This window comes from Caretta caretta, chromosome 4 (assembly GCF_965140235.1).
Source record: "Caretta caretta isolate rCarCar2 chromosome 4, rCarCar1.hap1, whole genome shotgun sequence".
In the NCBI taxonomy this organism is placed as follows: Eukaryota; Metazoa; Chordata; order Testudines; family Cheloniidae; genus Caretta; species Caretta caretta.
In genome coordinates this window covers 138,701,013-139,259,289 of record NC_134209.1, presented here as the reverse complement: position 1 = coordinate 139,259,289, position 558,277 = coordinate 138,701,013, and the positions used below count along the sequence as shown (strand labels likewise).

General features: G+C 45.0%; 2 protein-coding genes and 1 long non-coding RNA gene across 5 annotated transcripts; 2 read left to right on the top strand and 1 right to left on the bottom strand.

Annotated features, from left to right (window-relative positions):
* Positions 1–14,069: 14,069 nt before the first annotated feature.
* On the top strand, positions 14,070–17,061 carry LOC142071791 (uncharacterized). Its single transcript, XR_012667984.1, has 3 exons — positions 14,070–14,197; positions 16,058–16,170; positions 16,594–17,061. It is a non-coding gene; the product is annotated as an uncharacterized LOC142071791 (long non-coding RNA).
* Positions 17,062–109,652: 92,591 nt separating this feature from the next.
* Positions 109,653–138,860, bottom strand: ATOH8 (atonal bHLH transcription factor 8). Its single transcript, XM_048849169.2, has 3 exons — positions 137,845–138,860; positions 122,218–122,409; positions 109,653–111,019 (listed from the first exon to the last, which is right to left on the bottom strand). Exons 1-3 carry the CDS (start codon positions 138,493–138,495, stop codon positions 111,014–111,016), a joined length of 849 nt encoding a protein of 282 aa, XP_048705126.2. The 5' UTR covers positions 138,496–138,860; the 3' UTR covers positions 109,653–111,013.
* A 168,621-nt stretch (positions 138,861–307,481) lies between these two features.
* Positions 307,482–557,565, top strand: FGFRL1 (fibroblast growth factor receptor like 1). 3 transcript variants are annotated; one of them, XM_048849165.2, is made up of 7 exons: positions 307,482–308,233; positions 310,233–310,342; positions 425,961–426,233; positions 534,176–534,256; positions 542,612–542,896; positions 549,434–549,787; positions 552,673–557,565. In XM_048849165.2, the coding sequence occupies exons 2-7, from the start codon at positions 310,282–310,284 to the stop codon at positions 553,080–553,082; spliced, it is 1,464 nt and encodes a 487-aa protein (XP_048705122.1). In that variant the 5' UTR covers positions 307,482–308,233; positions 310,233–310,281; the 3' UTR covers positions 553,083–557,565. The 3 variants fall into 3 exon arrangements, with proteins under 3 accessions (XP_048705122.1, XP_074984218.1, XP_048705123.1); XM_075128117.1 differs by lacking the exon at positions 307,482–308,233 and adding an exon at positions 308,802–308,854; XM_048849166.2 differs by lacking the exons at positions 307,482–308,233; positions 310,233–310,342 and adding an exon at positions 425,645–425,730.
* The last annotated feature ends 712 nt before the right edge of the window (positions 557,566–558,277 follow it).

The following is a 558,277-nucleotide window of genomic DNA, read 5'->3' as shown; positions in this document are numbered from 1 at the left end:
TGGAGGATTAGGATAGCAGCAGACCTGTTGGTCAGCAGTTAAAGCCATCAAGAATAGCAGAGCAGAAAAAGCCAAGGAGAAGACTCAGCAAAGAAAGCAGGATCTGGCAAAAACGTGGTCACGTCTGCCAGATGTGTGGATGCATTTGTAGATTCCCCCATTGGGTTACATTCACAAATTGCCTTTTTGGGTTTGTTTTTGGTTGGCCTTCTTCCTATGCCAGGATAGAGGGGAGGGGGCAAAGAGGAGTCGGGATCTGGGGACCAAAAGGGCCTCTATCAGAGAGCTCCAGACCAGGGCCAATGGGAAGTAGCCAGCGTGCCAAATCAGTCTGATTGACCAAGGAGCCCCTTCTCAGGTCTCAGCTTCTGTGGGTATGTCTACACAGCAACTAGACACCCGCAGCTGTCCCATGCCAGCTGACTTAGGCTTGCCAGGCTTGGGCTGCAGGGCTATTGCATTGCTGTACAGACTTCTGGGTTCGGGCTGCAGCCTGGTCTCTGGGACCCTGTGAGGGTCCCAGATCTCCGGCTGCAACCCGAACCACAATGTCTACATTACAATTAAAGAGCCCCTTAGCCCAAGCCCCATAAGCCCAAGTCAGTGTGTGTCTAACTGCGGTGTAGACTTACCTTTAGTGACCTTTTGAACCAGGGTCTCTGTTATAGGGGAAGATTTGGGGCTTGTGCAAAAGGGGGGTCTAGATACTGCTGCGACAAATTGTCAAATTCTGAGTGACAGACAAGGTGCTGGGGTGGGGCATTGTCCTCATCACACACCTCTTTTGGAATTATCAATCCAAAGAGCCAAGTTTTACCATTGCACAGATGAGACTGTTACCTTTCAATGTGGGTTTTTTTTGTTTTTGGGTTTTTTTGGTATGAATACATATAGAGTAAGTATTTCAGTATGTTTTTTCATCTGGGTGTAGGAAGTAGTATAAAGATTCCTTTCATATATTTTGAAACCTGCTAACAGGTTCTCTCCCATTTTTAAGCTGTTCCTGGGAAAGATCATTCTTTGGTTTGATTTGGTGTTTTTGTACGTGCCCTTTTTTAGCAGTTTAGTTCAAGATAAAAGCTACTACCCCAGTTAAGCGTATGTTAACTATTGGGAATGTAGCTAGAAACTGGGTGAGAGCAGTCCACCTCTCAAGTGGATCTGACATGGGTAAAAGGAGCAACTGGGGAGGAGAAACCATGATGACAGGGTGAGGCGATTTGGAAACTCCTTTGCCATAGTTTCCAGTGTTCAGATTCAGTCCTGAGGTCTCATGAGCAGCTGTGACATCCCTCAATAGGGAGGGTAATTGGATTGCAGCCTAAACTCAATCTCAGAGTGTCGTGAGGATCCAGTAGGCAAGACCCAAATTCATGTTAACTGTTACTTATCAGCCTATTATCTTCCAAGTGCTTACAAACTGATTGTTTAGTAATTTGTTTCAGTGCTCTTCCAGTTATAGGCAGACTGGTCTATAATTCCCTGGGTCCCCTTTGTTTCCCTTTTTATAGTTAGGTACTATGTTTGACTTTCTCCAGCCATCTGGGACCTCACCCATCCTACATGAATTCTCAACAATAATCACTGATGGTTCTGAGTTTGCTTCACCCTAGTTCCTTAAGTACCCTATGGTGAATTTCGTCAGGCCCTGCCAACTGGAATACATCTAACTTATCTCAATATTCTTTAACCTGTTCTTTCCCTATCCTGGCTTGTATTCCTTCTCCCTTGTTGTTAATATTAATCGTGTTAAGTATCTAATTGCCATTAACCTTTTTAGTGAAGACTGAAGCAAAATAGCCATTAAACACCTCAGCCTTCTTGATATCTGCCTACGCTTTCCTTCATCTTTCTCTTGCTTTTAATATATTTATAAAATCTCTTTTTATTGCCTTTTATGTCCCTTGATAGGTGTTAACTCCTTTTGTGCCTTAGCCTTTCTAATTTTGTCCTGAACATGTTTCAACATGAAAAAGTTTTTCAGAAATGTACCATCTATTAAACAAACCCAAAACCTCATGACAAAAAAGACAGGTCTGAACGTGTTGAAACATGTTTGGGCTTTTCTGGACGTGCCGGCCTGTTTTAGGAGGTAAATTTCTGAAATGAAGCTACACAACAATTTTGTGGAGCACGTAAGCATTACTACTGCCTTTACAGACTATATTTTCCTATACTGGTTTGCTTGGTGGGGGCTGTGCTTTGAAAGGCTTTGCCCAAGAAGGGGTTGTATAGCTGTTTATTGATCTGTTTGTATGATACTGGGGGACTCCATCAAAACACACTACCTACAATCATTTGCAACTGACATTTATTTAAACCACGTGCTTTTATTTTATTTTTTCAACATAACCCATTCTGTTCCCAAACCACTTCTAACTTAGGATTTTAGCTCAACAGGATTTTGTAATTTTCTGAATGAAGAAGCCATTCAACATTCCCCATTTATCTGTTAGTTTGATTATTTCATCTCATATTTTATCTGGGTCCTCTGCCTCTGCCCCTTGAGTTGAATGCTCCTGGGTTAAACGGAGGCACTGCAGGGCATATCTCAATATGATCATATTTAAAACACTCTTGATGCACAAATTACCACTAATTTCTTTTTTTTTTACACTTCACTTAATTTACGGTCTAGTTCACACAGTCTTGACTTCTCTGCCCGGGGGCATGAAGGATGCACCTTGGGAAGTCCTCAAATTGTTTCTCTCTCAGGTAAGGCTTGATGATTCCGCTCATATCAGCCGCGGATGGCAAAAGGGAGGAGCTGCCGCCGAATTGCTGGTGGGACAGAGGAGCTGCCGCCGAATTGCCGCCGTGGCAGAAAAACTGCCACCCCTTTCTAACTGCCGCCCCAAGCACCTGCTTGGAACGCTGGTGCCTGGAGCCGGCCCTGGTGCCACACCATTACAGCATCATAAAAATCATCATATTATAATGGCCCTGTAGTGAGGCGGTGTGGCTCCTTGCCGCCCCGGAGAGGGACGAGCCCATCCGGAGGCTGGGGTGGGCAGAGCTAGGGAGCTCTGAGCCCACCCCTCAGAAGGTCAGGGGGCGACCCGGAAGTATAAAGGCTCACTCTCAGAGCTCACTGGAGGGCCAGACGCCGGGGAAGCCAGATGCCTACAGCCTAGCCCGCGACTGGGAAGCCCCTGCAGCCCAAGGTGCACGCCAGGACTGGCCCGATCTGCCCTGTGCCTGCTACCCGGCGAAGTTGCCGGACCTGCCCTGTGCCCGCTACCCCAAGGAACCCATGGTGCTGGACCCCCCGGAGGACACCACTGGGACTCAGGAACCACAAGACGGGGAGTCAGGAAGTAGCCTGAGGGCAGCCGACCCTAGTCTGGCTGTAGCATTGCCAGAGCCCATGTCAGTGTATTGCGGCCAGGATCCCCACTGACACAGCAGCGGATCGTTTGCCACTGCTAGGGCCCCGGGCTGGGACTCAGTGGAGTGGGAGGGCCTGCGTCCCCCTGCCACCCAATTGGCGGGTGGCAGTCTCCCCCTCTCCCAGACCGTTTGGAGGGCTCACTATTGTTTGTACTGTCACTGCTTAGCCCGGCCTGAGCTCCTGACGCATTATTGCCCCACCCTGACCTAGGGCCCCGGCATAACTGTACTTATTTTCTGCTTCCACAAGAGCCGCCAGGGAAGACTCCCATGGCTGAACTAATTCCCCAAACCTCAGCTGGGTGTAGTGAGCTGGTGTGGCTCCCCGCTGCCCCAGAGAGGGTCGAGCCCTGGCTAGCCCCTTTTCAGGCCCTCATCATCTTTGTTCTGGAATTGAGCTGAAACTCTAAGAATTTGAGGCATAAACACATCTGATATTCATACGACACTTTCTCATTCCTTCCTTTTCTCAAACTCGGAACAAAAAATGACCAAACAAAATGGTTTTCAGTTGAAATGTAAAATTGCACAGCAGGCATTGCTCTACAACCCAGCCTGGGGCAGAAGCTGCTACCCCTTGCAGGTTAAGTGATCTCCTCTCATCTGACTCTTATTCTCCATCCTTCCCGACCTCTGTGCTGCTTTTCATGCTGTCAACCATGACAGCCATCCCAATGTCCTGCGACCATTTGCTGGCGTCTTAGAGAACTGGCCGCCTTGGTTTTGCTCCCATCTGTCAGAGTCTGCTATCCGAGAGAGAGAGGCTGGTCTGCTGGATAGGGAGCTAGCCCCGAGAGACCTGGGTTCTACTCCCCACCATGGATTTCCTGTATGACCTGAGGCCAGTGCCTTAAGGACAGAGTTTCAAAACCTTTTAGACACCCAAAGATGCAGCTAGGCATCTAGTGGGCTTTACAAAGCACCTAAACTTCTAAGCGCTTTAGAAAATCCTTTCTAACCAAACAAAACGCGAATACCCTTGCCCTGCCCCTTCTCAGAGGCCCTGCCCCGCTCACTTCATTCCCCCTCCCTCTGTCGCTCACTCTCTCCCACCCTCACTCACTCACTCATTTTCAACAGGCTGGGGAGGGGCCCTTTTCAACAAGGTGTTCCGGTTGAAAACTGGACACCTGGCAACCACAGGTGCCTAAATACCTTTGAAAATTTGGCTGTTAGTCTCTCTGTGCCTCAGTGCCCCATCTGTACAATGGGGATAACAGCACTGCTCTACCTCACTGAGGGGCTGTGAGAAGAAATAGGTTGGACCTTGTGAGAGGATCAGCTACCATGGTGATGGGGCCACAAGAGTACCACAGGTAGAGTGGGATCTTCTCTATACCACGGCTAGTCCTTCCCTTGGTTTTGTCCCCTTCTTTTCACCTTCACCCCCAAATCTCCCTGTTTTCGGAATGTAACCTTGGCTCAGAGGTCTGAGCTGTATTTTTTCTGAGTTCCCGGTGTTCTCTCTAAAACAACCCTTGCTTCCTCCCTCCCAGGAATCTTTGTTTTACAGGCTAGACTTCCAGATCCAGATCCAATGCAGTGCAACCCTTTCTTATCTTAATCACCCTGCCTTTGTCTGTAAACAAAATACTGACTCCCTGCCCCAGGGGCACCTGTCCTCTTCAGAACTTACATTTCACACTAATGTGGTAGTTAAGACCTTCATTTGGGAGCTTGCACACCTCCTATATGAAACTCAGGGGGAGGCTTCTGCCCTCCCTAAATGGCACCCTTGGGAACTGAGGCACAGGGTACAGTAAGTGACTTACTCAAGGTTACACGGAAGTCTGTGGCTAAGCAAGGAATTGAACCCAGGTCCCTTGAGTCCTATTTTAGTGTGCTATCCACCAGCCCATTCTCCCTACTCTACTTTGAGAATATAAATATTCGCAATGTTAATCCAATGTTGCTCACAAAAATATGTACATGAATTCAACATACTGGGCAAAACAGGAAGGCCAATGCAGTGCAGCAAGTGACTAGACGAGGTATTCATGAGACTTTTGAGTCTGAAACATAGGTTTTTAGGCTTTCATTGGATGAACTGCTGCTGAAATTGATGCAAACTGCCAAGGATGCACTCAGAAAGAACACAGGATGCAGTCAAAGAACTGGACCTATAGGAGTAAGTAATATTTCCATGAGGATTATTTACATAATATACAGAAACAAAGGGCCACGTTTTCTGGATCAAATTGAAAACTCAGTGTGCCTGCAGGGGCGGGGGGAGAGATACCAGTGAAAGGAGGACACTCAGGCCTAAGAATAGTAAACTATGCTTTATTGAAGGAAGGAAGAACTTACTCTCCGATCTGCGTAGGGAGCCCCTAGGATGCGCGGAGGGGCTGCAGGGGACTCTGGCCATTCAGGACAGCTGACCAGGCAGGACTCTGCCGGGGGCGGGGGAGTCCTCTGCAACGCTATATTCTCCATGCTTATCTCGGGGTTACATGGGGTCAACAGCTGGTTACAATCTTATATATATGATTTATGCTTATTACATAAACTGACTTGTTTACAGGCAAAAATATGCTGAGCTATGCTACAATATCTTTTGGCAGGGTCTGTCGGACAAAGTTAGTTGAAACTGCCTGCATCCTCCGCTTACATCCAGTCACATACTCAGTCCACCACTTAGCTCCTCGCCAATCTTCCGCAACCTTGACCCTACACTCAGATTAAACTTCCCTGTTTTACAGCACAGCAACTCTTTTTCTCTCACCATATCTGTGATTATTGAACAACTTTTGTTTGCAATAGAGCAGAAATTCAATTCTTTTTCACTTGAAGGTGGGGAAAATTTAGGGTTTTGACAGCATGGGTTTTTACCACATTCTCCCCCTTCCCCCATTTTCACCTTTCCATCTTTTACCACGCTCACTCTCTCCTCCTTTTAAGAGACTGGTGATCATAAACACATTTCTTATTGTAACACATCAGTTCTAGAATCCATGCAGGGGATGCTGTAATGGAAAATTCTCCGTAAATTTGTCAAAGCCCACAAATTAAGGAAGATTATTCTTCAAGACAGCTCAAATATTTTCAAGTATCAGGGGGTTGCCGTGTTAGTCTGTATCCACAGAAACAACAAGGAGTCCGGTGGCACCTTAAAGGCTAACAGATTTATTTGGACATAAGCTTTCGTGGGTAAAAAACCCACTTCTTCAGATGCATGCAAATATTTTCAGTCTCTAATACACAAATGGTCTAAATAGGGGAGACTGATCCCTTCACCATTAGACAAGCCTGCTGCAAAATGATTCCTGCAGTACATAAGTGCAAGCAGAGAGTATATAGCGCTTTTCACAAGCGCTTCTATCATACAGACAACAGCAAAGCCTTTAAGAAATGCCGGAGAATGGGAAAGCTTACACTCGTAAAGAGGCACAATTTATCTTTGTGTATGCCTACCTAGCAGCTTGGAGGGTGCTTCCAAGAACAGGAGAGATAGAAATACACTAGCTCTGCTTGTTGGATCATATGAAAGAAGTTTTGTATTAAAACCACAAATGAGTTTGATTCCCCATAGTTTAAATTCCAGGGTATTACTAATTAAGAGGTCTCTTGGTTTTTGGTACTGTTTCTCTCCCGCTATGTGTGAAACTTGCAAGCTGCTAATTGCGTTAGTACATTCTAAGACAGAGTCTGTTCTCAAAGCAATTCACACAGAGAGACTCAAAGCAATACTCTGTAACAACAGAAACAGCACCCAGAGACTCCCCGCCCTTTTATTGTATTAACAATTGTGATTAAAATAGAGATAGAGGATGTATGTGGATGGATGCTTGGTGTGGATAATAACTGAATGATCAGGGAGGTGCCAGCCTAAGAATCCAGTGTCCATCGGCTGAAGAAGGCGTCAAGTGGAAATAACCAGAGGACCCCCGGAGGGCAGACTGGAATCCACCCAACAGCCTCAAGAATGGGAGAACCAAAGAACAAGATAACATCTGGCAGCACGGAGCCGTCAGGAATGTGCCATCTGCTGATTGATTCAGCAACAGCATGATGAAGCAATTCCCATAGACTGGCATAGGAAGAAATTCCTATAAAAATGGACTCTAGAAAGTGAGAACTTTGGGGTCTGATTCTGCAAACCAACTTCCAGGAGCATCAGATGAGCATCTGACAAGGCCCTGCTCCCTCCTCATGTCCAGGCCACCTGGCCAGTGGCTTGGCATGAGCAACTCTAAGGCTGGTAACTATGATAACAACCGTGCAGAACCTGTGTGTGTGTATGAATGAATGTGTGAATAAATATGAAATTGAATGGAATGTTATAGCTATAACTAACTGCTTACTAGGATTCTTTCTGTATTCACAATAAATGTGGTATTTTGCCTTTTCCCTTTAATGAGATCCTGCTGGTTTTTAATTTATTGGTATAACATGCTCAAGCGAGCACGCTAAAAATATCGAAGTGGCTGAGGTGCCATAAATGTCTATCTACCTGAGCTGAGAATTGCACCTCCCATAAAGGGTATGCTGGGTAGACATACCCTTTAACAAGCAGAAAACAATAAGCCATTGCAGTTTTGAAGGTCAATTTTTATTAATAGTTTTTAAGACCAGAAAGCACCAGTATGATGATCTAGTTTGACTCTCTGCAGAACATAAACCATAGAATTTCATCCAATAATTCTTGCATCAAGCCTATACCTTCTGGTTGAGCTACCCTACAGCATATCTTTTAGAGAGACATTCCTCCTTGATTTTAAAAACCACAAGTAGAGACTTTGCCATTATCACTTGAAGTTGTTCCAGCGGTCTATTACCCTAATTGTTAAAAATTTGCACCTTATGTCCAATGTTAATTCAACCTTACTTCTAATCTAGCTTCAACCTCCAGTCTTTTTATCTGCTAGATTAATCAGCCCTCCTCTATTAGAAATATTCTCTCCCAATGGGTACTTATAGACTGTGATCAAGTGACCTCTTAACCTTCTCTTGGATAAAATAAGTATTTTAGAGAACTGTGCTCCTTAATAAACCGTTGAACCCTACTTCTTATCCTCAGTTTAAAAACTCTTTTTGGAACTTGGTCATTTTAAATTTCGTGCCAGTCCGGTCTTTACGGATGCTATCTACTTGATAGATTTATTATTATTTCCTTATATGTTGCCATAGATGTATGTGATACTGAAGAGAGATGAAAGATTTCAATGATTTGGAAAGTTAATGATGTAATGTTGGGATAGACACCATGGGGCACCTATAGAACAAGTTTATATAGTATATATCTAGCTGTGTGTACACTATAATCAGTTATTGTGTTCTGTGACACAAAACACAACTGAATAAAGGCAGTTCATATACTTCAGAATATCGCATCTCATGATTCAACTTCATGTGAGAGTTTAAGCCTGGAAGATACCCTGGTATAAAAACAAGGGGTGGGATCTTCACAGGGGCCAAAGGGAGTTAGACTGCCCAACTCCCATTGAGATTTAATGGGAGTTGTATGACTGAATTACTTAGGTCCTTTGAAGATCCCAGTCTATCCCTCATATAATATCACCTGTTTCCCTCTCAAAATGAGATCTTGTCAGCAAGTCCTGGAATGTCACAACTTTGTTTTGTGTCCAGGTAATAATGCCAAGATTTCTGACGAGTCTGATACTTGATGGTACTTCTGTACAGTTGGTACTCAGTCCACCCTTAGCTCCATTTTGTGTGAGCTAACACTTTAAATCAAGGACTTGCTTGAGTCCACCCTTGTGAGTTGAGAGGCCAGTCGCATGCCATCACACATTAACAGCACAAAAGATACCTGGTCTATACGGTTCCTTTTAATCTCTTTCAGGAACAAGGGAATAAATGATAATAAACACTGTCTATAATACCCGTAGAGAGAAGTTCCTGTGGTGGGAGCTAGCATCAGGGTTAGAGGGGCTATGGGCTGGTTTTTAAAAGGTTTAAGATAATTATTTGTAGTAACTGTTTAATAGTAACTAGAAATTGTTACTCTTTCCCACATCCCGCATTAAAGGTACTGCTTTAGCTGGTGTCTGTGAGGAATGGAGGATAGAGGAACAAGAAGACAAAATACTGTTTAAAATACTTAAAATACTGTTTAAAATATAGGACAGTTGCATTATTTAAAATTATTTACAGTATAATATGCCACTCCACCTAAGTAAGGTAACAGTGCTCAGCTGACTGGTATCTCTTATCAGTTATGATATTCAGATAGTAGTTTCCAGTAATAATACCCAACATTCACATAGCCCTTTACCATGCTCAAACCATGGAGGAAACATTGATTAAAATGATTCTACGAATGCTGGCTCTTTAATCTGTGGCAGAAAGTTGGCTGTCTGGGTGGGTGTTTTTTTTAAATTTGGGATTATAAATCCTGCATTCTGGCCTTCAAGTAACCTAAAATAGATTTCAGGGCACCTAGCGGAGGTCTGAACAGCCAGTTATGGGATTTTAGGTGCTAAAGTTTGCAAACGGGACCCTCAACACCAAAAAATACTTTACAAATATTTTTAAACATGCTCTTTACATGAGTAATGTTTGTTTCGGCCAGTTTTAAGAGTGAAGTAAAACTGTTCGTTTTAAAGAAATCAAAAAGGCACGTTAGTAGAATCCATAAGATTATAGAGAGCAGTGATGTTTGATCCTGGGCACATTAAGGCCATGTAGTTTAAAATAACTGATACCAGCACAGAACCTGCTATGAAGCCAAAGCCTCTTTGAGCACCAGTCTCCATATTACAGCATTGAACCACTTTAGGACTACATTGCAAATAGCTTTAATGCGGGGGGGGGGGGGGGGGGCAGGAGGATGTGGCTCACAACAGTAGAATTGTGCAGTTGCTCACTTTCGGTTGCATATAAAGCATTTATTAAACTAGGTCATTTCTTGTCAGCTCCATGAAGGAATAGTTCAGAAATAACTCATCTGATGGCTGTGGCTGGCTGCTTAAAGATAATCGATGGCTCTTGTTCATTGTAGATATCTTTTCTTGTTTGCGGTTGGAGTGTGCATCCTTTATACCCAAAGTTAAGTTTTGGCCCTGAATAATGTGATGCAAAGAAAATGTCTACATGGGCCTTGAACAGATAAAGCATTGCTGTTCTTTACCTGTAGCTAACAAATATTACTGATATATTAAGTGGAGAGTTGGAAAAGTCACTGTAGGACTTGTAGTGAGGGAGGTGCACGACGTGCAATGATTTTTGCATTGTTACGTGCTCTGTTTTATACTGAGAGCTTGAGGTTTTTGGTTCCTGTTTTTTGTGGATCTAAAGAAACTCTAGAGTTTTAGGGGTAAAATACGGAAGGACGTAAATAATGGTTTGCGAAAGGTAACATTTGCAAACTCCGACACGATACTTGGCTTGAAAAAGGAGCAGTGTTAGAAGCAGCCAAAGCAGAGATAGTTGGAGGATTTCTACAGTTTTAATTGGACTTTCGTAGCCCTGTGCTGATTGGTTATTTGCTCCAAACCACCCAACCATCCCTTGCACTCTCTTCACCTCACTGTCACTCCACACCTGTCCCCCCTATGCTGTTCTCCCCTGCCCTGCCCCCAGTGTCCCTTCCCTTCAATGTTCCTTCTCCTGTCACTTTTCTTTCCATTTAGCTGATCTTCTCCTAACTGACCCCTGCCAGTCAAAGCAAAATGGTCACACTAATATTGCTACAATCCCATTGTTTACTCTGTTTGCATGTTATCAACCTTTTCCTAACCCTTGTGTCTGTCTTGTCTATTTAGGTTGCAAGCTCTTGAGGGGAGGAACTGTCTGCTACTCTGTATTTGTCCAGCACCTAGCACAGTGGGGCCCCATTCTTGGTTGGTCCTGAGGCAGTACCTTAACAAACATGATTGATAATTATGGGATTGCCCATTTGTACAATACAGCAAGTAAGTTGAGCAGGATATGGGCTTCCTCAGTGAAACAGCACATCAGAAACCAAATGGATGGAAATCGGATGAGAGATGTATAGAAGGAGGGAGAACCAGCAGATAATACCATAGATGCCAGCTTCCTCTGGGTCCCGGGGGTGCTCATTCCCCCCAATCCACCCCAGACCCCACTCCCACCCCATGCCTTCTCTCAAGCCCCCTCCCCTGCCTTCCCTATTCCCGCCCAGTTCCAGCCCCTCCCCTGAGCATGCCCCCCCCAGCACTTCCTGCATGCTGAGGAACAGCTGATGGCAGCAGGTGGGAGGCACTGGGAGGTAGGAGTTGATTGGTGGGGCTGCCAGCGGGCAGGAGGTGAGAGGGAGAAGGAAGGTGTCTGCCAGTGGGTGCTAAGCACCCACTAATTTTTTTCCATGGTTGTTCCAGGGCTGGAGCACCCACGGAGTCAGCGCCTATGGAAAATACTTAGTCCTGCCCCAGTGCAGGGGACTGGACTAGATGACCTATCAAGGCCCCTTCCAGTCCTACATTTCTATGATAGCTAAGAGCAGAGGTGGGTATTAGTTTTCACTGGGGGGCTATGTGCTGGCTATGAGTTGACCAACCTCAAAGAGAGGCTCCTTCAGTGCCATCTGGGAGACAGCTAAGTCCATCTTGACACCTGGAAGCAAGAGCATTTGGAAGACAAAGAGTAGCACCATTGAACTGCAGTAAGAGATGGTCCTAACTGCAAGGCTTTCTGGTCAGTATGTACTGTGAACTGCCCACAGCATCTGGTGGGGTGAGAAACAAAGTTTACTTAGCTTAGCAAAGTTTAGCATTTAGACTGTGATTTTATCATTTTATTTCTTTTTGTAACCAGTTCTAACCTTTTATGCCTGTATCACTTTATAATCACTTAAAATCTATCTTTCAATAGTTAATAAGCTTGTTTTATTCTTTTATGTAAACCAGTGTGTTTTGATTGACCTGTTTGGGGAAATCTCTGCTCAGGTTAACGAGGGCTGTGCATATTCATTTTCTTTGATAAAATGACCGACTTATGAGCTTGCACTGTCCAAGGGGATCTTAAGCAATGTAAGATGCACAGTTCTGAGGTGCAAGGCTGGGGCATTTGTGGGTGTCTCCCCATGTATAGTTCATGAGTGGCCGGGAGAGTATTCATATAACTTTGTTGGGTGCTAATTGCTGTGAAAGCAAAGCCTCGAGGGGCTGCCTTTCACTAGCAGAGCCAGGTGAGAGGTATCCTGAGCTACAGAGTGAAGGAGGCACAGCGGTTGCACAGCCCAGATTGTACCCCGGGTGATGTCACACCTTCTCTTTCTCCATTATCCTTGTTGCTCTTCTCTGATAACTTTTTTTCACATCAGACTTGCATTTTTGACTCTCTCATATACTGCACAAATGTCTGTTTGTTTTCTAGTCTCCTCTGTTCCACTCCTCTTCTCCACCACCCTCCCCTTCTACTTTGTTCTTATTTTTATGAGCAGGGAACCGCCCTGTAAATCTCCTAATTTTTGAACAGTGATAAAATGGCACCTTTGCCATTACACTATACCAAATCTTCATTCTTCCCCCAGACCTTAGTTTGCAGGTAGCATTCTCTAAAAATGTGCGGGAGGAGCTTCTTTCAATGAGACAGATTGAAGTTGGTCCAATAAACTATATTACCTCCCCCACCTTCTGGCTCTAGTATCCTGGGACCAACGCGGCTACCACACTGCATGCAATGAGACAAATTAGCATTTAGTTGGCAAAGACAGATTTGGCTAAAAGCTCGTATGGCAGGGTTTTATACTAGTAGGACGTCTTCATTTTAAGGAGAATTTGAGACTCCGGGCCAAACACCTTTTTAAAATATGGTTATAATGGGGCTTTTCATGACTGTGTAAACATAATGGTTCTAGATTAAGTTTAGTTCAAAGATAAAATGTTGTAAATCCTGTCTCGGCACTGGTGGCCAGGCTTTGTCTTTCCGGCTCATGCATTGCTGGCAGTAGTAGGTTTCTGCAATCGGAATTTAGGTGAGGAGTTTGTTACTGATGTGTGGAGTGGAGCAAAATGTCCCATCGTTGTACCGGTTGGGCACAGATAGCTTGCTTTTTAAAATAAAAGAACCATTCTGTCACAGACTGTAGCGAGTACCCTCTTCTAGCTACCCACAGGGCTGCTGTTAGGGGAATCCACACCGCAGGACCAGATTGACCCCTGAGATATCCCAGTTACATAAACACACCTCTCTGCCAGAACTTTACCAAAAAAGAATGTAGCTTCTGGTTTACAGTGTTACACTCTCAGGGGCACTCAGTAACTGGACAGCAGTCAACACACACACACTTTGCACAGTCTAACACCTTTATGCTCTGTTATACTTAACCACGTAAAGCATGGGAGAGTACAGATCATATATGGGCTGGGGTCCATGTCTCTTGGGTTGTCCAGAGTCCTTGAGGCCATCTGGGTTCAGGAATGTGGTCAGGGTCCCACCCCCCTCCATGAGGCTCCCACATGCTAGGTGACCTCTCCCTCCTAGAGCCCCTTACCCTGCTTCTGTGATCTTGCTTTCTCCTGCCCCATTCTGCTTCTTCCTCCTGGCTCCTGTTCCTATGTGTTTCTTTATTGAAACATCTGGCAAATTTCCGCTCCTCCTACCTTCCCTCCTCCATCCAGAGGAATCAGCTAAATTGTTTTTTCTAAGACTGCAGCATCTATTTTGCATAACCTTTGTGAGGTCTAAATACCATCATTAACCTTAAGTATTTCCCTGTGTTTCTGTCTCTGGTGTACATGCTACAGGCTGTGTCCAGCAGTTTTTCATAAGACGACTTCACAACATCAATCAGAATTCTTAAGTTGTACAGGCGTAGCCCCATTCATCACACCAGATATGACTTGAAAGTATTCAGCAAGCAGACGACTGTTGTAAAAAGGTACCACTGTACACAGTAACTTGTCTGACTCCATCAGCACTCTAATTTATTCTTAAAGGAAACTTCCACCTACAGGACGTAAAAGTTATTGCAAATACAGTGACACCTGTACTGTTCTGTTCTATAAAGGATTTTTATAACACATTTGTCGGGGTTCCTTCCCCACTCTGAACTCTAGGGTAGAGATGTGGGGACCCGCATGAAAGACCCCCTAAGCTTATTCTTACCAGCTTAAGTTAAAAACTTCCCCAAGGTACAAACTTTGCCTTGTCCTTGAACAGTATGTTGCCACCACTAAGTGTTTTAAACAAAGAACAGGGAAAGAGACAACTTGGAGATGTCTTCCCCCAAAATATCCCCCCAAGCCCTACACACCCCCTTTCCTGGGGAGGCTTGAGAATAATATCCTAACCAATTTGTTACAAAATCATCAAAGACCCAACCCCCTGGATCTTGGAACAATGGAAAAATCAGTCAGGTTCTTAAAAGAAGGATTTTATTAGGTAAAAATCATCTCTGTAAAATCAGGATGGAAAATACTTTACAGGGTATTCAGATTCAAAACACAGAGGATCCCGCTCTGGGCAAAACCTTAAAGTTATAGAAAACAGGAATAAATCTCCCTCTTAACACAAGGAAAATTCACATAAAACAAAAGATAAACTAATCTGCCTTGCCTGGCTTACCTATACTGGTTGAAATATTGGAGACTTGGATTAGGATGGGTTGGAGAAGATGAATTTCTGCCTGGCTTCTCTCAGTCCCAAGAGAGAACAACCACGTAAACAAAGAGCACAAAAAAAAAGTCTTCCCCTTCCCCCTCCCCCCCAAGATTTGAAAGTATCTTGTCCCCTCATTGGTCCTTTGGGTCAGGTGCCAGGCTGAGCTTCCTAACCCTTTACAGGTAACAGGATGTTGCCTCTGGCCAGGAGGGATTTTATAGCACTGTATACAGAAAGGTGGTTACCCTTCCCTTTATATTTATGACAACACTCATCACTCTAGTATCAGAGCGCTTTCCAGTAGCGTGTTAAATAATGTGACTTCACAGTTGTCATATGGTCTTAGTTCTCTCAGCCTCTCCCCAGAGGGAGAAGTGGGTGCAGTGGTGTGTGTCTTGTCTTGAGGGGTTCTTTTTTATTTATCTGTTAAAATATACCTGTTGCTATGTGTTTATATGAGAAGAAGCAAGGTCACAGAAATGTGCCTTGCACTGAAATGCAAGGTGGTGAGGTTTCTGATAGACCTTAATTCCTGGAGGAGTTTATTCCACAGGCTGGGACCAGACCTCTGTCATAAATATAAAGGGAAGGGTAAACACCTTTAAAATCCCTCCTGGCCGGAGGAAAAATCCTTTCACCTGTAAAGGGTTAAGAAGCTAGGATAACCTCGCTGGCACCTGACCAAAATGACCAATGAGGAGACAAGATACTTTCAAAAGCTGGGAGGAGGGAGAAAAACAAAGGGTCTGGTCTGTCTGTGTGATGCTTTTGCCGGAGACAGAACAGGAATGGAGTTTTAGAATTTAGTAAGTAATCTAGCTGGATATGCATTAGATTATGATTTCTTTAAATGGCTGAGAAATTAAGCTGTGCTGAATAGAATGGATATTCCTGTCTGTGTGTCTTTTTGTAACTTAAGATTTTGTCTGGAGGGATTCTCTATGTTTTGAATCTAATTACCCTGTAAGGTATTTACCATCCTGATTTTACAGAGGTGATTCTTTTTTACTTTTTACTTCTATTAAAATCCTTCTTTTCAGAAACGGAATGCTTTTTCATTGTTCTGGCCAATGGGAACTGGGGGCGGTGGTGCCTGTGGGAAAGAGTTGTGCGAAGCCACTTGTGCACCTCCACCTAGGAGCTGGACCTGTTCCTGGCTGCTTCCAGGGCGCAGCACAGTCTGCAGTGCCACAACAGGTGGGAAGCCTGCCTCCGCATCCCGACTGCACCGCTGATGGGGAGCCGCCGGAGGTAAGTCCATGCCTCAACCCTGCACCCCAATCCCCTGCCCCAGCCCTGAGCCCCCCACCAAACCTGGAATCCCTTCCTTCACTCCAAACCTCCCATCCCTGGCCTCTCCCACGAGCCTGCACTCCCAGCCCAGAGCCCTGACCCCCTCCTGCACCCCTGCCCCAGCCCAGAGCCCCCTCCTGCACCCTGAACCCCTCATTCCAGCCCCACCCTGCAGCCCTCACCCCCGCACCCCAACCCTCTGCCCCAGCTCCGTTGGGTCATGGGCATCAACAATTTTCTTCAACTGGGTCCCCAGAAAAAGAGTTTGATGCTTCTAGGGTCTTTCGTTCCATAATCTCATTGGAATACTCTGGAAGGCAACGTGCTGCCCTATATGTGTACAAAACAGCTTTGAGTAAATTGGATTTTTTTTTTTTACAGGGTCGAGGGAGAAAGGAGGAGAGGGCATGCGTACACTCCAATAACGGGCAAATACCAGAAATGTGGTTTGGATTACTCCCTGCCCTGTCTGGATGCTCATCTGAAGCTCTGCATTTTCCCTCCCACTCCGATCCTCTCTCTTGCATTCCTCTTAGTGACTTGGGAAAACATCAATAAATGATTCTTCTCTTTCCCATCCGCCATGCCCATTACTGAGGTTCTTGTTGTAATTGACATTAAATGTGCTGCGTTTGGATGCATGGCCTTGTCTATCCAATACTTGTTTCTTGTGATCAAAGGGTCAGAGGGAAGCCTTCCCAGCTTTTGTGGGTTTTCAGTAACTTCTTGAATTGAGGAGGCAGCGGCCTATTGTGCTTTAAGGGCTTGAAGGTGAAGATGAGCCTAAACTTGGTGAAAGAAGAGGAGCCAGTGCAGGGTTTCATTACTGGAAGAATATGATTTTGTTGCGGATTGTGAGACATTCGCATGAATTCCAGAGATGCTGAAGCCAAAGAACATAAGAATGGTCATACTGGGCAGACCAATGGTCCATCTAGTCCAGTGTCCTGTCTTCGGATACTGGCCAGTGCCAGATGCTTCAGAGGGGATGAACAGAACAGGGCAATTACTGAGTGATCAATCCCCTGTCATCCAGTCCAACTTCTGGTCGTCGGAGGTTTAGGGATGCCCAGAGTGTGGGGTTGCATCCCTGACCATCTAGGCTACTTGTCATTGATGGACCTATCCCCCATGAACTTATTCAATTCTTTTTTTGAATCCAGTTATACTTTTGGCCTTCATAACGTGCCTTGGCAATGAGTTCCACAAGTTGACCGTGCATTGTGTGAAGAAGGACTTCCTTTTGTTTGTTTTAAACCTGCTGTCTGTTAATTTCATTGGGTGACCCCTGGTTCTTGTGTTATGTGAAGGGGTAAATAACACTTCCCTATTCACTTTCTCCACACCAGTCATGATTTTATAGACCTCTAGCATGTCCCTCCTTAGTCATCTCTTTTCTAAGATGAACAGTCCCAGTCTTCTTAATCCCTCCTCGTACTGAAGCTGTTCCATACCCCTAATAATTATTGTTGTCCTTCTCTGTACCTTTTCCAATTCTAATGTATCTTTTTTGAGATGGGGTGACCAGAACTGCAGGCAGTATTCAAGGTGTGGGTGTATCATGGATTTATATAGTGTCAAGATTTTAGTGATGAGCATAGATACAGGTCAGGAAGTCGAAGAGAATGGTGGCAAGGTTACCAGTCCAAGGGATGGGAAATATAAATGCCTTTTAAAAACATTAGGCACCATGTTAGCTCAACAGCAGTAAGCTGCAAAGCCACGTTCTACTGGGAGATGGCCTTGACATGTCTAATATTCATAGCACAACAGGGTTGCAGTCTAATGGAAGCCTCTAGGTGATACCATAATGATACTAATAAAATCTGAGCTAGCAGAAGCTGTTGGATTGCACTTGGTCTCAAAAAAGGAGAACGGGGTATATGCCATTGCTCTTTATTTTTTCTCTCCCCTAGAAAAAAAGCGCTTGTGAAAAGCATTCGCATGGCGGCCTGGTGGTGAGAGAACAGGTACTGAATGGCCAGTAGCTGTGCAAGCTTCCTCCTGCAGCTCCACTAATGTGTATCAACCCTGTAATAGAGGGATCACCGATCTGGTCAATGACTAGCTCAGTCTTCAGGTCCATTCAGTCACACGCATCTCCAACAAGAGTAAAGAGATTCCTAGTCTCTAGGGCCTAGATATATTTTAGACTTTTTTTTAAGTGGATTGTTCCAAGGTGGCATTTAAAACCTTGTCAGTTCTTATACAAGACCCTGGGAGATGACCGTCCCATCTGGGCTGCAAGGAGATGGAGAAGAGCTATTAGATCATCCCGTGCAGGCTTAGCTGCTATGATCCTATGAAAAGAAAAGCGAAAGGAACTCCCAGATTTGTTTCGTGACACATTTTTCGAGCAGTTTCCCCCACCCCTCTTGTTTTCAAGATTGGCTGAAGGGGAGCAATTCGCCTATTTCTTTACTACTTTATAATGCAACAGGTGTGCCATTTAGTGGGGGCAGGGGTGGGCTCCTGCTTCCCTCCCCTCCCCCCGAGTTTCCGTACAGGGGGCCTGGGCCGGGCACAAGTCCTAGACCCAGGCCGATCTTAATCTGCAGCGCAGCCCGTGTGTGGAATGTGAGTTCTGCAGAGGAGAGGTGCTGCTCCCAGCTTGTGCTCCTGGGGCAGGAAGTCAGCATTTTGTTGATAAACAGAGGCAGGGTGATTAAGATAAGATAAAAAGAAAAGGAGTACTTGTGGCACCTTAGAGACTAACCAGTTTATTTGAGCATAAGCTTTCGTGAGCTACAGCTCACTTCATTGATGAAGTGAGCTGTAGCTCACGAAAGCTCATGCTCAAATAAATTGGTTAGTCTCTAAGGTGCCACAAGTACTCCTTTTCTTTTTGCGAATACACGGCTGCTACTCTGAAACCTAAGATAAGATAAAGGGCTGGTAATTAAATTAAGGATCAGGAAGTCGTTAGATGAGCCTGTAAAACAGGAATCCCTCTGTGGGCAGTGGGGTGTTGATGACAGAATGCAGGGGACTCAGAAGAAATACAGCCAAGGTTACATTCAGGCTTTGTGTCAACCTATGTCACTCAGGGCTGTGAATAAACCACTCACTTGAGCGACATAAGTTACACCGACCGAAGGGCTCATGTGCACAGCTTCTCCCACTGCCATAGCTTTTGCCGCTTGTAGAGGTGGTTTCATCTATCTGCTTTGGCAGAGAGTGTCTTCACCAGGTGTGCTGCGGCCATGCCCCCGTATCGGTACGGCTGTGCCACGGAAAAGAGGCAAGAAAAGAGGGAGATGTGAGGCGGGTAGGTGAAAAGAAGGGGCCAAAACCTAGGGAAGGGAGGGCAGTGGTACAGAGAAGTTCCCACTCTCCCTGTGGTGCTTACGTGTGATATCTGAGCGCCTCACAATGTCTAACCGATTTCTCCTCACAGCCCTCGCTGAGGTACAGCAGTGCTGTTGTCCCCATTGTTCAGATGGGGCACTGAGGCACAGAGAGACTAACAGCCAAATTTTCAAAGGTATTTAGGCACCTAGTGGGATTTTCGAAAGCCCTTAGACGGTTAGGTGCTTTGTAAAAACCCCACTAGGTTCCCAGCTGCATCTTTGAGTGCCAAAAAAACCTTTGAAACTCTGTCCCTAAGGCACTGGCCTGAGGTCATACAGGAAGTCCATGGGGGAAGTAGAACCCAGATCTCTGAGGGCTAGCTCCCTAAACACTGAACCAGCCTCTCTCTCTGCTACATGCTGCCAAAAAGGGGACTCTGTTAGTTGGGAGCAAAACCAAGAAGGCCAGTTCTCTTGAGACTCCAATAAACGGTCCAAGGAGGCTGGGAAGGAGGTCATGGTTGACAGCATGAAAAGCAGCACAAAGGTCAGGAAGGACGAAGAAAGAGAGAGAGAATGAGAGTCAGATGAGAGGAGATCACTAAACCCCTCAAGGGGTGGCAGGTTCTTCCCCATGAGGGGCTGTAGAGCAATGCCTACTGTGCAATTTTACCTTTTAACTGAAAACTATTTTGTTTTGTCATTTTTTGTTCTGAGTTCCAGAAAAGGAAGGAATGAGAAAGTGTCGTATGACTATCAGATGTGTTTATGCCTCAAATTCTTAGGGTTTCCGCTGTAGTCAGGCCAATTCCAGAACAAAGAACAGAAATTGTCTCCACAGAGCCCATAAAGTTAACAATTACTGTCATGATTTGTATTATTCACTGGGCACCATCTGTGTGCTCAGCACTGTTCAGAATATATCAGAAAATCTAGTCCCTGAGCCAATGTGTATAAAACATGTAGCCCTGGATAAGATGGCTCAGACATTTAAGTATGAAGCATATTGTTCATGAGCACATGTTAATATCTATGAGTGGAGGCACTGACAGCTGTAGAAGTTTTACCTGACTGAGCACTGGAAGATTTGACCCCCCAACTTTCTTTCAAGGGGAAGAGCTGCCCAGAGCGCCTGTGCCTGTTTGTTTTCCTTTCCTGTCTTCAGTGGCCCTGAGATACATCAGAAGTCTCAATTTTTTTCTCAGTTTTCACATGTGGAGTTTTTTTAGTGTTTGGTTTTAAATATTCTTCTGTGAGAACTGCAACTCAGTCACTGTAGTATTGTGTTTAACAGCCTTCTGAGTCTCATGATAATTGGTTTTCTTAAGGCCCCAGCTCCTGGAGTCAAGTGGATATGTGATGATTTCAGCCTTCATTCTTAAAGAAAAAATAAGTTCCTAGCCCTCATGGCTGTAGAGAAAGCTTCAAAATGTGGCCCCAGTGCACCCTAAAGGCTCAAAAAGCAGCAGGGAAATAAAACTAACACAAATCTATTATTTTTAAATAATCTCAGGATTTTTAAGCAAATTTCTTTTTTGATGAGCCTGATTCATTATTTTTGAACTTTTGGGGTAGGCAACATTGTGAAAGGGACTTGAAAGTGTCAGTTTCACTCCTGTTTAAAGTCAGTTTCTAGTCTATTGTTTGTAGTGATGTAACACCCATAGAGCCCCAGGCAGGTGCAGTATAAACTCATGGGACCTTGCCCTAGCAGGATGGTTCCAAGAGTTAATGATCTAGTCCAAGCTTGTTGACTGCAAAAAGTAAGTAGCCTAAATGATAGAAAGTAATCTAGATTTGTTTTGGGGGGCAATTATTGTATTCAAGAGTTAGTAACAAAGTAAGAATATACTTTAAAATTTTAAACCTAACCAATGTCCTTTAAGAAGTGACTTGCCAAAAGATGTCAGAACATGTTCGTATTGGAGCTGAGTGGGTCTAATATTTATTTAATTTTCTTTCTATATATAGGAATTAGATACAGTGCTCCTGACAGATAATTTCTAAGTTATCTTAAAAAAAACCCCAACACCTAGAGTTTTCAGGTGCCTAAGTAGCCCCTGGAATCATTGTTAAAGTTGCCCCCCGTGAAAATCTGAAATGGCGCCCCTGTTCAAATTTCCTGGGCTGTAATGGAGATAAATCTGCTATATAACAGGACTGAAGATTCAATGCCTCATTTCAAAGCCCAGGGCTGTTATGTTTCTTGCAGTCCTGTCAAAGTGGAGAGTGTCAAGTGGTTCAGAGAACAAATTCCAAGTAGAACTCTGGAGAGTTAAGGCTCTTTAACTGGGCAGACCATGTTTTCCTCCTAACTGAGCCTCAGGCAAAGTAAAGGCATGTAATTCACAATTACGGGATTTAATGGTAATCGAAAGTGAATGCAGAGCACCACCTACTGCCTGACCTGAATACTGCTAAGAATTTTGTAACATGGGCGCAATATCTTCTTATACTGTCACTCACAATGTTAGTGAAGTAGGGCTGAGAAAAAGGAAATATGCTACAGATCAGGGGTTCAAAAACTAGATCAACAAATCCTTTTCTTACTCTTGCAAAATAGGCATGTGGCTATTACTTGCCACTTTGGCCACTGTCCTACTAGAAATTAGTCCTGAAGAGCTCTGTGAATCAACTGTTTGCACTTGTGTGAAGCCCAAAGTAGTGACAATGCAGCCCCAAGACTGACCGTGTATAGAATTAGTTCTAGCCCCATGCAGTACTCGGCAACCAACTCTTAACAGGAAAAACAAGGACAGGACCCAGGTTTGTAAATAACTTTCCATAGCCCACGTCTTGCACTTACCAACATGGGCCAAAGCATTTTTTTTTATCATGCTAGGGCCTTGCTTCATCTGTGTGAGTAAATATGGCTCACTGGGTGGCTCTGATTCCATCCTCCAGGGTCCACTCTCAGTTTAACACAATCTTTGTAATCAATACTGGAAAAAAGGGCAAAGAATCTTCTAAATGCTCTTGTAAAAGAAGCCATGCCTAGGTAGTTCAGTGCTCTGTGCGTGGGGATTCAGCCTCACAGCTGCCTTTATTCACAGTCAAGCTTATTAGTAACTAAGATTTCAATAGTGCCTTTCATCAACAGATATCAAAGTTTTCAACACCCTTCTGAAAGTTAGTTAGACAAAGGCTAAGATTTCCAAAAGCAAATAGTAATTTTGGGGGCCCCACTTAAGACACATTAAAGGGGGTTGGTATTTAGAAAGTGCTGAATATCCACCCTCTGAAAATCAGCCATCTTCAAGGTGTCTCAGGTTGGGTGTCCAAAAATCACTAGTTACTTTGGAAATGTTGGTCAAGAATCACTTCCCCCACCACTGACATGCAGCCTCCTCGGGGGTGGAAGACAAGACAAAGATAAAGCTGCTGAACAGAGGTTCTCAGATCTTTTTAGTGTGGCCCATCTTTAATTGGCAGTGTGACTTGTGGACCCCTCCCTCATTTGTCATCAAACATGAACCTCCCTCCATCCCATGGGGTTCATCTACCTTCTCTGTGGCAACTGCTTACATGGAGAAAAGACACTAGGAAAGTATTTAATGTAGCATCTGGAAATGAAGAGGTGGACACTAGTACCCTTTGACCAGCCCGCTCTGCACAGCCAACATGCTTGTGTTCCCCAGACAATAAATAGTCAATGGGCCACACTATGGGAACCACTAAACTAGAAAATGTCCTTTAGGGACTAATCCTACACTGACTAGAAGATTGCCTGCATACTCCTATCAAGTCTTTTGCCATCTCCAATTTCTGGGAGGGCAGCAGTTTAGGATGGGATGTGCAGAAGATACTGTATCCAAGGGCCAGCAGGTTAGTGAGAGGTTTGCCACTGTATCCCTGAAAACAGCAGACATGCGCTTGCTTCTCCACGTCTCCCACCAGCATCATGGTCCTTCATCCCATGCCATTCCTCCTGCAGGGAACTCCCAACCCAAGTTCCTCAGTAAAGCAACTACAATGTTGTTCAAATCCCACATCTGCTGATAAGTTGCCAGTCATTAATGGGTAGGCAGGTGGTTGGTAGAAATTACTGACTCCTAGTTTATTTAGACTTTTAAAAAAACAAAACCCTTTGATGTGAGCAGTGCTCATTGTCCCTTAGCTAGGATGTGTTCCTGTCATGGCTACCCCCTTCCTGGCAGTAGTCCCTTTCACACTCTTGAGTCTGGTCTGTAACTTCTCTGGGCCAGGGACTGTCTTTTTATTTTGGAAGTTTTAACAGGTTTACAAATCATTGCCATGTCAATATCAGAGCCAAAATGATAGGCAGTGAGCTTGTGTTAGCCAGAATGTAATAATCAGATCTCGCTAGGTCACAGTTTAAAAGAGTGAGCCTCTTTCCACTATCCGGGGCGTGTTGTTTCTGGTCATTTTATTAACCTGAGTGCAACTTCCGATTACACGTTGAGTAAACTGGGCATTTCTACCAAATGTTACTATTTAAAAAAATTGACACGTGTAGTGGGTTTTTTTTGCAGGTGAATGGACTTTGTCTGAGTATGAATAAATGTTAATCAAATATCTAAGTAGCTATTTGTCCTCTGGGGCTGCCTTTTAATGTGTATTTGTATAGCTCCTAGCACAATAGGGGCTGTAATCCTGATTGGGGTGCCTAGATGAAACTACGAATGAAACCATAGTGTCTATTACAAGCATGCTGTAATACTGACTAGATCTGAAGACTTGTAGTGTGTAAAATAAGCCAGACTTTGCCAATTCATCCTGTGTGAGCTATCAGGCAGACCGGTACCTGAAACCCTGATGCACAGAGATGTGATCTGAGCACAGGATCATCATTGCCTTTTCCCCAGATGGCATTCCCCCCCCCCATCACTTTCCAATGTACTGTGCCTATTACATTCAATGCCTATGCTTAGAAAACAAAATCCTCAGCCTGCGTCCTTGCATGTAGCTGTACGAGGAGACCGCATAGGCACTGACTCTGGAAAAAATAGTGGATGCTCAGCACCTACTGGCAGCCCCGCGGATCAGCTCCTTCCCTTCCCCCAGTGCATCCTGCCTGCCAGCAGCCTCACTGATCAGCTCCTACCCTTCCCTCCCAGTGCCTCCCACCCATTGCAATCAGTTGTTCAGCAGTGTGCAGGAGATGCTGGGAGGGGGAGGGAGAGGAGCCAGGACAGGAAGAGGCAGTGTAAAGGCGTAATGGGGCTGGGTTAGGAAGAAACGGGCAGAGGTGGGGGCTTGGGGGAAGGGGTGGAGTGGGGGTAGGGCCTGGGGCGGAGCCAGGGTTGAGCACCCCCTGGCAACTGGGGAAGTTGGTACCTTTGGGAGACAGGATTCCTGGGTTCTATCCCTGGCTCTGGGAAGGGAGTGAGGGTTTGGGAGTCATGATTCCTGAGTTCTGTCCCAGCTCTGGAAGGAGAGGAGGTTCTGGGAGCCAGGTAAGAGATGATTGTCCCCATAGTTAAACTCCCAAGAGAAGTGAGGGATTCTCCATCTCTTGATGTCTTCAAACTGAGACTGGATTCCTTTCTGGTCTAGTCCAGCACAAATCACTAGGTTTGGTTCAGGGGGAACTGGGTGAAATTCTCTGGCCTGTGGTATGCAGAAAGTCAGACTACATGATTTATTGGTCCCCTCTAGCCTTAAACTCCATGAAGCGCCCATATCTGGGCGCACAGTTAGGTAGCTAGTTGGTGTTTTGTCTGACAATGTACATGCAGGCACATTGTCAACACGTAACAAATACACTAATTTGCTGTGATTATACAAGGAGTCAGGGTAAAAGTGCACACCCAGACAGCTGGATGCATATACAGCTATGGCATTTCCACATACAAATTAGGCTCACAAGCACATTTACCTCCTTTCACACACACAGCTGCACATGTATAGCTAGGAAGATCAGTCCCTTCATGTTCTTCATTTAACTTCTTGCTCAGTTTGGACTTTGTTTTATTATTTTTGCCAACTAGATGACTCGGTTTGCAACAAGGATCAGTAATAGAGCCCAGCAACCAAAAAGCAGGAGAGGTAATGCACTCCAGCTGAAGCCCCACCATTGCTGAGTAGAATGGGACAGTTACCTCCTGTGTCTTACATATGGCAGTTCTCCTAATCCCAGAATATTAGTCTTTTTTTGCAACTGCATTGCATTGTTGACTCATATTCCATTTGTGATCCACTATAACCCCCCGATCCTTTTCAGCATACTCCTAGCCAGTTATTCCCCCATTTTGTAGTTGTACATTTGATTTTTTTCCCTAAGTCTAACACTTTGCATTTGTCTTCATTGAATTTCTTCTTGTTGGTTTCAGACCAATTCTCCAATTTGTTAAGGTCACTTTAAATTCTAACCCTGTCCTCCAAAGTGCTAGTGACCTCTCCAAACTCGGTGTCATCTGTAAATTTTATAAGCATACTCTCCACTCCATTATCCAAGTCATTAATGAAAATATTGAATAGATTAAAAACTGAAATCTAACCAGCATCATTGCATGTTTTGAGATGAACAATCTGAGCCTGTTAAAAAGAGATCCCAGGAGCTAAGGATCTCTTGTTCTCTCCCTGATACCTTTGCTCCAACATACTGTGACATTCCCCAAAGTACAGCCTGGACTGCTGAACAGCTGTGTTCCCTCAATTCTCCAGACTGGGGTGCCCTTTAAACTGCTTTGCTGTGAGAGCAACCACTCTTTGTCTTGCTCACACACATGTAGCATATACATTACTCCTGGCTGAGCTTTACTCTGAGGTTCTACTGTAACCACCCTCTAATTTACTCTCCTCTGGGAGCTCAAAAGTGAAGTAAAGGATTGATGGGCCATGGAAATGGAACTTCGCTTCCATCCCTAGAAGTGGCCTCTCCAACACAGGCGCACATTGGTGGGGTGGAGATGTTGAAACTTGCAATGGCACTGCTCATGATAAAGAAACCAGACGCCAGCCCCAAGGCCTGCCAAGCCATCCCCTTCATCAGTCCTAAATTCCATTAGAAAAGCAATCAACCACCACAACCGTAAAGGCCCCCTGCCCCCATATTCTTAGGGACCTTATCCTTTTTCCATGTACTCATTTGCCAGTAGCTGGTCCCTTATGCCAAATGCCCCTGGCTGGCTTTTTTGAAATCTGTGCACCTCGGTGAGTTTTTATGGCATTTGGAGACAGCTATGACAGCTGCCACTTACGTAATCCAATTTACAGTGTGTGTTCTCAGGGCTTTACTGCTAGGCTGGTGCCACGATCCCTGCCAAGCCTGTGTGTGCGGTTAATCAGCACTCCCAGAACTAGGCTAGAAGGCCCAACTAATTGAAATCAGTGGAAATTAGGAGACTGAATACCTTGGTGGACCTGGGCAGAAGAATTTGGGCTGGATCCTGCAATCTGTTTCTTGTGAGAATCAACCTAATGTGAGAATCATCCTTTTTTCAATCCCATTCAGCTCAATTAGGGTTGCAGGATGAGGCCTAGAGTTTGTCCTCGTCCCTCCTTACAGTTCTATGCCTCATGGGGGAAGGAGCTGGGTTGTGACCTGAGACCCTTAGATGGCAGATGCAGTGGGATTGCAAAGAATTATTAGGAACCAGTAAAGCCAAAGTCAAACAGCCTTAGAGCTGATCAGGAAAATGCCACTCAACTAGCAAAGCAGGGGCTTTTAGAGCTTGATTTACTACCATTATCCAATCGCAACTAATTCCCAAATCATTAGTCCTTCCTGAGGCTCAGATTGATTTCTTCCTCTCTAGATAAGCTTATGTGACAGTCACCCTCTTAAACTGACACACCAGGAATTGAACCCAGGATCTGCAGAGCAAAATGCGTGAGCTGCTACACTTGAGCTAAAGAGCCATAACACACCTGTCCTGTGTGGATTGGCACATGGGGGGACCTGTGGCACACACTGACCAGTGGTTACACTAAATCATGGCATAACTAGTTCTCTCTGGTTCAAGCCTGCATGCCTTACTCCACGTACAGACAGTGGGCGTTTGGGCTGAGCAGACTGCAGGCTTTGCCCAATAGCTCAATAGAAGCAGGCCCAGGCCCCAGTTTCACTGCACAGTTGAATTCACCCATGTGTCTTCCTTTAGGAAGGAGCCTTTCCTTGCTTGTTCAATCACAGGGACCTGAGGGCGCATGGTGTGAGATGACCTCTGCTCTCTATGGCCCCGATCCTGCAAGTGGGCTCCTGCACCAACATGGAGCCCTACTGAAATCACTGGGTTTACAGGATCAGGGAAGTGGGGAGTAGGGGCTGATTCACATATTGTTCAGCAGACAGTGCCTCCCAATAGCAGTCAGCTCTCCTGGCCAGGGAGTAGAGGGCCATTCCCCACAGGGAAAAGAGACTTGTTTAAAAAGAAAAGTCACAGGCAGGTTTGCTCTGGACGTCCATCAGGGCTTGGATTATGGAGGATACAAGCTCTTCTTCCTGTTCCTCCAAAGAGTGCTATAACTAAAAATCTGTAATAAATTTGATACTGCCACAGCAGACAACACCAAAGCAGCCCTTCCCCCCAGAAATCTTCTTTCTAATGACTTCATGCACTTTACTAACCCACCCCAGGGCAGGGCTATGCTTTGGAGGATTTTATTCCCAGCATGCTTTTCTGGGGCTGTCCCTTTAACTTTGGTAGAGTCAAGCAGCGCTGGCCCTTTAGCAGTGGTTTGGGGCTGTATTTGCCTCTCTTCGAGCTGGTAAGTACCTGTTGTGTTTTTCCTTTTTATCATTATCATCAAGGAGCTCCTATGTTCTCATAGAAGTTGGTTATGTAGCTATGGGGAGAGGCCAAAAAGGAAAGGGAGTTCCCCAAACTGAAAACTCTTACCAAGCTGTTAGAATCCAAATTGGGTTTACAGCCTTTGTTTCTGTGTGTCTGCCGGGAAATAGGGGACAGGGCTGAGCAATGGATGCGCGGCGTTGAAGGTGTCCTACCCAGGTGTCTATCCTAGATAGCCTGAATCCGATGTGCGTCACAATACTGGGAAGACAGCTCAGGGCAGGCTATACAAGGCTGGCACAGACCCGGGGTACGGACTCCGGTTGCTAGGCCACACTGTGCTGTCTTGGATTCCAGTTAGCTTGGGCAGGCTAGCACCTACTCTGCTTTTGCTGTGTAAACATATCCTAAGGCTCAGGTAGGAATGGGCTTGCTCTGGATCTAAGATGCAACCTACAACGATTTTAGTTCAGATAAAGGAAAACAACAGTAAAGTCTCCACGGGGGGGAAGGGCATGTGTGTGTGTGGGGGATCACAGGCTGCAGCAGAGCTGAGAACCATTTGGCTGTACACAAGCAGAGTCCTTAGGAGCGTAAAGGCACAGGACACAAGCAAGGGCTTCGCAGCTAGGTAGCTACACTCATCTCAGCACTGTTGCTATTGTTCTTAAATTGCCATTTTTATCAGGGGAGGACACTGTGTTCCAGGGGTATGGGCACAACCCCCCATTGGTGTAGGGTCCTTAATGCACCCCAGCAGCAAAAAAGGGCCAGATTTCAGTTGAAAATCTGACCCCAGATATTTTTAAGCAGAAGTACTGGGTGCTGGGGTAATGGAAGAATGAGGGGTGGGGGCTTTAGGAAAGAGCAGTGTTTGGCTGTAATCTGCAAACTCAGCAGAACCAAAGGAGAGCGAAGAGTTAGAAACACAATTTCTGCTGCAGATGATGGAAACCTATACTCAGCATTTCCACTGATTTTTTTCTCCCCTCCTGTGCAAATAACATGTGAAACTTGGTGAAGCAGGCTCGAGGTGAAGTGTGAAATAGTCCCTGACATTGTAGAACATTTCCCACTAAATCCTGCCTGTACGGCCCATTGTCCTTTCTCAGAGGGAGTTTAGCTGACTCTGCCTCCTGCAGCAGCTGAGGCTGGGTGCTTTGAAGCTGAGAACATGTCAGACAGAGGGGCTCTTCTGGTGTGTCTGTATTTTTCAGTAGACGCAAGTACATCAAGTTGCTGCTACGAAGCGCTGCTGTTTTCTGGAGGACTAACACAGGCAACTGCAAACCAATGTACTGTGATTCCTGAGCTGGGGTAAATCCATGTAGCTCCACTGAAGTCAAGGGAGCTTCACTGATTTACATCGGATGAGGAACCGGCCCCACTGCATCTTTGGCAAGTCTCCCTTTTCTATCTATTACTGTCAGTGCTGCTGGGTCAGATGTCCCTGAAAAATTATTTTACTGAATGTGTTTAAAGTACCTCCTCCACTTCTTCTTCCTCCAACAATTCCCGAGTTTTCTGTATTATTTTAACATGTAATTGTTTAGGGGGAAGGAAGGCAAAGATCAGTGGTTAGGGTACTAAACACTGGGCCATCAGGGGGCCAGTTGGATTCTTTGTCCCAGCTACTCAAATATACAGCACAAGGTTTAATTAATTAGTGTAGGTAATGTGCTTTGCTTGCATGAACGGAATTTTCTGTGTGTGAGATATTGTATTATCATTATTTGTATTACAGTAGCATCTAATGGCCCCAGCTGAAATCTGCTCCCCATTGTGCTAGGAGCTGTACGTAGTATTTTGAATATTTCTGAAATAGGCCTGTATCAAAGCCTCTGATCCGAACTGCATCCGTATCCAAATTTTACAACTGCCCCTTATCTTTATAATGGGCCAAAATTCTGGATCCCAAACACCCCTTGAACTCTGAAGAGTTTGTGATCCAGGAGCTGGAGCAAGCCCTTTTCATATGGCCTTTGAGTGGAAATATAGGGTCTGATCCCATATTTTCAGTGACAGTTTGCATGCTAAGTTAATGATCATTATAAATCTGCATAGGGGTCAGGAAGGAAATACTTCCCCCATCCCTCCCCCAGCCCCTGTGCACAGCACTGCAAATACAGCAAGTTGCAACAATAAGGTTTACATCTTCTATTGTAGCATTGGCCATCTGGCACCTCTGCTCAGGATGCTGGTCTTGATGGATCAATCTGACCTAGTCTAGCAAATGCAACTGCCTGTCCCTGGATTAATGCACCATTGCTGTATTGCCTTGTCATCATTAGTTAGACCAAGCCTGTGATGCTAAATTATACTATGACAACTGCATTTTTCAATAGAAAAAATATAATTTCAATTGTATATGATACTAACAATGACTTGTATATAGGGCATTCTGTTTGTAGAGGGAGGTAGATGGACAGAAGGCGGGACTGGTTTCTGGACTTTCATGTCTGATTAGAGCCAAGATAAATGAATTCCTCACAGAGGTGCCCTGCACAGGCCTAACTCATTTCCCCCAGCTCCAGTTAACAGGGTTCTTTATATCAGTCGCAATCTCACATTTGTTCCTGATAATACAAGCTTGTCACCTGCCGGTCTCTGGAGGCCAATCTTGCTCCCATTAGAGCTGATGGTTGTTTTTTGCAATTGACTTCAACAGGAACAGAAGCAGGCCCATGTTAGTCTTAATCTTGCAGGTGCCTATAATTAAAAAGGGGCTTTTCATCTGTATGTTAGTTAGCTCCTTAAATATGTCGATGCCAGGTGTCCGAGCTTTGTGATGATTTATGCTTCCATTTGGTTGCACCACCCTCATCTTTAATCCTCTGTGTGTGTATCTTTATCAGATCTCTCTCTTTCTAAGCTCTGTGCAGCTTTTGTTCCTGGCAAAGAGCCTGATCCACCTGGGAAGTGCTAGGTACCTTGCAGTGTTGGATCCAAAGTGACATTGCCTGTTTATCTCCTTCCCTGCTACCAAGCTGATTCCTGAGCACATGCAGCCCAGGCAGGGATAAAGACTCCAGGGGAAGAAGCCTGTTAAACTCTATGTGAAAAGGTCAATTATGAACAGTCTGGATTACCTCCCCAACCCCCCTACACACCCACACCCACATTCCACAACTAGATTCCAAGGGCTGGAATGTTACTGTCATTTCTCCGGTGACCCACAAAAGACAGTGCTGCCATAAACTGAGCACACCTGGTAGCCTAGAAACCACCCAGTGTCCCCATGAAGAGATTCTTATGTTCAGCCTAGCAGCTGACAGTAGTCAACATGCAGTGCTCCAGATGAAATGCATTCCTCTCTGAGGCTTTAGAGTCTTCCACAAAGACGTTTCCCAGTTTCACAGTGCTATGGAAAGGGTGAGCCAAGAACAGAACATTTCTCACCCAGCCATTGCAGAAAAGCTGCTGCAAAATACTGGGCAGGAGAATGCACCTGGAGTTATTTTTTATTCTGGCTCTGACTTTTCTCTCTGTCATACACTGGAATGTAGGACTTACCAAACTGGGTCAGAAATGAGGTCCATCTAGTCCAGTAGCTTGTGTCCGACACTGGCTAGCAGCAGCTGCTTCAGTGAAAGGTTCAAGAACTCTGCCGTAGCTGCCCCTCACATTGTAGTTACTAAGTGAGTCCAACCACCATTGCTTGGTGTCAGGGTTCAAAATGCAACATACTAGATGTAGAAGTCACACCTCACTGTGTTTGGTTTGGTTAGGTTAGCTCAGGTTCCTTCTGGATGTCCTGAAAGATATGAAAAATCTGGTTTAAGGTGTGCATTCTTTAAGGTCAGTGATTGTAAATCAGGCTAACTATCACCCAGGCAGCATCCATTGCAGGTGGGTTTAGTGTAATGTTTCTGTATGTGCTTTTGTATACACAGCAGCGATCTGGTTTATTGATCGGACGAACGGTGGTCTGTAGATTCTTTTTAAAAAAATAAACAACTCAAACAGACAGCAAGTCCAGATCGATGGGGCTTTGTTAAAAGTGCCCCATGGCCCAGGACAGTGGTGCCATTTGCTATGCAAGAGACCATAGATAGGTTCTTGGATATGGTTCTCTAGTTGGCAGGTGACTGAATGTTTCCTTCCCCAATCTTTAGTCATTAGAGGTGGGCTTAAGTCCTGAAGCATGAGGTTTAATGTCCTTCCAAAATTTGTCCTCATTAATTACGGTACCGATATGCTTGAGAGAGAGAGCCATGTGTTTATTTGCATTGCGGTAGTGCCTGGATGCTTTATTCAGGGATCAGGACCCTATTGTGCTGGGCTCTGGGTGCACGCACACACACACATACAAACCGAAGAGGTATCTCCTGCCCTAACGACTTTACCAACTGCGTCTATCGCTACGTTAGCACTTTCGTTGATAAAACTTTTGTCTGTCGGGGGTGTGAAAAAAACCACCCCCCTGAGCAATAGACGTTTCACTGCCAGAAGCGCCGGTGTGGACAGTTCTATGTCTCCCACTGACGTAGCTACCACTACTCGTTGGGGTGGTTTAATTATGCCGATGGGAGAGCTTTCTCCTGCCGGCTCAGAGCAGTTACATGGGAGACCTCACAGCGGTGCAGCTGTAGTGCAGACGTAGCCGAAGAGTGAGTGGGACTCCAGGTGGTAACCCCAGACAGACTGGCGGTGCACAAGGCAACCCTTGAATGATTGTAATGGTGTTAGCAGCAGCAGTCATGGAAATTTTAGACTGATTGAATGAATTTTAGATTTGAGAACTCCAGTCTTGGTTATATAGGGCAGTATCAGCTAGTGCTTTTGTAAGCACTTTAGTTAAGGGAAAGGGGACAGAGAACCTGACCTACGGTATTTTTGATTTCACTGAAAAACCCATATGTTTAAATTACAGCAGTGAACTTTCTCAGGGCCGAGTTTCACTTTAGCTTGAGGAATCCAGGGTTGTTTTTTGTTTTTGTTTAGATCGTCTCGTCTAGCAGTGAACAGGGAATCGTTTGTTGGGATCAGGTAGGTGTGTCCCCGAGTCACTTGGTATGTGCCTACTCACTTGTTTGGGGTTAAAGAACATCCTGCCTTCCCTTTCATTGTCTTCGATGTTGTATTTGCTATGTAGCCAAGGTCACCAGGTAGATCTTTAGTGCCACTATCACTGTGGGGAGGCTGAGCATGCTGGGAAAAAGATGAGGTTTTAAAGCATGTTAGAAAGTTTGCTGCCTGCTTTTCAAAGCATTTTGAATGGGACATTAAAAAAGGCAAGAAATAAAGCCATAAACCCCTGATGCGCCTCATTTACAGCTGGCTCCATCTTTCCACTGGCCCCCCAATGATTAAGAGACATGAATTGATGATGATGATAGGAAAAGCATTTGAAGCAGGTTATTTTAAAGAGAGAATTTGGGGGAAACCTCAAACTCCCTAGAAGTTAATAAGAGATCCAAAGTTTTGCATAGAGGCTCCATCCTATAAAAGTTCCTTGGACAGGTTGTGGGATTTCTTTCCCATGGGCAGTGGGAGACCTTTTTCCCTTTTCTGTTTGCTGCTGTTGCTAGCATCCCGTGAGTGAGTGTTTCTTTTCCTTCAGACTTGGACATACCTTTCATTGTTCGACGCCCAAATCTGCGGCCTTTAGAATATGAGATGATGGACCCAAAATAAGGGACTTGCCAAAACAAACAATAGTGATGAAAGAGTAAAATGTTGTGAGTTTCTTTTCTTTAACAAATACAATGTGTTCCTTGATCTCTGTTTATAAACTTTCTGGTCTCCACTACACCAGTATAAATAGATTCATGATTCCTGATGTCAGTAATTTCCTTTTTGAAATGAAGTGACCAGTATTGCACAGGGTATCCTGGATGTCCCATTGATTTAAACAATGGCACTATAATATTTTCTGGATTGTTTTTCATCTCATTCCTTATACATCCTAACATTTGGTTTGCTTTTTCACACAATCTGTAGTTAGACTGTGGAACTCATTGCCACGGGATATCATTGAGGCCAAAAATTTAACATGAGTCAAAGGAAGATCACCCATTTCTATGGATAACAAGACCATCCTGATTTATGATAGTTAGTTAACAAAAGTTTTGGAAAGGAGATAAAACCTCATGCTTCCCTAATCATTAAGGATTAGGATGAGACCTTTTTTGGGGGGGGGACACGGGGGGCAGATTATCCCTTGACTGCTACTGTGGGGTTCTTGCACCCTCCTCTGAGATAGCTGGTAGTGACCAGGTGAGACAGGATACTAAACTTGGTGGACCTCAGGTCTGATCCAGGCTGGCAGCTCCTATATTCCTAATTTACAGGGCTAACCAGGTTGGTAGCTAACAATATGAAATGTGTACAGAGACCGGCTAGTCCATTGCTCATTAATAGATTAAGTATCATTATCTGTAAGTGAAGAGTGACCATTGCACACATTCCAGTGGCTATCTGATATGGGGTAGTTAAGAATCAGCAGCAGCAGGTTTGTGGGGGATGGATTTAATGGTGAGGCAGGTTCTCAGACAGGTGTTCTGTAGCAGTGAAGGTGTTAGGAGCCATGTTTTAGAGCTGGAGAAACTGAGGTACAGAGAGGTTAAGTGAATTTCCCCAGGCCACACAGATAGAGCTGGAATAGCACTTAAGGAGTTCCTGACTGCCAGCCCTGTGTCCAGGCCACAGAGCCCCTCTTACTGCAGTTCTCTGGAGTGGTCTATGAGCCATTCCCGATCTCTCTCTCTCTCTCCCAAAAAACCAGGTGAGCAAAACGGAGAGGATTAGAAAAGAATGGAAGGAAGGAAAGAAAGAAATTCTCATGGGCTAAACTGAAGGAGCACAACAAAGAGCCTCCATAGGCTCCATAATTACCAAGCCCCTTTCTCTTGGCACTAGGAAGTATTTCTCCTGCCCATCATTCATGTTATTTCCACCAGGTGCCACACATTTAATGGTCTAAACCATTGTTCCTAGTGAGGACCAAACACAAACTCATTGTGCAACTGGACAGCACTGAGGGAGCGTCCGCAGACACCACAGGCAAGCAGAATAGAACGAGCAGCCCTCTGCTCCTGATGTATAAGCCTCTGCCCAGAGTGCAATAAGAACAGCTGTATCCGACCTGCAGTAGCTAAATGTTATTGACCCACAAATTCCCATCCCAGCAGAGTCCCAGCCTTGCATGATAAACTGGGTTCTCTGCAGTTTATTGTGCTGGGTCTTTCAGATAAAACCCATCTGGTTTCTGTCTGCTCTGCATAGATGCTCACGATCCCTGAAAGCAGGGTTTGGCCCTATGGTTGTGGGCAAGATTTCCCTTGGTACCATTGTGCTGGTGCCTGCTGGTTGTCTCCCTAGCTGCTGCCCTCCACCTCAGTTGTGCTGCACCTTGTGGAGTTTGTAAAGCATATTGGGATCTTTGAAAATGAAGCAACAGAAATGTATTATTTTTATTATATGCACCTGGGCAGGAACAATCTATTCTGCCCAGCAGATGGCAGTGGTACACAGACACACAAGCTAGCGTACTCTCCATATAATAGTTTGTACATATCTAGTATCACCTCTTATCCAGGGACCTCAAGCCAGTTAAGCTTTAGCATAAGCCATATACTTAAATGCTTTGCTAGATTAGGCCAGAGGGTTTAGGAGCTTGCAGGATCGAGTCCTGGTTTCTCATTTCCCCAGCTGATGAAGAAAATGACTGAGGCTTTGACCCATAAAATCAGAGCTCTGTGCAACTATTTGGCTAGGCTGGGATAGGTTGAAGGAGTTATTGCAGGCAGTTAACTTTCACACATCTGATTCAGGGAGCATCTGTCTTGACACAAATGATTTTGGGGGAATGTTTTTGTGGAGTGAAAAAACAAGGTGAAATCCTAGAGTCCTTCCTCAGGTCTGATTCAGAACTTACTCAGGGGAAAGCTGCCAATGACATCAACAGGAGTTTGAAATCAACAGAGTGAAAACTGAGAAAGCACTCAGGGTTTTTCACCTAGACAGAGTTCTCCATAGGTGATGCCAGGAGAAAAACCACTGCTCTGCAAAGTGCAGCAAGGTAAAGTTTCTTCACCAGTATCCTCCTTCTCCCTTTTGTGCCTTGCCGGTAACTAACTCCTCTTCTTAAACTCTCCATAATGACCAAAACAAAGCAAAACCCATCTGTTCTACCAGAGCAGGTATGAGAGTCTGTGTCTGAAGACCTGTGCTCAGTGTAAATTGAAAGACTGGGGGCTGAAATGAACTACCAAGGCTGTCTTAAAATAATCCATTAAAATATGAGAGCATCTATTTCTATACATTAGCATATTCGCTTGCAGCGTGCATTGCAAAATGTAAAGTAGTATCACTTTGCACTGCCGTCTCCTCAGATCTTGCAAGCTAAGTAGCAAGTAGGCTGTTTCAGATTTGGATGGGAGACCTCCAAGGATCTCAGATTGTTGAAAAACTAGCGCTGGGAATTCAGTAAGTAGCCTTTCCTTCCTGCGTCAATGTTGAACGAATGTCCAGGAACAGGCGATGTCATTCTGTAGCGCCGTCATTCTGGCACCGTTCAGCAGTAGAAATTTCAAAGAAAATATTGACAATAGTAGAGCCTGTAATCCTCTTTCCACAGAATAGGCCCAACACTGAGCACATGGTGTCAGCTGGCACAGGTTGCTCTTCTATTAGAAGTCAACAGTCTGCCATGGCTGTGTCTCCTCCAGAATGCTTCTAAGTGAAAGAAAATGGGTGTCTGCTCCTCCAGCAGACGATGTCATTGCTACTGTGGCCTGTAGATTCAGAGGGAAAGAAACTCTCTGCCCCCGCTCTGTCGGTGAACAGGGGAAAAGAATGGCCACAGAGCAGCTTCATTTGTATAAGTGTTCTACCCAGAATTCCTCCAGAGACCCTTTGGGAGCCCCCAGAACTAGATGCAAACTCAGGGCTGGTCGAGAAGGTGGAGTTGATGAAAAAGGGGGTAAAAGCGTACCTAACTTGTGGCAAGGAATGCATCTGCAGGGAAAGCAGTCAGCTGACAGGTCTTATGTGCTACTGGTTCCCCTCCCCTGAGGATCCTGTGCTGTTGGGAGGGCTTCATGATTAGAGGACTTTGTGACCAGAGCTGACGCTGAGGTGGCTCCTTGACAAGGTGTAATGCAAAGAGGGTTCTTCGCTGAAGCCACAGAAGACAGCCGCAGAGTAGAGTGACCTCTGGTGAGCCCCTCTTACCCTGCCATAAATAAAGCTGAAATAACTCAAGCTGGGTTCAGTGGTGGACCCACAGGACACCAACAGGCCCAGACTGAAGAATTCTGGGGCCCTATGGAAACCGGGGGGACAAGGGGGCACCTTCCTTAAAATAGAAAGAGAATAGAATCATAGAATATCAGGGTTGGAAGGGACCTCAGAAGGTCATCTAGTCCAACCCCCTGCTCAAAGCAGGACCAATCCCCAATTAAATCATCCCAGCCAGGGCTTTGTCAAGCCTGACCTTAAAAACTTCTAAGGAAGGAGATTCTACCACCTCCCTAGGTAACGCATTTCAGCGTTTCACCACCCTCCTAGTGAAAAAGTTTTTCCTAATATCCAACCTAAACCTCCCCCACTGCAACTTGAGACCATTACTCCTTGTCCTGTCCTCTTCTACCACTGAGAATAGTCTAGAACCATCCTCTTTGGAACCACTTCTCAGGTAGTTGAAAGCAGCTATCAAATCCCCCCTCATTCTTCTCTTCTGCAGACTAAACAATCCCAGTTCCCTCAGCCTCTCCTCATAAGTCATGTGTTCCAGACCCCTAATCATTTTTGTTGCCCTTCGCTGGACTCTTTCCAATTTATCCACATCCTTCTTGTAGTGTGGGGCCCAAAACTGGACACAGTACTCCAGATGAGGCCTCACCAATGCCGAATAGAGGGGGACGATCACATCCCTCGATCTGCTCGCTATGCCCCTACATATACATCCCAAAATGCCATTGGCCTTCTTGGCAACAAGGGCACACTCTTGACTCATATCTAGCTTCTCGTCCACTGTCACCCCTAGGTCCTTTTCCGCAGAACTGCTGCCTAGCCATTCGGTCCCTAGTCTGTAGCTGTGCATTGGGTTCTTCCGTCCTAAGTGCCGGACCCTGCACTTATCCTTATTGAATCTCATCAGATTTCTTTTGGCCCAATCCTCTAATTTGTCTAGGTCCCTCTGTATCCTATCCCTGCCCTCCAGCGTATCTACCACTCCTCCCAGTTTAGTATCATCCGCAAATTTGCTGAGAGTGCAATCCACACCATCCTCCAGATCATTTATGAAGATATTGAACAAAACTGTCTCCAGAACCGATCCCTGGGGCACTCCACTTGACACCGGCTGCCAACTAGACATGGAGCCATTGATCACTACCCGTTGAGCCCGACAATCTAGCCAACTTTCTACCCACCTTATAGTGCATTCATCCAGCCCATACTTCTTTAACTTGCTGACAAGAATACTGTGTCAAAAGCTTTGCTAAAGTCAAGAAACAATACATCCACTACTTTCCCTTCATCCACAGAACCAGTAATCTCATCATAGAAGGCGATTAGATTAGCATGTGATTTACAAGACAATAGCCATCTTCTTCCTTCCCCCTAGAACAGAGTGGGGCGGCTGGGCCCCCCTGGGAGGCATGCTGGACTTGTGGGGGCGTGTGGCCAGCCGTCTCATGGTTTGGTGGTTATGGCAGAAGTGTGGGGGGCCAAACACTAGATTGAAGCTCCATTCATTCAGGTTTGACCCAACCTCCTCACCTTCATGACAGGGGATAGTCTGGCCAAATCTGACTGAGTGGCATTGGGACCTGGTGCATGGGGTCACAGTGCTGCTCAGGTTTGAATGGTGGGGCAGCCGGGCCAAATTCGAGGAGTGGCGTTGAGACCTGGTATGGGGATTTTCAGCAATGTGCAAAAGGTTTTTCCTCCTGGTTTTGTTTTTCCAGTGGTCAGGGCTGCCCCTGAGATGGGAGTCCTGTGCAAGGGCACTGAGTGTAAATTGGGTAAGCCACACCGCACTTCCCGAAAGACTGGAGACAAGTCTGTCCAAGAGCACCTCAGGACTCTGGGACTGTGCTATCCACTGACACCAAACCCTCAGTGAAGTTTAGTGTGTGGTGAAGGCGGAAGTGAAGTGATAAAGAGACATTTGTGTATTGGATGTTAATGCCAGTGGGGAGGGAACCGAGTTAACAGACTGAGACAGATATATTGTTGCTGTCTATTTCCAAGTTGATTCTGTTCCCTTTCCCTCTAGTAAAGTTTTCCTTGCTTCATACACAGACTCAGTGCTTGCGAGAGGGGACTGGTGAGCCTGTCCAGGAACTGTATTTAGTGATCTCAGAAATTCTGAGTGGGTCTCAAGCTGGCGGTGTGTTTTAGTTTTAAGAGGGACCCTTAGCTATTTGAACTGGCCCACGTTGTTGCCGACAATGCCTGGCTGCCAGGTTACACTAGGATCAAGATTACTATTTGTTTCATTTTGAGTTGGAACGGGAGAGTGCTAGAAGCATTGGGTCAGTGACAGTGAGGTCTGGACTCCAGATGTGCAAAAACTGGCAATGCAAGATGGGAAGATTATTTGTAGAAGAAAATTTTGGAAGTCCAGTGCGGTGGGAAGTGGGATACTATCTTTAAAATTAAATTCTCAGCCAAAAAGGAAGGAATTTAGCTGTGGTCCCCATCAGGCCAGGCTCCTGCATAAATTGCTTCTGCCACCCGGCCAGGAGGATTATTGAGAAATGGGCTCCAACAGCAGAATTATCCAACATGGGGGAATTCTGTATTAGACCTGGTCTTGACAGCTAAAGAGGAACTAATCACAAAACTAAAAATTAATGGTAACTTAGATACATGTTATCATGATTTGATCACATTTATAATGTGCAAATGGAATAAAATCCAGACTAATGATACATATACTTGGTGCTTTAAAAGGGCCAATTTCAAAAAGCTGACAACAATTATGAGCCAGATCATCTGGGAGGAAGAATTTAACACTAAAAAATGTGAATGATAATTGGGAAGTGTTTAAGAACACTTTACTAGATACCCAAAAAGCCACAATCAAGGAAGAAGGCTATATTTAAAGAAGTGACCTGGTCTAGAGTGGAAGTGAACTAATCGGGTAAAGAATGTGAGCAAAGCCAAACAGCAAAAATTAAGATGTTTATACACCAAAGCGAGGAGCCTAGGTAACAAAATGGAGGAACTAGAGCTACTGGTGCAGGAAGTGAAACCAGAAACATGGTGGAATAGTAGTCATGACTGGATAACAGGTATTGAAGGGTATGTGCTGTTTAGGAAAGACCGAAATAAAGGCAAAGGTGGTGGAGTAGCATTGTATATCAATGATGAGGTAGACTATAAAGAAATAAGAAGTGATGGAATGGATAAGACAGAATCTGTATGGGCAAAAATCACATTGGGGAAGAAAGCTACTAGAGCCTCCCCTGGGATAGTGCTTAGGGTGTGCTATAGACCATCGGGATCTGATTTGGATATGGATAGAGACCGCTTTAATGTTTTTAATGAAGTAAATACTAATGGGAATTGTGTTATCATAGGAGACTTTAACTTCCCAGATATAGACTGGAGGACAAGTGCTAGTAATAATAATAGGGCTCAGATTTTCCTGGATGTGATAGCTGATGGATTCCTTCACCAAGTAGTTGCTGAACCAACAAGAGGGGATGCCATTTTAAATTTGGTTTTGGTGAGTAGTGAAGACCTCATAGAAGAAATGGTTGTAGGGGACAACCTTGGTTCGAGCGATCATGAGCTAATTCAGTTCAAACTAAATGGAAGGATAAACAAAAATAGATCTGTGATTAGGGTTTTTGATTTCAAAAGAGCTAATGTTAAAATATTAAGGAAATTAGTTAGGGAAGTGGATTGGACTGAAGAACTTGTGGTTCCGAAGGCGAAGGAGGCCTGGAATTACTTCAAGTCAAAGTTGCAGAAACTATCAGAAGCCTGCATCCCAAGAAAGGGAAAAAATTCATAGGCAGGGGTTGTAGACCAAGTTGGATGAGCAAGCAACTCAGAGAGGTGATTAAGAAAAAGCAGAAAGCCTACAAGGAGTGGAAGATGGGAGGGATCAGCAAGGAAAGCTACGTTATTGAGGTCAGAACATGTAGGGATAAAGTGAGAAAGGCCAAAAGCCATGTAGAGTTGGACCTTGCAAAGGGAATTAAAAGCAATAGTAAAAGGTTCTACAGCCATGTAAATAAGAAGAAAACAAAGAAAGAAGAAGTGGGACCGCAAAACACTGAGGATGAAGTGGAGGTTAAGGATAATCTAGGCATGGCCCAATATCTAAACAAATACTTTGCCTCAGTCATTAATGAGGCTAATGAGGAGCTTAGGGATAATGGCAGGACGACAAATGGGAATGAGGATACGGAGGTAGATAGTACCACATCCGAGGTAGAAGCCAAACTCGAACAGCTTAATGGGACTAAATTGGGGGGCCCAGATAATCTTCATCCAAGAATACTAAAGGAACTGGCACATGAAATTGCAAGCCCATTAGCAAGAATTTTTAATGAATTTGTAAACTCAGGGTCTGTACCATATGACTGGAGAATTGCTAACATAGTTCCTATTTTTAAGAAAGGAAAATTACAGGCCTGTTAGTTTGACATCTGTAGTATGCAAGGTCTTGGAAAAATTTTTGAAGGAGAAGGTAGTTAAGGACATTGAGGTCAATGGTAATTGGGACAAAATACAACATGGTTTTACAAGAGGTAGCTCATGCCAAACCAACCTGATCTCCTTCTTTGAGAAGGTAACAGATTTTCTAGACAAAGGAAATGCAGTGGATCTAATTTATTAATTATTATTGGTACCAGATGACATTTTGATTAAAAAAATATAAAGATATAGACTTAACATGTTACATATTAAATGCATTAAAAACTGGCTAACTGATTGATAGGCCTCAAAATGTAATTGTAAACATGGAATCATCATTGAATTGATATGTTTCTAGTGGGGTCCTCTAGGGATCGGTTCTGGTGTCTGTCTACAATTCAAGAAGGATGTTGATAAATTGGAGAGGGTTCAGAGAAGCGCCATGACAATGATTAAAGGATTAGAAAACATGGCTTATAGTGATAGACTCAAGGAGCTCAATCTATATTGCTTAACAAAGAGAAAGTTAAGGGGTGACTTGATTATAGTCTATACGTATCTGCATGGGGAATAAATATTTAATAATGGGCTCTTCAGTTTAGCAGAGAAAGATATAACACAGTCCAATGGCTGGAAGTTGAAGCTAGACAAATTCAGACTGGAAATAAGGTGTAAATGTATAATGGTCAGAGTAATTAACCTGTGGAACAACTTATCAAGGTTTCATGGTGGATTCTCCATCACTGACAATTTTAAAATCAGGATTAGATGTTTTTCTAAAGCATCTGGTCTAGGAATTATTTTTGGGCAGTTTCAGGGCCTGTGCTATACAGGAGATCAGACTAGATGACCACAATGGTCCCTTCTGGCTTATGAGTCTATGTATCTATGAAGACAGCAAAAGTAAAGAAACAGATTGATAGAGCCAGAAGAGTTCCCAGAAGTTACCTACTACAGGACAGGCCTAACAAAGAAAATAACAGAACGCCACTAGCCGTCACCTTCAGCCCCCAACTAAAACCCCTCCAACGCATTATTAAGGATCTACAACCTATCCTAAAGGATGACCCTACACTCTCACAAGTCTTGGGAGACAGGCCAGTCCTTGCCTACAGACAGCCCCGCAACCTGAAGCAAATACTCACCAACAACCACATACCACACAACAGAACCACTAACCCAGGAACTTATCCTTGCAACAAAGCCCGTTGCCAATTGTGCCCACATATCTATTCAGGGGACACCATCACAGGGCCTAATAACATCAGCCACACTATCAGAGGCTCGTTCACCTGCACATCCACCAATGTGATATATGCCATCATGTGCCAGCAATGCCCCTCTGCCATGTACATTGGTCAAACTGGACAGTCTCTACGTAAAAGAATAAATGGACACAAATCAGATGTCAAGAATTATAACATTCATAAACCAATCGGAGAACACTTCAATCTCTCTGGTCACGCAATCACAGACATGAAGGTCGCTATCTTAAAACAAAAAAACTTCAAATCCAGACTCCAGCAAGAAACTGCTGAATTGGAATTCATTTGCAAATTGGATACTATTAATTTAGGCTTAAATAGAGACTGGGAGTGGCTAAGTCATTATGCAAGGTAGCCTGTTTCCTCTTGTTTTTTCCTACCCCCCCCCCCCCCAGATGTTCTGGTTTAACTTGGATTTAAACTTGGAGAGTGGTCAGTTTAGATGAGCTATTACCAGCAGGAGAGTGAGTTTGTGTGTGTATGGGGGTGGGGGGATGTGAGAAAACCTGGATTTGTGCAGGAAATAGCCCGACTTGATTATGTAAAGAGTTGTCACTTTGGATGGGCTAGCACCAGCAGGAGAGTGAATTTGTGTGGGGGGGTGGAGGGTGAGAAAACCTGGATTTGTGCTGGAAATGGCCCACCTGATGATCACTTTAGATAAGCTATTACCAGCAGGACAGTGGGGTGGGAGGAGGTATTGTTTCATATTCTCTGTGTATATATAAAGTCTGCTGCAGTTTCCACGGTATGCATCTGATGAAGTGAGCTGTAGCTCACGAAAGCTCATGCTCAAATAAATTGGTTAGTCTCTAAGGTACCACAAGTACTCCTTTTCTTTTTGTATCTATGAAGGTTGTGCATGTCAGGAATCATTATCACAGAGATAAGAGGGACAGACTGTGGCCAGTAAATGCAGGGCATCTATTGTTTCTGAAAGCTTAGCCTTCCTAAGTGACTCACACAGATGAATGCAAAATTAGTAAGAAGTTCTGCAGCAAGTCAATGGGTAGATATTTAAATGTAAAAAGGGACTTCTTTTGTGCGTAAGCATCACTGAACCACAAAACCAGATCCTCACATACAAATGGACTAGGGGCTTGTCTATGTTACCCCGCAGTTGACTGTGGGGTGTGATCTGCAGCATGCTCCAGAGTGTTGAGTTGTAACTCCCCACAGTGGATGGTGCATGCATGACCCTATTAGAAGAGGACTGCATTCATGCAAACTAGGAATCTTTTAGTTTGTCCCCCCAGCATCCACACAGGGGAGTTATGGCGCAGCACTTCGGTGCGCACTTCTATTCACGTTCCCATAGTCTGAACTATGGGGCAGCGTAGACATGGTCTTAGATGGTGTTGGGTCTTTAGAATGGTCTTCAAAACCTTTCGCCACAAAGTCACTTGTGTGTATATAGCCTGGGACAATAGTAGCTGAAAACTGCTGCCATTTGACAGGTGCTCAATGTCATGCATTGTCAAGATCCCCAAACTAGACTCTACTAAGGGGTATGGAAGAAAATGAAGGTCTACTCTAAAGTTAAAAGTTTTGCCAGCATAGCTGTGTTGGTTAGGAGAGTGTGTGTGTGTTTGTGGGGGGTGGGGAGAGAATCACATGATGTAGCTAGGCCAGCAAACGCCCCAGTGTAAATGCAGATATACTGTTAAAAAAGTCAGTTTTCTGGCACAGCTTATTTCATTCGGAGAGCTGGTATAAGCTATGCCAGCAAGCCCTTTCGAAGTGCAGACAAGGCCCAAGTATTTAACAGTCCCCCTAAGATAACTGCATGGTTTTTCTGCATGTTCTATGTGATATGCCCATAACTAAGGGTTGTCTTGATTCTTTGATGAGGGTAATAGCTGTAGATAGTAACCTTCTCTCTTCACATTGTTCTTCCCTGAACTGCAAAGACTAGACGCCAGGATGAAGAGAAATCAAGTTTATTTTTAGCTATATAGTACAAAAATTACTGGTAAAGTTCACACACACAAATGGAGAGGAGTAGAACCCCTGCAGAGATACAGCGGTCAGCACTATAGATAACCCATAGGTCAGTGGTTCCCAAACTTTAACAGACCGCAAACCCCTTTCACTAAATTGTGAAATATCGTGAACCCCCTCCTAAAAATGAATATTTCCTGGGATTTAAGTTTAAATTTCCTCAGTGTGATGGATGGGCTTGCTTTGCTCTGCATAGCTCTTGGAAGTCCGGAACTACTGGAGAAAGATAAAGTCTCGGGTCTGGTTTGGCATCAAGTCTGTTTCTGTATTTGGTTTTCAGATGTGCATACAACGAAAATGCTTTCTCGCATAAGTATGTTGTTGAAAATGGTAACAAAACTGCAGCAGCTTTTTCTGCCAGAAGGGGGTACTCGTTTCTTAAACTCAGCCAAAAGTTGATCAGTGACAGATTTCTGAAACTCCTTTTCAGTTCGCAATCACAGGAGATCTCAGTCAATTTCTCTTTTTCCTCAGCGTTCAATATCTGTGTTGAGCAAGTGGTACCATCAAAAGGGTTGCGAATCCAGTCATTATTGCCTGACATAGCTGGAAAGTGTTCCCTGAAAGTCCTTTTAGGTGTGCAATTATATTGGTTTTAGTGCACTGATCCAACTGAAGTTTATGTGCTGCCAGGAAGTCATGAAGATTACTGAAACACTCAGTTTGATTGTTTTCCAAACAACTTTCCCAGAACTGCAACTTCTTTATCATGGATTCAACTCATTCTTGCACATTGAAAACTGTTATATTGAGGCCTTGAAGAGATAAATTTAGGTAATTAATTCTTGAGAAAATATCTGCTAAATAAGCTAGGCTCTGGAGCCAGACATTATTTTCCATACAGCTGGCAAGGTGGAAAGTGTGGCTGTTGAAAAAAACTAGGATTTCCATTCTAAGCTCAAACAAGCGCACAAGGATTTTGCCCCATGAGAGCCATCTAACTTCAGTATGGGTCAACAGACAATTGTGTACACTACCCATTTCTTCACAAAGTAGTGAAATATTCTGGAATTCGTTGGCCGTGATTTTATGAAATTCACCATTTTCACTGCATTGTCCAGCACTTCCTTCAGTCCCTCAGGCATGCGTTTTGTTGCGAGGGCTTGTCTTTGGATGCTGCAATGAGTCCAAGATATTTCTGATGCAACCTTTTCTTGTTCGAGCTACAAATCCAGTATACTTCCTTGTCATTGATGTGGCCCCATCAGTGCAAATGCCTAGGCAACGAGACCAATCTCTTTCCTTTTCTTGAAAATATGCATTAGTCAGATTGAAGATATCTTCTCCAGTTGTACATTCTTTCAATGGTCAGCAAAACAACAAGTCTTCTTCAACCAGACCTTCATTCACATAACGTACAAACAGTAACAGAATAGCTAGATTAGCTACATCAGTTGATTCATCCAGCTGTATAGCATAATATGGACTATTTTTCACTCTATGTACAATTGTGGTCTCTACATTATTTAACATGTCATTAATTCTTCGTGACGACATATTATTGGACAAAGGTACCATGTCAATCCTTTTTGCAGCCTTTTCTCCGAGCATGCAATGAACTACGTCTTTTATACATGGACCAATCAAGCTCTCTACTATTGTATGGGCTTTTGATGCTTTGCTACTCGGTAGCTCATGCGGTATGACCCTTCAAGTGCATTTTCATTATCAGTACTTGCTTTGGATATAAAACTGGTAATGTCACTTTTCCTGTCCGCTAATTTTCACTTGAAAAAATCAACAGGCTTGTTGAGTTGTGCAGGATGCCTAGTTTTTAAATGGCGCCAAAGTAGAGAAGGTTTGAGGCTGTGTTTGCTAGAACATCACACACAGTGGTTTTGGACGTTCTTGATCACCAATGCATGTACAGCCATATTTTATATAATTATCATCATACTTTCTTTTCTTTGTAAGTAACTTTCCAGGACCATCATGATCATTAGACTTTAGATTTTCCACAGTGTGGACTTGAGAAAACACTAGCTGATTGTTGCGTCTTTACACTTTCCTTTTTCAGCCACTTATCCATTGAACTTTTGTTCAAAAGTTCTAATAAAAATAACACAGAGAGACTGCTAACAGACAAGAAACTAGAAAATTAGAGGATTCACTCAAGTCTCACTGAAGCAAAACAGCTCTCCAGAGAGAATGACAATTACTGAGGCACCTTAATGCTGCTACACTGGCTACAATGTGCTTCTGACTGGATTGGCTCGCAAACAGCTTTTCTTCCGCCACGAGGTGTGTCCCTACGAGGGTGCCCTGCAAAGGACAAATTAGCATGGACCACCCCCACGTACAGCGCGGCCCCTGCTCACTCTGCCCTCTATGCCAGCTTCCCCTGTCTGACAAGGACAGGGGTCCGAGCTACCACCTGCACGGCTGGGGTCTCAGCTGCCGCCCTGCCCACCACAGGGCTCTGGCTACTGGCCCCGGGCCAGGGTCTGGGCTGCTGGCTCTGCACTCCATGGGGCTTCTGCTGCTGGATCCCATTGACCGCCCCGGTCAACTGAGCTCCACTGAGCTTGGGCTGCAGGTCCCGCTGATCACTGGGGCTCGGGCTGCTAGCCCCATGCAGAGCGCTTGAGTTCAGGCTGCCGGCTCCCCCGCTGATGGGGGCAGGGCTTGGGCTGCCAGCCCCAACTGCCAGGCCCCGATCTTCCTGGGGCTCGGGCTGTCTGCCCTGCAACCACGTCCCACCTGCTGCCTCCAATGCCCAGGGTCCTCTGGCTGCCATTAGTGGAATTTTTCTTGCGACCCACCTGTAACATTCTGCAACCCCCTAGGAGTTCACGAACCCCAGTTTGGGAACCACTGCCGTAGGTAAAGGTATATAACCATTACAGGGGAGCACCTATCATTAAAGTTACCTACTTTTTCCAGTATAGACCTTGTTTTCAGTTGCTTATATGTTTGCCAAACTTAAACCATTCAGGTTGAAATTTTCCATGCTGGATGTTTGCCTCAGGTGGATTTTTTTTTAAATAATCAGTAAAAAAGGCTCTGCCATTGCTCAGAATGAGGTTAGGGGAAAATATGTTGTTTTGCCCTATCAAGGCTTCTTCCCCACTCCGAACTCTAGGGTACAGATGTGGGGACCTGCATGAAAGACCCCGTAAGCTTATTCTTACCAGCTTAGATTAAAAACTTCCCCAAGGTACAAACTTTGCCTTGTCCTTGAACCGTATGCTGCCACCACCAAGCGTGTTAAACAAAGAACAAGGAAGGAGACCACTTGGAGACATCTTCCCCCAAAATATCCCCCCAAGCCCTATACCCCCTTTCCTGGGGAAGGCTTGATAAGAATCCTCACCAATTGGTACAGGTGAACACAGACCCAAACCCTTAGATCTTAAGAACAATGAAAAAGCAATCAGGTTCTTAAAAGAAGAATTTTAATTAAAGAAAAGGTAAAAGAATCACTTCTGTAAAATCAGGATGGTAAATACCTTACAGGGTAATCAGATTCAGAACATAGAGAATCCCTCTAGGCAAAACCTTAAGTTACAAAAAGATACAAAAACAGGAATATACATTCCATCCAGCACAGCTTATATTGCCAACCATTAAACAAAAGGAAATCTAACGCATTTCTAGCTAGATTACTTAATCACTTAACACGAGTTATGAGGCTGAATTCCTGATCTGTTCCCGGCAAAAGCATCACACAGACAGACAAACCCTTTGTTCCCCCTCCCTCCAGATTTGAAAGTATCTTGTCCCCTCATTGGTCATTTTGGGTCAGGTGCCAGCGAGGTTATCTTAGCTTCTTTACCCTTTACAGGTGAAAGGGTTTTGCTTCTGGCCAGGAGGGATTTTATAGCACTGTATACAGAAAGGTGGTTACCCTTCCCTTTATATTTATGACATGCCCTTGTTAAAAAAAAATACTTATAACTGTTTTGTTGAGGAGCTCTAGAGCTTCCATGACTTGGAGCAGGCACTTGAAATGTGGTGGGAGGAAGGAGAGGTCAGGGATCTGCCTTTTGCCTTCCCTGTGAAAGTCTACCCAAATCTAGCCAAGTTATAAGTCTTTGCGAATCTGTTTTCACATACCTGCTCAGTTATAGCTAGAGACTAGCTATAGAGACTAGCTAGAATTTGGTAACTGAATTCTCTGATGCTTCCTTCTAGTTAGCAGGAATGAATGAATTTGGGTAGATAATAGCCAGAAGAACATTTTGTTTGGCCACAGAAGGGAATCGGGCAAGCACTTACAAGGGAAAGTACAGTATGTGGGCACATATGTTTAATATCTTTCAGCAAGTACAGTAACAGCCTAGAATAATTTGGCTGTATCACGCCACATGAGAGAATTGTCCTGAAATAGACTGATACTCTTGATGTTATTTTTGCCGCACTAGAAATTGTAGCCCTGACATCCCATGCTGCTGGATTGTGAGGGGTTATCCTCTGGATTATAACGGACCAAGGGGAGGATGCTTCACTTCAGTCTGCAGGAGGGGAAGCGTTGAAAGGTGAACTACAGAGGTGCTTTAAAAACCAAGCAAGTTTGGAACATGACAGAAGAGTGTAGCATAGGGAATCCGCTCTGGTCCAAAACTCCGGGAGACAGTGCACAGACTGCGTAGAAGGGCTGTGCACTAGTGGTCCAGTGCAGTAGTCCTTCCCCTATGATGCACAGCCTCTCCACAACTCCTTATGAGTTTGCTGTTGCTATGGCAGCCCTGGATGCTATGGGCCATGTGTCACACACAGACTCTTCCATCTTGACATGCGTCTTGACTTGTTAAACATTTCCAAAAGAAACTGTTCACAATGGAAACTTGATTCTTTTCATGATGGTTCTCCAAAGCTCTTGTGTCAGGGTTCCCTCCCCACTCTGAACTCTGGGGTACAGATGTGGGGACCCGCATGTTAAGACCCCACTAAGTTTATATTCCACCATCTTAGGTTAAAAACTTCCCTAAGGCACAAATTCCTTTCCTTGGATGGTATTGCTACCACCATCAAGTGATTTAAATAAACATTCAGGGAGGGGCCACTTGGAGCTCTATCCCCCCCAAAATATCCCCCCAATCCTATTCATCCTCTTTCCTGGGAAGGCTTGAGAATAATATACCAAGCAATAGTTTAACAAAGTGAGCACAGACCAAATTCCTGGTTTTTAGGACACTAAAAGAAGAACTTTATTATAAAGAAAAAAGTAAAAGAATCACACCTGCAAAATCAGGATGGAAGGTAACTTTACAGGGTAATAAAGGATGTAAAACACAGAGGACTCCCCTCTGGACTTAACTTTACAGTTACAAAAAACAGGAATAAAACTCCCTCTTAGCATAGAGAAAATTCACAAGCTAAAACAAAAGATAATCTAACACATTTCTTTGTTATTACTTACAATTTCTGTAATTTTAGATTTATCATTTCAGTAGGAGCTGGGTTACCTGCTTGGTCTCTCTCTTTGTCCCAAGAGGAAACACACAGAGAGCACAAACAAAACCTCCCCCCCCCCCCCCCCCCGGCCGCAGATTTGAAAGTATCTTCTTTCCCATTGGTCTTCTCGTCAGGTGCCAACTAGGTTAATTGAATGGATTAACCCCTTACAGGTAACTGATTGTGTACCTCTGGCCAGGAGGGATTTGATGTTACAATGGAAACTTGATTCCTTGCATGATGGTTCTCCAAAGCTCTTGTTTATCCAAAGTCTGGCTATGTGCCCTGAATTTTAGCCTCAGTGCAAGTAGTCTGTGTAGAAGTTTTCTGTGCCATCATGTGCCAGCAATGCCCCTCTGCCATGTACATTGGCCAAACTGGACAGTCTCTACGCAAAAGAATAAATGGATACAAATCTGACATCAGGAATTATAACATTCAAAAACCAGTAGGAGAACACTTCAATCTCCCTGGTCACTCAAGAACAGATTTAAAAGTGGCAGTTCTTCAACAAAAAAATGTCAGACACAGACTCCAATGAGAAACTGCAGAACTGGAATTAATTTGCAAACTGGACACCATCAAATTAGGCCTGAATAGAGACTGGGAGTGGATAGGTCACTACAGAAACTAAATCAATTTGTTAGTCTCTAAGGTGCCTCAAGCACTCCTCGTTGTTTTTATAAAAACTAATTTCCCCTTGCTAAATACTCACACCTTCTTGTCAACTGTTTGAAATGGGCCACCTTCTTTACATTGGCCTCATTAACACTACAAAAGTGATTTCCAATCCTTCCTATCAACTGCTGAGAATTGCCTACTTCCAACTTAAACTGAATTGGCTCGTTAGCACGGACCCCTCACTTGGTAAGGCAACTCCCATCTTTTCATGTGCTGTGTATTTATACCTCCCTACTGTATGTTCCACTCCATGCATCTGATGAGGTGGGTTTTAGCCCACGAAAGCTTATGCCCAAATAAATTTGTTAGTCTCTAAAGTGCCACAACACTCCTTGTTGTTTGTTCTGAAGTTGTAAATCACTTATGCCTGCAGCCCAATTAGCTCATGTAGAGCCCTTTGTCCCCAGTGATCACTTTTTATCCAAAGCCTTGAGTCTCTGTATGAATTTCATGTCCCCAGGTCCTAGGGTGACCAGATGTTCTGATTTTATTGGGACAGTCCCGATATTCGGGGCTTTTTCTCACGTAGGTGCCTATTACCCCCCACCCTGTCCTGATTTTTCACACTTTCTATCAGGTCACCCTATCAGATCCAAACAAACTTTAGCAGAATAATTGCTAAATGCTTAACCAATTTTTTTTTTGCAGAAAAGCGTTGGTAAATATGAAGGAAGCTTTAGCAAGATTATTTTTTTAAAGGGTCTCAATTTTAAAAGGTCTTTTCGGTATCTTGCTCATCTATTTTAATTTTTTAAGCAGTTTATAAAAAATGTCAAGTCTAGAGATTTGTTTAAGGGTTAAATTGGGTGTGGGGTGGCGGGGCAGAAGCTGTGGTGTCTCCTACAATCCAAGCCCCACCGTTTCATGACCTCATAGTAAGTTACCACTCATAGGAGACTATGCAGGTCTTGATAATGAGGGCCTCTCTTCTTTCTGTGTGCTTGGACTAGCCGTGAAGTGGTAAAAAATGTTGATATTTAAACTGCCGTTATAAAGCTCTAGTTTTTTTATAGTGCACATTAAACGTTAAAGCTAAACACAGTAAGGACTCATATGCATTTGGCAAGTCAAAATTCAGAGACCAGGGCACTGCTTAATTTGTAAAGAAAGAGATGCCAGGGCTCAAGCAATTTTTTTACTTTCATGACTTATTCGGCAAGCCCAGAGGTGCCGGAGCTATGAACGGCCAAACCTATGGATCCATGATTATAAAGATCAGAATCAAAATCAATAACATAGAACATGGCAAAAATAACTTTTTCTCCCCACCTCTAAGCCTTTTCTAATACGAAGAGCAGCACAGTGAGGGGGAATGGATGGGTGTGGCATGGAACTGAAAGGAGGAGGACGAATTTCTGCCAGATACACCAGAAGCTGGTGGGTCTCTGCTTCCTCTTCAGGGGCTGTATGTGGTAGATTCAAGAGGCATGTTGGTGTCACCTCTTTTGCTGCTAGATGAGTCTCTTCTTTGGAAAGAACTGGTTCCTTATTTGGCAGGAGGAGCAGTCCTACAAGAAGGTGTTCGTGACCTATGTGTCTGTGTATGGTACTTGTAAAACACCCATTGCCTTAGTATCTCAACACCTCACAATCTTTGATGTATTTATCCTCATGGCACCTGTGTGAGGAAGAGAAGCACTATTATCCCCATTCTACAGATGGAGAACTGAAACGCAGAGAGACTAAACAACTTGCCCTAGGTCTCACAGGACAGCTGTGGCAGGACAGAGAACTGAACCCAGGTCTCAGGAGTCCCAGGCTAGTGCACGAACTCCTGGGCTAGCTTTCATCTCTTAGATGTGAGTTTCTTGATTCTCACTTCCTCTTCTTGCTGTTGGGATCTGCTATGTGCACGTTTTGTTAACATATTATTTGCTAAGCACTATCGATATGCTCAAAAGTAATAAACACTGAGGGCAGTCCCTGCCCCCAGAGAGCTCACGGTGTAACATGCTGCTGTTTCTTGCTTTACCATCCCTGTCTGTAGCTTTCCCCAAGGGGTTCTTGTCCTACTGCTGAAGCATGAAACCCTCCCATGGCCTTTCCAGTGAACTTTTTTCTTCCTGGAAAACCCAAGGCCATGATTTTATTCTAAGTCTAAGGGCCAGCTCTGGATCGTGTCCAGTGGAATGTGCTGGGGCCTGATGTCTTGAGAAGAAGTGATGCGGGGGAAAACGAGGTGATTCTGGTTCAGTTTCCGACAGATGTGCTTAACACCATTTCATATGGAAACGAGAAGTCGTGAGTGTCGCGTTCAGGAGTGCAAAGGAAGTCTCAGTTCACAGGTGCGGGGCTGGATCTTGATCTTGGGTTAGTCTCCTTCAGACCACTCCTTCAGGGTGGTGATGAGGTGTATTTCCTTGGGCAATGCAGGAAGAGAGGGTGGAGTGGAAAGTCTTCGCGGCTGTCCCTCGTCTTCACCTCCAGCAGGATGAGGGGCAACACGTTTCTGGAGTCTGACATGAGACTCAAACTAAGTGCATCTTAGGTTAATGCCTCTGTAGCATACACTTAGCCTGTAGTGTGTTGGCTGTTATTACACAGCTGCCCACCAGACCTTCCCCTTGGTAATAAGGAGTTTGTAGGTTTCAGCCCTACATATTTATATTGATCTCTATATATGAATTTTTTATTTCAGTAATTAGCTCAGAAAAATGTAGGGCTGGAAGGGACCTCAAGAGATCATCCAGTCCATCCCCCTGGATTAAGTGTACCTAGGCCATCCCAGACAGGTGTTTGTCTAATGTGTTCTTAAAAACCCCCAGTGATGGGGATTCCACAGCCTCCCTAGGAAACCTGTTCCAGTGCTTAACTATCCTGATAGTTAGAAAATTTTCTGATTATCTAGCCTAAATCTTCCTTGCTGCAAACTCAGCCAGTTACTTCTTGTCCTACCCTCGATGGACATGGAGAACAATTGATCACTGTCCTGGTTATAACAACCTTATCCATCCATCATGGTGCTAAGGGAGGTAGGCTTTACAAATGAAGGAATACAAAAAACAGTCTTGTTTAATATTGTCTCATTGTTTTCTTGTACTCCCGTGTCTGGCTGTATCAGTCGTTTGTCTCGTGTCTTACACAGTACTTAGACTGTACGTTCTTGGAGCAGGGACCATCTTTTTGTTCTGTGTTTGTACAATGCCGAACCCAAAGGGGTCCTGGTCCATGATGGAGGTTCAGAGATGCTACAGTAATACAAATAATAACTTCTTTAAAAAGTAAACTTTCTGAATTACATTGCTAAATATATATAGATATAGGAACTATATGGTGTGTGATGTGGCATAAAAGTTTTATTGGGACTTATTGGGGTGACAAGCATACTACAGCATTAATAATATATACACAATATACAATTTTTACCAGGATGAGGTTGGATTGGCTGTATTATCTGAACTGTATTATTCAGGTTTTCTCTAATGGATGCCAATTAAACTTTTATATCACACCAACTCATCATCTATTCTGTATATGCCACATATTTAACAGAAAAAGTACTTCAGAAATATTTTAGAGTTTAACCTTTTTAATGTTACCTATTTTTGGCATCTCTCCACCTGCAATGCCTGCATCTTTTATATAACATGAGGGGGAAGAGAGAAAAAGTTAACTAATGCATTTAAAAAACCTCTAAAATTCTTCCAAGTAGTTTTTTGTGACATAAAAATGTCACAGTTCAATATCATATAACCCTTAAAGTTAAAAGCCGGTGTTGTGTGTCCCATCAGAAAGCTGGAAATCTCTCCTTTTAATTGGCATAAATTTCCTAGCTTTATGCTTGAACAGTTGCAAGATATAGATAACCTTATGACCATGATTTCACCCACTGCTAAATACATCTGCAAGCACTGTTGGGGTGAAATGTGCCAATGGTTTAGGAGTGCACAGAAACACCACAAAGGAGTTCAGGTTAGGAACTGGAGAATACTGCAGCAAATTGACGCTCTAGGGGGAATTTTTAGTACACAGGAATTTGGTTCACAAAGTGGGCTAATACCCCTATTCTTGTGAAAGTGTTACAGGATCTTTAATGGACAAAAGTAGCCAGGACCTCAGGCGGGGAGACAAAATGTAATACTATGGCATTGTTTTAAAACTGACTCAGGAGGAAAAGGTACTACCTACTAACCCTGAACCACTGTAACAGGGTGGCAGGTTCTAGGACTACATAAGGACGCAGAGCTCTTTTGCTGACTCACCCTCATGTCACATAGTAGGTTCCTGCATAAAGAAGTCATTATTTCTGATGACTCATGCTGGCAGCCGGGCACTGGTAGGAGTCAGAGCTGGTTGAAAAATTTCAAAATACAAAATTTCAACCAAAACCAAAGATTATACTTCTCATGAACATTTTTGCAAAAATGTCACCCTGTTTTTCAGCAACCCTCTGAGTATCTCTGAGACAGAGGGAAATGTGGGCAGGGACCTGAGATAGAGACATACTGCAGAGAAAAAGCTTAGATTGTAAGCACTGTGGGGGCAGGGACCATCTTTTTGTTCTCTTTGTACAGCACCTTGCATTATGGGGGACTGGTCCATAACAGGGGCTGCTGAGTACTGCCACAAAACATAATAGGAGCAGCCAAGCTCAGGAGAAAGCATAGATGGAAGTTTGTTTGTTAATTAAGTTGGCAAAGGCAGAGCCCGTGACACGGGGGATATGCTGGGATCATGTCTAATATGTATATACACTCTGGAATAGAGTGGGAACTTTGCCTTCTTAGAGCAATCAGCGTAATTAATGCCCATCAGCATGGTTTATGGAAAAGAGGTCTTGTCAAACAGACACAACATGGGTTTTGGATGGGATCACAAGTTTGGTTGATAAAGGCAACTGTGTTGACATTACATACTTAGACTTCCGTAAAGCATTTGTCTGAGTCCTGCATGATGTTCTGATTTTAAAAAAAAACACTAGCACTACAAAAATAGCATCACCCGTGTTAAATAGATTAAAACCTGGTTCGCTGAGATCTCAAAAAGTAACTGTAAATGGGGAACCACAGGCCAAGGGGGCTATTTCTCGTGTGGTCCTGCAGGGATCTGTTCTTGGCCCAATGTCTGCTGATATCTTTATCAATAATCTGGAAGCAAATATAAAATTATCAGTAATACAATTTGCAAGATGACACCAAAATTGGTAGAGTGGTAAATAGCGTTGGGAACAGGTCAGTCGTACAGACCAGCCTGGATTACTTCGGGAGGTGGACTCCTTTGAACTGCATGCTCTTCAATGCAGGCAAATGCAAGGTCATACATCAAGGAACAAAGAATGTAGGTCACACTTACTAGATGGGAACCAGTAGCCTGGAACGCAGTGACACTGAAAAGGACCCAAGGGCCCTGGGAAATAACTAGTTGAACATATATTCCCAGTGCAATACTACAGCTCAGAGGGCAAACATGTAGAGCCCTGCATGGATACAAAATTTATATCCGCGACTGTGGATATCCATGGATATAAAGCGGACATCCACGGAGCTGCAGGGCTCCACCGGGAACCGCAGCGGCGAAAGTAGAAACATGTCAGGCTGGCACTCACAGAAGCCAGTGCCCATCCCGGGCAGCTCCTGTGGCTTGGCTGTACCACCCCCAAGCCCTGCCCACTAGGGCGGGCACCAGGCTCACCAGCAACTATCCCCAGTCATGCTAGTGCGTGCAAGCGGCTTGCTCGCTCCCGGACTGGAGTCCCTTCCACGCAGCGGTGTGCGTCTCCTGTGCCCAGGGTGGTGAATGTAGCTTCCCAGTTTTCTGGGTGGTGGCTTGAGCCGGTATTTCAGAAGGAACTCCTCTTTGCTGCTGACAACGGAGGGATTAAATGTAGTTTTCTGTGGTTTATGGTAACATTTTCTGGTGTCTGTGTAACCACTGCCCTCCTCTGGACAGAATTGGAACAGTTCAGTTATGTGTGTCAGGCTTTATATTGCTATATGTCATGAACGGAGCGTGTCCTTTAGCAAGTGATAAGGCCATGTTGGTTTTTTTAAATTTTGGCTGGTGGGGTGGCTGGGGGGTGGGAGGATCTGAGTTCTATTCCTGCTGTTGCTGTGTAGATCTGAATGCCCAGGGCCTGCAGCATAGTGACAACCATAAAGTTCCTAGCTGGCCATGAGTTCATTACAACATGCTCTTTATGGCTCCAAGGATTTGCACCTTTGTGTGGCTTCCTCTCCCTCCCACTTTACAAGACGCTACAGAGTATCTATCCCCTTGACCGGACCACAGCCTCACCACCATAGGTACTGACCCCATGGGTACTCTGGGGCGGGAGCACCCACAAAAAAAAAAAGGTGGGTACTGAGTACCCACCAGCCACCTGCTGATCAGCTGTTTGGCGGGCTCTGTCGATCGGCTGTTCGGTGGCGGGCAGGAGGCGCTGGGGAGAGTGAGTGGGGTGAGAAGTGGTAGGGAGGGGTCGGAATGGGGGCGGGAAGAAGTGGAGTGAGGGTGGGGTCTTGGGGCAGAGCACCCACCTGGAAAGAAGAAAGCTGGCTCCTGTGCTCAGCCCCGTACCTCAGGAAGCATCTGCTCAGGAAATGCTGAATGTGACATGGAGTTCAAACCAGGTGGGGATTTTAGGCAGGCAGACAGCAGTTTCACAAGTCACCCTTCTTACTGGCTCCTGACTTGTGCAGTCATGAGCAAGTAACTCAAAGAAAACCATGCAGCGAGGTCATACTGTTCTCGCCCGTGGTGAGGGCTGCAAAGTCACGTTTACATGCCAGTGAAATGATTGGCTTGCCTTGGTTTGGGGCAGTCTGCAGGCGTTTCAGATAGTTCGTGTGGTGTGTGTGTGCTGGAGGGAGTGGACCGTTACGTTCTTGTCACTTGCCTCCTCAAAGGCGAGGCTCGACATACCGGTTCTATATTATTTCTGATTCCCCTGTGATTCTTTTCTCTCTTTTCCCCTGTGTCTGTGACAGTCTTAAAAATCTAATGGAAACAGTATGAGTGTGGCACCGATGAAAGTAGCTCCCCTTTGGATGGGAACTGTGGGCAGAAGAAGGGGAGATCGCTCACTCAGAAAACACTGGGGTGTTTTTAACAGTCCTGTTTCTAACCTCTGGGCTGAGTTTTCAGGTTGCTCTTGGGTGGGAGGGGAGGTACCTTTTCTAGGAAAGAAATAGAGGCGAGAGAATGATGTTCTGTTTAGTTTTCCTAACAAAGGGCCACAAGGAAGGCTGTGGGAGGAGCTAGGTTCCCTGGACCAGATTCTCTCCTGTGCCAAGCCCTGCTTATGGCAGGAGTGAAGGGATGGATGGCATCCGGGAGCCAGTTATAGCTGTCTTTTACTGTCAGCCCTGGCATGAGTACAGCAGGCAACAGAGTGCTCTAACTTATGACAGCTAGCAAGTGGCCCTTAGGGGCCATACCCCAACTGAGAATTTGCACAGCGCCTAGTACAGTGGTCCACGACTGGGGCTATTGGGTACTACTGCCATACAAATGCTGCTCCTTGTCCCTGACACCCACCACCACTTGCCCCTTACATGGGAGTGTGTGGGGGTGGGGGTGTTTGGCGGAGGAGCTGGGGAATACTCAGCTGGACAGCTGCAGCCACATTGGGGCAGTGCAGACTGATCGGGCCCAGGGGAGGAAATGTGACCTATCATGTTTAGGCCTGTGGACTATCCATATAGCTGAGGATTCAATGACATTTTCTCCCTCTTGACCTATTCCTGCAGGCAGACCCTTTGAGGCAGAACAGTGCAGCCACCAGAGGGTGCCAAACATCCCTTTGTAGCCAGCCTGCAGGCTGCCCGTACCACAGAAGACCTGCTGAATTGAGGGCTTTCCCTGCCCCTGGAGGGGCTGGGGCATTTGGATATTTTTTCCCTGCTGGCTGTGATATAGTGAGGGAGGTTTATTCGATGGGGAGCGAAGGGCAATACACTTGGGTTGTTGATTTCCCAATCTGGCTTCATGTTTACAGCACATACCTTTTTTTTTTTTTTTTAAAGTTTGGCTTAACTTTCTAACCAGAAATATATCTGAACTGACTCACCTTCATAAAACTTGGCTCACAAGCTAATTAAATAGCTTGGCTTGGACAAACTGAACCCCTCTACTACCACCAGCTCACAGAATCCAATATTTAAAGATCCGGGGTTTCCGTATATAAGAGTTCAATTGTTTCTTAAAAAAAACAAAAACAAAAAAAAAACCAACCCACCCTTAAACCGAATATAAATTTATACATCAGTGAGTTCTTAATTTTCATGGAATTTCTCTCCCCCTCACAGACAGAAGTTGTATATACAGGATTTTAGTATTTCCTCTCCGGCTCCAGCCCCAATTTGAAGGACTGTAAAAGTTTGAACTGATTCCAATAGTGCGTGGTTTGTATCGTCTCTGCTACACGGCAGAGTCAAAACAGCCCACACAGTAACTGACAAGCAGTAAATCTTGAAAGGAGCATTTCCTTTATACACTCACACACACACACACACACGATTGAAACTGAATTATAGTTTAAAAAATAATATTAAAATCTTGTGGTGAGGGAGAGAAAGCAACTTGTGTCCCTTGTAGGCAACTACATTTTGCATATGTGTTTATGGCTAGCATCAAGTTGGTTCATATTCTGAGATCATGATAACTTGCTACAAGGTCAGACTAATTTGCAAACATTTATTAATTATTAGCTAATGATCATATGGAATGACTGACTTAGAGATCTTTCCTAGCATATCATTTTGTCAACACACAATTTTTAACCCAAAAGGAACACACAATAAAATTCCAAATAATCAAAAATGTCTTAAGGAATAATGTTTGCAGTGTTGTTGTCATGTTGGCCCCATGATTCGAGAGACAAGGTAGGCGAGGTAATATCTTTTATTGGACCAGCTTCTGCTGATGAAAGGTACAAGCCTTCAAGCTACACAGAGCTCTTCTTCAGGTCTGGGGAAGGAAGCAGAATGTCTGAGCTAAATACAAGTTGGGACAGATTGTTAAGCAGAAGGTGTAACGCAGAGGTGGGCAAACTATGGCCCACGGGCTACATCCGGCCCGCAGAATCCTCGTGCCCGGCCCCTGAGCTCCGGCCTGGGAGGCTAGCCTCGAGCCCCACCCCTGCTGTTCCCCCTCTCCCACAGCCTTACCTCGCCATGCCGCCGGCGCAATGCTCTGAGCGGTAACACAGCTGTGCTCTGTGCTGTGCGGTGGCATGGCTGGCTCCATCGGCTGCCTGTCTGAGTGCTCCAGGCAGCGCAGTAAGGGGGCAGGGAGCAGGGGGCGTTGGATAGAGGGGAGGGGAGTTCAGGGTGGTGGTCAGGGAGCGGGGGTGTGGATAGAATTTGGGGCTGTCAGAGGGTGGGGAACAGGGGGGTTGAATGGGGGCAGGGGTCCCAGGGGGGCAGTCAGGAAGGAGAGGGGAGGTTAGATGGGGTGGCAGGGGGCAGTCAGGGGACAGGGAGAAGGGGTGGTTGGATGGGGCAGGGGTTCCAGGGGGGCAATCAGGAATGAGAGGAAGGGTTGGATGGGCTGGGGGGTCTAGGGGCAGTATGGGGACAGCGAGCGGGTGGATGGGGCAGGAGTCCCGGGGGGCCATCAGATGACAAGGGGAGTTGGATGGGGAAGGAGTCCTGGGGGGGGGGGCATCAGGGGGTGAGAAACAGGGGGGATTGGATAGGGGGTGGGGGCTGGGCCACACCTGGCTGTTTGGGGAGGCACAGCCTCCCCTAACCTGCCCTCCATACCATTTCGGAAACCCGATGTGGCCCTCAGGCCAAAAAGTTTGCCCGCCCCTGGTGTAACATATGTGACAGGCAGTTATCCGAAATGAAGTGGGCAATTAGGGGTTAGATTGTTATGCATAAAGGGTTTGAAATGGGCAATTAATGGTTATGAGACAGTAGGATGTGTTACAAACTGTTGTAAAGAGCCATAAAACCAGTGTGTCTTAAGTGTCTAGCAGAGTTATGAATTTAAGTTCCCAGGCTTGCCTTTGTTTCTTTGGAGGACAAGTACTGAGAGGTCAAATATGGAGTGATCATTTTGCGAAAAGTGTTTGCCCACGAGTGACATGGTGTTTACGTCTTTTAACATTTTTCTGTAATAGTTCATATGAGAGTGTTGTGATTGTCTGGTTTCATGCACGTAGTTGCTATTGGGACACTTGATGCACTGTATGAAGTACACCACATGCTGTGATAGGCATATTTAGGACCCATGAATCTTGAAAGGTCTATTTTGCGGGGGATTGATCACTGTAGCAGTTGAAATATGTCTGTAGATTCTGCAACTCTTCTGTCAGGGTCTGATACTGCTTTGAGTTAGTTGGCTTTGGTCTGTGGGGAGCATACTTCTGATGAGGAGCTTGGTGAGGTCGGGGGGATGAGGTTGTTTGAAGGTCAGAAGAAGAGGTTTGGGAAAGATTTTTTTTAAGATGTGATCCCCATCAACTATGGGTTGTATTTGTTTAATGAAACCCCATATCGGTTCAGTGTGGGGTGGTAGGTGATAACTAGGGGTGTGCAATCAGTAGGTTGTTTTTTCTTTATTGAAGCAAGTTCTCCTGGGGTATTTGGGTGGCCCTTTTCATGATGCAATCTACTTCTCTGGTCGAGTGTCCTTGTTTAGCAAAGGCAGTTTTAAGTGTGCTTAGGGGTGTATCTCAGACTTTCTCGTCACAGAATTTGCTCTGGGTGTAGATAATAGACTTTGTGTGTGTGTGTGTATGTATGTGTCTGGGATTGTTGCTGGATCTGTGGAGGTAATATGGTGATTGGTGGGCTTCTTATGTATATAGTTGTTTGTAGGATTCAATTGTTTAAGCTAATCATGGTGTTTAGGAAGTTGATGCTGGTATAGGAGTGTGCAAGACAGAGTTTGATGGATGGGTGGTGGTTGTTGAAGTTGTGGTAGAAATCTATAAGGGAGTTTAACTCATCTGTCCAGAAGATAAAAATATCATTGATGTATCTCAGGTATATCATTGGTCCCATTGTGCATTTTTCCAGAAATTCTTTGTCAAGGTGGCCCATGAAGAGGTTGGCATATTGGGGAGCCATCAAAGTGTGTGTTGTAAAATGTGAAGTAGTTGTGGGTGAGGATGAAATGGATGAGTTTGGCAATGTGCTTTGAATAATGTAAAATTCGCATTAAGGTCTCTCTTTAAAAAAATAAAAGGGGGACTAGCAAGATGTGTGCCAAATTTACCCGTTTTATCTCTTTGCTTTTTGTGTGGCACTCCTTCCATCCCAACTTTCGCCTCATTACATTGCAAACTCTTTGGGAAAGGGGTGCTGTCTTCCGATCTCTGCAAAGTGCTTAGCACACTTTTGGCCCTGAATAAACAATCATCATAATACTTGATCTTGAAATGATGCTGCACAATGCAAAATTGTTTATATTTGCATGCTGAGTGCAAAATTCAGCTCAATAATTACCAACATCCGTAACTGCTCCAGGGCATATACTGAGCTTCGCAGGTCTGCTGCGTAATGTTGGATCAATATTTTTCTAGCAATGGTTGTAGAAAGAGTGCACTATGTGTCTGAGATTCCAAAATTGCTGTTTTGTGCAGATATGCATTTAAAATGAAGAGAGCTAAATTTTCATTACAATGCATGGGAGAGGAGCGTGTCCAGCCCTCTTTTATGTTAACAGGGAGTTACGTTTGTAACTCCTGGCTCACCATGTTGGATGCTCAGTTCTCTAGGGGTATATCTACACAACATACTAAGTCTGGGTTCTGATTCAGGTTTGAGCTCAAGCCCCCTTCCATCCGCACACAAATCAATCAACTTGGGTCAGCAAGAATTCAGGATCTGGTCCTAGGACGCTGCTAGAGGGTGGGTCCAAGCTTTGTCCTGTTGCAGCTCAATCTGCAGACCCTCATCAGAAGGTCTGTGTAGCGCAGTATGAATGCTTAGCATGGCTTTGAGACCCAGGTCCAGCAATTGTAACACCAGGTTTACAATGCACTGAGGATGCTCAAGCCCGGGCTTGGAAACACTGAGTCCACAAGCTCGGATCCCGCAGACCTGGGTTTACAAAGTAGCGTAGACATGCCCTAGGAGGTTGAATGGCAAGAGAGCTTGAGATCTCAAAGGCTTTGATTTATCCACAAGGTAAACACTGGGAGGTTGAGAAAATAGCAAAGTTGTTATGCTGGCCTAACAGTGGATCTCCCCTGGGCTGGAGAGTGAGCGAAGCTGCTTTGGCCTTCATGGAAATGTGGGAGTGGAAGAGATGGGGAGGAGGGAAGAGAGAGACTGAGGAAGAGGGGAAATAGAGTGTGAAAGGAGAGAGACACGGTGAGATGGAAGAGGAGGGAAAGAGAAGCAGGCAGTCCAAGAAAGACAGTTGGTTGAATTTTTACACACTAGGCTAAATGGTTGAACTTTGCCTTTGGGCTGGCTTCATGACTGAATGGAAAAATCCATGTGTGTTATACCCCGTGTTCAGCCTCCTCAGTGGGTTGGCCTCTGTTAATGGAGCTCTATGGCATAAGTTTCAAAGCATGTTCTATGAGATAATGGAGCGACTTCTTGCTTACAGGTATTTTATTGCCCAGCAGGCTGGACAGATGCCAAGGGGTTGCTTTTGGAGTTGTAGGGTGGGCCATTAAGGATGGGGGTTTAACTCGTGCCATGGTTTGAAATGGTGCCTTAGTTCATTTGTCTACAATACTTCTCATCGCCAGAGTTTTAGATTAATTTAATTAGCGAATTAACGCTGGGAGGAGGCTGGGGAGATTACCTGCCCTTTAGTATCTATCTACATGGTAACGCAAATAACTTTTGGCTCAGAAAGAGCTAATCTGGGGTCTCGGGTCTGCATTTGGACTGGAAAAGGCACCTCCTTAAAACATCTCAGCTGATCTCTGCACACGGTGGGCCCTCATGCTGTCCTGGATCCACCAGAGTCTAGGGCACTGCTGGGACAACAGTGCACTCTGCCTTATGATAGCTGTGGATCTCAGGTTCGTCACAAGCCAAGCCCATGTGGGCAGGCTGAAAAGTGGGGGAAGAAAGTGGAAAATTAGAGTGTGGAGGGGGAGGTTCATCCCCCTGGAAGATGTTAATACACCAACTGCCTTCTCCTGCATGGAGGATGGTTTTAAAGCATTTCAGAGCAAAGGGATAGGCTGGGGTTTAAAGGCCTGTGTCTGGCTAGCATAGTGGCTAGGGGTCCATGTGGCCCTGCTTCTTTCAGGGAGGCTAGCTCCACTGGCAGTGCATAGTGCCTGCTGCAGATGGTCCCTGGGCTGGGATACAAAAGGCAAGGCAAAGGCTCCTTGCATTCTCCCCTCCTTCTTTGCACACCTGTGCAGGGCCAAGAATTCAGGCCAAAGAAAATAATTTGGTCCCCTGTGCATCTGGCAGTGGGGTATTTGGCCAGCTAAGCTAACTGAGTTCTGTTAGACAGCATTAAACAAGCAACTAACCCAACAAACTCCGGCCCCCTTCCCCTTGTCTTTGTCTCCCACCAGACACAGATGGAAACATGTAGTGTATAAAAAATATTCCAGAAGCATTGTAATCTCCAACACCCCTTCCTTATCAGGGTATTCCCTCCTGGGCTCTCTGACCTGTGCCCATTCACAGCCTGATCTGCCCAGCCAGCGCCCTCCAGAATCACCCTCCCTTTTGTCCCTGATACATGAGACCAGATATGCAGTGTGGGTGGATTTTGTAATGGTTTGGACCTGTTTCTATACAATGGGACAGCAACGGGCGTTCTTCCTTCCCTCGCTACCTCTTTCTCCTCTGATTAACTCTTCTTTTCCATCCTTCTCTCTCTACAGCTCTCCCTTTTGTTCCTGTTTCTCCTATTCCTATCTCCCACAAAGGTTCACTTTTCAGCTGCTGACTAACAGTCCACACAGTGTGATTATGAACTCCAAGACCGGATCTTGCAGCTGAATGTTCATACAGGCCATTTTCCAGGCATCCAGCAGCTTTAACAACCATTAGAGGAATATAATTCCCCAAGCGACCTTGGGTCACTTGACATGCAGGTATTTCAGACACTGCACATGCCTACATTAAACATCTTGGTGCTTATAAACTGAGGATTTTCATGTCATGTAAAATAGGTGTTGAATCTTGTAAGGAACCAGGCTATGGTAGCACTTCATCAGAGTCTGCAAGTGAGGGCACTGGAGCAATTATGGCTCCATTTCCAGCTGGGCCTCATGACGACAGGGACTTGGAATAGTAGGAAAAGTCTGTTGCTCCACTAATGAGGCACGGGGTTTTTTTTTTTTTTTTGGTTTCCTTTTCAGACTGGTTCCCTGTTAAGACATTGTGCTGAGCCAGAAGCTCTAATGTACCATGTACAGGGCTCTGTGCCCAAGGGGTCACTTTAAAAGAGTTTACCTCGTCAAGACACCCTTTTGGGGCCGATGGTCTCATGGCAGCCAGGAGCTGTGGGTTCTATTCCCAGGCCCATCACCCAACTTGCTGTATGACTTTCAGTGGATCTCCCATGGCCTGATTTTCAGAGAAGCTTGCAAGGCGACACACAATCCCAGCAACTTCCATTGGCTTTGATGGAAATGGCACGTGGTCAGCAGTTCTGGAAATCAGGCCTTTAACCCTCCGGGCCTTGGTTTTCTCATTTCTAAAATGAGGATAGCGATACCTGCTGTACAGGGGTGTTATGAGACTGAATCCAGTCGTGTCTGTGGGGTGATTTGGGACTCTTGCACAGAAGGTCCTAGGGAAGGGCAAGGTATTAGCACCACTAGTTCACTTTTGCCAGTTTTCAGCAACATTCTTTTTAAGTGGAGTAAATGAGACCACCCACTGTTGGCGCCCCCTCGTGGCCAGGTGTGGCACAGCAGCTCTCTAGGTCGCTCTAGCACTTTGTGGTGGCTTCTCTTCCAGTGACTCATCCCTCCGGGAGGGTCACCATTATGTCTACCCCTTCCAGGGTCACAGTTGTCCAAACTAAATGTCCCAAAATGTCTTTAACAAAAACAAAATCCTTCCATCTTCTCTGGAGCTATTCCTTAGCCTGTCTTTGGGGCTTAGCCTGCAGCCCCTCTACTGCGCTCAATAATCCTGGTGTTGGGCTCGTAGTCTTCACTACTTGGGACTGGATTCCTTTACTCTGGAGTATGGCCCAGGGCCCTGTACTGAACAGCGAAGTCTGCTTCTTCCACTGTGCTGTGATTTTCTGTGGGCCACTTCCTACCCAGCCTCTTAAGTTCCTCTATGTGTCGCCCAGTCTCTATGCTGATTAATCAGGGTCTCTAGCAGGCTTGCCTGCCTAGACAACTTTCCAATCTCCTCTGAGTTTCCCAGTTGGCTCTCACTCCAGCTCTTTCCCGAGCTGGGCTTTGTCACCACTGAACCCTGGCTCTCCCCTTTACTGCAGCTGCTTTCTGCTCTTTATGGGGAATTGCCTGATATTCTGTGATTGGGCTGACTTACTCTCCAGCCCACGGGGCAAGCCACCTTGTTACAAGTCAATTTGGTGATTGTGAAAGTTGCCAGACTGACACTCTGGGGGCGTGTGGGACACACACATAAACATGCTTAAAACTGCCTTCACTAAACAAGGACAGTCCGCCAGAGAAGTAGATCTTGTCATGGAAAGGACCACTCAAGTGAATCATAGAATATCAGGGTTGGAAGGGACCTCAGGAGGTCATCTAGTCCAACCCCCTGCTCAAAGCAGGACCAATCCCCAACTTTTGCCCCAGATCCCAAATGGCCCCCTCAAGGATTGAACTCACAACCTTGGGTTTAGCAGGCCAATGCTCAAACCACTGAGCTATCCTTCCCCCCCCCCCCCCCCCAACTGAGAGCCCTGGGAGAACCTGCTTCAATAGAGGGGAAAACAAATACCAACTCACTGATCGCACACCCTTTGTCACCTACCATTCCACACTGTAACCAATACAGGGTCTCATCAAATAATCACAACCCAACTCCCTGCCCTGTCCCACACATACACTAACAAGTGGAAGAAAACTCTGGCACATTAAATCTTTTTAACCAGGAAGGCAATAGAAAATACCCAACCAGGTGCCACCCCTACACCCACCCGAGGGATTAGAACCCTGGGTATTTTTCTCCAATAGCCCACTGTAGCTGAAGAAAAGCTGGTTGCCGTAGCCAGTCTCTCATCCTCCATGTAGACTAGCTACTAGGGGGTAGTCTCTTATGCATACTCAAAGCCCATAGTTTACAGATAGACCACAGTAGGGCCGAGAAAGTGTCCAGGCTCATTCCCCATTCAAACCGTTGGGCTCTGTGTGGGACTGACCTTCAGTTGTTTTAAAGACTATGCAAATCTCTGGTTGGGAGACAGTGGCAGTCAGCCTGGAATGGCTTTTTATGTAAGACAGAGAGACATTAATAGTTCAAGACAGCTGCATGGATTAATACCTTGCAGGGTGGCTCTTTGTCTTAGTGCATGGAGAGGACTGGTATTTGGCACACTGTTTTGTTGCATATTTTGTGGTCTGGAAGAGGTCTTAACATCCCTTTGTAATGCAGTCATTCCATAGCAGATCTCATCAGTGGAACTGAGAGCTCATCTGCAGAACTGACTGAATACATGGTTTTGAAACCACATTATACTTTCTTGTGACATTGGTACCCGTGGCGCAGCAGCGTTGCACCTAAGAATTTATTTCAATCGCAGCTACTCAGACAAGGTAGGACTCACACACAGGGTTTGCTTCTAGGACCTGGGTTTTTAAGTAAAACAACAAATGTCATCAGACTCATTAAAAGAGCTGAGTGAAACTTTTTGGATTAATAGTGTTTTCACCGAAAAATGCAGTTTCTGTCAACTGAAAACTCTTTGCGAATTTGACTCAATTAATTTCAGCTGAGGAAAAGCTTTTCAGGGCCAGGTTCAGAAAAGTGTATGTGCATGCATACATGGGTGTGTGTCCCCCTTTAAAACTGTTAGCCCAGTGGTTAGGGCATTTGCCTGGGGTGTGGGAGACCCAGGGCCAATGAGAAAGTGAGAACCATTCTATAGCTTGGTGATTCAGGCACTCACCCGGGAGGTAGGAGAGGTGGATTCAAATCTTCTTTCTGCCTGATTCAGAGACGGGATATTCTGTCACGACCAGGATGAGAGAGACCAGATCCAGGTCAGATCAGGAGTTAGGAGTCAGGCCGAGTCAGGTACTAGGGAATCAGAGTCCAAGACGGGCCAGAGGGTGAGCCAAGAGGAAAGCACAAGGAGGCAGGCAGGGTCAGATTACTGGGAGATCGGGATCATGCACCAGATGACAGACAGCAATCAAATAGCGAAGTTGAGGACAAACCAGGGTTGGAAGCCGGAGTCTAGGGTCTATTGCAAGCCGGGTCTGAAGAAGAAACAGGCAGGTGGTCTATGTTATTGCTCAGGCAGTTCCCCTTCATGGCTTTCTGGTTTAAGAACTGGTATTGGCTCAGTTCCTAGTGGGCAGTACTTCCTGCCAAGCCCAGCCTCACAGAGTCCTCCTCTGGGAGCCCAGTCTAAGCCCCCTGAGGCAATGCAGAGGCATCCGCAGCACAGAGCCCCTCAAGTTCCAGCCCTGCAGGTTATAACATCATCCCCCCATCAGGCTCCCCTACAGGGTGGTGCTGGCCCAGGTTTGTTTGGGGTGTGGACATGGGAGTCAGGCTCCCAAGTGCGTTCTTTGGGGCCCTAGCCTTCTCAATCCACCAGATAGTACAGGTGGCTGCGCTTCCATCAGGAATCGAGGATGGCACGGACTTCATATTCCTTGTGACCCTGGATTTTGATTTGTAGAGGTGACAGTGTGGTTCAGTTAGGGTGACCAGACAGCAAATGTGAAAAATCGGGACGGGGGTGGGGAGTAATAGGAGCCTATATAAGAAAAAGACCCAAAAGTTGGGACTGTTCCTATAAAATCGGGACATCTGGTCACCCTAGGTTCAGTCAGGGAAGGTGTTCTCAATATAGAGCTTCAGAAGGGAGACATGGAAAACTGGGTTTATTTTGAGGAACTTGGGAAGCTGGAGTTCGAAGGTAACCGGGTTAATTAGTTGGGAGATTGAGAAGGATTCCGGAAACTGGTGGTCCAATTTGTGGGAGAGTCGCCTTGTCTGGAGTTGTTTGGCAATGAGCCACACCTTCTGGTCTACTGTAAATACTGGAGCGTCTTGTTGCTGACGGTCCATGTGCCTCTTGTAGGCCTTCCTTGATTCTTCTAGGTGGTTCTTGAGTTCTTCCCGAAGATGGAGCTGTTGAACGCAGTCAGTTGCAGCAGGGTTTGGGGAGGCTACTGGTAATGCCAGGTGGAAAAGGGGAGGGAACCTGTATCTAGCAAAGAAGGGGCTCCGACCTGTGGAGGCATGGTCAGCATTGTTGTAAGAAAACTCTGCATATGGCAGAAGTGTGGACCAGTTATCCTGATGATCATTTAGAAAGTACTAAGTATTCTTCCAGTACTTGGTTCACCTGTTCAGTGTGTCCGTACATTTGGGGGTGGTATGTGGTGGAGGTGGACATGGAGAGGGCCAATAGCCTGAACATTTTGTGCCAGAAGTGAGAGGTGAACTGTGGGCCTTGGTTGGAAACTGCAGTCTGAGAGTCTGTAGCGCTAGACTACTTTGTGCAGTAGGAGTTGGGCAGTAGCCTCAGCAGAGGGCAGTTAGTTGCAGGGGATGAAGTGGGCCATTTTGGTCAGATGGTCCATATCATTAAGACTGTGGTGTGGCCAGACACTGGAAATTCCACAATAAAGACTAGGCTGATGATGGACCAAGGCCTAGGTGTAGACTACAGGGGTACTAAGGTGCCAAGGGGTCTGGTTCGGTGTTTCTTGTTACACGCACAGCACTCACAGAAGTCCATGTTTGCTTGGACCTTGGCGGGAGGTCTTCCAGCAGCCAAAGTGACTCACCATCGGAGTGTCATGGCACAGCTGTAGCACCTCCAAGTGGGTGTCCTGGGCAAGTGAGTCTTCTTTCAAGGCAGACCAGATGAGGGACAGCTGAATTGTGTCATTGGCAAAGTTACCAGGCTTGAGGAGATAAGGGGGCTCAGAAGTCAGTTCTTTTCTTCCCAGATAGTATTCTCCTTTCAATGATAGAGCATTGTCTTTCCCATTTCACTTTCCCAGGCAGTAAGTAATTGTAAACTTGAACCAAGAAAAGAATAAGGCCCACCTTAACTGCCTCTGATTCAACATTCAGACCTTGCGGAGTCGTTGAGATTCTTATGTTCACTGAAGACCTGTACTGGGTGCTGAGCTCCCTCAAGGTGGTGACACCATTCTTCAAATGCAGTTTTTATGGCGAGCAGCTCTTTGCCCAGTATGTTATCGTTTGTCTCGGCCAGGGTAAGTGTGAGAGTAGAATACAGGCGTTTCTGAAGGGAGTAGAACTGATTGGTGTCCGCGTACCTGCAAGAATACCTCCCCTAGGGCCGCATTGGGTGTATCTGTTTCCACTATAAATGGATCAGTGGGGTCAGCGTGTGCCAGGATTGGGGCCATAGTGAAGACAGCCTTTAGCTGGTGAAATGCAAGCTGAACAGAGGAGGGAAGTCAAGGGAGTTATTAATTGGGATAAGTTAGTGATGAATCTTCTATAAAAATTCACAAAGCCCAGGAAGCGCTGAAGTTCCCGGAGGGTCCAGGGTGTTCTAAAGTTGCAAATGGCTTCCACCATCTACGGATCCATCTGGATTCCCTCTGGGGAGATGATGAACCACAAAAATTCAATGGTGGCCTGGTCAAAGGGGTACTTTTCCAGTATGGTGTATAACCTATGCTTCTGTAGTCTCCCGGGGACAGACCTGACATGGTCGTAGTGCTGAACTTTGTTATCTGAAAATACCAGGATATCATCAAGGTAGATTATCATGTACTGGTACAGGATATCCCTGAGCGCATTGGTTAAGCCAAACAGTATCACAAGTATTCAAAGTGCCCATACGGGGTATGAAAAGCAGCCTTCCATTCGTCCCCATGCCTTATGCACACTTGATTGTATGTCCCCCAATGATCTAGCTTCGTGAAGATCCTGGCAGTCATCAGGCAGTCCAGCAATTCCAGAATGAGGGGATGGGGTACTGGTTATGAATAGTCACTTGGTTCAATGCATGATAGTCTACACAGAGGCATAGTGATCTGTCCTCCTTCACAAAGAGGACTGGTGCCCTCTGCTGAAGAAGTACATCCCTGAATGAAGCCCTTGGCAAGGCTTTTATCAGCTCTGGTTCAGACATGGAGTATATCCATCTGTAGGGCCCCTTTGCTCTGGGCTATTGGTCTATTGGGCAAACGTAATCTCTGTGAGGGTACAGTGAGTCTTCATTTTTCTTTTTGAACATATCCAGGTAGTCGTGGTACTTGTCAGGGAGGCCGAGGTTCTGGCCTGGAGCTGGCCAGGGAGGCTGAGGTTCTGTCTGGCAAGCCCATGCCATCTGGGGTTCTGCTTCTGAAGATCTCCTCCCATCCTGGGGCCCTTGGGATGGATCACTTGGGGGTTGGTTGCTTTGTTGGAGGCACACTTTGTGACAGTATTCAGAGGAGAAGCTCCTCTGCCACCAGGAAATACACAGGTCATGCCACTCTGACCAAGGAATGCCAAGAATTATCGGGAAGAATGGGGAGTAGATCACATCAAAGCATACTGTTTCTCTGTGCCCTTCCATTATGGCCTGTAAAGGGATGGTCTCTTGAGTCACTGATCCTGACAATAGGGGCAACGCATCAATAGTCTCCACAAGGTCCAGTGCGGGTTTTGACTGGAGGGGGCTCTGGAGGGTTTGGGTGCCTCAGCATCTATAAAGTTGGTAGCAGCCCCAGAGTCTATCTCTGCTAGTTGTGGGGGGGTTCTGCGGCCCCTGCCTCAAGACTTGCACCTGCAGTAGTAACTGGAAATCGGGGGATGCACCGTGGTTTCCAGGTTGGGTTCTACTTGAGGGCAAGGGGTGGTTTCAAAGCATGGAGCTCTGGTAGTGCCCTGGCTGTACCCCACCTCTGGGTCTGGGCTGGTCTGTTTCCCAAGTTCTTCTGATCTGGGAAAGAGGCAAGGATATGTCCTGGTCCCCCACAGTAAAAACAGAGGTTCAGCTGTCATTGATGTTTTTTCTCCTCTGGGGTCAGACATCGGCAACCCAGGTTGACCTGCATGGGTTCCGGACTCAGCTCTACAAGGCCTTGGTGTAGAGGGTAGGCCTGGGGGTGTCAGGTCACCCCTCCTTTCCGCCTTCTGTTCATGCAGCCAAGAGTCAACGCATAGGGTGAGGTCAATAAAGGCGCTAGGTGGGTAGGGTTTTCAGCGCGAGTTAGTTAATCTTTTAGCTCGTTATTGAGCCCTCACCAGAACTGGTAAAGTTGAATTGCCTCATTCCATTCAACATCGGCCACGGGCCGTCAGAAATGGGTGGCATAGGAGGTGGCTGGCCCTTGCCCCTGGTGAAGCTTCCAGAGGGCAGCTTCTGCAGAGTGGATGTGATGCGGGTCATTGAAGATGATGGCAAAGTCTTGCAGGAAGGCGTCCAGGTCAGAGAGCACGGGGCGGTTCTGCTCCAACAGTGGGGAGGCCCAACTGAGCACTTCGCTAAAGAGCAGGTTGACTGCTGCATAGTCTGCTCTATGGGGTATACTTGAGGGCAGAGCAGGAAGAGCAGCCTGTATTGGTGCTGGAAATCCCGGAATTTTCAACAATTCCTGTCGAACCGTTCAGGCAGCGGCAACGCGGGGGCAAGGTCTGGTGATGCATGGTCTGTTCAGGCACATAGTGTCCCTGTTTCTCTCTGTAAGCGGGAGAGCTGCTCCTTGGCAGTGAGCTGCGCCATCTAAGCTTGCGACTGGGCTGGTTGCTCGCATGCTTTGAGAGCACATTGCAGAGCATGAGTCTGTAGTGTGAGGTTCTCTGCCTGCAGATGGGTGACCCGGACCCTTAGGCAGCTGTGTTTGGAAGGTGGCCCCATCTGTGGAGGGGTGGTTGGATATGGGGAGGGGTGTGAAAATGGTCTGAGCAAACTGTTACGAGCAGGATGAGGGTGGTCAGAGCAGGAGTGGGACTTGGGAGTGAGGCCACGTCAGGTACCCGGAAGTGAGAATCCAAGCTGGGTCAGAGGACAAACTGAGAGTCAGGCATCAGGAGGCAGGCAGGGTCAGGTTGCCAGGAGACCAGGGTCATGCACCAGGTTACAAACAGCAATCGAACAGCAAAGTTATGGACAAACCAGGGTCGGAAGCCGGAGCCTAGGGCCTATTGCAAGCAGGGTCTGGAGAAGAGACAGGCAGGCAGTCTGTGTTGTTGGTCAGACAGCTCCCCATCATGCCTTAAGTACTGGTATCGGCCAGTCCGGGGGCTGTGAGGAGCCGCCACTCAGTTCCTGATGAGTGGTATTTCCTACCGAGCCTCATAGGGTGCTCCTGTGTAAGTCAAGCCTAAGCCTCCCATGAACATGGGGAGGCATCAGCAGCCCCAAAAGTCCCAGGTTCCAGCCCTGCAGCGTATAACGTATTCCTAGATTCCAAGGCCAGAAGGGACCATATGATCATCTGGTCTGATCTACTGCATAATGCACGCCATAGAACTCCTCCCACCCCCCAAATTCCTAGACCGGATCTTTTAAAAAAAAACATCCAGTCTTGATTTAAAAATTGTCAGTGATGAAGAATCTACTGCAACCCATGGTAAATTATTCCAGTTCTTAAATACCCTCACTTTTAAATATTTACGCCTTATTTCTGGTTTGAATTTGTCTAGCTTCAACTTCCAGCCGTCGGATCGTGTTATACCTTTTTCTGCTAGATTAAAGAGCCCATTTTACATATGTGTTCCCTGTGTAGACACTTATAGACTGTAATCATGGCACCTCTTAAAATTTCTCTTTATTAACCTATATAAATTGAGCTCTTTGAGTTTATCCCTATCAGGCGTTTTCTCATCCTTTAATAATTGCCACTGCTCTTCTCTGAACCCTTTCCAATTTATCACCATCCTTCTAGAATTGTGGACACCAGAACTGGACACAGGATTCCAGCAGTAGTCCCACTAGTGCTGAAACAGAGGTAGAATAACCTCTACACTCCCACTCGACATTCCTCTGTTTATGCATTCCAGGATCGTATTAGCCCTTTTGATCACAACATCACTTTGGGAGCTCATGTCCCCCATGACCCCCAAATCTCTATCATTCTCTGCTTCCCGAGATAGGGTGCCCGCACTGTGTAAGTATGACCAGCATTCTTTGTTCCTAGATGTTTACATTTATCCATATTAAAACATACATTGTTTGCTTGCACCCAGTTTACACAGCAATCCTAATTGCTCTGAATTAATGACCTGTCCTCTTTATTATTTACCACTCCCCCAAATTTTTGTTTCATCTGCAAAATTTATCAGTGATGATTTTGCTTTCTTTAAGAAAAGGAGTACTTGTGGCACCTTAGAGACTAACCAATTTATTTGAGCAAGAGCTTTCGTGAGCTACAGCTCACTTCATCGGATGCATCCTGTGGCAAATACAGAACATGTTTTTATACACACAAACCATGAAAATGGGTGTTGATCACTGCAAAAGGTTTTCTCTCCCCCCACCCCACTCTCCTGCTGGTAATAGCTTATCTAAAGTGATCACTCTGCTTACAATGTGTATGATAATCAAGGTGGGCCATTTCCAGCACAAATCCAGGTTTTCTACCCCCCCCCCCACACACAAACCCACTCTCCTGTTGGTAATAGCTTATCTAAAGTGATCACTCTCCTTACAATGTGTTTGATAATCAAGGTGGGCCATTTCCAGCACGAATCCAGGGTTTAACAAGAACGTCTGAGGAACGGGGGGGGGGGGGGGGGGGGTCTGGACCAGGCTGAGGTTGATGGTGGGATGGAAATTGTTGAAATCATGGTGGAATTCCTCAAGGGCTTCTTTTCCATGGGTCCAGATGATGAAGATGTCATCAATATAGCGCAAGTAGAGTAGGGGCGTTAGGGGACGAGAGCTGAGGAAGCGTTGTTCTAAGTCAGCCATAACTTTGGCATACGTTGGCATATTGTGGGGCCATGCGGGTACCCATAGCAGTGCCGCTGATTTGAAGGTATACATTGTTCCCAAATGTAAAATAGTTATGGGTAAGGACAGTCTCTACGTAAAAGAATAAATGGACACAAATCAGATGTCAAGAATTATAACATTCATAAACCAGGCGGAGAACACTTCCATCTCTCTGGTCACGCGATTACAGACATGAAAGTTGCGATATTACACAGAAAAACTTCAAATCCAGACTCCAGCGAGAGACTGTTGAATTGGAATTCATTTGCAAATTGGATACAATTAACTTAGGCTTGAATAGAGACTGGGAGTGGCTAAGTCATTATGCAAGGTAACCTATTTCCCCTTGTTTTTTCCTACCCCCTCCCCAGTTCCTCAGACATTCTTGTTAAACCCTGGATTTGTGCTGGAAATGGCCCACCTTGATTATCATACACATTGTAAGGAGAGTGATCACTTTAGATAAGCTATTACCAACAGGAGAGTGGGTTTGTGTGTGGGGGGGGAGAAAACCTGGATTTGTGCTGGAAATGGCCCACCTTGATTATCATACACATTGTAAGGAGAGTGATCACTTTAGATAAGCTATTACCAGCAGGAGAGTGGGGTGGGGGGAGAGAAAACCTTTTGTAGTGATCAACACCCATTTTCATGGTTTGTGTGTATAAAAACATGTTCTGTATTTTCCACAGTATGCATCCAATGAAGTGAGCTGTAGCTCACGAAAGCTCATGCTCAAATAAATTGGTTAGTCTCTAAGGTGCCACAAGTACTCCTTTTCTTTTTGCGAATACAGACTAACACTGCTGTTACTCTGAAAACTTTCTTTAAGGTGATTGATAAAAATGTTAAATAGCATAGGGCCAAGAACCAATTCTTGCAGGACCCCACTGGAAACACACCCACTCAACAGTGGTTCGCTGTTTACAGTTACATTTTGATACCTATCAGTTAGCCAGTTTTTAATCCATGTAATATGAAGCCACATCTCTTACCTCCCAGGCGAATGCCTTAATCTCTTGGCTATAGAGTCATTCTTATACTCTCTCTCTTTGTCCCAATGAATATTTAAATGATTATACAAAGTGGATCAGCTTCAACAGGAGAGACTGTGAGCAACTCACCCCAGAATAGCCTAGTAGTCAGAGCACTCACCTGGGGGGGTGGGAAGGAAGAGGAAGATCTAAGCTCATGTCACTGCTCCAGAGTGGGGTTTTAAACCTGGATCTCCCACATACCAGGCAAGCGCCTTAACCCTGGCTGAAGGGCGATCCAGACGCATACACATTTATGCCCTTAATTTTCTGAAACTCACCAGACTTTTCCATTTTGCTGACAAATTCCAAACTTTTCCGGAACTGAACTGAATATTTTTACTGATTTTTCCTTTGGCTGGTTAAACCAAAAAATCAGTTATTTGCCCAGCTCGACTCAAGATAAAATCACCCTGGAGTGGATAACACTGTATATGGGTTTGGTTTAAATATGGTTTTAAAAGTTTGTACGTCAGTGTAATGAGTCATTGGTACATACAGAGAGAGATCATGGGCATCAGTGGTGACTGGGCTTGGGATGTTCAGCAATGGCCTTCTCCATTAGGGATAAAGGAGCCCCTCTTGAATGGCGTGTAGCTTAGCAGGCTATTACAATCACTTGCCAGCTGTTAGGAGCCATGATCGTATGCACTAAGCCACTGTATTGATTAGTGCATTTTACACAAATCATAATACAAATCAAAAACATAATATCATGGACCCCAACGATCCCCTGTGCTATAGCTTATTATTAAATCACAGATGATCTAATTTGTCCTCTTTATTATGCACTGGCTCTTTCATGTACCTTGTACCTCCTTTCCAGCATCCACTTATTCTTCACACTGAATTAGTTGCTTCAGCCTAGATCATTACATTGGCATCTCCCCACCTTGCCCCCGAGCCTATAGTTTCAAATAAAGTTGCTCTCACTCAGCTGGAGGGACTTATCTGAAAGCAGCTCCCTTTGAAGAGTAGGAAATCTATAGGCCCCAGCCCTCTGCATGAAAAACAAATGGCAAGTGGAAATCTACGTTGTGTGGGACCAATGAGGCTGTTGAGAGGAGCTAAATGTGCCGTGAGCTCTACTCAACACGCCCAGTCCCTGTATGTCAGGAACAGGAATTCCTGACCAATTACAATTACGGTAATTACCTACGATGACATGAAAACACTCAATTGTGCTGAGGTTGGGTTTTTTTCTCATGTGCATTAGGGAACAGGAGCCCAGGTTTGAAGAAAATAAGAACAAGCCTGAAGAGAGAGGATTTTACGTTCTTTACAATCATTACGGAGTTAAGCCTCTCACTCTCATTGAGAGACATAATGGTACTTGGAGGGGCCCCCAGCTATGGCAGCTGGGAGTGAAGCAGAACAGCCCCCTGACCGTGAGCTGCTGCAAAGCCATGTGTGGCCAGAGTGAGAGCAACTGCAGAAGAGAAGAGCAACTTAGGGACCTGAGCTCCGCTTCTCTTCCAGAGCCAGCAATGGTGGCTTCCCCTCTGCCTCCTGGCTGGACTGTTGGAGACCCCTAAGAATGGCAGGAGCTGTGAGGATGGGTGTTCCATTCCATTCTATCAACCCTACTTCCCTTCCATGATCTCAACCAAGTCCCCAGTGCCTTATTACAACCCTTATTACAACCCCTCCTCAGCTCCCAGCAGCCCCTACTCTAGTGACCAGCAGTGGCTGCTGTGTGTTTTTAAAGAAGTGTGAGCATAGGATGGGCTATCACCAGCAGGAGAGTGAATTTGTGTGGGGGGTGGAGGGTGAGAAAACCTGGATTTGTGCTGGAAATGGTCCAACCTGATGATCACTTTAGATAAGCTATTACCAGCAGGACAGTGGGCTGGGAGGAGGTATTGTTTCATATTCTCTGTGTGTATATAAAGTCTGCTGCAGTTTCCACGGTATGCATCCGATGAAGTGAGCTGTAGCTCACGAAAGCTCGTGCTCAAATAAATTGGTTAGTCTCTAAGGTGCCACAAGTACTCCTTTTCTTTTTGTGTTAGTCTGTATCCACAAAACCAACAAGGAGTCTGATGGCACCTTAAAGACTAACAGATTTAGCTTATGCCCAAATAAATCTGTTAGTCTTTAAGGTGCCACCAGACTCCTTGTTGTTTTTGTGGACACATGTTGGAGGTTTGCTAAGGAAGCTTGTTGAAGATTCGTGACGAGGGGAGAGAGGACATCACAAAGAGTGGGGAATGCCCTCAAATGGTTCAGAGAAATGAAATTGTGTGCTTGGGACTGCGACTCAGGAGATTTGGGTTCTGTTCTGTTCCTGCCTCCCCCACAGCCTTCCTGAAAGATCTTGGCCAAGTCACTCGTTCACCATCTGTATAATGGAGATAATACTTACCACCTCACAGGAGCAGTAGGGCTAAATTAATGAAGGTTTGTGAAGTGATCTGATACCCTGCTGAGAGGGGCCAATACAAGGTCCTGCATAGGCAGATGGCTTAGCTTGGGTTAATGAGTAAAATGTGTTACAGATTGGACAGGTGACTAAACAATTTCCATCTTGGTAAGAATAAGAACCTGTGGCAGAGGTAAACCCCAAAGGGTAGCTCTCAGCACCTCTGCCTGAAATGACTCACTCCTAGCAGTGGGCCTGAGCTGGAGATGAATTTTCCAAAATTTGGAGATATTTGGTTTGGGTCCATCTATACTGAAAACAGTGACTTACACCAGACTAGCTGGGTTCAGAGTGAAGAGAGATGGGAAAACATGTAACAGAAAGTGAGCTCTCCACTCCTTCCCTTGCATAACACTATCTCATAGCATAACCATTTGTTAACCCTTGTTAACTCATTGTTTTAGGCACAATGGCCCCAACAGCCTCATCGATGTACGCTGCTAGACGGAGGCTGATAATATGAGGTCACACTTCTTGAGAAACAAGCCTTTTATTTCCTCCTCACCTCCACATGCTTCACAAATGCACCAGATAAAGAAAATTGGCCTTACGTTTGCAAGGGTTGGTTGGGAATATCTTGCATTGCTTTGTGTCTTTTAGTCATCATCTCCTTGACAGTTAAGGTCGGTATGTCACTAGGGATATTTTCAGGCACGTTGAGGCTGTCAAATGTAAAGTCTTAAATGCTGATAGTAATGGAGATTTGAATCTCTGCTACTTAAACACAGTAGTTTCATGGTGTCCTCAAAGAATAGGTTTTACAGCTATATCATACGAAATAGATTTTATTTCAACTCCTTAGGGAGAGGAGGCAAAGGGGAAAGGAGGAATAATTCTGGTTGCATATCTCCTTATCTCTTCTAGCTCCATTGTCCAAATCATGTTTCTTCTCTTTGCCTCCTACTTATTATCTGTTCACATGTGTCCTTGATTTTATCAGCTGAGAATGTGCCTATGTGTAGTCTACGAGAGACTTTTTTGAACTGGCACCCTGGGGCCTGCTGCTGCTGTTGGCATTTTGGGGTGGAATGGGGGTAGGGGGGAGAGGAGGAATGGGGGAAAAGAGAGGACTGGTGGGAGGGAGAATGAATCAGATCCAGAACTCAAAAATAAAACCACCTCATTTTTCATCCCCCTGATTAACACACTGGTTTATTTGCGTGTAATGATGACAAATGATACTGGCATCTGATGCAGATTCAACATTGGTTTGTACCCTTCAATTAAAGCTCTGCATGGGACACAGTTAAAGGAATTAGTTAAGTACTCTTGGAAGAAAAGTATTTGACAGGGATAAGCCAACAAGGAATTGGAAAAAGCATGGTCTTTTATTTCCTAACAATTTATTCTGAGTCATTAATGTGTGACTGCTTTGTTTACTACCTACCATGTTTCTAGATCATACATATTTTATTCTCATTGCCCTCTCTGTTTTACTGAATTACATGCTGGGCCTGATACAGCTTTTGGTTACACCAGTGTAAATCGTGAGGAGCTCCACTGAATTACGTCAGTGTGAGATCACCAGTGGGCCCACTTTCATGCAGACGGCTGTGTGGCTATAGTGTTTCCAACTCTTGCCATTTTTGATGATTTTTCTAAAGCCCCAGCTGGTAGTCACTTGCTTATGTGAGAATCTCAGTGTTTATTGGTAAAGTAAATTTCTAACCTTCAAGGTTGTAGGGTAAAGCTTGAAAATATGATCAATATGTTCCTTTAAAGGCGCAAAACCCACAAAGCCAATAAAAAACCCTCAATTTATTTTTTAAAAATCTAATGGTTTTTAATCCAATCTTATTTGAAGGACCTGACTTATGATTTTTGAATGCTAGGGGTTGACCCTATGGAATTCCAATGCTTAAATTATGCTAGGCTTGGAACACCTGTAAAAGTCAATGAGAGTTTTGGGCATGAAGTGGCTATAGCATCAGACTCTCTGTGCATTTGAGATGGGCCCAGATCTGATCCACTCTGGAATTTAGGTGTTTGTTTTAGATTTGAATCCCTAGAACTGGTTTTGATTCTGGGTGGTATCCTGTTTGAGTCCCTTGAAGCTCTGACAGCACTTCTTGCGTCTCCAAGTACAGTAACTCCTCACTTAACGTCCTCCCGTTTAACATTGTTTCAAAGTCACGTCGCTGCTCAATTCGGGAACATGCTCGTTTAAAGTTGTGCAATGCTCCCTTATAACGTCGTTTGGCTGCCTGCTCTGTACACTGCATGTAAGATTTTGTGGAAGAGCAGCGACTTTACAAGGGAGCATTGCACAAGTTCCTCTTCTCTGCTTCCTCCCCCTCCCTCCCAGCGCTTCCCCCACCACCAAACAGCTGTTTGGTGGCGCTTAGGACTTTCTGGGGGCGGGGAAGGAGCGGGGATGCAGCTCTGGAGAGGAGGTGGAGTGGGGGTGGGAAGAGGTGGGCCTGGAGTGGAGCGGGGATGGGAAGAGGCAGGCCTGGAATACCCACAGCAAAGACAGTGACTGTTCTTCTCCAGGTAAGCTGCCACTGCTGCTGCGAAGGTGCTTCCTAGCCAGGGATGAAAGTAACTTAAAGGACTTACGGTACTTTGGAGTCCTTAGGAGGGGGAGGGGCCTCTACCAGAAGAGGCGTGGCCTCTACCAGAAGAGGCGGTGCCTTTACATCCCCAGGCCCTTTAAATCAAGATTTAAAGGGCCCAGGGCTGGGACTGTGGTAGCAGCAGCTGGGAGTCCTGGGCCCTTTAAATCACCCCCGAGCTACCAGCTGCAGAGGCGGCTGGGAGCCCCAGGGTTCGGGGGTGATTTAAAGGGCCCGGGGCTCCAGCTGCCACTACCGCAGCAGAGCCCCAGGCCCTTTAAATAACCATCGGAGCCCTGGGGGCTCCCGGCTGCCACTGCTACCCCGGGGCCCCGGGCTCTGGCGGAGCTTTAAAGAGCCTAAGGCTCCATTGCAGTAGGCCCCCGAGGGCTCCAGCAGCAGGGCTTGGGCGGCGATTTAAAGGGCCTGGGGCTCCAGGTGCCTTTAAATCATCCCTGGAGACTGCCGGAGCCCTGGGGTAGCAGCGGGGCTCTGGAGGCTATTTAAAGGGCCCAGGGCGGTAAGGGCGGCTGAAGCCCCTGACTCTTTAAATCGTCCCCGGAGCCCTGCTGCTGCTCCGGCGGCTATTTAAAGGGCCCAAGTCGGTAGCTGCGGCTGGAGCACCGGGCCCTTTAAATCGCTGCCCGAGCCCCGCCACCACTTCCCCAGGGCTTTGGCAGCAGGGCTCTGGAGGCAATTTAAAGGGCCCGGGGCTCCAGCCGCTGCTGGGAGCCCCAGGCCCTTTAAATTGCCATATGGGGAAGCCAATCCGCTCTGGTACAGCGCACGGGCTCTTGCTGGTATGCCATACTGGGGCGTACCGGCTTACTTTCACCTCTGTTCCTAGCGTCCTTGCCTGCAACGGGCGGTGCCTGTGTGGGGTAAGCCAGGGGCACTTCCCAACCACAGTACAGTACTGTACAGTATATAATGCCTTTTGTCTGCCCCCACAAAATTTCCTTGGAATGTACCCCCCCCCCGCCGCATTTACATGAAATCTTATGGGAAAATTGGATTCATTTAACATCGTTTCACTTAAAGTTGCATTTTTCAGGAATATAACTACAATGTTAAGTGAGGAGTTACTGTAATGACTCAGCTGGGCCTCAGACACCCAGTTATACCCCAAAGTATTCCCTATGAGCAAGTTCCCGGGAGCCTAGGTTGGCTCATCTCCGCAGATGGTCACAAGCAGCCATGCTTTAGCTTCAAATCAGCTGTATGCACATTCACCAAAAGGCCTCCTCTGAGATAACCTAACAATTAAAATAAGATGAAGCTGATCGCTACTGGATACTTGTTAGCATGTGTAGCACCATTAGTGCAGGGCAGGGGTATGATGGATACTATCTTGGCTGACATTCGGGGGCTCTCCAGAGTTAAAAGGACGAGCCGCTACAGTTTGAGCTAAAGCCTCAAGGCTCTGTAGCTGGGGCTATAGAAGAATTCTTATCCTTTGTGGATCGGCACAGAGGGGGACATGTAACACACAATGACTGGATGGTTACAGTGGCTTCTAACAAGCTTCATCCATGTGCAGCGGAGCACAGAAAGCAGGCCAACGAAGTGGTGACCAGGGCACTGAAGGATGATTGTGGGATGACTGCTCACTGTGTTGGGTTGTAGGATACCAGTGATTCTCTCCTCCTTGGCACTGCATCAGTAGATATTGGCGTGATGGAGAACCACCTGCTGACCAACCTTGTTAGAGACCATTCCAATCCAAATAGTGCTGTGAGCCCCTGTGCCTTTCTGGATGCTCTGGTGTCTGAGGCACGGTAAAGGAACTAGTCAGTGAGCAATAAGCCATAGTTCTGTAGTGCAGAACTAACATTTGTAGTGAGTGGGCCCATGGCTTTGCACATCATAAAGTCTAGCTTCAACCCTGCGGAGCGTTTTGCACTTTTTTTAACCCAACCTGCAAAGAGAAATGTATTTGCCAGTGGAGCTGTGCGAAGGCTGGAAATGCCATTTTCCAAAGGATGGTGAGAGGTTTAAATCTAGCTTCACTTTTAATCTGGGTGAAAACCAGAAATTTCAAAAGTCTCCACAAAAGAAAATTCTAGGGGGGAAAAAATTGCTTTTGGTTGGTTGAAATGGTTCGTTTTGGATTGGACTTTTTATTTTGTCCTATAAAATAATGTATAATTTACAATTTTTGAAAATGAAAAATCAAGTAATTTCAGAATGAATAACTGAAACTTTTTGTTCTAAAAATGTCAAAATGGGACATTTTGACCCCCCCCCCCTTTTTAAAAATGAAATTCTGGTGAGATTGACAAAGTGACCATGTTTCATTAAGTGCGTTGATTTTGATGGACCCACGTAATCCAATGAAACATAGTTCCTCCAACCAGCTGTACATACCAGCATGTCTGTTTCTGCCATTCTTGTTAGTGATTCAATCAGCACATCTGTTAATATTCCTCCTTTCTCTCCTCAGTTTATGGATTTTATTTAAATGTTACAAATCTGCATGTGTTACCTTTTATCTATAAATGAAGATGGATTGCTGGGTCAGGCTGGATTTGAATTCATTTCTCTGTTAAAAATTTGTAATGCTATTTAAAAGGCTGTGTGAAGTTCAAGCACGTTCTGGGCTATGGCATTAAGTGAGCTGCTCCTTTTGGTGAAATTATTTCCGTTGCATTAAATTAAGTAATTTAAGATGTGAAATAGTTTATGTAAGCCGGGTCTGAATGAATGCTTCCCTGACAGCTAGCTGGAAGGGGGAGAGTCTTGGGTGTGTTTATGTAAATATACTTTGCTTCTGCTCTGCTTACATATTCAGCAAAAAGTGATCAACTTTGGCTGGTGGTGGGCAGGGCCGTCCTAGGCATTTTGGTGCCCTATGTGGTAGGGGGTGGGCCCAGGCCTCTGTGGGGGGTATGTATGTGTGTGGCCCCAGGCCTCCGTGGGGCGGGGCAGGAGCAGGCTTGGGGGGTGGGAGGAACTGCCCCCCAGCACAAGCCAGTGAAGCGGAGTGGGTTGGGGCCAGGTCACTCCACTTCCTGTCACCCGGTGAGTGCAGGGCAGGCCCGACCCTGCACTCACGGGGCGGTGGGAAGTGGAGTGACCTGGCCCCAGCCCACTCCGCTGTGCTCCCCTGGCTCCCAGCCTTGGGGCTTGGGGGGCAGGGGGGAACTGCCCCCCAGCACTCACCGGTGGCTTGGCTGGGAGCCAGCAGGGCGGAGCGGGCTGGGGCTGGGTTGTTCCACTTACCACTGCCCAGTAAGTGCAGGGACCCAACCCCTGCTGCAGTCCTCAGGGGAAGGGATGGAGTGGGGGCAGGGCTGGGGTGAAAATAGGCAGGGTGGGGGCGGAGCAGGGGTGGGGGCTTTGGGGAAGGGGTGGAGTGGGGGCAGGGTTGGGGTGGAGCAGGGGTGGGGGCCATGGCAAAGAGGCGGAGCAGGGGCTGGAGCAGCACGCAGCTGCGTAGGGCACCAGGAAATTTGGTGCCCTATGCAGCTGCGTACTTTTTGTATGGGTAGGGACGGCCCTGGTGGTGCGTACAAATCACCTTAGTGCTGAATGCAGTGGTAGTGAAATATGATTACCAACTTTGTAACTATTGTAGGAATACAGGAAAGCAGGACTGTGCGTAATCTGTCCCAAATGATGGTGCTTAACCTGTCACCCTCAGTTGAAAGACCCTCGTTAAGTCAGGGATTTGAATGTCAACGCTCTGTGAAAGTAAGAGGGGTGGGGACAGGTATCCCCAGCCAGGAGGCTGCACACCCTCAAGGGTCTTCTCTAGACTGGTTTAACCTGTTCAAAGAATAGAGCTAAGTAGGTTTAATTAGGGGCCTCTTTGTTATGTTAAATGCCCAACCAGAGCTAAACTCAGTTGTGGTAGGACTGTGTTTCTGCCCTGCCTGCTAAGAGCTGAAATCACTTGAGATGGGGCAGTGTTTCTGCCTGGCTTGCAAAGAGCTAAAAATTACTACAAGACTGATGTGCAGAGGTCACAGCAGAGAGGCAGGTGGCAGCAGAAGGTGACTGACAGTCAGCTGGTAAATGAGTGGCTGGTGCGGCGAGAGGCGCGATGGGCAGCCAGCAGGGCGGCTGGTGGAGAGGTGTGGCAAGAGCGGCGAGCAGCAGCCGGCGTGAGCGGCCAGCAGAGAGGGATGGTGAGCGAGTGCCCGAGCAGCAGCACCAGGGGAAGGTGAACTCTGCAGATGCACCTCTGAACTCTGGGTCTGCACTGACCAAGGACAGCAACTGTGAGTGGGGAGCAGAGAAGGGTCAGGCATGTCAAAAGAACTTTTGGGTTGCTGGAGTTAAGAACTTGAGGGAAAGACCTTGCCCAACCTGCTTGGCGGTGGGTCTTTTACTCATGGTTTATGTTTATGAACCCTGTTTGCGGTCTTTTCCCAAATTAACACCGAGTTACTTCCCTCCTTTAATTAATTAAACGTTTATTTTCTACACGGAGACTCTGTGCTTGCGAGCGGGGAAGTATTACCTCTCACGGCTTGCCTACATTACCCGCTGGATCTGCGGGCAGCGATCGATCCAGCAGGGGTCGATTTATCGCGTCTAGTCTAGATGCAATAAATTGACTGCCAAGTGCTCTCCCGTCGACTCCGGTACTCCACCAGGGCGAGAGGCACAGGCGGAGTCGACGGGAGAGTGTCAGCTATTGGCTTACTGCAGTGAAGACACCGCGGTAAGTAGATCTAAGTGCATCGACTTCAGCTATGTTATTCACACAGCTGAAGTTGCGTAACTTAGATCGATCCCCCCAGTGTAGACCAGGCCTCAGAGGCGCTCAGGGGTGGTGTGTAATTTTCCCAGGTTATTGGGTGGGGGCTCGAGCCAGTTCAGTGTTGTATCAATGGAAAGGTATTGAACCTGGCCCTGGTTGCTGCTGGCTCCACCTGGCAGAAGGGTTACATTTAGATATTAGCAATGCTTTATCACTCTAGGGTCACACACTTCATTGCTCATGTAGGCCTTGTGCTGTGTGCTATATAATTGCATAAATGCAGCTGGCTTTTTAGATTTAAGGACCATCTCAGGGTGTGTCTGCACTTTGAGCTGGGGGTGTGATTCCTAGCTTGAGGCAGCATACCCATGCTAGCTCTGATTGAATTAGCAAGATAAAAATAGAGTCTAGCCTTGGCAGTGGAAACAGTAGGAGAGGCAAACTGCCCCCAGAGCATACCCTTCTCTTTAGCCTCTGAGGATAGGACAGGAAGCAATGGATTTAAATTGCAGCCAGGGCAGTTTAGTTTGGACATTAGGAAAAACTTCCTAACTGTCAGGGTAGTTAAGCAATGGAATAAATTGCCATGGGAGGTTGTGGAATCTCCGTCTTTTGGGATTTTCAACAGCAGGTTAGCCAAACACCTGTCAAGGATTGTCTAGATCAGTGGTTCCCAAACTAAGGGAGCCGCTTGTTCAGGGAAAGCCCCTGGAGGACTGGGCTGGTTTGTTTACCTGCCACGTCCACAGGTTCGGCCGATCGCAGCTCCCAGTGGCTGCAGTTCACTGTTCTCGGCCAATGGGAGCTGCAGGAAGTGGCGCAGGCCTAGGGACATACTGGCTGCCGCTTCCTGCAGCCCCCAGTGGCCTGGAGCGGTGAACCGCTGCCACTGGGAGCTGCGATTGGCTGAAACTGTGAATGTGGCAGGTATACAAACTGGCCCGACCCGCCAGGGGCTTTCCCTGAACAAGTGGCACCCCAAGTTTGGGAACCACTGGTCTAGATAATACTTAGTCCTGCCAAGAGTGCAGGGGACTGGGATAGAAGACCTCTCGAGGTCCATTCCCAGTCCTATGATTCTATACTGGTTGTGGCTAGCCCCTCCCACTGTTCACGCTGCTGAGTTTACACTTTTAGCATGCTACCTCGATCAGAGCTCCCGCAAGTATGTCTCCACAAGCTGGGAATCACACTGCCAGTTCCAAGAGCAGACATACCCTCAGAAGGTATCCAGGGGGGCAGGATCATAGCTTGGCTACCCCCAGAAACTGAGGATGTAGCAGTGGAAGTTGAGGCTGGAAGGGTTGTGACACTAATGAATTCCCCACTGGAACAGAATTGGTGAAGTCTCGCCTAGCTAACAGACTCCACAGAAACAATATGGAATTGATTGGATGCAGTGTTCAAAATTTACCATGTAACATCCACACAGAGAAATACCATCAAGCTGAGTGTAGGGCCATGCTTTGCTCAGCCAGTATCATTACTTTGCACTTCCATAGCGCCTTTCATCTAAGGGCTGTCAAAGCCTTTATGAGCATTAATTCACGTGGCACCTGAGAGGTAATTACCCTCAGTTTACGGATGGGGAATCTGAGGCAGGAGGGTGAAGTAAGTTGCCCACGGTCAGACATGATGCGATTCTTCCCTGTGCATAAGTCCTTTGCATCACTAAAGACGCCCTGAAACCCTGTCTTGGGCACCTAAGTAGAGCAGAGATTTTCTGCTCCACTCTCCATGGAGCTCCCTGCAGGGTCGGGGCCATAACTCAGAGCTTCTTCACTGTGACAGAACCAACTGTAACGGGGTGGCTGCCACCCGAATGCCCCCGTGTGACCAGGGGTGCCTGTGCCTCCGCCTCCCTCGTCTTCCCCTCCTTGAGGGCTCCTTAAACAAACCCCAGGCAGTCTTTATCATTCAATCACAGCCCTTCTTGGGGCCTGGGTTCTTTATTTACAAAGTTCCAAAGCAAACACAAAACAAATTTTCCACCTTGCCTTAAGCTGGGCACAGCCCTTCCTCCTTGAGGAAGTGTCTCCACTGCATTTTCTTCCACAGCCCAATGCCCTTCAGGGCCCATTGCAGACCTGCTCTCCCGCAGCTGCAATTTCCCTTCCAGCTCTGCCCCCACTGAACTCCCTCTGACCCTTGTAGCCCAGGTGCAGTCCCACCCCCCTTCATAAGCTCAACTGCAAGCACCTGCTCTGGTACAGGGGAGCTGGATCTATTTTGAACCACAGGGGCCAACCCCCACCCATCCTCAGCCACTCTGAACAGATGCTGCTTCCAGTAAGTTAAAAGCAAGGGAGGAGGGCGGTAGTGGAAATTTGTTTCTGGCTTCCATTATGTATCCAAACCCTACTGCAGTCGATCATATTGTACTGCTGATTGTTATGCAGGACTCTGCTTTGAAATCAATAGCCCAGTATATTTGCCTCCAGTAAAATGGCTTGTTTTGCTTCTTTCAACTTTATTTTGGTAATAGGTAGAAGTGATGAAAATATTGAGGCTCACAAATTCTAGTCTGGGTCTGTGCTGTCTCCGAGACCCTCCGCTCCTGTGACCTGAAGCCGGTTTTCTTTGTCAGATGATTTTGTGTTAGTTACATTGATAATTACACAGCTGGGCAGTGGGAAATCGTGTCCGGTAGCTGACGCCTGGCTAATAGCTGTTGGCTGTGTTTAGAGACCTGAGGACCTGCTGTAATAACACCATCACTTAATTAGACTTTTCCTGTAATTGCCTTGGATGGCAAAGGAATTATAGCTTCCTAGATGCTCTCACTGTGTGAGGCAGAGGTGGGAAAAATTAGTCTTGGTAAAGGCTTACCTAGTCTGGTGTCTGGCCTTGCCCCTGCCTCAGTTTTCTCCTCTTGGGGTTCCCAGTAACTGTACCCAGGCTCTCACATGAGTCCGATAACACCCCTTCTTGGTGTCTGGTTTATTAAAACAACATCACAGCTCACATGTGAGTTTAAATCCAAACAAGTCCTTCCCCAGCTACACAGTTTCTTCAGCCCCTTGCTGGGCTCAGCAGTTCTTTCCCAAGAATGCAGGTGCTGGTGCCTCTGGTTTTCCTCAAGTCTCTTCCCTTTTCAGTCTTCTGCTTCTGCCCCTCACTGCAGGTAGGTCCAGGCAGGCTTCTCCATCTAGCTGGTACGGAGAAATTTTGCCTGTTTTAAGGCTTAAGACCATCCTTCCTCTCTACTTAATGTTGCACGTGGTTTGTGGTCTTTAGGACTGTATTAGTGACACAGGAATCTCAATGTGGTCTGAGGTTTAATTCACTTCAGCGAAATATCCACAGTTCAGAGGCTGAGGTGAACATAGCTGAAAATCAGGCTGGAAATATTAAAAGAATAGGCTCTCTGTGGGATTTCAAGTGCATCTGCCAAGCTCCACAGCTGAATCTGGACCTATAAAGGCTAAGGGTCATTAGTAGAACTTGTTACAAATGTGGGTCAGTGATATTAGAATAAGATTTCTTTTAATCATGAAGACTTTAAATATTATGAATTGATTGTGAAGGGCCTGTTGTTTTTTCCCCAAAGACGCTGAACACCTTCAGCTCCCACTGTCTGAAACAGTCTGTGAGAGGTCAGCACCTCTGGAAATCAGACCGTTAAGTATTCAGGGCCAGGTTTTGTCTTCCTTTACAACAGTGCAAGCCCATTGGAGTCGAAAGAGTATCTGAGGGCAGGATTTGGCCCTGGTAGATTTTAATTTCTTTCAAAACCAACAGCGATCACTGGATGGAATGTTTTTTGGGGACCTTCTCATACGAGTGTGTGCACAAGCTTGAGATGAAGAGCCTGATTCAGACCATTTGCTTTCCTGATGTTGTACTCACATCAGGGCTGTATGTCTTTTACAAATCTGGTTAGCTGGCATGCCCAGTATGCTTGCTAAAACAGTTTAGCGTAGGTGTTTCTAGGCCTCATGTAAGCAGACCATAGAGCAGTTTTTAATCAAAAAGTGAATGACAGGAACTGGCCTGAAAGCCCTGGAGATTGACAGCTACTACGTATCCCCACAGTTGGTATCTTCTCCCACACCACATCACCAATCAGAGGCATTGATTGATTGCGGGTGCTCCAGGGCTCAAGCACCCACAGAAAAAAAACCCAGTGGGTGCCCAGCACCCACCAGCCACAGCTGTTCTGTAGTGCTGCCAATCAGCTGTTCAGTGGCTGGGGGAGGTGCTTGGGGGTGGATGGAGAGCAGCAGGTGGGAGCCTTGGGGGAAGGGGTGGGAAGATGTGGAGTGAAGGCCGGGCCTCGGGGGAAGGGCGGAGAGGGGGTGGGGCCTCAGGGCAGAGCGGGGTTGGGGCACCTACAGGGAAAAGCAAAAGTGCCTCTGTCACCAATAGCCCTCAACCATGACCTGGCTGAAATATTGAAATACCTCTGTGGAAGGCAGGATAGATTAGTCTCCGAGCCCATTCGATCCTTGGCCTCCTGGCTGACACTGCCAACTCTGGGGACAAATAGTGGTGGCTGAGGGTTGTTTTTATGCGGCTGTGTTCAAAATTGGTTTGAGACCACCAAGCCCATTTCACGCTGGCCACCGAGCAGTTGTCAAAGGGTGATGACTTTTGACCACTACTGTTTTTGTTAACAGGAAAAATAAAACCATATGTTGCATAAGGAGATGTACAAAACATTTTTTTTCTCTAAATCCCAGCAGACAAACTGTCAGCAGCAGAAGTATTTACTTTGGTAATACAGCTGGGCTCAGTCCCAGGCTCATTGTGTTTGTGCATGCCTTTTCACCACCGCGCTTCAATAACACGCTGATTGCCAGGAGGGCGAATGAATGCATGCTGTATGATTTCTGTTATTAGGCCTATCAGTTACAGCATGAGACAAAGGGCCGGAGTCAACAAAGGTAACACTACATAGACATGGCTCATGCATTGAGCCTGATGGAATTAATGGAATTCCTAGTCATCAGTGCCTTCAAGAGCAGTTTGGTCTGAGTGAGGATTGCAGGATTTGGCCCTCTGGACCAGATCATCAGCTGGTGAGAATGGGAGTAAATGGAGTGGTGGCTGAGTTGTTGAGTGAGTGGTGATTGAATTAGAGGGGGATGAAGGGAAGGTGAATCAGGGTGAGTAGTCAGAGAATGGTGGGGTGTATGTGTGTGTGTGAGAGAGAGAGAGTTTGGCTTCACATGTGATTGGCCCCTGTCTTTCTACAGGGTAAATTGAAACCTCAAACTTTGAGCACATTTGGATCTGGGGCCAAGCTTAGCTCTACCCATGACATCAATACAAAGATGTTACATTGGTGTCACAGCTGCCTGACGTCTGTGCAAATGTACGGACGTGAAATCAGCCCATCCATTGAAGTCCTAGCAGCAGTCGGGTGCCGACGCCATGTCGACGGCAGTGTATGCAAGACACAGACTGACTTTATGATATGCTGTTCTAGAGGTATTATGATGTCAGTGCAGCTGGGGTGAGTGATATCCCACTGTAACACACTATTGACATTGCAGTGTATGCCCCCTCCATAAAAAATATTATGAAACATCTGCTTTACAAAGTGAACTCCTGTAGCTATTTTGTTTTATGCTTTCCAATGAGGAGAGCCACCTATCCACACCAAAGGCTAAGGAGCTATAATGTTTTAGATTCTTTTTTAATGGAGTGATTTTAATATAGCTACAGCTGCATGTAAAAAAAAAGCAGCTGAACGTGTGAGGAAAATCTCTGTTGATGGCCTCTCTACACCTTAAAAATACCATAGTTGATCTGAATTGTTTCTTAGAAAACACATTTGTGTTGGGCTTGGAGGAGCTAAGGCCAAGTTTTGGCTCATAGCAGATCAATGTGTTTAGAATCCTAGGAACCAGTGATGCAAAGCTAATTTCAGCTGCTAGCAGGGCCTTATCCTGAGAAGGGCTGTGCTTCTCTTGAAAAGCACTGAGGGCTCCCTTCTTCAAAGGTGATGATTCAGTTCCAACAGAGTGTTTGGTGCAGTGTGCTACACAGACATAGAGAACCCCTGACCTGAGGAGCCTACAGTCTCCAAGATAGATACATACCTAAAAGATGAGACACTGTGAAAAATCCAGGAATGCAGCTAACTTTGACAAAACATTTTAATTGGGTGGATTTAGGGCTGGTTGGAAATTTTCCACTGGAAATGTTTTTGCATAGAAAACTGGGGTTTTGAATAACAGGTTTTTTTGTGAAAAATTTCTGCTTTCCGTGGAAAATTTCAACTTTTTGCTGAAAAACTGAAAACATTGTGGATTTTGGCTGAAAATTTTCAGTTTTTGGTGCAAACCATGAATTTTTCCATTTTGTTTAAATTGATCATGGGGGAGAACCCCATTTTCCAACCAGCTCTTTGTGAAATTCTCAGAAGACTCAGCTTTGGCCTAATTCTGTTCCTATTGAGATCCAAGGGCATTTTTACCAATTGACGGGAACAGGAACAGAGTGAGACCAATGCTGTGCACGTTTGAAACGCTCACCCTAAATGATAATTTCGCGGAGAGCTCTCTGCCACCCATCCCTTAATGTGTTCAGGTGTATAAATAATAGAGTGACTTGGCTGATCTCAACACCATGGGATTGGCAGACAGGGGAACTCTCATCTAATTAAGATCTAAATAATGCACTGCAGGGTACCATATCTGTGTTTGCAGTAGGGCTCAACAAACAATGGGCTTGAGTGCAAACACAAGGCAGCGCTGCTCCATTCATGATCATGTATTTTAAAACATTTGAAGGTCTTCTCATTATTTGGCTTGGTTTTCTTTGCTAGGGCAGAATCTCACAAAGGAGAGAGTCTGCCTGCATGAAAATAATCAAAGAATTAAAATGTTACATGGTCTTCCTCTGCCCAGCCTGGTGACCGTACGTGTATTATGCACTGTGACACCATCCATGCTGCATGGAGAGCTTTCCTGAAAGCAAAGAGAGCGCCTGCGTGAGTTTATAAAAGCTTTTCCACAATGTCTCGGATTGAAACATCCTTTGAACGTGCATCTCACAGAATGTTTTTCAGTGATGTCAAAATAAGCATCAGTCAAGTCAAAGGAATTTGGAACGTATTACATGCACATTTGTGTATAGTTACGAATAGGATTTTAACAGTAGTAGAGACGGGGTCTTCAGAAGTATGGACCCTGGTGCATTCCCCCTTGGCAGATGTAGGCTGAGATAATCAGAACCAGTGCAGAAGGATGGAGCTTCACAGAGGCATACATGGCCTCCTACAGATCCCAGAGGATGTGAGCTAGATTCCCAGTCTGTCCCGTATTGGGGGCAAATCCCAGCCTCCATCCCCAATGGAACAATTCAGGAGTAAACACCAGTTCTGATGTGCTTAGGACATCCAGAACTGTGAGCCTCTGTTACCGCTCTGACTTAGCAAGAGCTAGAGCTTTGCTACAGCCAAGCTATGTGTCAGCTCTCTGACACATCAGCCTGCCTGCCTTGCCAGCAAACTCCTCAAGACTCTGCCTGTCCAAACCTTGCCCTGCAGGTAACGATCAGTGAAACCCAGTTCCTGAGCTCCCCAGAGACAACTCCCTGCAGTGTCTAGACCCTCCCAGGGGATGCTCATGGAAATTATGTTCCCTGCCTCCAAAGAAGCAGAGCACACCCCCGCTGGTGGGTTTAGCTGAAGGCTCACACTTCACTTTCATACACAGCACTGAGACAGTTTTGGAATACAAGAAGAATATGGTTATTGAAAAGAACAGAGATTTAAGTGTTACTGAGTATCAGGAACTCAGCTGCCTCTGAGCTCGGTTTGCCTAGCGACCCCTTGAAATCGGCTGCGCCCAATAATGCCTCACTAAGTCACTGTGCTCCCTGAGCAGTCAGAAAAGCCACCAGATCCCCATTTAAGCCCTGTAGCAACCACAGAGTAGTGGCTGCTCAATGCCTGCAGCTGTGCCAGCCCTGCTTCTTGTCTAGCCCTTGCCTCAACCCTTCCCTGTTCTGCTCCAGCTCTAGTTCTTGCCTATCTTTGAACTCCTGGCTCCGAGCATTGGCTCATCCCCTGACCATGCCTCCGGTCCTGCCCGCTGAGTCTGCTCTGACCACTAGGCCAGACTTCTGCTCCAACCACTAGGTCTCACTGCCCACGTCTCGGTGTGTGACACTCAGCAAGAGAAAAACAAAACAAAATAAAACACGCTTTCCAATGACTAAAACGTAATCTTAGGAAGTTACAATCTTTGCCTGAGCAGTTTTCTTACTTACATCAAGTTACCAGCATCCTAGCCCGCCGGGGTAAGGGATCCAACTTTCCCAGGCTGGAAGGGTCCTGTGCCATGTGTTCCCTCGGTGATGGATAAGTTGATTAAAAAGAGCAGAGATTTTGCTCCTCCTATACTACACAAAGTCCATTACCTCTGCCTCAAGAGCCAGGAAGGCTTGCTGGGGTGCAGATTCTGTCCCCCGGTACGATTGTTAAATGTTCTTCTCCGCCGCTTGTTGAGCTTGTTGGCTTTGTTCGCCTTATATGTAAATGTACTTTCATTGTCCTCTGTCTGTAACCAAACTGGTGAATCCACATTCCTTTGTCTAGGGTGGGGTGGGTTCATGTTCTGCCTCCCAAACATATTTTAAGAACATATTTCCAGCACACATCTGTGACTATTTGTACGCAACCCCTACATACATCACACAATGATTTTCAGGACCAGCATGTCACCAGTTTACATCTAATAACGCCTTACATGATGCCTTTGAGATACATATGACAACAGCATGTTGGGTCAGCGAGTGTGTCGAGCCTGAGGTGAGTTACAGTAGGTGGGCCCCTCTGCCAGTTGGCATTGAGGGGCTCCCAGGATCACAATGCCATAAGAGAAACCTTAACTGCTGGTGCTGCTTTCTTTCTTTGTATCACCATGCTGTCTAGGGTCCTATCCATGGGCCAGGAACCCACAGGAGGGGGATTTCCAGGCCCTGAATTTTGCTAATAAGAGGGCAGACGGACAAACAATCTCAGCCATGCAATCACTACTGACATGAGCAGTGTACTTAGATAACACAGTGAAGAATGGACGGACTGATCTTTTGAGTTCAGTAGGACTGTTCACCTGAGTAAGCATTAATTCCATGAGTAAGAGTCTGCAGGCTTAGGCCATGGATGGAATTATCAGGCTTCCAGCTATTTGCAATGGGTCTTCCAGATCCTTTGTGAAGTTAGCAAGGTTGTACTGTGCGTGCAGTGTGACGCTATGCAGATACAAGTTTGACAACTTTCAATTTCATGAGTCTTGTGCAAATAAAATATTATCCACAAAAGCTGCATTCATATAGGGTTTTTTGAATAATTTACATCTTTTTAAGGAAGAAAAGGTTAAGAAAGGAACTAGTGGATTTATCTGACTGTGATGGTTGCATTTGGTTGGTAATATGTTATTTAGATTGTAAGCTCTTTGAGGCAGGGACTGTTTTTGTTCTGTGTTTGTACAGCGCCTAGCACAATGGAGTCCTAGTTCATGTCTGGGGCTCCTAAGCACTATGGTAATACCAATAATTAATCATCATCATAATTATCTGCTTTGTTAAATAGTTAATGCTAATAAAAAGTTTGAACTCAGAACAAAAAATATATAGTTTGCATGGTTTGGGATTGTGTCCCTCATTATAGAACATAGGAAACTGAATAGACAGAGATAGAGCTGAAAGGTTTCAAGAGGTGCCAGTCCTCTTCTGATAGGAAAATAAGTGACTTAGAGTTAGCAAGATAGTATTAAAAATATATTTATACAAAGCCAAACCATCCTTCCTTCCTTCCTCGAACACAATCTTTGCTCCCTGGCACTGAGCACTACCTATGTTTTCAAAGCAGTCTTTACCGGCTCTCTAAAATCACAGGCAGGCACAATTTTTCAGTTCTAGTATTTTGAACATGCTCACCCTCAGATTCATGCTCCTAAATCCTACCAAATGTAGCTTGAAGGCATTCGCATGTGAAGACCTTTGCACCACTCCAAACTGGAATTGCAGTTTTGGAGGCAGAAGACTGTCGCTTATTTCCTGTGCAAGTTGTTTAATCTGTTAGGGAAATTTCAGTTAGTGCTACATGATTGCCTCTTCATTATCTGGGAATAGGGGAGAGTCTGTGAGTGGTGGATAGCTGTCCACTCCTACATAAACACATCGTGAACTGGTTAGTTACCAGAGCAAAGGAAATCTTCATGATTTTTACATTAAGGATCTAAGGGTTTTTTGTTTTTTTTTAGTTTGTGCTGTTTTAAATGCTTGAAGTGGAAGAACACCTTTCAAGTGTGTCAAGTACATGCTGTCCAGATATATTCAACTACAGGCATCTGAAATCCCCAGATCTATCATTAGCAGGCGGCTCAATTTCCTGACAGACAGCCCCACTGTTTCTTTTAAAAAAACAAATAGTCCATTCCCTTGTTCTTTATTACAAGCCCTCAGTGGTGAAAGATCAGGTTAAGGACTATTTAGAAAAGCTGGACATGCACAAGTCCATGGGTCCAGATCTAATAAATCTGAGGGTGCTGAGGGAATTGACTGATGTGATTACAGAGTCATTGGCCATTATCTCTGAAAACTTGTGACGATTGGGAGAGATCCCGGATGATTGGAAAAAGGAAAATATAGTGCCCATCTTTAAAAAGGGAAGGAGACCCGGGAACTACAGACTGGTCAGCCTCACCTCAGTACCTGGGAAAATCATGGAGAAGGTCCTCAAGGAATCCATTTTGAAGCACTTGGAGGAGAGGAAGGTGATCAGGAACAGTCAACTTGGATTCACCAAGAGCAAGTCATGCCTGACCAACCTGATTGCCTTTTATGATGAGATAACTGGCTCTGTGGATATGGGGAAAGCAGGGGACGTGATATAAGTTGACTTTAGCAAAGCTTTTGATGCCGTCTCCCACAGTATTCTTGCCAGCAAGTTAAAGAAGTATGGATTGGATGAATGGAGGTGGATAGAAAGCTGGCTAGATTGTTGGGCTCAACGGGTAGTGATGAACAGCTCGATGTCTAATTGGCAACCAGTATCAAGCGGAATACCCAGGGGTCAGTCCTGGGGCCAGTTTTGTTCAACATCTTTATTAATGATCTGGATGATGAGATGGATTGCACCCTCAGCAAGTTCGCAGATGACACTAAGCTGGGCGGAGTGGTAGATACACTGGAGGGTAGGGATAGGGTCCAGAGTGATCTAGACAAATTGTAGGATTGGGCCAAAAGAAATCTGATGGGGTTCAAGAAGGACAAGTGCAGAGTCCTGCACTTAGGACGAAAGAATCCCATGTACTGCTACAGGCTGGGGACCGCCTGGCTAAGCAGCAGTTCTGCAGAAAAGGACCTGGGGATTACTGTGGATGAGAAGCTGGATATGAGTCAGAAGTGTGCCCTTGTTGCCAAGAAGGCTAATGGCATACTGGGCTGCATTAGCAGGAGCATTGCCAGCAGATCAAGGGAAGTGATTATTCCCCTCTATTGGGCACTGGTGAGGCCACATCTGGAATATTGCATCCAGTTTTGGGCCCTCCAGTACAGAAAGGATGTGGGTACATTGGAGAGAGTCTAGCGAAGGGCAATGAAAATGATCAGGGGGTTGGGGCGCGTGACTTAAGAGGAGAGGCTGAGGGAACTGGGCTTGTTTAGTCTCCAGAAGAGAAGAGTGTGGGGGGGAGAGGGATTTGATAGCAGCCTTCAACTACCTGAAGGGGGTTCCAAAGAGAATGGACCTCGACTGTTCTCAGTGGTGGCAGATGACAGAACAAGGAGCAATGGTCTCAAGTTGCAATGGGGGCGGTCGAGGTTGGATATTAGGAAACACTATTTCACTAGAAGGGTGGTGAAGCACTGGAATGGGTTACCTAAGGAGGTGGTGGAATCTCCATCCTTAGAGGTTCATAGAATCATAGAATATCAGGGTTGGAAGGGACCCCAGAAGGTCATCTAGTCCAACCCCCTGCTCGAAGCAGGACCAATTCCCAGTTAAATCATCCCAGCCAGGGCTTTGTCAAGCCTGACCTTAAAAACCTCTAAGGAAGGAGATTCTACCACCTCCCTAGGTAACGCATTCCAGTGTTTCACCACCCTCTTAGTGAAAAAGTTTTTCCTAATATCCAATCTAAACCTCCCCCACTGCAACTTGAGACCATTACTCCTCGTTCTGTCATCTGATACCATTGAGAACAGTCTAGAGCCATCCTCTTTGGAACCCCCTTTCAGATAGTTGAAAGCAGCTACCAAATCCCCCCTCATTCTTCTCTTCTGCAGGCTAAACAATCCCAGCTCCCTCAGCCTCTCCTCATAACTCATGTGTTCCAGACCCCTAATCATTTTGGTTGCCCTTCGCTGGACTCTCTCCAATTTATCCACATCCTTCTTGAAGTGTGCGGCCCAAAACTGGACACAGTACTCCAGATGAGGCCTCACCAATGTCGAATAGAGGGGAACGATCACGTCCCTCGATCTGCTCGCTATGCCCCTACTTATACATCCCAAAATGCCATTGGCCTTCTTGGCAACAAGGGCACACTGCTGACTCATATCCAGCTTCTCGTCCACTGTCACCCCTAGGTCCTTAAGGCCCGGCTTGACAAAGCCCTGGCTGGGATGATTTAGTTTGTGTTGGTCCTGCTTTGAGCAGGGGATTGGACTAGAATACCCTCTGACGTCTCTTCCAACCCTAATCTTCTATGATTCAATGATTATTGATGGTTGATTCTTAATTTATTTGAGGCGATGGCACCTGTACTGTAGGTGTGTAAATGCACATAATCCGCTGAATTCAGTTCAGATATGAAATGGTACCATCCCTGCGTTTAATATACATATATATGTGCTACATTATCCACAACTAATTATTATCTGCAACCACATCTGAAGTTAAACAGCACACAGCAAGGTAACGTCTGTTTAAGACAGGAAGTAACAAATTCTGCACGTAGTTGAAATAGCAGGAGGGATGTATAGTTTAATTCTATAACTAAAGGAAAAACTTCCACCATTTAACTGTAAATGCACTAAGAGTTACCCATAAAGGTCTGTTTATTTAAGCACCAGTTCTGCATACACTTATGCATGTGCTTTAACTTTATGCATGTTAGAAGTCCCTTTGATTTCAGCAAGATTACTCACAGGCATAAGTGTTTGCAGGATCAAGACCTTCGAGACTGATATGCACTTGATAGATAGCAATGACTCCAGTGGTGTAAATATATTTTCCAGTGCATGACAGGAGCTTTTAGCAGTTTGTTGGTAAAGCATAGTGTCCATGTAGTTTATTGATAAACCTCATGGCCAAACTGTGCTCTCCCTTTCACTGACCACTGTACATCTGGAGAAACACCACTGAGATCAGTCAGAGTTTATCTGGATTTACACAAGTGTGTCTGAGAGGAGAATTTGGCCCTGAGTACCTGGGCAACTTTGGTCACTCTTAAAGTCACATTAAGATCCTTGGATGATAGTTGCAAAGTATAGTTACTGATAATGAAACAAAAATATAACTAGGAGACGTCTACCTTTTAAACTGCTGCCTGACATAACTGGAGAGACATGCCAAAGACTCCATAGAAGTCCGTTAGGGACTTTGCTATTGTTATTGATTTTTATATGGAAGGTTCCCAGGTACTATGGTGATGGGTGGCAGGATAGAACTTAGAGAGAGAGAGAGTGTCTTGAAAAACTCTCAACTCTTGGACAGAGAGCGTAAATTAAAGTCAGTGCTAATATTTACAACTGATTTACAAAGGCCTGAATACACATTCGGGTTAAATGACCCCAACAGGCTTTCGATCTAGAATTAACATTATAAAATGGTTTCTTTTGGGGTTTTTTTGCTTGTTTTTATTTAATATGGTTATTATGGCTTTTTAATCCTTTGAGGTGGACTCGTGAGCTTGTGTCACTAGGAGCTAATGCAAAGCAAGGCTTAATGCTAGTGGGGCATCTGTCTCAGGTCCTGCCAGTGTGATAATCACTGAAAGCAACGTTAGCAGAAACATTCCTCAAGTCTAATTCTACCTGGATCACTACCTCTGTCACTCCCCCAGGTCCTGATGTGTGTTTTACTGTCCACTCTTACTCACTGCCTTCCTCTCACCAGTACTGCTATGTAATCAGATAGATTTGGGGCTCTCAAACCACTAGTCTGACGATCAAAGAACAATTTGCCTGTCCCCCTAATAATGGCTATTCTCTGGTAGCGAATGCTCTGGTTGGTCTAGGGGGCCCTGTATGTAGCATAATTTTCTATAATTACCTAAATTTATACCATAATCCCAAGGCTATTATATAGGGTATAGATGTGATTATTTATATAACATATTTGGACCTAAGAACAGCATATATATCATTACACAAATCATTCATGTCACCATGCTGATACTTTTTTATAAAGGGTAAGTACATAAATTACTAATCATTACAATACAGTTATATTACAGCTGCAGTGTAATTAGTGCCCCTGTGACATATAAAAGGAATAAATGAACTCTACGTAAAAGCTACAAAGACCACTGAAGTCAGAAATACAGTACTTTAGAGTGTGTGAAACATTCAAATAATGAAAATCCAGGCAAAATAATATATCCTTACATCATACATAAGTAACTGTATACATCATAATAGTCTCATTGTTCTATTTTGCCCCGCTATCTATTCGTTGTATTTACCTGTTGTGTCTCATCTTACTCTTAAATTGCAAGCAAGTTGGGGCAGGGACTATCTTTTTGTTCTGTGCTTATACAGCACCTAGCATAAAGGGTTTGGCCTGCTACGCGCTACCACAATAGAAATAATAATAATAATAATTAATATACAAACAGCTGTTAGTACAGTCATGTTCTGGCAGCTAATTAGTTCAGTGGGTGACCAAACAAGAAAACAGAGTGGGTTAAATCATGGGTCAGCTCTTCCAGTCTGTCTGGGCTGTGCTTGGCAGAAGATCCACTCTAGATGTGGGGGGAAGGTGGTTTTAAGGCATTTTTATGCTCCCTTGCATCCTGGCGGTGCAGATGCCCATCTGATCCTTGGCAAAGTTAGAGCAGTTTGAGAGAGGCAATGCAGCTGGCATGGGACTTAGGATCTGGCTCTACATGTTGTGAATAAATTACCCAGTGAAAGTAGCAGCCCTTTTATCTGTCTGGGAATTATTTATGAACCAATCCTTATTTCTGCATATGTGCTGATTTGTAAATATTTGCTTCATAATTTATGGAAATAAATGTCAGCCCTTGGGACATTCCAAACCCAGCCACTTAGGCTATTTGTGATGCTTTGCTTGTGCTGGATCACTGACAAACTCATTGATTTCACTGGAGCTAATATGGATTTGTACCAGTAGAAATGAGTGGAGAATTTGGCTCTGAGTCTGTATTCTGTGGCTAGAGACTACCCTAGAGCCATGGAGATACTTGAAAAACACATGAAAATATGGACATGCAATAGAGAAAAATGATGGTTTAAAAACAGAGAGTCTTCAACAGAGTTGTGCCAGCAAAGACTTTGGCTCAATGACCGGACTATATGTTGATATCTGCATTATTAATGCAAAAGTAGATTAAAAATGGTTTTGAATAGAACAGCTGAAGGACTAGATTTACATTACCTTTCCAATAAATAATGGAGACGGATGGGGCCAGCTTTTGCTTTATCACATCAGTATAAATCCAGAGTGACTCCAGGGCCTCTGTGGAGTTGCTTCATATTTATACCAGGAGAATCTGATCCCTTAGATTTTTATGTTACAGGAATTGTAACACTGGTTTCCATTTAACCAGGATTTTATCAAGAATTTGCCAGATCCTCAGCTGGCATAAATGAACAGAGCTCCATAGACAACAATGGAGCTACCCCAGTTTATACCTCTTGAGGATCTGGCCCTCCAATGGTAAAGGAGGATTTGCAAACTAGAAGAAGAATGAAGGATTGTTCTGATTTTGCTCGAATGTGTACCACTTTTACATGGGTGTAACTTGTGTTAATTTTGACAGAATATACGGGTGCAAAGAGTCAGAGGTGGTAACTCAACCCTGTCTCTGTACAGCATTCGCAGTTTTAAACAAGGTTTGGAGTTCTGAGTACAAAGACCTTGGCTTGCTCATTACCATGGTAAACACACTAGAAAATTCATGCCAAAGGTTAGAATTTTATTGACTGAGACACACAACAGGCAAAGAATAAAAAAGAGACAAAAAGCATTGAAACTGAAATTGAGTGAGTACGCAAAGCAAACTTAATTAAAACCTATCAAAGTCTCTTTTTAGAGCGAGGGAATATTGATTAGAGTCTTTTATTCTGTCAAGCAGTCCTCCTGGGGGGGGAAGAAAGGGTAAGTTCTGCTGTTCAGTTCTCAGATATTACCTCACCCACCTGTCTCTCTCATGTCCTGGGACTGACACAGCTACAACAACCCTGCGTTTAGTTCTCAGTCGGGAATGATAGTCACTTTCCTGCTTTCGACAAAACCGATACAGAAGGGCGAGAAGAGAGAGGACATTAAAAGACAGAGAAATGCGGGTATTGTTGATAGTCTCAGGATACAGGGTGGCTGGTCAGTCACAGATGCTTTGGGCTGGCAGGTTGGCCGAGACACCTGTTTTTCCGGATCTCTTCTTACCTCCCTGGACAGGGACATTATTTAGTTGGTGGGGTCAGGTCCTTCTCCTTCACTAGTTCTTCTCAGGCTGAGCAGGGCTAGTTGGGTTGCTCCATCTCATTGTGCTGGTGCTGTAGCTGATTTCAGAATCAGAGAGAACCGAGAGAGGAAGAAGATGGTGTGGGGAAGGGGCTGGAAAGGGACACATGAGGTATGGGAAAGGCAGAGCAGGATCTCACATGTATCAGGCTGGGGTCCTCACTAATGCAGTGTCATAGAATCATAGAATATCGGGGTTGGAAGGGACCTCAGGAGGTCATCTAGTCCAACCCCCTGCTCAAAGCAGGACCAATCCCCAATTTTTGCCCCAGATCCCTAAATGGTCCCCTCAAGGATTGAACTCACAACCCTGGGTTTAACAGGCCAATGCTCAAACCACTGAGCTATCCCTCCCCCTTAATGGACAGGCATTCCCACTGTCTAGAAGTAGCAGTGGAGACATTCAGGCTCAGGCTGGAGCCCTGGTTCTGAAATCCAGGGAGGGAGAAGGGTATCAGAGCCCAGGCTCCAGCCTGAGCTTGAACAGCTATACGGCTATTTTAGCTCCATAGCGCGAATCCTGTGAGTCTGAGGCCTGATCTACATTACAGGGTTAGATAAGCTCCCTTGTGTCAGCCTAGCCGTAGAAGTGTCTTCACTTAAGTTTGGCTCCTGATTTAGGAATATCACCTCCCCGAGCGGCACAGAGTCACGGTTGATGTAATTAGTTCAGTATAGATGCTGCACTGCATCGACTGTTCCTGGCTTTCAGGTGCCATTCCACAATGTCCCACACTGACAATACAATTGATACAACTGCTCCTGGTGACGACGCGCACCGTCGACACAAATTGCCAAACGTGCACACGCACACAAGTGATTTCATAACTATGGTGGTTGTATGCTGGTGTCAGGTTGACATAACTTTGTAGTGTGTGTACCCATGACCTAAATCAGTTGACTGAGTTTGAGATTTGCTGCGGTGGGTCTTTTTTTGCAGTGTAGGCATATCCTCAGATACCTGTAATGAGGGTCAGGTAAGTACCTAAGATTAGACTTGACTATGTCAGCTCAGCATGAGGCTGAAGGGAATGAAAAAATCCTATGGAAAGGAGAATGTTGAACACTAGTAGGTGGAGAATATGATTCTTAGTCTGTGTGCACTTTATATATAGATTGTTCTCTGCTTACTGTATTTCATTTTTGATTAATGAACATCAGAGGCTCTGAAATGGGAATTGTTGACATGCAATATGCACACTGCATTTTCAGAGGTCCATCCACCTGTCTTTCAGTCTGAAAGAGTTTGTTCTTTTTTCTATAATATTATTTCTCTCTCTTGGAACTAAAAGTGGTGTCATGCACATTGGAAAACATAATCCCAATGATCCATACAAAATGATGGGATCAAAATTAGCTGTTACCATTCAAGAAGGAGATCTTGGCGTCATTGTGGATGGTTCTCTGAAAACATCTGCTCGATGTGCAGAGGCAGTCAAAAAAGCTAACAGAATGTTAGGAATGATTAGGAAAGGGAGAGACAATAAGACAGAAAATATCATGAACTACATAAATACATAGTATGCCCACACCTTGCATACTGTATGCAGTTCTGGTCAGCCCATCTCAAAAAAGATGTATTAGAATTGGAAAACGTACAGAGAAGGGTAACAAAAATGATTAAGGTTATGGAACAGCTTTCATGTAAGGAGAGGTTAAAAAAGACCGGGACTTTTCAGCTTGGAAAAGAGACGACTATGGGGGAACATGATAGATGTCTATAAAACCATGAATGCTGTGGAGAAAGTGAAAATGAAGTGTTATTTACTCCTTCACATAACAAGAACCAGGGGTCACCCAATGAAATTAATAGGGAGCAGGTTTGAAACAAACAAAAGGAAGTACTTCTTAACACAACGCACAGTCAACCTGTGGAACTTGTTGCCAGAGGATGTTGTGAAGGCCAAAAGTATAAAAGAATTAGGTAAGTTCATGGAGGATAGGTCCATCAATGAATATTAGCTAAGATGGTCAGGAAAGCAATCCCATGCTCTGGGTGTCCCTAGCTTCTGATTGCCAGAGGCTGGGAAAGGATGCCAGAAGATGGATCACTCAGTGATTGCATGTGAAGCACATGGCACTGGCCACTGTCGGAAGACAGGGTACTGGGCTAGATGGACCATTGGTCTGACCCAGTATGGCCATTCTTATGTCATGTTTACCATGTGACTATGCAAATACACACACAAAGGAATAATGCCTTGATTCTTCTCCTGCATAACCCTATTTACTACAAGGGAGTACCCCTGATTTACACCCCTGTAAAAGAGAGGAGAATCCAGCACTATGTATCAGTTTTTAAAAGGTATTTAAGCACTTAAAGATACAGATAGGCACCTATAGGGATTTTTGCAAATCCCACCAGGCACCAATCAGCACTTTTAGTCATCTAAATACCTTAAAAAATCTGGCCCCAAGTAACTACCTTTTCCAGAACATGTTTAGATGTACAGGACTTTGTCATCACAGATCCCCCAAATTTGGGGTCACACTAAACCACAAAATCCAAGATCTAGCTTTTGAACACCAAAAATGTGGGGCCATTAGGAATTGGAACTGAGCAAATAATTGATTCTGTTTGGTGCAGGGGCTGAACCAAAAATACTGAAATTTTTTGCTTTCTCTCACCAAAATGAAAAACTGGAAAGAAAAAATCACTTTGGATTGAAGAAAATCTTTCATTTACTCCAAAATTAATTGTCTGTTTGTTTTTGTTTTGTTTTGTTTTTGGGTGGTTTTCACCTTTTTGTTGTGTGTATTTTAAAACACAAAGATAGCTCAATTTCTAAAGGAAATGTCATTTCAAAACAAAGTCAAAATGTTTTCATTTGAAGTGGTTGAAACAAAATGTTTCGACTTTTTAAAGAAAGTAGATTTTTCAGCTGAAACTATTTGTTGAATTCAACCCAAATTCGAGAATAGTTTTTGGAAAATTTACTATTTACAAAAACTAATAATAATAGTAATAATAATCACGCAATTCCATTAGGAATCTGAGTTTGGAGTTGGCTAACTATGGAGATGGGGATCATTGGCAAAATTCAGATCTGGGTTTGTATTTCTGAAGTCAGAAGGTTTGGCATTTTCATTTGGGTCCATCCTGAGATAATCCATTTCAATTTGTGGGTTGGTATGTGAAAAGGAAACCAAAGCAAGAATAATAGGATTTTTGACCCCAAAAGCCTAATGCTGCATTTCTTGCATACCTAAAACTCCCTGAACGATGGGTTAAAATGGAACATTGTGAGACTAGTGTAAGGAGGCCTGATTGGACAGAGACAACTGAGTAGGTGGGACAGACTCCCATCTGAGGTAGGGGAGTTAGGCAACAACAGGGCTAGATTTTTGCCCAGCTCTATATGGGTGCCTGGCTTCACGCCAGTTTTCAGGATCACACAGTCACCCTACTAATGTTATAAGGTTTAGTTAGAATTAGGTGGTTCTTAGAGTTGCTGCTTACATACCTTGGTGCTAAGTGTCTTTTATATATATGAGATTAGATAGATGTGCCTCCCTAGACACATTGAATCTGTTTCGTCTATGGCCAGATGCTCCAGCCCAAAAGCGTACAGAGGACTAAATCCATCCTAATTTACTGATTTTCTCTGGTCTCAGTGGGGTTGCACAGGGTGTATTGCAAGACATTATTTGCCACTAAACATCCAGGCCTGTGGCAGCACTAAATTTCTTCTCTATTTGCAGACTTACAAACCCCAAGCATTCAAAAATCATGAGTCAGGATCCCCCAATATGAGATTTAAAAAAATATTCGGGGCTCATTCCATTTGCCATTTAGCTTCATGTTCTTAGGGTGTACTGGGGTCATACTTTTAAGCTTTTCTCTGCAACCATTATGTCTAGAAACTCTTTTAAAAAAAAATTGAAAGATGAGCTTTTCACCTAATTATGTCCCTTCAGGGGCTGCGGCTTTAAGAAAACCACAGAATATTGCAAGACCCACGATAATCTCACAAGAGTTTGCAAAACTATATTTGCAACCTGGCGTCCCTTTACTGAGGTTGTCCTTTTTCTTCATGAGTCATTTTATAGAACTGTTGAAAGAGGATTTCTGTATTGTGGAAGGATTCTTACCTTCAGCCTTATTCTTGTATGTGTGCTTTTACATTATTCTTGAGATACATTGTCTACTAGCACTGTATGGAGTTCCACTGAAGTCAGTAGGATCTCCTGAGATGTAAATCATCCCAGAATATGGGCTATATTCTGCTTTCTGCTCTGCTCTGCTCAATGTAAATCTGGACTAACTCCACTGATTATAATTAGCTACACACCAGTATAGCTGAGATCAAAATTCAGCTTTGTATCTATAGCTGCTGCTAGCATCAGCATCTGGTACAAGACTAGGTAACATCTCAATGAGTTGTTTGTGTCAGAACATTTATTTAACGTGTAGGTACAGAAGCTCTCATGGAATGCTGCTGTGTATCCTTTGCTATTGAAACATACAACCTCTGTTTGTTTCACATAGTTTAAGCTCCATTTCACACCCCCTGAAAGCTCATAATGGAGAGATGGAGGTGATAGTGTTGTCACATTTCTAAGACCTGCTTTCATTGTTAAATATCTCTGAAATCTTCATGTTTGCTAATGTCATTCAGAGATCATTTAGACCTGAGTGGTACAGAGCCTGACCAGGGCAGATGCTATCATATCCTGTATGATAAAGGGTACCGTGTGAACACTTACAAGGTGTGGTGCTTTAAGTACAGATGATGTGTGCTGTTATTGGCATGGCATACCTTACCTTTTGCATTATAGCCCATAACACCCAGGAGGTCAGAATCTGATCTCGGGTACAATATACTGGTGTAAATTTGCAAAAATTCCATTGCCTTTAGTTGAGTTACTGTGCTCTGGATTTACAATGCTGTAACTGAGATCAGAATCTGGCTCCATGAGCCTATAGTGGCTAGACTTAGTAGTCCTGGTGAGCACCACTCTGTGCTGTAGTAAATGCGTTTTCAAACTAGAAACCCTTTCGCCTGGATCAGCTCATCATTACTTATTGAACATGTTGCCTCTTTTCATTATGGTCGGTCATGGTCAATTACAGTTGAGCTCTGGCAAATTGTTCATGTGTAAATTAAAAGGACAACAGTGTCGAGGAACAAGTTCAGCTTCAGGGCGCACAAGTAAGCAACCAGGAAACATGCAGCTTCAGGACTATGTTCTGTTCTTTACTTTAAACCCTGCAAATCTCAAGATTTTGTGTAACGGAACCCAAAAATTGAAAATAAAGTCAAGGTTGTGGGAGAGTTCTCTTTTGAAATTCAAATACGCAATGTTTGTATTCCCATTTTTCCTTACCTTCAACTCACGTATTTATTTGGGCTGTTGCAAGGAAAAGTCCACTTGCCAATGGAATTTCCCTTCGGATATGCTCTGCAAGAGTGCATGGGGGTGTTAGGCACGTATGTCATCTCTTAGATCAGCTCACTGAGATAGTGTTAAAAATGTGTAAAAAAAAAAAAAATGGACTGTTTATATTAAGGCTTTGTCTTCAGTGGCACAAAGGTGTCTTTTTTTTACAGAGAGATAACAAACACTGGGTAGTTATCTTGCATAAAGCACTGGGACCCTTTACCGAGAGGTAGCTAGTCAAGATCAGCACTATACTCCTGCCTATGGGTGACCTTGCCTAATTTACCTCGCAGAAAAAACTCCAGTGCCTTGTCTCCATTATGTTTTTACAGTGGCATAAGTCACACTTGTGTTAGTTATCCCATGGTAAAAACTCACATTCATTCTCAGTGAAGACATGGCGTAGGGCTATCAATATTGCCATATTGCTAACTTTGCTGGCAATGGTGTTGTAAAGCGGTGGTGTTGGGCAATAACTATTGTAGTTCCCTAGTTTTAGGTAAATTTATCCCATTGAGAGTCCAGAGTAGAGCTGAGTGAACATCTACAAAATATTTTATGGACATTTGAAGACCTGAAATTGCTTTTGTTCTGGCAGTATTCCTTTAGTATTGGCTTTTGGCGAACATTCCTCTGCAGGACTGTATGGCAGGAGCAGCCAATTTAATGTGAGTTGTAGAGAATATTAGAAGAAAGTGAGTTTTGGAATTTGTAAGTCTGAATCCTGATTCTGTGTTCCCCCACGATACCATGTGACCTAGATATCCAACCAGAATGCAGAAGTATAGCTCAGCTTTCGACTCCTGCATACTTGCAGCAAATTGCTCATGCATTCGTTCCTGAAAAAGAACTATTAGCAAGTAATGAATAATGAGTAATTAATAATTATTAATTAACACACCTTACAAAATGGTGAACTGCTTCTGGACAATTTGTGATCAGAAAAGGAAACTAAATTTCTTTAAAAAGTGCCCACCCTGAATCTTTCACACAGCTCTACTCCAGAGCAAACGGAGAACTAGCTGTGCTTCCCCAATGACATCTAAAACAGCCTGGGCTGACTGAGTAAGTCTTATTTCCCACCAGTGGTTCCAAGCCGAATTCTGTGCATTTACCCAAGGAGAGGGCAGGTTTATTGCTAACTGAAGCGGAGTTTGTGACTAGGCCCGAGAGTAAAACTTCCATCAGGACCCGTAGGTACCCACGTTCGCTCATGTGGTGGTGTTCCCTCCTCCCTGCCCCCCAATCCTTCAGTTCCTTCCTGGTTTTCCTATCAGCTCCGTTAATTCACCTCTACTGTACCAAATCCATCAGTTCATACCTCCCCCCACATCTTCCTGGTACCTCTCAGCAGTGGGTTTTCAATGCTGCAGCAGTTCTCTCCAGTATCCCTATAGTGATTGCTGATAACACCCCACTGGAGATTTCTGGTTGGTTGCTCCGCTTCTGGTAGCATTGCTCAAGTATGCTGGGACTCCGAAGCACTGTGCAGGCTCTGGGAGATATATTTACACCCTTGAATGGGAAGTATTATACAAAAGCCTCAGTCATTTCACCAGGGAATTCTTCCATGCCCGCACTGGAAACCTGCATTCCAGTGAACAAACCCTCTACCCAGTGCTCAGTCACAAAGGGTTAGATGCTCTTCAGGGCGGATACCATGCAGCCACTCAGCCTTCATATACCACCTCCTCAGGGAGCAGTGGGGCCACGAAAGCCCAGAGAGACCTCTTTAAGTTGGTGAGCTCATACAGAAAAATAAACGGACGGCAACTCATGAGTTCAGGATTTTGTATTGATATCAGGTCAACAGTTTAGTAGCACAGAGTCTGATCTCCCCTCTGCACACACACATAATTCCTGCTGAGGCTGCTAAGAGTTACATGTTCATATAATGAAGAGAAGAGACCCCCTACCCCACCCAACTCCAGACATACACACACAGGGCCAGGCTGAGATCTGTTACACTGGAGTAAATCAAACATAAGTAAACCTGATTTACACTAGTGTAACAGATCTGAATCTGTCCCCTGAGGTATAACCTTTACCCTTAAGTGAAAACAAAATATGTTAATCTCCTTTCTTTACAAACCCATATTCTTTTACTCTGACACTGAATTCTGTCCTCCATCACTAGCAGATGTCTTGCATATGAACTGCATTACCTATAAAGTTTGCTTACTCCAAGCAAATGGTTCTTAATTTTTTTACTTCAATTTGAAGCGAAAAATACAGTATAGGATTCAAATGCCTTTGCATTACATGGGTTTTTAACTACTTAAAAAAAAACAGCCAAAAATGACTTCACAAAACCGAAACAAAACTACTGAATTGTTTTGCTACACACCATGCTGCCTATCTGAACTGTCTTATTGATTTTTTCTTTATTGCTTTATGTGGCACTTTTTATTCATATATTTATATTTAAAAAGCATAGATCTGGTTTCAGCTCTCACTTTGTGTCAGTATTTCTACCCTATGCACATGTTTCCCAGCAGGAAGAAAACCAGGTAATTGCCAAAGAAGTAGAACAATGAAATCGCTGAGAGAAAGAGAGATCAACTCTGGAGCAAGTGTTGGTGTGTCCTGGCTTTTTCCGGCTGTGAATGCTGGTTCCGGGGCTGCAAGTAGATAGATATGAACAGGAGGGAAAAAAAAAAAAAGAGGAAACTTTTACAGAAGGATTCAGAAATTCAGATTTGTCACTGATTAAACTGGCCCGCTCAGCATTACCTAAACGGAATTTCTGAGTTTTCTTTGACTCGAGGATTTAACGTTTAAGGCAAAACTAGACGCAGTGTAGAAGCTCCATCAAGTCTTTGGCACAACAGCTAAAACAACAACAAAATGACTGTACAACATGAGCCGAGAGGGTAACATTTCCCTGTTAAGCAAAGGGAAAAGTGCTAAATAAATTGCACATACTAAAAGGTGGCTGGCTGGCTTTAAAAAAAAAGAAAAAAAAAAAAGGCATCTCCATTTTTTTTCCCCCCAGAGATTGAGAAAGTCCCACTGCCAACTGTCGTCTTGAAAAGGGGTCTTTGCAAAAAGCTGCAGTTTTCATCTGGATCATGCATCCTTTGCCAAGAATGGATGGAACTCTGGCTGGAAAGTCTTCTGATTCATCCCTCCTGGTTTTTACTCCTGGAAAGAAATGATACATCACAGTGGTAAACATATTGGTGAGTGGGGAATTCTTTCAATGACACCAGGTGCTTGTTCTTTAAAGGCCCAATACTATGTCTATAAAAGTCCATGGCAGTGTTCCTCCCATTTACTTCAGTGGGGTGGGATCAGGGTTAATTGCTCTGAGAAGGAAAGGTTAGGTGAGCTCAGCAGAACCTGAATGATATGGTGTCCCAAGGACGGAGGCACAGAACATTAAGGGCCGGATTCTGCTACCACTATTCCCGATGAGTAGCATCTTACTGGGCAGGGCGTCCCCTTGAAATCTGTGGGGCAGATGGTGAATCCCAAGGTCACACTATCAAGCAGTCATCCTCGGTGGAGCCCCCGGCTCTCGCTGACTTCAAAGCTTCATTGTGAGTACGGAGTTTGCAGGATATTTCACAGAGTGACATACTACTCAGAGAGAGCCAGGGTGGCAGAATCATGCTTGGATCAGATCCTTGTTGAGCTGGTTCAAGTTTTTCAGAAGACTTTTTTTTTTTAATGAAAAATGACCTTTAAAAAAAAAACTTTTCCATGAAAAGTTTCTTTTTTTTAAGCTTTGATTTTTCACCAAAAAGAGTAAAACTATTTTTTACATATTTTGTTTTTCCCTTCTTTTTCCCTGCCTTTCTAGTGGCAAAATGGAAAAAGGGGGGAAATGAGGAAAAAGGGAAGCGAAAAGAGGAGCCCCCTCCTCCCAGGAAACTGAAAAATGTTGGGGAAAATGGGTTTAGATTTTTTTGCAAAATATACTTCTTTTTTCACGCAGCTCTCTTGATTCCCCCCCACTCGTCAATGCTTCTACCCCCCCATCTCCTTCCCTTCTTCCCTCCAACCTTTCTTTCCTCCTATAAATCTCATTCTCTTCTCCTCCACAAATCCTCTCCATCTCTTCTTTCTCCTTCCTGACCACTGTACTTAGAGCGGCAAGCCCCAAAGTCCCATGGTAAAATGCAGGGATGTCTTGCCAATTGTATTTCTCACTTTCACATGCACAAACTAGGGGTTCCCCTTGGCCATGTGCCAGATGGGTCCCCAAAAGCAAATTTATACTGAAAATGAGAATTTATTTGCAAATCATCAAATTGTAGACGCTCAGATACCACAGTGATGGGCGAGGCCTAAGAACTTGGCTAGAACAGAACAGAATGGAGTAGGACAGGCATCTTGAAGAGTGAGTGTGTGTGTGTTTTTAGGGAGGGACTGTGGCAAAGGATAAAGGTGCTGAATCCAGCTACAGCTGCTAAAAGCTGAAGTGATTGTAAATACAAAACTCATATTTGAAAAGCCTTGTGAATTTTCAAAGACCTCTCGGGATCTGTTTTAAGTTTCAGAAGTTGACCACGGATTTATAAATGGAAGGGAAACTAAATGGGACAACTTGGATTTGTGCGACAGAGTGACTTGAGTTACTGCATTCACCTTTGTGGTCGGCGTGCTTTCCGGCCTTCAGAAGTCAAATGTCCCCCTTACGTTCGTTTGACCATAAATCTGTTAATCACATGAGTGACTGACCTAGTTTGGGAATTTGCACTCCGCTGTGGGATGTCACTGCAATGCTTCATTACTGCATCACAATACACAGAACTCAGAGCTGTGGTTTCAAACATAGAGAAGTCGCTCACAAACCCAATGCAGAATACCCACTAAGCGTTTCCAAACAAATTTTAGTACAACTGAGACCTTTTGTTACTCCCAGTGATTCAGGCTCCTAAATTCTATTTTCAAAAGCATCTTTGGCACTTAAAGGCCAGATTCACAATGGTAATGGGTGCCTAACTGCCTCTTTAGGTGCCTATGTCTAGCATTTAGGCACCACGGACGTTCTCAAAACCACAACTTAGCTGCCACCTACCTCTGTAGACACCTAAGTTTCTTCTGATGGGCATGTGCAAAGCCACCTAAGATCTGATGATGACAAGCAGCTCAGCCAAAGCACAAGTAGGATTCTCTTACTGTGTGTCCCCCTGCATATCTCACCAGCAGAGCCTGATCCTGAAGGAGATCTCGGAGCATGCTGACAGTTGATGTGTCACACTGAATATCCAATAGCCTAGTAGTTAGGGCACTTGCTTGGGCTGTGGGAAACCCATGTTTGAATCCCCACTCTGCCAGATATGGAGCAGGGACTTAAGTTTGATTCTCCCACACCCTATGTGAATGCCCTAATCACTGGGTGTATAGTCAATCTCTCACTGAGATGCCTTTGAAAATTCCACTAGCTGCCCATCTTCAGATTTACAAATTCATTCTGGCCCTAAGTCAGTTTTAAAAACGGGACTTTGGATCCCAAGTCACTGAAGCACTTTTGAAAATTTTACCTTGAGAGTTAGTGATGAGAAATAAAAAAACCCATAAGAACAGCTGTGGTGGGTCAGACCAATGCTCCATCTAACCCAGAATCTGGTCTTCTGACAGTGGCCAGTTCCAGATGCTTCAAAGGCAATTATTGAGTGATCCAGCCCCTGATGTCCAGTCCCAGCTTCTGGCAGTCAGAGGTTTAGGGACACCCAGAGCATGGAGTCTGGATCCAGGCTTTTAATATAGCCCATTATAGAGCTACCGGCCAATTGCAAAAATTAGATTGTCTGGGTTCAGATTGTGAAAACTCTCATATTCCAGAGTTCTGGTCAGTTGCATCTCTATTCAAAATGTTTAACAAAGCCATCACATAAATGCAATTAAATTATTCCCAATACGCATTTGTTTGTTTTCTACACTGAAAAAAGAAACAGATGCCTCCCTAAAGTTCTTTAGGGCAATGAAAACACAAAGAAATAGGAGAAATTACTCAGTCAAAACATTCTTTTAACAGATTAAATGGTAACATCGAGAGCTCAGAGTGAAAATGTTTTTGGTGCCACTCAAAATGTTTTTTAGTTCTTGATGAGAATGAAAATGTAAGGATTTGACTAGGGAGAGGCAGGATCTCTTATTTTAGCAATGATGAGCTCAGTTTTTCAAACCTGGGTCTCCAGTTTGGGATTTGAGCTCTCACCTCAACATGGAGATGCTTACATTGGTTCTTATGGCACCTAAATGCTGATTTGAGTAACACAATGTAGAACAAGTGCCCCGAATTAGTTTTGGAAATCTGAAAGCTGTGATCTGAGCTTTTGAATAAATTAGTATTTGCTGGCAGAAGGACAGGCAGACCATTGTATTTACCTTAAACTATTTGGTAGGAAAATTACCTCTTATTCTGTGTTTGTTAAATATCAAGACATTTTATGACACATATAAATAAATATTATTATTAATAATTACCACAACAACATTTGGTTGTTTAAAGACTGCTTCATTCCTTATGGAATCAAAATATAAAACAGGAAAGGGGGCGAGGAAACCCTGGAGAAATGAACTGCCTCAGTAATGGACAGTAGAAAAATAGATTATCTTTGAGTCCCATGCTGTAACCTGTAAACAGCAATCTTAGTAAGACAGACCTTTGCCATTGCAGAAATAAATTATCTAGAAATAATCTTTGGAGAAAACAAAAGGGAACAAAGTAGGGAACCTTGCTGCCTGGACATTAGAGGCATTCAGCTTGGAAACAAGCCTGCGGGACTGGCAGCCTCAGATCCTAGTCCAAAACCTGGTGAAGTCAATGGAAAGACTCCTTGTGGTTTCAGAGGGCTTTGGATTGCTCAATTTTGTGAATTAGTAAACAAATTGGGATCATAACAGGTTCTGCGTTAATTTGTTTTGACCCACTGTCCTTTATAGATTACTACGTAATGCACCATCAATAGATGTTGTGCAATGCTGCTTTAGTAATAGGAGATCTCGTTGCAAATCTTTACTATGAAATCTTCTGCTGAGAGGCATGGAAGGCCAGCGATATTTATGTGCAAATGAATGGATTAGCCAAGTGCAGATAAATTACGTTGTGTATTCAAAAGGAAGGCATCCTATGTGATTTGACGTTGTAGGATCTTTGTTGGTTACACTGGCATTCCACTGATTCAGTGTAGCTACTCCTCATTTGCACTGGTCTAAGTCAGAATAGAATCAGCCTCATTTGTTTCCCAGCCCCCCTCTCGTCTCACAGTAGTCAGAAAATTCTAAGGCTGATTTAATTAATAATAATAAAAAACTCACATGGAAGTCCCCTAATTCTTGAACTTGACAATTTGACTAATGACCTTAGCCAATGGGCATCATTGGGAAGCATTTCAAATGAAGTGGTTTCAATAGACCAAGACGCCTGCGGAATCTGGTTGGTTTGTGTTCATTAACTTCCACATAAATGAGGGCCAAATCCTAGACCCAGTGCACAGTCTCTGTACAAGGGATGTGTGTGGAGGAGATACGTGTAGAGGTCATGGGAGAATCCTCCACACCAGGCTGTGGAACCTACAGCTACAGGAGACCATGCAGCTGCTGTATTCTCTCTTAAGCAGGGATATTGGGGTTCTTTGCTAGATCTACATAGATCACCACCCTTGCTCTTGTCTATCCTCCACTGGTCATCGGGTCAGCCTGAGGAACTGTGCTTATTGACACTTGGGGTATGTATGCGGGCTCTCCACATCCTGTCTTTTATGCAGTGGAAAGACTCCAGTGCTAGCCTTCTGCTCAACGTCATTGCATCTTGAGTTGTTGATGGAGCAGAAGGGATGTGATCTTGAAACCCCACTGGGCCAGTGCAAATGTGAGGAGTGCAGCAATGGAATCCATAGAGATATGCTGGAGCCCTGAGAATCCACTGCCGGTGAAGGGCAGAAGGGCTGGTGAACCCACTTAGACTGCCAGTAGACTCCACCCCCTTACTGCCCCTCTTCCACAGACAGCAAGATCAATGGTGGCAACTGGGCTCACTTACAGCATCCAGGTGGTAGACCAGCTCCAGACAGAAGAACTGCTGGAGCATCTTAAGATAATGCTGGCTTGTAGCAATAGCATGGGTTATGCTGCATCCTCTTGGAGTGCCTGCTCTTTAGCGTTATCCCCTTTGGCACCTATACTGCTCCAAATTGTAGGTTTATCAAAAATGCATGATTGCCATGCAAGGGCTGGTGGTGGCTAGTTACTGGGGGGTGCACATCATTGTGTGTAGCTGCCTGGTCTCTCTACCTAATTCAGATGGCCGTTTTGTTCCTGGCTGTGCTGCACAACAGATGAGGGTGTAACACTTTAGACAGTGGAGCCTGGGCTGTCCTGAGGTGTCTTGGGATGGCTGAAAGTTTTGAATTGTGTGGGATTGGGATGGTGAGGAGAGCCAGCTCAGGGTTTCTGTAGACGGCTAAGAGAAGTTCCCCATGCCAAAGTGGACAATTCCTCTTCTTGTCATGCTAAGCTGCTAACCTCAGGGAAGCAGAGTGGCTATTTTTAAAAAGCAACCTCTGCTTTACTCAAACAAGAGAAAATGGGAGCCTGAACCTTACTTACCAGAAACCCCAAGGCATCATGAACCGCCACTGAAGAAATGGAGTTCAGATGATCAAGACTTCACTACACCTGGTAGTTAGCAATGTGACCGCTGATACGTGTTACAATCATCAATACCCTGAGTTTACTGTCAGAACAGCAATCATCTTCAGAAATCTATACAATTCGTGTGATAGATCTTCAAGGGCTTTACACTGGGGCTGTGTCTCCGTAATAGTCCTAATGCATCACATCACAGTATCTGAGAACAATTCATCTCTAAGCAAAATGTTTCACCGCCATACAACCGGTGCCTTGCGCTAGCTATTCCTTTTATGCTAGAAAATCACCACTCGTTTGTCCCAGGAGTGGGGGTAGGGAGGCTGCAGAAAATGCTGCCTAGAAATTGGAACAGAATTAAATGTTGCATAAATTAGTGCTGGATTCTGCAAAGGAAAAATTAAGTGGCATTAGAGCACGGCAAGAAAATCACTATATCTGTATATATCTGTACATCGTGATTTTCTTGCTGTATATAATTTCAACATGATGATAGTATAATATAGCTATATTTTATTTTTAAGTCCGCATATACATAGATACAATTGTAATTATATATATATATATATATATATTTAGTTTCTAATTTTTAACTGTGTGTGTACACACATATATAGGGAATTAAAAATAAGAAGCTAAATTCCGGCAGAAAACTTTTTTATTGAGCTCCAACTGTTCTGCTGTTGTTCATAACCCAGTTTCCTTTCTCACAAAGAGACCTTTCGCATGGTTTTTCCTTCTGCCTCTATAACAGCTGCTCTCAGTGTTGTATCCTGAGTGATGATGAGGTTCTGAAAGTGTTTTTTTGGAACAGATGGCCAGGAGAGAGCTGGGGAATGTGCCAGCAGAAAGCTGGGGAATGTGCCAAATCCTGCAGTGACTGAGTGCTTTGGGTTCCAGCTCGCGTGCCTTTCCCCTGCCCTCTGCCCTAAGTGGCGCCAGCAGGACTTCCCAACTAGCACTCTGAACATCTGGAGTCTGCGACTGCCAGGAGAGAGAGGCGGGGGGAAGGCGGGGGGGGGGGGGGGACCCTCCCTGCTCCAGCTTAGCTTCCATGTACTCAACAACGTTACTGACTAACAGAACAACTAATCAAAAACAAAGAAGAGGGGGAGGGAAAGAAAAAAGAACCTTGCAAGCTAAACAGCTGCAGCTGCACAGAAAAGCAAACTTACCCACTGCATTGGGTTAGCAGCTAACAGTCAGAAAGGTAACGAAACAAGCATCGTTCCAAAAGTTTGAGCGTGTGGTGGCGGTGGAGCTTGGATGCGAGGGGTAGCCCACCCAGCATCGTGTGGTGAATTAGCTGAGTGGGATACTTAGTGAGGTGCCATGGAGAGGCTGGCCTAGGGGAATGCCACAGCCGCTGTGTGTGCCATGGAGCCGTGCTCAAGGGTAGGGATGAAAGAGGGTTTGGAGTGAAGCCTGGAGAGAAGGCAGCAGTATGGCTGGTGTATTCACAACTTCGGAGATCCACTGGTCAAATCCTCTTGCAGAGGCAGCAGCCATCGCACAGATCATGAGCTGTAACAGCAGCTGGGTTAGTGCTCTGTGGCCTGAGATGAGGATATGGCCCCCATGAAGTCCCTTGTGCAAAGCCATTTACTCAGACTTTATGTCCCAGGCATGGCCTGTTTGTAGGGATGAGTGGGGGAGGAGGGAAAAGAACAATAAAAAGGATCATTTGTGTTAGTGGCAGAAGAAGGATCCATAATCCAACGTGTGTGGTCGTGACTGTGTAATGAATGAAGCTTGTTTGTATTGTGTGCCACTCTTCTACACAGCAATAGTGTGTGGTTAGCACTCTATCAGGGCCTGATCCAAAGCCCACTGCAATCAGGGGAATCTTTCCATTGACTTCAGTGGGCTTTGGATTGTGTTCTGTAGGTGTGTGGAATGCAACACAATATAGAAAAATATAATACGTGTTCTCGTTTCTGATCCACCCTTTGCTTTTACTTCTACAACACTCACGATAATGCCAACAGAGAGCTCTACCTGTGAATAGAGGACAGGATATTCCCTATCCCACTGTGTCTATTTCAAAGGAGCTTATTACCCCATCTCTGTAAGATATGGAGTGGGACTCTTTGTGCCGAATTCTGCCCATGAATGAGCATCCAGGTCTTCCATTCAGTGGGATTCATGCATGTGTTTTCAAGAGCAGGAGGTGGCTCAAATGATTTATATAACAGATTGAAAGGCAATTTTAAAAAATGAAGACGTTCATGAGAATCCTCTGTCCCGCTTTGCTCCCCATAGCCCATGGCCATTTATTTCACAAAGAGGCATTTGAAGTCCTTCATTTTACCCTTGGTTCCTTTTAAATAGGATCGCCAAACACCCTTACTTAAGTCTCAGCTACAAGAGCAGCATAAATTGTCAGATCACCTTGTGTTTTAGCCTTGTTAAGAGGAGCATTGTCTAGCATAAAAGGTTTCAAAGGATAGATCCAACTCTTCTAATTAAGATAATGGAGTGGAAAGAAAAAAATCCATTGTTTTTCCTATTGCAACAGCAAAGTCTGAACAACAGTCTAATATCCAGAATAGCAGCTAATTCAACATCTAAAACAAAGCAAAAGGCTACACATCATCAGCAAATTAAACATCTGGAGCCGCTGCCTATCAAAACAAACCCCAATCAGCTATTTTTTGTGTGAAAAGCTCATGGTGCCATAGCACATTCTGTAAACTGCTTGAGAATTGAAAGTGAGAGTGACATGAGAGAAGGAGACAAGCCCCAATAAAATAAAGAAGACAGCAGATAAAGGTACAGGGGGATGGAGTGAATTGAAGGAGATTGCTTGGGGACTTGACTGTCTTTACTTGGCTCGTTATAACTTTAAAGAGCAAGGAACAAACAACCCAAAGTCGATAATTCAGCAGAACCACCCAGAGAACAGCAACTTTTGAAAACTGATTAAAAACACACAGAGATCTTGGAAAATGTGCCAACTTCAAAATTAATGAGAGAGCAGTGGTTTTGGTCCAAGACACTGTATCCTCATCCAACAGTCTAAGGAAGACCCCCCCAGAAGAGAGAACTTTTTAGACCACCTGAAGTCGAGAGCTCAGTTCTTTTATGAACAAATATCCCAGCCTTTTAATTTAATAATGATTTCAGTGTTTTCATATCTGATATTTACACAGCTATGGATTATGGGGCTAGAGGGAAGGCAGAGGAAATTAAGCGGATTCTGATTTTAGGTATAAAGAAGTGGGTTTTTCCTACATTTAAATAGTTTCACCTCGCCCCATTTTTAAATGCTAAAGATCACAGTCTTGTAATGTAAAGGTCCCAATCCAGAGCCCTTTGATGTCAAAAGGAGTATTCCCATTGCCTTCAAAAGGCGTCGGATTGGGCCCTGAAAGTGACAAAACTGTCCTTGGGTGTACTTTCATTGGTGCCAGGTGGAGCTTCCAAACTCTGTTAACCGATAGAAGCGCTGGTTTGCTCTCAGCGCTCTGACTGGTTGTTGGAATTATTGATTTGTTAGTGTGTCCAATCAGTGCCTCTTAGTTTTGGCCTTAGCCTTGACTGAACACCTCTTTGCCAGCATATTAGGAAATACTGACCAGGATAACGTGACACTTGTTGATTCGGCTGGAAGAGTTTGCTTTGCTGGATAGAGACTACGGGCCTAGCTCTGGCCTTGGGTAAACCTGAGGATGTTTACTGAAATGTTCCCCTGCCCAGCTGGGACCCCTAAACAAAAACATTGTGTTTGTGAGACTGAGAAATAGAAACTGATCAGTCTGGTATCATTGGTATCATTGTGTAGGAGACAAAGACACCCCCCCTCCCCCCCCGCCTCTACTTCTGAGCAGGCATGTGGGAAGACCTGGGCTTGCGTTTCTTTGGGAATGTGAGGGTTAGAAAGATTTTGTTTTGTGGCATGATTATTATTGTTGCTGACTAGTGGTTGTATGTGAGGGGGGAATGTGCTGCTGTCCGGTGAGAGTTTCTGCAAATGGAAAAGATCTTCTTTTATGTTCGAGTGAAACCAAGAGAATAAACAGCATAAATGGCAGGATTTAGATGTTTAATTGTTTATTAAAGACCAGTCCAAACCTAAACTGCAGCTCTGAACACCCGTGAATCTGGAGTGGTTTGAAATCTGGAACTGAGATTTATATCTTTAACCCTTCTTTTAGTTTCCATAATTTCGGAAAATGGTTCTCAAGCTATTGGAGATCCATCCTCCAAAAAACTGGTCTGCCATCCACCATCTCCTGCTCCTCTGCAGCTTGGTGGGGTGCTGAGTTTGGGGCAAGTGGGGCACTGGTTCTGGGCTGTGCCTCCCTTCTCTTGTCCCACCACCCCACCAGCCATCAGCACTATTTGAAAAGGCTGTGAAGTTGACTCTAGTGGGCCTGTCCTCTGCCACAGACTCAACGCTATGCAGGAGAAGAGGGAGGAAGGGATGGGAATGCTGCCCTGTGTGGCTGAAGAGGACGGCACAGGGGCAGGATGACAACAAGAAGCATAGAGAGGAAGAGAATTGGTCTCTTTCTGCCCCTGCAATGGTTTCTTCTCACCATGGAATTACGCCATTTATTTTCTTAACCTGTGGGATAAGACCATCCAGGTGATCCCTTGCAACCTACCCCACTGGTTAAGAAACAATGATGTAAAGTGTTAGCAAGATATGTACGGAATGTCTAAGTTGACTCCGTCCTCTGGACCTTTCAGCGTGTCTCAGTCTGATATCTGTTGATATTTTAAATAGTAGCCATCTTGGCGCACGGGATTTGTCTTTTTGTGTATGTCTTGTATGGGACAGAGTACAAAGGTGTGCTAAGTCATAAATATTAATCGTGTCAGCTAAAGGAAGGGGCCAGGAGAGTGCAATTCTGTTTTATTTATAAATTGGGTTTATGAAAAAAGTATTTGTTGGGGAAAAAATGAGGAAACCTTTCTGAATCAGAGGTAGATCTTACTACAGCAGAAGAAGGTGAATACTGCTCAGCTTAGCTGTCCATTCATCCATTAAAGTCCTGCTGATTTATTATCCTGCATGACAACTGGGTACAGAATGCGGAGGGAAGTTCAATTCAAGTTTACAAAACTCTTTTTGTCGTAAAACTCTGAACAAAGACATCAATCACTCTTTTAATTTACCCATGTCACTTTCCAAGAGGAAAACTGGCAGAATGCTCAGTTTCCTCTTTAACACGGCTTGATGATGATTTCCCCTAATTGGTTCAATGTTAAGTAACCTGAAGGAATGCAATATGTAATTAGATTTAGTGTTGTTTCCCCAAGATACCCATATGTTCTTCAGGTCAGACATCTCGCTAATGTGTTTATATGTACAGCGTCTCCATTAGCTACTTTTTGTTGTCAGACGATTTTTTTTTTTAGATAAGTGTTAGATTAAACAAAACAGAAAACACAGCTGAGTGATTGTGTTTTATGATCTACAAAAGGCAACCCAGGGCTGGTTTGTTTTAACAAATAACAGCCACAAGACAACGCTAATAGGATCGTGGTCATGTTAAAGTGTGATGGGCAAGTAGCGAGAGGAAGAGCTTGGCCCAGAGAATAGGAAGGATGGAAAAGTTTTTGATTAGAGAGGAATGTGGTTGTTACAAGATCACACAGATCGGGGCGGGGAGGCGAAGAAAACCAAAAAATGGGGAAAGAATAAGGAATAAAAATAAGGAAATGTTCAAAGGATGGAGAAAGAAGGAAACCACCTTGGATTATTTGTGTTATTTTGTTCTCTTGAAACATACCTTCCTTTTTTTAGATCTCCCTTCTGCCTGCAAGGTCCTAGTGCACTGCTCCACGCATTCTGAGAAGCTCATGTTACTGTGGTCAGCACTGTAATCCATGTCAGCTAGTCTGGCCAGGGAAAGGATATAGTTACAGGCTATTCTCAAAATAGCCAGTTTGGACAACTTTTGACCATAAGAATAGCAGGGAACCTAGAAAGGGTAACAGGAAAAAAAAAATTAGGCCAGACAAACAAAATATCTGTGCTTGAAGGCATGACAAAACAATTGTAGGTTATTTATTTAGCAGTTGTTTAACATAAATAGGAGTTTGACTGATAAAAATCCATATGGTGCCATCAGGTTTTTTTAAAGAGAACTCCCCTGCTGATCTCCATGGGAATGAAACCAGTGTGAAGGTTCTTGATTTCAGCTGGGGCAATTCTGCTTAAAATCTGATGGTAGGATATGGCCCAGCATGTTTACTCTAATTCAATTTTGTGCTCAGTTGCCTGGCTGGTTTCATTTGGATACTGCAACCTTTGTGCCAGATTCTGATCCACCCACTCACACTGAGTAGCACCTTACTCCACAAGCAACCACACTGACTTAAGCGGGACTCCTCACAGAGTACAGTGCTATAGTGTGAGTGAGTGAGGGGATCCGAATCTGGCCCCTTGAGCTTTGACAACAGCAATCAGCACTTACAGCAGATGTAGAGGCAAAAATACAGCATCGTTGCTGAGTAGAACCGTGAGACAGTCATTCTCTCCCAGGTAATCCACACGCCATAAATCTGATGAAAGACCCAGCAGTCTCACCCCATTTTTCAGCCAAGATTTAACAGCAGAGGGCTGTGGTGAGGTCTTCTATTACTAATAACTTAAGACTTTCACAGAACATACTCCTGAATGTTTTCTAGTATAATATGAAGTATTTGAAAAATAAGAACTAATAACTAATAATAATAAATTAATAAAAATAACTGGCACCTGAATAAATAAACAAATTACAATAGCCTTGATTTATTTAAAATCATGATCTGGCAAAACTCTTAGTACATGCTTATCTTTAAGACATGAGTAGCACCCCCATACTCAGGTCCAATTTTGAAGAGAACTCTCCTAGCTGAAGTCCATGGTATTAATTTTGTGCTTTGCTAGCCTGGAGCCTTACTCACCAATTTACAGAACTGTCAGTGGGCCTTGCACTCAGTGAAAATCAGTGAGATTCTCCTGCATACAAAAACTTGGACTCTGAGGCCTGGTCTACACTACAGAGTTAGGTTGATGTAAGGCAGCTTGTGTCAACTTAATGATGTCAGTGCACACATGACAGCCTTGCTGCTGCCACTGTAAGTACCCTACTACACCAACACTGTAACTCCACCTCCACGAGAGGCATAGTGCTTATGTCGGAGTGGTTAGGGCAATATAGTGTCCGTGTAGATACTGCATTACTTAAATCAACTGTTGGCTGTCACCCCAGGGAAGGGGGGGGGGGCTCTAAGGGACCAGGGAGCCAGGTCAGGGGGCAGCTGGGCTCTCAGTGGGGAACTGCGGACGGAGCCCCCACGCTGCCTCTCTTAAGTTGGTGGAAGTGCTCCTGGTGAGGATATACACCACCGACAGAAGAAGGGCAGTGAGAACATGAACCACCACAGTAATTACTGTGGTGGCTGTAAGTTGACCTAACATAGGTTGACTTAAGTTTGTAGTGTAGACGTGCCCTGAGTTATTTATCTGAAACCCATCCCTGTACGTTAGTTACCCAGGCTGTCTGTCTTTCTGTCAATCTAAGATTTTATACTGTACCCATCACCGGAATACTTGAACTCTTCTGTAGCGTCTGACTGCCCAACAGAGTCCCTTTCACTCTGATCCTGGGGATGTTAAAAAGACAATTGGGGAAGCTTCCTTTGTGCTTTTGCCCTTCTCATCCATGTCTCTCCCCTCAGGTTGTCTCCAGGTCCATGAGCAGATAATGCAGAGCGTACAACCAATACTCTGAGCCAAATTCATCCCTGGTGTAAAGCTGTTGATTTTAATGGAGGGATTACATTGGCCCTCCATGTCCAACGTGTTTGCCAAACACATAGTCTCTCGGCTTGTAGGATGTGAGTTTGTATGATGAGACATCCAGGCGTATTTTGCACTTCTCCAAAAGCAAGCCAACAATCTTCACAGGATTTTCCTCACATTTTTTAAAATGTATAGCACAGTATAGGCAATACTGGGGATGTAGGGAACCTGCTCTTCTTTCTCTCGCTGGAAAACCCGTCTTCCACTTGGTGGCATTCTCACAGCACATGAATCAGGGACCCGCTTTAATGTTTACTAAGTAATAGAACCACCTCCTGTGTTCTGTTGTATTGGTGTGCTGGGGAGCAGTCTCCTTCCTTTATGCCAGAAGCAAGCCAGGATAGCTCTACAGGAGCACTCAAAACATTCTCATGTAAGAGTCGTGTTAAGCATCGTCCAGAATGCTCCACAGTAAATCCATGGCCTGGCTACGAATGGAACACAAGAATTCTATTGGCACTTAGTCTTGTGTTCTTTCTGCTAGATCACAGTTTCTCCCAACAGCCTGTTTACTTGGCTTTCAAGAGCTCCCTGCCTTCTCTCAAGCCTTTGTTGACACTTGCAGCTACCCACTGTGCTTCACTTCCGGTAGCACCTTGCCTACAACTCCACAATGGTCTTAAGCTGGGCATTTTTCTTGTTAAAGGAGAATCCATGGCAGCGACAAAAACAAAATATCTGTTATCATTGGCAGGATATGACGGAGCCAACGAAAATCTTGGATCAAACAGAAGTCACAGCTGATGATCAAAGCAATATGGAGAATAAAATGGAAGGTTTCAATGAAAAGTGGGAACGATTTCAAAGTTAGAGCAAGAAAGTTAAATCAAGTGGAAGTAAAATGGACCATGAAATACTTGAGGCTGATGCACACGTCAGCCAGTTACCAAAAAAAAAACTGGAGGAAAATATTTTTTTCCTCTTTTCCTTCCCCTCCCCCTCTTTTTTGTTATGGTAGGTTTTTTTTTTTTTTAAAAAAGAACAAATTATTTTGTGAGCCATGTTTGTTACAGAAATCACCAGCTGGGATTAGAAGACACTTTTTTCCGTACACAGTGACAACATATAAATTGGAGCAGCCCCGAGAGAAGGGTTTATTCAGGAGTGTGCACACCCGGACAGTTTCAGCTTTTCAGAGAAGATCAGAGAGCAGGACGGTGGGTGCAGTACAGGAACACAGACAGATACGGGTTTTCTCTATAGTAACAATGTTAGAATAGCTTTTCCCGAGGAGCACTTCCCATCTTGACTCAAATTTAATGGCGGAATTATAAAGAGGCTTGTGTGTTAATTATTGAGAGCTGAGACACAAAGTTCAGACCTGGTCTGGATCCAAACATTCCCCAAAGAGGGGGAGTTCAAATTAGGGTTTTGGTATTCGCCCATCTGTAAGAGAAAGCCAGAAGTGGGCTGACGGGCATAGGTGTTGCAAGCCCTGGCTATGCACAGGTGGTGGGGAAGGACTCTTAAAAGCAGGTTTAAGTGTCAAGAACAGATTCTATATTAGAGTATTTAGAGATTTATGGCCCGATTCTGCTCTCACTTACATTGGTGTAACACCAGTATAACTCCACTCGTGTTAGTGATACACTGATTTACCCAGGCATGAGTGAGAGCGGAAGCAGTCTTCTAATTTACTCTTTTAAAGAGAGCAAACCTTTTGGCTCATCAGATCTCAGAAGCTAAGCAGGATCAGGTTTAGTTAGTGCTTGAATGGGGGACATACAAAGATTTAGGATGAACATAAGAACAGCCATGCTGGATCAGACCACAGGTCCATCTAGCCCATTATCCTGTCTTCTGACACTGGCGAGTGCCAGATGTTTCAGAGGAAATGAACAGATCACGGCAGTTTATTGTCCCCTATTGTCCAGTCCCAGCTTCTGGCAGTCAGAGGCTTAGGAACACCCAGATCATGGGGTTCTATCTCTGATCATGTTGGCTAAGAGCCATTGATGGAACTATCCTTCATGAATTTACCTAATTTTTTTTTTAACCCTGTTATACTTTTAGCCTTCACGGCATCCCCTGGCAAGGATTTCCACAGGTTGACTGTGCAATGTGTGAAGAAGTACTTCCTTATGTTTGTTGTAAACCTACTTCCCATTAATTTCATTGGATGACCCTTGGTTCTTGTGTCATCTCTTTTCTAAGCTGAACAGTCCCAGTCTTCTTAATCTCTCCTCATACTGAAGCTGTTCCATTCCCCTAATCATTTTGTTGCCCTCCTCTCTGTTTTCCAATTCTAATATATCTTTTTGAGATGGGGTGACCACAACTGCACGCAGTATTCAAGGTGTGGGTGTATCATGGATTTATAGCATGGCATTATGATATTTTCTGTCTTATCTATTATTTTCTTAATGGTTCCTAACGTTCTGTTGGGTTTTTTGACTGCTACTGCCCATTGAGCAGATGTTTTCAGAGAACTATCCATTCACTATGGATGAGTTTACTCATAAATGCATGGGCAGGAGGATTTCTAAATTTCAGATGACGACAGACACTTAATTAGAATGTTCCCTTCATCTCTCTTCCCCCCGCTGCTTCCCAGCTAGTAGCACGGCCTCCAATATTACGTATAGAGGAGTTAGGAGGGAAGATTTCTCTAATATGAAAAATGCTGTTGTCTGCCAGAAAGGCAAGGAAATTGGCACTACCCAATATTTATCTATGTTAAGAAGACACTGGGCTGGTAACCCAATGGCAGCTGAAGTTTGGGCCCTGGGATTAACAGCTAAATGTTTGTAAAGTATGTTGGTGTCCACAAGGGCTAAGTACTATTATTGTTTCCTTGTTCCCCAGATAGGCACAGGCTGGAAGCAATGTAGAGAGCACACTGCAGAAAATGTACCATACGGAATAACTCTGCATTGGCAGGAGGATGGATGGGACGGGATGTAATGTAACAGGTCTGTTCCATCTCTGATAGCTATGATTCAGAGGCAACGCTTTTGGAACCCAAAGATGCTCCATTTGAAGCCAGTGGGAAGTTTGCCATTCAAGCTAGCTCAGGTAGGGTAGCCCGTGGGAAGCCAATGGGAAGTTTACCATTGGCTTCACTGGATTAGGACCAGGCCCTCAGCCAGCTCTGTGCTCTCTTGTGTCCGATCCTGTCCCATCCCACTTAAGAAATAAAGTATGGAAGATGCATCCCATTCCCATCACTGGAGGGAAGGATGCTGTGACCTGAGGCCATTAAGAGTGGTGTGGAGCAAAGTAAGGGGAAGTCTACACAGCTAAAGCTACACACGGGCTGCCCTACCTGAGCTAGCTTGAATCCAGCTAGCACGGGTAACCACAGCCGTGAAGGTGACGCAGCACAGGTTAACAAGCTTGGTGTGTACCCCAGTCTGGGAAGGGCTTGTTCTACCTGCGCAGCACTGTCTTTGCTGGAATTGTTACCAACCCTGACTGGGCTCCAGTTAGCCGGGGTAGGCTAGCTTGTACACAGCTTTTGCTTATCCTAAGTGGGGGAAGTGGTGGGTACAGGATCCATTAACAGCTTCTTCAATTAGTAGGACAATAGATATAGTCACAATAACTGGCCAGATCCTCAGCTGGTGTAAATTAGAGGCGCTCCAATGATTTGGATAGAGTTATGCCAGTTTACATCAGATGAGGATCTGGTCCAATATTTCCCTTCCATTACCAAAAGAACATGTTAATTTTTGTACAAATACATTATGAGCTCATACAAATAAACACTATGAATCCCGTTCCACACTCTCTTTTCACTGGTGTAAATCAGGAACTACTCTAGTGAAATCAGTGGAGTTACACCACTCTAACACTGTGTAAGTGACAGAAGAATCAGGCCCTGGGTAGAGCCGATCCTGCTCTGTTGTGCTGCTGTAAATCTGGACTAACTTCGCTGCCTTGCGTGGACTCGCTCTGGAGTTACATAAGCATAAATGAGAGCAGAATTTGGCCCCACCTGTAGAGTTGATAACGCAACGTTAAGCAGTAAAATGTACATGCTAACAATACACTATAAAGCAAGACCTCCTGACAGCAAACTGCCTCTACAATGTGCCATAATAAGCTGTTGAATTTGCCTATCTTTTAATTCCTCTGGTTTATTTTTGTGCTGGGAGTTAAAATATTTTAGAGCCCCACTGGGAAGGTAGTTGGCTGGCTTCTCGATGAGTCCTTTTAGAACGCGCAGTGTAACTTAACTGTCTCATTGTTTGTGTTGAGCAATATGCCAAAAAAATTTCCAGAAGGTTCACATGAATGTCTAGTGCTTAATAGCGCTGGCTTTATTATATCCCTCCTTCCAACCTGAGATGAGTTAGTGCTTCCACAAGGGTTCAGCGACCTCAATGGGGTACTGGCAGGTTAGAGGAGTGAGGAGGACTGTTGGTTTTAAGCTCCCACCCATGCCCAATGCTGGGTCAGGTGGGGTGAACTGTTCACTGGATTTTCTCCTGGAAGAAGCTGACCTACTGCCTCTCTCTCTCATGCATAATTTCCCTAGGACTTGGAGAAAGGCAACATCATGTCTGGGACAGCAAAAGAGGCAGCTGACCACCTTGACAAGTTTAAGAACATGTCCAAAATATCGTCACATGTTCCCAAATTGTTATTTAAAGGGACGTGTTATATGAAAAGGGCTGTGGATGAGCGTGTTTGGTTTTGTCTGATAGCACGTGTGGGTGGGTGCGTGTCACAAAATGTATGTGTAAACAAACAAGAACTAGCACAAGCCACGGATTTTTTTTGGTTTTGTTTATTATAATTCTTTGGATATGGATTTTTTTTTTTTTTTTTTTGCTGTTACATTATCTGCCCTGATTGCCCCAAGTGCGCCTGGGATCCCAGATCATTATTTGTTTTGTTTGTATTCCGGCAGTACCTTGGAGTCCCAGGCACACAGCTGTGTCCCATTGTGCTAGGTGCTGTATAGGGCTGGTGAAGAATGCATGTGCACAGGGTTCACATATTCTAGATGATCTGGTGGTACCTTCTGGACTTAAACTCTGTGACTCTGTGAGCAAGGATATCTCCAGTGCTGCAGCCTGTCCACTGCTCTCTAAGAGCTTTCCCATAGCTAGATATGCCTTATGCATGTGCAGGTGATTTACAGGTACAAGATGGCAGGCACTGCTGTATAGTGCATAGGATTATTCCTACAAACCCTGATGTTTATTTCAGGTATGGGACTGGGCCCTATTGGTGTGTCTACACTGTAGCTGCAAGTGTGCCTCCCCAGCCTGGGTAGACAGACTCACTCCAGCTCAGCTCAAGCTGAAAATAGCAGTGTGGACGTTATAACACCAGGAGCAGCGCCGGTGAGCCACCTGAGCTTGGACCCAGGGGGCCAAATTCAGCTCAGGAGTAAGTGATTAAGCTTCACTGAAGTGGCACCTGTTTACACCAGGGCCAAATTTGGTCCCCCTGATCCGTCTGACTCATTTGCCAAACCAGGATTATTGTTCTCCTTTTCTGTGAGCATCTCTGCTGCTGCTCTGGCCAGTGTCCCCAGGTGTCTGTCAACAGAGCGCCTCCTGGAAAACAGCTTCTCAGGCAGTGCTGGCTGCCACGTGGGAAAACCCTACCCTCTCACCGAGGAGCAGGGTCCTGCTTCCCTGTGCCTCCCTCTGCATATGAGTGCTGCTCTCCAAGTTATGCAGGGGGCAGAATTAGATAGGACTGGGGCGATAACACTAACGTTACGGATGAATGAAGCTGTGGCCAACACACAAATTGGTCAATGCACAAAGCAGACGCAGGATGTGAATGAAGGTGCTGACAATTACAGTATTGCTGATTCGGTGCTCGGGCACTGTCCCACCGTAGTTGCTGACGAGGATAATTTGAGAACAAACTAGGGTCAAGCAGGGACTGGGGGTTGGATCCAATACCCATTGATGTCAATAGGAGTCTTTCCTCTGATTTCAGTGGGAGTTGGAGTGAGCCCGAGGGGAGAGGAAAGGATAACTGTGTCTACAGCAGAAAGAGAAAATACATATGGTCAGTCACAGGATTTTGTATCAGGTGACAAAACCAATTAGACATTAAGCAACAACAGACACACGGCTCTTTTCTTTGTGTAACATTTTCCTGAGTTTGGGGAGGTGTGTTGGAGTTTTCTCTGTCTTCTTTACTGTCTTCTCCCTTGTTCTGTTCTGTTATCTGCCTACTTTAGATTGTGTGTTGTTCATGGCAGGGGCCTTGTCATCTCCCTTTGTATGTACCCCCCATGGCACTAGAAATCATAATAGTGTCACTCAGAACTGGTTTAAACCGCTTCCGGGCCCAGATTAACGTTGTGATATTCTGTTGCCAAGCACAATGGAAATGCTACACCTGGAGCGCTCCGTTGGGGGATGCGCCTTGAAGGCAGGGATCCTCCCTTGGGGCCACATTCAGCTCTTATCGAAGTCAGTGGGAGTCTCTCTGCTGACAGCACCGGAGCCAGAACAAACCCTGTCAGGCCGGCTCCAACCCACAGTAAAGTCAATGGGAAGCTTTTCAATGACAGCCGCTCAATCTGCTCCTGATGATACACACTGTAAGTGATCACAGGAAAGTTCAGTCCTGTGGAAGTGGGATCTCTTTTACACTCATTTAACTACCAGTGAGTAGCAGCTAAGGGAAGGACACGGACACCAGCAGACAGCAGTGAAGGAATGCGAAAGGGTGGCAAATTCAGCTCCCAGTAGCATAGAAAGCTGTGAAACCCATGAGTAAAACATCCCTGGGACACACCTCAGCCTGGAGAGTGGGCCTATCAACTGCTAAAGAGAAAGAAAGGAGTACAACTGTGGTGGTGGAAAGGTTTAGAAAAATGCTGACCTAGTTCAAGGCGAAGAATGAATCTGTGGAAACATCTGCTCCCAGCACAGCGACTCCAGCTCATTGGGGCTCCATGGACCATATTTTTGAGGAGGAGTTTGAGACGAACATCAAAAAGCTACATATGTGCCAATGTGGGCAGTTCTCCAGATCAGACAGAGAGATGCGCGCCTCCCCTCCTATCAGTGGAAATCTTGCTGCCATTTGAGTATTCTCAGCTCTTAAACGGGCTGTTCCAGAATTCAGCACCAGTGGGATGCAAATGAATGACATGGTGGAAGACTATGCCACTTATTCTGGCACAGGCATCTCTTGCTGCAAAACTGAATTTGTAAACTGCAAATTGTTGCTGGTTACTGAGATAGCTTTTACAGTGTCTCCGGGTCCTAGCCCAAATAGTAGAGTGTTTGAAAACATGCTGGCGTGGGTGTTTCATTCATTTTGATGCCATCATTCTACCTCATTTGAACATGGTTTGGCCTGTTCTGATCTCACTTTTACATTATTGTAAACCTGGAGTAGCTTCACTGAAGCCCTTAGCATTTCACCAGCATAAGTGAACTCAGAATGAGGTGAGATGGAACTTTGTTCTCATTAACAAAGCACTGGAGACATGTCTTCTCCCTCCATAGCATCTGGGCCCCTGAAAGTCAATGGCCACCAGGAATGACGGGGGTGCAAAAGAGTCTATGGAAACAGAACCTTGTCCTGTCACGTGCTCAGATACCATGGTGATGGGCGCAGTATAAGAACCGGAATAGAATAGAAAATACCCAAACTAACATCACTAGGACAGGCAATGGAAGCCGAACATTTTTCAGTATGGTGAGCTGAGCGTTAAGGGGGGAAAGGCCATGGCCCTATATTTGAGGGTCTATAGCAGGAGTGGCCAAACTTACTGACCCTCCGAGCCACATACGATAATCTTCAGAGTTTGAGAGCCGCAAGACACGCACCATCTGCCCCGTGGGGAAGTGCCTGCCGGGGCATCGGGCTTCAGCCCCGATACCCCCCCACGGGTCTAAAGCCCTTAGACTCCCCACCTCGCTCCCCGAGTCTGGTAGGTGAAGAATGGGGTGGGGAGGCTGGGGAGGCTTCGTAAACCGCACTTTAACTGTAAAAGAGCCATATGCGGCTCATGAGCCACAGCCTGGCCGCAGTGGGTCTGTAGGTTGTAGCCCTCTCGGCCACCCGTGAGACAAGGCAGCAGCAGAGAGAAAAACTAGCAAAAGCGTTTGCACTATTTTAAAGTGTTTTAGTGCATGGAGATAGCGAGGCCCTTTTCTCATTATCCCAGCATGAAGCAGGAACTACCCTGTCGATCCCAATAGTCTTTGTATTAGTGGGAAGATGTTGCTCTGAGGAAAGATCCACAGATATCAGGGAATAACTTTTCCAGTAGCCACTACCAAGAAGTCACTTGTGGAAATCTCTAGGGAAAGAAACGGCTGTTTGCTTGTGTACCACTCCATGAATGCTCTAACAGCATTGTTGTCTTAGCAGCTAGATACTACAGAGTGGCTAGGCATTCTGGTGCCAAGATACTGTAGTGATGGATGCATTAGAAATGCAGGGAGAGAGAAATTCATGCTACTGGTGGCATAGATACAAATGGAAGGGACCCAGTGTAGCGCAGCAATACCCAAGTGCTGCTCTCGTTTTAAAAAGCTGAGTCGCTTTCCAGAATATACAACTGCCCTTCTAACTCCCATCTTGGAGGAGAAGTCTGAACAGGGGAGCAGAATGGGAATAGCTAAGTACTTAATGACATGCCTGGACTACTCTTTCCTTCTGCAAAACAACTGTGGTTGATTCTCCTCCCCACCAAGCAAAAAACAAAACAAAACAAAAAACAGCCTTACTGCCATCTGGATAGCTAGCAAATCCAGCTGAAACATGTGTGCCATATGTACACAGCTGTATAGTGTACGTATGCCGCTGCGATCCATCTGCCCAGCATGCTGCATACCAGTTGCTTGACTTAGGGTGGGCTGGGAAGGAGGATTCAGGAACAGGCTGGAAAGAGAGAACATATTGCAGAGAAGCAGCATTTTTCTTCTCACCGCACAGGATTGGGCCCCAGGCGGCTTAGTACTTATAAGCCTCTGCTTATGTGAGCACTCTAGCTGAAGCTGGTGCTGTGTCTTATATGGGATCAGGCCCTGTCGCCCCAAACAATTACTTCATAGTCGAATAGACTGCAACTCTGGTGAGCAAAGTCTATTTAAATCCATTTCGCCACACGTGCAATCTGAATGTATGGCTCTGTTGCACTCGCTTTCCAGACTGCACCTCCAGTTGCTGGTGTACAACGTGACACCTCTGCTTTGATTTCAGAGCTTCCGTTCCCTTCCCAAAAAAGGAGTGTACGGCTGGGAAACAGACTCAGCAATGGTGACTGTCTTCTGCGCCACTTGCCGCCCAGCCTATGGCGAGGTATCGGTTTCAATGCTTCAGGGAAAGAATCCCAGCTGCTCAAGAGATGGCTGCGTGATGACAAGGAAGGAATGGAGGAATAACTTAACAAAAACTGATGTCCGTGTGTAACATTCTCCTAGTGGGCAGAATATGGGGATTACCTCCTGTCCAGCATGCTGGGGGTGGGCATTAAGGCTTCACTTAGTTGAGATCTGCCAGTTAATCTCTACAAATGAATTTCTGTATAATCCCTATCTGAGCTCTTTGCCCAGGAATGCAAAAAATGTCAGGCAGTTCCTTACCTATGGATGCCTATATCATGCCACAATGGAAGCATATTAAACTTGCTCTGTCCTATATACAGCTGTTGAGTACAAAACCGCTCACCACATCTTGAAAGTTGAGTTCAGGGCATAGGAGTGGGAAGGGGGGTAACTAAACTCTGTCAGATTTTTCAGATATACAGTGTGGGCCTATCCTTAGCTGCTGTCAGCTCCACTGAATTCAGCATGCTACAGAAGAAGTATCTGCTATAATTTTCCAGGTCTATCTGAATGACTCCCGGAAGGCCTTGCCATTTTGCCATCAGATTTGATATGGGTGATGCAAGTTGGAAGCCAGTGCTCTGCACATGGACAGGATGGTTGCTCATCCGTTGGATCTTCCCCCTTGTCACATGTAGTGCCAAGCACATTGTTGGCGGTTAACGAAAAACAAATCAAAACATCACTAAATGATCCACTGACCTACTCCCCTTCCCCGCATCGAATTGCCAAGAAAACCTGCCAGTGCTTTTCTTAAGGGAAAACAAACCTCGTCTGGGGAATGAAGTTGTCTGTCCACAGCCTAGGCACCAGTCTGTTCAAAGTGCTTCAGCACTGACCTGGGGGCAGCAGCTTTGGGGGTGAGCGGAGAGCTTAGGCTGCTTTCCATGTTCACTTGATCCTTGCATTCTCAGCTGAACCCAGGGCTGAAATAATTTATGGAGATAGGGCCAAACCCAGGAGTTTAAAGACTTTGCATGAAATGCCCAGTTCCCAGGAGAGTTGGGCCTCAGTGTGCTGCTGGCTTGGTTTCTGCTTGCGGTCGGCAAGGATGGAGACTGCCAACGAGTTGGGAAATTAGTGCCACTTTCCATTGTTGGTTTTTTTTTTTGTTACCTGGATGCCTATCCATTGAGAACTGGACTGAGACAGTCACATGCATTGCACATAGGTCACCGAACAGCCAAAATGGGGCAGCAGTTTTTGAAAACAAAAATATATCAAGTGTCTACTTTAAATTTACAAAAGGCTTAATTTTGCAAGACTCCCTCTTACTGTGTGTATGCACAGGGCCTAGCACAGTGGGGCTACAATCTTAATTGAAGCTTTCTGCTGCCTCCACAATATAATCAATAATAATATCTTAACGTAGGGACAAGTCAGTGACTTTACACTGAAAAACTGCCTCATGATGAGCCTAATCTTGTTCCATTGAGGTCAATGGCAAAGCTCCTGTTTGCTTCAATGGGATTAGCAATGGTCCCTGTGTGTTCCCAAAAGTGGATAATAAGGCGGGGGGAATTAACCAGCCACTCTGGGATAGGCAGCCACCCATCCTTAAAATCAAAATCATCCTTCAGAAGCTTTTCAGGCAGCATAGCTAGAAACCTCAAGAGATATTCCTTAAAGGCAGAGCACTGAACAACAAAGTAACCACGTACAGAAAAACAGGGCCTGATCCTGAAGCCTCTCTCAGGTGACCCAATGGAACAGTGCACATGAGTAAAGGCTGCAAGATGGAGCCCAAAGGGTCTGATTCAGAAACCCTGCAAGTCTCACTGACACCAATGGGCCTGTTCATGTAAGCAAGGGCTGCAGGACCAAGCTGAAAGGACCTTCTGGGAAATGTGAATGCTCAGCACCTCTCAAGATCAGGCCCCTACTTTGACAGGGAACCTTATGTGACCCTGCCTGCTGTACTCTTCCTTCACATCCTTGGAATGCTCTTACTGGCCTTTACAGAGAAGGCAAAGGAACAAAAGCTGGCCAAGCGTGGAGAACGGTTTTTTAATGGCTCTCTGCTTTCACCAGGCAGGCCACTACAGTGGAAAACAATTTAATTAGTCAACGAAGGGAAAGACTAAGCACTGAAAAGTGCAATTTTGGGGCTCACAAAATGTGACTAGGTCAGAACCTGCCGTTTTATTGCACTTTGGGGACTGGTTTTGAGAACAGCTCAGCACTCATTGCAGGCTCCAGTCCCAGCTCGCTCTCCTCTTTCTTTCACAGGGCCTGTCTACTCAGCACATTTTGCCAGGTCTGGAGGTCATGTTATAACCCTCTTGGGTCTGTCTTGCCAGTATAGACAGGACCAAATGATGTTCGAACTGTTATAGCCCGATCTCTACAGGCACTAAACTACCTTAGCGTCTCTGTAGACACATCCCAACCTACCAAGGGTGCTACGTGAACCAATTCATTAATGACTGGAACTCTTTGCTAGAGGATGTTGTGAAGGCCAAGACTATAGCAGGATTCAAAAAAGAATTAGGTAAGTTCATGGAGGATAGGTCCATCAATGGCTATTAGCCACTATGGGCAGGGATGGTGTCCTGAGTCTGTTTGCCAGAAGCTGGGAATGGGCGACAGGGGATGGATCACCTGATAATTACCTGTTCTGTTCATTTCCTCTAGGACACCTGGCATTGGCCACTGTTGGAAGACAGGATACTGGGCTAGATGGACCTTTGGTCTGACCCAGTATGTACTGGGAGGTGCTCAGATACTGTGGTGATGAACACCACAGAAAACCCTACAACTAACTAACTAACATGAAAGGCTTCACTTTGAAAGGTACATACGCATGTGGACCTATTCAAGGGGTCAGAGTTAGGCACACATGCCCCTTGCTGAATGGGTCCAGTGTCACCAGACAGGCGGATAGATGTGCTTCCTTCACACTAAGTTGCTTCACCCAACACCATGTTCGGAAGGTGACCATGATGCAGTGACATTGTCCTGAGCATTATTTAACATTTCAGATGTTCTCTTCTGCGCTTGAAAAAAGTTTATATTTCCCATTCAGGCAGGATGATGAGAATTTTATATGCTTTTTTAAAAGAAAGCTTGTTCTTCACATTGGCTTAAAGGGTACCTTGAAGATGCATCATGTAGAATGATGAACTAGGCGGAGGATGTCAAAGAGGCCTAAGGGGCTTAGACACCCAACTCAGAAGTCCATGGGAGTAGATTTCCTCCCTTGTGTCTCTTTGAAAATTCCCAGCCCAACTCTTCCAGGTAAACAACAAGAATGAGGTGAGCTATTGTGTCATGAGGTGGGATTTAGGCTTCATCATGGCTCACAACTTTGGCAAGCAGTTTGCTACAGTTCTCTCTCCCACCCCCTGCCTGGTATGAATAAGCTGCCCATATAAAAAGCCAGTGTGATTTGGGGTGGGGGGGGGAAGGTTTTTAAGAGTCCATTTTCAATCCTTAGCTGCTCTAACGTTAAAAAAAAGTTTTGATAACCTCTGACCAGCTAGGTGAGTACTATTAATGGCTCTTGTACTCTGTCCTTATCCTTGCTCCACTAAATCAGGCTGTATTTGTATTGTCATAATAACCCAGAGTGAGTGCAGGCGACCCCAAATAAAATTGAGTTTCTGAGCTTGTTCAACACACAGAAAAAGTAAAATATCTCTGGGAAAATGATAGGAGTAGGGTGAGGTGTAATCAAGAGGACAATGAACTTGATTTAGGAAGGTCTAGTTTATGCCCAGCATGAAACCCAGGTGAATTCTTTTGAGGAGAGGAATGCTGCATCCATGAGCAGTTTTGGTGCTGAAAAAACGCAGCGTTAGAGCCCGAGTTTTAAACGGTCAAGTAATTAGCCCATCCTGTGCAGAATTAATACCCTTTATTCCATCAAACTACCCCCTCCCCTCCCCACCGAATCTCATTCGGAATGCAAACAAAAACTCTCGGGCACAAACCGGTGAGTGACCTTTTGGGTGAAGTTACGTGACAAAGGTCACGGGGAGCGCACCCGCTGCGTGGCATGCCCCCGCAGCAGGGCATCTCGCGCAATCAGAGGCGGATTTATTAGCATTTCATTTCTGTGGCCGGCAAATGTCTTTTAAACGACCAGCGGAGAGGCGCACCCCGGAAGCCGATCCCCGGCTACACCCAGCAAAACCTCAGGGAAGAAGGAAGAAACAGCGCGGGTGGGTTTCACTCTCTTTCTCCTTTGAAGTCAAACCCCTTGCGGGGGAAGGGGAGAGAAGACATGCAGCGGAGCCGGGCCAGGCAGGGGGCTGCCCCGGTGTGATTTAGGAGCGGAGGGGAAGGGGAGGCGAGGCGGGTACCTGTTTTCGCAGCGCCTCGAAGGCGGCACTGATGGTATGCACCCGGGTCCTCTCCCGGGCGTTCGCCAGCAGCCGCCGGGTCTGCTGGATGGCTTTGATCTCCGAGGAGACGCCGGCCGTGTCCCCCAGCCGTTTCCTCGGCGATGCGGCGGGATCCGGCGAGCTGCTGTACGCTCCCTGTGCCCCCGAGCCGTAGGCGCTTTCCAAAGGGCGCTGCGGCGGGCACAGGACGAGCCTGGGCGGCAGGCTCGGCTCCGGGCACGGCGGCAGCCCGTTCAAAGCGGCCGGGGGCAAGCCGGGCTCTTTGCGCAGGGGCGGGCAGGCGAGCCCGGCCGCCGGGAACGCGCCTTTCCGCATGTCCAGCGCCCCGGCGGCGCTGCCCGCCCCGCCGCCGTCCGGGAGCTGCGGGGCCGCTGCCCCCTGGGAGGGGCCCGCCCGGCTGCCGGGCACCAGGCTCGCGGGTCTCTCCAGCAGCCTCCCCCCGCCGCCGCCGCCGGCCACGCGCTCGCGGACTTTCAGCGCCACTTTGAAACTTTTGCAGCCCTGCGCTGGCGGCTCTTTGTGCTTCCGCTTCAGCTTCTTGAGGCCGCCGAGCTCCTTCACGCACAGGCTTTGCCACGGCTCCTCGTCCAGGAGCTGCATGTTCCTCATGCTGGGAGCCTGTCAGGGAGCGCCTGCCTCGCTCGCTCTCTCAGGTCGCTGGCTCCCCCCGCAGACATACACCCCCCCACCGCCCGGCTCCGCTGCTGCTGCTGCTGGGTTTGGTGCAGCGGTGTTACCACGCGGCCCCGTGCAGGCAGGGCGGCGGTGGGCGCCCGCCCGGAGCCGTCAGAATGTCAGCTGAAGTCCCGGCCGCCTTGGCCGCGTTTGCGGGGAGGGCACGCCGCGCTCCATCTGTGTTTGTTTAGCCTCAGTTTACACAGAAGCCCCTGTGAGCGAGATCAGTCAGCGCGCCGCCTGTGACAGGGAGACTGCCTCGCACAGCCGAGAGACTTCCCAGCCTTGCAACCCCACAGATGAGCTTTAAAGAAACAGGAAGCATTCCCCCCCCCCCCCCGCAACAGCTGTGCTGCCTATCTCCTTTGTTCAACCCCCACCCCCCCAGCCCCACGACTTGCTGTTTTATAAAAGTCTGTTTCCTCGCGACACACTGGCAGAGACAAACTCTCACCCCTAATAGAGACACATACTTGCTTAAGAAGAAAAGGAGGACTTGTGGCACCTAAGAGACTAACAAATTTATTTGAGCATAAGCTTTCCTGAATGCATCCGAGGAAGTGAGCTGTAGCTCGCTAAAGCTAAAGTCTCTAAGGTGCCACAAGTCCTCCTTTTCTTTTGGCGGATACAGAGTAACAGGGCAGCTACTCTGATACTTGCTTAAGAGCAATTCATGATGTGCCGCCTTTTACATGGAACAGTTTCCCCCAAAGCTTCCTAAATTAATGGTGGGGTGCCTGGTTTCCTGCAGTCCTTTTCTCCTTCCCTTCCCCACTGGTCAGGGGTCTATTTCTTTATTTGTTTTTATTTGCTAGCTGAAGAGGGTTGTCTTGGTTCTAGCCTAGGGTTGTCTTGCCTAACGCTGCTATCAGCCTCATTGATCATTCACATACAAGGGGAAGAAACTGATCTATACAGTATGAGAAGCTGGGGAGGTGCTTAACTTGACACATTCTTCTTAATTATGCCAGCAAGAGTTATTTGACCTGGGGGAGTGAGAGCCAAGGCAGTCCTGTGATTTAGCAAATATCTATCTCTCTGAGACAGGCTAGGCATTTCTGTCTTCTTACTTCTCAGATCTCTCCTGCTGCTGCTGCTTTGGTACTGAGTTTAACTCTGCTTTTAAGCGTCTTCTGCTGCAAAGACTGTTTGTGATTTTTTACAAACGAAACCAAGGAAACCTTGGTGAGTGATTTCAGAGTAGCAGCCCTGTTAGTCTGTATTCCCAAAAAGAAAAGGAGGACTTGTGGTGAAAGCTTATGCTCAAATAAATTTGTTAGTCTCTAAGGTGCCACAAGTCCTCCTTTTCTTTCTTGGTGAGTGAGTTACTTGTTGTTATTATTTATTAGCACGCTGGTCATAGGCACTGTACAAACACATAGTAAGAGACAGTCCCTGAAGACCATACAGCCCAGACAAGCTAAACAAAGGGTATTTCTCTCAAACAGAGGTGTAGAGTGGTGAAGAGACTTGCCCAAGGTCACATCAGTGACAAAGCTGGGAATAAAAACCCAGGGTAACATCTTCAGAAACATTTCGATGACCTAGCATAATGACCATTGTAGCAAGTTGACTTAGACACTTGGAAGCTGAAGTCTGCGCTGCAATTTAAAACATGCAGCAGAGCCATGCCAGCTAACTGGGACTCCCCAGGCTCGGGCTAAGGTGCTGTTTAATTGTGGTGGGGCCATTTGGGCTCTGTCTGGCACTCGAACTCTAGGACCCTGCGAGGGGGGGGGGGGTATGCATCGCAAATAGCCCCTTAGCCCAAGCCCCAGGAGCCCAAGACAGCTGGCACGGGCCAGCCATGGGCGTCTAATTGCAGTGTAGACCTACCCATTGGAAGTCCATGAGACTTAGGCCCCTATGCCGCTTAGGTGTTTATGAAAATTACCCCCGATGTCTTGACGCCCAGTCCAATGTCCTGCCTACTAAACCACACTGTCTCTGCTATTAAAACACAAGACCCAGGAGTCAAAAGAACTAGGTTCTGTTCCCACCTTGGCCACGGTCTTGCTGGGAAAATTGCTTTAATTCTCGGTGCCTCAAATTCCCTATGTAGATAGACAATGAGGAGTCTGGTGGAACCTTAAAGACTAACAGATTTATTTGGGCATAAGCTTTTGTGGGTAAAAAGACCCAATGCCCAAATAAATCTGTTAGTCTTTAAGGTGCCACAGGACTCCTCGTTGTTTTTGTGGTTACAGACTAACATGGCTACCCCTCTGATACTAGGCAGATAGGGAACTTCTGTATTTCATGCACAGTTGTGAATATTAAGTGATGTCTTTAAAGTGCTTTGAGATCCTCAGATGGAACGTGCAAAGTATTATTACTAATTAATAATAAGTAATGTAACAACCCTGATATTCTATGATTTTATAATACTTGAAATTTTCTCCCTATTTTTGACTTCTAGTTCCTATTTCTTTTAAAGATGAAGGCTGATGTAGGGATTTTCTGTAGGCATGGCTTCCCCCAAATTCCCAAAGTGTGTGGGGTGGGGGAGGGGGGAGTGATCTCACCAGCAATTCTCCGCATGCTCTACCTCAAAAGTTACCCTATTAATTCACTCAAGAAGTCTATCTTTCAGCGGAGGGGTAACACCAAATTTTTTGTGGTCATTATAGATTCCATGCACTTCTCACAAAAGTAGAGGAGTAATTATGCCTACCTAATTCCCACTGCTGTTTCAACTGGACTCAGTGGACCATTTTCTCTGTGGGTATAAATTAGTACAATTAAAATCGATGGCGCTGTTCCAATTTACACCAGCAGAGAACTTGGCCTTGTATTCTTCTTGGCTCATTGCCCTAACTGAAGTGTATTGGAACTGTGTGCTGTTAAATAGCTGTTCCTCCCATTTGAGAGGTGACTAGATTGCAGACAGCTTCTAAGAAGAAACATAAACCTAAACATTCCAAATTATACAGTTTTGTGTCAAACCATTTCCCTCTGTGCCGTAGTATTATTATTTGTATCACAGATGTGCTGTGGGGGCAGAATCAGGGTTCCATTGCGCAAGGTGCTGTACATACATGTAATAACAAGAAAGTTCTTTGTCCCATATGTAACTCACTGTTCAGTGTGTGCTACAAGTCCCCATCTGAGCCTGATCCCTGGAGACTATAACTGTGACAGCTGCCAGCTAAGGGACTTAGGCCTTATATATGCACAAATTTGCAGTGGTTTACTTAAATCAGTTTAGCTCAATTGGTATGGTTAAACCAGTGCAAGCTCCTGTGTGGACACTCTTATTTTAGTTTGAGTGGCTTATTTCTGTTTAGCTTAAACATGTTCCTTGTCAGTTTAAACAAAATTGAAATAAGACTAGTTTAAACCAAAATAAGAGTCAGGTTTCAGAGGAACAGCCGTGTTAGTCTGTATTCGCAAAAAGAAAAGGAGTACTTGTGGCACCTTAGAGACTAACCAATTTATTTGAGCATGAGCTTTCGTGAGCTACAGCTCACTTCATCAGATGTTTACCGTGGAAACTGCAGCAGACTTTATATACACACAGAGAATATGAAACAATACCTCCTCCCACCCCACTGTCCTGCTGGTAATAGCTTATCTAAAGTGATCAACAGGTGGGCCATTTCCAGCACAAATCCAGGTTTTCTCACCCTCCACCCCCCACACAAATTCACTCTCCTGCTGGTGCTAGCCCATCCAAAGTGACAACTCTTTGCATAATCAAGTCGGGCTATTTCCTGCATAGATCAAGGTTTTCTCACATCCCCCCCACCCCCATACACACACAAACTCACTCTCCTGCTGGTAATAGCTCATCTAAACTGACCACTCTCCAAGTTTAAATCCAAGCTAAACCAGAACATCTGGGGGGGGGTGGGTAGGAAAAAACAAGAAGAAACAGGCTACCTTGCATAATGACTTAGCCACTCCCAGTCTCTATTTAAGCCTAAATTAATAGTATCCAATTTGCAAATGAATTCCAATTCAGCAGTTTCTCGCTGGAGTCTGGATTTGAAGTTTTTTTGTTTTAAGATAGCGACCTTCATGTCTGTGATTGCGTGACCAGAGAGATTGAAGTGTTCTCCGACTGGTTTATGAATGTTATAATTCTTGACATCTGATTTGTGTCCATTTATTCTTTTACGTAGAGACTGTCCAGTTTGACCAATGTACATGGCAGAGGGGCATTGCTGGCACATGATGGCATATATCACATTGGTGGATGTGCAGGTGAACGAGCCTCTGATAGTGTGGCTGATGTTATTAGGCCCTGTGATGGTGTCCCCTGAATAGATATGTGGGCACAATTGGCAACGGGCTTTGTTGCAAGGATAAGTTCCTGGGTTAGTGGTTCTGTTGTGTGGTATGTGGTTGTTGGTGAGTATTTGCTTCAGGTTGCGGGGCTGTCTGTAGGCAAGGACTGGCCTGTCTCCCAAGACTTGTGAGAGTGTTGGGTCATCCTTTAGGATAGGTTGTAGATCCTTAATAATGCGTTGGAGGGGTTTTAGTTGGGGGCTGAAGGTGACCGCTAGTGGCGTTCTGTTATTTTCTTTGTTAGGCCTGTCCTGTAGTAGGTAACTTCTGGGAACTCTTCTGGCTCTATCAATCTGTTTCTTTACTTCTGCAGGTGGGTATTGTAGTTGTAAGAAAGCTTGACAGAGATCTTGTAGGTGTTTGTCTCTGTCTGAGGGGTTGGAGCAAATGCGGTTGTATCGCAGAGCTTGGCTGTAGACGATGGATCGTGTGGTGTGGTCAGGGTGAAAGCTGGAGGCATGCATGGATCTTGGTTAGGATCCATAAACCTGGAAATCCTGGGCGCCCCATCATCTCAGGCATTGGCACCCTGACAGCAGGATTGTCTGGCTATGTAGACTCCCTCCTCAGGCCCTACGCTACCAGCACTCCCAGCTACCTTCGAGACACCACTGACTTCCTGAGGAAACTTCAATCCATCGGTGATCTTCCTGATAACACCATCCTGGCTACTATGGATGTAGAAGCCCTCTACACCAACATTCCACACAAAGATGGACTACAAGCCGTCAAGAACACTATCCCCGATAATGTCACGGCTAACCTGGTGGCTGAACTTTGTGACTTTGTCCTTACCCATAACTATTTCACATTTGGGGACAATGTATACCTTCAGATCAGCGGCACTGCTATGGGTACCCGCATGGCCCCACAGTATGCCAACATTTTTATGGCTGATTTAGAACAACGCTTCCTCAGCTCTCGTCCCCTAAAGCCCCTACTCTACTTGCGCTATATTGATGACATCTTCATCATCTGGACCCATGGAAAAGAAGCCCTTGAGGAATTCCACCACGACTTCAACAATTTCCATCCCACCACCAACCTCAGCCTGGTCCAGTCCACACAAGAGATCCACTTCCTGGACACTACAGTGCTAATAAACAATGGCCACATAAACACCACCCTATACCGGAAACCTACTGACCGCTATTCCTACCTGCATGCCTCCAGCTTTCATCCTGACCACACCACACGATCCATCGTCTACAGCCAAGCTCTGTGATACAACCGCATTTGCTCCAACCCCTCAGACAGAGACAAACACCTACAAGATCTCTGTCAAGCTTTCTTACAACTACAATACCCACCTGCAGAAGTAAAGAAACAGATTGATAGAGCCAGAAGAGTTCCCAGAAGTTACCTACTACAGGACAGGCCTAACAAAGAAAATAACAGAACGCCACTAGCGGTCACCTTCAGCCCCCAACTAAAACCCCTCCAACGCATTATTAAGGATCTACAACCTATCCTAAAGGATGACCCAACACTCTCACAAGTCTTGGGAGACAGGCCAGTCCTTGCCTACAGACAGCCCCGCAACCTGAAGCAAATACTCACCAACAACCACATACCACACAACAGAACCACTAACCCAGGAACTTATCCTTGCAACAAAGCCCGTTGCCAATTGTGCCCACATATCTATTCAGGGGACACCATCACAGGGCCTAATAACATCAGCCACACTATCAGAGGCTCGTTCACCTGCACATCCACCAATGTGATATATGCCATCATGTGCCAGCAATGCCCCTCTGCCATGTACATTGGTCAAACTGGACAGTCTCTACGTAAAAGAATAAATGGACACAAATCAGATGTCAAGAATTATAACATTCATAAACCAGTCGGAGAACACTTCAATCTCTCTGGTCACGCAATCACAGACATGAAGGTCGCTATCTTAAAACAAAAAAACTTCAAATCCAGACTCCAGCGAGAAACTGCTGAATTGGAATTCATTTGCAAATTGGATACTATTAATTTAGGCTTAAATAGAGACTGGGAGTGGCTAAGTCATTATGCAAGGTAGCCTGTTTCTTCTTGTTTTTTCCTACCCCCCCCCCCCCAGATGTTCTGGTTTAGCTTGGATTTAAACTTGGAGAGTGGTCAGTTTAGATGAGCTATTACCAGCAGGAGAGTGAGTTTGTGTGTGTATGGGGGTGGGGGGGATGTGAGAAAACCTTGATCTATGCAGGAAATAGCCCGACTTGATTATGCAAAGAGTTGTCACTTTGGATGGGCTAGCACCAGCAGGAGAGTGAATTTGTGTGGGGGGTGGAGGGTGAGAAAACCTGGATTTGTGCTGGAAATGGCCCACCTGTTGATCACTTTAGATAAGCTATTACCAGCAGGACAGTGGGGTGGGAGGAGGTATTGTTTCATATTCTCTGTGTGTATATAAAGTCTGCTGCAGTTTCCACGGTAAACATCTGATGAAGTGAGCTGTAGCTCACGAAAGCTCATGCTCAAATAAATTGGTTAGTCTCTAAGGTGCCACAAGTACTCCTTTTCTTTTTGCAAAATAAGAGTGTCCACAAAGCCTTCTACACTGGCTTAACTAAATTAGTTTAAAATTACACCTTAAATTAAACTGATGCAACTCTGCCTGTCCTTTAACAGCAGTAGCTGTTAAAACTCCAAACTCTGAGATCTTGGTGATAAACATGGTGATGATTTTTATCTTTGCATGTAACAAAAAATACATGGAGAAATCACATTGCCTATAGAAGAGGAGGGGAATATAACATAATATAACCCTTTGTCTGTTGGTCATTTAACGTCAGGCTTGACTAGATATAGAGTTGCACTATTTTAATTTAAAGTGTGATTCAAAATGGATATAGTTAAGCTGGTGCAAACGGCTGTGTAGACACTTTTATTTCAGTTTTAGCCTGGTTTATTTCAATTTAAAGTAATTAGGAATCAACTTAGCTAAACGGAAATAAGCCACTCCTAATATCCACCCAATTTTGGCTGAGTTAGAAGCCTCTGTTAATTGTTTTGTGCACATTCTTAGTTGAAGTTTATTAGAATTTGGCAGCTAAACTCTCTAAAGATTCCATCTGCACTGAGCATGCTCCAGCTCAGGGCTGCAGGAGCCAAGCAGGACTGTTCCTGTAATTCCTCCTCCTGGCTGCTAAGTGTTGCCTCAATTCTGGGCCAGGCACTGAAAGCAGGGAGGTTAGCACTGAAAGCAGGTTAGCTAGAAGCACTCCTCCTGCTGGCGCCCAGGCAGCGTGGAGGAGAAAGAGGAACAGCCTCACTTGAATGCAGAGTACACACTCACTGTAAGACTCTCACTCACTGTAAGACATGCTTACACCCGCAGAATATCTGGGGAGATCCTTCATTTACTCATACAGGTCTAGTCTGCTGTTAATACTTATTGCCTCATGTTTCACTTCCTCTTGCCTCTCTCTGCTCTACTAACTTTTATGTTTTTCTTTTGGGGTCTAATCAGGCCCTCCAACTTTTATAGATTCATCAATTTTATGGCCAGAAGGAAACATTATGATAGTCTAGTCTGATCTCCTGCATAATATAGCTGATAGACTGTCACCCAGCAGTTCCTACATCAAGCCCATAACTGCTGGTGAATTAGAGCATATTTTTTTTAGAATGGCATCTAGTCTTGATATTTTTGAAGTTGTTTACTGGCTTACTTCTAATTAACATACTAAGAAGAAGGTATGAGATCATCAAAATAGCTATCCCCAGTATTACACTATTGTCCTTCACTTTTCAAAAGACTCCAGACTTCTAATAAGTACGGTTTAAAATATCTAAACATATTAGTAAAGGTGCTTTATGGCAGTCATGTTAGAAATGAATATCCTTAATATTTATAAAGAATCCAGTCCTTTCTCAGGAGTCCCTGAATGTTGAACATATAAATACTAAAGCTGTTTAAAAATTAATAGGAAACAATTTGCTAAATTTCACTAATTTCCCCCCCCCTACAAATTTTTTCATTTAAAGTCAAAATGTTGACAGAAATTTTCATCCAGAAATCAAGATTTGTAAAATAAATGTGAACCAGCTATAATAAATACCCTTTTATTCTAACTCATACTAGTTGTGTTTTGTTTTGAGACACTCAATTGCTATTCTAGGTATCAACAATCTTTCTTGAAAACTCTAAGTTGGTTACTGATATCTGTGTAATTTTATCAAATTATATTTCTATACCTTGCCAAATATTTTGATTAAAGTTGCTCTTAAATATATAAGGCTGCATGGAGTTAGTACCAGGTAAATAAGCCTAAAACCTCTGCATGGCATGGTCAACTTCAAGGCAGATGACGCAATGAATGTGATCATCAGATTTTTGCCAATATGCCCCTGCAATAACTGGGTTTGAAGCCAGGGGGTGGACATCTTTCCTCCTTAAATGCCATACCTGCAAAATAGAGAAGGAAGTACTGGTGTACTGTGGGAAGTGCCAGACCGGGAGTGAAGGAAATACCAATTAAACACCAGACCAAGACAGCTGCTGAGCCACAAACAAAGACGTTTGTCCCTGAAACAGAAGAGCCAAATACCAAGTAGCCTCAAGGCTGCCTGATAAAACCTTAGACACAAGAGCTTCTTAACCCATGACTGGTGCTGGAGCGCTGGGAAAGCCCACCAAATGAGAATACCTCTGTAGGGCTATGGGGCCAAAACAGAATTGAGGCAAAGCAGTGCTGGGCACCAAAACTGTCAGCACCAAAGCAGGTATCAGCTCACTGAGGGGAAACTAGGTGCTAACACACTACAAAAGTGTGCTAACACACACCAGGCAACTGCCTCAAAGATCTGGAACGCATGAACTGGAGCTGACTAGAAGGTAAAGGATAGCTGACCTTTATTGCTGGGATGCTGATGAAATGGAGTGGTGATTGATGAGAAGCCGTCTCCTGCTGGGAGTTCTCTGGTCAGCTGCCATCAAGAAGGAACGGACTGAAATGTTTGGAGGACAATCTTTATATTTGAGAGGGTCTGGCTCGTACTGTTACTCTGCTACCACGGCCTAAGAGCTATGGGAGTTCTGCCAATCTCATGGTAAGGTGCTAAGACTCCAGAGTGAAAATCTGAACAGATGGTATCTTTGGAGAAGTACTATTCTATTCATCCAGCAGCAGAGACACTGAATCACAGAGATGGTAAAAGAGATACCCGAAGTCACAGAATATGTCTGTAACAGAGCCAGGAATGAAACCTAGATCTCCTGACTGCCAGCTCTGGGCTTTAACCAAAAGATCATCCTTTCTTTCCTGCTTGTAAGCCAATCACCTCATCAGCTATCCTGCTTTCATAAAAGGCTCTGTGGGGAAAAAAGTGGGGTGTCTACACAGAGCACATGCAATTCTAGAAGCTGATGCTGGAAAATGCATTCTTCTCAAAAGAAAAAAACAAACAATCTAATGCCAGCCTGGCAAGATTTAGTAGCGGGGCTCATCAGGATGTCCTGAAGGATCTTCTTCCAATCCCTTTGCAGAGTATATGGGCCAAATTCATATCGTCTGTAAACAGGTACAATGAAACCGATTTCAAAAATAAACAAAAAGCATATGCAAACTAACTGATGGAATATACATCACAACAAAGCTATACAAATGTTTCAAAGGTGATTCAGTTGGTAATATTTTTATTCTTTCTTAAAACCAGAGCACACTTCTAAATCCTAGGAAAAATTAGAACTCTGCTTTTGTTAAAAGAAATGCTGTACACTCGTGAATATATCTTTTTTTCAACTGTCCTCCTTAGACAGGGATATTTTTAAAACATTGTTGGAGAGCAAAAACGGTCTGATTTGAACTGACACAGTGGGTATGTCAATGTGAAGTAGAGTTATCAAAGTGAGACTAATACTCCATCTTAATTTTTCTTCTTTAACTTTTAAGTGTGGTGCTATGCACTGTGACACTGTTGTTAGTAGTCTGACAGCATTTGCATTTTAAAATCCTCTTTCCGAGGTTATAACATTAATATATCTACATATAAAATGAGAGTGGGATAACTTTTTTTTCAATATAAATGCCTTCAGGAGCACATTCTTTTATTATGAAGGTTTTTTTTTTTTTTTTTTTTTTAAAGTTCTTGGCAGCCTTCTAGTTTGTCCAGTCCCTGACCTAAAACAATTATTTTTATAGTTCTATGAAAAATACATTTATAAAATCGGCAATTTGAGACTATAAAAAGAGAGAGAGAAAAGGCTGATGAACCACACAATTATTATTAATGAAAATAAAAGAATATCTCCCATTTTAGGAGAGCCCTTGTAGTACTGCTAAATACCCATAAAAAGTAGAGGGGAAGTTGCTAGAAAGTGTAAAGTCAGTGGTCTCTCCTCAGTGGGTTTTGGGTTTTTTTGTTGTATTTTTAGGGGTTTTGGGTTTTGTTTTTTTTTCAAATTTTTAAGCTATTTGGAGATTTGGGAAGCATACATGGGCAGGATTATAGAATAAACCACTTGGATAATATGAAACTGTACATGGACAGTGAAATGAGGTAACAAATGAGCATTATTCAAACCCAATGTATACTGTAGTCATATTTGCCATGGATCTAACATCATTTTCTTTAGAAATGCTTGCTTTTTACATGATATATTCAATATCCATTGAAGAAGAAGATGCTTATGACCATTTGCAGCCTGGTTATATTATCTCTTTTTTCTCTTATACTAAATTATGAGATTTTGTCCTACTTGTTTGGGTTATTTTTCCTTTTTGGCTTTGCTTCCAAAAATGAAATTTGGCCCATTTCTTCTTCATTGGGATTTGAAGAAGGCAAATAGGAGCTTCTGCAAAACATACATATTGGAAAAAATGAATTCTAATGCTGAAAAAGAGGCAGAGACCAAGATTTTTAAAAATGGGTACCAGTCTTGCAAGATGAGGTGCTGTATCCTGCAGTGATGCTGAAAAGTACTCAGGTGTCATGGTAGATAGCCAGGTGAATAAAATCTCCCAGTACAATGACGTAGTTAAGAGGGCAAACGTCGTCCTTGGGTATATAAACAGTGGAATATCAAATAAGAGTAGGAATGAGGTATTATCCCTGTACATAGCATTAGTGAAACAATTATTAGAATACTGTGTCCAGTTCTGGTGTCAACACTTCAGAAAGGATGTTAAAAATTGCTTACAGGAATGATTTGCTGTCTGGAATGTATGTTTTATAGCGACACTTGGCTAAACTAACTATATTCAGCTTCTTACAAGAGAAGGTTAAGAGGTGGCTTGATTGTGGTCAACACGTACCTACATGGGGAAGAATTTTCTGACAGTAGGAGAAAAAAAGACATAGCATGATCCAGTGACTGGAAGCTGAAGCTAGACAAGTTCAGATTAGAACTAAGGCATACATTTTTAATATTGAGAGTAATTAACATATCATGGCACATGCTGTAGCTCAAACAGAAGTTATGGGCTTGATGCAAAAATTACTGGGTGAAGTCCACTGGTCTGTGTTATTCAGGAAATCAGACTCAATAATCGTAATGGTCTCTTCTGGGCTTAATAACAAGCTCCTAAACCTCCTAGGTCCTAAACAACTAAGTAAGTGGCCCGTTTTTCAAAAGTGCTAAGCATCCACATTTACTTGAATGAGAGCGGATGGGTGCTTGATACTTTTAAAAGTCAGGCAGCTTATTTCCTAAGTGCCTAAATTTGGCTGTAGAAGTCTAATTTTAGGCACCAATTTTTGAAATCTGAGCCTGAATAAATATAATTTATAATATCTTTTAACCTGGGTAAACTGGAGTTACCAAGTCCGCATTGAAACCAATGCACCTACTAAAATGAAGGCTGCTGAGTGGGAACCCAAAGACACCCATAAATTAGTAGCTGCTACCTCCCAGAAGGTTTAGACAACCAGTACTGACTTAGGCCTGGTCTACAATAAAAAGTTAGGTTGAAGGAAGCCGCCTTAAGTCGACCTGTTCATTTATGTGTCTACACTACTGGGTCCTTTACGCCGCCCTAAGTCGCCTCTAATGTCGACTTCTGTAATCCACCTCTGCGAGAGGTGTAGCACTTAATTTGATTTTCATGGGTCCAGTGCAGATGCACCGTTGTGTAAGTTGACTTAATTGGCCTCCAGGTGGTGTCCCACAATGCTCATCTGTGACTGCTCTGGGGATCATTCTCAACTCTGCTGCACTGCAGCCAGGTACATAGGAAACAGCCCCTCCTCTGCTAAAGCCCCAGGAATTTTTGATTTCCCATTTCCTTTTTGATCAGCATTGGGAGCATGCCAGCTTGAGCACAGCTGATCATGGAAACTACATGCCCCAAACGCACTCCAGCCTGGTCTGCACAGGAGGTGGTGGATCTCATCACTGAGTGGGGAGAAGAGTCTGTGCAGGCAGAGCTCCGATCCAGCAGAAGAAACACTGACATCTATGAAAGATCACTCGTGTAATGGGGGAGAAGGGCTACACGAGGGACACACAGCAGTGCCATGTGAAAATAAAAGAACTTTGCCAAGCGTACCATTAGGCAAAGGAGGTGAACAGTTGTTCTGGTGCTAAACCCCACACTTGCTGGTTTTACAATGAGCTGCATGCAATTCTCGGGGGTGACCCTACAGCACCCCCACAAGCAATGTGGACACCTCACAGGTGTGTGAGTCTAGGGACAATAAGGAGAATGATATGGTGGCGGAGGAAGAGGAGAATGGGAGAGAGGTGAGTGGTGGATCCATTCTCCCCAAAAGCCAGGAAATATTTTTAACCCTGGAGCCCTGTAGGTTGCAGGATATCATGGTGGCTGACCGTGATGCTGGGGAAGGCACCTCTGATGAGTATACAGTTACAATCAAAGTCCAGTTAAACTTTAGTGGGCAGACACATTTGGTGGTATTGCATGTTTACTGTGAAGAAAAAGCAAGGTGCTGTGTCTCTCTGCTTACAAGAGGCCGCTCCAGGTATGCAGAGGATGGCCCCCGGAAAAGACTGTTTATGTGGACTGGGATAGCCTGGGAATCCTCCATGGATATCTCTAGGAAACTTTCATGGAGATACTCTGCAATCCTTTGCAGAAGGTTTCTGGGCAGGGCAGTCTTATTTCTTTCACCATGATAGGACACTTTCCCATGCAACTCCTGAATTAATTCTGCTGGCATCATTATGGTACACAGCATAGCAGCATAAGGACCGGGTCTATACCCAGACTCTTGCGGCATCTCCTTCCTTTCCGCCTCTGTTACCCTCAGGAGACTGGTATCACATAGAGTCGCCTGGGGAAACGGGGGAAGTTCTCATTAAAAGTGCTCTTACAAGAAAAAAAAGGGCATGTAGACCCACCCCAATCCCCCACATTATAGGCGCCAACTCTGTGGGTGCTCTGGGGCTAGAGCACCCATGGGGAAAAATTGGTGGGTGCTCTGCACCCACTGTCAGCCAAGCTCCCCACCCTGCCCCCTCACCTCACCTCCACCTTTGTCTCCTCCCCTGAGTGCGCTGCATCCCTGCTTCTCCTCCCAGCGCTTGCAGCTGCAAAACAGCTGTTTCGTGGTGTAACAAGCTCTGGGAGGGAGCGGGAGGAGAGGGAATGCGGCGGGGAGGGAGGCAGGGAAGAGGCAGGGCCGGGGCGGGGATTTGGGGAAGGGGTTGGAGGGACGAGGCAGGGGTGGAGTCGGGATGGTGCCAGGGGCGGGGGGGGGGGGTCGAGCACCTACTGGCGCCAGCAGAAATTGGTGCGTATGCCCCACATTCTGGATCGACAAACCACATGGCTGCTAATGTACCTTTACTGTGCTCAGCATGGGTCAGCAAGTGGTTTAAAGTGGCAGATAGGGGACTGGGGCCCCACATGAGAGATTCAGCAATTTGGGAGTGAAAACGTTTTCCCCCTCCCCACCTGCCCTGTTCATAAACAGCTTCCCGTGGTGCTATGGGGGAGGGCCATTGTTCAACTAGCTACCTCTGCTCCTGACATGAGCATGCTATAAACTTCATTAACAGTGCGGTCACCCATGACCCTGGGGAGGGGGGGTGTGGTGTGTGGAGGGGCCACTCACCATGGCTGGAGCAGCAAAATGGCACAGTGAACAGTTACAGATTCTGATTATGTTATGGCTTGCCCCTAGTGTAATAAGGTTTTTTTTTTTTAAATGAAAATGGCCTTGCTATGGAAACATTTTATTCATGTACAATGGCTCCTTTTATTTTTTCCCATGACTGACAGCTGGAAATGTGACCTTCAGCGTGTCATCAGCACCTGAAAGCATCCTTTTGCTGATTAGAAGGAGGAGAAAGAGAAGATGGGAGGACATGTTCACCGAGACAATGAACGCCTTCGGGACAGCTGACACAGAGCTGAGAGCGTGGAGGATTTCACTGTCCAAGAAGTTAGACATGGACATGGAGAGCAGGAAAGTTCCAATAAGCAAAAGCGTCCAGCACAGGATGAGATGCTTCGGATTATGAGGGACCAAGCACACATGTTGAGGCATCTGGTTGAGACTGCAGGAACAGAAGCAGGAGGGTAGAGTCCCTCTGCAGACCCTGGTGGACAGCCAGCCAGCGTCAACTGGTGCAGAATCACCTTCCCCTAAGCATCCCATGAGGCGTGGTCGAAAAGTCCATTATCCCTTTCACTTACCTCAAGGGGAGAATACAAGGAACAGAAGGTGCCCATTCACAGATCTTTGATGGTCTGGAATGCGGTGTTATGTTACACAGCTGAAAATGTTTCTCCCTTTCCAACTTTACAACCCCTTTTCCCCAAGGTTATTTTTTTTTCTGTTCTCCCTCTTTACTTATGTTTGCTAAATAAAGTAAATGGATTCAAGAAATAAATGGTCTTTATTGAGTAGAAGCTGTGGGCTTGGGGGGGGTTTGGCTTTACAGGGACAGTGATACAAGGCAGGTGAAAGTTTGGGAAAGCATAATGCAGACAAGCAGCTCGCATTACTGTGACTCATTATTGAAATGGCTTTTCAAAGCCTCGCAGTTACACAGCGCCCCTTGCTGTGCTCTTCTTATTGCCTTGGTGTCTGGCTGCTCAGAAATGGCTGCCATGTGATCTGTCTCAGCTGCCCACTCCTGCGGAAAATTTTCCCCCTTTTTTTCACCGATATTATGGAGCACACAGCAGGCAGCTATAACCATGGGGATGTTCTCTTCACTAAAGTTCAACCTTGTTAGTAAACTTCTCCAGCGCCCTTTCAAATGACCAAAGGCGCATTCAACTACCATTCTGCACTTGCTGAGCCTATAGTTGAACCGTTCCTTACTGCTGTCCAGAAGTCCAGTGTATGGCTTCATGAGCCATGGGAGCAATGGGTAGACTGCGTCCCCCAGGATAACTATAGGCATCTCAACATCGTCAATGCTCATTTTGTGGTATGGAAAGAAAGTCCCGGATTGCAGCTTTTTGAACAGATCTGAGTTCCTAAAAATGCACGGATCATGAACCTTTCCTGACCATCCTACGCTGATGTCGGTGAAATGCCCCCTGTGATCCACCAGTGCTTGCAACACCATTGAAAAGTATCCCTTTCTGTTTATGTACTCTTTAGCAAGGTGGTCTGGTGCCAAGATGGGGATATGGGTGCCATCTATCACCCCACTGTAATTAGGGAACCCCAGCATGCCAAAACCATCCACTATGTCCTGCATATTTCTCTGACTCACTACCCACTAAGTCGATTAATGGCCCGGCACACTTGGAGCACAGCAGCTCCCATGATTGATTTACCTACTCCAAATTGATTCCCCACTGACTGGTAACTGGCTGGCATTGCAAGCTTCCAAATAGCAATCACCACTCACTTCTCCACTGTCAGAACATTTTTGTGTTGCTGAACTGCAGTGCAGGGGAAAGTTTGAAAGTTCTGCAGCCACTGCTCATCATCCCATACCTGCAAAACGATGCAATCCCTCCAGTCAGTGTTTGTTTCACAGGACCAGAAATGGCGCTCAACAAAGTGCAGCTGCCCTGTGAATGCCAGCAGTAACTGTGAATTGTTTTTTTCAATGGCTTGCAGGAGGGCTACTTGCAGGACATTGCTGTGTGCCGCACAACGGCCCCTACTTCAGCTCTGGAAATACTGCTGGAGAAGGCGCGAGGTGTTTGAGGTACTCGCAGCAAGAGTGCACAACGGAGCAGGCTCCATGCTTCTGGGGTTATGCCATACGCGGGGCAGTTTTAAGGTGCGAAAACCACTTGGTTGTTTGCCATTGAGCACAATGCATCATGGGATGCCGACGCAATGTTCCCATTCTCCCTTGCAACAGTGTTTTGGTCCCATGAGACATTGCACAAACTTCCCAAAACACACTGCAGCAAGTTGCACTTTGGGATAGCTACCCACGATGCACTGCTTTGTGCATCGATGCAGGCACTGCTAGCGAGGACACACTCCATCGAGACAATGAGCATGGTGTGGCCATGCACAAATTGACTTAATTAATTTGGAGCTCGAGGTCGAACTAGATAAAGTCAACTTAATTTTGTAGTGTAGACCAGCCCTTGGAATCCTCCTTCCACTAACGTGAAGGACAAACCTTCCACTGACTTCATTATAAGCCAGTTTGGGCTCCTACACTGTAGCTGCACAAGATGTAAGTGATGCTGATTGGCGGGGGGAGTAGCTTTAAGACTTTACAAAATTTTGACTGTTCCTTCAATTGACAGTCAATTAATTGACTTACACAGAATTGCACCCTGCTTGCTGTCAATCTGAATTTGGCTCAGTGGACATCATGATATAAGGCTAACTGTTATTTTATTCTATATTGGATCAAACGCTCCATCTCGTACATCTCCCATTCCACTACTTATCTGCATCACGTGAGAGGATTAATCAGTGAATGCTTGTACAGACAGTGTCGTGATTGGATTTAAGTCCTGATCCAGCTTGCTTTCACATCAATGGGAATCTTTCCGTGGACTTCAATGGACATCGGATGGGGTCCTGAAAGTGTTCGCATTCTCAGGGCAGGGATTGTTTGTCAACTCTTAAAAATAGAAACAAATGCCATGGTCACAGCCTGCGGGAACCCCCCATGCTGAACACTCACCAGGCTGCTATATTTGGACCTACACACTGAATCCATGTGCTTCTGAGCTCTCTTATATCTCAGCCTGTGTCTCTTTCTTTGGCCCGTAAGCTCATCCCTTGGGCACAGACTGTCTGTCTGACACCCCTTCTGAAAGTGAGACCCCATCATCCAGCTGCCCTAGCTCTGGGATTGGTGCTGAACTCCCCAAAACCCCCATAGCTTAAGCACACCCTCCCCAGAACTCCACCCTCGTGGGTACTCTGGTTTACGGTTTAACCCTTTGGTGACATACTATAGTTGAAGTCAATAAGACACAGACTTGCCAGAGAGATCTCTACACCAATCACTCTTTACTTTTAGACCACACAAGAGATATATAGATCCAAGCAAAATAAGAAACCCCTTACACCAGTCCCTGCCTCTGTTTCCTCATCACTCAGAAACGTTCTTCAGGATTTGGTCAGGTATCTTTCAGGGTTCCACATCCCCTCTCCTGGACTTCATTGCTCCAGTCCAGGCTCCTCTTTTTGTTCTGGTAGGTGTGAGAGCTGCTCTGAGAAAATTTAGCCCTTCTGTAACTTCCAGTCCCCTCTGCCATAGACACAATACAGCAATACAACAAAAAAAGAGGCCAAAATCCACTTACTATGAGCGGGCTTGGCAACACCTGGTCAGCCTCAAGTCCCCCTCCTCAGGTCATCAGGGACCCCTGTCAGGTGATCTGTTGCTTGGTTACCACCTACCTATCTAGAGTCTGGACTTGAAAAATTGGTTTATTGCAGCTTTGGTCACACTCTTTAGCATAACCCTTGTTCAGCCAAGGCAGGGCCTTTTCAGTTGTTGATTGTCCTCAATAACTGTCTCATTCAGAAGCAGAGAAGCAGGCACCACTTCCTAACACAAAAAGTGTGATGCAATACTACGGCAAAAGACAGCCATGAGACCTAAACCTATAGCAAGTTCTTAAAAACAGACAAACAGTGACATAGAATCATAGAATATCAGGGTTGGAAGGGACCTCAGGAAGTCATTTAGTCCAACCCCCTGCTCAAAGCAGGACCAATCCCCAACTAAATCATCCCAGCCAGGGCTTTGTCAAGCCTGACCTTAAAAACCTCTAAGGAAGGAGATTCCACCACCTCCCTAGGTAACGCATTCCAGTGTTTCACCACCCCCCAGTAAAAAAGTTTTTCCTAATATCCAACCTAGACCTCCCCCACTGCAACTTGAGACCATTACTCCTTGTCCTGTCCTCTTCTACCACTGAGAATAGTCTAGATCCATCCTCTTTGGAACCCCCTTTCAGGTGGTTGAAAGCAGCTATCAAATCCCCCCTCATTCTTCTCTTCCGCAGACAAAACAATTGCAGTTCCCTCAGCCTCTCCTCATAAGTCATGTGTTCCAGTCCCCTAATCATTTTTGTTGCCCTCCGCTGGACACTTTCCAATTTATCCACATCCTTCTTGTAGTGTGGGGCCCAAAACTGGACACAGTACTCCAGATGAGGCCTCACCAATGTTGAATAGAGCAGAACGATCACGTCCCTCGATCTGCTGGCTATGCCCCTACTTATACATCCCAAAATGCCATTGGCCTTCTTGGCAACAAGGGCACACTGCTGACTCATATCCAGCTTCTCGTCCACTGTAACCCTTAGGTTCTTTTCTGCAGAACTGCTGCCGAGCCATTCGGTCCCTAGTCTGTAGCGGTGCATGGGATTCTTCCTTCCTAAGTGCAGGTCTCTGCACTTGTCCTTGCTGAACCTCATCAGATTTCTTTTGGCCCAATCCTCTAATTTGTCTGGGGCCCTCTGTATCCTATCCCTATACTCCAGTGTATCTACCTCTCCTCCCAATTTAGTGTCATCTGCAAACTTGCTGAGGGTGCAATCCACACCATCCTCCAGATCATTAATGAAGATATTGAACAAAACCGGCCCCAGGACCGACCCATGGGGCACTCCGCTTGATACCAGCTGCCAACTAGACATGGAGCCATTGATCACTACCCGTTCAGCTCGACAATCTAGCCAGCTTTCTATCCACATTATCGTCCATTCATCCAGCCCATACTTCTTTGCTGGCAAGAATACTGTGGGAGACCGTGTCAAAAGCTTTGCTAAAGTCAAGGAACAACACGTCCACTGCTTTCCCCTGATCAACAGAGCTAGTTATCTTGTCATAAAAGGCAAGTAGATTAGTCAGGCATGACTTGCCCTTGGTGAATCCATGCTGACTGTTCCTGATCACTTTCCTCTCCTCTAAGTGCTTCAGAATTGATTCCTTGAGGACCTGCTCCATGATTTTTCCAGGGACTGAGGTTAGGCTGACTGGCCTGTAGTTCCCCGGATCCTCCTTCTTTCCTTTTTTAAAGATGGGCACTGCATTAGCCTTTTTCCAGTCGTCCGGGACCTCCCCAGATCGCCATGAGTTTTCAAAGATAATGGCCAATGGCTCTGCAATCACATCCGCCAACTCCTTTAGCACTCTCGGATGCAGCACATCCGGCCCCATGGACTTGTGCTCGTCCAGCTTTTCTAAATAGTCCCGAACCACTTCTTTCTTCACAGAGGGCTGGTCACCTCCTCCCCATACTGTGCTACACAGTGCAGCAGTCTGGGAGCTGACCTTGTTCGTTAAGACAAGACAGGCAAAAAAAGCATTGAGTTCATTAGCTTTTTCCACATCCTCTGTCACTAGGTTGCCTCCCTCATTCAGTAAGGGGTCCACACTTTCCTTGACTTTCTTCTTGTTGCTAACATACCTGAAGAAACCCTTCTTGTTACTCTTAACATCTCTTGCTAGCTGCAACTCCAGTTGTGATTTGGCCTTCCTGATTTCACTCCTGCATGCCCGAGCAATATTTTTATACTCTTCCTTGGTCATTTGTCCAATCTTCCACTTCTTGTAAGCTTCTTTTTTGTGTTTAAGATCAGCAAGGATTTCACTGTTAAGCCAAGTTGGTCGCCTGCCATATTTACTATTCTTTCTACACATCGGGATGGTTTGTCCCTGTAACCTCAATAAGGATTCTTTAAAATACAGCCAGCTCTCCTGGACTCCTTTCCCCCTCATGTTATTCTCCCAGGGGATCCTGCCCGTCAGTTCCCTGAGGTTGTCAAAATCTGCTTTTCTGAAGTTCTGGGTCCATATTCTGCTGCTCTCCTTTCTTCCCTGTGTTAGGATCCTGAACTCGACCATTTCATGGTCACTGCCTCCCAGGTTCCCATCCACTTTAGCTTCCCCTACTAATTCTTCTTGGTTTATGAGCAGCAGGTCAAGAAGAGCTCTGCCCCTAGTTGGTTCCTCCAGCACTTGCACCAGGAAATTGTCCCCTACACTTTTCAAAAACTTCCTGGATTGTCTGTGCACTGCTGTATTGCTCTTCCAGCAGGTATCAGGGTGATTGAAGTCTCCCATAAGAACCAGGGCCTGCGATCTAGTAACTTCTGCAAGTTGCCGGAAGAAAGCCTCGTCCACCTCATCCCCCTGGTCTGGTGGTCTATAGCAGACTCCCACCACGACATCACCCTTGTTGCTCACGCTTCTAAACTTAATCCAGAGACACTCAGGTTTTTCTGCAGTTTCATACCGGAGCTCTGAGCAGTCAGACTGCTCTCTTACATACAATGCAACTCCCCCACCTTTTCTGCCCTGCCTGTCCTTCCTGAACAGTTTATATCCATCCATGACAGTACTCCAGTCATGTGAGTTATCCCACCAAGTCTCTGTTATTCCAATTACATCATAATTCCTTGACTGTGCCAGGACTTCCAGTTCTCCCTTCTTGTTTCCCAGGCTGCTTGCATTTGTGTATAGGCACTTGAGATAACTTGCTGTTTGTCCTGCTTTCTTAGTATGAGGCAGTTGCCCTCCCCTTTCGCGTTCTCCTGCTCGTGCTTCTTCCCGGTATCACACATCCCCATTTACCTCAGGGCTTTGGTCTCCTTCCCCCGGTGAACCTAGTTTAAATCCCGCCTCACTAGGTTAGCCAGCCGGCTTGTGAAGATGCTCTTCCCTCTCTTCGTTAGGTGGAGCCCGTCTCTGCTTAGCACTCCTCCTTCTTGGAACACCATGCCATGGTCAAAGAATCAAAGCCTTCTCTCCAGCACCACCTGCGTAGCCATTCATTGACTTCCACAATTCGATGGTCTCTACCCAGGCCTTTTCCTTCCACGGGAAGGATCAATGAAAACACCACTTGCGCCTCATACTCCTTTATCCTTCTTCCCAGAGCCACGTAGTCCGCAGTGATCCGCCCAAGGTCATTCTTGGCAGTATCATTGGTGCCCACGTGGAGAAGCAGGAAGGGGTAGCGATCCGAGGGCTTGATGAGTCTTGGCAGTCTCTCCATCACATCGTGAATCCTAGCTCCTGGCAAGCAGCAGACTTCTCTGTTTTCCCGGTCAGGGCGGCATATAGATGACTCAGTGCCCCTGAGGAGAGAGTCCCCAACCACCACCACCCACCTCCTTCTCTTGGGAGCCGTGGTCATGGAACCCCCATCCCTAGGACAGTGCATCTCATGCCTTCCAATTGGCGGAGTCTCCTTCTGTTCCCTTCCCTCAGATGTATCATCTCGTCCACTCTCCGCATTAGTACCTGTGGAGAGAACATGAAAACAGTTACTTACCTGTATCTGCATTGCTGGTACATGGACGCTCCCCTTTCTTCTTCTGGAGGTCACATGCTGCCAAGTTTCTTCACTGTCCTCCTGTCCCCGCAGTGCAGCCTGCTCTGAATCTTCAGAACATTGTGCCCGTAGACGCATATCCTGACATCTGTCCAGGAAATCTTCAGTTTCTCTTATGCAACGCAGGGTCAATACTTGTTTCTCCAGACCTTGAACCTTCTTTTCCAATATGGAGACCAGCTTGCACTTTGTACAGACAAAGTCGCTTCTGTCCTGTGGAAGAAAGACAAACATGGCACATCCAGTGCAGGTCACAACAGCTGAACACTCCCCATCCATATTACCATCCTTCTACAAGCTTCCTCAGGAGTTTTAGTAACTACTCAGAAAAGCCGGCAAGATGTAAGCCTCAGTGGACTCTCTCTGGGTGATCTCCCAGGCAAACTCCCTCTGTTAGCCTCTCTGCTGTTTGCCGCTCAGCTGGTTCTCAGCTGACTGGCTTTTTATAACAGTCAGGCCCACTCAAGGCTCACCTGGAACATAGAGTTGCTTAGAGTGAAGAATGTGATATAAAAATCTAGATAGACTAGTTTGTACAGCACCTAGCACAATAGGGGCCAGATGTCAGGAGTAAGGCCCTCAGTGCTCCTGTTCATGATGACCTAACAAGCTAGCTAGGCTGCCTGATGGACCATTCTTCTTGATTGGCTGAGGAAGCCAGGAGGCCAGTTCTTAAAACCCAGCAGCAGCAGTAGCTTGCAAGGTGCTCAACACATGTGGCCTCTCTACTTCCCTGTGCTTGTCTTTCCAAGCCCTGCTCCTGCTTTGCTCCTCCACCACTCCAGCCCAGATCCTGCCCTGCACCCAGCTTTGTTCTCATCCTGTTCCAGCCTTTCTCCTGACCCAGAACCAGCCCTGCTTCTGCCTTCTCTGACTCCTGGTAATCCGTTTCCGATGTTCGGCTCTGATTCCGACTCTATCTCTGGCATTCTTGGCTCTGACTTTGGTCCTGGCCCTCAGTTCTGATTCCTGACTCCAACTCTGTCTTGACCTTTGGCTCTGGCATCAGACTCTGACCACTAGGCGTGACTCCCGCTCTGACCACTAGGTCTGACTACCTACAACCCGGTCCGCTGACACATTGAGCAGCCCAAAGTAAACAGAGGGGAACTGGGCTAACAAGGGATCCAGACCTGTGGCTAGTATGGATCCCTCCCTGGCCAATATTCCCCTGCCAGAGATATGGGGGGCCTTGCAGACTCAGCAGGCCCAGGCCACTGTGGTGCAGGCAGAGGTTGCTGCCTTACAGGTACAGAACTTAGTACTGTGCAGGCAGGCGTGCGGCACCACCCCCAACTCCTCCACCCGCTCCGCATGAGCCAAAGACTCCCCAGCCTGATCAGTTTAATGATGATCGGGGCGCATTTGGGGTTTCTTCATACTGGCTCCTATTCCTGCTGTGCTCACGGTCGTTCCCCATGGACCAATGCAGAGTGGGCTGATTATCAGCCTGCTGACTGGGGAAGGTCTAGCCTGGGCATCCCCACTTCTAGAGAAAGCAAGCCACCTCCTCATGATCTTCGACGGCCCTAGTCATGAGTGTAGAGCCAAGACTCTGCCCTTTGGGTATTGCAGCAGGGATGTCAGCCTGTTGCTCAGTATGATGTAGAGTTCCACCGCTCGGTAGCAGATTCTGAATGGAATGAAGTCATGTAACAGATCATTTCCGCCTTGGCTTAAATGACGACATCAAAGGCAAGCTGGTAAGAGTGGACTCCCCACCCACTCTGGATGCCTTGATTGACCTCAGCATCAAGATTGACAACCGCCTGGTGGAATGCCACCAATGAGAAGGTCAGCTTCCCGATTCCCTTGCCATCTCCGGCCCACCAACCTTGGGCACCTTCCCCATAGCCTAAACCCATGCAGTTTCACCACGTCCAGCCCCACCACACCAACACAGAGAAAAGGCAGCGTTGGGCATCGAGGCAATGCCTGTACTGTGGAAGACCAGCACACTTTGCATCAGGCTGCCCTGCTAAGCTCCAATCTGCACCCTCGTCAGGGAAGGCCAAACCCCAGCCCCCACCTTGTCTCTTTATAATTTTATCTGTCTGACTATGTTTTTACATTAGCTCCTGTAATTACCACAGCCCCTTTCCTCTTGATTCCTCTTCTCTACTAGTTCTTCCCAATGCAAGGTTGCCCTTTTGGAGGAACTTTTTCCCAATGTGCCTTTCTGTGGCTGGCCCTTTCAATATGGCAAAGGTAAGCAGTTGCACTCCTAAAGTGACCCATTTTCCAATTTTTGCGCCATTTTGCTGCTGGCTGCATCTCCTTCTCTTCCAGATGGCAAGTACTTGTCACGTTGGTCCTCATTTTTTCCTTTCTTAATGTGGAGGAGAGGGCACATTCTCCTAGTGACCATCACCAGAAGTAATGTTGAGTTCATAGTAAAAGAGGATGATTCATAGACAGTCAAGAGGCTGAAATAACTTCACATAAAGTGTTCGTCTGGCAATTCTAAATAACACAGACAGTCACAAAAATCAAAAACTATTTGTGGCTAATTTACAAACAGAAAAAAGAATGAGCTAAATTCCTCAAATAAATTTTGCCTAGCTCTAGAAAAAAAATATTGATCATTAAATGTGGCACTCGTGATCATTACCAGTGAATAATGCTACTTTTTTTTTCTTTTTTCTTTTTTTTTAAGTTCAGGCTAGTGTCTTTGGTTGAGAAATTCCCCATTTGTGGGTGAGGGAGAAAGAAACATTTGTTTGCAAGTTTGTTTGTTTTTAATTGTGTCTCTTTAACATTGCAGAAAAGCTTAGAATGTCACAAACACTCTGGAGGGAGCTGGATTAGTGGGCAGAGTGCAGGTGATGCATCAAAAATGCATCATGAATTATAATATTATTATTGATGTAAGACCCCTATGGCCTGAAGTTCCAGAGGGGAAAGAGCTCTCTGCTTCCTCTATTGGTGAAAAAGGGAAAGTGCTACCACAAAGAACTTCATTTGCATAGGCTATCTATCCACAGTTCCACCAGTGACACTCAGAAAGTCACTGTAACTAACTAGAAACTTGGATTTTGTGGGGTAGTGAGCTCCCAATGAGACTTGGGGAGGTGAGGGAATTTATTTCTAAGAATCCTGGACTCTGCTCCAGGGGCATCTTTGGGTGGGAGATTGTAGCAAGAGACAATGCAGACTGAGGACTTCACTGTGAGAGATGAGGGCTGAGGGGACTCTGTTGATAAAGCTGAATTGTTAAGGTGATTTAGGTGGTGATGCCTTCTGGGCAGGACTAGGCAAGTAGCTCCCATGGGAATAGAGACAGACTGGCAGAAAGACTCTTGGACTGCTGCTACTTGCTGATCCCAATCGTGAGTGGAGTTTGGTGAGATTGTTATTACAGAGCTATTGTCTGTGGGACATTCTCCTGGCAGGTAGAAAGGAAGCTAGATGGAAAAGTACCAAAGTTACTGGGAGAGGGGTATTTTGCTCTTTGTTTGCTTGCATAGTCTGTTGCTGTGTTTTCAGGTTGCAACCGTGTTTCCTTTTCACTGTGCAGTCCCATAGTCTTGCGAGGGGGGAAGTTCTGCCTGTTAAGATCATGTAGGGAAGGTGTTCCATTTTCCCAGGTTTTTGGGTGGGGGCTCCTACGGGATTAGTTTTTTGGTGAGAGGGATTCTAGATATATTGAACCTGGGCTTTTTTGCTGCTAACACCAGGCAGAAGGGTTACATTCATTATTCAGTATTTACCTGTGTTGGCATGGTAATTTAAAAAGAACTTTACACCACACAGTCCCTGCCGTGGTGAGTTTATAATCTACATCAGAAGATGCAGAGTAAGATGGACACTGAACCAGGAGACCTGTACTCTATTCCTAGCCCTGTCACTGGCCTGTTGTATGGTGCTGAGCCCATCACTTCACCTCTGTTGGGAGAGAAGATGAGTTCAGGTTTTAGCCAAATATCCACAAAAAGATCCAGAAAGACAGGAAGAGATGTGACTTCGGCTCTTCCTGGCCAAAGGAGAGAGGTCAGGAGAGAATGGAGAAGAAGCAGATCTGAGAGTCGTCAGCATAGGGATGATGAGAGACTTAGGAGAGTAGATGAAATGGTGCAAGGAGAAAAAGGAACGGACTACAGCCATATCCCTGGTGAGCAACAGGAAAGAGTGGGATAGGGAGAAAGAGAAGCCAGTGAAGGTAATGCTGTTGAAGCAGCCAGGAAGGGAGGAACTACACCTCGGGGGGAAGTCACTGAAGCTCAGAACTGCACCAGCTACCTGTGTGTTTGTGTTCTTACCCTGTTTTTACCCTGTATGTCTGTAAACTGTATACCCTGCCTGCTGTGTGCTCACCTGTAAATATCTCTACAAGAAGATTTAAGAAGTACTTCTACCTACATTATCCCGGTATAATGCCATGATTGGTAACTTCTCGGCTGGACTGTTGTGGTACTTTGTTTCTGTATTAATAAAGACTTTAGCTGATGTAAAATGTGACTGCTGCCAAGATTCTTACTTGTATTTATTCAAGCTATTTCTCTGATATTACAGTCTCCAGGTTGGCTTCCTACTACATTTCATACTACATAAATTAATGCTCTCTGGATATTAAAAGCTTTCTGACAATCTGGCCCTGGATATCTCCTTGAACTTCTGACTCTTCTTATACTAATCCAGGGCCTTGAGGTGTAATACAGCACATAGTGACGCAGGCCAATAGAAATCAGCAATGTGCCTAAAGTACCAAACCGAGATCTGGATTTCAGAAGTGTTTGGACTGCTGGGGGTTTTGGCTTGGGCCAGTAGAGAAGTGGGGAGAGGCAGTCAACACTTTTGGATCTGGATTCAGATTCCAGCCTCTCAAAGTTTAAAGAGTTTGGATCTGAGGTTTTGGTTCTGGCACATTGCTAATGTCAGTGCAAGCCTGTATAAGAACTTGGATAGATCTGGTTATTGTTGACATAATGCTAAGAGGTTTAGGCTTCTCGCTGTCCATGGGGATGCCCATTGTAATTGGGAGCTTTCTTCCTTGCTTAGTCTGAGAGGTAGCTATGACTTCTGCAAGGAGCCCACCAGTTTGATGCTCCTCATTACATTGTTGCATCCAACTCACCCCTCTCTGGTTGGTAGGTTTGTTAGTGTCAAGCAAAGACCCATCTGACAGCAGCCACCCCCCATCCCAGTCCATCTGCCTCTCCCTTACAGTGAAACTGGAGCTCTGGTGGGACCATAATCTTAGAATCATAGAATATAAGGGTTGGAAGGGACCCCAGAAGGTCATCTAGTCCAACCCCCTGCTCGAAGCAGGACCAATTCCCAGTTAAATCATCCCAGCCAGGGCTTTGTCAAGCCTGACCTTAAAAACCTCTAAGGAAGGAGATTCTACCACCTCCCTAGGTAACTCATTCCAGTGTTTCACCACCCTCTTAGTGAAAAAGTTTTTCCTAATATCCAATCTAAACCTCCCCCACTGCAGCTTACTCCTCGTTCTGTCATCTGATACCATTGAGAACAGTCTAGAGCCATCCTCTTTGGAACCCCCTTTCAGGTAGTTGAAAGCAGCTATCAAATCCCCCCCTCATTCTTCTCTTCTGCAGGCTAAACAATCCCAGCTCCCTCAGCCTCTCCTCATAACTCATGTGTTCCAGACCCCTAATCATTTTTGTTGCCCTTCGCTGGACTCTCTCCAATTTATCCACATCCTTCTTGAAGTGTGGGGCCCAAAACTGGACACAGTACTCCAGATGAGGCCTCACTAATGTCGAATAGAGGGGAACGATCACGTCCCTCGATCTGCTCGCTATGCCCCTACTTATACATCCCAAAATGCCATTGGCCTTCTTGGCAACAAGGGCACACTGCTGACTCATATCCAGCTTCTCGTCCACTGTCACCCCTAGGTCCTTTTCCGCAGAACTGCTGCCTAGCCATTCGGTCCCTAGTCTGTAGCTGTGCATTGGGTTCTTCCGTCCTAAGTGCAGGACCCTGCACTTATCCTTATTGAACCTCATCAGATTTCTTTTGGCCCAATCCTCCAATTTGTCTAGGTCCTTCTGTATCCTATCCCTCCCCTCCAGCGTATCTACCACTCCTCCCAGTTTAGTATCATCCGCAAATTTGCTGAGAGTGCAATCCACACCATCCTCCAGATCATTTATGAAGATATTGAACAAAACCGGCCCCAGGACCGACCCTTGGGGCACTCCACTTGATACCGGCTGCCAACTAGACATGGAGCCATTGATAACTACCCGTTGAGCCCGACAATCTAGCCAGCTTTCTACCCACCTTGTAGTGCATTCATCCAGCCCATACTTCCTTAACTTGCTGACCAGAATACTGTGGAGGGAAAAGAGACCCTACAAGACATGGCTCCCTTCTCAGGCAAACACCAGGGCCAAGGAACAGACCCTACACAGAGCACATCCCAGAAAGGGACGGGGGGGCAATGAGAGTCCCTCCTCTCCCCCTAGATAAACTCAGCTCTGCATTTGAGTAGTTTCCGGTGGGGAGGGAGGGGTGACCAAGCTGCCTCATCCTCTCCCCTGTGCCCCTACTCACCTCTCTCCCCCCTGCAACATAAGAACGGCCATACTGGGTCAGACAAAGGTCCATCTCGCCCAGTATCCTGTCTTCCGACAGTGGCCAATGCCAGGTGCCCCAAAGGGAATGAACAGAACAGGTAATCATCAAGTGATCCATCCCCTGTCGCCCAGCTTCTGGCAAACAGAGGCTAGGGACACCATCCTGGCGAATAGCCATTGATAGACCTATCCTCCATGAATTTATCTAGTTCTTTTTTTAACCCTGTTATAGTCTTGGCCTTCACAACGTCCTCTGGCAAGGAGTTCCACAGGTTGACTGTGCATTGTGTGAAAAAAATACTTCCTTTTGTTTGTTTTAAACCTGCTGCCTATTAATTTCATTTGATGGTCCCTAGTTCTTGTGTTATGAGAAGGAGTAAATAACATTTCCCTATTTACTTTCTCCACACCAGTCATGATTTTATAGACCTCTATCATATTCCCCCCTTAGTCATCTCTTCTCCAAGCTGAAAAGTCCTAGTTTTATTAATCTCTCCTCATTTGGCAGCTGTTCCATACCCCTAATAATTTTTGTTGCCCTTTTCGGAACCTTTTCCAAGTCAACTATCTTCTTTGAGATGGGGCGACCAGATCTGCATGCAGTATTCAAGATGTGGGCATACCATGGATTTATATGGAGGCAATATGATATTTTCTGTCTTATTATCTACCCATTTCTTCATGATTCCCTACATTCTGTTTGCTTTTTTTGACTGCCGCTGCACATTGAGTGGATGTTTTCAGAGAACTATCCACAATGACTCCAAGATCTCTTTCTTGAGTGGTAACAGCTAATTTAGACCCCATCATTTTATATATATAGTTGGGATTATGTTTTCCAATGTGCATTACTTTGCATTTATCAACATTGAATTTCATCTGCCATTTTGTTGCCCCGTCACCCAGTTCTGAGAGATCCTTTTGTAGCTCTTTGCAGTCTGCCTGGGATTTAGCTACCTTGAGTAAAAAGAAAAGGAGTACTTGTGGCACCTTAGAGACTAACCAATTTATTTGAGCATGAGTTTTTTGAAGTTATTTGAAGTTTTTTTGTTTTAAGATAGCGACCTTCATGTCTGTGATTGCGTGACCAGAGAGATTGAAGTGTTCTCCGACTGGTTTATGAATGTTATAATTCTTGACATCTGATTTGTGTCCATTTATTCTTTTACGTAGAGACTGTCCAGTTTGACCAATGTACATGGCAGAGGGGCATTGCTGGCACATGATGGCATATATCACATTGGTGGATGTGCAGGTGAACGAGCCTCTGATCGTGTGGCTGATGTTATTAGGCCCTGTGATGGTGTCCCCTGAATAGATATGTGGGCACAATTGGCAACGGGCTTTGTTGCAAGGATAAGTTCCTGGGTTAGTGGTTCTGTTGTGTGGTATGTGGTTGTTGGTGAGTATTTGCTTCAGGTTGCGGGGCTGTCTGTAGGCAAGGACTGGCCTGTCTCCCAAGACTTGTGAGAGTGTTGGGTCATCCTTTAGGATAGGTTGTAGGACTGGACCAGGCTGAGGTTGGTGGTGGGATGGAAATTGTTGAAATCATGGTGGAATTCCTCAAGGGCTTCTTTTCCATGGGTCCAGATGATGAAGATGTCATCAATATAGCGCAAGTAGAGTAGGGGCTTTAGGGGACGAGAACTGAGGAAGCGTTGTTCTAAATCAGCCATAAAAATGTTGGCATACTGTGGGGCCATGCGGGTACCCATAGCAGTGCCGCTGATCTGAAGGTATACATTGTCCCCAAATGTGAAATAGTTATGGGTAAGGACAAAGTCACAAAGTTCAGCCACCAGGTTAGCCGTGACATTATCGGGGATAGTGTTCTTGACGGCTTGTAGTCCATCTTTGTGTGGAATGTTGGTGTAGAGGGCTTCTACATCCATAGTAGCCAGGATGGTGTTATCAGGAAGATCACTGATGGCTTGAAGTTTCCTCAGGAAGTCAGTGGTGTCTCGAAGGTAGCTGGGAGTGCTGGTAGCGTAGGGCCTGAGGAGGGAGTCTACATAGCCAGACAATCCTGCTGTCAGGGTGCCAATGCCTGAGATGATGGGGCGCCCAGGATTTCCAGGTTTATGGATCTTGGGTTGTAGATAGAATATCCCAGGTCGGGGTTCCAGGGGTGTGTCTGTGCGGATTTGATCTTGTGCTTTTTCAGGAAGTTTCTTGAGCAAATGCTGTAGTTGCTTTTGGTAACTCTCAGTGGGATCATAGGGTAATGGCTTGTAGAAACTCGTGTTGGAGAGTTGCCGAGCAGCCTCTTGTTCATATTCCGACCTATTCATGATGACAACAGCACCTCCTTTGTCAGCCTTTTTGATTATGATGTCAGAGTTGTTTCTGAGGCTGTGGATGGCATTGCGTTCCGCATGGCTGAGGTTATGGGGCAAGTGATGCTGCTTTTCCACAATTTCAGTCCAGTCCACACAAGAGATCCACTTCCTGGACACTACAGTGCTAATAAACAATGGCCACATAAACACCACCCTATACCGGAAACCTACTGACCGCTATTCCTACCTGCATGCCTCCAGCTTTCACCCTGACCACACCACACGATCCATCGTCTACAGCCAAGCTCTGCGATACAACCGCATTTGCTCCAACCCCTCAGACAGAGACAAACACCTACAAGATCTCTGTCAAGCTTTCTTACAACTACAATACCCACCTGCAGAAGTAAAGAAACAGATTGATAGAGCCAGAAGAGTTCCCAGAAGTTACCTACTACAGGACAGGCCTAACAAAGAAAATAACAGAACGCCACTAGCGGTCACCTTCAGCCCCCAACTAAAACCCCTCCAACGCATTATTAGGGATCTACAACCTATCCTAAAGGATGACCCAACACTCTCACAAGTCTTGGGAGACAGGCCAGTCCTTGCCTACAGACAGCCCCGCAACCTGAAGCAAATACTCACCAACAACCACATACCACACAACAGAACCACTAACCCAGGAACTTATCCTTGCAACAAAGCCCGTTGCCAATTGTGCCCACATATCTATTCAGGGGACACCATCACAGGGCCTAATAACATCAGCCACACGATCAGAGGCTCGTTCACCTGCACATCCACCAATGTGATATATGCCATCATGTGCCAGCAATGCCCCTCTGCCATGTACATTGGTCAAACTGGACAGTCTCTACGTAAAAGAATAAATGGACACAAATCAGATGTCAAGAATTATAACATTCATAAACCAGTCGGAGAACACTTCAATCTCTCTGGTCACGCAATCACAGACATGAAGGTCGCTATCTTAAAACAAAAAAACTTCAAATCCAGACTCCAGCGAGAAACTGCTGAATTGGAATTCATTTGCAAATTGGATACTATTAATTTAGGCTTAAATAGAGACTGGGAGTGGCTAAGTCATTATGCAAGGTAGCCTGTTTCCTCTTGTTTTTTCCTACCCCCCCCCCCAGATGTTCTGGTTTAACTTGGATTTAAACTTGGAGAGTGGTCAGTTTAGATGAGCTATTACCAGCAGGAGAATGAGTTTGTGTGAGTATGGGGGTGGGGGGGATGTGAGAAAACCTGGATCTATGCAGGAAATAGCCCGACTTGATTATGTAAAGAGTTGTCACTTTGGATGGGCTAGCACCAGCAGGAGAGTGAATTTGTGTGGGGGGGGTGGAGGGTGAGAAAACCTGGATTTGTGCTGGAAATGGCCCACCTGTTGATCACTTTAGATAAGCTATTACCAGCAGGACAGTGGGGTGGGAGGAGGTATTGTTTCATATTCTCTGTGTGTATATAAAGTCTGCTGCAGTTTCCACGGTATACATCTGATGAAGTGAGCTGTAGCTCACGAAAGCTCATGCTCAAATAAATTGGTTAGTCTCTAAGGTGCCACAAGTACTCCTTTTCTTTTTGCGAATACAGACTAACACGGCTGTTCCTCTGAAACCTACCTTGAGTAGTTTTGTATCATCTGCAAATTTTGCCACTTCACTGTTTACCCCTTTTCCCAGATAATTTATGAATATGTTAAATAGGACTGGGCCCAGTGCAGACCCATGGGGGACACCAGTATTTAAACCTATCTTTTAACCACTTACCATTCCACGAGAGAACCTTCCCTCTTATCCCATGACTGCCTACTTTGCTTAAGAGCAACTGCCATTATCAATTCATCTCAGGCCAGTGAGTGTGTCTGCTCATGTGTGCATATGCGTGTGTAGGCAGTGGGGGGAGGAGGCTATTGCTGTCTGGTGCCCCTGGGTTCTAGCAAATTCTGAGGAGAGCTTTTACTCCTGAAAGAGAGAGGCCTCTCCCCTGCCTCCAGACCAAGCCTGGGTTTTGGCAATGAAGGACTTTCACACCCTCAGAGAAGCTGTGTCTGCAAATCTGGGTTTAGCCAGGGAAGGCTCCCAAGAACTGAAATTCCCTACAGGAAGCTTCTGTTCAAGTCCAGAAAAAAGCCCTTTTTTCTGTCAGGGAATCCTGTGTCATATCAGATGCTCATGCAGACCAGGGCAACACAGAGTTGTTACCACCTGCCTATAAGATGCCGTGAGGGTCCATCCCACATGTAGAGATAGTGGTCACTTTGTGGTAATGGAATTAGCTCTCTTCTGGTGGCGATGGTTTCCCTGAAACATACCTCTATTAGCAAGCTCAGGATAAATCAACATGAGCTGGTTACAAACACCATTTTGGTAGGTTCAGCCAGGGCCCGATGCTCATCTAAGGCATTAATCAGTTGGTTCTGGAGTCTAGACGTGGATCATAGGAGTTGTCATACCCAGTCTGACCTGTGGTCCATCTTGCCCAGTATCCTGTTTCTGATGGTTGTCAGCACCAGATGATTCATAGGAAGGTGCAAGAAACTCTCTAGTGAGCCTTTGGAATAACGTGTCCACAGCAACCATTTCTTCTTAGCCCATGTTAGTGGTTGACTATGCCCTGAACCATGAGGGTTTATAGCTTATATTGTATATATCCTACCTGGTCTAACTTTAGATGTTCTTACCCATATAAATGTCTAATCCTTTTGGAATCCTACTAAGCTTTTGGCTTTAGTGATGTCCTGTAGCAATGAGTTCCATGGGTTAGTTCTGCATTGTGGTTAAAAAAAAGTCTCCTTTTATCAATTTTATTTATTTTTATTGTGGTAGGACCTGAGCTCTGTTGTGCTAAGTGCTGTACAAACACAGAACAAACAGACAACCCCATCCTCAAGAAATTGTTGAATTGGCTTCAATGAATGTCCCCTTGTATTTTGAGAGAGGATAAGCAGGAGTAGCCAATATCCTATGTGCACTAAAAATAAGTTATGGGCATTTTAACATACTCCATTTCTCCGGTGACATAGGCAGGGAACTCTGGGGAGTAAAAGTCTTCAGAGTTAAGCACATAGAGTGCCACCCAGAGCAGGTGGAAAAGTGCACTGGAGGATGGCTAATTGTGCAGTTATGTGAAAGAGGACTAAATGTGCTGGCTATAGTGGTACAGTTAGAGATGCCTGTCAACACAATCAAATAACAGCCTCTAAACATTTTCAGAAACTGAACTATGTGGCATGTTATGTAGCTAGCAAATGCTGCACCCAATTAAAATTCACTAAAATTATTAACTACTTAGTAACCACATGCCGTAACCCCATTTTTGTCCATTTGTGTCCATAACCAGTTTACTGGCATGGTAAAAAAAAAAAATGGTGGTGTGGAAGGGGCCTAACACAAGAGTATAGGAGAGAGACAGACTCAGGGTGCAATGGGCAATTCTGGGAGCTGGCCAGAAAAGGGCCAGATTCTTCTCTCAGCTACGCTTGTGCAACCCATCAATTGCAATGGGGTTTTATGGGTGTGACTAAGGGCAATTTTTAGTCCATATGAGCCTTTGGGAATGAACCTTATTAACTAGCCAAACCAGCTTGGTTTCCTTCTTTGACAGGGTAACTGATTTGGTGGATAGGGGGAATGTGGTGGACATAATATACCTGGACTTCAGCAAGGCCTTTGATACAGTCCCACAAGACATTCTGATAAGTCAGCTGGAGAAATGTGGGCTCGGTAGAACTACCATTAAGTGGATACATAATTGGTTAAACAACTGAAAACAAAGAGTAACTATTAATGGAATGATTAATGAGGGAGGTCTTAAGTGGGGTTCCACAGGGATCTGTTCTGGGTCCGGTGCTATTTAACATCTAATAATAATGACCTGGATGCAGGAGTAGAGAGCATACTGATCAAATTTGCAGATGACACAAAGCTGGTTGGAGGATAGAGCTAATATTCAGAGGGATCTTGATAAATTGGAGAACTGGGCTATAGGCAACAAAATGAAATTCAACAAGGACAAATGTAAGGCCCTACATTTAGGGAAGAAAAAACAAATGCACAAATACAGAATAGGGAATAACTGGGTTAGCAGAAGCACTGCTGAGAAGAATCTGGGAGTTGTGGTGGATCCCAAACGGAACATGAGTCAGCAATGTGATGCTGGTGCAAAAAAAGCAAATGCAATTTTGATTGCATTAACAGAGGCAGAGCATGCGAGTCACGGGAGCTGACAGTACCACTCTATTCGGTGCTGATCAGGCCTCAGCGGGAGTACTGTGTCCAATTTTGGTCACCAATATATAGAAAGGATGGAAACTGGAAAGGATCCAGAGGTGAGCAACAAGATCAAAGGGATGGAATGCAAGCCATATGAGCAAAGGCTGAAGGAACTGGGTATGTTTCGTTTGGAAAAGAGGAGATTAAGCAGGGACATGGTAGCGGTCTTCAAATCCTTGAAAGGCTACCATAAAAAAATGAAGAAAAGTTGTTTTCTCTTGCCACAGAGGGCAGGACAAGAGATAATGAGTTCAAAACTAGCTTGTGGTTTTCTGTCATGTTAGATCACGATTTCTACAGAGGACAGCTCGCTTACTTACCAGATCAGCGGTCGTGGGTCACCAGTGTGGTTAGATGTTGACAGATGTTTGGCTGCAGTGTGTGTTCCCTCTGTGTGCCACCCGAGCCCTGCACAGATAGCTGGCACAGCAGACCTTGAGCGAACCGCCCAATGACCACAAGATCTGTTAAGGGACAAAGTCTCACAGGTTTATTGTCATCGAAGCACTGTACTAGTATCCTACAGACTCTACCGGACCACTAATACATGTATACCTGTAACAATAAACCAGCTCAGTGAATGGCGGGACTTTTCGTTCCTCCCTAGGCCAGACAAAGATACTCCCTCTGAGATACATCTTTATACCCCAGTGCAAACAAGTTAGTACTGCCCCCCTGACATAGTTAGTTACTGCCCCCTGATGTGGCTCGTTATTACCCATCACCTTGTACATGTTGGTTCAATCAAAACATCTCTCTATTATGTACTGTCATTCTGACCTTATTTTTTAGGAAGGGTCAGTGTGTTCCTGTTATCCTTGGGGAATGTTTTTGTACCATGCTTAATATCGGGATGTTCTGATACCACCTGATGTCAGGATGTGTTTGCGTGAGTACTCTGCGACTAGCACTTCTTAGGAATGTATGTTTCTGCAATATCAGCCCTGTTCTTGCCAGATTCTGTAAGCAGGGCCTGTCTCATACCAGTCCTCTAATACAAGAACTTATGTCTCAGGCTTTCTTCCTACTACACCTTCTAACCCTATGATTCTATAATAACTATATGTAATTAGATCAAGCTTTTAATCAAGAGAGCCTAGGTATATGTTCTACTGGTATGGATCCATTATTGTTTGAATGCTTGTTATTTAAAGGTGGGGCACCCTCTCGGCATGTCGGTAAAAGGCACGTTTCAAAGCAAAGTCTTGCCCCCTGAGCCAAAGCCTTTTTAAACCAACAGGAGTTTTTCCACTGATTTCAGTGGGCTTTGGATTGGGCAGTTCCCTAAACTGAACAACCAAGGAAAGGATTTAAAATGCTGACCCCGAAGGCAGAGAGTGAAAATTTGCCTGGTGCTCCAGCCAAATTTGGAGATAACACAGAGGCTGTAACCTGGGTGTCTCTGGGAATTTTGTATGCTTCCATGTGATTGTACAGAGAATCAAGGTGGCTGTGATACAGGTCAGTGACACGCATTACCATGTCATACTCTCCCAATGGATTATAAAATATTTTAGGCTTGGTTGAGTGGGCTATATAAGAACAGCTTGTATAGGTCAGCAGGTGTCACCACTCGCAGCATGTCTTTTACAGTTTGGTGTCGATTCCCTTGAGTGCCTTTCAAAAAGGTGGTGTGCCAGGAAATGGCACTGCTGAATAATAAATGGCAGATTTGCACAAGCGATGTTGTTTCTCTCCATGTTAGTGGGTGGAGCTGATCAAAGAGGAAGTCTCAGCTACCCTGGAACAGGAGACTATATTGAAAGGGGGGATCCCTTCACAGGTGCAAAACAATAGGGCCTGAGCCAGACTCCCAGGCCGGGCTGTCCTCTGTGAACACCCCACCTCTTGTTCTCTTCTTCCAGCCACCAATTGTTCTTCTCTCCCTGCAAACCACAGCTTCTAAAAATGAGTAACTCACAACAGCTAATACCAAACCACAATGTGCCACAATGGGCATGATTCTGGCTTTCAGGTAGGCCAGTTTTACACTGATGCTTTCAATGGAGCTATTCTAGCTTGACATTAGCATAACAGAATCAGGCCCTATAATCCTGTAAAAATTAACAGCCATTTCCTGGCTACAGATGCACTCCTAATGATGTTCAGAGCTCCTGGCAAATTCCTATGAGGTTCATTCTCTTTTTATATAACTGTATGTATATATCTCGGTAGATATAACAGCTAGTCAGAAGAAAATGGGATTGGATCAAAGGAGAGGCACAGAAATGGAGGACCTGCAATGGAGCTCACTTGGCAAGGAGCCCTCCCCAATCTTAAAAGAAAAAAAAGTTTCTCTTTTTAAAGGCCCAGCAGGGGTCTTTCAATTAATAGTTATAAATGGAGGATGGTGGAGTTAATATGCACTGAATTTGAACTGGCTGAAATGTGAGCTCTTGGACTGGTCAAAATGTTTCTAGCTACACCTGCTTTTTGGCAGAAAATTGCAGTTTGGATTAAACAATGCTTTTTGTGACAGGTGTCTGTTTTCCATGGGAAATTTCAAGCTTTTGTTGAAATTTTTCAGCCAAAACCTGAAAAATTCTGAGTTTTTTGTTTTGTTTTTGACAAAAGGTTGACATTTTCTTCAGGGGGAAAAAAAATCCATTTTCCAACCAGGCTCTATTCTGTTCACTCTTCCAGATGGTGAGTAGCCGTAAGAACCTCCATGTGAAGTGTTAAGTGAACAATGAAAGCCTGTTGTAAGGTCCCTGCTGGCTGGATGTGGTTCGTGCTCATCGCACAACTTAGTTCCCAGCCCTGGAAAGCAGGGCAGGCAGCCTGTTAGTGGGAAATTTCTAAATATATTTTATTGCGAGAGCCTGTAACACTTTGGAGGGTGGCAACTGCACACACAGTTTAGAGGCGCACACACACATTCATCTGCACACATGTGCCTCAGTCAGGTCCATAATAAAGATGCTAGTCAGCTGCTGACAGTAGCCCACTTCATCCTTGCCGTGGAGAAGCCTGTGGGAGTTGGCCAAAGAGGACTAAAAATTCAGGGAGATTCCATGGAGTCAGTCTCATTGGTGGGGTTGTGCAAGAGGTGAGGCCTCTTGGTGGTACAGCTGCTGGAGGCCCGAGGGGAAGGGGAAATTGCAGTTCCACAGAGGAAAGAGGTATTACACAACTAACTCCACCTCCGCTCCTGGCAGAATGTGCTGCTTTCATCCAAGTCCCTCTATGGCTGCTCAGTAGCAGCAGGGTAGGGATGTTTTAGGGGTAAATGTTGCTTCAAGTAAGATTACCTATCACAGAGATTGGCGTATGGAAGCTGAGGGCTGAGCCAGGGGATGATGCCTTAGAGAATGAATGGTACCCTCTCTACCCCGTCCCAGAAGCCCTGAAGAGGACACCACAGAGCTCCAGCAGAGGCATAGCCATGAGGTCCCAGGGAACAAGAGGTGGTGCCATGGAGTCTGCACAACCGCTCCCAGTGCCCAGCAGGGTTTGTGTGTGTGTAGGGTATTCTCTGCTAGTGTAAGTGGAGGCAATGACCCAGGATAGTCTTATTCAGTGTTTGATCATCTGGTTCCACAAACAGTCTCTCTCTCCCCCTCTCCCCTGCCCCCCACAAGGGGGGAATTAGCCTTTTTCCATCAGTTGATCTTGGATCTTTTCACAGGGAAGTGGTCCAAACAGTCAAGAGTTTGTTAATCCCCTCACTGCAGAGACATTCTGAATAAACTGACTCACAAGGTAACTGGATGCCTTTGTTTAAAGTGAAAGCATAAAAGTGAGACATTCACTTTGTCGAGCCCTAAAAACTGCTTTCAGGGCTCCCACTGTTGCAGGAAGCATCTGGTTTGTCCGCAGGCAGAAATCCTCTGCGTTGCTGAATTCCCACGTGGCAGAATGTCACAATGGGACCCCTCTTTCGTGCTTCTGCTACAGGGTTTGAAAATCAGCTACTTTCGGCTCTTCGGGATGGAATTGTGTTGGCTGTGGAATTGTTGGGCCTCTGGGGGATTGGTAGAAACGATGCAGGAAGATTAAACCTGAAGTCATCCTTCCTAACTGCCAGAATGAATCATAATATCTTTCATTTATGTAGAAGCGGGCCAGCTATACGCACTTCTGAAAGGAGACTTTTAATAAGTCACTCTTCTGCTTCCCTTTAGCTGTGCTGGGCCAAATCCATCCCTGGCACAACTCCATTCAAGCCCCAGTGAATTTACATCAGGGATGAATGTAGACTGTTCTCTCTTCTCCCCAAGTGTGTTATAAATTACTCCTGTAGAAGAAGGGTTTAACCAACATCTCTTGAAGCTATGCGTACAGGAGCAGTCCAAGAATGTGTCTTTGTCTGATGGTGGTGAGCTGAATATTTGATTGTGTCTTGAGAGTACAGAAGTTCATTGGTATATCTCCTCCGTCTCTTTGAGTATGTCTCTCTTCATCATGAACTAGCAAGCAGACAAGAATGGAGAGAGAAAAGACGGGTGTCTGTGAGCAAAATAAATATAGGATATCCTTATCTATAGCCAAATGGGTGTCCATCCAAAAATGTTCCATGCTGGTTGGATCTGGGAAGTGTCATACACTAGCTAGAAGATCCTGAGCTGTAGCTGTCAAACATGGCTTTGGTTTTTGGTTGGGTGAACTGAGGACCTTCTGGCACGACCAATGAGAAGTCATGTGAATTTCTTGGAAAGTCCACCCACCTTATATGGAGTAGCTTGCCTGAGCATAAGTTCCCTTAGCAAAGCCAGAAGTGGTGTCCAGTAGTGTTGGCAAATGGAAGCTTTGGTTGATTCCTTCAACCTGTTTCCTTCTTTGGAAACAGATAAATTTTGATTTTTCTCACAGTTGTCGTGACTCAAGAATACCTTGCTTTTTACAGCAGTGCTCAGGAGGTGGAAAAGCACAACAACAACTCCCACAGACTCCACAAAGGATTCTGGACTCTGGAATGTAGAAGTATGGCTTGACTTGTAGAATAACTGCAACTAGAGCATGATTTATTGATTACACCCTGTCGTATGATCGACCCTCCGCTCGCTATAAATATTGTATTAGAAGTATTAATGAAACCAGATGGATTGCAACTGGTCCAGAGTGCGGTGAGCCTATGGCCTGAAATAAAGAGGCAAGAAGTACAATGGTTTGGCATTGAAAATCCTCCTTTCTGCATGAACCAAGAAGTGACAATGAAAGAGGAAGAGTCACTGAGGCTGGCCCCTGCTATTGTAGATGTAATTACCTGTGTGAATCCCAAGGTATCAAAATTCTAGGTGGACCATCTGCAAGGAGTTTAGGGCAGTTAGTGGGTACTGTTCTGATGTCAACTAGCCCTTTTAACTAGCTAGAATGTGTCCATCCCTTGTGTGGGCATGCAAGGGAGGGAGAGAGGGTGTATGAAGCCTCTGCCCCCACCCACATGTGTCCCTCACAGAGGGACTGGGCATGACTGCAGTCCTGGTGCTCAGGGAATGTGAGGTCTCTACAGGACTAATGCCACTGTTGGCACAGGCCTGCACAAAGGAGGGGTGAGCTAGGAGGGAGCAGGGAACAGGCTACTGCCCTTCCCATCACGCCCTCTTAGGGTTGGCACAGTGGACTATTCTCCCAGAAGTACAAGGAAGCATTCGACCTCATGATGCTCAATGCCTGCAGGAGCTGCCACTGGGGTGGGTGGTGCTGCACAGCCCCATGACCAGGGCCATGGCTTAAAATCCCATTTGAACCCTCTGTAGTGAGTGGCTCAGTTCGGCTGGGGAATGAGCACTCGCAGACTGGTTCCAGTTTCAAATGTTGACAGGTGGCGTGGACCCTGGGTGGCAAAGAGCCAGCAGGAATGCTGGGGCAGAAAGGAATTGGTTGTGGCCTCTCTTCCGTCAGCAGGCTCTCAAGGGGCGATGATACTGGCTGGGGAGGAGGCGGCTTGGCCAGGAGATGTATTGATTCAGTACATCCCTGGAGCAGGCTCCCCCACCAGGGCTTCTGTGGAGCAGGAATGCTGAGGGCAGGGAGGGGGTGGCAGCACTACCTTCCCTCGCTTGGGGTGACTCATCCCTAGGGCACAAGGGGAATCAGCTGGCATGTGTGGGTGTAACTTACATCTCCCTGCGCCGGCTTGGCTGACTCCAGCCCCAGAATAAGCCTTGAGGAATATCAGGCATATTAGCATTTGCACTGAAGTCACTGCAGAAGAGCCGAGGGCTGTCAGCAGACTGTCTGATTTATTACTTTGGCCAGTAACTGAGAGGTCAGTGATATGACATCAGAGTTCTGCTGCCGGCTGTTAATAGCCGTGAGGCTCAGGGTCGCACAGGTGCACATAACACACCATGTGACTCCGAGCAGCAGATGCAGCTGAGAAAATAGGACTGGCATCTGGTGCTCTCCCTGCCTGTCCCGCTGCCTGGAGCCTGGTGCACTGGCTCTGCTCAGCCAGCGCCTTCAGTTATAACCAAGGCTGTTAGTATTTACACAAAAATATGCAAAGGTGATTGGAATGGAGTGAGTCCAGGAATTAATTTGTCCCCGTAATACTTTGCAGCTTTATACAGCTCCTCCCATCCTTGCCTTTGCGGCCCTCCATAGGCTACTTTTCAGCTCCCAGCTTTTTCCACTTGCCCTTCACCTCTTGCTTTCAGGAAAAGCTGCACGTCCTTTTCAGCTTATCTCCATCCCATATGCCACACTTTCCCCTTCATATGCCTGGAGCCCTCTTCCTGACTTTGGTCACCATACCTCCTCCCTCTCCTCCTTCATAGAATCATAGAATATAAGGGTTGGAAGGGACCCCAGAAGGTCATCTAGTCCAACCCCCTGCTCAAAGCAGGACCAATTCCCAGCTAAATCATCCCAGCCAGGGCTTTGTCAAGCCTGACCTTAAAAACCTCTAAGGAAGGAGATTCTACCACCTCCCTAGGTAACGCATTCCAGTGTTTCACCACCCTCATAGTGAAAAAGTTTTTCCTAATATCCAATCTAAACCTCCCCCACTGCAGCTTGAGACCATTACTCCTCGTTCTGTCATCTGCTACCATTGAGAACAGTCTAGAGCCATCCTCTTTGGAACCCCCTTTCAGGTAGTTGAAAGCAGCTATCAAATCCCCCCTCATTCTTCTCTTCTGCAGGCTAAACAATCCCAGCTCCCTCAGCCTCTCCTCATAACTCATATGTTCCAGACCCCTAATCATTTTTGTTGCCCTTCGCTGGACTCTCTCCAATTTATCCACATCCTTCTTGAAGTGTGGGGCCCAAAACTGGACACAGTACTCCAGATGAGGCCTCACCAATGTTGAATAGAGGGGAACGATCACGTCCCTCGATCTGCTCGCTATGCCCCTACTTATACATCCCAAAATGCCATTGGCCTTCTTGGCAACAAGGGCACACTGCTGACTCATATCCAGCTTCTCGACCACTGTCACCCCTAGGTCCTTTTCCGCAGAACTGCTGCCTAGCCATTTGGTCCCTAGTCTGTAGCTGTGCATTGGGTTCTTCCGTCCTAAGTGCAGGACCCTGCACTTATCCTTATTGAACCTTCAAGTCTCTCCTCTTTTTCTCCAATGAAGTCTGTCAGTTCATAGATGTATAGGGCCCATTCTGATCATCTAGTCTGACTTCCTGCATAATGTAGGCCATGGAACCTCACCCCGTAATTCCTGGGTCAGTCTCTATCCTGCGGTCGAGCTAGAACGTGTCTTTTAGAAAGACGTTCAGTTTTGATTGAAAGACTTTAAGGGAAAAAGCATCCCTCCATCTGCCAGTAAGTTGGTCCAATGGCTCATTACCCTCACTGTTAAACCCAGACCTTCCCTTTACGTTAAAAAATAAATAGTGCCATTTCTAAGAAGTGTACAATAGACTTGCACCTAATTTCAGTGTTGTCATGCTCATCTACCTGTCTTTCCCTTGCTCCTGCTTCCACTATTTAGGGCTTGTCATTTCTTGTTGTCTTCTGACTTAACCTAGGCCCAGATCCTGAAGGCAACTCTCCGAGCCCTCATCGGGTCCCATTGTGGTTAATGGGTCTCTGTGCAGGTGCAGGCATCCATCTGTTTCAAGCAGCTTGCAAGACTGGGGCTTTAAACTGTCAGTTCTGGGCAGGGAATTCATCTGTGTTAGCCTGGAAGGAGCCATGTCCAGTTGTTGCTAATTAATAATAATAGGAAAGAATGCACTGGTTCTGTGTCCACTCCTTTCTCTCCCAAAAAGGAACAAACTGACTCCCAGAGTCCTAACCCTGTCTTGATGGCTTGGAATCAGACACTCCTCTCCTGCCATACCCCAGTGTCTCAGAAGTATTCACGCTGAAGCTGTTTTGGGGAAGGAAGAAAAGTGCGGGTTTTAAACATGCAATAAGGAGTCATTAATAACTGGACAATTTCTAGCATCTTGGGACTTTGATTGAGTTGATGCCCAGCTGTGATGATTCTTGTTCACAAGCACAAAGTAAAAAAAAGCAAAAAAAAAAAGCGAGAGCAATTGAGAAGACTGAGAAAGTGTTTTTCCCTGGGGCAGGTTGTCAGAAACCTTGGCTACTTTATTATATAAATATATAAACTTATGTTTGGATTACCCTGCTCCTGGCATATTGCTCATGATGCTTTTCAATAAAAACAAATACATTACAATAACTGATTTGTGTTACAGTGGTACAGAGAGGCCCCAGTCAGGATTCTTGTGCTGGTTGCTCTATATATGCACACAGTAAGAGAGAACCCTTGCGTGTGAGAGCGCATGTTCTAAATAGAAAAGACTGGCAACAGTTGGTAGAAAGAAAATGTTATCCCCATTTTACAGATGGGGAACTGTGGCACCGAGAGATTTTTTCCCAACGTGTCACGAGAAGTCTTTGGTAGAGCTGGGAATTAAATGCAAGTCCTAGTCCAGCACTTTAACTGTAAGAGCATCCTTCCTCCCAAAATACCACCCTTTAAAAATTGAAAGAGACACAAATAAGGAGGTTCAGTCAAAGGCTGCAGTGCTATAAAGGGATCCATGCAGGTGGATGGAGCCTGTGTCAGGATCAGGGTCTAAAAAGGGAAAGAGATGTAAAAGGAAAGTAGTGAATGTATGGCCGAGAGTGGCTATTCTAAAATGATCTTTGGATCACTCTAAATGTGAGGAGGGATGAATTGAAGTAGATTTCATGTGGGGAGTGAGTTCCAAGCCTGAAAGGTGCAGATCAATATCTTGATCACTTGCCAATTTCAGATGTGAGGGTGGGAATCTCTGAATTGTGTGTGGTGTGTGAGCACTGATGTTCATCAGCACCAGGCTCATGGAGTAGAGACTGAAAGAAGCCAAGGCACGAAGTCAGCAAAGAACTTTAAAAACGAGTAATATTAATTCAAAGTCCAGTAGGTATATGCCATGTGATCTTTTCTCTGCATTTGTACTGGGGGACCTCAGTCTTTTCCCATCTTTGTGTGTGTGTGTGAGAGCGAGAGAGCAAGAGAGATTGATTAAAAATCAAATACATCCTTTAGTGGAGCCATATATGATTGAAAAAACATACTCAAAGAGTAATCATCAGTGGTTGACTGTTGAACTGGGAGTACATACCTAGTGGGATCCCGCAGGAGTCTGTCCTTGATCTGGTGCTGTTCAACATTTTCATTAATGAGTTGGATAACGGGGTGGAGAGTATATTTATAAAATTTGAGGATGGCCTCAAGCTGGGAGGGGTTATAAGCACTTTGGAGGATGGGATTAGAATTCAAAAGGACCTTGACAAATTGGAGAATTGGTCTGAAATCAATAAGATGAAATTCAGTAAAGACAAATGCAAAGTACCACACTAAGGAAGGAAAAACCAACTGCACAATTATAAAATGGGGGGTAAGTGGCTAGGCCAGTAGCGGCAGAAGCACCCTAAAAGTGTGGGGGGGGGGCACAGGTGCCTGAACCATTGCTTTGCCCCACCCACAGGCTGCAACACCCCGAAGGCCCTGCCCCCATGCCACCTCTTTCTCCCAAAACCCTGCCCCCTGCTCACTCCTCTCCATCCTCTCCCACCGTCGCTCATCCTTACAGCTGGTAAAAAGTGGGAGGGCCCTGGGCCTCCCCATTCTGGTCCCCCTGGGCTAGGCAGTAATACTGCTGAAAAGGATCTGCGGGTTATAGTGGATCACAAATTGAATACGAGGCAGCAATGTGATGCAGTTGTGAAAAAGGCTAATATTCTGGTGCGTAGTAAGAGGAGCGTTGCATGTGAGACACAGGAGGTAATTGTCTGGTTCTACTGGTCAATGGTGAGGCCTCAGCTGGAGTACTGTGTTCAGTTTTGGGTGTCACACTTTTGGAAAGATGTAGATAAATTGGGAAGAGTCCACAGAAGAGCTACAAAAATGAGACAAAGTTTAGGAAACCACTTCTATGAGGAAAGGTTAAAAAAATTGGGCATGTTTAAGCTTGAGAAAAGATGACTGAGGGGGGACCTCAGAACAGTCTTCAACTATGTGAAGGGCTTTTAGAAAGAGGACAGGGATCAATTGTTCTCCAGGCCAACTGAAGATAGGACAGGAAGTAATGGGCTTAATCTGCAGCAAGGGAGACTTAGGTTAGATATTAGGAAAAAAATTCTAACTGTAAGGATAGTTACCCAGGGAGGTTGTGGAATCCCTGTCAGCTCAGTGGTCTAGGTATATTGAGTCCTGTCTCTGTGCAGTGGGATGAACTAGATGACCGCTCAAGGTCCCTTCCAGCCCTATGTCTATGACTTTTTATATGAACCTAATGGAAGTTGGGGTACTCACTATGGGCAACGGGTATCAAAGGCCAGGGCAGGTTAAGCCTCCCCCTGACCCAAGCCATGGTCCCGCCCATGTTCTGCCCTGAGGCCCCAGCCTCCCTCCCCCTATACCCTGAAGCCGGTGGGGGCCACTCAGCTCCAGCCAGCAGCCTGGAGCTTGGGACTGCCGGTGGCCAGGGGCAACCCAGGATGGCATTGGGGCTGGCCCAGCACTGGGGGTGCCCCGTGCTGGGGGGGCCGGCTGGCGCAGCTGGGGTGAGCAGGATGGAGTTCCTCCGGCCACGGGGACGGAGGGGGGGTGTGGACTGTTGCGGGGGGGAAGGGTCCTTTGGGTGGAAGGGGCGGGGACAGTGGGCTATCCTCCCCAAAGGTGGGTTCACCCGGCACCCATGGTACTCAGTATTTCTCAAGATCAAATTTGCTATTGAATATGCAGTCCAATTTAAGGTTTCTGTCCTGACAGCCCAAGCTCTTCATGGGATTGGCTCTGAGAAATTGTATCTCGCCTACAACCATGAACTCCCTCCAGAACTTTGTGTCACTGGAACAATGAAACTCTAGGCCAATAGGGGGAAGACTTGTTGGCTCGGGAGACAAGCTTCAGAGGAGCTGCACCTAGACCATGTAATTGCCTATGAATGATCACGGACATCGTGTTCAGAGCTAAATACACAACTCCTTACTTTGACTTAGCTTGCGCCTGCCCCCCCCCCTCCATTCTACTTGCTATTCAAGCTTTTACCAATACAGGTGGAGAAGGCAGGGAGAGAGAAAGTGGGAGATTCTTTTATTATTTCTTTATCATTGTTGGGAAGCGCTCCCCTCCTAAGGAGAAGAGGGCTGTAAATAAGTAGATAGATCATGTTTTGGTGACCGGGACACACTTTTCAGCCCTTGAGACTGTATAGTGTTCACTAGCTAGCAGAGTCAATGGATTGAATGGGCAACCCCCCACCCCAAGGTTGTCCCTCCAAGTGGGACTGGAATATGGCTGAGAACTATGCCTCTCCGTACTGTACCTGTTCTGTGGCTATTAGGGTGTTACGTTTCACAAAGAGCACAGCCATTAAACAGTGCAGATGAGGGGACAAAAAGGTCCATCAGGTCTTGGCCTTCCCTATTTGTTGTGGATAATTAGCGGGCTGTGCTAACCAGGGGAAAAAAACATGGTTTCTCTGCTGCCCACTTCTCACTGTTTTGCAGAAATGTCCTCCTAAAAATAAAAACCGGAGTCACCTCTTCAGTGCCCACATCTTGTTGATGGTAATTAGCACATGGGATGGAAAATAAGTATCTAATCCCCAGGAAGTGTTTTCACAGTCAGCCTTACAGCCCATTCCAATTTCCTTCTGCCCTCAGCTCCTACCACCGGCCGCCTGCTTCCTGGCAAACTGGCCCAGGGCACTTGTACCCCCTTGACTTCTGGATGTACACCAAGGTGGCTGAGATCAGAATCTGTCCCTGTCCTCTGGCAGATGCTGTGACAGTGCAGCAGAATAGATCACAGGGTATTCCCTGCAGGAGAACATGCCTTCCAAAACACCAGTCTCGTCCTCATCAGCCCCAAACGGCCAGGGTTTGCTTTGCCTTAAAAGAAAAACAAAAATCTGAAGGCATCCAGTTGCTCCTGGGCATGTTGCCAGTGATTGAGTGACCTGCTGCTTCCTCCCAGAATTACATTCCGCTGGCATGTCTTTTGCCCTGACTGACGCCAACCTTCGAGCTCACCCCCCAAAGCAAACATTTCCAGTTGGCACCACTGCCTTGTTTTTCTGAAGAACCGATTCATGCTTCCCTTAAAGTTTTACTATATCAGTTTTTTCCCCCCTGGTGCATGGAGCCACTGAAAGGAGGAGTTGCTGCTGAAGTCTCCCCCTCACCCCCCTTCTCGCCCCTGATCTTTTTAGCGAGCATGAAAAATCCATTCAGAATGCTCCCTGTGTGTGAGTTTGGAAGCCTTCTGCTAAAAGAGTTATTCTCCTCTCATTCACAGATAATTACTCCCTTGGGGGCGAGAACCACAGAGAGAGAGAGAGAGAGAGAGAGAGAGACTGATAATCTGAGAGGACATGGATACAAATATCAGAGCTGAGTGCTCAATGAATTCAATGGGACTTGGAGATGCTCAGCCCCTTGCAGAATTGGGCCCATTATATCCTTTTCCTGCTTAAAAGAGACTTCAAGTATCAAACAAACAAAAAACCCCGAACCCGGACTGATCTAAATGCGATGGAGACCGGTTGTGTTTGTGAGAAGCACGTGTTGGTTTATTTTTTACACCGTGGAAAGAATGAGCTTTTAGAACACAAAGTCCTCGCTGGCTGGAGGAAGGGAGGTGACAGCATTGGCTCCATGCTGCCGGGTATGACAGACAGTCCCAGGTTGAGGAATGAGCCTAGTGCGGCTCCCCAAGCCAGCTGAGATGATGTAGAACAGCAGAGGGTTTCCCCAAGAAGGGAAAAGGTGTTTCTCAGTTGGTGGGTGCAGGGAGAGAGGAAGGATGATCTAGTGTTTAGAGTACAAGCCTGGGCTGTCGGAGACTTGGGTTTAATTCCAGCTCCCCCACAGACATCCTGTGTGACATTGGGCCTCTGTGCATCTCAGTTCCCTATCTGTAAAATGCAGGATACTGTTTCCTACTTCATGGGGGTGCTGTAAGGCTACAGGTATTAGAGACTGTGAGGTGCTCAGCTGCTACAGCATTGGCCCAGAGGTCTAGCACAGATATGCAGTGTTTCAAGAGCTGCGTCCCATCACAATGCACAGAGTGCTGAAGGGTAGGACTGAAATATGGCTTGTTAGAAATGGGCATGAGCAGCAACTCTGGATTACAAACCACTTAGTGGTCAGGGGTGCTTGGATTTGGTTCAGCCCCCTCCCTAGATAAATAAAAACAACGAATATTTTCAGAAAGGTTCAAAGAATGTTGAGTTGGGGAGGAGTGTTTTTATTCCTTTGGCTTGACCAACTTCCTATTTTCTCCTGAAATTTGCACGGCTTTTTCCTGTAATATTTGACGCATTTATTTTAAATTTTAAAAACCATTTCAGACCTGACCTCTCTGCTCCAAGTCTATGTAAAGCCGAAAGGGTGAAGGGAAATTGAAAAGGGCAATGACACTAAAACACAGCAGCCTCTCTTCTGTGCAAGGCCCCTTTCAGAGATGTCATTAAACATTTTTCTGACTGTCCGTCAAAGTGGCCCTCGCCTTAGCACAGGGGACATGAATATGACAGTGTAGTTTTGTATGGGATGGTCCAAGGAGACTATATAGTGATCTGGTTGTTTGTTTCTCCCAAGAGATGTTTGAGGTTTCTGCTTCTGAGGTTTTTAGTTCTATATTCATATGTCTCTCTCTCCTGTTACAGAAGGAATACCAACTAGATCTACAGAGCACTTTTCCTCCTTAGATCTCAAAGCATTTTACAAAACCGGTGATTATCATTATCTCAGTTTTACAGACAAAGAAACGGAGGCACAGAGAGGTGGAATGGCTTGTTGAGGGAAGGCTTTCGAGAACAAGTGGGTCTTGCAGCAGTCCCAGGGGACAGTCATGTTTTGGTTCTACCTTATCTCTTCCAGTGGATCATTCCACAACTGAGCACCTACAACAAAAAACACTCTCAGTTTAGGTCTCGCTAGTTTCGTCCGAGGCTTTGTGAGTGCAGATGGAATGAACTGTCTTGGACTTGGAGGGTCATAGACAAAGAGACAGTCTCTGATGTAACCAAACTTTAATCTAGCCTTGAAGATTAAGATAATGATGGCCTTGAATAATTTTAATATTTATACTGTGCTTGTTGCAGGACCTGTTTGATTAATTGTATTTGATTTATTTATTTTAAGCATAGGCAATGTTGAGAACCAAATCCTACAGCAAAACTTTGCGTAAGCCCTTGTTAAGTGTGAGTGTGTTTAAATGTCTCCCCACTGAGCGTCTGCTACAGCTACCAGCTTGGAGAGCCATCTTTGTAGCTCATGTGTTAGGGACTCAATCCCGGTGAGGGCAGGTATTGCAGACCCGTTTTCAATGAGTAGAGGAAGCATGGTCCTCCCAGGTTCTGCTGCTTTGGTAGAACACCCAGGCTGTTGTATATTCTCCTTGGGGACTAACAGACCAGTGATGGGGTTGCAATTCCTTTAGTTCCTTGGAGATCTGTGAGAAATGCAAGTGAAGGCATTGGCATCCCCAGGTTATACTTTAGGGTCCTGTGCAGCCCTGCATATCCCTTTCTTAGTTGTACCCATGTCCTGTCCATGTGGCGTGGAAGATACTGCTCAGAGACACAGCAGCTTGCTGTGCATTTTGCATTGTTACACTGCTTTGAGTGGGGAACACATGTTGAGTGGCTGTTCCCTGACTTCTTCCCCTCTCCCTGGTCACACAGAGCTGAGCTCCCGTATTGAGGCTGCAGAAGGGCTTGAGGCAGCTACGCAGCATGAGGACTGCTACAGCATAGCTAACATCTCCCTCGTTGCACCCCTCCCATCTCCTGTTCTTCCTTTTGTGCTGCACAGGAGAGGGGAGAGTACATCCCCATAACCAACCTTTGTTGTGATAAAACCCTAGGAGGGGAAGTTAGAGAACTTACAGAGGAGGCAGAATTGTTTCTAAAGAGAAGGGTTTTCTCCTTGTCATGGGGGAGCGCCAGCTGAGTGTTTGGAGATGCATGAATAATTGATCTCTTACTGTCTTACTGATTTATTGGATAATACAGGAGGGTATTTTCCAGTGTGAGTTCTTGTGGGGTAGGATAACAGCCAGGGACACCCGTGTAGGGAACTTTCCAAAGGTCAGAAATTCAAAGACCGATGGTTGTTCCCTGGACCTTTTGATGGTTTTTATTCAGAGTCAGAACGAATCTTTTCTAATTCTGAAGCAACAGCTGAACCAAAAAGGAACAATCAGATGGTGCTGGCAAGGCAGAGGGGCTAGGTGTGATGATAGCAAACCAGAATACTTGAGATAGATGTTTAGAACATTTCTCTAGGGTAACTAAATTTGAAGGTGTTAATTTGAAGGAATCATTTATTAATGTAAACAAAAGGCTCATGCAGACACGTGGAGGGACAATGTCAGGTTAACAATCAGACTTATACACATATTTCCCTACCTGTGTTCTTCTACAGAAGAATGTAGATGATTGAATATTATATAGTTTTAAGGCTCCACTTTGTTTTTTTCTATTAGTGCTGATTGCTGGCATTAGGCACTTCACTCAGCTTGGACAATTAACACAAACTAGTCAGTTTCTTTTTGGTTTACAGTGAGTTTCACCTGCTGGCTCTCTCTGAAGGCTACATTTACAGTCAAACAAACAATGGATTTCATTTAAATTAAAAAGAAAAATCATGGCAGCATTTCCATAGATCTTTGTTTTTAAAAATCCTAAATTATGGGCCTAAATTGACTAGATTCTTGATTGCACCAAACAAGTCACAGAGATAAATGACAGCTCCCTGGAAAGGTAATTAATTAGCTGTTATCTGATTGGTTCTTTTAGCAGTGATGTCATGATTCCATGATGTCATGTCCGAATTCTTCAAACAGTTTCCATCTGGATTAAATGCCATCATCGAGCCGAGGGAGAGTGGGATCGTGTATCACCAAAGAAACTAGATTAAAGAAGCCATGAATACTGATTGTTCTGGTCTGCAGTTGAGAGAAATGTCTGAGGCACTTAGTTTAAATTTTAAATTCTTTCAAACATGTTTTGCACAGTGAGTGCAATGCCTCTGACCGCCGTCTCAGCTCACCTAACTAGGCTCTGAGAAGAGCGGTGGTTTCCCCCCAGTTCCTTCACAAGGTTATTTTTCACTGCAACTCATATTGTTACAACTACTCTTTTCCTTCTGCAGAGTCTATCCTGCTTTTAGTGACAGCGTTAGCTCTGGGGGTGATGCTTTATGCATGCATATGTGCTGAGGTGCTCCTTTGCAGCAGCAGTCCCCAAAGGCATGCTGGCTGACTCAGACTGTATGCTTCCATGCATGCAGGGAGCACAAGCTGGACCTGAGACACACTCAGGGGTGCAGCGTGTGGTCCCCACCTTTGCAGGCTGGTGAGAAGTGGGATAAGGTCAAGGCCCTGCCCTATTTCTCTTGGGGTGCCTAGCACCACTGTTGGTGCTATGTACCCCCATTCATCACATGCCAGTGCTTCTTACATCCTCTCCCAGCTGTGAGCCACACACAGAGAACCAAAATCCAGCCCCACATTGCTTGTCATTTTCCAGCCTCAATTAGTTTGTCAGTATAGGGTCATGGTTCTCTACATCTCCTCCCACACCCCTACTGCTCCCTTTGCTTGCCTCCTCAAGTAACCAATAATTGTGTGGTGTCTAACATTTGGAAAGCACCATAAAGACAGTGTCTAGTCAATCTGATTTGTGGTATTTATCTGACCGCCATCCCCAAAGTATCTGCATGCCTCACAATCCTTGATGTATTTAGCCTCATTACACCGGTGTGAGGTGCGGCTCCGCTATTATCTCAGTTTTACAGCTGGGAACCTGAGGCCCAGAAAGACAAGGTGACTTTCTTAAGGGAGTCTGTTGCACAGCAAGGAATTTAACGCATATTCCCAAGTCCCAGGCTACTGTCCTAACCACTGGATCATTCTTCCTCCCTCTCCTTCTTTTACCATCTGGTATGTTTTGCTATTCTCTTTATTTTTGACTGAGGACAGCTGAACAAGAAGGAACAAAAGTAAAGTCTCTGTGAGAGTGCACAGCCTGCATCCAGCTGAAGGCAAAATGGCTGCCTGTCTCCGCAGCGAGCAGAGTGTGAGATTTAAAGGTGCAGCCCACAGAAAATAAAGGCATAAAAGTTACCTAAGTAAATACACAGCAGCCTTCCTTGCACACTCCCAACATTGTGGGTCAGGTCCTCAGTTGATGTAAATCAGCATAGCTCTTGTTGACCTTGATGGGATTACTCTGCTTTGCACCAGCTGAGGTCAAGACGTGTGTCTTCGTTCGCTCTGCCCCTTATCCTTGGAAGAAGTCTCTCAGTTAATGTAGGCTGAGTTCTCCCCCTCAAACAGCGTCGTAAAAGCCATCTGTCCCAGAAAGTAGTTCAGCTGAAGACTTACTGTTAATATTAGAGGATTCAAAAATATGCTAAGTGCCCAAGACGAGGTCCTGCTCTTTTCTCTAATTATCCTTCTCATCTGGAGTTTTCCAAGTGTGGTTTTTAGTTTGGATGGTCCAAAATCAAGCTCCAAGCTCTCCCAGGTTATGGGGAAAGTTCAGATTGGGATCCTGATCTGAACATTGTGGCTCAGGCCCATATCTAGTTGTGTTTTATGATTTTAGTGGATAGCACCTTGCTGGGATGCTTTACAGAGTTGGCTGGAAAATTTGCATTGAAACAGTTTTTTGCTGGAAAACAGTTTCAACAAAACCAACCATTTGTTTTGTTTTGTTTTGTGAAGTTGAATCTATTACAACAAAATTTCCCATGGAAAAATGTTTTTTAAAAATGCAAAGTATTTCATTTTGGAAAAATTTTCATTCTGAAAGATTCTGAAATTTTGAAAGAAAATTCTGCAGTTTCTGAAAGGAAAATTTTCAGAAGTGGAAATGTTTTGGAATTTCTTTTCAGAGCAAATTTCAAAATATGTTTGTTTTTATTCCCATTCAGAACAAAAACAAGTTTCAAAATGTCAAAATTTCCTGCCAAACAAATTCCAAGCTCTGTTTCTGAATAACATTATAGATATTACAACCTTATGAGCTGGTCATGACCATTTTGCCAGGCGTGGCAAAACAGCTAATCATTCACCCTGATCATGATGACAGAACTCGCCTGTAATAAAAATATTTCCCCCGGGTCAGGAGGATTCTTTAAAGCTGGATTACTGTGTTACATTGTCTGGCCTTTAGACAGTTAACTCTACAAGGCAAGGACCCGGTTATTTGTTCACCTTATTGTTTTATAAACATACTTCACAGCTTGTGTAGACTGACCTTGTTTCATTTAGCAGGGGCTCCTTGTATCCCTCCATTTCCCCGACAAGCTCCCTGAGTGACGCCATCTTTCAGAGAGTCCCTGTAATCCCCCCCCATCTCTTCCCTCCCAGGGTCTCTGTGTGCCCCCCTTTCTCCCCCCATACCAGCAGCTCTGTGTGCATCCCCATTCCCACTTCTCCCCATGCCTTCCATTCCCTTACATAGCATTGCCTCTCTGTGCCCATTTCTCCTCTCCCCCCTCTACCAGGAGCTATGTGCACCCTATTCCCCACTCCCCACATACTCCAACTTCCTCCACCCCCTTAATAATATTCTTTGTATGTAGTTTCCTAGGCTTTTTTAAAAAAAGGCAAACTGAAAAAACAGAAAACCCGCCGTGTGGTATCATATTGACACCCAAATGGTTCATCAGCAGGGTTGGAACCTTTAGATGCACCTCACCCACCTCTGCCACTTGAGCAAATGGAGTTACTGATAGCAGTAGTGGGTTGTCATCCTCTATGTGGCCCAGCACCAGAAGGTGATGAGACACACACTTTTCTCAGATATTTGCTGTCAGCAGAGGACTAGTGAGATGCAGGAATCTTGTTTGATTCCAGTCTCTGGCATGGAATGTGCACTAGTAGTCCCAGACCCTTCTGCCTATTTTCCCCAAGCTCGATCCTTTCTGTCCCGCCTCTGTCCTAGTCCTGTCTCTTTCCCACCACTGGCTCCTCATCCCACTCCCATTCTCCCTGCCTACCCAGTCCCAGTGTTCACTCCTCATGCTGCGCATCCCTATCTCTTTACCCAGCCAGTCCTAGTCTCTCCCTCTGGACTCCCCACCCCAGGTTTCTCTTCCCACCTCCTTCCCTCCACCCTAGTGGTAGCCAGTCCCAGTCTCCCTCAGGCTCTCATCTAATCTTAGTCTCCTCGCAACCTAATAGTTCCCGCCACCCAGTTCCAAATCCAGGCTACTGGCCAAGCCAGTCCCAACCTCTCACAATTTGGCTACTGGTCCCAGTCTCCCCTGCCCCTTGGCTCCCATTCCCAGCCTCCTGGCCCAGCCAGTCTCAATCTCTTCCTCCCCTCCAGACACATTCTCAGTCTCCTTGCTGAGCTAGTCCCAATAGTCACCTATTCCAACGCTGAGTCTCCGCTTCTCTCATCTCCCTTCCCTGGCTTCATGTACCAATCAGTTCCCCCACCCTGGGTCTGGCTCTTGTTCCCTCTACATTTGAATCAGATAGCTACCTCCTCCATGCTGCCTGGGTGCCATTGAGGGTGGGGAAGCATTGACAGGGAGGAGAGACAGGATCCCTGCTATCTGTTCCAGTGCCCAGCCTCAGTCCTTAGCAGCCCAGAGCTGCAATTGCAGGGAAGTGCTGCCCTGCTCAGTCTCTTATAGGCCCAGACTACACTATGCTTAGTGCAGAAGAAATCTTTGGGGAATTTAGCTGCACAACCCTAGCAAGTCCGATCATATGAGAACGGTGATTTTTCAAAGGCTTATAACTTGGCCAAATTTGGATTATCACCGGGTTTGTAAAAAGGCAATATTAGGATATTAGGAAACACTATTTCACTAGGAGGGTGGTGAGGCACTGGAATAGGTTACCTAGGGAGATGGTGGAATCTCCATCCTTAGAGCTTTTTAAGGCCAGGCTTGACAAAGCCCTGGCTGGGATGATTTAGTGGATGTTGGTCCTGCTTTGAGCAGGGGGTTGGACTAGATGACCTCCTGCGGTCTCTTCCAACCCTAATCTTCTATGATTGTAAGGCACATCCCTGACACAAAGACCACAAATCCCTCCATATTCCGAGGCCCTTCTCAAAGGATGGGGGCACTCCAGCATCCCATAGAAAAGGTTACCACATTTTTTTAACATAGGTCTCATTCTTAGAAATGGGTGAAACATTTTGGCTTGAAATTTAAAACAAAATAAAACCAGCCTGACATGTGGCATTGAAAATTTCAGACCAAATGGCTAAAGTCTGGCAAAGTTATAAGCAACAGAAAACAGGTCTCATAATGGGAAGTGTTGGGCAACTTTAATAATAGCCCTGACTACATCACCCAATAAACACAGTCAGCTGTGTTCTGTCAAATGCTGACGAATCCCATTGCCTTTTACCTCACAAGATTAGAACATTGCTGTCCTGCCTGTTTTTAAATTAACAGGAACTTTTACCAGAATGTTTACAAACAAGACACTGATTTTCTGCCTCTTGTTCTTTCCAAGGATACCAAATTCTCCTCTCCTGCACAATCTCTTTCACCCCAGCAAGAGATAAAGGGCTACCAACTGCCTAGGTTATAAAAATCTGTTCTCAGATCAACACATGGGGGTTAGAATTGGCCTTATTAGACTGTAACTCTTTGCGGGTAGGGACCATCTTTTTTGTAGTGCCTAGCACAATGGGGCTCTGATCCCTGATTGGGACCTGGAGGGGTTACTTCAGGACAAAAAATACATAATATACTGACTTTATACAAAATGGATTCCTAATTAAATAGTAGACCTTTATAATTCCCCTTCCAATGAAATACTAAGTGGTGCCAACTCTGATAATTTTGTCATGAATCTTGAGATATCTGGCATTTTTCTTAAAGCTGCAGCTCCCAGAGTTGTGTGATTATTTGAGAATCTCAGCTTTTGTATTTTAAAGAGAGGAAGTTTCTCACCCTCATGGTTGTGTGGGGATAAGACTTGAGAATGTGACCTTAATGCACCCTAAAGGCTCGGAAACCAGAAAACAAATAAAAATAGCATTATGTATATAGGGGCCTGACTCATGATTGTTGAATGCTTGGGGTTTGCAATGCTAAATACGTCTCATCAAATTAATTGAAGAAATAATCAAGAATATATGAAGTTGATTTAAAATGCTGCTTAGAGAGCAGATGTTGGATCCAGATTATACTGGAAGCTTCAGAAATTGTCTGGTTATCATTTGTTTTTGTAGGATATAACAATGTCTGGATAGATTTTTTGCTCAACGAACTGGTGCTAAAAGCATTCTGTAGCCCCATCTAGTGTTTAAAGAGACAACTTCTTTTTAAAAAAAGAACTCATAGTTTGAGGTTTTATCATCACTTAGGGCAACTCACTAGGCAATGTCAAGCCCCGGGGTGCTGAATTGCGATATGATGAATCCATTCTTTTGGAAAATATTATACAAAATAATAGGCATTAATTTTGCCCGCGCTGCTTCCCGCAGCTCCCATTGGCCGGGAACGGCCACTGGGAGCTGTGGGCGGCTGTGCCTGCGGACAGTCAATATAAACAAACTGTCTCGCGGCCCAATAACGGATTACCCTGGCGGGCCGCATGTGGCCTGTGGGCCGCAGGTTGTCCACCACTGTTTTAGACAGACCTGAGCCTGAGCCATAAAGTTCAGATCTAGAATCTGGCTCTGAATTTCCCAGAGCAGTTAGAATTTGATGTTCTGCGCATACACACACTCACTCGAGTCCTAATTTAACTTTCTCTTTTTCCATTTTTAAACAGTCCTTTCTTGGCAAAGCTCCCTTGATGTTGATGAGAGTTATACATAAGGAAGGACTGCAGGATTTGCCCCATTTGTTAGCAATGTGTCAGTAGAGGAGTGGCTGCTACATAACTAAATTCTTCAACAATTAATGGGAGACTAGGCAGTAGTATGTTAACTGATTATTGGATTGCAGTGATTGTGAGCAGGTAACTGCATAAGAGACCTGAAGAAGAGCTCTGTGTAAACTCAAAAACTTGTCTCTCTCGCAAACTGAAGCTGGCCCAATAAAAGATATATAGGAGACAAGCTGTTTTGCTAGGAGCCCAGTACTCAGGTCAGATTGTTCGACAGATGAGACCATCTGTGATTCTGGAGCAAAGTTTCAGTTGCCAGAATGGAATTTATGGCTTCGGGGGGAAATCATATGAACCTCATTGAGGTTTCGTGTGGTTTCAACCCAAAAGAAAGCCTCAGTTGCAAAGCCTAAGCTTTTCTTTCAGAGTTTGGGGTCATTCAAACCCAGCACTCGAAGCAAAACTCACAGCACAAACCCATGCAAACCAAACCCATGCAAACAAAAGACTCATGTAGACTCATGTCAACTAGGACTACTGAGATGCGCACAGCTGTGCTTAATTACTGTATAATCCTCAAACTCCTACTTTAATGACCATTTCTAAAAAACAGTGGGGAGAAGAAGGAAAAGCTACATGTTATATGAAGGAGTGGTGTAAGAGAGTATGGTTAATAAAGTTAGGCTTCATATAAAAGAAAATAAATCTTTACAGTGAGATCTCTGATACTCAGTCTTCCAGGAGAAATGGTAGAATCCCCATTGCTTGGTACATTTAAAACTAGACTGGACAAGCCACTTGAAAATGTTATGCTGGGAGCAATCCTGCACTGAATAGCAGATGAACTGAATGATCTAATAAGTCTTTTTCATTAGACTGTCTAATATCATGTGACATAAAGATGTATATTTAATACATAGCTTTTAATCCTAAATGAATATGTTTTATAATCAGTTGACACTTAATGAGATCCCAGTTTTTAAATGTAGATGCCTATATCTGTGTAACCATTTTAGTCATTTAAACAAACAGGTACCAACAAAACTAATTTAGAAGCCTAGCTTTACACCCATGTTTGAACATTGTGCTCTTAGATGATAACTTAAAGGTGCTTCCTGTTTACAAAGAATGAACTTTATTCCATGCTACATAAACTCCAGGTAGGGGGGTTTGTTTACTGAGTTAATAGACATTACCCTTAAATTGTTGTTATAATGATAGGATTAAGGGTAAAGTTCTCCACTCAACTCTACCTGGTGGTTTTTGATGCTGTTATTAATCTGACCAACTGATGTCCATGGGAGAAGTTTTATACATGTAGTTGGAGAAGAATATTTGGGCTCAAAATATGCTGTGTGCATCTGAAAGGAGATCTCTGCTGTAAATCTTCTTGAGACATAATTGTGTTTAAAATGGTAGGCCAACTAATCTCTGGTGTGGCTCAGTTGACTCCAGTGTTTTGCAATCCAAGCTGAAATGGCCCACTGATTTCTGGTTGGATGAAACGTGGTGATCATGCTTATAGTGGGCAAATGGATGGCAAGTTCTGAGGGCAGGAGCACATCAGTATGGCAGAATTTGCACACTGGTAAAAGCATGTTTATAGTGGTGAGCTGATAACTGGCAGCATCTCTCTATCTGATGCCATTCCGTGCTCATGTAGCATACAATCACTGTAGTTTAGTGGACAGAACATAGACTATCAGGGTTGAAAGGGACCTCAGGTCTTCTAGTCCAACCCCCTGCTCAAAAGCAGGACTAATCCCCAATTTTTGCCCTGATCCCTAAATGGCCCTCTGAAGGATTGAGCTCACAACCCTGGGTTTAAGCAGGCCAATGCTCAAACCACTGAGCTATCCCTCCCCTGCCAAATCAGACTACAGAATTTGCCATATCAGGTCATCCTAGTGGTCTGTCTAGTTCAGTATCCTGTGCTGGCAGCAGCCAGTGCCATTTGCTTCACACGAAAGGAGAAGAAACTCCAAAGTGGAGAATTGAGCTTTGTTATTTGTGAGTCTATCTAGTTGTTGTCGTTGAGGCCTTTAGTGCTAGAGACAGATGGGGGGCAGTGGTAGGAAATGTACTAGGTGTATTTTGGGAGGAGTTTATCTGAGGCTGCCATCGATCAATAGTGCTGGATTTGGGTATTAAATTATGTACAAAAGGAGTACACCTTAGAAATCTACCCACAAAAGCAATGTAGGTTGAATATTTTTGAAGGCAGGCAAAAGACTGAATGAAATGTAATGCCCTCCGTGATTCTCCTTTCTGCTCCTTCTGTGGTTCAACCAGTACTAACTGTAATAATTGCAGAGAGCTTCTGGTGACAGAAAGTCAAGTCCAGGAACATTGTTCATCTCACCAGAACTTCTCCAAGGGAGGAAACAGAATTACAGGCTGAATTTACGTCACATGAGGGTGTATTATTTGTTATACCACACATGTAAACATAATGGAATCCATGCTTGCTGGAAAAGTCGCTAAGCCGCCAGACTCTCATCTTGTGAGGTCAGACCATCCTGAGGTCAGACCCTAATTCTCAGCCTCCATGGTGTGTGGCTCCGGAATGCCCCTCTTCTGTTTGGTTCTCTGGATGGAGAATTCCTCTGGAGGCCCGAAGAGGAGTGCACCTTTACAGGTTGGGTTTGCTCAGTTAACTTGAAAGAACACTCTCAGGTCAGACTGATCCCAAATTTGGGTTTTGTAAAAACAAATTGAATGTAATGCTAAACTAAGTAATACAAGGCCAGATTTTGTCTCCCTTATGCTGAGTGGGGCTTGCTCCTCCAGAAGTCCAAATAGACCTGTTCAATGGATAAGATGCTTGTTGACAGAGGGGCAATGGGATTCAGCCACAATTAGCACGGTAATATAGTATTTAAGTGGTAACATGGTCTATTAGGTAGGGCACTAGCCTGGGAGTCAGAAGACCTCGGTTCAGGTCCTAACTCTGCCAATGATCTGCTATGTGACCTTTGGCAAGTCACTTCCCTTCTCTGTACCTCTGGATCTACCCTCATGATTTATTTGTGTGTCTGTTTAGACAGTAAGCTCTACTGGGCAGGCACTGTCTCTTGCTTTGTGTTTGTACTGTGCTTAGCAGAATGGGACACAAATATTGGTTCTGGCTTCTAGGCTCTCCCATAATGTAGACAAGAAATAATATTTATTTTCCTGTTTAATTAAATAAAAAGCTCAATATTTTATCTGAGGTGCCACAGAGTTTCCTGTCTCCATGCTGGAGTGCTGCAGAATCTAAATCAAGCTTGCCACACAGGGCATGGGGAGCATGAAGCACCCAAGGAAGAACTAATTAATCCACGTATCATTTCTTCTCCTGATGAATGAAGGAGGTTCCGGCTCTTTCCTTGGGTGTAGGAGAACTTTTTTGAACGTGGCCTTTGTCACTAAGGCTAGTTTTCTAAGATATACAGGACAAACTGATCTAAAGTAAATAGGATGAAATTCAATAAGGACAAATGCAAAGTACTGTACTCCACTTAGGAAGGAACAATCAGTTGCACACATACAAAATGGGAAATGGCTACCTAGGAAGGAATACTGTGAAAAGGGATCTGGGGGTCATAGTGGGTCACAAGCTAAATATGAGTCAACAGTGTTACACTGTTGCAAAAAAAGCAAACATAATTCTGGGATATATTAGCAGGAGTATTGTAAGCAAGACACGAGAAGTAATTCTTCCACTCTACTCCATGCTGATTAGGCCTCAGCTGGAGTATTGTGTCCAGTTCTGGGTGCCACATTTGAGGAAAGATGTGGACAAACTGTAGAAAGTCCAGGAAACAGCAACAAAAATGATTAAAGGTCTAGAAAACATGACCGATGAGGAAAGATTGAAAAAACTGGGTTTGTTTAGTCTGGAGAAGAGAAGACTAAGGGGGGACATGATAACAGCTTTCAAGTACATAAAAGGTTGTTACAAGGAGGAGAAAAATTGTTCTCGTTAACCTCTGAGGATAGGACAAGAAGCAATGGGCTTAAACTGCAGCAAGGGAGGTTTAGGTTGGATATTAAAAAAAAACTTCCTAACTGTCAGGGTGGTTAAGCGCTGGAATAATTGCCTAGGGAGGTTGTGGAATCCCTGCCATTGGAGGTTTTTAAGAACAGGTTAGACAAACACCTGTCGGGGATGGTCTAGATATTACTCAGTCCTGCCTAGAGTGCAGGGGACTGGACTAGATGACCTATTGAGGTCCCTTCCAGTCCTACACTTCTATGATTCTATGATCTTCATCTAAGTCTAATAGGCACTGTTTGACTGGTGGTGTTATAGAGAAATTGAGCTCGCTCCCATTCTCAAAAATATAGACTACTCCTATCCCTCCTTGTTTATATAAAACAACAGTAATGAGAACAGTTCAGAGGTACATGTCTCAAATAAAAAGCGGTTTGCCTATTTGTGTATAATAGGCTTTTGCCTGATTTTCAGAGGTTCTGAGAGCCTGCAGCTGCTTTTGACTTAAATGGGAGTTGATGTTTAGGAGTTCAGTTTACTCATTCATTATGAAGATGAATAAAGATCAGGTAGATTAGCTCAGATGTGGAAAAAGGAAGAAGGTGTCTATGGGCAGTGGTCTAGGAAGTTAGGATGTCTAGATAAAGCCAGTTGAAAATTTTCAAATAAAAAAGATTTTTTTGTTTCAAATTGGCTATTTATTCAAAAATGTAATAATTCTACAAAAATTGTTCACTTTTTCAAAATGTATTTTTTGCAAATTTTGTAGCTTTTTTATTGAAATGGTTACTTAAACTTTTCATATGCTTCAAACCTAGTTTTCTCCAAAAAAAAATGTTTGGTGAGTTTCTGTAACATTTTTTATTTTAAAAGTTGTGGAAAAAGTTGAGGGGGAAGGGGAATGAAGAATTGGTCAGTGAAAGGAAAACAATTTAAAACAACTTTTACTTTTCTTTTTCATCTTTCAACCAGCTCTAGTTCTGAGTTTCCTTCTCTCTTAATTTTTGTATGTGGGTATGGTCGTTTGAGTACTAGTTCTATCTTGATTTTTGTTAAACTCTTGAATTTATCTTTTAGTTCATATTTAGTGCTACAAGCTAGAGTTGCTCAGGTAAAGAGTTCTACAGCTAGGGTTTTGACGTTGGCTAAAAAATTTGAATCTGAGTCAAAGTAAGAACTTCCCCAAAGTTGTAGGGTTTTTTGAGAGATAAGTGGTTCAGATGAGAGATTTTGGTTCTATTTATTCTACAGACAGGAACCAGCTGTGGGGATCAAGGCTGCATTAGAAGTCCCTAAAAATTAAGGGCTTTGTGTATCCAAAGTCTTGCCACAGGCCCATTATTGTAAATTGTTGTGTGATGGAGGCTAGTAGTCTGGAACCTAGTCTAAGAAAACCTTTAAACAAATACTCCAAGGAATAATTATTGGCCACATAAGTTTTCATAACTGGAACATTTGTGTTCTCAGCCTTCAAAGAGAATTAATGCAACTGAGCTCTTAGAAACATAGAAATGCTGAGACACGATGTTACAAGGGTGACCTGGTGTGCCTGGGGCAGCCCGCACAGGAAATGCCAAGGTCAAGGCAGGCTGTAAAAGGGAGAGCAGATACTCCCAAGACTGGTGTGTAACGCTGAAGTTAAACTCCTCAACCAGCCACAAACTGTGCTTCTGATCCCCCACACTGGCTATCAAGAAGCAAAAAAGAAATCACACAGGCCCCCTTTATTGCATTTCAGTGCTCTGGCTCCCAGTCAGCACATTGGTCCAGTACAGTGAGACTTATTTATAAAAAACTCTGCTCATATATACAAAAGGTTCTTCTGACCCCAAAGGGTCAGCCACATTATCAGGTCACTATAGGTTTGGATCTTACCCAAAATACCACGCTACCAGCCAGTCCTTTAGTATCTAAAACTAAAGGTTTATTATAAAGAAAAAAGAACAAGAAGAGAATTGTTAAATGGTAAAGCAGTCACATACATACAAAGATTCAAAGTCCATGAGGTTCCGAGCAGTATTGGTGAGTTTGCTGGCTTGAAAGTCCCTCTGGAACACATCCACAGCTTGGATGGGTCATTCAGTCCTTTTGTTCAGAGCTTCCTTTGTAGAAAAGTTACTCCAGAGTTAAGACGCAGGAACAAAGACAAGAAGCAGGACTGAATACCAGATAGAGATGATTCAGCTGCCTTTTATTGTCTTTTGCCATGCGGCTTGTGCTATCTTTGTCCCAAACACAAGCTGCCCAGCACATGGTCTGGAAGCCTTAGGGTTCTTTCCATAGGCATGCCCCTGCATGCCTTGCTGAGTCATAAGGTGTATCCCTTGCCTTCTCTCAATGGGTCAGTTGTATAGCTGATGGTTCTTAATGGGCCATCAAGCAGACTAAGCAGTACTGATGCCACACTGTCTGGTGGTGTCACCCAAAAGCATAGCACACGTTTTGAAATACAGACATATATATAACCCATAATACAAAGGTGATACAAACGTATAAACAAGATTTTCATATTTGGCAAATTATAACATTTTTACAGATACCTTACAGGGCATATCTGGCACACCTCATTGCAATTTTACAATATTGATATTCATAATATCCTCAAGAGTCCCCCCAGATCCCGTACAGCATCACAACAAGAACCTCCTTTTGACGAGAATGATGTAGGAGAGATCAGAAACAATGGATGCTCCTTTTTGCTTTAATTGTAGAAGACCAGGAGCCTGTTAGGCTGCAAACCTTCATTTTCTACTCTTAGATAATACAGTGATAATGGGGAAGATTAGTAATAAAAGGCATTTAACACAGGCAGGGATGGATTACCCAATAGGCAGACTAAGCACGTGCTTAGGGCACCTGCAAAGCAAGGGGCACCAAAAAAAAATGAGATTTTTTTTTTAAATTTGATATTTGATATTTCGAAAAAAGCATCAAAGTAGTCATCACGGGAAAAATCCAAACTTTGTTAGACTTTCTTACACTCCACTACACACTCTTCCCCCGTTTTTCTGTTCTCTTTTTATTATTTATCCCTACCTAAACCGGCTCCTACTAACGTAGATCAAAATAATGCGAAGAAATCATATCCTGTCATGTATTGCAATAAATTTATGTTTTATTATTGATATATTCTTTTGAGTTATACGTACTTGATTTGTTTTTTCTTTCTTATATATATCTATATTATATATCTATATATAAAAATAGTGTATGTTGTGTAATTTGTTGGGTTTTTTTAAGTTCAGATAACTGAGATAAGGGGCAGGATGAAACGTAACCAACTGACTGGAGCACAGAAGCGTAAACTGGCAGAAGAAAAGAAACAAAAAACTAGTGAAATTTTCCAAAATCTTCCAAAGCCGACATAATTTTTCAAAGTGAATCCATCAGAAGCAACATCTTCTCTCAGTAGCACAGACATTGTTCCAAAACCTGTAGGTGTTTCAGAGACTGACCCTTCTTCTATTGGTGAAACAAACACCATTCCAGAGCATGTGGATGTGTCAGAGACTGTAACTGATCATCCTACTCCTGGTGGTAAAACAGACATTGTTCTAGAAGGTGTGGATGTGTCAGAGACTGAACCTGCTCATGCTGTAAATAATAGGAGAAAAGATCCTGGTATGTAGGTTGATTTCAGTACTGATGATGTAGCTTACTGGATAGATTGTGGACCAAATGACTGTCAACACCACACCGGGCCATTTGAGAAATCATGTCGGACTTTTACCAAAGGCAAACAAACAAGATATTGTCCACAAAAAATATTTTTTGGCATGAAAGCAAATGGTGAGTAATACACTCGAGAATGGCTAATGTATTCACCATCAACAGGGTCTGTGTACTGTTTTGTTTGCAAACTTTTTGCATATAAACGTTCAACATCCCGGTTTGCTGCAGATGGATTTAGTGACCGGCGGAATACTGTTTTAATTGAACAACATGAAAATAGCATTACTCACAGAGATTCAATGTTGACATATTTAAATCGAAGACAGGGCTTTGGATTGACAGAAAAATTGGAAGAACAAATTAAAGGGGAGTGTGAATACTGGCAACATGTCTTGCAGTGTGTTATAGCTGTTATTCAAACATTAGCTGACTGTGGTCTGCCTTTCCGGGGATCAAATGACACATTTGGATCATTGCAGAATGGAAATTTCTTGGGATTGTTGGAGCTTGTGGGTCAGTTTGACCCATTTTTAGCAGGCCATATCTTAAAATATGGGAATGCTGGCAAAGGTAACCCATCATACTTATCAAAGACAATATGTGATGAACTCATTGGTCTAATGAGTGACAAAGTTCGTTCAGCTATTGTGGATGAAATAAGTACTGCTGGGTACTTCAGTTTATCTGTGGACTCTACACCTGATCTTTCACATACTGATCAATTGAGTATTGTATGAAGATATGTGTCTCCCACAGATGGAAAACCAGTTGGACGATTTATAACATTCCTCAATTTGAAAAGCCACACGGGTGAAGAAATGGCAAATCAAGTACTGCATTATCTGTGCCAAGTTTGCAAAATAGATTTCTCAAAGTGCAGAGGTCAATCTTGTGACAACGCTGCCAACATGTCAGGACGTTATCAAGGAATACGGAAGAAACTTTTGGAACAGAACAAATATGCCATATTCACACCAGGTGCTGCACACGCTCTCCATCTTGTTGGCCGCGGTGCTGTTGATTGTTGTCCCGTGGCAGTATATTTTTCTAACATTGATGATAACTAGCTGCTCTGCAGAATGCTCTTTTTCTCAGCTGAAAAGAATAAAAAACCCTCAGAGAACAACGTGTCAGGACAGACTTGATTCACTTTTCCTATTGTGTATGGAAGCAGGCATGCTTCGTCGAGTCAGCTTCGATGAACTTATCCAGAATTTTGCAATCAGAAAATCTAGAAAGAAGCTATTTTAATTTCAGCATACATGTAAGTTTTGTGCCATTTTGAAAAATAAAATTTTATTTTATGATATAGTATTGTTTTTATTTTGAATTACCTATGGGGGGGCACCATAATCTTTTCAGTGCTTAGGGCCTCTAAAGGTCTTAATCTGGCCCTGAACACGGGTAAGTTTCCAGCTGGCACCATGTACAATCCAAGCACAAAGATGGCACAATGCACAGGGCATCCTGAAGTTTTTGCTTAAGAAAAGATACAGAGAGTGGGAAAATATGGGTTCTTTACAACTGAAAACCTGGTCATGAGAAAAATAAAACACATTGTGAAGAACTGAGCAGAATCAGTGTTAGTTAGCGATGGGCCTGGACCAAAACCCTGTACAGTAACTCCTCACTTAACGTTGTAGTTATGTTCCTGAAAAATGCGACTTTAAGCGAAATGAGGTTAAGCGAATCCAATTTCCCCATAAGAATTAATGTAAATGGGGGGGTTAGGTCCCAGGGAAATTTTTTTTTGCCAGACAAAAGACTATATATATATATATATACACACACACACACACAGAGTATAAGTTTTAAACAAACAATTTAATACTGTACACAGTGATGATGATTGTGAAGCTTGGTGGAGTCAGAGGGTGGGATATTTCCCAGGGGATGCCTTACTGCTAAATGATGAACTAGTAATTGGCTGAGTCCTCAAGGGTTAGCTCGTTAATGTAGCCTCACACTCTACAAGGCAGCATGAATGGAGGGAGGGGAGACAGCATGGCAGATGGAGACAGAGACACACACCGTGTGTGTGTGTGTGTGTGTGTGTGTGAGAGAGAGAGAGAGATGTGCATTTCCCCTTTAAGTACGCTGACCCCACTCTTAAGTACACTACCTTGTTAAGTTAATCAGCAAGCTGAGACCGCAGCAGCTGCTGCCAGGAAGCTCCCTCTGTCCTGAGCCCTGTCGTGTCTCCAGGGGTGAAAGTAAGGCGGTACGGGCCGGTACAGAGTACCGGTGAAAAGTAGCCACCAGTACCGGCCCTACCGTTGACTTTAAAGCCCTGCCATGGCAGCCCTTTCAGGACCCTGCTTAAAGCACTGCCTCAGCAGCCCTTTAACATTCCTGCCCCTTTTGCGCCCCCCCATCGGCGGCCCTTACCGGCAGGGCCGCCGATGGGGGGGCGCAAAAGGGGCAGCGACTACCTGGCAGGGCCGCCGATGGGGGGGGGGCGCAAAAGGGGCAGCGACTACCTGGCAGGGCCGCCGATGGGGGGGGGGCGCAAAAGGGGCAGCGACTACCTGGCAGGGCCGCCGATGGGGGGGGCGCAAAAGGGGCAGCGACTACCTGGCAGGGCCGCCGATGGGGGGGGTGCAAAAGGGGCAGTGACTACCTGGCAGGGCCGCCGATGGGGGGGGCGCAAAAGGGGCAGCGACTACCTGGCAGGGCCGCCGATGGGCGGCGCAAAAGGGACAGGGACATTAAAGCCCTGCTGTGGCAGCACTTTAATGTCATTGCCCCTTTTGCCTCCCCCACCCCGGCCGCCCATGGTGGGGGGAAGGAGCAAAAGAAGTGGCTGCCCCGGGGCCACAATTTATAAGGGCCCGAGGCTCTGGCCACCGCTGCCACTACTGCAGCAGCGGCGGCCGGAGCCCTGGGACCTTTACATTGCGGCCGGAGCCCCGGGCGATGCGGGCCAGGCAGCACAGATGGGCTGGCTGGGGGACGCTGATCCCAGCCCCGCCCCTTCTGCCCAAGGCCCCGCCCCTTCCAGGGGAGCCAGAGCTGGCCCCGGTAAGAGCTCCGTTTTACTTTCACCCGGTGTGTATCCCCCTTGCTTTATGGAGGTGGGGTAAGTGGGGTGCAGGTGCAGGGGGGAGGGGGACACCCTGACATTAGCCCCCCTCTCCTCTTCTCCCTCCCACTCAGCAAGCAGGAGGCTCTGGAGAGCAGCTCCAAGGCAGAGGGCAGGAGTAGCACATGGCAGTGGGGGGAGGGACAGCTGAACTCCCGGCAATTGATTAGCTGCTGGGCGGCTGCTGCACAGGGAACTTAGGGGAGCGGGGAGCTGATAGGGGGGCTGCCGGTCCACCCTGGTTCCAAGCCCCCACCAGCTCTCTGCTACGGGCTGCTCTTTAAAAGTTATAAGGGAGCACAACCTTAAACGAGCATGTTCCCTAATTGATCAGCAACGTAACAATGAAACAACCTTAACCGGGACGACTTTAAGTGAGGAGTTACTGTATCAGAATGACTTTTGATTCAGCATTGTTTGAAATCTAAACCTGTTCTGAACTTTGCAGCTGGCCCCCATCTCTATAATGAGCCAAAGCAAAATCAAGGGGATTCACACACTACCAAACCTTGGCACTGTTAAAAATCCAGCTCCTGAGTTTGCAGTTCAGTCCCATTTCTGGCCTTCTATAGTTTCTGTTCAATATTCACTTTTTTATCCAGTTACACTCTATATTAAATAACAATCTGGGTACAGATGAACACATCTGTGCTATCACCCTTGCAGGACCTATTAGACAAACTTACATGAGATAAGCATTTAGCAGGAAAATTTTCAGCTGGCTAAGTTCTCTGGTGTATCCTTTAACAGCTCAAGTTAAATGCAGATGGGAGAATGAGCTCCAAATGTTTGTCATTGAGGAGGAAAACGTCAGGTCCTGAGTGGGTAAAATATCTAGGAGCAGAATAGTATAAATATCAGCGCTCCATTGACTATGATGGAGCAATGACAATTTATATCAGTTGAGGATCTGTCCCCGAATTCTCACATTTCAGGGGCTTTCAAAATAATACTGTCAATAAAGATAAGAACCTGGAGATGGTCCATGCAGCTAATCTTGTGGTAAATAGACCATCAATCTTATAGCCCCAATCCATGCTTCTAGAACCCAGTTACAATATGGTTGTTGCCTGATTTGGTTACAACATGGCTCTGTTATTTAGTGTATACAGAACATTAATGATGTCCCCAACCATGCTAAAGCTTGCACTGTCCAAGAACTTTGACATAGTCTGGCAATGCATCAAGTCTCATCTACACTAAGGGCTTGTCTACACAGGGACACTCAGGAAGGTTAATCTGAATTAATGAAAGGTGTGCTTTTGAAGTGGATTAATTAAACAGGTTTTATACCCCTGTGTGAACACCCTTATTCAGAATTAAAGTGGCCTTAATTCATTATGTGAATTAAGCTAAACCAAATTAAGGCCACTTTAATTCTGAATAACAGAATCTCAGGGCATGGCTACACTTGCAGATGTAGAGCGCTTTGAGTTAAACCAGCCTTCCGAGAGCGCAGTAGGGAAAGCACTGCAGTCTGTCCACACTGACAGCTGCAAGCGCACTGGCATGGCCACATTTGCGGCACTTCCCGTGACATTGGGAGCAGTGCATTATGGTCAGCTATCCCACAGAGCACCTCTTCCCATTCTGGTGCTGTGGCTTGTGAGAAGGGGGGGGGCATTCTGGGTCCTGTCCCAATGCCCCATGATGTATCGGTTCACATCCCAGCAATCCCTCTGCTTCCGTCCACATTTGGCACCATCTTTCAACGCTTTTTGTGCTGTGCACTCTGTCTTCCCTTTCAGTTTGTGGGAATGGAGCCCGAACTGCTGAGAAGTATGCTGACGAGTCTCGCCAGCACGTCATGTTTGGCAGTCAAGTTACTCCTTAAGATCCAAACTGACAGTGAGGACTCCGATGATGATATTGACTCGAGTAATGCATACGACACGAGATTGCTTGTGGCATTCACGGACATGCTCACCATCGTGGTATGCTGCTTTTGGGCTCGGGAAACAAGCACTGAGTGGTGGGATCACATCGTCATGCAAGTCTAGGATGATGAGCAGTGGCTGCAGAACTTTCAGATGAGAAAAGCCACTTTCATGGGACTGTGTGATGAGCTCGCCCACACCCTGTGGCGCAAGGACATGAGCTTGAGAGCTGCCCTGATGGTGGAGAAGCAGGTGGCTATTGCAGTCTGGAAGCTGGCAACTCCAGACAGCTACCGATCAGTCGCTAACCAGTTTGGAGTGGGGAAGTCAACCGTTGGAATCATGTTGATGCAAGTTTGCAGGGCCATTAATCGCATCCTGCTCAGAAGAACTGTGACTCTGGGTAACGTGCATGACATTGTGCCTGGCTTTGGACAAATGGCTTTCCCTAACTGTGGAGGGGCGATAGATGGGACGCATATTCCAATTCTGGCACCAGCCCACTTAGCCTCCGAGTACATTAATCGGAAGTAGCATTTCTCTATGGTTCTCCAGGCGCTTGTGGATCACCGTGAGTGTTTCATTGACATTAATGCAGGCTGGCCCGGAAAGGTACACAACGCACACATCTTTCGGAGCACTGGCCTGTTCAGGAAGCTGCAAGCTGGGACTTTTTTCCCAGACCAGAAGATTACCGTAGGGGAAGTCGAAATGCTCATTGTGATCCTTGGAGACCCCGCTTACCCTTTAATGCCGTGGCTCATGAAACCCTACACAGGGAGCCTTGACAGCAGCAAGGAGCAGTTCAACAACAGGCTGAGCTGGTGCAGAATGATGGTGGAGTGTGCTTTTGGCCGTTTAAAGGGCCGCTGGCGCTCTCTGTATGGGAAGCCGGACCTGGCCGATGACAGCATCCCCGCAGTTATATCCGCGTGCTGTACCCTCCATAACATTTGTGAAGGGAAGGGTGAACGATTCACTCAGGCATGGAACTCGGAGGTTCAACACCTGGAGGCTGAATATGAACAGCCAGAGAGCAGAGCTATTAGAGGGACCCAGCGGGGGCTGCAAGAATTAGGGATGCCTTGAGGGGCAATTTGAGGCTGAAAGCTACCAGTAATGTCTGGTGCCCTGCACAGGAGTGAAGTGCAGTGGTTCCAATGTTAGTAGGAATCTGTGTTTGCTATGCTGACTTGCAGTGCCTGTTTCTTTCCTGGGCTAAGGTATCTTTTACTTTATGCAATAATAAAGAATGTTTTGAAAGCCAAAAAATCCATTTATTGACAAGAAAATTCATTTATTGAAAAGAAACACAACTACTTGGGAAACAGAAAAGGCAAAGGGGGTGGGGTGAGGAATGGTACAATCACAGATTTGCATATGTCCTGTTATCATACTCAGCCTTCCTGTCTGGAGTGCTGTGCAATGAGTGCTGCACTTCAGGATGGCCGTACTGCATGGTGATGGGGGTTGAGTGCAGTGGGTCAGGGTCTTAGTTTTCAGGGCTGGGTGGTGAAGCTACAGGTGTTGGAGGCAAGAACCTGGATGGGGAAAGAGGGTTGGAGGTGATATGGGGGCACAAGGGAAAGAGTTTTGGGACAAGGACTGCAGGGGGGGTCAGGCACGGTACTGATTCCACCTGCCTGGCTACGAGCGCCTGGATCGAGTCCACTTGGCGCTCCATTATGCTAATCAGCCGATCCGTGCTTTGCTGCCGGAGCACCGCACTTTTGTGCTGGCGCTCCTCATTCTGCTGGCAGATCCTCCTTTCACTGTCCCTCCACTCCTGCACTTTTCGATTCTCGTTAAGTGACTGCTGCAGTACTTCATGCAGCATATCTTCCTTGCTTCTATGTGGCCTCTTCCTGAGTCTTTGGAGTCTTTCGGCCAGTGATAACATGGACGGCTGAGATCTCAAGGTTGCATCTGTAAAGGCAAAATGCAACACTTAACAGAGGCAGCATTGTTCACACCAGACAGAGCAATAATACCCCCGTACTTAAGGAGGGCAAGCACAGTCTAACAATAGCATAATTTGCCTATCCCAATCTGAGAGCACATAACCCATGGGAGCCCCAAAATGGCGAGTAAGCACAGGGTCCAGGGGGAATGATTGTTTCATGGCTGTACTCTCCTCTGGTTTTCTGTGCTTTGGGGAGAGCCAACAGCGGCAGGGGGCTCCTATGCTGAACGCTGTCCCCACATTTTCCACAGTCCTGGAAGATATCTCGCTGCTGAGGGTGACCTGGGAAGCAAGGGAGGGTCTTCTACTGCAATGCGGATTCCGCCCTGGCCCATATGCAGCTTGGCTGTGTGCAGCAATGATCCTCTCGCCCCACACGGCACAGTGGCGCGGACAAGTTAGTCTGACTGGGACAAGGACCACAGTGGCTCTCCTGAGAAACCTGAACAAGCGCATTGCCCAGGTTCTGGATGAGACCTTTGAAGAGATCACTGAGGTCGATTACCGCGATGTGAGAGAGCACATCAATGCCCTATTCCACATCTAGGCATGCATGCAGCCCTAACCCTCCTCGCCCCAAGAGCCCACACCGAATAACTTCCTTCCCAAAATAAAAGCTGCTTACTGGGCACCTCCTCTGGTGTTTGTCCTTTCCCAGGCACTGGCCGCTGCAACTGACTACCTTCCTCCTGGCTTGAAAAGAGCTCCTGGCTGCATGCATCTAGGGATGCCGGGGTGTCTTCCTCCTTCTCAGCACCCTTGCTCCCGCTTTGCTCCTCCTCCTCCTCCTCCTACCTTGTTGAACTGGGCTCTGAAGTGTCCATGATGGTCTTCGGAGTGGAGGTGGGGTCGCCCCCAAGTATCGCGTCCAGCTCTTTGTAGAACCGGCAGGTCGCGGGGGCAGTACCGGAGCAGCAATTTGCCTTGCGGGCTTTGCAGTAGGCATTCCGCAGCTCCTTCACTTTAACCCTGCACTGGTCATGGCCCCTTTTCAGCACGGCTCTTGATATCTGCCCATAGGTATCGGAATTCCTATGGCTGGAGTGCAGCTAAGACTGGACAGCTTCCTCCCCCGAAACAATGATGAGGTCCAGCACCTCACCATTACACCATACTGGGGATCAACTGGTGTGTGGAGGCATGGTCACCTGGAAAGATGCGCTGAGAGCACTCCATGCCTGGCTGAGCAAACAGGAAGGGGATTTTCAAAATTCCCAGAAAATTTAAAGGGCAGGTCTGACGTTTGGTCACCTGAGGGCAGGGCAGTAGAGTTCAAAGTGATGACCAGAGTGGCTAGCGAAGGCATTGTGGGACACTTCTGGAGGCTGATCAGAGCACGCTAACAGGCCAGGGCGTCCACACTGGTGCCACGGCACTCCAGCGGGGGCACATCAAATGTTATTTCACTCGCCGAGGTGGAGTACCAGGAGCACTCTAGCTGTGGAGTCAGAGCGCTGTACGTGTCTTGCCAGTGTGGATGCGTCGTGAGTTAGAGTGCACGGGGCTGCTTTAATGCGGTCTAACTCGCAAGTGTAATCATGCCCTCACACAAAGATTTAATGTGGTTAACTATCCACTTCAAATTCACATAGTTCGTTCATTCAAATTAATTTTCCTGGCTATTCCCTTTTGGGCAAGCCTTGAGAAAGGAAATGGTGTTGTAACTGGTCCCCTTACAAAGGTGTAATGTGGCCATGTGCATTCATAGATGTATAACACAAAATATCTTAAGAGCAAAAGTAAAATAATATTAGATTGATACAGACAAACACTTTGCTCTAGTCCCTCAGTTGTCCTACCTTCAAAGCTCTGCATCGTTGGACTGAGTGCTCATCGTGACTTGTCTTTCAGCATCTGCCTCCAGATGGCTTTCCATTGCCCCAAGGTTATTTAAAGCAGTGCTACTCAAAGTGGTGGTCTGCAGACCAGTGCTGGTCTGCAAGCCATCAGCTGCCGGCCTGCGTGCACATTGGAAAAAAAAAATTGCCAGTCCCCCACATCAGATAGCGTGAGAAGCACTGGTTTAAAGGGCTCTTCTCAGAAAATGGAAGAGCAGTGCATGCTCAACTCATGGTGAGAGGGCTTCCCAAAATGGCCAACACCTCTGTTATGGACAAGCTCACATTCACTGGCGTAATAAGAAAACTCCTAACTAGATTTGATATAGTAATGATATGCTGATGGGTGTTTTTGCATGAGTGTGTTGTAGATTTATACTCCTCGATTTAAAGGAATCCTTCCTTTAGGATGTTCTATAATACTTGCATTACAGTCATGTCTCTCTATAACCTTTCTATACCTTCTAGTCTCTATGGGCCCAATTTTCAAACTTGGGTGCCTAAAGCCAAGCAACTAAATTCACGTTTTAGGCAACTAAAGCAACATTTCATTGCTTAAAATGGATATTGAGGTGCCTAAACCAGGTGCTTAGACATCTAACTTCAGCCCCCCATGTCTGCAAATCAGGCTGTGTGTAAGCAGTTGGCTTGTTTTTATATTATCTGAAATACTTCAATCACAATGATGTTAATAAAATAAAAGGCCTCGTTTTTCAAGCTACCGGGTGAATAGGGCCCAATCCAAAGCCCATTCAAGTCACAGGGAGCCTTTCCATTGACTTCGATGGGCTTTGGCTCTGGTTTATGGAGTGTATGATGGAGTAGTTACAGCCAAAAGCAGGGGACCCTTGAAAACCATCACAGCCTCTCCCATGGCAGCAGAGCAGAGTGCCACCAGTGCATTTCTTTTTAACCACAGGACATTGTCGAGCATCAAGCTGGGGGTTGGATGGAAGAAGCCCTGGGGCACGAAAGCACTGTGTATGGAAAAGTTCTCAGAGACTTTTAGTAGCCTGCTGAGGTGGGACAGTGTTTTTGATCCCTGCCCAAGGCAACAGAAAGGGTTAATCTATCCTTGACATAACGTTGGGTAGTGTTAATATAGGGGCTATCATCTTGGGTTGAACCTAGGATCTCCAGAGCTAGCTTTAGAATCCAATGAAGACTCCTAGAGAGCAGCTGTCAAAAATACCCTCTATGGAGGATGTAAACCACTCTTCACGTACACTGAAGAGAGGCTTACATTGCCATGTGTAAGAGGTAACCCCAAGGAGACAGACTGTTGCTTAGTTTCCTTTTCTGTTTCACTTTGTTTGTGGCCATTACACATCATGCCCCTCCAGGCCTTTGACTGTGCTGCACATCTAGATTTTGATGGAGTTAATGGCAAATTTGCTTCAGTAAGGGAGGGTTCAGACCCTTGTAGCATGTCTGCAAAATCTAAGGGCTCTTAGCGTAGTAAACCAACTTGTTTTCCTAAAAGGTTTTTTTGGTAGTGACCCAGATAGTTGCTCCCTTCTTAAACTACCTATTTGCATCTCTGCTTTGCATGTTAGTTCTTCGCACCCAGAATCAGTTAAAGCGTAATTAACAAAACTTCAGCACAGTATTTTCCATCTCATATTGGATCTGTGCTACAGCGGCTTATATGTGGCTTGTAAAATATTTGCTTTGTCTGTTTAAAGGGAAGGGAGGAGGCCTTTTCACGACCTGATTTATATGCCAAATACAAAAGTAAAATAAAACATGTGGCCAATGGCCTAGAAAATTTTATGTTGTGTGTATAAGTCAGTGGAACTGACAATAAATGTCGTTGCTCATTTGTAACTGTTGCAACAGATTTATACATTTTATAACTGGTTATTGAATGTTTCTACATTGGTGAGAACATAATTCTCTATCTGTACTGGTGATATTAAAGGTCATGATATCTGTCTTATTGCAGTTGATTTTCAGTCCAATTTTCTGGAAGAATGCGTTGAGTTCTTTTTTCTTGTATATGGTGCTGGGTATGTGATAGGAGAGTGACATCATCTGCCAAGTCCAGGTCTTCAAGGGATGAGAAGAGTGTCCATTTAATGCCTCTTGGCACGTCTTCTGTTGTACGCCACATACCATCAGCCAGGATGGTGGAACAAGCCAGGACATCCAGAACAGAATCAATAAAGCCAGGAACACCTTCAGGAGCTTAAATATGGTCTGGAAATCATCAAAATACAACACCAAAACCAACCTCAAGATTTATCAGAGCTGTGTACTTTCAACACTACCTTATAGTGCAGAATGCTGGGAAATGAGAAAGTCTGACATGTCCAAACTGTCTTCATTCCATACACCCTGCCTCAGAAAAATCCTCCGTATCGTTTGGCCCAGAACAATCTCAAACCGAGAGCTATTGACACCATCAGCCAAGAGGATCTGAGCACCATCTGAGCACCATCTGAGGCGTTGGAGATGGATCGGCCATGTGCTTCGGATGGAAACTGATTCCATCATCAGAGTGGCAATAAAATGGACACCTGAAGGCAAGTGAAAACAAGGCCACCCGAAAACAACATGGCAAAGAGCTGTGGAAGCCGAACTGAAAATCCTGGGACACAGCTGGGGAACCATTGAAAGACTTGCCAGAAACAGACAGGAGTGGAGGAGCTTCCTCACTGCCCTAAATGCCAGAGGCATAATAGGAACATCATGATGATTAACTGGTTAGTGAGCTACATCATCAATGTAGGTATCTTAATTTATATGTAACAGGTTGGTAAATCAAGGGCTGGTTTGTAAAGCAATATTTTATAATTTGGGAAAAAATATCTTATTATTAGAGACATTTTACAAGCATGTGCCCCACCCCAAGCCCCCATTCCTCCATTTCTTCCCTAAAGACCTAGACAAGTGCCCTATTCATAAATGCGAGCTGATGATAATGATAACATTAGAATTATGTTTCCATTGGTGATGAATAGTGATTTTACACACTGTGTTTGACTCATCCACGAAGGCAAACAACTTCTGGCTAAGAGACAGTTGCTTATAAACATTCTACATTTGATGTAGACTGCGCTGGACTGTGCTATGAATGAGGATTTTGCTCTATAAAATGACTTTCCACAGACCAGGAAACTAAACAACCAAGCAAAGCAGCAGTTTTGGCCTCCCATGAGCATTTGCAAAGCACAATCGGTATTTCAATTGGACACTGTATTCTTCTTAATTTCCTATCATAAAGTTTTGTGTAGTAATGTGTGTTGTTAAACAGCTGCCACCTTCCAAACAAGAGAGGGCTGCATTACGCTGATGGGTGAAGTGGTTCTTGTATAAAGGTTTGGGGATCTTTTAGTGTCATATTGTTACAGTTGGGCCCAAATGGCATCTTCCAAGCCAGATGCTTCCCAAAACTTTGGGAAAGTTCAAATTCAGATCTGAACTTCCTATTTCATGTCTGTAATGGGTCAAATCATAGCCCCAACTCAGAACATCCCAGAAAACTTTGGTAGAGTTCAGATTCACATCTGGATTTGAATTTCACAGTTTGGACTCATATGCAATAATTTTTTTCATAAGAATTTACAAATTTGTCTGATAGAAAGACATACCATTTCCATACCGAGACACCCATTTTGGGTGGTGCCGGGGGGAGGGAGAAGCTTAAAGTGCAATTTGACTCTTGAGCCCTCATTATAGTTAAAAATAACGATGGGTATGTCTGTGCTGGAGCTGGAAGGTGTAATTTCCAGCTCAAGGAGACATACCTGTGCTAGCTTTGATTGAGGTAGCATGCTAAAAATAGCATGGTGGTGCAAACAGTGGGACAGGCTAGCTGCCCCAAGTACATGCCTAGTGTCTCAGATGGTACTGTACTCAGGTCGGCTAGCCCATCCCACCACTCATGCTGTGGTGGCTACTTTTGTATTTTTACCCCACTAGTTCACTCACAGCTAGCACAGATATGTCTATCCAAGCTGGGAATAACACCTTCAGCTCCTGTGTGGACATACCTAAGAAGAGACTGGCTTAGCATGACTGGTAGCCCTTTCTGGTGGAAGCCTTAAGAAAATGTCCCCCAAAGTCTATATTTTAATTCTGTTGCATTATCATGTTTTATAAGAAATGAGAAAGGATACTGGAATGACATAGCTGGAGTAGTGCCACCTTATGGACCTTTCTTGTGTCCTGATGCAGCCACAGGTCTCCTGGGAAAGGGCAGCGGGGAGGAAGGAAGTCTGTCCATCCCCTATGTCCACTGGCACTCCTACAGTTTAACCCCTTCAGGGGTCTGGAGGGACTTAGCTCCGAAATGTTCCCAAGCAAAAACCAATCAATTCACTAATAGGTCATCCCCAATCTCCCAAACAATTTCTTAGCTGAGCATCACCCTCTGCTGGAATCTAAGTGCTTCTTCCCCAGTGGCTTCCCTAGCTATCAGGCCTGGTTTTGCCCCAGTAAAGCTCCCTTCACACAGAGAGGCAGAGCTCCATCCTGCTTCCTCACCAGTCAGCCCCCAACTGAGCCACGTTCTCTCCTTTTATTCCCCCTTCAGACTTGGTATTGGCTGCAGGTATAGCGGGGCAGGGCTAGCGGGGCCCATAGGCTCTCTTTAATCCTTTCTCTGCTGATGTGGGGCCTCTCTGCTTGACCACAGATACCAAGACCCTAGGGCCCCCTGACATGTCTTTAAAACACATCATAATAAAAAACCCATCAAAGCCAGCAGCGAATTTCATCATATATCAGAAGTAACTAGCTCAACCCTTACAGAAAAAATATTAAAACAATACTCCACTATATATAGGTGATTAAGCTTCCCTTAGGTCCTATCACGTCCTGAGAAAGGCATGTAAATCTTTAGGGCTTGGCTACACTTGCAAGTTAGAGCACATTAAAGCAGCCCCGGGCGCCCTAGCTCACTACCCATCCACACTGGCAAGGCACGTAGAGCGCTCTGACTCCATGGCTCGAGCGCTCCTGGTACTCCACCTCGACGAGAAGATTAACGATTGTTGCACCTTGGCTGAAACGCCCGGGTGTCAGTGTGAACAAGGTGTTGCATTACTGCGCTCTGATCAGCCTCCGGAAACGTCCCATAATCCCCGTAAGTAAAGTGGCCACTCTTCTCATTGTTTTGGAATCGCTGCAGGAATGCGGATATGCCCTTTGAAAGCTCTGTTTCTGACAGCTGGCTGCTTATCTGCTCCGAGACAAAGCAACCATACTCACTCCACAATGGTATTGTAATCCTATAGCCGTGCTCATTCTTAAATGAAAACTGACCAGCCGGGCAGTATTTTAGGGGAAAAAACCCTTAGATCTTACTCTTTTGCTCCATCTAGTGAATCTTTTCCCCTTCAGCATCAGCCTGTGTTGAACATTGAAATGTGCAGTGCTAACTTATTATTCATGTTGCTTTGTTCATTTTAGATTTATTTTTATTCCTTAAGGAGCCAGGAAGCACTGGATGGAAAATGTAAACAGCTTTTCTTAACCCCTTTCATGGTGCAAGTGAGCACACAATGAAATGAATGGGTCACTGGAGAGCACAGTTTGTCTAGTGTCACTTGTTTTGTGTCTTGCATCATTCAGTAGTGAATGGGTTAATGAAGGGCTCAGCATGTTACAGAGATTCAGCACTCTGAATTTTTTTAATTCACTTAATTTTTTACGTAGTATTTTTGGTTTGTTTTCAGGACATTCAGGAAAGAATATTTAATTGGGAGCGAATGGTGAAAATGGTTGGTTTTTTGAAGACAAAGATACAAGAAGAAAGTAAATTTAGACTAGATGCTGTAGCTGGCATATTGGACCAGTTTTCAGAGTAACAGCCGTGTTAGTCTGTATTCGCAAAAAGAAAAGGAGTACTTGTGGCACCTTAGAGACTAACCAATTTATTTGAGCATGAGCTTTCGTGAGCTACAGCTTACTTGCATCCGATGAAGTGAGCTGTAGCTCACGAAAGCTCATGCTCAAATAAATTGGTTAGTCTCTAAGGTGCCACAAGCACTCCTTTTCTTTTTGCATATTGGACCAGTTAACTATAAAGAGCAACCTCTCTCTTTCGCACAAGGAAGAGCTTTTAACAGGCCTGCACAAGGCCTTCTGGGAGCAAGTAGCACATTACAATAACTTTTTAAACAGACATTTCCAACCTTCATCTTTAAAATTCATTGAGCTATGAGCTTCATTTTGTTATTAACTTGTCTCACTTTCCCATGAAGAGTAATAACAGTACTCTTTCGAAGCGTACTAATGGATAAACTAGGAATGCTGGCCCAGATGCTCAAAGGAATGGAAGTGAGGAGCCTAAATTCTTTTGAGGATCTGGACTGCTGTTCCTAGGGAGAGTATATGCTCTGGAACAGGGAGTAAAGCCATCTAGGTCTTGTTCTTGGTTTTGCCATTGACTTCCTGTGTGGTCTGTGTAATCTCTCTATGCCTCACTGTGCCCATAGTGTAAAATGAATATAAATCACATCAGCCTCATAGGGTTCCTTCCCCACTCTGAACTCTAAGGTACAGTTGTGGGGACCTGCATGAAAGACCCCCTAAGCTCATTTTTACCAGCTTAGGTTAAAAACTTCCCCAAGGTACAAACTTTGCTGTGGAATGCTGTGTGTGAGAGAGATTGGTGGGGAAGGGGGGGGTCTGCTGCTGTCTGAACTTACAAGACAGCATGCTGACATGCTCTCAGGCCCCCAAAAAACCCACTCTCTCTCCCCCCACATACACACAACACACTCCCTATCACACTCCACCCCCCCTCCCATTTGAAAAGCACGTTGCAGCCTCTTGTATGCTGGGATAGCTACCACAATGCACTGCTCTCTGTGGCCATTGAAAGAGCTGCTAATGTGGCCATGCCAGTGAGCTTGTAGCTGTCAGTGTGGACAGATTGCAGCGCTTTCCGTACTGCGCTCTTAGAAGGCTGGTTTAACTCACAGCGCTCTACGTCTGAAAGTGTAGCCATGCACTTAGACTATTGATCAGAGACACTCAAAAAAGGCCAATTATTTTTTACAGGACATTTTTAAGAAAAATCCGTTTTATTCAAAATTTCCTGTGAACATCTTTTTTGTCTCTTGATGAAAAACTGAAAATCAAATTAGTTTTGTTTAAAAAATAATTGTTATGGTTTTTCATTAAAAATGTTCAGTTTTCAAAACCCCCCAACATTTATTGAAAACTGAAAATGTTTCCCTAAAACAAAAAGAAAAAATCCAAATTTTGGTTTCCATTTTCTTCATCAAAAAAAGCTCCCAGAAATGAAAAGCTTTTAAAATGCTTGGATGAAAGAAAAATTGGATCAGGTTTACAACAGAGGCTTTCGGTGGGTTGTTGCTGGTTGGTGTTGACTACTGCTCCCAGCTGCAAAGGGACTGCTTTCAACTTCAAAGAGTTTATACGAACATGAAGTCAAGGTTATCTAATTTAGGTACTTATGTGGGCCCCATTTCCATACTGTCTGAGCACCTCACAATCTTTCATGCGTTTATTCTCACAATGCCCCTGTGAGGTAGGAGGGTGCTATTATCCCCATTTTGCAGTTGGAGAACTGAGGCATAGAAAGGCCAAGTGACTTGTCCAGGGTCACACAGGAAGTCTGTGGCAGAGCAGAGACTTGAACCCAATCCTAGGCCAGTGCTCTAACCAGTGGACAATCCTGCCTCACTCCCTTTTTAAATCCATCCTGGGCAGCCTGATAGGGACAACAGAATGTAGCTGGACCCCCAGTAACCTAGCAAGCAGTCAAAGGCTGCCAAGAGAATAAGGGACAGTTTGAGGCCTCAGGAGTTGAGCTCCTCTTTCGTTTTATTTGGACTTAGGCCTACATGCCCCTCCAGGCCTGGGCCCTGTACAGCATAAGGCCTTCTCTGGGGTAGGCCTTTGTTTGGAAACTTTGAAATGTTCACCTAGCTGTTTCTTGTGATTTAAGGCTCCAATTAAGCACAACAGTCAAGCTTGCACTTAAGTTCTACTGAAGTTCAATAGGATTTAAGCACAAATTTGAAGTTATGCCCACTCGTGCTGAAGTGTTTTGCTGAATTGGGGCCTGAACTGAGAAGAGCAGGAGTTTGTTTGGAAGATACAGAGAGTTAGGGAACTCAAAACACACCACTGTTCTGTTAGCTTCACTTATTGCAACTAGCAAGGGCGGGTATAAAGATAGTTTGGCCAGTTCCACGTAATGGGAACCCTGAAAGCTACTTAGTCTGGAAATGGACCCGGCAATTTAATTTTTAATAAGAAACTTCTAGCAATGGAAGAGATGACTAGCAATGATTCAAACTCCATTTTCATTACAGATACACTATCCAGGACTACGTTATTTTAAAAACTAGTTTTACCTTTTACTTTTCTTCTATACTCCATTGTTTGTAACAAATCCTTGGAATCCTAGCCAAAAAAATTGTTCTTACTGTTTTTTTCCTTATTCACTTGGCAAACATGGCTTTTTTTGTCCCTCTGTTTCCTATGGAGCTCCAGCCAACATGACTTTGTTTCTTGTTTATTTCCCTGTGCCATAATTTTTAAGTATCATCTGTAAAATCTATTTTGCTGTGGGGATTTGGATCAGTTAACTTTGGTCCCCTCTGCTGGCTGTCTGTCTCAGCAACATTAAAGTAAAACCACAACAGGGTCAAGGATCAACAGAGGCTGCACTCGTTTTCTTTTTGCTTATTATAGGAGCCAGAAAGCTGGTTTTAAATATATGGAAAATCTGGCTGCTGCTGTCTACCTTCCACATAGTACCACATATGTGCAATTCGATCTAATTCTGAGCCTGAACTAGCTGACATAGGTCCCTTTCGTAAAGCATTTGAGACCCCCAAGGGGTTAACAAAACTGCACTCTGCTATGCAAAAGATATCAAATCGTGAGGATTTGTGCCAGTGACAAAAAGTTGTTTTGTGATTATGAGGTTCCCCTCCCTGTTACGTGGGGCAGGACTATAAAAGGGATGGGGAAGCTTTAAGGGAAGCTACCTAAAGGAAAGATATGTTCTCGACTTTCCAGCTTGCTGAAGGCTACAAAAGCCTCTGGGTTATGTTACCAAGTTTGTTTGGGCTGCTTTGCTCTCCTTTTGGACCCTTCTGTGTTAATGAAGTGAGACCTGAGGAAAGGAACTTGAACTTGCAGTGGATGCTTCCAGTTTACAGTGACAAATCACTCTTTGTTTCTTTTAAATCATAATTTCCCAGATAAAAATCCTAAATATTTTATTTTTAGTCATTTTTCAGTTGATAAAAGCTGGGTACATGTGAAGGTATAACATTGCATGTTAGCATTGTCTACAATCATAGAAATATACGGCAGGAAGGAACCTTGAGAGGTAGTCTAGTCCATTCCACACACAGACACGGACACACACACACAGACAGAACCAAATATACACAGACCATCCCTGACAGTAATGTCTAACCTGTTCTTTAAAATCTCCAACAACAGGAATTCTACAACCTCCCTTACTAACCTATTCCAACACTTAACTATCTTCCTAGTTCACAAGGTTTTTTAAATATCTGACCTAAATCTCCTTTGCCGCAGATTAATCCCATTTCTTCTTGTCCTACTGTAGCGGGGCAGTCATCCCGCTCCAGCCCTGAAAGGGTTAAAAGCCAGCCTTTGGAGAGGGCTGGGGCGGAGAGCCAATCAGAAAAGGCTGGGCGGCAGCCAATCAGGGTCAGGCTGGGCCCTATAAAAAGGCTGCAGGGCCAAAAGGCAATCAGTTTCTTTCTAGCTTTGGAGAGAGATGGACCTAGTTGCCTGAAGGAGCAAAGGGTACTTTGGACAGAGCAGTGCTGGGGCAGGCAGCAGGCTGAGCTGGGGAGCTCAGGCCTGGTGACCTCCCAGACCGAGGCCTGACAGGAAGGCCTAGGGAGGTACTTGGGCTACAGGGAAAGACAGCAGGTCCAATCCCCTTGCCAATGATGAGTGGCCATCGCAGACTGCAGTTTTCCTCAGAGAAAGGGGGCTAGGTGATGACTGGCAGTAGCCCCTGAGGCAAGGTGGGCATAGAGGGTTGGGGGTTCCTGTGGGAGGGGAGATCCAGAGTGTGGGGATGCTGCTGTGGCCAGAACCCCAAGGAAAGGGGCCCTGGGGTCTATGAGGGACACGGGGCATGAGGCAGAAGAGACACTGGCCAGCAGGAGGTGCTCTGAGTGCTGGAATAGAGCTAATTCCTGGATGACCAGCAGGAGGTGCCATGCTGGTGAGTGCTTGACTTGCTATACCTACTTTCAGTGGGTGGGGAGAACATTTGCTCATGATCCACCTTGGATGGTGGGTGCAGGGTCTTGGGGAAAGTAGAAGTGCAGGGGCTTGGGGGAAATGGGCAGCACAAAGGGGGTCGCAGGGGCAGTGCAGGGGGTCACATTTCGGGCACTGGTGACTCCCTCACTTCTAGGAAGCCTTCGCTGCTCCACACAGTGCATACAAATTGCATACCGTTCCTGTTCCACCTCCCCCCAACCCCTCCCTGAACCACAAAAGAAATTCTGCTCCCTCAAGCAAATTTCTATCTATTGATCAACATTTTCCAGCTGTATTTGTCACCCCTTTGGATATCTGAGCATAACTGGCCAAATCTGACTATGTGTGCAGTTTGAATATTCATTTACAGCTACAATTTTCAAAAGTGCCACTGAGTTTGGCTGCTCAACTTAAGACATCTTGGGTCTGATTTTCAAAGTTGCCAAGAAACCTCAGGTCCCATTGACTTTATCCGGAATTGTGGGTATTAAGAATCTCTGCAAATCAGGCCCTTGGTGTCTTATGTTGGGCATCCAAAAGCCCAAAATCAATTACCATGTTTGAAAATTGAAGCTCGGCAAATTTACTTAAATTATTAGAGAGGAGATTTTCAAATTTACCTAAGGGATTTAGGGCCACAACTCCCAGTGATTATCAATAGGATTTGGGCTCCTAAATACCTATGGTACTTTTGAAAATCTCTCACTGATTTTTTTTTTTTTTCACGAATTCTTTACAGCCTACAACAAGAACCAAGTTACTGCTGGAGATGAAAGTCCCCTTTATCTGTCGGGCAAGTACAATACGGATACTAGCAGTACCAGTTTCCCCATGAAGGTCTTAATCCAAGGGACTCCACCTCTCTGAGTGTGGTTGGGATTATTAGCAATAATTTACACAGCATTGTAAATATATAAGGCACTATTGGCTTCCTTGTATACGCATTCACTGGCTTTTGCTGAGATTGCAGACAAGGTCACCAATTAGTGCTGATTATATAGTGCGGGGGAGGGGTGAGATGGACACTAGGAACTGGACTGAGCCTCCTGAACTCATTTCACATAGGCCTCTGAAGACCCATCAGTTATAAACAATTTATAGTCATTACTGACCTATGCTGGACTTAAAGTGGTGACCTAGAGGTGAAAGATGTTCTGACTCCTTCTGCCACAACAATAAATAATCCAAAAATCTCATGAACACCCACAGACTATAGCCTTAAAATAAATTTATAGCTCAGGCTAGCGATTACCAAATGTTTCCCCTCTGACCTCTGGGAGATCAGTATCCCTCAGGAAATGAGTTTCTAATTAGATAGAAAAAGGCAGCAACAGTAGTGTGGGAAAGCTGGACTAATAAAAAAGCTTGTAGTAGGGCTGCTCTGGCCACCCTGTACAGAAAGGTGACAAATGATTACATGTCATGGGATCGAAAAGGGAACAAGATTTTAACCCTGCCTTTTCCCATGGGACGCCTGCTGCAGTTGTGGGCGGCAGAGAAGATGTGGGTTTGGATAAGTACACTGTAGGAATATGCTTTTAAGAGCTCTGCACAGGGGAAGCCATTTGCAGTGCACAACAAACCTTATTGGTCCTGCAAAACCTATGAGCCATACTACAGTAGAACCTCAGAGTTACAAACTGACCACTCAACCACACACCTCGTTTGGAACTGGAAGTATGCAATCAGGCCGCAGCAGGGACCAAAAAAACCCAACAACAACAAACAGTATATAACCGTTAAATATAAACTGATTAAAAAAAAAAATTGACAAGGTAAGGGAACTGTTTCTGTGCTTTAATTTAAATTAAGAAGGTTAAAAGGCGCATTCTTCTTCTGAATAGTAAAGTCTCAAAGCTGTGTTAAGTCAATGTTCAGTTGTAAACTTTTGAAAGAACCACCATAATGTTTTGTTCAGAGTTACAAACATTTCAGAGTTAGGACCAACCTCCATTCCCAAGGTGTTTGGAACACTGAGGTTCTACTAAAAGAAAAGGAGGACGTGTGGCACCTTAGAGACTAACCAATTTATCTGAGCATGAGCTTTCGTGAGCGACAGCTCACTTCATCGGATTCATCGGTTCTACTGTAGGTAAGCTTTAGCTATTAACTGTTTACATATCGATAGATATAGAGCACTATCTCATCACCTTTCCTGTGGTTCTAACTGAACTAATTCATATACAGAGTTGTCTGCTCATTAAAGTTATTCTAGTCAGAGGAGTTACTCTTTAAAAAGGATCTTTCTGACAACCAGCTTTGCCTCATCAAGGTTAAATGCTGCCTTGACTCTCACCCCATGCAACCCCCTTGATGAATGTCCTCCACCTGGACAAGCTGTGCTGTGTTCCCTTTGGCTCTCAGTAGTAATAAAGATTCTACAGTCAGGGTTTAGCTGGCAAGTTTGTTGTTGATGCATTAGGTAGAAAAGTATATGCCTTGCTCTCCCATAACTAGCTCTTTGGCCAGGAGATCTGGTGTAGGCAGCATGGCAAAAGAGGGTATTCAGGGAAAAACTGGACCATATTTCAAATGAATGCCCCCTCCGTGTGGGTGGGGAAGAGGTTTATTGTTCCAGATGGAAAGCATGCCAAGTTCAAGTGGTTTGGTGTGTTTTTTTTTTTTACCTGAGACCAAAGCTCAGCGATTTTGCTGAATTACATTTTGAGCCTGAAATTCAAAACAAAACTCAGGGACCGTGGACCCATCCAAACCAATAAGAAGTAAAGAACTGACTAATTCTGTATGAACCAAAGCTACTGAGTCCTAGCCCAGTCTGAGGAGTAAAGGAGCTCTTGCCCCCAGTGCCAGTTAAATATTTGGCTCCTATGATTGCATTCGACATCTTGCCTGAGTCCATAGTGAAAGCCTGTGTTGATTTGTCACAGACTTTGCGACCCACTATTCATCTTATGCTCCTAACATGCAAATGTATGTTGTTCCTATTAAGCAGGGATTGGCAACCTTTGGCATGTGGCCAAGGGAAATCCGCTGGCGGGCTGGGACGGTTTGTTTACTTGCAGCGTCCACAGGTTTGGTCGATCACAGTCCCACTGGCCGCGGTCCCCCGTTCCAGGCCAATGGGGGCTGCGGGAAGCGGTGGCCAGCATATCTCTCGGCCCGCGCCGCTTCCCGAAGCCCCCGTCGGCCTGGAGCGGCGAACCGCGGCTAGTGGGAGCTGCGATCGGCCAAACCTGCAGACGCTGCAGGTAAACAAACTGTCCCAGCCTGTCAGCGGAATTCCCTGATGGGTCGCATGCCAAAGGTTACCGATCCCTGCTGTAGAGTGTTGTTTATAAGATTCACCTTCTCCTCTGAGAAAGGTATATAGAAAATGTCCACACATATCCTAGAGATACCAGTGAGGGTTTTGATTGATCCTGAAATGGAGACACCAGCAAAACAAGTATCATGTTAGAGATGCATGTTGAAATTATATAGCTATGGGATAGATTTCATTGCATGGATAAGCATGTCCAGATCACTTCCCTATAGACTCATAGAACCTAGTAATGGAAAAGATCTTTCAGTTCATCTCCTTGCTCTAATGCAGGACTGTTCCCCTGCATTTTTTCCATTTTAGTTTTCAATGTCCCCAAGTGATAGGGCATCCACAGTTTACCTTGGGAGACTATTCTATAGCTTAATAGGGTGTTACTCTCAAGAGTATAGCATACTTCTATGTCCTCCAGCAACATTTCCAGATTTGGGGGGGGGGGGGGGGGGAAGAGGAGCTTTCCATGGAAGATCTTCAGAAGAAAGGATGGTTTGGGAACAGAGATGAAAAGCTGAGTCCAATAGAGCAGAAAGGGGCTAAGCATTAAAATGCACTGAAGAGGGTGAAAATTATGCAGCCCAAGATCCCTTCTGCTTCAGCAGCAGCTGTGGGAACTACAAGTTGAGGACTACAAACTGCTGCCTGTTGGGAGAACTTCCTGGGTCCTGCCAGGAAGTTCCCTCTGCCCTCCCAGGAGAAAGTTTTAGCCCTGACTCAAGCTGGGACCACAAGGCAGACAAGCAGAGAGGAGGCTGCTGGACTGTAATACTCTTGTTCTATGTTTCCTTACCTTAATAAAACTTTGTTCCTGGTGGTTTGTCTGAGTGGGTCTGGTCTGATGTGGATACACGCTGGCACACAACGCATGAAAAACCTCAGGCCAAGTTTCCCAAAGTTGAGTAAAAAGCTACAAGGCAGACTTACCCCTGTCTAGAACAGGGTGACCAGGAGCAGGGTTACAATTACACCAAGTCAGATACTGTATTGATCTATTTTGTCAGTAGCCCCTGGCTTGCAGAGCCTACTTTATCAGTGTCATTGGCTTCCCTAGCTTAACTAAACTGTCACTAGGCTTTTTTTCCCTGGATGTTTTCTGTTTGTTGTTTTTATCATTTCAATTGTAGAACATAAAGCTGCCAAGGCATCGACCTGGAGTGCAATGAGAACTGTTCAGGATCTGCCTTTGTATCATCCCACAGCAGTGATAATGTAAAATTACTCCTACAAATAACAAGGCAATAAATATTGATATTGTTGCATACAGGCAGTGATGAGCTGCCAAAATCTTAACAATGGGTTCCCTCCTTACCCCACGAGGGGGTCATTACCCACGCCTGCCCCCCGGGACTCCTGCCCCATCCAACCCCCCCGTGTTCCTTGACGCCCCCCCCAGGACCCGTGCCCCATCCACTCCCCTCCCCTGTTCCCTGACTGCCCCCAGAACCAGGAAGGAGGGTCTCATGGGCCACCATAGTGGGTGCCCACCCCTCCCCTAAGAGCCAGAGGCACTTGCGGGGGGGTGAGATGGGGAGTCCCAGCGGTGCTTACCTGGGGCAGCTCCCAGAAAGCATCCAGCAGGTCCCTCTGGCTCCTAGGGGTGAAGAGCGTAGCTGGGGGGGAGCAGGGGGAGCGGCCGCTCCCCCCACTGATCACATCAAAAGCGGCACCTTAGGCGTCGACTCCCTGGGTGCTCCGGGGCTGAAGCACCCATGGGAAAAAATTGGTGGGTGCAGAGCCTCCACCGGCAGCTCCACGCCCGGCCCCAGCTCACTTCTGCTCCGCCTCCTCCCCTGAACCCACCACCCCGCTCTGCTTCTCTGCGCCCCTCCCCCCCCGCAGCTTCCCGCGAATCAGCTGTTCGGCGGGAAGCCGGGGAGGGCTGAGAAGCAGGCTGCGGCTTCCCGCTCAGGCCGAGGGTGGTGGAGGTGTGCTGGGGCAGGGAGCGGTTCCCCTGCGTGCCCCGGATTACCTGCTGCGGTGCGGGTGGCCCTCCTCGCACCCCCCCTCCCCCGCCTGAGCTCACCTCCGCTCTGCCTCCCTGGGCCTGAGTGGGAAGCCGCCGCCTGCTTCTCGGCTACCCCGGCTTCCGGCGCGAACAGCTGATTCACGGGAAGCTGGGGGGGGGGAGGGGCACGGAGAAGCAGAGCGGGGTGGTGAGTCCAGGGGAGGAGGCGGAGGCGGAGCGGAGGTGAGCTGGGGCCAGGGGTGGGGCGGGGAGCTGCCGGTGGGTGCTCTGCACCCACCAAATTTTCCCCTTGGGTGCTCCAGGGCTGGAGCACCCATGGAGTCGGCACGTAAGGCGCCACTTTTGGCCGGATAAATTTAGAAGCCCTTTTAGAACCTGTTGCCCCTCGTGGAACAACCGGTTCTAAAAGGGCTTCTAAATTGAACAACTGGTTCTAGCAAACCGGTGCAAACCGGCTCAAGCTCACCACTGCATACAGGGGTTCTTTTGGTGACAGCTTTTGATGTGTCACTTCTGAATTGCAGGAAGGCTACGCACAGATTGTCAAAGCTGAAGCAAGGCTAATGTTCAAAGTTGACTAGCGCATCCTCTGAATCCATAGCAACCAGCTGGTTGGGTTCCATGCAGGAATCAAAGCCAAGACTTTTGGTTTTACAGCACAGGTCGCTTCCACTTGAGCTAAAGGACAATATTGTATGTATGTTAGCTGGGAATAGTAACAGGTAACTATCCTTCGCAAGAGCAGTCACTGAGAGGGGCACAAATGCACTTGGCTAGTGCATTATATACATACATGCATTCACTTAATTTCCCAGAATATTTCAACTGGCCATCTCAGAGGACCTGACCATTCAGAATGCTGAGCACTCCCAATTCCACTGTTGTCAATGGGAATTGGTGGTGCTCAGTACCCGCCAGGAAGCAACCATTGCCTCGGCCGGTGGTTCCCAAACTTGTTCCACTGCTTGCGCAGGGAAAGCTCCAGGTCTGGAGCAGCGAACCGCGGCCAGTGGGAGCTGCAATCGGCCGAACCTGCGGACACTGCAGGTAAACAAACCGGCCCAGCCTGCCAGGGGCTTTCCCTGCACTGTTACACCAATAAAATGAAAACCATCAGGATCTTATTAAAGAAGTTCTGTATTAAAATCACAAATGAGTTTGATTCCCCATAGTTTAAATTCCAGGGTATTACTAATTAAGAGGTCTCTTGATTTTTGGTACTGTTTCTCTCCCTCTGTGTGTGAAACTTGCAAGCTGCTAATTGTGTTAGTACATTCTAAGACAGAGTCTGTTCTCAAAGCAATTCTTTGTAACAACAACTACTCACACAGAGAGAGACTCAAAGCAATACTCTGTAACAACAGAAACAGCACCCAGAGACTCCCCGCCCTTTTGTTGCATTCATCTCGCTTTGTTAACAATTGTGATTAAAATAGAGATAGAGGATGTATGTAGCTGGATGCTTGGTGTGGATAATAACTAAATGATCAGGGAGGTGCCAGCCTAAGAATCCAGTGTCCACTGGAAAGAAAGTCTTCTTTCTTTCAAGGGAGGTTGTGGAGTCCCCATAAGTGGAAGCTCTTAAAAACAAGTAGGACAAACACCTTGTCAGGGATGGTCTGGGTTTGCTTGGTCTTTCCACAGTGGAGGGGGCCATAGGCGCCGATTCCATGGGTGGTCCGGGGCTGGAGCACCCACGGGGAAAAATTACCGGGGGCTCTGCACCCACCGGCAGCCAAGCTCTCGCCTCCTTCTCCCCGCCACCACCCGAGCACGCCGCGTCCCCACTCCTCCCCGTCCCTCCCAGCGTTTTCCGCCCACCCCCCCACCTAACAGCTGTTTGGCAGCGCTTAGGATTTTCTGGGAGGGAGGGGGAGGAGCAGGGATGCGGCGCGCTCAGGGGAGGAGGCAGAGAAGAGGCAGGGCATGGGTGCGGAGTTGGGGGAAGGGGTGAAATGGGGGTGGGGCGAGGGTGGTGCAGGGGCAGGAAGAGGTGGGGCGGGGGGGTCGAGCACCCACCGGGCAGAGGGGAAGTCAGCGCCTATGCAGGGAGCTGGACTTGATGACTTCTCAAGGTCCCTTCCATTTCTATGACTCTATGATTAGTTTTGTGTCTCTCCCAGAAATCTCTTTGCTCTGTCCTTAAACTTGTGATTCCTGTGCACACATTTCACTCACTAATAGAGAGAATATACAATACTCCCATATATAGTAATGAGACATAACATATATCCTAAAAAGACAGGGCTCAGACCACTACCTATCATGCTCACCTGTATAGTCTCATTGTTTCCCTGGGCTCCCCTGTTTGCAGGGTAGCTATCTGCTGTTTCTTTTTTATACATAGGGTTGGGACCATCTTTTTATTCTGTTTGTACAGCACCTAGCACTGTGGGGGCTGAGTTCATGACTGGGGCTCCTGCGTGCTACCACAATAAATAAAATAATAATCATAATACTTAATAGTAGTAATATAGCTGAACAGTTTCTTTCCCAATTGGCAAATGCTTTGGGTTTACTCTTAATGAATGTAGTTTTCTTCTCAGTAGGCAGTAGTCACAGAATTCTAGGCTGTAAAATGTCACCATTCTTAGAAGGATCAACCTCCTTGAACTGTTTTCCCCTCTTGTTAACAATTTCCATCTCATTTCCTACATGCAGCTGGAACTCCCGCCAACAATGTTCTTTGGCTAATGCTGAAATCAAGGGGTAAATATGAATAGCAGACATCCGATCCAAGTTTTGTGCAGAGAATTAGTGGATTGGACATTCATGAGAACTGGAAGATTTTTTTGTTTTTGTTTAATTCCAGAAGATTGCCAATTTAGGAATATATTTTTGTACTGACACTTGTGTTCGGTATAGATGCCATTTGCACCCACAGTGCTAATTGAGTCAAAGATAATCGTGTTTTTAAAACAAGTTTTTCACTGCCACCACTCAGTGGGTATTCTCTATTCAGAGTAAAAGCAAATACTTTATTCATATGCAAAAAGCTGTTCAAGATTAACAGTGCAATAGGTGTGCCTGACACTTCACAAGTGAACAAGATCACAACGTGCTCCCTAAGAAGTTTACAATCTGCCTTACACTGAAAGCACTACAAAATGCAGTGCAGGTAGGAAAGTTGACTGGGTGAGACCACTGGGTAGACAAGTGGAAGGGAAAACTGGATTAAATTACAGGCAGAGAGAATACAGAGTACTACTTCAGATATACAGGCCCAGGGTTTCTGAATTGTGTCTATACAACTCAATGACTAGTTTGCAAGCCTGCAATTTGATACTCCTACCAAAGCTTGTTTAGGATTCTGCAGTTGCTTTACTATACATTTAGTTAACATAGGAAGGATGATTATAGCCCCATCATCTGTAAAGTGTAAAAACATCTTTGATTTCCTCTAGTGGCTAGACTAAGTAGAGGCTTATGAATGTGCTACTGCTGCCCAGCTGACAGAGCTGGTTCTTTACCGCCACCAACAGAGATGCGTATCATTAGATCCAGAGGTTCCCAGCTTCAATCCCAGAGTCCTTGTTACATGTTACAGGGTGAGCTGGCTTTTTAAGAGTGCTGGCACTTAGCCTCACTTATGCCAGGTGTGGCCTGCCTCCCCAGGTGACAGAAATGAGGCCAGAATCAGGCCTGCTGAAGGAACATGAGGGGGAAAGCCTGAATTCAGTCAGAGTGAATTTTTCCTTAATCCCTAGCTTGTGGGTCTGGGCTGGAAGTGTAGCCTATAGGTGCCTACAGCAAGGGAAGTACAACCCACACAGCTGGGTGTGGTGTTCTGTCCCATCTAGTGGTACTGGGACCACTTAAAGAGAGAGATTAATGAGTCCTTCCTACAGCCTTAGCTAACAGCCAGATGGCTTTTAGCTCACGCAGTAGAGGCTCATGCACTAAACTCCAGAGCCCCAGGTTTGATCTCGCCTGCTGATGACTGGGGTCTGTCAGTGTTATGCCAGCAGGCAGAAAGCCTCAGCAGGGGCAGGATTGGGACTGAAAACCCTGCCCGAAGGATTGTGAGCCGGGGCAGGGGGTTCTTGTTGTGTTTTGGACTTTATATTAATAAACCAAACTGTCAGAAGGGGGACGTTACTGAGAAACCACCTGCAGTGTGACGTTTTCTTCCCTGTGGAAGAAGGGAAGGCTGAGGCGGCAGCAGCATCTGTCACTGGACCCTTGGCGTGCCCTGCTGCTCTGCCCAAGGTGAGACACCAAAAATACAGAGCGGCCTATGGATAGAAATCTCCTCCCCCTGTAAGTACTTGGAGGCAGTGGTCAAATCACCTCTTCACCTTCTCCTGTGTAAACTGAATACATCAAGCTTCTTTGGTCTCTCCTGGGAGGCAGATTTTCCAGACCTCGAGTCATTAGATAGGGTCACAGGTATGCAAGGTGCCTTATGAGCAAATGCAGCCTGAAATCAAGGCTTTTGCTCCTCTGACCTGACATGCTAAATGCTTCCAGGTGCCCCAGTCAGGGTCAGCCCTGTGCCTCTTATGGGACTGGACCCTAAACAACCATGAACAAGAAAAGTGAGACTGTAATGGGGATATGGTTAGCTAAATGGACATGCAGGTAAATAATTAAGGCCTGATTGGCTCTTTCTGTTCCCCATAGGCAATCAATTGCCCTCGTGCAAAATGTGATGCCATTGTGATGGATGCTGTTTCACACCCACGTTGTGCTGGTGTAAATGACTGTATGAGGTGCAGAGCACTGGGGAGCTGGGTCCAGAGAGGGAAATGCTCTGCTCTTGAGGGAGGCTGTGTACAGCAAGTCTCGTGCAGTGTTTCAGTTCATACGGTTCCTGTTTAACGATTATCTTTCTAATCTCTTCACTGTCTTTCTCTGTTGTCTCTAGCATTGTCCATCTTTGGGAATGGAGTGGGGCAGGGAGAGGTCTATCTGCTTCTACCTTGGAAATGTAAGCCTGGCCCAAGCCTAAGGAGCAGCACAGAGGAATGCATGACGAGGGGAGTGAGAGTAGGGTACAAAGGGGGATGTTAGGTGGGGGCCTTGTGAAGGTAGCGAGATGGGGAAGAAATCAGAGCAGGCGTGTGGCTCAGAAGAGCAAACAGCTGATATGTAGCCTCTCACACCCTCTGCTGAGTATTTTCTCCTCTTGTCCCCGCTCCCTGGAGAAGTGGGTGGAAAGGACAATGAGGTCCTATCTGAGCGTAGAGGAGAGGAGCTGACAGGCTAGCTGCTGGGGCTGTGAGTACTGAGTGAGGGCTGTGGGTGTCTCAAGAACCTCATGGAACAACGTACAAAGAGCTCGTCATTCTCACCCAGAGTACCCCAGCGTAAAGTTGCTGCCTGGCTACAACTCCATTCCCCTCCTCGCTTGGCCTCTCTCCTACTTCCACCCACTTCGTTAGGTTGGGGTAGGGGACAAATGGGGAGCAGGGGTGATGGAACGGGGGGGGGGAGCCAAGGGGCTGTGGCCCTCCCACTTTTCATCAAGGGCTTGGCCCCTTGCCCCTCCTCTTCCCCATGAGGCCATGCCTCCCCAGCCAGGCTGGAAATTAGATCCCAGCCTGGGGAGCCTGAGCAGCTGTGGGACATCACAGACCCTCTGCCTGCCGTGGGTGGGGGGCCGGGACACAGGCCAGGGGCTGTTCTCAGGCCCCCTCACCCTGGCTCTGGCTTCCAGCTTTGCTGGGGGTGGAGCTTCAGAGGGAAGAGGAGACTCAGGGATGGGGCCTGGAAGGTGGTGGGGCCTCAGGGCCCCCCTCACTTTTAGGCAGAATCTGCCCCCCCTCCCCCAGCCAGAGTGAAGTGGGATGTAGTGATATCTCATTCTTCTGTGACTGCTCTCTGGGGTACCTCATTCCCAGAATGCTCTGCAACGTTCTAGAGCCAGGAGCGGTGGCTGCAATGAGATGTTTCCAGTTCTTGCAGCAGAGGAAGGGATGGCTGGGCCTCCCATATTCTTTAAGATGTCCCAGTCTTGGAATGAGTGAGGGGGGCTGGGAGTGAGTCTAACTGGCTGCCCATCCACACAAAAGAAGAGAAGGGGAGCCCACTGCTGCCTGAAAAAACCTGAAGTGAAATGGAGGACTGGCCCTGGACCCAGAGAAGACAACATAAAGTAAGAGAGGGAGCTGGTCCTGTTGGTGGGGAGCAGGAAGGAAAGAAGAGTGCTGTCTGGTGCTGGGGCCTCTTGGAGAAGGGGGAGTCTGGTACTTCCCACTCATCTCCCTCTGAGGGAGAGATGAGATGGGTCATGGGAGACCTGGACTTTACCCAAGCCACAAAGTGGGTTGAGTTTGAGAAACATGTAGAAGACCTGAGAGGTTCTGCGGTTTTTGGAACCAGCCTGCTGCCCATCCGGGCTGTGTAAGCCCTGAACAGCAGCTTATGTGTACTATGCAGCCACTATCCCCACCTCATGCTCAGCCTTTCCATACATATGGCCCTGCAAAATGCTTCTGCAGCGGTAAATTACTAGATATTACAGCACACGCTGAGGAATGACCAAGGCCAAGATCTACAAAAATGGGAGCCTAAAGCTGGACTTTTCTGGTCCATATTGAGGTATCCAAGTAAGTGGCCTGATTTCCAACAGTGCTAAGCTCCCATTGACCTCACTAGGAGCTGCGGAGGGCACAGCACTCTTGACAGTCAGATCACTTATTTAGGAACCTAAACAAGGAATTAGGGCTGAAATCCTGGCCCTACTGAAGTCAAGGGCAAAACTCCCCTTGACTTCAGTGGAGTTTAATTTTAGGCACCCACTGTTGAAGATCTTGGCCCCCATATGCAAACACACCTTCTCACTGAATACACGGCCCCTGCAAGTAGAAACTTAATTGTGGGTCCAATATTCGCCTTATTCCCTGGTAAGACCCAGTAAGTCTCCCTGAAAACTGTAGATAAAGTATCCAGAGGGATGTTATTGTTGCAATAATTGGGGCCGATAGAAAATTTTCAGTCAAAACTCTTTTCCATGGAAAAGTGGGTTTAATGAAAAGTGTCTGCTCTCTGCAGAAAATTTAGATTTTTTTCATCAAAGAAGCACGTGACTGAAAACCAGAATGTTTTGATTTGGCAATGCTGCTGCGGTGTCTCATGGGAATTGTAGTTTGGTTGCCTCACAGCCCTGTTCTCCTCTCTGAGCTCTGCGCCTTGGCTGGACTACATCTCCCATGATGCACTACCTTCCCTTTCCAAGACTGTGGTGCATTGTGGAAGCTGTAGTTAAGCTTAAATGGGCAATTCAAGAGCATGAGACACCTAAACTACAACTCCCAGGCAGCACTGCAGCAACGCTTCCGAATTTGAGTGTCTGCTGAAGATTGAATTTTCCCATAGGAACTCCACCCCATATTTTTTTTTTACCATATCTAGAAATAATATCCCGTTATTCAGAGAGGCACTGCCAGTTTGATCTAGGCCCCAATTCTAGAACAATAGAAATGTCTCTGCTAATTCTTCTTTTAAGTTTGAATGAAACATTGGTGACACCCAAACAAAAAAATAGAATTCTCAGAGACTGTGCATCCCAAGCATTGCGCTTGTAGACTGGAGCCAGAAACTGAAGCTAACTTGAAGCAATCTAGTCTATGTTCTCTGTCCAAGCTGATTGAGAGGCAAAAGAGGAAACGCATTTTATAAATAGTGAAAGTAAATTAGATGTTAATTATTTTAGCGGAGTTAATTATAATAGCCAATGAGATTAGTTTTTTGTTTTTTTTTTAAGTGGTAGCCTCTTAGCTGGTGTAAATTAGTGTAGCTCCATTGAAGCCGGTAGTGCAAATGATTTACACCAGCTCTGATCCAAGATCTTTAATTGGATGATTTTTCTTTAAAAACAGTGAACATTCTTTACTTTGTCCCTGTAAAGTAGCTATTGATACTTAACAAATCTTTCTTCTAAAGCTCTAATTTCCATGGACTTTACTGCTTGCTTATATCTATAAATCTCCTGTAATTTTGGGACATAATTAGCAAAAAGAATGTAGTCACCTCTAGCGATTTAAAAGTTTAATTTATTTCTTGTAGGAGCAGGTTATCAGGAGGTCATAGACTCCTTGAACAGATTACAAGGCTGTAGCAGAGAGCTGTTCATAAGCGTAAATAAATTTAACCTTGGTATCTTTAAATAGATTTTCATTCCAAATAATCCCAATGATTTAGTTCCCACTAGAATAGTGGTTTTAGTTCCACTTTCCACCCCCCCAAGCATGCTTAATTGATTCAACACCAGGATGGAACTGTGTAATTATGCTTGCTTAAGTGTAATGAAATCCACACATTGTTTAAAATGAATGTTTTGTCTGCAAATTCTGGAAAGACCTTTAATTAAGCACTTTAAACATGCTGGAAATGGAGATGCAGGAGGACTTAGAAATCTACAGAGCAGCAGAATTAGTGGGAAGAACATCTAATATTTCTTTAATTCTCATGCAGGGCTTCTGCCAACAATTCTTTTGTTAATAAAAATTCTGGGGTACTTAATTTTTTAACACTCAGCTATGAAATTGTTTTAATTGGGGCCGATTATCACTGTCAGTCCTTTGAGTCTCTTTTGCTGCTCATGAAAGACGGTCTCCCTGTGACCTTGGATATTGGGTGGACTCACTTCTGTCTGTGGTTTTATTTTAGCAAAGGTATCTTTCACTTTATTGATCAGATACATGTTACAGTACCACACTGGTTTACATCCGTTGCCAATTTGCCTCCCGACAAGTCTTGCTGCATGTGAACGCCATTACCTCAGATTTAATGCTGGTGAAAGAGGCTGGATTGACAACCCTAGAGGACGAAGGCCTCTATTTAGCTACAACAGAGGCAGCAGCCGCAGTTCAGGCTTCCCAGTGCTGGGCCCTGTCAATGTATCTCAACTCTTAAAACCAGGGAGGGCTGCTTTCGGGCTGAGTGTTCAGTCTCTGAGCATATGTAATCCTTGGCTTCTCTGCTGGGTGTCAAAGGGGATGGCAGTTTTGGTAATATGGACAATTGTCCACAAGAAAATAGCCATGAACCCCCAGTCCTTCCCTAGGTTATATGGCTTTTATCTTTTTTTTTAATGTCGTTTTTCTGCTGTGCTGCTGTTCCTATTCCCGTGGTGACATGTTCAGAACAAAATAAGAGCATACATAAAATGTTTCACCAGGTGGTGCTCTTTCACTGTTCTTGCTCTGGAGGTTTGCTCGAATGGTTGGAAATTTGGAAAACCAGTTCAGTTATCCCCTGGGTTTATACTTCTTAAGTGTCTTATTACTACGATTCAGTGTGCTAAATTCAAAATGGGTCCCCTGCTAGTTAATCAGAGTTGTTAGGATACCAGATAACTAAAAAATGAATGTGTTTCCCAAACCTTTTGTTAGTTCAAATCTGATATTTGATCACGACAAACACAAAAGCAGAGGACCGTATGCTCCCAGCGTGATCAAACTGACAAAGTGTAGCTCTGATCATCCTTTTTATTAGATGTTTTTTAAAGGTCAGTGTAATGCCAGGATATTAGTGAAAACTGGGTTGAGTCTGATGTGTTCAAGGCTACGTCACAATGGCAGATATTTCAAGGCCTGTATTTAGTTCTCATGTGCAAATCCTGGGAGGAAATAAGTACATTTCATAGCCTTTGAGAGAGTTTAGTAATTATGGTCCCTGACTGTGAAACTTACTCTCAAAGTCTCCATTTGTTCCAGCATTTAAAAGGCGGCTTTAAGTGCAATGGTCCTTTTCTACTCAAAGTCTCTTTCTTGCCAGTCAGAGCTGTTTCTACTGACTTTCCTTACAAAACCAGTTTTACTCCTGTTAATGCTGTGCAGCCCATACAGTAATGGGAGAGTGAGCCAGTCTGTGTCCTGCCTCAGCCAAACTGCCACCTGAATTCTGTTGTTATTGGTGATGCCATAGAAAGCAAGAAAAGTGTTGAGTCCTCAGCTGCTTTGAACTGGCCTAGTTTCATTAAATGATTTCAAATGTATTTTACTGTAGAACACCTGTGAGCCTTTGGTCAATTATGGACTAGAAATGTATTCAGCTGTTTGTTTTAATAGCTTGTGGTGCAGAAAGATTGAATTGCAGCTTGGTGAGGCATCCCAGCTGCTGCTCAGGATTCAAGCTGCGAACCTCAAGGCCAAAAACGTGGCATGTATTTGTCTCTTCTCCTACTGCAAACTAGGGACATTGGAGGTCTGGAGGATGTTATCATACAACAAATAGGGTGGTTATGCAGTGTCATATGTAACAGTTCTCTCCGAATGCATTCATTCTTATTGCACTCTCATAGCTGAGCTGCTTTGCTCTTTAATAATAGATAGTTTAACCTCAGATTTCAAAGCAGAGTAATCTCTTATGACCCCTATATCCTAGGAGGGGAAACTGAGGCACAGATGTTGAGTGACTCACCCAAAGTCACACTGTAAGTCAATACAACAGCTAAGGCTAGCCCCCTGGTTTCCTGGCCGTGGGCAGGTCTACACAGCAAAGAAAAGCATGTGGCTGGCCTGTGCAACTGAGTCAGGCTGCAGGGCTATTTAATTCCTGTACGGACTTCCGAACTACCCCCTCACCCCACAGGATCCTAGCACCCAGGCTCCAGCCCGAGCCCAAACAGCTACACAGCCGTGAAACAGCCCTGCAGCTCGAGTCGGCTGGCAGGGGCCAGCCCCGGGTGTCTCGTTGCTGTGTGGACATACCCTGAGAGGCCAGTGCCTAGCCACGAGAGGTGGCCTTTTCTCATTGCTTTATTCATCACACCCACTCACAGCTCAGCTGTTGCCTACACTCTGTCTCCTCTTTCCTTCGTCCCCAGCTCAGTAGCAAATGGATATGTTCCTGCTGCTCTACCTGAAAACACTCAGAAAGTGAATTTTATATTGTTTTCTTGACTTCAGAATTAGGGCTGGTGGGAAATTTTCCATCAAAGCTTTCTCTTCTATAGAAAATTGAGTTTTCAACCCAACTAATTTTTTGTGGAAAGTGTTTGCTTCCCCCCAAAAAAATGTTGACTTAATTGGAAAAACTGAAAACCTGAAACCGAAAACGTTTGGCCCACCTGAAAATGTGTGGGCTTCTGGTGTTCTTTGGCTGAAATGCTTTGGGTTTGGAGGTTTCGGAAGAAACCCGTTTTTGTTTTTTAGCTGAATGTTTGGTTTTTGTTTTTCAGCAAAAAGTCAAAATGTCCACCAGAGGGAGGGGGAAACCATTTTCTGACCAGCAGTAGCCAGAATATCTGTATCCTTTATTCTGTTGACATGAAAACACAGTGTGAATTCCTCCTGCACTAACACAGAGCCTTTCAGTAAATGTCTGGCGATCCTTTTCCCCCCGGAAGCAGCACAGGGTGTGAAGGGTGGGGCAGAATCTCCTATGAACTCTCCATCCCAGCACTAGGCAGGGACCAGTGCATGCTGGGACAGAACTGGGTGGATAACCATGCCAGCATTGGCATAGGTATCTTATAGGGGAGAAACCATTAGGAGCGCTAGAGAAATCACTTTCAACAACATATCTAACTGACTTGATTTTCTACTGTATTCCATGAACTTGTATGAAAATCTGGAGAGATCCTATTGATTTCCATAAGGCAGCTCACAATTCTGTACTGCCCCTAACTGTTGAGTCTCAATACATTAATTTACTGAGCTCACAGCCACCTGGGACAGAACAGTCAGGATCACTAGTTTGTATCTTCCCTGAAATATGACTGGAGAACTGTAAGAATCCAATTGCATATTAAAATATCCAGGGACTAGCGAGCGAAAACATCCCCTTAATTTATAGGCATTGGAGTTTAAGTGAGAGAGACTATTTAAACCTCTCTCATTTCACCCAGGACATACCTAGATGCACAGCAACATACTCTGCATGTCAGAGTTATTTATAGGTTTGGCCGTGTAAGCCTAATTTTTTTGCTATTGCTGAGTTAGCCATGAAGTTAGGTTTCATGCATATGAGCAAACACAGTCCTTATCTCTCCTTAACACCATCGCACCAGAGATTCTGTAGAGCCCTTGGAGAGCTTTTATAATATTCCTCCTCAACGCTAAGTAACAAGGTCCCCATTCATTGTCGCCGACCGGTCCCAGGGTTTTACTTTGTGAATGGCACTGTTTATAGAGACTTGGGCCTTGGAACCCAAAGATCATTGAGTGGAAAAATGCTTAAAGAACAGGTTTCAGCGTAACAGCCATGTTAGTCTGTATTTGCAAAAAGAAAAGGAGGACTTGTGGCACCTTAGAGACTAACCAATTTATTTGAGCATAAAAGCTTATGCTCAAATAAATTGGTTAGTCTCTACGGTGCCACAAGTCCTCCTTTTCTTTTTGCTTAAAGAACAGGAAACCTGCATGCTTTCCAAAGCTAAGTGAGCAGGATGGCAGAGCCCAACAGTTCAGTGCTTCTAGTACAGTTGCTTTTGGCAATGAGCTTTGGCACTGTGAAGACATTTCGTTCTCTCTCTCCATTAGCCACCTTGTCAGCGACAGAAGGTTTGCCCAGCTGGCATGATCATAAAGGGGAATGTGATCCTTCAATCCTTGGTAGCCATCAAACATTCCTGCTCAACATACGGAAACCCTGCCCTCCTGATTGAACCAAACAGTTGAACAATCATAAAAAATCTCTACCTGCTCTAAGGTCATTTAAATTAAGTACTTGAAATATATATCAGGTGCCCAGAAAGGTGAAGTTGTCCTTTCTGCACAGTTTTGCCAGACAAATGTAAAGGCCACCTACAAACCCTGCTGGACTTTGTAAAGCATCAAGGATGATGCTTGTCCTTAAAATGATGGATAAGGTGAATGGGCTTATTTTCCCCTCAACAGATGCCACAGGATTTAGGTTGGCAAATTAACAAAGTGTTGGAAGAAAGCTCTTCTGATGTACAGTAATGAAATGGAACCCGGGGAAAGAGAGCTAACCTGAAAACAGCACGTTTATCACCCCTCGGATCTAAATGCTAAGTTTATGCATCTCAGCTGTTGGTACCTGCAGTGGTATGACCTAGGGTTCTAGAGAATAAGCAGGGCAAGGGCTGATCAGTAGTTGCCTGGGTGAGGCCCAGGGGGAAACCCTGGGTGCTGCAGAAGGGAACGCTAGTGATTCAAGACATGGTGCTCTTCCTGCCAAGTCAGTACTGGAGTTACGTCACAGCAGTGCTAGGCATTGAGCTGCTGGAGGAAGGGTAATTGTATCCTGTCTAGGGATTTGTAATGGAAGCCAACACTGTAAAATCTCAACAATTCCCAGGTTAATTGCACTGGCGTAACGAGCCCTGCTGGACTTTCTTTGGCTCTTCTCTCTTAAAGGAAGCTCTGCTTGAGGAAGTTTTTAATGTTAGGGTGGAGCAGAGGAGTGGAGTGGGAAAATGTTGTTGTGAATGCCATTGTGGTTATGGCTTTATCAAAGGGAAAGATCTTTAAGCAGGACCAAAAAGTGATGTTTACCTTTTAATTGCTGATTTCTCCAGCTCCACCTTCCCTGTTGATTTAATTTTTCCTGGCTTGGTCAGCTGGTGCCACCTTTCCTATCCTCACTTCTCCCCTGTTCTTTTTCCTGTGAGTTTTGCCCTGAGTGTGAAGCCTTTTCTGTTGTTGACGTGTAGCACAAAGATTTCTGAACATGTAACTTTGACTTGCCAAACTGATTTGTGTCCCACCTGTCAACATCCCTGTCACCAGCTGTGAGGTTCTTTTTCAGGAAATCTTTGTACCGACACCTCTATCCTCCCCTTGATTTTTATCCTATTTAAAAATACCTTCCTGCAGTGCTACTCATAGGAATAATCAAGCTGTTGATCTAGGCGGGAGTCCTTCTTAGAGCCTTAGAAATAAATAAGATTAGGTCAAGGAATTCCTTGCTACTAAAACGTCTTGTTCTACTTCAAGCAAAAAGTTCATCATGTCCCCCTTTTATTGCATTTTCCTGTACCTGACCAGTGATCCGTAACAATGCCCTTCCCACCCTTCTATCTCTTGAAAATGAAAAATACATTGAGCTTTTTTATTCCTCATCAAAGGAAACTCATCATCAGATTGTCTGTTGGCTTTCAGTACTCAGAACACTGTGTAAAGAGCATAATGGTCTCTACATGATGTTTACCTGTGCCTTAAGGTTTGATTAGTTGGGTTTGGAGCAGAGATGCATCATCTCTTTGGCTGGACAGAGAATTTTAGTGGTTTTCTTTGCAAATTATTAAAAAAAAACAACAAAACAACCTTGGGAATTTTAAAGAAATTCTTCTCCACCACAGCTCAGTGGTGTAATCTTAGCCTAGAATTTTGAAGAGTTATGTTTGATTGGCGTAATACAAAATTAGTAAAGAGGATTCCCATGCAATCTCAATCTGCCCCTGAGTCTCCTGTCCCCCAGTATGTGCAAAGAATTGCAAAGGGGAAACAACTAAGGATAGAGGAAGGCAGCATGACTGGATCCTTTTGATCAAAGACACTCATGTTTGGAAAGGTAGCCTGATTCTACAGCAAATCAAGGAAAAATCAAACGTATCTGGTTTGGTTGTAATGGAAGATATATTTGTATTTGCTAATTAAGAGCTGATCATATGTTTCGCCAAGGAGGGCACTTGGCCCTGGTCTACACTAGGACTTTAGGTCGAATTTAGCAGCGTTAAATCGATGTAAACCTGCACCCGTCCACACAATGAAGCCCTTTATTTCGACTTAAAGGGCTCTGTCAAGGTTCCTCCCCCACCCTGAACTCTAGGGTACAGATGTGGGGACCTGCATGAAAAACCTCCTAAGCGTATCTTTACCAGCTTAGGTCAAAACTTCCCCAAGGTACAAAATATTCCACCCGTTGTCCTTGGACTGGCCGCTACCACCACCAAACTAATACTGGTTACTGGGGAAGAGCTGTTTGGACGCGTCCTTCCCCCCAAAATACTTCCCAAAACCTTGCACCCCACTTCCTGGACAAGGTTTGGTAAAAAGCCTCACCAATTTGCCTAGGTGACTACAGACCCAGACCCTTGGATCTTAAGAACAATGAACAATCCTCCCAACACTTGCACCCCCCTTTCCTGGGAAATGTTGGATAAAAAAGCCTCACCAATTTGCATAGGTGACCACAGACCCAAACCCTTGGATCTGAGAACAATGAAAAAGCATTCAGTTTTTTACAAGAAGACTTTTAATAAAAAATAGAAGTAAATAGAAATAAAGAAATTCCCCCTGTAAAATCAGGATGGTAGATATCTTACAGGGTAATTAGATTAAAAAACATAGAGAACCCCTCTAGGCAAAACCTTAAGTTACAAAAAAGATACACAGATAGAAATAGTTATTCTATTCAGTACAATTCTTTTCTCAGCCATTTAAAGAAATCATAATCTAACACATACCTAGCTAGATTACTTACTAAAAGTTCTAAGACTCCATTCCTGGTTTATCCCCGGCAAAGACCCAGCATACAGACAGACACAGACCCTTTGTTTCTCTCCCTCCTCCCAGCTTTTGTAAGTATCTTGTCTCCTCATTGGTCATTTTGGTCAGGTGCCAGCGAGGTTACCTTTAGCTTCTTAACCCTTTACAGGTGAGAGGAGCTTTCCCCTGGCCAGGAGGGGTTTCAAAGGGGTTTACCCTTCCCTTTATATTTATGACAGGCTCTTAAAATCGATTTCCTTACTCCACCCCTGACAAGTGGATTAGCGCTTAAATCGACGTTGCCGACGCGAATTTGGGGTACTGTGGATGCAATTCGATGGTATTGGCTTCTGGGAGCTATCCCAGAGTGCTCCATTATGACCGCTCTGGACAGCACTCTCAACTCAGATGCACTGGCCAGGAAGACAGGAAAAGAACCGCGAACTTTTGAATCTCATTTCCTGTTTGGCCAGCGTGGCAAGCTGCAGGTGACCATGCAGAGCTCATCAGCACAGGTGACCATGATGGAGTCCCAGAATCGCAAAAGAGCTCCAGCATGGACCGAACAGGAGGTACGGGATCTGATCGCTGTTTGGGGAGAGGAATCCGTGCTATCAGAACTCCGTTCCAGTTTTCGAAATGCCAAAACCTTTGTGAAAATCTCCCAGGGCATGAAGGACAGAGGCCATAACAGGGACCTGAAGCAGTGCCGCGTGAAACTGAAGGAGCTGAGGCAAGCCTACCAGAAAACCAGAGAGGCGAACAGCCGCTCTGGGTCAGAGCCCCAAACATGCCGCTTCTATGATGAGCTGCATGCCATTTTAGGGGGTTCAGCCACCACTACCCCAGCCGTGTTGTTTGACTCCTTCAATGGAGATGGAGGCAATACGGAAGCAGGTTTTGGGGACGAAGAAGATGATGATGAGGAGGAGGAGGAGGTTGTAGATAGCTCACAGCAAGCAAGCGGAGAAACTGGTTTTCCCGACAGCCAGGAACTGTTTCTCACCCTAGACCTGGAGCCAGTACCCCCCGAACCCACCCAAGGCTGCCTCCTGGACCCAGCAGGCGGAGAAGGGACCTCTGGTGAGTGTACCTTTTAAAATACTATACATAGTTTAAAAGCAAGCATGTGAAAGGATTACTTTGCCCTGGCATTTGCGATTCTCCTAGATGTAGTCCTAAAGCCTTTGCAAAAGGTTTCTGGGGAGGGCAGCCTTATTGCGTCCTTCATGGTAGGACACTTTACCACTCCAGGCCAGTAACACGTACTCGGGAAACATTGTAGAACACAGCATTGCAGTGTATGTTTGCTGGCATTCAAACAACATCCGTTCTTTATCTCTCTGTGTTATCCTCAGGAGAGTGAGATATAATTCATGGTCACCTGGTTGAAATAGTGCTTTTCTTCAGGGGACACTCAGAGGAGCCCATTCCTGCTGGGCTGTTTGCCTGTGGCTAAACAGAAATGTTCCCCGCTGTTAGCCACAGGGAGGGGGGAAGGTTGAGGGGGTAGTCACGCGGTGGGAGGAGGCAAAATGCGACCTTGTAACGAAAGCACATGTGCTATGTATGTAATGTTAACAGCAAGGTTTACCCTGAAAGACTGTAGCCACTGTTTTATAAAATGTGTCTTTTTAAATACCGCTGTCCCTTTTTTTTTCTCCACCAGCTGCATGTGTTTCAATGATCACAGGATCTTCTCCTTCCCAGAGGCTAGTGAAGCTTAGAAAGAAAAAAAAACGCACTCGCGATGAAATGTTCTCCGAGCTCATGCTGTCCTCCCACACTGACAGAGCACAGACGAATGCGTGGAGGCAAATAATGTCAGAGTGCAGGAAAACACAAAATGACCGGGAGGAGAGGTGGCGGGCTGAAGAGAGTAAGTGGCGGGCTGAAGACAGGGCTGAAGCTCAAATGTGGCGGCAGCGTGATGAGAGGAGGCAGGATTCAATGCTGAGGCTGCTGCAGGACCAAACCAGTATGCTCCAGTGTATGGTTGAGCTGCAGCAAAGGCAGCTGGAGCACAGACTGCCACTGCTGCCCCTCTGTAACCAACCGCCCTCCTCCCCAAGTTCCATAGCCTCCACACCCAGACGCCCAAGAACGCGGTGGGGGGGCCTCCGGCCAACCAGCCACTCCACCACAGAGGATTGCCCAAAAAAAAGAAGGCTGTCATTCAATAAATTTTAAAGTTGTAAACTTTTAAAGTGCTGTGCTTAAAGTGCTGTGTGGCATTTTCCTTCCCTCCTCCACCACCCCTCCTGGGCTACCTTGGTAGTCATCCCCCTATTTGTGTGATGAATGAATAAAGAATGCATGAATGTGAAGCAACAATGACTTTATTGCCTCTGCAAGCGGTGATTGAAGGGAGGAGGGGTGGGTGGTTAGCTTACAGGGAAGTAGAGTGAACCAAGGGGCGGGGGGTTTCATCAAGGAGAAATAAACAGAACTTTCACACCGTAGCCTGGCCAGTCATAAAACTGGTTTTCAAAGCTTCTCTGATGTGTACCGCGCCCTCCTGTGCTCTTCTAACCGCCCTGGTGTCTGGCTGCGCGTAACCAGCAGCCAGGCGATTTGCCTCAACCTCCCACCCCGCCATAAACGTCTCCCCCTTACTCTCACAGATATTGTGGAGCACACAGCAAGCAGTAATAACAGTGGGAATATTGGTTTCGCTGAGGTCTAAGCGAGTCAGTAAACTGCACCAGCGCGCCTTTAAACGTCCAAATGCACATTCTACCACCATTCTGCACTTGCTCAGCCTGTAGTTGAACAGCTCCTGACTACTGTCCAGGCTGCCTGTGTACGGCTTCATGAGCCCCTTCATTAAGGGGTAGGCTGGGTCCCCAAGGATACATATAGGCATTTCAACATCCCCAACAGTTATTTTCTGGTCTGGGAATAAAGTCCCTTCCTGCAGCTTTTGAAACAGACCAGAGTTCCTGAAGATGCGAGCATCATGCACCTTTCCCGGCCATCCCACGTTGATGTTGGTGAAACGTCCCTTGTGATCCACCAGAGCTTGCAGCACTATCGAAAAGTACCCCTTGCGGTTTATGTACTCGGCGGCTTGGTGCTCCGGTGCCAAGATAGGGATATGGGTTCCGTCTATAGCCCCACCACAGTTAGGGAATCCCATTGCAGCAAAGCCATCCACTATGACCTGCACATTTCCCAGGGTCACTACCCTTGATATGAGCAGATCTTTGATTGCGTGGGCTACTTGCATCACAGCAGCCCCCACAGTAGATTTGCCCACTCCAAATTGATTCCCAACTGACCGGTAGCTGTCTGGCGTTGCAAGCTTCCACAGGGCTATCGCCACTCGCTTCTCAACTGTGAGGGCTGCTCTCATCTTGGTATTCATGCGCCTCAGGGCAGGGGAAAGCAAGTCACAAAGTTCCATGAAAGTGCCCTTACGCATGCGAAAGTTTCGCAGCCACTGGGAATCGTCCCAGACCTGCAACACTATGCGGTCCCACCAGTCTGTGCTTGTTTCCCGAGCCCAGAATCTGCGTTCCACAGCATGAACCTGCCCCATTAGCACCATGATGCATGCATTGGCAGGGCCCATGCTTTCAGAGAAATCTGTGTCCATGTCCTGATCACTCACGTGACCGCGCTGACGTCGCCTCCTCGCCCGGTATCGCTTTGCCAGGTTCTGGTGCTGCATATACTGCTGGATAATGCGTGTGGTATTTAATGTGCTCCTAATTGCCAAAGTGAGCTGAGCGGCCTCCATGCTTGCCTTGGTATGGCGTCCGCACAGAAAAAAGGCGCGGAACGATTGTCTGCCGTTGCTCTGACGGAGGGAGGGGCGACTGACGACACGGCTTACAGGGTTGGCTTCAGGGAGCTAAAATCAACAAAGGGGGTGCCTGTACATCAAGGAGTATTTCAGGCAGGACTGCACGGAGGGTTCCAATAAGAAATGGTGCACCTAAGTTATCGTTCTTATTGGAACAAGGAGGTTAGCCTGGCCTCTGATTGATACATCATGGCTAGATTTACCTCGCTGCACCTTCTCTCTGAGTGACTGCAGTGTGATCTAGAGGAATGAGTCCCCTAGACAGGGGAGGAGGCAAATGAGTACAAAACAAATCTGGTCTATTTCTTGTTCTGAGCCACTCCATCTATCTTTTACATCTTTGGCTGGCAGCAGACGGTCAGGCTTGACAAAGCCCTGGCTGGGATGATTTAACTCGGAATTGGTCCTGCTTCGAGCAGGGGGTTGGACTAGATGACCTTCTGGGGTCCCTTCCAACCCTTATATTCTATGATTCTATGATTCTATGACCTGCACTTAGGAAGGAAGAATCCCATGCACCACTACGGACTGGGGACTGACTGGCTAAGCAGCAGTTCTGCAGAAAAGGACCTGGGGATTACAGTGGACAAGAAGCTGGATATGAGTCAGCAGTGTGTCCTTGTTGCCAAGAAGGCCAATGGCATAGTGGGCTGTATTAGTAGGAGCATTGCCAGCAGATTGAGGGAAGTGATTATTCCCCTCTAATTGGCACTGGTGAGGCCACACCTGGAATAGTGTCCAGTTTTGGTCCCCCCCTACTATAGAAGGGATGTGGACAAATTGGCGAGAGTCCAGTGGAGGGCAACAAAAATGATTAGGGGGCTGGGGCACATGACTTACACGGAGAGGCTGTGGGAACTGGGGTTATTTAGTCTGCAGAAGAGAAGAGTGAGGGGGGATTTGATAGCAGCATTCAACTACCTGAAGGGAGGTTCCAAAGAGGATGGAGCTAGGCTGTTCTCAGTAGTGGCAGATGACAGAACAAGAAGCAATGGTCCCAAGTTGCAGTGGGGGAGGTCTAGGTTGGATATTAGCAAACACCATTTCACTAAGAGGGTGGTGAAGCACTGGAATATCTTACCTAGGGAGATGGTGGAATCTCCATCCTTTGAGGTTTTTAAGGCCCGGGTTAACAAAGCCCTGGCTGGGATGATTTAGTTGGGGATTGGTCCTGCTTTGAGCAGGGGATTGGACTAGATGACCTCCTGAGGTCCCTTCCAACCCTAAAATTCTATGATTCTATGCAGAAGGACTGCATGCCATCCACATCTCATGGCTGCTCGGCAGAAGATGGTACAGTACGACTGCTAGCCATCTTCATCTCTTGCCTGCCTGGCAGAAGATGGTACAATACGACTGCTAGCAATCCTCATCTCTTGCCTGCCTGGTAGAAGATGGTACAGTACGACTGCTAGCAGTCCGTATCGCCTGCCCGCTCACCATAAGACGGTTCAATAGGACTGACTGCAGGACTAAAGAGAATGACCTGGTCAAGTCACTCCAAATTTAGTCCCTGCGCCCATGTCTGCCCAGGCGCTCCCAGCCGACGTGGCCAGGAGCACCTCAGACACGATGAGGACGACTACCAGTCGTATTGCACCCTCTGCTGCCAGAAGGCAATGGGTTGCTGCTACTGTGCAGCAAAGCCGTACCGCGTCTGCCAGCACCCAGGAGACATAGGGTGACAGTTACCTGAGCAGGCTCCATGCTTGCCGTGGTATGGCGTCTGCACAGGTAACTCAGGAAAAAAGGCGCGAAATGATTGTCTGCCCTTGCTTTCACGGAGGGAGGGAGGGAACGGGGGCCTGACGATACATACCCAGAACCACCCGCGACAATGTTTTAGCCCCATCAGAGTGCTCCATTGTGACTGCTCTGGACAGCACTCTCAGATGCCCGATTGTTTGCCGTTGCTCTGACGCCGGGAGGGGCGCTTACAGCGTTGGCTTCAGGGAGCTAAAATCAACAAAGGGGGTGGCTTTACATCTAGGAGTATTTCAGGCAGGACTTCACGGAGGGTTCCAATAAGAAATGGTGCACCTAAGTTATTGTCCTTGTTGGAACAAGAAGATTAGCCTGGCCTCTGATTGATACATGGCTAGATTTACCTCGCTGCACCTTCTCTGTGAGTGACTGCAGTGTGATCTAGAAGAATGAGTCCCCTAGACAGGGGAGGGGGGGAAGCAAATGAGTACAAAACAAATCTGGTCTATTTCTTGTTTTGATCCACTCCATCTATCTTTTACATCTTTGGCTGGCAGCAGACGGTGCAGAAGGACTGCATGCCATCCACATCTCATGGCTGCTTGGCAGAAGATGGTACAGTACGACTGCTAGCAGTCCGTATCGCCTGCCCGCTCACCATAAGACGGTTCAATAGGACTGACTGCAGGACTAAAGAGAATGACCTGGTCAAGTCACTCCAAATTTAGTCCCTGCGCCCATGTCTGCCCAGGCGCTCCCAGCCGACGTGGCCAGGAGCACCTCGGACATGACGATGATGGCTACCAGTCATACTGTACCGTCTGCTGCCACAAGGCAAGGGGTTGCTGCTACTGTGTAGCAATGCCGTACCACGTCTGCCAGCACCCAGGAGACATAGGGTGACGGTTACCTGAGCGGGCTCCATGCTTGCAGTGGTATGGCGTCTGCACAGGTAACTCAGGAAAAAAGGCGCAAAATGATTGTCTGCCCTTGCTTTCACGGAGGGAGGGAGGGAACGGGGGCCTGACGATATGTACCCAGAACCACCCGCGACAATGTTTTAGCCCCATCAGGCATTGGGATCTCAACCCAGAATTCCAATGGGCAGCGGAGACTGCGGGAACTGTGGGATAGCTACCCACAGTGCAACGCTCCGGAAGTCGACTCTAGCCTCGGTACTGTGGAAGCGCTCCGCCGAGTTAATGCACTTAATGCACTTAGAGCATTTTCTGTGGGGACACACACACTCGAATATATAAAACCGATTTCTAAAAAACCGACTTCTATAAATTCGACCTTATTCCGTAGTGTAGACATACCCTTGGAGGAAGATTCTGGAGCTGCTCTTGATGCTCTTTAGAAGAAGCTCCAAAATTTGTTATGGATCCCGGCCTTGGTTATCCTCACTCTAGGTTCACCCTACAGAGTGAGCCACACACCTTCTGCCGGCTGATGGTGAAGGAATAGCATTTGCCAACCGGTAGCCTCTGGGAGGTGAGGCCCCCATTGGATTTAAAAATAGAACTGCTAACTGCAAGCCTTCAAAAATCACAAATCAGGTATCAAAAAATTATGAGATCTTTTTTTAAAAGAACCCAACAGTTATTACTTTTATTTGCCTTCTGTTTCTTTCACCAGTTAGGGTTCACATGGTCAAGTGTTGTCTGCAACCACAAGGACTGGAAACTTGCAACTTTAAAAACATGAAAGCTGAGATTCTTTTGTAATTACCTGAGTCCGGGGGGGAGGGAGGGGAAGGATATCTCAGTGGTTTGAGCATTGGCCTTCTAAACCTAGGGCTCTGAGTTCAATCCTTGAGGGGGCCATTTAGGGATCTGGATTGGTCCTGCTTTGAGCAGGGGGTTGGATTAGATGATCTCCTGAGGTCCCTTCCAACCCTGATATTCTATGATAAGAGCTGGAGCATTCAGAAAAACCACCAGCTACCCCCAGACTCACCATAAAATTGCAAGAGTTGACAATGCTATAAAAATCCAGTGATTCTTTAATGCAGCTGAGCCCTTGCTTAGCCGTGCCTGTTGTCTCCCCAGAGAGCAGGCTCCAGGCAGCATCACTACTAAAACCATTTTCTCTTTCACTTTCCTTCCCCGCCTCACTCAAATTTATACACACACCTGCAACCCAGGTTTGTGGGGAAGGGGAAACCTTTGCAAGGCTGGCTCCCAGATGATGAAATCAGTGCCATCTTGCCACAGGCCCTGTAAAATATCTTTTAGTAACTTTCTCTGAATGGGTGTAACACCGACAGACCCCAGTCATCGGCAGGTGGGATCAAACCCGGAGCTTAGAGAATGAGCCTCAACTGCATGAGCTAAAAGCCATATGCCTGCTAGCTAAGGCTGTAGAGCAGACTCATTAATCTCTATGTAGTCCCGGTGCCACTAGACGGGACAGAACACCAGACCCAGGAGGTGTGTGGGTTACATGGGAATTGGTCTTTCTTAGAAAGGCTCAAGACCAGGGGTGGGCAAACTTTTTGGCCTGAGGGCCACATCGGGGTTCCAAAACTGTATGGAGGGCCGGGTAGGGAACGCTGTGCCTCCCCAAACCCTAACACTATTTGCCCCCTCCCACTTCCCGCCCCCGGACTGCCCCCCATCAGAACCCTCGACCTATCCAACGCCCCCTACTCCTTGTCCCCTGACCACCCCCTCCTGGGACCCCCTGCCCCTAACCGCCCTCCCCGGGACCCCACCGCCTATCCAACTCCCCCTGCTCCCTGACTGCCCCAACACCTATCCATACCCCTGCCCCCTGACAGGCTCCCAGGACCTCACCTCCTATCCAACCCCCCCTCTAAAACCCCTTTCAGAGTGCGGCCCTGCGAACATGGGCAGAGGACTTAGGAGGAGTAGGGGCAGCCGGAGAGAAGCGGTGGTTTCCCCTTCAAAGCACCGCTTCCATCTGGCCAGCTGCATGGCCGCCCAGTGCTCCTCCTGAGTCCTCCGCCCACGTTTGCTGCGCTCCCGCCACCCGCACCGCCTGCCTGCCCCCCTGTGGCTGCAGGTGAGCCTCCGTCCCTGCTCTCCCCTGCACCCGCAGTGCAGCCCCTTCCCGCACTGGCAGCGCGGCGTGCTGAGGCTGCAGGGGAGGGGGAACAGCAGGGGACGGGCTAGGGGCTAGCCTCCCCAGCCGGGAGCTCAGGGGCCGGGCAGGACGGTCCCATGGGCCATAGTTTGCCCACCTCTGTTCAAGATCCTCACCTACCTACAGAATCACTTTTTCTACAACATTCTTATCTCCCACTAGAATTCTTCATAGCTGCCTTTGCTGCACTCTGCCTTTCCACTTCCTGTAACTGAGACGAGGGATGGTCCAATAGCTAAGCCACTAGCCTCAAACTTTGGAGAGTAGCGTTCAAATACCAAGTCTGCTTCAGGCTTGCTGTGTAACTTTGGACAAGTCACTTAAGTCCAGATTCTCACTGGCACCTAACTCATTGAAATCTTTGAGGAGCTGGGAAGTAGCCGCCTTATTGGTTCCCCATCTGTAAAACTGGGATAACAGTAGTTCCTTACCTCAGAGAGGTGTTGTGAGGACAAATATATTAAATTGCTCAAATGCTCAGTAATGGGGACCATGTATGTATATCTTAGATATATAACTAGAAATGGGAGAACTCAGGAAAGGTCTGGATTTCACACAACCTCTAGAATTTTTTTAAGTTTTGAGAAACATTTCAGATTCACTAAATCTTTTCCTTTAAGCTATTTTTAAAAGGCAGTTTTGAAAACTAACAGGCGTCTGTGCTCTGAAAGCAATATTTTGCAATAAAATAAACTATGGCATTGAGAATCATGTATTTTGCCGAAGCCAAATGGACTGGTCTCAAATATTCTACATTTGAGCTGTGAGGAGTCCGATAAATCACAGGGTGTTTCTATTCCCTGACTGGGGGGGTTGGATGGGTCGAGGGTTCTGAGGGGGGCAGTCAGGGGGCAGGAAGTGGGAGGGGGCAGATAGGGTCAGGATTTGGGGAGGCACAGCCTTCCCTACCCGGCCCTCCAAACACACAAGCACAGCCAGTGTGAATTCTTAAATGTGCAAATTTGAAAGTTTGATTTCCACAAATATTCATGTAACCCACTGTTCAGCCTATGTTATACAGAGCTGGCTGAAAATTTTCAAATTTTTCAATAGGGGAAAAAAACCCTCTTTCTTCCATTTCTTGACCAGCTCTTGTATTATGCGACACACACCCCAATGTTTTATCTAGAGAGGATTCATGGACTTCACTGCCAGAAGGGACCAATATGATTATTTAGTCCAACCTGCAGTATACACAAGTTGTAGAATTTTTCCCAGGAATCAGATTAAGGATATGAGTCTGCTACAGCTGTCAACTGAGGGGGTCTTAGGTATATCTACACTGCAAATTAAGATGTGATTTAATAATACCTTTAATCTAACTAGTTCAGGTAACAGTAGTGATGACATGGCGGCATGGACTTCAGTGCAGGCTAGCTGCCCCAGCACAAGCCTGCCAGGGTCTCTGGGTAAGTACTCAAGTTGCTAGCTTGCTCTGAAGTCCATGCCACCATGTCTTCACTACTCTTTGTGACCTGCGCTAGCTAGATTGAAACTAGTATGGGTGTGCATACCTGCACTACAATCACACCTTAATTAACAGCAGAGGTGCCGACTTCCTGAATTCTCAGGGGGTGCTCAACCCCCTGCTCTGACCCAGGCCCTGCCCCCACCCCACCCCTTCTCACAAGCCCCTGCCTCGCCTCTTCCCACCCCTGCTCCGCCCCCTGGCCTCTTCCTGGCCCATTCCACTCCCTCTCCCCCTCCTCCCACTCGCTCCAGGCACCTCCTGCATGCCACTGAACAGTTGTTCAGTGGGAGGTGCTGGGAGGGAAGAGAGGAGCTGATTGGCAGGACTGCCATTAGGTGCTGAGCACCCACTATGTTTTTCCATGGGTGCTCCAGCCCCAGAGCCCCCACAGGGTCAGTGCCTATGATTAACAGTGTAGATGTACCCTTAGTTCAAACTCCTGGAGGCTCATGCTCTGAGCTACAGATGTGTTGGGCTCAGTCCTGGTGATGGCCAAGATGACAGTTATTTCACTTGCACATGTGACTTTGAAATTTGCTCTTCGTGGATATTTATGGGAGTAGAATATGATTATTCCAGTATTAGTAGCAACGGATTGCAAAGTGAAGGGGAATGGGATCAAAATGAGTTCATTTACCAATTCAAGCAAATGTTTATGCGAAAAAATGTTCACATTGTTTGTCCAGCTCTTATTCTAAATTTGGCAAAATGGGTCCTCCCGTCCCAATGGGTGTCCCCCAGTAATTTCTTCATCCAGAACACTTCTTGAGAGTGCTCTTCTAGCCACTGCCATATCAGAAGTGACTGGGGTGGCCAATTTTTTGTTGGGCGTATTCCCGAAGGTTTCCACACATGACATGCTCTTCAGTTAAAGATTAATCTTTAATTCTGGGATACTCCACAACAATCCTGGAGGGTTGGCAACCCTAAAAATGACTTGGATATCAATGCGACTCTCCAGGGAGAGTTAGGCCACCCGTGAATGAGGTCTGACTGGAGCAGCTGGTGTGGGCCAGTAGTTCCCCCAAAGCCCCTTTGAGACAGTGTGGGAAGAAGAGGTGTAGAGTAGGGAAGCAGTATCATGCTGATTGGCTGCTGGGTTTGGAGGGGATGAGGCTGTGACCGAGGCCATCAGTGGTCCTGCTAATCCATGCTCTGAGTGGTGTAGCTGCATAAAAATTTCTGCAGGATCAGGGAAGCATGCTTAAGAGAGAGTCTCTTTCCCTCCCATACTGCCTACGTCCGATCCAGTCTATTGAGCTACCTACCACCAGCACAAGTGGTGGGAACAATGGATCCTCATTTTTAGTCAGGTTGGGGTTGCTTTGACACAGTAGCTTGTGTTCTCTTCTGTTCTCCTGTGCACTACTTAGGCACATATGAATGAAATCGAGGGTGCAGTTGGGGTTAATAGACCGGGGTCTGTTCTTGAAGGGTAACTGATGCAAATTCCTGGAGAGGTGTTCAATGTATGTGGAGGCTATTCTGGGTTTCCTGATGGTTGTACACCTTCCTTCACTGATGTGCTTTTGTATGTTGGATTATTGCCGGATGCCCTTTTACCCCTTCGAACATTTCGCCATTTACATTCATTCTCCCCACTCCTGCTAAGGACCAGAATGGAAAAAACAAAGACAAAAAAGAACCACTTGGGATGTGATGCCTTTCCAAGCCATCGTTTATTTAGCAAAAATGAAATGGGGTCTCATGCCAAATGCATGGTTTTTACTCATTTCATTTTACACATAACTCGGAAAAGTAAAGAGGAGGAGAGACTCTGTTGGTGACTGATCCTGTCCTATATCCTGCGAATAGGTTTACAGTTAAAACAGGATCATTTATAGCAGCCACTGAATTTTCACTGTCTTCGTTCTAAAAGGAAAAAAAGAATAATTGAAAACACACACAAACTCAAGCTGCGTCAGCATTAATTTTCATCTCCACAGAACACTCGGTCTCCAGGGCAAGGAAGGAAATTCCAGAGAGTTAGCCAAGACAATCAGGGTTAATCTGCTTTTTTAAAAGTGTGGCGCAGGCAAGACCTTCACTTTCCCATTCTAAGGTCAGCAGTGCTGCTCCAGCGTTGGCAGGCACTCTCTGTGTGGGGCTGCCTGGCAGTGGGGCACAACCCCAGGGTTGTTTGGTTTGGCTGTGAAGCCAGCATCCAGATGCATCAGCTACATGAATTGCAGGCGAATGTTAAAAACAGGTTTCAGAGTAGCAGCCGTGTTAGTCTGTATCCGCAAAAAGAAAAGGAGGACTTGTGGCACCTTAGAGACTAACAAATGTATTTGAGCATAAGCTTTCGTGAGCTACAGCTCACTTCATCGGATGCATCCAGTGGAAAATACAGTGGGGAGATTTATTTACACAGAGAACATGAAACAATGGATGTTACCATACACACTGTAATGAGAGTGATCAGGTAAGGTGAGCTATTACCAGCAGGAGAGCCGGGGGGGGCTTTTGTAGTGATCATCAAGGTGGGCCATTTCCAGCAGATGACAAGAACATGTGAGGAACAGTAGGGGGGGGAGGGAAATAAACATGGGGAAATAGTTTTACTTTGTGTAATGACACATCCACTCCCAGTCTTTATTCAAGCCTAAATTAATTGTACCCAGTTTGCAAATTAATTCCAGTTCAGCAGTCTCTCATTGGAGTCTGTTTCTGAAGTTTTTTTGTTGAAGAATTGCAACTTTTAGGTCTGTAATTGAGTGACCAAAGAGATTGAAGTGTTCTCCGACTGGTTTTTGAATGTTATAATTCTTGACGTCTGATTTGTGTCCATTTATTCTTTTATGTCGTGACTGTCCAGTTTGACCAGTGTACATGGCAGAGGGGCATTGCTGGCACATGATGGCATATATCACATTGGTAGATGCGCAGGTGAACGAGCCTCTGATAGTGTGGCTGATGTGATTAGGCCCTGTGATGGTGTCCCCTGAATAGATATGTGGACACAGTTGGCAATGGGTTTTGTTGCAAGGATAGGTTCCTGGGTTAGTGGTTCTGTTGTGTGGTGTGTGGTTGCTGGTGAGTATTTGTTTCAGAGTGCACGAATCAGTCAGGAGTGGAGACTATGCTCCTTTCAGGTGCAATTAATGTCATTTTCAGTTGTGTGAGTGGCGTCTCGCTCCTTAGTGATGATGGGATCACTGAATTAATATAATAGATTGATGCTTATGTTTGTTACATCAGGACACACTTTCCTTTCCGACCTGAATGCAAAACCTGCTCGCTTTCCTACCCAGCGTGAGAGAAAAGCAGCCCCGCTGTCTTGCCAAGATGTATGTTTGTTTGTACTGAGGTTGTGCCTGAAGGTCCCCCATTTAAGGATCAGGGCCCCGTTGTCGCAGGCACTGTGCACACACATAGTGAAGACAGACCCTACCGGAAGAGCTACAAAGGTATAGTGGCGAGATGACAGCTGGCTACAACACACAGATGGGAAAATGTAGAAGAACACTGAGTTCTGTTTGTGTGCTCTTTCTCTTCCTCCTTACAACAGCTGAACTATACCAGAACCTCATGATTTTCAGGGGTGATTTCAGCTTCCCGGCGAACATGTGGCTCAGCAACAGTAAGCATTTTTGCACAGCAGCACGACCGGCGAGCCAGAGAAAGATGGCTCCCTCTGTGTTCCCCTCGCTGAGGTTAGCAATGAAGATTACCAGTGGCCTTAGTCAACTTCCCTAAATATTTTCCCCACTGCACAAGCTGAAACAATATTTGGATGGGGATTCCAGATGGAAATTGTGCTTTATGCTGTACTATCCAACGGGCCAACACTGTGGGAAACACACCCTGAGCAGGGCCCTGACAGCAGCTCACTGTAAGCTTTCAGCAGGATGCCTCTGCACTTCGATTCCACCTTGTGTCCTGCTGCTGTTACCCTCTCCTCTCAAATGAGACGTGAAAGTGGTGAGGGGGCTATTTTCAGAAAGAGCTTCTACATAGCCCCCTTCAGAAAGTATTTTCTTCTCATTGCAGGTTGGAGACTGGACTGGGACTTAGGAGGCCAGGGTTAAATTCCAAGCTCTGCCACAGATTCCCTATGGGGCACTGGGTAAGTCAATTAGTCTCTCTGTGCCTTAGTTCTCCAGCTGTAATTACATTTCCCTGCTTCACAGGGATGTTATGAGAGCCAGCTCAACAGAGGAGAAGAGAATGATTCAGTGGCTATGGCATGTGCCTGGAAGTTAGACCTGACTTCAAATCCCTGCTCTAATACCGCTATCCTGAGTGACATTGGCTAAATCACTTAAGTCTCTTTGCACTTCAGTCCCCCATCTGTGAAAGGGGAATAATAGCACTGCCCTTCCTCACAGGTGTGTTGTGAAGATAAATGATTGTGAGGTTCTCTGATACTACCATAATGTGGGTCACATAAGTTATCTTAGATCTCTTCTTATTCTCCAGTTTCCCAGATGTTTTGTTCAGTTATGTTAGCCCCGCTGCTCAGTAATTCATACTCAAATAATGATGACCCATGGCTTTGCCACTCAAGTTAATGGTTTGTGATTGGTGTGTGTTTGGGGTTATTGTGTATGCTGGTTTTTGTTTGGGTGGGTGGTTGTGTTGGTTTGTGTCTGGGGATTGTGCTGGGAGGTTTGCGTTGATTTGTTTGGGTAGCGTATGAGGGGTGTGTGCTGCGGTGAGGGACTACCTGTGTTTGGGATTATTGTGTGTTGTGTGGGTAATTTTGAAAAACTCTGGTAGCCAGGTCAAGTAATCTACCATCTCATACAACCAAAGGAACTGTTGCATGCAAATTATCTGTAGAGTAAGGGTGGTGATTGGTTGAGTAACCTCTGATATCACAATGGTCTAGGACTCTTGGTGTGGCATAGATAGATGACTTGCTATCATATAGGTGTAATTCATAGACAGAATGTCTGAGAACTTAGAAATTGGATGGTCACAGACTGCAAATCCCAGTGATGATTCAATCTGGCGATATTCTGAACAAAAAGGGCTCTCAACCATGCTTGTAGCTGTTTCCATCACGGCACATTGACTGTACAGACATTCTAGGCTTTAGAGTGACAATCCTGAAATCTTACTTTAATTGCCTTACTTTAATTGCCAGTACTTAACATCCATTTAAAGACTGGGAAATGGCTGAATAAAATATCAGGTCCGGCATTAATTTATTACCAACCTAATTAAAAAAAACAAACACGCACACTCTGAGCATGTGATACTGTGGCTAGTGTTCTCCCCACAGTGGCTTATTTTAGTAGTGAGAAATGTGTCCGGACTAGAATACGGGGAGAACAAAAATTTGGGAGTGTGAGTAGTACTGAAGTATAGATACTTTGGGTCTTTCTATTCTAAACCTGGCCTTACTGCTCCTACTCCCTCATACATTACTCCTGCTTTTGTCATGATCTTGCCCAGTGTGGCTGAAGAACTGAAAAGAGTAAATGCCACAAATGCTCCCAACCCACTGCTTGCTGATGGGGAAACACCATTACTGCAAGTGGTTGGGGTTCTGCTTTTGGCTTTTCACGCTTTGAATCACCAGTAGAAAACCTTTTGTGCCTGAAACTTATTACCATGTTACAGCTATTCTGAGACCTACTGAAATGTATGTTGATGGTCTTAATTCCAGTTCCTAATAGTTGATATCACTGACCTCACCATCACATTCAGCATTTTCTGGCACGATGGAAGGATCAGCAGAGCTTGAATGCAGGCCTGCAGCACTACGATGTAACCAACATCTCCACACTGCTACCTGACAACAGCTATTGCCAGCCTGCTCCCTGTGATCTGCAACGGGCAGAGGTTGCACACCATGGGAAGTGAAGACCACAGTCAGTCAGATCGCTTCCTTGATTGACAGCACAAACACACAGAAAGAGAAAGTCCTGGCCCCAAGCAGTTTGCAATCTAATTTAATTTCTCATCCCCACCTCTCTGGGATGTGTTAAGTGTTACGCCTCAGCCTATCCAACTGTAAGCTGGGGATATCATGCCTGGCTTCTCTAGAGGTGTTCAAGAGGAGGGATAGGTCCTGGAACCATCCTTCCCACTTCATACCTGGGTGAAGTAGCCAGGGACTATTGCAGTCTGGGTGTTCTCCCAAGCCCAGGGACTACTCACATCTTGGGATGGCCTGGGTTTGCAGGTCACTACAAAGGGGTCGGGGAGGAGGTGAGGCCACAGCCATGGCGAGACTATGCAGCTACCCACTGCAGTGTAGAAGTAGGTGCGATTCCCAGGGTGCTCCTGCACCACCCCCAGTGCAGGATAGTGACTATGTGGCACAACTGAGTCCTATGTGACTCACCCTAGGGTGCTGAGGAAGAGAACTGGTTCCCCGAGAGATTCTTTGGAGATATGAGGTCTCCTTGTTGCTAAGATCCCAATGGCCATAAGGCCTGCTCCATTGTGGATCTTCACCCACACCTGTAGCAAAGCCCCACCCTCTGGCAGTGGTGCCATTTCAGATTTTGGTAGGGGAGGTAACTTCAACTGTGATTCCAGGAGCTACTTAGGCACTTGAAAACTAGAGTTTTTGGGCAGATAACTTAACAGTCAGCTGACAGGAACACTGTATTTAATTCATATGTAAAAGAAAGGAAATTTAAATAAATTATTAGACCCACTCAGCTCTAATATTAACATGTTCTGACATCTTGTGGCAAGTCACTTAAGGGATACTGGTTAGGTTTAAAATTTTAATGTATATTTTTACTTGTTACTAACTCTGCAGAGGGAGAGAGAGACCCCTCAGGACTCCTGGGTTCTATCTCAGCTCTGGGAGGGAAGTGGGGTCCAGTGGGTTACAGTGAGGGACAGATACATCTGGGTTCTATATAAGAACATCAGAATGGCCATACTGGGTAAGACCAATGGTCCATCTAGCCCAGTATCCTGTTTTCCGAAAATGGCCAGTGCCAGGTGTTTCAGAGGGAATGAACAGAACAGGGCAATAATCAAGTGATTCATCCCCTGTTGCCCACGCCCAGCTTCTGGCAAACAGAGGCGTGGGACATGCAGAGCATGGTGTTGGATCCCTGCCCACCCTAGTAGGCATTGTAGCCATTGATGGACCTATCTTCCATAGTTTTGGCCTTCACAACATCCCCTGGCAAAGAGTTCCACGGGTTGACTGTGAAGAAATACTTTCTTTTTTGTTTGTTTAAAACATGCTACGTATTGATTTCATTGGGTGACCCCTGGTTTTGGGGTTATGTGAAGGAGTAAATAACATTTCCTTATTCAATTTTTCCACACCATTCATGATTTGATAGACCTCTATCATATTCCCCTTAGTCTTTTTAATTTCTCCCCATATGGAAGCTGTTCCATACCCCTAATCGTTTCTGTTCCCCTTCTCTGTACCTTTTCCAAGTCTTATGTATCTTTTTTGAGATGGGTTGACCAAATCTGCACGCAGTATTCAATATGTGGGCGTGGATTTCTATAGAGGCAACTTGATATTTTCTCAAAAAGAAAAGGAGTACTTGTGGCACCTTAGAGACTAACCAATTTATTTGAGCATAAGCTTTCGTGAGCTACAGCTCACTTCATCGGATGCAGTACTCCTTTTCTTTTTGCGAATACAGACTAACACGGCTGTTACTCTGAAACTTGATATCTTCTGTCATATTATCTATCCCTTTCCTCATGATTCCCAATGTTCTGTTCGCTTTTTTGATTGCTGCTGCACACTGAGTGGATGTTTTCAGAGAACTATCCACAATGGCTCCAATGACTCTATTTCTTGACAGGTAACAGCTAATTTAGACCCCATCATTTTGTATGTATATTTGGGATTATATTTTGCCATGGGCATTACTTTACATTTATCAACACTGAATTTCATCTGCCATTGCGTTGCCCGGTCACCCAGTTTTGTGAGATCCCTTTGTAACTCTTTGCAGTCACCTTTGGACTTAACTATCTTGAGTAATTTTGTATCAACTACGAATTTTGCCACCTCACTATTTACCCCTTTTTCCAGATCATTCAGGAACATGTTGAACAGCACGTGTCCCAGTACAGATCCTTGGGGGACACCACTATTTATCTCTCTCCATTCTCACCATTTATTCCTACCCTTTGTTTCCTGTCTTTTAACTGGAGTGTCTGGCAATGTTTTCAGGATCATCTAAGGATTCTAAGTTTAACTTAACGATAAGGCTTTTGCTATCTTAATCACCCTGCCTTTGTTTGTTACAAACTCTCCGCCCCAAAGGCGGAAACTGGGAGCAGCACAAAACTCATCACATATCACATTCAAGCTGTGTTGCAGTTAAGAGCTCCATCTGTGAGCAGACCTCAGGTACAAAACTCGGGGGGAAGGGGGGAGGAGAGGGTGTTTAAAGCCCCCACATCCCCTGCAAATGGCACCCCTGTCCTCAGTCCCCCGACCTATGAAGATGGAGCATGATCCTGAAATGACATAATGATTCTCCTGGGGCTATACCAGCCATCCTCCTGGCTCCTGCAAGATGATCAGCAAGTGACAGGTGTGAGTCTCCACTGTTCCTCTATCCCCCACTGTTGCAGCTGTTGAAGGAGGAAATGATACGGGATTGAGAGAGGCTGTGAGAGGGGGGAATGTGTAGATTAAATAAACATCCACTGCAGAGTGCTGTCCAGGAAAGGCCTGTGAGGTGCCCCTTTCCCTCTCGCACTCTCAGTAGAAATATTTTCAAACATTTGTCATCCCCACTGTTTTGTATTTGCCTATCATTAGTTCTAATTAGTACCATCTGTATTCCCAGTTCACTTGGCTGACTGAATAATTCAGCACTGCTTACACTCCTACTGCCAGCTACAACATGACAAGGAGCTGTTCCTTCACAATCCAGGTTCTTTATTCTATTCACTGCAATCATTTCCCCCTAGTGCATTCATCTTGGTGCAGAAACCCTGAAATTCTTCTGAGATTGTTGCACAAGAAACAGGAAGCAGCTTTCAATGCTGCCTTCCAACAGCCTCTCTGACCCAGGGGATCCTACAGGTAGTCACAGCAGAAATAATTACAGGGCCTCTATGCTTATTATTGTTTGTTAAACCTGTGTGAATCCAGTTTCCATGAAAGTTACAAGACGGGTAGCTCGGAGAATGGTATCATTTGACCAGCTAGGACGTAGGCAACTGTGAGTTTCTCCATGCTTCCCTAGCCCACAAAGAACAGGACTAAGAGTGTGAGGATAATAAAATCTCATTGGTCTATTTGGTTCTTGGCCTGCATGGTTGCCAGTAGGACTGGTTGAAAATTTTCTGTTGAAAATTTTTCCCAGGAGAAAATGGGTTTTTGACTCAGTGAAAATATTCACTGAAAGAGTGTCTGCTTTCCACAGAGCTTGGACGGTAGCTTATTTTTATTTAAAAAAAAAAATCTGTAAGATTTTGGTTTTTGGAATTTGGGTTTTGGACAAAAAATTAATATCATTTTTGTCTACATTTTCCATGGTGAGGGGAAAGAACCTAATTTCTGCTCAACCCTTTTTGCCAGTTATGATGGTGTTTGTTTCTGGTCAACTAGATTGAGACCGCCAAACTCATTTCATATAACACAAGCCATAGGCCAGTCATCAGAGGTCAGTGCCGATCTGGCCTGGATTTGAGATGGGGAGTGACATCGATAGAGTTACTCTGGACATCAGTGTAAACTGAGTCCAGAATCTGGCTCTAAACCTTCACACCTTGATTCCGTTTTGCCTGTCTTTGGGCCTGGTTCTGAACTCATTTACCCCAGTTTAAATCAAGAATCACTCTACTGAAGTCAGTAGAGTTACACCTGTGTGAGATCAAAATGAGGCCTTTTCTGTCCACCTTTTTCTGCTAGTTCTTGTGTTTGAGTTGCTGCTTAAACTGCCATTTGGTCCTCACAAGCTTTTTAGCCTGCTCTGATTTAAGTGTTAGTTCTTTCAGCACTTCTCCCTGTGTTGCTCTAGAAACTTCATCGTCTTCTTTTTTTTTTTTTTTTACTTTGCTAGGAGTTGATGGAAATATCACTGACCTCTCTATCTTAGCTGCATGATCCAACGCTATGTATTCTTTGTCTGGTTTTCTATGGGCATTTCCTTTTAAATCTGATACACACCACTTGTACCTGGTGATTGTTCACTAGGCAGGGGTGGAACAAGTTCATTTTAGGACTCATCACTTGAAGCTTCACCCAGAACTCAAAACAAACTTTCTTTTCAGATCTGAAAAAGATGAAGTACCCTCCTTTCCACTTCATTCATTCATTCATATATATATTTCTGGGTTCTGTCTGGGTTTAGAAGTGCATACCTCAAGAAGGCTGTTCTCATGGTTTCTCTTGTCCCACTGAAAGGCTATGAAATCTTGCAAGAAAGCTCGTGATCAGATGTACAACCCCAAGATGTTCAGAGAAACTTTGGATGAAAGACTGAATTATACCTATCTGAGCCTCCGAACCTTTTGGAGTTTTTTCTATTGCTAGTTTTCAGATATCAGCTACTGACAAAGATTGGATGGTCTCAAGAGAATTCTGCCATCCTTAACCATGCTGGAACTGCCTACCAGTGGAAAATAGGGAATTTCTAGTTTTGGATCTCACCCAGAAGCCAGGCCTGCATGATGAATGCACATGCATGGGTTTGTATCTGAACCACCCTGAAATTTCATCAGACTCACCCTTGAAGTTCATATCTGAGGGTCTGGGTGGCTCATCTCTAATTACAATAAAATGTTCCGCTTATTAAGTAGCATAACAAGCACAGATTACATGAATGGCACCAAAGTTTCTCCATTCCCCAAATCAGAAATCAAATGCCTGCGGTGTCTATTCTGATCTGATCTTTTTATTTGGCAATGGTACAGATATTACTGGACAGTCGTGTATCAGCTCTCAGTATCAATAATGCCTTCTCCCCCCACCCCCGCCTTCCCCTCTGCCTTTTAAATCAGCATGTAACCAACAATCTCTTAGCACTCAATCTGAAGAGCTTTCCAACAGGCCATGGTACAGCTGTTCCTTGTGGTAGCCTGGCTTCAAATGTAACATATTCAGACACTTCAGTACACAGCCTGCATATGTGGTCTTTTTTTCCAGGCCATGGAGATATCTGGATAAACAATGCTGTGGCTGACACATGGATTGCTCTATTTCTGGCATGAGAAAGTCAAATTAGACAGGAGAAGGAAAGCTAATAATACTTAATCACAGCTGTCATTCAAGATGAAATCTCCTAGAAAAACTTGTTGATTTCAAATATCTACAGTGTTTAAACAGATTGTCAGTATAGTGGAAATGAGGACCTGGAGCAATGAGAGGGGCAGTAAAATTACTCACTGGGGTATCAAAATGCATCCATATTAGAGGAAACTTTAGTCACTTTCCTGTGGTTTCAGGTCTAGACTGCTATTGACTTCGATGGAAGTTGGCTTCGGTGCCTGGGGAGGAACATGAAAGGCAAAATACCTATTTCAGCACAGCATAAGATCCAGATAAGACCAAATGCTACCACTATCCTTTCCTGGGTGGAACTGGATCTGCTCATTTGTTTGCCACAGGCTTTATAATGTAGTAAGACATGGATGACCTCCTTTAGTTAAAAAGGGACAAGCTTATGCTTCTAGGATTCCAGCATACACACACAGGCGGCAGTGAACTTGTTACCCTTTCGGATTAAAGGTTAAAGGGGGGCAGGGAGCTATATAAACCTAAGACAGCGTAACTAATCTGTGGTCATTTCACAGTTACTAGAACTCACAGGTTGGTGGTGTCAGCAGAGCTGGAATTTGGAACCTCCTGCCTGGATTTTGGAACTGGAGCCACTTCGGCTAATGGAAAGTCTGAGCCTATGGCACAGAGTTCAGGTGCTAACTTCTGATTCTATCCAGCGGAAGGAAGTAGTGGAAGTAAGCACTTCTTAGTTCATTACAATCACAATATAAAAGGAGTGAAATATAATTTACTATACATGACTATTTTTGAAGCAATTCCGATGAGCATCTGTTATTTGAGAGTCGCCTAACTGGCACTTTTTAGTGCCTTCTTAATTCTGTGCCATTTAAGGAGTTTCAAATGTAGCAATATACTACTATTTAGTAACATGTTAAATAGGGTTGCCAACTTTCTAATCACACAAAACCGAACACCCTTGCCCTGCTCCCTGCCCTGCCCCTTCTCTGAGGCCCTGCCTCCCTCTCTCTCCATCTCCCCTCCCTCTGTCACTCACTCTCCCCCATCCTTGCTCACTTTCACCAGGGTGGGTCAGGGGGTTGGGGAGAGGGTGAGGGCTCCGGCTGGGGGTGCGGGCTCTGGGGTGGAGCCAGGGATGAGGGGTTCAGGGTGAAGGAGAGAGTTCCAGGCTGGGGTTGAGGGGTTTGGCATGCAGGAAAAGGATCAGGGCTGGGTCAGGGGGTTGGGGTGCAGGAGGGGGTGTGGGATGCACGATCCGGGAGGCAGTTGGGTGTGGGAGGGGGCTCAGGGCTGGAGCAGGGGTTTGGGGTGTGGAAGGGGGTTCGGGGTGTGGACTCCAGACAGACAGTGCTTACCTCAGGCGGCTCCTAGAAGCAGTGGTCATGTCCAGCTCCGAGGCAGGGAGGCCAGGGGGCTCTGTGTGCTGCCCGCGCCTGCAGGCACCACCCCCACAGCTCCCATTGGCCACAGTTCTGACTGGAGCCACCAGGGACCCTTTTCGACCGGGGATTCTGGTTGAAAGCTGGATGCCTGGCAATCCTAATGTTAAATCAAACCATGTACTTACAAAACTTTCTCTTAATTACTTAAAAGCCTGATCATAATGTTCATGTGCTCGTTTGCGTCTGTGTCATTTACCTCTCTGCTTTATGCACTGAAATACCAGTGATCGTTAGCTTGTCATTTTGCATGTTATCACTGCTGTGGAGCTAGAGAATTGGTGAGAAAGACCAGCTTTTGAGCTTAAGCACAGTTCGTCTTCAATTCTGGAAAACATACTCCGGCCATGTCTAAACTACCATTTATGTTGGCAAAACTTATGTCGCTTATGGTGAATATTCCAACCCCCATAGCAATATAAATTATACTGGCGTAAGTGGCAGGGTTCACAGCGCTATGTCAGTGGGCGAGCTTCTCCTGCCAACAAAGCTACCGCTCCTTGTTGGGGGTGGTTTAATTACGTTGACAGGAGAGCTCTCTCCCATCAGCACCAAGTGGCTACACGAGAGATCTTACAGCAGCACAGCTGCGCCACTGTAAGGTTCTAGTGAAGAGAGAGCCTCAGACTGTTGAAGCTAAATACAAGGTGGAACAGATTTTATCATAAGCAGTTAACGTATATTTCAAGGTGAAGTGGGCCATTAACACCCCAAGGGGGGAAGCAGCTAGGGGGATTGGGGTAGTTGGTGGATTAATTGTAATAAGTCATAAATCCAGCATCTCTGTTCAGTCCATGATTTTTACTGTCTAGAAAAGTTATAAATCAAGCTCCCAGGCTCGTCTTTTGAAAGTGGTGTGCAGGCTTCCTTTGAGGATGAGAACTGAGAGGTCAGACACAGAGTGATTGCTTTGTGAAAAGTGTTCATCTACAGGTGATAAGGTGTTTTTGTCTTTTATTGTTTTCCTGTGTGAGTTCGAGAACATAGTGATTGTCTGGTTTCATCCACATAGTTGTTGAGATATTTAGTATACTAGGTGAGGTACACCACATGTAGTTATAAGCATGTGTAGGACCCAAGGATCTTGAAAGGTGTGTTATGTGGGTTGTTATCATCGTAGTGGACTGTCTGCAGGTTTTGCGCCTGTTGTTTTGGCAGGGTCTGGTGCTGCTTTGAGTTGGTGTGTCCTGGTCTGGGAGGAGCTTGCTTCTGATGATGAGCTTGAAGAGGTTGGGGGGTTGTTTGAAGGCCAGAAGAGGGGGTTCAGGAAAGGTTTATTTCAGGATACGGTCCCCTTTGAGAATGGGTTGTAGGGTAAAATGAAGATCAGTAGCACTGGAAAGTAAAATGGGAGACTAAGGAGTAAGCAAATTTCTAAAACGAAGCACGTTTGAAATCAATTTCTTAGAGCTTCACTACGTAACAAATGGAAGCTGGTTACATATCACAGTGCAATCCGCGCTGAGCACCTGTTGAATTCCTCTGAGATCCTGAAGATTAAGATTCACTTTGTCATAAAATTAATGTGAAAGGGCCTTCAGTTATATGACCCTGAGAATGAATGGAGTGTCATTATTGCCACAAAACTTGCTAGGTTCAGTAAAAGCGCTTATTGGGCCCTTATCTTAAAACAAAGCCACAGTTTACTGATCTGAAATGATCAATCAGCCTAATTGCATCTGATATTTATTAGACTATAACTGCTGTTTAGCCATGGACAGCTGAACACACTAAACTTATCAGCTGGGTAATAGTTTTCAGTAAATGAATCACCTTCACAGAAGCACAAGTGGTGCCAACAAACACACCCTCAGAATGTGTTAGGTGGACTGGTGGCTTTGTTCAGTTTGTGAAGGCACAATAATATGTAGCATTAAAGAAAGTTCCTGGACCTTACATCCTATGCAACCTGTTTGAAATGAGTGGAGTCTGATGGTGTAAAACAGTGTGGATTTTGGTCCATACAGCATAGCAATTAAACCCCTTTCTCACTAGAATTGCACAAAGCAGAAAGGTTATTCCAAATGGTGCTGTTGTCACTTTAAACCCAAACTCACCCTCTCTTACAGTCATTGTCATATATATTCTAGGAAAGCATTTCCCAGCCCTTTCCTCCCTGGCACCCAAAATCCACTTGTGTGTTCTTGCCGTAACCCCAGTCCTACAATCTGCAGCCTCAAGGGACTGTTGGAATGTATGGCTAGATCTTGTGGGCATGCTAGGGACAAGAGATTTCTGGGGTGCTGGGAAATGATACAGGGTACTGCTGTGTGGGGAAGATTTCACTGTGACCCAGCAGCCACCCCTCTCACGAGCCATTTCCAGCCCACTCACCTTCTGTAACTTAGAATCATAGAATCATAGAATATAAGGGTTGGAAGGGACCCCAGAAGGTCATCTAGTCCAACCCCCTGCTCGAAGCAGGACCAATTCCCAGTTAAATCATCCCAGCCAGGGCTTTGTCAAGCCTGACCTTAAAAACCTCTAAGGAAGGAGATTCTACCACCTCCCTAGGTAACGCATTCCAGTGTTTCACCACCCTCTTAGTGAAAAAGTTTTTCCTAATATCCAATCTAAACCTCCCCCACTGCAGCTTGAGACCATTACTCCTCGTTCTGTCATCTGCTACCATTGAGAACAGTCTAGAGCCATCCTCTTTGGAACCCCCTTTCAGGTAGTTGAAAGCAGCTATCAAATCCCCCCTCATTCTTCTCTTCTGCTGGCTAAACAATCCCAGCTCCCTCAGCCTCTCCTCATAACTCATGTGTTCCAGACCCCTAATCATTTTTGTTGCCCTTCGCTGGACTCTCTCCAATTTATCCACATCCTTCTTGAAGTGTGGGGCCCAAAACTGGACACAGTACTCCAGATGAGGCCTCACCAATGTCGAATAGAGGGGAACGATCACGTCCCTCGATCTGCTCGCTATGCCCCTACTTATACATCCCAAAATGCCATTGGCCTTCTTGGCAACAAGGGCACACTGCTGACTCATATCCAGCTTCTCGTCCACTGTCACCCCTAGGTCCTTTTCCGCAGAACTGCTGCCTAGCCATTCGGTCCCTAGTCTGTAGCTGTGCATTGGGTTCTTCCGTCCTAAGTGCAGGACCCTGCACTTATCCTTATTGAACCTCATCAGATTTCTTTTGGCCCAATCCTCCAATTTGTCTAGGTCCTTCTGTATCCTATCCCTCCTCTCCAGCGTATCTACCACTCCTCCCAGTTTAGTATCATCCGCAAATTTGTTGAGAGTGCAATCCACACCATCCTCCAGATCATTTATGAAGATATTGAACAAAACCGGCCCCAGGACCGACCCTTGGGGCACTCCACTTGATACCGGCTGCCAACTAGACATGGAGCCAACTTAGTCTTTAAATCATGATTTGAGGACTTCAAGTAACTCAGCCAGAGGTTAGGGGTCTATTACAGAAGTGGGTGGGAAAGGTTCTGTGACCTGCAATGTGCAGGAGGTCAGACTAGATGATCATGATGGTCCCTTCTGGTGTTAAAGGAAAACCTAATTGTTCGGACCCCTCCTGCTCTGATAGGGGGATGCATTCAATAGACTCTTCCCATCTCTAATGTCCCTGAGCCCATCTGTCATTATTCCATGCATGGAACTCTCATGAAATCAATAGGAATCGTGCAGATCTGTGGCTAGTTACAGTCCTATGATTCTGCTATGGCATGTAAGTAATTTTCATGAATAATGGAACAGGACATCACAGGCAAACAACAAAGAAAGAAGGAAGACAAAATTGGAGTGGATGGTGTGAGGGGGACAGAAAGGGTTGTCTTGAAGGGGATAGCTCCTAAAATAAAAGAGGAGAGCACGGGACGGAGCAAAACCCTGTGCTCCATGCCGGCCTTGTGAAATGGTAACAGGGCTCTTTAGAGACTCTGGTATTAGGGGAGGGCAAGATGTTTTATAAATGGCCACATAAACTGTGCGTGTCTGAGGTGAAATAGCTAGCAACAGCACACATGCCTGTTTGTGCTGCTAATGCACGGGGGGAAATTGTTGAAGAACAGTTCATCCATGTAAAAATATGACCCACGCTAGGCTGCCAGTGCTAGTTAGGTCTGAGGCAACCGGTTGTGTAAATGCAGGTCATGCCAATGATAGGTGCCTGGGCGCGGTTTTCAGTTATACACATTTTTTCCATAATTTATAAGACTTATGGAGAGCAGGCTACATGCAAATTGCTTACTGGGGTCCCAGTTACTCCTTCCTCTTTCAAATTCCTTTGCCTCCTTGTGGAAATGCCCACGGTTTCACTTTATTTATTTTCTGACTTGGAGTGATTCTATTCTCAGACAACAGGGTTAGATTGGAGAAGGACAAGCCCTTTTTGTTTTGAGTGTTTTATAGACATTAGTTCATGGTAACAGATTCATGAATTTATTTTTTTTTTAAGGCCAAAGCTGGCCATTATGATCATCTGATCTGATCTCCTATAATACAGACCAAAGATTTCAAGTGATGGAGAATCCACCTCCTACTTCCATTTAATCAATTTCTCTGTATCACAGTCAATGGTAAGATTAAGAACCAATATTTTTCTTGCTGTAATCAAGAAAGCCCTCGTACAGCCAACATTTTAATAAGAATAAGGCAACTTCAGTAAAAGAACTAACACTTTTTACAGAGAGATATACTTTTAGAGCACTGGGCTAGGAGTCAAGACTCCTGGGTTCTTTTCCCAGCTTAGCTACTGGACTCATGTTACTGTCAGCATGTCACTTAACTTTTCTCCTTTGCTTTCTCCTCTATACAACAGATGTAGTAAAAATTCATTGGCTTGATTAAATAGTGCTTGTAACCGGTTCCGAGATCCCTGGATGAAAGTTGCTCTATCTGTGCTAAGTACTGTAATTGTGGAAGCCCTGCACTGTAGGATTCACGGCTACGAGCAAGGGTCTGCCTTGGTCATGAAACTAACAAGGACTTTGAGGATAAGGAACATTTAATGTCCACCTGTCCTGCAGGGGATTTCTTCCTCTGCCGGGGGAGTTGCATTAAATTCCTGGAGGGAAAAAGAGACTCCTTTTTGTGCAGCATAGTGGGAATGTTAAGGCTTTGGGAATGTAGGAGTTTCAGATGTGGGCTATACGTGTGGTCCCACTATGCACAATAGGCTCCAGTAAGGATAAAGGAAGCAGCTGGGTAAACTCGGACTATTAGTGCTTTTGCTAAATCCAGTTGCTAATGATATTGCAACAAAGTCTTTGGACCAAACCATACTCTCCTTTACAAGCTACTGAAGTCAATGGAGCTCTGGGGGTGTAGCTAACAGCAGATTTTTAGCTCTTTGCATGGCATTCCTTTTCTCTCTTAAAAACGATTGTGAGGTGTACACACCTCTTCCTTAAAAAGAGCAATCCACTAGCCCTAAAAGAGCAATCCACAAGCCTGAGAAAGAGCAATCCACTGCTGTTTCATTACCACATATTCCACTTGGCTTGCAGGCTGCTCCCGAATCCATCCATGCCTGGATTATCTGAGGCTGCTTGGGGGGCATCGGAGCATGCTCAGCTTCAGTGCAACTCAGCGCATCACGGATGCATCCTCCAACTGGATGGAAATGAAGATGGCTGAATGCCTGTGCAATGCAGGGACAAGATATGAAACAACACTGCTATGTTTCATTAGTCGGTGTTAGAGATGTTAGTAAATAAGATGCATCACGTTGACTCCTCACTCCAGGGTCTGGAATGATGAGTTGGGTCAATGCCTATGACAGAGATGCTGTTACAGCTCCCTCACAAATAGATGCAAAGGCTCACTCTGTAGGCAAAATGGAGCCACTCCAATGGCAACATGAATCTGAGAGAACAAGTCCATGCTGAGTGGTTTAGTGGTATATTTCAGAGGAGCAGCCGTGTTAGTCTGTATTCGCAAAAAGAAAAGGAGGACTTGTGGCACCTTAGAGACTAACCAATTTATTTGAGCATAAGCTTTCGTGAGCTACAGCTCACGCTGTAGCTCACGAAAGCTTATGCTCAAATAAATTGGTTAGTCTCTAAGGTGCCACAAGTCCTCCTTTTCTTTTAGTGGTATATGAGGGTCGTGCTATATTTAAATGAAAAAAGGCAACTGCACATTTTTATTATTTGTTCCCAAAGTCCCCAGTTAGGATCAGGGACCTATCGTGCTCGGTGCTGTACAAACACTTAAGAAGACACGACCTCTGGCCCAAAGAGCTTATGATTTAATCTATGACGAGGCACATGGTTACAGCTGGGCAAAAAAAGCAGTTTCAGGTCAACCAAAACTGGTCGTGAATTTGGGTCAAATGCAGTGAATAGTTTTCAGCTGAAAAAGGGGACCGGGGGGAGGAATTTCTAAAAGTGAAACACTTCCCTTGACATTTTCTAAATGAGACATTTCACCATTTTGTTTTGAAATGACTTTTTGTATATAGAAACTTGGTTATATTTAACTTTCAAAAAATTGTAAAAAATACACCCAAAAACTGACAAAACATTTGGTTTTGGGTTTGACCTGAAATGATTTTTTGTTTTGGTTTTTCATTTTGACCACTGAGCCAAAAAATCAATGAGTTGCCCAGCTCTGTACATGCAATTAATAGCAATCTGGCTCATGACATGGCTCAGTGAGTGACAACAGGGGGGAACAGCAGAGTGAGGATGAGGATAAGAGTCATAAGAACATGTGATTTCATAGGCTAGCTGTGTGCAGAGCCAAAGGGTGGTGAACCATTAAGGTACATAAGTATCATCAGTTGTCCTATCCCAGCAATGCCTCCTGGCCCACTAGATAGCCATTATCATTGCTACACATGTCAGAGAAGAAAGAAGTCCTTACTTTTCTTTAATCTGGGACTGTAAGTAGAGATGGGCCTTCTGTAAGTTACAGACAACATCTGATTTCAGTCCTGATCTTCACAGCTGCCACTGACCCTGCAATGGGTCAAAATAAAACCCTGAGTCCAAATTCCACTGAATTTTGGCTAAACCGGGAACCAGATCCAAACTTTGCATTTTGGCTGTACCAGTAATAGAACTGATTTGAATAATGGATTTTGCTGTTTAGAACTGAAAAATCAGGAAAAAAAACTTTCTGGTTTGATTTGAACCAACACAATTTTAAAAAAACATTTTTTGTTGTATTAAAAGAATAATAATCTTCATTTAGAATTGACAGAAACATTTCGAGTTGACTCAAAGCAATTTTTTCAGGGTTTTTTTAGTGTGTTTTGAGTTGACTCCAATTTTTTTTCAAGGTTTTCATTTTGATTCAGCCATTTGGGAGGCTTTCTCCACCTTTCTTTTTTTGTTTATATTGAAAATTTGGCCAATCAATATGCTGTTTTGAATTGAAAACTTGAAATGAAATTTTTTGACTTTTTGCACAATAAAACATTTCAAAACAAAAAAGTCAAAACAGAAGGTTTCGACTCTGTCCAAATTTTTCTCACTTGAAACCATTTGTCGAATTTGACCTGAATTCAACAAATAGTTTTGGGCCTCAAAAAATGCATTTCGCTACAATCAATTTGTTGAAAAAATTTCATCCAGCTCTAATCTGTAACTGTAATGCTGTCATCCAATTCTGCCCTCAGCTGCCACTCCTCTCTATGGGAGTTGCATGTACATAGCTGAGGATGGAATCTGGCTTTCTGTTTTTGGCACCAACCAGCAACAGGCATTCAAAGTTAAAGGCTGACCCTCTGCCCCATAACTCACGGGTCCGTCCCTCCATTTTAGAAGTTAGACATGGTCTTTCCTGGCAGTCAGAGAATGTTTTGGTTTACTGGCTTTTTTTTGTACCACTCCACACTCTTTTTGGCAGTGTCAAGTGCCATATAAGTGCAGGCACACATTCTAAATTAGTTTCAGGGCAAAACTGTCTGTTCCCTTCAGCACTCATCCAGCTTTCTGATAATTCTTTGGCAGTTCACAGGGCACCCAATCCAGCGAGGTGCTGAGTGCCTCCTGGGGGGTGGAGAGAGCTAACATGGCAGGGTCCTTCTCGCCCCCAGCTCTGAGAGAACAGGGCTGACAGAGGGAAGAGTGGTGTTTATAATATCTCCAGACTGTTCCTTAACAGGGACCCATCGCGTTTGTAACAAAGTTTTCCCTTTTCCTCAGTTGCCTGTTGTTTGGCACATTCCCTCCCAAAGTTTAAGGCAGATTTCCTGCCACTTCGGTCCCCTTCTTTTGGACAGTGTTAATGGAACGGAGCTGGAATCGACACTGCTTCTTTCACGTGACTTGTTCAACAGCAACAAGCACAACACATTGGCTTTTTTTCGGCCCCATAAATGGGTTATTACGTTTAAAATCATGGAAGGAAAGTGAATACCTGGGGAGCTAAAAGGGATGTATTCTACCCTGCTGTATACCTTGTACAATGCCAATGGGGATTGGCTCCAAAAGAAGATGTCTAGAGGACATAGGCTACTTATTATTTATGTATATGTTTTGTTACGGTCGCACGTAAAAGACTCAACCAAGACTGGAGCCTACTATCCTAGGCACAATATAAACAGAATAAGGGACAGACCCTGCCCTGCAAAGCTTAAATCTAAATCCACAAGACAAAGGGTGGGAAGGGAAACCGAGGTGAAGTGACTTGCCCAAGGTCTCATGGCTGGTAAGTGGCAGAGCCATGAACAGAACCGAGATCTGCATCCCAGTGTAGTGCCTTATCCACTGGACTCCACTGCTACTGATTCCTGCACCAAACTCCCCACGAACATCAATAGAAAGTTGCATAGATGGCGGATTATGAATCCAGAGAACATGTCAGATTGTAAGAGTTTTTTAAAAGGAACCTCAAAGACGATGCACAACTTGTCTTCTCATCTACAATGGTGCCTCTCTGCTGAAGTCAGGTGCTGGATCTGAAGGCCTGTTTATCCACAGAACAGGTATTGCATAGGCCTGAGGTGTCTCCAACCTGTTCTGGATACAGAATGGGCCCAAGGTGCATCATCCCTCTGCTTGAGAGGATAGCTCAGTGCTTAGCCCTTCTTCTGCCAAGGCCGCCATCTCGTGGAGCCCAGTAGTGGATTATGCTGTGGAGTCCTGTTTAGTGGGAATTGAACTGAGATCTTCAAACCCGTTTCTCATAGGCCAGTGAATAGCCACCGTGGATAACAGCATCTAGCCTCTAAGGAGTTGGTCTGGCTTTGAATTGTCAGCATCCTTTAAAGCTACAGCCTATTCTAGATCAGGGGTGCATCACTTGACACTGTGTAGAAATCAGCTGATATCCTGACCACCTTCTTGCCGGAAGGAATTGCCAGTCCAGCCGGTTTCTCCACTGGCTGTGTCTGTCTTTCAGGTAACTATCATTTTGATTCTGAAAACTCTGTCTTCCTGACATGCAGATGATCTGTTTTGCTGCACCATACCTGGGATTTGCCTGTCCTCTCTTGGAAGTAGATCTTTGTGATTTCAAACCATTAGGCACTTCTTATTTCTCCCCGACCCTTCCAAATACTGTAATATGAGTCATCCCCCGTTTTCTTGGCAGACGCTCCATAAGTGACAATTCAGGATGTACCCTGTGTTTTAGTGCTCAGTGAAACATGTGAGTGAAACATGACAGAGGATGTCTTAGAATGCTGGAAAAGGAACATTTCTACAAAACAAGCGTGTCCAGCCTCTCCTTGTGGTCCCTCTGCTGCTATTAAAGGCATTTCTGCTTTGTAAAAGCTTTCTTCTTCACAGCCCAGGTTCAATGATGAGGAAGATTAGATTATCTGCACAGCAATAGCACCTAACAAGCGGCGATAGCGCTGTCCGCAAAACTTTTGTCGGTTGGGGGGGGGGGTTTATTCAGATGAGATGAGATGCAGAGTCCATAGACAAAGGTGCAAGAAACCCCTGCAGGTGGTAGATGTGGGATAATTTGCCCCCATGATAGTCTCCTCCTAACCCCTAGTGTAGTGGAGATGGGTTTAAACCCTGAAGCAGGAGGTTTAATATCCTTTTCCAAAACTCTGGCTTTTGTATTTTTTTATCACAACTCCGTATAGTCTTGTGATCCATATAAATGTCCACTTCTTTTCAGGGACTGCTCCCATAAATACCACTCGGCATGAGCACGGGTGGGAGAATCCGGACTTGAACCGACCGTTCCTCTGAGGATGTGAGAGGGAGAACAGAAGAAGGCTTTGACATCTGAGGAATTCCCAGGACCCACCTACGTGCTTCTGCACAAACACGAACTAACCCTTCCTCTGAGGGGGTCAGATTTAACCGCCGAAACAAGTACCACGCTTAACACTAGAATAACACTTTTTATCTAGCCCGGGCACAGTCAGGAGTAAGCCCAGGTCAGGATTTCTGTCAGGAGGTTACACAGACTGCCTTGCTCTGGTAGACAGACAAGGTGCGTGAGGTAATATCTTTTACTGGACCCCTGGTAAACATTCAGAACAAACCCCGGTCAGCAGGGCTTACACAAACTCCTTGGCCCTGGCACAACATACATCACAGGTCCCTCCATGCGTAGCCAGACAGAGACTCTCTGCCCAGGGTCAATACACACCCCCGTGAGTCAGTGCAAGCTGTCCATGCTCTTTGATGCTGGTGTGCAATGTGAGCTCAGAACGATGCTGGCTGTGTGGTCTCCACTGTCCTGTGAGCTCCTGCCTGTGTGTCTGCAGGGGTCCCCAGTGCAGCAGCTGGCTTCTCCTTCAAGCAGTTCCTCGTTCAGACTCCACACCCCCACGCTTCGGTGTCTCTCTGCACAGCTGGTCCTGCTCCAGCTGGAGTGGCTACAAGCTCCTTGTTCTGCCTCCAAACTTCACAGGCTTGTCCCTGTCCGGTTCACTGACTCAAACCCTCCCAGGTGGCCTGTAGCCAATTCTGTGTCCTTGTTTGGGAGTGGCACTCCCCTCTGCTAATGTGATGGGGTTGTCCTCTTCGGGGAGGGGCTCTTCCCCCTCTCACAGGTGGCCTGTCTTCTGTGGCTATAGCGACCCTTAACAGCTGACAAGAAGAAAAAAATGGCCAGGCTGAAGTCTAGGAAATAAAGGGAGAGGGATGGCCTGGGCCAAGATGCCTTGTCCAGTCACTTCTCTGACTGTGGCCACACTGTAAATGTTCACTTACCCGAGTATTCTGCACAGCTGGGGCCCGCGCACTCTCCATGTCCTTCATTCAGCATCATCTCTTTTTCCTTACACTTTTCTCTGCAGCCTCGGCCAACCACTCCATCTGAGCCCTCCGTCGCAGCTTTATAGCTGCTTTCCTGGCCCCTTGTGTCTGGAAGAACCTCCTGCTGCTCCCCAAGCCCCTTCTCTCTTCCTCGTCAAATCACTCTGGAAAACCCAAGGCTTTCTCTGGTTTGATTTTTAAGGAATGAACTTTCTGCATTCTCTCAAGTATTGTATGTGTCTGAGTTAGACTGTAGGTTGTTTGGGCCAAATTCAGGTATATATACTGTAAATAGGCACATCTCCATGGACTTCAGGGGAACTGCATCTGCTAACTTTAGCCTTTATGGTTTCTGTGCATTACTATGTACATTTACAGTGCTCGAAGAATAATAAATAACAGCAGATATTGTAATCATAATACAATCCATTTCAGTGCATTAAAATACTGCTGGTACAGTTACACCACTGTAAATCTGAAGAAACTCCACTCACTAGTGTTACACTGGTGTGACTCTCGAGTCAATAAAGTTAGACTATGGCAGAGGTCCCCAGAGTGTGGGGTGTGCCCAGAGGATCATTCGAGAGTGGGGTGTGGCTGGAGTCCCAGCCAACCTTCATGGGGGGCAGGGAGGGAGCGCCGCTCTGCTCCTGGCCCTGGCCCTAGCTGCTGGCCCCACACCCCGGGGTCCCGATTGCTGGCCCCCTGCCTAGGGCTTTGCTCCTGGCCCCGTGTCCAGGGGCCTGGCTCCCGGCCTCAGCCCCCAGCAGGGGCTCCGTTCCTGGCCTGCCCTGCATCCAGCTGTGGCCCCAGCCTCGGCCCCTTTTCCCTGTCTATGCCTCCTGCCCCGGAGCCACACCCCCACTCCCAGCACGCACAGGGGCAATGAGGGGAGGGGCACAACCCTGAAAAGTTTGGGGACCACTGGACTATGACCTCTCTATCTAAAATGAACTTCAGAATCATAGCAAGCAGCTTCAGCTGCACAGAAGATTGCAACTCAGATAACCAGGGGAGCTACTCAGTTCTGGGAGTACATCATAGAAATGGTGGACTTGGTTTCCTAACATTCATGCAGGTAAATCAGGCACTTGGGGGGATAACTGGGGACAGGTTGATTGATGCGGTAGCTCACATCCGACATCTTTCTAGATGCCATTCATTTCAGTGGAAATGTGTATGATAGCTGACAGGTCCTTTGGAGCCAATGTCTGCCATTTGCTCGGTATTTGTTTCATAATGTGTTTACTACGCAAAACCCCTGTGACTGGAACACTTTGTCCACGCACACTAAGCAGGCTGAAAAATCCTGGTTAAAGGCTGAACTACTAATGGTAAAACCCAGGTGATTTCATTCATGCAGAGGGTGCAAAGGTCCTTTTCTTTTTCCTTTCTTCTTTTTTTTTTTTTATTGGTCATATCAACTAAAAGAAAGAGATGGGATTTAAATACAAACATCTACAGTAAAAGACAAGCAAGGAAGGTTCTGAGTCAGCGTTATGAGCTATGAACGGGGTGTAATCTGGTGGTTAGAACAGGGAACAAGTAGTTCTGTTTCTTCTGCCAGTGATTCACTAGACAAGTCACCTAATGCCTCTGTATCACCCATCTATACACTGGGCAGAATAATTCCGATGAGAGTGGTGTGTGACATAATTAATATTTCAGAAGTACGCTGAGATCCTTGGATGAAAGGCATTTGTGTGTGAAAGGGCGCTGGTCCCCAGTGAACGAGAGATTAATTTTAGCTTCCTCCTGGCACAGGCGCTCAGGGGAATGGAAAGGAAAGGAGGATAAATTAAACGCTTGGGAGACATGTAGAAGAAAATGGCTGTGAAGAGGAAGGGCTCTCATTTAGGATCCTAGGGGTAGAATCCTCAACTGGAGGAGGGTTGGGGGTTAGTACTGTTTTTTTTGTTTTGTTTTTGTTTTTCTTATGTAACTTGTTTTAATTTCCAATTTATAAACATTAACCTTTGAGGACAAATACTTGTTGACAGCGCCTGTGGGGGTTTTCCCCCCACTAACTCATTTCCCCAGGTTACGGCATTGTATATGTGCAAAGTATCATTTGGACGAACTCACCATGCATTGCCTATGTTTTACAACAAGTCTCTGGCCAAATTCACCTTTGACGTAACTCCAGTGGATTCAAAGGAAGTAGGCCAGGGATGAATTTAGGCCATGACATAGATGAACACACATTTTTGTTCTGTAGTATCGTTAAGCACAGTAAAGGGTGTATAATGATACAGCTCCATTGACTTCACTGTAGTTATTCCAGGGCACACCAGCTGAGTACCTGGCTCAGTGATCCAGGTGAAGTATGGACTATGAGATTTAACACAGAATACAGCCTGTCTTTTGTTTCAGTCTGACTCTACACAATAGGGCTGAAAGAAAATGGCAAATTGTGTTGGGGGAGGGATATATCTAAGGTACTTCTCTGGCCCCCCTCACTGTGGTATCTGAGCACCTCACAATCTTTAATGTATTTATCCTCTCAGCACCCATGTGAGGTAGGGCAGTGCTGTTATCGCCATTGTACAGATGAGGAACTGAGGCACAGAAACACAGAGGCCGAGATCCTCAAAGGTACTTTGTATTGCAGCACTTAACCTCTAAGGGTATGTCTACACTGCAGTTAGACACCCGTGGCTGGCCCGTGCCGGCTGACTCAGGCTCACAGACTCTGGCTAAGGGGCCATATCATTGCAGTGTAGACTTCCAGGCTTGGACTGGATAGGACCCTACAAAGTTGGGAGGGTCCCAGAGCTTGGGCTCCCCTCCAGCCCAAGCCCAGAAGTCTACACTGCAATGAAACAGCCCCACAGCCCGACCCGTGTGAGTCTGAATCAGCTGGCACGGACCAGCCACGGGTGTCTAACTGTAGTATAGCCAGACCCTAAGTGCCTTGCCACCTAGTGCAATCCTCAGCACCGAGCTAGGCACACAGGCTCCCCATACAATGCATGGCTTAAACAGCTCAGAAAAAAATTCTCAGAGGCCAGCAAACTGGCCTAAGCTTGCCAGCAGTGAAATACAGAGGACAAGGGCTTAGGCACCTAAGCAGTTGGCCTGGTGCATGGGACAGAGATAGGATCATGAGCAGAGGGAGGCACCTCAGCCAGAAACTCTCTGCTAGAGTTAGGCACCTAAACCTGGTCAGCCACATAGCTAGCCCATGCCCTAGTGGCCGAAACAGCCTTTCCCTCTCTTTCCTGCTCATGCTGGATACCTTTCACACTCACCCTGCATTTTTCCCTGTGCTTCCGCTGTCATTTGTGTGGCTGCTTGTGCAGTTCCCCTGCCTATCTATGGATCCCTCCTGCTGTGGGGTCTGACAAGTATCAGGTGTCAGGAAAGCTCAGACCACACCTACAGGAGCGGGCCTGCTAGTATTCCCCCCCATAATCTGAAAATCCTGGCTTGAGCTAGGGTGCTGAGCTGCTCGCTAGCGGCAGGATGGCAACAAGGCAGGGCCGGATTAAGACATAAGATAACTAAACTACAGCTTAGGGCCTCACAATATGAGGGGCCTCTAAAAAAGAAAAAACGGACTCCATTTCAAATTTTATCAAAATTAGTTGATAAAGGAGAGATGGGAAAAAGAAGATTCTCTCTAAATATAGGCATTTTCGTTCAAATATGACAAAAATATACACATCTGGCTACACATGTACCCTTACCCTTCACTAATTGTTCATTATTGACAGGTGGAAGGCCAGAGCTGAGGGAAAAAACAATAATTGCACTTGTAAAATTACTATTTCTACAAATAAGTCTGCTGTCCTCCTAAGGCAGCATTTTGTTGGCCAGCTGCTACTGGTAAAATTCTGACCGTACCTTTGTAACTTATTTAAATAAATAAATAAATAAATAAATAAATATTCTCACTGCCCATAAAATCGGGAAAAATGTGAGGTGGTGAAGAAATCCTGCCAAGCTCATACTCGTAGGGGACTCGTCCTAGGAGTGACGTCCTGTATAGCATCCCCCTTGGCTGGTAATAGCCAGAAGGCCGTCATTTTTTATTTACAGTCCAGCACGCTCAGTCGTATAGTACCTTCGCTGTTTTTCTTTGTGTTCTTACATGTTAGTGTGTTAGGGTGTTCTTTCTTCTTTATAAAGTTTATGGTAGCCTCCATGATGTGCTAGGGACTTCTGTTTTAAATCTGGTCCTGATCCTGCACAGACTTAGGCACATGCCTAACTTTACACGCGGGGCGTAGTCCCCTTTGACTGCACAGAGATGTCAACAGTCAATGTGAACTTTACAGCGTATGATGTTAACATGTGCATAAGCCTCTGCAGGATCATGGCTTATATTTGTAAATTTAAAATTACAAGACACAGAAACCCTGACGTTCCTTTCTCAGTCTGACCTCTTTTGGGGATAACGTTACTGTTACTTGTAAATAACATTCATCCAAAGGATAATATTTACTTTTTTGTTGGATAGTATATATATATATATATATTATATATAGTATTCTTATAACAGACATATCAGTTTTCTTACATTTTTCTCCTGTTGTTCACACAGATCTGATCCAGGGTGGCAAGAAAAAGCTGACATTAAGAGAAAGGGATTTATTTTGGCTGAATCTATATACCCGCTGTCATTTGATTTGAACAGGCATTGTTGTTTTTGAAGTGTGGAGTACATTTCAATAATGGCATAATCATTGTGTCTTCAGTCTCTTTCGTTTTCTCTTGTGAATTTTTGTTTCTACGCCAAAGCAAACTAACTCTCGCTCATATAACTCAACAAGACCAGATAAAATGCATCCAGGAGATTTGAAAGAACTAAGGCCTAGTCCAGTAGCCTGGGTTCAGGCCAAATTTCAGTGCAGTCAATGGGAATTCAGACTACATAAAATCTGCAGGATTAGGCACCTACTGTAGGGGGGAAAACCTCCAGACCTCTGAAAGTAACCTTTTATAAACCATCAGAGTTAAGGTATCTGATGACTGGAAAAAGACAAAGGTGGTACCTGTCTTTAAGAAAGCTATGAAGCAAATTCCTGGCAACTTCTGTCTTGTTAGTTTAGGGTATATTCTGGAAAAAGTATCTGAACAAGAAGTCTATTAAGCAAATCAATATGTTAACATTTGACAGAAAGATGTCTAATAACCAACGAACATATTAAAAATAGGCAATGCCAAAGAAAGCTAAAATTGCCTAATTTAGGAGATACAGAAAACCCAGCTAGGGTATATCTGGGTTGCTGTAGGGCATTTGATATTGTGCCACAGAAGAAACTAGATAAAAATACCATAGCACGGACTATAAACTGAGAACAGAGACTAATTATTATGGTAATAAACTCTGTAGGGCACAGCGGGGCACCACAGTGATCAGTAGCGGAGACTAGTGATATTTCATTCCTAGAAAACAGAGCAGTTCCCAGTCAGCTGGGGACCAGCTCATTCCCTGGGTTTCTTGAGGGCATTATGCCAGGGGGAAGAAAGGGCAAGCAGCATTGCATGGAGGAGCCAGGTTGGGACTCTTGCCTGCAGTGAGTCCTGATTGACTCCGCCTCCTGCTGGCAATCTGTTGGGAGATGCCTCCCCATGCTGCTGGGCCCCATTGCTAACATCACCCCAAGCAGCAGAAGGAGGTTGGCAGCTCAGAGTAGCAGCAGCAGGGACTGGGGACAAGACCCTTCTGGCAAGGAGTCAAGACTGACTAAGGGCTGAAGAACAGCAGGTGACGGCGGGTAGGCATGGCAAGGGAGCTGTGCACTCAATTGAGGGTACTTCATTTGCCAGCATCAGTGGGGGCTGCGGGAGGGCTCATTTTGAGAGGGTTGAATGAGGGGCAGAACTCTGGGGGAAAAGAAGGATGAGCTCGAAGAGGGCAGGATTGTCCAAAGTACCCAGAGGAGTAGACTCATCCTCGGTGCATTTTACTGAGGACAAGTAAGGTCATCCTCGGGGTCCTATGAGTTCACTGATCTTGAGGAAGATGTTCATTTAGCCATTGGCTTGTGACACCACAATTGGAGGAGGACAGAACCAAATGGGACATCTCAGAGCAGCAGTAGAGAGGAAATCAAGAAGAGAGATGCATGCTACCCAGGGGACAGCTCTCTGAGACGAGTTCAAGAAAGCCCTAAGAGCCGGAGTAAATAGTACACTGAATACAGGTTGACAGTGTGACATTGTCAAAAATAAAAACCTGTGTTATTCTGGGCTGTCTCTAGAGAGGTTCCCATGTGAAGTTAGGGCATGAATAGCACCATAACTTCACCTAGCCCTGGAGAGACCCCACTTGGAATATTTTGGTTAGATTTGGTTCAGGATGGTTTAGGAAATGTATTGTAAATCTAGATGGAATACAAAGATGATAGGGAAAATGGTGAAGGATTGGAGGCTGATATATAAGAAGGGGTGAAGACTGCTACATTTACATCTAGAAAAGAGAAGGTTTGGGAGGGACATGTCACACATATAAATATAATCAAGCAATAATGCAAATGAGGAGGGGAATTAGCCTCAAAAGATGGCAGGACTAGGAACAATTGCCATGAGCTAAGGAAGACAAAGTTTAGACTTTGGATGGTCATGGGTCTTAGTTCTTTCAAGCTATGGAGGGGTGGAATGGTCTGCCAGTGAGGACAATTACTCCAGATATTCATATACAAGTTAGATATAATGCTAGAGGGAATTATGTACCAGGTAATCTTGCAAAATGTAAACCAAGCACTCAGCACTTATGAACACCTAGCCATTTATTTGGGTGCCGAAGTAAGAGTTTAGGAATCTAATTTTAGGCACCCAGGTTGGCATGTCTTGGCCAAAGTGTCCAATTCAATGTCCAAAATGCTCTTTTTACACTGTCTATGATTCTCTTATAATCTCAGAATAATGTTACTCCTGCTTGCCATATACTGTACAGAGATTTCACACACTGAAGATATAATGTGTAATGGGCTTGGTGGAATAAGAGGTTCATAAAATATCATTTGCTGTATTTGGGAGTAGTTAGGTCCAGGCAATTCCTTTAGAATTGTAGGCATACCCACCCACACCCTACCTACCTGCCAGTGAAAGACACACACAAGGAAATAATATATTAGAAAATGTATTTAGCTTGCTAATTGCTTGGAGTAGGACTGTGTCTTCTGTCTATATGTATAACCCTTTATTTGGCTAGGAGTAAACTAATATTGCACCATTGGGTGAGAACTGTGGGTAACATCTGGCTGTTTTATATGTTTGCTCAAAACTTCAGAGCACTATAAAAAAAATTCCAGAACCAAATATTAGTAACGAAATTACAAAATCCATTGCAGACAACAAATTAAAAAAACATTCCAGCCATTACCTTTAACTAGCTACCATTCGGTGGTGTCTGAGATACTGCTCTTATTTTCCTCTTGGAAAAGGAGAGAGTTGCAGCAGTGCCAGTCCTTTCCTATAGCGACTGCGGGAAAATGTTGACTTCTTAATGGTCATCACTGTGGGCTTGATTCTAATGTGACTCACACAGGTGTCATTCATAACTGTCTCCACTGAATCTGTGTTTATTTAGTCTCACCCACCCACCCATCTATATCTGGCTAGGTTCTTCACCCATCACCATACTATAAGAGCTCCTACATTAATAAAGGGTTCAGAGTAGCAGCCGTTAGTCTGTATCCGCAAAAAGAAAAGGAGGACTTGTGGCACCTTAGAAACTAACAAATTTATTTGCGCATAAGCTTTCGTGTGCTACAGCTTACTTCATCGGATGCATTCAGTGGAATGCACCCGATGAAGTGAGCTGTAGCTCATGAAAGCTTATGCTCAAATAAATTGGTTAGTCTCTAAGGTGCCACAAGTCCTCCTTTTCTTTTTACATTAATAAAGTTACCCTTGTAACATTCACTGACAGAATTACGCTGGTATCAGGGAGACCAGAACTGGGCCCTGTGTCACTGTGATGCAAACCGTTCCCCTTTCAGGAACGATGTTTAAAGACATAGGTCTTAAGCTGTGCTAGTGAAAATGTGTGAGCAGGTGCAGTTAATGGCATGGGTCAAACTTGTGCCTTTATGTTCAACCCGGTTACTACTTTATCTAGAGTTGTTTACACAGGCAGGCAGGTACCTGTTTGCACTTGTATTATCTGTTTTGTGCAGGAAAATGTGGGTTTTGAACATGTGCTGTCTTGTGCACATAGTCCACATGCATATTTGGACTCAGGAATTAGGATACATTTTTGAACATGTGCCCAGCTGTATTTATGGTGAGATGTTTAAGATCTCTATTTAGAGAGAAGAATGTAAATTCCTTATCTACCTGGATCCTACTAAGTGAAATTCCTTAGTAGTTTTCACTGTCCTGTGAGTTGTTTTGTCCCTTTCATTTTGTACATAGCTCCATGACTGTCTAGCAGTATTATGGAGGGTCTCTTGGGTGTCTCTCTGAAGCATCAGGTATTGGTTTCTGCTAAGATAGCAGACTTGATGGACTGATGGTCTGATTCAATATGGCAGCTCCTATATTCCAGTGACTCCTAACAAATGATTTACCTCTAGCTGTGGTGCATTTTTTCAGGTAATGCCATCTCGTAGCTGCCAGGACTGCTCAGTTTCCGATTCCCAGCTCTTACCCCTCAAATGCTCAGGAGATGACACTCATTATGTACTGCAAGCTGACATACGAGTTTATACAAGCATCCCTGTGAAGTACTGTGGCTAGATAAGGAGTCCACAGCCTATAACCAGGAGATGGCACAATGTAACCACTCTACGAACACTGCTGTTATTTGCAAATGTTGTACAGGCGGCACATTAAGTAAATCTCAACGCTTGCTAAAACCAGTGTCAAATTACAAGTATTTTCATGGCCCCCCCCAAAGGATGTATTCTGATTCTCACGTGGAAGCCAGAGTGCCAGTGAACTCACAGCAGGGTTAGTGGTGTGTATCTGTGTGGTGTGTGTGCGCATCTCTTGTGTCTGTTTCCCCCCCCCCCCCCCCGGGTGTGCTTGTGTGTGTACATAGGTTTCTTTCTGTGTCTGTCTGTGTGTCCATCAATGTGGTTGTATGTGTGAGCCGGGCAACATGTAACCATGCATGTGCTTGTATGATTTCTGCAGCATTGCACCCAGGCTGATTTTGGCAGCATGTTTTAAATTTAGATGCACACCTGCTTAATTTTCTCCCAAGCTAAAAAGAAAACACCCAACCCTAGAGCAAATGCACAATAGACCTCTGGAACGAATGTATTAGGGACCTGGAGCTGTCGTCACTCACTTACAATCACCTTTCCCCCTGCTCGTGAGGTGCACACCTGTGGTTTGCTGGCAGTGCATTTCTTCTTAGCATGGGGGCGTCCCAGGTGTACAGCTAGTTTACATTCTTGGCTCTTCCTGTGAGCTTTTGAGAGTTTCTGCCAGTATTTGCGTGACTTCTGTGGACTCTTAGAATCATGCTCAGTAACAAAAACTATCCTCATCTCCTTAATATTAAACAGCCACCCATGTAACTCCACTGAAGTGAGTGAATCAGGCCCAAGCACCCTTAATTGTACCACTGTGCACAAGTGCATTATACCATCTATCTACGTGTACCACTCTCATCACTGTGGTATCTGAGCACCTCACAATCATGAACGTGTTTTTAATCATCACAATGCCTCTTGAAGATAGGGCCGTACTGTTATCCACATTTTACAGATGGGGAATTGAGGCGAAGGACAGAATAAATGACGTCCCAAGGTCACAAAGGAATTTAATCCAGGCCTCCTGAACGCCAGCCCAATGCTCTATCTACTAGACCATTGGTTTTCAAACTGGGCTGTTCCCTCCCTGCTGGGGGGCACGGCTAGGGCATCAGGGGGACTGGAAGAACAAGGAGGAGGGAGGTATGAGATGGGAGGAGGCATGACCTCTCCCTGCTCAGGAAGTGGGGGGTAAGGGGGGCATTCCAGCTCACTCCTCTCTCCAGAGACGGATGTACCCCCTTGGAAGGTATAGTTCCTACCTGCTTGCACAGGCTTTTGCACACGTGTGCTGGGGATTGCGCCAGAGGTGCCAGCAGCCCATGAGTCATTTTGGAGGGTCCAGGTGTGGGGGCACAAGGAGAGCGGTGCAGCCTGGCTGGCTGTGTTCTGCTGGGAAGCGTGTCTTGGGTAGAGAATGGGCTGGGGAGCCGCAGGACACGTGGGCTAGGGTAGACTCTTAGTCCCCAGGCATCTGTGGAAATACCTGTTTCTTAGGAGGGGGTGCACCTGGGACATGAATTGCCAAAGGGGAGGGACAGCAAACAAAGTCTGGCAACCTCTGGACTAGATTAGCCTTCCTATCTTTACGTAAGCCTAGGCTAAGGCCATAGATCGGGGTGGCCAAACTGCGGCTCATGAGCTACATGCGGCTCTTTTACAGTAAAAGTGTGGCTCGCAGAGCCCACCACCCTCCCATTCTCTGCCTACCAGACTGGGAGAGGGGTGGAGTTCGGGGCTTCCTCCCTGCGTTGGGGTGGTGGGGCTAAGGGCTTCTGCCCTGAGGGGAGGGGTGCCTCCCATGAGGCAGAAGGCCTGAGACCTTCGGTGCCTCCCATGAGGCAGAAGGCCTGAGACCTTCCTCCCCACAGAGCAGAAGCTCCGAGCCCCAGCAGGTAGGTCTGGCTCTCTAACTTCTGAAGATTATCATATGCCGCTTGGAGGGTCAATAAGTTTGGCTGCCCCTGTCATAGACTGATGTGTAGTTTTGATGGTGCATGAAGTTCTCCCTGTTATGCTTCTTGCCTACTTCTCAGGCATGTTGTCCAGCATAAGTAGTTGGCACTTGTGAAGTGCTGCAAGAATATTGGGTAAAAGGGACGGGAGGGATGCAAAGATCATGCTAATGAGATAGTGACTGATTTATATTACACATATGGCCAAATTAGCACCTTTAAAGGTGTTGATAGTGTGGAGAAATAGCCTGAACAACAATTCCTGCAGGCATTCCCACGTCTGCACTGGCCAGCAGCAGGAACAGAAATTTGGTGAGTAAGCCCCTCTGTTCTTCAACTTGATCCAAACTTTGCAAAGGTGCCTCAAGAGATTTTGTGGCTCCAAGAACAGAACTGGCTCCTATGGTTTCTCAGGTTACTGAATATCACAGATTTCTTATGTTCCTCTTTTCTGTTATACACACATCAAGCAGTTTCTCTCTATCTATCTAGGAAGTTAGGAGTACAAGCAAATGGAGGTGGTAAAGAAAGCTAGAGAGAATTAATTGTTCAGGTTGTCTTCTGTTCCAGTATCATTACAGTGATTTTTCCCTATATTACTCTTCAGTGGGTTTAATGATATGTGTATCCATCCTGGAACAGAAATTATTGGTATTGCTTTAGGTTTCAGAGCATAAATGCCATTTGCTTGCAAGCATAATAACGTGGTAGCTATTTGCCATTTAATTACGTGCTAAGTAACCATATAGTGGAACTGTAATTACATGCTACCTCAAGCAATGACAGGGAAACATGGTTATTTCTGTCTCCCAAATCAGTGTTAGCATAAATTTTTAGAGTAAAAAAAATGTCTGGAGACATGCAGACACATGTGGTTTTATGGTGCTTATTTTCCAAGTAAACTCTGTGTAGTTAGCATCATTATTTTTATTTGTTAAGTGCTGCTGGACAAATCAAATTCCAGGGTGGTTACAGTTTGAAAGAGAGAAACCGATAAGACAAAACATACTGGATAGAGCTGGCTGGGAACCAGATTTTCTGTTTCATGGGAAAATCTGCAATTCTGATTTTTATTTTTTTCCCCTTTCCAAAGAGCACACAACCAAAAAAATTCAACGTTTCCTGTGAAATCAAGTTCTGATAAATTTTTGTTTCATGTCGATTGAACCATTTTATTTAGCTAAGAACAAAACCCTTTGTTCCAACTGTGACTCTTTAAAACTTCTAAAAAATGATTTTTAAATAGAAAAACCAATAAATGTTGTTTCAAAAAGTCATTTCAAAAGAAAAAGTTGAAATGGTCTGTTCCAAAATAGGATGCTTTGACATTTTTGAAACGCTTCATTTCATTTTCTCAAAATGAAATTTCTTCAAAGTCAACATGTTTTTCTATACATATCGATTGAGATGAAAATGTCATTTTTCATGGAAAAAACATTCTGACTGAAAACTTCCAACCAGTTTATACCAGGAAACCTGAAGGAAGTTGTTATCCTAGCGATATCTTTGTCTCTTCCTCTCTCTCATCTAATGTTGAGGTGGAGAAGATATTCGGCTGGCATGCGTTAGTGTGTGGCATGAAGATGGGAGTGGGAGGAGGAAATGAATGGGAAGTGAGGTCAGTGTGGTTGACAGTCACAGAGCAACGGGGTAAAAAGCAACAGGAGAAGAATGAGGCATGTAAAGAATGCAGCAGTGTTTGTATCCTGTTGAATCTTCGAGGGCAGTGCAAGGAAAGAACATCTGGATTTTCTCCGAAAGTTGACATGCTGCACAATTTTCCTACTATGGTACTAGCGAAAGAGAAGCTTAAACCAAAACCTGGACCCAAACACCCAAGAAGCTTGGTGATGACTGTTGGGTTCACAGGAAGGGAGGATTACATGACTTCAAGAGGGTCATGCACTGGGGTGAACTTCAAAATGTTCCTATAAGTACCTTGGCAACAGATGAGCCTGAACCCAAACCAGGGATCTAAGATTCCACAAGCATTGCATCAGGATGTGTCTCTGAACTTCATTACTGGCCCCTATCTCTGTATAAAGCCAAACCATAACCCCAAGCCTGAACACTCCTGAGCTTTGGAAAAGTTTGGATCCAGAGCCAAATTTTTGCAGCTCAGGCTCATCTCTGATCAGATGTTTGTGGGGCTTAGCTGAACCTGTTGAGGTTTGCCCATCCCTAATGCATATTCTACCCTTGTTACAGATGGTATCGTCATTCATTTGTACTGCATGCGGAGCATTGTTAAGAAAGACTTAACACCATGTGTCCTGCATTCTGCTGCTGGCATCCAAGGCTTCACACATGCATTTTCGCTTTCATCTCTGAAGAGCAGTGGCATAACTCACGATAAATCAGGAGCTTGCATGTGATTGACATTTGAACTGGCAGGGAGAGAGCGAGAGAGAGAGAGCCTGACATCTGGCTTAAGTGTTCTTTGTGCCAAGGCTTTGATATGTCCTTGGTGGAGAACCCTATTCTACTGAATGCCATCCAGATATATCGGTGTGGGATTGTTCTGTCTCTCCCACAACATTTATGTGCTGCCCAAAGGCAAAGCACAAGCCGCAAGGGCAACCTCTGTGTTTCATCTTACTCAAATGTTCTCTTTAAATGTTTTTATTAAAAACTGATCGTATTGAAGGAGTGTGGCCTACTGATTAGAGCAAGAGACTGGGAGTCAGGAGTCCCAAGTTTGTATGGCTGCCACTGACCTTGGTCAAGTCACTAAACCGCTCTGTGCCTCAGTTTTCCTTGCTGTAAAATGGGGATAAGAAGTCATTCTAGAGGAGGGATGTGAGGCTTAATTTATGATTATTTGTCAAATGCTTTGAGATGCTTGGATGAAAGGAGATTATATATATACACACAAGATATTGCCCTATATCAGTTTGCTGACATGGAGAGACTCAGTCCTGCAAATGTGCCGAAAACAAAAATTCATACCCATTAAACAACAGGTATTTATTTCTACTTGCGTTCCATGCACTCTGATTTCACTTTCCTAGATTAAGGGGATGCAAAATTTGGCCCTCTGTGCCTGATGAAATTGATTAAAAAACAGTGAATTGGACACCAAAACTCCTTAGGAGTGTGTATTTTAAATATAGGATATCTGAAACTCTTGGGCCTTCGGTTTGCAGATATGTCTAAAACTGTTTGTTCTCCACATTCATTACAGTTACAAACCCATGGCCCTGAACCTGCAATAAATTCTGTGTGGGTGGAGCCCCACTGATTCTCCATGTAGATCCCATTTGAGGACCAGGGCCTCCATTAGAAAAAAACATGCTACAAGGTGGTGTACATCATGTCTGAAATGCATTCGTTCCAGCTGTGTTCAGAAAGGAGTCTCTGCAGACTCATTCCGGAGAATTGTTTCCCAAAGCAACTGTAGCTAAGGTTGGACGGGGCCTTCGCTTCAAATTAAATACACAGAGTACAGATTTGGAGAGGGTAAATTTTAGCTCAGAATTAGCCTTCCTGCGTGGTGGAAACAGTATAACTATTAACCAGTCCATCCTAATAACAAGTGTGCTCTCTTTTGAATGGGACTTTAGGATGGGGTTGGTGAGACTGATTGAAAAATCAACCCCTCCTACCCTCCAGACAAAAAACTGAAAAGCTTCTCCCCATAATTGAATTTAGGAAGGTGCAAGCTTCTTTGAATGCTGGCTTCAGATTAACAGAGTCAAGGTTAATTCACCCAGACTCATCTCCAGGTGGAGAAGATCAATAGAAACGCTCAAAGTAATAAAAGAAAAATCCCAAGTAGGTTGTAAAGTACATATCCAAGGAATCAAATACACATTTTCAAGGCTGTCTGACAAACATCCTGTCAGAGTTCATTATTATAACATGAAGTGCAAATCTGCCAAAGGAATGAATTCATCAGGAGGTGTTTAAGTGGCATTATATTAACCTACACTCAATCTCCTTTAGCCTTGTGTCACTTCAGAATAATCAGCAAGCCTACTTTAAGATATAATAAACATATTTCATCCAATTAAGCAGCTAGCACGTTTTTGGGGTCTGTACAAATAGTAACTAATGATAATTAACATGTCCTGCTGTTACAGTGGCTTTCAATGTGTCTTAAATTCTGTAACAGTGCTCCCAATATTTAGTGAAAGTAATAATGCAACATTATGAATCCCATTTTTGCACACTCAATTTACATACCATGGGCCTCTGATATACACCAGCCTGAATCCACTCCTATTCCATTTTTTCTTGGCAAATCACCTTTCATTGCAGTTGCTATTTTTTATTCTGAAGAACGATGCTGCTTTTTGGCATTACGCTTTTCAAACAACATGGAGCTATTTATGGCATGTACGTTTTCACAGATTTATCTAGAACTCTCTGCTGCTGAGGGGTTGTTTTTTGGGGGATTTTTTTTTCTTTTTAAGAAAACATTATTTTGGGATTTCCCAATCTGAGTGTGTTCTGTGTTTTTGGGACAGATCTTGCTCTAAATTATACTGATGTAAATCTAGAGTGACTCCTATGGAGTCAGTTCCTTTTGAGTTCAATAGGAATTCTGTGCCCAGCATGATCAAAGGGTTGGGGCTAGATTAGGATTAGAAATTACCTGGATCACTACCTTAGTGTACTGCAGGTTTGTCTTTCACGGTAGTGTTCAAAGGGTTATACCTTCTGCCTTTGGATTCACGTGTCTAGCTACGCTGAAGTCAAGGGAGCTGCATACATGGATCTGAAAAGATGATAGAATCCTAATTGTTGTATCTCACTGGCTTTTGAACATCTTTAGCAATGATGTCTCAACGATCCTTTATGGCAAATTATTTCATTATCTAATAAGCCTGACTGTTACATACATTGGAGGTGGATTAGACAGATATATTCTAATTCAACCACCATTTGTTGGGCCAGATGCTGGAATTCCTGGATGGGTTTCTATGGCATGGCTGATGCAGGAAGTCAGTCTAGGTGATTCTCAGAATGGCCACTTCTGGCCTTTAAATCTATGAATTTGTTTCCCCCAATATCTGATCTAGATATTCCTGTCAGGATATATTCTTCAAATAATTATGATGCAACCTTATTATTTTACACTGTAAATAATTCCTTTGCACTTTCAGGTTATTAACTGCCTGTGATGGGACCCTGAGAGTAAAACCTGGAATTGTGGGACTGCTGTCCCCCCTTAACTCTCCAGCCTGGGCTGTCTCTCTCAATGCTTTGCTAGTGACAAGCAGCAAATCCCTCCAGGTGCTGTTATCACTCAGCCACTAGCATACAGCGATACACCCAGCTAAATTGCATGAATGGTCTCTAAGCCACTCATGAACTGTACAGAGGGAAACACCAGCAAATCCCCCCAGCTTGCACCCCAGAAATGTACTGTCTTATACTGCTCAAGACCTTCTCTTGAACAATGCAAGCTCATTAATTAGTTTGCCACTTCCTCAAAGGAAAGTGGACATACTAGCCTTTGTAATCTGAGCAGACTCCCCAAGCACTTTAAACAAACTCACTGATAAGGATAAAACTTTGAAATAAGTTTATTAACTACAGAAAGAGATTTTAAGTGATTAAAAGTGGTAGGCATAAAGGTCAGATATAGTTACCTAAGAAATAAAAAGTAAATACACATTCTAAATCCTAAACTTTCAGACTAAGCAAGATTTGCATCAAACAGCTTTTCTCACCCCACTGGATGTTGCAAGTAACTTACAGTTTTTAATATACAGGCTGAATTTCCTTCTCAGCCTGGGAGCAGTCTCTTCAGTTCAAAATCTTTGCCTTCCTAACGTTCTTGTTGCCTTCAACATAGGTGGGGGAGGAGAGAGGTGGTCTCATGATGCCACTGTCCCTTGTGTTATACACTCAGTTCATGTCCCATGAAGATACTGGCCCAGACATGAGCTGATAGGCCTTGCTGAGTCACGGAGCTGAGCAATCCCCAATGTGTGGTTCTTGCACAACTGTGTCTTACAGAATTAGAAATCTCTTGTTTACAATTCCCCTGCTGGTCAATGGCTCATGATGGTCGCTTAACGCCTGTTTGGCTGTGGGTCACCTTCCTTGTTGCCACTGGGGAGCTAGCTGTGGGCATCTCTTGGACACACAACGTATTTCAATAACAACCATATAGCAGAATAGCATAATTCTATACATGGGTGGCGGGTGGAGGCCCACTTTGGAGAGGCTAGCCCCTGGCTCTGCCCCTTCTGTCTACCCACCCCCTGCGGCATGAGCCCCGAGACCCCCTGCCCTCCCATGGCCCGAGACCCCGACCCCTCTCCTTAGTTGGAGCCCTGAGACCCCCTGCCTCCCTTCATGCCCGGACACCCCCTGACCCCCCTCCATGACCAGAGCCACGATTCCCCCTCTGTAGCTGGAGCCATGAGTCCCCCTGCCCCACCCCCCATGGCCAGAGGAGCCTTGGGCCAACCGGAGCCTTGAGCCCCCCACCGAACCTTCTCGGAGGAGCCTCGGGCTGGCCGGAGGTGCCGCAGTCTCCCCTCCCCTCCGCAGACCCCAAGCTGCCTCGTGGGAAAATTCAAAAGCTCTTCTCGTCTCCTCTCTTCTGGAAGAAGAACCTGAGCTTTTCCTATTCCCCATGCAGGTTCCAGGGTGGCTGAGGAGGCTGTCTGTGTTACTCAGCTTCCTGGGTTCATCAGTAATCTCCCTGGACTCCAGGGAGTTAATGAGCAGGGCCGTCCCTAGCTATTCTGGGGCCCTACACAGTCCCCCCATGGGGGATGTGTGTGGGGCCCCAGGCCTCTGTGAGGGGGGGCAGGGGGAACCGCCCCCCAGCACTCACTGGCATCGCAGCTGGGACCGGGTTGCTGCACTTCCCGCTGCCTGCTTCAGTCCTCAGGGGATTGGGGGCGGGGCTGGAGTGGAGTGGGGTGGGAAGAGGTGGGGCTGGGGCAGAGCAGGGGCGGGAAGGGGTGGGGTGGGGGCAGGGCTGGGGTGGGGGCCATGGGTAAGAGGCGGGGCAGGGGCTGCGCAAGGCACCAGGTAATTTGGTGCCCCAAATTTCATGGCGCCCTACCCAGCTGCGTGCTTTGCGTATGGGTAGGGATGGCCCTGTTAATGAGTCAGACCATGGGCCAGAGTTATTTAATCTATTCTCGTCCTTTTCATATTTGCAAACCATCTTGTGGAAAAGATGTCTAAAATATGTGGGTTTGGTCAGGAAAGTTACAATGTAAAAAGGACCCATACTTAATCCACATAGTATGATCCTCATGTGTCTGTTTACCACCACAAATAATCGTTTTTACTCTTTTCAGCACAACAAAGCCAATACAGCTATGGGAGTGCAACTGGAGTCTTTTATGCATCATCAAAACCTTCAGCTCACTTCTGACACTAGGATTTTAATTACCATGGATAGAGGAGGAAGAATGAAGATAGCTTCATTTTCAGATCTCAGGTTTCCTGTCCTGGTCATCAGCAAAATCCTCTCCCAACTTGTAAACTGAGCAAATCTGTTCTGGAAGCCAATGAAAAATGAACATTACCATGTCATTTTGACAGTGCCTTTTCTGACTATTGCTGCAGTTTATTGCCGCTTTGAAAAGGGACTGTAAAAATGCCACCACCGGATTTAGCAGAGATCTGCTCTCTGTGTGTAATCAGAATCGTATTTGCTGTCTTAATTGACGAGAGTAATTAGACAAGATTAATTGACAAGAGTAATTAAAGACTAATTTTAAGGCCTTTTACTCTTGTTAGTGCTCCAGGCCAACACAGCTAAGAGAGTGAACTGGATTCTGTTCCAGTTTGTGCTCCATCCATCAAAAGAATTGTTAACTATGTTCAATTTATGGAGCCAACCAATTATGCCTCGTGAGACAATGGGGCTGCACAGGAGTAAGGGAGGATAGACTCTGGTGCTTAATTCTGATTTCACACCAGTTTTACACTGGTGTGACTGTTGACTCAGTGGAATTACTTCTGATATACGCAAGTGTGAATAAGATCAGAATCAGACCCTAAATTTACAAAAACTGTATCTAGTTCTGATAATGGTGCATGAGAAAGAACCTAGCTTGACTCCCAGGGCCAGATCCCCATCTGTACTCAGCACACCGGGGGAAAGGGGTGAGGATGTGGGGGCTAGGTGGTGTGTCATCTGTCCACCCCTGATCCTGGGAGTTGCCAGGGGCCAAATCAGCCCGCAGAGCGAGTTAGAGCAACCTTAAGGCTTTGATCTAGCATCGACGAGTCAATAACAGTGGAACCCTCCTAGGCTGACAGTCACTTTTCAGAGTAGATTCACACACGGAGCAGATTGTACAGTGAACAGCCTCTGTCCCCACAGCACACGTCTCAGTTACGGTCATCTTTTCAGTGCCTTGTCTTTTCATCCTTTCCTCTTTTTGTTTTCAGCCATTACATTTGCATTTGGAGACACCCTTAGTGAAGCAGAGTTCCATTACTCCATTGGCAGGGTTGTGGGGCTTTTTTGTTTTGTTTTGTTTTGTTTTAAAGTGAGGCAAAAATCTACATTCAGATTTAAGAAAGGGCATTATTTTATCACTCTGTTTAAGCACTGCCAGGAGTTATTCCATTATACCCAAACATGTCTATTTACTCTTTAAAGCATGTTCCTTTTATTTACTCCTCCAGAGCTGCTTGTTTAATCCAGTCTCTTTTTTCCACTGAATTACACTTGCACAATAACGCAATTGCAAGGCCAAACAGGTTCAGCTTGGGTAGGGGTGGCGGTGGAGGGAGCATGTATTCATGTCACATAATATCTCTGCCATTTAAAAATAAATCAGTCTAAAGATCCGTTCTGACCAGCAAGTTTTGTATCTAAATACGGGAGTTACTGCTTGTGATCTTGATCAGCAAAGTTCTTTTAGAAACAATACATCAAATCAAGGAAAACCAGCTGAAAAATGAAGCCCATTTCGAACTCTTTTATCCACATAGTTTGAGGTTTGACAAAATATATGCAATGCTCTTGTGCAATCATTTATCCACGGAGCTTAGTTATTTAGGGTGAGCCCAATCCCCAGACACGAGCACCTTAAATGGATATCTAAGCCACGCGTTTGGATATTCAAATTGGCACAGAGGTACATAAATACATATTTTCCATGCCGGAGGGTCTGTGGGCCTGATCTTGCACGACTGACTTCAGTGGGTATGGAATAAAGCCCACTATGTGTGTCTGAACGCAGGGTTTGGAGACCTAATAAGGGCCTCCATTTGAAAACTTGTCCCATAATGCAGTTTACATGTTGTATTTCCAAAATGTCTTCATTGGGACAGTTTTATTGTAACTGTTTTTGCCAGTGCTTTGATATGAATGGGATAGCAGCAGAGGACACCTTCTTATTTATCCACTCCTCATTGATTTCATGTTTTTTATCTGTTTTATTATTTTGTTTCCCCTGTGTCACATACGGTAACTGGCTGCTTTCTTTTTGTTATTAATGACTACTATTTTATCTTAATTAAACAAACACCATGGCACTTTAGTGACACTCCTGAAGACAAGGTCTCTGCCGCAGGGAGTGTACTTTATTATTTATCATTTATTATCGTCTAAGTGTTCCTATTTGATAGATTGTCTTCTTTTAGATTGTTATGCACCATGGCAGAAGCCAAATAAACCCTGCTGATGCTGTTTTACAATACAAAGCTGTGGGGTTTGTAACATTTGGGTTAAGTAACGGACAGATTCAGTCTTTCTGAACATGAGCAAAGGGAGAATATGTACAGGTGACAGGTTTTTGCATGCGCCAAAGACTATTTAACATATAGCATATTCTTCCCCTTTTATCCATATCTTTTTTGGTGTGGCCATTTGATGACAGGGATTGTATCCTTGTGCTTTAGACTAACTAGGCCCAATATGGTTAATATTTAACCCAGGCTTTTGCCTATGTACAGTGTGATTCCCTCCACATGCAATTTTGCTTCTACCTTGCACCTTTTTCTGTCTGCCCTATACAGACTTTGTTTCTTAGTCATCTCTTTAGAACCTGAGACTAGCAGCAAGGACATATGGGTTCTGTTCCAGGCCCTGATTCATTATATGACAAAGAGGATTGTGACACTATGTCCTGGGGGCTCTAGAAGTACAATAGATGGCGTGTGAGTGTCCTTCTTGCTGTGGGGGAAAGGTCTTTTCAGAGAGGAAGGCTTTGCAGCATTTCCTAAAGACAGTCAGACTCTGGTTACCCCTGATGTCCTCCAGAAGTTTGTTCCAAACCTGGATCCCCTCAAAAGAGAAAGCTCTGACCCCAGCTCTCGCATGGTTTGTCCTGGGCTATGTGATCTGCATTGTCCCAGAGAAGTGCGACTGCCTTGGCTGTTCGGGGATTGAAATTTGGTCTTTAATGTAGCTAGAGCATGAGTCATAAAAAGGACGTCTCCAAAGGTGACTGAGTAAAATTAACTCATGCAAAATAAATGCTGAGAGGACTAAAATAAGAATTCAGTCACCTTCAATGCAAACTATACTATGTCAGGGGGACAAAAACCTGCCCTTCCTTTCACAGGGAGGACTATGGGAGACGTTCTCTGGCAAGACCTCTGCAAAAGGACTCCAGCCAGCCCAGGCCAGGGCACTGTGCTATGCAATGCACTAGAAGCAGCATGATGCTCCCGCTTCTGGCACTTGTTGCTCACAGCCGTGGACATACTCAGCAGCTGGGGAGCGCTGGGCTCTTCCTCTAATGAGGAGCAAAGTGAACTCCCCAGTATGAAACACACAGAGTATATCCTTTGGGACTCGGGGCCTAAGCCTGTGCATGGGAATGGAGGGTGCTCAGCCCCTTGCAGGATCAGGTCTATGGTGTGTATAAGTGATCAGTGTTTTCTTCTTGAACGTGCTGCAGATGTCCTGTCCTACTGGTCGCTGGGTTGGAGGAGAGGTTCCCTACGTTCTCTTGTCTCCCTCATTCCCCAGCATGGCAAAGGTCAGCATTTGGTCCACTCTGTATTTTCCAATTACTTTTATCTGTGCATAGAAACAGAAAAATGTTTCCTAGCAGAATTGTCTGTGTATGGCCTTATGCATAAGAGCGAACAAGGCATAGCTGTTGACTATATGGTTAATATATTTTTGGTGGTACTTCCATCCAAAAAATGCAGCTGCAGTATACTCTCAGTAAAGTGGAACTAATGCTCAACTTCAACAAGAACATTAATAACTGAAAGACATTTCAAACAACACTGATTAGAGCAAAGGTTCCCCCCAAAAGGCTTTTGCTTTTTTTACAAAGAGTTTCAGAAAAATCGCTGCCCACCCTGGCAATCAGTATTGATTCAGATTTCAGAGTAGCAGCCGTGTTAGTCTGTATCCACAAAGAGAAAAGGAGGACTTGTGGCACCTTAGAGACTAACAAATTTATTTGAGCATAAGTTTTTGTGAACTACAGCTCACTTCATCGGATGCATGCAGTGGAAAATAGAGTGGGCAGATTTTGTATACACAGAGAACATGAAACAATGGGTGTTACCATACACACTGTAATGAGAGTGATTAGGTAAGGTGAGCTGTTACCAGCAGGAGAGAATAAAAACCTTTTGTAGTGATAATCAAGGTGGGCCATTTCCAGCAGTTGACAAGAACGTGTTAGGAACAGTGGGGGGGGGGGGGGGGAATAGTTTTACTTTGTGTAATGACACATCCACTCCCAGTCTTTATTCAAGCCTAATGTAATGGTGTCCAGTTTGCAAATTAATTCCAATTCAGCAGTCTCTCGTTGGATTCAGAATCTGAAGCTGCTCTGTTCATTTCTATGGGTTTCCTCTGGATTTGCGCAAGTGTAAATGAGATCACAATCAGACTCATTGTTTATCAACAGCATTGTCACACATTGATACTTTGGACAATCTGAAGTTTCTCATTAAATGATGATGATTAGAAGGATATGGCCAGGCAGGGTGAAGCTGGGCTAGTACAACATAAATATATACAGTGCATCTGACACGATGCATGTGGCTCAAGCCTAGGATCCAACCGCTCAAAATTAAAACACAAACATATAGTCATGGGTTTGGATTAAATTATACAAACATTTCAAAATAGTTTATGCATTCAAATGGGTGTGCTGCCCTAGAGAGTCTCACACAAACGAAATAACATACATTGGTCAAAAATGCTGAGAGATTTGAAATGAAATAGTTTGGAAAGTTGTCTTATTTCTTCTAATATCAGTCCCCAGACAGATTCTCCTTAACATTCCTCAGGTCTGTGCAGCAATTGACAACATTTCTCTATCTCATTCTATCTGTTCAGCTTTGGGGTCTTTTTATGGTCAGTTTTCACTGTCTTTTCTTTCACTGTCTTTTCTTTCTTTGTCCTCTGGAGGACAAAAAGTGCCTGATCCTGACCTCACTTTGTGCAAACAAATCTCCTAATTTCAATTGCCTGCATGGTGGATTGGGCACTAAATATTGCAATCCCTTTAAAGAGTGCGATAATATGATTTTTGGGTTGCATATTCAGAGGGATCAACTCATGCTACCTCGATTTAATAGTCTCTTTCTCTATGTGGTTCTGTTGGTTGAGAGACCACACCTAGAAATAGTGAATCTAATTCTCATCTCATACCAGCTCCAGTGGCTTAAATGGAATTACTCCTGATTTACTCAGGTGTAAGTGAAAGGAGAATCGGGCTCCTTGTGTTCACTCCTGGAGACTTCAATATCAGAAAGATTCCAAGAAACTGGAAGTGAGGAACAAAAATGATCTGGGATCTACATAAGGATGTATCGATAGAGGATAAATTGAAAAAGCTAACCATGTTTAGTTTGGCTAAGTGATAGCTAAGCAGAGGGAACTGGAATCTATATGCAAATATTTAAGAGGTGTAAACACCAACAATGGCAAAGGATTATCTAGGATGCTACAAAAGGGTTTCATTAAGAATAATGAGATTAATTAAATGAAAGGAAAATTAACTATTTTGAAAAACATTGTGAGCAATTCTATTTATGTTCTTATACTGCCCTCGTCACATCTGAAGTCCTTCCAGATGTGACTAACATCTGGCCCCAGGGAGAGCATTGTGTGTGCACTGTTGTATTTGAGAGGCACCACTCTGCCACCATAGGCATGACCTCGCACTTACCGTGTGTGTGAGGTCACACTGGCGGGAGCGGGGCAGCACGCTCTTCAAAATGGCTTTCCCTTTGTGGCATGACCTCACACACACTGTGCATGGGAGGTCATGCCAGTAGGGGAGGGGTCACACCAGCGGGTACTGGTATGTCTGGTATTTTGGGAATGTGTGAGTGGCTACTCTAATTGTGCCAGGGAATGGAATTGTGGACAGCTGCCCCAGCCCAGAGCTTTCGTCAAAGCTTTAGTCTTTCAGATATTCTGTGCCCAGGCCACTGAGCTCTTTGAAGATAAGGACTGAGACACTGAAGTTGACTCAGTATTCTGTGGGAAGCCAGTGTAGAGAGTGGATGGGTTTGAAGTGCTCCTGGTAACCCATGTTGTTGAGGAGATGTGCTGCAGTGTTCTGATGGCTTTGTGTCCAGGTATATCACATTTCCATAATCCAGATGGAAGGTGACAAAGGTGTGTCTAACCAAGGCCAGGTCACCATCTGCTAGGAGATATGGGTCTCCTAGCCAACTGGAGATGGTAGCGGGCATTAATTCTGGGTGCTGTTGTGTGGAGAATTTAGCTTTGGCTTGGAATCCAACAGCACTCCTGGAGCATAGTGAGATTGGTTAGAGCGTACAATTGTCTCCAAATGGAAGTGCTAGAAGATCACTTTCACTTGTGACTTTTAAAATATAGTGGACAACCCACTAGGAAATGTAGAGGATAATTGTACACTGGAATGGGGCATAGATTACAGCCAGGACTACACTTACTGGTAGACCAGCACTGCTGCAATTGATGCAGTGGGTGTCGATTTAGCAGGTCTGGTGAGGATGTGCTAAATCAATGGGAGAGCACTCTCCCATCGATTTGTGTACTCCACCTCCCGAGAAGCACAAGGCAAGTTGACGGGAGAGTGTCTCCTATCGACACGTTGTAGACACTTCTGCAAATCGGCCTAAGCTATGTCGACTTCAGTTACGTTATTAACGTAACTGAAGTAGCGTAACTTCGGTTGACTTACCCCGGTAGTGTAGACCAGCCCTAGATAACCTAGGTCTTTCCCATTTCTAATTCTTATGACTCTAACTGATTGAGCGTGTTCATACAATTTAAAACCACACTGAAAGGATGAAAAGTGACTGACTTGGACATAGGGGGAAAGAAATCTAAACTGAACACTACAAAAGAAGGAAACACTGTAACTATGCCTCAGTAAGTCATCCCTCAATGACTCCCCTTGACTTCAAAGAGCCCTACAATTCTAACGTTTTCCCTACAGAATTGGACTCTGTTCCGTTCAAAGTTCAGTAATTTTGGATCAGACCTTGCAGTCCTTACTGTTACTGGAACAAATCTTATGTTGAATTAAAAGGGGCAAAACCTGCTTACTAGCCTCCAGGCAACTATGGAAGGTCCTGATGCAAGGGAATTGGTGCAGATCTTTTGGGAACAGAACAGAAAACCACATGCAAGATCCAGATTATGTGCAAGATCAGAGCCTTTGTTAGCATGACAAGGTGCACAAATGTTGGCAATGTGAGTCTAATTATTCAGGCTATCATTTTCAGGCATGGATGCATGCTTATAATTAGGCATCCGAATTCCAAGCTGAGCACCTGATTTTCAGAGGTACTAATCACCTGCACTTCTTGATTTCAGTGAGAGCAGGGCTTACCAGTAGCCATGGGAGAGACTATTCAGAATTTGTCTTACATCCCCAGTCAGCAAACAGAGCAGAAAAAGTGCCAAGTCCTGTCTTTGGAAGAGTGTTGAGTGTACGTAAGAGAGAGGTATTTTCTCAAGAAGAAAGATTTCTTACCAGTGTTCAGATATCTCACATTTACAGTATTTTAACTGTAATATTGTCTGGCTGAAGATAGATTAGATAGGGAACATTCCGGTTCTCTTAAGATACTGCTCTCTGAGAAATGGTACTTCATACTCATGCTATAGACCCTACTGTAATACCAAACTGATGTGGAAAAACCCTCCCTCCAGCAGGTTCAGATCTGAGTAGAAACCACTACGTTCTTGTCAGCTTCAGCAAGAGCTGGGAAATACAAGGCTCAGCATTCAGGGGCCCGTTTTAGACCTGGTGTAAGTAGCTCCACTGTCGACAATATACAAAAATGGCTTGATTGCCTTGTCCTTAGCACGCTGAGAATGGCAATAAAAATGCCCCATGTATGATGCCCCATTTGTCCACCTGTCTGTGACTTTTTCTGTGCGGCCCCTTCCTCCTGGAATGTTTCTCTGAATTGAGTAGTCAAGTCACTTACCTTCCCCCTCATTCAGTGCCCTCCTTAAGTGTCCACCTGGGATGGAGAAAGCATGCTAGTCTAGAGCAAGGGAAATGGGGCAATGGATTTGGGGTCTAGTGCATAACTTTGGATGTGCCTCACCTTCACCTGCACATGTGCTCCGGCAGCTGTGGTTACAAAAGCTGACGGTTCCCACCTCCCCTCCGTGCTCTTGCAGAACGCCCTCATGGAACTGGATGGAGGGGCTCTTGAAGCAACCGCTGCCAGTCCATGCTTCTTTTATGTTCTCTGAGCCCAGAGCACTCAGCTCAACTGGGAGACAACAGACCAACCTGCACGCAGACCTTGTCGGTGCAAGTCCAAGATCACTTAGAGATTAATAGCACCAAGATCACTTAGAGATTAATGAGTCTGCTGCAGCCTTAGCTAAGGCCCATGTAGCTTTTAGCTCATGCAGTAGAGGCTCATGCATTTAGCTCCAGAGGTCCCAGGTTCAAGCCCGCCCGCTGACGACCGGGATCTGTCAGCATTATGTGTGCATGCTCTTCCTTCAGTTTAAGAGTGCCTTCTATCCACTTAGCTGAAGTTTTAAGGAATTGCACAGATGAAGCCTTGTGCATCCCAAATGCTGAGTAGCATTGCAGTGAGTGGAGCAGGGAGGGAGAGAGAATATACCCAAGTCAAGATGAGGGACTAAAAAGAAGAATGGAGATATAAAAAGATGCAGGTAGGAAAGAAGAGATGAACAAATTAAAAGAGAGCCCATGTCGTCTGTTCTGGAGCTGGGGATGAGTTCTTGAGGGATACAGATTGACCAGACCATTACAGCAAAAACAAAATGTCTGGGCATTCCTGGTCTACAAGGAGCCCTTGAGAACAATTCAGAAGCAAACTGCTTGTTACTTTTCCATTCCAGCCAGCCAGAGCAAAGTACTTTGCTGCTTAGTGTCCATTTTTGTTTACTGGCCTAAGAACGTTGTTTTCTAGCAGACTTGACTCAGGACAACCTGGACAGAAGCAAACTTAGGCAGATGACTTTCCCACTGTCTAATGCAGGGGTGGCCAACCTGAGCCTGGGAAGGAGCCAGAATTTACCAATGTACATTGCCAAAGAGCCACAGTAATATGTCAGCAGCCCCCCATCAGCTCCCCCATCCAGCTTCTAGCGCCTCCTGCCCACCGGCAGGCCCGCCAATCAGCGCTTTCCCCCCCCCTCCCTCCCTCCATCCCTCCCCGCACCTCCTGATCAGCTGTTTCATGGCATGCAGGAAGCTCCATGGTGGGGTCGGGGGAGCGAGGGCATGGCAGGCTCAGGGGAAGGGGTGGGAAGGGGTGGAGTGGGGGCAGGGCCTGTGGCAGAGCCAGGGGTTGAGCAGTGAGCACCCCCCACACACTGGAAAGTTGATGCCTGTAGCTCCAGCCCCGGAGTCGGTGCCTATACAAGGAGCCGCATCTTAACTTCTGAAGAGCTGCATGTGGCTCCGGAGCCCCAGGTTGGCCACCCCTGGTCTAATGATTCAGCCATATATAGTCTGGCTGGAGAAATGCAGCTCTCTGTAGATTTCTTTATTTAGCAGCAGGAGATTTTGTTGCTGGTAAAATAGGATCTGTGTCAATTGAGTAAATTCTTTTTGTTTTATTACAAACTTCATATTTATTTCCTCATCCGAGCATTGGATCAGGGATGGATAGAAACTGAAAACACCTTCTTTTCACCTTCTCACATAACTTCTGATGATTGTAGTGGATGTTCTGGGTCTGTGAGGAGGAAGCACAATCTAGTGGCTAGGACTCTAGCCTGGGATTCAGGAGACCTGGGCTCAGTTTCCTGTTCCATCACAGACTTCCAGTCTGATTCCAATGGAAGTTAGGCACCTAAATACCTTTGAGGATCTGCGCCTCTGCCCCTTAGTTCCCCATCTGCAAAGTGGGGATAAGAACCTTTAGCATGTTGTGAGGATAAATACATTACAGATTGTGAGATCCTCCGATACAGTATTGAAGGCCATTCGAGTACCTTAGGTTTGTGTGTGTGCAGTGTAGGATTGGATTCTTCACTGGTTTAAATTTTTTAAAAGCTCATAATATAAAATAGACATAATGGCTTCTGTTTTGCTGCTGTGTTTGTTTAGGCTCATTATTAAATCCCTTTGGCTCGTATTGATCATTGAGGACTCAAGCTATGTTGTTATTGTTTGTATGACTGCAGTATGTAAGGCCTCAACCGAGACTGGGGCCACACTGGAGTGTACAAATATTCACTAATAGACAATCCCTGCCCCAGCCTACACAGACAAAGGTTGTGAGAAAGGAACTATTATTAGCCTCATTTTACAGATGGGGAGCTGAGCCTGAAGCATAGAGAGACTAAGGACTAGTTTATACCATGGGGTAATGTGCTCTATGAAGATGTGATTTCTAAAGCGGATTAATTGGTCTGTGTAGACCCTGCTGGTGTGCTTTAACACAGTGCTGTTTGAAACGCTAGGGAACCTGTACTGCATACCAGCAGTGTCTACATGGACCAATTAGTGCGCAGGACATGCGCTTTAGAAAGCATAATCCCACAAAGCACATTATACCCCCATGTAGACAAGTGCTTAGTGACAGGAAGCCTGGGATGGAGCTAAGATTTGAACCTAGAACTCCTGAATTCTAGTCTAGTGCCTGACCCACAAAACCATTGTTAGATAATAGGAATACTGACTAAAATATTCTACTCCCTATCATCTTACATGAATGGGAGTTGAGGGCATTATGCACTTTGCAGGATTCTGCCCTTGATTTGAGTGGAACTTGGCATGGGCACAGAGCAGAGCTGATTAGTGGATCAGGCCTTAGATTGCAAAATCTTTGTAGAAGGGGCTTTGCATTCTTTTTGGTAAAGAACCTACGACTTTGTGGTCATTATATAAATAAATAAGACAAAACAAAGAAGTTCCCTACCTATTTAGAGCCCAAATGTTCTCTCTTGCTGGTGTACATCAGGAGTAACTTCATCAAAGTCCAGTGTGTAAATGTGGTACTGTATAAAAGAAATGAGAGAGAATCAAGTCAATTTATGTCCAGTACTGATCTTCAAAACTCCCTATGAAGCCAGTAAGGATCGTACTGTTATTGGCTGATACAAGGAACAGCCCATCTGGGATATTTCAAGTGAGTGAGATTTAATAATAAAATAATGACAATAATATATAAAGTATACAAAGGAGACTGCACGACAACTTCCTTTGTTTCTGGTTTGGTGTTTTATTTTTTTAGTCTGTTTCTTGAATACATTGATTTTGTATATGGAAATTTGATTCTGTCAAGAACTGCCAAGCTAAGGCATTTAATAAAAAACGAGTGCGATTTCATAATCGTAATAACAGAAAACAGATTAAATGGACATTGTAACAGCTCCTTGGTTTTTGTTTAGGATCCTCCCTGTATGTGTTCACACTGTAGTGGTATTAAAACTTTTATTTGCTTCCAAGAGGAGCAGCTATGCTTGGACATTTCAAATTAGATTTTGTAACAAATAACAACAAGAATAATGGCAATAGTTTTCTCTGTATGTAAAGCTTAGCTGTTAATACTGTTTTTCCCTTGGCTATTGTTTAGTTTACTTTGTGAGCACTGTTGGATTGATTTTATATTATTTGGTGTAAGAGAGAATTATTTGGTGTAAGATGGGAGTTTACAACTGAGTAGCATTTAAAAGTGAATAAATAATCATAACAGTTAATATATGACAGACATCACAAGAGCTTATTTTCCTTTTTTTTTGTTTAGTCTCATTCTGGAATGAGTTGGATGGGTGCTCAGAGATTTATGTGCTTTCAAGAGGAGTTGCCAAGATGATCTGTCGGACAGACAGACAGACAGACAGAGTGGAGTGGAGTGCAATTAGATAGAGGTATGGATTGTGGTAGAGAAAGAGAGAGAGATAGGTATGGTGAGAGACTATCTGTCTGTCTATATATCTGTCTCTCTTTGTGTACCACAATGCAGGTCCATCTAAATGAACACTCCTCTCTCTGTCTTTCTAATTATCCTCTAGATTGTTTTTTTTTAATTAGTCTCTTTCAAACCTAACAAGAAACAATCAGGCCGAAGGAGGAGTGAAAATGTGAATGTCCCATTAGCGAGAGAGACAAGATGGGCAAGGTAATATCTTTTATTGGCCCAACTTCTGCTGGTGTCTCATTGGCACACAGCTCTGAGCCTTTCAGCATGGCCAGAGGCAGGGAGATTGCCACCAAAGGAAGGCTCAAGTGAGTGCTAATGGATCGGGCAGCTGGGTGGAGCTCTGAGCTGGGGAGAGTGGGGAGGAGACAGCCAGCCAGCCAACCCCCTTACTTGGGCTGGACTGCAGTGCCCGGGGAACCCACAGCTTCCAAGCCCCGGCCCCAGCCAGCTCCTCTGCAAAGGGTTAAAGGGAGCCTCAGCCTTGAAGAGGGCTGGAGGGAAAGGCGGAGGGATTAACTTGATTGGTGAGAAGTTTGTAGCTGGGCGGTGCCGGGCCGCCCTTACGGCTCTGCGCTCCCCCCAGAATCACAAAGCCCTGCCGGGAAACTTGCTTTAGCGCTTGTTCCTTGGCTTCAGCTCCCCCGTCCCCGTAAACGTGATCCCGGCTCAGAGGGACCCAGGGCGGCATCACCCCGGCATCCTGCAGCTCAGAGCTCCTGCGCTCCCGGGGGATCTGTCAGAGCCAGGGCTGCAGATTCCTAGCCCACCAGCCGCCCGCCCGCTCGCTCACTCGCACACGCACCCTGGCCCGGAGCTGCCGCTCGTGCACAGCGGGGAAAATACAAGTTTTCTCTCCCCTTGACTTAGCTAATCGCGGAGAGAGCCCTGCGCGCTGCGAGCGCCTTTTGTGGCAAAGTGTTTTCTGGTGGGAAGATGGTGGCTTGAGACTTGGATGCTTTCATGAACGCCCTGAAGGGGTTGTAGGTAAAGGGACTCCAGACCCTCAGGTATATTTTGCATTGTGAGTTTCCTTTTAAAAACAACACCCAGCCGACAAACAAAAGAGCCAAGAACGGCACACATCCCCAGCGAAGGAACCTGCTTTCTTAGCGCTTGCCCTCCCTGCCTTGCCAAGTTGGGGGCTGTCAAAGTGCAAAGTTTGATTGACCCCCCCCCCCGCCGCCGCCCGACTGCGGAAGGAATGAAGCTGAAATGAAAAGGGGCAGCCCATGGGACTGGCTAGAGGACTGACTTTCCCGGATTGCCATTCAAAGGGATCTGTTATGATGGGGCAAACAGCGCGCTGTTAAGTACCCGCGCTGCAAGTGAAGGTAAGTGGCTCGCTTAGCCTCCAGGAAAATGAAATAAGGAAACTTAGCCGGGACAGTTGGTCGAAGTCCCTGGGTCTTGCTGAGGTTAAACACGACGCGCGGGAAGGGGCTGGGGGGCTCGCAGGCGTTAATGAATTAAGAAGTGAGTTCACATCTGCCCTTGCAGCGAGCTAGGGCGCACCGGTACCTGCCCCCTGGAGCCAGCCGCCCCAGCCAGAAGGCAGGAGGCCGGCGGGCTGCTCCGGCACTGCGCTGGTGTCATGTAAGGAGCCGGGATTAACGTTAATGATTAGTCAGAGCTCTCTGCATTTCGGGCTGTCCTCGGCGCTGGAGCGGCTCCGCGGGCAGGGGATGGCTGCGCGGCCCATGTGGTGTTACACTCCTCCCATGGGTGGGCAGCCGGCAGAAACTTTCCTGTTACCCTCCCAAGCGCTGCGCTCGCCGGCCTTCCGGGGAAGGAAGAGGCACACGAGCGATAATTACCTCGCGAGTCATCAATACACGTGTGTGTCTGCCCAGGGGAGGCGCAGGGTCCATCTGCCTTAGACCTCACTGGCTCTGGTGCCTTTGGCCAGGGGCGAGGGGAGGTGTTTACTTGAAAAACGGACAGGAAAACCCCTGGTCAGTTTCACGCTGGATGTTTGAAGCCTGGTTTCTTCTGGCTGGCCAGAGAGATACAGCATCACAGGACTGGAAGGGACCTCGAGAGGTCATCTAGTCCAGTCCCCTGCACGCATGGCAGGACTAAGTATTATCTAGACCAGTATGGGGAAGTGCTGGGAACTGCACCCCTCTTTTACAGGGCTCACTGACTAGTGGGGAATGGGGTCAACTGTGGGGTGGCATGGTCGCACGGGCCCTGGACCAAGGCTGTGTGCCTTCCTGACTCCGGATGGTGGGGCTGGGAGGGTAAGGGACCGTCACTGCTCTGCTGGGTTGGTTTGGGAAGCACAGTTTCTGCTGAGAGCTGGTTACCTCTCCCGGCATGACCTGTCTCAGGGTCCCTGCTGTAAATAATATATTAACATAAGAGCAGCAACCAAAATAGCCTTTCTCTGAGATGCCTCACTTTGCCTTTGCAAGGTATAAACATTTCTGGATTGCTTCCTTCCCCTTCCTTGCAGAGCAGTTCTGTAAGATGGAAATGACGGTACATGATGTGTCCCTCTACGCTCCCCAGGTGGATTGATGTGAACTCATGCCTTGGGCAGAGATTCCCTCCCACCCCCCAACAACCTCATTTTACCACCTTAAGAATTTGTGGTGCAAATTTGTAAGCTAATGGCAATGTGTAATTATTTGGTTTGTTGGATGCTGTACATGGGTTGTTGTGTGTCCTGAGGGCATAGAGTGTTTAAATCAGGGAGTTTACAAGAGTGAGGAATTCAGATAGTGTTTAGAGAGTGAGAGTTTTAGGAGGCGAACAGAGTGTAAGTAAAGTAAACCTGATCTACTTAGATTTTTTTAAAAAACAGATATTAGAGCAGCTAAGGATATTCAAGGGTGTGAAACACAAGCTTGCAGTAGGACACACCTTTGGTGTAAACCAAAACAAGCCGTGCTTGAAAGGAAAGGAGGGTTGGGGAAATGAATTGCTGGGAAGTAAAATTCAGCACTGAAGGAAATACACAAAGCTGTAGCGTACCCACGTTACAAGCAATGAAGCAGAAAAGCTAAGTTCTGTGGGTGGAAAGGATAGATTCCTTTTTTCAGTTCCTCCAGAAGTTTTTAACCTGCTATCTTGTTTTATGGCCACTCACTAATGTTTGCTTGCGTACAAGACTGGTTCTGTACAAGATACCAAGAAAAGTGCTTGATTTATATCAGGCAAGAGCGAAAGGTTAGGAAAGAGCAAAGTTTTACATGCTGAATGCAAAAGACTGAATTATAAATATTTATAATTGCTGGTACAAATTTTGTTTGCTTTACTGACGCACTGAGGGTTGTTGTTTTTTTTTAAATTCTCATCTCCCCCCCCCTTTCTTTTTCCTTCCTCCAGGTTTGAAAGATCAGAAATCTGTACAATACAGACGGAACCAGTTTTCAAAATGGAATTCCAGCTTGCGCTCTTTTTTGTAGGGATAATTGCATTTTCTGATTCAGCCCGAGGTAAGGAGAATGAGCTTTATGCAGCCTTGGAAATGGTTTGTGGCTTGTGCCTTTACATTTGCTCCAGTTGTGCTCATGTTCTTCCAACATGCTATAGTCCTTTTAGAGACCAAATCATGATATTTCCTTCTGCATAGAATCTCCCTTCCCCCTCGTCCACCCACACATGCATTCCTCCCATGGCACATTTTGTCAGTGTTGACCGTGATATCGCAACTCGGATGCAGGATGGTCACTTTTTGGCCAGTTTGTTAATTGCAGGTGAGCTCTTTGCTTTTGTCGTTTATGTGTAAAAATACACAGTTGGCTTTCAACTTTCAGTGTAGGGTTAAAGGAAAACAATTGCATTCCTTTGTGGATCAGGAGTGCCTCTCCCCTCCTGTAATCCCTCCAAACTCTGCCCTGTGTATTCCCAATAGCAAACTAAACAAACAAATCCATTAACTTCCCAAGTGACAGACAAATGACAGTTCTCAATAGCTAGCACATATTTTAACACTGGGACTCCAGTAGATGATCAGATTTCAATAAACAGGTTACCCGACCAGTGGTGGATTGAAAAACAATGACCTAGAAGTTGAGGTAAGGGAGGAGAGGGTTTTGTATGAGAAGATAATTTAACAAAAGCTATGGGGTCAGAATACAGGTTTCAGAGGGGTAGCCGTGTTAGTCTGTATCAGCAAAAACAACAAGGAGTCCTTGTAGCCACCTTAGAGACTAACACATTTATTTGGGCATAAGCTTTCATGGGCTAAAACCCACTTCATCAGATGCATCCATTACTTGTCCTCAGCATTAGTTTAACACCATGGCTCTCAGCCTTTCCAGACTACTGTACCTCTTTTAGGGGTCTGATTTGTCTTGCGTACCCCAAGTTTCACCTCACTTCAAAACTACTTGCTTACAAAATCAGACCTAAAAATACAAAAGTGTCACAGTACGCTATTACTGACAAATTACTTACTTTTTCATTTTTACCATATAATTATAAAATAAATCAACTGGAATATAAATATTGTACTTACATTTCAGTGCATAATATATACAGCAGTATAAACGGTCATTGTGTGAAATTTTAGTTTGTACTGACTTTGCTAGTGCTTTTTATGTAGCCTGTTGTGATGAGTTGATGTACCCCCTGGAAGACTGTGTACCCCTAACAGTACATGTATCCCTGGTTAAGAACCACTGGTCTAACATACCTTTGCCAGTGCTGTCACGTTAGCCTTGGAAAGTCTGAATGATAAACCACTCTCTCAGTCTAACTGATTCTCTACTGGTCACAAAGGAGAGGACTGCATTGTTCCATGAGAATGGTTGTATGTATTTAGGATGTAGATTTGCCCCAGCTGCAATCCCAAACACTGTCGAAGAAGCATAAATTGCTGAGCAACCATTAAAAATGCCCAGCGCAAGATTATGTGTTGCTTAGTTTACAATTTAAATATTTAAACTTGCTATTAGTTCTGGAAACCATAACTTGCCAGAAATATGTGTGTGTGTGTGTGTGAGAGAGAGAGAGAGAGAGTGAGAAAGGGGATAAAAAGCATTGCTATAGAAACTCAGAGCTTGATTAATGCATTGTTGTTGTTTTTTCTTGGCATTGACTCCCAAGTAAATACTTTATGGAGGCAGAAGCACTGTAAAATGATTCTGCTGGAAGCTGAATGAAAAGGAAAACAGTGTATAGCCTTTAAGACCTGAAAGTCTAAATTCCAGGCATGGTTTACAATGGAGATCCAGTTTTAAGTTGTAGGCAATGGACAGGAGTGTTATGAATTAATATGACCTCGTGAATGTATATTATTCTAATAGACTTGAGTACCCAGTGGAGTTCAGTGAGAAATCTTGAGTAGGCTGTATACCACAAAAAGATTTTGTCTATTTTCTGCAGTGTTTTGAGTAGAGTATTTACTGCTTTATTGCTAAATCTTCTTTAATTTTTGTTTGTCTATCTTGCTTGTATTATTTTATTGCACTTAAAATATAGTATGCAGCTTTAATGACTCACAGTGCTGTGAACGATTGTTTTGAACAGAAATAACACAAAATTCACAGCTATGATTTCAAACCAGATCATATTTTTGCATTTGTAGAGGTTACCTAGACATAGTGTAAACTTTGTAAGGTTACATTGTCTGGTGAACAGACCTCTTTACTGCTCCAGACAAATATGCTCTGCACATGGTGAGAGAGACAGTCTGATTGTTTAAATGGCATAAAAATGTGGTAAATTACTGTATAGTGGCCAAAGAAAAAGAATATAATCCACTTACCTTCTGATGTGGAGAGAGACAAATGGAGCAAATGAAGAAGAAAGGTGTCATTACAAGAAAAGCAGTGGCAAAAAAGGTAACACATTTAAGGCCTGATTCTCCTCCCACTAAAATCAATAGGATTTTTGATTGTGACGGAAATGGGAGTAGGATTGAGGACTTAAACACACAGAAGTGAGAAACAGAAATATCTAGAGCTCTGAAACCTTATTCGATGCTGTGCATTTTCCCTTATTTAAAACACACCAGGATAATGTTTAGACTTTTTGAAATGTGCCCCATTTGTAACATGCCCGTGGATTTTTTTTTTACGGTGGTTAAATCACTGCAGATATATAAATATTACTTGTTTCCGTCATGGAGGTTTTACAGACAACCCAGTGGATGAATCTCAGGTTGAGGATATTCGGATATTTCTTTGAAGCAGGAGGGGACTCTTTTCGCAATTAATGTGTGTCCTGATTGTAGATTGCATGCATGTAGCCCGTATCGTGGCCAACACTTTGCAACATGGGTTGCTGTATGCTATATGGATGCCTGCCTGCTGGTGGGAATGGCGAGCACTCATCACCTCTGGATGTGGAATGAAGTGCCTAAATTTTGACATCCAAGCTTGAAGATTTAGGTTAACTTCTTTTAAATGTCTCATGAAAGCATTAGGTAAAAGCAATGTAATGGTGCTACAGTGCTAATTCCACGATTCCACATTGCATGCTGTGTGATCATGGAATTAAGGCCTGGATCATAATGCGTTTGCACAAGAGGGCAGAGTTAAGGCTGCTCATGCAACTCTAACTGGTATTTCCTGGCTTGTGAGCGCTTAGCTGCGATCTTAATGTTCCATTAAACTTTACATTATATTCTTTTACTCTGTATTCAGATAGCACCTTTCCTGGTGAAGGATCCCAAAGGACTTTGTGCCTGTGGCCTTATCCTGCAGTCTTCATGCTAACTAATCTGGGGGTTTTGCTAGCATCACAGCTGCAGGAGCTGGCTGTGCATCCTTCCTGCACTATTGAAATACAGGGGATTTCTGCGGTGGAGGATGGCAGCCAGCTGACATGCAGAGTACACTCCAGGAGAGGGGAAGGTTTGGCTAAAGAAACCAGGGTAAACCTGAACTCTTACGAAAGGTGCTGTGGGATTTTTAATTTCCATGAAGAGTAGGGACCAACTCAGTTTTTAAGGGTTCATACAAAAGAGTCCTTGCAAAGTGAACACATGGAACTTCATTTTTCTGTTTGGCAGTATGAAAGGCCAGCTCTCCCTAGCTAGGGTTTGAACCTGTGCTTTCAGGGATCTAAACTTAAAGGTTTTAGCTAAGGGCATGTATGGAGAATACCTACCTACTATATCCTTGCTTATCTGAGAGACCCTGGGCTATTTTTTAAACCTAAATTCCTTCCCATTCTGGTGTCATTATTCACTTTAAAATTGTCACTGGAATTATGATTTTGGAATAGCTATTTCAGTATAATTCCAAGTGCAGACAAGCCTTTGGTCGTCCCTCCCCTTTGGGGCTAACGGTAGTACAGGGATGCTCCTTATGTGTGAAAGCCACTCTTGTGTGCATGTAGCTTGAGTATTCAGGTTCTGTGCAGGCAGGATGCAGAGGGGATGAAGAGACAAAATCTACCCCCCAGGCTAAGGGCAAGGTATAGAATAGCAGCCTCAACCATTTGCACCAGTTGTACTGGTGTTATCCTCACTGGACCTATGCTTATACAGACCCCCTTGCTGCTACTTTGAGCCACCCCTCATTCTGTCCCCTTTGTGACCTTCTGTGCCTACTTATGTGGGTGCAATGTGGTATACCAGCACCTCTTTGCAGCTGCTCCATTCTATGCTCCCCATGCAGCCCCTGTGATGGGGATAACTGGTGCCTGAGAACCTTATGTGGGCCCTCTCCCCCAGGAGTGAATGCTGCCCTGTGTTAGTAACCTTTAACGAAATGAACTATCACAGTGTGCTCCTGCTTCTGCACACCACTGGTTGGATACAGGTAATACAATCTGATATTTTCCTGCTTATGGTATCTGAGTGACACACAGCGCAATATTTGTTCCAAATCTGTCAAGTTGCCATCGTATTCGCCTGGGTTACCGTATATAGTAACACAAGGGTGCACTTGGCTTGCTACAGTAGTTTAAGCACGATTTCATATGGTATGTTTAGAAGTTTTTGGTAAGAGCAGTAACAGCCCTTCCTTTGTCCAGTAAACTGATATTCTTATTGAAACTTACAAGTTTGGACATCAGTTTTATTTTCGGTGCATGGGGGCATACTGCTATAACTCCTTTCTTTTTTCTTTTTTTTTTTGTGATACATGATTTTAAAAAATAGCTGGACTCTGACTGATGCATGACTTACAATAAGTTCACTACTTGTGCAATTTAACTACGGCAACCTCAAAATTCACTAGGCTGGCACAGATATTTATCACATGTCAGTATTTGACACTTGTTCTTTTAAATGTGGGAAATATGGGTCTTGAATGCTTGAGGGTTTTCTTTTCAGGGAGATGGTTCTTAATACCAGGCAATATTTTTACCATTAAGTTCTCGAAACGTAATGATTTATAAGAGTGAATAGTAGTTAATGCTGATGATATAAATAGGACAACCGTGGTCTTCTGTTGTAAAGAGACCGCTATACCATGGTTCATCTTAGACTTGATTATTATTTGGACATCTTTCTTTTTTCTTTCTGATGGGAAAGGAAAGCATATAGTACCTGATTCAGATCCCATTGACGTCAAAGAGAGTCTTTCGATTGTCTTCAATTGGCTTTCAATCAGGTCTATCTGCACAAGAACACTCTGACAGCATAGCCTATACCTACCTATTATATATCCTTGATGATCGGAGGGAACCCTGATTACTTTTCAAACCTAAATTTCTCCTCTTTCTGGTGGTGTTATTCACTTTAAAATTGTCGCTGAGTGTAAATATAGAACACAAAGTGTGTCAAACTGGAAGTTAAGCATTGATTTATTATTATTATATTTTATTATATTTTATTATTTTTTAATTTATTATGAAATACAGAAAATCACTCCAATGTGTTAGGGCTTTTAAGAGGTTTTATAAGTTTGTTCCCACAGTGTGCATGATGTTCAGCTGCTTGGACCTTCCTTTGGAGAAAAAAAAAAATCTATCATTCTTGTGATGCAGAAAATAAATTTTAAAGTCTGCCTTTTATGCATAAAAGTAATTTCAGTATGCCTAGGAATTATTTTCCAACATTCCCTATATAATTCTTTGTTCTGGAAAGACAAATGTTGAGTAAGTAGCACTTTCTAATTAATGAGTGCCTACTTTTAAAGGTGTGAGAGCACTGTAATGAATTTAGCAACTATGGACCGAGCGTTTTTCTTTATTTTTTTTCTTTTTGGGTGTCAGTTGGCCCGGTGAGTTGATTTACATCAGCTGAGGATTTGGTCTTTTCCAAGTCGTCAGCTTGCACAGTGTGATAAACCCTGAACATACTAATGCAGATGTATATAGAGTAGTTGCTATTGAACATGGCAAGTAGAGATATTCACCTTTTTGTTACATATTTTGTGTTAACTGCTGGAAGAGGAAAATCATTTCCACCAAAGGGGAAAAAAAAAAAAAGACACAAAGGTTGTCTTTTTACTGCTTTGAAAAAAAAAAAATTCTGAAGTCATTGCTGTATTTATTCAGTTTGAGTAGTATCAATGCAGCTTTCTTTTTTTCCAAAGATGTGAAACTCCTACTTGGGTCTGCAGTGGCTTGTAAAATCACCCTGTTCAAAAGGTCTGCTTTCAAATTAATCCCAATATTGCAGTAGTCAGTGGAAACACTCCTCCCCCCTTTTTTAATTAACCTGTTCATTTTATTTCACTCCTCAGAGTTTGTCTTTCGTCTGACCTCCTTCTTGCTTTCTAGTGGGGCAGTTGTGCCGAAATGTATTTGATCTTGTTTTGAATATTTTCGTTTGTATTTATATTTCTTTTCTTTTGTGAAGCTGGCCCTGTAACCCAGGATCTTTGCTTGGATCTTTCTATAATAAACATGTCTCGCTATTAATTTAGCCGGGCTGACCTGTCCTGTTTTGTTGTATAGAGGTTGAAAGTTTTTGTTCTTATAAGGGAATTAAAAAGAATAAAACATAAAGAAGCTGATTGTAAGAGTGGCAAAGAGGAGAGAGTCCATTACAAGCACCCATTGAATCTGCTTCTGTAGCCCTTACTCACATGAGTATCCCCATTGAAGTTAATGAGGTACTTGCAGGATCAGATCTTCGGGCCAGGATGCTGTTGTAGTGGGAAAGTTAGAAATGACTAAGTTAGAAAGATACAACACATCTGCTTTGACTTATAAAGGCCAGGTCCAGAGCCCATGGAAGTCAATGGAAAGACTCCCAATGACTTCATGGGCTTTGGATCTGGTCCTTAAAGAACTGTCCTATGCAGATTAATTGTGATGCTGACACTTATACAAATCCACTGCTTTTTACAGCACATAGCTCCATTTTACAGCAGTGTGAGTACAGGGTTTTGGATTGCTGTTGTGTGCTGTAATATATTTGTACGTGGAGAGAGAAACTCCAGCTAGAGCTGCATTTCTTTTCCCAGAAGATGCACCGTTCTCTGCCTGTTGCTAGCTTTGGTGGGCTGGAAGGCTAAGAGTATGATGTAGTATGTGCCGTGGGACTGAAAGCAACTTGGACATTCTTTGCTTTAACTTCAGGTCAGCCTGTGGGGGTTTTATTCCAGAAGAGTAAGTGACAAGGTGGGTGAGGTAATATCTTTTATTGGACCAACTTCTGTTGGGGAAAGAGACAAGCTTTCGAGCTTACACAGAGCTCCTCTTCTTGTCTGGGAAGGGGAAGCAACGCGGCTACAAGAAGACTGCAAAGAGAAATGTGTGTCATTCTGAGGAGAGTGTTGCAGGGTGCAGAGGGGCTGGATACTGTTGTGAAGGCTTATTTAACAAGTCAATGTATGCCATTTGCCATGGACTCCGTTCTCATCTCTCCAATTTTTCCCCTTTCGAGTCAAATAAACATCAGGTGCCTGGAGTTTGGTTAGTTGCCCTGATTACACAGTCTCTGCATTGTATTGCAGTATCCAGCAGTGCTGTGAATAACCTAACCTTTTTATTTCATCAAAACCACTCCAATTTTCAGGAAGAAATCCAGCCAATAACTCCAGGCTACTTCTGCCATTAAGTGTTCAAACTTAATTTTCAGCTGCACTAAGGGTAGAAAAATGTAAATTGGGAACAGAGATGTCTTGGAGAGGACTAATGTTTCTCTTGATTTCTGCACCCCTCAGCCCCTCCTGGATAGCTGTTGAAGGAAGAGTGGTTTCTGTCTTGGCAGGAACCAAAATCATTTCTCTTTGTGCCTGATAAATTTATTTCATGAAAGATTTACACAATCTTGGGTATCCTGTCAAGTGATTGAGAAGTGAGTAAAGCATGAAGTGTCATAAACTAGATGCCTCTTGGGTTCTGTTGACTTTGGTGAGTATTTTTGGAGTTGTCAGTATTTATGCACGTTAAATTAGAAGAAAACCCAAAAACCTGTGGAGGGCAGACAAATGCCGAAATACATACAATTTTTTAAAAGCCCTCTGTTTTATTTGACTGTTGTTCAAGTTGATTCATATTTTCCTTGACCAGGTTGCTCGTATTTTATGTGCCCAGTGAATTGACTCCTGTGAGAATTCTGGTGAAACAGTACTTGGTCTGTGATCCTTGGTTCACATTCTTTCCATTACTTATCCATTCAGGTAGACTCAGCTTTCAACTGCTCTGAAAAGTGCCTCTGTTTACATGGCATCATGGAGTTCAGTGAATTTCAAATTGAGTATTGCTCGGTATACAAGTAAGAAAACGGTTTTAACTGAGCATCATCCCTGCAGAATCAGTTTAGGAGCTGAAAGTCAAGCTGAGTTCTTTCAGACTTTTGCAACATCTCCAGTAATCATGACCCAGCTGTTATAAAAGCCTGGTGCAACACCCATTGAAGTCAGTGGAAAGAAATGCGAAAGAGACAGAATCCAAGGTTGGTTAACAATTCTGTTGATGATGCATGAATGAATCAGAATAGGGTTCTTCCATTGGCTTGCCCTGCTAGCAAGTGTTAGAGCCCTGCATAGAGATTGTGAAGTTCTGTTTCAGAGTAACAGCCGTGTTAGTCTGTATTCACAAAAAGAAAAGGAGGACTTGTGGCACCTTAGAGACTAACCAATTTATTTGAGCATAAGCTTTCGTGAGCTACAGCTCACTTCATTGGATGCATACTGTGGAAAATACAGAAGATGTTCTTATACATACAAACCATGAAAAAATGGGTGTTGACCACTACAAAAGGTTTTCTCTCCCCCCACCCCACTTAGGGATAGCTCAGTGGTTTGAGCTTTGGCCTGCTAAACCCAGGGTTGTGAGTTCAATCCTTGAGGGGGCCATTTACGGGTATGGGGCAAAAATTGGGGATTGGTCCTGCTTTGAGCAGTGGGTTGGACTAGATGACCTCCTGAGGTCCCTTCCAACCCTGATATTCTATGATTCTAACTCCTGCTGGTAATAGCTTATCTAAAGTGATCACTCTTCTTACAATGTGTATGATAATCAAGGTGGGCCATTTCCAGCACAAATCCAGGGTTTAACAAGAACGTCTGAGGAAGGGGGGTGTAGGTAGGAAAAAACAAGGGGAAATAGGTTATCTTGCATAATGACTTAGCCACTCCCAGTCTCTATTCAAGCCTAAGTTAATTGTATCCAATTTGCAAATGAATTCCAATTCAACAGTCTCTCGCTGAAGTCTGGTTTTGAAGTTTTTCTGTTGTAATATCGCAACTTTCATTTCTGTAATCGCCTGACCAGAGAGATTGAAGTGTTCTCCGACTGTTTTATGAATGTTATAATTCTTGACATCTGATTTGTGTCCATTTATTCTTTTACGTAGAGACTGTCCAGTTTGACCAATGTACATGGCAGAGGGGCATTGCTGGCACATGATGACATATATCACATTGGTGGATGTGCAGGTGAATGAGCCTCTGATAGTGTGGCTGATGTTATTAGGCCCTGTGATGGTATCCCCTGAATAGATATGTGGGCACAGTTGGCAACGGGCTTTGTTGCAAGGATAGGTTCCTGGGTTAGTGGTTCTGTTGTGTGGTTGCTGGTGAGTATTTGCTTCAGGTTGGGGGGCTGTCTGTAGGCAAGACTGGCCTGTCTCCCAAGACTTGTGAGAGTGTTGGGTCATCCTTCAGGATAGGTTGTAGATCCTTGATAATGCGTTGGAGGGGTTTTAGTTGGGGCCTGAAGATGACGGCTAGTGGCTATTATTTTCTTTGTTAGGCCTGTCCTGTAGTAGGTGACTTCTGGGAACTCTTCTGGCTCTATCAATCTGTTTCTTCACTTCCGCAGGTGGGTATTGTAGTTGTAAGAGTGCTTGATAGAGACAAACACCTACAAGATCTCTGTCTGAGGGGTTGGAGCAAATGCGGTTGTATCGCAGAGCTTGGCTGTAGACAATGGATCGTGTGGTGTGGTCAGGGTGAAAACTGGAGGCATGTAGGTAGGAATAGCGGTCAGTAGGTTTCTGGTATAGGGCGGTGTTTATGTGACCATCATTTATTAGCACTGTAGTGTCCAGGAAGTGGATCTCTTGTGTGGACTGGACCAGGCTGAGGTTGATGGTGGGATGGAAATTGTTGAAATCATGGTGGAATTCCTCAAGGGCTTCTTTTCCATGGGTCCAGATGATGAAGATGTCATCAATATAGCGCAAGTAGAGTAGGGGCGTTAGGGGACGAGAGCTGAGGAAGCGTTGTTCTAAGTCAGCCATAAAAATGTTGGCATATTGTGGGGCCATGCGGGTATCCATAGCAGTGCCGTTGATTTGAAGGTATACATTGTCCCCAAATGTAAAATAGTTATGGGTAAGGACAAAGTCACAAAGTTCAGCCACCAGGTTAGCCGTGACATTATCGGGGATAGTGTTCTTGACGGCTTGTAGTCCATCTTTGTGTGGAATGTTGGTGTAGAGGGCTTCTCCATCCATAGTGGCCAGGATGGTGTTATCAGGAAGATCACCGATGGATTGTAGTTTCCTCAGGAAGTCAGTGGTGTCTCGAAGGTAGCTGGGAGTGCTGGTAGCGTAGGGCCTGAGGAGGGAGTCTACATAGCCAGACAATTCTGCTGTCAGGGTGCCAATGCCTGAGATGATGGGGCGCCCAGGATTTCCAGGTTTATGGATCTTGGGTAGTAGATAGAATATCACAGGTTGAGGTTCCAGGGGTGTGTCTGTGCGGATTGACTCATGGTGGCAGGTGTGAGTTTGTTAACTCCACCCAGGATATAAGGGAGGTGGGGACAGGGAGTCCTGGAGAGAAATCCAAGGGACAGTCAAAGTCAGGGAGAAAGTTGAGGCTGGGTTATGATGTATTATTGTTCTTGAGTCCCCAGTAAAACCAAATCCAAAGAGAGGAATTAGCCTTCAGACTAGCTCAGTGTGTGTGAACTCTGTTGAAGATAAGGTATGGATGTAACCCATTCACAACTATTAGTGGTGTCCCTTTTCATCCACATTCCAGCAGATACTACCCACCGTGGTGTATTATTATCCACATGGATAGACATCAGTTGGCTGTGAATAGCCCCTAAATACCCTGTAGGAATGGCCCTGTACAAAATTCTTGTCATGGTGGTTTGTTGGTCACAGCAGCAAATGTGTTATTACTGCCCTGAATGACTTTGAAGCCTTCCCATGCCTAGACACAGTTAAAGTCCAGCTGGGTGTGCTGGGTGAATGGGGAAGAAAGGTGCAAGTCAGAGGGAGGAGGAGGCGGGGCCAGGACCAAGCCACACTGGTCCACAGAGCTGGCCAGCCACACTGCAGGAAGTAGGCTGCACTGTTCCCCTGCACATTAGAGATCTGGGGGTGAAGTTGTGCCTTCCTGGGGTACAATTAATGGGTTTACCTAAATTAGGAAGAAGGGGGAGACCTAGGGTTAGCTAAATCAAGGTACCCTGCATCTACATGAGGGAAAAGGTCATTGTTAGGATCTCTGGATGGTTCGTTAATTAGTCCGACATTTCAGTGAAATTGAAGCTAAGGCTGATGTGTACACAATATTTAAAGGACACACTCATCATGGTAAATCAGTCCATGCCTGTGGCTCAATTTCTTTGAGCAGAAATGACCCAATTCTGCCTTCAGATTCACATGCACAACTCCTATTTGACAGAGAAATAGTCTGAAGGGACTTAGAGAGATAAGACATTGGGTGAAAAATAACTAATTGAGATTCAAATTGAGTAAGAGCAGCCTCGTTCATGTGGGGGAAAATAATTAAAAATGCACGTTTGCAGTGGGTAGAAAAACCTGGTGAGGTGTAATGCTGAAAGAGTCCTTGTAGTGAGAGTGGGCAGCACATTAGATATGAGTTGATAATGCAGTCAGGCTGCAAAATTAAAAGCCGGTGCTGTTTTGAACTGCGTACACAAATATCAGGGGCTGGGGGAATTGATTTAAGAGGAAAGATTAAGAGAGCTAAATATTATTGATTTGGTTAAGCAATGACTAAGAGGGGACAGAAGTCTACAAGCATTTGAACTGTGAGAACAACAAAGGGGGAAGGAATAATTAATATTAAACTATTTAATAACAGAAGTAACTTCCTGACAGTGAGAGGTACCATACTGTGGAACAGCTCATGGAGGAAGTGATAGACCTTCCATGGCTTGAGACTTAAAACTGGACTTGGCAAAGCTCTAATAAATGTAGTGGAAGGGAGATTCCTGGCTTGGCATGGACTAGCTGATGTAACAGAGGGGTTGGCAGACTTTTTCACAGGTGACATCAGCTCTCAATAGGTTGTCTTGTGGGCTATTCTGCATTGACTGGACCTCCTGTCCATGATCACACAAGATCCCAGTGGCTACTGCAGCAACTGCTTACTCAGAAAAGTATTATATCAGGGAGTATCCAATGCATTTGAATGTAGTTTAGCAGCTGGAAACTAGGAGGAGAGCTAGCACCATGTGACCAGACAGCCGTAGACCACCACCAAATCTTTTGCAAACTACCGTGGTCTGGAACATGGTGTGGGAGCCTTCTGCTCCAATACGTGTTTTCCATCTTTAATATCCGTGGGCCAAATTCTGATCTCAGTTCTCTTTGGATTCAACGAGAGTTCTGCCGTGGAGCTGTGAGTAGACTTTGGCCTTATGATGCTACTGGAGAGCAGAACTGTGCCCTCAAAGAGCAGGATGCATTTCAAATTTCCACTGTTTGGTGTCAAGCAGTGGGAAAAGGCAGTGTGATATACGGGAGTTAATGTAAAAACTATTGTAACAGGTCCTGGCTGATGGACTCCATTATTCCTATTTGTATTCACAGTCAATCAGAAACACAGTATGGCCCATGCTAATTTCATCAAGGATTAGAGTGGGGTTTTCTGCTCAGCATGTCCCAGACGGATGTGTGTTTCCTGATTTTTTTTATTTGACTGGGACTAATAAACACATTATGAATTCATCTGCATATGCATGGAAATGGTTTAGGGTGGGTGAGTTGTAATTGGTGTATTTATTTTTCAATCTGGCACCTGCTGCATGTTTGGGTCACCTGTTCACCATCTATCCTTTTCTTGCTCCAGACAGAGACAAATGAATGATAGTCAACATGGGACTCATTGTCTTAGCTGCAGGGGAAAGGACAATGTGGGAATTGTTAGATATCTTACCGTCATGATGAATGACCACATGAGGGCCTGCTCCTGCTTGCTTCGTTCAGGCAGAACGCCTAGCCCCACCAGAACTGAGGTCAGGGTCCCGCTTCTCATGTCTTCAGTCAGTGGGAGTGTTGCCTGAGCATTGCATGTAGAACTGCCTGGTGCTGGAATTGCACAAATCTCCCTGTGATGGGGTGCAATGTGGGGGGGAGGGCCCAGACCGTTCTGCCCAACCACCCTCCTTGGCCCCGGACCAGAGCTAGAAATTTGGCATGGCTGTCCCTCTGTCAAGACGAAGGTGCAACTGGACCAGATTTGAACAGCACTGTCACCCCGTGCACCAGGTCACAACGCCACTTCCCCATTGGCACGAGGTAGCCCAGCCCCCAGGGGGAGGCAGAGCAGGGGGCACCAGGAACCCCCAGTATCCAGAAGGGTGGGAGGATTGGATCCAGGCTGTTGATGCTTCCTGGGGAAGCAAAGATGCAGAAGTAGGATGGGGCCTGTGGCATGCAGAACTGCCTGGCCTCTGGTGGGGATGGTGCTCTTCTGTCTGACCGACCCTCTGGGTAAGAGTTCAGGGCTGGGGGTGGGGTGGCAAGACCACAGGGCTGGGGGCAGGGGGGAGAGTTTGGAGCCGGGTGTGGAGAGTCTGCATATGCGTGGAGAGTGTGGGGAGGGAAGAGTGCAGGGTTGGGTGCAGAGGCAGCATGAGAGACCTCAGGACTGGGCATGGGGAAGTGGCAAAGGCAGAGCGCGGGGCTGATGGGAGGGGAGATATCCCGGGCTGGGGGCAGTGGGGAGAGCTTGGAGCTGGCTGTGGGGCATGAGGAGGGGAGTGTGTGTGGAGCTGGGTGCAGGGGCAGCCTGAGAGAGCTCAGGACTGGGCATGTGGGAGAGCTCGGGGGAGTGTGGGGTAGGGAAAGGAGAGTTCTGGGCCCCCTCCTTAGGAAAATTCTGGTTGCGCCTCAGTCCCTGTGTCAGCTGGATCACTTTCTAGCAACCAGTGAAGTAGCAATAAGGGGGGATGCTGGAGTTTGATCTGCCGCCCTTATTCCTATGAGTAGTGCTATTCAGATCAACTGCACGGCTCATGTGGATCAGAATCAGTCACAGAGTCATAGAGTTTAAGGCCGGAAGGGAACACCAGGTCATCCCGTCTGACCTCCTGTATATCACAGCCCACCAAAGCTGCCCAGCACCCGCACGCTGAACCCAACAACCAAAATTAGGCCAAAGTATTACATCCCCCAGGAGACTAAACGATTGTGTGCCACAGGCAGGGAGAGCAGGAGTGACCAAGATGCACCAGTGGCTGAGGCCCCTGTGATGCCAGGGAATTAAGTGAGATATTCCAGATGAACCTGGCGAGTGACCCACACCCCACATCAGAGGAAGGTGAAACACTGCCAATGTGACCTGAGGTAGAATTCCTTTCCAGCATCCCATATGGTGATGAGTCAGACCCTGAGCCTGTGAGCAAGGTCCAAGCTGAGAGAGAGAATGCTTGGTGCCACCACAGAGCACTGACTCACCCCCTTCAGTGTCCCATTTCCAGTCCTAGTCATTTCTGATGCTACAGAGGAAGGAAATGAAGGTGCCCCGTCCATACTCCTGTTTACTTCATTGGGATGATTTGGGGAACAGTCAACATGAGCAAGGGGGAGGGACATAACCAGCTCACAAGATTTGGCCTATAGCTATATGATGCTTATTCCCACTTAGTGAGAGTTTCTGGGAGAACAATAGTACTCTCCTTCTAGATAAAGTCAGGCATAGGTGCTGGAACTAAGGGTGCTACCACACCCCCTGGCTTGAAGTAGTAATAACAACCCAAATACCTGGTTTCTACCTTCTGCAGCCCCACTATGAAATCTGTTCCAGCACCCCTGAAGTCAGGAGAGAAAACTCATCGCTCTGAAGACTGCAGAGTAGCTAAGTGGAGTTTGAGACTTATTTTCTTTTATCCTAGAAAATCCAGTAAATCCAGTAAATTCTTTCAGTGTGGTCTTCTAAGAGTTTTTCAACTTAGTCTGACTTGCAGATTATTTGAATGCCATTATAAACTAGGGGTCAAGCAAGTTAATTCCCAGAACAGTGTGCTGCCCTGTTTTCAAACTGTGCTAATCAGAGTTTTGAGTCAAAGCGTGGTAGTTTGCTTAGTGAAATTATTTTCCTGTTAGAAAATTACAAATCGGCTCTGACTGTCCATATTGGCTTCAGTAACAGGAATGCTTGAATCACATGTGGAGAAAAGCCCCAGAATGGAGTAACAGCAAACCATTGCACAATGGAGTCTGATTCCTTAGCTCCCAAGTTCTAATGTGAGAAAAGAGGCTGTCTATGAAGCCTTACACCCAACATTGTTACAGTTGCATTTATACCTCCATCGGGATTAAGGAAAGCTGTGTGCAACACATCTGAGCCGTAAAATAAATGTCCTTTTCTAAAAGAGACATTTGGTTGAGTTGTTCAGTTACCCCCTCCTCACCTTCTTGTAATTGACTCTTGTTTACTTTTTTCCTCCTCCTTTCCCCAAGTTTATTACCAGTGTTTGGCCAGAGGAAATGAATTAACATAATTTACTGTTTTTAAAACAAGACACATTCTGTGCATGTATACACATACACACTCACTCACTCACTCACCCCTTCACCCTCCCAGCGCTGTGCTAAGGAGCATGTTTACAGAGTCTGGGTCCATTTAGAGAGAACAATACCCTGATTATGGAATGCAGCCTTCTATTCACAGAAACCCGAAGAAATCATCAGTTTAAAGGAGCTGCTGCCCCTTGAAGGTACATGCAGCGTGAGCTGTTTAAAAAAAAAATCAATCTTTTGTAGACACAAACTGCAAGCATTGTTCTCAGCGGAAGTTGATTTAGGGGTTGTGGTGGGGAATGGTCTTGGTATAAACTCAGTGCCAAGTTTGAGATCTACCGCCATGCAAAGCTTTTGTTGTGATTTCTAATCTAATTTCCAAGCGTAAATAATAGTTGTGAGATCTCATGGGGGAAGTGACCTGATGCTTCCTGATCTGGCAAAGTGCTTGGTGCTGGCAGCATAGGGGGAAAAATACTCGTAATTGAACCCAGAAATATTTCCTGTTTAGGATGAGTGAAGGCTAAAAGGTGCAGTTATATGTGGTTGGCTACTGCTCTTAATTGCTGTGGTACACCTGCCTCATAGACAATGCAGGAACAATGTCATGTAAAGAGTGTCTGATTTATCCATATTACCTGGGAAATGCAAAGCACTGTGGTTCATAGACTGCGGATGCTCCTCTCTTTCCTAATAAAGGGGCAGATTGTGGCAAGCAGTTACTCCCGTGTAGTTGCCCTGATTCTACTCCTGGGAGTAACAAGATGCTGACTCCAATCAATTTAAGCGCCTTATAGGATCAGGCCCTTCTGTTGGTGGGGTTAGTCCTGCGCTCTGTTGAATGTGACTGCGACACTGCAGAGGAGTAACCCATAGACTCTAAAGGCCAGATTTGGGCTGTTAGGTCTGCATCAGGGGCTCCCATTGAAATCAGTCGGAGTTACACAGGGATCCAGAGGTAGAAATTGGCTCACAGAAATTAGAGATGGAGAAGATCTGTTTCTAAGGTCATTTGGTCCATCCTCTGCCAATGCTGCATAGTGCCCTGTTGTATCAGGCTCTTTGTCCAAGTCTAGTTTTAAATGAAACAAGTAGTGGGTCTTCCACCTACTTCCACTGGGAGACTCAAAGCATCCCGCTTCCAACCCCACTGTTAAGGCATTTTTTCCTGCTTGTCTAAATGTTGCCCTATGCAGTTTCATACTGTTGCTCCTTTTTCTGCCCCATGAGCCAGTCTAAGCAGTTCCTCTCCCTCTTTCCCAACGGTCTAAAACTTGTAGAACAAAGAGCATCCTATCGTCTTTGAATTGTTGCCTTGATCTAGTTTTGCACCTGGTTTCCAGTCACAGGCATAGTGCTGTCTGCCCCATACACAAACACCGTTCTACACCAGGGACCCCTGGAAAAGGGCAAAGTGGAAAGTTTGCCCATGAGAATGGGCCGTATTCTGTCAAAAAGAGAAGCGAGTCTGAACAGCAATATTCCTCTTTTGCCTGGCACTCTGCAGACCCTTCTGGGTGCAAGAGCTTTGTGGTTGTGGGGTGAGGCTGGGGTGGAGCTAAGGGATGACTGCAATTGTTCATATCCTCTGCCTGGAAACCTGATGGACTTTTGCAGCCTCAGGTACGTTTTCCCTTCTCTGAATATTGAAGCACTCTTGGCAGAAGGGGCTTTGGGATGAACCACTGAGAACATAGCTTCTGAGGGAGACGTGCTGTCATGAGGGCTGGGGAGTAGCAAGTTAAAACTCATGGGTTTTCCTGGCCCTTTTATGAATTTTTTTTCTCCTGTGGACTGGGGGTGATTTAGTCCCAGTTTAAACACTGTTCAGCAGCCAGTGGAGATGGATATCTCTATTATTCTCCACAGCATTGCCTCTGGTTTGTTGACAGCTCTCCGGTATCAAGGTGGCCAGAAGAGAATGCAATATACTTGCCAGAGCCAGATAAAGAGGGACTGTTCTCTTCCAGGTTCATTTCTGTGAGGACCTTTGACTAGTGATGCTGCTTCATGGTATAGGAAACAACCTGTACAAAATATCTTTTGTGGATGAAGATATTTTTCTAGGGGAACAGAGCCAGTAGGTGAAAAAACCTAAATGCACAGGCCAGTATTAACAATATTTTTACGGGATTTGTGAAGGATGCATATTTGTATTGGACTGTAAGATAGTTGTATGGACAAATTCTGACCTTGTTCATGTATGGCTTCCATTAATTTAAACAAGAACCATGTTCATGCACCCAAAAGCCCTCACCTCTCTGTATTTCCCCTGTTGTCTGGTGGTTTAAAAACAGAAGGGTAGATTCTTATCTCCCTTTGGTGTAAATCCAGAGTAACAAATATGAATGTCATGTGAGTTACTCTGGATTTACATGGGTGTAAGTGAAATCAGAATCTGGGCCCAAATTCTTTTGATTACCCCAACGCAGCAGTGCAATAAAACATTCTTTATAATCTGTCAAAATTCATTAGAGCCTTTCAGATATAGCCCATGAAAATATTTTAGTAGATTTAAAAAACAAACAAACCATATTGTTTAGGGTTTGTTTGTATGGAATTAAAACAGTTTAGATCTTCTAATGAGAAAAATGTTGAGTTAAATAACCTGCAATGCAGAATAAGAAGAGAACATTTTGATTAACAGAAACTGATTAAAATATCAGCTGGGGAGAACAGTCTGAATGAAATTTTATTGGTATTTTGATGTGTACCTTTTTGTTCACACAGTTTCAGAGGCGTAGGACTATTTTTTCTTCATAAAGATTTAATAAATACACAGATACAATCTGAAAAGCTAAAAATACAATAATCTGTACGAGGACAGTGAAAAATGGAAGGAGCTTTGTGTTCACTCTGAATCAGGCAGTAATGGAAGGAGCTTTGTGCTGTGTAGGTATGCCAGCCGTAACAACTTGTATCAGAGCTGCCTTCTGATACCATTCAAACCTGAATGTTACTCTGCTATGGGATAGAGACGAGAGCTGACTGGAGCATTACAGCTCCATGTTGCAGCAACTTTTGAGGTTTCAGAATCTGTTTTCATTACACACTGGAATGGAACTGGAATTGTGGGGTGTGTGTGTATATGGCCCGGTGGTTCGGGCACTAGCTTGACATGTGAGAAACCTAAGCTATGTCTACACCTAAAACATTGCAGCGCTTCAATGTAGACACTCACTGCAGCAACAGGAAGGGTTCTACCATCGCAAAAGTTAATCCGCCTCCCCAAAAGGCGATAGCCAGTCAATGGAAGAATTATTCCATCAACCTGGTGCTGTCTGCACCCAGGGGTTCGTTTGGCTCAATGACGTCACTCGGGGTGTGGATTTTTCACACCCCTGAGCAACATAGCTGGGTCCACCTAACTTTTCAGTGTAGACCAGTCCCTAGACTCAAGTCCCTGCTCTGCCTGGTTCAGAGCAGAGTTTTTCATTCCAGATCATTCTGAATCAGGCAGAGCAAGGGTCTCCCCCACCCCACCATGAAAGCTTGTCCCAACTGATAGCAGTACTTCTGCACAAAACGTTTCAGCATTTGAAACAGCATATTTTGATAACATTTTATTTCACTTAAAATGTTCCCACCAGCTCTGATAGAGAGACATGAATGCCGAAACGAAGGAACTTTTGAAATATTTGATACAACTTACTTTAACACCAGAAAGGACCATGATGGTCATCTAGTCCGACCTCCTGCACATTGCAGGCCACAGAACCTCACCCACCCACTCCTGTAATAGACCCCTAACATCTGGCTGGGTTACGGGAGTCTTCAAATCAGGATGTAGAGACTTTATGCAGATCTTGGGGAGATGGTCAGCAAGTGAGCAAAGCTTCAGTTCATATAGTGGGAGACAGAATATGGCACCATTGTTATTACTGTGTAATGGTAATGCCTAGGAACCCCAGTCATAGATTGGGACCATACTGTGCTATCATCATTGTCATGGTGATCCCAAAGGGACATGGCTTCCTTGCTGGTCAAGTGCCACCCGCAGCGATCTCTAGCTACGTCCATAAGGTGGTCTGGTTGGTGAGCACTTATTGTGCTAGGTGCTATTCAGGCAGAACCAAATGACTGCCCCAAAGATCTTACAATCTGGTGTTATCAGTCATAGCACCTGTGTTCCCTACACAGATACTGTGCTTTATTGTGACAGTTACTCCAAGCAAAAATTAGACTCATAAGGCTAAACTTTTCGTTTAAAAAAAAAACCCCAAAAAACAAGGCCTCCCAGGTTGTACCCATAGCATGTGTGTTTGTGGGCACCAAGGGGTTAGTTAGGTTGAAAGCTCTTTCAGCCAGGGACTGTCTTTGTATTATATGTACGTGCAGTTCCTAGTGCAGAGGAGACTTGATCCCTGACTGGGGCCTCTGGGCCCTATTGCAGTGTGAATCATACTGCTAATAACTGTGTGCATAAAATGTGTAGATAAATGCGGAGAAACGGGTGATACACCTGTGGTACGTGTGCAGTGAATACTTTGAACCCCTGCTCCCACAATATTGTGCAGGAACAAAGTATAAGTCTAGTCCTGCTGCCCTTTCCAAGGTAAATCTTGAATGACTTTAGCGGGTGTTGGACCTGCATGTGTGTGTGTGTGTGTTTTAGATTTCTGACGTTGGGTTGTCAAACTTTGTTAAGGACAAAACTAATACACATTACAGTAATTGAATGACCACCAGCTGACCCATTGCCAGTTAGCTGATTTAGCCACAAGCCCAGGAGGGATTCCAGCACTCCAGAAACTGATTCTAACCCCTCTGAGACATCCCTTAGCCCCCTTATGCAGTCAGTGGACCTTTGCAGCATCCCCTGAATATTGGGTCTGTCATACAAGCAGAGGGAAGAATTCCAGAGCTGAGGGCCCTTCAGTGAGATTGTCTCACCTCCAGCTGACTTTCCCTCCCTGTCTTCTCCCCATACCCACCCCTGTTCCCAAGATATGCAAGCCTTGGGAGGGTGTTAGTTTGTGTCTCAACTGACGTCAACTGGGAGAGAGAGAGAGAGGGTGAAAACCACCAAAAAGCAAAACAAAACAAAGTTTCAGTTTTGGGTTATTTTTGTTGAGAAACTGGAAAATTTTGACCAAAAAACATTTTTTTCTACAAAAATTTTTTGGGGGGTTCAAAAAGCCATTATTTTGTTGAAAATTTGTTGAGCAGCTGTCGTCATAACTAGTTCCCTGAATTGCACTTACAAGATTTTTCAATAAATAATCATCTAAATTGTTAGATAACAAGTAACAAATGAAGAATGCATGTGAGGCCAAATTCATCCCTGCTCTATATTATTTGAAACCAATGTGGAGTTACACCAGGGATGGAGTTGGCATTTGATGTTTGTAAATAAGGAAAATTTCTAATTTCAGGTTCCAATTCAGCAACACACTTAAGCATGTGCTTAACTTTAAGCATCTGAGTAATCACTGTTCAGAAAAGCATTTAAGCATATGCTGAAGTCCTGTTGAAGTAAACGCTTGCTCACTTGAAATCAATGGGATTCCTGCACAAATTTGCTTTCCCGAATTGGGGCACTGGACAGTAAAATGTGGAGTGACAACTGTCACTCAGGGCATAATTCTGAAGTTTGCAATTTCCTTGCTTTCATTTTTTCCTCCATGCTTGCACTAAACGGTAAATGCGAGAGAAATGGATGTAGGCTTTCTTGGGGCCCAGCTGCAGTGCGGTCATGTTTGGCAGTTGTTGAGGAAGATTTGTGAGTTTTCTTGGGGGGGAAGGGTCAGGTCAGAGGTAGAAGCCCAGTCACCCTTTACCGGAGGCTTTTGTAATAACAGGGCAGCTCCCTGGGGAGGTGTCCTTCTGTCCTCCCTTCACTTTCCCATTGACAAAAAGCAGACTGCCTGCCCCCAGCTGTTCCCTCATGCAAGTTACAAATGAGATGTTGAAAAGCAACCCTTGGACTTGAGACAGCTCTTCTCATTCTATTTCATTCTACTCATCAATTAATGTCAAACAAAGGTGTTTTATAACTGTTTTATAACTTTTTAAATAGAGGGACCCTCGGACCCTATTGAAGGGGAAGTCTGACTCCTGTGTGCTGTGGCAGCTGAGGTCTGCATGTCAGGGACTGTGGGACAAGGAAAATGGAACTTTCCCCTTTTTTGTGGCTGCCAAAAACATTTTTCCTTTTCCAGTTTACCAAACCCTGAGCCTCCTCTTCAGCTGGTGAAAACGCAAAAGAAGCTGGTAATTTTGGTAATTGTGACGTTGCTTTATACCAGTGAAGGATCTGGCCCTCTGTCTTAATTCATTTCTGATTTACTTAACAGAACTGTAAAATCTGGTGCTAAAAGCTATGCCTGTTTATATGGAATCTGTCTCTCCACCCCATGCTCTGAGGCAGCCAAGCAAAATGAGACCAATCAGTGTTTCAAGTAATTGTTCACACCTGTAACTCTTGGCCTGCGTGATAGGTGTTGGGTCTGAAGAGTGAATTATGCCAAGCCTTAAAGAAAAAATTATGTATGACACATTTTTTTTTCTAAAAGTCAGGGGGAGACTTTAAACTTCCCCACACTTTACCTCTTTAACCAGCTTCTGGCAACGTGGTTGAATGTTTTCTGACTAACTAGCTTCGACACAAAGGCTACTGGCATTTTTTTTTAACACCACTTTCTGTCAGAGCTGATAAAGCGGCAGTCAGCCTTTTAAAGATATTGCAGGGCGTTTGGGTTTCTTGTTTTGTCTCTATTTGGATATTTTAGCAAGAATTTGACACATGCTGAGAGCTGTCTGGAGACCTTTTTTTCCCCCTTCCTGAAATGCTTTTAGCTGAAATGGGAAGAAAAGAGTATTAATGGAGTCCCTGTATTGGCTCTGTTTACACAGGGAACCATGGAAGGTGAGCAGAATAGGTCAGCGAGGCTAGTGGTTGCATCACTCTTGATTTCTACAGTTGCAAAAGGTTCATGCATTCTGGATTTAGAGGGGAAGAGGAATACCACAGAATATCTCTAAACATTTGGTTGCTGGCATAAACGTGTCCTGTGAAATTCCCTCGTACACAGAAGCTCTCATTTAATAGGATTTTCATACTTTTTGCCTGGGCATTCATTCTCCCAAACAACATGGTGTCTCTGTTTATGCTGCTGGCTGTCATTAATCTGTGATGGACTGTTTATGCTTAGTTTATGTTAGCCAAACAGGACAATCCAAAGTTGAAAATTTGATTTCTCTGGTGGTACCAACTGCTGCCTTTTAAAGACTCTGCTAAGAAGGACAGATTCACGGGTTTTTAAAAAATGAACCAGTCTCCTTATACTGAAGTATTTCCTTATTTTGAGGAGGAAGGATAGTTTTGTGATTAAGGCATAGAAGTAAAAGCCAGGAATTCTGATGGTTTCATTGCCTCTGCCATAGTATCCTATGTGCCCTTGGACAAGTCATTAAGGCCTCTATTTTCAAAAATAATGAGGAGTCCTTGTGGCACCTTAGAGACTAACACATTTATTCAGGCAATTTCTGGGTGACATGGGTAGGTTTTCAGAGGAACTGAGGACCTGCAGCTTCCATTGACTTCATTTGAGGTGGAGGGTTTCACAGCCCCTGTGAAAATCTGGCCCAAAGTATCTAAAGTTGCCTCAATTTCTATATCCAGAAATTGAGGCAAACAAAACTAGATGCCACTTTTGAAATATGGACCGTAGCTTTTCTGTGCCTCTAATTGCCCATTGGTAAAATTGGGATAATAATCTTGTACTTAGCCTGACACACTTCTGTTAGGTGGATGGGTTAGCTGGCATGTCCAAATCACTTTATAATCTTTGGATATATAATATAAGTGATAAGTAGTTTGTTTTCTCAGTGATATTTCATTATGGATGCAATTATGCAAAGTATTGCACACAATCAAATATTTTGCCACAATCAAATAACACCTTTCATTTTCAGATCTCAGAGCACTTTGTAGCCAATCCTTAATTAGGCTTCATAACACCTATTGTTTCAGATGGGGAAACTGAGAAGACAAAGAGAGGTTAAGTGACTTCCTCAAAGTTACACAAATCAACGGCAGGATTAGAACATAGACCTTTTGTTCTGCTGTTTTGGCCACTGAATCACATTTGTTCTCCAATATAACCTGTAACATATGAAGTTAATTTCAAAGATATATTTCCTTGAAGTAACATTCATGACACCAGAATTGAGTAACAAGAAAAAAATAGAAAAACCAACACCAGATGTCTATATTTATAGAAAACTGGCACATACTATATGGTGACGACAGCACATTTCAATTTATTTATGAAGTGCTGGTGTACTCAGAAATATAGAAATCCAGTCATTGTCACTAAAACTATTCATTATATATCTTGCTTTTTTATTTTAATCATCAAGATACATTGTCTCTTGCTGGTTCAAAACCTAAAAAATAGATTTCCCCCTTCCAGTCACTGTTCTATCTTTGTCAGCTCATGGCCTGTACCTCTCAAATGTTGCTCATTTCAAAGGGACATTGGTTGTTTAGTCCCAGAGTTACTGATGTTCTACACAACTTTTGTGTCCTGTCACTTTACATCAGAAATAAAGAATCATGAAACTCAGGTTCAGTGAAGTGTGAGTTAGATTAAATGGAATGAATCCCTCAGCATTTAAAGTTTTTTACATGAATCATTTTTTTGGATCCCTCATTTTAGGTCTTTCTCACACCTACTTCCCACATGTGGGCCTTGACAGGTTGAGAGGTATGATTTGGCCAAGTGAAACATGGTTGAGACATGAGAGGCAGTGATATCTTGTGGTTAAAGCAAGGGAAGGACACTATCCAGAATTCTACCACTGACTTGCTGTATGACTTTGGCCAAATCACTTATTAAATCTCTCTGTGTCTCAGTTTAACTATATATAAAATAATGATGTTAGTCAACTACCTCACAGGGATATTGTAAGGCTTTACGTTTCTAAAGCTGGCTGAGATTCTTGGAAGAAAGGTGCTCTCAAAGGGCAGGAAGAAAAGGAGTACTTGTGGCACCTTAGAGACTAACCAATTTATTTGAGCATAAGCTTTCGTGAGCTACAGCATCCGATGAAGTGAGCTGTAGCTTACGAAAGCTTATGCTCAAATAAATTGGTTAGTCTCTAAGGTGCCACAAGTACTCCTTTTCTTTTTGCGAATACAGACTAACACGGCTGTTACTCTGAAACCTGTCAAAGGGCAGGGTTATGTGTATTGCAATATGGAGATTTAAGGGATTTAGATAGGTGTACTGGGGTATTACGGTAACAGACGACCAGCCTGTACAAAAACATATGTAAAAGGGGGTCTTGGATTTTCTACTGAAACGCAATTGCTGATCTGTGAGAACTACAAATGAAGTTGATTGGGTTTTCTCAGGCTGTTTGTTATATAATTGCTAAGCACGGTAGCTTGATTGCAGTGGAGTTTTAGCCTCCAATCTTTGCTGTGTATTTGTTTCTACAAAAAATGCCTTTGACGTAAGTTATATTTCCTTGCATTACAAATGATGGATTCCTCCCCCGTATCCTGTGACAGCCTTCCCTGGAGACAGACAGTCTTTGTTGTTTTAGTGAGATGAAGAAAGATTAGCAGGAAAGATCTTGCTGGCGTTTGCAAAGACTTTGAGCAAAGGGAAAGATTATGACTGAGGATCCATTCAGAAGTGGGCAAGAAAAAGCTTTTTTGTAAGTCACTCCTCATGTACAGCATGCCCGTCATTGACTCATGCAGTCTACGTACCTGGTGCCTGGCAGCAAGACAATTGAGCAACGATTCACAAGGAACTCTTGTACAGCCCTCTCAGCCCCTAGGGTGAAGTGCCGAATGGGGTGTGTATGAGTTGGATCATTCTCCAGTAATCCCCCTCCTTTCAGAGCTGATACCCAGAGTGGCATCTGTGGACTCCACAGGCCATATCTGGTCCATGAGCCATAGAAATGGCTGGCCAGGATACAGGACCTGTGAAGGTTGAAATGGGAGCATCTCTGCTTTCTGCCTTCAGAAAGGTTTCATAGGTTTCTAGTGGCTAGGAATGGCTGTTGCTACGGGTCTGCCTCTATGTAGTGCCAGTCACTAGTATGTAGGTGCTTCATATTCCCAACAAGTGCAAAAGACAGAACTTGTGTCGTAAATAAATACTACCTCACAGTTTTTTGGTATCTGGCTGATGAACTGTCTGCCTTAACATTGATATTTGAAGTTGTGTAGCATTTACTATGTAGGAATATAGAGATTACAATGCTGGAACAGACCCAGTGGTCTGGTACCATTTAGTCTGGTATTGTGTCTCTGACAGTCAAATGGCCAATGCTGGATGCTTCAGACGAAGAAGGCGTTCCTCCTCTCTGTCTCCTAATGCACCTAAAGTGTGAAATACTGCACACATTTGGGAACAGGGATGAATTTCCTCCTAGCCACAGCTGGTGATCAGTTTGTGCCCCAAAGCATAAGGATTAATAGCCCTTGTGGATTAATAGCCAAGTGAATTAATATCCCAAACAAACCCGAAGCAGGAGAGCTGAGGGTCTGACTGAAATACTGCTTGTTGTTTTCTTTGTGGAGCACAGACAGGATGTACAGTAAATCAGGTCTGGTCAGACCTGTTTGTTGGAAACAACATCATTCCACTGCGACCCTGAAGACATGACTTCTTTTGAAAGAGTTTTGACAGGAGAACCGGGATGACTCAAGGGGGTGGCGGGTAATTGGAGGCAGTGACTTTCACCTCTAAAGTGCTGCTTCAAATCTAGCCCTTGTTGATTAGAGTCTGGTGGCCTGTATGAATAAATTGGTGGCCTCAGCCCAGTTCCCATGAGAAGATATCCTCAGATCGCGGTATCAGTTTGCAGTCAGGCTAGACGCTGAATCTCTTTCTCCGTAGAAGTGCTTCCACCAAGCCAGATTAGCAAGGCAGTGCTTGTACCAGTTGCGTAGCTAGCAAGAGAAATTTGGGTGGCCCCCAAATGGTGTATAGGCCTGGTCTATACTTATAAATTAGATTGACCTAGCTATCTCACTCAGGGCTGTGAAAAATTTTGCACCATGAGCACAGCAGTTAGGCCGACCCAGCCCTCACTGTAGATGTGGCTAGGTTGGCGGAAGAATTCTCCCATCAACCTACCTACCACCCATGGGCAATGGGTGAAACTTCCCCTGGGGGAGACGAGCTCCTTGTCCTGCCTCTTCCGCCCACAGCCCCACCCACGGTCCACCCCTGCTCTGCCCCAGGCCCTGCCCCCACCCGCCGCTGACTCCCCACTCACCTCTTCACCCCCCACAGATCCTCCCTGAACTCACCTCCTCCCCCGCCTGCCTGCTGCTCACCCACCTGCTGCTCGTCTCCTCACCCCCACGCCAGACCCTTTCCCCGCCCGCCACGAGACCCCCCACCACCACATGCTTTGCAGCGGTCTTGCCGCTCGCCTCCTCACCCTGCTGTCCCACCATGACACCCTCTCCCCTTTTCACCTTAAAGCACGAATAACATTCTCCACGGGAAATAAACAGGCAACAGGTATAGCTTAGTTACCAGATAGATTCTCCTCTGCGTGGTAGGGCGTTCAGTGTATGCTGTACGGAGAGAGAGGAAAAGCCAGGCTACCTGCGCCAACCTGAAGCCTAATCTCTCCTTTTGAAAAAGTGTGTGTTATTGATAGCCTGCATTCAGGGAGTAGAATCATAGAATCTCAGGGTTGGAAGGGACCTCAGGAGGCCCTGCTCAAAGCAGGACCAATCCCCAGCTAAATCATCCCAGCCAGGGCTTTGTCAAGCCTCACCTTAAAAAACTCTAAGGAAGGAGATTCCACCACCTCCCTAGGTAACGCATTCCAGTGTTTCACCACCCTCCTAGTGAAAAAGTTTTTCCTAATATCCAACCTAAACCTCCCCCACTGCAACTTCAGACCATTATTCCTTGTTCTGTCATCTGCTACCACTGAGAATAGTCTAGATCCATCCTCTTTGGAACCCCCTTTCAGGTAGTTGAAAGCAGCTATCAAATCCCCCCTCATTCTTCTCTTCCGCAGACTAAACAATTCCAGTTCCCTCAGCCACTCCTCATAAGTCATGTGTTCCAGTCCCCTAATCATTTTTGTTGTCCTCCGCTGGATGTTTTCCAATTTTTCCACATCCTTCTTGTAGTGTGGGGCCCAAAACTGGACACAGTACTCCAGATGAGGCCTCACCAATGTCGAATAGAGGGGAACAATCATGTCCCTCAATCTGCTGGCAATGCCCCTACTTATACAGCCCAAAATGCCATTAGCCTTTTTGGCAACAAGGGCATATTGTTGACTCATATCCAGCTTCTCGTCCACTGTAACCCCCAGGTCCTTTTCTGCAGAACTGCTGCCGAGCCATTCGGTCCCTAGTCTGTAGCGGTGCATGGGATTCTTCCGTCTGAAGTGCGGGACTCTGCCCTTGTCCTTGTTGAACCTCATCAGATTTCTTTTGGCCCAATCCTCTAATTTGTCTAGGTCCCTCTGTATCCTGTCCCTACCCTCCAGTGTATCTACCTCTCCTCCCAGTTTCGTGTCATCTGCAATCCACACCATCCTCCAGATCATTAATGAGTAGTTTAGTAGTTTAATCACCTTTCTTACACAGAATTCCCTGCCAGACTTGTTTACTTAAACTGGATTTGAGTAACAACTAGATCAAGAAATAAACTCACTGGCTATGTCAGCTCTTCCTTGAGCCAGGTTAAAAGTTACTACTTCTGGGGACAGAGACTAAGGGCTTGTCTACACTGGCACTTTACAGCGTTGCAACTTTCTCCCTCAGGTGTGTGAAAAAACACCCCCCTGAGAGCAGCAAGTTTCAGCGCTGCAAAGAGCCAGTGTAGACAGTGCACGAGCGCTGGTAGCTGTGCCCCTCATGGCTGTGACTACACAAGCCATGGCTGGAAGCTGGGGGATCTCCGAGGGAGGAAGGAGGTGGGGTGGAGGAGAGGAGAGGAGGAAGACTCCTAGCAGCAGTAGGAAACCATGGGAGCCTCAGGGAAGGGTCAGAGCAGGGAGGGGAAGAGGCAGTCAGGGGAGGGAGGGCACCACAGTCCAGGTGTCGGGTGGCAGGGATAGCTGTGCTGGGGGGGGCAACGCCTCCCCTTGCCCATGCTACCACCCCTCAGAGAGGAACGTCGATGGAAAAACCCTTTTGCCTACATTACTGCTAGGAAGTGTCACTGTCTGTGGCAGCTGTACTGTAGACATATCCATAGTCTGCTTCTGACCTCACTTACACCCATGTAAATCGGGAGTAGCTCCATCGAAGGCAGAGTTTACACTAGTGTAAAGTCAACATGCGTGGGATAACGCTGGGGCCCACATCGATGTTTGAGATGTAAAAGACTTAACAATAGCGCTGTGCAAAGGCCCAGCGACCGTGCTTCCATTACATGAAGGATTTCGAGATTTGTCTCTCTTCTGATTTGGAACAAAAACCCGAATGCTTCATGAGGAAAATTCATTTAGACAAAATTGTTTTGTTTTGATTTCAACAGTTTTATTTTAAGTTATCAAATGTAATTTAAAAAATTCAAAATGGAAAATCGTTTCAAAATGAAAAATCAGACCATTTTGTCCTGAAAATGTCGAAATGGGATGTCAGAATTTTTTTCCCAATTTTTTTTCCTCAACAAAACTTTGGGGGAATGGACACTGTTTCATCAAGCATTTTGACTTTGACGAAACTGCATTCTCCGATGGAAGGTGGTTCTGTCAAAGTTTTTCCAACCACTCTACTTAATGTGTCAGCCGGTCCATTTCCTTGCCAGTGCATGGTGGTCCCTGATGGGATGAAATTCACTTCTGTATGTAAGGCCCATTAACCACTTAACCTTAGTGGGACGTCAGAGGTGCGTAGGCTTTATAAAGGCCCTCTCTGAGCATGGGGGAATTTCACATAGCAAATTAACAGAAGATTCCATTCTCCAGGGCTGCTAATCTAGCACCTTTCTTTCATCTATGAAAGAAGCCTGCTCTCTAAATCTCCTTTCTTTCAGGGGGTTTCAGAACTAGCATATTATGAGACCAAGACAATGGCAGCCACAGCCAATCTTGTTGATTTGTATTTTGGGCACATGCGGGAAATGGCTGAGGGCTGGAACAGCTCTCGCATGTGTAGCTTGTTGGTGTGTTGCTGGTGGAGTTTTATGGTTTTGTTAACAGATGTTGAGCCATACGATTTATTAATACTGACACAGTGAATTTATTAATGATTATTTCACATTCCGTGAGGTCTTAGGAAATTCTGCCCACGGTAAGGTCAAATTGAAGGGGCATTTGACATACTGCTGCCTTATGTACAATAACAACTGATAAAGGACCTAGGAAATAAGTTTCTTACCATAGGGAAACTTATCTGCAGCAGATATATAAATACAGCCTGTCTGGAGAGAACTGTTGACTCTTACTCTGTTATGAGATCTCTGAGAAGTGGCACTGCAAATCAGCACATGCTGGGAAGTGCCCTGACTTGGGCAGGAACACTTTTAGCAGTAGTGTATTGCAAACCTGGTGCCCCAAACTTTGCCTAACGGATGGCCATGCTGGCAACTTGACAGATTCTGAAGGGCTCTATCAAATTTGTATGAAATGGGATGATTGCATTCACCCTTATCTTTTGGAGGTGACAGCCAACAAAAACTCAATATGGCTCACGCCAGGCATTCAAAAATCCTGGGTCAGGCTCCCAGATCATGAGTTTGGCTTAACAATTATGAGATTTATAAACCAAACAAAAACACTTGGGTTCTTTTTATTTGACTTCCTGTGTTGTAGCCTTTAGGTTTCATGTTTTCAAGCTTTTCTCTGTAAAGAAGTGAGCTAAAAACTGTCTTCTTTTTTTAAAATGAAAGCTGAGATTCTCATGTAACCACATGACTCCAGGAGCTGGGGCTTTAAGAAAAATACCAGTTATCGGCAAGATTCATGATAAAATCCCGAGAGATGGCAACACACCACCTAGCATGCAGAAGTCCATCTTGAGTGAGCTTCACCCAAGTATAGTCCTGTCCTCCTCGAGGGCAGCTGCAGTTGACCTTGCAGATTCCTGTGGGTCAATTTTGACCCACTAGCCAATTTTGTCCTAGTGTGATTTGATCTGTCAGAGACAGCATAACAATGGCATCCTCTGCTACCTCTCCTGCTGGTTCCAAAGGGGATTTTACAATGTTTTGTTAATTTTTGCACAGGCTACTTACTGGCCAAGCTTAGACATTCCTTGTCTGTTATTCATGGGTAGAAATGCTTGATTAGAGTTTCTCCTCCTGCAACATCAATGCAGCCGATGCCCTGGGATCTCCCTGCGCAGATAAGATTAAGAGCATTGAATTAACACATCTTGCCAATGGTTTTTGAGTGGCTGAGGACAGAAATTGTAGAGAGATTTTTTGTTTTGTTTTGTTTTGGATGATGATGATGTTTTGAAGAGTTTTTCAGTTCATTTGCCAACCCTCTTTCTTTGGTGGGTGCCTGGATAGAGAACTCACCTAATGGAGGTGGATTTTTCACTTTGTTTACTTTGCTGGCAGTGGATATAAGAATGGCTGCTGTGAAGGGAATGAGTCACTGGTTTGTTTGAAGCGTTGAAGAAAGGTTCTACAGGTTTTCACTGATCTCAAACATGAAGCTGTGATGTTAACAATTTCCTGTTGAACTCAGTTTTTGGTTAGGCTCTTTTCATATCAGGAAGATTATGCTGTTGCTATAAATTTGCATCATTCATCATCTTAAGGTAAAAGAGAAAGGGAATATTGTATTTTATAGCTCCTTTTGCTTTGCTATCACAAACTGCTATATAAGAAGCAGAATATAGCCACCAGACTGGAGTTGTTCTGGGTTACCATTTGACATGGGGACACCATGTATAAGCTGTCAATTGTTGTGGTGCTATTTTTCTCAGTAGTCTTTATTTTTACTTTGGTGTAAAACCACTCACCAGTACGCAAACAGTGGTGACCAGAACTCATTTCACATTGTCGTAGTTTCATAGTTTTTAAGGCTGGAAGAGACCTTTTAGTCTGGCCCCCTGTATAACATAGGGCCATAGAATTTCATCCAGTTGCTCTTGTATTGAGACCAATAACTTGTGTTTGATTAAAGCATATCTAGCAGTCTCCACAGATCATATAGGGGGGCTGAGGGTCTTATGCTAGGAATTTAAGGACTTGTAGGATCCCAGTGGGGCAGCACGGGGGAAAGCTTGCTTTGCAGCTACCGGTGAATATATACTCTGGATAGAGAACTTAATTTCCCAGACCTGTCACTATGTTGGGCTAACTCTGCTGTCAATTACATCAGTGGAAATCTCTATTAACTCCATTGACTTCACTGCAGCATGCTTGGGGCCTTATCTGCACTGCTAAAAATGGTGTACTAACTGTAACTAACATGCATGAGCAATCCTGAGGTACAAACACAGTGAAAACCTGGCACTTTAGTGATTTTAGTTGAGGTAAACTTACTGAGGTCAACGCAAGGCAGGGAAATAGGGTTGTCTACCTCATGGTAAAACTAAGGTTGTCTACACTGCATACCTTACAGTGGCACAGCTGTGCTGCTGTAAGGGCTCCCATGTAGCTGCTCTATGCAGGTGGGAGAGAGCTCTCCTGCTAGCAAAATAAAACCACCCCCAACGAGCGGCGGTAGCTTTGTCAGTGGGAGAGCGTCTCCTGCCGACAAAGCACTGTCCACTCTGACACTTTTCGTTGGTGCGTTTTTTCACATCCCTGACTGACGAAAGTTTTACCGACAAAAGTGCAGTGTAGACATAACCTAAAAGGTCTAGTCTTCATTGTGTTTCTATCTCAGGATAGCTCATGCATGTTAGTTACCACCAGGTAAAAAATACCCCTTTATTAGCAGTGAAGACAAGGCCTGAGAGTAGAACTTGCCTTGCTCGGTTCACTTAATTACCAGAACATTAGTGCACACTGAGGTGATGACTTTGATGTATGAATGCCCCACGGGAAAAGTGTTTTTTCATAGAGCTGCTGTGGTACAATAGATCATGCTTTGTGTCCCTCGTGGTTCACAGGTATGTTTCCTGCATTCTGCTCACACATTAGGGTGGCATCCACTGTAGATGTTTAAGATGCGACATGAAATCTACATTCTAGAGTGTGAATGCTTGACCAACAGATACCATGTTTTCTAATGTTGGTTGAGTCAGTTTATATGTATTGAATACTAAACTGTACTGTTAAAAATAATAATGCTATCTGACAAGAAATCCTCATCCCATTAAAGTCAATGGCAAAACTCTCATTGACTTTAATAGGGCCAAGACGTCACTCCTTAAGATTTTTTTCTGCCAGATATGCTAATTAAAAACAAACAAACAAAAAACCACATACGGAATTTTCTGTCCCTAATTGATACGGAATTGCATTTGAAAAGCTGTTCCTGAAAATAGCAGAAAATAAATAGAAAATTTTAATTAAAAAATTTAATTGAAATCAAAATTTTCAAAGATTTTTTTTTTTCTTTTTCAGACTAGGTTTTTTAAAAAGACTAGAAAAATGCAGTGAGTTCCTGTTTTTCTGTGGGGTTTTATTTTGTACAAAATGCTTTCTCCTTCCTCCCCCAATTCAATAAAAGTCCTCTTTTGTTATGTCAACATCATGGAGCAAAAGCCTGGAAACGCAATTTATTCAAAACGTTACCCATTTACACATATGCGGAACACTTATTGATAGCAGAGTTAAAGTATTTCTTTCTTCTGGGCAACAAGGCATTTTTGCTGAATGTTTCAGCCACTGTCTTTGGTTCTTCAGACAAGCTAAAAGGATTTAAGGAGGTAAAATATGCAGGTTAGGCAAGTGCCTTCAGTTCACATTGTGAACGCCCGCACAAACACACACAGAGGTATCTGCATATCTGCTGTACATCTACAGACACGCAGACATGTTCAGGGAGACCTACACATGACGTAACGTCTCATCTCATAAAGGAATAATGGCTATTTACACACAAACCTCATTTGCGCGCGCACACACACACACACAGATGTGGCCATGGATGCACTCACACACTGGGGATGCATTCTGTCACACATCCCAGAGAGGCGCTATGTCTACCTTTAACGGTATAAAATAACAGTCTCCAGAAGGCTCTTCGGTGTTCATGTATTAAATTCCTAGTGCACAGCAGTTATAACTGAACTTTGTACCACTCGAGTAATACTCTTTCTTCCTCCATACAGTACACAGAATAAGCTAATTAAAATCTAGTGGCGTGGGGGAACAGTCCTCAATCTACTGAAGTAACCAGATTTTTGAGGTTATTCCTGCTGCAGAGTTCCCTCACTATCTCCCCAGAAAGGATTTGTAAGTATTCAGTGGGAATCTCCCATGGATTTAACTTCTTCCTTTGTTTTGTTTTGTAGTAAAAGCTTGATTGAAAGTGGCTGTGGCAGCAGCAATGCCTGGCTGAGTTTGGAGAAAACAAGCCCTAGGCCCATTTAGACATTTCATTTGAAAGAAGGCTCCATTATCTCCTCTTAGGAGCTGTCCTTAGAAAGTAGCTGGGTGTGTAAGTGCGTCTGCACCCGCACACACATGCTTTGTGATTTCTGTATCATTTTTACTTTTAATCTCAAATTTTTGGAAGAAGACTGGAACTTTTCCTTACATTTGCAATTAATGCCTGATTAACCAAAACACAGATTTCTAGAGAATGTTCCAGGCAGTAGATGAATCATTCCAGAGCTAGATTGCAGCTTCAGTGTCTTTCCCCCTCCCCTGTCTCTCTTTCTTTAGAATTCTTTCAGTGTCCTATGAAAAGAAAATTCAGAGAAAAAAACTTGAGAGTCACACAATAGGTGTCTTCCCCTCTTACCTCTTCTGCAGAAATCAACTCTCTCCAAAATAAAATTATGAGCTCGTGCTTGCGGTAACGAATGTGGTAACCGGATCCAAGTTAGCCTTGTGTTTCACTAAATATGTTGAAGTGCTTACTTGGTTTCTACTCTGTTAAGTTAATTAAAAAAGTGAATTTTTGGACTAAGGCCACGAACCCATTGCTTTCAGTGATACATGAAGACTTCGGGTTTGGCCCAGTAAAAATATGAAGGGTCCATGTGTAAACTGGGGAATTTCTTTTACTTTTTGTTTTTTTTTTTAAAAAAATTGACATTTCTGGAGACTGGAATTATCTGTTGAGCCAGAACAGGAATAGCATGGGCAGTGGTGCAGCTAGCTGCCTCAGCAGTGGGCCTCACCCCTGTTCTAAGCGGTCACTTTTTGGTGGAAGTTCTGCCTTCTTGGTTCTTGCCCTCTAGAGCCGCCAACCAGGGTGCCAGTTTTGGTATTGGGGTTGTGAACACCCACTAGGAAGTAGACTAAATCATGGATTCAGGGGGCCAGATTCTCATTTACACTAGGGCCCCTTTATGCTGCTCTGGCAGTGTAACCGGACCTTGAAGTGGATTGAAACAGTCCCCTGAAAATACCCTCTGCATAGAGTTCCGCTCCAGTCCGTGCAGAACTGGCATAAAGTCTTTATAGTGGCTCAGTCCCCAGTCTAGGGAGCAGATTGGAGTTTGGGTTTGGAGTGACAGCTGCTTTCTGCTTCACGGCTGTTATAGGGAATAACTTGCCAATGAACAATTTATTTACTGGTCAAATAGGGAGAATTTCATTTAAAACCTTTAAGGTTATTGTAAAAGAGGTATTTTTTTTTTCACCAGCCCCGATAGCAAATACGGAGGAAACTCTGAATTTGTGAACCTTGTACTGGAGTTTTGGGGAGCTCTCAGTGAAACTGGGGATACAAGGGCGCATCCAAGGAGGGAACAGGGCTCCTGAAGGTGTTCTGAGTTTCTGCAGACTGCTAGGGCCCTGCAGGTGAGAGGTGGTCTGCTCCCTTCTCAGATAAAGTCTGGAAGCACCACACTATCCTGCCATTTGCCGCTTCTTGTGGTTAGAGTGGCATTAAGGGAGTGTCTGAGATGATGCCCAATAGTGTATAGCACAAAAGGCAGCAGGGGTTGCTGGGGTCAGCCTCCTAGGCCTCCCAGCCCTACTCTTCTTTCGGCATTTTTTTTATTTGCATTGGGCTGTGCTCTTGCCTCTGCCAGCCAGGACGGGGCTCCCTAAACTGATGGATTTGTGTTGAACCTACCACTGCAGGAGGAGTCTTGGGCTGGGTGTCCTGAAGCCTTCTGGGAAATTTCCCTGTGACCCTGCCGGCCAGCCTGTGCCTGGAATCCTTATCGAGGCATTTGCACATGGGGAGTAATCACACTGTGTTTAAAGGGCAAGGTCAGTTTGTTCTTGCGTTAGCCTTGTTATTGTTGCAGTAAGAGCAAGTCCACAATATCGTAACAAGAACTGGGAACTTGTGTCCACATGTATTATGGGGGGTGGGGGTGGGGGTGGCGCAATAGAGGAGGCTTAGCTTCGCTCACAACTCTGAGCTTCACCTCCGTAAGCCTCTGCAGTGCTCAGCCAAGGATTCAGAAGGGTAGCCGTGTTAGTCTGTATCAGTAAAAGGATTGTTATTCTGACTATTTGGCTGCCTGTTGTCTGCCGCCTGCTCCCCTGCATTGCTGCCGACATCTCCAGAGCTCCTGGCTTACCTGCCATGGTGCTAATTAGCAATGTATTTGAGCCAAACGCCTGGGCGTAAACAGCTGTGCATCGGGATTCAGATCTGGCTTCACAGCTCAAACTTTTTAGTAGGATGACTCCCAACGTTGTGAACTTTGGGCAAGTTTGGAGTTGGAGCCACATTTCAAACCTGAGTTTTGGAATGCTCAGATCTGACGCTTTTCAGTAGGTCCATTATGGAGATATGAGGCCTGTTTCTCCACTGCCTAGTTCTTTGCATGCTCATCTACACCTATGCAAAGAAGATCCCACTCACCCATTCTTCATGCTGGGGAGAGGAAGCAGCCCCCTGAAAATACCTCCTGTGTGTGGCTGATGTAGAACTGGCATAAAGGCCGTACCCTGGCCCTGCTCTCAGCCCTTGTAGGAGGTATTTTGGGGATGGGCATGGGGCAGGGAGGAAGTGCAGTGTCTCTGCTTCCAGGAAGTTTAGGAGATCATGGCAAATAGAGAATAAGTTAGAGCTGCCTTCTGGGTACTCAGAAGGCTCCTTCATGCCCTCAGAATGCAGAGAGTGCAAAAGTGGCTTGCAGCAAACTTTGCTATGATCTAGCCCCGTACTGCCCATCCCTGCCCCATGTAGAAGAATGAAGGAAGGGGCATCGGGACCCTGATGTCTCAACTTGAGCGTTCACAAACAACGTTAGAGGCTACTTTTGAGTGTAATCCCTTATCCCCAGAGGTGAACTCTCCAGGTCAGGACTGCAGTGTGCTGGAGAAGCATGCGCTCGGTCCTAACCTGGACCCAGCTTTGGGAGGAGAATCTGATTGGCAGGGCTGGCACAAAGCTCCCTGTAGCCCTAATACCCTGACTTTTGGGACGCTTTCAAAACGAGGCTGCCAGTCTGACCAAGCCATGCGGTCCTAGGATTAATTTTAAATTAGCCAAGACTGAATTATTTAGTGAAGCCTCATTTCTGTGGGATGGAATTGGTGCTGCTGGGCCTAAATGCTGCCACCCATGACTGGACTCCAAATTCCTGTCAGTTTTATGAGCCTGGCCGTGAAATTAACCATTTGACCATGTAATGACTTTTTATTGCATTTAATCTTCAAAAAATGCTATTTATGCAAAAGCATGCAGAGGGCCACGTTTATAAAGCAGTGCTTCTTTGGCTCATTTCCTGCCCAGCTGTTGTCCTCTTCAACCCTCTCCCTTGGCCAGGCAACAGTGAGGCCTACAGCTGTGGAGAGGTCAGGCCTGCAGCTCACCAAGAGCCATCTCTTGGGGGAGCCGTGGGGAACCCTTCTTCGCCGTAGCCTGTTGTTACTCAGCTTCCTGGCTCACTGTGGCCATTGAACCCAGCTTTGGCCCTGCTTCTGTCGCAGACATCATCAGCATTATCACTGAACCTGGTGTCTGATGAGGCCTCTGTCAGAGGGGCAAAAGCACTTACTTGAAAATGATTTATACTAATTAAACAACTTGAAGGTTTCTTATGAAGCCAGTGGAGTGGGAGGAGGAAAGGCACTGAGTTCAGACTCCTTTATTCTCCAAAAAGCCATCATCACCTGATAAAGATTCAACTGCCTTGAGGTTTTGAAGAGGACGCTTCATGCTGCTTCAGTGAAAGGGGGAGTGAAGCCTTCAGTCCCGTAACCTTTGTTCTCTAAAGAGTGTGTCGGGGTTTTGCTGTGCTGATGGCCTTGACTTTTTCTTTGAATTCTAAGAGGATGTGAAATCTGCCCCAAAGCCTTTCTGCACCAGGATGCTGAGGGAGGGGAACAGACGTGCGCTTCTCTGCACAGCAGGGTCAAGATTTTCAAAAATAGAAGCTAAAGTGAAGCACTTAAATCCTTAGTTAGGCTCTTAAATAAGTAACTTGATGTTCCCAATTGCTGAGAACCCTACTGCTCCTACCAAAGTTAGTGGGAGCTGCTGGGGGGGCAGCAGTTTGGAAAATCACTTATTTTACGTGGTTCCTGAATATGGATTTAGGAGTCTAACTTTTAAGGGTCCTAGTTTTGAATATCTTGACTCTGTTTTATATTTTTTGTTTTTTTTAAAAGGGTAAGAAACAAATAGGTAAAAAATATAAAATGTTGTTACAGAAAAATCAAAGATCATGAAGAGGGGAGGGAAAAACTGATGACCTAAGTGGCTAGGTTTTCACCTTTGCCATTAATAGAGATACACTGAAGGGGGCGGACCCCCACATTTTACCTTACTTAGCGCAAAATTCCAACTTATGTACCCGTGTCCAACCCCAGCCCCTCTCCCCCCAAGTGGCTTTCATAGTGGTAATGTATACCTAAGACAGAATTTATCCCTGAAGGATTTGCATAGTCATTTTTTCCCCTCTGATCCCTGTAATGCTGTTCTTCTTATGCCATGATATAGGCTGTCTCTGTGTTTCAGTGTAAGCTCATGTACTTCTGCATTCCGGGTGACACTACGGAAGCAAATCAGGGGCATCGATGTGGCTGATGGTAGCATGTGTATAGGGCCAGACGGGCTGCTAGCACTGCCAGGTGCACAGGTCAGGGTGGGGAAAAAGTGCAAACAGCCTTCCACTCTTTGGGTGAGGTTCTGCACTGTGCATCTAGTCTAGGGGTATGTCTACGCTGCAGTTAAATACCTGTGGCTGGCCTGTGGCAGCTGGCTTGGGCTACAGGGCTGTTTAATTGCAGTGCAGACGCTCAGGCTAATCTCTTGTTCCATCTCTCTTTGGTGTGCTGGCTCATTCACTGGTGGTGGTAGGCAATAACATATTTGCTGGATTTCTCAGTGCTAGTCCCTAAAGTGTTGATTAGTCGGCAGCTTGGCTTCAGGATGCTGAGATATGCCGTGTGGGGAGCAGTGCTCAAGAGCTATCTCTATTCTTGACAAATGTCTCCTTACAACCTCGCTGCGCGTGTGGCTTATGTGATTTCTCACCTGGCCTGGCGCCTAGAAACGAACTCATAGGCCTTGAAGAGCAGTAGGTGCTGCAACAAGTTAGCCAACCCAGCAGAGCAGTTTGTGTGAAAGCACTTTCCAGTAGAACGGATATCTCTTTAGATAAGCTACCTGGCCTAGCTCCCTTCTCTGATGATAGTTCTGTGTTCCCTTTGCAAAAACAAAAAGATCATCAGAGAAGGGAGCTAGGCCAGGTAGCTTATCTAAAGAGATATCCGTTCTACTGGAAAGTGCTTTCACACAAACTGCTCTGCTGGGTTGGCTAACTTGTTGCAATGCCCAAGTACTCCGTTTCTTTTTGTGTATACAGACTAACACGGCTGCTACTCTGAAACCTTTGCAAAAACAGTTCCTCCTGAAAGAGCCCAGTATAGGATGCACAAAACTTCACATTAGTGTGTAAGAATAAGATAATCAAGGGTTAAAATATACAGGGAGAGAGTCTATCTTCTGCACCCCAAGTAAGGAGAATATGCTAGTAAAAGGGAACAGCGAGGAGAGTGGCCGAATCCACTGAGGAAGAATTAACTTTCATTCAGGAGCGTATACAGATGAATCTCTTTATAAGTGAGATGTGTCGTATAGCCTGCCTACTGGACCCTGTGGTTCTGTAATCCCCTCCCAACTGCTTTCTTTGCACAGATATGGTGAGGTGATTTGGGGATAGTGAATGTGCCTGTGATGACAATTACTCTTAGTCATGGGTTTGGAGATTCTCTTGAGATAGGTATAAGCAGAAACTTCTGGGCTTATCTGAAGATCTATGGACTAGAAAAGAAGCCAGCTCTCTTGTACTTACCCACTGTGCTCTGCTGCCCACTGGTTTGGAAGTTCTGAGCCCAATCATCTGAGATACCAACAAACTCTTGCAAAGTGTTGATTGGTTTCAATACCAATTGATAGGAATTGAGGGCACTTAGCTCTTTGCAAGGCCTGCTGCAAGGGAAAAGCTTGAGTCTTGTATTTAGACACTTCTGACTCTGGCTGTAGCCAAGAAAGTATGAAGGACAGAGACATGGGTGGCCAGTGACCTGCCCGTTGGGGGAGGCTAACCCCAGCCACTCCCCTTTTGCCCAAGGGCCCTCCCCCTTTCCTTCTACCTCTCATCCCCAGCAGGAGCCTAGAGCACCCCCACCACGGTCTCTGGCCCCAGTGCCAGCTGCCCTGAGTCCCTGCGAGAGGCAGGTAGGCCAGCCCCAGCTCCAGCCCCAGCCAGCCTGATGCAGGGTAGAGCGCCAGGAACTGCAGGAGGAGGCTTGGGGGTGGACTTGTGGGCAGGGCCACGCCAGGCTGTTTTGGGGAGGCACAACCTCCCCCAGCCTAAGATACGCACCACCCATGCAGAGAGAGATTAAATACAAACAAGCAAACAGCAAACAATCCAAATCCATAAAAGCTTCAGATTGTGGGAGTGATTAAAATTTTGGCTGTAGGCTTGGGTCAGTTCTTATTTTACTCAAACAGGTTCACACATCCATAGTTACTCTACAAGGCCCAGGGAGAGGGCACCGAGGTTAGGAGACCTGCACTGTAATCCTGGCTCTGCCACTGAATTGCTATGTTACCTTGGTCAACTCAGTGTTGCCATCCATCGAGAGTCTTGTGATATTTGCTTTTCATATAGCTCCAGCTCCCGGAGAGGTGGAATTATATGAGAATCTTAGTTTTCATTTTTTAAAAGTAAAGTGAGTTTCTAGTCCTTGTGGATTCCCAGAAGAGCTTGAAAATGTGATCCAAGTGCACTTTAAAGGCTCAGAAAGCAGAAGGCAAATAAAAGAACTCAAAATTCATTATTTTTTAAAAAAATCTCACAATTGTTAAGCCAATCTCATGATTGTTGGAACCTGACTCATGCTTTTTGAATGCCTGGGATTGGCAATACTGCATTAAGTACACATTTTCAAAAGCAGACTTTGGTTTTGGATCCCTCCGTTTTTGGCAGCTTAACTTAAGCCACACTGGACCGGATTTTCAGAGAGTGCTGAGCACCCAGTAACTGCAGTTGAAGTCAGGGGCAGCTGCAAATGCTCAGAACCTCTGAAAATCAGGCCCAGGGTGTTTTGAGTTGGTCACTCAAACGCAGAGGCCACTTAAAATGTTAGCCTGAGCACTTCTGTGCCTTAGTTTCCCTTTCTGTACAATGGTGGGGAGAATGATATTTACAAACCTTTAAAGGCTTTGAGAGCCTACAACGGACGTGCTGTGTAAGTGCCAAGTATTATTATTATTCATGCCTTAGTCAGACAGCAGGAGGGTCAAATCACCCAGTGTGGTTGAATGTGTCTGTAGTAGAAAGTTTTTGGAACACCGTTCCTTCCTCCATCACACTCTTGGGATGGGGCTGCAGCGTTTTCATATTGATGTAGTTGTGGGTTAAAGTTGGAGGCGTACGGCAAAGTACAGTACTCGGCACACACACAACTGTGGGTTTAGAGGGAAACGGCTGGAAGGTATTGTTGTTAAAGAAACAAACCTCCAGAATTCCCCAGTCACCCAGACCAGCCTGCCCCAACAAGCCTTGTGTCATAGTATCTCTGTCTCCCAGCTTCCCGACAGCGTGCGTGAACACCGTTTCTCGGGGAGAGATCTGCTAGCGCCAGAAAAGTAGGCGGCATGGCTCAGTTTAGAGTTGTCCTTGTGTTTTTCCTCCTGCTAGTTACTGAGATAAGGAGTCTGTGAAAGACTGTGCAAAGCACCATGTCTGTTTAATCAGCATACGCGGGAGAAACTAGATATGCCCTGTTAGTGCAGTCACAGCCCAGGCATGAAATCAAGAGGAGGTGGAGGTGGGCGTGACTGGGAGAAATGCTCCTTGTCTCTTAGGAGTGTAAGTGTAGCCGAAAGTCCACGGGAAGGGGGATTGAATCAGTGTCCTTGCGGAAAGCCTCTTGGAGCCTGACAGACTGGGGTTGCTGTGTCTCCCAATTCTTGTGTGTAACCCAGAGTGAGTCACGCTGCAGGGTTTGCTGTGCCCCTATTAAAGGGCACTTGGAAGGCTGTGCAGCCTTGCTTGGAATGCCATCGTTTTTAGATGAAATAATATGAGAACTGGGGCGTTATCTGGGTGCCTACTAGGACTGGGGTGGGAATTATGGGAATCAATGGGAATTATGCACATTCAGTATTGACCCCAACATCTGCGGCTGCAGTCCAGCATGGCAGTAAATACATTCTGCCTGCCTCTATTCTAACTGGAACTGCAGGGGCTGTGTCGTGTTTTCACCTCGCACCCTGAACGGCTGTGTAATATTGCTGTGCACTAATGAACAGCTGCTGTGCTCCATCCCAGAGCTGGCTGCATATCAGCAGGGAGTGTAGCTTATCGCCACTTATCTCAGGGGGTGTTATGAGGCTTGATTAGTAAATGTTTGCAAAGGGCTTTGAGATCCTCTGTGACAGAAGGTCAAAGAGCTGTTATATTGTATTATCTCCTTCCCCCACCGCCCAGGGAGAATCCCCAGGAAAGTTAATGCAGACTGAGGCTGTACCGAATTTCTGTGGAGCCTTTCAGAGCGTGGACCCTACCCCTTACGGAGAGGCAGCTGTGGCAAAGGAAACCCCAGCAAGCGGCACTGTCTAGCCACAGGGAGGGTGTGTGTGGAGACACAGGGTCTCTGCATGGAGGGCCCTGGTGTATCATGGAGAGCAAGGGTTCTGGAGCAAGCCCCCAGTCAGTCCCAAATGAGGGAGTTTCCTGGCCTTTCCGCGGTTTGTGTGAAGTTTGTATGTGTGGGGGCAGATTCTCTCTGCAAATCGATTGTAGGGATTTCCAAGGTACCGATCACTGATATATAGTTTTAAATTACTGCCCCTGCTGTTCAAAAAACAAAAGTTTGCCTCTTTAAAGCAATTTGAATTACCTGGTGCGCACGGGGTGTGTGTGTGTGGATGGGGTAAGGTGGGCAGTTCTGATGAGCTGGTGCACGCAGTATGGGTAAGGAAGCCACTAGCAGGTTTTTGGAGAACATTGTCAAAATGGTTTAAACATAGGAAAATATGGTATTATCCTCACTTTAGAGATGAGTCTGCGAGAGATGAAACGATTTGCGTACTGTCACGCTCCGGGGCTGTGGCAGAGCTGGGAATGGAACCCCAGTCTCCTGGACTGTACTTAATACTGTAGATCACAGCTGCCTCTAGAAGTCTCGGTTTTATTTGTAAGTGACAGCTGAGGTCTGTTTTGATGTTACGGTGTGGCTGAGCTGTAGGATCTCCTAACGGTTTCGTCTATTAAAATGAGTTGCCTTTGAGATGGTGGAAGTGAAAGGAAAAATGTTTAGATAAGAATGAATTAAGATCCTCCCCCAAAAAGAGGAACCTCTTGTCTCAGATTGACTTTGGTATTTTATGATACTGTACTGTCTAGCTGATTATTGTAATACCCTCTTTGGGGTTTAAAATTGTAGATGTAGCACTTTGCAACTCACTGATAAAACATTGCAACCTCATTAGATGTTACTAATTTTGTAAGAATGTGGAACTCTGCAATGTATATTGATCTAGGTATTTAATACAATGCAGCACTAATCTGTGGTGTCTAACTACGCTCTCTGAGCTCATATACTAATAAAAATGTATGTCTTTTGGAATGAGAAGATCTATGTAACATTGACATTTATTTGTATATACATTTTGAACAGAGGTTTACAAGGCCTGATTTTTCAAAATAGCTTCAAGCTGGCATCCAAATGTGCACACCTAAAATTGCATTCTTATGTTTTTACACCTTAGTGTTTTGTTATGTAAAACCTCAAATGTAACTGCACCGATTGTTTTTGCATGTTCAAATAAAATAGTAAGGTACCCAGCTTCCCAATTTTGCATATGCAATTAGATGTCCAGTTTCTGCCACACTGAGTGTTACATTAATAGACCTATTGAAATCAATGGCTTTACTCATGGGTTAAGATCCTGCTGTATATGAGTAAGGGTGGCAGAATCTGCGCTAATATTTGTGTTCTCAGAGGTTTTGTGCATGCAAAATCTTATGGCCTGAAATAGAAGAGCATAGAGGTATGCAAAACTGGAGGATGTTTCTGAAAATGTGGCCAAAGAAGGACGAAGTCCCAGTGAAAACTAAAAGCATGGATGCACTGGCTAATAGGAGTTTATTCTGTGCATTGAAGAATTTGGCATTCTCTTTGTTGCATGGAATCAGTAGCCATCAGCATCCCTGAGAGTGAGCCTGGTTGGAGAATTAGTGTCTTCCTAGCCATTGGAAATGAAATAGTTCTCAAGTCCTTACTGCTCTCGGATGCACGAAGTGTGTTTAGTCCTTTTGGCTCCTTCATAATAATTGTTACTTACTCTGAGAATTATTTAGTCAACAAAAATCCATGTGTTTAGTCTTCCAGCTAGATAACTTACGTTGTTTAGACAGCAAGTGAATGTGGAGTAACCTGGCTGTGACACTTGTTCTAATTGTGCAGGGGAGAGCAGATAAAATATCTCTCTCCTTTTATGGCAGTCTCCTTTCAGTATCTTGTTCAAAACTTGGCAGACTGAAAAAGGGTCAAAAGCCAGCAAACTGCCTATACTTTTAGTGCTGGCAGCCCTACTTTATGCCTTTTGATGAACAGAGCATTTGACAATAGCTGTTTGGTAGATCAGTCAATATTATGGGGCCAGATTCTGCTTTCAGTTACACCAGCGTAAACCCAGAATGACTCACAGGGTTTCAGTGGAGTTGACGCTGCATTAACACGGGTTTAATTGAGGCGAGAATCTGGTCATTTGTCTGACACTGGAGACCCTATCATCCCATTGATTACCCTGTAGAACATCCTGCTGATTTCTGAGTATCTGTTCCTATGCGGAGCCCATCACTGTTGTATCTGAGCTCTGTGCAGAGGTATCGAAGTGAATACAAGAAGGTGTGAGGGGTTATCTTAAATTGCAGTGGTGCTTAGATGCTATGGTGTTGGGCAACAAGAACCTGTATATGTAGATGGTATAATGTGGATCTGGGTTGGGGTTGAGGTAGTTGCGTTATGACCTTGTGAGTGTGAGTGCTTTGCCTGGTGTCTTGCCAGAAGCATGGGCTCTGAGCCATACAGAGGATGCTGGGGGTCTCTGCTTTGTGTGCTGGCATGCCAGTGGTATGGGTTCTCTGACCATTTCCTTGCTGCCCTGGGCCAATCTAGGGTGGAAGTGCTTATGGAGGAAGCATGTTCAACTCTGGGAGGAAAAGATTGTGGGCTGAGTACTTTGTATCACTCACCAGTGAAACCTCTCATTGAAAAAGGAGCCGTGATGACAAGTCCCGAAGGGAGCTGCATCCTCATTCTCCTCCAGCGTGTTTCACACTCTGAACCTCAGCCTGGTGGGGTTAAAGCAGGGGACAATGGAGTGAAGGGGAAGGATCCTTGGGGATCTGCAGACCTTTGCCGGAGGGCTAGCATAAGAACACAACCTGCGCTTGCCTCTTGGAGAGGTTTGACTCGCTAATCCTTCAGAGGTGAATTCTCCAAGCAGACAGCCAGTCCCCCCTCTGACTTGTGTGAACAGCTGTGGGATTGTGGGAGCCTGCACGCTGGAAAACACTCTCCGAATTCTTTTCCTTCCCTCCAGGTTGAGCACAGCAGTGGAATAATCTGTGACATTCAGACTGTGGGAAGTGGAAGTGACGGAAAAATAAAATAACAGTCTCAGGAAATAGCACTATGCACTTTTCTGCTCCCAATAGGGAAAAGACAACACTTCATTCAACTACCCGAGGCCCATCACCGATTCCCGCCTGCTAATAACTTTCCCTGTCTCCCTGTGCTCTGCCATCTGCCCCACAGGCAAGGGAGTATCTGGAGCTGGAGTCCGACGAGGCGCATTTAACAGCATGCACTTTGGAATAACACCTGGCAAAACAATTCCATGGGTTTAAAGCTTCTGTGAAGAGCCTGGCCGTGGTTGGGTTGTTGTTTTAATTTTTTTAATTCCTACAGTTCCATTTTGCAAGAAACCCAAAACACCTTCAAAGTCTTGTTTTTATGGATGCCGCTGCTTTTACAAATGTATCGCAACCCACTTTTTCATGATGTCCCAAATCCAGTGTGTAATGGATCAAAGCGAGACCTTCGGAGACAAGCTAACCACTCAGACAGGTGGTCTTCATATTCATAGAGGATTTTTTAAATTTTCCCTCCCCTTCTCAATACTATTAAACCTCTGGATGCAAGCACAGCCTCTCTAGACAGGTGTCTGAGGGAGGACGGCTAGTCTTACATTTCACTTTTCATTTATCTTTAAGAGACGCAAAAGCGCAACAGAGTCAGTGAGTTCCACTGATCTCCCCCTCCTTTTCTTTTATTTGGTGTGACATTCTGCAACCAGTCGGACTTTAACTCGCTGAAAAAAAAATTGTTTTCTACTAGGAAATATAATCTTAATCGCAGAGGAGCAAGTTCTCATTTACTCTAATACCCCTTTGCACCAGTCTGACAGTGTTAAAAGGGCTGAAGCGGTGTAGTGGAGCTTTAATGTGAATGCGAATTCTTTGCTCAGTGTCTTTCTAGATGCACTTGAAGGTTATAACTACTGAGGAGGGAGGGGAATTGCTTAGGGTGGTGAAAAGGGAGAAAGAAGAGTCATGGGTTGCAGTGAGAAGTAAAATGTAGACTAAATATTAGGGAAAAAAATTCCAGATGTTTTAGGCTCTAGAACAGCCTTCCAAGGGTAATGGTGATGGAGATGCCATTGTTTGGGATATTTAAAACTGGACCGGACAAAGCTCCAGGGAACAATTCATGTACTGACAAGAAGGCAGATTGTTGCAATAGGTCTCATCTCACTGTGACCAACTGTGTAAATGATTTCAATCAGAAAGAAAAGGAGGACGTGTGGCACCTTAGAGACTAACCAATTGATTTGAGCATGAGCTTTCGTGAGCTACAGCTCACTTCATCGGATGCATACCGTGGAAACTGCAGCAGACTTTATATATACACAGAGAATATGAAACAATACCTCCTCCCACCCCACTGTCCTGCTGGTAATAGCTTATCACAGGTGCTGGAAATGGCCCACCTGTTGATCACTTTAGATAAGCTATTACCAGCAGGACAGTGGGGTGGGAGGAGGTATTGTTTCATATTCTCTGTGTGTATATAAAGTCTGCTGCAGTTTCCACGGTAAACATCTGATGAAGTGAGCTGTAGCTCACGAAAGCTCATGCTCAAATAAATTGGTTAGTCTCTAAGGTGCCACACGTACTCCTTTTCTTTTTGCGAATACAGACTAACACGGCTGTTCCTCTGAAACCTGATCTCAATCAGAGTGGCTGAGAAATCGCCTTTTGGAAATTCTAATTACTGTGCACACACCTGGTGACCTCACAAGTTTTTCTGAATTTTTTTTTTCTCCTCCCAGCAAAGCTGGTAACAAACTTCTTCGCAAACAACCTGAACAGCCCCCCTCCTCTACCTCCAACGCAGACACACACACAAAAATCAATTTAGCGCACAGGGCTGATGGACCAAGGTTGGTGGCTGGCTTTAAGCAACTTAATGCTGGCAATAAGATTCTCAGACTTTAATCCTCAAAAGCAGATTATTCTCTTTGTTTATGTATAACTGGGATTTAAAAATAAGCAAGGAAAACTTTGGGTAACTGGAGTCCTCACCCACAGATCTGCGGCATTTGGTGCCTGCTGTAGTAGTCTGAATCTTAAACAATGCACAGGAGTTGATGCTGCCTAAGGCTCTTGAGATTCCCTGAGAATTTCCACGTACTGTTTTGAGTGCCCATGGTTTCAGCTCTGGTGGGCTCATCTCTGGCTGCCCACAATCACTCTATAATCTTGTGGTCCCATTCTAATGTTGGACCCAACAAACTGCTCTCCGTAATTACAGAGCATGCAGTGCAGAAACATTAGCTCTTAAACCCATTATAGTGTTTACTGCAGGGATTCCTTGGTGCCAAATCCCAGCTCCTGTAGCCAGTGCTGGTATATTTCAGTGGAGACAATACTTCATTTGGAACTTGGGATACAGACAGTTGCCCAAAGCCATGTTCAACAGAACCGTAGATATACTGCCCTTGATCCACTAGATCCTCAGCAGGCTGCAATAGAACTATGCTGACTTACACTAGCTGAGGATCTCAATGCCCAGAACTGGAACATAATGTGGCCCTAAATTTACAGTACTATTATCAGTACTATTCTCTATTAAGATATTTTATCTTAGCATTTAAGGCCAGTTGTAGGTGTGTGAAGGCAATCCCTACTAGGATATTCTTGGAGTGTGTGTGTGTGTCGGGGGGGTGGGTGGTGGTGGTTGGGGAGGGTGCCAGGCTTGACTCCTCCTGTTTGTGATACACATGGCTTCAGGTTGTGACCTTGCATCATTACACAGCGATGGAATGTCATCTGTTCACAAGGCTGTGTTGCCATAGTGCATCCTCCAAAAGATGACAAACCTAGTTAGCAGGTAGGATACAGGGGAGATGTGTGAAAATCAGGGTGGTCCCCTGAACATTCAGGGGTGACTCCACTCTGTGTGCCTCCTCCCATCATGTGAAGGCAAGGATTATAGGTGCCTAAAGCTGGGCCTGATGACTTTGGATCCTAAATCCTTTCTGATTGTTGTAATCTGAGCAGCTGCCCCATGTAAAATGAACTAGCTTGCTCATTCATGAATTACACAGATGTCTATGTACCTGAGAGAGACAGGGCGGGTGAGGTCATATATTTTGTTGGAGCAACTTCTGTTGGTGGAAGGGACAAGCTTTTGAGCTTCACAAAGCTCTTCTTGAGTTCTAGAGAAGGACACTAGACTGTCCAAGCTAAATACAAAGTGGGACAGATTGTTAAGCATAAGAAGTTCACCAGTGGTGGAGGAAACAACTTAACCTGAAGAGGGCAGTTAACACCTCTGCAGTTGTAGGACGATGGAGGTTTAGTAGGCTACAGGGTATGTTACAAGTTGTTTTAATGGGCCATAAAATCAGTGTCTTTGTTAAGTCCATGGTTTTTAATGTCCAGCAGAGTTATGAATTTAAGGGCACGTCTACACTTAAAACACTGCATCGGCCCAGCTGCACTGCTGGAGCATATCGGTGCAATGGAGAACAGAGTTTGGTCCACATATAACCAGTGCCTGTATGCGCCAAGGATGTATTTGCCAGGCATGAATACTAGTGGTAGCTTGGTCCTGCTGCTGTGAGTAGTATCAGACAAATCACTGATGATAAATAATGATAATGAATGGGATAGACTGTGTTCAACTACCTAGTAATTAATAACTTGAGAGAGGCATATGAAATCTGTCAACACCTGGAAAGGATCCACTAATTGCCTCACACGTAAGTAAGTAAGGCTGCGAGTCTGTTGTGGATGGAAATCATGGATTCTGTGACTTTCCGGGACCTCCATGACTTCTGCAGCGGCCGGTGCGGCTGGCCAGTCTTATGTTCTAAATTTTTAAGTTTTCTGTTACATTATATATTATAATATACAGTTTATATAAAGACAAAATCAAAATGAAACATTTCAACTGATTCAAAACAATTTCCCCCCCCGGAATTTTTGTTCTTAGAGAATTTTTGGATTTTGTTCCAAACTGAAACAAAGCCAAATTTGGAAATATCAAAGTCCTTCACCAAACAGAATTTCCATCCTCCACACAGCCCTAGTGTGTACTTACCCAGTATGTGAGACTGTATGTACCTGGTCAATGCCCCATGTGCTTTGTACACTGTAGTTGCTCTAAAGGTAACATAGTCCAGTGGACAGGGCACCTTGGGTCTGTTCTCAGCTCTGCTACTGGACTAGTGCTGAATTCAGGTCAGGTCACTTGAGTTCTGAATGCTTCAGTTTCTGTAGCTGAAAATCTGTGCTTGTGGCAAGTAAGCCTCTGAGTACTGACAGCATATGTTAATAAATGAAAAATTTATATATATGTATTAGATTTAGTCTTCTCTCCACTGGAATAATAATTTTAAAACCTGTTTTAAGAAGAGAACTTCCTTAAATTAAAAAACAAAACAACCCCCCAAGCAAATTAAATAAATCAGTCCCACGCGGATACACAAATCGCTTCCTTGTAAATACGAGCCCCGGAGCAGATGTTGACAGAGTTTAGGGAGAACACCCACTCTCATGTTAATGGTTTCAACCTGTTAATCTGAAAATGCTGTATTCCAATCTTCAGCCAGTTTTTAAATAGAAAGTCGAGAGAGAAGCGCTGTTTGTCTAGAGATATGGGAGGCTGTGCCAAGTTTGAGATAATAACGTTTGCTGGAGTGTCTGCCCAGCACTGACAGAGAAGCTTTCAAGAAATGGAACTTTTCTTCACCACATAGAAGTTTTCTGAACAGCCCGATCTCTGGATTTTGGCTTTAAAGGTGACTTTTTCAATCAGGCAGATAAATACTTACTTTAATTGAGGTAGGGGGGAAAAAATTGGCAGCTCAGACAGAGAAGGCCCTTTGTTTCACCTTAACTGCCAAGCCAGTGATCCTGACCCGCCGTGATTGTCTGTAAAAGGAGCTGCTTAAAAAGATTGAACTAGTTGACACTCACGGCTTGTTCCTCTTGGAGGCGGGGATCAGGCTGTAATGACAGGTACAACAGGGTGGTGATGACAGGTTCATTCAGACAAATATTCTGAGGTTGCCCGTGGCCCTTAGGCTGTCATCAAGCCTTTGGCAGGACCTGTGGCTATAGGGGGAGTAAATAGGTCTTCAGCCAGTACGGTACCAATGGGTGAAGTAACGCGGGTTGTTCAGGTTAGATTAATAAGGGGGCAAGGGACAAGGGAAGGCTCCTCACAATGAGTGAGCCAATTCATGGGTCTGCTGTGCTTTGCTCAGTCTCTGATATTACAAGGAAACAGGTTTATGGGAGCAGAAAATATGAAACTGATAAAAAGAAGGGGTTTTCGCCAATTTAAAACAAGGATTGATTTTTCGGCTATACTGAGCCCCTCCAGGCTCCTACTGACTCTCTTGTGAGGGATCAGCACTTCTGTACGCCAGGCCCATCCTGCGTTTGTATTTGTCTAGCATCTTTTACTTAAGGATCTCAAAGTGCTTTGCCAGATCTGCCACCCCTTGCCGCCAAAGGAAATTTGATTGGTTGATTATTTAGGCTCCAGAGCATCCCTGAGAGGTAGGTAAGTCACAGTATTCCTGTTTACACACAGCAAAATGGGACCTTGGCTCCAGTTCTGCTCTGTTACACAACGTAAATCTAGAGTGACTTCACTGGAGTCAAAGGGAGGTACTCTGGATTTACACCTGTGTAACCGAAATCAGTATCTGGTTCAGAGAGAAAGGTGAAGGGACTCTGCCAAAGTCTTACATTGGGTCCATGGCAGACCTGGGAAGAGATTCCAGGAATTCTGGGTCACAGTCCCCTCACTCTGTTGGTGAACACCCCACTCCCCCAGCATGCACACAGGGCTTCAGCTTGTAGCGCAGGCCTGTTGCCTTCCATGGTGCCGAGGGGCACTGGTAGGATGTACTGCTTGTGTCTGGTGTCCTAGCAAGTGCTGCTTCTTCTGCAGTCTCAGCTGTATCCTCTGATACACGCACACATCCCAGTGCTGTTTGAAAAATATCCACATCCCACATACCTGTACGACCCAGATAGCTCAGAGGAAACCTTGTGCCAAGAGCACTGCCCTGCAAAGACGCCGTCCAGGTTATCCTCATTTACTAGCAGCTTTGACAAGTTAAATAGGGGCTGAGATTAAATATGAATGGGGCCTGTGTTGGAAAGATCAACCTTGGAGACCATTTAAAAAAACAACAAACCGTATATCAACAAAAAGGTCACGTGACCAAGTAGAAAAGAATCTAGGCATGTGGGCTGTGGCTGCTGCTACTACCATCACATTGCAGCAGAGTGAATAGGAGGGGTAGAAATGAGCGCTGGAAACATACAGGGCAAAATCTGTAACAGTGCGACCGTTCTAGCGGGGGCGGGGTGAGGGATTGTAGGGGTGCTGCTCCCAGCTAGGGGAACTGCAGCTGTGGAAACATAGCATCACTTTAGGCTTTCTTAATAGCTGGGCTTCCCAAAGAACCTCCTTTTGCCGAGGCAACTTACGTGTGAGGCAATTAGTGGATCCTTTCCAGGTGTTGACAGATTTCATATGCCTCTCTCAAGTTATTAATTACTAGGTTGTTGAACACAGTCTATCCCATTCATTATCATTATTTATCATCAGTGATTTGTCTGATACTACTCACAGCAGCGGGACCAAGCTACCACTAGTATTCATGCCTGGCAAATACATCCTTGGCGCATACAGGCACTGGTTATATGTGGACCAAACTCTGTTCTCCATTGCACCGATATGGATATGAAGTGACTTCAGCAGTCACTCCAGATTTATACCAGTGTAACAGAGCAGAATTTGGCCCATTGTTTTTGTTGTTTCAAAGTAAAGTTCTTTGATTGCAGTTTTGTTTTTTTTTAAAGCAGTTAATACTAAAAGAAACCCAGTTTCTGTGTCACCTTTAGCTGGGAAGTGCATTATAAGTAGAGGATGAAACTCTTCACTCCACTAAGGTAGTGTAAATCTGGACTGACTTCAGCAGAGTCTCTCCAGATGTACCCAGGGTGCAATCTAGGTTTACTACTAGGTGGCCAGAACATTTTGGAAGAAATGAAATTTCATTGGCATACGCTGTGTTGCCAGAGTTGAAACATTGTGATGAAAATGCCAGGAAGGGAGAGGAGATGGACACTCTGATACTCCATAGCCTGGTGGTTAAAGCACAGGCCAAGGAGTCACTGGCCTGACTCGGGCTCCCGCTGCAGGGCTAAAAATAGCAGTGTAGACGTTTGAGTATATGTCAGGTCAGGATATGCCTGCTACTGTAATGCAAGTAGACGGTACTACCTGTGGCTCATCAAACCCACTGCCTTGTGGGTAGCTCCAGAGGGTGTAAGGCAGAGTACACAAAGATCTGTGTGTATAGGGCATGTGTTATCAGCATACTTTTGTATGGGAGCAAGACACGGACCTTATACTCTCATCAGGAAAAGAGGCTCAACAGCTTTCATATGCGTGGCCCTCGACGAACTGCTGGAATCCCGTGAAGGGACAGAGTCACCAACACTGAGGTGCTCAAGCGGGTCAGCATACCCAGCATGCAAACATGCCTCAAACAGACACACCTCCGCTGGCTTAGGCATGTGTGCCGAATGAGTGATGGGCGCATCCCAAAGGACGTCCTCTACGGTGAATTGGCATCTGGAAAAAGACCCAAAGGATGCCCTAAATTGCGTTTCAAGGATGACCTCAAAGAACTGGACATGGATATGGACAAACAGGAAGATCACACTCAGGACTGCAGCCTTTGGAAACAAGAGCTTAACAAAGGTCTTTGGAGTTATGAGAGGACGCAGTCCAGCTTAGCGGAGGAGAAAAGAGCTCACAGAAGGAAGAGCCCAAAGAGTCGAAACATCACCTTTAAATGTGACAGATGCGGCAGGGATTGTCTCTCTAGAGTGGGTCTCTTCAGCCATGTTCTCACCTGCCATAAAACCAACTGAGTAAATTCTTTATCTCTCAGGGGTGCTATCCATGGTCTCTCGAGACTGAAGGATGCCTACTACTTATATGTTTGAGTTCAGGTTGGAGCCTGGGCTCGAGACCCTCTCTCCCCTCGCTGGGTTTCAGATCCTGGGCTCCAGCCCAAGCTCAAATGCCTACACTACTCTGTTTAGCCCTGCAACATGAGGTCTGAGATTCACTGCCTTTTTTTGCTGTGTAAACGTACCCTCCGATTGAAGTCTCTGCTTCTGCCTGATACAGAATGATCCAGGGCAAAAACATCTGCTTTGAATCAGACAGAGCAGGGACTTGAACCTGGGTCTCCTACAGCCCAAGAGGCTGCCCTAGCCAACGCACATCCCTCGTTCCTGAATAAAAAAAGCTCAGGCTTTGACACAACTCCGTTTTCATGAAAACAGTTTGGCTTCGTTCCAATGCGGAATGAAAACAGATTTCGAAATTTCGAAAGTTGCCATGAAACAGAGTCGTCAGGCACATGTCAGCGCTCGTTACTACATTAGAACCACAAAGCTCACTCACTGCTTCCTTCAAGACCGCTTGCTATCTTCTTTGCAAGACAGATCCTGCGTTTATGTGCATGCTATAAAACTGTATATCATCTGAAAGAATGCTCCCTGATCAATTATCACTGACTCTAGCTAAAACATCCCTTATCTCAAATATGGGCCAACAACATACATTAGTAAGGCTGCCTCTGGTGGCATAATATTTTAGTAGAAATGGAACTGTATTAAAAGATCAGATCTAAACCCTTCTCATTTTTGGGTTAGGGTTTATGTTGCTGGATCCAAACCTACACCTATGGTTTTGATTCTGGGTTGGATCCTATCCTGGAGGGGCCTGCTTTCTGGATCTAGTTTGGGTAGTGGTCAGGAGAGTAGGAATTTAATGAAACCAGCTGATCATGTGAGATTTCCACCATTCTGGATGGTGTAAACCTCATGAGAATAGCTCATAAGACTTGAGTAACATCAAACTCAGTTCTGAGTCCTAGCCTTGGTTTGATCTCAGATCCTAGCCAAAACCAATCTGGAATCAGAAGCAAACTCTACCTTTCTGCTTAGATTACAGAACCGTGGGCCTGGGGCAATAAGAAATTCTCACAGTCTTTTGGCACAACAGCAATCTAGTGCATCATCAGCATTTTCAGCGTTGGATAATTGGGATGCTTCCAAAACTGATTTCAGAGCCAAGCAATGCAGCGTCCCTGGCTGCTGTGCACTGCAACATTTTGCATTGGGTATTGAAGCATTTTGTGGCATGTTAGTGAACTGAGAAGTATGACACACACAATCTTTTTGGAATGGTGCGTCACTTAAGCTGTGTCATGACACTGCTACAATGTGTGTGTGTGGCATGTCATTTCACTGACATGCATACCACAGCATATGTGGCCCCTGTCAACATATGTCCTTTAAACTTGGTCCTCGTCTTTGGTCAATAGGCATTTTATATGGATCTGGGGCTATCTAGACCCAAAAAGAAACATTGCCTTATGGGTAAAGGCACCTTAGTCTGAACCTTTGTGACCAGGAATCCTGAGCATGAAGTTCCCAAGCAGTCTGTAACCACAGGGGTTATAGCAAAACAAGTAACTCACTCAAAGAGCTCGATCCTATTCCCGCTGAAGTCTGTGAGAATTTTGTCACGGACATCAATGGGAGCAGAATCAGGCCCATAAGTTTAGTAGCAGATCCAACTGCTCCAGACAGCATGATGTGTCATAGAGGTCACCACTAATCCTGCACTTAGTCGGAGGTTGGCCTGAGTTGGTCCCTAAGTGTTTGAGAAGGGTGTTTGGTTGGCTAATGCCATCCACTTTGCAAACCTCTTATTTGTGGCTTTTCCATCACAAAAGTTGACATCATGGGGACCTGTTGATAGGAAGCAGGGTTAGTATTGTGGTTAAAGTGCTGAATGGAAGCTCAGGAGAGTGGGGATTTGCCGCATACTGCCTGGATGATCTTGGATGAGACACAATCTGTTTGTGCCTCAACTCCCCCTCTGTACAATGGGGATAATAGTGCTTCCTTTCTCCCACCCTGTGTCTTTCTTATCTATTTAGACTCCAAACTGTTGGGGGCAGAGACTATTTAGTTGTCACAGAGAGTGATCCTTAAAAGTTTCAGATAGTTTGGGATTGGCGATGCCTTAGATCAGTGGTTTTCAAACTTTTTTTCTGGGGACCCAGTTGGAGAAAATTGTTGATGCCCGCAACCCAACAGAGCTGGGGATGAGGAGTTTGGGATGTGGGAGGGACTCAGGGCTGAGGAAGAGGTTTGGGGTGCAGGAGGGGGTCAGGGCTCTGGACTGGGGGTGCAGGCTTTGGATGGGGCGACCTAGTGCCTGACATGCCATGACCCAGTACGGGGTCATGACACACGGAAAAACACTGCCTTAGATAACTTCTCTGTACTCTTTCCACTAAAATCTATGCACCAAATCTTCATGCCACCGGAGTCAGGGGTTTTCCATTTTATTAATGTGCCAGCTGCCTTTTTTCTTTCCACGGTCAATCTATGAAGTAAGTCTCAGAGCATGCTGTCCTGGTGGGTTTAGTACGATTAGAATTAGGTATCAGAAATAGATAATCAGAAAATGCAGTCACGGAAGTTGGCTCTTAGTTATCGTAGTTTCTCCTCATCTACAATGAGATTTTGGAAGGAAGCCCCCAAAACAAATAAACAAAAACCCAATGGCTACAATGCACGAAAGATCTCAGTATTGAATCTGTGGCCAGCCTCGTCTGCATTTGCTTTTTGGGGCTCTAGGGGCATTTCCATTTGGGCCTCACTTTGTTCTTTCGTCATCCTTGTTTTCGCAGCTGTCACATGGCCAGGAAGAACCAGAGGGTGAATGCATTTAGCCACAACTCTTGCAAGACCTCACTGTTGGCACATCTGCATTCTGCTAGACCTTTGTTTTTCTTCTTTCTTTTCCTTCTTTCCATAGTAAACTAGGGACTCCGGTGGGTGGGCATGTGGCTAAAAGACATGAATGATCTGATTTAATGGGGGAAAATGCATTTTAGTGAAATCTCTGACTTCCATACAAACATGTCATCATGGTCTCCTCTAGGTGATTTTGAAAATCCCACTAGGAACCTATCTGCCCCGTTAGCACCTAAATAACTAAAAAAACCTCACCCTCAGTTGCTCCAACATATGACTAGTTGGGAATTTCTATCAAGTGTTCTGCCTGGGATTCATTTTAAGTGAAAAAAAAAATAGTATGTTGAAGAAGATGTGGTTGTAGGCCAGTAACTGCAAGGGATGGGACCTTAGTCAGACTGTTCCTTCAGCCCTTGTTGTCTAAAGCTAACTTAATTAGATCATACACCTGTCCCTCTTATGTGGTAATTTATATGGGGAAGCTACTGCTGTACATGTACCTGGCCAGATTCTGAGATAATTTACGTTGGGGTAATCTGGAACATTTCCAATCCTTTATTGGCATCACTCCATTTTATGCCAGTTTAGCCAATCTTCAAGCTGGTCCTGGGTGTTCCAATTGGCCATAACTGTGGGAAAGTAATGAAGAGCCTTTGTTACGTGGTAGAAGTTGAAAACCAAATTTAAAGAGCGAGACAAAAAGGCTCCATCTTTATGCTCAAGACTGTCACATGCAACATAGAGACCTCTCCGTGTAAATCCTGAATTGCTGGAATTCCTGTAGCCTCAGCAAACCCTGTCTAATCTCTCCCGGTCCCTCACATATCGCCTCTGAATGTTTTCAATGAGTTCCCAGGCCTCGTGCTTTCTTGCTCCTGATAACTAGCCATTGCTGGGATGCCAGCAGTGCTGCATTGCATAGTTCAGCTATCAACTAAAATACAACAAGATAAAGGGAATGGTTTAGGGCGAATATCTGTGGTAATTTAGATGTCAGGGATACACAACACATTTTCCCGAGCAAGATTTTTAAATGGATCTGCTTCAGTTTTGAAAAGATAAGAGTTGGCTTTTTTGATAGCATGCTGTCCCTAACAATATAATGCAAACATTCCTTCAAGCCCACAAATAGCCTCTTGCAGCGAGGGATATATTTGAAATTGTTCTTAAATGACAGGAAGTCATATTCCACACCTCCAGATATACTATTAGAGTTTTAAAAGGTCTTGGTAAATAAATGTAGCAGTGTAGTTATAGCTGTGTCAGATATTAGAGAGACAAGGTGGGTGAAGTACTGTCTTTTATTGGACCAACTTGTTGGTGAGAGAGAGAGAAGCTTTTGAGCCACACAGAGCTTTTCTTCAGGTCTGGGAAAAGGTATTCGTAGCATCACAGTGAAATGCAAGCTTGGTAAATAAATGTCACACAGGGCCAGATCTTCAGAAGAAAACCTGATTATGGGAGTGGTAGTGGGAGCTGAGATCTTTAGAAAATCTGGCCCATAATAAGTGAAATGAGACACCCGGGTTGAAGGATCTGTTGATGTGATCAAGCAATTACAGAATCACAGATATCAAAGATGGAAAAAGGATTCTTAGGCCATGCCTATGTCCTTGCCAGTGCAGCATTGTTCCCTGCAGTGTATTCTCACGTACTTTTGTCTAGTCCTGTTTAATTGTGTCAGGTAATGGAGCTTCCACCACTACCCTTAGGAGACCATTGCGCTTTCAGCTAGATCTCGTCATTATGAAGCTTTCCTGATATTCAGCGTAAGTTTTCCTTTCCCTTAATTATTAGGTTGCAAATAATTAATTTCCACATTAAAGTTGGTAGGAGATACCTACATGCCCAAGTGGAGAGAATGGATCCCTCAGAATCTGTGAGGCAAAAGGGGGATGAGGTGGCTTTGTCCAGTGCCTGTGCCCAGCGATTGAACAGTAAAATGCCACCCTGGAGCAGGTTTCTACATCACAGCCATTAATGTAGAAATTTCTGTTCACGTGCAGTAGGTGTGATGCCTTCATGGCTTAAACAGGTAGCTTGATTTATAGTGCTTGTTATGAGGAATGGTGCCTGGTTGGGCCAGGGCTGAGAGCCTGAGGACTGTGAGTTTAAAAGGAGAGACACAGTTGTCTAGTATAGGGGTTCTCAACCTTTTCCTTTCTGAGCCCCCCCCCCCCCAAATGCTATAAAAACTCCATGGCCCATTGTGCCACAACAGCTGGTTTTCTTCATATAAAAGCCAGGGCCGGAGTTAGGGGGTGTTAAGCAAAGCAACTGCCTATGGTTGCAAGCCACAGGGCTCCCTGCAAAGCTACACTGGTCAAGCTTCGGCTTTCACCCTGGGTGACAGGGCTCAGGGCCCCAGGCTTCAGCCCCATGCAGTGCGGCTTGGGCTTTCTGCCCTGGGCCCCAGGAAGTCTAATGCTGGCCCTGCTTGGCGGACTCCCTCAAACCTGCTCGCGGCCCCCCAGAGGGCCCTGGACCCCCTGGTTGAGAACCACTGGTCTAGTAGTTAGAGCAGGGGTGTGGGAGTTGAGGACTTGGTCACTCACTGGCAATGTGGCCTTGGTTACTCACTTGCAATGTGGCCTTGGGCATGTTGCGTAACAGCTTTGTGCCTGGTTTCAGAGTAACAGCCGTGTTAGTCTGTATTTGCAAAAAGAAAAGGAGTACTTGTGGCACCTTAGAGACTAACCAATTTATTTGAGCATGAGCTTTCGTGAGCTACAGCTCACTTCATCGGATGCATACCGTGGAAACTGCAGCCGACTTCAGTTTCCCCATTTGTAAAATGAATGTAATAAGATTTACTCCCCTCCCACACAGGAGTGTTGTGGGTATCAATGCTTATAAAGTGCTTGGAGCTTCTTGGATGAAGGGTTCTAACTAAATGCCTATCCTGCTGTCTGATATTGTCTCACTGTTTCCTTGCTCTCCTCTGACAGTCTGTCTGTATCTATCTGTTGTCTCTCGTCTTAGACTCGGACTGTGAGCTCTGTGGGGCAGGGACTGTATTTTGGTTTTGTGCTGTAGAGCACTTTGCACCATGGGGGCCAGGTCCAGGACTGGAATCCCAGGGGCTATGGTGATACGAATAGGAAATAATAATAATACGTGTCATGATGACACTAGTCCAAGCTTTCAACTTGGGTCCCTAATTCAGAAAAAAGATGCCCGTGGCATGGAAGTGATTTGCCAATACTCTGACTAGGGGCAGATTTGGCAGGGAGGAAAGGATTGTAGCCACCTCCTCCATTCATGGAGACTACTCTCCACCATTAATGGAGTGGGATCGGCATCAGCTTTGGAGGCAGCTGCTCACCTGCCCTTCCTGACGGGTGATTTATGCTCCTTAAATGAACGCAACCTCCAATTTAGGTGCAGCACTTCACCTGACAGTGCTATGCCCAGCCGCTGGGCTGGGAAAAGGGCGGGAAACCATCCCCAAAGCTGTAGTGGGGCAAAGGAGAACATTGTGGGGGTGGGGATGGGAGTGGGGGAGAGATCGAAGGACATTCCTCATCACAACACTCTGTGCACAGATTTTCCTTTCACAGCTATTTTAAGTCTGCTTTATTGCAGATCCATTCAGCTTTTATTGGTATATAGTACACTACGTAGTAGCAGCCACTGCTGTCTGCACAGCTCTTAACATGATACCCTGCCAGATGGCAAGAATATAAACCTGCATTTGTACCCTTGGATTGATCAAAGTTTTTCGCTGTTGTCGCCCCTGTAACGTTGTCACAGATGTGAGGCTACTACATGCTGGCTCTCATCTCCACAATGGCGGCTTATATAAATACAGCACAGTGCCCCTTTCATAACAATATAATGCACGCATTCCTTAAATCCCAGGAATAGCCGTGTGCTGGGGAGGATGCTCTGTAAGCTTTTTCCATAAGCCTTTTAGGCAAGGATTGAGCAGGGAGGGAGCAAAGCTAGCGCCTGGGGCCAGATCTTCAGCTGGTGGGAATCACCACTCTTACACTCATTTGCACCAGTTTCAGTGTGAATCCCAAGAAGGAGGGAAATTTGGAGACAGTTAATAAATGTCATTTGAAAGGTTGATGGTATGGTCACTTTGGATTAACCGAAAGGTGTGCAGGGGGGCAGAAGTTTTCATGGAAGGGAACGTGGATGGGTGGACAATGAAAGCCCTGTCCTGTCAGAGGAAAGTCTGCTATAAAGCAGCTGTAACATTTAGGGAGCTATTCTTTTAAAAATATAAGATGCATCGTTATGGCTTAAGGTTTGTTCAGATGGATTGGCCGAATTGAGCTCTGCTTCCTCCAAATAAGTTTTTCTGTCTGCATTATCCCTTTCTCCCCCCATCTTCTTTCCTGTTGGCCAGGGTGTTTTTCCAGCAGGAGGCATCCCACCTTCAGGGCAGGTTGGTAACCCCCATGTGTTTGATCAGTCTCCTCCATGTAGAACGGTGATCCATCACCGCACGGGAGGGGAAGTGTGGAGAGGGTGTGCATGCTCTTTGCGTGAGCCACACAGTGTAAGCCACCCAGTGCACTACAAGAGGAGAGTGAGGTGCAATGGTTAGAGCAGGAGACTGGGAACTGACACCCCTGGGGATCTGTTTTTGATGCTGCCACTGATTTGGTGTGTGTCTTTGGGCGAGTCAAATGCTACCCTTTGGGTCCCTCGTTTTTTCCACCTGCATAGTGTCTGTCCACGTTGATATCCTTGGATGAAAAACAACGTGGTTCAGATTCTGTCCCCTTTTCCCATGTAGAACAGTGTCTGACTCCATGAGCAGGCCCACTGAAATTGACAGTGGTGGCCCCATTGCAAATACTGTATAAATGCATAGTGAGAGACTGTCCTTGCCCTGAAGAACATCTCTAAGTTACTGAAAGGTCAAGTGAGTTGTCCGAAGTGTCATAGAAAGACTCTGAGAGAACCAGGACTGGAACCCAGGTCTACTGTGGGGCTAGTCCAACTCCATAACCACAAGATCACCCAGTCTTCCTCCCTGGTCTACTATAATTTTTATTAATAATTTAGCCCCAGTATATTAATGTAGCCCATTATCACTAGACTACAATTCCTCCTCATGCCTTTTGGAGTTACGATCACATTGTGCTTTTAACATGCAGCCACCAGCCGTGGCCTCGGTGAAACCATTCACTGGCCAGGATGCAGTCGGTAACATAAAAGGAGGTCAAAACCTGGCAGCTTTCTTTTCTAAATGGCACTTTTCTCACATTAGTTGGGGGAGGGGAAGAGTCGTTTGGTGAGATTTATAATGTCATGGTTGCTTGCTTCTTGGCTGACATAGCAGGAAGAGCCCCCAGAGCATGCCAGCAATAACCCTTGGAGCTCGAGAGAGAGACACTCATAAAGATAACATTTTATTTATTCTCAGAGAAACAGGATGATGGGAAATGTGTGTGTCCCAGACAAGAGAATCGCCCCCATCTCCATGCTCCCATGGAGCAGCTGGACTCTCTTAACTGCTGTAGTCCCAAACAGCTTCAAAATCACTTCCCCAGTGCCTTCAAAGGAATTTTTGATAAATGTATTAAACTTTACAGCCAGCCGGGGCTCTAATTGCTAGGAGCATTATGATAAGATTTTTTCTTGTTTCAAAACAATCTGTAGGACGGCATACCAGTAGGGCGGGCACAGATCCGCTCCACAGCTTCTCCTCTGGCAGATGGAGAGTAAGTGGGAATGCGCCTCTCTCACCTGGATTTCAAACACAACCATGTTGGTATTTTATAATCCATCCATCAGACTTTTTGTGTGGACAGAAGTTCAACACCACGGGTGGGTTGTCCTTCTTGGCTTTTTCATCTGCTCCCTACTTATAGTTACCACAAATGCATGTTTTTTCAAAGAATGCTCCTGTTTCTTTACTGCTCAATTTAGTGGCTGTGGTCTGTTAAAAAAACAAAGCGCCAAAACAAACAAACAAAAAAGGTCAGAGAGGCCTTTAGTTGCAGTCTAAAAATAGGAAAATCTTTGCTGCTAAATGAAGTATAACCATAAATTCAAGAAGAATTTTCAAGAAGCTAGAGACCAGCACTGAGTTCAGTTTGATCTCCCTGTTAACTTTCTTCTTACAGGCAAACAGAAAAAGTTTAAATGTATATTTTATTGTTTTCCGTTCCTAAACATAGCTCAAGTATCTTCCATTGCTGTACATCATTAGTTGTTTTTAATTACCTTACATTTTTCTTACAACTTTCATCGAAGGAGGATCTCAAAGCAGTTTGTAAATGCTAATTAAGCTTCGGAACATCCCTGTGAGCAGCAGTATAGTCATATTCGGTGAGTAACCTGATATTCAGGGAGATGGTCAGTTGCCCGAAGTTGCAAAGCCAGGAATAGAACCCAAGGGCCTGAGCATCAGCTAGAAGGCAAACTAGGTCATTGGTTAGACCACCACTCTGAGATTTGGGAGACCTGGGTTAAAGTCTATGCTCTGCTTTGGGGTTCCTGGATGACCTTGGGCAAGTCACTTAGCTTTTCTGTGCCATATTCCCTGTCTGTAAAATAGGGGTGACATGAGTTCACAGGGTCCTTGTGAGGATAAATGTATTAAAGATTGTGAGGTGCTCAGCACGATGGTAGTGGGAGTCAGAAGAATGCCATAGATAGATTCTCACTTCTTCCATTCTTGTGCTTCTGATGGGGGTGGTGCAATGTGGCTTTAAGCCACTGGGAAGCAGTGTGTGGCTGCAGCCCTGGGAAGCGGAGTGTAGCTGCAGCGCTATGCTCTCTAGCTATGGCCCCAATTTGCTCCCCAGCCATTACACCAGCTGTCCAGGGAGGCAGCCTGCTTGGAGGGCGGGACTTTCAGGGGGACATTTCCGCCCACTCCGAGGCCCCTTTCCGCTGACAGAGCTGCGTAAAGGGGCTCTAGCGTCTGTGAGAATCAGCTCGGAGAATCCGGCCCACAACCGGCTCTAGGCACCAGCAGAGCAAGGACATGCTTGGGGTGGCACATTTCCAGGGGCGGCATTCTGGTCGTCCTTTTCTTTCGGGGCAGTTGTGCTCTCAGAGCTGCGCCACTTAGATGGGGCGAGGGCGCCGCGCCCCAGGCCGCAGCGGGAAGGGGAAGCCCCAGCCCCGGGATGCCAGCCGCTACCTGAGGAGGAGAGGAGAGTGCCTCATCTGCGCACTGGCTGCTGCGCTGCCTTGTGCCACCCCTTATCTCGGGGCGTTTCTGTGCGGCCGGGTGAGGGGGGGGGGAGCCCCTGCAGGTGCTGGGAGAAGGTGACATCACTCCCTCCACTTCCAGCGCCGCCTGCGAGCCCCAGCCCCACCTGAGCTTGGGGCGGCAAAAAGCCTAGAGCCGGCCCTGATCCGGCCTATTGGTCCCTGCTAAAGGCCTCAAACCTCAGATTCTTCACTTAAGCCATATGACTTCGCTTGTCAGCTCCTTGGGGCAAGGACCATCTTTTTGTTCTGTGTTTGTTCAGTGCCTAGCAGAGCAGGGCCTAGACTGGGGCTCTAGACTCTCACAATGCATCTAATAATAATAGTCATAATAACGAATAATTCTTCCTCCCTACGCTAATGCCATTAGGTTATGGGCCTTCACGTCATCAAGGTAATAGGTAAAAGGTCTGACTACTTTTCTCCAATGCTAAGTGGAGCTATACAGTTCTCAGTTTTCTGTTATGTATGGAAAAGAGGTTTACTCAGTATTACAGAGAGTCTCATTTGCCTTTCTCCTAGACAGACACTTTGCTTCGTTAGTAATCCGTTACCTTTTAGGATGTCTATATGTGAGTGGGGTAGTCTAGCAAGCCAAAGGCAGCAAGATCTTCACAACAGAAGAACAAAGGAAAATTCAATGAAATTCTAAGGCTCCAAATTTAAAAGCGACGAAAAAGAAAAACTATTTTAGCCAATGCACACATTAACCTGTGAAACCTATTGCACAAGATATCGCTAAGGCCAAGTGCTTCGTAGGATACAAAAATGGCTAAATCCTTTATATGGATAATGGGAATTCCATTGTCACATTAGATAGGTTATATCTATTGTCTGGAAAGGATCTACATCCTCATGCTTCAAGGCATAAACCACATGCTACCTGCCTGAGGCTAGGAAGAAACTTCCAGTGTTCTCTGAAGTAGGTGATACCGGCCACTTCAGAAACAGGACACTGGACTAGATGAACTTCTGGTATGGTCCAGTGTGGCAATTCCTGTCTTTCTTCCTGACCTAAAATAAACAAAACCCAACCCAACAAATTAAATAATAATAATAATAACAAATTTCCTGCTTGTGAAACTCTTGTGGCCGTTCATGTGAAAGGACTTAATACGGTGTTTTGGAAATAACATCATCACCTTGAATGAAATGTAGAGGTTACTGATTCCCTTGATTTCTTTTTATTATTCCACTTCTGTTGAAATGGGAACCACGAGTGCTGTGAGAAATGCATTTAGAGCAGAGCTATTGTAGCTTCTGCACGCGCTTCATTGTATGCTCTGGTTCAGTGTGCTATTTTACAACTTCCTAAAGCCATACTGCTCAGGATATCCTCATTCCTACAATAGTAACACCAGGGGAACTGTCCACCCCCCCCCCCCCATCTTTGGCAGTGGTAGAAGCATGTTTGGACTCTATGCCCTAAATTTTAGGTTAACTCCTAATTAGAGGGAGTTTATATTGGGTTTACAATTATTTACTAGTGACTCCCATTTAATATAGTATTGTCATGGAATTAATGTTTAGTGCGGCTGGAAGGGAGTGTATTGACAGTCCTAGACACTGACTTCATCTGTCCATGGAACATTTACCAGGTGGGGTGTAGCACATGCCCTACTAATGTGCTTAATCCTTGTTCTGGTAGAATAACCTGTGGCGTGAGAAGTTCTGTTTCCGTGGCGCTTTCAGTATTTGGTATGTCTGCTGTGACTCTCATTGGGGGTGCCCATTAGTGCCAGTTATAATGGTGATTTCTGAGATGTAGACACTCGTTTGGCAGGAGTGATGTGATTGAAACCCATCATCTTAGTTCGTGTGGTCACCTTTTGGCAGCTGTTGACTGGGGTCTGGAGTCGAGTCAGTCATGCAGAAGTGAACAGTTGCATATCTCATTGCGAATCCCTTGAGTCACTCAGCCCCTTCTAGGGCTGCTTATTTACTCCTGGTTAGTTTTTTGTTATATTTCTCTGGGAGTTGGGGGGCAAAAATACTGTACGCTGCCTAGCTAGATGTAGTTTTGTTTCAATATGTCTTAAAATGAGGTTCAAAGGGCTTGATGATCTCTTATTTTCACAAGTCTCCGGGGATCTGCAGGTTTGGCTACAATTATTATGAAGCAATATGCTGTTGTGATATAGAATTCTCCTCTATTTAGGTTCCTTAACCACTCCCATCACCATAGTATGTGCTCTGTTATGAGGCCCACCATCCTTCTGTAACTGGTGCATGGGTGTGTATAGCGAGCTCATCCCATCACAGCAGATAGCCACCTGAAAATGAGTGTTCATCACACAGAGATGTGCCCTCCTTGAATCTGATCCTATGAGGTACTGAGCTCCTGTTGTAGGCCGTTGAGCACACTGAGCTCTTAACTTTTATGGGGGTTGAAGGTGCTCAGCATCTCTAAAGATTGGTCCCAAAGAGAGCAGACAGAGATTGGCATGATCCCCATAGAGGAGTGCGGCTCCTCACTGCTGCCAGAGCAGGCCAGTGGTCTAGCAGGCACATGTGGCCTGACGGGCTGTGCTATCATGCATGCAGAGATCATCAGGGGAGTACTGCTGTTTTGTTGGAAGTAATGTAGTTGCTAGTCTTTAGGAACTAGAGTCAGAGCTGCTGACTTGTCTCGCCTCAGTGCCTGCCTAGTTTGCTGCAGTTCAATTAACTTGAATTCACCTAACAGGGCAGACTGATGCTGCCCTAATGTGGGGACATTGCTCTACTCTGATATCCTAAATTTCTTGTCCTGGCTGGATTGCAGACAAATTGAGCCCGAGCCCCCTTGCTGCCATGTGTGGTCAGGTCTATCTGTCACTCACACAGCACCTGGAGAAGGAAAGTCGATAGACAGTAGCAATAAGGAGGCCTGGCTAAGTATGATGAACAAATGCATGGGCAGACATCTCCTTGAACCTGAAACTCACCTTGATAAAGGGAGAAATGTGGAGGTCAAATTACACTCATCTGGCAGCAGGAGGTGCTTGTTCTGCACACTCTGGGCTGGATCCAGAGCCCGTTGAGGTCAGTGGAAATCTTTCTGTTGAATTCAGTGGGCTTAAGGAAGTGAATCCCCATCCTCCTACAACTGCACTGGCTCCCAATTCATATCAGGATTTAGTTCAGATTTTCCTGCTTTGTTTTTAACTCCCCACCTCCAATCTAATTTGGACAGTTGGGCCAAACATTTGAAGCTAGTGTAAATAGGCTGAGCACCACTGAGGTAAGTGGAGCGACACTAGTTTATCCTAGTTGAGGATCTGGCTTGTTGCCTGTCTTTTGCTTTCTCCTTCTACTCACATGGACCTGGTCTGTTTCTCTTCCTTCCCCAGTGATCCTGCACTGGCCTTTCCTCTGTTCCTTCACACATTCTGGCCACTCTTTGTGCGAGAGCCTTCTTCTCTGCAGGTCCTTCCTGTATCTTCCCAATGTTTCCTCCCATCATCTTTGCATACCTCTCTCCCAGCCCAGCACTTGCACATTGGGGCAAGTAGCCTCAAGCTATGGAAGCCCCACATTTACAGGTTCAATATTACAATCACTTTGTGGTAGTTAAACCAGGGTTGAAATCGGGTTGGCCTTTTGGCTGGGGTTGCCTTGCCACCTGCCTCACAACCTGCTGCTTTGCCATGAGGTGTCTGCCTACCAGGGAAGTCAGGAACGCCAGTTCTCATTTTCAGTAGCAGTTGTGAGGGTCTTTGAGCTATGGAGGCCTGCTCTCCTTTGGAACAGACACACTGCTGCGCCAAACCAAAGGCCTGGGGTTTGCTTTCTCTTGAGCTAGTGTTAGCCTCTGTTGGGCTGTTTTTAAATCCAGTGCCGCACCCCGCACTTTTTTAGCTCTTGATGTTCTGCACAGACCTATCCATAAAGCAGCATTAATTACTAAATTGTGAACTAGGTAATGAGGCTGAGGGAAAGAGGTTTAGCATTTTACCCATGCTTGGTGGATTTCCTGCTCCCAGTATGTGAAGGCTGTGGGGAAACTGATTAGGCTGCAGTGCAGTTAGTTGCATGAACCCCAGGGTGTCAAGAGTGGGAGAGACCATGGCAGAGTACCTTGAGCTCTGACAATCATGGGCTGGCAGAGTGGCCCCTAGGGGTCTGATAGCACTGGTGCTAAGGGCTGAAGTAGCCCCTGGCTATCCCCAGGACTGGGGAGTAGGGTTGTCAACCCTCCGGAATTGTCCAGGATTTAAAGATTAATCTTTAATTAAAGATTATGTCATGTGATGAAACCCCCAGGAATACTTCCAACCAAAATTGGCAACCCTACTGGGGAGGGAAAAGGTGATGTTAAGCCCTAACCCTTGGGTCCTGTGCTAAATGTAGCTTGGCTGGATCCAAGTATCTGGCCCATGGTTTTTAAAAAAAAACCACATTTAATACTAGTAGCTAAGAGCAACCAGAGCATAGGATCTGTTCTTATGGTCATTTTTCCAGTGCTTTTATCTTAAGACCCCACAGCCAGCACAGTACCAGTGTCACGAGAATGAGCAATGCATGGTGTAATGGCACCAAATGAAACCCAACTAAAGAGAGGGAGCTACAGAGTTCCCATTTGTCAGGGTGAAACTGGAAAATGTAACGCCTTGGGAGAAATTCTGCTCCTCCCCCTCCCCAGTGAGCCAAAATCTGACTAGAATTCTAGGGAGTCTTAAAATAACTGTCTAGGACTTGCTAGTACAAGGACAGTGGGTTAGTTTTTTGAAAAACAAAAAACACCTCCCCCCCCCCCCCCCAAACGTACTGAACAAAAAAAATGCACACCCTGACCCTGAACCAGGGAAATGTAACCCTTCCTCTTGTTTCTTCCCCTTTGAAGACCCGGCTTTTTGTATTCCCAGCCATTACCATATGAATCAATGAAAAACCCCAACATCTTGATAAGAATCCGGCTATACTTTATCAGTCCACCCTATAAAGTAACTAGAGCAGCTCCTTTTACTCCAGCCATTGTGGCAGCACACATTATGTTCTTCAAAGACTGTCTGTCTCGTTCAAACACAAGGTCCATATCTTGGCTGAACATTAACGTTACCTGATAGGCCCTACGTCCAGCTCCACCTTGCCCTTCCCAGCGAATTAGGCTTTATTATAAAGTCACAGCATGAGCAAAAGGAATAAAGAGCCTTTGTCCTAACATTGTGTCCATCCCGTGAAATTGATCAGGCACCAGGATTGATTACAAGGCAGGTGAAGAACCGATAACCTAGAGAATTTGTATGAAGATCCCTTTCTAACTTTTTCCTTCTCCAGTTTGCATTTCTGGTCTCAGTCTCACTTTTAAAATGATCTTATCTTCTCTTCGCTGCAGTGCCAGCTCTCAGAAAGTTAACACTCCAGCCGGTAGCAGCGAATGCATACACTTGAAATACTTATGTCTTAACATCCCACAAACAATAAAGGAAAGTAGTATCAACTTCTATCACTGAGGGCATGTCTACACATACAGCGCTTGCAACTGCCCCGCTGCAGCTCATCTGGTGAAGACGCTCTATGGCAACAGGAGAGAGCTCTGCCATGGGCATAATAAAATCACCTCTGCAAGCGGCAGATGTTATGTCAGCATAATAAAACCACTCCTGAGCGACATAAGTTATGGCAACATAAGCTGTAGGGTAGACATCACCATAGTGTTTTGTAATGATCCATTCAGTAGTTTTGTTACAGATTAATAGCATGTAACAGAGATATTGATGAATTTCAGTAGTACCCATAGTGGTAGCATTGTTTTAAACCAGGCAGGTTTCTCTTTATTGTTTTGCAATAATTCTCTTTTGTTTTACATAATTCAACTTTGGAAGCAGTGCTGGCTGGTTGAATATATACTTGTAGCCCTTGCAAACTCTCATTTGTTTAAAGGTTGTTAGGTCTACAGCTATAACACCTTTGCATGTAATTTTGCTAGATCTAGCAAGCTAAGCAGAATTTGGTCTGGTCAGTTCTTGGATAGGAGACCTCCAAGGAAAGCATAGGTTCTATGTGAAATGTCTTCTATTAGAGCCAGAATTTTGCTGAATGTGAACTCCAAATTTATATCACATGCTGCAGACAGTTGCCTGAAGGAATCAAGAAAGAAATCCCTCCCCCCCCCCCCCCCCCCGTGTATTCTGTAGTTTTTATTTGTGTTTGCTCCTTCCTCTGAACCATCAGAGATGGCCATGACAGGACATCAGATAGGGTGGGAGGTGCTCTGAGGCAGGTCAGGGAATTTTCTTTCTCAGATGTTTGGCTGGTGTATCTAGCTTACATGCTCAGAGTCCAACTGGTGGTTATTTTGGCGGTCAGGAAGGAATTATCCCCCCAGGTCAAATTGGCAGCATGGGGTGCAAGTGGCTAGCTTGGGTCATCTGGACATATCTCACCTAATCAATGCCTTCTGTTGAAGAGGCTTTTAGCATTGGTGCACCTCAGTCCCTCCTAGTTTCTTCCCATGGCACTCAATAATTTAGTCTCCTGAGGGCTTTAATACTTGAGTCTATATATACTGTATTACTTGAGGTTACTGGACTCAATATAGGGGTGACTGGGTGGGATTTAATGGCCTGTGAGTACAGGAATTCGGACTAGATGATATGGTGGCCTCTTCCGGCCTGAAACTCTATACCTGTTTCTGAGGACAGAATTAATCCCAATAGATCTTCCTATCAATCTAGCAGTAACGTAGATTAAGAAGCAGATTCTATCCTCGGTTATACCAGCATTTACTCAAGGTAACTCCTCTGGTATAATGGAAGGCAGAATCTGCTTTCATATTGTTTTAGTCTGCAGACACCATCAAATGCGATCTTTTCCAGAATCTCCAGCAATCATGTGTGAGACAGGAGATTAAGAGCCTGATTCTTATTTCACACTAGCATAAATGAGGAATAACTCACTGAAGTCAATGGAGTTAAAATGATATAAACCAGTGCTGTAAGTGAGTTCGGAATTAGGTTTAAATTAATCTAGGCTCTTCATACTTCTTTCTCTTGGAATTATGTAACATTATTCCACATCTCTGTAAACACCCACCGATAATACATGTAATATAACATACACTCAAAGGGGCTGAATTAAGTTGCACAGAGAACCTTAATTCTGGCATTTCCTAACTTTAGAGTGCTTGACTTTGCAAACTTAATAATGCTCTTTTAAGATGATTTGTGTGTGTAAGTGTAATTTCCTAGGTTTTTTTAAAAAAAAAAACAAGATGAAAAAACAAAGTCTATGTGGCATCATATTGACACCTACATAGGTCATCAACAAAGTTGGAACCTTTAGATCAGCTGCACAGACTGCTTCCACTTGAACTAATGGAGTAACTGATAGCAGTAGTAGGTTGTCATCCTCTGTGTGGCCCAACATTAGAGGAGGATAAGATGCACCTTTGCTAGTGGGTTTCACAAATATTGCTGACAGCGGAGGAATGGTGAGACTCAGGAATTATGGATTCCTTTCCAAGCTGTGGAGAGGAGTGTGGGCACAGACTTTTCTGCCTGTTTTTCCCTTTCTGTCCTATTCCCCTGTCTCTTCCCCAACTCTAGCTTCTCATCTCAGTTCCATTCTCCTTGCCTACCTAGTCTTCACTCCTCATGCTTCTCATCCGATTTTTAATCTCCTTACTCAGACAGTCCTAGTCTCCCCTTCCAAGCCCACTGTCAGGAGTCCCAGTCTCCTCCTCACACCAAGTCCTGACAGGTTCTTTTTCTTAAGTATGAGTGAGTGTACAGTCTTTGAAGAAGTGCTGTATTGTTAGTTTATGACGTAGATACCTTTGAGGGAGCTGTTGCAAAAAGCCAGAGAGTTTGCTTTCTGCCTTATGCTATGTCTACACTATGAGCGAGGGCGCACGGACACATACCTGTGCTAGCTCTCGTCAAGATAGTGCAAGTATAAATAGTAGTGTAGCTGAGGTAGCATGGGCACTGGAGTCTTGGCTTAGCCATGCTGAGTACAAACCCACTGGAAACCGGTGGGTACGTACTCAGCACTGCTAGCTTGTGTCCTCGCTTGCCGCTGCCCGTGCTACTGCGGCTAAGCTACTATTTATATTCACGCTAACTTGATGAGAGCAAGCGTGAGTATTCTTTGCACATACGCTGGTAGTGACACTCCTAGCTCAGGGTAGACATAGTCATATTTCTCTAACTAGAGCCAATTCTCAGTGCAGCGTGTTGGTGCATGGTCCTTCCAAGGAACTGGGTGCGGTATTTCAGCTGAGACTTCTGAAAGAGGGGGTGTCCTACATGCCACTTGTGTCCCTCTTTGCCTGAGGCATGGTGTACATAGTGTAAATAAACAAATCACACCGAGAAAATATCCAGACTCCGTGGTACTGTGTTCCCTTCCAATGGGAAACTGACCTGCAAGGCCCCAATATCGGATACTGCTCGGGAGAAGGCAGACTGTATTTTCTAAGAAGCACTGCAGAAGGATAAAGGTGCTTGCATCTGAATTCAGCAATTCTTTTAGCCAAAACATAAAGGTCTTGTAATAGAGGCATACTTTCCCTGAGGGTTCCCCTCCATAGACTCTGTTTTGCTGACGTTGGGCCCCAAGGAAGAGCCTATTCTTTTGTGAAATATTCCTTCCAGAGATCTTAGGAATTTTGAAGCTGTCATCCTGTAATACCCTGGCTTTAGCCCTTTTGAGAAACCAGATGATTTTCCAGGGAGGGTGAAGCCAGCTTGCTGGTTTAAAGCTGCAACATCTCACTGAAAAAATGCCAATGATTTCACAGTCATGCGAACGCCTGAATGGTAAACGTGTGGGCTGCCTGTTGATGTTTGTTTTTTTTCACCAGTTTGGTGGCTCCGTGGCCCCCTCTTAATATGAAGCTGGAAGATCTTTTGAAAGGCCAGAAAAATCTGCTGATGGCTCACACAGCTGATTTGAGCCACAGTGACTGCTTGGCTGAGCAGAAAGATGACATAGCAGCAAAAATGTTATTGTAACGAAAAAGAAAACACCCGTTAAGCTCTCGCCATTGTTTGGAGCCTCTGTTCTGATGCCAGCTTCTGCACATAGAATAACACAGAGGTACCAAATTTTAATCTTTCCCCTGCTTCTAGCAGTGTTGTGTTATGCTGTGAATAAATAGGATGAGATGCACAAATCACAGTATAGCCTTTAATAATCCTGCTGGCTACCAAAACGCAACTTTTAGTAGCTCTCCTAGTGAATGGTTTAACAAGATTTTCTGCTATAAGAGTAATTTACTAGATATTTTTCCTTATAGCTCTTGAAGGTAGGATATTGGATGAGACCCCTGGTGCCTTGAGTCGTGGCAACGAAAAATACCAGAGCTAGTTCAGCGTTGGGATGTCCAGGTTGGCTCTGTTGAATCCTGATGCACTGTAGGGTAGATATGTCTAAATGCCTGTCCTTTTGGCTAGAATCTGTTTTTATCACTGATACAAGAGTAAAAAATCTCAGCCTCTGTAAGGGCCAGACTTGAAGGCTTATTTTTCGGAGTGGAAACGGTTTATGTAAGGAGAGCAAAGCTAACTTCAAAGCCTATCACTATAGAGAAATCTGATGGTGAATGGTTGTGCATACCTGAATACGGTATCACTCCTGCTACAGCAAAGCAAAACATGCTGGCGTTGAGCCCAGTCATGCTCCTATTAAAGTCAGGGATCAGCTGGTATAAATCACTGTTGCTCCAGTGAAGTCTGAGATACTTGCTATTGACTGGATTGAAGCAGAATTGGGCCCATTCTGAGATCATGGGAGCTTCTTAAAGCTTTCTAATTTTGTCATTTGTTAAAATCCCAGAGAAACCTTTTGAGACTGTGCAGTCTGGGGGCTATGGCTATGGATAGGACTTAGTGTATTCTTTCAGTTTATTAGAGCATATAGCTATCACACTAAAGGACCGCTGATTGCATTGTATTCCTGTGGGCTTGTGCGTGCGTATGCACACCTCTGAGGTCTGCTGGATGGAATCAGAACTGCTCAGCTGTGTGTCTGAGGCCCTTTTCTGTTAGCAGCTGCATGCAATATTCCTGTAGCTCAAATGGAAGGTACACTGTGTTATTTGGGGCAGGAGGATCTGAGTTCAATGTCTGGTGTCACAGTGAATTTCTGAGCAGCTGTGGTGTGCAGCATGAAGTCTTTACGAAGCCCACTGATTCATTTTGATATATACACCCTTGTGACATGTCAAGCAATCCAGTTGGGCAAGGATGATGCATCTCAGAAGACTACCTCTAAATGCTAAATTTAGAGGGTGCTCGGGAGGAAGACAGTTTGTCTTGGAGGCTCACTATACTGATCCTACTCAAGATAATCAGTTTTATCCAGCCTCTAATCTAACTGCTGGGATTTGGGGTGGACTGATTGAGGCAGAATTTAAATCAAGATCGTTTATTTGTCCAGAGCTGAGGCTTGCTGATTTGCCTTCAAGAGTAGAAGAATTGACTAAGAGCCAATGAATTTGGTATTTGCTAGGAATGTAGTGAACACTAGTCACTTAAGTGTGGTCACAAGAATCCTTTCTTGAAGCAGGAAGCAATAGGCATTGGTGAAAACTCACGGGTGTTTGGTCACTGAACAGTTTAGAGCTCTCAAAAGTGAGGGCTCTAGATTGCTACAATGCAGGTGATCACGCTTAATAATAAGGTTCCATTTATCACTTTTCACCGAAAAGTTTAATAGCAATTGGACATCTCACTTAATGAATGCCAGTGAAAATGAGGTAGGATCAGAGGAAATAGGGAAAAAAACAATTTAAAAATTACTTAGACAAGTTAGATGTCTTCAAGTCACCAGGGCCTGATGAAATACATCCCTAAATGTTCAAGGAGCTGACTGAGGAGATATCTGAGCCATTAGCGATTATCTTCAAAAAGTTATGGGAGATGGGAGAGATTCCAGAGGACTGAAAAAGGGCAAAAATAGTCCCAATCTATAAAAAGGGGAATGAGGACAACCCGGGGAATTACAGACCAGTCAGCTTAACTTCAGTACCGGGAAAGATAATGGAGCAAATAAATAAGCAATCAATTTGCCGACACATATAAGATAATAAGGTGATAAGTAACAGTCAGCATGGGTTTGTCAAGAACAAACCATGTCAAATCAACCTAATAGCTTTCTTTGACAGGGTGATAAGCCTTGTGGATGGGGGGAAGTGGTAGCTGTGGTATATCTTGACTTTAGTAAGGCTTTTGATACTGTATCGCATGACCTTCTCATAAACAAGCTAGGGAAATACAAGCTAGGTGGTGCTACTATAAGGTGGGTGCATAACTGATTGGAAAACCATTCTCAGAGAGTAGTTATCAGTGGATCACAGTCATACTGGAAGGGCATATCAAGTGAGGTCCCACAGGGATAGTGCTGGGTCCAATTCTGTTCGATATCTTCATCAATGATTTAGATAATGGCATAGAGAGTACCCTTATAAAGTTTGTGGACAATACCAAGCTGGGAGGGGTTGCAAGTGCTTTGGAGGGTAGGATTAAAATTCAAAATGATCTGGACAAACTGGAGACATGGTTTGAAGTAAACAGGATGAAATTCAATAAGGACAAATGCAAAGTACTCCACTTAGGAAGGAACAATCAGTTGTACACATACAAAATGAGAAATGACTGCCTAGGAAGAAATACTGCGGAAAGCGATCTGGGGGTCATAGATCACAAGCTAAATATGAATCAACAGTGTAATGCTGTTGCAAAAAAAGCAAACATCATTCTGGGATGTATTAGCAGGAGTATTGTAAGCAAAACACGAGAAGTAATTCTTCAGCTCTGCTCCACGCTGAGTAGGCCTCAACTGGACTATTTTCATAGAATCATAGAATATCAGGGTTGGAAGGGAACTCAGGAGGTCATCTAGTCCAACCCCCGGCTCAAAGCAGGTCCAATCCCCAATTTTGTCCAGTTCTGGGCTCACATTTCAGAAAAGATGTGGACAAGTTGGAGAAAGTCCAGAAAAGAGCAACAAAAATGATTAAAAATCTAGAAAACATGACCTATGAGGGAAGACTGAAAAAATGGGGTTTGTTTAGTCTGGAGAAGAGAAGACTGAGAGGGGACATGATAGCAGTTTTCAAGAACATAAAAGGTTGTTACAGGGAGGAGGAAGAAAAATTGTTCTCGCTAACCTCTGAGGATAGGAAAAGAAGCAATGGGTTTAAACTGCAGCAAGGACGGTTTAGGTTGGACATTAGGAAAAACTTCCTAACTGTTAGGGTAGTTAAGCAGTGGCATAAATTACCCAAGGCGGTTGTGTAATCTGCATCATTGGAAATTTTTAAGAGCAGTTTAGACAAACACCTGTCAGGGATGGTCTCGATAATACTTAGTCCTGCCTTGAGTGCAGGGGACTGGACTAGAAGACCTCTCGAGGTCCCTTCCAGTCCTATGATTCTGTGTTTCGCATTATTTTAAAAAGGTTATTAATGGATTAATAGCTATTAGAGCCATGTTATAGATGATAGGTTTGTCTTATAGAGGGCTAGAAGTAGAACTTGACAGAGGATAACAACCCTATTTTGTGGCATCTTTTTGAGGTTTCAAAATTGTTCATTTTGCTGTGGAATGGAAACAAAACTTTTCACATGGTTTTGTGAAATGTAATTTTTTTCAAAACTGCTGCTTTTGGGTCAAAAACCTGAGCTTTACGAGAGAGAGGAATGAGTCAAAATGACCAGAGAGCCCAAAGAGTCAAAAGGCTTCCTGAAGAAAACTTCGTCAAAATCATCTTTTCAAAAAATGTTGTAACTTAGAAAAAAATGCATATTTTGATGAAATACCATTGTTTAACCGGCTTTAGTGATACGCAACCTGTTGGCCTGCTAGACTGCAGAACAATCTCTATAATGGATTCTCCATTTAGTAAAACATCTACTAATAATTTATTAACCCTTTAAAGCTCTTTATAAATGGAACTTGAATGTAAACCGGGACCACATTGGCATGAAGGGTTTGGCTGTGTATGCGTAATACAGTGTGGATAATAGAGGAAGTCTCCCAAGAGGAAGAAATCTCAGAAAATGTTCTTCCTGTAAGCAAACATTTACACCATGAACAAAGCCTTCTGAAACAATGCAGTTGCAACACAAGTGTAATCTGATTACAGCAATTACCTTTCAGGTAAACCTCTATCCCTGCTTTTGGCTGGATTTGTCCTGGGCTGGCAAACCCCAAGGAGGCAGCATTTTGCAGGTTAACACAGTCCTCCTTGCTTACAGTTTGCAAAGCCTCCTTGATCAGAACCCCATGTTACAAATCAAGCTTTAAGTGAACTGCTAGCTATTTCTCCCCCATAAAATAGAATTGCTAGGCTGGGCAGCTGGCTTTTGGGTTCTGGATTGTTTTTTTTTTAGCTGCCCTTGCTGATTTTGTTGTCAGGTCATGCTAACCTGACTTTACATATACATATATTTTTGCTTCAGTATACTTTGGGCTGATTCCTCAGCTACTGTTAGTCGGCATAGCGTCATTGAGATCAATAGAGCTACGCCAGTTCACCCCAGCTGAGGATCTGGCCCATTCTGTTTAGAAGTCACCTAGGATTTAGGAGGCAGTTTCAAAAGGAATGGGTAGTTTTTACTTCCAGGCACGAACATAGCTAACAATTTTACAGCAAAACCCTGCTTTGCTCAGTGGATCTGTTTTGTTTTCCTTACTGGATCTGCCCTATGGATGCTAAGTTCTGCCCTGATCTGCGCTCTGCATAACCCCACTCGTTTCACCGGGCTTGCATTAGCTGTAAGTCACAGCAGAATTTGGTTGTGATGATCTGTAGTCCCTATAAGTGGAGAACGTAGAGCTCCACTAGATAGAGGGCACCTGATTCTCCACAGCCTTGCGTGATGATAATGCCACCTAGCTCCTTTGTAGCACTTTTTTCATCAGTAGATCTCAAAGCACTTTACAGAGTAGGTAAAATCCCATTGTCCTCATTTTACAGATAGAGAAACCAAGGCATAGAGAGGTGAAATTACATGCCCAGACTCATCCAGCGGGCAAGTAGTAGAGCTGGGAATAGAACCTGGCTCTTTGGAGTCCTGTTGCAGTGGGCTAGCCATTAGACCACAGTTTACATCCACCTTGCACCCATCTAATTAGCTGTAGGGGTGCAAGGCACTGACGAATCAAGCCACTGGGTACCAGGCTGTTGGGGTGGAGATCTGCCGTGTAGAATTCTATACTTATATACAGTACTTATTTTGTGACTTGGAAGCAAGTATTGTGGCATCATCGTAGGTGTGGGCTGCATGAATTCTCTTTTGTGCCAATAGTCAGCACACAGAGTAACTTCCAAAGAGGACAGTCGTCTATTTTTCACTGAAAAATCATGTAATTGTAAGGGGAAATGTCATGCCCCCTCTCTTGAAATCCAATATGAAGCAGTTGGTTTCTCTGTGTCATACATTCTTGTTACTCAACTCCATGTGTGGCCGCTCCCTGTAATTAACCTGAGCAGTTACTTTCCTTTTCTAATTTGTAGGAAGTGGCTCATGACATCTGTTTCAGCCCCAAGGCTCCTTTATCTGTTTCCGGTTTTTCATTCAAAGAAAAGGGAATATGAAGATGTGTAACAATTAGCAAATTTGATTCATGACTCTGGAAACAGTGTCTTCAGATGGCCTGAGAATAAAAGTACATGCATGGATCAAACCTTTTAAAGTGAAGCAAAGGGAGAGGTGAACGCTTACATCTGTTTAAAGACACACTGTGCACTTAAATTTCATTCAGACCCCTTCACTTCTCTTTCTGTTTTCACCTTAGATTAATTAACAAAAATAATTTTAATTTGCTTTCTACTATTTGTGCTGAAGTTATCCCTCCCCCGTTCATACCTGCATCTTGTATCTTACCTTTAGCTAAGACCTTGATATTGCAGTGAGCTCCACACAGGTGCAGGGATTGACCCACATGATGATCATTATGTGACCCAAGCTTAAGACTCTAAGCATTTTGGGGCAAGAACTGTCCTTGATAGATTAATAGATTTTTAAGGCCATAAGGGACCACTATGATCATCTGCTCTCACCTCCTGCATAACCAGGCCAGAGAACCTCATTGTAATTTTTTTTAAATAGGTACCCAGGCTTAGACTTTCCCTGCATGTCTATATAGTACCTAGTACAATCGAGCCCTGGCCTCTGTGTGTGTAATACGGTAGAGAAAATAGAATGACAAGGATTCTATGAAAGATGCAGGGTGCGAAGTGCCTGAGTGACTTAGGAGCACCAGACCTGTTGATTTTCAAAATGCTTTTGAAAATCCCACATTTCCTAGGCAGTAAAATGATTGGTAATCATAACATTCAGAGTAGCAGCCGTGTTAGTCTGTATCCGCAAAAAGAAAAGGAGTACTTGTGGCACCTTAGAGACTAACAAATTTATTTGAGCATAAGCTTTCGTGACGCTTATGCTCAAATACATTAGTTAGTCTCTAAGGTGCCACAAGTACTCCTTTTCTTTTTGCATAATAACATTTGCATTCTACCCTGCTTGGATAATTAAACTAGACGGGCTGGTCCTGCTGACTTTCATAGCTGTGTATGATGCTTGTGGTGTTTTATATTTGTTATGAATGTATTACAAAAACGATTCATTCCTCAGGGAATTGTATTGCTACAGTGGGGGGCTTATGTGAATGATAATGTGCATGAGATAATCAAAACCCCTCGACTGATTGGTTGGGTTCAGACTCCTTCAGGGCATTACACAGAAGCCCAATCAAATGCTGGAGCTGCTGTCCTCGATTCTGCTTGTAGGAGTTATGCACAGGAATGGAGAGCAGCATACAGCTGTCTGCATGCAGTGCTACATTGGGGACCATAGGAACACACCTCCACGGAAAAGTTCCTGGAGGCACTGGGCCTGTTTCTCCACTGCTTTGCTCCACTGTGTAATCATTCACATCTGTGTCCAGTGGGGAGGATGCAGCGTTGTCTGCCCCTTTCAGCCCATGGAGCTGCTTGAGTCAGTGCAGAGCATAGGGCTGTGGCCCCATCCACACTTCTTTTGCAGAGACTGGTGGGAGCACTACCCCTGCAAAGTCCTTGGGCTCCCTCAGAATAAGAACCGCCATTGTACCTAGCATGGGGCACACATGACAGAGAGGGTCATTGCATCCTGTCCTCTGTGTGCTCAGCAAAACATTAGTGCACACAACACTTCACATCTACCCAATCTGCGTATGAGCAGTGTATATAGCAAAGTGCCGTGCGGCCCCAAGACTCATAGGTTCCAAGGCCAGAAGGGAACATGGTGATCATCTTGTCTAATCTCCTGTACAACACAGGCCATAGAACTTCCCCGGTATATTGTGGGGGAAGTGAAGGGGAGAACAGTATATTGCCCTCTGTTTGTGGGTATACCATATAGGAGTGGCCTATATGGCATGACTAGATCTGGGCCTGAGCTGTATGTATATAGCAGTGGAGTGTAAGACCATCTGTGAATAAATAATGGGAGCTCTTTGTGTGTATAGAAATGGTGGGTCTGGCAGAGCAATATAGGGACCTGATTTGTACATGTAAAGCCATGACATATATGGCTCTCAGTTAATAACTAGTGGGGATTTTGTGCTTGACTCCTGCACGTGGTGTTGACAGTATACCACGCTTCTCAGAGTCATGAGAGGCTTTGTTCTGTGCATACCCCACGTATAAAAGGCTGACGAGAGCAGTGCAAATCCATTTTTCTGGAGTAGGACATGCTTTTATTTCAGCCATCAGAATTTTTTTTCGTGGGTGTCTGACCAGGGGTGATAGCTGCTTAACGTTTTGGAGAAGAAAAAAGAGTAGTGAGCCTGAGGGGGGAACAGTAAAAACGAAGCTGACTCGTAGTTGTCTGCAATTGACCTGTGACAGCTTTGGTAGTTTAAAGTCCTGACCTGTCTAAGTGTGTATTTGTTGATCTCAAATTCTCAGTGCAGTTATTCTGTCACTTCAGGCAGTTTAGCCAGCCTCTTACTGTCAGAGCGCTGTTTGTAGGCATGGCTGGAAAATATACCCCAGACACTTATCAAGTCACCTAGCTCTGGTTACATTACACTGGCATTCTCTTGGAGTGAAATTCTCTTCCCAGGCCTTCCCCGTACTGACTGAACATAACGATCACACTTACATTGTGCCTTTCCTCAGAGGAGCTCAGATTGCTTTACAGACACTGATCAATTTAATGTCACAATGCCACTGTGAGGTAGGGAGGTATTCCTATTTTATAGGCAGGGAAACAAAACCACCAAGGGTTTAAGGCCCAGACTGTCAAACTTAGGTGTTTAAATCCATGTTTAGACACCTAAATAAGTGGCTTGATTTTCAGATATGCTGAGCTTGTGTAAGTACCATAAACTTCAATGGTTCTTCCACAGAGAGGGTAAGACACTACTACTGCTACTAGCTAATGGAGTCACTCCTTTAACTCAAGAGGTAGAGAGGCCTGTGATTCACTACTGAAGACCTTGGGTTCTGTTCCTACTGATGGCCCATAGTTGAGTGCAAAGTCACGGTGTTACCAACTTCAAGCAACCAAAAATCATGAGTTAGGCCCAAAAACTCAGGAGATTGGTTTAAGAATGGTACTAGAGGATGAGTCACCTCCCGAACACCCCCTTTGTGGGCTGGGGTGGCTCTGCGGCCCTCTGCCTCATTTTCCCTTTCTTGGACTCCTCAAATACAAAAGGCAGTCACAAGCTATTTTTATTGTTACATTTTAGAGCAGAGCTGAGCTTCAAGGTGAGGAGATTTGAAGCGCAGGGAATGCCCTTCTCAAGGACTTTGTGAGATGCTATTACACAAGAATTGCATGTTTGCAGCAATTGGGTCTTGAAACACTGGGATCAGAATGCCGATGACATAGGTTAAGCCATGTAAAAGCACTAGAAGTACTATGAAGCTGCATTTAGCAACATTTATATTACAACAGGCTTCATTTATAAGAGTGGCAGTGTAATCAAGTGTAATTGCAGTACCATTTTTGATGCTTTTTATTCGGGCCATGCTCTTTTTTAGCCGTTGAGGGCTCGACTGCAAAGGAGAATAGGCCTTTATCACTCTGAAATCAAACTGAAATCGCTGTTTTAGCAGCCACAGAGCTCGACTGTAGTAGTCTGGACCTTCTGTGGTTGGTAATGAAATTCAGGGAATTCCAGACACAAGTGCTTCTTCATCTGTCTCTGCGTTTATCTGAATGACTGAAGTAATTTGTGCAGGGGAATGGAAGACCGAGAAGGCCATGCCAGATTGCTCATTGCGCAGGGCTCCAGATGCTCACTCACAGTAGGTAATTTAGCAAACTTTTAACTTCCTCCGGCAATGGTATCAATAGATAGGTACAAACCAAAGAGGGAGGGCACGATTCCTACTGTGTTTGTCTGTCACCGGATGTGAGTAAAATGATAAGGTGCATCTGGCACAAGGGCCCAGTGCATTTCTCCAAAGCTCGCTATTATGGCAAACTAGCCAGCACCCCTCTGATACAGTTAATTGACTTTACAGATGAAAGAATTCAATTCATTTAATCTTTGGCTTTGCCATGTAGGGAGAAATGTACGTTTGCCTTTTAAAGTCCAATGAGTGTGAAATCATATGCATTCTGTGCTTAAAAATCACAGTAGTTAGTGGCTGTGTCAGTAGGCAGTAGCATATAACCAGTCCCATAGGATGAATCTACCTTGCAGCTATAACTGCTGTAACTTGTCACTACAGCTGGTCAGGAATTTTCCAACTAAATGTTTTTTTTTGTCAGAAAATGCCGATTCCTTGAAACCAAAACTGATGAAACTTCCGACTGGAAATTTTTTTGAAAGGAAAAGTTGTGAAATTATTGAAACATCCTGGTTTGATGTTTTTGAAATAAAAGGTTTCATTTTCTGGTTCAAAATGACTTTTAGTTTAGAAGTGTTGATTAATTTATACTAAAAATAACTGAAAAATTAAAAAAAGGTTGAAATGGAAATGAAACATTTCAAAATGATCTAAATGAAACATTTCAGTTGACGCAATTGGAATATTTTTTCTGATTAATGGTTTGCAAAAATTTGAGATTTCAACTTTTTGTTCTGATTCAGGATAGGACCAAATTTCAAAATCTTGAAAATTCTTATGGGAGAGGAAAACCATTTCCCATCAGCTGTACTCACTACCACTGCAGCGCCACCATTGGTAACAATGGACTGGACTCAGGATGCAGGTGTTTTTACCAGTGTGTCGTCTAACCCTGCTCTAAGTGAAGTTGGATGATCCAGTGGTTAAAACGGCTGAGTTCTCTCTTACATTACAGCCACCGCTGTTTCTACCACTATTTAAGCAGCAACTCTTTTGAATGGCCGGTCCTATTTTCCTAGTATATAAAGGCCATAATTATTCCCTTAGTGTGGGTCAGATGACACCATGCTGTTGCAGAATGCAGGCTCTGCATGTGGGGAAAACAGCCATGTATTACAAGATACAGAATAGTCTCTAGATTGTGTAATAGTATGTTTCATTAATATACTACAGTATATCAATGTATTTGGCATTATGTATAATAAAATATATCAGGACCACTTTCATAGAATATGAGAACAAATTTACTGTGCATACATATATAGACCGTACACATATGGTAGTCATGTCTATGTGATAATTTGCGGAGCCATATGATATAAAACATACATTTGTGTGTGTGTGTATCAGTATCATATAAGAAGTTGCAGTAAAATGTTATGTATAAATACTGTCTTTAAAAACTTTTTAAAATTGCATATAATAAATAATTCCTTTCCCCACTCTCTAGTCACAGGATCGATAATAACCATATTTCTATAGCAGTGGCTGTTTGCTAGGCACTTCCAGTTTCACAGGCTGGTACCAGTTCAAGCTCTAGTTATAACAAGAGGCTGACCACTAAACTCGAATTTTCAAGTTGTAGCAGCACTAGATTTCAGAAGCTGGCTATACTTCTAGCATCTACTAGTGATTTCTTGCTGGGACAGCACGTTCAGGAGGAAATAGAAAAACATGGCCAGTTCTTTAAAAATACCTAATCTTGCAGACTTTGCAGAAAGTACTGAAATACGCTTTTCCACAAACTGGTAATTGAGGTGAACTCCTCTGTCTGAAGGTGTAGCAGGGAAACCACCTCCTGACTGTGCACTCACAGCCTGGGCTGGCCCTGTGGTCCCTCCTTTCAGGTACCCCAAGGCCTGCACTCTACGCTCTCTTGCCTCAGTAATGTCCCTCCTTGGAGCTGGTTTATTATGAAAACGTAGTGTGAAATAGTCCATAACACAAGTCCCAAACACATAGTCCATTTCTCACTCCAGTGTAAATAGTCATTATGATCTCAAGACATCTCGTCCCTTGTCACACCGGCACCTTTTGCCATGCCTGGACTCTTTGCTGGTCCTCTTCTATCCCTCTGCTAGGACAGCCACGCCAGCCCTTCAAACTGGAGCGTACCCCGCTCTCTCCAGCGGGAAACCCCACAGCCTCTCTACTGGGAGTGTCCTTCCAGGGCAGCATCCATCACTCCCCAGGGTCCGACTCTCCAGCCCTGGAGATGTCAGTCAGTAAACCCCTCTGTTACTGCCCTGTCTTCAGCCCTCTCCGGCCCTTGGCTCCAGCTCTCTGGCTTAGAAAGCAACTCCCTTTGCTGTACTCTGGTTTGGGGATGCCAACCAGCACACCCCTCCTACTGCTTTCCTGCCTTCAGCCTTCTCCCAGGCGCTACAATCAGTCTCCTGGCTTGGGCAGCTATCACCTCCTGCCCTTCTCCTGGCTGACCCAGGCTCTGACCTGCCAGGTCTCTCTCCTCTCTAGGGGCCCTCGGGCCCTCTTCTAAGCTTAATTGTTGTAAGCTGATGCGACCCAGGAGTACTGGCCCTGCTTTCTCGTAAAGGGCCAGTGTCACCCTATGTCAGATGGACGGATGGTTTCAGGGCTTGATGATGACATGTGGAGCTTTTTATCTTGAGATCACTGTCCAGAACACCAAACCGTTCCACTGTTTTAATCCTGCTCACGCTAATAATGGATGGCAGTTGGTATTTTCTTATTGCCATACAGCAGCTTAGCTGAGATGAGTCAGTGGCTGCAGTCCAGTCTTTGCTCAGGTGCAGCCTGGATGCCGACCCACTCGCTTGCTCTCAGATACCATGCGCCGATTCCACGGTGACTGGCCTGGTCTAAGGAACTGAACAGAATTGACCTGACCCTCCAGCTGAGGCACATAGGCCATGCAGTGTGGGGAAGCTACCACTGTAACTCTCTGGACTTGTTCTGTTTTCACTGCTGTCACTGTGACATCTGTGAGCACGCATAACACACTTGAAAAAAAGAATAGCATGGGGTTGCCTCCTTTACTCAGCACATAGTCCTTTCAGATGAATGCTGAGACAATATCTTCCTCCCTAGTCAGTGATCTTTAATGCTAAGTTTTATCATTTCTCTTCTGGCCCCTGCCTTTCCCACTACAGATTAAAGTAGCACCATACATTGGGGCCAATAAGGACCAAATTCTCAATCCCTGACTCTAACCGGTGAGTCATTACATGTGAGTAGTCTCATCTAAATTAGTGGGGACTAAATATGTGGATAATTGACCACTAGTAAGAATAAAGAGTTCATAATCTGGCCCTTAAATAGGAAAATGGTGTCTAATGGTAAAAAAATGTCATGCCCAACAAATCCCTTCTCTTTGTACAATGACTCCTCCTCCTGGATATCTCCCCTTACCAGCCATCCTCCTCCTCCAAGTAGCTACCCATTGAGGATGCATTCTCCTGCCAGCAAAGCCTTGATTGTTCTGCTTGGAATAAATGAATCAAAGAAAAGGAAGAGGCTTTATTAGATCCTTTTTTCCCTGCTAATTGCTCTAGGGAAATAGTGCAAGATGCTGTACTGGGCCTGCTTCTGCTCTGCGTTTTATATCTCCAGTGATTTCAGCAGCATTCCTCCTGATTTACAACCATGTAGCTGAGAGGAAAATCAGGCCTATCATTATTGCAAGAACATCCATTCAATACATACCCACTAAAGAAATGTTATTTACCTTTACCCTGTTTATTACAGTAGTGCCTAGAGACCCTTGCTGTGCTCCGAGCTCCATTGTGGTAGGCACTGTATGTCAGTTATGGCATTTAAGGCTTTTCACACTGATGCATCCCAAAGCTTCTACCCACTGCTGAAAGGTAGCCATGTCTGGAGTGAAACAGAAGCACAGCAGCTGTCTTAGCAACTGCTGGTCACTTCCCCACACTAGTTCCCATGCAGACGCCTGCTGCACATCGCCACTGCTTCCAGTGCTCTGGCAACTGCTCAGCCAGTCTCCTGTCTATATTGCAGGAGGAGGCTGTAATAACAACTCACCCCACAAGAAGCTATCTTTCCACCCCTACCTGCATGCCTACAGCAGGTCGCCATAGGTAAACCTGGGCTTACTGCCACCTGCCCCGGTCCCTAATGCTCCCACTGACTTTCTGTGCATCTGCTCATGTATCCTTTGTGCCACTGCCTCTCGAACTTACTGAGGAGGTGACGCAACCCTTCCTCCACTTCAGTCCAGCACAACTATGTCCCACAGGTGAGTGTTCTCCATCTTCTCCTCCTCCTCCGAAATGCCACAGACACTTTTTTCTGACACACATTAATATGACCGTACAGAACGTTGGGGCATGCTGGGTCTGTGGGAATGGGCGACAGGGGATGGATCACTTGAGGATCACCTGTTACGTTCATTCCCTCTGGGGCACCTGGCATTGGCCACTGTCGGAAGATAGGGTACTGGGCCAGATGGACCTTTGGTCTGACCCAGTTTGGCCGTTCTTATGGATGTGGTGGAGAATCTCATAGGAGGGAGGAAGTGTGGTTTAGAGGGAAGATGTGTTGTCTGGGGTTACAGTAGGGCATTTGGGAGTCAGGACTTCCAGACTGTATTCCTGGCATTGCTGCGGACTTGCTGTGAAGCCTTGGGCAGGTCACTTCATCGCTGTATGCCTCAGTTTCCTATCTATGAGGTGAGTATGTTGACTATGTCTCAGGGGTATTTTGAGGCTTAAATAATTGTTTGTGACGTGCTTTGAAATTCATTCATTAAAAGACAACAATGCAAAGTCTTTTTAGTATTTATTATAATATTTAAGGGTACAGTCTATTAGAGCAGCATTTCTCAAAATGGGGTCCATGGACCACTGGGGGTCCCTGAGAGTACTCCAGGGGTCCCCGGGCCCCACTGATCAATTCCTCCTCCTCCTCCTTCTCTCAACTTCTCCTGCTCCCTCCCAATGCCTCCTCCCGGAATCAGGCTCTATCTTCCAGAGGCTACTGAATCTAAACTGAAAGATTTTAGGAGCTAAAAGTCTGGTGGCGCAGTGGTGCTAAGGCAGGCTCCCTGCCTGCCCTGTCTCTGCCCGCTCCCGAAAGTGGCTGGCACATCCCTGCAGCCCCTGGAGGGGGAGAGCAGGGGGTCTCCGTGTGCTGCCCCCGCCCCAAGCACAGACTCCGGGAACTGCAGCCAATGGGAGTTGCGGTGGGAAGGAATGCCTGCGAGGAGCCACCCGAGGGAAGCATCGCCCGGCCGGAGCCTATACCCCTCACCGCCTTCCGCACCCCAACCCCCTGTGCCAGCCCAAAGCCCACACCCTGCACTCAACCTCCCTCCCAGAGCCCGAACCCCAAGCCCCCTCCTGCACTCCAACCCCTGCCCAGACTGGTGAAAGTGAGTGAGGGTGGGGGAGAGCAAGCGACGGAGAGAGGGGAATGGAGTGAGCGGGGGTGGGAAGAGGTGGGGTAGGGTGGAGTGGGGGCAGGACCTGGGGCTGAGCAGGGAGGCTTTGGTGCCCCTGAAAATTTTTAAATCAAAATAGGGGTCCTCAGGTTGCTAAAGTTTGAGAACCGCTGTATTAGAGCATATTCTGGAGAGCTGCTAAAGGGAATACATCGAATATGAATGAAAATGGTATGACAGTCTTACCTGGGCAGAGAAGAGAATGTTTATCTCCAAGATGGTATTGCATTCTTGAGTCTGAATTTCTTTGCTTTGGACAGTTTAAGCTAGAAACTTTTACATAGTTTTACCCTAACTTTTGTATTTAGTAGTAGTCTCCCCTGTGCTATGGATAAATTCTAACTTAATTAAACTCCATTCTGCCTTCCTAAATCCCGCCCTCCCACCTCCCATAGTTTCAGCTGAATGTGATATTCTTTTCCACTTTCTCATCTAAACAGTTGTGTCCTGTTACTATATGCTGTTAAACAATTCTCATGTTCCTACTGGAAATGGCAGCATTTCAGTAGTGGGCAGAGCAATGCCTGTATGTATAAAGTGGGCCTTTGGGATCCTTCAGGATAAAACCTGCTCTGTGAATACTATGACAGGTTTCAGAGGAACAGCCGTGTTAGTCTGTATTCGCAAAAAGAAAAGGAGTACTTGTGGCACCTTAGAGACTAACCAATTTATTTGAGCATGAGCTTTCGTGAGCTACAGCTCACTTCATCCACTTTCATTATTGTCAGTCTGAATTTGGGAATGGAAATGATCCCATATAGACTCTGCATCCTGTTTTACCTATTTCCATGTTTGTTTAATTGAACCGCTCACTGGAGCTGATATTAATGGCTTTATTTGAAGCATGTGGTTCTTATGAACTACTAAGACACCAATAGCATTGGGATTAGTCTCACTGCCGAAAAAGCCAGGTCAATTCTTCAAGAAAATAAAAAAAACTAAGACAAACTTTATTTTAACAGTGTCTTAAGTTTCACTTTAGGTTCCATAAATATTTGTCAGTGTTCCTGTTGTAAGACCCTTTGGCAAGACGCAAGGTCTCTCTCCAGAAAAGTGAATTTAAATAAATTCCCCAAACCATGATGGAGGATTGGAAGTAACTTTAGCTCATGCCAGAGACCTAAAGCCAAGCCATGGATTGATCATGGTTCTTGGATTACTATTTGTACAGAAAAGAGGGGGCGAGGAGAGAGAAAACATAGACATTCTTAGAATGTCATGTCAAGGCCAGCACCATTCGGAACGTGAAGGCATAGGTCATTTACTGAGGCTGTGGCAGAAATGTGACCTCTGCTTTGATTGCAGTTGCTTTCTGCTCCTAATGCTTCCAGAAATCTTAAAATATTTTTCCTGCTTGAGAGGTGAGGGGAGGAAATCTCAGATTCTTAATGAGGCCTGGTAATGCCATCTATTTCAGAGGCGCAGGCCAGAAATCATTGCGTGGTCACCCCCTCCCCTCCCAGCCTTCCTTGAATACCTTTGATATTCCTGGGAACTTGCTTTACCTCTGTGGTTTTTGGAGCAATAGCTAAAAAAAGCCCATGATGCATTAAAGTCCTTGGCTATAGCTAAATACTTAAACAGAGGTTTAGGGTGCAGGGACTTTTGATTTAAGAGTGAGGCCTGTTCTGTACAGTTGAAGGGGGGAAATAGCTGACATTTTATACTGTCCCTGACCACAGATTAAGATTACCAAAGAAGTACAAAAGCAGTGGAGTCAGAATGAAGGAGGTACATTGAGAGAAGCAGAGCCTTGGCTTCTAGCAACTCTCTGGTTGCTGGATCAGCTCCAATAAAAATTTAAATTCAGACAAACTGAATGCCTTATTTGTCTGGTGAAGGGAGGGGAAGGTGGATGGGTGAAGTTTTTCCTCCACCTCTGGATGTTAAAATAATGGCACTCAGATGTGAAAATGCCGTATTCCTGAAGAATGTACTATTGTACCATCGCGGGGGTTAGTGTGTGCTTTGGTGTCTCTCTCTATGTGCACCAGCCCAAAAAAACAGAAGGTGGTGGGATGGACATGTTTGCTGGAGGAGAAACTGTGATTGTTGTACAACGTGGGTCTCATCCAGCTGTGTGCTTTAGTTTAGAGCCTTTTGCAAGATGCTGAGTGCCATTAGCTCTTAAAGAAATTAGTGGAAGTCGAGATCTCACAGCATGTCATAGACTCAGGCCTTATGTAGACAAGGATAATTTCCCACACTGATCCTTCATATCAGCCGTCTCTGCTTGATTGACACAGCTGCTAGGCTGCAAACTTAAAGGAACAATCACACTCCATGTTTTCTGCTTTTACAAACAGCTGCTTTGCTGTGCACCCGTGCACATTCTGTGGCTTCTATTTCTGCTACATCAGTTGTACATATGGTTTGCAAAGTAATGACAGAATTTTGCTAACAGTTCTTTAATCTGGCTACTATAGGGCAGAACAAAAAAATCCAGGTAACAACAGCCAACTGTAAAACTGCATCTGTTTTTTGACTGTGCGTTTGATATACATTTATCATTCTCAGATTGGTTCTTGTTTAAAACATTGAAAACAAAACAAAACAGAAAGTCCCTTTCCAGCAATGCTCTGGAAATAATCTGAATGTTATGATGTCACCAACATAACTGGAGAAAACTTTAAAAGCCTTTATAACTAACAGGGTCTAGTTAAAACTGAAATATTCATAAAACCATGGAAATTAGGGGTGGAAAAGACCTATTTGGCCATTTAGTCCTTCCCCATGTTGGCACGGGACTGTGTGTGTGTGTGTCTGTGAATATATATATATATGTATGTAGGTATGCGTGTATAATTTTACTTACCCAGTTTAGTTTTAAAGGTGCTAAGTGATGTGGATTGCACCACTTCCCTTGGGAGACTATCCCATAGCTTAGTAGGTCTCAGTCTGAGAAAGTTTCTCTTGCTATCCTGACTGTTATTAATTATACCCCATTACATAGCTCATGCCAGTGTTACAGCTGGGCTTTGGTTGCTTTCATGTTCATCTCTCCATTTAGTGCACATGCAAAGTGCCCCCTGACCTGCCGGTTGTAGGTTGTCAGGTCCAGGCTCCCAGCTAGCATCAGTCAGCATTGTTGAATTGAAGGCAATGGAGCCACACCGCTTTGCACCAGCTGAGGATCTAGCTGTGTGAGTGTGAGTGTGCCGCAGACACGGGACAGCAGGAAGGAACCAGTCTGTGTCTGCACGAATCTTGTGCCACAGGCTCCTTGGGTATGTAGAAGAAGAGGCCTGTACAGAGGCCCCTAATTTACACAGCTTCAGTGCAATCACACAATCTTGCCTGCCCTGCAGCGTGATTGCTCCATGACAAATTGTTACTTAATTGTTGGATGGCAGAATAAAAGCTTTGGCTCCCTTAGGTTATTCATAACAAATTGGGCTGGAGAAGCCTTGACGATTATATTAAGCAGAAAAGGAGCAGCTTTAAGGTGCATTCTTTGTGTGTTCTGAGCGTTTAGCTCCACTAACCATAGCAGTGTGCTGAAATATGCTTATATAACACAGCTGTAACTGCAGCGTTTTATTTAGGCTTGGAGGAATTTGATATTTCTTAAATATAATTTAGACAGCTAATATCTATGTTTATTTTTAAGCATTTTTAAATATTTTGATCAATTTAAGTGTACTCAGTGGCAGGAAGTTCTGGGTTTTAAGCATTATTTTTTGATTTTTATCTTTTTAAATTTTCACAGCTGCAGGAAATTCTGGGTGGGTCAGACAATTATTCCTTGACAGTAGACACTGAGATTCAATAAGCTAAAGCTTTAGAATTGTTAAAACGCAAACTGTCAGCCTCACACGTTAAAATATGCAAAGTAAATATCCTTAAATCAACCTGGTTGTACTGTGCTTTCATTAGTCCATTGGTAACAAGTTTAAAGCACTGGATTTTGACTCTAATAAGTTCTCTCTGGGACTCAAGCACTCCCGAAAAAAAATAGGGGATGCTCAGCACTTGCAGGGCCAGATAATCTTCTCCGTCCGGGCCCCTGCTTGGCTTCTTCCCCCCCAAGGTCCTGCCCGCTCCAAGGCCCTGCTCCCACTCGGCCTTTTTCCCCCAGGTCCCCGCCTGTTTCTTGCACAGCGAGGGGGGGCGGGGGAGGGAGGAGAGGAGCACCCACTGGCAAAAACAAAAGTCAGTCAGTGCCTGTGCTCTCGGGCAGCATTTTTCTCACTTTGCCAATCTGTAAATTTTGATTCTGATCAATGAAAATATTTTTTTTTGTTAGCTTGTATGTATTCAGTGAGGACGACACCTACCGACATTCACCTATAAAAATCTAATCCTTCCAAGCCTAGTTATATTATGGTATCTGCATAGAGAAACTGGAGGGTGTTCAGAGAAAAGCAATGCAACTGACTAGAGCGCTGGCGGGATTGATTAATGTGGGGAGATTAAAAGAGCTGCTTGTAAATATGTGTCTAGCTTGGCTAAGTGATGCCTGGGGGATATAAGTGTCTTACAAGTATGTGAAGGGTTGAACAGCAGAGAGAGAGGACAATTGTTTGTGAGCACGCAAGTGGGTTATAACTAGAGGTAATGGGATGAAAACGAGCAAAGTAAAGTGTAGTCCCCATACAATGGGAAAACTTCTTTAGTGCAAGTTCTGTTACGACTGTGGAAGAGTCTGTCTGGTGAAATATTGTGGATGTGCCATCTCTGAGTCATTGAAAAGAAATGGGCATATCTATATTAGGTACTTATCTGGCCCCGCTCACTGTAATATCTGAGTGCCGCACAGTCTTCAATGTATTCATCCTCACGACAACCCGGTGAGGTGGGGCAGTGAATGCTGTTATCCCCATTTTACAGCTGATAAGCTGAACCACAGAGAGGCTAAGGGACAGGTTTTTAAAGGTGTTTAGGTATTGTGACAAAATTCCTCCTCTACCTTGGTGGGTCTTGCGCTTATTGGCGGATTTGCTCGCCTCGGAGATTCACAGCAGCCCTCAGTTTGGCCATTTTCGTGAACCCACAGTCCAGGTCAACTCCTCCTGTGTCTGACCAGGAGTTGGGAGGTTTGGGGGGAACCCGGGCCCGCCCTCTACTCTGGGTTCCAGCCCAGGGCCCTGTGGAATGCAGCTGTCTAGAGTGCCTCCTGGAACAGCTTTGCGACAGCTACAACTCCCTGGGCTACTTCCCCATGGCCTCCTCCCAACACCTTCTTTATCCTCACCATAGGACCTTCCTCCTGGTGTCTGATAATGCTTGTACTCCTCAGTCCTCCAACTGTATGTGTTCTCACTCTCAGCTCCTAGTGCCTCTTGCTCCCAGCTCCTCAAATGCGCACCACAAACTGAAGTGAGCTCCTTTTTAAACCCAGGTGCCCTGATTAGGCTGCCTTAATTGATTCTAGCAGCTTCTTGATTGGCTGCAGGTGTTCTAATCAGCCTGTCTACCTTAATTGTTTCCAGAAAGTTCCTGACTGTTCTGGAACCTTCCCTGTTACCTTACCCAGGGAAATGGGACCTACTTAACCTGGGGCTAATATGTCTGCCTTCTATCACTCTCCTGTAGCCATCTGGCCTGACCCTGTCACAGTATCTAAAGATGCATCTCACTAGATGTCTATCTGCATCTTTAGGTGCCTAAATACCTTTAAAAATCTTGCCCTAAGTGACTTGCCCAAAGTAACATAGGAAGTCTGTGGTGGAGCAGGGACTTGAACCCAGGGCCTACCCTAGTGCCCTTACCACTGGACCATCCTTCCTCTCACATAAAGCAGTTGATTATACCGTCGGTACCAGTACTGCTTTGGTAGAGGGACAGATAAGGTCTTTTCCCCCTTATAATTTCTGTGATCCTTTGCAGATATTCTTAAGTATATTCCCTGTTTTATTTCTCTGTAAACCTATGCAGAAAGGAAACAAGTAATACTTTCCTGCTGGTTCCTCTGTGGGTTGGAATATCTTCAACGGATGCCATTTACAGCGCAGATTACATGGGGAACCATTAAGAACTCAGCATATTCACTTGAAAAAGTTAGGAGATGTAGGGTTCTGCCTGAGATATGCAGGTGTAATGCCTAGTAACATTAACAGGGTTTTTAAGAAGGGAGGCTCTTTCGTGCAAGCTAAGCCATGGGGGTGTTGCATGGGGTAGCAGATTGGTAATGGGAGATGGGTAGAGTTGTTTGCCTTTAGATTGCCGGTTCAAATCCGGCCCTGCTTGGTAATAACGTTCAGTTATTACCGGCTGTTTGGATTCTTTTGTTAAAGAGAAGGATGGGCATTTCACAGCAAATAGGTATCCAGAATGAAAAACAATCCCAGGCACTCTTGTAACTGTACACTATGCTTCTGTACAATCTTTCAGCTGAGGATCTCAAAGCACTTGGGAAACATTAACATAGTTAACCTCACAGCAGCACCCTGCAAAATATTAACCCTATTTTACAAATATAGAAACTGAGGCACGGAGGGATTGCGGCTCACCTGGGATCAGACAGGAAGCTTCTGACAGAGCTTAGAATAGAAGTCACATCTCCTGACTCCCTGTCCTGTGTGACTTAATCACAAGACAGATGAACTGCCATGCTGGGTCAGTGGTCCATCTAGTTCAGTAGCTAGTATTAGATACTTCAGAGAAAGGTGCAAGACATTCTGCAGTAAACAGTTATGGAATAACTTGCCCATTCGTTAGAGGATGGTTTATACCCTGACCCATGAGGGTTTATATCCCTTCTAACTACAGCTAGTCAGAAAATGTGAGTTTCTTCTATAGAAAATTTTGATGAAAATGGCAAAGATGTGTGTGGGGCGGGAGACAAAATATGTGAAAAATTGAAAATCCAAAACTATCAGCAGAAAAGCAAAAATTTCGCTTTGGAAGTGCCACTGTGGGTGCCACATCACACGTGATGCACCATGGAGAGGATACAGAGAGCAACATAAATGATAAAAGGATTCGAAACCCTGTCCTGTGAGGAAAGGTTAAAAAACCTGGGCATATTACGTTTTGAGAAGAGAAGACTGAGTGGGGACCTTCAAATATGTTAAGGGTTGTTATAAAGAGGGCGGTGATCAATTGTCCTCCATGTCCACTGAAGGCAGGTCAAGAAGTAATGGCATAATGTGCAGCAAGGGAGATTTAGGTTAGATATTAGGAAAAACTTTCTAACTGTAATGGTAGCTAAGTGCTGGAATAGACTACCCCATCACTGGACACGTTAAAGAAGAGGCTGGACAAACACCTGTTAGGAATGGTCTAGGTTTACTTGGTCCTGCCTCAGCCTCAGGTGGCCATTCAAGATCCCTTCCAGCCCTACAGTTCTGTGATTCTGTTGTTTCCCCTCTTGTTGAGCCACCATAGTGCATCATGGGAGATGTAGTCCTGCTCAGGAACCCACTCCATACAGGAGAATAAGGGCAAGAGGCACCTGAACTACCGCTACGAGGCACCCGTGGCATTTCTGAATCAATTTTGGGATGTTTGGTTTTTCAATGAAAAGTAGACATTTTCCACAGGAAGTGGACATGGTTTTGAATTATTTGTTTTTGTTTATTCGAGCACCCAATTTTCTGTCCTAAAAATTTTGATGTAAAGTTTCTGACCAGCCCAAAACACTTGTTTTTATTTTATTTTTTTTCATTTTTAATCTGGTACCTCTGGATGCGCTTGTTATCCATATAAATGTCCAATCCTTTTTCAAATTTTTCTGTAACCTCATCAAATAATCGACATAAGAGAGGGATTGACGTGATTTGTGATAGAGTTGTATAGGTTCAATTACAAAGAAATCCAATAATGGTACTACGTACAATTAATAAATAGTATAAACCTATGCAAATATACTACCCGTGTACCCAAAGTGGTAAATCTAATAACTGCATTTTGTATTTACAAGCTAAAAGATGAAAAGATTAGGGATGAAGAATCAGTTAGTGGAGAGCCCCAGAAAGCCACAGATCTAGTTGATACCAGTTCAGGAGCTCGTGAGAACCCAAAATAGAGAACTAGACAGGATATTTTATACTCCACCTTTATGTAAATTATCAGATACATAGCCATATTTGACTACCTTCGGTGACCATAACAAGATTTATACCTGCCCGTTATCCATATGTGGCTTTCTGGCTTTTCATAACTATGACTTAATCATTAATATTAATAAACTACATCACAAATGTCTTAATAATTTCTTAATCATTCCTTTATATAAATGCAGTCTAACCAGATTGCTAAACCTCCCCGAAACACCCTACATGCAGAATCCTGTGGTGTCAAGTCCCCTTTGTGGTCCAGTTTTTGTCTTTTCAGAATGAGAGTGCAGAATTTATGACCTGGGGTTATCTTTGTAGGCCTATCAGATTTCAGCTAAAACTCAGACTTTAACATAACTACTTCTACAAGGCGTCACACTAATAGAACAGGCCCTTAAGCACAGCAAGCTTAATAACCCAGTTACTTAAGTTCACCTACTTGCCCCATGCATGTTCCAAGCTAATAAGCAATACACACTTGTCAATCCTATACCCCCTACAGTGTCATTCTACCTATCACAAAGATAAAATCACTAACAGGGATACAGGTTTTCAAAAATCATCCTTCTTGCCAGGAATAAGGGTCTGCAGCAGAGCCTGGGACTAGCTCCAGGGAAAGTAATGAGCCCAGGTGGACTACAGCAGAACCACCTGATTGGCCAACCTGCCTGATTGGGTGAAGGGAGCCAGCCTGCACGCTCCTAAACCCAGCTGCACCAGCAGGCCATTGGCTGCTTAATGCTTACCTGCAGCCGCAGTTGCTCCCATGCCTGCCTTTTTCGGAGCCCTGCTCCTGTCCTGCTCCCCTGCTTGGTTCCTGGCTCTGAATCCTGGTTCTGTCTCTGACCCTTGGCTCTGACTCCTGGTTCCTGACTCCAGCTCTGACCGTTAGGCCTGACCTCCCACACCCTGATCCTGACACTTCGTCCCTTTCTGGCAGTCTCATAGAATCATAGAATCATAGAATATCAGGGTTGGAAGGGACCTCAGGAGGTCATCTAGTCCAACCCCCTGCTCAAAGCAGGACCAATCCCAAATTAAATCATCCCAGCCAGGGCTTTGTCAAGCCTGACCTTAAAAACTTCTAAGGAAGGAGATTCTACCACCTCCCTAGGTAACGCATTCCAGTGTTTCACCACCCTCCTAGTGAAAAAGTTTTTCCTAATATCCAACCTAAACCTCCCCCACTTCAACTTGAGACCATTACTCCTTGTCCTGTCCTCTTCTACCACTGAGAATAGTCTAGAACCATCCTCTCTGGAACCACCTCTCAGGTAGTTGAAAGCAGCTATCAAATCCCCCCTCATTCTTCTCTTCTGCAGACTAAACAATCCTAGTTCCCTCAGCCTCTCCTCATAACTCATGTGTTCCAGACCCCTAATCATTTTTGTTGCCCTTCGCTGGACTCTCTCCAATTTATCCACATCCTTCTTGTAGTGTGGGGCCCAAAACTGGACACAGTACTCCAGATGAGGCCTCACCAATGCCGAATAGAGGGGGACGATCACGTCCCTCGATCTGCTTGCTATGCCCCTACTTATACATCCCAAAATGCCATTGGCCTTCTTGGCAACAAGGGCACACTGCTGACTCATATCCAGCTTCTCGACCACTGTCACCCCTAGGTCCTTTTCCGCAGAACTGCTGCCTAGCCATTTGGTCCCTAGTCTGTAGCTGTGCATTGGGTTCTTCCGTCCTAAGTGCAGGACCCTGCACTTATCCTTATTGAACCTCATCAGATTTCTTTTGGCCCAATCCTCCAATTTGTCTAGGTCTCTCTGTATCCTATCCCTGCCCTCCAGCGTATCTACCACTCCTCCTAGTTTAGTATCATCCGCAAATTTGCTGAGAGTGCAATCCACACCATCCTCCAGATCATTTATGAAGATATTGAACAAAACCGGCCCCAGGACCGACCCCTGGGGCACTCCACTTGACACCGGCAGCCAACTAGACATGGAGCCATTGATCACTAACCGATGAGCCCGACAATCTAGCCAACTTTCTACCCACCTTATAGTGCATTCATCCAGCCCATACTTCTTTAACTTGCTGACAAGAATACTGTGGGAGACCATGTCAAAAGCTTTGCTAAAGTCAAGAAACAATACATCCACTGCTTTCCCTTCATCCACAGAACCAGTAACCTCATCATAGAAGGCGATTAGATTAGTCAGGCATGACCTTCCCTTGGTGAATCCATGCTGACTGTTCCTGATCACTTTCCTCTCATGTAAGTGCTTCAGGATTGATTCTTTGAGGACCTGCTCCATGATTTTTCCAGGGACTGAGGTGAGGCTGACTGGCCTGTAGTTCCCAGGATCCTCCTTCTTCCTTTTTAAAAGATTGGCACTACATTAGCCTTTTTCCAGTCATCTGGGACTTCCCCCATTCACCACGAGTTTTCAAAGATAATGGTCAATGGCTCTGCAATCACAGCCGCCAATTCCTTTAGCACTCTCGGATGCAACTCGTCCGGCCCCATGGACTTGTGCACGTCCAGCTTTTCTAAATAGTCCCTAACCACCTCTTTCTCCACAGAGGGCTGGCCACCTACTCCCCATGCTGTGATGCCCAACGCAGCAGTCTGGGAGCTGACCTTGTTAGTGAAGACAGAGGCAAAAAAAGCATTGAGTACATTAGCTTTTTCCACATCCTCTGTCACTAGGTTGCCTCCCTCATTCAGTAAGGGGCCCACACTTTCCTTGGCTTTCTTCTTGTTGCCAACATACCTGAAGAAACCCTTCTTGTTACTCTTGACATCTCTTGCTAGCTGCAGCTCCAGGTGCGATTTGGCCCTTCTGATTTCATTCCTACATGCCCAAGCAATATTTTTATACTCTTCCCTGGTCATATGTCAAACCTTCCACTTCTTGTAAGCTTCTTTTTTATGTTTAAGATCCGCTAGGATTTCACCGTTAAGCCAAGCTGGTCGCCTGCCATATTTACTATTCTTTCGACACATCGGGATGCCCTGTAACCTCATGCCCTGTGGGATTCCGTGAAATACAGCCAGCTCTCCTGGACTCCTTTCCCCTTCATGTTAGTCGCCCAGGGAATCCTACGCATCCGTTCCCTGAGGGAGTCGAAGTCTGCTTTCCTGAAGTCCAGGGTCGGTATCCTGCTGCTTACCTTTCTTTCCTGTGTCAGGATCCTGAACTCAACCAACTCATGGTCACTGCCTCCCAAATTCCCATCCACTTTTGCTTCCCCCACTAATTCTTCCCGGTTTGTGAGCAGCAGGTCAAGAAAAGCTCCCCCCCCCTAGTCTCAGCAGAGATGGCTAAGGATTGATTAGACGTGGTGAATGAAATACCCTGTCATTGCAAGGTTGCAACCAGTTCCAGATTGGAGGAATGTTGGTCAGACAATGGGGAAGCCTGTGACTGTCATTGTTCAGGCCGTTTCCCTTCTGGGAGACATACAGAACTTCAGACATTTGAGCTGTCAATCCAGCATCTTTAACCAGAACGAAATTTCCTTAGCATATTTTGCATTATGAATAAAAACTGATGGATCCCAAGTAAATACATAATTCAATTCCTGTTTTTCTGCTCTTCACACACCACTCAGGCTGCTCTCAGCAGAGCCTCTTGAATGAATTACAGCTACACAATGAATAGGTAGAAGGAAATAATGGGGGAAGTTGTATTGTTTAAGTTGGTGAATGCTTTTCCTAAAAGGAGGCACTGAATGTAGATGAAACTTGACTTTGGCAATGCTACCGGGCAATGGTACTAAAAGGCAAAGCCTGCTTCTGAGTTTCACTTTTGTTTTAGGAAGACAAAAATACATAGTGCCCTACTAAATAGTTCTCTCCTCCCCCAGTCTTGCCGAAAAATGAGCTTTGAGTGCTGACAGACAGCAGCGGTATGCAGCACACAGGAATCCAACATAAACAGATTTGCTGGTTGTGTACTTGGACATATTAAATGAGGCCTCTGCTCTGATCTTCCCAGCACTATCCTGGAGCCCAGCAAGAGAAAAGGCTAAGTAAACAGACCTCTGGTTGCAGGGCTGCTTTGGTGCAGAGGTCTAGTAAAACTTTTATCAATGGCAGAACATTGCTACTGAGTTCCCTCCTCGACAGCGACAGCGGGTGCCTCAATAGCAACAGCATGATTTTATTGACCCTGCGTCTTTCTCTCGCTCACCTTCCCATAATGGCTAACAGCTGGGGGGAATAGAGCCAGCTTTCTATTTACTGTGGCACACCAGTTTGCACAGGAGAGGCACCTGCTTAGAGCGTGTTCCTAGAAATGCCACTCTGGTGAATGGAACACGGAATGCTATAGTGGATCCTGTAGCACCAAAGCCAGGTTAGGCCTTGTTATTAAATGTAGCGCAGAAGCTAGAATGGGCCCTGTATTACGGAATCCAGAGGAGACCCTCAGTACTGCCTACCCCCAGGGTTCCAAAATCACAAGTCAGGCCACAGAAAATCATGAGATTTAATAAATAATAAATTGGGGGTTCTTTTGATTTGCCTTCTGTTTTGGGAGCCTTTAGAGATAGTATTTTCAAGCTTTTGTCCACAACCATGAGGGCTAGAAACTTCCTTGTGGGTTAAAATGAAAACTGGTATTTCCCCTTAATCTCAGGCCTCCAGAAACTGGGGTTGAAGAGAAGCACCTAATATGTCAAGACTCATAATAAAATCGTGAGAGTTGGCAACATCCTCTTAGTGGTTGTAGCACAGAAGCCCTGCTTTCCATTTTATTTCATTTTCTTCCCTTTTCTTTTGATGGGTTGAACAAAGGAGGCCTGGCTTCCTTTCTGTCACAGTGGAAAGCTGATAGAAGAAGGAAGGCTTGCCAAGATATTTTATTTTTATAAGTGTTATCAATGATTCAGTGTTTTCAGAACTAACAAGTGCAGCACTGGGTAATCCTGGAGCCTGGGCTTTTACCAGTGGGCCAGCACTGTCATCTTCACTGCATTCCGGGGAGGAAATGCAAGCTACGGTGTCAGTTCCTCTGTCTCCTTCTGCCACGTACCACTGGTCACTGGCTGCACCTTCCTGCCACGGAGAGAGCTGAGGTCTCAGGGCTGCACCTTTGAGGAGTTCAGATCCCAACTTTGGCCTGTGTCTGTTTTTTTATTTTTGATCACTTGACTGAGAGCAAGGCTTGTTGGGAGATATCAAAGGCAGGATGGCAGGAAAGCAGTTGTGGGCTAGGAAAGCACTCAGCCCAGGAGGAGGCAGGGAATAGAAGGACCCGGGGGAAAGGTTTGGAGCAAGGCAGTAGTGGTGTGGGTTGGAGGCCCAGTGTTGATCCTGGTCTTTGTTTATGGGCCTGAGAATGGGAGGAAGCCCCTGTTTCCTTCAGCCCCCATGTCATCCGAATGAGACCAGGGCAGAACTTGTTGGGATAAAAGGCTATAGAGTGAGCCCAGGGAGTGCCAAATCAGACTTCTGTAGCACAGCTTGAATGATGGACTGTTGAGCTTAGGATCAAAAGTTTGAGCTTTTTGCACTGCCTGAATGTTGGTCAACACCAGAAGGCACTAAAATTGCCGAACTACTGAGAGCAGGGGGAAACTGAGGCAGAAGCCATATCTTGGGCTGGAGAGGTAGGTCACTGTTACAGATAGGCATGAATCAGAAGTTCAGGGGACAGTTTCTGTTCCTGCCCTGGCCCCTATAAGTTGCCACTGCAATACATGGAGCTGGATCTGTGCCACAAGGGGTTTGAGAAGAATTCCCCCAGTGCAGGCACAGTGTACAGCCGCTGTAAACAACCCTACACTGTCCACCTCACAAGCCCTGTTCACAAGGTGTGCTGGGAGTTGGGGCGGGAAGGTGCTGGGAGCAGATGAGGTGTCTCCATAGTGTATGTTACTAAGAAGATTCCAGGCTGTGGAATAGTTCATAGGGCATAGCTCGTGGGTGGCTGCCCTAAAGTAGAGTGCCCTGAGGGCTGCTCTCATTTACATTGGGAGGGCCAGTTTGTCCCCTGGATCAGGCCAGAATTCTGAGGGTGTGAATGTGGTTTAAAGCCACTTTTTTGCTGACTTGGACTGAAACTTCTGTGCGGTGCCTACATGTCCTCTTATTTCCCTCGCTTCACTGCCACCACTCTCACCTCTTCCTGCCCCTGTCCCAACCCCGCCCCTTCTCTCCAAAGACATGCAGATACATTTTTGTTCATTGAATTACTCCTGTGGTAAGGGAGTTTGTGACAAATAGTAAAATCCGTAATTGGATACAAGTTGTTTAAACTCTTTTTTTATACAAATCCTTTATCACTGAACGGGTACAAAGCACGGTGTGGGATTTATAGAGAATTGATTGTATCCATGTTTTATTCTTTTATCAGTGACGCTCCCAAGTGGGCTTCGCCATAATCAGATTTGCGGTTAATGGGGCACAGCCCTTTTGGAAGGGATTGGTATTTATTTTCAATAAAGATTAGGGGATTAGCAGCCGTTTAAAATCTGCTGATTTTTCCGGCCCCAGGTACAGGTGCAGTGGCTGGCAGAGATCTGCGGAGTCTCTGCTTTCCGTTGACCTTGGGCTTTGACCCGGTGACTCATCAACTGAGTCAGTTATGCCACGCTGTAGCACATGAGGGTTTCTGGTGTGAATTCTCTGAGCCCCTGAAGATTTGAGGTATCTGAATAATAACTCCCATCTCTCCACCCACAGGGCACATACGCTTCTGGATTGTGGCCACTGTGTACCTGTGTGGATGGCACAGAACGTGCTGGGAAATTACAGATGATAAAGTGACTTTAGCTTTAGTGAAACTAGAGGGATTCTGAAAGAATTCAGGGTAGAAGGTGAAACCAGGCCAGCAATTCATATACTAAACTACCTTTTGATATAGATGTGTGTGTCTGTGTGTACACAGAATAGTAGGATATGCTAACTATGTAATCATTTAGGTGGAAATTATTTCCAGATATGCTGTTTTTGCTATCTAATTCCTGTATTGTGCCTATCCTTTTCCCATTAGGGAAGGGTAACTGGGATTGTGCATAACTAGACTGTGAGGTAACTGAGTTGAATGCTAATTGGTATTCCAGTTTAGCGCTATCTATCTGATGAATGCAAAGATACTTGCCACCATATTGTCAGCCAATGGAATGATATCATTGAATTACGCAGAAGCTGATGTCAGCAGAGCTCCAGCAGGCTCTGTTGCCGCTTAAATGTGTGCATCTGGAATAAAGCAATTCACACATAATAGTCACAAGCTGGTGCTCTGGGTGCTGCAACAAATGTGAAGTTGGTAGCCTAATAGGGTGCCACACCTCTCCAAAGGATTACTAACTCCTTGGTCTTGGGTGCTCATAATTCTGTTAATGCAAATTTACAGACACTGTACTGGGGAGAGAGGGGAGGCAGTGGGTGGGTTCAAAAGCACATAAGGGAGTTAGGTGCCAGAGTCTCTCAGATGTTTTTTGAAAATCTCACTCATAATATTTTATATTTTATTTTTTATATTTTTATATTTATCTTATATATAAATATATGATATAATATATAAAATATAATATATAAATATATTTTTATATTTATATTACAAACCCATTGCTAGGTTCTATTTCTATAGTGCCTTTCACCACACACCCCCTCACACACAGAGACAGAAAGCAAAGCAATTCTCCTCTGGATGAAATGTGACAGCTGTTTCACAGCAGTAGGTGAAATGATACTGCACACAGTTGAAACTGCAAGAGGACTTGGGCAGGCAGAATGTAATTATCCAACCTGGAATTGCCCACGGCACCACGTCTATCACTCTAACTTGAGTGCCTCTGGATTTTTAATAGGCGGGAACACTCAGAAACTCTGTTCAATGTCTCACTTGAAAGGCAGCACCTGTAGCAATCAATGCAGTGACCCTTAACACTATGCCATGGCATAGGACCAGTACTGATTGAGAAGAAAAAATGTCACTTGCTTTCCTCAAAATGGTGACCAGGACTGAGCCTGCTTAGCCTGTGAGATCTGACAAGATAACAGTCTGAGGTGCTAAGACTTCAAGAATCAGGAGAGTGCACTGGGAAATCTTGAGTCCTGCCACCAGTGTTTTTACACCATAGGTAATGTTGCTTCAGCATCTGGTTAGTAAAAATCCAGGTGTTGATGCTGTCAGAATGCACTGAGTGGCTAAGAACATAGTTGATGCTCCTTTTTCAATTTGCTTTAGAGATGGGGTGTTTTTCTATTTTAAATACATTCTCGTAGAAAAATTGGCACGTGCACATTTTTATTTGTAGGTAGATTTAGGCATTTCCTTCCTCTTTTGGAAAATATGTGCAGGAGCTTATTCTATTCTGTATAGGGCCTTAAGCCACTCTCCTCCTCATCGTGTCTGAGCGTTTAGTTCTGGTGAGCCAGAGCTCATTCAGAGTTCTGCTTTCCTCCCATCAAACCAAGCATAGTCTGGAATCAGGAAACCAGTTGTTTTAGTTGGATGAACTCTGCACAGTGGCTGGTGGCATCTTTTCCAGAGCTTTATAATGCTACAGTCTTAGAGTGAAATTGGAGGGATGCTTGAAGCTATTTCTCTCTACTAGAATGGGGCAGGAAACAGTTTTCGCATCCTGAGAAAACTTTCAAAATTTTCACATTTTTTCCTGTTCTGGTTTGGGACAAAAACCCAACGGCTTGAGAATTTTCACAATCTGACCATCCAATACAAATTTTGGGCCTGGTCAGTTGAAACATTTTGTTAAAATTTTCACCTTTTCATTACAGTTTTTTTTTTTAAATTAATTGGTATTCTTGGCTTAAATTTAAAACAAATGGTCATTTGGAACCTGAACCCTCCTTATCCCTCCCAGACTTTTAGTTTTGAAATCCCATTTTGTAACTTTTTTCCCTAAAATGTTCTTGAAATGAGAAATTTGTGAAAACTCTTTCTTGCAAAAAGGTTTGCTTCTGACAAATCGGCATTTTCTGACCCCCAGAAAATGTTTAATTGAAAAATTCCTGACCGGCTCTACTGTCTGTTGAATCTGTTTTAGGTAACTTGCTTACTGACTTATCTCTAGTTCTTAAATAATGTGGTGTTGCTGTCTCTTTGTGGTCACCAACAAGCAGTTATGCTGTCTTTTAGTGGCGACTGGTCTGACACGTGCTAATCAACTGTGCAGTGTGTACAGAGGCCTTCACTCTCAGAACAGTCACTCTGTGTCAGACGCTGCAGTGAATTTCCCAGTACCAGAGGGCTTTCGGATATTTTACCAGTGTCTCGTGTTTGAGATAATGAGCATTTTGGCACAGGCTATCTGGTCCATTCACGCCATAATTATTGGGACAGGCCAGGTGGCTTCACAATCAGACAGGAGGACACTCTCAGTCCAGTCTAATATATTTTTTGAATGAAAGGCATTGAGGAAAATGGATGGATACTCTCCATTGTGGGATAACATGAAGGCAAACCAGTTATTTACAAATCTAACTCACATCATTCAAGAATATGGCACTGAGTCAACTGTAGTGGTTTCTGTTTCCCTGCAGACATAAACAATGACACTTGCAATTTCCTGCTTGTACAGCTCACACTGCAATGTCTCTCTATAGGGGAAATGGCTAATTACTTATTAAACCTTGTACTGTTCTCAAACTGGGTTAAACATTGACTGCCAGAAGTTCAAGGGGAATCCATGTTACTACACACATGAATCCTGGCATCACATTTTCTCGGAGCTATTCAAACAGAGGATTAGGTGATGGGGAACTGCATAAATGCAGGGGAACAAACAAGATATTGGTTTGCATTATAAAGACACGGAAGTAAATGCCTTTGTTTAAAGCCATAGGTTTTGGATATTACTGTGACTGGTGAATATGATGGTTGTTTTGTTTTGTTACAGAGTAAGTGAATGAAACTCTGGTCTGCAATGTGTCTAGTTTGTCTTACTGAAAGTCTTGGAGTGAGGGGAGGTTTGGCTGGGAAGTCCATTGGATGCAAAAACAAGGATTTGCCTAGCTGGGGAGCAATTAGCCAAGTGGACCACAATAGCGCACATCGTAAATTTAGGCTAGATTAACCTTGAAAGCTTCAATTTAGGTCTGAACCAAAGCTGATGGGAAGAATGCAGGTCTCTTGAGTTTGCAGAAATGGTGCCTGGCACTGCTTCCACTAAAGCCTGTGGGAGTTTGGATGTTGATTTCAGTAGTAACAGGATTGGGCTCTTGGGCTGACAGTCTTGGGAGAACAGGATTTTTAGTGAGATTTCTCTCTCTTTCTGTCTTACTCAAGCCAGAAGAACATCTTTACTAGCGATATTTAGACTATTTTCTATCCTGGCTGGAAACAGGAGGTTAAATAAACACTTATCCAAACATTTCCAAACCTTACAGATTTGTTTCAATAACATTTCTAACCTCCCCTTCCCCCCAACCCCCAGTTATTGTATTCAAAATAGTTTGTCCGTGTGAATTTCAATGAGAAGGACGAATAGTATAGATCAGCATTTCTCAAACTTCATTGCAGCATGACCCCCTTCTGACAACAGAAATTACTACATGACCCCAGGAGTGGGGACCGAAGCCTGAGCCCACCTAAGCCACAGTGCCCTGGGTGGGGAGGCCAAAGCCCAAGCACTTCAGCCTTGTGCAGGGGCCTGTTAACCGAGCCCTGCCAGCCAGGGCTGAAGAACCTCAGGCTTTGGCTTCGGCCCCAGGTGGTGGGGCTTGGGCACTGGCTCCAGGCCCCAGCAAGTCTAATGCCAGTCCTGGTGACTCCATTAAAATGGTGTTGTGACCCACTTTGGGGTCCCAACCCACAGTTTGAAAACCACTGGTATAGATCGACCTACCTAGACAGTTAGATCACTGTGGTATCTAATCTCAAACAACACCTGCTGGCCATCCATTGTGTTATGTATCTGAAGTTGAATTTTAGCCCTTTGGGGCAAAGATGGTAGTCCTTGGTTTGACACAGTGCTGAGCCCACTGATGGCGGTCAAGAAACAATAAATAGCATCTTTGCCCCTACACTAAAAGAGGAAGCATTCTAGTGTAAGATGTCTGTCTCCTCCAAAGTAATTGGAAGTAACCCTAACTCTCCTCTGTGTTGGCTGCCTCAAAGCCTATGGATAAAGTTACTGTTTTTCACAGCTGCAAACATTTCCAGCAACACTTGAAATTGAGTATTGCCAATGCATATTTAATTTAATAAGATGGTAATTGCATGTTAAATAAATACCAACCCATTATTAAAATGTATGCTCAGAGGATTTAAAAAAGCATGTAAGATATGTATCTCCTCAACTCTTGCTGAATTGCAATAAATCGATGCAATAATTAAGTGCCAATTGTTTAATATACAATAACTATTTTATAAAATCTCAGTGCAATGTATATATAAGGGACTTGATTGAATGGAACATTTTCCCAAATATTATTTTTCTCCTCCTTATGTTTGGAGCTACCAGTCTAGAAAATGTATGGGCAGCAGCACCTCAGAAGGCCAGGTATTACTCCTGTAAAAATATGGCAAGTACTTCTTGTACTATCAGTAAATATACATTTCATCAGAGAAGCAGTTCCCACTGCAAGGATGTGGGAGAGAGGAGAAACTTATTATCCCTTTGCATGAAAAAATTAATCAGCAAATATTTCCACGGAATCACTTTATTTTAGGTCCTACTGCATAGCCATAACCTGCGTAGGCTTAGATGAATAAGTGTTAGTCAATAGTTCATTAGTCCCAGCAAAATCAATGAGATTACTCATGAGAGCTGGTGTGGAAATGACTTTTTTTCACCGGCAAAACATGTTGGCTTTTCATTTTGGTTTCCAAAAACTTTTGCTTTTTGTCTTTTGGAAAAAACACAAACATGTTTGTCCAAAATTATTGTTGGATTCATGGATTTTAAGGCCAGAAGAGACCATTAGCTCATCTAGTCTGACCTCCTGCATGTCACAGGCCAAAGAATTCCCCCCGCCCCGTTCCCCTTGTATTGAGCTCAGTAGGTTTGGCTAACGTATATCTTCCAGACAGGCATCCGGTCTTGATTGATGACATCAAGAGCTAGTGAATCCACCACTTCCCTTGGTGGTTTGCTCCAATGGTTAATCACTGTCAACAGCAACAACCATTATGGAAAATTTTTACTTTGAACAACCCTCCCCACCCCCCCCCTTTTTTTTTTTAAACCATTTCTAGTGCTCACATGAGTAAGTGCTCACTTCTGGGTGAAATTCACCTCCGTGCTGAGGGTCAGCACAAAAGTCACCCTATCCTTAGATCATACGGTCTTTGGGGCAGGGACCATTTTTTTTTAGTCTGGGTTTGTACAGTGCCTAGCACAGTGGGGGCTTGGTCTGTGGTTGGAGCCTGTAGGCATTACCACAATAAAAACATTGTGCAGAGGCTTTAAGTGGTCCAAAGGACCTGTGCTGGCTTTCTGCACGGGGTGAGTTTCACCTAAACATGAGTCAGTGTTGTACAATCAGGCTTTGTAAGTGAGGAATCCCCCAACTTTCCCAAAGTCAGTCAGCAAGATCAGGAAGTGGCTCCTAGAAACAACTACTGGGGTGTAGGTAAGTTGAGAACTCAGGTTTTGTGCAGGCTGTTTGCACTTGAAATAATTTGATAAGGAGCTCAGATAATATAGTGGTGGGTAAGGTATACATACCTAGGCAGACATGCTGATTTAGAAGACTATATTTATGGGAAAAGATGTATTTTGGCTACTGGCAATTGTCTGTCACTACAATTTTGTCATTATTGGTGGATTTCACTGGCAGATCACATACTGATTGTGTATATGATGTTCCCTACATCCTATGTTCCTTTTGTTTGTTTATTTTTCTAAGGTACGGGTTATTTGAGTGTCCCATATAAGAAAGGGTTGCTAATTTGCCAGCGTAGGACTTCAAAAGAAATCTTATCTTCATGGAAAGTGAATGTTTAGTATTAAATAATAAAAGATACGTAACCCACGGGGCTCTTAAAACTTATTTAACTTCTTTATAAACTTTACAATACAGTACATGGATATTGTAAATTACTTTCTATTCCAAGAAACTGTCCAAGCTGGTTGACCTTCTTTGGAATTTCCTCTTTGTAATTATGTTTAATGTGTTAATAAAGTTCACTTTGAACTGTATCATGGCAAATGGTCTCCTAGGACATAGTTCAGCACTCGTGTGTTCGCCATATGTGAAGTTTGAGTAAGAGTAGTTCAAGGAATAACAAAGCTGAGTCCAAACAATTGTAGGAATGGCACCTCCACCCCAGGTTAGCTGTAAAAGGGGTTCATGGGAAGTAAGGAATGTGGAGTGGGAAATCATTTAGCCTTCACTTCTAGGTGACACTAAATTATAGAGCTAGGTTCAAGTCATTATCAAAACACCATATATCTAGACGGTTTTCACAGAGAGTCATAATTCATGTTTAGTACATGTATGAGTCGAAGGAGAGCATGAACTTTGCAGCTCAGTCCAAGGAAACATAATTACATGTGTGAGCTTTTTTTACTGTGAGAAATGCAGACAGTACACCACGGGACACTACACCATCATGTCTTAAATACTTTTCTAGAAGTTTTTTCACTGTTTCCCAGAAATGGCTACTCACTAAAGCAAAACATAATTTATATGATCAAGAAGTAACAACCGCCAGCAGCTCAGTCTGTTGAGACGGGGGTGGGAGGGTTGCGGGGGGAACTGGAATGCTTGTGAAGCAATGTCATCAGCAGAGCAACAAGTGAAACTGTTTCTATGGTATAGGATAGAGCGTACTATAGCGGGATATAAATTGAAAATTGCCCAGCTGTTCAGTAAGACAGGTGTAAGATCTGTCCCTTTATAAAATGGAACAGAATGGGGATTCCAGTTGCTTCTGTTCCTAGACAAGGCAAATAAATCAGCACATATGTCTGCATATATATGAGTTGAAATATTTAAACAGAAGAAGCAATGTTAATGTTCCTCTTTGCTTGCATTAATTTAAACAACAAACGTTTGTGTCTCTCTGGGATGGTCTGGGGTGTATGTGTGTGTGAAATAACAACAACAACAACAACAAAAAACTTGGTGCTAAGTGAAGGATCTAGAAGGGATTATTTAAATTATATTTTAAGATTGGTTGCATGCTGGGCCTTGGAACTCCAGGAACGATCTCTTCTAGTAACTACACTGGTTTGAATGTTATGGAGAAAATTTATATTTAGTTTATATTTGGAGAAGGAGTAACATTGAGGCACAAATGGAGGAGGCCACATTCTTTTCACGCCTTCCTCACAAGTCAGATCCAGGGATGCCTTACTAGTGAAACTGGGGCGGGGAGGAGGGGGGAATTAAGGAAACGACTCTCGCCAGTTACTAGGCTCAATATAGGAGTAACTGAATAAAATTCTATGGCCTGTCTTATGCAGGAGCTCAGACTAGATGATCATACTGGTCCCGTCTGGCTTTAAAATTTATGAATGAATCTATGGATTCATCTGCACCGTCCCTAACATGGTGTGTTAAAAGGGTCTATAGCAGGGGCGCAATGGCGGGGTGTCTGGTGCCCGCCACAGTCTTCTGGGAATAGGAATATGCTATTCCCACAGAAAGGTTGGGGAACACTGATCTATAGCAATAGCCATTGGAACCAACCTTTGTTGAATGGAAAATGTAAATATCTGGGCGGAGCATGAATGGGGGGCAAAAAGGACCCGTCCGTGACCGAAGCCGTGGCTCTGTATATATGGCTTACGTAACTGAAACTGTAGTGGAATGATCACCTTGCCTAGAGGGCTCAGCATTTTTATACCCACAGAGATGTCCACCCTCCCTAATTCTCCATAATCTTCCTGGTTTTTACATGTAATTACAAAATTACTAATTCAGGTTTAAACCTACTAATTTTTCAAGGACACACTTTTTTTTTTTACATATAAAGAATGTGTGTGTGTGTGTGTGTATGTGTGTGTGTGTCACTCATCACCACTGGGGTCCAACGAACTCAGCAAATAGCGCTGCAGGGGGCGTTCTTCTCCACCACCCTGTGGCACATGCCCAGACTGCACAGTGAGGGTTGGACAGGAGGGGAGCTGCAGTGATTCTGAGTGGGCTGGGATTCACTGCCCAAGCCCCAGGCTGGGTTGTGCTCTCACTGCCCAAGGTGGGCTCTGCTGGACTATGTCAACACACAGTGGGTACTTATGCAGGGCCCACCCAGGGCAGTCAGAGTGCACCATGCAGCCTGGGGCTTGGGCAATGAATCCAGCAATGCCCCAACCAGGGGCACTTTGGAACAGGGAGGGGGCAGGGGCCATCGCCCTCCCACTTTTGAAAGTAGATGGGCCTGGTACGTCCACATTTTGCCACGGGTCTGGCCCCAGGCCCTTCTTCTTCCCCCTGAGGCCACGCCCCCCCCAGTCAGCCAGAAGCTGGAGCCCCACCCAGGTAAGAGCAGCCCGGGCAGCTGTGGGGCACCTGGGAGGCTTCTCTTGACTCCCCCCTCCCCTGACAGGTGGAAGGACCTGGGTTTCCGGCCCAGCTCCAGCTTCTGGCTTGGCTGGGAGCTGAGGCCTTGGGGGAAGTGAAGGGGCAGGGCCATGGAGGGGGTGGGGCCTCATGGCCCCCCTACTTTTAGGAAGAATCCGTTGCCCCTTGCCCCAACCCATTGGAGGAGGAGAAAGAGGAGTGAAGGGGAAAGAACAAGTAGAAAAGAAAGATAAAGAGGGAGAAGTCAGAACAGATAGGCAATGTCTACATGACACAGCTTTTAGCGACACAGCTGTGCCATTACCGCTGTGCTGCTCAAAGGTGCACAGTGTAGCCGCGGTTTGTCGACAGAGAGCGCTCCTGCTGACAAAAAACTTCCACCCCCAACGCGTGGCATTAGTGTTGTTGTGCTGCTCACGCTGGTGGTAGTCATCAAAACTTCTGTCTTTCAGAGTGGGTGTGTGTGTTTTTAACACTTCTGAACAACAAAAGTTTTGTCTTTCACTTGCTAGTGTAGACAAAGCCTAATCTAGTCTCTTCCCCACTGCAGGAGCTGCAGAGGAGAAGGCTCTCACGCCAACAGCATTTGGCATACGTTGCGCCGGATTCTTGTAGGGACCAGTTCTGGAAAGGGTTGAGTACCCTCAGCTCCCATTGACTGTAATGGGGATACAGGGATTTCAGCACCTCTTGGAAGCACCCAGCAGCACCTTGCAGGATCAGACTCCTTGTCTGCAGTTAAGGAAGATAAGATAATCATCTGTGGTGCTGTCTCAGTTTATCTCTTGCTGCTGATCCTCTCAAATCCCTAACTAGGCCAGTTGCTGAATTGTTTGTGGGGTGCGAGGTAAGGCACTGTTACAGCATTCCTTAGCGTCCCCTTCCATTAGTGACCAGGGCCGTGAACTCAGCAAAACAAGGCTTACAGAGGGGAGTCAGTTAGACTGGGCAAAACTTTTCAACCAAAATTATTTTCTGATGGAAAACAAAGATTCAACAACACCAAGCCGTTTTGTGAATTGGTGTCATTTTTCACCAAATTGTTTGTTCTGGGGAGGGGACCCAAATTCCTGAAAGAACGGAAATAATTCATTTTGACATTTTATGATTCTAAACAATTTTCAGTTCAACTACATTAAAATACTAAAATCAAAATAAAATGCTTCATTTTGGTTCAAACAAAATCTTTCATTTGACCCCAAATTATTTATTTATTTATTACTTTTCAACTTGCCAAACATTTTGAAGAAGTTTTTGTTTTAGGCTTGACCCAAAATTATGCGCGCTCTTCCCCTCCCCCCCCCCGCACTTTTTTTTTCAAAATTGGCCACAAACTGAAAAATCCGTTATTCGCCAGGTCTAGATTCGGTGCTCAGTTAACGGAAGATGGAACTGCACTGCACTTGAACTATCAGATAGAAGCAGGACTTAGCTACTCCCAAGCAGCACATGATCAGCTATGGGCTTTTTAAATATACCTTTTTAGAGAAGAGATTTCATTTCTGTTGGGAAGCTGAGATCTCGACAGTAAAATGGTTCAAACTGCCTAGCTCAATAGAGTCTGTGTAACTGGAATTCAGTGCATATGAGAGGTTCCAGGTGGTCCCTTTGCAAAATATGTTTTACCCCTCCCTATCTCCTCCCCAAAAATACCAAAGTACAAACATTGCTGAGAGGTGTGCCAAAGTGCATCTCAACTTGAAAAGCATTCATCCGTCACCATTGCAGTCCCAAGGCAAATATGTAGCGAAATAAGACCCAGTAGATTCCTGCATGTTAAAAAGAGATACAGAGACCCCTGACAGAACACCAACATGTGATTCTGCCATAAACCTCTCTAGGAGGTCCAGCTCTCTGCAGCACGGTGACAGCCATGAGCGTGTGAGGGCCTCTGAAGCTTGTGGTACATGATGATTCCAGAGAGAGAGTGCTGCTTACAGAGAGAGTTGTTTTTATTGTTAATAATGAGGCTAGGTAATAAAATGGGACTGTTTATCAAACACATAGGGACATGCTTTTAGCTTGCATTGGACGCCTCCATGCCCTGGAATTGCATCCTTCTGAGAATAGCGTGGAGCTGCACCCAGGGAAATGCATAGCTGCAAAGAAATTGGACATTTTAATTCCTCCTCATAATATGGGAGGTGTGGGGGGAGAGAAAGCACTTGAGGGGCAAATTTAAAAGTGGGGTGGGTTTAAAGGACAGCACAGGGATTTTTTTTAAAGCAGGAAAGGCTCTGGGAAAGGCTCCCATGTGTTTTAAACCACCAAAAAGGTCTGCGTATAGATCTTATGACAGTGGAGCGATCCAAAAATTCCTCAGAATGAAAGGTCAGTCAGAGGAAAAAATGGCATTCGGGAGGACCAAGCTTATCACTAACCGAGTCATGTGACAGATCCAGAGTCAATTCCACTTGCCATCAGGAGAACCGCATGTGCAGTCTGCCTGCAACAAGCCGCATGACGCCACTGGGAAACTATCTCATTCCTCCCAGCCTAAAAATTTGTCAGGAGTCAAGTTGAATGTTGGAAGGAAAAGGTTTTTGAAGAAGACACTGCTGGGAGGGCCTGATTCCCCCTCCACTGTCCCCAGTTGCCCTACACCACACATTCTTCCCTAACAGTACTTATAAGCCACTTTCTGACACCCATGCTCACTTTGAGTAGTACCTTGCTCTGCAGTTGATTTCAGTGTGGTAATTCATGGCGTTGAGGTTCGACTCAGTTTGAGTAAAGTGGCAGAGTCTGCCTTTAACTTAAAAGGGGACTCTAAAATTTGATGCAAGATGTCAGCTAGCGTGTAAACTTGTGTGGATTTTGCCCCCCTTACTCATGAAATAAGGTACTACGCCATGTGAGGTTGGGTCACAGAACTTGGGGCTAGGTCCTCAGCTAGTGTAGCTCCATTAAAGCCTATGCCCATAACTGATCACTGACAGTGGGTGAATCCCGGAAATGTTAGACTCAGATCAGCCTCCAAAAGTTCTGATGACTCTCTGAAGCTTCTCCAAAGTGTCCAAACGTTTGCAGTTTGCAAAAATTGACTGGACTTCTGAGTGTCTCACAAGAAGGGCTTTGCTTGCAAGACTTCTAGTCCTTAAGGTCCTTGCTGGAAACACACAATGGCAGCATTTCTTATGGTATTTTGACATCCCTTCTGGAATCAGGGGGGCAATGTTACTTAAGAGACCACTTCTCCTATTGGCCTGCCTACAGCAGGTGACGGCTGAGGTGTGCTCTAACTACCATCACCTGGAATTCGGCTTTCCAGGACTGGAGCTCTCAGGTGAGGGTCCCAGCCTTTGGGACTTGCTCACTCTTGGCAGTTCACCAGAGCCCAAATCTATTGAATTCCAGGGCCTGATATGAAGCCTTTCATTGACTTAATCAGGCTTTTGATTAAACCGATTCATTATTTTAGGGCTAGCTCCTGACACCTTTACTCACTTTGAATAGCAGCCTAACCCATCTGCAGTCCCACTGAAGTCAATGGGACCCACCAGCATGAGTAAGCATGAGAGAATCTCACCCCTAGTCACTATGGAGCCTGCTTTACTCACGATGATGAACACTCATGCAGATAGTCTCATGGCAGTAACAGGATTTGCTCTTATAAAGAAATGCGTACAACCATGAGAAAGGACTCCAGCACAGATCCCATAGGGGTCAGGTCCTCTAAGCCGCTGTTGTGAGATGGTGAGCAGCCTCAAACCCATTGAAGCCCAGTGGGGATTGAGGTCACTCAGCACCTCAAGTCATCAGACCCCATTAAAACAGGTGTGTCCTTATGCAGGAACAGGGCACTTATTGACCACGGCTGTTTTTTAAATGTTCTGAGAAAGAGGCTGGCTGTTATACTGGTAGGGGCTATAGAAGCTCATAAATCAATGAATCCAATAAAGACAATTATTTAATTAAATAAAGTAACATATTTGAACATTTTGGCTTTGAATTTGGTTCTGTAACTGGGGGACAGCTGACGGTGTGGGAGACCTTATCACTCTCCCACCCCAGCCTTGTAGTTATCATCATGCAGCACAGTATGTTCATGTTGTCACATTCCAGGACACCTTGTTATGCATGAAACTATCGCCTTGTACCAGCAGGAAACATTCAGCAGTCAGGCCAGTCCAATGAACTTGTCAAGGGAAGGTCGAGGCAATGGATAAAAATATCCCGAAAATTCATCACTTTGCATTTAGGCGATGTTAACATGTCAGGATATCCTGTACCTTGTCGTTAAGTAAATGCTGCCCAGCAAATTCTTTGTGTCCTAGAACCGTTCTAGTGTATTCTTATGATTCCTGCTGCTGACAAAGCCCATCTGGTGACTATTAAAGGGAATTGCTATACATATAAACATAAAAGGATTATAACTCCTTGTTTTAAGGACCAATGCTGTTACGAATTTTGGCTTCAGGATTCGTTATGCTTAAAACAACCAGTGATCTGGGTATCTGGGAACCAGGTCCCCATGACATAGAAAAGTGGTGGGTGAGGTCCGGGGCTGGGGAGGGAGGAAGAGAGAAATACAGCTGATTGCCATTGGCAGGTTAATGCAGTTGGTTAGAGCAATGTGGTAAGAATGTCTAAGTTCTGGATTCAAACCCTCTATGGGCTGGTGGTATTTTCTTAGTTGTATCTGTCTGTTGTCTGTTTTTTCCACTTTGATGTAATCTCTTTTCAATAAGTAACTTTTGTTATGTTTGTACAGGGCCCCTCTTCATGACCGGTGGCTTCTAGATGCTACTGCGATAGAACTAGTTCTGATCATATTAATTATTGTTTTTCTTTCCCATTCTTTGTTAGGCCCACCCAGAATTGCTGATAAAGTGATCCACCGGCAGACCGTGAGGTTAGGAAGAACCATCAAGCTCCTGTGTCCGGTAGAAGGTGACCCACCACCTCTGACTATGTGGATGAAAGATGGACGGACTATCCACAGTGGCTGGACAAGGTTCCGGATCCTGCAGCAAGGACTAAAAATCAAGGAGGTGGAAAGTGAAGACGCGGGAACATACATCTGCAAGGCTACCAACGGCTTTGGCAGTACGAGTGTGAACTATACCCTTATTGTGATTGGTAAGTGCCACAGGAGGAAATGTAAATCTTGCCTTTTTTAATGGTAGTGGAGAAGTTTGATTTCTTTTCACCTGGCAGTGATTGCAGGCCCTCTTTGCTAATCATTTACTGACCTCCACTTAAATGGCCCATTCCAGTGTTTGAGGATGGCTAAAGCTAGCTACACTGCTGCACATCTCTTGCATTGCAGTCAGCAGCCGCAAGATAAGATTAGGGAGTGCCAAAGGTTACAAATAAACAGAAGTGATGCAATAATCACTAGGGCACAGATCACAACGAATTCCACACAGGAAAGGCTGAGTGATAAGGAGAGGTCATGCTGATCTTTGTGTTTGCTGCTGGAACAGGGTAGTTCTCAAAACGAATTTTAACAAGCCCATATTAAAGGGCACAACAAGGGGATTTGTTGCAGTGAGCAGTTGCAGACTATGCAGACTAGGAATAAATCTAGCTACAGTGAAACTAGGCACAGAGCTAACACTGGGCCCTAAGGGTCCCAAGTTTCCAAAGAATCCCCATCCGTTGGGTCAGGATTTAGAATGGGTGTGCAGAGGGCCTCTGTCTTTGAAGGAGAGACCACGGGGGCTAGCCTTACCTGTATATGCCCCCAAAATTCTCAAGATCTTGGCCCAGATGATGGAGATCCAAGATCACATGCTGGGTTTGGGTCGATGCTTCTGAGGGCCCAGGAGAGGCCTGAATGATTTTTCCTTCACTCTCAGCGCTCAGAGCGTCTCCACCAGTTGCGGACAGGAAATGTATCCAGCTCTCCTTAGCTGGAGGGAGAGGGCTGGCTAAAAAGTGGCATGTTTCAGGATGCAGAGGGAGGAAAGGAAAGAACTAGAAGGTGGGAAGATGCTATAGGCCTCCACACACCCACCGTCTCCCCCAGCCAAAAGCCTCCTTAACCAGCATGAATGCTTAGCCCACAAAGTCCTATCTCTTTCTCTGCTCATTTTAAACAACCAAAAGCTTCCTGCTGATAAGAGCAGCCTTGCCTGTGAAGACAGAAGAGCCCTGTTTGAACTCTAACCTGCTCCTGCCTTGTCCTTCCCAAACAACCCCAGACTCATGCCAGAAACCAGATTCATGGCTCTTTGCCCAAAAAATCTCTGGGGAGAGGAAAGGGGCTGATCGTGCCACTCTGCAGAGCGAGTATGGGAGGGGAAGACAAAAGACCCCTTTTCCTGCCTAGAGGAAGGAGCTGCTGGCCTGAGGCAAACTAAGCTGCTTATCCGGCCCTCCTGAGGGAGCTCTGCAGGAGAGCATAGGAGGGGAGAGTGCACTTGGCATCTCTACCCAGAAAAGGTTTAGAAATAACTTGTGCCTTGCAGAGCTGTTTGCAGAGATGTGCACAGCACAGTCGCCAAAGTGCTGGGGTGGGGAAGGCACAGAGGGACTGAGGACAGAATTCTTTAAAACCAGCTTCACACCAGCAGGTGGGGCACATTTCCACATCGGCTCCGCTGAAACACTGGGCACAGGAGTCACAATGAGAGCTGTGTGGTGCTGAGCGCGTCTGCAAACCTGGCCCTTATTTTGGTGGCCAAATGGGAGCTGAAGTCTCTTGAAAATCTGGCCCTGAGCTCTTTTGAAAATGTGCTCCTACGGGACTTGCCTAAGGTCACCCAAGACGTCTGTGGCAGAGTTAGGAATTGAACCCCAGCCCTGTGCTTTAACCACAGGGATAGCCTTCCCCTAGGATGGAGTCTCTTAGAATGTCTACACAGCAGCTGGCAGGTGTAATTCCCAGCATAGGTAGACATACCCGTGTTAGCTCTGCTCAGGCTAGTGCCAAAAAATAGAAGTGCAGCATGGCTGGCAGCTTTGGCTAGCCTTCAGAGTATGCACTTGGGGGTCGGACAGGATTGCACACAGGCGGCTATTCTGTCCTGCGCCAGTCACACTGCCATTTTTAGCAGGCCAGCTTGAGGTAAGCTAGCACGTGACTGTCTGCCTATCTTTGGAATCACACCTCCCAGCTGCTATGTAGCCCTACCCTTAGTTTCCATCTGAGGAGAGATTGAAAAGACTGGGACTGTTCAATTTAGAAAAGAGACGGCTGAGGGGAGATAGAAAAGAGATCTATAAAATCACAAATGATGTGGAGAAAGTGAAGGGAAAGTGTTATTTACCTCTTCACGTAACACAAGAACCAGAGGTCACCCAATGAAATTAATAGGCAGCAGATTTAAAACTAACACAAGGAAGTACTTCTTCACACAACACACAGTCAGCCTGTGGAACTCATTGGCAGGTGATGTTATGAAGGCCAAAAGTACAACTGTGTTAAAAAAAGAATGAGGTAAGTTCCTGGAGGATAGGTCCATCAATGGCTCCTACCCAAAATAGTCAGGGACGCAACCCCATGCTCTGGGTGTACCTAAACCTCTGACAGCCAGAAGCTGGCAATGGGCGACAGGGGATGGATCACTTGATGATTACCTGTTCTGTTCATTCCCTCTGAAGCATCTGGCACTGGCCACTGTCAGTAGACAGGATACTGGGCTAGATGGACCATTGCATACACCTATAGCATGGCAGGGCCCATAATGACTTTTAAATTTCCTTTGGAAAGATGAGTTGAGGCTTGCGGCCTGGGGTCTGTCCAGTGTGAAATGCCTTTGCAGTGCCAGGGCTGAGGAAATGAGCACACGCTTTCAGGAGCGCTGTGCTGCTAACTGATCCGACAGCAGCTTTAGAGACAGGCTGAGGGAATTCAGTGACTAGGAGCCGATGATTAGTGACATATGGCTGATAGAAGAACAGAGTGAGAAGAGGGGATTCCCAGCTGTGGGAATTGTAGGATGAGTCACTGAAGGCACAACAGGGGGAGCAGGATGACATGAAGACAGTAAATGGATAATGGCAAAGGGCTAAATTTGCCTCATCTTGTGTGAGTGTCCGGGGGGCAGAGGTGATTTTCCCATCCCCAGGAAACCTGCCAGAGAGAATGGGCACCACTGGGTGCTACATAGGGCCTGGATAATGTGCCTAGACGTAGCTTCTTCTAGCACCAAAGGAGCATGGCTAGGTGGTTTGCAGGCACAGTCACATCCCCACCTCTGTAAACTGGGGCCTGTTGGGAGTGCTGCTGAGCCTGCTGCCCCCTAAGCCGTTCTGCCTGGTATTGGGGTGGCATAGGTGTAAATAAGGTCAGATATTAGCCAAGTGTCTATCTCCCTCTCTAAACTCTTCTCTGTCATTGCGGCCCGGGTCTGCACAATGACTGCAGCATGATAGTTGTCTGATTTTATGTTTGCTGGATAAGAGAAATAGTTACAGCTTTACTGTGGATGCTGAGTGATGTAAGCAGACACCAGGGCACCTTGAGGGGGGGATTGTAATAGTAATCAGGTGATTCTTGGAATTTGCACTTTGGTGGAGACCTCCAGGCCCCTTAGAGAAGAGAGACCAGGAAATGCTTTAGCAGGATAGAGGTTCTTGTGAGAAGGGAAATCCTCAAGTAATAGGATTTCAGTAATGTCAGCTGTTGACTGGGATAACAGCTACTCATACACTAAGAGCCAGCATTGCCTTTGAACATCCTCACCGGCTCCTCCTGACTCCATCCTCTGTTCATTGAAACATCTTATCTCCTTCATCCTCAGTATAACAATTTTGTTGCTATTATGGAAAATTAGAGGACCAAGAGCCTTCTCCTTTTCACTCAGACACAGTTCATCTTTACTGCTCTTCTATACCCCTGGCCTTTGAAATGTCATCTGTCCAAAACCCACCTGTACCTTTTCAGGCTGACATCAACTTGTCTGATCATCATACCCTAGTCACCGTGGTTCAGTAATTTGGCATCGTTCCCAATGTCCTGCTGATGAGCTCATTGCTTCTACCCTATGTATTTACACACCCAATAACACTAGGAGTGACTGAAAGATGTTACTGTCCAATGGCTGTCTGGTGGCCTATGTCCACATCGCATCCCCCTTCCACACCAGCATTGGTTCTTTTTTGTTTGTTGGTTGGTTTTTTTGGACTTCAGCAGCCTCAGCGGAAAGGGCAAAGAGTGAACAGGCTATGGAGACTTAACTAATCTCTTATCCCTGGAGATGGTACTTTGGCATATTGATGGGGGAGTGTTATGGAGCTCCCCTTGCCACTGCCTGTCCTTTCCCCATTCTGTGAACCTTTGGATACTGTTCCAGCACCTTACATGGGATCAAAGGGCCCACCCCAATTCCCATTACAATCTGCGGGAAGACTCTCCTTGATTTTACTGGGAATTGAATTGGGCCCAAACTGTGTTTGTTTAAAAAAAACAACAACACAGGGGAGGGATGAAAAATCAGAGGCCAGGAAATGAGAATTAGGGACTAGCATTGAATTGGAGGTGAGGCAAAATCTCTGAAGAGAACAGGCTGCTCTGGTAAGTTGTATCATCACACAAATTGTATTAATAACAATAGTATTAACAATAGTTAGCACAAACACTAGCTAATGAGGCTCTGATATTGCACCGATTGAAGCATATGGCAATACTCCCATTGACCTCAGTGGGTGCAGGATTGAGCCCGTGTGGAATTTAAAAGAGCTAAACATGAAAAAGACAAAAAAACCCAACAAAGTGTATTGAAGAGTGTGGTCCCAAGCTTGTGATAGAGTTAAGTTAAACAGGGAACAAGTTTGTGCCAAGTGATCATTCGCCTCCCTATGTCTTGATACTAATGCTGGCTAAGAATAGCATCTTTTAACTTCTTAGATTGTTGGTTGTATTTGCTCAGTCCATTCTTGATTGTTGATTATTACATAGCCCTTGTCTCAAATGGCTGTCCCTAGACTTCTTCGTTTTATGTTTCAAACTGATTGCTTGTCTGTAAATGCTCTTTCCCCTGAAATCAGATGTCACCCGAGTATCTTTCCTGCCGAGGTCTGAAAGTCAACACAAGGTACGACTGTGTGACTCTTTCAAAGAATTCAAGTTGGCTCTGAACCTTAATGCATCTGGCAGATGCTGGGGTTTCTTCTTGTGAAAATGTTCTCTGTGTGAAGAGGAACCTTTGTTTATTTTAGAGAACACGGCAGTGTTTTAAAACCAACAGCTTGTCAGCTGGAGGATGAAGAACAAAGTGATGGTGCCGTTTTGTTTGTGCTGCGGAAAGCGCAAATATCATTAAGCAGAATGGCCTTTTGAACCATATGGCCCTTTTTTTAAAATTCATTTTTTAAAGAGCACTTTAAGAATCTTTTTTCAGCATTACTTGTAATGCCATATATTTATACACTACGGCAGGTGCTTGGATACCATTGTGATGGGTGGGGTGTAAGATCCCAAAGAGACTAGAAAATAGAGCAAGAAAGCATCCTGTCACATGAATGATTACTGTGGGAGAGCTTGAAAAAATTAAAATCCATTTTCACCATGAAACATGCTGGGTGTTGACATCAGTGGGGCCAGGATTTCACCTCTGTTCCTTATAATAGAACATAACAAGATGTAGTAATATATGAAAACGTACACGGCAGTTTTTATCTAAAGATTTCACAGCACTGTTAGAAAGCACTATATATTTAGCCTCGCAACACCCCTTTGAAGGAGGTAGATGTCACGCCCATGTTATATCTGGGGACAGTGTAGCACGGTAAAGTTCAGCGACTTGCTCAAGGTCCTACAAGAACTGGGAGTTAAACCCAGAAATGCTGAATCCCATACCTTTCCTTGCCACTGTATCATGCTTCCTCCCTCCTTTTAAAAGAATAATGGTAGGTTATGGGAAGATCTGCCTTTTGCAGTGATGGCTAAAGAGAGTAACTTTTTGAAGCACATAAACCCCATTATTTAGTGAACTGTGCGTGTCTTTCTGTCTCACATGCATAGCTTAGAAGCTATAGGTGGATGAGTTGCTTTCAACTCTGTTTCCAATAAGCAACTGCTGACTTCTAACAGAAGGAACTTGTACAGTTCATCCTGAAATAATACCTTACATCAGGAATGTATAGTACAAATAAAATCCTGTGATTGCTATTTTATTATTTACTTCTTATTTCTTGGGACAGACTATTTAAAAAAAATTGATTAAAAGCAACAGGAAAGTGAGGGTTGAGGAAGGCTAAACAAGGAGTTGATTCATCAAAACTTCAGGGATCTCCAGTACTTAGAACCTTTTTTCCTCCCCCTTGTATCCTTTGAAAGAATAGATCTCTTCCCCTTCATCATTATTATTAATTAATATTTATATTCCAGTAGAGTCTAGAGACTCTAGCCAAAATTGGGGCACCTTTCTACCAGGCATTGTACAAACACATAGTAAGAGAGTACAAACACAAGAGACATGGACAGTCAATGACAGTTAGGCTCCTAAATGCCTAAATCACTTTTGAAAACAGGAGTTAGGCTCCTAAATCAGTTAGGTGTTGCAATGCTCTAAATACCTCTAAAAATTCTGGCCTAAGGTGACATGCTTGAGCTGGGAATTGAGCCCACATCTCTTGTATCCCAGGCTAGTACCTTAACCAAAAGACAATCCCTCCTCCACTACTTACTCCAGAGCCTCTTCTTCCTCCTCTGCCTTTACACAGCCCATCCCTTTTCCCAGTGAACAGGCCTTGCCGAGCCCAGCAAGTTGCTACACTGCTCATATCCAGGTCCCCTTTGAGCGTGGGCTCTGGATCCCAAACATCCAAGAATCCCATTCTAATCCACCTCTGCAAGAAATGTAAGGAAGTAAAAGCAGATAACCAGTAGAAGTAGAAGCTACAGTTTCCTCTCATAGCCAGGCTCAATAGGTTTTGTGGCTTACCACAAGATCTGGGATGGTAATTACAGTGCAGGCAGATTTACTAACACTGGAAGAAGAACTCTTTTTAATCAATATTAGCATTCTAGTGATTAAGTACATAGTTCCTTATCCCAGAGAATTCCATCAAAAACAAATGAGCTGTACAACCCCACAAAGGTTATTTATATAAATATCCCCATGAAATTGTTATCTCTGGCTGTCCACTGAAGTTTTTTTCTTACTAAATTGATCCAGATGGGCCATTTGCCAGCTCATGATCTGTAGCTATCAAAAGGAACTTTGTTTTTGTCTTTAAACTGAGCAGTCGTGCAGATTTCTGGCTGTGAAAACTGGTTGTGTATGGTGTTCCGGGAACCTGCTGCGCACTCAGATTTCCTTCACAGAGGCAAGTAGAGGAGGTCGTGCCTCTGATACTCCACTGTTCAGATAGTTGCTCTGACCGTAAATGGGAGAGCAGGGGCTGCTCTGTCAAAAAATTTCAGCCAACTCTACTCAAGACCTACTGCTACCATGGTGCCTGTGGGAAACTGCCAACCCCACAGGGGCCCTGGGGAAAATATAGCATGGGATCATGTAATTAAAGACCGTATCATAATACATACAGACAAGGGGGAGTGAATTAAGGTTGCACAGATGACCTTAATTCTGGCATTGCCTAACTTTTGAGTGAGTGCTTGACTGTGCAATGTTAAAATCGTTTGTGGGTAACTTTCCTAGGATTTTTGAAGGGCATACTGAAAAAAACAAATCCTGTCACGTGGAATCCTATTGATACACACATGGTTCATCAGCAAGAGTGGAACCTTGCCAGTGCACAGGCCCCTGGCACTTGAGCTAAGGGAGTAACTGACAGCAGTAGTAGGTAGTCATCCTGTATGTGGACCAGTCCCTTGAGGGGGATGAGAAATGCACTTAGTTGCTGACAGCAGAGGAATGGTGAGACTCAGAAATGTTGGGCTCTATATTAGGTTCGGGGGTGAGGGGGGGAGTAGTGTTCTGTAATGGTCACGGACTCTTCGGCTCTATTTCCTCTAGATTTCCCCAGTGCTGTCTCCTCGCCACTCTTGGCTGCTTATCCCAGCCTCACCCTTCCCCTCTCACGCAGCTCATCCCAGTCTCCTTGTCCAGCCAGTCCCAGTCTCTCCCTCCCTGCACTCCTTATCCCAACCTACTCCTTCCTGCACACGTGTCTGGCTGTTGTCCACTCTGTGTTCATGTCAGACTGATTTTTCCTACAGGGAGAGCATTGAGAGCAAAGAAAAGTCAGTCTCCCTGCTGTCAATTGTGGTTCCCAGTGCCACAGCAGCAGGGGCCAGCAATTTCAGGGAAAATTCTGCTCAGATATGTAGCCCCAGGATGGAGCATGCTCAGTACAGACAGAATCTTCAGAAAATCTAGCTGCCAGGACCTCTTAACCAAACAGCTAAAGTTTGGCAAAATTATAAATAACTGAATGCAGGATTTTATCCTGGGAAGTGTTGGACAACCTTCACGCCCGGCCTAGAAGAACAAATAATATCACTTCGCCCACAAGTCGGGTCATTCATTGAAGGGGAGATCTCCAAAAAACAGCTGGGTGACATAGGAAATGATATTATTAAATATTTACACTGCGGGCATAGCCACCTCATTCACTGAAGTTAAACACGGAGCTCTTCAATAAGAAAATATTATGGGCCAAATCCTGTGATCTCTGCCAACATTGAGGACCGGTTTTTCAGGACCTGTGAGAGCTGCAGATGAGCCTAGGGGACCAATCTGAGTATTGTACCCAACCTTGCAGGGGGGGAAAGAGGCATATGTGAAAGCGAGGTGGCACCCGGCTCCCTGGAGTCAGCCAAAATGCAGCAGGAAGGGGTAGCTCAGTGGTTTGAACGTTGGCCTGCTAAACCCAGGGTTCTGAGCTCAATCCTTGAGGGGGCCATTTAGGAATCTGGGGCAAAAATTGGGGATTGGTCCTGCTTTGAGCAGGGGGTTGGATGAGATGACCTCCTGAGGTCCCTTCCGATTCCATGATTGCATCATAAGCTGCTATTGCCAATAAACATGTTAGCAGACTTGAGTTGTTTGATCAAGTACTTGAAGATCAGTACTGTCCTTTATTTGTCTTTGAATATGTACATTCACCCTTTTATTACCCTGTTTAGAGATCTACCAGATACAGATGGCAGAATTGTCTGAGCCTTGCCATTCTCAGTACACCCAGAGCTATGTAGATTGCTAGTTTCCCTGAGGTTCTGCAGCATGACCAACTTAATCTTGCTAGGATGCATCTCGGCACAACTTCAAAACAAGATCAACATTCAACCCCAAGAAGCAGCTGCTCTGGTGTTTTTCTTTTCTGCTTTGCATCTCAGCCTGTTGTGTTTGTAGTCTCACTTCTTCGGTTTTATGTGGAGGAAGATTGTGGTGAAGAATCCATCACCTTTCTGTTCACATCCTCCTCCTCTTGGCACCTTGACTCCCTTATAGTGTGTCCCATACCACTCATCCACTGTCTGTGTAATGACCTGTAAAATGATGTTACTGAAGGTGGGAGGTTAAAAACAGCCAGTTGTCATAGACTTCTCTGAGCACTTGGAGCCGTACCCTTAGAAACTGAACTGCAACTCACTCTCCAGCAAATCAGGTTTGCTATTGAATGTCTAAAATCTGTCTGCTGAAAGTGATTGCGTAGAGAATCTTTAGCGGCCTTAGAAGATTTATCTTTAAAGTAGCTTTATCCTGCCTGGCCAGCTGCTATTTTATGTTTTTCATAGCTTGTCCAAGACAGCTCTCTTTGATAAACAGGCCTCTGTGAAAAATTTGCATTAAAAGAGCCTTTTAAAAAAAAAAAAGTCAATGTAAGTATCCAGGAGGAAAAAAAAAAAAAGCATGGCAGTGTATGAATGGACATTTATTCTAGCATGGTTCTCACTGCTTATAGCACTAGAAAATCCTGTGTGAAAGAAATAGAGTACAGTAAAATATGGTTTGCATTACTGATCTCCGATGAAGTCATCAATCTGTGTAGAAATCATTTATAGTACAAAAGCTGTGAAAACATTTGTAGCCCAAAGTCAGGTGCGGTCAGCCATCTTGGAAAAGCATGACAAATGCATTTATAGTTGGGTTTTGGCCTCTTAGCAAACTCTGGGGACCAAAGAGCGATGTACTCAGCAATAACTTTGTGAATCAATGTTGAGTCAGCAATGCATGCACCAAGGACACTTTTAATACTACGCAGAAAACTGACATGAGTCAACACTTGACAAAGATGCAGGATTTGTATTTAAAAAACAAGAGTGGTTTAGCTTTCATTAGTCACACTACAGAGTTAGTACTTCATTTTTTCATACATCAACTCCAGCATAAAATGTGAAAGGCAGTCTGTGCAGCATGGGCACAATTACACACCATGTAATCACAACTAATAATGATTATTGTTATGTGAAAATGAGAAACTTCTTGCTATAGTAAATAGTAACAACATTTTCACCTTTAATTTGCTGTGGCCCTCAACTGTGCTGGTGCCTATACCCACCGATTAACACCTGGTGAGGATCTGGCCCCATTAATTCACTGACAGTAATGGTTGTGTTGCTAATTAAAGCCAAGATTGTTTATGGCTTTTGGGAGTTGAGCAGAAGAGGGTGCCTTAAATCGGCACCCAAGAGCCTGGCAGTTGAAGTAATTGCACAAAGAGTGTTACTGGCTAGTTCCCTGTAGGCTCAGCTTGGTCACAGCAATCTGCACAGATCCAATTCCAGAGCTAGGCGAGGGAGCTCATTTTTTGCTGAGAATGTGACATCAGATGTGTTGTTAAGAGAAAGCATATTATGCATCAGGTACAAGGAGTAAACCGAATTCTGCCCTGCGGTCTGCAGGAACTCATCCTGTTGATCAGGGGAGTGAAAAATACTCAGTATGGACATTTGAGTGTTTTCACATTTCATTATGAACTTGAAAACTGACTCATATTTCTAAAAAAAACTCCCCATGCTTCCCAAAGCGTTCACTAGGCAATGGAGCTCCTCTTCCAGCAAAACAACTCATTGCCTGAGTGAAAATGGACTTATCTCAAGTGAAAGGCAGCTCATCATGGTCAGTTACTTGCATGGCTGTCATGCCTAGAGGCCATGATCTGGTCCCATTGTCTAGACACAGCACAAACATAGGCTGGGGTATTTGAAAGTGCCTGAAAGAGTTAGGTGTCCAACTTCAGCTGAATTTCAATAGTACCTCATTCCCTTAGGCTCCTCTGGAAAAAAGTCAGACACATTCCCTGCCCCAGCATGCTAAGTCTAGAATTTGAATTTTCCCAACTGGAAGTACCCACTTTGTTGAATTTTGTGGGAAAGAAAAGGACAGGAGAGAAATCATCTGAAACAAAAAGGTAAATGTTGCTGGAAAAATGTTTCCCCAACTTCAGTGGTTTCAACAAGTGTCACGCACATGGGTCTGAAATCCATATATGGCTCATATTATTTTGTTCCTGAAAAGCTCCTTCTGCATAAGGGCTCTGAAAGAGGTTATTATGCCACAGTATCAATATTAACTGTAGCCTTTCCAAAAATGGCACTGAATAAAAATGTATCAACAAGCCATTCCATTGACGACTCCATGTGAATGGGTGTGTGATGCTGGAAAATACCATGCATGGGTTACAGTAACATGTCTTGCAGCTCCAGATCCATAACGTAACTCAGTGCTAACACACAAAATAAAACAAAGATCTTGTAAAAAATGTGGCCATTAGTTTCATTTGATTTTCTAACATACTTTACGGTATGCTTATCAATACATCATGTGCTAGCCAACAAAGGCCCCACTGTTTCAAATAGACGTCTTTTTCTTTCCCCATCAAGCTGTAACATAGAAGCCAAGTTTGGAAGGTGACAACACCTGTTCACAATTTAAAGGAAATTAAAAGATTTTTTTCCGTGAATGTAAGCATGAAAATCATACATATATGTATGTATATATAATTTCCCCCTGCATACTCCATCCTGCGGTAGAGGATTGCAAGCCAGAGTTGCAGCCTGTGTAAATTTAAGGCGTGCAGACCATGTGGGTGCATTTAGCCCACAATCCTTTGCAGATGCTTTAGAGTGTGTGGCTGCTGCTATGTCCATGCAAATATCAAGCTGCTCTGTTTGCTGTGTGATTATTTGTTTGGGAATGAAAGCAATATGCAGTGTCAAGAGCACTGACATTAACAGTGTGTTTGATCTATGGCTTCCTTCTGTTAGCTGATATTAATAGAATTAGCCCCTGGTCCAAACTAGTTTGTGGTGGACATTTCACTTCTTTTGCTCGGCGTATCCAAGGGTAAAAATCATTTCATCGCCTATTTTATTGAAAGACTTTATTAATCCCAAACTTCTTTTGGGAAAAAAAAAACAGCCAACCAGCCAGCCAAACACCCACCAAGCACAACCCTCCATGCAGACGATGGATAAGAGCCTCAGTTGGTGTCCGTGAAGTTGAACCAGTTTACACCAATCTGACCACATCTGTTTACTGATGCTTAGTAATGTTCTAGATTGTTCCTGGTCCTTGAGGGTTGTGTGTGTGGATAAGAGGGGAGGGGCAGAGGAAGGAACTTGAAGTTGCTGACCAAAATTCTGGCCCAGCTGCAGTCCTTGAGCTAAAGGACTGCTATTGCCTAGTGCCCAAAGCAGTGCTAACCTATTCAAAAGGGGCAAGGAGCAGCCACAGCCTCACCCTGGCCAGCAGCTTTGCTTCCGCAGAATGAGCGGGAGTGCAGCCTGCATCCTCTTCCGTGGTGGCCCAGCAGCTCTGCTCCCCAGAAGCTCCTGAGGACATTGTGGTAACAGGAGCCAAACACTGGGTGATGACTCTTCTTAGGTGCTCCTGGAGTACAGCATCAAACTCAGCCATCAGCTCCACAATTTTAAGGAAGTTTCCATTGTTTGGCACATACAGCTGATCCGAAGTGCCACACAGTGCTAGGTTTTGGGTACTAAGCATTCTCACAATGGCAATGAGCCTTTCCAGAACATTCCCCTCCCTCCCCCCCTCCCCGCTCTTCTGCTGGTAATAGCTCATCTTAAGTGATCACTCTCCTTACAGTGTGTATGGTAACACCCATTTTTTTCATATTCTGTGTGTATATAAATCTCCTCACTGTATTTTCCACTGAATGCATCCGATGAAGTGAGCTGTAGCTCACGAAAGCTTATGCTCAAATAAATTGGTTAGTCTCTAAGGTGCCACAAGTCCTCCTTTTCTTTTTGCCAGTAAAGAGACTCTGATGCAATCTTTTCTTGATGCTGATCATCTGTGGTGGCCTTTAACCTTAGTCTCATCTCAAGCTCTTTCCACCTATGGAATGCTCTCTGGTGATTTGCTGCCTTCTCATGGCATGCCAGATTTCTAGATAGATTTTTCCAGTCTTTTGTTCCTGTAGACCCCAATGTGGCTGGAACATTAGACTGGAACAGTTTGCAACAAAAACAGTATGCAGCATTCTGGATTTTTGAGTACATAAGCCATGGCCTCTCCACTTTGTCACCATTGGGGATTTCACGCCAGTAATTTGTTGGATGGAAACTTCTATTTTCATTGTCTTTGGGGAACATGAAGTATTTCACTTGCTGTGGCCCATGCAGTACGAGGAAGTCCCTCAGGCTACTGCTCAAGTGGGTCCCCAGTCCTGGATCATCTAGACTTAAGGAACTAAACTCAGCAGCTACTGTTTCTTGTGTCTCCACCACACTCTTCTCTGATCTACACTTTTCTTCAGGAATGTGCATGGTTACATCCATTTGAGATGGAGATATGGATGCTGCAGTAGCTGCCAGGTCACCTGCACACTGACTAACTGGAAGATCAGGCATCTCCTCAACACTCACATCCTCACTGGGGCCGGAAGGCTCACTGTGAACATGTGTGTCTATGTATCTCAGGAGAGCTCCTTCCTGCTTAGCTAGAAAAGCTTCCTTTGCTTGTTCTCTTTTTCTGAATGCTGCCCCAGAGGGGCGTTTTCTTCTTTCACTCATGACTGCTGTTCTGTGCCAGCTATAGTGGCTCTCAACACTCAGTTGAAGGGGACAATAAGCAGGCTGGTAGCAGGGCCTGGGTGAGGGAAGATATCATAGAATCATAGAATCATAGAATATAAGGGTTGGAAGGGACCCCAGAAGGTCATCTAGTCCAACCCCCTGCTCGAAGCAGGACCAAATCCCAGTTAAATCATCCCAGCCAGGGCTTTGTCAAGCCTGACCTTAAAAACCTCTAAGGAAGGAGATTCTACCACCTCCCTAGGTAACGCATTCCAGTGTTTCACCACCCTCAGGTGCCAGACTGTGGGGGAGGAGCCACTAGGACCCAGCGTGTAGAAAATTGTGCCTGCTGCTGGTGCACATGGATTCTCTCTGCTCTAGATGCACGGAGATGGGGGAGTGCTGTGCTGGAGGAAGGAGGGCACAAGAGACATAACAGGCAGGCAGGAGAAAAAGGGAGAGGGAATAACAGAAAGCAGCAGGAGCTGCAGGGAGAGAGAGGAGGAGGAGCCTCTTATGTACCTCCCTAGCACCCCCAGGAGCCTGGACTGATTAACCCCAGCTTCTCAGAGACCTTCCTGTTTCTTGCTGCTTCCCTGAACCCACTTGAGGAGAACAGGCAGTCAACTGAAGTAGTAGGAGACAGTTAGGCCCTTAAAGCCGCTGATATGGGAAGGTCATGCCTGACTAATCTAATCGCCTTTTATGATGAGATTACTGGTTCTGTGGATGAAGGGAAAGCAGTGGATGTATTGTTTCTTGACTTTAGCAAAGCTTTTGACACAGTCTCCCACAGTATTCTTGTCAGCAAGTTAAGGAAGTATGGGCTGGATGAATGCACTACAAGGTGGGTAGAAAGCTGGCTAGATTGTCGGGCTCAACGGGTAGTGATCAATGGCTCCATATCTAGTTGGCAGCCGGTATCAAGTGGAGTACCCCAAGGGTCGGTCCTGGGGCCGGTTTTGTTCAATATCTTCATAAATGATCTGGAGGATGGTGTGGATTGCACTCTCAGCAAATTTGCGGATGATACTAAACTGGGAGGAGTGGTAGATACGCTGGAGGGGAGGGATAGGATACAGAAAGACCTAGAAAAATTGGAGGATTGGGCCAAAAGAAATCTGATGAGGTTCAATAAGGATAAGTGCAGGGTCCTGCACTTAGGACGGAAGAACCCAATGCACAGCTACAGACTAGGGACCGAATGGCTAGGCAGCAGTTCTGCGGAAAAGGACCTAGGGGTGACAGTGGACGAGAAGCTGGATATGAGTCAGCAGTGTGCCCTTGTTGCCAAGAAGGCCAATGGCATTTTGGGATGTATAAGTAGGGGCATAGCGAGCAGATCGAGGGACGTGATCGTTCCCCTCTATTCGACATTGGTGAGGCCTCATCTGGAGTACTGTGTCCAGTTTTGGGCCCCACACTTCAAGAAGGATGTGGATAAATTGGAGAGAGTCCAGCGAAGGGCAACAAAAATGATTAGGGGACTGGAACACATGAGTTATGAGGAGAGGCTGAGGGAGCTGGGATTGTTTAGTCTGCAGAAGAGAAGAATGAGGGGGGATTTGATAGCTGCTTTCAACTACCTGAAAGGGGGTTCCAAAGAGGATGGCTCTAGACTGTTCTCAATGGTAGCAGATGACAGAACGAGGAGTAACGGTCTCAAGTTGCAGTGGGGGAGGTTTAGATTGGATATTAGGAAAAACTTTTTCACTAAGAGGGTGGTGAAACACTGGAATGCGTTACCTAGGGAGGTGGTGGAATCTCCTTCCTTAGAGGTTTTTAAGGTCAGGCTTGACAAAGCCCTGGCTGGGATGATTTAACTGGGAATTGGTCCTGCTTTGAGCAGGGGGTTGGACTAGATGACCTTCTGGGGTCCCTTCCAACCCTGATATTCTGTGATTCTATGATTCTATGAAGGCAGACAGTCATGTGGGCAAGCAGCATTAAAGGTGCACCAGAAGATTTGGCAACTTTTCCCCACCCCATTGGCCTCTGTTTTTCTCTCCAGCATCCCCTGCTGCTTCTGCACTGTCCCTCCTTCCTTCCCTTCACAGTGACCGAAAGGGGGGCGGGCAGCTCTTGTCACCTGACTTTTCTATCCTGTGCCATCACTAGCTTTTGCAGTCCCTTCTGGACTCACAGATGCCCAAGTACAGATGAGGCTGCTGGGCTGGATACTTCCTAGGCACAGAGTAGCAGCCGTGTTAGTCTGTATCCGCAAAAAGAAAAGGAGTACTTGTGGCACTTTAGAGACTAACCAATTTATTTGAGCATAAGCTTTCGTGAGCTACAGCGAAGTGAGCTGTAGCTCACGAAAGCTTATGCTCAAATAAGTTTGTTATTCTCTAAGGTGCCACAAGTCCTCCTTTTCTTTTTCCTAGGCACAGTACTTCGAAGAGCTTTCAGCGGGGCACATGCGCACACGTTGCCGCCTACCCAGATACAGTGACTGAACCCTCAGATTATATCTCCTGTAGTCATAGAGTGAGTAGCACCATGTAACCGAATTTCACTGTTGGCAACGTCAAGTAACTGAGAAGTGCCCAGCAGGAAGGTTTGTAGATCAAGGTACAGTATGTAATGCTTACTTATTGTATAATCAGCAGCACTCAGCCTGGTTAATTTATAGAGTGTGAATTACTTTTGCTGATTTAGGAGACTGTCTCTTTGACTTACACCCTCATGATCCGTACATGTAAGTATGTTAGCCATGAAAATGTACGGATGCTGAGGAAGTGTATTATTTCATTTCTGTTGGGTCTGGTTTTGTACCTTTTCCATGCTGTCTTTGGCATTCCGTTTAAGAAAAAGATGGGAAATAAAGAGGGGAAAAAAAGTCTGACAGCATAAACCTATTTTTAAATAATTTTTTGTGTGTGTTCGAGGAGCAAAAGAACATATTCCGTGTTGTATTCGAATAATATTGTTCTAGAATGCTGCTTGCTTTGTAATAATACAGATTTCATAGAAGTCTGGAGAGTTTACATTATACACTTTTTGGCAATAAATTTGGAAAAGAAGAGGGGAAAAAACCCAACATTAATCCCAAGAGCTCTGAAACTCACATGCCTTCTTAAACATACCCTGTTAAAGACATTAAGTCCCTAGCAAACATCCATCTATCAGCAGTCGAGAATTTGTAAAAGGCCCACTTTGTTCTGAACTCCCTGCCCTACTGATTATGCACAGTTCCTTTATTTTGTGAATAGGATGACAACCCCTTAGCCTGGTAATGATGACAGATTTATGTATTTTAACACTCAGACACTGCTATATTTGTTAACGGCTTCCAGACTCCAGCGGTGCTGGAAACGTAGTTTATTTTCATTGTCGGTTTCACTGCTTTTTAAGGTATCCTGCTGCCGCAGCCACTGTAAGCCGTGCTGCTGCTGAACTCGAAGGTTCAGATGTCAAGATGTTAAGAGCACAAGGCACCATCCTCAAACTGCTTCCACTCGTAAAACGTCACTTTCACTCTGGTTGCGCTGACAGGTTAGAACCCTACTGCTCTCATTGAAGCCAAGCAAAAGGGAGAGAGAGAAACAAAAAGCCCAGAAGAGCAGTAAAAGGAGTCAGATAACATAGAAATTACCCCTTCCCTCCGTACCTCCATGATGTATTTTGCAGCTATCAAATTAATGTTTTAAAGAGGGCCTACTTAGAAACCACAGTAACAGTGAAGAACATAAATATACCCTTTTGAAAACCTAACTGTTAAAACACTATACGGGTCAACACCTTTTTCCTCTACACAATGCAAGAGCCTGTGATCCCTCTTTAGATATTTGAATTACCATCTTATATGAATGACAGTACAATAAGGAGACAAACAGTGAAGAACAATGCTCCTGTTTAAACACAACTTAAATTATTAACAATCCATGCACAGAAAATGTTTTTGTGGAGATTAAAGGGAAGTGAGCGTTTTTTTCATTGCAGAAGGTCCAACTCAGCAAAGGCATTAGTAATCTTTCTTTCCATCCATCTTGTAACTAATCCATAACTGTGCTTGTGTTGTGCCCCCTTATTTCAGGGAAATCACCATTTCCAGGCTTGCAAGGAAAAAAATAATGCAGCATTCTTACAGTCCATTAATCTTTTAATGTCAGCCAAACCACAAGGTTTGAGTTTTATGTCACACAAATCAAAGCAATCCTTTTTGACGCAAATGGCTTTTACTACAACTTTTTGGGTAATTCATTGTTTCTTCACAACCTTTTTAAGTTAGTGGGGCTGTTCTCTTGCTTAAAGTTAAGCAAGTGCTTAAGTGCTTTGTTGGATGGGGACCAGAGTGTTTTGCACTGTACAGGAGTGAGTCCTAAATCACAAAAATATTCTGATCTGAGGGGAAACCCCCCTCCCCCCATTTGATTGGGTTTCCTTCTGCGCACTAGTAAATGTCCCTCATTGTAAAGGGAAGCCATGTGCTTTTGTTTTAGATAGAATAATTTGTAATATTATTTCTGCGGAAAGGCCTTTAAAATAAACAGGGATCCACATCTCATCCTGTCTGACCGGACAGCCAGGAGAGAGAAGAACCTGTGACAATCCCCCTCATTCATTGCCCGGGGAATGGGAAAGGGATTGGTTCTACTTCACATGCAGCATGGAATTCCCAGACCCGCCTGATGCTCTCTCCAGAGAAATCCCAGGAATCTAACAGAGGAGAGGAATGGCACCTCCTCAATCCCCCGCACAGCCCACTGTTTGTGCTGTGTTTGCAGCGTCTCCTGACAACTGCAAGCCCACTTCAGCTTCTCCTGGTAGCCACTGTGCACTTTGGCAGAGGAAACACCCAACTGAGGAGCAATTTATGGGAATTCTAGCTAGGGGAGAGCTAGGAATCTGCCTTGTTTCGGAGTGATGCTTTTGTTTGAAGATGGTTTCATGAGTCCTTTTCCTCCCCAGAAGCTTGGGAGATGAAGTACTTGTCAGCTGTGGCTGTTGTGAAAAGTATATGACGCCAAGGATGGGCTATTTATCATTTTTTGAGAAGTCAGGCTGTGCCTCTCTGTCTTGGATGTAAACAATGGGCTAGGCATGTGTTCTGTTCTGACAAACATATTTCTGAGATGTAAGTAGCCTTCTATTTGTTGTGGCTTATTAGTTGGATTCATCTACTGGGGACCCGTCAGCCCTGACCGGCTAAGTAAATTTTCAGAATACATGAGGAGATGCCAAAGAAACTATTCTAGTCCATGTAGACTGGTCACTCTTACAAATGCTGCCTCAAGTATGTCTACTCTGCAAGTGAAAACCCGCCATTGGCCTGTGCCAGCTGACTTGGGCTCATGGGGCTAGGAATAAGGGGCTGTTTAATTGCAGTGGAGACATTCGAACCCTGCAAGGTGGGAGGATCCCAGAGCTCAGGCTGAAGACCAAGCCCGAATGTCTACAATTAAACAGCCCCTTAGCCCAAGCCCTGCGAAATGAAGTCAGCTGGCCCAGGCCAGTCAGGAGTGTCTAATTCCAGTGTAGATATACCCTTGGAGAAATAACTACTGTTCGCTCAGCATTTGCAAGATCCTCTGTACTGCCCTAGAGTAATTTTAGATAATTCAGTGTTGGCGCTTAAAAACTTGTCAAGATAAATTGACAAGGGGCCAAACTGGTGTAACTCAATGGAGTAATGCCAGCAGGGAATTTGGTGCAAGGTGTTAATACCTGTGATATTCACACATACACCAAAGGCAGCTTGTCATTTATGTCTTTTCATGTGACAAGTGTCAATTCTATTCTCCATAACAATATAGGCATGGACTATATCAGTTAATCAGTACTAATTAATAACAACATAGAAGTGGAAAGCTGTATTGTGTGTTGTGCCTCCTGAGAGACGCTACCCAGAAGGATTTAAGTCATCTTTGTGCTCCAGATTCTGGGCTGCTTCTAGGCCTGGAAGAATGCCTAGTGTAAGTTAGAGCTACCCCCGGACTGCTCTAACTCGCAGCCGCCTCCCTGTGGCTGTCTATGGGCGACAATGTGAACCAGAATACCTAGAGCACTGAACATTGAAAGCATGCCCCGTCCTCACTACACTTTGGCTAATGAGGGGAGCAAAGTAGGGCTGCTCATATCATCTATCCCAGCCAGTTGTAGTTCCTCTACAGCCCCTGTACACAATGGCAGCCGCATATAGGGAGTGCAGTAGGGGTCAGAATTCTCCCCAAAGAGTACTGTCATCTATTTCTAGATTGCAGGGCTCAAAGAGCAGGAGCACTATACTATTGGGTATAATCCATGTCCATAACTGACATTGATTTCAATGGGAAATCAGTAGAGTTATTCACATGGAATGGATCTGGCCCTACTGGAAGTCAGGAGTGAATTACACTGGCAGAGCTGTATGGTGAAGCTTTCCCAGTACCTGCCGACACCGTGCCTCATTGTATCTAGTGCTAGCACTAAACAAATTTACCATGCTTATCGAAGGACAAGCACTGTAATTGTATAGGGGGTTGGGAGAAAGGGAGGGGGAGGGAAAGTGTTTGGAAGGAGAGGGAGAGGAGGAGAGACAGATGGTAGGGAAAAAATGGGGGAGAATCTTTTGTATCTTCCCTCTTTTACCGTAGAGACATTAAAAGCTTAATATTTTATGAGCATCTTCTTCCTTACAAAAGTTGGCAAAGGATAGGATTCAGTATGAGTCTGGCAGATTGATTTACAAACCCGCCTTACGAATTCATGCTGCTTAAACATACCAGAATGTGACAATTAAAGCCAACATCTGGAATTCATTGGTGGAGCAGATCCTAAGTAAACATTCAATGAATGTCCATTTCCTTAGCATTGGATTTCCTCTGGCTACCACAGCTTAACTAGTGTCATCCTGTCAGATAGAGCTGATGATAATAGCAGAGCAAAATGTGAAAGTAATGAGCCAGACCTGTTTATTCCATCCTTTAGCAGCAAAACCAAAATAAAGCTGGTCTGGAGACACTACTGTGACTTGCACTGCACTGGAGAAGTCAAAACAAATGAAACATACAAAACAGAGGTGTCAGTGAATTAAAATCTCATTCTGACATTCAGAGAATGTTTTGGCATTTCTGGTTTGTCAGAATATTTACTTTTTCATGCTGTTCCACCCCCATTCTTTCCTCTCCCATCTTGTGGAACTGAGGGGTAGCTCTCAAAGTTCGAGCCCCAGAAAGGGCATTAAGAAGATACATGCTGTACGTAAAACTCATTAGCCCACTAGTTTTCACCTTTGTCTCCCTTTGTGGGCCTCTCATTGCTCAGGCCTTTCAAAATTTCTGGTCTTCAGTGGGACTTGATTGTGTCATGAACCAGATCCTGCCATTTGACTAGCGTCACATTGGGATTTGAATTTGGCACAGGCTTGAGATGCACAAATGAGTCAAAGTATGCGACTCATTCAAGTCCGTACAGGGGAGATTTTCAAAGGCACAAACGGCGGTTAAGTGCCTGACTGCCACTTGTGCATCTGAAAGTCTCCACCTTTGGTTTAAACTTTGCATGTTTTTATTTTATTTTTTTTCCAAAAGGAATTGGCATTGGCCTAATTTTGCTCAATGGTAAAACTCCCATTGACTTCAGGGGGAGATGACTCGAGCCAGTGCTAAGCCCTTTCAGAAATCTCACTCTTTCTGCCTTCTGTCATTCAGTGCTTCGATAGTGATTGATAGATGCCTGTCTATCCTTTCTTCACTGGAGCCTTAGAAAGTCGACCTGGAAAGGAGAAAACACTGAAGTTAGTTATAGGAAGCCCCTGAGAAAGCCTTCCTTTGAAAATGACCTACCCCAGGCTGCCTCTGACAGCATTAGGAGCCGAAAGATATTTAGAACCTGATTTTCAGAGGTGCTGAGCACCCACAGCACCCTGTGCGTTCAGTAGGATTGGAGGCTGCTCAGTGCATCTGAGCATTAACACCCTCTCTCCCCCCCTTCCCTCCCCATCAGGTGTGGCTGCATGAGCAGGAATTATTTCTTAGACTAACTAGGTCAGGAAAGCCTTTGATTTGGCAGCTGTCAGGGTTCCTTCCCCACTCTGAATTCTAGGGTACAGATGTGGGGACCCTCATGAAAGACCCCCTACACTTATTTCTACCAGCTTAGGTTAAAACTTCCCCAAGGCACAAAGTCTTTGCCCTTGGATTAGGTAAATGCTGCCAACACCAAGTGATTTAACAAACAATCAGGGAAAGGACCACTTGGGGTTCCTATTTCCCCAAAATATTCCCCCAACCCTTTACACCCTCTTTCCTGGGGAGGCTTGAGAATAAACAAGATGAGCACCAACCAGCCTTGGATTTTTAAGACCCAAAAAACCCAATCAGATTCTTAAAAAACAGAACTTTATTAGAAGAACAAAAAAAGATAAGAGAGCAACTCTGTAAGATCAGAATGGAAGATAATCTTACAGGCAGTCAGATTCAAAACATAGAGAATCCCTCTAGACAAAACCTTAAGTTACAAAAAGACAAAAACAGGAATACACATTTCCTCCAGCACAGCAAATTTCACAAGCCAAAACAAAGAAAATCTAATGCATTTTCTAGCTAGATTACTTACTAAATTTACAGGAGCTGGAGGGCTTGCATCCTTGATCTGTTCCCAGCAAAGGTATCACAAAGACAGACAAAAGCCTTTCCCCTGCCCCCTCCAGATTTGAAAGTATCTTGTCCCCTCATTGGTCATTTTGGGTCAGGTGCCAGCCAGGTTACCTGAGCTTCTTAACCCTTTACAGATAAAAGGACTTTGCCTCTGGCCAGGAGGGATTTTATAGCACTGGATACAGAAAGGTGGTTACCCTTCCCTTTATATTTATGACAGCACCACATCTACATCCCCTGTCTTTGGGGCTTGAGTCTTTTGATCCCCAAGTAATCGGGTGGCTAAATACAGCCTTTAAATGACAGGGCTTTTTCAAAGTCTTCTGGGAAACTTGTCTTCAACATCTCTTTCTCCCCTTCCCTTAAGGTCCCACCAGATATCTCCACCCTGTTCTCACCAAATTCATTGAGGATTTTTTTTTCTTTTAATTTTTGTTAGGGCCAGCAATCTAAATAAGGGCTGAGCCCACAGTGATGTAATCGTAGTCCATATGGCAACAAATACCAGTCTACCAGCCATTGCAACGCTTTTCCTCCCAGAGTGTTCTCTGCTTTGTGTCCATTCTCCATGCTGGGTGAGGTGACATTTGTGGGCCACTGGATGGATGTTTGAAATGACTGGGAAGGGCTTGTTTTCCCAGCCAGTTCCTGTGAGATAGAATGCAGCTCTCATCACAACTGAATTGATGAGAATCAGTCTTGCATCTTTCACCCACACTGAGGTTGCAACCATGGTCTCCAAACTCCGTGGTCATTCCCAGGGCAGTAGGGATGGTACTAGGTAGCAGCCTATCTAGAGGTTCACCAGGTCATCTTTTCCAGAGTTTTCTTTCCAGTGTTAGGAGAGAGATTTTTGGCACTTGGCTGGGTATGTGGGCTTTGGCTTTGAGAAGAGTCTTATCTCAAAGCTTAGATCACAGCCATGTCAGCCCTCAAGGGAAGGTATTAATTTTTGTTTCACCCAGATGTTTGTGAGAAGTGATATATTCTGTTGTTGTGTCCTACAATTGAAGAAGCTCAGTATGAGACAATGCAGCTGGAGCTCAAAAAGAGGTGTGACATTCAGGAATTCCAAAAACTGAAAATGTTTCCTGTCTGACTTGGCCGAAAGGGTTCCCAAGCATATGAAGCTCTCACTGTTCTGGGGGTGACAGTCATGCATTTCAAAACCATTTTCACTTATTTAGGTGTCTAAATAGGGTCTTAGGTTAATTTTAGCTATCCATTTTTGCAAAGAAGGACCCAAGATACTCTTTGGAGGTCTCCAGTCCAAGTACTGCTCATCTTAGCTTGAGAAGAGATCTGATAAACCCGCAGCCCAAGGCAGAACGGCTGCAAGTGAAACTCATTTGGCCATTGCATTTTATATTCTGATAAAACAGAATTACGTGCCAGGATAGAATTGAAAAAGCAAAGAAATATTTTTGTGTTGGCCCTTCTTTCCCTATGGCTGCATGAGCTTTAACCTAGAAGTCTGAACTGTGGCATGAAAGAACTCTCAGAAAGGAAAGATGCAGGTAACTTTACACGTGTGTTTTTGCTTCACTGGTGATTTCTAACTAGTGGATTTTCCAAAGCAGCCTGTAAATATCTTTCTCTGAGTTTTGGTGCCAACAGTAGGCTGAAGTACCAATTTCCTTCTGAGGAAGAGAGACCCTTGAGGTCTATAAAGCTTATACAGTATCCTCTCTGCTTTTTATTAGCCCAGTAAAAGATATCATATTTTCTGTGCCTCTGTATCTCTAGACATTATGAATTGGGGAAATATTCCAGAGGGCAATGCACTGAATGCTGTTGCTGAAAAATTCTGATTTATCTGAGCCATGAAAGCAGTAGACCCAATATGTCATAAAATCCCTTGAAATGCTGCAGACACACAGCGCCAAAGGGGGCCACTGGTTATGTTGTCATTCAAGTTTTACTTCTTGTAGCTGATCAGCGCTACCTGAAAGCAGATTTTCTCTAGTCTGTTCCTTGTCCCTTAGTGTATGCCTGAAAGCATTAATTTAATTGGTTGTTTCTACTTTTAAAAGTGGTGCTTAGGCAACCGCTAAGCCTGTGAGCGCACAGCGAGTCTACAGTACTTAGCTATGTTAAAAATAATTATTTTTATGAAGGGAATGCCTAGAGGTTCCAACCAAGATTGGGGCCTCATTGTGCTAGGGCCCCACTATACCAACACATCATAAGAGATAGTCACTATCCCAAAGAGTTTATGTTCTAAACAGACAAAATAACAAAGGGTGGGTAGGGAAACAGAGGGACAGAGAAGCAAAGTGATTTGACCAAGGTCACACAGCAAATCAGTTGCAGAGCCAGGAACAGATCCCAGGTTTTCTAGTTTATAGTGCCTAATATTTTCTTCTTTTTCTTTGTTTTTGTTTAAAAGACAGTTGAACAAGAAAACAAAGACTTGGCTGGTATGATGTGTGTTGTTTTATAAAATCTGTTGAGCAGGAAACTCAAATGAGAATTATAGCAAGAATGTGTGAAAATATACCTGCTTGGGGGAAAATTCTGTAAATTGGTGACAGAATAAGGGTTAATGAACAAGTTGGTTATCAAATAAATTAAATTATCCTTCTAAGGCTAGGTTGCTACTTTTTTTTTCTTTTAAGACTAGGTATAAGGGAAGCTGCTTTCAAATTTATTCTTTAGTTTTTATGGAAGAGCAAAAGGAGGAGCGAGGATGGAAGAAATGCTGGATGAAGAAGGAATGCAAGGTCAGAGATAAGAGCTTTCTTGCTGTGCTCAGCTTAGTCTAAGATAGTTTGTCACCTATAATTCTTACTGAGAAAAGCTGCTTGCTAGTGAGAAATAGATCCAAAATGGCTTGGTGTTTAAAAAAACAGATGGAGCTGCAAGGGTCAGTATAATGTAATACGAGTGGGGCTCCAGGACAGACTCGCCACAGCCTGGTTTCTAGGTCTGTCTGCTCGGAGAGAGCGAGGTTTATTTGTGCAATAGTAACTAGTGTGCCAAGGGCTGAGCTGAACTGACCCCAGAGAGCCTGGTGCTCCACTGCCTTGTGCAGTCATTGACCCCTGTGCAAAGACTACAAAGCCTGGGGTTGTGTCATCTTTGTGCTGACTCCCCGGGGGTGTTATCTGAGGGGAAATGTGCCTCCTGCTGACCCTCTCCCTCCCACATGCACAGCCCTCCTCGGGTCCAGTAAATAGGGTGGGTCCATGCCACAAAGGCAGCCAAGCCCCTGCCACGTCCATGTGGGGAGAAATGACTGAGCCCTTGGTCTTCTGGTGTGCACTGATTGCTGGTGGAAGGTAAATCTGACCTAACTCTGTTGTCTTTTGCATAATTTATCTCACCTAAAAATAACATTGTGGCCCCTGTGGTTGCCTTAAGGGTTATTTGTAGTGTGGTCTCTTTTCTCATTCTCCTTCCACAAGCATTGCCGAGCAGAAGAACTGTACCATTGTGTGAGTCCAAAGGAAACACTGGATAGAAAATGTGAGGAATTTTTAGGCCATGATATGTTTGGACTAGGAAGCAAGGGACTTGCAGGAATGCAGGGTACAGTTCCAAAAATATTCCCTGCACTAGTGCTCTTGGTCAGTAACCATTATTTTTATTGGCTCGTTGGTCCCCTTGCAGAGCGGTGATGTCATTTTCCCTCACGGTGGAGGTGGAAATGGAAACACAAAGAATGTTCTGTGATTTTTCAGGGGCGAGAGTGGACAGCGGAGCCAGATGACTTGCCTTGTCTTCAATGCTTTTTCTAATAGAAAAACAAAGACTATGGCATCTTGAAGGCCAGCAGTGACGGCTTTAGAAACAATAGCAAATAGCACTGTAGAAGCCCTCTCTGAAAACCCTCCCTTCTCTTCCTCCCACTTGAGTTTTCTACCTGCTGTAAAATCTTGTGCTTCTCTCCCAGCTGATTATTTTTTGTAGAGGCTGATGTCAGGAGGTGCATATGACATTTGATTCGTTATTTAATTATTTACAGTGATATAACACAAACACACACCCCTCTCAGCACCCTGGGCGCCTCTGGCAAACACTTTAAAGAGAGGTTTCAGAGTAGCAGCCGTGTTAGTCTGTATTCGCAAAAAGAAAACGAGTACTTTTGGCACCTTAGAGACTAACCAATTTATTTGAGCATCCAATGAAGTGAGCTGTAGATTGGTTAGTCTCTAAGGTGCCACAAGTACTCCTTTACTTTAAAGAGAGAATATATGAAAAAAACAAGCAAATGAACAAACCCCCAGCAACTCTGTAATGTACAATAATACTAAAAGAAGCACAAAAAAATAGAAGTAAATTCCCCTGCTTTGTCCTGTAGAGGCAATGTAGGCCCAGTGGTTAGAGTACTAGGCTGTGAGCTAGAAAATGTGGGTTCTAATCCGGTCTAGCACTGCCCCATTGGATGTTTCCTGTCTGTTTCCAAACACACCCGGTGTGTTGTCTCTGTAGACTGTTCTGTCTTTGGGGCAGAGATCATCTCTTACTGTATGTTTGGCATTGCTTAGCACAGTGGGGCTGTAAACTTGATTGGAGCCTCTGTAATGAAAATAACAGCCATCCTGATGACAATTGCGTCTTCAGCAGCCCTCTTGAGAAGATGAGCCTTGTGACGTGCTGTGAAGGTCAACAACTTTGAGCTATTTTGGGCCATGGGGTGGGAAGAGGCCCTCAAAGAGAATGCTCTGCCGACAGTCCCCTCTTTACACTGTGGGGGATCCAGCTCCAGCAGCTCTGCTGATCTCAGCTGGGGTTGTATGGCAGAGAGAGATATTTCTGTTCGAGTCAATGGAGAGGCATTCTGAGATTTTCATTCATGAAAAGGAGGAGGCCATAAAGTTTCCTGAGCTTAGCTAGAGAGTTAAGCCCTGTTTCAGCAATGTACTTTAAGTATGTGTGTAAATTCAAGGATGTGAGCCATTACGTTGACATCAATTGACTTACTGGATCGGTACCTTGCTAAGCAGTTTTTGGTTAGTGTTGGGAGGGAGGAGGAGGAATCTGTGAAACACTTCAGTGCCTTTCTCAGGATTGTTCTGCAGGCATTTTGGGGTTGTGGAAGAAGGGAAATTAAAAACAAACAAAAAACATGCTAAGTCAAAGCTTTGCTAACCCTGAAACATAACATTAGGGTTGATAAAGTCCATGTGATGCTGACAGTTATACAGTGGCAGGAAATTGTAAAAGGTGTCAGGTTTTCCATTTTAATTCTGGGAATACTCTGGAAGCAGGTTTCCTAGGAAATGCTGTTGAAAAGGTCCCATTTTCTGAATTGTAAAGATTTACAATTTACCTTTTCTGTTAATCTTTTGCTCCTCAAAAGGTCAAATAAGGGAAGTTCCTTCTTTAGCTTTTTTTTTTTAACAGGTTTTCCCCATTGCACTGGATAACACTGAGTTTCTAAGTAAATGCACCGTCTCACTGAAGCAAAACATTTAAATGCAAGTGGTCTACAAAGGCTCTAGAGGGATACAGTTATTTGGCATAATTCATACAAGTTATTTAACATATATGTATTACTAATACTTAGCGCTTACATAAGCATTACATTTTCAGAGCACTGAACAAACAACTGATTAATCCTCAAAGAAGGCAGGAGGTAGGCAAGTAAGAACATTTTTAGTGGCAAGATGAAGCTTGGAATGTCAGGTAAAGGCTGACATACATTTCCTTCTGCAGATGGGTGTAGGTGTGTGCCGTTGGGATAAACATTTTAATTTCTTAGTGATAATCTTCTTGCCGAACAGTGGTTGATAGGTTTGGGCTATTTTTGTTCTTCATCAAGCATTTCATTAATAAACTGCTGGATATCTCTATCTAACTGTACCTATTATTTTAGAGACTGTGTTGTGCTCAGTCCTGTATTTCTTGCACACACATCCCCCAAAACGCCCACTGGTTCAATTAGGAAATCTTGAGTACAGATGCAATGCCAAATTGAGCCAATCCAAGTGCCAGCACACACAGCTGCCAGGTTTTTGTGCAGCTCCACGTGTGATGTTTTAGGCAAACTGTTTAGTAAGCCAATTTGCATATTTGCAGGTAATTTGCATGTGGTCATAAAGTTCTGCTTATGGTCAATAAACCCGTCCTCAAAAGGTGGCAGGGGTATGACATGGAGCTGCACAAAGTTTGCAGCTGTGAGGAGAGGGCAGAAGGGTGGATGGGTGTCTAAGACTGCTGAGGTAGGCAGAGGTGGTGGGTTTCATAGAACCATAGAGCTTATGGCTACCCAGTCATCTAGACTGATGTCCTGTATATTACAGGTCACAACACCACCCAGCATCCACACACTAAACCCAGCAACTAAAGCGAGACCAAGTATTACAGCCCATAGGGGACTAAACTATTATGTGCCACAGGCAGAGGATAGGAGGAACAGAGGCCCGCCAGTGCTCGAGGCCCCTGCAATGGCAGGGAATTGATTATATGAGAGCCAGATAATCCTGGCAAGTGACCTACACCCCAGGCTCCAGAGAAAGGCAAAAAAAAAAAAAAAAAAAAAAAGCCCAAGGTCACTGCCAATCTGACCTGGGGGGAAAATTCCTTTCCTGACCCCACAGATGGGTTTGTGGGATTACTGGGGGTCTTGAGTTGGTGGGTGCTGGAGGGGATGTGTGGCGCTGCTGACGTCCCTGGGTACATTGTTTAAGGATAGCTGGGTGCTGTCCATGGGTATTTAGGGTAGGTGGTTGGGGGCTGAGATGGCAGTGCTGGCTGCTGTTGGTGCTGGGATGTCTGGGAAACCTGGGGTAGGTAGCTGTCTGGGAGAGAGCCAGAGTCTGTCTGTGGGGCAGGTAGCTAGAAGTCTGGTGACTGGGGTCACTCTGGGAGTCTGATGGGGGCTGGGGATCTTTGGGGGCTGTCTGGAAGGCAGGGGCCTGGGGTCTCTCTGGGTGTCTGGGGGCTGGCTGGAGGTTAGGGAGTATCTCTGGGCCCTGCCTGGGGCTACCAGTGAGTCCCTGCAACTTCTGTCCACACCAGCCAGGCCACCAGCTGCTGCTGCTGCCCTTGCTGTTTCGCACCCAGGGGTGGGGCAGACATGCAGTCAGGCTGCTTGAAGCCATACTCCATCTAGTGGCCATCAGGTCTCCTGCAGCTCCTGCCCTCAGTTCAGCTGGATGCGTTAGTCGAATACGAGTGTCAGAAGAGATGCAGGACTCTTGGCAGCCCTGAGTGTGAAAGAGGTGCCTGAAGTAGGACTTAAGTGATGCACAGGCCTTCTGCTAGCCCTATACATATGGGTGCATTTCACCTTTAACGAGGGCTTAAGTGGGGTTTAAGTGTGGCATAGGGCCCTTTGTGGGACTGGAGTGAATTTCCCCTAGAGTGCGAACACTTGTCTACACACAGAATTACGCCAGGTTAATTGAAGGTGTGATTTTCAAGTTGATGCAGAAGGCTGTGTAAACATTTTTATTTCAGTTTAAACCTGGCTTAATTTGGTTTATCTTAAGTCGGTTTGGGCATGTCTAGATGCTTCCTGTACTGATAGAAGTGGTTTTTCCATCAATGAAGATAAGCCACCTTCCCGAGCAGTGGTAGCTATGTCGGCCTAGCTGTGCCTACATTGAGGGTTAGATGAGCTTAACTATGGTGCTGTGGGGTCTGAATTTTTCGTACCCCTGAGTGATGTAGCTCAGGGGTTGGCAAACTACGGCCCAGGGGCTGCATCCAGCTCTCCAGACGTTTTAATTCGGGCCTCGAGCTCCAGACAGGGAGCAGGGTAGGGGGCTTGGCATGCTCCGTGCGGCTCCCAGAAACAGCAGCATGTCCTCCCTCCTGCTTCTATGCATAGGGGCAGCCAGGGGGCTCCGCATACTGCCCCCACCTCAAGCACCGACCCCGCAGCTCCCATTGGCCGGGAACTACAGTCAATGGGAGCTGCAGGGGTGGCGCCTGCAGATGGGGCAGTGCGTAGAGCCGCCTGGCTGTGCCTCCACATAGGAGCCAGAGCAGGGACACGCCACTGCTTCTGGGAGCTGCTTGAGGAAAGCACCTTCCAGAGCCTCCACCCCTGCCCCCCTCCCATGCCCCAACTCCCTGCCCCAGCCCTGATCCCCCTCCCACCCTCCGAACCCCTCAGTCCCAGTCGAGAGCACCCTCCTGCACCCCCAACCCTCATCCTCAGCCCCACCCCACAGTTCGCACCCCTAGCCGGAGCCCTCATCACCTCCCTCACCCCAACCCCCAATTTCATGAGCATTCATGGCCTGCCATACAATTTCCATACCCAGATGTGTCCCTCAGGCCAAAAGGTTTGCCCGCCCCGACGCAGCCTGATCAATCTTAATGTTTAAATTTAGACCAGGCCTTAGTAACAGGGTAGAGCTATACCAAAATAAGCCATGTGAAATAAGCGTGTCCACACCAGGGTTTGCTTTCTACCAGTACACATTTGTGTGTGGTCAAGGCCGGATTCTGATCTCAGTTACGCTAATATAAATCCAGAGTAACTGAATTGGATGGAGTCACACTGCATTTACAGGATCTGTCCTTTTGTGTGTAATGGAATGTGGGCTTTGGGAGATTATAACTAGATTATACAGTGAGTGGGTATGTAAGGGGCAGCGGATCAGCCAGTCACTTGATTTGCTATCCTCTGGCTAGTGAACGGTAGCCAGCTTTCATTATAAACAATATTTTAGGCATGTAAGAAGACTGCAGTTTGTATCCTTCGAAGTTTAAAAGGGAAAGCCATACTTTGCTCTTTCAGAAATTAATGACCTTAATAGGTCTTCCAGTAACTGCCAGGTGTAGGTTCCTTCCCCCAGCCCTGCCCAAGTTTCTAACTTTAAAAGGCTCTGTGCATGAGTGCATGATTCATTCTCCTGGGCAGAACTAAAGCCCGTTGCCTAATTGGAGAAGAAAAATCTTTGATATGTGTGGGCTACAGATTAAAGAACTCTAACGGTCTCACAAATTAATCAGCCCAAGTAGGTTTGGTGGATCTGAGGCAAATTGTATCAGAAACGCTAATGACAGCAGATAATTAATTTCCTTTCTTTTGTTCTTCAAATGAACTGCACTGGGGCTGTGGGGTTTTTTGTTTTGTTTTGGGTCTTTCAGGACACATGCTAAAAGGAAATAAACAGAACAAAGCACAGCAGCTAATTGTACACCATTAGAAAAAGCAAATAGAGTGGAACTTACATATAGGGTGACATTGGGCTTTGTTCAGGGACCTGTGAGGGCGGCAGGACACGGCGCAGCCTGGCAGCCTTCCCCACTCCACAGTCACTGCTCCAGCCCTTGGTGTGGAAGAATGGCTCCTTCCATTCCCAAATCTCCCTTACATGATGGCAGAGTCCAGCTCTGCCACAGGCAGGGAGGGTTATGTAGCAGGTAGTTTTGGTGGGGATCATGGAGTTATGTGCAGGAGGGTTTAGCAGCTGAATGAGGGAAGAGAAAATGAGGCCCATGCCTCCCTCTCTTGCACCGAGAAACCCTTCTCCCTCAGCTGTGGATTTGATTCCTGTGCAGTGGCAAACTGACACCTGGGCTTGTGTGTGAGGAGGGGTCACCTGGGGTACAGCTACAGAGAGATAAAAGACCCAAGGTATGGCTGCAGCTGGCCCTGGTCAGCTGACTTGGGCTCGTGTGACTCGGTGTTGACATCTGGGCTTGGACTCCAGCCTGATCCTGAGCTTCTGCACAGCAATTTGTGAGCCCTGGAGCTGGAGCCCTGGGAGCCTGAGACAGCCGTGGGTTTTTTATCCCTGTGTAGACATAACCTTGGAGGATGTGTGGGGGCAGTGTATGGCAGACTTGGTGGTGAAGGCCCTTGTGCATGTACATCACTTCCATCATCTTAGTGGGCCGGCAGCGCTTTAAGGTGCCCAGTCAGTCTGCGGTGAGTTAATTTTTATTTATGGGTTTTTCTCTGGTGCTCATCACCGTCGTATCTGAGCATCTTTAACACTGGGCCAGAACGCTGTTTGTTGTATGACCGATGTGAACACTAAGACAAGCCGTGGAAACAGAGCTGGAACCGGGAATGCATGGCCATACTATACCCTTGGGTGAATTTCATCCATCTATGGAGTAACTTCTTCCCCAAAATAACTTCACTTTCAGCAGAGGGTCACTCTGTTGGACAGGGTGTGCTCTCCCATGCCACTGTAAACAGGATTTAACTACCATACCTGGATTCCACTGTGCAATACAACAGACAGGGAGAGCTGGATTCATTTTCTGTGTTATGTTAGAGTGAACTGTTTATAACAGGTTTCAGAGGAACAGCCATGTTAGTCTGTATTCGCAAAAAGAAAAGGAGTACTTGTGGCACCTTAGAGACTAACCAATTTATTTGAGCATGAGCTTTCGTGAGCTACAGCTCACTTCATCAGATGCATACTGTGGAAACTGCAGCAGACTTTATATACACACAGAGAATATGAAACAATACCTCCTCCCACCCCACTGTCCTGCTGGTAATAGCTTATCTAAAGTGATCAACAGGTGGGCCATTTCCAGCACAAATCCAGGTTTTCTCACCCTCCACCCCCCCACACAAATTCACTCTCCTGCTGGTGATAGCCCATCCAAAGTGACAACTCTTTACATAATCAAGTCGGGCTATTTCCTGCATAGATCCAGGTTTTCTCACATCCCCCCCCACCCCCATACACACACAAACTCACTCTCCTGCTGGTAATAGCTCATCTAAACTGACCACTCTTCAAGTTTAAATCCAAGTTAAACCAGAACATCTGGGGGGGGGGGGGGGTAGGAAAAAACAAGAGGAAACAGGCTACCTTGCATAATGACTTAGCCACTCCCAGTCTCTATTTAAGCCTAAATTAATAGTATCCAATTTGCAAATGAATTCCAATTCAGCAGTTTCTCGCTGGAGTCTGGATTTGAAGTTTTTTTGTTTTAAGATAGCGACCTTCATGTCTGTGATTGTGTGACCAGAGAGATTGAAGTGTTCTCCGACTGGTTTATGAACGTTATAATTCTTGACATCTGATTTGTGTCCATTTATTCTTTTACGTAGAGACTGTCCAGTTTGACCAATATACATGGCAGAGGGGCATTGCTGGCACATGATGGCATATATCACATTGGTGGATGTGCAGGTGAACGAGCCTCTGATAGTGTGGCTGATGTTATTAGGCCCTGTGATGGTGTCCCCTGAATAGATATGTGGGCACAATTGGCAACGGGCTTTGTTGCAAGGATAAGTTCCTGGGTTAGTGGTTCTGTTGTGTGGTATGTGGTTGTTGGTGAGTATTTGCTTCAGGTTGCGGGGCTGTCTGTAGGCAAGGACTGGCCTGTCTCCCAAGACTTGTGAGAGTGTAGGGTAATCCTTTAGGATAGGTTGTAGATCCTTAATAATGCGTTGGAGGGGTTTTAGTTGGGGGCTGAAGGTGACCGCTAGTGGCGTTCTGTTATTTTCTTTGTTAGGCCTGTCCTGTAGTAGGTAACTTCTGGGAACTCTTCTGGCTCTATCAATCTGTTTCTTTACTTCTGCAGGTGGGTATTGTAGTTGTAAGAAAGCTTGACAGAGATCTTGTAGGTGTTTGTCTCTGTCTGAGGGGTTGGAGCAAATGCGGTTGTATCGCAGAGCTTGGCTGTAGACGATGGATCGTGTGGTGTGGTCAGGGTGAAAGCTGGAGGCATGCAGGTAGGAATAGCGGTCAGTAGGTTTCCGGTATAGGGTGGTGTTTATGTGGCCATTGTTTATTAGCACTGTAGTGTCCAGGAAGTGGATCTCTTGTGTGGACTGGACCAGGCTGAGGTTGGTGGTGGGATGGAAATTGTTGAAATCATGGTGGAATTCCTCAAGGGCTTCTTTTCCATGGGTCCAGATGATGAAGATGTCATCAATATAGCGCAAGTAGAGTAGGGGCTTTAGGGGACGAGAGCTGAGGAAGCGTTGTTCTAAATCAGCCATAAAGATGTTGGCATACTGTGGGGCCATGCGGGTACCCATAGCAGTGCCGCTGATCTGAAGGTATACATTGTCCCCAAATGTGAAATAGTTATGGGTAAGGACAAAGTCACAAAGTTCAGCCACCAGGTTAGCCGTGACATTATCGGGTATAGTGTTCTTGACGGCTTGTAGTCCATCTTTGTGTGGAATGTTGGTGTAGAGGGCTTCTACATCCATAGTAGCCAGGATGGTGTTATCAGGAAGATCACCGATGGATTGAAGTTTCCTCAGGAAGTCAGTGGTGTCTCGAAGGTAGCTGGGAGTGCTGGTAGCGTAGGGCCTGAGGAGGGAGTCTACATAGCCAGACAATCCTGCTGTCAGGGTGCCAATGCCTTTAGATAAGCTATTACCAGCAGGACAGTGGGGTGGGAGGAGGTATTGTTTCATATTCTCTGTGTGTATATAAAGTCTGCTGCAGTTTCCACGGTATGCATCTGATGAAGTGAGCTGTAGCTCACGAAAGCTCATGCTCAAATAAATTGGTTAGTCTCTAAGGTGCCACAAGTACTCCTTTTCTTTTTGTTTATAACAGTTCCCTTTTCTTTTCAATAAATTTCATTTGGAAAAACAAATCCTGCCCGAGAAAGCAGAGCTCTGTATTGAGTTAGTCTCCGGTGTATTGTATACGACTGTATATTTGAGTTTATGTCTAAGGGCTAAATTATTGTCCCTCTGTAGAGTCATGTATATACTCTGTTACAGCAGCAAAGTCACATTTTAGGATCTGACTGCCAGAAGCTGGGACTGGACGACAGGGGATGGGCCACTTGATAATTGCTTGTTCTGTTCATTCCCTCTGAAGCATCTGGCACCAGCCACTGTCAGAAGACAGCATCGTGGGCTAGATGGACCATTGGTCTGACCCAGTATGGCCATTCTTATGTTCTTATGTTAGAGCTTCATTGCACCGAACAGCTGTTGTGCCAGTCATGTATGCAGAGGGTCTAGCTAATAAAGGCTCATGGTTGTGGATCTGCCGGCCCTGACCCCATCCCCAAGCCTCTCTGTGCAGTGGGTAGCAGGGAGCCATCTCCAATCTGTGCTCTGCAGCATTCAGAGATGGCCAGAACACCTAACTGAGCTCTCCATATGCTGTCCTGCACCCAGAGTAGAGCTGCACCTATTCTGTTGGCGTGGGGGGTCCTCCGGGACCACAGGGCATAGTTGGGAGTGAGGGGTGAAAGCCAGTTAAACGTTGGGGTACCCAGTGCCACATTAGCAACTTTCCAGGAACCTGAGTGCAGCACCTAACTTTTGATCCCAAATAAACATGCCCACCCAAAATGTTTGTATTTTCATAATGGCGGTGGTCATTGTGGTGCCTGTTGTTGAACACACAAATAAAAAGCCAAGATTCCTGCCTTGAGGAGCTTAATCTAAATTATGCAAATAACATACCATGGGGCGGGGGGAGGGGAAGTAAGGGAAAATATTTACTTTTATTTCTATCTTCCACGATAAATGAATAGAAATTGCTTGTTGTTGGAGTTCTCCGGCAGTGAAAACCAGAAACTTAAGACATTCACAGAGAGCAGCGGGAGCCTGACCTCCTAGTATTTAATAAAAATACTCAGTGCTTATTTAGTGATTTGCATCTGAGGAGTTCAAAGCCCCTTAAGAATCTGGTAAATCTCATGATCCCCATTTTACATATGGGGAAACTAAGTCACAGAGAGAAGTGACTTGCAAAGGGTCACACACAGCAGGTCTCCTGACTCCTCTCTCTCTAGTTAAAGTACTTACATGGCCCCCAGTACTGCAGTATCTGAGCACTTCGTAATCTATCCTCACCGTACCCCTGCAGGGTGGGGGAAGTTCTATTATTCCCACTGAACTGAGGCATAGGGGGTGGAAATGACCACAGGTCACCCAGGAAGTCTGTGGTGGAGCAGGGAGTTGAACATGGGTCTCTAAGCTAGTGCCATAACCACTGGTCCATCCTTCCTCTGCCAGCCCTTGTTCCACCACAGATTTCCTGGTTGAAGTTCTAAACTCACCCTAAACTCCTAGGTGCTCAGATGCCATGGTGATGCATGTGGTATAAGAACCTAGATGGATAAATAGACATGCTGAGTGTCTGTAATGGGCCACTCTCTTACCACTTCAGAAGTTATTTTTCCTCCCTTGGTATCCTGCTGTTAATTGATTTATCTCGTTAGGCTGACCTCACACATGGTAAAGCAACCCCCCATCCTTTCATGTATTTATACCTGCTCCTGTATTTTCACTCAATGCATCCGATGAAGTGGGTTCTAGCCCACGAAAGTTTATGCCCAAATAAATGTGTTAGTCTCTAAGGTGCCACAAGGACTCCTTGTTTTTGCTGATACAGACTAACACGGCTACCCCTCTGAAACCTTTCACAGGACCATACTCTTCAGGAATCTGCAGCCTACGCTCCCATTACCTCTGCTTTGCAAAGACTTTTTTTTTTTTTTAAAGTCTTTAAGAAGGAGAGAAGGGCAGTTGTCCCACAATCATTGCCAGGTCTTTACTGGCTGACCCTGAGATATGAGAAAAAGTCAGCAAAATATAGAATCTGTCAAGGAGGAGAGAGCTCTCAAAAGAAGCACTGGGAATTGGAGATTGTGTGAAACAAAAGCACCATTATTTCTCATGAGCTTCAGCTTAGAAGTTCCAGTGTGTAAAGGCACTGCAGACCTCATCCATTGAGAACCAAAGTGGGAAGTGGCTACGAAAGAAAAAGAATCCATTTAAGGTCTAATTGTGATGAAGTTCTAGGAGCTCTGACCCACAGTGTCCTCATTACAGCTGGAATCTGGTGGTGATGGAGTCACTCTATTTCAGAAAACCACTTGAATTTACAAACTGGCCTCCACCATTTGTTTCTGATGCTTTTATGCAACCAAACTTTAACTGGTCTACCTGCAAGTAGAATAGTTTTCTCTCAGCTGTGGAGAATTCTTTAATTACCCAATAAAATGCAGGTATTTTTTACTGACATTGTATGTTAATATAATAATACTTTCTAACTCCTTTAAGCACCTTTCATCTAAGTCTCTCAAAGCATCATTAATTAAGAAACACACTCCTTGATGAAGTCAGGTGAGTTTAGAAAGGTTCATTTAAAGTATATATTTTCTTCAGTAATGATGGATAATTGCTCACTAATTTGAAACAGTCAGCCATTTAAATGTCTGTTCATGTTAGCTTGGGGTGTGAAAGAAATACACAAAATATTTTTGGACAATGCTGCTGCAAAGCCGTTTTGGGCTGTTTTTCTGATAGGCCAGTGGTTTCTGGGATGGGAGGAAATGTAGTTTTCTCCTTTGAAACACAGCCCCACAGCCACAGGGGTTTTTTAAACCAATTTTTCCATGTTCTGGTTTCTGCATTTCACCATACTGGAGATGGCAGGGTGTTCAGACATTGTAAAAGGTGCCTGTACTCTTCTCTGTACTGCAGTGGTGGTTTCCAATGCTGGTTCCTGTGCCCCAGCATCTGAGGCTACTTGGGGGAAGGTCAGCAGAGGAGCGAGGCTGAGGCTGTTGGTTCCACAATGATGTGGATCCACTGTCCATCCCCTGCCCTTGGATAGAGGCATGCCACAGCTAGCAGAGCTGCTGCTCCGTGGCTTTGGGGAGAAGGATTACTTATCCCAGGCCTCCCGTGGATTTTCCCAGCATCCAGCCCAGAGATTCAGGCTCTGCACTGAGCCGACTGGTAGATTTCCCTTTGCAAAATCACTTGTAATGATCAGAGGCATTACTCATTGCATTTCATGTGGCTGATTTCAGAAAACTACAAGCAAAAGTGATTGAGTCCTGCTGTATATAGTAAACGGAACCCCATTTAAAAATAAAAATAAATGGTGGGCTCTTGTCATCCTACGGTGTACGGATGGAGTGGGTGGGTAAGGAAGAGAGGAGAAAGAGAGAAAAAGTCTTCAGAATCCTGCCTTCTATAGCGTTTACATACAGGGAGCCCAGCTTTGGCCCTTGTTACACCTGCAGTAGCTCTTCTTCGGCGATTCACATAATTCTCTGGAGCTTGCTGCCCTTCACAAAGTAGACGTTACGCTTCCTGTGTTAATGCCCTTGGGAAAAATAACAAGTGCATATGATTAGGAAGGTGCTTTGATAGGACTGCAAAGAAAAATAGCCCAGGAGCTTAACTGGAAGGTAAATATTCAGTTCCCGTTCTGATTGTGTACACACCATTTAATGTCCTTAATGGGCTAGTTCTCCCCGCTCACTCATATATTTCTGTATGACGTACTGGTAAGGCTTTTACAGACTTTTATTTTGCAGTGTGATGACATGATTATAAAAATGCACTACACCATTGAGGAGTGGAGGGGGTCATGCTTACAACCCTTTTGGCTGGATTCTGTGCTGATTTGCATTTTGAAGTCAGTGGAGTTGCCTTGGGCATTTGTAGGTGCTGAATTTGGCCCTGCAGGTTTAAAATGATTTTGCTTGGCTCGTGCCTTCTCAGTTTTGGCTTACAAGGTGGGGACTGGTCCAGAGCTTCACCACTTTAGTGGGAACATGAAGGGGCATCGGTCCTCAGGGAGGCACAATTATCTTCCTCAGTTCCCCCTTGCGCATAAGAAACAAACCCCCCAGGTATCCCTCTGAAGCAATGTAAAGTAGACTCACCTCCAGGGTTGGCGAGTAATGCTGGTTTGTATGGTGGTGTGGGGGTGGGCCCAGCAGCTGTGGGAGCACCAGCAGAGAGCAGTCCTTGTGCGCTCCATGCAAAGACTGCAGTTGTGACTGGTCTTGCACCAGGAGGGATATGGGAATGGGCTTGGTGCATCAGTGTGACTTGAGATGCGTGCTCTGGGAAGCAGCACAAAAGCTATGTAACAGTACACAGTAGAATTACAGAACAGTTTAGGACACGGCATGAAGGCGAACACCATACTGAGTTTTAGCCATAGTGATATCTAGGGAGGCAGGGTGCCATTACCCAAATTAAAATCTGATAAGACACCAAGTTGAACACCTCTGCACTTTCAAAGAGTGTCAAGGGATCTTTATTAGCTACAAGGGGTCAGAAACTTGGGTGAACAACTTGGCAAGAAAATGTCAAATATTCCCATTCCTGTTTACATTCTGCTATCTCATCAAGGGCTGAGTTTCAAGGGAGAAACCAAGACTCAGGGCCACCACACGCTCTCACCTGCTGGACCCTGGGAAGTCAGCTGCTCACTCATACCTATGAAGCCCACTTCTGTTCCAGCTCTACAACATGCTTTTCATCTGACGGTGTCATTCACCTTTCCTGATTTATGCCAGTTCCATAGAGGAAAAATGTTTGTTTTGATTTCATAGGGATTAGATGGAGTTAGTGTTCTGCAGCTGCCATGTCGCAACCATTTGTTTATCTTCAACTGTCCTCACAGTTCAGAGCGTGACATCCACCCTAAGGTTTTATTGATTGATCTCTGGATCAAGGTCACCTGCAACCCATTTTTCTTCTGTAACATTCTTGCCAGGGCTGCTTCTCCTCCCCACCCGTCTCCACCCTGTTTCAGAGAAAGAGCGAGTGTTTGCAGAAGCAGATCTTGCTTCAAAGGAGCAGATGCCATGATCAACCCCCCTCCCCCCCGCGAATGCAAAATGGCTGATCTGGACACCACCTGTCTGAGGGTTGGACATGTGCCAAAATTGGATCATTTGGACCCCAGAATCCCTTTCATGTGCTAACGAAGGCATTGTTCCCCCCAGCTTGGTAAATTTGTCTTTACTTGTACTTCACTGACCCTCAATAGGCACGTATCCACAGGCAGAGTGATGTGGGCAGGGTCGTCATGCATTGATTGGCTTGAGGAGGGGGGAAAAGCCCACTTTGTCAAGCTGCAGACAATGTAGCCAAGAGAAAGAGTGGGTCTGCATTTATTTGGGAGGGGTTATTCTTACCATTGGGAGCTGAAGAGTAGGAAGGGGAAGAAAGGCAGCTGTGCTTGGGAAACAAACTGCAGAGTCAAAAGGTAAAAATCTGACTTTCTCAGGAAAGCACAGCCGCCTTCTTCTGTAAGCTCAGGCTTAGGGCATTGACCTCACATAGTGGTATTCAGGTTGTATACAGACCAGAATGCTTTTTGAGTTAAAAAGGCACCTATCAGTAACACTACTGTTCAAATCTGTTTCATCTCCATGCTGTTAAGCTATAGTGTAGAGAGAGAGAGAAAATAGCTCTTAAATCCTCTAACGTAAACCCTTGCAAGGCAGGAATTCTCTGTGGTGTATTTTCTAGGGCTTTGTCCAGGCTAATTTTAAATGTCTCAAACATTGGGGTTGTCTTAATAGATATTATTTATATTATGTTAGAACCTAGATGCCCAAAGTGAGATTAGGGCCCCATGGTGCTCAGCACTGTACAAACACATAGGAAGAAACGCAGCCTGCTCCAAAGAGCCTACAATCTAGGTAGACTAGATAGAAAAAGGGTGGGAGAAAGAAGGAATGTTATTTCCATTTTACAGATAAGGAACCGAGGCACGTACAGGTTAAGGAACTTGCCCACCACGGTCACAGAGGCAGTTGTGTGTTGGATCTAGAAATTGAACTCATTGCTCCCAAATCCCAATCTCATGCCATAAACACAAGTCTGCCCTTCCTCTCTGGAGGTTATTAATAGATGTTTGCAATGGTTATTGTAGCCATATTGGTCCCAGGAGACAAGGTGGGTGAGGTAATATCTTTTATTGGACCAACTTCTGTTGGTGAGAGAGACAAGCTTTCAAGCTTGCACAATGCTCTTCTGCAAGTCTGTGGAGCTTGAAAGCGTGTCTCCTTCACCATCAGAAGTTGGTTATTAATAGATGTTATTTCACTGCCAGGAAATTTGTCCTGATACTCACCCTAAATGTTTTCATTCTTAATTTCATCCCAATAGTCCTGGGTAGATCAGGACTTGAGCCCTAGTTCTAAAGAAGTTGATGTTGCCTTTTGATTTGGTTTTCCGCTGTTAACAAAAAAAGAGCAGCAACTGTTAGGCTGGATCCTCTCTGTGGAATTTAAAATTTATTACCCCATAAAGAAACTTTCCTAATGCATAAAGTAGGTATTACATATTTCAAAACTTACTAGATGTGAAAGAAACCAAATCAAGACACAAATTCCCGGTATGAAAGGCAGACAATTTGAGTGTCTCCATTGCTTCCATACTCACCTATCTGGCCCTAAACATGGATCATCCTGTCTCCTATCCATCCAGAAGGATGTATAAAGAATGTCTTTACAATACTTACAATGCCAAGTTGTCTGCTCTGCCAACAATACCAGCCTTCACCTGCTACTAGTCTAGTTTTCCTTCAAGCACATTCTTCTATGGCCCTCTAGTCCATGGGGAGACCTACCTGCAAAATCACCATGTTGTCTTCCTTCCTCTCCCTTCTTAAAACTCATCTCTGCAGTGATGCCTATAAACACGTGACAGGAGCTAGGCACGGAGTGCCAGGGGACTGCTGCTAATTATGCCAAATATGGTTGTTTCACTGTTACCTTGTCCTTCCTCTACCTCTGTCTGTTCTCCCCCTCATTCAGATTGTAAGCTTTTTTGACCTGGGATCATCATTTTTTATTACAGATATGTAACGTGTCCAGCACAACAGGTCATGATCCCTGATTGTGGCCTTTAAGCTCTGTGGCTAATACTTTCATAGAGACCTAAAGGATTTAAACACCCACTTTCAGTGAGATTTGAACACCTAACTCCCTTCCTCTCCTTTGAAAATCCCACCATACAGCAATACAAATAATAAATATAAAGCTGGATTTCTAGGGCTTTTCACCATAAGACCACCTTATCCTAGAAAGCAGAGAAGTTAATGATGAAATGATAATAGGAAGGTCAGCTCGTGCATCTCCCAGCCAGTGGAGATTTGTCCTCTAGAGCAGTGCTTGTCAAGCTATCTGATGTGGGGGACTGGCAATTTTTTTTTCCATTGTGCACGCAGACCAGCAGCCGATGGCTCGTGCACCGGCACCGGTCTGCGGACCACCACTTTGAGTTGCACTGCTCTAGAGTATGCTTCCTAGTTCTCTCTATAGTGCACTGTTAAATGAACCAAACTAAGGGGCTTCAACCACTTCCCTTGGACTGTGCTATGGTCCAAATGTTCTTATGGTTAGTCAGTTTGTCATGATACTTAGTCAACATTTTATTTGGTTAAGTTCATCCTATTGGTCCTAGGTCTATCCACTTCTGTGACTCATAGTTCGACTCCCTCCTGTGTGTTTACATCTTTATTCTAAGACTAGAGGGCTTTGTAATCCAAGTAAGTTTGAAACCCTTGAGTTTGTGCATAATAATTTCCCACTAGCAGGACTCCAAAGCGCTGTACGTACGGAATGGGACTGCAGAAGCACTCAGAGTTGTCTTAACTCTGCTTCCATTGAAGTCCACAGTAAAACTCTCACTGACTTCAATGGTACCTGAGTTAGGCCAGTGCTGAGTGCTGCTGAAAATCCCACCTACTGTGTGCAGGACCAGATTATGGCTGATAGGCAGTGGTCCACATAGCTGGAATCTAATAAGCATAAGAACCATCCTAAGGGAGTGCTGGCCTTGAGCACGGTGCTTCCTGGGTGCAGAAGGGGAGCATGGCCACTGCTCCACTCTTTAAGGGGGTGCAGCATGCTCCTGCTGTGCATCCAACTTGTGCATCCTCCCCTCTCCTTTTGGAGTGGTTAGGGCTTCAGAGCGCACTAGGTGGGAGTAAAAAGAAAAGGAGGACTTGTGGCACTTTAGAGACTAACAAATTTATTTTTGCATAAGCTTTCATGAGCTACAGCTCACTTCATCGGATGCATGCAGTGGAAAATACAGTGGGGAGATTTTATATACACAGAGAACATGAAACAATGGGTGTTACTATACACACTGTAACAAGAGTGATCAGGTAAGGTCAGCTATTACCAGCAGGAGAGGAAAAAAAAACCTTTTGTAGTGATAATCAAGGTGGGCCATTTCCAGCAGTTGACAAGAATGTGTGAGGAACAGTTGTGGGGGAGATAAACATGGGGAAATAGTTTTACTTTGTTTCAGAGTCTTTGTGTAATGACACATCCACTCCCAGTCTTTATTCAAGCCTAATTTAATGGTGTCCAGTTTGCAAATTAATTCCAAAAAACATGGAATGCTTCACGAATTTGCATGAGAATAGTCCCTGCATTTAGGTGCCAGGATTTTAGTTTTGCAGTGGCAGAAGTGGAGGGGGGAAGAAAAGGCAAAGGCTCATAGTATGTAAAGTGCTTTTATGTCCTTATAGCTATATTATGTTGTATATTCCCCAGGGATCACTTAACACAGGACCCGATTCTCCACTGCCTTGCACCTTGTGCAGTGAATTACATCAGTGAAAGTTGAGTGCAAAATGGGTGTAAAATGCAACCAGATCAGAACAGTAACATGTTACATCCACTTTGTACAGGTGTAAATGAGATCACGAGGTACAAGGCAGTGGAAGTTCAGGCCTGTGAGCTCCACCCCCGAGGACATTATACTCTAGTGTAGGAATAGCTTCTCTGATAGAAACTGCAGAGGGAATTTCAGATAGGCAGCAGGTATAGTAATTGCCCAAATTGGTATTTTGGCAGGGCGAATGTCCCTAGTTTTGTGAAAAATGCCGCGGGATTTTTAATGGTGATGAATGATTAGGGCATTGGTTTAATGTTTTGCTCAAATGGCAGATGAATCATAGTTATAACAGATGGAAAAGTCATGCAGAAATAGATTCTCTAATTCAGCCCCAAGAAGGCAAGATCACGTTAAGATTTGATGGCTAAACATGCACGAAGGACACTTAACCAGTAAGAACGTGTCCTTTCAGTTCTCTTGCTTCATTCCTCGTAGGTTTTCTTCGTGTTCACTGCATTCCTTCAAAATTTAAAAAAGAAAACTCTCCCAAACTTCTTTCTCTGGAGAGAGATTAAATAGTACCCAATTCGCATTTGCATCCATTGCCAGATTCTGCCCAAATGTTTAAGATGATTGCCAGCCAATGAAGAAGAATTTCTTGGTTTGGGTATTTTGCAAAGATAACAACCACTGGGTCAGCCATTTGCACACGATGCCAGGAAAATACTGCGTTCGTTTTTACTATGCACACTGAAAAATAGACCCTGAGCCCTATTGACAAAGCTAGCATTTTCTCAGCAAGAGTTTTATGATGGTTTCATTTAAGTTCAGGAGGTGGTCCAGTCATTTCTCTCTTAAAAAAGAAAAAAAAAAAAAAGGTAAGTGGTTTCCCTTATATACGTTCTATATATAGAAATAGCTAAAAGTTAAGTAAACACATTTGAAGTGACATCGTTTTTCTAGGTAGAACCTAGATTTAAAGGAAGCTTTTTCTGACAATTTCTCCACCAAGCTATTTTAAATTTAGCTATTAAGCTAACCCCTTTGGAAAATAATGGCAGCCTATGCTTTTTATAGTTTAGTCTGGAAGAAAACGTTTACAGAGGGTCCTCCGAGGATTTTTTTAAATATTTAGAAAGAGCAGCAATTCAGCATCACTTCTATTTGCAGCATTCCAGGATGATATTTTTTCCCTTTAGCTATTTCAAATGATCCTTTTTTTCCTCTACATTATTTGTAGCAAGGGCACTTAAATTGTGCGTGACTTGGGGCTGCATTTTCAATTCGTGGTGGACAAAACACATTCTACAAATGTTAGAGATGCAAGATGTTCTCATTAATAGTTTATTGGAGCATTTTTCCACCTGCTGTCAATAATTGTTTAGCTCAGGGAACAGGTATAATTTTGACCTTGGCTTCACCTTGCCCTTTCCAGACGGTCTTAGTGTCATGTGTAGATAAGTCCAAGTCATGATTAAAATATGGTCATGGTCATGTCCCTGGTCATGACAACCTGTAGGGTCCACCTAGATTCAACTAAGATCAGCTCATGTAGTTTTAAACAAGACTATCCTTGTCCACAAGGACAAAATAGAGGCCAAAGTGTGTTGTTGCAGCTAATTTGACACTGGGTCTGTGATCATTTCCCTCCTAAAAGTACACTAATGGTTACACTGCTTACCACTTCTGTGACTAGGCAGGTGTCCAGCAGGGATCACTATATCTTGAATGTCTCATGTTTTATTACATAAAAAGAAAATAATGATGACTTGAAACCTGCAAACTGTGCACACAACTAATCTACGTAACCACACGGCCGTAACTATTACCCACAGCCTCTCCCATGCACATTCTCTCTATTTTTTGTTACACTCATTTGTTGTATCTTGTCTTCATTTATATGTCTTCAGAGCAGGAACTGTCTCTTACTCTGTATGCCAGCTAGCACGATGGGACCTGATCCCGATTGAGGTTTCTGGGTGCTATTTCAGTACATATAGCAAATAATGAAAACAGTATTAATCATGATTGTGGTGATAGCATATGTTATGCCTCATAGATACATCTCAGTATGATGTTGAAAGGCCAGAAGGAACAGACATGACAAAGTATCGAATGTCTCTTGTGAGGTGCTGGGCACTGCCAGCTCTTGCTGAACTCCAGTGAAAGCTGAGTGTACTTGGCTTGAGGTGTAAATGGTGCTAATCTTCTTTGCGAGAATTGTGAACATGGCAATTCCACCCAAATCCAGAGCAGGACTAAAAGGGCCAGATCCTCAGATGGTCTAAATTTCCATCAGTTGAGGATCTGTCCCAAAGAGGTGTGAAGACTGAAGAATGGAATTAGGGAACATCTTTTTCATGTGGATCCAGTGACATTTTTCTCTTACATACTTTTTTTCCTTCAAAAAGGGCAATATCTTGGCTTTTAAACTTCAAGAACATTTACACCAGCCAAGATCTGGTTTACGATTTTCCATATGTGAGAGCTGATTCTAACTATCAGGTACTTTCTGGGAGCGCTTTAGCATCTTGATGTACTACTGTGATGCAGAGAGCTGGGAGGCTACCATCTTTTGATGGGAGTCAATCAGCATCTCTTAATTTTCTCCCTAACCTTAGAGTGAAACAAATTGCCAGTGTTTTACCACAGAAACTTGGCAGGAAAAAGTCAAACAGTTTCAAGTGTCATTTTCCATGTTAGTACCTTTGACACACATTGTTTCTTTCTTTCCACCTTATTTGAATATCTGAGACAAAGGAGATATAAGGGTCTCAGAGGTATTGTCTAGGCCGTGCCCTTCTCCAGGCATTCAGCGAAATGTCTGTACATCATTTGTCTTACTCCCAATCTTCTACACTGGTTCCTAGTGGAAAGTCTTTTGACACTGGCTGGGTGATCAAGAAATCTTAACTCCACTGGTTCTCCGCTGGTAATGCCTCTTCCAGGCTCCTTCCATTATTCTTTTAGCTATTCAAAAATCAGCTTTCAGAGAATGTTCCGTTGGGGAGCAAACTGCTGATCTTGGGGAAAACAAATATACACTGCAGCCAAAGAGGGAAAACTTACAAAGGGCTCAGGTATGGCTTTTGGGCACTAATTGTGTTGCAGAATATGGAGAACCTCACTACCCTAGGGGCAGCACAATAGGTAATTCCTCTCAGAGCTTGCAGAGGGGAATACACCTGCTGCAATAGCTCTTGGGTTGGTGTAGCATCAATGTGCGCCTCCTCTCTGGACCATACCCCCCCTCCACCTGCCCTCTTTTCCCACTTGGGGTGACTTGCACACTGGGGATATAAAGATGGAGGACTCCCTGCACTAGAAAGCTAGGAGAGTGACTGGCTGACTAGCAAGGGACGGCTGTGAGACTTGTCTGACCTTGGCCATTCTTACATGCCTGCACAGGGACCAGTCACATTCTGTCCCTTAGGGATTGATTCTAAAATACTATTTTTTAAAAAAATGCAGCTTATATATTATTAGCCTATTCAATATATGCTCTGGTATTCATTAGGAGAGTGCAGAACAAAGGGCCCCGAAGTTATGTGTGTTCTAAAACTAACTGGGAATCACTTGTGATTCCTGGGCTCCGTACCTAATTCAGCTGCTGGTTTAGTGTGTGGGTTTAGGTAAATCACTCCCCATTTCTGGGCCTTTGCCAAATAGATGTCACAATCTAGTGTTGTGGGGCTTAAGTATTATCAGTGTTTTATCGTTTGTGTCTTAGCACAATTAAGAGCATTCAATGCACAACAAGCACAGTCTGTAGAAAAGGCAAAAGAGTACAGGACCCGATCCTGCAAATGCATACTCTTCTTCTGTATTTGCTTGCAGGAAAGCAATGAGAACCTTTGTGCGAGCAAGGACTATTCATGTGATTGAGAGTTAGCAGGATTGGATCCATGTTGTACATTTACAGAAAGCAGTAGGAGTCTTCCTGGTTTATGGGGATACCCATCATCATCAGGAGCAATACTTATAGTTTAAAATGTTTCATATCAGGTCAGGGTGTTACTGAAACCTATAAAAACAAAAGGCTGCCTGCATATGTGGGTCAGCACTCTGGCCTTAGCATAAACAGTTATCCAATAAAAGGTACAGTGATATCAATTAGGGTTGTGCAGTCCAGGAGCAGTATGAATGTTCACTTTTACCGGGGAATTCCGTCCTCTTTGCGACTTTTAATTAGACCCTGAACTTCATGTCAAAGATTTTTGGGATGGTTGATGGGTGTTTCCATGGGGTTTTTTTTGATAATGTTAAAAGAGAGAAAATGAAACTGAGGGCCAGATGCTCAGCTGGTGTAAATCAGCATCACTCATTCACTTCAGCGGAGCCACTCTGATTTACACAAGCTGAGGACATGGCCTTTGGAGTTCAGAACATTCCATAGTTATGTATATACTTGTTAGCACATAACAGGTCTGGGAAGAAAAGTCTGGTGCTAAGATTGCCTACCGGCTTCATTAGAGCCTTTATAGATTATTGAGTGTGACCATAATTAGGAAGCATTACAAATGCATTATATTTACTCAGTTGGCAAATATATACTTAATGAGAACTAGAATCTCAGCATGACTGTTCCTAATGACATGCACAGATAATTTTTTAGTTCCTGAACATTTTTAAATCCACTGGCTTCCCAGCTCCCTCTGCATCACCTTCAAACTCCTTGAATTGCCCCATCCCTCATGTCTGCTTTTGTCTCTTACCAGTCCCCCTTATGCCCTTCGTCCTGATCACCTTCATCCCCCCTTTGCCTACTGTACTGTTCTCTTTCTTTCATACTGCCCCATGTCTGAAATAGCCTACCTCCTCCAGTTCACCTCATTCACCACCTTCAAACTCCTCCTCAGAATCCACTTTTAGCTAGCGTTCTGCCACCAACCTCCATGCAATCCCTCCCCCTTGTGTCCTGTTTTAACACAAGTATTGCACTACAAACAAAACAAAGCCTACTTTTGAAAATGCTACTAGGTCTGAACCCTATAGGCTCCTAAATACATTTGAAAATTGAGTCTGAGGCACCTAACTCCCTTAAGCTTCTTCTGAAAGTCCTTACTCTCTCTCTTTCTCGCTCTCTCTAGCTAGCCCCATCACGATAGAATCTAACATCTCTCTGCCTCAGTGGTTATTTCCTATAAACCAGGGCAGTAACAATGCTTATTGATGGGTTTGTGAAGATTAATTTTCAAATGTTTGTAAATTTCTTTGAAGATGATAGTTATGAATGAATAGCACAATTTCATAAGGCTGAGTAACTGAGGCCAGGTCGGTATTAGAAGGTTTTGCCAGTATAGTAATGTTGGTTAGGGGTGTGATTTGTGTGTATGTGTGGGCGTGTGCCTCTGTAAGCTGCATCAATACTAGGAGGGCTTGCTAGCATAGCTATACCAGCAAACCATTTCTAGTGTAGCCTAGGCTTCCGTGAAGAGGCCGTGTTTGAAGAATGCTGGAGTACGCTTGTTGGGTGAATGGATCAGGGGATGCAGACCCTTTGTTCCTTTAGGAAACAGTCACTGGGTTCTGGATTGTCCCCTTTCTCTGAAGTTTTTTCAGCCATCTTTTAAACACTTCATGGGGCTTATTGCCCAAAGGAGGAAAAGCCAGATATTTCTAAGACAAGAGTAGTCCCCACTGCACAGATCTCAGTAAAATTAGGATGGATTGGTTTGTCAAGTTAATGTCTTGCAGCTGGGCTTTGGCTGAGTGCCTCACGTCTTACATTTCTCTACTGTCTCTGGATGGTGGGACCTCCTCTATCCTCCTGGAGCCTGCTGTTGTGGTGGAACAGGTGCAAGCAAGCAGACCCCGCCAATCAAAGCACTCCTGAGCTCTTACAGCAGGTTAGCACTCACTTTTAATTAAACCCTCTCATCATACATGAGCACTGCTCCTGGAGCCTTACTGAGGTATTGGAAATCATGTGGTGATCAGCGAGTGATAGACTGAAGTGCTGATCCTCTTTGCCCTAATTATCAGCAACAGGGATGGCTTCTAGTTTCCCTGAGTTCCACAGGCATGGGAAGCCTACCCGTGCTGTGAGTGTAAATGAGCATGATTGGATGAACTCTGCAGATTTGTACAAATGATAATGCAAGAAGATTTGTGAAAGGCTGTTAAACTATTTACAATGCTGTGGTAAGGAACCATGCCCTGTCTTATTTGTTATCTGTGCCTCTTTTCTTTCCCTCATCTGAGCAGAGTCCCATTGGGTAATGGGACTGAAAAGGAAAAAAACAAAAGCAAAAGAAGAGCGGGGGGGGGGACGACACCACAATGTTCTACAATAATGGGCTGACCACTAGGCAGCAAATAGTCTAGTTTCCTCAGTGCTGTGTGCACATCAAAACATGGGACTAGTGCACTAGCTCCCTTTTGTATTATCAGAATTTTAAAAAGTGTATGTTGAAGCTTATTTTAAGCTCTCCCAGAGAGAACAGGGGATCCTGTCATCTGACAAGAGCTTTCAGAAAGCAGATTAGTCTGAGTAAGTTTTTGTAAGGAGGAGAATGCATTTCGGGGCAGTAAACATTCACATTTGTTCATCATCAAAGTGACAATGCTGCCCTCATTACCAGGATTCCTCCCCTCCTTCTGTTCCACTCTTGCCCTACTCTATTTAGGCTCATGATTTACTGGGCTTCCTTGACCTCTGACCTGTGTCAAGAGAAGTATGATGTAAACACCTTCCTGTGGCTGCAAAGCAAGGGAGTGGGGCATTAGAGAGCCGTGACCTGCAGAAACAGGTGGGAGATCAGAACAGGTTTAGGACTTGCGTTGTATCACGTGTTTAAACCTATTTTAGGCAGCAGGGCTTATTATGAAGGATATAGTTTTAGACTCTCCATGGGGGTCCTGATCCAAAATGCACAGAAGCAAGTGGGGTTTGGATTAGGTCCTACGTTTATTGCTCAGATTGTAAAATAACAAAAAAAAACCCATTGAGAGTGAACAAGGTGAGTGTGATGGTTTCTTCCCAGACACATGGATACCTCAGTGCTTAGGCGATTTTGCTTTGTGGTTGAAAGCAGATACGTTGTTACTTGCTTCAGATGGGCCACGTAACAAAATAGAGGGTGGCATTGTGAGAAGTAGGTGGGAAAGTGGCAGAGAACAGGAAAAGCTGAATGCAGACACATAGGCATAATTCAAAGCATCACCCACTAGTGTACAAGCCTTTGCATTTTGTTTCTCTCAGATGCCAGTTTTCACCTCTAACATCCTGCCCATGCTAGCAGAATACGAAACCTGTCTCAGAACCAGCTGAGCACGTCCACATACTCTGCTGGGAGTGCGTCCTACATTGTTCCCAGAAGGGCAGGGATCCATGTTAGTTAGAACTGTATGGTGGTCGGGACTCAATCTGACTTCAGAACTACTTTGTGAAGTGCTTTAAACCATGTTAAGTTTAAAGCAGAAGTTAAATCTGGCAGCACGGACAGAGGACTCTTTGTTTTTTTCTGCTAATGTGTGGTATGGGAAGGGGTAAGGTAACGTTGCATTGGGTGCTCTCTGCAGCACATCCAGCTAGCTTTTCTGCCTGGGAATCTCACGTGAAGTACGTTTTCCCAGAAGATTTTTCAGTAGGGTTGTGTGCGCATTTGCATGTGAAGTGTTTGTATTTGTTCACATTTCCTCTGAGTTATCTCTGGGAGGAGTCATTTCAGAGGCCAGTAATACATGAGATCTGGCCTTCCTGAATTGAAGTTCCTGGATAGTGGCATTGCCATGAGAAGAACCAATATTACGTTATTTCATCCCTATAAAATGCTCTCTGTGGCAAAAAATGCCTCTGGAAAATGCGAATACAGGTCCAGTATTGTCCCAGACTCATACCTCCTATTGACTTCAGTGGGGTTTTCAGTGTCTCTTTGAGTGCAAAATTTGGCTGACACTACAAAGATAAACAGGTTTATTTGGGTTTCTCTGGAACTGAAACATGGAGCCCTGATTTCTAATACTCCCCAACTTCAGCCAGGTTGAAAATACTTTGGATGAGATACTCATCTGGCATAACTAGGCTTAGCTGCATTAAAGTAAGTGGGAGTTACCCCGATTTACACCAGGTGAGGATCTGGCTCCTTCGGAACAGACTGGCCAATGAGATGGTGTGTTGTGATCACTGCTCAGAATTGCACACATCCTATTGCATGTGTTACCCCCACCCTGGCCCACTTATTTCACTCGTCTACCCGGTCCAATTTGTTTTTTAGCTTGTAAGCTCTTTGAGAAGGGGACTGTAATTTATATGTCTGTGCTATGTCTAGCCCAAGGGAACCCTGATCTAATTGTAGCCTTCAGGCACTATCACAATATACATGTTAAACACTAAGAAAGAACAGCCTTTCTCATGGGATTTTGGCATGTTCTGTCTGGGATGAAGCCAAGAAGTACAGAGGCACATGAAAATGTAATTTAAAAGAGCTGTGATCTTTCTGCACCTTGGAAACCTTTTGAGTTTGATTCAGGTGATGGGGAAAGATTCAGGCTGATTGTTTTGTTGATGATGCGCTCTGCGCTGTACAGATCAAAGAGCAGGCAAGGGGCTGGATTTCGAGCTTGCTTACACTGGTTTCACAACAGTGGGACTTCAATGAAGTTATTCCTGATTTAGAGCAGTGTAAGTGGGAACATAACCAGGCTTGCAGACTCTGCCCCCAAGGAGCTGACAGCAACGTAAGCCAACCACAACAAAGCCAAAACACGACAAATGGGAAATACACAAGAGGATCAGAGTGTGGAAGTGTCACACTGGGCAGTGCAGAGATTCTTCTTTTTCTGAGAACACTGTCAGGTTGGTAAACTTCATAGAATGAGTGTTTTTTAAAGAGGGACTTCCAGGAGGGAGGTTGGAGGTGTGGCTGACTGGGAAGAAGGGATGCAAACAAGAATGGGAGAAGGATACAAAGGAGGAGTGAATGGAGGCAGGCATGCTGGCCCGTGGTGTGAAGAGGGGGGGAGCTGGAACTGGATGCACGAGATGATAGGGAAGCTAGTGGAGGGGTTACATGGTTCAGAGCGAGTTCACCCATCCTAAATTAAAATCATCATTGGGGTTTACCAATACTGCAAAATCCCAAGGGATTGCACAGACCTGAATGCACCCTGGCAAAAGCAACCACTTGTGGAGACGGGACCTTGGAGTCTCTGGTGACCTAGAAGGGAGGCTGTGAATAGCACTATATTGGCATGCTCAACATGTAACAACAATTCCTTAGACGCCTACATCTTGTTTATTGGGATGTTGTTTTTCTTTCTGCCTGTTTCTGGAGAGTACATCAACCACAGCTGTCAACGAGGAAAAAATGCACTGGCTCTGCAGGAGGAAAAAACCAAAAAACCAAGCCTTTCTTCCAACTGCTCTTGACTTACCAGTGTCTGCGCAAAGGTTAGACTCACATGGAGCAGTATGTGTAAACTGCAAAGATTCTCTGTGTTGCAGCACCACTGACACGCATGACAGATAACCCTGTCTTAATGATAATAGGGCCGAATCCATCTCTGTTGTAACCAGGTGCAGTGGTAAGCTGGTGACTTCCTCAGAGTTGTACCTGTTTATACGGGGGCAATTTGGTCCAGAGAAACTATACTTTGCCTGTGTACAGTGTGTAAGACTCCGTGTAAGACTCCAAGAACTGGGTATTAAAGTAGTTGTCTTGAACAGAACAGCTGTGATTAATTCCATGGGTGTAACTGAAGGTAGGATTTGCCTGTAATATATAGATAGATACCTAAAGAGACATTAGCCCTTTACACAGTATACCAGCAGCATTCTATGTGCTGGCCTTGGTTCTCTCACCAGCCATAGCTGTATATACTCCCAAAGTACACTCGAACAGATAGTAAGATTTAACATGGGAGACTTGCAAATAATAGGCCACCCCGGGGTGTGCGCAGGAATTTAAATTTGACCACTTTTGGAGGGGCGCATAAAACACATGATGTTATGAGTAAGCTTCCGTGTTTGTCACGGAAGTCACAAATTCCGTGTCTTTTCGTGACCTCCTTGACTTCTGCAGCAGCCTGGTGCGACTGGCCCGGGAGCAGCTCGGGCAGCCCCTGGGACAGTCGCACCAGCTGCTGCTGGAGCAGTCTCGGCCCTCCCGCCCCCCAGCAGCAGGAGTTTGGATGTGGGAGGGCTGGGGGTTGGGGTGAAGGGCGATGCTTACCTGGCGGGGGGGGTGGCTCCCTGGAAGGGTGACAGCGACTCCCCTCCCTCAGCCCCTAGCTCCATGTGCTGCCTCTGCTCGCAGGCACCGCCCCTGCAGCTCCCATTGGCCGTGGTTCCCAGTCAAAAAGTGGTGGGGGAGTGGCCACACCAGGGGCAGAGAGATCCTCCAGCCCCAGGGCCGTGGCAGGGAGAGCAAGCTCCTCCAGCCCCAGGCTCCAGTGGGGAGAACAAGTGAGCTCCTCCAACCTTGGGGCCGCCGTGGAGAGTAGGGTTGCTACCAATTTTCCCTCTAATTTTTGACAGGCCGTGTGCGCAAAAAATTTCTTCTGTGCAAATTTTCGAAGCAGAGTTCAAATTTCTGCACCATGAGGCAAATGCGCTCAAGCAAATAAAATGCTTATACATTTAAAAAGTTTTAATTTGCAATTTGTGATAATAGTTTTACACCATGTTATTTTATAAATATCATTTTTAAATACTTAGAAAAGGAAATTTAACCATTCTTCATGAAGCAGAAGTTAGTTTTAAGCATTACGCTTTACCATCTTTTTTATAGACAATCACGAGCACATATCAAGCACATATTAATCATGATCATTATCAGTCCACAGGCTTCTGCCCGTTGGTGTCCACTTTCACCTTTCATTCTATACACATGTCTGAAAAGATTTTGATAAACATATAATAAAGACAATTTAATAAGTATGCCATTATGTCAATTTATATGGGTTTTCAGATAGAGACATCATAAGTAAAAAAAAGAAAAACAAGAGTTTGTGTTTTAAATTTAAAATTTTCCTAAAAAAAATCAATAAATGATTATCAGCCAAGAATAAGATATGTGATTACAAATGCATTTTAATTTCCTTATTGGTCGAAATGTCAAAGACTGCTAAACTAACCTTACTGTTCTTCCCTGCAATCTTTTTCATTTGCCCATTCAATATAAACTCTGTCCAGATCTGTCAGTCCTCCATCCAGCTGGTAACTCTTAATACACATCAGCATGTCCAAATGATCTACTTGTGAACGATTCCGTAGTTTGATTTTTAGAGTGTTCATTAAGCTAAAGCCACGCTCACAGTCTGCACTTGATGCTAGGAATTTTCCTCCAATATCCATCAACTTTGCAAGATCCTGAAACTGTTTGTTCTGGTGAGCAAATGTCACCATATCTGGGAAACTTAAAACCAATTGGCTTTTGATTCTTTTGGCTACTGCAAACTTGAAGTCTTTGTATTGACTGACTATAACAATCTCTTCAGCAGGAAAGTCTTTGTATTTTGAACATAGGGATTTGACCTGATGAATTCCAAAATTGAAGTCACACTTAACTATTGCTGCACAATCAAAAGAGGACCACTCCTGGACTTCATCCTCTGGAAACCTGACTGCCAAATGTGCACACAAGATGTTTATGAAAGTTATTATGGAACTGGTATCAATTTCATTATTTTCTTGAGAGCTCATATCTAAGAGAGTCTTAACTTTGTCACTCATCAGACTGAATCTCCAAGATACTGTCTTCTGATCTTGTTCAGTTTACCTCAGGCAAGATGAAATGCTTCAAGAGGTGTAAGGCCCCCTTTCTGGAGCAGCGTGGATAGTGAAGCCAGCTCCTACAAAACATCATTCAAAACTTCTAATGTTATTTGGTATTCCATGGTATTCAGCTTTTTGTGGCAGTATTTAGAAACTGGATCAGTATCTTTGTCTTGCTCAAAATATTCCAGAAGAGGATTATAGTTGCGAATAATTGCTCAAAGTGCAAAGTGCCTAGATAACCAGCACACTTCATTGAGTGGCCTGAAAGCCACGGACTCACATTCAGAAGCATCCACTATTTCCTTAAATTTGCATTTTCTCCTGGATGACCGACAGAACACTGTGTAGACAGTTCTCATTAAGGTTTTGATGTCTCTTATCAGCTTGACCTCTTTCCATGCATCGGAAATCCCCAAGACTTCCCGGTGTGCAACTCAGTGTTGCTGGACTAAGTGTGGAATATCACGTTTCAGGTGAGCTGCTACGCCATTGAGTTTGCCCAACATCATGGAGGCACCATCAGATGTGAACATCTCCATTTTCATTAGATCAAGTTGGTATTTTTTATAAAACTCTTTGATTGCAGACACTACTGAAACAGCATCACATTCTTGCAATCGTAATAGTCCACCAAACAAAGTTTTCTAGTCTGCAGAATGTATGGATCTATATTTAAAGTGGAGTATCAAGTATCTGTTAATGGATATATCAGTGCTTTCATCAACAGCTAGAGTATGAAACATTGCCCATGCTATTTCATGCATGAGGTCATTTTGGATAGTGCAATTGATAATTTCAAGAAATTCAAAAGCATAATTTTTACTTCTCCAGCTCACTGGTATGCGCACATACTTTTCCATATGGTCATTAATATCCTGAACAGAAAGGGGGAGGAATAGCTCAGTGGTTTGAGCACTGGCCTGCTAAACCCAGGGTTGAGAGTTCAATCCTTGAGGGGGCCATTTGGAGATCAGGGGCAAAAATTGGGGCTTGGTCCTGCTTTGAGCAGGGAGTTGGACCTCCTGAGGTCCCTTCCAGCCCTGAGATTCTATGATTCTAAAGCGTTGAGCAGTTCATTTGAATAACCAACAACACACTGTCAATAAGTACCTTGATTTCTTCTAGGTTTGAGCGCTTGCTTTCAAGATTAATTTGCCTCCTCTGCTTTTCAGCTGGACTTTCAAGAATCATGCTAAGCAATCTGCTCCATAAGGAAGGGTTTTTGTTTCTAAGTCTTGTTACATCATCTATATAGGGAGATCATTCAGATCAGGATACTGGAAGTTTGTGCATAGCTCCGATCACGTCCATGCATCTGCAGCAAAAAGCACAGGAAAATGGTAAAACATCACGAGTAAATGTATGAAGTCCAATGCCTTTGAAAGATTTCAATCATGAAAACAACACTTACTTTGTTCATTTCTGGGAAATCTTTGCAGTTCCTTAGCAGCTACGGCCAGGCATTTTGACTTATTCGCACTTACTTGAGTTTGTACACAGACTACAAGGAGATGTGTGGGTCCCGACTGTCCCAACATGATCAACGTTCCACATTCGAAATGCTGGCGGGGAGGAGTACGATTCATTGCTCTCCTTTCCCTTCCCCCCCACCCTCCTGCCAGCTAGTAGAATCTGGCTGTGTTGATAGATGGCAGGCAAACAATGTCAAAAGTCACCCATAAATGATGTTTCGGCCTGGCTCCAATGTAGTATTTCATTTTTTGTGCACACAGTGTTTTGCCATGTGCGCGGGGTTTAGGATCTGTGTGTGCGTGCACACGCGCACAGCTTAGAGGGAACAGTGGTTGCCACCCATCTAGTTTTCACCTGGACAGTCCAGGTTTCTGCTTGTGTGTCCCGGTGCCATTTGACAAGCCCTGATGTCCGGTTTTTTGATCAGGGGGGGGGGGGAAAGGAGAGAAGAGGTGGAGCCTAGGGAAGAGGTGGAGATGGGGCGGGGCCTCAAGGGAAGAGGCAGCTACACTTATTAACACTACCTCAGGATGTGCCCCAGCATTTTTAGATGCCTCTTGAAACTTTCTCAAGTCTTCTGCCATCATTTCCCAATTTTTCCAGCCAAACTAATGTTACACGGGATGACATCCAAAGCCAATCGATGTGGCTTATGGTTAAAACATGGATCGAGTGTAGAAGCCATCTGTTATATTTACTGTCTAAAATGTCCCTTATTGACTTAGTCAACAGACTAATGAAGCTCAGGTACCACAATGATGGACACAAAGTAAAAACTGGGTGGATGGATGGATTCTCCATCACTGGCAATTTTAAAATCAAGATTGGATGTTTTTCTAAAAGATATTCTCTGACACAAACAAGAATTAAAGTCTGATCTAGGAGCTGAATGATTTTCATTATGTGTGTGCACATGAAGGAAGACTTTTTTTCAAAGTCTAATATGGGAACTGAATGAGTTTTATTGTAATTTGTTATGCAAAGACTTGTGCGTATCTGTAGTATTCTAGATTTAATAAATATATAAATATGATATAAGCTAAGCAACAGTAAATAAGTTTGGGGTTGCTGCCCCATAGTGTTGACAATTTAAGTTAATTCCATAACAAAAAGAGTGCCTGATGGTAGAGGGGACAAAGGTAAGACAATAAGATCATGAAGTTGCCTGGGTAAATATTAAGAAAGGAATGGGAAAATTATGGGAGCACAGTACTTGCATTTGAAGGATATAAACACTGGAGAAGAAGAAGAGTTGATTAAAGTGGTACAAGAAGGCATAGCTGTAGCAGTAATGGTTTGAATCTGAGCAGAGGCAAACTTAGGCTGAGTGTCAGGAAGCATTTCCAAAGAGAGATCTATCCATGGGCGGCGTATCCCAAGGGAAGTGATGGAAGCCCAACTGCTTAAGGACTTGAAGATGAGAATGAACAAAGCATTCGAAAATGTGCTGCAGATTGCTCTTGTCTCCTGGTTGACAAGTGGGTTGGACATGATAACTGAATAGGTCCTTTCCATCTCTAATGTCTATGATTTTATCATATGATTCTAAATATATTCTAAAAGCACCATGTCTTCTCCTCCTCCACCTTCATATAGTCTAAGTGGTTTACAGCTTGCCTCAGGTTGTCTTACACCATCCAGTGAAGCCTGGCATACCCAACATGTTACATTTCACTGCACTTTTCAAGATGCCAGCTGTTTTACTTACAAAATGCCTGGGGAAAACAGTGGGGACCTCATGCTCACTAGCACCTACATCAACAGCAAGTCATCTCTTTTTCTTTCTAGTTGAGAGAGAGCAGATGGATTGTGTGACTTAAAGATTCCTGTGGCTGGCACTGAATTCTGGGATGAATATGAGAGTCCCTTAAAATTCTCATTAGGGTGTAACCAAGATCTGTCCCAGGACACTGCTTTAAACATTCTGTTTTTTCTTTTCCTTGCCGAGCCACATGAGACGTTTGATTAACTCCCAACCAACTATGACGGCAAGCAATCATAGTACACCAGATAGGAGAATGTTAGTAAATAGTAAAATCATCCTAGCTTACACAGAGTACAAAGTTGTATTCCTGAAAACTTCTGTGATTAAATTCATGGAGGAAGTATGTAAATAAAGTGGCAATTTCTCCATGGAGAAACATCTCCCATTATGATATTACAGAGAAGCAGTTAATTTACTCTGAAGTCAGATTTGAAACATAAACAATATGCTCCATCTCGGCATGCATACTCCAGCCTCTGGCACAACATGCTTTGGAAGGCAGTTTCAGCACAACCAAAAAAATAAGGTCCTAATCTTTTTTAATAAGGAAGCAGACTAGTTATGCCTTTGGTTTTTATTCAGTGTGCCATATGAAAGGGATAAGAAGGGCATCAACTAGGAAGTCACAGACCAGTTGGAAGGCATCAAAACAGGCTGTATTTTCCATCTTTCAAATTGCCCGTAGGCAATTAACAAAATCCGCGTATTAACAGAGAGAATAAAAAATAGCTTAAAAGAAAATGGGCATTTGGTTTAATGAGTGCCATGCTCTGGTCCAGGTGCATGTTCCCAGCAAAGCATCTGTTTGTCACTTATTATTTGAAGTCACTAACACTTGCTCAAAGTGCCAGAAAACAAAAACAGAGCCTGACACGTAGTGAGCACAAAAGGAGGTTGCAATAGCACAGATGCAAGATTGGATTTCACGTTCTGGTGTTTGTTAACTTGGGGTGGAGGGCGGGGGCAGATCAGTTTCAGAGAGACCGACTGGGCAGATCCCCAAATTAGGCATTCCGCATGGTTTCAGATCAAACAAACACGAAAGTGACACATTTGTAGTTTGCACTCATGTGATAATGCAGCAATGTGATAGGACATTCATTGTGGATTTACTGATCATGCTATTTTCCTAATGTACTTTAAGTTGCAATATCATGAAGTTCGGATGATGTATTACTTCACTGACTTGGAGAGGCACACGACCGCCAATAGTCCTGCTCAGTTACTGTGAAATTCTTTTCCCCAGGGCCAAAAAATAACTTTTTCATGCCTGGGGACTATCTGTATGCCATGAGATGAAGTCAAGCATATAACATAACAGCTACTCTACTGCATATGGATAGCTAGCCACAGTGAAAGGCCTACTCTGTGATCAGTAGAGATGTGCCACGAAACCAATGTGAAAGCTTTGGTTCTGAGGGGTTTTACTGGTCACCTGGCATTCAGGCCAGATTCATCAAAATGTTCAGGCTAAGATTAGCAAATGTTCCAAACCTCTTTCATTCCCAAAGAACCAGTGGTCGCTCTTTATCTGGCAATGCCAGAGAAACTTCTGTGAACTCCTAATTGGCTGAAAGCTTAGAAATGAAAGACATTTTTAACAACTAGTTTAAAAGAGGTAATGGTAGGAAGCTAATAGAACATGGCGAGGGGTGAGAGGGGATTGCCCATTGGTTTTTGTCTCCGCATTTACTATTATATATTACAGTATTTATATTGCAGCAATGCTTAGGGGCCCCAGTCATGGACCAAGACCTCATTGTGCGAGTTGCTGTACAAACACAGAATAAAAAATTGGTCAGTACTGGTTGGCTATTTTTCATCTGAACAAATTTCTGATGGAAAATGAAGTTTCAACAAAATAAAAACATTTCCCCTCTCAATTCTTGCAGACTTTTAAAATTTTCTGGCAGGAAAATCTAAACAAAATATTTAATTTCTGTTGGTTTCGACTCAAATTGAATATTTCATTTTGTTGAACTGAACTGTTCAACAAGGACAAGTGCAGAGTCCTGCACTTAGGACGGAAGAATCCCATGCACCGCTACAGACTAGGGACCGAATGGCTAGGCAGCAGTTCTGCAGAAAAGGACCTAGGGGTTACAGTGGACGAGAAGCTGGATATGAGTCAACAGTGTGCCCTTGTTGCCAAGAAGGCCAATGGCATTTTGGGATGTATATTTAGGGGCTTTGCCAGCAGATCGAGGGACGTGATCGTTCCCCTCTATTCGACATTGGTGAGGCCTCATCTGGAGTACTGTGTTCAGTTTTGGGCCTCACACTACAAGAAGGATGTGGAAAAATTGGAAAGAGTCCAGCGGAGGGCAACAAAAATGATTAGGGGTCTGGAACATATGAGTTATGAGGAGAGGCTGAGGGAACTGGGGATGTTTAGTCTATGGAAGAGAAGAATGAGGGTGGATTTGATAGCTGCTTTCAACTACCTGAAAGGGGGTTCCAAAGAGGATGGCTCTAGACTGTTCTCAGTGGTAGCAGCTGACAGAACAAGGAGTAATGGTCTGAAGTTGCAGTGGGGGAGATTTAGGTTGGATATTAGGAAAAACTTTTTCACTAGGAGGGTGGTGAAACACTGGAATGCGTTACCTAGGGAGGTGGTGGAATCTCCTTCCTTAGAAGTTTTTAAGATGAGGCTTGACAAAGCCCTGGCTGGGATGATTTAATTGGGGATCGGTCCTGCTTTGAGCAGGGGGTTGGACTAGATGACCTCCTGAGGTCCCTTCCAACCCTGATATTCTATGATTCTATGACCTGAAACATTTTGAATCACGTCAATAAAACATTAAACTACATTTTCCTGTCAACACGTTGCTTTACAGGACTTGTGGTTCAGCCCCCTCCAGTTCTCTCTCATCGGTCAATCTCCGTGGTTGTCTGCATGTTCCATAATGCAATGCAGATTTCTGTCTGGCTAAGCACTGTGTGGTGCATCATGGGAGTGACATATCTCTGGGTGTATCATGGGAGATAAAGTCTGGCCAAGGAGCCTGGCCCATTGGAGAGAATGGGGGCATCAGGCCTCTGAACTGCAACTCACATAATGCAATGCACCTCAGTGGGGAAATGCATTTTAATAATGAAATTACTTGAAGCATTTCAGGTAATTTTCAACAAACCAAAATGAATCATTTTGATTTCAGTAATGTCAGAATGTTTCATTTCGATAAATTTCAAAACCAAACAGAGTGACATTTCCAAATAATTTTTTTGGAATTTCCATTCCGCAAAAAATTATGAGATTTCGGTTTTTCACCTCTGTTTAATATGAAGACAAATGTTGAAATGATGCAATGATGAGGATGACTTTTTGTGGCATATAACTTTAGGAATATATATATTTTAACCTATGGAAGCCTTGAATTTTACCACCGCATAGCACTTCCACCAGGTGCTCAGACTATACATCTGAAATGTCCCTTATTTCAAAGGACGTCACTCATTTTGGTCCCTTATTTGGTCCTGTCTTCCACATAAATTTGATGTCTCTTTTACTTTTTTAAATATTGTTTACATCACAAATAATATATAAATGAAACTGAGGTTACAGTAAACCATTTACCCTAAAGGAATGAATTCCACAGCATTTTAAGTCTCCTGCATTAATAATTTTATTGTGGCCTTCCTTTTGAGTCTGTGTGACACACTGCATCCCAGATTTGGGCACTGGTAGATTGAGAGGAACATCTTGGACGCTGGAGACACGTGAGATCTTGAAATACATTTTGTATGGCTGAGCTTTTGTACTTCTGTTAGTGATGGGCCCACCGTGCAAAATTTGGATTATGAGTAATGATTGAAGGACCAAGCTTCAAGGTTGGGGCAAAAGTTTTGTGTGGGCCAGGGATCTTTAATATATGCACAGCAGATCACCCATCCCTAAATATTTCCTGAGATTGGCCAAGCTACAATGGATCTGCATGTTCCCAGATATTGTTTTTTGATTTGGGCTGCTCTTTAAATATAACGCTGGTGCTCAGAAATGGGAGGCCTTGTTATTTTCTAGGAGGACTTTGGCCATGCCTGTACTAGCGAGCTTACAGCGGCACAGCTGAACCGATGCAGCTGCGCTGCTGTAAGATCGCTCATGTAGCCACTCTGTGCTGGCCAGAGAGCGCTCTCCCATTGACGTAATAAAATCACCTCCACAGCGTAGCACTGTCCACACCAGCACGTCTGTAATTATAACTTATGTTGCTCCAGGGTGTGTTTTTTCATACCACTGAGCCACATAAGTTGTACCAACGAAAGTGGTAATGTAGGCATTGCCTTAGTATGTGTGTGTGTGGGGCGGGGGGTGTCATGCAATTATCCTCCTAGCTTTAAATGAACTGTCCTTTGTCAAAGGATAATATGTCTTTTAAAAAGCAGAGTTGAGATTACATATTTCTTATATAAATACCTGCAGGATTGAAAGAGTCTACAGTACTGTGTTTATACATGATAACACTACTGTGATCAAACAGTTGTGGTCTGGTGTTTAAACAATCCCCTTTCTTTGTGATCTTGTTAGTTGGGTGTGGCAGTGAAAAGAGGGATTTGAAAATAAAATCCATCTCAGGAAGCAGGACCTGTCTTCTAAAGCAAGGCTTGTAAGCAAAGCAAGTAGGGCAGCCATTAAGGTTTACCCACAATGCTTTGAGTGCAGAAGGGGATAATGTTACACGTGCAAGGAGAATACAAATTGTCAGTGCAACAGGTGAAAGAAATCTCACCCTTCCTGTTAGCAAAGAGGACAAATATTTAATTTGTGTTTCCTGAGAAGTGATTTAGGGTTTTTTATTGTGAAAGAAACAAAGCTACGACGTTCTCTTTAGATGTTAAAAAAAGGCCACTGTAATTGGGGTTTTAGTTTACAAGTTTTCCATTGCCTTAATTACAAAGAGCACTCTGGCATGAAAGGAAACCTAGCTTGCTCTCCCTTTTTGTAGACTTTTCCATGCTCTACGGCTGATGGAGTGACCACATTTCTGTCTTGGTCTATTGCGTACTGAAGGTGTTGATTTAGCCCCACATGACAGCAAGGCAGAGGGGTTTGGTGTGGTTTATTTTGTGTCTCAGGAGCCTGATAGTGGGTAATGCTTGAACTCAGCCCAGAAGAATTGGTTCTCTCTGCACTGATTCTGAGTAGGCCTCTCCTTTGCTGTAGGAGTCATTTCAAGAGTCGGGCTGTCAATCTGTAAAACTGATTCCCAGCCTAGGTTTGCAAAACCAAGCCAAAGGAGAGCGGTCTTGGCATCACCACCTAAAACCTGTAGCCCAGAACACAGATCACAGACAGGTATTGGGGATGAAAAGTAAAAGCCTTGTCTACACATGAGAATAGCCCTAGTTTGACAATTGATGGCCAACAATCGGCATAGCTGCCCCAGCACTGACCTGCAAGTGTAGACAAGGGCAAGCCAGGGTTTGTGTTGATTGCGCTAATCGGGTTTTGCCCCTCCTGAAACCAGGAGTAAATCCTGGTTAGCTCAGCTGAAGCAAACTGCTGCATGTCCTGTCCGGTACTGGTGCAGCTACTCTGATTGCTGGTCACAGATTGTTGAGTATGGCAGTGCCTGAGTGCAGACAAGGCGCCATTTCATGTGGGCAAGTCTTAAAACAGTTGTTTAGGACCTAAAATCTTCCGAAGTGAGTGTGTGCTGTTGCAACTTTCCAGTTTAGCTGTGCACAACCCTTGATATGCTCATGGCAGTCGAGGTGCGTGCACACTTACTATATGCCCACGTGCAAATCCTAGCTTGTTTCCACCGAGCAGCAGTTGTGCATGCCTGTGTCAGCATGTCCTGTAGAAGGTTCAGGGACCTCCCAGAACTCCCCTGTTGAAATCAGCGGAGAGTTCTGTGCAAAAGTAAAAAATTACTGGCAGGATCTGACATCTTGGCTCTTCCACATTTAGCACTGACGACTAGCTCTTCTCAGAAAAAGCCATAACCCAGGCTTTGTTTTCTAGCAAAAAGTGACACATAAAATCCCAGTTTTCTGGGAGGAAAAGAGGAAGCAGAAAAAATGTCAAACATATCAAACTTGGCTTTAGAGAATTAGTGCCTGTCCCTTGGTGAACTGGCCTGTTAATTTCTGTTCGGCTAATTGTCCCATCATTCTCTAAGAGCGTTTGCCTTTATCTTCCTCAGCAGGGATTGGGGAGCATTACAGAGAGCTTAGCAGCAGCATGTGGGAAAGGCCTAGAAAGCTTTTCTTTATTCTTTTTTCTACCGTGGAGCTTTCCCATAAGCTGATTAAGAGTCATGTCAATACTCATGTGTTTTTTATATATAAACTACATATGACATCTAAGCCCAGTATGGCTGGATCCTCAGTTGGTGTAAATTACCCATCTACATTAGCTGAGTATTTGGCCCCATAGTTAGTACTAAAGGGCTGTACTGGTCCAGGTAAGCAATGCCAATACTGACACCTGTAGAGAAGGATAGAACAATATCTAGAACCCATTAGATTCACTCTGTGTCCCAATGGCAACTCTTCCCACACACTCTCAAAATATGAAGATTAGGATGGGGACTTCAGTATGGATTGTGGGCCTGATTCTGATCTCCGTTACGCTGGTGTGTGTATATCTATCTGTCTCTGGAATAACTACAGTACGTCAGTGGATTTATTCCAGAATTTCACCAATGTGAATGACATCATAGAGGGCCCTATTTTACGCTATCCATTTGTATCTCTCTCTCTCTCACACACACACACTCACTCACTCACTCACTCACTCACAGAGTGCCATATATTCCTTGGTGTATTGTCATTTGCAGCATGCTATGCATATACATTAGTCCACATTTCAAAATCAAGGGGAAGGTATGCATATAAAAATGCAAAAACATCAAGCTCCTTCTTTTCCAAAGACCCTTTGAGCCACTGGGGGACAGCAGCAACAATTACACATGCATATATACTCATGTGCAGGCCTACCATAGATCTCCTGTGCATCCATTTATGACATTCAGAGATTTATTTATTTATTTATTTCAAACAGAGTTTAAAGTATGTTCCCCCTTGTTCATGCACAGGTGCATTATTATTGATCTCATAAGTAGAGATGTGCTGAGATACCAGTAGCTGCTGATAGTGATGGGAGTTTAATTGGAAACCATTTAACACATGGACAGCCTTGTGAGGCAAGGGGGAATCTGCTTAAACTAAGGTTTCAGAGTAACAGCCGTGTTAGTCTGTCTTTGCAAAAAGAAAAGGAGTACTTGTGGCACCTTAGAGTGGTGGCAGGAGAGTGAGTTTGTGGGGGGGGGGGGGGGGCGGAGGGTGAGAAAACCTGGATTTGTGCTGGAAATGGCCCAACTTGATGATCACTTTAGATAAGCTATTACCAGCAGGACAGTGGGGTGGGAGGGGGTATTGTTTCATGGTCTCTGTGTGTATATAATGTCTACTGCAGTTTCCACAGTATGCATCCGATGAAGTGAGCTGTAGCTCACGGAAGCTCATGCTCAAATAAATTGGTTAGTCTCCAAGGTGCCACACGTCCTCCTGTTCTTTTTGCGAATACAGACTAACACGGCCGCTACTCTGAAACCCGTCATTGTGCACATAGACATTCAAGACACAGGGGACAGATGTTTAAAGAAAAGATAATCTCAGCAGGCAGCAGCAATGTGCAAACATTCAGGAACATTCAGGGCTCTTCCGTCTTGCTTATGTTACTTCAGGAGAATCTTCTTATAGGAAAGAAAGAGGATAATAATTTGCACCCTGTGGTATATCTGACGAAGACAGGGAGGAATGTCCAGGGCTACTCTAGTTTTTCACTGTCAAGTTACATTTAATGTCTTCTGTTTTAAAAAAAGGCTCTAGTGTCTTTTCAGTATTTTCTTCCCAGAGTTGCACAAATTATGGTGCATTTTTCATTTCTTTGCTTTTTCCAACACTTGAAATAAGCCCATGAGAATTGGTTCCATTTGCCTGTGAGTTTTTGCCAGGATACTCAGAGCCAGTTTCTCAGCTGGTCCATTGAAGTCAATAGAGTGACATCAATTTGCATTCTTTTTTCTAATAGCACAGTGACTACCTGACAGGCCTTCTCTGTCACTTTCTCCAAGAATGTCTTTAAGATGGCAAAGCCACTGCTAGAACACAAGGGCAGATCAAATCTAACTGGAGCCACCCAGATTTCAAGTTTCAGAGTAACAGCCGTGTTAGTCTGTATTCGCAAAAAGAAAAGGAGTACTTGTGGCACCTTAGCAACTAACCAATTTATTTGAGCATGAGCTTTCGTGAGCTACAGCTCACTCCATCGGATGCATACTGTGGAAAGTACACAAGATCTTTTTATACACACAAAGCATGAAAAAATGGGTGTTTACTACTACAAAAAGTTTGGGGTGGGGGGAGAGAAAACCTTATGCAGTGGTAAACACCCATTTTTTCATGCTTTGTGTGTATAAAAAGATCTTGTGTACTTTCCACAGTATGCATCTAATGAAGTGAGCTTTAGCTCATGAAAGCTTATGCTCAAATAAATTGGTTAGTCTCTAAGGTGCCAAAAGTACTCCTTTTCTTTTTCCAGATTTCAAGGATCCCTAAAATTTCAACACCCCTCTCCTCAAATGGATTTTCCTTCAACTCCTGAATCCCTAATCTTCCTCTCAGATGATGGTCTCCAGGTAGCCAGCCAGCAGAAATCACTTATACACTGCTCTGCCATGTGCTGCTCTGCTTCCAATTCATGGCTAAGTCCGGGCCTTCTCCGACTGCCGGCCGTGGAGTCTGGCCTTAAAGCAGGGTTTTCAAACTTGTTTTCTGGAGACCCAGTTGAAGAAAATTGTTGATGCCCGCGATCCAACAGAGCTGGGGCTGAGGGTTGGGGTGAGGGGGTGGGGCTGGGAATGAGGGTTCAAAGTGTGGGAGGGGGCTCTGGGCTGGGGCAAGAGGTTGAGGTGCGGGAGGGGGTCAGGGCTCTGGGCTGGGGGTGCAGGTTCTGGGGTGGTGCCAGAGATGAGGGGTTTGGTGTGCAGGAAGGGGTTCCAGGTTTGGGGGGGCACGGGGTTGGGGCACGGCCTTACCTCCAGCGGCCCCCAGTCAGCAGCGCAGCCGGGGTGCACCGCAGACTGTGCTGCGCCCTGGAAGCAGCCAGCAGCAGGTTTGGCTACTAGGCGGAGGCTCATAAGTGGCTCCGTGTAACTTTTGCCCGTAGGGGCACACACACATGCACGCACACGCACCACCTAGTTCCCATTGGCTGGTTCCCGGCCAGTGGGAGTGCGGAGCACGTGCTCGGGGCAGGGGCAGCTCGAAGCTCCGTGGCCCCCCTGCCTAGAAGCCGGGCCCGCTGCTGGCTGCTTCCGGGGCACAGCGCGGTGTCAAGAACAGGTAGGCACTAGTCTGCCTTAGCTGGGCAGCACCGCCAACGGGAGTTTTAATGTCCCAGCCAGCAGTGCTGACCAGAGCCGCCGCGACCCAGCACCTTAAATGCTGCGACCCAGTTGTGGGTCGCACTCCACGGTTTGAAAAACAGTGCCTTAAAGCACCTTTCCGTGCATAACCTTTGCCAAGTAGAATAGTTCAGCGCTGAGCGTTTCCCATTTTGTTTCTGTTCCCTCTTTTGCTTCTTGGGAAGAATAACATTCTCCTTTTGTCTTGTTTTTGCATTTTGGGGCATAGGTATCTGGTTTCCAGCAGCATATTACTAATGTAGGAAAAATGAACGTAATTAGAAGAATACCACGCAAAGGCTCATGTGTCACTTTCGTTGCTTAATCCATTTGCAGGAAACAGTCCACCAGAGTTCCTTCTGTTTTGTAGCTGAATGGTTTGCTATGTCCTTTTCACCCTTCAGTAATGCTGGGCAAACAAGTTTGGGGAAAGTAAGAATCCAGTCCAGACCTTTGAACCCAATCCTTTCGGAAAGTCAAAAATGTTTGGTTAGAAGTAATAATACCTAGCACTTTTCACACGTGAAGCACTTAATAGATGTTGGCTGAGGTTCACCCTGAACTATGGCATAAACTCTGGCATGGTGACAGACTCTGGGCTACTTAGTGTAAAACCTGTAGCTATATTGACTTCTGTGGAGCTGTGCCAATTACACCAGCTGAGGACCCGTGAAAGTCTCTGATAGGGGAGATATGATGGCGGAAAGAGGGCTCTAATGTCAAAAGTACAGTTCCCTGTATTTAGCCAAGTATCTGAACTTCACTTGTCCAAGAGGTAGGTAAGTGATATCATCCTTGAGTTAGAGGTGAACTGAGGTTGAGAGAGAGAGAGTCCAAGGCCGCAGAGAAAGTCAGTACTAGAATGGAGGCGTTTCTGAGTCCCACTAGACCACACCTCACTCTCACACTTCACGCTTTATTATTATCAATAGTTTTCATTTCCAAGGGTGCCTCTGCACTTGCTGGCTCCAGCCAGAACCGAATGTGGAAATGCCAAAATACTGCAGTTAAGGGCTGTTCTCTTGCCATTTCCAGCCCAAATGGAAGCAAAAACTACAGGGCATTTTTCAGGAAAGCCTGTTTCTATGAGATTTCCAGCCCAGTTTTACAGGCAGTTGGGGTTTGGATGCTCCTGAATGCTTATCCAGACCAAACTTCCTTGCCCATCATGAAGCCCAAACTGCCTTAGCTACTGTAGCAATGCAGATTATGACAGAAGAGGAAGAGATGGATAAATCTGAGAGTTTGAGTGTCTGATGTAAGACACTCCTGGGCTTAAGATTCCACTTAATCAGTTTATTGATGTAAACTTTTGCCCATTGAGAGCTTACTTTTAAAGGATTTACATCTGCTTATATAATCCATATGCAGATTTTTCCCCTTTAAATGCTATTTCCCCTTTAAATGCTGCAGAGATGGCCTGTACCAAATCCTGGGATCCTGGTTCAGATCCAAGTTCCCACTCATAATGGGAGAAATCCAACCGCCCTCCCAAATTTGGGAAGGAATTGGGGTTTGAACCCCCAAATTCTATAGTGCATATATCCAGGAGTTTTGGTTTGACCCATTCATAGAATCATAGAATCATAGAATATCAGGGTTGGAAGAGACCCCAGAAGGTCATCTAGTCCAACCCCCTGCTCGAAGCAGGACCAATTCCCAGTTAAATCATCCCAGCCAGGGCTTTGTCAAGCCTGACCTTAAAAACCTCTAAGGAAGGAGATTCTACCACCCCCCTAGGTAACGCATTCCAGTGTTTCACCACCCTCTTAGTGAAAAAGTTTTTCCTAATATCCAATCTAAACCTCCCCCACTGCAACTTGAGACCATTACTCCTCGTTCTGTCATCTGCTACCATTGAGAACAGTCTAGAGCCATCCTCTTTGGAACCCCCTTTCAGGTAGTTGAAAGCAGCTATCAAATCCCCCCTCATTCTTCTCTTCTGCAGGCTAAACAATCCCAGCTCCCTCAGCCTCTCCTCATAACTCATGTGTTCCAGACCCCTAATCGTTTTTGTTGCCCTTCGCTGGACTCTCTCCAATTTATCCACATCCTTCTTGAAGTGTGGGGCCCAAAACTGGACACAGTACTCCAGATGAGGCCTCACCAATGTCGAATAGAGGGGAACGATCACGTCCCTCGATCTGCTCGCTATGCCCCTACTTATACATCCCAAAATGCCATTGGCCTTCTTGGCAACAAGGGCACACTGCTGACTCATATCCAGCTTCTCGTCCACTGTCACCCCTAGGTCCTTTTCCGCAGAACTGCTGCCTAGCCATTCGGTCCCTAGTCTGTAGCTGTGCATTGGGTTCTTCCGTCCTAAGTGCAGGACCCTGCACTTATCCTTATTGAACCTCATCAGATTTCTTTTGGCCCAATCCTCCAATTTGTCTAGGTCCTTCTGTATCCTATCCCTCCCCTCCAGCGTATCTACCACTCCTCCCAGTTTAGTATCATCCGCAAATTTGCTGAGAGTGCAATCCACACCATCCTCCAGATCATTTATGAAGATATTGAACAAAACCGGCCCCAGGACCGACCCTTGGGGCACTCCACTTGATACCGGCTGCCAACTAGACATGGAGCCATTGATCACTACCCGTTGAGCCCGACAATCTAGCCAGCTTTTTACCCACCTTATAGTGCATTCATCCAGCCCATACTTCCTTAACTTGCTGACAAGAATACTGTGGGAGACCGTGTCAAAAGCTTTGCTAAAGTCAAGAAACAATACATCCACTGCTTTCCCTTCATCCACAGAACCAGTAATCTCATCATAAAAGGCGATTAGATTAGTCAGGCATGACCTTCCCTTGGTGAATCCATGCTGGCTGTTCCTGATCACTTTCCTCTTATGCAAGTGCTTCAGGATTGATTCTTTGAGGACCTGCTCCATGATTTTTCCAGGGACTGAGGTGAGGCTGACTGGCCTGTAGTTCCCAGGATCCTCCTTCTTCCCTTTTTTAAAGATTGGCACTACATTAGCCTTTTTCCAGTCATCCGGGACTTCCCCCGTTCGCCACGAGTTTTCAAAGATAATGGCCAATGGCTCTGCAATCACAGCCGCCAATTCCTTCAGCACTCTCGGATGCAACTCGTCCGGCCCCATGGACTTGTGCACGTCCAGCTTTTCTAAATAGTCCCTAACCACCTCTATCTCCAGAGAGGGCTGGCCATCTCTTCCCCATTTTGCGATGCCCAGCGCAGCAGTCTGGGAGCTGACCTTGTTAGTGAAAACAGAGGCAAAAAAAGCATTGAGTACATTAGCTTTTTCCACATCCTCTGTCACTAGGTTGCCTCCCTCATTCAGTAAGGGGCCCACACTTTCCTTGGCTTTCTTCTTGTTGCCAACATACCTGAAGAAACCCTTCTTGTTACTCTTGACATCTCTGGCTAGCTGCAGCTCCAGGTGCGATTTGGCCCTCCTGATATCATTCCTACATGCCCGAGCAATATTTTTATACTCTTCCCTGGTCATATGTCCAACCTTCCACTTCTTGTAAGCTTCTTTTTTATGTTTAAGATCCGCTAGGATTTCACCATTAAGCCAAGCTGGTCGCCTGCCATATTAACTATTCTTTCGACTCATTGGGATGGTTTGTCCCTGTAACCTCAACAGGGATTCCTTGAAATACAGCCAGCTCTCCTGGACTCCTTTCCCCTTCAAGTTAGTCCCCCAGGGGATCCTGGCCATCCGTTCCCTGAGGGAGTCGAAGTCTGCTTTCCTGAAGTCCAGGGTCTGTATCCTGCTGCTTACCTTTCTTCCCTGCGTCAGGATCCTGAACTCAACCAACTCATGGTCACTGCCTCCCAGATTCCCATCCACTTTATCATAGAGATAAAAGGTCCAGATCCAGAATTTGGATCTGAGATTTCAGTTTGCGCCCATAGCTAGCTATTACCTCTTGGATGGCAGACCTTTATTCCCAATACACTTTTCTCCTACCACTCATATAAGTAATTCATATAGGGCCAAATCCTGAAGGCCCGAACCCAGTTTTTACTCCATCCCATTGAGTCAATAGGAGTTTGACGGACTTAATGAAAAACTGAATAAAAACTTCAGAATTTTCCCCATAAAAAAACAGAAAGGTACCAACATTTATTAAATATCTCTTTTCCCATAAATAAGATTATATCTCTTAACGTCTTCAGATGAAGACTGGATGCCTGTCTGGAAAATATGATTTTGTCAAACACAAGTTATTGGGCTCAAAACAGAGGTAACTGTGTGAAATTTAATGGTCTGTGATATAGGCTATATGATCTAATGGCAACTTCTGGCTTTTAACTTTATGAACCTGTGACTCTATCTGTCAAAATTGCAAATGATAGTATGATCCAGAGGACAGGGCATTGGCCTTAGGGGCAAGAGGTCTGGGTTCTCTTTGCAGCTCTTACACTGACTCACTACATACCGATGGGCAAGTCATATATGACAAAATGCTCAAATGTGGGTTTCCAAGGTGAGATACAAAATAAGTGGACTACTTTTCAGAGGTGCAATGTGAGAGTTGTGGGTGCTCAGCAGCTCTGAAAATCAGGACACTTATTTAGGTGCCTAAATATAGATGTAGGTGTTTGATTTTAGGCACCCCAGTTTGAAAATGTGCTCCACTTTTGCTGTCTGTAGAACAGGGATAAATGATGCACACCCTCTTCCTTTGTAAAGATCTGCTAATAAAACGTCATGTAAATGCTAAATATTACTATTATTATTAAATTATGGGACAAAATAATAAATATATGGTACGCTAGGTTGTCCTTGCAAACCTGGAACGGTCTGTGGCAGCATTATTGTTGAGTCCTGCAACATTCCCACCAACAATGAATATGTGTGAGAGAGGAAGAGGTGTAATTTTTGCACTGACAGAAAAGATATAGACAGATGCACAGAAACATTCTGGAACAAAAATGAGGCTGCATCCACTGAAACGACAGATGCTGCCTTGTGAAAATATTTTTTCCATTATAGCTCTAATGTCATCTCCCATTTATCTCTCAGCAGTGCAGAAAGAACTCATTTCAAGGGTACCTATTCTTGCCTATAGCATTCCTCCTGGCTCTCAGCATCAAAAAAGGGAATGGGATTTTAACAGACATCATGGTGGGGACCATTTGTCTGCGATTAGACCCAAGAAAGGAAAGAAACTTTTGTCCAAGTGAAAGGAAAGCTTGTAGTTCATTAAGTGGTGGAGGGATTAGCCGTGTTGAGGGCTCTGCTCTGAAAAGGTACTAGAGATAGCCAAGGGAGGGGTGAGGTTTCTCTCTAAGAACTTTCTTCCTATTCTCTTCTATTCTGTAGGTCTTTAATGGCTTCCCTGTGGTGGGGCATGTTGTAAGTAGAAGATTCTTTTCTTATTAGAGGGCTTTCTCTCCTCTACCCCCCTTCAGCCCGGTCTCTCTTTGTTATCTGCCAGTTCATTATGGTCTTCAGCTAAGGCATACCAGTTTAGGACTAAGCTAAAGAAAGTAAAAGAAAGGAGTTGGGGGAGGGAAGAGTCCGTGAACCAATTAATTTAGAAGTATTCAGGCCTGAGAATGTAGGCCACTTGAGAAGAAACATTGATAGGAAAAAAAACATACAAACCTTTCACAATGTTTTCTTTCAGGTTTCTGCTACTGTTGCACAAAACTCGTGAGAGCTTTGATTTTTACAATTCTAATTTTCTTTGGTTGAAGAGTTTCTCCATTATAAATATTTCACATTTTTTGCAAGCTTTAGAACTTCACATGAACTGAAACCCAATGCTTGTTGCTTTGAAGGAGGGAGTGGAGGTGTTTTTTCAGTTATCTTTCGCGTCAAATCCTGAAGTTCTTGCTCAGGCAAAACTCCCATTGTGGCCAGTGGGAATCTGCCCTGACTGGTTAGAAAGTGAGTTAAGGGCCTTAGGGGTTAGCCTCCTGCATTTAAAATGGAACATTCATTCTTCAACTGAAATAGTTTTTGTTTTATCAAACCAGTGTTCTTGTAAGAGACTGAAATCCATTCAGTATTATTAAAGGTTTGGTTGGTATAATTCTGTAGATACCTTACATGGGCTTCCTTTTTCTTCTCTCTCAGGGCTTGATTAAACTTGGAAATGTACTGAAATAGCTGTTCCGGAGTAGTTTTTTCAGTGGAAGCCCCTGTGTGGACACACTCATTCTGGAATGAGGCCACGTTTATATTACAAAACTATGGCGACCTAACGTACCTCGGCATACAGTCACTGCGGTTATTAAATCACTGGTTGCCTTACGCTTACGTGAGTTTAAGTATGAGGCTTAAACAATCATTTTAAGTACGTGTAATCTAGTCATAATGGAGTCTGTGTGTGAGAGTTTAGCGGAGTATAAGGGGAGTTTGCTTTAAAGTAAGAGGGCATGACTCCACCTTACACATCTCCTGTGAATTTGGCCCTGTGTGTCTCAGAGGATGTATTCCTTGCTAACTACATTCTCAGTATCATCAAAATACTCTGCATTTACTATATTGTTATTAGAGATGAGCCAGAGCTGCATAACCAAGATAGTAACAGCTGCTTGTTTTTCCCAAGATGTCTAACCCAGCACATTTAAGTTACTGTCTCCTCGTTCTGGAAGCCTCTCCATCTGTCATAATTGGTGTGGCTTTTCCCAAATATGCCTGTCCAGCTACAGTATGAGTGATTGTCAACAAGAGAATACAACTTAGCTGGATAAATACACAGCTTGTCTGGTACTTGAAAAACTGCAAGTCATGTAAAAAGAAAAGGAGGACTTGTGGCTCAAATAAATTTGTTAGTCTCTAAGGTGCCACAAGTCCTCCTTTTCTTTTTGCGGATACAGACTAACACAACTCCTACTATGAAACCTGCAAGTCATGTGTTCGTTAGCAAGTGTATTAGCCTGTGTTGTGTTGGTATACTTTTTGGTTTGCGCAACTAGTATTTTAAGGGGGTGGGTAGGGGTAAGGGGGGAAATATTCCTGTTTAGCGACCCCAATGGGCTAGCATCACCTCTGGTTATAGAAATTCCAAGAATAAATTGACAGCCTTGTGTTTCAACTTAGATTTGTTTGCAAGGTAGCCTGTAATCATGTTTGCAATGAGATTACCCACAACTGCTTCAGAAAGAGGGATTTGTCCTGTACCTTTTAACACCGCTCATATCCTCTACCGCACTACCCAATTATACAATACTTTGAGGTGTGGTCTAGAAGCACCTCCAATCCTCTAATTCCTTCACTTTGAAGCACTGCTCCATTTTGAGTGCAAGAACATCCTTGTGAAAGTGACAAGATCCCGGATCTTGGAAGGACCTTCATAGAACAGTTGTATTGTTGCGTGGTCTAGGTAGAAGCGTGCCTAGCACGCTTCACTGGCATAACACTTCTAAATTTGGGGGGCTTAAGTTAACCCCTCTGGCTCCAGTAGAGCAAATATTCTTTCTTCCCTGACACTGCTTTTATACATACATATTTTTTCACTGGTTTTTCACTGACTCTGATATGAAGCGGAAGTAGATTTTACTCCACTATGGAGGAGGTGAGGAAATATTCAGATGCCTTAACAAATGATGGTGACTGACAGGTTTTGCTGCTACTTCATGCTGTCCCCGTCCCTACAGCATTTCATTCATCTGTTTTGCACTCTGGAGAGTCCAGGAATCTTGCATATATTTGGAGCAGTGTTTTCAGAACTATGGAGGAGACCAAGAATGACAAGGCTTGTCCTTCCAGTGATCCATGGATAGCAATATGGGCCAGAATCTGTGCTCAAATATGTGTACAATATCTGTGTGGCCCTTTAATTTAATGCAGCATCAACAGTGCTGATGAAATCCCCAAATCTTCCTTTTCAGTTATTTCTTTGAGAATGATTCAGAAGTGACTAGAGGTTCCCCTTTAGAGTGAATGGACAATTGTCTTTGACAGTTTCCAAACCACTTTCTGTTTTTTCCAGCACGAGTTGCACGTACTCAGTACTGCAAGTGTCAGCACAAGGTTTACCCTGGAGTAATCAATGCTGGCTTCCAGGCTCTTATTGCCAGTCTACCCACAGGGCAGGGGCTGTTAGGTAAATTGGCAATAAGATTCTGGTGGGTGGAGGTGCTGACAACTTCTGCTTTTCCAATCCTGAGTTTGCCAGCATAGGCACAGCTGACACCCTTTTTAATATTATTATTTTTAACAGCTCCAGGAGTTTTTCAAGCATGTGTTGCTCCAGTCAGTTAGAACTCACTGATTAAACTGATGTTTTGGCAAATTGTTTTCTTCCTGGAGTCTGGTCTTGATGGAATGGACAAAGGGAGACTGCACTGTTACAGACCATGGCCCGTAGCCCATCTTTATGTAATCCTTCCCATACAGTCTTCATACAAACATTTTGATTCATAAACTCTGAAGAGAAAAGCTGATTTTTAACCTCGGATGGATGAACAAATTACATAAAACAAAAACACTTCAGGCTTTTGCACACAATTCACACTGAGCTTTTGTATGATTCAAAAAAAAATCCCATTTCTATGATTTTTTCTTTCTTGTACCCTTTTGCACTTCCAGGTTCTGCTCTGAATCAAAAGCTGCAAGGATGAAATACGATGAAAAGGCACACCCTTCCAAGACTTCCATGTTATTAGGCCTGGCCACCTCTCTGAAAGCCTTTTTTTAGTTCCTATTTTAGTTCCCACCCGTAGATTGAGAACCTTTTACAATAAGATTATTAAAAATAATAATAATCAAGGTTGATTTTAATATCAGGAAGAGCTAAGGAGCTCCATAAAAATGATTCTTTTTTGTTGTCTGAGTGTGTCTCCCTGTTTTTCTTATTGTGTTGTACATAAAGTATTGCTAAAGCAGTAGGGTGTAAGTCAGCATAGAATCTGACCTGTTGTATACACGAGGGCTGCTTTGCTCTACACCTTCCTGTTAATTGCACTCCCTGATACATTTTACACCTTATGCTCTTTGGGTAAGTCACACTTATTTGGCACACCTACTTAATGTCATATCAGTGCCAATTACACTGTGTTATCACTTACACCCATTTTCTAACCACTTAACGCCTAACTAGTGACTTGCATCACTATGTGACATAGCCCCACGTGTCTACAATGGCCCTATCTCTGCTGCCCTGAAATCTTGAAATCAGCGAGTCCTGAGGCCACAGTTTGGAGCCTGCTCACAAAAGCTTATACTCAAATAAATTTGTTAGTCTCTAAGGTGCCACAAGTCCTCCTTTTCTTTTTGACTGAGGAGGGTTTCAGCATGGCTCTGGTTTTGTGAATGCTTTCACAGGAGACAAATTGGAGACATTTTTGGCCAAATAAAGATGATAGAGGCTGCAATGCATGAAAACATTTTAATATAGTATGTTAATGGTTCTTTTCCTGTCTCAAAAATGTCCATTTTTTCCCTCAGGCAAAAATAATACAATACACACAAAGTTATTCATAACATCTGGTTGAAAAGTCATCCCTGGCTTTAAGTTCTTAATTCAGAAATCAACCATGACAACCGCTCCTGGAAGGTATTTGTAAATGCTATTTTGCAGAATTCTACAAATGTATTTTTTTCTGGTAGACATAGTGGCAGGAGCAATCATGTATTTTGCCTAAAGACTATTACTTCCACAGTTTTTTAACTTTACACCTGACACACTCTATCACAAAAATAAGCACTTGTCTTCGGACAAAATAAACCATTTTATTTATTTCTTTTCTTTAAGATACCTCATCAGCATGGAAGGAAGTTGCATTTATAAAAAGATAAGTCATGTAAATAAGCTGGAAGAAATCTAAGGAAAGGCGCGTCTCTTCTTTGGCAGGCTTAGCTCTGTTAAATTGTGATTCTGCTTTGAAGCTTCAGTTACCTGACTTACCAGAACTGGAATGAAGAAGAAAATGGCTAATATTTCTGAAAAGTGTGTGTGTGTTGGGGGCAGTTGTTAGCTTTCAAAAAAAATCTGAGCACATTTGCAGATTGCCATTTTATTGTGTTGGACAGGTGCTAATATACACAGGGCCATATTCATTCCTGGTGTGACTCCACTGTGAGCAGGTGTTGGAGAGGGGCAGGTGCCACTAAATATAATGTCTTGTATAATTCCAATTAAATCAGAGCAAGGCTGAATTTGACCCATTTTCTCTTTTCTCACACACACATATTCCAGCACTCAGATTCTGCTTTCATTTCATGTGTAAACAATTCCAGCAGAGACACCTTCTATTGATTTCACACTATAATTTTGCAAGTTGTCCCTGGGGTATACAGTACTGATCTTGCTGAATACTTTTATTGTTATCTTTTCAAACATTCTTGCTGCCACCGTATTCATTGACATATACCATAGTAGCAAAGGTTTCTTAACATTTGAGCTAGATGGAGTTTCTTACAGTAGTGGTTTTCAACCAGGGGTACAGGAACTCCTGGGGGTACTCAGAGGTCTTCCAGGGGGTACATCAACTCATCTAGATATTTGTCTAGTTTTACAACAGGCTACATAAAAACTAGCAAAGTAAGTACAAACTGAAGAGGAGTACTTGTGGCACCTTAGAGACTAACCAATTTATTTGAGCATGAGCTTTCGTGAGCTACAGCTCACTTGCTGTAGCTCACGAAAGCTCATGCTCAAATAAATTGGTTAGTCTCTAAGGTGCCACAAGTACTCCTTTTCTTTTTGCGAATACAGACTAACACGGCTGTTCCTCTAAGTACAAACTAAAATTCCAGACAGCTTGTTTATACTGCTCTATAAACTATACACTGAAATGTAAGTATAATATTTATATTTTAATTATATGGTAAAAATGAAAAAGTAAGCAATTTGTCAGTAACAGTGTCCTGTTACACTTTTGTATTTTTATGTCTGATTCTATAAGCAAGTAGTTTCTGAGTGAGGTGAAACTTGGGGGTACACAAAACAAATCAGATTCCTGAAAGGGGTAGAGTGGTCTGGAAAGGTTGAAAGCCACTGTCTTGCAGTATACTTCAGCTTAGTGCATGGGAACAAGTCTCCCCATGATGGCTGGCCCACACCAAGTAGTTAATAAAAATTAACAGTGTTATCCTTTAGCTCAAGTGATGAAGAGGCTTATGCTTTGTTGCTATGGCTCAAGGGATCGATTCCCACTGATTACCATTGTATCTGTACATAAGAATTTGTTACAAATTGTTGTTAATCCTTTATTTAAAAACATTATTCTTATTATTTAAATGTTTTTTAAAAATTAAAGCCAATTGCACTCAATTCTTTGTTGGAATGTTACTCTATTGTAATTGAGAACAGAATTTGGCTCGTTGTATCAATTTTGTCAGAAATCAAACCTTATCTCCAGGCCAGTTTGTAATCTGTGTCACTCACACCTCTTCCACGGAATCTCTCAAAAAAGACACATGCAGTAGATTGAAACACAGTAAGACAGGCCATGAGCGATTGTTATCAGAATCTGGCCTTTAGGATCTTCTGGCAAAGAATAATATGCTGGCGATCTGATTGCTAAAATGAACAACTGATGGGTGTTTTAAAACATTAATTTGTTTTCCTTTGCCTGGAAAAGCAGACCATGCTTGTCTTTAAAGCAGTAAGTGGTTATTGATAGTGCTACATAAGTCAACAAAATAAAATGCTTGCAATGGCTGTTATCAAAGGGTAGGTCCTTAGAGATAAAGAGCTTTTGTATGCATGTGCACTCCGACCCTCTTTTTCTATGGGTACACATGCAATATACAACAATGTGCTTCCCTCCTGAACTTTTTTGGGACATGGCATGGAAAGACTGCAGCAGTCTTCATGCAGTCAAATCCCAGATGGGTATTGGTTTCAAAGGGAAGGATGACTAGCCAGTATGTTAAATATTTTAATTCAGTAAAGCCTCCTGTTCTCCTTGATGTTTGCTAAAGTTACGTTCAGCAGCTGTAGAGGAGAATGTGCACAAGAAACCAAAGGAGAATCCTGTGTCCTTTCTCCCCTTGCCTGACCAGTAAATCTTAGCATTGAGTAGGCGGTCAGAAGCCCTCCTCACCTTGGTCTGTGGAACTGGGAGAGGAGCAATGAGAAGCTTGGATGGGAGAAGAGCTGAAAGCAATGGGTCCAAGTGCCCCAAGTGTTCTGAAATGTCACTTTCAAGGCTATTAACAGTCAAGGTTTCAGAACCTCTTGTAGAATAATCCCTACACTAACTTCTTTATGTTGTACCAAGAGACACTTGTGCAGCAGAACCCTTTGATGCACGTAACTTTGTAGAGAAAAATCCTACAGCAGATAAAATCCTTCAGTGCATTCAATGATAGTCAACCCTGTATAATTACTATTTGTTCTGTATGCTATGGCATGGATGGACAGACAGACAGATGGGTCTGAAGTTTCCCAGAATTCAGGGGTGTCTGGATCAGGGTTGAAATTCTTGGACGGTAACAAATTAATCAAAGGATTTTTGAAGATCTCTTGCACCTGCAGTTTGAACCTATCCTGCCCAGCAGCAATGCAGGAATGTGGCTAGGAAAAAAGAGAGCAGAGGAAGGCTTTCTAGCCAGCCATGCCAGTGGTCTTTCCATGTGTTCTTTCGTCAGGAAACCCAATACCGTCACTAGCTCCTTCTGCTAACCCGCCAAGGATGGTGACATGGTGCAGAAGAGCATATGCTGTTGCCTACAGTGGAGTTCCTCTGGTCTTACCCTGATATAATGGAGATCAGAATGTGGTCTTCAGTCTCTGTACAATGGTCCCAACCAGATTTTAGCAGTACTAAAAATGTAGCTGGCATCCCTGTGATGTCTCTTGTTCAGGATGACTTTAAGGATGTACAGATGTACAGGGTGCACAGAGGAACTCCCAGCTGAGAACAGCTAAGCACAGCACCTGAGCTCATACTTATTGGACCAGAATGAAGTTTCCTTTAGCACACCCTAGTAAATTTTCTGTCTGCAGACCACAGTGGTCCCAGTTTGAGTTTTGGCTAGGGTAATGTGCAGGAGGGCAGAGGACCCATGCATCTCGCCAGTCCTGAGGCAGAATGGTTAGAGGTGTTGGGAATTTTGTTATCTGAGTTGGTCTGCTGTGCAGCAGTTCACAGACATAAAATAAATCTGTTTTCTGTACTGCCACTAATGAACCTAGTTCTGCTACTGTGTCTGCTCTTAACCATGATTTTCTGCAGTGAGCTCTTCCACTTTCTTGTCCTGTAAGTTGTTGGACTTTTAGATCATAATCAAAGCTCTTCTCTCTCACTTTTCACAGTGCAAAGCTCAAAATTGTTATCCACTGTGTTGCAGCTGGTTAAATCAATCCATTTTTATGACAATTTTTGCAGAGCATTGAGTATTTGATTAGCTCATTCTGTTTCCCTTGCAATTCATGATCAGTTGTGTTCTTCTTGTTCAAAAGCAGTAATGTGTGACATAAAAGCCATTTCTCCCCCGTCCGTTGGCTACATTTGTCAACAACTTTAATCTATAGCTGTTGTAGTTTTAATGCCCAGTTCATTTTATAAATGACCTCACCTCATGAGAACTTACGGTAAAACAAAACAGCCAAGTATGGTGGCAGAGGTTTGAGGTGAAAAAATCTTGGAATTATCCTCTTTCTGCTTCCTTAAGAAGTTGGCTGAGTTGGAAAAAATTGTTGGATCATCCAGTCCTTCTTGCATTGAGCAAGGTCACCTACACCACTGATTCCCAACCTTTTTGGGTAATTCTTCCATTTTACCAAACCAGGACATCAGCAATGCCATTCAGTATCTGCCCATGTCCCATTCTGTCACAAGTGATCTAACCTGCAATGGAATTAGGGTGGCTCCAAACCACAGTCTTATTTGCCGTTTCAGTAGGGCTTCCTTTCTTTTTAAGGGGAGGGTAATCTGCTTCGTGTCTTTCACTGATCACTGAAAGCTGAAAGCAAAACACTTGTGAATTCCTTGGTCCTCCTAGGTACAAGAGTGTTGTTGGGCCCCCAAGGAGTGCGTCTTGTGGTAATGGTGAAGACCAGAGCCAAATTAAAAGTTCACAAAAACAGATACAATCATTTAGGGATAGACCATGATACTCTTACACACAGTGGTACCTTACTCCTCTAATGTCACAGTGGGACTACTTGTGGAGGAAGGTGCCACCCGATATGAGTAAGGGAGTGAGAATCTGGCCCTTAGTTTGTACAATGCCAGGCGCAAACTGTTATCTGCTTCTGTGCTTTGTACAGAACTGACCATGCTGTTGACAATTAAAATAACAACTAACACCACTTTGAAATAGATTGTCAAAACCCTTTTAAAACGAGAACTGTGGGTAAGTTGACCCATTAACCATTTCCTTACAATATTCCTTAAGAACAAGATCCTCAACAGGCATAAATTGTCATAGGCCCATTGAATCTATCAAGATCCATCTCAAAGGCTATTATTTCTTTTGAGCTCAACTGTAAGGCAACAAGCTATACAGTGCATCACAAATCAAAAGACCCCCACAAATAACCATGCCTGCATGGTGTATGTCCCAAGGTAACACATTACTAACCAAGTATTCTTGCTCTCTCTCTCTCTGTTCTGCTGCTGGCAAATAGGTGTTTTACCTCCAGTTCCAGTAGGACACACGTAGTTGGGCTGTAACTTAGACGTGGTTTCAGGCAGAAACTTCAAATGGTGAAAATGATAACTTTTGAAGGCTCCTTTCCTGAGTAACTTATATCATTGCCATCTGGGCAAGCACTGGGTGAGTGAGACTTCTTTTGCTGGACTTCAGAGGGATTCTACTACGAGTGCTTGCCGCTGCCTCCTTTTCCTTCGGAGTTTTGGTTTCTATCATGGCTGTGCAATACCTTAATTAATGGGAAAGAACTTGATCCATTTAGGGAAATACCTGTAGGGAAACAGTTATAGGTTATCAAGTCTTTGAATGTCCCTAAATATGATCCAATATACACTGAAGCCAATGGGAACCTTTCCATTGACTTTAGTGAGTGTTGGATCAAGCCCATAATATGTTACATAACATTTCAGTCATGTAATTCCAGTTAAAATTAATAACCAATACCTTATATTGATTCTTTCATCCAAAAGAATCCCAAACAGCTACAGGCCAAATACTGTCCTTAGCTATTAATTTTATTACAGCAGCTCCTAATTGATATCAGGGACCCATTGTGCTCGTGGCTGTATATACACACAGTAAAACAGTCCCTGCCCTGAAGAATTTACAATCTAAATAGACAAGGCACAATTAATATTCCCGTTTTACACAGGAAAAATTGACGCACAGAGACATTCGTAGATTCCAGGCCAAAAGGGACCACTGCAATCATCTAGTATGACTTCCTATATACCATACACCATAGAACTTCCCCAAAATAATTCCCAGATTACTTCTTTTAGAAAAAAGAAAAGGAGTACTTGTGGCACCTTAGAGACTAACCAGTTTATTTGAGCATGAGCTTTCGTGAGCTACAGCTCACTTCATCGGATGCATACCGTGGAAACTGCAGCAGACTTTATATATACACAGAGAATATGAAACAATACCTCCTCCCACCCCACTGTCCTGCTGGCAATAGCTTATCTAAAGTGATCATCAGGTGGGCCATTTCCAGCACAAATCCAGGTTTTCTCACCCTCCACCCCCCCACACAAATTCACTCTCCTGCTGGTGCTAGCCCATCCAAAGTGACAACTCTTTACATAATCAAGTCGGGCTATTTCCTGCACAAATCCAGGTTTTCTCACATCCCCCCCACCCCCATACACACACAAACTCACTCTCCTGCTGGTAATAGCTCATCTAAACTGACCACTCTCCAAGTTTAAATCCAAGTTAAACCAGAACATCTGGGGGGGGGGGTAGGAAAAAACAAGAGGAAACAGACCTCTAAAACAGACCCCCAGATGTTCTGGTTTAACTTGGATTTAAACTTGGAGAGTGGTCAGTTTAGATGAGCTATTACCAGCAGGAGAGTGAGTTTGTGTGTGTATGGGGGTGGGGGGGATGTGAGAAAACCTGGATTTGTGCAGGAAATAGCCCGACTTGATTTTGTAAAGAGTTGTCACTTTGGATGGGCTAGCACCAGCAGGAGAGTGAATTTGTGTGGGGGGGTGGAGGGTGAGAAAACCTGGATTTGTGCTGGAAATGGCCCACCTGATGATCACTTTAGATAAGCTATTACCAGCAGGACAGTGGGGTGGGAGGAGGTATTGTTTCATGGTCTCTGTGTATATAATGTCTTCTGCAGTTTCCACAGTATGCATCCGATGAAGTGAGCTGTAGCTCACGAAAGCTCATGCTCAAATAAATTGGTTAGTCTCTAAGGTGCCACAAGTACTCCTTTTCTTTTTGTAGTCAAAATGTAACCTATGAGTCAAATATGGGAGTTTATGATCTGACCTGCAGCCACCCTCATTTTTGTAGTTGAAGTAGAATGCTTCAGAAGTCAAGATGGAGCTTGACATGCCCACTCATGATTGTACTCTCCATATACTGAACATCCATGTTAAAGGTGGAGGTGGCTGCCATCTGCTCTGCTTCAAACAAAATTGGTGCATCTCTTCAACTTCTGAGATGTTACCAATGCAGCCTTCAACTGGAGTATTTATTTATTTGAGTGATATTTAGTGTATTTTTAGAAATAAAAATAGAAGCACCCTTCTGCTATTTTTAAAACATACTCCTAGATTCTGCCAAAACAGCCAGTCAGTATAATAGAAGGAGGACTTGTGGCACCTTAGAGACTAACACATTTATTTGAGCATAAGCTTTTTGCGAATACAGACTAACACGGCGGCTACTCTGAAACCTATAAGAGAAGGATTTACCTCTAAAGACCCTTTCGTTCACTCTCCAGGCCTTTCATTCCAACACAAAGGGTTTTGGTTAAATGGACTGTGTGATGAAGTGGTGTCTGTATTAAATTGTGACATCTGTTTTGTACCTATGTTGAAATATAGGCACTGTGGCCTCAGCAGTTGTGACTTGCTCAGGGACAGCCTGTCCTGCTCCATTCTAGGCAGCTGCCCTGCTCAGGGAAAGGTGTTTGACACCTCATTGAAGGACTATCACTGAGAGTCCTCAAGGTTAAAGTCTGAGGCTGTCAGCTTTGATTGATTCTCAAGTACTGGCCCATCTCATTGAACAATGGCCTGCAAGGGTTGGGGGGGCAAAGCATGACTGGCGGGTATGGATCTTCACAGTATGAGAACCAGGCACAAAGACAGAGGACAGAGGCCCTATTAAAGAGCAGGCTTTGCTCTCTGAAAGGAGGTCAACAATCACAACACGTAAGCAGGGCTTGCAGGACAGAGAGGGGAGGAGGAGCTCTGCCCAGGTCGAAATACTAACAAACCATGGGCTGGCTAGAGGGTAAGCTAAGGGCTTGTCTACACTGGCACTTTACAGCGCTGCAACTTTCTCCCTCAGGGGTGTGAAAAAACACCCCCCTGAGCGCTGCAAGTTTCAGCGCTGCAAAGAGCCAGTGTAGACAGTGCACCAGTGTGGGGAGGTGTGCTCCCAGCACTGGTAGCTATTCCCCTCGTGGAGGTGGGTTTTTTTATAGTGCGGGGAGAGCTCTCTCCCAACGCTATACCACGACTACACAGCTACATTAAAGCACTTTAACTACGGCCAGCGCTTTAACATTGCTAGTGAAGACATGCCCTTAGACTAGGGGAAGAGGTGTCTCCGAATTCTTAGTGTTTTTAAAGAGCTGTAACTCTCAGTAACTCTCAAGTGCTTTAAGAGTAACGGCACTGTGGTTTGGAAATTCCTTTGCTGAGTTTCTGTGCCTTGCTTTCCTGCCATGTTGTCTCATAAAGGGGTTAGACAAGTAAGCCCAGGGTCCACACCCTAGCGGGAACTCTGAGGGAATATGTTTGACTGAGGAGCTCTCAAACATGGGCTTAAGGTTCTAGGGCAGCTTGACAGTGTGTCCCAAGGAGGGGTATCAGACAAGAAGACTGAACCTAGAAGTGTGCCCTAGGGTCCCAGAACTAGAAACAATGACTAGAATCTACCAAATCCCAGTTGGCTTGGAAGCACGGTGACCCAGCAATTAGGTCCACTCAGAACAGACTAGTGACTGCGCAATGGGTTACTGGGCCAGTTTGTAACAGACTGTGCCAAAATTAGGTTGAATCCTGTTGCCTTATGCACTCATGTAGACCCAGTGACTTAAATAAGGTGACTGTGACATCGTGACTCATTATTCCCTAGTTTTTATTGGCAGACTGAGTTGATCCAAAAAACCTTTGCTTCATGTTAGGTTGTGGGGAAACTTGCCTCTGTACCTGAACAGGAGAGGATCTACTTTTTGTCCTTTTTTGGAGAATCACAGCAATAAGAGCTGGAATAGACCCATTAAGCGAGCTGTCTGTACCCCTACCAGTGTAACATGATGCATCAGTTCCCTCCATGATGCCAGCTAGTGTTTTGACCATGACTGTGTCACAGTGATGGCTCCAGTGATAGGCCTTTTCACCTTGGGAGACTCTTCAAGTGTAAGGAAATTTTCACTTGTGATGTTCTTTTGCTCAATTTCTTTCTATTACTCATGGCAATGGTCCTTTTGATTATCCAACCTAAACAATTCCTCCCCTCACTTGGTGTCTACAGATCTGATTCCTTGCGTGCAGTCATCATACCTCCCCCTTCCCCTTTACTTACTCGTTGTTTAGTCATCAAGGCCTTTCCTCATGTGCTCATCTACCCAGGGAACAAGGTTTACCAGACTTCCTACTGTGTATGTGTCTGCACTTTTGCTGGGCTCAGCCCCTGCTGCCAGCCAGCACACATACCATATGTTGTGGGTGATTCTCAATGCCCTTGGAATTATTTCACTGCCGTCAGCTTGTAGGAAAGAAAAATCTGATTGAAAACTGAGCCAGTGCAGTCCTGGGAGCGACCAACTCAGAGTGGAAACAAGTCAGCATCAAGTAAAACAAACAGGGGAATGTGTCAGCTGGATAATATGAACCATGTTTTATAAAGGAATTTCAAAAGGACCAATTAGGCTTTAATAGGGAGCCAGGCCTTATATTTAAAGCTCACAGATACACTAATTGTGACATTCTAATTAAGAACTTTTGTTTACTGGGTTTTGTTTTTTAAGGGTATAGTTTTCGGTTTAAATACCATTCTTGTAAAGATTTGGCATGGTCTGGGACATTTTTCCCATCTTGGTTACCTTATGAGAAATTTGTGGTCCTGCTCTGTGACAACACTCTGGTGTATATGTTACCATTGAAAGGGCATAAATAAAAGAACAATAAGACCACATGCAGCCCCCCTGTGGAGCAGGAACAAAGCCATGGGGTAAAATAATATGCCAGTGAGAATAGTAGACCAGATAATGTATCAACTCCCAATTATTTATAAGCTAGAGTGAAGTATTTCAAATGATCAGAGAACAGGTTGGTTTTTTTTTTGACTATTATGATACAGTTAAATTATAACTGAATATCAAAATGAAATCACCAAAGGTCTGTTAAAAAACTGTGGAATCAACTGTATAGTTTCTGAAACCGAATGGCTTTTTTTTAGCTTTTGCACGTATTTCTGACACTTTCAGCCATTCAGACTCCTACATCTCGAAAGAAAACATATCTCAGGTGTCACATTAATCTGGCTGGTATGAGGCTGGCTAGCAACTTGCTGTTTTTGGATATGGATGCCTTGTCCATTTAAACGACTTCAGCAGTAAATAGTAATAATAGGCCATAGTGGTGCAGTCTTTCAGAGACGAGACAAGAAGCTATGCTTGTTAAAACAGAAGGGTACCCCAGAAGCAGGAAATTTAATGAAAACAGGAGCAATTATTAGGAGTGTTTTCACATGATACAATCCTTCATTCAGAACATATTACAATGTGGACTTCACTGACGGGTCTTGTGCCTTTTCCCTGGATGTAGCTATAGTACCGTGAACATTCTTTTATTATCATGCATGATGAATTTGTAACTTTTGCATGCAATCTGTGGTGCAGAGCCTATGCTCTGGATTGTGGGACTTCCAGGCCCCTGGGATTTATGGGGCTGAAGATGCAGAGATTCAGGTCAGTCAGATTCATGGCCCAATGTTACAGACTGTGAAGGGTAGACACTCTCTTCCTGGTGTAAATTTCCACTTGGAACTGTGAAGTCCCGAGAGTTTTGGATACATTTGGGCATCAGAGTGCTTCTTTTAAACCAGGGGTGGAGAATCTGTTTTTCTATCGGGGCCACTGACCCAGAGAAAAATTCAGTTGCAGGCCACACATGGTTTGAGGGAGCTCAGGGCTTCCACTAGGCTCTGGGATGGGGCCAGAAATGAGGGGTTCAGGATGCAGGAGTGGGCTTTGGGCTGGGGCCGAGGGGTTTGGAGTACGGGAACGGTCTCAGGGCTGGGGCATGGGGTTGGGGTGGGGGTGCAGGCTCTGGGAGGGGGTTGGGATGCAGGAGGGGGCTCAGGGCTGGGGCCGGGGGTTGTGGTGGGGGGGAGGGGGTGAGGGGTGCAGGCTCGGACCGGGCACCGCTTACCTCAGGCGGCTCCCAGTCAGTGGTGCAGCAAGGCTAAGACAGGCTCCCCCGCTGCCCTGGCCTGGCCCCGCACCGGTCCCGGAAATGGCCACGATGTGGCCAGGTGGCTCTGCGTAATGCGCGCTGCCCATGCCCACAGGCGCTGCCCCGCAGCTCCCATTGGCCGCAGTTCCTGGCCAATGGGAGCTGTGGGGATGGCGCCTGCGGGCAGGGGCAGGTGCATGTGGATTTGGAGCTTCCCTGATTGCCCCTGCACCTAGGAGCTGCAGGGACAGCCAACCGACTGGCCTGGCACCCTAGCTTCCCCCCGCAACAGTGCGAGCAGTCCTTCACAATCTATCCAGGGTCACCCCCAAGTAGTAATTTCCCTTAGAAATAACAGCATGTAGGTTTAATGAAATGCATTAATAAAAGTGCTTGTTTTTTGCAATGAAGGAGCGCTGCTTGTTATCACGGATGTGGGTTTATAGAGACATAAACACAACAGCTCAGCTTTGCACTTCTATAGCTCCCTCCACCCAAGGATCTCAAAGCACTTTATACACGGATATAACCAATATATCCAGATGTCTACATGACACCTCCAACATTGGTTTTCTTCATACTGAACAACCTACCTGGAGTCCAGAGTGTTCACTGAAGAATTTTACATTGAATTAAATGTAGATAGATTATCTGATCAAGCTGTGAGTGGTTTGAAGGTTTTTAATTTCCTGTATATTTTAAAAAGAAAAGGAAGACTTGTGACACCTTAGAGACTAACAAATTTATTTGAGCATAAGCTTTCATCATGAAGTGATGAAGTAAGCTGTAGCTCACGAAAGCTTATGCTCAAATACATTTGTTAGTCTCTAAGGTGTCTCCTTTTCTTTTTGCGGATACAGACTAACACAGCTGCTACTCTGAAACCTGTATATTTTAAAGTTGACATTTAAAATATCTCATGTCAGTTTTATCATTAGCTAACTGGATGCAGGATATATATTAAATGTAAGATTATTTTACACATTCAAAATCAACTGAAATACTCACTAGATCAGCAGTTCTCAACCAGGAGTCTTAGGCCCCCTGGGGGGCTGCGAGCAGGTTTCAGGGGGTCCTCCAACATTAGACTCTCTAGGGCCAAAGCCCTGAGCCCTGCCACCTGGGGCTGAAGCCAAAGCCTGAGCAATTTAGCTTTGCGGGGCATGGGGCCCCAGGCAACTGCGCTGCCTACTACCCGCTAATGCAGACCCTGGTTTTAGATGCAGAAAAACAGGTGTGGCACAGGTGGGCTGTGGACTTTTTATAGCATGGTAGGGGGAAGGGCGCTCAGAAAGAAAATTCCTGCACTAGATAATTGCTTAGAATTGTGATGTCTTAGGAGAAAACTCTGTAATTTGCAAACTGGATACAATTAATTTAGGCTTGAATAAAGACTGGGAGTGGATGGGTCATTACACAAAGTAAAACTATTCCCCCCCCCCACACACACACACACACTGTTCCTCAGACGTTCTTGTCAACTGCTGGAAATGGTCCACCTTGATTACACTACAAAAGGTTTCCCTTCCCTCCCCCCCCCCGCCCCCACTCTCCTGCTGGTAATAGCTCACCTTAAGTGATCAATCTCCTTACAGTGTGTATGGTAACACCCATTGTTTCATGTTCTCTATGTATATAAATCTCCCCACTGTATTTTCCACTGAATGCATCCAATGAAGTGAGCTGCAGCTCAAGAAAGCTTAGGCTCAAATAAATTTGTTAGTCTCTATGATGCCACAAATCCTCCTTTTCTTTTTGCGGATACAGACTAACACGGCTGCTACTCTGAAACCCAGCCTAATTAAAAATATCTCCATTGATGCTATTGAGATATATCATATCTTTCATACACTTGGGCAGAGGACATGAAGGTCTCATCCATTTTTGCCACCCATGAATGATATGCCTGCCTCTTGCCATTACTCATCCCTAAAGTCAACCCCTATCAGCTAACCCAAATGTAAAGGTGTTAAACTGCATCTCAGCTAGGTGATAAGTGGTGTTTATGAAGGGCTTTACAGCTACCTATAGGAAAAATGGGGTGTTGTTTTTGAATAATCTAGATAAGGCCTTGGGTGTTAGCTAATTTGAGTTAATTGGCAGTCATTTAATTCGAATTACAACAGGGCCACAAACGCTCGTCTAGTCTAAAGGTATCCTAAGGCTACGTATACACTAGAGAGTTTACAGCAGCTGCTCTGATGCCGCTGCAGCACTGTTAGTACAAGTGCTCTAAGCCATTGGGAGAAGGCTCTCCTGCGGATTTAATTAATCCACCCACAGCGGGAAGCTGCCCTGCCGACATAGCGCTGTCCACACCAGCACTTAGGTCGGTGTAATTTGCGTTGCTCAGGGGCTGGCTAATTCACACGCCTGAGCAGCATAAAATCATATTGACCTAAGCTATAGTGTCGCCATAGCCTTAATTTCTTTGTGCCTCAGTTCCCCATCTGCAAAATGGAGTTAATGATATTTCCTTTCTCTATCTTCTCCATGATCTTCAAACATGGCTAATGATTTGGGGTGCATTCATGTTTGAGTACCCAAATTCACATACTTCAAAGGAGGCCTGATTTTCAGAAAGTGCTGAGCATGCACCCTCTGAAAACAGGCCTCTGCAAGTGGGGCTCTCAAAAAACCGAAGGCACTCAACATCACTAAGGTTATGTCTACTCTGTGAGTTAGGGGTGTGATTCCCTTGCTCATGTACACATCCTCATGCTAAATCGCATTGAGCTAGCATGAGTATAAATAGCAGTGTAACTGGGGTAGCACAGGGAACGGCAGCAGAGGCATGGGTGAGGCGTGCTGAGTACATACCTGTTAATTTCAGACGGGTTTGTACTTAGCACATCTCAGCCATGGCTTTGCTGCCACTGTCGAGGCTATTGCGGCTACACTGCTATTCATACTCTCGCTAGCTCAATGAGAGCTAGCAAGAGTATGTGTACACGAGCAGGGGCAGCACAACCCTCACTTGGATTCTAGATGTGGGTCACTTTCAAAATCTTGGCCTTCGTCGATTTAGATTGTAAAGAAGGTGAACTAGTTCTGCTATGGTTTCATTCTGATGTATTCGTCTTACCCTATTCCCAATTATTGCTCCCATATGCTACAGGCCATATGCTATGATAGTATTTTTCAAAATCAGGGAGTCTCATTTCATCCCACATCATGAGGCTCTTGTAATGTTGTTAAATGCCCCTTTTCCTTTTTCCACTATCCCACAGAAATAATTTCACTATACAAGCCATTGTTTTGAAGTATGTTTTAGAAATTTGTAAAGGCAGCTTGTGAATATATAGATAATTGTGGAGCAACCATTTTTACCATTTGTGTTTTACCCCACAAGGAAAGCTGTAATTTGGTCCATGTAATTAGGTTAGGTTTAATTTTGGGTATATTATCCAGTATAATATACTATAATCCTCCCTTTAAGTAGGATGCCAAGTGTTCCATTTGTTTTGGGAACCAACAAAATTGCCACTTGTCCAGAGTTGTACTTGGACAGAATTGTGAAAGTGGTAATATTTCACTTCTTAGGCCAGTTTATTTTGTAGCAGACAGTGTTCCAAAGATATCTGTGATGTTCACTGAACATTTTATAGATTATCCATGATACAACATTGTGTCATCTGCGTCAGATAAGGATGAATGCTGAATGATTCCTGGAAGGTGCTGTGTGACCTCAACTCCCAAGTTAAGTGTCCTCAAGTTAAGAGGTGTTGAGGGATGCTCAGCACCTGGCAGGATTTGGCCCAGAATGCCTTATGCTCCTTGCCACTTACATAGATTCTTTAAATTCTGGCATCCCCTTCTACTGCAGTGGCTAAGAGTTCAGGAGCCAGTAAGAAAAGCAGAAGTTGCATTAACATGCCTACCATATTCTGCAAACCAGTGATATTGCTGATGACACCTGCCCATTGTTAAGTTACCTTAGGAAATTTATTACAACATAACACTTTATTTATAAAGGATTGATCCAAGTTAAAAGCTTTCTCGACTGCAAATAGGTATTTCCTCTCCACCCTTTCAAATGCTTTCTCTTCACCTCACTTTCAGTGCATTACATGTCATTTACAAAGCCCATCTGGCAACAGGTGTTGGAATTGTTTAGCACAAGGTTCTCAGATCATCAGTGGACTAGCAGTTGACTCTTCAGATTACAAAATTTTCAAATATATATCTATTAAGGGTATTGGCCTGTTGTTCTCATATAGACGTGGAATTTTGTTCTTCTTTGGGATACAAGGGTGGTATTTAAATCTGAGAGGAAAGATTCTTTAACATATTTCTGTACCTTGCTGAATACCTGGTGTGAGATCGGGACAACCTGAGCTTGATCTGTTTTCCAAAATACAGTTCAGAACCTGTCCTTTTCACTAGACTTCCTAGCATTTAAAGTTTTTTAGAGCTACTGTCATCTCTTGGTGAGAGAAGAAAAGATCAGTTCTTTCTCTCTCTTTTCTCAACTTACTTCAGGATTCTCTAGTATATTTTCTACTGTTCCTCTAGATTCTTATTCTTAAAATTCTCAAAATAAAGCAAAAAATAAATACCTCAGGGTTTCTTCTTGAGCTTCCCTGTGGGAAATCCAGTTGAAGGAATTTATCCACTGTGCTTGACTATTTTTAGAATATTAGGCTGCCTGCAGCTAAGCAACATTTTATACCATGTTTCAGAGTAGCAGCCGTGTTAGTCTGTATTCGCAAAAAGAAAAGGAGTACTTGTGGCACCTTAGAGACTAACCAATTTATTTGACCATAAGCTTTCGTGAGCTACAGCTCACTTCATCGGATGCATTCAGTGGAAAATACAGTGAGAAGATTTATATATTGGTTAGTCTCTAAGGTGCCACAAAAGAAAAGGTGCCTTTTCTTTATACCATGTTTGTCAAAGTTCATTGAAGTGAATGAAAAGATTTCCTGTGACTTCAGGGGCCTTTGGATCAGGCTCAGTAGTTCTGCCCCAAATAAAGCAATGCACACAGGTTTTGGCTTTTCTATGTTATAAAGTAGTCCTGAACCATAACAAGTTCCTGGACAGTTAGTTTTGTTAGAGAGTTTACATATTAACCTGAAGGTATTTAATTATCTTCTCTGGAGCAATTATATTTTCTCTGTCTGACTTCTTAACCACAAGATGATTTTGAAATGAATAAGCCCTGAAAAACACTATAAAAGACTCTCATAGTGTTGTTGAAGAAACAGCTGAGTCTATATTCCTATCCATAAAGAAGAGAATTTCAATTTCCAACTCATCATGATGTATCAGTTCCTTCCACACTGAGGTATTAACTTGCCATTTTAGGAAAGGTCAACACCCAAGATTAGTATGATTGATACTTTTGTTCAACATCACATTATAAGTGTCATCTAAGACCCATTTCTGCACTGTTGATAGGACATCTATGTTTGAGACCCAGCTGGAATTTTCTTTATACTGACTATTTCCAGCCGGGTGAATGATTAGGGGGATTTATATGCACATGTGAATGATATTCCTACTCATGCTTTGGTGCAGGAAATAATAAACATTTATTGGTACTACGATATAGGGTAATGATAGAGATATAACTTGGTTTGTGTGGGAAATGGCAGCTGCCAGGACTCACATGGTGTGTAAACTAGTGGTTAGAGTAGAGCCAGTACTCATGCATTATCCTTGGTTCTGCCACATTCTTCTTGTCACTGATCTGGGGTTAGTCGCTTAGGGTAAACTTTTCAGAGGAACACAAGTAATTTAGGAGCTTTTTAAAATGGGAATGAGGCTCCTAAATCACTTATGTCCTTTTGAAAATTTTAGCCTTGAGCTCTTTGTGCTTCAGTTTCCCTATCTGTAAAATAGGGTGACATTTAGGGTTGCCAGTGTCCACAAAAAACAGGCACCTGGCAACCCTAAATGGCACCTGGACACAGAAGCCAAAACTGTCTGGGTAAAATGTGGACGGATGGCAACCCTAAGTGGATCAAGAATGGAATATTTGACTCCTGATGTGGTACATAGCTCTCAGCACTGAGATCTGTGTGCGCTGTGACATGCTAGGAAAAGAAGTAACCCCAAGGGGGATTCTGTTTGATTTCCCCTTTGGAATAGACACCTGAAGCGGGGCAGGAGGGCCTGTTGTGAGGAGGAGTCAGAGTGGCTTGGAAAGGAGGGAGGCAGGCCTGTGACTGCCTTTGTAAAGTAATTGTTTTAATGGATCTGTCAGGGAGCTGTGATGGTACAGTGATTAGCTCCAGCTGTTTGCCCCCGTGGTTACAGCAGATGGGCCGTGATTGGGAACATAGCTCTGATTATTCTGCGAGCTTTGTGGATATTGATGGGCCGCTGCTTCTGAGACTAGAAATAGGACCTAAACCGTGCAAAGCACAAAACATTCACCAGGGGGTTTTCAAGTGCTTTTCCTGGCTTTGTGGAGGGTGAGTGAAAAGGAAGGAATGTTTTAAAGATGGGTCCAGATCCTAAACTTTTGTAAATCGCCATAGCTCTATTGAATATAATGGAGATGTGCTGATTTACATCAGCTGAGGTGCTGGTCCAGGATTTATTACCAAACCATGCAACATGGCATTGAGGGTGAGTTTTGAACGTCAGAAGGAAATGGTTACATCACCACCTCCTACCTTCGTTCTGCATGCAGGGCCCCATGGATGACTATGAGACCTCTGCACAGGCCTTAGAGAATGCAGTTCTTCGAATTAGCAAAGAAGGAAAGCTTGAGGGTAATGATAATATATTGACTTTTGCTTTTGACCCTAAAAGATCTACTTATCAGTCCATTTCGTATTCCATGTATATGCTTTTTCTGTCTGATTGATAATTCTTGCTGATGGTACAATTAATGCTCTATTTCCAAGCATAGCTAAGGGTTCTGAGTACAGATTCTGATAACTGGATGAACCAGCTGTTAGCATTTGGATTTGTAAATTCTTCTGGGTCTGTATTACTGTTATAGTTTTACCATTATCTGTTTTAAATGTTTCCAGGGGTGAAGGGGTGGGGCTTCTCTTACTTCTCTTGGAAAACTTCCACAGACTAATAGACGTCGCCGTTGGGAAGTTTTCATATATTCAACCTAAATATTACTAATTGCATCCTATTATTCATGTAGTTGTTCTACTGATGTCCCTAAAATTTTCCTCTGCCTTCTTGGTGTTTCATCTCCCCACCTTATGCATTTAATTTTTTTGAAGGAAACAGATAATTCTTGTCCAAACCAAAGCTTTTTAACCAGGCCCAAAACAATACACCACAGCATTCCTTAGTGATTGCTGGAGCGAATAGATCAGAACTAGAGAAAACTCCCCCCCTCCTGGTATGGAAACTTGGAAGCAAATTGGAGTCTTCACTGGGAAGCATTTGTATTTGGACCTGCAGCAGCATCTGCATTCACCTACATACTGAGATGTGGAGTGATAACAGTCAGCACTAATATAGAGCTTTACATCCATAGATAACAAAATGGATCTATGCATCATTATCTCCATTTTACAGGAGCCACAGAGTTTAAGTGACTTGCTTAAGGTCCTGTAGAGGGTCATTGGTTTAGCCAGGAATAGAACCCAGGTTTCTGACTCCCTATTAGGGTGACCAGAATCCCCATTTTAGGGGACTTGTCCCGCGTCCCGACCTTACATCAGTCGGGACGCCCTTTGTCCCGGTATCGGGACCATCCGGACCACAGCCGCAGTGCCGCCACTCACCACTTCCTGGGGCAGCTCCCGGCGCTCGCCCGCCAGCAGGAGTGCCGGGTGCTGCAGGGGCGGGGCTTGCAGGTGCCGGGAGCAGGCAGAGATCCCTCCGTCCCCCCCACCCGACCTGACCTGTGACCCTAGGAGCCAGAGGGACCAGCCTGCCAGATGCTTCCTGGGACGGGAGCCGCTTTAGGTGAGCACCTCCGGGACTCCCCACCTCACCCCCTGGCAGGTCCCTCTGGCTCTTAGGGTGGAGGGGCTCTGCGTGCTGCCGGTGCCTGCAAGCCCCACTCCGCGGCTCCGGCACCTCCCATTGGCGCTTTTCCCGGCCAATGGGAGCCACGGAGCTTGCGCTTGTGGCGGGCACAGCATGTGGAGAGTCTGGAGACTCCCCTAGCCGCTCTCACCCTAGGAGCCAGAGACCTCCCAGCAGGGCTGGTGAGTGCGGCCAGAGAAGGGGGCAGGGTGTGATGGTGAGTGTCTGGGAGGTGTGTGGAGGGCGCTGGGCAGTGGGGGAGGTTTGTGTGTTTTGGGGTGCTAGGCAGTGGGGGCCTTTTGTGGGGGGTGCTGGGCAATGGGGGAGATCTGTGTGTGTCAGGGCACTGGGCAGTGGGGGTCTGTGTGGGGCATCATGCAGTTGTGGTGGTGGGACTGTGGGGAAGGACACTGGGAGGGAGGGAAAATCTGTGTGTGTTGGGAAACTAGCAAGTGGGGGGTTCTATGTGGGGTGCTGGGCAGCTGTGGTGGGGCTGTGGGCAGGGGGGCGCTGGGCGGGGATGTGTGTGCACTTGTGGTGGAAGGGTTGTAGGGGGGGCTCTGGGCATAGTGGATCCAGGGAGTGCTGGGGAAGGGAGCTGTGTGGTGCAGCATGGGCCAACCCCCAACAGGAAGGGGCACGCTGGTAGCACAGGACCAGGTGAACCAGTGTGCCTCTGGCTCCGGTCGGGGCTGCGCTGTGCACCTGTGTTTGTCTCTTTTCCCCTTCCCCTTCCCCCCCCTCTCGGCCCCCGCTCGCCCAATGTGTCCTGATATTTCACTCTTGCGATCTGGTCACCCTACTCCCTGTCCAGGGCTCTAATCACTAGATCACACTGCTTCCTCTCAATATGACAGGACAGATTTGTTGAAATCATTTCCTTTGTAATAGATTTTGACTTGAGGGAGCCTGCCAGGCCTGTGGCAGAGGAAAAATCAGTTTTTTGAATGGAAATTATCACAGAAATGGATAACACTTAAAATTCAATCAAACCATTAACACAAACTGTTGTTTTATTTTTAGCAAATTCTGGGCTTGAGTATCAATAACCCTGCTTATTTTTGGCACAGTCAGAGCCAAAAGCAGAAATATCTTCAGTGCCCATTATATTGCCAAACTTTCTGCCAGTAACCTTTCAGTTATTTCTTTAAAAACATTGTAGTGTTCCTTGGCTATGTGCTGCCTGGTTTGGTCTGTTTCATGTTAAGGGGTTTTGTTTGGCTGGGGCAGAAAAAGGGTTTTTTCCTTATTTTTCTCTTCAACTATTCCTAATCCTTTTGCTACACTGCACCTTTCCCAACACAGAAAGGCCATACTAAAGTCATTTCGTGCTTTCCCTTCACGTTGCCCCTGTTGATAGATAGGTTAGGGGACGGCAAGAGCAAGCTGAAGGGTTGTTGGAAGAGCTACGGAAAACTTTCCTGACACGGAAAACTTGAACCAGTTTTTTAATACCGGGCTGAGACAGACCCCAACTATCTGAGCACCCCTTACACAGAGAAGTTCAGATAAAACTTTGTTACTGACCCTATCTCTACCGTGAGCTCAACCACAAATTCAGACCCAGGCATCCCTGGGTGTGAAAGAAATTCAGAACTGGATCCAGATCCAAACTTTGCACCTTGAGCCTGTCTCGGGTTTCAAGCAGAACTGGCCTGATATTAGTATTGTCAGTCCCAAGGCTCAAGAGTCATGAATCTGGCTTCTGCTTTCTCTGAGCCTTTACAGTTTACTTAGGTTAAGTTTTCAGACTCTTCTCCCCAGTCATGAGGGCTAGAATTTTTTTTTTAAGAAAATGAAAGCTGAGATTCTCAGGTAACCCCATGCCTCCAGGAGCTAAGGCTTTAAGAAAAACAGCAGATATCATGAGACTTGCAATAAGGTTACTAGCTGATGTAGGTTTTCAGATGGAAATCACATGTCAGTGGATTTGCATGGATGTCACTGAGCCTTTGGGGTTAATTGAAATCTGAAATTCCAAACGAAACTCAACCAGTGTTAATCCACACTAAGGAGATCTGGGGGAAAGGATCAGTTTAATCTCTGTAAGCCAAAAACTACCAAGTGTTATACAGTTGCGACTGTCTGCCTGTGTGTCCCCCAAGCGCCAATCACCATGCTAACTAGGCACCACCATCATGGTGGTAATAGACTGACAAAAAAGATTTTCAGAAAGTCTGTTTCCATTAAGAAAAGGAGTACTAGTGGCACCTTAGAGACTAACCAATTATTTGAGCATAAGCTTTCGTGAGCTACATGCAGCCGATGAAGTGAGTCTCTAAGGTGCCACAAGTACTCCTTTTCTTTTTGCGAATACAGACTAACACGGCTGCTACTCTGAAATCTGTTTCCATTCTGTTCACAACTTGTTTTGTTAATCTCTGGCTTGGTATGTAAAGAAGGCTGAACTGGTTTGGAATAGACTAGATATGGCCTAATATTTATTTATTTATTTTATTTTCTTGGAATGAGGCAAAACCACATTTTCTCTATAAAATTCCCATGAACACTGTATCTAAGCACTTCTAACTACAGTATCAGATGCAATTTTATGTTGCATTCTCAGCCCTCACTCTTTCCTCAAGAGGCTGGTGACACCGATGTGAGCAAAAATTCCCCTAATTCATGTTAAGGCCCCCGGTCCACCTCCCCTAAACAAGCAAATATATTCTTCTTCGAGTGCTTGTTCATGTCCATTCCAATCAGGGGTGTGCATGCGTGTGCATGGCAGCCGGAAGATTTTTCCCCTAGCAGTATCCGTCGGGTCGGTCTGGGCCCCTCCTTGACTGGCGCCACCCTGGTGCTCAAAATAGGGCCCTACCAACCCGCCACCCCCTCAGTTCCTTCTTACCACCATTGATGGTTAGCTGGAACTTCCCCTTGCTCTTGTCGTGACAAGCGCATTTGGCAGTCTATGTATAGTTCTCATTAATTCTGTAGTTAGTGTTAAGTAGTTAGTAGGTACTTTACTTAGTTCTTAAGTTTCCTTTGGAAGGGTTTCCTCTCAGCGCTATCCCGGCGTTAGGGAATGCCTCGGTCTCCTGGCTTCAAAGCCTATGAGGTCTGCTGCAAGTGTATGCCCAGAAGCGATCCTCACACTTCACATTTGAAATGTTTGTGGGAGAGCCATCAAAAGGGTCGCTGTAGGATCTGCAGGGGGTTTTGCCCCAGGACACTGAAAGATAGAGATCAGCACCTGAAGAGCCTACAAATGGAAGCAGCACTCCGGCCCCCATCTGACCCCGGGTCAGCAGACCCAGCGCCGAGTACCTCCTCCTCAGTACGCAGTGCCCCAGCACCGTCAGCACAGGGATCCGTGCCGAGTAAAGACAAGGACTCACGGCACCGTCGTGGCTCCAGTTGCGGCTCACATGCCGCAGGCAGGCCCCAGTCTCAATCACTGGTGCCGCAGAAGAAGAGGAGGCTGGAGAGGGATCGCTCTGCCCCAGCTAGACCCCAGGAGCTGGCCGTTGTGAGACCCAAGCCAAGCCACACTACTTCAGCCTCACTGCCAGAGACGGTCGAGTCGACTCCTGCCCCCATGGAAGGGCGGTTGAGTCCGGACCCTTCTCGCTCACTGAGGCCGAGCTGACAACTTCACCTCCCGCCAACCCCAGAGGCATCTGAGGCAGCACGGGACCTCCTCCAGCTCATTCTCTCCGCCCAGACAGGAGAGGTCGCCGGCACTGGTCGCTCCCCCAGCACTATCAAGGGGAAAGCCTACAATGATGGCTTGGCGGTTTCCATCCCCGATGCACTGCTCCCCGGCGCCAGAACAGGGTCAGCAGCCTCGTCGGTCCCTGAGCCCTTGGCGCGGACCCTCAGCACCTCACAGTACTGCTCCTCCGTGGTCCTCATTTCAGGGACGTCGGAGTCGGACGCCTATCCATTTCATAGGAGCAGAAGTAGATGGTCCAGGTTATCATGAGACCAGCATCCTTACCTGGGACCGTGGCCCACACAGTGGCAACCTCTGGCACAGTAGCCCTTTTGGACTCTCTGGGCCTTTCACCAAGGCCAAAGGTGGATCGAAGGGATGCATTCCAGGGCTGCAGCGGTGGCCTTGGCCACTTCCGTATTACCTCCGGCATCGTCGTCATTGGCAGGATTGGGGGTAGCTCTATCGCTCCCTGACACCACTAGCGTCAACTACGCCAGCCGCAGCGGTATCAGCGCTGACGTCCACAGCACCGACAGCCTCGGCATCGACAGCCCCAACACCATCGGTTCCGGTTTAGACAGCGTTGGCACCAGCAGCCTCAGCACCGAGGGTCACGGCGCCGTTTGTATCAGCTCCAGCCCAGGATCCCCAAGCGCCGCTATCCGTCGGGTCAGTCCAGGTCTCCCCTGGAGTGGCGCCATCATGACACTCAAAATAGGGCCCTACCGACCCGCCACCCCCTCAGTTCCTTCTTGCCGGCTACTGCAACAGAGGGGTAGGAGGGTGGGTATTGGAATGGACATGCACAACACATCTCAAAGAACAAGAGTTATGGGAAGGTGAGTAACCGTTTTTTCTTCTTTGAGTGATGTTCATGTCAATTCCAACCAGGTGACTCACAAGCCTAAATTCAGGAGGCGGGGTCAGTCCTGTCTGGCACGGCCACACCGCCCCCACTAAACAAGCAAATATATTTCTGTTTGTGTAGCTCTCTCACTGGACGTCTCCAGCTTCAGGGGACAGCAGGGTGCAGATGTGGTTTACTGTTCACTTTGGATTTGGGTAAATGAGGGAGTGGATCTGTAAACTGGACTTGGGAGAGAGATCTCTTTCATTCTTCCACAAGGGAAGGCCTCAATATAATTGTTCAAGCCTGACTGGATTACATCACTTTCCGTTTCCCCCTCATTTCACTCCCTCCCCGCCTGCCTCTCTCCCTTTATTTACACCTCCTTGTACTGCTGTAGCGTTGAGCGGGAGCTGCCTTAATGATGCATGCTGATCACTTCATTCCCCATCACCCCCTTCCATCGCTTTGAAGTGTGCTCAGGTCTCAGGCCTGAGTTCAAAGGTCACTTTGTTTATTTATGCAAAGCTGGATCATCTGTGAAATGGGGCTTTCAAGGCCTCTAACATCAAAAGCTCCAAAGCTGGCCCCATCAAGTCAAAGCAGGGACTGGTCTTGCATTATAACAAATTAAAGCAACTTTGTGGATCATAGACAAACACGGTTAGATATTTGCTTCATAAATTGGGGCGTTGTTTTGCCCTTTGAAGGACTGATCGGAACCTGCATTTGGCCTGAAAACAAGCCATTCCCTGTTAGCTAATATGACACATTCTCAGAAAGTCATGCGTAAATAAAATCTGATCCTGGCGTGGTGACAGCCTGTAAATATTTCCCATCAGTTTCCCTCAGAGCCCAACTGTCATTTAAAACTTTTGATTTGTTTTAACATTAAGAAGGAGGCAGATCTGGAACAGTTTTGCTATAATAATAAACAGTAATAATATTAATAATAATAAAATATTCTTCTTGTATATGACACTCTTTGTGCCATATGGTCCCAAAGTGCTACGTAAACTACTGTACAGAAATGTAGTCATCTCTGGAGTGGGGAGAGCTTCAACCAGGCTGACAATGTGCATAAAGCATGATGCATAATGCTAAGTGGTAGGGAAATTTCAGCCACTGCATCAAGACAAACCCACAATCAGGGCCCTGTATAGTCCACAACACAAGGGGCCAAATTCTGCATCAAGGACTATTAAATGATGTGGCAACATTCATCCATTCTTGTCCCCCCTGAATTCTCTTCATTCCCATTCTCCACCATATAAACTCAAGCAACAGTCACTCATAGTTGAAAATACATAAAATTTGTCACTGATTGTTTTTAATTATGGGATTTTCACTGTGCCCTCCAGCGGGCACATCTCGTAGGCCTTTAGCTACTGTGATGATGTTCAGGCACTGCAGTTCAGAACCTCCTTCCCCCAAAGGAAAGGAGAAACTTGTAGCCAACTTCAGCTGGGCATTGCCTCCTACAGTGTTCTTTGTGCTCCCTGGCTGCAGGCTGGACTCCATTTTTGGCTGCCTGACCCCCCTGCTGTCTGGTTTCGGGAATAGTGCAGGGAGCATACACGGCAATCCAATTAACTCACCCTGTAGGAAAACTGAAGAGTAAGAGGCAGCAGAAGGCAGGACCCAGCAGGGCAGGGAGGCAGAAAATAAAAACGTCAGGAGCCCAGCTGCAGTAAAATGGCAAATTCCGTGGCAAAAATGATGAATTTTCTTGCACCTTGTAAAAATGCCAGATTCTCTGGCCATAGAATTACAAAATCCAAGGCTCCAGACTAGGTCACAGGGGCAGTTACACTTCTTAGAGCTCTTATTTCGGGCTCTCTGCAGGCTTGTGAAGACAGTGCTGCATTGCTGTACACTCAGCTCACATTTTCAATGTTATCTTCACAACTATGAGGGTTAGAAAAACAAGGCCTAAATCGTACACCAGCCGAGGATCTGCTCTCTCTTATTTATTTATTTGAGAGCTTTGATTCTATAGCACAATTCTGTCACCAAGGGTGAAATTGGCAAATTCCACAGCCACAGAATCGCAGAATGTGCAGGTCCTGCCATTAGTCTTACAGATGTCATGGATCTTTAATGCTCTTGCTGGAGGCGGTGAGGTGAAGGGAGGGGGACAATGACAAGATCTCAGTTTTTAAGGTCTTGCACAAAAACATGCACACAGGAAAAGTGCACGGTAGGCAGTTTCTCTGCCTGAAAGACAACACTGAATTTTACTGTTACAGACATAAGGCACATAGACCGCTAGGCTATCTGCTCCAGCTGTAATGATGTGTGTTTTTTAAAGAGGAGGTGAACAGAGCAGTCCACCTCATTGGTAGTAACGATCTGATTTACTGGGTCGTTCTGACAGCTTTGAATATAACCAAAACTCTTCTTTAGGTTGCTTTTGTTGCCTCGCTCATCGCTGGTATTCAGGTCATAGTTTCACACGAGCAACTCCTTCAGGTCCACTATCTGTGCAATAAGCATCATTCATCAGATGTCTTGAATGATTTATTTCCTTGGCTGCACAAGAAGCATTGGTGCTACAGGCTAGCAAAAATGATTGTTGGATTGAGCATAATGCCCCTTGATAATAACTCAATGACGGATACAAACCAGCACCATTCATAAAGGTGATGGCAGAACACAAACCATGTCATTAAAATACCCAGGTCCAGAGGAACCAGGCAGAGACAAGGAGGAAATGAATCCCACAAATCTGACCACGCCTGCCTTTTGGGAACATTCAGCTCCAGATTCAAACTTGAGGCTTGAGCTGAAGCAAACACCTCTGAGCTTTGAGGAAATTCAGAGCTGGATCCAGATTTATGGCTTGGCTCTCTCTCTAGAATTGAGCAGGCTGAACAGTGAGATTGTTTTATGGAGAATGTTCTCTGTGCATAAACAGAGGAACCTACTCATAGTGAGTTCAGATCTAGCTCAATTTATAGAGAAGTGGCAGGGGAGGAGCCCCAGGTTGTTCCACTGAAGAGTGCAGATCCCGTTGTAATGACCCTCCAGTTAGTGTGAAGCCGCTGAGTCAAAAAAAAAAAACCCAACCCACCAAAAAGCCCTTCACTATATCTGAGGCTCCAAGTCTAAAATGTTTTATTTATTTTCTTTAGAATATGCTACTGAGTTTTGGTTTTAGACGTGCAATGATCCCAACGAACACAGACAGTGAGAGACTTAATGGATCTGAAAAACCCTGGTGAAATACAGTAATTATTTACCACAGGTTTTTTTTTCTTTTCCACCCAAAGAGATATTTATACTATGGGCTGAGTATCTTTCCCGTAACTCATTTTTATTCTGTTCCCTCCACTCCCCCACCACTTTTTCCCCCTTCTTCTTCTGGGTCTTGTAGGTAACTCCACAGGTTTGGGATTTGGCTGGATAACAAGCAAAGAGTCTTCTTCAAAGGATCAAACAGATTCGGAGCAATTTGGCTGACTTCAAAGGCTTGGCAGCATGTCAAGTGGTGTTGAGAATGCCAGTCAGTGTGTGTAAGCAGAGCAGGGGTTGCACATGAGCTGACATACTGTAACATGAGGCAGGAGGCAAGGGTGGGTATGCCGCTCTTTGTACATCAAGCTGAGTAGGATTAAGATATAATTGACAGAACATTGCCACTTAAACGTTTTATCCACTTTTAAGATGTTCAGCAGATGAACAATGGGGCAGCAATTCTTTCATATTTGACCATGGCTTTTCTCTCCCCCCCCCCCCCCCCGCCCGCCCGCCCTTCCTTACTCTCTAAATGGTTTTTGATTGTGCCAAAGGGATTTTCTGGTTATTTGGTAAAAAAAGTTGCAAGATTCCATTTCCAAGTATATTGATATTTACAGAAGAAAATCAATGCTGCTGCTTAATTTATTTGATTATTATTCAGAAAGGAGCCAGTTTGTCTTCTTAGAATATCAGGGTTGGAAGGGATCTCAGGAGGTCATCTCGTCCAACCCCCTGCTCAAAGCAGGACCAATCCCCAATTTTTGCCCCAGATCCCTAAATGGCCCCCTCAAGCTCACAACCCTGGGCTTAGCAAGCCAATGCTCAAACCACTGAGCTATCCCTCCCCCTGTCTTCTTCTTCTTTTCTTTTACACTCACTGCATTCAATTTTCAAAGGTCGCAAAGGTACATTTGCACGATGCAGTGCGTTCGTTGTTTCCTACCATTCATTCGGGGGGAGTCTGCGCAGAATGGGCTGCTGATCATTCAAGCTGAGGAGGACTCTGTGTTGTATGTTTTCACTGAGGGGCAGAGGGGTTAGTCAATGTTGCCTTTAAGGGCCTTAGGCAATTCCATTTCACGCTGCTTCCAGAAGGGTTGGGTTTGAGCTGGCCACAGCCCTTGTGAAAGCCTGCTGTGTTCTCAGTGACAGGAGTGGGGGCAGCTTCAGTGAGCTGCTGGAGTTCCAAGGCAGCAGTGCAGTGGGTTGTAAGTTTTCTTTTCCCTCCTAAGTGACAGCTGCACGTACTTCTGGGGAAACTTTGCTGAGAGAACCAGAGACGGAACAGAAAAATATGTTTGGGGCGAGTGGAGGACGGACGGACGCGCTGCGTGGCATCTCAGGCATTCTCCTTGGATGCTGTTTAAGATGCAGCAGCAAATGAGAGCAATGCACGTGCAAGCATAAAACTCCTGGTGCTAAAAAGACACACCGTTTTCCAACGTGGCAGTAATTGGGCGAGTGCCAAGGGGGTTAAATATATGTTGTTGTTCTTTAAAATCTCTGCCAGAGCTCACTGTACTGTTTAAGCATTATCCACCTTGCTAAACAGCTGCAAAGACTAGATCCATTATTTCTAAGAGTTTCTGGACATGCTTGTGTATGTGCTGAGTTATTTCCCCTGGACTCTGCAGTTGAGATTAGAACAAGGCTTTCCTCACTTCTAGCCTCCAGATCTTTTCAGGTGGGTTTCAGGATTTGTACAATTGAACCCTTAGTCTCTCCCATACGCTTACCTTAGGGTCACATATTTCTCTTGGGCTGCATGTGGAATTTACACTCATATCACTGATGTTGGTGCACAGTGACTGAGGCAACTCTCTGATTGCGTAGCCTTTAATTATGGGAACAGTCCTGAGATGAAGAGGAGAAACCGCCCACCAGCATGGAAGGGGTTAAAGAGAGCCTTTGTGCCCAGCTGGCCCTGCCCCATTATACCTGCAGCCAGTGCCAGGCCTGGAGGGGGAAGAAAAGGAGAGAACCTGACTCAGTTTGGGGCTAACTGGCGAAGAGGCAGGAACTCGCTGCCTACCTACCTGAGGGGAAGGGTCACTAGCCTGCCAGCCAAGGCAGCCACCAGGAAATAATACCATCTCCTTGGCTGAGGAGACTGGAAGAGACTTAGGAGCAGCAGCCCTAAGAAGTAACTGGGTGACTGAAGCACGGAGACCTTGTGTGGTTCCGGCCCCGCAAAATTTAGGGCTGCCCTGTCCAGAGGAGCCTGAGACTGTGGCAGGGATCTGCCCAAGGTTCACAAGGGAGTGCTACTAGAGATAAGCCACCCTCGTGACATGGACTGTAGGGGCCATGCCCCACAATGAAGGGACAGCGGTAAGAAGTAACCCAGAGGAGTGAATTTAGGGCTTGTCTACACTTACATTTTATAGCGCTCTAACTTGCTGGCTCCGGGGTGTGCGCAGCAAGTCTGAGTGCTTTAGAGCGCTAGTGTAGACAGCACTCGGAGCTAATCCTCTCGTGGAGGCGGATTACCAGGCGTGCGACCACACTTACACTTCAAAGCGCTGCCGTGGGAGCGCTCCCACAACAGCGCTTTGAAGTTTCCATGGTGTAGCCAGGCCCTTAGACTCCTGGGTGGGAGGTGTATTCAGGGGTTGACTCACACAGGGCCCTGGGCTGGGACCCAAGGAAAGGGCGGGTTTGGGTCCCTCAACCCAACTGCCTTAAAGACTGAGGCACCTTGACCAGCGAAGCAAAGGGCCGGCAGTCAAGCATTCCAACCAGTAGGCCACCCAGCCCTCCAAGCTCCCTGTTAGAAGCCCAACTGACTTAATTTCCAGCACGTCTGAAAATAAGGCCACTTAAGTAGGTGCCAAAATTGGGATCTCCATCCATCCCAGGTCTGAAAATTCTGGCCTGAGTGACTTGTCTGGGATAAGTTGTGGTATAGTTAATGAGATGTCATCACTTTGCCCAGAAAAAAGGGTTCTAATCCTGGTTCTGACAGTGACGTGTGATTTGACCTTGGGTAATTCTCTGAACCTCTGTTTCCTCATTTGTAAAATGGGGACAAGAATATTTACTTCCTCCTACCCTTTGTCTTGTCCATTTGGACTGGGAAGGGGCTCTCCTACTGTTTATCTGTGTGGCACCTAGCACAATAGGACACAGATCTCAGCTGGGGACTCGAGGTGCTATTGTAATAGAAATGATGATGGGGGACAGGACTAGATGGACCATAAATTTAGTCCAATTCATTCCAGTGCTCTTAGTTTTTTTTTTTTTTTTTAAAAATAGCATGTCTACTCAACATTGTTGCCTTCCTAACCAAAGCTTTCCATTCAGCGCTCTCCCAGGTTCATTTGATCCCAATAAGTGAGCTTGCTCTCCTGATCGTTTATGGAAACTGCAAAGTAAAACTGTTGCCAGAATTCCACTCCTTGCGCTCCACATGACTGATCACATAAGTCTCTCCCACCTCCCGGGTTTAATTAGCTGTAATTTTGATGTATATAATTATTTGCATGGAGGGTAGAATGGATCAGCTCCTCCTAGGGAACGGTGACCAGTAAATATAAACAAAAGGGCTTTTGTCGGCTATTAATGGAAACATTGATTAATCTCCTATCATGTTAGTAGCCTACTGAAAAGCTCATAAAGCAGCAAGCAAAATTGTTCATTAAACTGGCCAGGCTGCTAGCACCAGGAAGTGAGTGCAAAATGCACTTTAAGTGCCTTGTGGCAGCACAGTGCCTCCCAAAGGCAATGCAACCTCCTATCAAAGGCAGCCATGTAGGAGGAGACGTTTCTAAGAGCTTCTCTCTCCCTTTCTTTGCAGATGATGCCAGCTCAGGAAAGGACAGCCCAGCGTCTGAAGGCTCCAATGGTGAATACGAAGATCATTCTGGGAAGCAGTGGGGTAAGGGACAGATTTTTTATTTTTTATTTTTTTTGGCTTCCCACACATCCCTGTTCTGTACTATTCATCGAAGTCCACCTTGATGTCACATTGCACTGAAGGAATGGAAAAGGCAGCGTGAAAGGAATTCAGTGATCAGATCGATTTGTATCTGTGGATGGTCAAATGTCAAATTGAATCTCGTCTGAATGCATCAGTCTGAACTGATCCCTTCCTTTATTAAGTGTCCACCTGCCCCAGGAAATGTAGCTGGTGATCCACACTTGAGCGTCTGCTATATCCTAGCATTGTGCTCTCTTGTACTTGTTTCCAGGAGCAGTGGCTTTCCTTTGCATGGGTAGGCCTAGTACGGCTGGGCATAAATTCTCCATAAAAAACATATTGAAATTTATAGTGGGATTTACAAAAGCATTGAGTGCCGGCCTACCTCTGCTCCCATGGAAGTCAAATGGGAGATCTGGCTTCAACAGGAGCAAAGTTAGGGCAAATCTGAGCACTTCTGAAAATCACCAAGTCGGGCTAGAGTACAAAGCCCTCAAGTGAAGATGCAGTTTATTGGCAAAAGAACTCCTTCAGCCAGTATACAGTTAAACCATCTCTCTGATTGATGGAAGGTGTACTGGCAAGAGGACTTTTTTTTGCCTGTATAAGCTGTGTCTACGCAGTGATTTTTGCCAGCATAGCTATGTTGGTTGGGCGAGGGGGAGGTTCATTTAGGTGTTTTGTTCATCTTGTCATAAGCTAAAACCAGCTCCGAAACAAGGCTCTGAACTGCTCCAAGGTTTGAGAGTGTCCTGACCCAGGGTTTGGTTCAAGCCATTCTCCACATGCTCTTTGTGGAGAAACAGAACAACTTTTGGGCACTACTGGCATGGGCAGGAATTTGAACTGATGACCCAGATGTGTCAGGGCCAGATCTCATTTTTGCTTTTATGACCCAGCTACAGCTCATCCCTTTTTTAAATTTTTTTAGTTTGATTGATGATTTGTCACCATGTTCCTAAACCTATTTCTGAGAGATTTCATCCAGTCTAAAGAGCCTTATTCAAGAATTTACCCTTGCCCAAACAGGGCAGATCTAAGCTGTCATCAAAATAGGAAATTCCAAATATAATAATGTAACAAATGCATGACTAGCAACTTCAGGAAAGCCACCATGTTGTGAAATATGGCCAGCAGGTAACCTCATGGCAACAGTGAGGCTGGAACTCATTCTGTTTCAAAGCTCCTACCGCCGAGCTAAGGATAATCCCCTCCAGCTGTTGGCAGTAGAGGGTATATGATACCATCGTTTTGTAGTTCCAGTTCTTACCAGAGGGCAGTGACGCACATAAACATAATGCACATAAAGTTAATTACATTATTATGTGGACCATGCTAGCATCTTTCGCACAGGACTGCAGACAGGGTCCAGGACCCAGTGCTTGTTCTGTCCTGGGAAGCTGGTGAAGAGGGATGTAATTCTGAGAGAAGATGGCAGATTTTTATAGAGAAAGGATGGAAGATTCAGCTATTCCACACTTCTAGAAATCTCACAGGACAGATTCTGCACATATCACATGAAAAAAGGCAAACACAGACCTGTCTTTAGACCTCATTCCCATAAGGGGCATGAGCCAGAAGTTGAGCTTTGTGGCAGAAGTGCCCTCTAAAGGTAATTGTGGACAATCATGATAAATTGGACATTTCTGCAACCACTGCATTAACTCTATCTGTTAAGGGGATGCAGCAGGCACCTCTGAGACTTATCCATCCATCTGTGACATATTCCTCAAGGAAAGGAATCTGTTAAATTGCTTCCTACCAAGTTCTTGCTTGATGTTTTGCCATTAATTATTTAATTTTAATTACACCGAATAAATCTTCATAATAAACAGCGTTAGAGCAGGAGACCTGCACACACTGTCCCTTTGACTCAGTCAACTTGTGTTTCCCTCACGCTTGCATATGGCATAATTTATACTGTAGCAAAGTGCAGCTCTTGGAGTTTACAAAGCAAACTCCTAAAGGTGTGTGGGAGAACAGTCATGCAAAGTCTGAATAACATAGAGGCACTCTGTAATGGGGTCCTCTGGCTCTAAAGGCCCTGCCCCCAACCCTTGGAGAGGAGCTACTGGACCCGGGACTCAACGATTGACGAGGAACAACTAAGGAATAACAGGGTTGGGAGTGGGGATCATAGGTTCAAAACTAGGGATTCAGAGGTGGACACCGAGCAGAGAACCCCGCATAGCACCCACTACTCCTCAGAGCTGTCTAGGGAGCCAGTGGACGCCGCCCAGAGGAACTCTGCCCGGATACGTGAGACAAGGGAGGAATGGAAATAGGCCTCACAGTCGCAGAGCACCTCCCTGTCCAGCATCCTCCTTCTGGTATTGTAGATGGCCACTTTGGCCAGTGCCAGGAGGAGGTTGATGAGGAGGTCTCGCGTCTTTGTGGGGCCACAAACAGTGTGTGCCTATATGAAGAGGTGTGGGGAAAAGTGCAGCCAGACCTCAACAAGAGGTTCTGGAGGAGCCGGAAAAGGGGCTGCAACCTGGTGCATTCCAGATAGGTGTGCGCCAGGGTCTCCCTCACATTGCAAAAGGGTCCTCTCGCAGTTCAGCAAGCAAACCTTCAGTAGATGATACAGATTTTGGAACGGCCATTTAGTAAATGCAAACTCACAGCTCTCTCGGCCTCTCACTCCCTCAAGCTCACTCTTTCTTCTCTGTGTGTGCGTCTCTCTCTTTCCTTTTGTCAACTGGCCTCTCTGAACTTGCCCAATTCAAGCTTTTGTCAAGGAAACCTTTCAGGACTGTGTAAATGGGATCTGGTTTCAGTGTATCACACACAGGATGAAGCAGCTTTTGAGGCCACAGTAATCACTTAACCTTCTAAAAGAAAAAGGGGAAAAAAGCCTGAAAAAGTATTATTTTACCTGTAGATTGCCATGTCTAAGAGAGGGATTGTCAGAGGGGTGAACACAGGACTCCAAACAAAAGTTCTCGAGGGATGAGCTAGGAGTGAAAGCAAACTGAGCTGTTGTTGACCTGACTGTAGTGAGGAAAATGCCGACCCTGTTTTACAATATTGTCCCTGTGCAGGAACTAGGTGGGAAAACAAACCCTATAGAAATATTTTTATGCAAGCAGAGGGCAGATATGGGCAGTTACACATGAAGTTCCAAGATTAAAGTCAGTGATGTGACCCATCGGTCAGTACAAAAGATATTAGTGAATGTGCCTATTCTGGAGCTGCACTGTGAAATGCTAATGCTAGTGTAGAAATCCCATCGAGTGAAAATCTACCCTTACATGGGCTTCAGTTCATGTGCATGGAGTAAATTATTGCCTTGTTAAAAGATAACCAGTTAGACCCATTTCACTGCTGGATGATGACCACTTCTGTGTCTCATAGCCTGACTCTCCACACCCATAATGAAAGCACCCTGTGGCCCTATTGGCATTTGTCTCCAGGATGGCAGCTAAACCCCATGGTTTCGAGTGCTCCCAGAGCGTGGTGCTGAACAGGTTAATTATCTCTCTGGGAGCATGACTGTTTTTACTGGATAGGAGGCCTCTGGTTTCAGGAGATGCTCGAGGGAATACCCAGCAATTTACACACGGAAACCGATGGGATGGGCTAGCACGTGACACTAGCTGCCCCAGCTGTCGCTGGTAGTACATTCAGTGCAGGAGTTGCTCCGGTTCATTAGGTTACATATGAAAGCCCCTGCGTGGAGAGTGAAGCATTTCTGCACCAGGGTTTGAAATAACATGACATGGCGAAGATCCAGAAGGACAGCCGTGGGTGAGGGTGGGGGGTAAGGCGGGGGCTGGCTGCTCATACAAGAAAGGGCCTTGAAGAGAAGAAGCGCCATGGGCAGCCTCCTTCCCAGACAGAGTGGCTGGGCCTGAGGCCAGTGCGTGTGACACACACTCAGATCTGTGAGGGACCCGGCTTCTTTTCCTCAAGTGTGTGAGGCCTGCGCGCCAACATCCTCACGCCCAGGGAGCTGCCCGCCAGCCTCTCCCACTCCTGAGTAGTGAGGGGACGGAGCAGGAGTGGCACAGCAGCCATAAACCAGCCTCCAACAGAGCTCGGGCTGTAATTTTTGCCACCGTTGTGAAGCCACAAAAAGCACTAGAGTGAGCAGCTCATTCATAATGAGCCAGGTTGTACGTGGAGGTGGGGAGTTTCTCCCTTCATATACCGAGAACAATTGCAGTGCTTGTGCTCTCCTGAGCACAGGGACTGCTCCTGGCCTGTGCCCCTACGGACACCTCATGGACCAGGGCCCCACCACACCTGTGCACTGGAGAACAGAGCTGGCTGGATGCACGGTCAGGGATGTTAGGGGGCTTATTCCTTCACCCACTTACTTCCCTGGTCCTTCTCGCATGAACAGAGAGCAACAATACCCAAAGTCCAAAAGTGCAAACAATTCGATGTTTATTGGGGTGAACTTCCAGCAAGCATGATTCCAGTTTCCTTCCTTAGTGTCCCCCTTCCCAGCTCTGATACCACAGAGCCTTACCTGTGACCCTGTTCCCATTTCCCCCCCTTTGCAAAACATGATTCCAATTTCCCCACCCCCATTCTGTTCCCATTCCCTCCCTTAGCAAAACATGATTCCAATTCCCCACCCCCATTCCCTGTTCCCATTTCCCCCACCCACGCACCCACTTCCTGATTGACTGCAGACTATATAGTAAAACTTGAGTTCTGCTTAGCTATACCTTAACCAATCATTTTCCTGAAATTTAACTAACCAATCCTAACATATTGGAACATGATTATGTAACCAATTATATCCCACCACCTTAATTAGTTTACACCCAGCAAAATTAATTATACAGCAGACAGAAACACTCACAGAACCAGACAGAGACCATGTAAATAAACAATAGCAAAGTGGGAACTATAATGACAAAACAATACAGAAGTGAGGATTTCACATCCCAGCAATTGATAAGTGAGTTCTTGCCAGACAGGATGCTATCGAACTAAGTTTCCTTTTACATCTTCTAGGCACTTCCCTTTCTCTGGAGGCGATAGGCATTATCAGGACAAGATTGTATTCCTAACAGCCCAATAGCACCTTATTTCAATGTGACTAGGTTGGAATGTGAGGAGGTGACCGGTCACTTCCCAGCTTATGGCTGCCTCTGCAGCTTAGCCAAAGGCCTTAGCCTAAGAACAAGGCCTCAGACTGTCACAGTAAGAGAAGGCCCTTACATTGGCAGACAGTGATTTTGATTCTTTCTTTTATACCTCTATAACTAGCTAAGTGATAAGAATATACCTAAATTCTTAGAGTATAGGCCTTTACAGACAGGCCTGATTATCTATATCCTAACAGGAGAGCCTGCTGAGCCCCCTTAGGAGGTGTCGTGAGGCTCTCCCTGTGCACTGGAGAACAGAGCTGGCTGGATGCACGGTCGGGGAGCCTGCTGCACCCCCTGAGGAGGTGTTGTGAGACTCTCCCTGTGCACTGGGGAGCTCAGAGAGCACCTCAAGCACAGCTTTCCTGGCATTCCCACGGCTGTTCTGCTGCAGTGACACACTCCGGTGGCTAATCGGTGTACCCTGCCCCAGCGTGTCATAGAGAAGGCCAGTCACATCCATCTATTCAATATTTGCACGGTTCTTTACAGATAGAATTAAAGATGCAGCTCCTGCGTCAAGGCCCTTACACGCTAGGTGAGACACATCATGACAGGGTGCCAGGAGAGATGGCAGCGGCCGAGCAAGTCACAGGAAGGAAGGGAAGGGGTGTTACATGAAGGAAGGATATAAGGTTGCGCTCAAGGCAAGGCACGCAGCTTGTCAGCTCCCTTTGGGGCTGGGAGGAAGAGCTATTAATTTAGATTTCATTAGGCTGGTGTGGGAGGGTGGGTCACTGGAGACATGGAGGAAGGAAGGGGGCTTGGAGGAGGGTGTTTGAAGGAGGAAAGGATCACAGAGGATACATCTGGCACAGGAGACAGAAAGCGAGAAAGTGCAAGTGGGGCTTTGCTCTAGGCCTGAGTGAGAGATTTAGGGGAAGCAAGACACAAGATGTAACCAGGGCAGAGCTGTGTAGAGGAATAGTGAGGGAAAGGAGTTTGAGTCTGACAGGGAGGACTGACTGGAATCTTGAGATGGGACTGGCATGGTCAAAGTAGTGAGAGAGGAAGGTGAGTTTGGCTGGAGTGTTTTGGATAGACTGGAGGATTGCCAGGTGGGAGTTAGGTAGGCTGAAGAGGAAGAAGTGGAAGTAGGCTTGGCAGGAGATTGCGCTAAGAAATGCCCCGGGTGTAGTATTGCATAACGAGAGTAATTGTGGGGGATTTATGCCGTCTTCTGAATTGTTCATTACAGGCCGCTCTTAGACAAGGTTCTGGCTTTGAAACTGCCATATTCCACTGTAGCAATTTTTAAGAGCTTTTTAATAGATTTTTTTTGATCATATTGGTAAATCAGGCCATCCATTTATTTTACAGAAAGGACACAGTGCAAAACTATGTCTGCGGAAAAGGACCTAGGGGTGACAGTGGACGAGAAGCTGGATATGAGTCAGCAGTGTGCCCTTGTTGCCAAGAAGGCCAATGGCATTTTGGGATGTATAAGTAGGGGCATAGCGAGCAGATCGAGGGACGTGATCGTTCCCCTCTATTCGACATTGGTGAGGCCTCATCTGGAGTACTGTGTCCAGTTTTGGGCCCCACACTTCAAGAAGGATGTGGATAAATTGGAGAGAGTCCAGCGAAGGGCAACAAAAATGATTAGGGGTCTGGAACACATGAGTTATGAGGAGAGGCTGAGGGAGCTGGGATTGTTTAGCCTGCAGAAGAGAAGAATGAGGGGGGATTTGATAGCTGCTTTTAACTACCTGAAAGGGGGTTCCAAAGAGGATGGCTCTAGACTGTTCTCAATGGTAGCAGATGACAGAACAAGGAGTAATGGTCTCAAGTTGCAGTGCAGGAGGTTTAGATTGGATATTAGGAAAAACTTTTTCACTAAGAGGGTGGTGAAACACTGGAATGCGTTACCTAGGGAGGTGGTAGAATCTCCTTCCTTAGAGGTTTTTAAGGTCAGGCTTGATAAAGCCCTGGCTGGGATGATTTAACTGGGAATTGGTCCTGCTTCGAGCAGGGGGTTGGACTAGATGATCTTCTGGGGTCCCTTCCAACCCTGATATTCTATGATTCTATGATTCTATTAAAGCCATGTGGACAATATTATTCCACCTCCTTTTCCTCTGAAATTCTGTTGTGGAATTTAATGAATAATTGAAATAATGTCTTCAAAAGTCAGTAGGAACTGAGCACCTAATTCCCTTGGGTACTTTTGTAAATCCTGCACTTCCTGTTGACTTTTGTGAGGTCAGGATTTGGTCCATTGTGAGCTTCCATTTGAGAACTTGTGCTTCCTTAAGGACAAGGTTGCAGAAGAACCCACTACCCATTGCTAGGTCTCCCAGATGCTATTGTAATGGAACAGCCCTGTGCCATGTTTCTGCTCACCTGTCATGTGGAATGAGTGGGTTAGTAGCTCTTCCTAACCTCAGAAACTCAATGGATTTTTTTTGTTTGTTTTTTGTTTGTTTTTTTGGAATGAGACTGCTTTTTAGTATTAATTTTTCATAAATTAAAGCTGAATGAATCTCAGAAAGTTCAGTTCAGATCAGCACTCAGAACTCTGGATGCTCATCTGGACAATCTGAAGCTCTGGACCTTGTAAAATTGGCTTTGAGTTACAGAAAGAGCAGGTTCCTTGTACAATTTCTCTGACTCTCTGCTGGCATTTGGCCACGTTTTGGGAGTTGCTGAGCACTCTCAACTCACATTAAAATCAGCGGGTGTGGAGGGTGCTTATCTCCACTCTGGATGATCAGAAATAGACCAGAAGAACAATCAAGCTTATGGAACTCTGGATTCTGCTTCTGGTCATGACTGAACCCAAGAAATGCAAAGAATATAATTCTATAGTTGTGTCCTGAAAGGTGGCCATACTGCTAAGGGAAACTATGAGGCCAAATTCTGCCCTGAAGTACAGGTGACTCTGGTATTATTTTGTGACATTGCTGTAATCCACTGCCATAATTATAGAGTGAAATTCTATGGCCTGTCTTATGTAGGAATTAAAACCAGTGATCAAAATGGTCCCTTCTGACCTTAAAATCTACGAACCTACGTAATACTTATTTTTATGAAGGAACCACACTGGACCAGTGTATGCAGTAGTGATGCATGGGCATTTCTTGCATATTTGGAGTAGAGTGTCTCAGAAACAATGGCGGCAGTCCCTATAGATAACCGTGTAGTGCTCTGGTTGTGTGGTCCATCATGCACCTTGCTTAGTGTAATCAACACTTTGTGTCCTTTGCAGCCCGGCCCAGATTCACGCAACCTGCCAAGATGAGACGGAGGGTGATTGCACGGCCTGTAGGAAGCTCAGTCCGCCTGAAGTGTGTTGCCAGTGGAAACCCTAGGCCTGACATCACCTGGCTGAAGGACAATAAGCCCCTCACACCTCAGGAGATTGGGGAGAACAAGAAGAAGAAGTGGACATTGAATTTGAAGAGCTTAAAGCCTGAGGACAGTGGGAAATACACGTGCCGAGTGTTTAACAAAGTTGGAGAAATCAATGCAACATATAAAGTTGAAGTAATCCGTAAGTGCTGCCTCTGGGCTGAGTGGGTTATTAGGAAAGGGCTTTTACAAGTGCGCTGACTTGAATAAATAGAACATTGTACCAAGAGCTGTGTGCAATGCCAGAAACTGAATTCCCAGATTACACTAAACTGGGAGGTGTTGCAAACTTCAGCGCAGACAGAGAAACAATTCTTCAGAGTCTCTAATAGAGAGGTCAGAAACATGGGCAGGAAATAATAAAATGTGATACATCCTGATAAATGCAGGTTAGTATGTCTGGTGAGAGCAACTCCCAGAGTAGCAGGGAGGTACTCGGGAAAAACTACTATCTAGAGAGAGAACTAATGGTGACAGTGATCACCCCGGTATGTGTGCTCATAAGGTGATGTACCTGCCAAAAAAGTTAAGTGCGATTTCAGACTACAGACCAGAGAGTCCCACTTTTAGGGTCTAAGAGCCATTGGGAGTTGTTCTATTGACTTCATTGTGGGTTGGATAAAGCCTTTAATGTGTCTGAATAAAAATAGTTTAGGGTGGCTACTCAGAGATAATGGGATGCAGTGAATCAGTGGAAAAATTAGGACGGATATCAGAGAAAAGCATTCTGTTGAGTCATAGAGCAGTCTCCCAAGGAAAGTGATAAAAGTCCCATCACTAGAGTAATTAAAAATTAACAAGACAAAGCATTTAGGCCCAGATTTTTAAAGGTATTTAGGAACCTAAAGTTACAGATAGAAGCCTACTGGAATTTTCAGAAGTGCCTAGATGCCTGACTCTGAGGCACTGAATTCAGGCACCCATTGGGAGTTAGGCGCCTAGGCACTTTGAAAATCCCACGGGGCATCTATCTTGCATCTTTAGCACCTGAATACCTCTATAAATCTGGACCTTAGGGCACATGCTATAGGGGATTGTCCTGCTGTGGCAGTGGGATGAACTAGATTGCTGTCCTCTGTATGTAACCCGATAGAGGATTCTGTGGCTCTAATTTCCTGTCTTACTATTTTTGAAAATAATTATACTGGAGAAGCTACTCAGATCAAGTGAGGAAGAGCTTCTATTCCTTGGTTTATGCTATGTTTATGATAGCCTAGTATGGTGCCATGCAAATGATTATGATGCTGCAAGCTCAAGAAAGAGGAGGAGAAAGGCTGTGAGAGGGGAGATCATAGAATCATAGAATATCAGGGTTGGAAGGGACCTCAGGAGGTCATCTAGTCCAACCCCCTGCTCGAAAGCAGGACCAATCCCCAACTAAATCATCCCAGCCAGGGCTTTGTCAAGCCTTACCTTAAAAACCTCAAAGGAAGGAGATTCCACCACCTCCCTAGGTAATGCATTCCAGTGCTTCACCACCCTCCTAATGAAAAAGTTTTTCCTAATATCCAACCTAAACCTCCCCCACTGCAACTTGAGACCATTACTCCTCGTTCTGTCGTCTGCTACCACTGAGAACAGTCTAGATCCATCCTCTTTGGAACCCCCTTTCAGGTAGTTGAAAGCAGCTATCAAATCCACCCTCATTCTTCTCTTCCATAGACTAAACATCCCTAGTTCCCTCAGCCTCACCTCATAACTCATGTGTTCCAGTCCCCTAATCATTTTTGTTGCCCTCCGCTGGACTCTTTCCAATTTTTACACATCCTTCTTGTAGTGTTTGGTCCAAAACTGGACACAGTACTCCAGATGAGGCCTCACCAATGTCGAATAGAGGGGAACAATCACGTCCCTCGATCTGCTGGCAATGCCCCAACTTATACAGCCCAAAATGCCATTAGCCTTCTTGGCAACAAGGGCACACTGTTGACTCATATCCAGCTTCTCGTCCGCTGTAACCCCTAGTTCCTTTTCTGCAGAACTGCTGCCTAGCCATTCGGTCCCTAGTCTGTAGCAGTGCATGGGATTCTTCCGTCCGAAGTGCAGAACTCTGCACTTGTCTTTGTTGAACCTCATCAGATTTCTTTTGGCCCAATCCTCTAATTTGTCTAGGGCCCTCTGTATCCTATCCCTACCCCCAGCGTATCTACCTCTCCTCCCAATTTAGTGTTATCTGCAAACTTGCTGAGGGTGCAGTCCACACCATCCTCCAGATCATTAATGAAGATATTGAACAAAACTGACCCCAGGTTTGACCCTTAGGGCACTCCACCTGATACTGGCTGCCAACTAGACATGGAGCCATTGATCACTACCCGTTGAGCCCGACAATCTAGCCAGCTTTCTATCCACCTTATAGTCTATTCATCCAGCCCATACTTCTTTAACTTGCTGGCAAGAATACTGTGGGAGATGGTATCAAAAGCTTTGCTAAAGTCAAGGAACAACACGTCCACTGCTGTCCCCTCATCCACAGAGCCAGTTATCTCTTCATAGAAGGCAATTAGATTAGTCAGGCATGACTTGCCCTTGGTGATTCCATACTGACTGTTCCTGATCACTTTCCTCTCCTCTAAGTGCTTCACAATTGATTTCTTGAGGACCTGCTCCATGATTTTTCCAGGGACTGAGGTGAGGCTGACTGGCCTGTAGTTCCCCGGATCCTCCTTCTTCCCTTTTTTATAGATGGGCACTACATTAGCCTTTTCCCAGTCATCCGGGACCTCCCCCGATCACCATGAGTTTTCAAAGATAATGGCCAATGGCTCTGCAATCACATCCACCAACTCCTTTAGCACTCTCGGATACAGCGCATCCGGCCCCATGGACCTGTGCTAGTCCAGCTTTTCTAAATAGTCCCAAACCACTTCTTTCTCCACAGAGTGCTGGTCACCTCCTCCCCATGCTGTACTGTCCAGTTCAGTAGTCTGGGAGCTGACCTTGTTTGTGAAGACAGAGGCAAAAAAAGCATTGAGTACATTAGTTTTTTCCACGTCCTCTGTCACCAGGTTGCCTCCCTCATTCAGTAAGGGGCCCACACTTTCCTTGACTTTCTTCTTGTTGCTAACATACCTGAAGAAACCCTTCTTGTTACTTTTAACATCTCTTGCTAGCTGCAACTCCAGGTGTGATTTGGCCTTCCTGATTTCACTCTTGCATGCCTGAGCAATATTTTTATACTCTTCTCTGGTCATGTGTCCAATCTTCCACTTCTTGTAAGCTTCTTTTTTGTGTTTAAGATGAGCAAGGATTTCACTGTTAAGCCAAGCTGGTCGCCTGCCATATTTACTATTCTTTCTACACATCAGGATGGTTTATTCCTGTAACCTCACTAAGGATCAAATATAGTCAGGAGCAGGAGCACGGAAGACCATAAAGCAACACATGACACAGAGAAAGCATGTTCTTCATGTGTTAGTGCATGTGTTTTAGCATGATCAAGTTTATCCCGGTGTGAAATCTGCTCTCTGATAACTCCCTTTCTCTAGAATAACAGGAATTAAAAGCACATGTGGGGAGTTGTGTTGTGCTCCGAATGCACAAACCTGCTGGACATCTGGTATCAATAAAAATGCAGCTGTGTGGAGACGGTAAAAACATGTGTTTACACTAAAACCAGGAGCAGAGACAGGGAAATGAATCAAGTCCCATCCTAATGTCAGTTGTGGCATTTTCACTTCATCAAAACCAGACGGCACCAGGAACAAACCCTTTTCTGTGTCAGAGAGTAGTCCCCGTTTATCTTGGTTTTTATCAACCTACAGATATATGTAACCCTTGTTGTCATTAGCGTTTTCTGGCTAGGAACAAAAACAGTGACCAAAGGGGCAATAGAACCAAAGCGATAAGAGTATTACAGCATTTTCACAGGCTTCCTCCTATTTTAATAACATGCCATGGGCGTTTCAGGTTTTATTAAATTTCCTTCCTTAAATCTTCCCCAAGCCTCCACTTCTCAGTCTCACTTGCTTATCTGAGTCTAGGTCTTTCCAGCTTCGATCCCTGCTGGTGTGTTCCTCATGTACGATCTCTTAAGAATATGTGACATTTCTGCCACGCTGGCCCACGTTCCCTGGGGTCTCGGTGCCGATAGCCTCCTGTACATCCTATCCTGATTCATCAAAGTATGGAACATTGTTCCTTCCTCCCACCTCAATGCCTGCCCGGTGATACTGGGAACTGGTTCTTTACACACCCAGCCCAAGGGTGGTTTCCATTAAAAGGTCAGCATTTGCCAGCCGTTGCCACACACTGATATCTGAGACAACAGTGTCTCCCTGCACCTAGACGAGGGAAATCTGTGGTACTTCAGATACCTCTCTCCAGAAACGGGTGGTAAATACTGACTTTCAGATGTGAGCATTGGAATCTATTCAGCACCCTTGCAATAATGGATACACTTTTCTTTCACAGTGCCTGACAAAATGGGGTCCCTGCCTGAGGCCGCTGAGTTTAGTAATAATAAATAATAATAGGCTGGTCTGGTGAGCTAGTCTTAATGCTCTTTGAGAACCCTGGGTTTGATTTTCTATCATGGTATCTTGCTTCCCCGGCCAGCAGGGGAATCTTGGAGTGCTGCTGAGATGAGATGGTCAGAGGGCAGAGAAGGCTTCCCTGCTGACTAGGGAAGCAAGACGGCTGTGGAGTTCTCCTCAGAAAACGGCACGGGAAGTGGTGGCTTCTCCATGCTTAGCACATTTGCGATTAGACTAGACGAAATAAGAGTTTATGCAGGTGGAAGTGAAGTACTTGACTTAGGAGGTCTTTCCCACCCCTAACACCTATGGGCTTAAAACTTGGTGTGTAAGCCTCCCTGAGCCAGGAAAGTGGGGGAAAGATGGAGGACTTCCCATCAGCATCAGGTTCCCACAGGCATTCTGCCAGCCCCAGTGATGAAGCACTCCTCCAAGTGGACTTCAGGAAGCATGTCCCTGAGTAGCCATTGCTGCCCCCATTAACAGGATGCAGCCTGCACTCCCCACCATCAGCTGGCTAGTGCAGAAAGTGGAGTGGCCTTGTCCCGTCTTCTTTGGTAAGTCTAGGGGGCTTTTGGAGAGACAGGGATTGCCCTGTGCAAGGAGAGGGAATGTTCCTTTCCCTCTCTTGTCGTACCCACACTGGGCTAGCAACAGCCTGGACCTGTGACTCTCCTGTTGACTCATAATAGGTCCCCGTGGCTAAAGCACACAATATCCTACAGATCTAGCAGGGAACATGCAGGACTGCCCCATGGAAACATCCTAAGATTATATATAACTGCCACCCTAGCAGGAAGTTAGCCTGGTGATGCTATGGGCCAGCATCACGATTAATGCCAGGAGCACTTTTGCCATAACAGTCAGTTTAGGTTGCCACCCTTGCTACACTATCCTGCAGGGTTTCCTGAATTTCTTTCTGGAATAATGACAGGAAAGTGTCGGTGTGGTTTGCCCTTTTTCATCCTGGCTCAGGACACTTACCTGCCCTGTTCCAGATTCAGAGAATAACGCAGCAGGTGTTATGCCCCTGAGGGTCAAAGTGCACCAGTAAGCACAGGCCTGTGCCGGGGCAGTGCAGAACTGCACTGTGCCCCTGCAGCAGACATGCCAAACCCACGAAAAAAATGCAGAAATTGGGGTTTGGTTTTTTTTTTTTTTGCTTAATTGGCTTGTGAGTTGTTTGTTGGCTAGTTTTTGGCTTGTTGCTTGTTTGGCTTGTAGCTTGTTGCTTCTTTTTTTGATCAGCTCCCGGCAAGCAGGGGTAAGGGGAGGCAAGCAGGGACTAGTTGGGGAGAGAGTCAGGGGTGCACAGCGGGCCCACTGCAATCCCAGATTGCCCACTGGGCGGATCTAGTCACATAGAGTATTGGGGTTCTTAGGGATTGGCTTGGTTTGGCCTTGTTTTGAAATGGGATTAGCTTGATTTTTGGCTTCTTGTGAAAGTTGGGGTGCTTATTTACCATGTGAAAGTTGGCAACTGTGCCCTGCGGGAGAGCTCTGGGAAATGCTTCTCCTAAGGAGGTGCAATCCATGCTCAAGATGCAGTCAGGACAGCAGCTGCTGCAGCACCCCTTCTGAGCATGCAACCTGCCTTCACCTCTGTGGCCATTCAGCTACACTAGCCAGTCTCAGCAATGGGGTATGTGGCCCATCCTCCTCCTTGACTCTCCTTTTTGGGATCACCAGCACCCTGAGGGGTAGTAGCAGGGGACAGTTCTTGCACTCAAGAGAGCACAGGGACTTCAAAAGGGCCAGAACCTTGAATGGATGGTACAGAGTAGGGGAAAGGCTGCTCAGTGTCTTCCCTTTTCCCCAACCCCCTCCATTACTGAACACTTGCAATATCTAGTCCTATGCATACCACCCGGGAAATGCAGCTTTATAAACTGGCCTTGTGTTACGGTTGAGTGACAGTTTAAAGTCCTCTTTAAAGCAGGCGGGAAACTAGTTAGTTAGGGTTGAACTGTGTGACTCCCCGTAACATTAGTGGGGCTTGGGTGGCTGAATACTGATGCCCCTAGCTCAGTAGGTAGCTGGGATAATGTGATCAGAGTAGAGATGGAAAATACCTTTGAGATGAGATTTCTGGGGCCTGATTCCTTAGCACTGACAGAGGGATTTGCAGCCTCTGTCTTTAAACAGTCCCCAATTGGATTGAGGAACACAATTTATTTTTCATCACGTGTTGTATTTGTTTTCAGAGAGGACTCGGTCCAAACCCATTCTCACAGGAACGCACCCTGTGAACACGACCGTGGACTATGGTGGGACCACATCGTTCCAGTGCAAGGTCCGTAGCGACGTCAAGCCCGTCATCCAGTGGCTGAAAAGGGTGGAGTACGGCACAGAGAACAAGTACAACTCCACCATTGACGTCGGGGGGCAGAAGTTTGTCGTGCTCCCCACCGGGGAGGTCTGGTCCCGTCCGGACGGCTCCTACTTAAACAAACTGATGATAACACGAGCCAAAGAGGAGGACGCTGGGATGTACATCTGCCTAGGGGCAAACACAATGGGATACAGCTTCCGCAGTGCTTTCCTCACAGTGTTGCCCGGTGAGTGTGGGTTGACTGGAACTTTCCTTCTAAACTGTCCTGGCCCAGCATGTTCTGCATTGCGGCATCATTGCAATCGCTGATCCAGATCCTCAGCTGGTATAAATCGCTTTCCTCCATTGACTCAGTGGAGCTTCACTGATTTACACAGCTTGGGATCTGGTGAGCTTTGGTGAGTGGCTAGATTATGCTGATTTTTCTACTGCCCGTGGTGTGCCTGAGTTGATCTCCTCCCTGAGCCTCCTTGTAGGTTGCTGCATAAATAACGGCTCCGGCAAGGTTAAATAACCGGGTTGAAAATTCCTGATCTGCTTTTGTGCTGGAATAGGGCTGGGAAGTCGTATTATGATGCCGTCTGTGCAACGCCCTGTAAAGTGAGCCCAGGCACTCAAAGGAGCTGAATGCCCCTTCCCTGCCTGTTTTTTTTTAATTGGTTTGTTGGTAAAAGGAAACAATGAAACAAGCCCATAAACTGAGAAGAATGAAAACAGGGTAAGGATCATGGCCAAAGGAGAAGAATGGGTGTGAAAGAGATTATGATAGGCTTGTTAATTTCTTATTTGATGAGTCCCTGGGAGCTCTTGTGCCGAGCTCAGAACTGCTTCCCTCTTTGCTCCTGCCCTGTGCTCTGCTCTGTGGCTGAGACCTGCAGTACAGGAGCTTTCTAGGGCTTCCAGTCTAACTTCTTCATTGTCCCTTTTGCCCTCTTTAAAGTGCGGTCCTGCCCCGAACAGTGGTTTTATAATCCAGAGTCTGCTGGCTTTAGTGACAAAAACAAATCGGCCTTGCTTTTCGTCCTCTCCGCCCTGCAGAGCCACTGCAGCTCAGAGAAGAGAGGAGAGGAAAAGAAGTAGTGTAAACGTGGTCCTTATTGTATACATTAAGCATTTAAAAAAAAAAAAAGATGTTTTTCTGGTGATTTTTTTGTTTGTTTTTCTGGTGATTTTTTTGTTTGTTTGTTTGTTTGTTTGTTTTTACTGAAATAACTAAAAAAACCCAAGCTCTACATGTACTATTTCAGACTAACACTAGATTTAGACCTCAATGAAAGAAAAAAAGTCATTGACATCTTTAAAGAAGTTTGGCTTGGAAAGAAAGTTATACACATTTGAAAATATTGTACAGTAGAGTATAAGATTAGGATTGCGAATTCACAAATGATCTCGTATGTGTCATCTCAGATTTTTATATGGCACCTTTCATCACATTATCTGAGCTCTGGTACCTTAGGGCCAAATGTTTAAAGTTATCTAGGTAGCTACAGCTGCAGATAACCCCCTAGCAGAATTTTCAAAAGCCCCTAGGCACCCAGGTCCCTATGGGAGTTAGGCACCTAGGTGCTTTTTGAAAACCCCACTGAGGACTCATCTGCCTTTTTAGGTGCCTAGATACCTTTCAAAATCTGGCCCTGAAAGCCCTGATTCAGCAAAGCAGCTCAGCTTTCAACATGTGCTTAAGTCCATCCCTATTCAGCACAGCACTTACACATGTGTAAATCCTATTGAAGACAATGGGATTAAGCACAGGTTTACAGTTCAGTACATGCTTAAGTGCTTTTATGACCAGGAATGGACACAGGCATGTGCCTAAATTAGGTAATTCAAAGTTGTGTTTCCTGCAGCACCACTAATTGAGCCCTGGATGCATATTATACAAAATCTACTATTATGCAAAGGGGGCCTAAACCCTGAAATTTGGGAGTGTGGATCTGATTCTGAACAGTGCCATTTCGGCCTGTCTCACTAGGGCTTAAATGGAACAACATGTTCATGAATGCAGGATGCTAGAGGTTTGTAAGAGGGATAATCAACTGCATTTCTTGACTATCTGCAGTTCAATTCTCGGTGGTGACGGTGCTGTAAAATTGAATATAAAAGTGCTGCACGCAGTGAGCTGCTCTGGTGAGAACAAAAACGTACGCCTCTGTCACTAAGGGCTCGATCCTGCTCCTGGGGCACTGTACAGATGCAGTGAATCAGGGCCTGAGCCATTAGTAGTGGGTCAGTGTTGAAGCGAATAGTAACCTCAGACATGGCAGAGGGCTTATATGGGATTCTTCTTACTTACCCGAAGCTGGGACTCCCTACCTTGGATTATCCTGAACAAGCACACACACTCAGTTCTGCAGTGCCTGGGAATCCCACACGAAGTCCTAGTCCTCCCTTGTCTCAGCAGAGCACCAAGAGGTGCTGCAGGAGGGATGCTAGTTAACCTGCCTCTTCCTGTCCCAAACTTGCCCTCCTGCCCACATAAGAGACCACTCCTGCAAAGTACCTCTCCTGCATGGTCCCTAGCCTGAGTATTGCTGAGTGTGTATTAGCTACAGGAAGATGGATTGATACTAGAGAAGGATATTTAAGACTTAATGAACAGAGAGACGTGTCTGGCAGAGGCCAATATGGGACAGGCCTCTGCTCCGCGTAACCAGATCATGCAGGTCCAATTGCTGGGCAGCTGACATGGCCTGCGTTTCATCCTCTGGTCTGGACAGAGAAGCCAGCTCCATCTCTGAGCGCTGGGGCTGAGAGACCATCTGTTGGACTGGCTCTGAAGAGGACACTAGAACTGGGGAACTAAAGCATAATAAATTATTGATAAAAAACCTTTTAGGGTTCCCTGCATCTTAAACAAAAGAAATTGATTTGTTTGTCCTTTCAGTGCTTTTCAAAGGAGAAACAGCAGCAAAACGTTATGATGTTGGCAGTGTGTCCCCCCCTTGTATTTGGCATGGCTGGGGTTGTCAGACAGACTATACAAAAGCCAGCCTTAGCTTGACATCTGTTTTGAATTCTCCTCTCCTGGTTTTAATTAACTCTTTCGATTTCTCCCTTTCCCTCTTGTAACACACTCTCTCTCTCTCTCTCTCATGCAAACCTGATGTCCAGATCCCAAGCCACCCAGCGCCCCTGTGGCCCCGTCCTCCGCTAGCAGCCTGCCGTGGCCGGTGATCATCGGGATCCCCGCTGGAGCAGTCTTCATCTTCGGGACGATCCTCCTGTGGCTCTGCCAGGCCAAAAAGAAGCCCTGCTCTCCCCCAACTGCTGCTCCCATGCACAGACCGCAGGCCAGAGACAGGATCTGTGTCTCCCAGGGTCCTGACAAGGACTGCATCTCCTCCATAAACTATGAGGAATACGTAGCCCACCAGCAGCATTTGCTATCCCAAGGGCCTGCGTTGGCCCCAGCCATGGCATCAAAAATGTACCCAAAGATTTACACAGACATCCACACTCACACGCACTCACATGTGGAAGGCAAAGTTCACCAGCATCAGCACATTCATTATCAGTGTTAAAGGGCAGCCACAGACCGTAGCTTATTGGTGCTTTTTTTCTCATGGTACCTCAGAACAGACTGCTTCGAGTCAGCTAACACTGCCGGCAAAAGGCAAAGTGGACGGAGGAGGGAGAGAGAGAGAGAAAGAGATTTTTTTTTTGTTATTATTATTACCATTAGGATGTAGATGAGGAATAATGAAGGAATTCCCGATCTCAGCACAAAGGCGGCCATCTAAAACAATGGAAACTTCTTGTATGTCTAAATCAAGATGGCAACAGATAAGGCAGGAAGCTGTGACATGAAACACCACCGACCCTGTTGCATTGCGAAGCAGAGGAAGAAGAAGAGGAGAACACGATGGTATTGCAGTTGATATTGCAGTTCCTGCCTCTAGCACATGCCATCTGTTTTGGTGCAAGGCCCATCAGACGTCTTACCCTTGGCAATGTACAGAAGAGCCCTTTATCTCAGAGTGGCTGAAGCTAGGAAGTACCTGAGGTATGGTGCCAAAGCACCAGGAGACTGTAATCAATTGAAACATTCAATTGCCCAATTTCAAACGAAAACATAAGCAGAAGAGTTTCTGGAAAACACATTTCTATTTATGAAGTGAAACTCCACATGCATCTCGCCAGCAGTAACTTTGCCTGACATTTGGTGATAACTTAGCTGGCTGTTTCCATTTCTGCAAATCAAGGGTATTGTGTTTTCCCCAAGGGGGCACTGCTTGAAATCTTTAAAAATGTTCAACTCACCCCAATGCTATGACTCAGTGCCACTGCCAGGAAGAAGGAAGGACATTGTACAATGCTACTTTATATTTATATTTAAGAAATAATAATTAATAATAACTGAACTGCTGAAGGTCAAGAAAAGAAAACATGCTGCCCTTTTCTGATGCCGCTAGCTGTGATTCTCAATCAGATCTTCATGGCTTACAGTGACAAGCTACTGGATTAACTGTGTCAGTGAAAAATAAATGAACAAGTAAAAATAAAGAGAGAGAAAAGAGAGAAAATAATTGTTTATGGAAGAATGAATTTGCTAAATATGCACCTAGGGTTGTGTGTGGTTTTTCTTTCCAGATAATGTTTTGCAGTTGATTCAAACAATCTCATTTCAGTTTCATTTAAAACAACAAGAAAGAAAGAAAGAAAGAAAGAAAGAAAGAAAGAAAGAAAACGTATTAAATACCTATATGGACTAGAAATGAATTCAATCACAAATATAAAACCTTTGTAATTCTATATAGAGTTTAAACAGAAGTCATGTATATTTAATTTATTTTGTTAAACAAGAAAAAAAGTATGATATTTTCCTCAAAACAGGCATTTCTATACGTATTTTTGATCAAAGAAACTAAAGATGAATTGTGGGTTTTTTCCAGGTTCTTATAGGTGCCATGCTCCAACTATAAGCAATGTAACGTATAACAGTACTTTATTTAACCAAATTGAAAGTCATATGTTTGTATGCATTTTTACAATAGCCATGTGTAATTGTTCTAGCAGCATCTCTGGCACTACGGGCACCATCACTTCCAACCGAAACTGCTATCGTGTGCTGTTTATAACCTGTTCGGAAAGTTTTGCTGCGGACTGATCACTGCCTCTACACCCCATGTTATCCTGGCCTCATTAATGAAGAGCGCAGAGCACAAGAAAACTTGTTCCACCGTTCATTTAAAAACGTGGTTTGATTTTTTTTGGTTAACATTACAAGACATGAACCGGAGACCTGTGATAAAATAATACCTTTTAAAAAAAAGGTTTTAAAAGTGAAATGTTCCTAGGCGTGAGCCCATCAGGTAGACTTCTGCCTCTGAGTGTTTGGGGGTGGGGGGGCGGATTGTAAGTCTGAACAAATTATTTGATCCATAAAAGCAGCTTCTGAGCATAAAACATTCAATAGAGATGAAATTCACCACAGCAAGGGGAACCTGCACAAGGCCCTCTGTACCACTTAAGCCCCCTGTTAAGGGCTTATGGCTCAATCCTGCAAGGGGCCAAGTACTCTGGCCTTGAGCCACCAAAGCACGTAACTTCGCAAACATAGGGCCTTGTGCGCTGACGTTATTTTCCATTGGCTTCAGTATCAGTCAGATCAGACACATTGAGGTTAATGGGAATAGTCAGATGCTTAAAAATCAGCACCGTTTTAAATGCTTTGCTGGTCAGGGCCAGAGAGCTCAGCACCTGACTGGCTGGAGCTTGTAAGTGGTGTGTAGGGCCTTCTGCACTGGTGTGAATTTCACCCACAGGCTCTGGAATAACACAGCAAGGGATGTATTGTACATTTGTTCCTTGTGTTGCAATCCTATTGGTTGTAATGGAAGTGGAATGAGTGCAGATTATTATACCCCTTATTGTGCGCTTACTATAGATGGTCTATCACGTCAAACCTTCACTCCATTAGAGGGGGACCCAGACCAGCTTTGATTCCATAAGGCCATAAAGTTAGTTACTAAATTCTGATCTTGGATGCTGGTGCACAGCTCCCTTTGGTTTCAGTGAGCGTCATGAATGAGCATCCATGTGCATAACTGGTGTGTTGTAAGTACTGATTTAACAAAGATTTGCTAATGGCTGCAGTTTACTGAGTGAGCTATGCACACATAGAAAAGTCTATGCACAGTTTCTATGTACATCAACTATGTTATAAGAAGTTAGGAAACTGGTATTTCATGAGAGGCTGTAAGGGCTGTAGCAGAAATGTCACCATCCATTGTGTCTACCTCTCATACAAGTCTATGAGAAGTTTGGTATTTTTATTACCATAACCTGCACAAAGCTAATGCACATTGAAGCAATGTTAAGGGCATGACACAAATCCAAATTCAGAGATAAGGGGGATAGTTCTTCCAACACTTTTTGTGCTGGGGTGCTGTAGGCAGGGACCGCAGGGTGTTACATGCCAAACATGCTGCAATAGCTTTACCGCTCTTGCTTTAAAAGCACCCTCCTGTGTGGCCCCACTTTGAGTGAATCACAAGAGACTGCCACATGGCATTGCCAAGATGACAGCAGGATCTCGGACATGTACAGCTAGATTACTTTTAACTCAAAAATGACAATGTGTTTAGCATAGGTCATTGTGTTCCATCCCAAGTAGCGTTCTTACTCGCCATTGACCCTCTCTGCCCCCTTTCATCCTGGAGCTTCAGAATCTTCTTTAATGGAATGAAAACTTTAAAATGTTGCCAGTTGGTCCAGATGGAGGGATTACCTTTTCCATCTTGGAAACAGACCTTCACCAAGTGCCCTTCAAAGCTCCAGTCTTTAAAATGCGAGTCATATGTGTAGTTGTGAGGAGGGTCGTAACAGGAAAAAAATTAAGGAGGTCACAGTTAGTTCACCACCACCACTAAGATATTGGTTGTGCAGAAGCCAAGAACAATTGTGGTTCCTGGCCAAGATTTTGAGAAGGCACAAATGATTTTGCGTGCCCAACTTGAGATATCTTAAAGGTCCTGATTTTCACAAAGTGCTGAGCTCCTGCCCTCTGAACATCAGCCTCCTTTAAAGGCCCTCGGGTTGGATAATCAAAAATGGCGGCACCCCGAACCACTAGTCACTTTTGAAAATGATGGCCAAAGTTGTGCTTATCTGGGGATAAGGTCTGTGTGAGACTGGTGCCACTAGCAATGTAAGCTCCCTCAGGTCGGGTCGGGAGGACATAGGTATGGCCATAGCCCATCCCCATTCAACTTGGGAAGTGAATACATGTCGCCACCAACTCCCATATCCCTCCCTTCCAAAGGGGTAGGTGAAATTCACCCCCATGCAGAAGGCCAGCACAAAACCTCTTAAGGCCATCTTAAACCATGAAAATAGGGCTTGAATGGGATTTAAGCTTTGCGATGGCTCTGTACACATGGGTGAACTTCACCCTTTAGACAGTGTTTTGCCTCCATGAGGCAATGTGCCTCCTTGAGCTCTTGATGGGGCTGACTCTGTTCCACCCTAACGTGGGACATTCATACGCAGGGCTGTATTGTGCCTTACAGGAAACACAAAGCTTTCCTATGTCTAAATAAGTTCAGTGAGAGTCTGCTCTTAGTCACCCAGATGTGAACCCATTTTTCCCCCAGTGAGACAGAATGTGGCCTGACCTTTTTGAAATAAATAGAGAACATTTTAAAAGAACGGTGGACTTGCTAAAAGCTACCCACCACTGACCCTACTTTGAATTCAAGAGCTTGATATATATACATACACATCAGTCTATGGCATTGAAAGTGGGCCTCACTTTTAAAGGCACAAAACTTGAGGATCAAAAGAAAATTCAGGCTTAATATTGAACATCCTTGTTATTTTGTTTGTGTGGCAAACCGAACATGGCCTTGAATGTCATTTTCTTGTGTCTTTAAACTTTGTATTGACAATCTTTGTACAGTCAGCCCTTTTAAGGTGAAAGCTTTATCAGACTTTACAAATAAAAAGTGTGATGTCATTTTCAAGCAGTGGGAAAATAAGCTAATTAAAGATATTGGAAGGAGACGCAATGGCCTGTGTGTGTTTAATGAAAGAGATGGAGGCGTAAAAGCATGAATTTGTAACTACCGTGTGGGTATTAGCATAAAATGGAGTTTTACAAACTTAATATGCATATAGAAATATACCATTTATTTATATGCGTATGTCTGTACATATGCGCTCATATACAGGGAATATATGATGGCGTGATGTGGTATAAAAGTTTTATCACAAAACAAGTGCTAATAAAATCTTTACACCACACCACAGTTTGCTGTATTCTGTATATGCAACATATTTAACACAAACATTGTTTTACAAATGTGTCAGAGTTTTAAAAAAATGTATAGGAACTTTTTTTTTTTTAACCCCTTTGCGTAAAGCCAGGTACCATGAGTCCAGCTGTGCACAAGAACTGTTACACAAGAACTGCTTCAGCCTCTGAAAAGGGGGCTAATTAGCTTTCATGTACAGAAAAATAACAGGGGTGAAATTCTGGGCCTGTTGAAGTCAATGGCAAATCTCCCACTGATTTCAGCTGAGCCAGGGTTTAACCCCCTGACGCCGAAGTGTGATACCTCCAGTCCGGCAAAGGCTAGAAGTAAATGCTGGCTCCCACTGGGAAGCTGGCTCATGCAATATCAAACTTTAAAATTGACATTTTTAGGTATAGAAAAGCTGTCAATGGCCCAGGACTGAATCTTGGTTTGGCCCAGACCTTGGCCCTGGTAATTGT

Coding starts and splice junctions, on each gene's coding strand:
- ATOH8 (XM_048849169.2), bottom strand. CDS start 138,495: ATGAGGAACATGCAGCTCCTGGACGAGGAGCCGTGGCAAAGCCTGTGC. Junction 122,410..137,844: donor TCGAGGCGCTGCGAAAACAG/GTACCCGCCTCG, acceptor TACCCTTTCTAG/GTTCCCTGCTATTCTTATGG.
- FGFRL1 (XM_048849165.2), top strand. CDS start 310,282: ATGGAATTCCAGCTTGCGCTCTTTTTTGTAGGGATAATTGCATTTTCT. Junction 310,343..425,960: donor ATTTTCTGATTCAGCCCGAG/GTAAGGAGAATG, acceptor ATTCTTTGTTAG/GCCCACCCAGAATTGCTGAT. Junction 426,234..534,175: donor CTATACCCTTATTGTGATTG/GTAAGTGCCACA, acceptor CTTTCTTTGCAG/ATGATGCCAGCTCAGGAAAG.